General features: G+C 41.8%; 22 protein-coding genes across 53 annotated transcripts in view; 8 read left to right on the plus strand and 14 right to left on the minus strand.

The window, feature by feature from the left end:
- The first annotated feature begins 10,295 nt into the window (after positions 1-10,295).
- nosip (nitric oxide synthase interacting protein) lies at positions 10,296-17,424 on the plus strand. Of its 2 annotated transcripts, none has more exons than XM_034540496.1 (10): positions 10,296-10,513; positions 10,700-10,796; positions 11,392-11,497; positions 11,586-11,667; positions 12,201-12,336; positions 14,762-14,913; positions 15,721-15,837; positions 16,230-16,300; positions 16,387-16,495; positions 16,845-17,424. In XM_034540496.1, exons 2-10 carry the CDS (start codon positions 10,727-10,729, stop codon positions 16,914-16,916), a joined length of 915 nt encoding a protein of 304 aa, XP_034396387.1. In that variant the 5' UTR covers positions 10,296-10,513; positions 10,700-10,726; the 3' UTR covers positions 16,917-17,424. The 2 variants fall into 2 exon arrangements, with proteins under 2 accessions (XP_034396387.1, XP_034396386.1); XM_034540495.1 differs by having other exon boundaries at positions 10,423-10,575; positions 16,845-17,420.
- rcn3 (reticulocalbin 3, EF-hand calcium binding domain) lies at positions 17,414-25,754 on the minus strand. 4 transcript variants are annotated; one of them, XM_034540493.1, is made up of 9 exons: positions 25,688-25,742; positions 24,542-24,601; positions 24,131-24,354; positions 22,989-23,182; positions 22,353-22,525; positions 21,818-21,878; positions 21,636-21,727; positions 21,031-21,138; positions 17,416-17,753 (listed from the first exon to the last, which is right to left on the minus strand). In XM_034540493.1, exons 3-9 carry the CDS (start codon positions 24,349-24,351, stop codon positions 17,646-17,648), a joined length of 957 nt encoding a protein of 318 aa, XP_034396384.1. In that variant the 5' UTR covers positions 24,352-24,354; positions 24,542-24,601; positions 25,688-25,742; the 3' UTR covers positions 17,416-17,645. The 4 variants fall into 4 exon arrangements, with proteins under 4 accessions (XP_034396382.1, XP_034396384.1, XP_034396383.1 ...); XM_034540492.1 differs by lacking the exon at positions 17,416-17,753 and adding an exon at positions 17,783-19,526 and having other exon boundaries at positions 25,688-25,729; XM_034540491.1 differs by lacking the exon at positions 24,542-24,601 and having other exon boundaries at positions 17,414-17,753; positions 25,688-25,754.
- Positions 25,755-32,666: 6,912 nt separating this feature from the next.
- Positions 32,667-60,823, minus strand: abat (4-aminobutyrate aminotransferase). Of its 2 annotated transcripts, XM_034540482.1 has the most exons (18): positions 60,706-60,823; positions 60,485-60,591; positions 60,073-60,134; positions 53,801-53,948; positions 47,411-47,508; positions 47,304-47,333; positions 46,923-47,040; positions 44,918-44,967; positions 40,257-40,337; positions 40,026-40,118; positions 38,755-38,817; positions 38,589-38,652; positions 37,785-37,933; positions 36,706-36,843; positions 35,669-35,836; positions 34,598-34,744; positions 33,830-33,941; positions 32,667-33,029 (listed from the first exon to the last, which is right to left on the minus strand). In XM_034540482.1, exons 4-18 carry the CDS (start codon positions 53,868-53,870, stop codon positions 32,908-32,910), a joined length of 1,503 nt encoding a protein of 500 aa, XP_034396373.1. In that variant the 5' UTR covers positions 53,871-53,948; positions 60,073-60,134; positions 60,485-60,591; positions 60,706-60,823; the 3' UTR covers positions 32,667-32,907. The 2 variants fall into 2 exon arrangements, with proteins under 2 accessions (XP_034396373.1, XP_034396372.1); XM_034540481.1 differs by lacking the exon at positions 60,485-60,591 and having other exon boundaries at positions 60,706-60,816.
- Positions 40,795-44,903, minus strand: LOC117735684. Its single transcript, XM_034540494.1, has 2 exons — positions 41,768-44,903; positions 40,795-41,689 (listed from the first exon to the last, which is right to left on the minus strand). Exon 1 carries the CDS (start codon positions 42,787-42,789, stop codon positions 41,845-41,847), a length of 945 nt encoding a protein of 314 aa, XP_034396385.1. The 5' UTR covers positions 42,790-44,903; the 3' UTR covers positions 40,795-41,689; positions 41,768-41,844.
- Positions 60,824-64,795: 3,972 nt separating the features above from the next.
- On the plus strand, positions 64,796-111,975 carry mettl22 (methyltransferase like 22). Of its 4 annotated transcripts, none has more exons than XM_034540484.1 (12): positions 64,796-64,883; positions 74,483-74,625; positions 76,704-76,917; positions 86,720-86,859; positions 87,948-87,988; positions 88,631-88,775; positions 91,152-91,223; positions 91,629-91,682; positions 107,126-107,206; positions 108,422-108,524; positions 109,868-110,036; positions 110,366-111,278. In XM_034540484.1, exons 2-12 carry the CDS (start codon positions 74,520-74,522, stop codon positions 110,468-110,470), a joined length of 1,230 nt encoding a protein of 409 aa, XP_034396375.1. In that variant the 5' UTR covers positions 64,796-64,883; positions 74,483-74,519; the 3' UTR covers positions 110,471-111,278. The 4 variants fall into 4 exon arrangements, with proteins under 4 accessions (XP_034396375.1, XP_034396374.1, XP_034396376.1 ...); XM_034540483.1 differs by having other exon boundaries at positions 110,363-110,665; XM_034540485.1 differs by lacking the exons at positions 64,796-64,883; positions 74,483-74,625 and adding an exon at positions 79,400-79,508 and having other exon boundaries at positions 76,816-76,917; positions 110,363-111,975.
- Positions 111,976-112,449: 474 nt separating this feature from the next.
- On the minus strand, positions 112,450-125,783 carry prkar1aa (protein kinase, cAMP-dependent, regulatory, type I, alpha (tissue specific extinguisher 1) a). Its single transcript, XM_034540487.1, has 11 exons — positions 125,690-125,783; positions 123,662-123,849; positions 123,378-123,539; positions 116,658-116,749; positions 116,514-116,575; positions 116,383-116,429; positions 115,879-116,037; positions 115,728-115,788; positions 115,513-115,634; positions 114,891-114,972; positions 112,450-114,791 (listed from the first exon to the last, which is right to left on the minus strand). Exons 2-11 carry the CDS (start codon positions 123,833-123,835, stop codon positions 114,619-114,621), a joined length of 1,134 nt encoding a protein of 377 aa, XP_034396378.1. The 5' UTR covers positions 123,836-123,849; positions 125,690-125,783; the 3' UTR covers positions 112,450-114,618.
- Positions 125,784-126,606: 823 nt separating this feature from the next.
- zgc:86896 (uncharacterized protein LOC415190 homolog) lies at positions 126,607-135,237 on the plus strand. The gene is made up of 10 exons (XM_034540489.1): positions 126,607-126,743; positions 127,408-127,523; positions 128,076-128,180; positions 128,885-129,107; positions 130,241-130,348; positions 130,864-131,070; positions 131,402-131,477; positions 132,598-132,788; positions 133,128-133,218; positions 134,698-135,237. Exons 2-10 carry the CDS (start codon positions 127,460-127,462, stop codon positions 134,701-134,703), a joined length of 1,071 nt encoding a protein of 356 aa, XP_034396380.1. The 5' UTR covers positions 126,607-126,743; positions 127,408-127,459; the 3' UTR covers positions 134,704-135,237.
- Positions 135,238-142,576: 7,339 nt separating this feature from the next.
- Positions 142,577-158,605, plus strand: wipi1 (WD repeat domain, phosphoinositide interacting 1). 4 transcript variants are annotated; one of them, XM_034538817.1, is made up of 13 exons: positions 142,577-142,988; positions 147,411-147,493; positions 149,460-149,626; positions 150,561-150,657; positions 150,820-150,917; positions 151,115-151,207; positions 152,192-152,262; positions 152,595-152,702; positions 153,032-153,196; positions 153,504-153,611; positions 154,918-155,057; positions 156,341-156,441; positions 157,845-158,605. In XM_034538817.1, exons 2-13 carry the CDS (start codon positions 147,460-147,462, stop codon positions 157,893-157,895), a joined length of 1,233 nt encoding a protein of 410 aa, XP_034394708.1. In that variant the 5' UTR covers positions 142,577-142,988; positions 147,411-147,459; the 3' UTR covers positions 157,896-158,605. The 4 variants fall into 4 exon arrangements, with proteins under 4 accessions (XP_034394708.1, XP_034394704.1, XP_034394706.1 ...); XM_034538813.1 differs by having other exon boundaries at positions 142,577-142,961; positions 149,457-149,626; XM_034538815.1 differs by having other exon boundaries at positions 142,577-142,961.
- Positions 158,606-159,710: 1,105 nt separating this feature from the next.
- On the plus strand, positions 159,711-180,170 carry slc16a6b (solute carrier family 16 member 6b). 11 transcript variants are annotated; one of them, XM_034538586.1, is made up of 9 exons: positions 159,716-160,195; positions 160,623-160,794; positions 162,500-162,595; positions 163,204-163,390; positions 163,711-163,958; positions 166,257-166,400; positions 176,513-176,641; positions 177,712-178,584; positions 178,681-180,170. In XM_034538586.1, the coding sequence occupies exons 5-9, from the start codon at positions 163,727-163,729 to the stop codon at positions 178,938-178,940; spliced, it is 1,638 nt and encodes a 545-aa protein (XP_034394477.1). In that variant the 5' UTR covers positions 159,716-160,195; positions 160,623-160,794; positions 162,500-162,595; positions 163,204-163,390; positions 163,711-163,726; the 3' UTR covers positions 178,941-180,170. The 11 variants fall into 11 exon arrangements, with proteins under 11 accessions (XP_034394485.1, XP_034394474.1, XP_034394477.1 ...); XM_034538584.1 differs by having other exon boundaries at positions 160,626-160,794; positions 162,500-163,390; XM_034538587.1 differs by having other exon boundaries at positions 160,670-160,794; positions 162,500-163,390.
- A 2,726-nt stretch (positions 180,171-182,896) lies between these two features.
- gna13b (guanine nucleotide binding protein (G protein), alpha 13b) lies at positions 182,897-200,257 on the minus strand. Its single transcript, XM_034538595.1, has 5 exons — positions 199,891-200,257; positions 192,133-192,362; positions 188,708-188,758; positions 186,825-187,025; positions 182,897-186,647 (listed from the first exon to the last, which is right to left on the minus strand). The coding sequence occupies exons 1-5, from the start codon at positions 200,171-200,173 to the stop codon at positions 186,276-186,278; spliced, it is 1,137 nt and encodes a 378-aa protein (XP_034394486.1). The 5' UTR covers positions 200,174-200,257; the 3' UTR covers positions 182,897-186,275.
- A 2,244-nt stretch (positions 200,258-202,501) lies between these two features.
- Positions 202,502-226,156, plus strand: rgs9a (regulator of G protein signaling 9a). The gene is made up of 17 exons (XM_034539648.1): positions 202,502-202,656; positions 207,848-207,944; positions 209,804-209,854; positions 209,944-210,050; positions 211,772-211,823; positions 215,021-215,079; positions 215,604-215,680; positions 216,981-217,062; positions 217,202-217,264; positions 219,256-219,285; positions 219,829-219,890; positions 220,168-220,281; positions 222,961-223,076; positions 223,647-223,734; positions 225,151-225,289; positions 225,444-225,526; positions 226,000-226,156. Exons 1-17 carry the CDS (start codon positions 202,588-202,590, stop codon positions 226,154-226,156), a joined length of 1,446 nt encoding a protein of 481 aa, XP_034395539.1. The 5' UTR covers positions 202,502-202,587.
- Positions 226,157-230,336: 4,180 nt separating this feature from the next.
- On the minus strand, positions 230,337-249,802 carry cog1 (component of oligomeric golgi complex 1). 3 transcript variants are annotated; one of them, XM_034538965.1, is made up of 15 exons: positions 249,245-249,801; positions 248,487-248,734; positions 248,172-248,353; positions 247,770-247,946; positions 247,171-247,327; positions 245,587-245,797; positions 244,934-245,297; positions 243,527-243,963; positions 242,741-242,887; positions 242,499-242,660; positions 241,206-241,330; positions 238,120-238,228; positions 237,808-237,917; positions 233,972-234,053; positions 230,337-230,534 (listed from the first exon to the last, which is right to left on the minus strand). In XM_034538965.1, exons 1-15 carry the CDS (start codon positions 249,548-249,550, stop codon positions 230,397-230,399), a joined length of 2,955 nt encoding a protein of 984 aa, XP_034394856.1. In that variant the 5' UTR covers positions 249,551-249,801; the 3' UTR covers positions 230,337-230,396. The 3 variants fall into 3 exon arrangements, with proteins under 3 accessions (XP_034394856.1, XP_034394855.1, XP_034394857.1); XM_034538964.1 differs by having other exon boundaries at positions 230,337-230,537; positions 249,245-249,800; XM_034538966.1 differs by lacking the exons at positions 230,337-230,534; positions 233,972-234,053; positions 237,808-237,917; positions 238,120-238,228; positions 241,206-241,330 and adding an exon at positions 241,531-241,808 and having other exon boundaries at positions 249,245-249,802.
- A 7,191-nt stretch (positions 249,803-256,993) lies between these two features.
- smim22 (small integral membrane protein 22) lies at positions 256,994-259,527 on the plus strand. Its single transcript, XM_034539624.1, has 4 exons — positions 256,994-257,097; positions 257,684-257,820; positions 258,778-258,848; positions 259,164-259,527. Exons 2-4 carry the CDS (start codon positions 257,700-257,702, stop codon positions 259,209-259,211), a joined length of 240 nt encoding a protein of 79 aa, XP_034395515.1. The 5' UTR covers positions 256,994-257,097; positions 257,684-257,699; the 3' UTR covers positions 259,212-259,527.
- A 332-nt stretch (positions 259,528-259,859) lies between these two features.
- rogdi (rogdi atypical leucine zipper) lies at positions 259,860-268,818 on the minus strand. Of its 2 annotated transcripts, XR_004609859.1 has the most exons (12): positions 268,639-268,815; positions 267,187-267,258; positions 266,869-266,951; positions 266,599-266,653; positions 266,401-266,481; positions 265,333-265,428; positions 265,132-265,230; positions 264,584-264,697; positions 264,450-264,499; positions 264,029-264,155; positions 262,454-262,549; positions 259,860-261,272 (listed from the first exon to the last, which is right to left on the minus strand). XR_004609859.1 is itself a non-coding variant. In XM_034539623.1 (11 exons), exons 1-11 carry the CDS (start codon positions 268,711-268,713, stop codon positions 262,508-262,510), a joined length of 894 nt encoding a protein of 297 aa, XP_034395514.1. In that variant the 5' UTR covers positions 268,714-268,818; the 3' UTR covers positions 259,860-262,507. The 2 variants fall into 2 exon arrangements, 1 of the variants encoding a protein (XP_034395514.1); XM_034539623.1 differs by having other exon boundaries at positions 259,860-262,549; positions 268,639-268,818.
- A 4,448-nt stretch (positions 268,819-273,266) lies between these two features.
- glyr1 (glyoxylate reductase 1 homolog (Arabidopsis)) lies at positions 273,267-287,358 on the minus strand. Of its 2 annotated transcripts, XM_034538776.1 has the most exons (16): positions 287,260-287,358; positions 285,400-285,436; positions 285,210-285,289; positions 284,978-285,116; positions 283,499-283,609; positions 281,870-281,953; positions 279,866-279,919; positions 279,382-279,432; positions 279,103-279,176; positions 278,809-278,908; positions 278,317-278,427; positions 278,124-278,225; positions 277,636-277,798; positions 275,774-275,953; positions 275,466-275,590; positions 273,267-274,338 (listed from the first exon to the last, which is right to left on the minus strand). In XM_034538776.1, exons 1-16 carry the CDS (start codon positions 287,295-287,297, stop codon positions 274,264-274,266), a joined length of 1,524 nt encoding a protein of 507 aa, XP_034394667.1. In that variant the 5' UTR covers positions 287,298-287,358; the 3' UTR covers positions 273,267-274,263. The 2 variants fall into 2 exon arrangements, with proteins under 2 accessions (XP_034394667.1, XP_034394668.1); XM_034538777.1 differs by lacking the exon at positions 281,870-281,953.
- Positions 287,359-291,487: 4,129 nt separating this feature from the next.
- ppl (periplakin) lies at positions 291,488-312,864 on the minus strand. The gene is made up of 22 exons (XM_034539552.1): positions 311,921-312,864; positions 309,116-309,215; positions 308,837-308,991; positions 308,170-308,290; positions 307,270-307,395; positions 306,920-306,961; positions 305,819-305,980; positions 305,603-305,710; positions 304,221-304,316; positions 303,789-303,911; positions 303,566-303,712; positions 300,379-300,530; positions 300,161-300,270; positions 299,690-299,847; positions 299,386-299,564; positions 298,401-298,539; positions 295,881-296,074; positions 295,599-295,749; positions 295,408-295,491; positions 295,189-295,305; positions 294,710-294,802; positions 291,488-294,619 (listed from the first exon to the last, which is right to left on the minus strand). The coding sequence occupies exons 1-22, from the start codon at positions 311,968-311,970 to the stop codon at positions 291,947-291,949; spliced, it is 5,280 nt and encodes a 1,759-aa protein (XP_034395443.1). The 5' UTR covers positions 311,971-312,864; the 3' UTR covers positions 291,488-291,946.
- A 76,148-nt stretch (positions 312,865-389,012) lies between these two features.
- Positions 389,013-441,482, plus strand: si:dkeyp-72e1.9 (syntaxin-binding protein 4). The gene is made up of 21 exons (XM_034539738.1): positions 389,013-389,172; positions 394,189-394,262; positions 401,217-401,312; positions 403,968-404,037; positions 404,120-404,194; positions 409,565-409,644; positions 412,755-412,878; positions 414,246-414,387; positions 423,079-423,185; positions 423,283-423,424; positions 424,284-424,353; positions 428,127-428,215; positions 434,186-434,282; positions 434,873-435,000; positions 435,116-435,208; positions 436,629-436,694; positions 436,867-437,064; positions 437,418-437,528; positions 439,981-440,027; positions 440,118-440,239; positions 441,247-441,482. Exons 1-21 carry the CDS (start codon positions 389,126-389,128, stop codon positions 441,279-441,281), a joined length of 2,013 nt encoding a protein of 670 aa, XP_034395629.1. The 5' UTR covers positions 389,013-389,125; the 3' UTR covers positions 441,282-441,482.
- Positions 441,483-442,362: 880 nt separating this feature from the next.
- Positions 442,363-459,080, minus strand: rrn3 (RRN3 homolog, RNA polymerase I transcription factor). Its single transcript, XM_034538933.1, has 17 exons — positions 458,668-459,080; positions 458,455-458,511; positions 458,280-458,369; positions 457,960-458,089; positions 457,645-457,704; positions 456,125-456,188; positions 454,642-454,711; positions 454,165-454,263; positions 453,678-453,773; positions 452,520-452,643; positions 452,215-452,345; positions 451,126-451,256; positions 450,835-451,022; positions 446,451-446,559; positions 445,036-445,188; positions 444,772-444,856; positions 442,363-444,057 (listed from the first exon to the last, which is right to left on the minus strand). The coding sequence occupies exons 1-17, from the start codon at positions 458,761-458,763 to the stop codon at positions 443,911-443,913; spliced, it is 1,830 nt and encodes a 609-aa protein (XP_034394824.1). The 5' UTR covers positions 458,764-459,080; the 3' UTR covers positions 442,363-443,910.
- Positions 459,081-468,708: 9,628 nt separating this feature from the next.
- si:dkeyp-72e1.6 (transmembrane protein 238) lies at positions 468,709-470,843 on the minus strand. 4 transcript variants are annotated; one of them, XR_004609866.1, is made up of 3 exons: positions 470,265-470,843; positions 470,096-470,145; positions 468,709-469,243 (listed from the first exon to the last, which is right to left on the minus strand). XR_004609866.1 is itself a non-coding variant. In XM_034539741.1 (2 exons), the coding sequence occupies exon 1, from the start codon at positions 470,782-470,784 to the stop codon at positions 470,266-470,268; it is 519 nt and encodes a 172-aa protein (XP_034395632.1). In that variant the 5' UTR covers positions 470,785-470,843; the 3' UTR covers positions 468,709-469,243; position 470,265. The 4 variants fall into 4 exon arrangements, 2 of the variants coding, with proteins under 2 accessions (XP_034395632.1, XP_034395631.1); XR_004609865.1 differs by having other exon boundaries at positions 470,253-470,843; XM_034539741.1 differs by lacking the exon at positions 470,096-470,145.
- Positions 470,844-473,408: 2,565 nt separating this feature from the next.
- LOC117734756 (phosphoinositide-interacting protein-like) lies at positions 473,409-473,804 on the minus strand. The gene has a single exon (XM_034539019.1). The coding sequence runs from the start codon at positions 473,802-473,804 to the stop codon at positions 473,409-473,411; it is 396 nt and encodes a 131-aa protein (XP_034394910.1).
- A 1,223-nt stretch (positions 473,805-475,027) lies between these two features.
- Positions 475,028-488,096, minus strand: gspt1l (G1 to S phase transition 1, like). Its single transcript, XM_034538803.1, has 14 exons — positions 487,505-488,096; positions 486,279-486,323; positions 482,026-482,277; positions 481,540-481,573; positions 481,365-481,442; positions 480,905-481,085; positions 480,217-480,371; positions 479,764-479,904; positions 479,567-479,660; positions 478,275-478,355; positions 477,767-477,940; positions 477,358-477,447; positions 477,051-477,219; positions 475,028-476,209 (listed from the first exon to the last, which is right to left on the minus strand). The coding sequence occupies exons 1-14, from the start codon at positions 487,695-487,697 to the stop codon at positions 476,157-476,159; spliced, it is 1,740 nt and encodes a 579-aa protein (XP_034394694.1). The 5' UTR covers positions 487,698-488,096; the 3' UTR covers positions 475,028-476,156.
- A 2,182-nt stretch (positions 488,097-490,278) lies between these two features.
- Positions 490,279-507,500, minus strand: part of pdxdc1 (pyridoxal-dependent decarboxylase domain containing 1) — a 21,050-nt gene continuing 3,828 nt past the window's right edge. For 3 of the 4 annotated variants that reach the window (XM_034538810.1, XM_034538808.1, XM_034538809.1), the window contains exons 9-23: positions 507,437-507,500; positions 506,973-507,021; positions 506,315-506,416; positions 504,929-505,054; positions 504,624-504,674; positions 499,580-499,640; positions 498,874-498,944; positions 496,969-497,074; positions 496,706-496,880; positions 496,228-496,346; positions 496,025-496,146; positions 494,802-494,894; positions 494,555-494,651; positions 494,042-494,140; positions 490,279-493,508 (exon numbers count right to left, since the gene is read on the minus strand). The exon at positions 507,437-507,500 is cut by the window's right edge and continues 21 nt beyond it. In XM_034538810.1, coding sequence (XP_034394701.1) covers positions 493,201-493,508; positions 494,042-494,140; positions 494,555-494,651; positions 494,802-494,894; positions 496,025-496,146; positions 496,228-496,346; positions 496,706-496,880; positions 496,969-497,074; positions 498,874-498,944; positions 499,580-499,640; positions 504,624-504,674; positions 504,929-505,054; positions 506,315-506,416; positions 506,973-507,021; positions 507,437-507,500 — 1,643 coding nt within the window. In that variant the 3' untranslated portion in view covers positions 490,279-493,200. The remainder of the gene's footprint in view (positions 493,509-494,041; positions 494,141-494,554; positions 494,652-494,801; positions 494,895-496,024; positions 496,147-496,227; positions 496,347-496,705; positions 496,881-496,968; positions 497,075-498,873; positions 498,945-499,579; positions 499,641-504,623; positions 504,675-504,928; positions 505,055-506,314; positions 506,417-506,972; positions 507,022-507,436) is intronic. The other variant, XM_034538811.1, reaches the window with a different exon arrangement.

The following is a 507,500-nucleotide window of genomic DNA, read 5'->3' on the forward strand; positions in this document are numbered from 1 at the left end:
CCTTCTGTATGAATTCATGTCTTATTGTTTCCTCGTTTCCATGGATTGTGGTTTTATCTGGAACCTCCTGCCCGACAACTCCTGCTTTTATCATTAATATTATTAGTTGCATTGCTATTAGTATTGCCAATACCATTACTGCTTTTATCATAATTATTACTATATTCTATTATAGCCGTAAAAGTTTTTTTGGGGGAGTTTTTCCAGAACCGATGTGAGGTCCCAAGACAGAGGATGTTGTATGTGTACAGATTGTAAAGCCCTCTCAGGCAAATTTGTAATTTGTGATTTTGGGGTATACAAAACACATTTAATTGAATATCTGGACCCTGTTCCTGCCTGACACCTACTGCTATTATCATTGTTATTGCTATTAGTATTGCCGATACCATTACTGCTTTTATTATCATTAAATCCACTGTTGCTGATGTTTTTGGTAGTTGTAACTTTTTCATCATGCCTACTACTCTCATTATATGAATTATTTCTGTCATATGCATTGAATGTTTTGTAACTCTGTTATGTGTTTCATTCTGTACACATTACATCTATTGTACTTCTGTCTATCCTGATAGAGGGATACTCCTCTGCTCTCCCTAAGGTTTCTTTCCTTTTTTCTCCCGTAGGGAAGGCCGTACCATGAATAAAAACAAAAATGGGCTATTTGAATAATAATTTCATCATATGATAGCACACAGTACAAAAACACTCTCTAGAAAAGGACATTCTAGAGAAAGTTCTGAAACCAGTATGACAGGTGTGGGGGTTGATTAGAAAGATAGGGGGACATAAGGAAGTGCTAATCTTGTGCTAACAAACAGAAAATGAAACAGCAGTAGTTAAGAAAGAAAAGGCTGATTTCATGGTTATTGTCTTTGCTACACAGTGCTAATAAGGTCTCAAGGAAGAAGACTGATGAAAAGATCCAGTAACGGATAATACACGACAGGTGTAGTGTAGCTCCGAGTGGCAGAGTTAAAATATATGAACAAATTTCAAATATCTCTGGTATGTATAGCTCTACCTCCTTGCCAGGAAAAAGAGTTGGCATTATCTGTTTCTCCATACCACAAATACATTGGATGTAGACCTTATTGCATTTGGGCACAAGTGACGGAGTGAAGTGAGAGAAAACATCACAGGCAGGGAGGGGTGTGGATGGGTCAAACAAACAGGACTTTCACCCAGCAGACTGATGGGTGCTTTTTCGTGTTACAAAAGTAGACGCTGAGCTTGTTAGTTGATGTTGTTTCTATTGTTACTTAAGTCCTGTTGTTACGTTACGTTGTAATGATAGTTACGTTGTAATGATAGTTACGTTGCGTTGGTACGTTACTTTTTCAACCCAAACCTTGATCTTTTTCTAACCTTAACAAATAAGTTTTGTTACCTAAACCTTACCAACCATTTCACAAGTTTAACCACAAGGCACTATGCGTTTCTACAAGTCTGAAACTTATTTATGAAAGGTATTTTTGCTTTCAAATCAAATTCGGTAGTGACTGCTCTGTACTCTTAGCTCAGGTGCATCCAGTAATGGTTCATTCAAGAGTGTTAACAACATACACTGATGTCACATTACATTTGTCTTCCTGCACATTTGATAATTCAGTGTAAAGAGGAAGAAGATAAACCTGACAAACAAACTGTTAATAAATAAAACAGGGCATTGTGTGGAAGAGAACCAAGAAAGAGTGGCAGCAGGCAGCATTGGGATCAGATGCTAAGGAGACGACATTCAGTTCAAAATGGAGTGGGCAGGAAATAAAAAAGGCAGGTAATAATGAGTAGATTAGGACAGGACACACATAAATGGTAATTAAGCGTCACAATTTAGGGACGCGTCCAACCCGTCAAGAAGAAGGAGGAAGAGAGGTTACGAGACATGTCGGCGAAGACCCGCCACAACCACCAGAAAATACCAACATGACTGCGTTCTCTTTTCTATAGCTGTCTTTTACATAGATGTATTTCATAACTCATGTAAACAGTATCCTACACAGGACTAGCTAATAAACGAAACCAAACGACGGCTACAATGAATCTCAGGAGGGATTTCTGCGGGAAGACAACAATCTTCAACCTTCATGGAAATAGTTGCTGTTAAGTTCACAAACACATGTAAGCGACTGTAATGAGCCAGTCCAATAAAAGACAGATGGAGGTCAACTCAAATGAGACTTCTTCGTACCTCTGTTTGTGTGTTTCGACGAGTTTCGACCAAACCGCCGCTGTCTTGTGTCCCGTCTGCGTGCGCAGCTCCACGGTCCTGCGCACGGGGAGGGGCGTCACACTGATACCCAGTCCGAACATATGATTAATGAGTTAGCATAGGAGTTTAAGAAAGTAGGCCTCTTAAGAGAAGAACAATAACACCAGATTATAAATGAATAAACTCTTCGTTACAAGTTCTCTTTTTCTGTCTGTTGTTTAGAGATACCTTTTAGAAAACCCTTTAACCAGGATTACTTTTCTGAGCTGTTATGAATAGTTACGTTTATGATCACCAAACCAGTGTAAAACTAACTACACTACATTCCATTTGCACATTGTTGCTATATTGAATGAGCTTCAATGGGATTGGCCGAATGCCAGGTGCAGTGGAAATAAAGCTCCACTAGATGATCCTCCAGGCTTATATGTGTTCTGTTGGCCTGCCTGCCATTCTCAGGTAACAACCTTAGCTAAACTAAGCGCATGTCTGTGGAGTGGCAGGGGCACATAGTTTCACTGTGAGGGAGATCTGTAAAACAGAATCCTGTGTAGTACTGCTTTATACTGTAAATGTGTCTCCAAAATGTGTCTTTATTACATATACAGAACTGTTATCTTGAACTTTGTCAGAGTATTATGCCTCAGAGCCGTGCTGCCAGACACACTTCAACTTAATTATTATCATGAAGGCTTACAGTCGGATCATCACCAAATGATCAATCAACAAACAATTTCATAGACCCATGTTATATATAAAAAGCCAAATGAAGCACAGAGCAAAGTAAATCAAAGTGCTCTTGTTCATGTGGGTACAGGCATATGAGAGCGTGAGGACTCTTTATGGAGGTTCTAATCACAACGTAATGGGCTGAAGCTTTTATTTGTCAGACTCAAACCAAAAGTTGTCTTATTAAGACTACACTCAAGACATGTCATAGGATCAATTTACTTTTGGCCGATCACCCACACAGAAAGAGTCCTGATGAAGCAGATTACATTACATTACATTTAGCAGACGCTTTTATCCAAAGCGACTTACAATAAGTGCATTAAACCATGAGTCCAAACTCAGAACAACAAGAATCAAGCAAGTACAATTTCTTCAATAACGTTAAACTACAGAATACTATCCGTAAGTGCCATTTAAGTGCTACTAAAGTGCTAAACAACAAAGTGCTATCGGTAAGGGACATTTAAGTGCTACTAGAGTGCTACTACGGCTCTACCCTCCCTATTCAAGGTATAGTCGAAAAAGATGTGTTTTTAGTTTGCGACGGAAGATGTAGAGACTTTCTGCTGTCCTGATGTCAATGGGGAGCTCGTTCCACCAATGAGGAGCCAGGACAGCAAACAGTCGTGATTTTGTTGAGTGTTTAGCTCGAAGTGAAGGAGCTACAAGCAGATTGGCAGAAGCCGAGCGAAGTGAACGGACTGGGGTGTACGGTTTGACCATGTCCTGGATGTAGACCGGACCCGATCTGTTCGCAGCACGGTACGCAAGTACCAATGTTTTGAAGCGGATGCGGGCGGCCACCGATTAGCTCGAGTGTTTGATTTGAAACTCTAATGAAAAACACGAAGAGATGTTTTGTTTAATTAATTTATTGATTGTATTCCGAATATTCTCTCTGCATCAATGTTAATAGTTAAATTCACTTTTCCCACCATATCATGGTGATGAGGGAGAGGGAGAGGGACATCCACCATGAACATCACGCCATCCTCCAACTTTAATTACTACGGTTAATGTTTGTACAAACATTAAAAGAGCATAAACAGAAAATATACATAGTTTCACAAAGTTATCACAAAGACACATCAGCAGACAATGGTTCACACAGCACCCGCAGTCCTTAGCACAGCCCCCCCCAAACCTGTCCAGCGTCACTGTGGTAAGACACTGGTACAAGGATTGGGAGTGACCAGACCAAGAGAGGCAAGAAAGAGGACTAACAACACACTATAAGTATGAATTTTCACTAAAACAAGTTATCAAGTCTGTTTCTCAATCCTAAAAACATATTATTTGTTAAAACTATTACAAAATAAATCAATAACGTCAGTGCAGTGTGGGCGACTGTGGGTCAGTGGTTAGCAGGTCTGTCTTTCAATCAGAGGTTCAAGCCCCGCCTCAATGCTTGAGCAAGGCACTTACCCTGAATTGCTCCCCTTAGGTGTGTCTATGGTGTATAAATGTAAGTCACTTTGGATAAAAGCGTCAGCTAAATGAAATGTAATGTAATGATTAAAATACAGCAGAATAAGATAAATGCACACATGCACTAGACAAGAAAATTATTTCAGCAAGTTACTTTCAAAATATATGGAAATCATTAATAATTCAAACGATTAGTTAACTTGTTTGTTTTTTAATGAAAAATTGACATTAAACACCAGATAAATAAAGGAAAACCAAAGAGTTTCCTTGAGTATAAAGTTAGTTTAGTTCTCTGTTGCGTTGTTGTTTTCATACATACCTCCTCCAACAAAAAGCCATTTCCTCTTTGCGTTCATCTCTATTTGGAGCTTTCTCTGCACTCAACGGCCGGCTTCTGTCCTTAGCCCCATCTTGTGCCTGTGTCTCCTGGTCGATATCCCGCTCCCTCTTTCTATCCTCCTGTGCTGCACCGACCCCTCCTCACTCTCTCGCCCCCAAAAATCCCTGTTCATCTGGGGCCAATAGGGAACCAGGAGGCAGGGTGAGGCACTTCCTCTGTGACAGGAAACTAACAACAAACACCCAGAAACCACAAACGGGGGGGGGGGGGGGGGGGGGGGTAATGAGACAGGCATAGATAAAGAGATGCAGATGGCTGTAAGTAGACTTCTAGAGGTTAGGAGTAGGTCAATACTTAACATCTGTTGTGTTTGTTAATTATTTTTAATTAAAATTCACTTTACTTATACATTACAATTAATTTAGATTACATGACATTCACTTATATCTACATCATTGTCTGTATGCTTATTGTCAAGTCTCACTGATACATCTTCTAGTCAGTATATGTAACTGGTTGCATATAAAGCCGCTCACATTTCATTATTGATCGTCCTTGAGATTGTTTCATTCTGTCCTCAGGCATGTGTTAAGTACGACAGGTTAACAGATCACATGTCTGCCAACTCTATTCAATTCAGTTTATTTTGTATAGCCCAATATCACAAATTACAAATTTTGCTCATAGGGCTTTACAATCTGTACACATACGACATCCCTGTCCCAGGATCTTACATCGAATCAGGAAAAACTCCCCCAAACTAACCTTTCACAGGGAAACAAGGGAAGAAACCTTCAGGAGAGCAACAGAGGAGGATCCCTCTTCCCGGATGGACAGAAGCAATAGATGCCATGTGTACAGAATGAACAGCATTACAGAGTTACATAAACACATTCAATGAATATGACAATGTATGAATGGACCTCCACAGTCCATGAAACAGAAGGAGGTAAAGAGGAGGGGGGGGGGGGGGGGGGGGGGGGGGCGCATCAGCAGGGCCAAGGCAGGAGGCCGGCTCACCAGGCAAGAGGCATCAGAGCCAGGTCCAATGGACCCTATGAGACGTGAAGTCACAACAAAGACTCCGGGGAGGAAGCAGAGTTAGTAAGGTGCAATGGAGAGATGTAAATTCATCCATAAGTAGAGAGAGGATAGGAGATAGGTGCTCAGTGTATCCTAAAACATCCCCCAGCAGCCTATAAGCCTATAGCAGCATATCTAAGGGCTGGACCAGGGCAAACCTGATTCAGCCCTAACTATAAGCACTATTAAAGAGGAAAGTCTTAAGTCTACTATTAAATGAGGTGACTGTGTCTGCCTCCCTGACTGAAAGTTGAAGCTGGTTCCATAAAAGAGGAGCTTGATAACTGAAGGCTCTGGTTCCCATCCTACTTTTTAAGACTCTAGGAACCACGAGTAGCCCCGCATTTAGTGAGTGCAGTTCTCTAGTTGGGCAATATGGTACTACAAGCTCCTTATTAAGATATGATGGTGCATCACCAATCAAGGCTTTGTAGGTGAGGAGAAGAATTTTAAATGTGATTCTTGATTTTACAGGGAGCCAGTGCAGAGCAGCTAATACAGGAGTAATGTGATCTATTTTCGTAGTTTTTGTGAGTATGCGAGCTGCAGCATTCTAGATTAAAAGAGAGGGACTTAATAGACTTATTAGAGCAACCTGATTTTTCCGAGCTGGTTGGTCTCCTCTGGTTTGACTGATAGATATAATTGAGTATCATCTGCATAACAATGAAAGTTTATGGAGTGTTTCCTGATAATATTGCCCAAAGGAAGCATATATAAGGTAAATAAAATTGGTCCAAGCACAGAACCTTGTGGAACTTTGTGATTAACGTTGGTGGTCATCGAGGCTTCATCGTTTACAAATACAAATTGAGATCGATCTGATAAATAGGATTTAAACCAACTTAGTGCTGTACCTGAAATGCCAATCGACTGATCCAGTCTCTGTAATAGGATGTCATGATCAATGGTGTCAAACGCAGCACTAAGGTCTAACAAAACAAGCACAGAGATGAGTCCTTTATCTGATGCAATTAGGAGGTCATTTGTAATTTTCACCAGTGCTCAAATAAACTATTATTACATGTCATTTATTTTTTAGAAAGTCACACAACTGATTTGCAACTACTTTCTCTAGAATCTTAGAGAGGAAGGGAAGGTTAGAGATTGGTCTGTAGTTAGCCAACACCTCTGGATTAAGAGTGAGCTTCTTCAGGAGAGGTTAAATTACAGCTACTTTGAAGGAATGTGGTACATGGCCTGTTAGCAAAGACACATTAACAATATCCAACAGAGAGGTGCCAATTAAAGGCAACAGCCTCGTTGGGATGGGGTCCAACTCAACATTAAAGAATACTTTAAAAAAAGTTTGAGTCCGTCTTAACGCCATTCATACTTTACATATATCCACTTTGGTCAGTGTGACTTCAATTTTGCCATCCGTGCTGATAACTTTTTTTACTGTGCAGACTAAACATATAGCATTCCTGCACACTGCAGTACGCTTGGTGGCGTTTGCACCTCTAGTGGATTTGCCAAGAAGAAACATAGGCTGAGGAGATCTGCTGTCATCCACATTTTACAAAAGACAGCAAAATGGCGTTGAACTCTTGGCAACCAATGTTATGGTGCTCATGGAGCGTGGATAGGAAAATGCAAGTGCACGCCTCAATTGTAGTATGAATGTAACACTGTGTGCAGCTGCACAACCAGTACGAGTCTGCAGCCGGAACACAGAAAGTACGGCAGTGAGAGTAATTAATGTGTGGCAAGAGCTTGGATGTTTTGTATGTTCAATTCCAGCTTTAAAATAATATTCACTATATGAATAGAACATGTTCTGAGGAAAGGGGGCTGCCCAGCGCGTGAGCACATTAGATGTGAAAGGTTATTTTTGGGGAGTTTTTCCTGATCCGATGTGAGGTCCTGGGACAGGGATGTTGTATGTGTACAGATTGTAAAGCCCTCTGAGGCAAATTTGTAATTTGTGATATTGGGCTATAGAAAATAAAATGAATTGAATTGAAAATAGATGTTGCGTGCAGGTATTTATTAATGTTAAAGGAGCAATGTACAAGATGCGGCCAGAATTTGTGTTTAGAACATTCAATGAACAGAATATAAAAATGTTACAGTGTTGACATTTTGTCAGACGACTATGAATTGTGTTGCAGAGATATTTACTGAAATGAGTATGCTAACCAGCTAGCCCCCAGCCATCTTCTAATACGACTTGTTTTGCGTATTTCTTCCCCTGCTGCTACTTGCTTAGTTGTCTTTTTTACATAAATTATTTATTTGTTTGGAGCATGTGGTCAGAACTACAAATTACACTTTAAGGTCAGTCCTTAAAAGTGTAATTTGTAGTTCTGACCACATGCTCCAAACAAATAAATCATTTTCTTTAGTTACATCTGAAACTTATATGTAAATTATATTACAGCATAAATAATATGATCCATATGATCAAGAATATTTAAATATGCAAACAAAAATATGAAATATGTGTGGAGCGATAAGGAGACTACCTTCCTGAATATGTAAGAAAAATGACGTTTTGATGTTTTCTACATTTTTCCCAGCATTTGGTGTTTGACTGATACTCTTTTTCATCACGTCATCTTGTTATGGTGATGACGATGGCACCAGGACTGCAGAATTATCGCCACTTGCTGCTTATTTCAATGAACTAAATCATAATAATCATATATCAGTCATGGATAGAATTACTCATACATTCACATTTTCTTTTTCAGATTTTCTGGAAATGTGGTAAAATGTGTGCTATTCCTGATCTGTTCTTGATTAGTCGGTGCTAATGAAAGAATGTGCAGTAGGCGTCAGGATGGAAAGTGATTGCGAGCTAGAGGACAGGCTGCTGATGGAGCGATAGACACAGGCTCATGTTCAAAGTGCAGATAGAGAGAATTGCTCCTGCTAACTGCTGGGCGTGCTGTCTATGGGGGATAGTTGTTTATGGAGGAGGTCTCGTCCAACTTATTATCTGCTATTACCACCCTCACCACATCATTAACTCCAGACGTTATGAACTGTGCAACCATGGCAACCCAACAACCTGAATCTGACCTTATATGGTCCTACTGCTATGATAACTGCAGGGTCAACAGTGAGTTCAGTTTATCTGTGCAAGAAGATGGGGCTCTTCCCTGATTCTATCATTTTTTCTGGTTATTTGTTTGTTCATATTTATTTGGTTGATAAAACACTCAGAAAATCTGGCTTCTGAAATATATAGATTTTTGGTTCCTTTCCGTTCATCTATACTGATGAACCAATGCAGGCACTCAGGTGACTTGAACCAGTCTAGTTTCTACTTCTGTAAAAGTGTATACAGGTCAACAGTCCTTTTCACATGAATAATATATCCTACAAGCCGCAAACATGTACTGTTAGGCCAGCAGCAGTTAATTATGTGCATCTGTTAGTTGGAGCTGTATGTGCAGTGGGTGTAGGGGTCTATTAACAGGAAATCCACAGTCACATAGGCAGGAAATGCTGCTATTCAGACATAGAAATAAACAGTACTTGTAAGGGAAACACAGGCCCTGCTAACAGCACTGCTGGTTCAGGGTATACACTAGTTTTCTCACCAACAACCTGAAAGTTGATAATTTATTGATTGTGCTGCACAGGGTATGTACATCCAGATTAAACATGAAATATGACGGTGCTTGTTGGAGCATTCATTTAGGATGTCGACAGCATTATCAAGAAAAGTCATCCATCTTCATGAAATATTACTTATTTACTGGCGAGCAAAATTAGTGGACACACGGTTCCCATTAAGATTTTAACCGCTGCTCATGTCCGGCGTCTGACCGTTTTATGAATCTCCTGTACTACCGCTGACCTTAACCAAAGGATTTACAGAGTACTATTAACTTAACACACATTAGTAAGTATATCACTAATAATCATAATTAACTACGTTTTCTTTTGTCAAATCAACATTAATGCATGCAGCTCACCAGAGCGCGTGTTGCCTGTGCAATCACGTGTTTGATTTCGGTAAATGATGCAAGAATGAAAGGTTCACATTTTATTATTGTTATTATGGTCTAAAACAGCTTGCTAAACATAACTTAGTCACTTGGATCAATTTAGTTTACAGCCAATCCCGTGAATCTGGCGTATATAAAGTATTGAGTCATAATTCAGGTCCTCAGCCTTCTCTGTTATGTCACTCATGATACCACGCCCCTGTAGTTGAAACCACGCCCCACGCCAGATCCCTGCCAAAAGTCTGAACCTGAAAAAAAAGATCTGAAAGTGAAAAAAAGATCTGAACAAATAAGATTCGAAACTGTAAAAAAAAAAAGATCGAAAGTTGAAAATATAAAACCTGCTACTGAAAAATGAAAAAAAAAAATAATTCTAGAAAAAAAACACAACTGAATCTAAATTATATTTAAACCAACAATACTTTTTATTTCGAAAACATTGTTGAATGTTTCAATGTTCAAGACCAAAACTTGAATTTTCAGGTTCAAATCTTTTTTTCAAACACAACTATTGCCCTGGATTTGTCTCTATAGAAACAGACATGAGAGGGAAACAGTATTTGACACAACACAGGCAACGTAGGCATTAGGGGGAATTTAAACCAGAAGGTGGCAGTAGTTGCGACATGAAGGATGCCAGTGGCCATAAAACGTAAAAGAAGAAGAAAGAGCACGGGGGAAGTGGAGTGAGCGGAAGCAGTAAAAGTCGACGTTTAGCCTTAGCTGCTTGCTTCGTAAACAAGCATCACAGGAAATGTAAATGACCACGTTAAAAAGCTGTTTTTTGGCCACACCTCTTGTTTATCTCTTCTTCTAATGTAACGTTTTCTGAATATAATCTGAGCGTGTGTTTTCTATGTCCACATTTAGTAGCTAATGTTAGCGTATTAGCATCGATGCTCCCTGCTACAATAACTCCACATTTCTCTTTCAAATGCACAGAGACCAGCAACATAAAGTAGAAGTGAAATGACGCGCCATGGAAAGAACTGTACGGCCGGAGCAGTGTACACGTACCACGAGAAAAGGAAAGATACAGGTGAGAACCATGTCAAGCCGCTTGTCTTAAACTGTTCACCTACATTTATCGTTTTAGAACAGGCTGGCTTTGCCCACTTAAAGCAACTTATCCTCATGTGCGTCTGCAGGACATACTGATGTGTTCTCATGTTTCAAGGCACACACTCATCACTCAATGATACGTCGAGCCAGACACTGACAGTGGTTTCATCTATTGTGTTTTACTTTAGATTTCCTCACTCGGTTCAGTCCTCTTTGGTTTTCAGGCAGTCCGATTATAATGTACCCATGTACTCCTTCACCTGTATAGATAGTTTCATGTTTTTCTTGAACTACCATAAATATTTTTTGTGTGACGTGCCTAACATTTGTAGAGATGAACATGTGGGTCAGAAGCTTGTCATCTCAGCGAGTAGAACACAGACAGTCTAAAGGCTAGATTGTGAAGGTCCTATTCCTATTTTATCACTTCAGTTTTTCTGAACAGAAAAAGTATTAATGGTCTGTATGTATATTCGTTCTAATGACACCCAAAGATCAGCTCGGCAGACTTTCCTGTCTTATCTTGCATTCCACAATGTAAGCATGTTGTGTGCTCTTCTCCTCATGCTCAGCGGCATCTGGTTACGGGACTCAGAGCATTCGACTGGGCAAAGATGCGATCAAAGACTTTGACTGCTGCTGTCTGTCCCTGCAGCCCTGTCAGGATCCTGTGATGACGTATGTTAACATACACACAAATGTACTGTATAACCCTAATATGTGACTACAGATGTAAACGGTGTTTTGTTTCTTTTGCTGTGCTCAGTTTAGATGGATTCTTGTATGAGAAACAGGCCATTCTCGAATACATTTTGCACCAGAAGACAGAAATTGCCAAAAGAATGAAGGTATACATTCATTCAGCCTCCTACACTGTGTAACGACTTGACTTGCGTCCACACTATTATTCAAGGTGTTTTTTTTAGAAATGTATGTCCTCAGTGGGCCACTTGAACAACAGAAAATATCTTCTTCTTCGCCCTCTTTCCAGTTTTTTTCAAATTACAATACTGCGTCACAGCCAACAACTTGTAAAGAGTGCAACAGACCAACGCATTATTTCATGGCGCGGTTGTCTGATGATTTGATCAATATAACAGCTGAAAGCTATGTTCTGCTGCTAGAAAAAGTTTGAACATTGCTGCTCCTTAACCATACTGGCACCCATTCCCTTACTGTCACTTGGAAAAATAGCTGACATTTATGTAGTTCATCACCTGAAACAATTTTTTGTGTGAAATGTGTTTTGACAGAATAAAAAATGTTAGTTTGTTTTTTTGTCAAAAACTATTCCCGTTTTATACAGATACAGTCTCTTTCATTTTTGCTGCTGCTTTCTTAATATTTATCTTGTATTTGTTTTCCTCCTCTAATTCTTCAGGCTTATGAGAAGCAGAAGCAGGCGCAGAAGAGCAACAGCCAACTTGAGTCCAAGTCAGAGGAAAGAGAGAGAGTGGAGAGATTTAAGATTCGGGAGAACAGCATTGTGTCCAAACCCATCAACCCATTCACATCTGGTATGTGTGTGCAGCGTTTGTCCTCAGTATGGTGCATCTGTCTCACTGGTTGGAGACTATGGCTCTGTTAAGATTATAAGCAAATGTAGCCTCATTCAATTTGTTCCCCCTCGTGTGACACAGATCAATATTTTTCAGAATTGGGTCGACAGAAATCAAATTTGTCAAATGTTGTATTTTTTTTGCACTCACTGCTCCGCTCCCAATGCTGCCCACCGCGTTGACTGCAAGGGGGTGGGGCTGCCTAGCGCTCACACACTAACAGGCAGCGCTCACAGCGAGTCATCGCAGGGGAGACAACATGACGTCAAGTGTCGGAGCTTTTGAGACTTTGTAAAATAAAAAAAGATACAGCCTAACACTAGTAGCATTAGCCTAGTTTGACGACCAGCCTATGTGATCATGAGGTCACAATGCACATACATGTACTAAATGAAACACAGTTGCTGCAAAATGGCTACATGCTGGTGGATCTTGAGCTAATTATTTTTATTTTTAGTTAAGGAAAAATAATTATTCCATGCATTAAGATAAAATATGAACTCTACAATTGCTCATACTTATGGAAGGAACTATGTAGTCATCTGGTCAGATACGGACAAAAAGCCTACATAGCCGTGTATAATTAATGCTGTGATGGCACCATGTAGTTTTCATTAATATCTTGCTGTAGGCTAATTTTAATATTAATGCCATTTGTTAAGTGTTCAAAAAGCTGGGCAGGAACAAGCTAATAAAAAGGGAACCATACAGATTTTTATTTATTACTATTATATACCAGTATTTATCGTATCGTATCGGGTATCGGGATATTTATGGCAGGTATCGTATCGAAGTTATAATTTTGGTATCGTGACAACCCTAGTGCTAACTCGGGTGTGTGCCTCGCTAAAAAAACAGTACAACATTGTATAAATAAATACTACAGTTATTGGAACAAAAATTTGACCGCAAGGAACATTTTGTTTTTAAAAGGCTTAACCCCAACAAATACGAAGAAAGATGAATATTTCGTTATATAAAAACATGTTGGGAATTCTTTGAAGTCATACAAAGTCATACGTTATGATCTAGGATTATCATCAGTGTAACAAGAAACCCAGGTCCCCTAAATTGAGCAATATGTTCAAATAGGATGGTAGTCACTGGACTCCATCAACTCAAGTGTGTTTTCGAACCAGTGGGCTGCACGTGAACCATTTCAGGGCTTCCATCCAATTACACCATGGGCCCCTTTAAACATTAAATGAACAGTTTAGCCAGAAAGATCGGATCTGGGGGAATAAACTGCAGCCTTAGTCTACGCTAAACTTGCTAAGTTTAATGAAATAAAGCAGTTTTCTTGTTAAAAAAAAAAGAAAGCTGTTATTGCAAAAGAAATCACCCACACAGAACACCTGAACTATGCTTCGTAGTCAAGATATATTGTATTTTAATGAAGCTAACCTGTTGTCATTGCATTTAATGTTTCTTTCATTGATTTGATTGCTACCAGTAAGAGTATTCATGCCATTCAGTCTGTACAGAGTACTGTAGAAAGTTGTTGTTGTAGTAGTAGAATATAATTGTTCAAGAGGGCAATTAAATGTAGTAGTGACAGCGTTAAGGTCAAAGAAGCAGCTTGTTGGGAAGTTTGCCAACTCATTCATTGCCTGCTAGACTCACACGATCAACACTTTTCACATGCTCTCATGCCACATGTCCATTTTTGTCATGTAGAGAATAATGTTGCAGCACACGGACAGACAAGTGAGCCTTCGTTTGGATTTAGTTGCTCGTCTATTTGTGTTGTTATGGTACTTGGAGCAGACAAAAATGAGGAAGAAAGACTCATTCCAGCAATAATTATTTACCAAATACAAACTATATTTTACGCATATTATATTATGTCTTGTTTGAATGTGTGACGCCACCTAATATGACCCTGACTGACCATGTCAAATCAGAAGTCATTTTACTATCCAGCTTAGGAGAAAAGTTAGCTAAAACTACATTATATCATTCATTATTTCCTCTTATTTGAACTATCGCAACAAACACCTTAATGCGTTTGCTATAAATGTCAGTGCTCTTCAGAATGACCCTGACTGTGACCATGTCAAATATTGAAGTCATTTTACTTTTCACTCAAACTGAATATAGAAGTTGGCAATCCGGCAATGGCGTAAGAACCTAGAAAGGAGGACAGATGCATCACATGATGCAGTAAAAGCAATCTTTTTGTGCAGGTAAAAATAATTTGGCGCATACAATTAAAAGTTCCATGCATCAATGCATATACACAGGGGGAGTATTTTGAGCCCCGACATCGTGTCTTCATCGATTTCTCTTTTTGTCGGTACAGGATTGAACAATGAAACCTAGTTGTACTTTGCTCATGCTCCCAGTCATAAAGATCGTAGAAACGGTAACTTTTTCCCTTCAGGACTAAACACAGGAGGTGAGAAGGGCAGGACAGACGGCAGCTCAGCAGAATCCTCCACTGCTGGTTCAGCTGCCTCCTCCAGCCAGAGCCTGCCCAGTTTCTGGATCCCCTCTCTGACACCACAGTCCAAGCCCACCCTGCTCAAGAAACCAGTGAGTATCTTCTTCTATTTCAGGGCAGTGGCTTGACAAACATTGTTGGATGCTGATTCATGGCAGGGAAAAATAACTCTTTCAATGTTCAGAAAATTAGATTTAATTCAGAAAATATCCTGTAACTGAGTGTTCTTATGTCTCTTTAGCAGGACATTGGTAAAAGTTCTACCCCTTTTTGTGTTGGTCAGATTTGAACAGTTCTGTCTAATGTGTGAATAATCACCCTTTGACATTAAAGTCACAGTGGTAATTCTTCGAGGTTGAACCTGAAAAATGTCTGTATCACGACACACTTTGTGTGCATTAAGCAAACCTGCTTTTCAATATTTACACAGACAAGAAGGTAGGTAAGTCAACAAAATGAGTCATATCTCCATACACCGCTACTGTTCACACATGAGATCTGATTGAAATATATAGCGGGAGAAACCTCAGAGCAGTGAAAAGCATCATTGCAGGCCTGACTCGGTGTAAGACTTCGGTCCAGCAGTGTTAATGCAGCTTACAGCCTCTAGTGGGGCTCGTAACTTGTGTCGCACACAAAGTGTGTGTGTGTGTGTGTGTGTGTGTGTGTGTGTGTGTGTGTTGGAATGGTTGCCTGGTCCCTGTTGGCTTTAAATGTCATGATATCCTCTCACTGTTTATTCTGTGTATCTGTTTGTTTGATGTTGACACTACTTTAAAGGCAGAAGGCAGGCTGACTGTGGAAACCCGTCTTTGGCAATCACAGCTCTACACTTCTAGACTGAAGTAATGTTATGTTTACTATTCTTGAATCGTTCTCATTTTCTCATTCCCTGTTAGAGTAAGGCTGTGTTATGTCCAATGTCAGGACGACCTATTAAGATGAATGAGCTCATCACAGTTCGCTTCACCCCTCTGGACTCCAGCCTGGATCGAGTGGCCCTCCTCATCCGACAGGTCAGTTTAGTTCAGGTCTTACCTCATGCACCACTGGCAGCCAGACTAGGCAGCTGTGAGCAAATTAATAATTGTTATGAACTTATTAGATGAACTTCACCAAACATTACTGCGAACTGTGAATCCCACTTGATGAGGATTTGTGGTAAACTTAAATGTATCCTGCACCCTGAAGTGCAAAGCAGAGGATTATCAAAGATCAAATCATGTGTACTTTAGTACTAGTGAAATAGTAATAGTGAAAATTATAAACCCATAAAACAAACCGTTGTGGATACAGGGATGGGAAACGGCAGATCACATTTGAGAAAGTAGGCAGTGACATCACAGCCATCTTCTACATGATGTGAACAGATGTACTTCATTGGCATAAACCTGTCCTGTCTCTTTAGGACAGGTATGTATGTGCAGTAACCAGAGACGTCCTAGGCAACAGTGTCCCCTGCGCTGTCCTGCGCCCCTCGTGAGTGTTCACATGTTTTCTCCACTCTGACGTTTACATGTTCAGTGTTCTCTGGCAAGATAATGGACTCTCTGTTCCATGTTCAGAGGCACGGTGGTGACTCAGGAGTGTGTGGAGAAGCTGATTAAGAGGGACATGATTGATCCTGTGTCTGGAGACAAACTGTCTGACAGAGACATCATACCAATGCAGAGGGTACGTATGTACTTCTACAAAGTGGAGGTGGGGAAGCAAAACTTTTCCGGGATTTTTTTAATGTATTCAATGCGTTCTAAAAATGGAGTCTTGTACTTTGGGTTTAAATGAAGAGACCGAGGGGATAGAGGTGGGTGTGGGATTTCCCTCGGCTGCTGTCCACTGAGGACATTACCCATTGAGACACATTGGTAATGGCTCTCTGTCTGAAAGCCCATTTAGAATAGCAGGTTTTTATGGTCTTTTAATGCTGTATGCTTCTCACTAGGGTCAGGATTGACTAATGTCTTTGCTCTCCCAAATTCCTCCAAACTTTGCTCAGATGTGAACTTGAACTGTGTTCTTATAGGGGGGAACTGGCTTTGCTGCATCTGGAGTTGACCTCCGTGCCAAAGAGGCTCGTCCAGTGATGCAAGTATGAGACGGCGGAGAGACTCCTTCTTTAAACGTGTCGACAGCTTTCAGACATTTTAATGTTGGCTGGCATATGTTTCGTTGGTAACTAGCTTTTTTTTCAACATAGATGGTGAATTTCATTAGATGTGAAATACCCTTCCCTCCTGAATTACATTTGACCTTTTAAAAAAATATATATTTCATGTTCAGAGGCACAGGAGTAATTTCACAGGATTTGCAGTTGGTAATTCTACGGCTTCTCCCAATGATGCATTCTGATGATGAGATAAATGTAACCTATTGAGTTTCTTAATGTTGTCTGTGATGGTCAGGGCCATACCAGTTACTTCCTGTTTCAGGCAATAAACTGCATATTAGTTTAGTCATTGTTTGTCTTTACTTTAAATTAAATAATTTGACACAATGTCATCATTATTTTTGACAAAAGTTAATAGAAGTGATATCAGCTGTTCAGGATCCCTTCAAGATATTTTCAAGTTGTTTTCATTAAACCATAAACATATGGAAACCAACGACTGGCTGTTTTTATTGTTTGTAGTTTCAGAGATAACATTCAGTACAGTCGTGGTGTCTCTGAACTTGTACTGTAGTAGGTTCACAGTGGCTCTTGAATCCAAGCTGCTCTTATTGGTCAGGTCATACTTGACTGCTCTGCGAGACTGGGTGTCCTCATAATCATTGTGAGCCAGATATATTTAACAAAACAGTGAAAACCCTTTGTGTGGTTCATTTCTTACAGTTCATCATGCTCGTCCACCCTCATGCCTCCGTAGTCGGTGATGGTGCTGGTCATGATGTAGTGTATCTTGTTGAGCATCTCAGAAAGAGTCAGACGGCCGTCCTGACGAGCAGAGGACAGGAAAGCATAGATATATGGAAATAAATACATATGGCTTTTATTCTACATTTAGTCATTGGAGAGAGATAAAAGCCCAGACATATGGCTGAACCGCATAGCAGAAATGATCATTTTGAAATGGAATATAATATTCATAACTGTTTTCATTACCGTGTAATGACCTGAAACTAAGAATGTATTTTTGTTAGCTTAGAGTGAGCCCTATATACTTACACATGGAGACGGTTCTCTTCATGAATTCCGTAATTTTTCTACGGGAGCCCAGAACAGACAAACCAAACACTGACTGTCGAGAGACTTTCACTTTTCTAAGTTACCTGAACTATTTCTCTTCACACTTATGAAGCTGCACTAACGTGAGCAGAAGACTGTAAAGAACAGCTGTCTGAATTTTGTGGGTCTATTCTCAACCTGACATGCAACATATAACAGTCACTTATATTTATAGTTGTCTAAAGTTCTGTATTTTTAACTGGTTTAAAAGGTGTGCACAGATGACGCTAGGTTATGACTTGAGAATTCAACCATTAGCCTACTATATGTATTTCTTTATACAGTGGAAACATCTTAATTACACACTGTAAAGAAAATATATTATGCAGAGCTGTAAATGATGAACTAACTTTCTTTCTTTTTGAATCTGAAAATAGTTTAGCTTATCAGTCTGAAGTTCATCTATCACATGTACCCTCTTTTCTATGTCACATTACTCACTGTTTTTAAACATTCAGATTGGTTGACCCTAAATTAGTTTTGTGTTTCATTAAATGGTGAGAACACTGTTATGGTTGTGAGCTTTATTTTGAAGTAAGTACTCAAGTAGCCTAAAGCTAGTACATTTGATGACAAATACTGAGCAGATAGAGGATTAATATCTGTCACTATTGATGTGATGCAATACACATTACAATAACAAAAACTGATTTTATTATATATAAAATTACATAACTGCTAGGAATTATTCTTTTGGACTACTGTGATTCTGCTGAAAGTTGATAAATAGCCATACATCTGCTTTAGCAAGTTTAACTCTTCAAACTAAATGTCTTATTGTAGGCAAGTAGTCAGACTGCCAGTAACCAGAAAATCCCCTCATGTAGAGAGCTACACTGTCCTCAAATTCACAATATAATATACACTTATGTAACTGTAGATTCCAGAGTAGTTAATGCAAAATAAATAACTGCATTTGTAAAAAAAAAAGACTTTAATAGTCAAACCTCCTGAAGTCACCACATTCCATACACTTTGAGAGCAATTGTTCACATGCCTTCTTGTAAATGTGTCCATCTCAGATAAAAATTCAGTATCCCTAAAGTTTGCTTGTCTTTGTAACACAACATGTGTCCCCATGTGTTGGGAACCACGTTTGAACCCATCAGGCTCATAGAAAAAGAACTGTCAGCTGGATGCCAGTCTGTCATCTCAGTTATAAACCTTACAATCATTCACTTGGTAAATTAAGCAAAGATAGAAACGTAGTGTCTGTATTCACATACACAGTACATGAGTGAATGCTGAATTTGAATGGATTTGTGTATGTATGTGCAGCCAAAGATACATAATCACACCCTTTACCCCAAAGTCAGAATTCCCCACCCCAAAACCATGGTAACCATATTCTCCCAATGAGCTTCAGACAGCTCATCAAAGTTCATCGTGTCTCTTTGTTAAGTCCTCCCCGTAATTGGTCGCCTGGCTGCCCACAAACATGTTCCAGTTGGCGAGAATCTCCTCCTTGGTTATTTTCTGGTCCTGTTTGATCACCAGATTCCATCCAGCATTGGTTTATGATTGACAGAAAGAGAAGAGGTGATCACAAGCAGGAGTAAGATAAAGCAAGACAGACAGAACCTGGTTAATAATTAACCGACAATTACCCAATTACATGCACCTGGTGAACTTATATTCTTGCCGTACAATGCTATTTCCAAACTTGATGCACTGTATCCTTTTATCTGCCTGTGTGTTTGAGAGAGACATATTGTAGAGGTATGCTAGTGTAGTGCACATGCATTCTACTGTAGTATCTACAGTGTGTATTCTACTCATTAGAATTAGAGAGGAGTGTGGACCTGGTTTTAGTTAATTGATAGTTTATATTTATTTATAGTTACTACCTTACCTCTCTTCCGTTTCATCACTATGAAACTCATGTGGCAGACACAGCAAACTCCTAACCTTTGTCAGTTACAATAACAGTGCTTACTATTGCAGTTGCGAGGGGCGAAAAATCCCTTGGTGCATTTAAAAAGGTGCTACACACAAGATTGGGAGCATATCTATTGTCTCAACAGCTGGCAACATGGCAAGGGCTGCAAACGGTGCAAACAGCAACAGTGGTGACAGAGCCAATAGTGTTTACCTGAGGGAGGAACCGGAGAGTGGGTGCTACACTTCTGCAGAGCAATAGCAAACACAGCTAACATGCACTAAAAGCACAAACCGCCAACCAGTTAAGTTACAGTATACTGTGCAAAATGTCATTGCTTCATCCAATTAGACATGTGTGAAATTGTCATAATTAGCATGTGCATTCTTGAGTTATGGCCTCAATATTAAACTTTACAGCGTTTTCAGTAGAAGATGGAAATGTATAATATTCATCCTCTAGTTTGCCATGTCATGTGGGTTTCGTTTTTCCCAGGACAAAGCTTATACATTTTTCATGTACTGTGGTGAGGCAGCTAGCACTGTTAGATTTCCAGGCTAGACGGCCCTTCTGTGTGGAGTTTGCCTGTTCTCCCTGTGTCAGTGTGTTCTATCTGGGTTTTCTGGCTTCCTCCCACAATCCAAAGACTTTGGGCAATTTAGAGTCCCCAATTATAATCTTAGCAGAATGTGAGCGTGAACGGTTGTCTGTCTTAATGTCGAAGCCCTGTGATCGTCTGGCGACCTGTCCAGGGTGAATCCTGCCTTTGCCCAATGTCGGCTGGGATCTTGAACAGAATAAGCGGTTAAGAGATAATGGATTGATAACTGTATTAGAAGTAGAAGCATCTTTGAATGCGTCAATGAGAGTTTCCTCAACACTCCCTGCTTACAACTTCAATACCACACATTGACTGTATAATAATAATAATAATAATAATAATAATGTACTCTCCATTTCAGTTAACTGCTGTGGCTTTAATGCATGTCTGGAGGAAAGTAAAAATCTACCTAAAACATTGTGGTATTAAAAAATTGTCAATATGGATCGTCAATGGTGTGTCAAAGGCAAGTATATGGCAGAGGGTTTAGGCAGTGGCAGGTCTACCTTGTCGGTGTCAGTCTCATGGATCAGATGTTTGGCTTCATTGTCGGCATGGTCAACCTCTCCTGGCAGAACCCAGTGGGCCACCTCATCAGCATCCAGGTAGCCATCCTGTATAACACAACTGATTTACTGAGGAACCAACTGTAAGTACGAGCACAGAGGAGGCACACTGACATCTGAATCATAAATCCACTCAACACATGACAGCAGAAGAAGGGTGAAGCTGGACTTTTCCACTTTATGTTTCTAGTTATACTTCTATTCCACTAAATGGCCATACTCCATTACTTTAATTGGCTGGACTTACCAGTTGCTTAACAAACCAAACATGTGATTCGTTAAATATGATAGTTATAGATTAATCTCCACTTTCACCAGCTGCAACATTAAAATACTGCTTGTGTGTTAATGCTTCAGTTATAATGTTCATTAGAACAATTTGAAAGGAAGGAATTATTTTACCTTTGATGCCTAAACTACATTTAGCTGATAATGCTTTTGTACTTTTGCTTGATTAAAATCTAACCCTAAAATGACTTGTAACAGAGTTTTTGTACATAGTCATATTGCTAGATTTACTACGATGGCTTTACTTTAGCTTTTACCTTGTTGGCATCTCTGAACTCCAAGAAATGTTTCTTCTCTGTCTGGACCCAGTCCGGCTCGCCATCCCCATCTTCTGATGTGAACATGTCACCTGTGAAGGCACAGCAGCACACACATTTAGGACAGATGTCCTCCAGTTTTAGGAGTGGTTGGTCTGAGAGAACAAAAAGGAGTCACCCACCAATGTACTCCGCTATGTCGATCTTGCCATCGCCGTTCTTATCGATGTCTTCCATGGTTTCCTACATGAGAAAATGATTCAGTGCTCATAGTGGTCCAGTCCTGATGCTTAATGTATTGAACAAGTCCTTTTTTCAAAGGCTTCTGAACATGAAGAGCTATGTGTGAGGAGGAGGGGGTGATGAACCTGACAGAAGTAAGTCAGGCTATAGGCATAACAAATACAAAATGACATATGGATACATGTATAATTTCTCACTGTAATTACATGTGCTGTGCAGTGCCGAGGTACGAAGCCTCCCCAGGAGTCACAGGGTTTGGAAACAATATTGTAGTGGAAACTATGCAAACTGGTACACAGCGGCTGCAAATGTGCATTTAGAATAATATTTATTAGACACTCAATTTATGCTTGTAAAGCATGAGGCATCCATGGGCTCCATAGATGGCAATGCCAGGGGTGAAAAGTCATCACTGTCATGGTAAAAAACGCTATCTTATCACCAAAGTTCCTGCTGCATAGAGAGTTTGTCTACCTGCACTATAACGTCTCTCATGTAATCAAACTCCTCCGGGTGAAGGAAGGCAGTGAACTCCTCTCGTGTGGCTATACGGTCACCGTCTCGGTCGGCTGTCTTGAAGCGCCTCTCATCCCGGGTGAGCATGGACTTATAGGTGGCCTTGTCTTCGATGTCATCAAACACCTCGTCTGAAAAGAACACTTAAAATTTCAGCCACGTTCTGGTGTTCCATATAGACCGTGAGACAACTGCTTTCACATGAAAAGCACGCAAGTGGATTTTTTATTTTTTAGAAATTATTTTAATACCTTTTCCTCATGTGCTTGTTAGGACAATTGGTAGAAAGTTATTTGTCAGCTATGACTGCTCATTACTTTGGATATTCTGCATTTAATTGAGTGTAGCTGGTTCATTATGTCTGTTCAATAATGAGTATAGCTTTAAAAATGTGGCCTAAGAGGACATGCTTGTGTTTCCTTAGATGGCTCCTAGCTGGACTCCTCCAAGCTGCTTCATTTGTTGCATTAGCAGACACTGAAATAAGTTTCCAGATCACAAAGAAGGAAGTAGAGAAGACAATCGGGTGGTAAAGCAAGAAATACGGAAGAAGGTAAAGAGGGGAGTCATTTTTCCCCCAACACTCAGCATTACCCAGATAGTAGCCATAGGTGGTGTTTTTGTACTCTTCCCAGCCTATCTTTCCGTCTTGGTTCTGGTCATAGTCCTTCCAGTGTTTGTTCACATTCTCTGCGATGTACCTCCTCTGCCGGTGTTTGATCCAATAGTGCAGCTCTGCATGGCTGACATGGCCATCCTTGTCCATGTCAATGCGGTCCACAATCTTCCTGTAGGTGAGGTCAGAGTTGAGAATATAGAAAATAGTACCCCAAATTCTAAACTACATACAACCCAGATAGCAATAATGTTTGCAGTACAAAATAATAACCGAAGAAAGAGCTGATGAGTATGTAAAAACACAAGTGCAAAGCTGCGGTTTATATTCTTCCTGATGTAAATGTAAAAAAAATACTAAAGAAATGCTCTCCTGTTATTTTCTTCTTCAACACTTGCAATCTAGATGGGGGCTGGTTTGTATCTATTCAATCCAACATTACAGCAGTGGTTGTTGCAGACCCACTGGCAGACATCTACACTTAATGGGGACAGCACCTTATTCCGAATCCCCAATAGTCCAAAACATGTCCCATTAGACAGAGAGACCATTTGTCCTACAGCCTGTTTTTACCAAAAACAAACAAATACACATTCTTCCTGCAACAAAAGCACATGGATAAATATTATGCAGAATGACGTCATTGTATCTTCATTTCTTTTCCTACTGGTAAAGGCATGACCCACCATTCTGCCTCTCATTACTCGTTGCCTTCGTTGGTTGGGTTGGTTGGGTTGATTCGGTTTAGAGTAAGAATATCGGGGTAAGCCAACCACTGGCAGTGGGTCATGCCTTTGCCAAAAATCAATCTGCACTGCAACTCCATTCCGAATAATATTTAACCATGTGCTTCCATTTGCTGTGCCGAGAGTTTGTATTTGGGAGCAATGGGCATTTGTTTTGGGAGATATTTTAGTCTATTGGGATTCTGTAATAATAGTCAGTTGGACTAATAGTTGCATGGCATCCATGACCCTAACCCTCTTCTAGTTTTGTTGTCTTTGTCTACACCTGTATTTCATTGAGCAACCCTGTGTTGTACAATTACAATACATTAACCCTGAAGCTTATGAGTCTTGGACAGTTTAGAAAGAGCAGGCTGAAGGTTAGTAAAACCTACGCTAATTTGTCTTTGCTCTCCTCTGGGGTCAGCTGATCAAAGGTCTTGGCCTCCTCTTTTCCCAGGAAGGCCTCATGGTCGTACTGGAAGCCGTGAACATCGTTGTGGGCGTGGTCACTCAGATCAGTCTGGTGATGGATGCGCTTCTCCTGAGCAGGGACAGCAAAGGCAGCAGCCGCCAGGAGGCAGAGGGATGCTAGTGACTTCAGTAGCATCATCATTGACTGGGCGGGATTTGATTAGTGCGTGCGTGAGGAAGAGAGCGAGGGGTTGGGAGTAAAGGAAAGAACATTATTGGTCTAAAAACATAGACCAAAAAAACTGAAAAGTTTAAAAAAACAATACACAAATCAAAAACATAAGCATAATCCTTAAAAGGCATACAATTTAATAGTGTGGTTTTCCACTCACACTGCGGATTGAAATGCTTGGAATAAAAGTCTCCAGCGCCTCCCTAGGTCAGAGTTTTAACTGAGGGAATAAAGAAAAGAAATGTACACTTTTATTTATCCCCGTGGTGAAATTCCTCTCTCCATTGACCCATCCTAAGTTATTAAGGAGCAGTGGGCTGCAGTGAAGCACCCGGGAAGCAGCTAGGAGTTCAGTGTCTTGCTCAAGGACACTTAAACATGCAACTATGAGGAGAGTGGGGATCAAACCGACTACCTTGTGGTTACGGGGCAACCACTCTCCCCATGAGCTACAGCCGACCCAGTAAAGGCTCAGAGGTGCCTCCTGCTGGTCTACAGGTCTACAGCTGATCCATCTGGAGTTTACCTGTTCTTATGTTGGTCAATCACCTTATTCCTCTGCCAGTAGGTCAGGGCACCAAATAGGGACTGTAGATAGGATTTTTGCATGCTCTCATTAAGAGTTCTCAAGGGTGGCCAACTCACTCTGAAGCTGACAAGTCTACTGACGAAAGGAAAAGGTCCATGCATTTCTTTATAGAAGTTGGACGTTTGATATTTTCATTGTCATCAACAGTCATAACTGTACCAATATATCACGTTCTACAACTGTAAGGAAATCCTGCCTGGCAAAAATAGGATAATTTATTTAGTCTTACCCACATTCATCTAAAATGTGCTTAATCGATTCGTGCTGTTCATGGTAAAAGGCATATTAAACTCTACTACTCTTTAATCAATAAATTAGAATCGGACAGGACCAACAACATTTTTCAATCTTCACTAAGATAACTGGAAGTGTTTCATCACAGTTAAAAACTGAGATAAAACATTCTCTCTCAATCACAGTAAAATATTGAAACAATTCAACAAATGAAATGACTGGTAAATAGCACAGCATCGATGAGAATGAGCAAGTAGTGTCTCATTATCCTCTAACCGGGCAGTCTACACGATCCCTTAATTAAACACACATTCCCAGTTTTTCCTTCATGTTGCTGAAAGTTTATCAAGTTCTCCGCTCTCATAGTGAGCTGTAAACACTTTACAGCTCACTATGAGAGCGGAGCTACAAAAGCACAAATAACACTGTTAATCAGGGTTCTTCTAATATAACGTTTTAGAGGCAAGAAAGAAGTTAACTCACCAGTTTCTTGGCAGCTTTCGCGACACCCTTTGCAGTTTGAGCAGCAGATCAGTCCGCGTTGGCACTCTGCACCTTTAAATAACAATGTCAGGGAGGCGGGCCTTGTTGTTCAGCTACCCAATGACCAACGCCCTGAAGGTGGTTCTAACCAATAAAAAGTAGGACACATTAGTAAAATACTTTTGGACAAATTCTTATTGGATGTTAACCGCCACGTTGTCACGCCGAAGCGGACCACTGCGGCTCGCCCCGAAAGTAACGAGGGTAGCGGATTACAGCCGGGGAGATATAAAGAGCTTCTCTTTAACACACATCCATTATGAAATTGAACAACTCGGAGTTGTAACAACTGACGTAGTTTGATTTATTGATAGTTTGTTAAAACGTACACGGACCGATGAACACTGTCCGTGGCAGTATTCATGTAAATATAATGAATTCACTTTACAGATCTCTTCAATTCTAAAAGAAACACATTAGTTAACAGCCTATTCGTTTTCTTTGATTAAATCCAAAGTTACTAAATAGACGGTGTTACTTTTCAGTAAAAAGTATTTCAGTCGGTGGTTCTGAGCAGTTTGGATTTATTGAGAATTCATAAATGTGCAAAAAAAATGTTATCACAGAAATGTAAACATACCCATTAGGAATGCTGTGATAGCATAATGGTGACAGCAAATTACATTACTGCAGCATCCTGAGTTCCATTCCATCCTTTAAATGGATGGCCCCTGTAGACAGGTAGGTAGACAGTTTGATCGCTAGGTATCTAGGTAGACAGGAATGTAAGTAGGTAGGTAGACAGGTAGGCAGGTATGTAGTTAGGTATATATATAGGTAGGTAGACAGGTAGGTAGTTAGTGTAGTATTTCTGTGTGTATACTGACATTTAATTGTCTAAGATGTCCAAATGAAATAGTAAACGTTATCCACTTAAACATTTGAGAAGAAACTGCATATAGGCAGTTATGTATGCCAAATCTGCAAGAACACTATTACTGAAGGAAATATGAAAACAATTATCAGTTATCAGGTATTAACAGTGTATTGCTAAACAGCATTTCAACTATTTCAAACACAAACATTTTTATTTTCATGAACATATCCTTTAGTTCTTCTCCTGTTTGAGACCCAGTGTCCTCAGGCTCCATCTGGTGGTTGTTTGGTGGAAGTACCTGGTCTGCTCTGCAAGAAGTGACGCCGGTTACATCTGAGCGTGTGACCTCCATCAGTGGAATGGCAGCACTACTTGTTCATAATGTATTACACATAGCTTCCACATTCCCACTTACCACTGTCACCTTTTTTCTTTTCATCCTCTTGTTTTTTTTTCGTTTCGTGTGCCCAGAGTGATATGTTCGCCTCATTTTGTTTGTTTGTGTTTGACCCGCACAGCACGTCGATGCCGGCTAGTAAGGGGGCCCCATTAGGGAGATTCCCGACGTGTCATTGTGTCTACGGGGGTTTCAAGTTGTGTCGCTGATATGGAGCGATATCAGCCGTCTGTCGGGGCCCCCTACTAGCAACCAGCCAGTGACAACTCGGAAAGGGGCCTGTGGGGGCATTTCCGATGCGTTGTCGTTGCAGCGTCTAAAGCGGTTCCATTATTTTGTCTTTGACGTCAGCCGTCCCTGGCCTGGGTTGCCTGTTCTGTTGCAGCGGCTCTGGCAGCAGGGCAACCCATCGTCTTTTACTGCTGTTGTGATAGCTTGTGTGAGCGTGCAATGTCAATCGCTTTCTCGAGTGTTAAATCCGGACCATGACAGAGTAGTTCTTGGAGACTCTTGGAGAGTTTATACCGAAAACGATCCGATCTCTAATCATCCGTTAGGATAGTTGCAGTCTTTTACTAGCAGCTTTAGCTTTAGCTCAGTCACAAACTGGTCGAAACTTTGACTATCCCTTAGTATGTTTTCATGAAATTTATATTGTACAAAGATGGGGTTGGCTTTGGGCGTTACATATGCTTCAAACTTCCCATAGTACGTTTGGAGTACCTTTCTCTCATCTCACTCAGCCGTAAGGGTCCATGAGAGACAAGGTGAGTGACAGAAAACAGAAACAGACAACCTGACAGTGACTACACAGAGGGGCTGTTACACTATGGTCCTGTGACAGCCTCAGGTGTGAGATGTCGTTCTTTTTTCTTAAAATATTAAATGTATTGATTGCTGAGATATCAAAAAAAGAATTAATAAAAAAAGTTTTTCTAAAATAGATAACAGATGTGTTATTGAGGTACATTATAGTACGCCAACATTACCAATGGTAAGATGTGTTATTGAGTTACATTATATATATATATATATATATACGGCAACATTACTTGTAGAAAGATGTGTTATTGAGGTACATTATATATACTCCAGTATTACCAGTAGTAAGATGTGCTATTGAGGTACATTATATATACGCCAACATTACCAGTTGTAAGATGTGTTATTGAGGTACATTATATACACGCCAACATTACCAGTAGAAAGATGTTATTGAGGTTAATGAGGTACATTATATATACGCCAACATTACCAGTAGTAGGATGTGTTATTGAGGTACATTATATGCCAACATTACCAGTAGTAAGATGTGTTATTGAGGTACATTATACGCCAACATTACGAGTAGTAAGATTTGTTATTGAGGTGTCATTTCTGTATTTGTGATGGACTTGAGAGCAGCTATTGCTTCATAGACACAGGTCACTGGTTACCATGATGATTGGGGCAGCTGGCAGAAGAGATCTTAAGACTGGGAGGGGATTTTCTTCAAAACCATAAAAAATATGGGTCAAATCAACAAAATACTCAAATTAACCGAGAAGAAAGACTCAGCCGACTGCGTTGATATGCTTGTTATGTTTGTGGAGTTTAAAATGTGATGGTATTGCCCTGGCATCCAACACCACTGTAAAGAATCTCGGTGTTATCTTTGATTGGGACTTGTCCTTTAACTCCCACATGAAGGACTGCATTTTTTCATCTACGTAACATAAAAAAAAAAAAAATCTTCTCCTCACCTACAAAGCCTTCATTGGTGATGAACCATCATATCTTAAGGAGCTAGTAGTACCATATTGCCCCACTAGAGAGCTGCGCTCACTAAATGCAGGGATACTCGTGGTTCCTAGAGTCCTAAAAAGTAGGATGGGAGCCTTCAGTTATCAAGCCCCTCTTTTATGGAACCAGCTTCCACTTTCAGTCCGGGAGGCAGACACAGTCACCTCATTTAAGAATAGACTTAAGACTTTCCTGTTTGATAGTGCTTATAGTTAGGGCTGAATCAGGTTTGCCCTGGTCGAGCCCCTAGATATGCTGCTATAGGCTTATAGGCTGCTGGGGTTTTTTAAGATACACTGAGCACCTATCTCCTCTTCTCTCTCTACTTATGGTGCAATGGAGAATTTACATCTCTCCATTGCACCTTATTAACTCTGCTTCTTCCCCAGAGTCTTTGTGACTTCACATCTTATAGGTTCCATTGGACCTGGCGGTGTCTGATGCCTGGTGAGCCGGGCTCCCGCATTGGCCCTGCTGATCACCCCTGCTGATCCCGCCCCCCGTCCTCTCTACCTCCTTCTGTTTCATGGATTGGAGGTCCATTCATATATTGTCATATTCATGTAATGTGTTTATGTAACTCTGTAATGCTGTTCATCTGTAAACATGAAATCTATTGTGTCTGTCCCTCCGGTGAGAGGGATCCTCCTCTGTTGCTCTCCTGAAGGTTTCTTCCCTTTTTTGCCCGTGAAAGGTTATTTTTGGGGAGTTATTTCTGATCCGATTTGAAGTCCTGGGACAGGGATGTCGTATGTGTACAGATTGTAAAGCCCTCTGACGCAAATTTGTAATTTGTGATATTAGGCTATACAAATAAACTGAATTTAATTGAATTAATTTTACTCACTCTAAATACCAGTAAATCTCTAGAAATCATCCACACACAACCAGCATTTCAAGATGGAAGTAAATTTGTATTTGTAACACATACTAATACTGTCATTGATACTGTACTATTGATATTGTATTGCACCTTGTTTTGTAAATGGTACCCCCCTTTCTTCTATTTTATTTGAAATAAACACTGTTTTTGCATATTTTCAGGTCAAAGTGGACTATGTAGTTGAATAAGCTTTTATGCTCAAGAAATCAAAATTCAACTAGGTTACTCAAAACTTCATTTATTTTTCACAGTAAATGGACAGAATGTTTTATAGACAACAGTTAGAGCCATCGGAGAAAAAATACATTAATAATCATCTATCTCAGATCACAAGTGATAATAATTGATGATTAAAGAAGGTCATCATGGATACATGGAATATAGACCGACAACAAAGAGACGGCACTGTTTTCATCATCACCATTGTATTGCTCACATGGACACCCTGCAGCCCGGCCCTACAGTTCTTACTTCAATAAATCGCCTCTAAAATCCATGTTTATACAAGACTCATCAACCCTGTAAACTATGTGGAACGTTAGGCTTACTGGATATAATTTCTGCAATGAACGTAGTAATGTTATTATATACATATATATATATATACACATATACATATATATATATATATATACATACATATATATATATGTATGTATATATATATACATATATATACATACATACATATATATATACATATATATGTATATACATATATATATATATATACATATATATATACATACATATATATACATATACATACATACATATACATATATATATATACACATATATATATATATGTGTGTGTGTATATATGTGTATATATTTATATATGTGTATATATATACATATATATATACATATATATATACATACATATATATATACACATATATATGTGTATATATATATACATATATATATATATACATACATATATATATACACATATATATACACATATATATACATATATATACACATATATATACACATATATATACAAACATATATACATACACATATATATACACATATACATACACATATATATATATATATACATATATATATATATATTACATATATATATATATACACGACTGTAGTAAGTTAATAATCAGAAAGAAATGAATGATAATACTTTTTTTTAACGAGTAGCAACTCAATAACTAACATAACTCTTGCCTAAAAGCACCATTGAACATTCAGACACTGATGAAGGTCTTAACTGTTCTACAGAATCAGTAGAACCACAGCTTGGGCAGAGTTCTAAAATAAAAATTCAACAAATATTTAGAAAATGTTGTGCTGTTACAGTGTTTAAGCCTTTATGCTCTACATCTTTGTATTATTGCTGATCTAATTGCTACGTGTCCTCAAAGTTCAAGTTCTGCAATTTAGCTACCGTTTGCTAGCAGCCCAGCCCTGTTTGGGTCCGTCTCATCCACTAAGTGGCTGACAATTTGGTACGATTCCCATAAATAAAAGAATAATTTAATCTATATATTTAAAGTATTTTCTCGAGAAAAAAAAAAAATACAGTTTGGAGACACGTCCAATGCATTATAAACCTGTCCTTTGTGATGTTTGTTATTAAGTGTGGAATGGACTCATTGTTGGCCCTAGTGACTGTAAAACTTATTTGCGTGTGTGCGTGTGTGTGTGCATCCCTGTATTGGTCCATAATATTTTATTGACTGTTTTATTTATTCATTGTCTGCTAAGTCCACACTACTCTTAATTGGCCGGTCAGGGCCTCAAGTGCTCAAAAACTGCTTTAGTTATTTATTTGCACGCCAAATCATCGTATGGATGTATTGTATGCATGTATAACTTATAGACAAACTGAACTAAGCACTGTCTACAACGGCGGGTGTCTTCTCATGTTGTTAGGAGGAGATCCAGTCGGCTGTTAGCAGCTGATGGGAGTAATTCGTCAACAAACAGAGCAAACAACTAACACAACTACAGTAGGACAGTTTTGGTTCAGAGGAAGCGATAAACAGTCAACTGAAGTGTTACACGGCGAACTACTACTAAGTTCACTGTTCTAGTTTTGGAAGTGTTTTCAAAGTCTGAGGGGTTCTCAGTGGATGAGACAGTTCCAAATGGGGCTACTAACAGGCCTGACACTAACAACTAAAAGATTCTTAGTCATCCAGGTCATGGTTTATCACATCTGTATGAACGACCCCTAAGGCTGAACCTCTGTGAACCCCTAATCAGTCTTAATTGAAGAAGCCATTTGAAGCTTGAGGCAAACTGAAAATGATTAGTTTTCCTGTATGCTTAAACACTGTCACACATGATAAATGTTAAATATAAAATTATAACCAAGTGTGGCTTTCAGAAATTAATTTTGGCAACATATGAAGCTTTTGTTCAAGAGTCAAGTCAATGTGTTTAGAATTTTAACTAAGGTTACCAATGGCTTCTCCCATTTGAGCCACTAAAAAAAGAAAAGGAAAAAATATTAGCACATGTAAGTGACGTGCATGCACTAAAAAAATCTATGACATTGTCATGATTCATTTAAGATTCACATTTTTTTCTGGGCTACAACATTTCAAAAGTCATTCCTATTAAGAGCAACACAGCGTCATCACAAGTACGTTTCTAATGGACGGCATTAAATGACATGCAGGTCTTAGCTTTATTGTGCGTTCCTACATAGAGTCATCACTGACACAGAATTCTGCATTCAGGATGACTCACTGTCTTCTTCACACGCACATACAGACTGGCTGGAATCACCTTCGTCACTGAGTCAGGCATTGGGATGAAGCAAGCACATGATCACTAAAAGAAGTTGTACATAAGATTCTGTTCTGAGCCAATAAGTGAGGTTGGGCTCTCCAATGTCTGATTTACATTTATCTAATGCGGGAACAGACACAGTTTTAGCCTGACTGCAGGCAGTACAACAGTAAAACAGTAGCTGCTAGATTTGCTGACATGATGTACAATATGGCATGATTTCATAAAGAGTCAAGTCAGTCTACATATAAGAGATGAGAATGATTCTCGAGCAATTTCCACAGATTTATTTTAAAGAATCATGAACATGGGTACAGCAAGAGAATATCATCATCATTTCTGGCTAAGGAGATGAAGATTGGCTAATTGGATTTTAAACAGAGGATGTATGAGATCTGTGTGAGTAAGTGTGTGGATTGTGCTTATGACATGGACTGTCTGGAGTTTCCTCCCTCCGTTTTGGATTAACTCAGGCTCATGCAGTGTCTGTCATGTTCCTTCAGGGTCACCATTTACTTGTGCTGGGCCAACACCTCATTGAAGATGTTGAGGAAGATGTGCACATGGTAATCCTTGAAAACCAGCGCAGGACGGAAACGGATCGATCGATCCCCACACCCTCCCAGAAGGACACCTGTCAATGACAAACACTGTTATAGGGTATATAGGTATAGCTGTCATCCAGCTGTCATCTGTCATCCACCTTCATAAGGTTAAACACAAACATCCTATTTCTGCTCATTTTACACAGTATCAATGAAACATTTTCTGACAGTGTAATGATGTAGTTATTACCAGAGATTAGAGATTTCACTGTTCAACTCCCTAAAAACTCAAATTACCACCTCAAGGTCGTATGCCTCCAACAACCTGTCATGTTGCAGTTTACATTCATGTCTGTTCAAATGTCACCCCTTCATCAATTTTATCTGAGTAGTAATTTGTGGGAAATTGTCATAATTACCATATACATAATGAGTTTCTGAGCCAAAAGTGAAGTCACAGTGACCAACGAAGTCTAATCAATTCATCCTTGAGTTCAAGTGGATGTTTGTGTTCAATTTGAAGAAATTAGCTTAAAACTTTCCTGAGATATCGCCTTCATGAGAATGGGAACGAACGTGAGGTCATAAAAAATCAGTTTATCTTTGGGTCCAAGTGGACGTTTGTGCCGAATTTTATGTTTTTAAAGCCATCGTCATCATGATTAGATGTGTGCTGGGGGGTAGAAAACAAACCTAAATGATTGATGTATTGTGTCCCAGCTAAATGGTGATGTAGCAAGAATGACATTGTCCCAATTGCAAATATGAACTGCAGTGTACTAGTTTGGACTCCTAGGATTAATTTGCGAAGTCGGTACTCCAAGGAAGGGGAGTTCTAACTAGGAGTACTCTGTAAATAAGAAATGAGAAATGGTGGTGTACTTCATACCTTTGTCTCTGGCCTTGAGCAGGATGCTGCTGCGTGTTGCATCATCACAGATATCAATGGCACAGAAGGTCCCCTGTCCTCGAGCTCGACTCAATATGCCGGGGTACTGAGCCTGGGGACCAGACGCATGTAGGTCATGTTCAAATGCATCTAGGTCATATTCGCGTTGAGATGCTCCGCCCGTCATCACTGACTTCGTGCCGTTGTTGAATCAAACTGGCTGCTGCTACTCTAGCAGCGCTGGAAATGGCAGTCATCTAGACGTAGCACGGATGAAGCGAACCATAATAATAACAACCATACGGTAATATGTAATGTTAATTATGTACGTGTGTGGCTTGTGGCTAGTAAAGCCCCTAACTTCATGAGACTTGGCCAACCTAATTCCCTGTCAAAATGTGTGTGTTAACAGTAACGAAGAAATTATGTAATTGAGCTACTACTACTACTCTTATCCATACTCCTTATTGCTTATTGACTGCAGTTCGCTTTGGCTGCTGGATGTTGCCATCATTAACCATTAATAGTAAAACGTAATGCCACACTGTCAAAGTCCTATATTCAAATTATTTTAGTCGATTCTAAAACTAAGTTCACTTAGAGAGTACATATTGGGTTACCATGCTGTTATGTTATTCATGCTGAGCTTAATTGTATCCTGTACATTTGGATAGTCGGATCCATCACAGATGTTATACAAAAAAAAATAAAAATGTCCACAAGCTTGGCGCAAATAAAACAAAGTGCACCGTTACACATTCACACTACCTGTAGTTCATAAAGGCCGTTTATCAGGGCTTTTCCAGAGCGGGTCACCTCCTCCAGAAGATTTTCTTTTCTAATCACATTTAGAACCTCAGCCAGGAGTAAGTTCTTTGATGGGTCACCCATCCACGTGTTGAAGATGCGGTACGGCTGAAAAGAGACAGATACACAAGCAAACACACCTATAAAGAAAAAACGATCTCCCAAACTAAAAGTGACAGTCCAATTGCATTGAAAGGAGCTCCAATAATGTCAAAACCTATGGTTGTAAACACGTATCTGTCATTGTACATCATGGCAACACATAAAGAGGTAAAGAAACAGTTAGAAAGAGTTTTTAGTTTCACCAAACTTTCACCAACAGTGTAATTTAGACAACAGGCTCAACGTTAATTTAAGTGTCATTTACAAACAGTGTTGCACAATTGCATTGGGTCGGGTTGAGAGTGGTGAGTAAGATGTCAACATTTAGCATCAGTGGCAGTATTAAACAGGTGTTTTGAGAAAGTCTGAGTTACTGCACACATACTGCAGCCATAAATGAGCACCCAACATTGTATGCAGTTTGATGCAGCAGTATGCAAGATTAGCTGTGGACAGACAAAAAGATGCACACACACACAACTGATCTCATTATCCCCAAGCTCAAATAAGTTAAAAAACAATAAGTTTGCAGGTGTGATACTTAAATATACAACAAATAATTGTGGTAATCCTCTAACTTTTGGATGTGATCTAAGAAACTACAATGATGACTGGATAGCTGCTACGACATTGACTCATCACATTCAAGCTCCCAAGATGATGAGTGATTAGTATTTCATTGGCAACACGCCCAGTGACTCTAGCAGCACCAACGTGACATCTTTAGCCCCAATACTGGAGAAACTTCCAAGAAAAGCTAGATCATCTGTGTGGGGTCCATCAGATTCATACTTTGGGGTATTTGGGATATTCCAACCTCAAAAGGCTTCTAACAGGGCTTTTGACATTTTGTCTTGATCTAATCTGAAACGCATCATAAAACACTTGTATATGATGATATTAAATATGACCAATAAAACAATGACTAACCTTATCAGCCTGTAATTCGTCTTTGTGGTAGTAGCCACCAGTGAGAAGCTTCTTGCTGAAGGACACAATGTCCGCAGGGTCATCCATGCCCCAATGCTCATGAGCCCAAAACTTTCCTGTGTTCCCTCCACCAGTCTGGACTTCATCCACGTGGAAAGCACAGCCATGCTGGGGAGATAAAGGGTTAACAGAGTGAGCTACAGAAAAGTGAGCAATGTAGAGAGATCATGAAAGAAAGTAGGAGGAAATTGACAGGAGACAATGGGTAAGAAGCTCAAGTAGGACGCTCAAGTAGGAAGTCTTCATAGGGAGGAATACTGATCCAGGACCAGACTGCACTTATATTATCATGTCAGTTATAAGGTCCACACCACCTGTATACGATGGACTTTACTACAGTCCAAATATAAAATTTCACTAGGATCGAAAGGCTTGTATCAAAAACATTGACCAAAAGACAATATAATATTGTTTGGTTCAAGGCTCAAACTGTACGAAGGTTAGTGGGAAACCAGCATGCCAAGGAGATGAGGCAAGTGTGACTTTCTTTCCACTGGGGTACTGGATCGGAACCACCTTCTCAGTCACTCAGAGTGAACTTCTGGTGATAACAGCCAGTTTTTCTGTCCAGCAGAGCATTATTATCTAGGTCCAGCCAAAAACACTTGATCCATTTCATGTCAACAAAGTCTGACAATACCAATATTAAATTGATATTGTGATATGAGACAATAGTCATAGATTTTGGACATAAGTATATGACATGTCTTTTTTAGGCTACATATGTCATTTTCTGACCATACCAGACTGCTCCAGGTGTTCTTTTATTTGCCTTCACCTACTTAGTCATTATATCCACATTACTATATTTTATGAAAGCAGCAATAATCAATCCTACAATATGTTCACAATACCAATGGCAAGTTTTTTATTTCTTCATATCGTCCAGCACTACAGTATTTCTACCCAGTTGATGCAATTGGCTCAACACACTAACGCCCTTTTAAAGGATCTGTTGCCATGGTGATCACTGTTACCTTGCATGCAATGTTGCGAAGGCTTCTGAAGAAGTCTGGGGAGGCGTGGTTATCTCCACCTTCAGCCTGGATTGGTTCAATTACAATCCCAGCTACAGGCTTCCCCTTCTGCCTCCATTTCACGATCAGGTCCTCCACCTGAGATGCAAAACACACACACACACACACACACACACACACACACACACACACACACACACACACACACACACACACACACACACACACACACACACACACACACACACACACACACACACACACACACACACACACACACACACACACACACACACACACACTTTCTCAGGTGTCTTTTTTTTATCCCTCTATATTATATTATATTATGAATATAACTTATATATAAACACTCAAAACTCAAATATGTTAATACATGGCATATAGGATGCGTGTCATAACTGTGTCATGACTAACCAACAACTTGGGAGGAGCCAGGTGGTAACAAATGGGGGCTTGTCTGGGATCATGTTAAAGGTCTTTGTTAAAGGGAGTTTTCCACACAGATGTTTTGGTTAAATTGTGTTTTCTGACCTGCTGTTAGTAGTACAGGCTTGTGAGTATTTGGAGCCTTTTTCTGATAGGCATAAGCAATGAGGGGAACTGGCTGTCTCTCATTTACCCTTTTTCTTTGTTTGTTGTTTTTGTGCAATAAGTGGTTAGCACTTCCATGACTGTCTAGGCGATTTTCAGCTTGCTAAAGCTTAACCGTGTTACTGGGTTTTGTGCTTAATTTACCTGCATGAAGTCTAGGGATCTGGTTAGGCAGTTAGTCAGAGGAATTCGGTTCCTTAAAGCAGTGTGGGACATGAGTAATATACTTTGAGCTGAACTGTATTCCTGATGAACATTTCTGTTTTTGTGCTGTTAAATGAACTGAATTGGGGTTCAATAGCTGCTCGTGTGGGGAAGGGAATGAGCTATTGGATATATGTGTATTTATTTGTCTTTTTTAAAGAGGAAGAGTATTTTGAGTTTCTCATGGATTAATAAACTAAAATCTCCCAGAAAAAAAAGCTAAATAATAGCCGGCCCATCTTTCTCTTACACACACAGCCTACCTCCTCCAGACAGCGAGCCTCCTCCTGGGCATTCTCTCTTGAAAATTCCTCCAGCGGGTACTGCAGTTTGGGAAACGGAGCGATCGGCCAATCAAACGATGGCACATCCAGCTTGTGGATTGCTTTAGAATGTGTTGTTGCCAAGCAACCTTAAAAAGGCAAAAACATTGTGTTAGCCATGAATCTATGATGTTGCAACAATAACTTAGCCATTAAAGTTCAATGGTTGTTTCTGGTGTGCTTTCAGGTGTATATCTAGTGTCGTTGAAGTGTTGAGTTGTATTGACAGTAGTTTACCACCAATAGAAAAGAAGTGACTGGAATCAAGTAAATGAAAACCCTTTTTATTCGTGAACAGAATTTCAGCAGCAGAATGGAGAGTATGACATGACTCTGGCCGTGGTTATGCTCGGATACACCAGATCAGAACTCAGCTGCCTGTGACTTCGGTAATAAGGCAATTTGAACTAACTTATTAAGATAAGTGTCAAACGGGACTCAATGCTGTGATACTGTTGCACCAAGCACAGGCAGACTTTAAAAAAAGGGAGTCACTGCTTGATTAGAGGACCCATTGCTATTAAATAGATCTTTTTTATGTTTTATGTAAAATATATACACTCTTATTTAAATGTGTATTCACGTAACTTGAACTGTGTTACCTGAGGAAAGCTTAATGTTTTGATTGTTTCAAAGCTCCCTCAGATACTGAGCCACGCTCAAGATGAATATTCAAAATCAAAATGTAATTATAACATCAACAATATTTAAAAATGTTGGAAATAGAAGCGACCGATAACATACCCATCGTTCTTCCATGGAAAGCTCCCATGAAAGATAAAATACTGAGTTCTGGACAACCTGGGACCTGAGACAAAGACAAAAAGGGAGGACACACATATTTAGTACAAAATACTGCATCTGGAAATCTCAAAATATTCTGATATGTAGTCAAAGTTCTTTCACCCACCTGGTTTACCATGCAGCTGCTGAGGTCTTCATCAGACGGTATGTTGTGGCCTCGCTCCTTGTTCTACAGGAAACAAACATACATTTACATTTGGTTGTGGAGATTATATTTAAGTTCTTATTTCATCAGATATTTATCTTGAGAACAGAATAAACATATTTAAGAAATACAATGGTGTAATAAAAAATAGTTATTTGTTTCTTGCTGCATATCAGGGGTTGTATATGATTTTAAAGAATCAATCAGGCTCGGTCAGTGTTTAAAAAAGGCAAAGAAAGGGCCGTTTCCTCATCATAGGGAGTACGATCAGCCTGTTTGGTCTAACAGGTTCTATTCCAGTTGCGATTGAAGATTACACATTTTTATTAGATTGGATTGATCAAGCATTTTACAGCCCGACCTTCAGTGTTCATTTTGGCACCCGATTCTGATTTCGTTGTAGTCTTTTGCCTAAATGTATATTAGTGTTAGTCAAATGTTAATCTAGTTTACGTCAGTAAAACATTTGTCATGTAGTTTGTATTTTAATTTCATCTACTCGTTTTAAGGCTCCAGCTGATGCCATCTTTGTTGTATACGTTTGCCATGCCATGTTGATCTTTATTGTGAGGTTAGTGGAAAAGGCTCTGTTAACTTGTTCACACACAGTGTCTCTCTGCAGCACTACAACAGTTAGAATCCAGTACTCATTATAAACTCGTTCCTCATTCAGAGGCTGGTTCACTCACTGGTTCACTGTCCATGTTCAGACCTAGAGGAGAAGCTGAACTGTCAAGACAACCTGCTGATGTTTCTTTAGTGAACAAGAGGAAGATTGAGATGGATGACAATCTCTCTGACCCATCTGTCTGATGATGATGTGGGGCCCTCGTTAACAATGGACACAATAAATAAATGAGAATATTGAGGGGTCAATGTCCAGTTCCTGTTATTGTGTCCATTGTTAACGAGGGCCCCACAATGAGTTAGCCTCTGGTAACAACAAACAATATTTTAGGGGTTCTAGTGAAGCCAGCAGATATTCAGAGAAAAGATAATGGCTCTCGGGGCAAAGACTTCCTGTTCTGTGCGAAGCTTAAGTTTTATAGGCCGATTAGCAACTTGAGACTCGAGAATGGAGTTTGAGTTATTACAATGGTCATAAACATACAGGTTGATAAATCAAATGTGACATTTTTATCCGATCCTAACAGTTAAGCGACCGGGGTTCAGTGTCTGTCCCTCGGGGAGAAGCCCTAAGAACAGAAATAGTTGTATTAGTCATCACTCACCCTGTACCAGATAAACATTGCTTTGTAAGCATTCTCATTGGAGCATGAGCCGCAGGCCATTGTCTGAACACGACCCATTCCACTGGGAGCCACCTGACAGGAGGGAAAACTTATTGTAGTACTGTTGTTTAACTATCTTTATGAGTAAAATATGTATGAAATGATATACACTTTTATTACAATATTAACACTATTATCTCTCAATTGAACTTTGACTAGTATGTTACTAACTGAGAGAAGACTTTCAGTGAGTTTGTTTGGAAAGTTCTCCGGAGGAAGGATTCCCAGGGCGGGTCGGTTCACAAGTGTACTCTGAAAGACAGACACAAAGCACAGACACATTTCAGAAAACACTGAACAAGCACAACCAAGACTATATATTCAGAGACATTCAGCAAACCATTACATTTGACTGCTCTTACCTACACAAATACACTGTGACATGGTTGCTAATGTAAAGTAGGGTAAATAACTGTAAGCTCCACTCCTTGATCACAGACTTCTTAACATTCCGGTGGCCCGTGGGGTGGCCCGCCAACTGTGCGCTGGAGATCGTACCATTCATCGTCCATCTATTTATAGTTAGGTACTAGTGTCGTATGTTTCTGGAAACCTACGATTCTTGTGATTCTAACTATCCACTCCATTTAAAATCAAGCCGACTCACCGATGAAGCTTTGTTTTGAGCCACAGGTCATCACATTCCAATAAAAACTTTCTTGTTACATCGTAAAAAGGTCCATACGATCCAATTCAGTAATAGAACAAGTGATTACATCCATAAATATCCACAAACTGCCGTTGCATCATTTCAAATCAGCCGGCAGATATGACCAAATATTTCAGAAAAGTAGCTGTAAAAGCCGTTCTCTGCCGCGCACCTTTACAACCCGGATATCAAACTGTTCGTTCGACTCTAACCTTTCGATTGACACCAATAGGAGCAAGATATCCTCTTCTAAACCCATATTAGCCAACCAGAGTCAGCGAAGAAAAAGAGGGCTGACCAACTTCTTTTGGCTACTGTGCGCACACACGGTGTCGGATTTGTCAAATGACGCTGGATTCGAATAGCCAATGAAAAGACGAAAACAAGGAAGTGCCATGTTGGGATACCAGATAAGTGAATAAACCCGCAATTTCACTGCGCAATGACAACCTGTCGATTTTGGTTCATTTTGCACAGAATTTGGTTTCAATTCGGAGAAAAAACACAATAAAGTGTTTATGCTTCAGTTCCTTTGTGTCAGCAATAGTGCAATAGTGAATGTGTATATGATACCTCTGTTTCACCTTTCATTAGGGCCTAAAATGGAGTCTCCAAATGGCCTTTATTGGAAAAACGCCCAAACATACCCTTAGACGTGGAAACACTCCTGGTAGAATGGCCCCTCACTCCGGATGGTAGAGCATGGCCATTCGCGTTGTATGCACAGGCAATGGCCTCCACTATCCAGTGGGACAGGCGCTGTTTTGACAGGGCACAGCCCCTCAGGCCCACCATTACAGATGAAAAGCTGCTCTGACTGTCGTACGCCTGTGGTGGCTTCGATATAGGCTCTGAGGGCCCGCACCGGGCACAGGAGCCTTGACCTCTCCTCTCCCAATGGGGGGTCAAATTGTGCAAGCCGGATATGCTGGGTGAGGTACGAGCGTGCCAGCACCTTAGGGAGAAACGCTGCATTAGGCCATAGCGTGACACCCGAACCATCAGAGTTCCACCTGAGACAGGATTCACTCACCGAGAGGGCGTGCAGTTCGCCTACTCGCTTTGCCGAAGTGATGGCCAGGAGAAAAACTGTCTTTGCCAACAGCCATCTCAGCTCTGCCTCCGCCAGGGATTCGAAAGGAGGTGAGCATAGGGTGTCCAGTACCATGGAGGAGCTCTTGGGGTGCTCGGGGGATGCAGTCGCTGAGCCCCTTTTAAGAAGAGGGACACCAACCTGTAGCTCCCCACCGTGTCGTTGTAAATTTTGACATGCTGCCATGAGATAGCAGCTACATACACCCTCAGGGTAGAGGGAGACCGGCCCTTCTCTAGGAGGGACTGCAGAAACTCAAGAATAACAGGCACGGGGCACTGCACCGGGTCCTCGTTGTGACCCACACACCAGTCTGAGAACAGCCTCCATCTACATTCGTACTGTAGACAGGTAGATGGCACTCTGGCGTTTAGAATAGTCTTCCTGACTAGTTCTGTGCAGCCGCTCAGCAGCCGATTGGGCCCTGCAACGGCCAGACCCACAGACAAAGGCGGCTGGGGTCGGGATGCCAGATCCGACCCTCTAGCTGCGATAGGAGGTCCCTCCTGTCGGGGAGGCGCCATGGCGTCCCGCGGCAGAGTCTGCGCAACAGGGGAAACCAAGTCCTGGCTGGCCACAACGGGGCCACCATCAAAAGACTGTGGCCCTGTTGAAGGGCCCTGAGAAGCGTTGGCAAGATCAGGGGAAATGGAGGGAAAGCATAAAGAAGGCCCTCTGGCCATGTGTGGGCCAGGGCATCTTGACCTAGAGGACTGGTCCTCTCCATCAAGGAGACCCAGTGGGGGCAGTGGGTTGACCTCTCTGAGGCAAAGAGATCCACCTTTGCCCTGCCAAAGAGACCCCAGATGCTGTGCACCACCTCTGGCCATACCGCACCCCAGCCTGAGAGGCAGGCATCTGTCGTGATGACTTCCCGCCGGGAAGTCATCACGACAGATGGCCCAACAGGTATGCCCTCTTCCTCCATGGTGATAGAGCCAGAAGGCACTGCTGTGACACATCTACCCTCCTTTGCCTGTGGCACCTGGCATCCAAACAAAGGCTGTTCAGCCATCTCTGCAAGGGGCACAGTGACAGCAAGCCCAGGGGAACGACAGCTGAGGCAGCTGTCAATTTGCCCAATAGGCGAAGAAAGAGGATTTAGGGCAACTGCCTGCCCCCTCGGAAGAGAGAAAGATTGAGGAGGATGTCGTCCACACGCTGGCACGACGGACAGGCCATCCAGAGGTACACCTGAATCCAGAGGTACACCGATGAAGGTTATGCCCTGAGAAGGGCTCAGAGAGCCCTTCTCCCTGTTCACCCTGAGGCCCCACCGGGCCACAGGAGAGAGAAGGCGAGCGGTGTCTTGCACAGCCTGTAACCGGGATGGCGCACAGATCAGCCAATCGTCCAAGTATGGCAGTATCTTTACACCCTGTAACTGCAGGGGGGAAAGGGCGGCAGCAACACACCTTGTGAATACCCGTGGGGAGAGGGAGAGCCCGAATGGAAGCACCCTGAACTGAAAGTAACGGCTCTCTCCCGGAGTTCATGCACGGGTTTTCCGAGAGGCCCTCCCTCAAGTGCTCGAGACCAAGGCAAGAGGGGCAAAGGTCATGGCCATCCTCAGGATGGAGAGGGGCCATACAGGTCCCACAGCCGGCAGAGCTAAACATAGCACCGACTCTGGAGGGACCCTGCTTGCCTAATCTGTGTTGCCTCTTAAGTCAGTCTGAGCGGGGTCGCTCTGCTGACTGCTATAGAGGAGTCTGGCAGCCGTGATTAATCGTGTCCTAGCAGTAAGCCTAAGCGAGAGCACTCGGCTACTGTGGACCGGGTTCTGTGGAGCAGATCGGAAACGCTCAGTCTAGTGAGGGGGGAGCAAAGGCTCTTTCTCCACTAGTACGGTAGCCATGACTACTCGTGTACCGGCAGTAAGCCTAAGCGAGAGCACTTGGCTACTGTACAAACCAGGTCCTGTGAAAACAGGTCGGAAACAGTGTGTCTAGCGAGGACGCCCTCTTCGCTAGCCTGGTAGCTGTCGAAATTAGCGTGGTATCAGTTAGCGTGAGTGGAGACACTATGCTAGCTATACACGGCATGTTAGCAATCCACTCAATTAGCAGGAGCGAGAGCGCTCTGCCAACCGTGGACGCCCGTGGAAAAACAATGTTAAACGATCTCACCAGTTTGCTGCTTCACGGTATAAAGGTGCCAACCTGGTGAAGACCGATGATGGATCTGTGCGTCCTCCGGTCCGACTCGATGGTCCGACTTAGAAACAACGCACCGTCTCCCCCCTAAAAGGGACAGCTTGTCGCAGCCTTTGGAGGGCGAGAGACCCGCAACTCCGACCAGCGACCAGTGGTCACAAGACTACACGCGACGAGCTTCAGAATTTATTTATTTAATTATTTATTTGTACAATTTCAGCTTAGCTGATGCTAACATAATAGTTAGACTGCGTAGCGAGAAGATGAAAAAGGACTGATCTCGGGATGACACCGGAACTTATACCTGGACGGGGGGGTCACCCGAGGTCACACGTGACTTTGTTGTTATTAAAACTCGACCTGCGTGTGCGCGAGACGGAAGATATCCAGTGCTGAAGCACCGCCAGGCAGGATGAAATACAACTTCAGAGTGTTACCTTTCAAAAGAGACCAAAACCATGCATTTACTCCAAATGGTTCTCCTACAGCTTTCAATTTACTTTGGGTAGGTCTGGATAGGCGTTTTTCGGGAATTTTACACAAACGTTAAGAGGTTAACTACATCTTTCCAGCATTGTTGTGTGGTTCACATACATCACCTATTGCCCGAATAAAGTATGAATATAATTCTGAAACGGTGAGGCTAAATGTTTTTATATCAGTGACTGCTTAAACTCCCATCGACTGTAGTGGAGTGTAAAGGATAATCAGAGAGGAGGTGATATTATGGGATAATCCTTTAGAGTTGAGCTTTACTAGGAGAGTAGTGGAACAGCCAAAATCAGGAGCGTCTTAATTAAAAAGATTTGGATGAATAACTGTGGTTGTCGTAATGTAAAAGCTGGACCAGTGTCCAGTATAACAACTCAATACACAACAACACCAATGTATACTCACTGTAGAATACAAATGATCTTGAATGTGGAGGACCTACCAGATTGTTGGGATTGGACATCAGTTTGAGGAGAGCGGGGTGGTTGTAGCCTGAGAGAGGACAAAGTAAGAGTGGGCATGGGCGTAGGAAGCTTTGGAAATGTGGATGGGACAATCTAACGCTGGCATTTTTGCATATTCCCAGTCTTTAACTTGTATTCTCTCTATATTTTTAATTACTCTGGGGTGGAATGAATAGTTTGGAATTAAGAGTGATGAACAGGTTAATAATTATATGATAGCAGGTCTTCAACTAGACATCAAGCAGGTAGATATTAGAGTTGACCAGTAGTATTTCCCATTATTTTCAGACTTGTTGTGCAACTCAAAATCCTTCAATACACTGAAATTCAGCTCAGTTCCAGACAAAGAAATTCACAATCAGTGAACCATTCATTGTCAGCTGAACTGAAACACAGTTTGCCTGTATGAGCTAAAACTCACACAAAAAAACCTTGACAACTGAAATCAAGCAAACACCGTCTCACAGCCAGTAACCTTTTGTCCACCTTTGTTTACTGAGCTCCAGGCAGACACCGAGAGAGAAAACAGGAAACCAGGGCTGCTATGAACACTGGAGGCCAAATCTCTCTTCCAAGAACTGCGGTGGCTTCATAACAATGACAAACAGGCACAACACATCTATTCTTTCTCAATAGCTCCCCTTCCATTTCAATTATGTTATCCTAGTCACAGTGAGGAGTAGGATAGAAACATTGAGCATCACAAAAAAACATTTAAAAAAACTAATTTAAGAAATACTGGCCTGGTGTGTCTTAAATAAATCTACTTATTCCTATGTATTCTGAAAAAGTAGGCAATTGTTAGAAGCTGTCCGGCCCTTTCAACTACTGAATTAATTAGGTGTGTGAGTTCTTGGCTCCAACAGAAACCCTTCTGTCAGGGGGGCCCTGAGGCCTGGAGCTGAAACCACAAATAATGCTTAGAATACTGCAACCCAACTGGAGTAGTACTTAGTCTTTGGACAAAGGTCCATTTCAAAGAGAGCGGGAGAGCATTTTCCAAACCATCACATTTGTCTTTGAATAATTTGATCATGAATGATTGAGGATCTACTTTTTGCAGTAAAGTTATAGGAAGTTCCCTTTTCTACTGAACAGCGTTTATATTGTACACTTCCTGTAAATTATGCTGTTTAATAATCCAAAAACAAAAGGGAAGCCCCATGCCAACAACCAAAATATTAGTAGAGTACATAGAACCTGCAACCAGGGTTGGCAGTTTTTTTCATCGACAGAACAACACTTGAACAACTGAATTTAAGACAGCATCTCTTGCTGGTATAAACATGCCATCTGCCTCTGATCAAGTGAAGTACATATTAGAATGCAGAAGCCATGCATTGCAATCAGTCCAGCCAGACCACGTCTTGGGGTTTGTGATGCGTGTGAATGCAGTTTGTTCAGTTTGGACACATTTTTGCATAATAAATGCCTCTCAATCACTCTCAATTTAGGGACGCACCAGATAAAATAAGAAGCTGCTATCTGAATGTTTTGTTCACTGCACTTTGATGATGATACTTTGCATTGTAGCTGAGGGAATCTCTGTGAATGTCAATCATGACTTAAGGGCACCTTGAGTGTCTGAGGTCAGCTACCTTTACTATCTGATTTTCACTTCCATATTCAGTTTAATGCTGCACTGTAGAAAACACAGAGTGCAATGAAGAAAGTTGCAGCTACGCCAGATACTGACCTTTGCTAGCAGAATGCAGTCAAGCACTGCTGCATCATCTGAAGATTGGCTGCTTATTGCCTTCTTCATTGCTTGACTTTAAGTAACACAAATACATGAGTGTAACTTCTTCAGATTGCTGTCAATAACAAACTACAAACACTAGTGCCCACGTGGTAAACTGGCAGCTCTCCAGCTACAGTTCTTTTTTCATTTTCCAATTGACAATATGTATTGATAGCGTGAAGTAAAATGGCATATGTGGTGTAAAAAGGATTGTATCCATAGATGGATCATTTGCTACTCACCGATTGGGATGGAGGAGATCTGAGTGTAGATATCTAGCATGCGGTTTCCATCCACATCCACCAGGTAGTTCCCTCTGCTCTCGTCATAGTTACAGAAGAAGTTGATTGCACCAACATTCTGAGAATAGACATGTTCTGTATTAAGCACATTATTCAGAATTCAGTCCTCCTGTATTAACTTGGCAGGAGACACACAAGCACATACGCCTGCCATGCGACACACAAATAATCACACTGTGGGAATAAAAAGTCCAACATTTTGGTGACTGTTACCTAGAGATGTTCTATTATTCTAATCTGTGTTTCAGGATCATGATTTGCTGAGCTTTGCTCAAAGAGTTTAGACACATAGAAGCTGCTAATCTCTCTCACACACCTCACCTGAATGTCTCCCAGCTGCTTTGTGAGCTCCTACAGAAGAAAAAAAACTCAGTTATAGCTGAAGTAAGGATAGAGTGGTAATTTGCGTGAGTGCGCTTGTGTGTTACTTGTGATCGTGTTCCAGGAACTGAAGTCTTCATGGAGGGTCCATCATAGTCAAACTCCACCTGGGTCTTTGGTGCGGCCTTACTGACATATCGACAACCTGGTGGAAGGAACAGAGAAAACAATAATATACATTGTAATATTCATGTAATGTGTTTATGTAACTTTGTAATACTGTTCATTCTGTACACATGACATCTATTGCATCTGTCCATCCGGGGAGAGGGATCCTTCTCTGTTGCTCTCCTGAAGGTTTCTTCCCTTTTTTGCCCGTGAAAGGTTATTTTTGGGGAGTTTTTCCTGATCCGATGTGAGGTCCTGGGACAGGGATGTCGTATGTGTACAGATTGTAAAGCCCTCTGAGGCAAATTTGTAATTTGTGATATTGGACTATACAAAATAAACTGAATTGAATTGAATTGAAATAATGATCTACACACACTTAGACAGAGAGTGTGTTTACTGTACATTCTGCTACTATCCCAGCTATGATCAGGGTGTTGGTTATGTACATGTTAACATAATTTATTAGTTTGTAGGGTTGGAACAAAATATCATTATGGAAATATAATGTATTGCTTCCTCTTGCGATATTTAATCAATATCCATCCATCCATCTATTCTCATCCGCATAATCCGGGGTCGGGTCACGTGGCAGCAGACCAAGCAGGCTGAACCAGGCTTCCCTTTCAAAGAAATCAATTTATTTTAACATTTAATATTCAAAGTATTCATTAAATATCTTGTTTTTGATTACCAAAAATCATTATTTTAATGTTTCCTTCCCTAATTTTGTTAAAAAAATCTTATTTTAGCTGTGATTGGAACCAAAGAATTACACATTTAATATTTGAAATGTTTATTTGTCACTTTGTCACACTCACACAACATACACTCTTGGTACTCTCCCTCTTCACTTGGCCCTCCTGTCTGATGTCCTCATGTGGCTGGGTGGTGGCAGTGTTTATTTTTTAACCCACATCTTCTCATTGCCTCTATAATATGCATTTGGAGGTGGGGCGTGCCCTCCATGCGCCTCTTCATATGTGGCATGACAAGCTCTTTGCCCAGCTCCTTGATGAATAGCTGCAGTGCATTGGTCACACCACCCATGTACTCAGGGTGCTGTGCAGTGCAGTTGCTGGAGGCATTGAGGGTGGCAACATCCAGCACATTGTGCCAGAGCACCATGGGCCACCTCCATGTTCTCTGCTTGCATGTGTAGGTGCAAACCATCTGATCCGTTGTGTCCACTCCTGATGTTGTTCGGTTGGAGTACTGGATCACTTCTGGTTTCTTCTTCACAGTTTCATCCACTGCTCTGTTGTCATGTGGTACTCAGGAGGACAACACCTTCCCTTTTTCATCACATAACTCACCACGGTCATGTTGGCACTGAATCCAAATTTGGATCTATGCTTCTCCCTCGATTTGGATGGCTTCATGACAGGCGTATGTCCGGCTTGTTCCCCACAATTTTAAGGTTCTTCTCAATGAGCTTGTACATTGGATTTTGCAGTGGATCCAGAAACAGCTCCTGCAGGGCCACGTCCCAGCTCGTGTCCCCCCTGCAAGGAGGGTCAAACCAATTAAGGCCATGACTTCTACTTTATCAACGCATCTCCACTCCTTCTCTTTTGTTTCGTCCCTCTAAATTGGTGAATTTCAGAACCTCTTCAATGATGTTGTCACCGATAAACAAATCCCAGACATCTTTTGGTGAAATGGTTGTTGAACCAGATGCAGGTCCTGGGCAGCTCCTCAGGATGTTGTGGATGATGTCATCTACGAGAGCTGGATTTCTAGACATGCCCACAACTCCAGCTTGACCCTGTGGTACATAGTCTAGGTCATCACCATCAGAGATCTCAGACTCAGAATCAGGATCAAGAATTGCTGCATCTTCCTCATCTTGTTCTTCATGTAGCATCTCTATGACCATTTCAGCTTTAAATCTGTAATGACTGCGAAGAGCCATACTAAAACACTGTGGATAAAGAAAATAAGTTGATCAAGTATACAGTTCCATTTCAAGTTTTATTTTGTTGACCTAGCTGACATTAGCTATCTCGACTAGAATGTCATGTTGACCTAGCTATTGTTAGCTAGAATTGACCTAAATAACATGAGCTAACATTAGCTAGCTACTATATAATATGTTAACAGCTAGCTAATACTATTGGACATATTTAACTTTCCCATCAGTAATGGATGTCAATGTGAAGTAATGTTCAAATATTATGTGCAGTTATCTTTTCAAAAGATATCAAATATTTTAGGTAAAACAATTGTAAAATAAGACTTACGTGAATCAGATGTGCAAAAGCAGCTCGTTCTGTAGTTCTGACAAGTGTGGCAAACATTTAAAAATGAAAGGTTCCTATCAAATTCACACTTGCATAAATGGGTTGTAACAAGTTATACGCTGTCACATGCAGGTTTCTTCCCCCAGCACCAAAGGATGAAGCACAAACAGGGATATGATTCATAATATACTTTATTACTCTCTCGGCTGTGCCTCTGCTCCTCTCTCTCTCTCGAGCCTCTAACTGTATGCCCCATATATAGGGCAGAGACACTCAGGCCTTGATTCCCTGCAGCTGAGGGCAATTAGGCCTGTTCCCGGCACCTGTTCCCTGAACCACTCCCCCACACCCCTCCGCAGCTGAGCATAACCACGCCCCAGCCACCACATGGGTCATTTTTGACAAAATGAAAATAATGATTTAGGGTACTCCTCCTATGAATCGCCACCTTAACGTGGTGGAGGAGTTTGAGTGGCTCAGTGATCCTGGGAGCTATGTTGTCCGGGGCATCAGCCCCTGGTAGGGTCTCCCAAGGCAAACAGGTCTCGGGGGAGAGCCCAGACTAAGAGCGGTTCAATAAACCCTGATGATAAGCAGCCCACGGACTGAAGCTACCTTGCCCGGACAAGGGAAACCGGGGCACCCTCCCGGAGCCAGACCCAGGAGGGGAGCTCGTCGGCGAGCGTCTGGTGGCCGGGCTTTCGCCCATGGGGCCCGGTCGGGCTCAGCCCGAAAAAACATCATGGAGCAGCAGTCACCCTGTGGACCCACCACCCGCAGGGAAAATTATCGGGGTTGGGTGCTATGTAGACCGGGCGGCGGGCCAGGCGGGAGACCTGGGCGGGCCGATCGCTGGCGGCATAGACTAGCTCTAGGGACGTGGAACGTCACCTCACTAGCGGGGAAAGAGCCGGAGCTGGTGCAAACGTGTAGTGAGGGTGAACTGGGAACGTCTGGCAGAGGATCCTGTCCGGGAGGTCTTCAACTCCCACCTCCGGAAGAATTTCTCACAAATCCCGAGGGAGGCTGGGGACATGGAATCCGAGTGGACCTTGTTCAAAGCCTCTATTGTGGACGCGGCTGCTCGGGGCTGTGGCCGGAAGGTCATCGGTGCCTGTCGTGGCGGCAACCCGAGAACCCGGTGGTGGACACCGGGGTTGAGGGAAGCCGTCAAACTGAAGAAGGAGGCCTTTCGGGCCTGGCTGGCCCAGGGGTCTCCTGAAGTAGCTGACAGGTACCGGCGGGCCAGAAGGGCTGCAGCGGCGATGGTCGCGGAGGCTAAAACTCGGGCATGGGAGGAGTTCGGGGAGGCCATGGAGAAGGACTTTCGGTTGGCCTCAAGGAAGTTCTGGCAAACCATCCGACGGCTCAGGAAGGGAAAGCAGGGTCTACCCCAGGCTGTTCTCAGCAGGGGGGGGGGAACTGCTGACCCGGACTGGGGACATCGTCGGGCGGTGAAAAGAGCACTTTGAGGAACTCCTAAACCCAGCCAACGTGTCCCCCGGAGAGGGGGCAGCGCTATGGGGTGGATTCACCCATATCCCTGGCAGAGGTCACAAAGGTAGTCAAAAAGCTCCTTGGTGGCAAGGCGCCAGGGGTGGATGAGATCCGCCCTGAGATGCTGAAAGCGCTGGACATTGTTGGGCTGTCTTGGTTGACACGCCTTTTCAGTGTCGCATGGGGGTCGGGAACAGTGCCCATGGACTGGCAGACCGGGGTGGTGGTTCCCATCTTCAAGAAGGGGGACCGGAGAGTGTGCTCGAACTATCGTGGTATCACACTGCTCAGCCTCCCGGGAAAAGCTTATGCCAGGGTGCTGGAGAGGAGGCTCCGACCGCTTGTCGAACCTCAGATTCAAGACGAACAGTGCGGATTCCGTCCCGGTCGTGGAACAGTGGACCAGCTCTTTACCCTCGCAAGATTACTGGAGGGGTCCTGGGAGTTTGCCCAACCAGTTTACATGTGCTTTGTAGACCTGGAGAAGGCTTTCGACCGGGTCCCTCGGGGGGGTTTGTGGGGGGTGCTCCGGGAGTATGGGGTGCCGGACCCGTTGGCACAGGCCATCCGATCTCTGTACACCTGCAGTAGGAGCTGTGTTCGTCTCCTCGGTAGTAAGTCAGACACGTTCCCGGTGGGTGTTGGCCTCCGCCAGGGCTGCCCTTTATCACCGGTCCTGTTCGTGACCTTCACGGACAGGATATCTAGGCGCAGCCAGGGGGCGGAGAGGATCCGGTTCGGGAGTCTCGGGATTGCCTCTCTGGTGTTTGCGGATGATGTGGTTCTGTTTGCCTCCTCGGACCGTGACCTCCAGCTTTCACTGGGGCGTTTTGCAGCCGAGTGCGAAGCGGCAGGGATGAGAGTTAGCACCTCCAAATCTGAGACCATGGTGCTCTGCCGGAAACCGGCGGATTGCTCCCTCCAGGTGGGGGCAAACTGCCTACTCCAAGCGAAGGAGTTCAAGTATCTCGGGGTCTTGTTCACGAGTGAGGGTAAGGTGGAGCGGGAGATCGACAGGCGGATCGGTGCGGCTGCAGCAGTAAAACAGGCGCTGTACCGGTCCGTCTTAGTGAAGAGGGAGCTGAGCCGGAAGGCAAAGCTCTCCATTTACTGGTCGGTCTACGTTCCAACCCTCACCTATAGTCACGAACTCTGGGTCGTGACCGAAAGAACGAGATCTCAGATACAAGCGGCCGAAATGAGCTTCCTCCGTAGGGTGGCCGGGCTCAGCCTTAGAGATAGGGTAAGGAGCTCGGACATCAGGGGGGAGCTTGGAGTCGAGTCGCTGCTCCTTCGTGTCGAAAGGAGTCAGCTGAGGTGGTTCGGGCATCTAGTCAGGTGTCCCATTAGAGGTTTTCCGGGCACGTCCAACTGGTAGGAGGCCCCGGGGAAGACCGAGGACACGCTGGAGGGATTATATCTCCCGGCTGGCCTTGGAACGCCTCGGGATCCCCCAGAATGAGCTGGAAAGTGTTGCGGGTGAGAGGGAGGCCTGGGTCGGCCTGCTGAACTTGCTGCCACCGCGACCCGACCCCGGATAAGCGGGTGATAATGGATGGATGGATGGATGGATGGATTTAGGGTAATCAAAAACAATATATTTTAATGATTACTTTGTAATGTTAAATGATTTAATAAATAGATTTAAAAAATATATAGCAAAGAAACACAGCCATGCATGAAATAACATGTGAAATGAATACGTTTCATTTTGGACCCATGTTGTGCCTTAGAAGGGTAGTGATACAAAAATGATTTTTATTAAAAAAGTACGAAAGGACAAATTAAAATAAGAATTTGCGATGATCAAAAACAAGTTAATTGAGGAATTCATGGAATTCTGAATGATGAAATTAATTTATTGCAAAGATATTTACAATTACAACGCCGTCGGGTCACTTTTGATTTGTGTTGTGTATCAAAGGGTTAATCAATATACTGCAGCCAAATATCGATATTGTTATTAAAACATGCAGGAGCTCTAAACTGGCCTATTGATGATTGGCAGGAGAGATGACCTTTGAGACGTCACTCAGTCGGCAATCTCTGAGGAGCCAGAACATTTATAACAGCTTCCTGATTCAGGTCAGTAAAACATTTCTACTGATTACAATATGCTGATAATATACAGAATATATATATAATATACTAAGTAAAAAGTAACTTAGAAATAAAGTTTGAAATCAGTGAGGTAGCAGGGCTCTACATTCAAGCAAGGCATACAATATGTATTATAAAAAACATTGGAATAATTTTGCCTGTTCTGCTTTCCCAGAGGCGCTTTAAATTTAGACTTTAAGACCAATTCAGGTACATCAAAAAGGACACAGCCCGTTTTAGAGAAAATAATTTAAAAAAAAATATTTAACAGTTTTAAAAGGAGACAAAAAAAAGACAAGAAAATGAATTACAATGGAAGCAAAGCCACGGAGCATTTAGTAAAGGACAGCTATGCACACAGTTCTACGAACACTTCTAGGTAAAGCTACAAGACGACATTAGAGCAAGTCCACATCAGGACCTGGTGAAACGGTACTAAAAGAATGCATTCCAAAGGATTTCATTTAAATTGAAGAGTGTTGGATTTACCTGGAGCACTGAGCCACAGATTTTTCTGCAGGGAGAGAGCAAACTGACGGCTGATCAAGGAGGACGCCATGACAAAGCTGTCCAGAGACAGGATGAAGTGTGAGGGAGAGGCAGTGAGAGGCCTCAAGGTCTAACTTCACCAGGTCACCTAGTGAGAGGGAGAGAGGGAGTGTGTGCGTTAAAGAGGCACTTAGCTGAGACTATGCCCTTTGTTGTTGATCTTAGTTGTCAAATTGACACCGCAGTGCATTGACTTATAATATAATTACTGCTTTGTGCCTTTTTAGGGGGAGTGCATTCACAGATATGTGAATGCACTCCCCCTAAATGTATCACAGCTGATTGTCTATCAAGTATCCAATTATAGAAGAATCACTGTATCATGATAGTATGGTATCGTGAGTTACTCTTATGTGTCTTTGAGTATCTTAAAAAGCGCTATATAAATTAAATGGATTATTATTATAATCAGAAGAACAATATTTATATAGGACCTTTCAAAGCAGTTCCCAAAGGGCTTTAATAGACAAAGCAAATAAACAGAAAGCTAAACAAAAGCAAGATAAGCTAAGGTCTAATTTAAACAGAGCTAAAACAGATGCAATAAACAACAAAAAGAGCTTTTGGCTTTCATTATATTTTGGCTTTCAAGTAGAAGTAAATCATATGTGTTCCATTTCAGGCTTTCGATTGGGCTGCAGCTGGTGTGACAGCCATATTACTAATATGAATGAATCAATAACTATTCCTAGTAACTCTTGAAAATGTAAGGAAGAAATGCGTAGAGTGCAGGCAAAATAGGGTCTGTCTGCTCTCTCTTCTAAGCTCTTATGTAATACTGGCAGCAGAAACAGGATCATTCTAGATAGCTGCTTTCAAACAGCAAAGGAAACCCTGACCCTGCAGACGCACGCACCCATGACACACACACACACGCACGCACATGAGCTGTTTCTTGGCAACACCTCGTGAACTGGATGAAACTGGTTTAGAGAGTGAGAGTTACACAAGACTGCATCTTCATATGCCTGGAAGGGGGGGAGGGGTATAGTAATGGAGGACAGCTGAAGGGACGCAGGGACTTTAAACTGGGATGATCTGGAGTCAAAGCACAAAGAGAAGACAACAGCAATAATGCCTGCTGGAATACTTGAGCTGGGAGTGAGTTGAGTGATCATAACCATAGATACCTTCATGAAAAAATACTTTATACAGGAAAAATGAAATCCTGTACCTGTACCCTGGACCCCTTTCCCACTGCTCTGCTCAAGTCACATATCCCCACTCTCAGTCCTTTCATCACCAAGGTTGTTAACCTTTCCCTTCAGTCTGGCTATGTCCCACCTACTCTCAAGGTTGCTGTCATCCGTCCCCTTCTCAAGAAGCCCACCCTGGACCCGGAGGTTCTAGCCAATTACAGACCTATCTCCAACCTTGCTTTCCTGTCCAAGGTGTTAGAGAAGGTAGTCACTTCTCAACTTCAGAACCACCTCAAACACAACAACTTGTTTGAAAAGTTTCAGTCAGGATTTCGTTCAGCCCACAGCACTGAAACGGTTTTGCTCAGGGTTACGAATGACCTGCTGATGACAGCCGATGCAGGATCACCCTCACTCCTCATCCTCCTGGACCTGACTGCTGCATTTGACACAGTGGATCACACTATCCTCCTAGAGCGCCTCTACACCACTGTTGGACTATCAGACTCTGTGCTCAAGTGGTTTCAGTCCTACCTTTCTGGCACAACTGAATATGTGTCACTGGGAAGATGCAAGTCCAGACTGCTCCCAGTCTCCTGTGGTGTTCCGCAAGGGTCGGTCCTCAGCCCTATCCTATTCATTATTTACATGCTCCCCCTCGGTCGTGTCATCAGCAGACATATGATGTCCTTCCACTGTTATGCTCACGACACACAGCTTTACATAAAAACTACCCCAAGCCCCTCTGCAGCCATTTCATGTCTCACCGCCTGTCTTGGGGAGATAAAGACATGGATGAGCAACAACTTTCTCAAATTAAACAATAGCAAAACTGAAGCCCTCCTTGTTGGCACTCCACACCAGGTTCAGTCATCCTCCATAACTCATCTTACCTTCGACGGTCAAGTCATACCCCTCTCCTCCACAGTCACTAATCTGGGATATAGGTTTGATCCTCACCTGACCTTTAATGACCATATAAAACACCTGTGCAAAACCTCCTTTTATCTTTTATCTCAAAAACAACCGGGCGACCGGGCCTTTTGCTCAGCAGCGCCCCGCTTATGGAACAGTCTCCCTGACCATCTAAGGGCAACACAGACACTGGACTCTTTTAAGACTGGCCTAAAAAACATTTTATTCAGGAAGGCGTTTGTGACTTTAAGTTGAGTTTTATGACTTGTGTCAACTATTACTTTTTTATTATAGTTAGTTTTAACTATGTACTGGCTCTGTGCCTTACAAATATAATGCATTGTTATTTATTAAGAACATGATTTTAATTATTGATTATCAAATACTGGTGTTCATCATTCAAGTTCTTGTGTACAGTGACGATGGGAAGATGTGTCTCGCCTGGCTATTGAGACAAAATACTGACTAATGCTAGAAAATAATGAGTTCATATACATACAAGTGTGTTTAGCATACGATGACAAAGGGGCACAATTTCAGACTGTTTCTCCAGGAAGTGTTGCACTCATTTGCGCACATCATAAGTGACAGTCAGTTAAGTAAAACATTTTTAAAAAGAGCTTGAGAGAAGTTCAAACACGGCATATCCCCCCCTCCCCCATCATCATCCCCTTTATTTCACAGCTAAAAGAGTCCATTTCCCATGATTCCCCTGAATTAAAACTAAAAGAATGAAATATCCTCATAATGCAGAGAAACAAGTGATGGCAAAACATCAGACAGCTATAGATATTTACCCAGAAGACCCAGTCACAGAAACACATCCCACATATCTGTGTGTTGGAATGGAATGATTTTTAGAAATCATGTCTCTACATCTCAACTACGTCAGTGAAGGTGACTGAAAACAAGAATAGTAGAACACATGTTGGTCATATATTGATCAGAATAAAATGAGATAATATAGAATGAGACTTAGTTAAAGCCTCTACCTTATTCTGAAGAACAAAAAGCTTAGGCGACACGCACGCACGCACACAAAAACCCTTCTTCTGTTCCTGAAGGCCGTGGATCCGTTAAGGTCATACTCCCACAAAACAATGTGACTTTGACAAGTACGACTAGATTAATTATCAACAGCCAGACAATTCATTAAGCTTTCCTGTTGCCTTTCAACAATTACCTATTAATTATAAATTACAAAAGTTAACTACAAAACAAGTAATCATAATGACAGGAATATACAGCCTGGTAAAATCAGACATGGTCTACAGCTCCATGGGCTTTCAAAATCATCCAATATGGAAAATGCAATCGATCCTTTCTGGAAAATTACTGAATAGAATTCAAATAGGAAAACCCACAGGGTTTTAATAACAGTAAAGAATAAAAAATAAAAACAAATACATGACAGAAACTGTCCTGCCTGCTGCCTTTCTGCCTAAAACCGGTCTGGGACGGTGAAATCTGCCGTCCCGTCCTCCAGTGACCTGAAATTGCATTGACAAAAAGAGCGTTGCGTAACCACGGCAGCAGTGTGGCCCTATCAAACTCCACAGCCAGCATTTGATTGACATAACATCGTTTGTGACAGAGACAGAGAGGTTTTATATTTTCTCCTAGTACACACTGATAGAGGTAAAGGATCTAGAAAAAAGAACTTGACCAGGAGACCGGATTACAATGTAGACACATGGGAGGAGAACTGCGAAATAACTGAATGAACAGACTGATTTAGAGTTTCTCAAGCTTGGGGTCGACCCTAATGTGCAGATGGAGTTGTTGCTGGAGCTTTCTGACACATTCAATCAATCGAATCAATTTGTTTTAAAAATGCTTTACATACACCAGCATTCCCATATGATCAGTTCAGAGCTTCTTTCACGCTCCTGAAAAGAACAAAGATATGCTGGATCTTTTTATACAGCTTTTGATTCTCTACTTTACTGTTTGGGGACCTCAGGTGGAGAGATGGTTTAGTTTAAGCCTCTGGTAGCTGGCAATACATGTCAGGTCACTAACTAAGTGGAGCACTATGCAACACCTGTTCCTTACAAAGAGAAAATACACAGAGAAAGAGGGTCCTTTCCATCAGAGGAGGTGGTTGCTTTGGCCAAGCTGAAGGCCCAGTCTGCCAAGTCACGGATAAATGCAAGAATCCAGTTTGTGGACTAATAGCACTGTGCATGAGCGAAAATAAAGTGTGGATGTCTCAAACATGTGGTCATGCAGGTTCCTGCATGAACGGTGCCTAAAACATCACCTATACCATAATAATCCCAGAACTTCCACTCACTCTTGTGCTATTTGAAAGTTTACAGGAATATAACCTGTAGACAATGGGCCTAGTCAATGGTCAAACATGTCATCCTAACATGCGTGTTCAAGCTTTTTAAATTCTTGGGATCATTATTGTTTTTTTATCCAATCAAATACATAAATTAAAATATTAGAAACTGAGCTACTTTGACACTAATGGCAAAGAGTCCCTCAATGTCTCTTAATAGTGTGAGACTTTATTTTAGAGTAATAACGTCAGTTAACCTTTTTAGCTGCTTTAAGGAGCTCCAGGCAGTCACCTCCCTTCCTAGAGGTTTAGTCCAATTCAGAATGTTATCATAGCAAGGATGATGAGAGTGCCTCCTCTCACAGGCTGCTTCACTGAAGTCTTAATTAAAGACAGGACTTTTTATTTAGTTTTATCCATTCATCCACACTGCTTGAATGAGCAGAAACATTGTTTTAATAGACTGATTTTAGATGAGAAGAGTCTTTTTTCATCGTAAAATTACTTAAATATATTACCGTTGTGCAAAAATTACTTTGCCAGTAGAATTAAATTGTTTTACAAGATGTTTCGTACTTCTTCCCCAGAGTCTTTGTGCTTTCTCGCCTCACAGGTTTCCATGTGTCTGGAGCCGGTCCTGCCTCCTGGGTCCTGCCTCTTGCCATGGCCCTGCTGACGCTCACCTTCTCTATCTCCTTCTGTATGAATTCATGCACCATTAATGCGCATTACTAACTTTACTCCTTTTCTGGAGTCTTTGTGCTTTCTCTCCTCACAGGTTTACATGGATCATGGTTACATCTGGACCCTGGTCCTGCCTGACACTTTCCGCTATGATCATTGTTATTATTAGTTGCATTGCAATTAGTATTGTCAATACCAGTACTGCTTTTATTATCATTATTATTCTACTATATCTATTGTTGGTAGTTGTAACTTTTTCATCATGCCTACTACTCTCATTATATTAATTATTTATGTCATATGCATTGACTGTGTTGTAACTGTTACGTTGTTCTTTCTGCACACATGACATCTATTGTACCTCTGTCCATCTTGATGGAGGGATCCTCCTCTGTTGCTCTCCTGAAGGTTTGTTTTTCCTGATCCGACAGAGGATGCCGTATGTGTACAGATTGTAAAGCCCTCTGAGGATAATTGGTAATGTGTGATTTTGGGCTAGACAAAATAAATGTAATTTCATTTCATTGAATTGGCGCCCATCGGCTCCTGAAACATCATGGTCAAACCATTCTTTCAACATGACTTGTCATGTATATTTATTAATGCAAATGTTCCATCTTTAAGCAGGGTGATAGGGGCACTCATGGATACTGCTCACTAATCTACCGCTATTCAGGCTGACTTGTAAATCTGCATGGTACCTATAGCAACCACTCGTCACTTCCTCTCTTTTAACATCCAATGCTAACGAACCTGGCCTCACCTTTTGTTACTTAATCCAAATGGATTTGTGTATACATACATCTGTATAGCCTCACAAAACAACATTTAGTAACAAAGCAAATTTAAGGCAGCTATGCTTATTTTCACACTGAGGATCTTGTGAAGGAGTTGTCAACGGTAAATGGACTTGCATTTATACAATGTCAGCATTCATCCATTGACACTTTATTGTTACATTCTTCCTTTAAATACTTGAACCCAGAACTGTTCTGCTTTCTATTATTTTGTCTTTTGCCAGTTTGTGTCTACTTTACATTCACAGAGTACCACAGAATTGATGTAGCGTGAGCCTACTTGGCCTGTGTGTAGTAAAAGAATGTGGAGGCTTTTTGAACTTCTGGAGAGGGCTGCACCTGTAACAACATCCTGTCGGCTGAGTGAAAAGAATGCATTCAATTCCTCACCTTGCTGTTGTCCAACGTGGGTCCAGAGACCTGGAGGAGTCCAGAACTGAGTTTCAGGGGCCCTGGAACAAAAAGAACAACAACTACTCTTAAACCAGCGTTTACTGATAGTATCAAAAATACACTTCTGAACACATGTATTTACTGTGGTTATTACTGCTGAGTGCTGAGTTAACTAACGCTGCTCTTACACGAAAGGTGAAATATGCTGAGTGGTCAATGTGAGGAGTAATGCGACTGATTAGCATTCAAACGAGTTCATTTGTTTAGAAGGATGTCTGTTGGGCATATCTGGTGTGCTGCAAAATCTGGTTCCGACTAGATCCGGCCGGCTCACACACTAGACATCACGTTTCATCAGAGTTATGGATTCTATCAGTGAGCTGACATCGCAGTCATAAAGTCACATTACTTTGCGATTGTGATGTCAACACCGATGCTTCTTCCACTGCTTCCCTGACATGGACGCTGTCGAACGGCGCGCATCCCGACGCTCTGACGGTTCAACAGCACGAGCACCTGCCGCCGGGAACGAGTGAGCGTCAATGCGACAGGCAGCGATTTGATCCTGACAAGTCTCTCCTGCGGACACGGTCGTTCATGAGCCGTGGTGCGATGAGGTCCTACACTTACCGAGGATCCGGAGTCGGCAGCACAGAGGGATGACTGTTGGACAGCAGGAGAGAGTGTGAGCGTGTGTGTGTGTGGTGATGAGCAGCCAGGCCACCGGCTTTCTCTACAGGAGGAGGGGCTTATTCTGATTGGCTCGCTGGCTGGCTGGCTGGCTGGCCTCTAGTGGAGTTTTTTTTAACAAAGCTTTATTTGCATTTAGACACAAAGCACGTGATGGTAAACTCGTTTTCACCATTGCTCTTTGCATTCGGTGGCTTTGAGAATCCGACTTAAGAGTATCAACACATGTACATACAAATCCCAGGAAAACTGAGCATATAGTCACTTACGTCAGACTAATCCAGATTGAGTGGGAAACTGGAGTGAAGTTGTCGTATAAACAGTCATGAAGGACACATCTACCTGATAGATTCGAAAACAGTGCCAAGGGGAGTCGAGAAGGTTCCCTGCTTATCAGACAAGATGTCCTGGGCCCTATTTCTAGTACCTGGCTAACGCAGTTAGCTGGATAATTTTCAGGATAAGATTAGTCAGGCTTTTTGGTTCCACAAAGCAAGTTTGGCAAAATCACCATAGCAACACATCCAGAAATATGGATAAGCTTGCAGCTCCCTTCATCAGAGATCCCATTGATGAAGGAGTGATATTAGTTAGATTAGCGTTTTATAGGGAGAGAGTTCTTCGAGATCGTCAAGATCCTTTATCACGTCATGATGACTTCCTATACGAGCGCTATCCATTCTGCCCACAAGGAATTTCTATCTGAATTTTTAGAGTTTTTATCAAGTTCAGTCCTTAAAACTGATAAGGTTATTATTGTAGGAGATTTGAATATTCATGTGGATGTTGATAATAATTGCCTTAGTGCTGCATTTATCTCATTGTTGGACTTGATTGGCTTCTGTCAGAGAGTACAGAAACCCACTCACTGCTTTGGCCACACCCTCAACCTTGTTCTTGCATGTGGCATTGACATTGAGCATTCCCACAGAACCCTCTTCTGTCAGACCATTACCTCATAACTTTTGAGTTTATACTCCCGGAGTGTACACCGTTAGTCAAAAGTTTCTACACCAGATGTCAATCTGACAGTGCTGTAGCTAAATTTAAAGAAGTGATTCCTTCTGCATTTGATTCAATACCACGTCTCAATGTGACGGAGGACTTCTGTGCTAACTTTAGTCCATCCCAGATTGATCATCTTGTCGATAGTGCTACAGGCTCACTGAGAATGACACTAGACTCGATAGCCCCACTGAAGAAAAAGACGGTGAAGCAAAGGAGGTTTGCTCCCTGGTAATAACCCTCAGACCCGCAAACTAAAGCAAACATCACGAAAGCTTGAAAGCATTTGGCGTTCCACCAATCTGGAAGAATCACACTTAGTTTGGCGAGAAAGTCTTAAAACATAAAAAGGCCCTCCGCAATGCCAGAGCAGCCTATTACTCATCAGTAATAGAGAAAAATAAGAACAACCCCAGGTTTCTCTTTAGCACTGTAGCCCGGCTGACAGAGAGTCACAGCTATGTGGAGCCATGTATTCCTATAGACCTCAGTAGTAATGACTTCATGAACTTCTTCAATGAAAAGATTTTAACTATTAGAGGCAAGATTGATGATCTCTTGCCCTCAACCAGTGCCGATCTGTCCTCAAGTGGAGTGGCCTTGGAAACGGCTGTATGCCCTGGTGTTTATTTGGATGGCTTTTCTCCCATCAACCTTGACCAATTCTCTTCAACGGTTTCTACTTCTAAACTGTCTACCTGTCGTCTCTTGGACCCCATCCCAACAAGGCTGCTAAAAGACGTGTTGCCTTTAATTGGCACCTCTCTGTTGGATATTGTTAATGTGTCTTTGCTAACAGGCCATGTACCACATTCCTTAAAAGTAGCTGTAATTAAACCTCTCCTGAAGAAGTCCACTCTTAATCCAGAGGTGTTGGTTAACTACAGACCAATCTCTAACCTTCCCTTCCTCTCTAAGATCCTAGAGAAAGTAGTCGCAAATCAGTTGTTTGACTTTCTACATTAAAATAGTTTATTTGAGGAGGTTTCAGTCAGGATTTAGAAAACACCACAGCACAGAGACAGCAGTGATGAAAATTACAAATGACCTCCTAATTGCATCAGATAAAGGACTCATCTCTGTACTTGTTTTGTTAGACCTTAGTGTAGGTTCAACACCATTGATCATGACATCCTATTACAGCAGGGGTCTCAAACTCCTGGGGGCCGCTATAGGTAGAGTCTGGGTGAGGCTGGGCCGCATCAAGTATTAAAAAAAAAAAGTATAACTGATCCAATCTTCTCAATCTTTATTAATAACAATTTAGAACATGAATGAGCATGAATGAACATGAACGGCTCTGCAGAACATGAACGGTTGAACAGGTTCTTCAGAACATGGGCTTCTCTTGTCTATTCCTTGCTGCCACAGACCTGGCAGTGCTTCCTCTCACACAGCTGAGCCACATTTGGCTTGAGGGAGTAAAAAGTAGGATGGGAGCCAGAGCCTTCAGTTATCAAGCTCCTTTTTTATGGAACCAGCTTCCACTTTCAGTCCGGGAGGCAGACACAGTCACCACATTTAAGAGTAGACTTAATACTTTCCTCTTTTAATAGTTCTTATAGTTAGGGTTGAATCAGGTTTGCCCTGGTCCATCCCTTAGATATGCTGCTATAGGCTTATAGGCTGCTGGGGGATGTTTTAGGATGCACTGGGCACCTACCTCATCTTTTCTCTCTACTTATTGATGAATTTACATCTCTCCATTGCACCTTACTAACTCTGCTTCCTCCTCGGAGTCTTTGTGACTTCACGTCTCATAGGGTCCATTGGACCTGGCTGTGTCTGATGCCTCCTGCCTGGTGAGTCGGCCTCCTGCCTTGGCTCTGCTGATGAAAAATTGTAGAATGTATTCTAACCTGACTCCTTTTGACACAAAGGTGTAGCGCCTCAACTCCAAGTTCCCTCCTGATGTCCGAGCTCCTTACCGTGTTTTCACATCAGCAGGGCCATGGCAGGAGGGGCAGGAGGCCGGCCCACCAGGTATGAGGCATGCGAAAGAGGCCAGACCAATGAGGTCGGCCTTTGAGGAAGGAGGCACAGAGAAGGAGGCAGGGCCATTGGGAAGGAGGCCGGGTCCAGGCCAGAAGTTGGATGCAGGAAGCAGGAGCAAGGACCCAGGACCAGCTTCAGACACATCCAGGTCCAATCGACCCTATTGGACACGACTGAGCCTCCCGGGGAAAGCTTATGCCAGGGTGCTGTAAAGGAGGCTCTGACCATTTGTCAAACCTCAGATTCAAGAGGAGCAGTGCGGATTCCGTCCCGGTCGTGGAACAATGGACCATCTCTTTACCCTCGCAAGACTACTGGAGGGGTCCTGGGAGCCAAACCAGTCAGAAGGCGTTTTTGTGGGGGGTGCTGCAGGAGTTTGGGATGCCTAAGTAATTAAAATGTATGCTTGTTGAGAAAAGAAGAGCAGCACTAATTATTTTCCTCAGATGCATATGTGATACACTTGTCGTTGGTGTGAGCAATTCATTTTTACTATACAATCATGAGCTTTGAATTGCTCAATTTTTAAGTTGAACATTTTTTTATTTTAAAGGAAGAACAACACAACTCACCATCAGAGTTCAACTCATTTTAAATCATCCATAACTACAGTCAGATTCTGTATTGCTGGCTACGATCCATACCTCAAGAGAGCTCAAAGACAGTCAGTTGCAATTAAAACATCATGGGAGTAAAGATAAAACCAACCATTAACTGTCACATAATCAATTTACTCGTTTTTCTCAAAACAAAATAATGTTTTTATTTCTTTCTTAGTTTGTTCTTTTTGTGTCGATTGGCTGTATTGTTTAATTTATTTTACTATTTTATCAGAGTTTAAATTTACCTTTGCTGTTATTTTTGCCTTGCTTTGTCTATCAAACCACTTGTAAACTTGTTTTTTAATGTAATAATAATAATAATAATAATAATAATAACAATATTATTATTATTATTATTATTATAATGATCGACAGCTCCACCTTTTTTTTCTGACGGAACGGAAGCCATGTTTGTATTTTCAAGTCCGGACGACTTAGAGGGTGCACTAGTTTCAACCTCAGCGACCTATGACTGAGGAGGCGTGTACTGTGCTTTCCACCGATGTTATCTAGCAGGTAAGGCACTTTTTTATTTGCTAAAACCTCTCGCAGCTGCAGATTAGTTTGGTTTGAAACTAGATGAGAACAGTTATGGGACTTCTTGCTACTGTAACTGTGACGTGTTCGGCTTAAATGTAATTATCTAACTATATGCTCATCAGGTTCCTGCAGACATGTTGCGCATATAAAGGAAAGGATCGACCGAGTGTGTTGAAAAAAGGGTATATCGTGATATATAGAAAGCACCAATACAAATTAAATAAAAAGTATATCTACAAGTCAAGCTACGGTAAGATTCATATGAACTGGATGAATATGTACGTTTTGTGCATATACAATACACTTAGACACTACATTTGGATAACGTTCAGGTCATTACAGATTAATTATGATTATGATTAATTATGAAGACAGATGTCACTGAAACATTTCTAGTAGAGGAACACAACAGGCGTTAATTTTTTTGAGACCACTCCCCGTGTAATACACATATCTTACTGCAAAGATCGTTTTTGGTTGATGATCCTCGAAAACAGTGAACATGTAGCCTTCCTCAAGAGGGACTGTGTCGGTCATATCACATGTATCTCTGGAAGTAATAATCAGAATGTCAGTAAATCTGGACTCTATGTTCAGAGACAGTTATTGTATACAATAAAGCACATATTGTATCTATACTGTTGTCCACCTTTGAAACTGAAGTACTTAAACACGCATGAATTATAGGCGGAAAGGGATGTTGTCCCTTTTTTAAAAGTTAATATTTTTACTATTATCAGTTTGGGGGTGGATCCAATATGAAAGTTATAAAAAAAACATTTTCCAAAATGCTGCGAGGCCAATGATATTACTCCCACTCAATTCACTTTTAAGAAATTGAGAAAAACTCTAAATGCAACCAAAAATGTTTCCTGGGCTGGCTTCTTTGACTACAAATACTTTGCTTGGTATTTTCCGCATACATTAAACAAATATAAAAAAAATGTCTTGAACAAGGACAACGAGGACAAGGAGTTGAACAAAATTGCTCAACTTTCTGTCAGGAGAAATTGCAGCTGTCTCTAAGCAGCAGAACATATTAATGGATTGGATTATTATATGATTGAATTAGATTATTGGAACAATCTCGTTAATTCGAACCAGACTTCAGTACTCAGGATAGTTGCGCGTGCCAGTCCTCACATGTATATATACATATGTGTGTGTGTGTATGTATGTATATATATATATATATATATATATATATATATATATATATATATATATATATATATATACATACATACATACATACATACATACATACATACATACATACATACAGAGTGCATCCGGAAAGTATTCACAGCGCTTCACTTTTTCTACATTTTGTTATGTTACAGCCTTATTCCAAAACCCATAATGACAAAGTGAAAACAGTTTTTTGCTAATTTTTGCAAATCTATTAATAATAAAGAACGAAAACATAACATGTACATAAGTATTCACAGCCTTTGCTCAATACTTTGTTGAAGCACCTTTGGCAGTAATTACAGGCTCAAGTCTTCTTGGGTATGATTCCACAAGCTTGGCACACCTATTCGTGGGCAGTTTCTCCCATTCTTCTTTGCAGAACCTCTCAAGTTCCATCAGGTTGGATGGGGAGCGTCGGTGCAAAGCCATTTTCAGATCTCTCCAGAGATGTTCAATCGGGTTCAAGTCAGGGCTCTGGCTGGGCCACTCAAGGACATTCACAGAGTTGTCCCGAAGCCACTCCTTTGTTATCTTGGCTGTGTGTTTCTTAAGTGCTAAATAGGGTTTCACGGTGTTCCGATACTTAAAAAGTACCGCGTTACCAGTACGTTCAAAATGATACGGTTTTGCATATTTTTAGTATCGATACTTTATTAACATAGCGCGCGATCAGAGCGCGCTCTCTGCTCTGCTCTCTTGTCATGCTGCCTGCATGCGTTGACTGCAAGGGGGCGGTGCTGCACAGCGCTCACACAGGCAGCACTGGCCGTTTCTCAATCCAAAGTACGCTGAGTACAGACTTGTGTTCTTTTGGAGTCCGGGAGGACGCAGGACGGTCTTTCTGCAATTGGAACAGCAGTGAACTTGATGACGTGTCAGCTGTTCGTGCTCATGAGTTTACTCCAATTATTCATTGTAAATTAAATATGACAACCCTGCTTTTTTCGTTTTCTTTTAAAATATAATTATTTTATTTTGAATTGTGTGTTTTTTAAATGTGTGTATATGTATATGTATGTGTGTGTGTGTGTGTGTGTATATATATATATATATATATATATATATATATATATATATATATGTGTATGTAATTGCAACCCTCAGTTAGAGGATTTAACTAATAATAATAATAATGAACTCGTTGTGCTCTAAACCTTAATGATATCTCATGTGTAACCGCTACGGAGACATCAGAGCCAGCGGATCGTTTAAAAAAGTCCTGCCGACATCAGGCTGTTCTCGGTGGCCACACTGAGCGCTGACCGCCCGGGGCTGCAGGCTCGCTCAAATCTCCGAAACCGACAACAGATTTGATGCTTAAACTAATAACTTCTCGCCTGAAAACATCCTAAAATTACATTCCGTGACTCAACAACAGTAGTATTTAGAAAAAGTCAACTTTCATTTGAGTATTTTCTCCTCCGCCATTGTTCCCCGTCGCTGATGCAAAATGCATTGTGGGATATTGGCTGTCCAAAGTACGCACAAGTCTCTGGGCGGATCAAGTCACATCCTGGCATTTTTACCGTGCTTTGCGAGAAGCGAACTTTTGAATTGGAACAGTACTTGGGCCGCGACTGACGTTTCACAAGTCCACGAGAACACAAGTACGGACAAGAACGCATATTGAGAAACTGCCACTCTCTCACACAGGGAGACAACATGGCGTTATGTGCGGGCGCATTTGCCGACCGTCCTCGGCTTTTTGAAAAAAAAGATGCCAGAAGTAATATCTGGAAGTACTTTGGCTACGTTACAGATAGTGAAGGAAAGCCCACTGACCTTCAGAGACCCGTTTGCAAAACGTGTTTTAAAGCCACACAGATCAAGGGAGGCAACATGTCAAACATGGCAAAACACCTAGCAGACAGACACCCCGAACTGTTCAAAGAGTTCAAAGAACAACAGTTAAGCAAATGTGATTTATAAACATGATGCACACCCCAATTCAATTCAATTCAGTTTATTTTGTATAGCCCAATATTACAAATTTGCCTCAGAGGGCTTTACAATCTGTACACATACCTCACATCGAATCAGGAAAAACTCCCCAAAAATAACCTTTGACAGGGAAAAAAGGGGAGAAACCTTCAGGAGGAGGATCCCTCTCCCCGGATGGACGGATGCAATAGATGTCATGTGTACAGAATGAACAGCATTACAAAGTTACATAAACACATTACATGAATATGACAATGTATGAATGGAGCTCCAATCCATGAAACAGAAGGAGGTAGAGAGGAGGGGGGGGCGGGGCGCATCAGCAGGGCCAACGCGGGAGGCCGCCTCACCAGGCATCAGACACCACCAGGTCCAATGGACCCTATGAGACGTGAAGTCACAACGACTCCGGGGAGGAAGCAGAGTTAATAAGGTGCAATGGAGAGATGTAAATTCATCCATAAGGAGAGAGAGAAGAGGAGATAGGTGCTCAGTGTATCCTAAAACATCCCCCAGCAGCCTATAAGCCTATAGCAGCATATCAAGGGGCTCGACCAGGGCAAACCTGATTCAGCCCTAACTATAAGCACTATCAAACAGGAAAGTCTTAAGTCTATTCTTGAATGAGGTGACTGTGTCTGCCTCCCGGACTGAAAGTGGAAGCTGGTTCCATAAAAGAGGAGCTTGATAACTGAAGGATCTTGCTCCCATCCTACTTTTTAGGACTCTAGGAACCACGAGCAATATGGTACTACAAGCTCCTTAAGATATGATGGTGAATCACCAATCAAGGCTTTGTAGGTGAGGAGAAGAATTTTAAATGTGATTCTTGATTTCACAGGGAGCCAGTGCAGAGCAGCTAATACAGGAGTAATGTTACATTACATTACATGTCATTTTAGCTGACGCTTTTATCCAAAGCGACTTAAAATCATGTTACATTCATACACTGTAGACACAGCTACAGGGAACAGATCAGGGTTAAGTGTCTTGCTCAAGGACACATCGACTAGGGCAGGGATTGAACCACCAACCCCCTGACTGAAAGACGGACCTGCTAACCACTGACCCACAGTCGCCTAATGTGATCTCTTTTCTTAGTTTTTGTGAGTACACGAGCTGCAGCATTCTGGATCAACTGGAGGGATTTAAGAGACTTATTAGAGCAGCCTGATAATAAGGAGTTGCAGTAATCTAGTCTGGAAGTAACAAACGCGTGAACCAGCTTTTCTGCATCTTTTTGAGACAAGATGTGCCTGATTTTTGAAATTTTACGTAGATGAAAAAATGCAGTCCTTGAGATTTGCTTAACGTGGGAGTTAAAGGACAAGTCTCGGTCAAAGATAACGCCGAGATTCTTTACAGTGGTTATGGATGCCAGGGCAATGCCATCTACAGAAACTACATCACCAGATAATTGATCTCTGAGGTGTTCAGGGCCGAGTAAAATAACTTCAGTTTTGTCTGAGTTTAACATCAGGAAGTTGCAGGTCATCCATGTTTTTATGTCTTTAAGACATTTTTGAATTTTAGCGAGCTGGTTGGTCTCCTCTGGTTTGATCGATAGATATAATTGAGTATTGTCTGCATAGCAATGAAAGTTTATGCAGTGTTTCCTGATAATATTGCCCAAAGAAAGCATATATAAGGTAAATAAAATTGGTCCAAGCACAGAACCTTGTGGAACTCCGTGATTAACGCTGGTGGTCATTGAGGATTCATTGTTTACAAATCGATCTGATAAATAGGATTTAAACCAACTTAGTGCAGTACCTGAAATGCCAATCGACTGATCCAGTCTCTGTAATAGGATGTCATGATCAATGGTGTCGAACGCAGCACTAAGGTCTAATAATACCAGTACGGAGATGAGTCCTTTATCTGATGCAATTAGGAGGTCATTTGTAATTTTCACCAGTGCTGTCGCTGTGCTGTGGTGTTTTCTAAATCCTGACTGAAACTCCTCAAATAAACTATTCTGATGTAGAAAGTCATACAACTGATTTGCGACTACTTTCTCAAGGATCTTAGAGAGGAAGGGAAGGTTAGAGATCGGTCTGTAGTTAGCCAACACCTCTGGATTAAGAGTGGGCTTTTTCAGGAGAGGTTTAATTACAGCTACTTTGAAGGAATGTGGTACATGCCCTGTTAGCAAAGACACATTAACAATATCCAACAGAGAGGTGCCAATTAAAGGCAACACGTCTTTAAGCAGCCTCGTTTGGATGGGGTCTAAGAGACAGGTAGACGGTTTAGAAGTAGAAACCGTTGAGGACAATTGGTCTAGGTTAATGGGAGAAAAGCTATCCAAATATACACCAGGGCATACAGCCGTTTCCAAGGCCACTCCTCTTGATGACAGATCGGCAGTAGTTGAGGGCAAGAGATCATCAATCTTGCCTCTAATAGTTAAAATCTATTCATTGAAGAAGTTCATGAAATCATTACTACTGAGATCTATAGGAATACACGGCTCCACAGAGCCGTGACTCTCTGTCAGCCTGGCTACAGTGCTAAAGAGAAACCTGGGGTTGTTCTTATTTTTCTCTATTACTGATGAGTAATAGGCTGCTCTGGCATTACAGAGAGCCTTTTTTATATGTTTTAAGGCTGTTTCGCCAAACTAAGCGTGATTCTTCCAGATTGGTGGAACGCCATATGCTTTCAAGCTTTCGTGAAGTTTGCTTTAGGTCGCGGGTCTGAGGGTTATACCAGGGAGCAAACCTCCTTTGCCTCACTGTCTTTTTCTTCAGTGGGGCTATCAAGTCTAGTGTCATTCTCAGTGAGCCTGTAGCACTATCGACAAGATGATCAATCTGGGACAGACTAAAGTTAGCACAGGAGTCCTCCGTCATATTGAGACGTGGTATTGAATCAAATGCAGAAGGAATCGCTTCTTTAAATTTAGCTACAGCACTGTCAGTTAGACATCTGGTGTAGAAACCTTTGACTAACGGTGTACACTCCGGGAGTATAAACTCAAAAGTTATGAGGTAATCGTCTGACAGAAGAGGGTTCTGTGGGAAGACCTCCAAATGCTCAATGCCATATGCAAGAACAAGGTCGAGGGTGTGGCCAAAGCAGTGAGTGGGTTTCTGTACTCTCTGATAGAAGCCAATCGAGTCCAACAATGAGATAAATGCAGTACTAAGGCAATCATTATCAATATCCACATGAATATTCAAATCTCCTACAATAATAACCTTATCAGTTTTAAGGACTAAACTTGATAAAAAAAGTTCAGATATAAATTCTGAATATGGACCTGGTGGCCGGTACAGTATAACAAATAGGATTGGCTGTAATGTTTTCCCGGTTGGATGTGAAAGACTAAGAACAAGGCTTTCAAATGAGTTGTAGTTTAATTTAGGTTTAGGATTCATTAATAGGCTTGAGTCAAAGATGGCTGCTACTCCACTTCCTCGGCCGGTGCCTCGAGGAATGTGAGTATTAATATGACTTGGAGGAGTTGATTCATTTAGGCTGACATATTCGTCATGGCTCAGCCAGGTTTCAGTAAGACACAATAAATCAATGTGATTGTCTGATATTAAATCATTTACTAATACAGCTTTAGATGACAGAGATCTAATATTTAGGAGTCCACATTTAATTATCCATGTTTACAGAAATGAGACGCGCTCCATCCCAAGTGGGATGAATGCCGTCTCGACTCATCAGATCAGTTATCTATGTAGCCCACATTGTTTGCTGGGCACCACCTGGACAACCAGCGGTTGAATGACGACATGCGGCTATACATGTCATCATTGATCAGATTGGGGAGAGGGCCAGAGAAAACTACGGTGTCCGACATTGTCTTGGCACACCGATTTCACATTAATTTTAGTGACCTCCGACCGCCGCAGTCGGGAGTCATTACCGCCGGCGTGTATTATAATCTTACTGTAACTACGCTCATCTTTAGCCAGCAGTTTTAAACAAGATTCAATGTCATCCGCTCTGGCCCCCGGGATGCATATGACTTTGGTCCCTGGCTTCCCTATCTTCACGTTTCTGACTATGGAGCTACCTATAACCAGAGTGGGTTTCTCAGCGGGTGCGTCACTGAGTGGGAAAAACTGGTTCGAAACGTGAAGAGGTTGGCGGTGCTCAGTGGGCTTCTGTTCAGACTTAAAACCCTTTCGAACAGTCACCCAGCCATCCGGCTGCTCGGGGGGCTGCCGGGGGACAGCTAACAGAGGCTAACGCTAAAGGCTCCGCACCGGCTATTGGGGGAGGTGGGCTAACTAGCGTAACTGTCTGAGCTTCGATGGTGCGGAGGCGTGCATCTAACCCACTTAGAACTGCCTCCAACCTAGCAAATGAACTACACTTGTTGCATGTACCGTTATCATTAAGGGAGGCAGAGGAATAGCTATATATGAGACACTGAGCAAAAGGGAGCGGGAGGGGGAGAGAAAGCTGGCAACCGGAAGTGATGCAATACGCTTACCGGAAGAGAGAGAGAGCGATGGGTCAGTAATTATACGTCAGCGTCATGGGTCAGTAATTATACATACTAGGGTTTACGTTTTCTAAATTTTTTTATATACTTAAAATTTCTGCCGGACGCGGGTGCCTCCCACTTGTGTTCAGTGGTTTGTATCTGCTCCTTAGTTAAGGATCAATGCAAGTTGTCCGGCATTTCAGTGTATTGCAAGAGTTTAAGTGGGGTCTGTGCAATTAGGGGGCACAGGGATTTAGGAGAGCTTTATGTACCCATCCCACATAGTTTTTTCTCACCTCAAACACACATCTGTAAAATTATGCACAACTGCTCATATTTATGGAAGGAACTATGTAGTCATCTGGTCAGATGAACGGCCTACATAGCAGTGTATAATCAATGCTATGATGTCACCATGTAGTTTTCATTAATATCTTGCTGTAGGCTAATACTAATATATTAATGCCATTTGTTAAGTGTTCAACAAGCTGGGCAGGAACAAGCTGGTAAAAAGGGAACCGTACAGATGTTTTTTTAATTACTATTCTAGATAAATATACCAGTATCGAATTTGTGGTATCGTATCGAATTTTTGGTATCGTATCGAATTCTGGTATCGTAAGTATCGGGTATCGTGATATTTATGGCAGGTATCGTATCGAAGTTAGAATTTGGTATCGTGACAACCCTAGTGCTAAATAAACTTTACGAACAGCACGGCATACAGCGGCTTTCCTGATGTTCTGCATCGCCGTGACTGTACACAAATCACAAAAAAACACAAGGCTATGCATACAGTTTGTGAGACAGTCGCTGCCCATCTGCAGCGTGTGGTGTTCAATGTATGGCTCGATAATGTCTGTAAATAAATGATTCCTTGTGGGCAGATCGATAGCGCTCGTATAGGAAGTCATCATCATGTGATAATGGATCTTGGCGATTTCGAAGAACTCTCTCCCTATGAAACTTTAATCTAATCTATCAATGGGATCTCTGAGGAAAGGAGCTGGCATTTTCTTCCAGGGGGAGTGGCCAGTTTATCCAGCTAGATTGAATAAGCCTGCGTTGGAGCAAGTTCAAATTGTTGGATGTGTTGCTATGGTGATTTTGCCAAACTTGCTTCGTGGAACCGAAAACCCTGACTTATGTGATCTTATCCTGAAAATTACTATGTTAGCCAGTACGAGAAATAGGGCCCAGGCAGCAATGTCCAGTCCTGAAAAATGAAACCAATGCTGCAGTGCCTTACACCTGCATTCTCTTTTATGTTCGGGGGCAACTCCTCTGGTTGTATAGAAGTCTGTGAGAAAATGGCTCTACATCTCACTTGATTAATTACCTCAGTTCTAAATGAACATGAGTTTATGGTCTCAATCTCTAGTTTAAAGTCTTCTTCAATACTGCATGATGTTTATTTAGTAAATGATGGTCCATTTAGATGTAACTGAGTTTACCCCAACACTCACTTTAAAGACTGAATTTAATTAAAAATATAGATAACACAAGCAATAAAGAAGAATGCATCAATGTTGATAAAAAATAAAAACAACTGTCCATTTTGTACAGTGGCAGTTCTTGAGCATTTCACATAGCTCAGGAGGTAGAGCGGTGAGTTGCTGGGTTGATCCTTGGTCCCTAGTAGTCTACATGTCCAAGATACTGAACTCCAAATGGCTGTGAGTGTGAATGTTTATCACTATGTATGGCATATAACATTCAATAATATATCCAGTCCGGCAGCCTCTGCCACCATGTGTTGTAAAGCACTTTATAAATGCAGTCCATTTACCAGCCCCATTGGTAACAATACACATAAAACAATAAATACAATAATAATCATTTAGTGCAAACGTATGTTTTATCACGCCCATGAATAATTATAATGTTCCCTCTCTGTGGATAAATGTTATTTATCAAGCGGGTATGTTTCCCTCATCATTCATAAATTAACCTGCAGGAATTTAATTGATTGTGTGTCTGCTCTCTCCAGGAAGAGCTCTACTCCGCTATACCATGAGTGATCAGCCATGAACCAGATAACCTTTCATCATGATACTGTGCTGTCAGATGTTCACATGCTTCTGCCCAATGCACGACACCTTATGACACGCCTCAACTCTGTTGGACAGCCAGGTGTGTATGACTACATTTTCAGTTTTACACCCAGTACAGTTTTGTCTAATGCGCATGTTGTAGACGGATACGTAGGAAAATGAAATCATGCGACAGTCAAGAAAAGGATAAAAGCACGTTGTTAGCACAGAGTTTGGTAGAGACACAATTCAATCGTGAACCCGTCATCAGCATAACATTCACAATATGAAAAACAAGCAAGTTAAGTACTTTGCCTCACCTATGTGTATTACTTTAGAAGAAGTTAATGATGATGAAGATTTCACGAAGGGCATGAACAGTGGCCTCCAGGATGAAAGCCTTGTGTTTGTTTGATCCATCAATCCACCTCTTCCCTACATGGACTTTGTTGCTCTTTTGGTATTGTCTCTGACTCGGTATCAGCAGAAGTAAAAAAAACTTTCCTGAATGAGATTACCCAAGGATGCACTGATCGGACATTTACATCCCCGATACCGATAACTGGCCTATGGGTTTTGATACCGAGTACCGATCAGATACCAGTGTTTAATCAAAAAGCTGTATGCCTCACTATGTGGCAGAAATTGGCATCATTCTTTTATCTGTAAGACAACATCAGGCCTGTTTTAAACATTGCCATCCTAACTAAGACAAAATATAACATATACATTGATATATATATATATATATATATATACTTACCGTATTTTCCGCACTATAAGGCGCACTTAAAAGCCGCACTTAAAAGCCGCACTTAAAAGCCGCACTTAAAAGCCGCACTTAAAAGCCGCACTTAAAAGCCGCACTTAAAAGCCTTTAATTTTCTCAAAAAACGGCCCAGCAGCCCAACGGGCGGAGCATCTCAACGCTGATTGGCTGGCGAGTTGCGAAACTTTTGCAACTCGCGTTGGAAGTTGAAATATTTCAACTCTGGCAAAATTTTTCGCACGTCCGGCGAATTTCGCAACCAAACGCATCTGTGCGTTGACTTTACATGGGATCCAGACTCGCGAAAGATTCGCCCCTTTACGGCTACCGTAGCCAGGAGCGTCGCGGAGTAATACATACTGTGCTTCGCCATAATATTACAGTGTGTGTGTATAAGGACCCCAAAATGGCACCTGTCAAGAGACACACTTACGACGCGGACTTCAAACTCAAGGCTATCAGTCACGCAGTAGAACATGGGAATAGAGCAGCTGCGAGAGAATTCAACATTAATGAATCAATGGTACGGACGTGGAGGAAGCAAGAAGATGACCTGCGCCAATTAAAGAAGTCCACACAGAGTTACGCTAACGTTTGATTTAGCGGTATCGGACTGTTTTTTTTACGTGTTACAACTGAACAAGGTTGGGAGTTATTGTGAATACGTTCATTAACGTTTGAACAATGTGGAGTTATTGTGAATATGCTCATTAACGTTTTAACAATGTTGAGAGTTATTGTGAACACGTTTAATAAAGTTTGACTGACTGACTGTTTTGTTTTGCTTAATGCGCCTTAGTCGGGTGCGCTTTATATATGAAAAAAGATCGAAAGTAGACCATTCATTGACAGTGTGCCTTATAATCCAGTGCGCCCTATAGTGCGGAAAATACGGTAATTGTTATTTATTTAAATCATGGTATCTGATTTCAGATCAGCCCATTGTAACAGATACCTGAATCAGCTTTATCGATCAGTAAGGGGTCGGATAGCCAACATAAGTGCATCTGTACTTCAGGCAGTCTGGTTGGTGACCCTCTCACAGCGGTGAGACGACAGGGCCCTGACAGTCTTGAATTCTTAGTATTTGATTTGAACCCGTCTTAGACTGGCAAGATTAAATCACATCTGTAAATATCAGTATACAGTATTCTGGGCATATGCACCATTACCATTTAAATATAAGTGATATAAATATACGTTATATGTGTATATGTACAGTATGTGTGTGTATATATGTGTGTGTGTGTGTGTGTGTATATATACATACATACACACATGGTTAAAGACAAAGAACGATAACATCCGTTTTGGTGGTATGCTGGAATAAATAAAATGTTCAATGTCACTGTTCTACTTTATGTGTTAATTTCATCCTCTCACTTTCTTTGTCTTGTCCTTCCGTCTAGTCTTCCTCTCTAAATTCAGGATCCTGTCAGACGGTGAAAGGCATGACAACAGTGACCCAGGGAAAGGTTTAAAGGAGGCGGAGGAAAACTATGAACCAAGTGAAGACAGGGCTAAGGACACTCAAGTCACACAAGGAAAAGATGGAGAGGAAGGCGGGGCAGGAAATGTGGAACCATTTCTGGATGTGGACGGAGACATTGACATCAAGCATCGGTACGTTCAGTCAACAGTTAAAACATGGGGGTTTGAAATCAGACCAGGACCAGTATTGCACCTCTGTACAACCTAATATTTGGTACTGTAAAGATATGTTCAGAAGCTCGGGGCCGGTGGCCGCAGGAAATCCAGGATTCAATGAATTTAAGTTTAACAATGTTTAATAAGATAACATTCATATATGGTGTGAATCCGGAGCTTTAGTCCTGTTGCCTTATCTTTTTTAATGTATTTTATCTGTGTTATGTGATTTCTGTTGTGTCTTGTGACTGTTGCCATTTTTCTATGCTGCTGTCTTGGCCAGGCTTCCCTTGAAAAAGAGGTCATTGTATCTCAACGGGACCGACCTGGTTAAATAAAGGCTAATAAAATAAAACAAATAAAAATATAGCTTTCACGATCGTGGAGCTGGTAAGGCAGAGCTCTCCACAGATGGACACCGCTGCTCCCAAGGCCTCTCTCAGCCAGGCGCAGCGTAGAGCCCGGGGCTGTCTCAAGATCTCCCGAACCAAAGAACTCTGACTCCAGAACAAAGGTTACGACTATTAGTATGGTCATGCAAATGATTTCACACCTAAGGGTTAGTTCCATTGGCCAGTTCAAAGAATGCCGCCATTCTGTTCGCTAAGCTAATCGATAAGCTGGGGGGGGTCAAAGCTCACACTTCCGGTCAAGGACAGGAAGTTCCCCTTTAGAATAAAACCTATTATCCTGCCTTCAGAATAAAAGCAACATCTCAGGTTTCAATCGGCATCCATTTCAACTATTGTCTAAACAATAAAACATCATTCATTCTCATGCATCATACAGTTAATCATTACATTTGTCATCAACAAACAGAATAATAAAACAGTGATCCTCTCTTATGCTTTATAATACATTCCTCATAATATCCCAAATTAATTATCATATCTTTCTTTATGTATTAATTTAAAACATAAACTCTCTTATTTACATTTGCAAGTATATATACAATCCACTACTCAACAGTACAAAAGTTATATTTTGGTCATATGTAGCACTGTAGATATTTACAAATAGCTCCATTCTTGGCGAGCCCGCCGGGAGTAGTTGCTAGTTAAATTAAGATAAGTCATTTTGCTTGTTTTTTAGACCACACAGCCCTAAAATACTTTAAAGTCCGGCAAATATGTAAGTAGTAGATATAGACGAGATTACAGTACCTAACTGAGTTATGACACCTAAAATGACCCCCAATCTCCATACCACAAAAAATGTCAGTGTAAAGTATGAAAGTGGATATGCAGTGAACACCCTTGAGCCTGTACATTCCGTATAGCTATGAAAGCGCCAGTCAAGTCACATACCAAATCAGAACACTGTCAAGTGAATACCTACCCATTGTGACCGGTAGTGCCACCCAATTTTATTTGAGTGAACTGCAAAAGATTGATAAACTAAGTGGCAGATCCTTCAAAGAAATCCTGCAGAGCAGCTGTCTAGATTCAGTAAATCAGCTTGTATGCAGTAGCCTGCAAACAAGCCTTCCACTAGAGATTCACGCCAAATCAGCACAACCATCAGTTACTGAGCCACCAGGCTTTTCCAGCTGGGACCATGGAGCTAGGTAAATCCTCTTTGAGTGCCACTGGGTCCAAATCATTCAGCTAGACTAAAGGGGACCCCTATGGCTACCATGAGTTATGTTAATCCTCCAGAGGTGCAACGAATGGTGGTAGAACACATAGTGAGAAGTGAAGCACCCGTTTCACAGATGAATGTGTCCTTCAGACTCGGAGGGTTCTCTGGCAAAACTCCTTGCCCCAGTCACGAGGTAGACTTTGATACATGGTGAAACAGCATTGAGCTCATTCTGCAGGACACAGCTCTGTCAGACTTGCAGCGATCAAAGAAAATTGTAGAAAGTCTAGCACTACCAGCAGCTGATGTTGTAAAACCTTTCGGCCCACAAGCCTTACCTACTGCGTACCTAGAACTACTAGACTAGCATTTTATCAAGTTCCTTAGCCATCCCATTACCTACACAGGCTACGGTGTATCTGCTAGCGAAGCACCAAATCAAGTTGAGTGACGAAACCCCTTTTTAAGCACAGACCTCAACCCCTACGTCCAAAAGATCTTGACGCTTTGTGGAGAAACCTGCAAGGCAGGAGTAATCCGGGAGTCTTAAGTTGTCTTTCTCCCTTTCCCTTAGTGGTGGATAGGAAGAACAATTTAGATGACTCGATTACTGAACATTTAACCATCAAGGACATCCTACCTAATCTGGAGGAGTCTTTCTCTGCACTCAGTTCAAAGTGGTTCTCTGTCTTGGACCTCAAGTCAGGCTACTACCAGATTGAGGTAGATGAGGCTGACAAACACAACACTGATTTTGTGTGTCCATAGGGGTTCTGGGAGTTCTTCCAGCCCATGCCAAAGGTTGATAGAGAAGTGTATATTAACCTTTTTTGTGTGTGTGTTTGGACGATTTGATTGATTTGATTGTGTTTTTCAGAAACTCTCGAAGAGCATGAAAAACGCCTTCCCCATGTACTCAACCAACTCAAGGAGTACAGATTAAAACTGTCCTGGGAGAAATGTACACTTTTCCAAAGGTCGGTGAGGTAACTAGGACATATCGTATCCCAGAATCCCACAACAAACCCCCAGAAAGTTGAGGCCCTAAAGACGACTGTGGCTCAGTGGTAGAGCAGGGTCGTCCTTCAATCAGCGGTTTGATCCCGGGCTCGGCTAGCCCATGCCGATGTGTCCTTGGTCAAGACTAATGTTGCACGGTGTATTGATACTAAAAAGATACCGCGGAACCGTATGTTAAAAACGATACGATTTTGCATTTTTGTAGTATCGATACTTAAAATAGCCCGCGATCAGAGTGCACTCACTGTTCTGCTCCCTGTCATGCTGTCTGCACGCATTGACTGCAAAGGGGCGGGTCTTCCCAGCGCTCACACAAACAGGAAGGAAAGCCCGCTGACAAACAGAGACCCATCTGCAAAACTTCTTTCAAAGCCACACAGACCAAGGTTTTTTTTTTTCAAACACTTATCTGTAAAATTATGTAACTCTACAATTGCTCATACTTATGGAAGGAACAATTTAGTCATCTGGTCAGATGCGGACAAAAGGCCTACATAGCCGTGTATAATCAATGCTATGATGGCAACATGTAGTTTTCATTAATATCTTGCTGTAGGCTAATATTAATATTAATGCTATTTGTTAAGTGTTCAAAAAGCTGGTCTGGAACAAGCTGGTAAAAAAGGTACTATACAGATCTTTTATTTATTACTATTATAGATAGATATACCAGTATCGAATTGTATTTGTGGTATTGTATCTTATTCTGGTATTGTATTGTAAGTATCAGGTATCATGATATTTATGGCAGGTATCGTATCGACACTTAACCCCTTATTGTTCCTGTTGCTGTGCCTACGGTGTATGCATGTTAGTTATTCCTGATGGGCAGGGGACACCTTGCATGGTAGATCCTGTCATCCGTGTATTAATAGCTGACACAGCTGACTTGGGGGCTTTAAAACCAGGAAGCAACACTTCAGTGTGCATCTCTAGCTGTGAGGCTAGACAAGTGAATCACTTGGATCCTGGCTAAGTACCTTCTTTAAATACATTTATCTGCTAGAGTACTATTGTATCTGCTGTATTGGGGCTACTAGATTGCTAGTCTGTACTGTCTGATCCTAGCCTTAATTCAGCTTTGGCAGGAAGTAGAGATTCTTGTCAGCCTTGATCTTCCCTGATAAAGGGGTAGATCAGCTATTGTTCTGAGCCCACTTGGTCCCAATTGCTGGCCATTCCACTAACGAAACGGCTGGGGGAGTGGCCGACACAGCTGTAGCTAAATATTGTCAACTCGGGTGCATAACCAGGTGGGGTCTTCAAGCATCAGCTTTAGCGTCAGTGGATACTCTTCGTACGAAGACTCGGAGGGTAAAGACCTAGTAATCTTTCATTGGAGTCTTCGGGGCTGAGTATAAAACTGCTCTGTGAGTATGTGTTTACTTGCTATACCTGTGCGTATATCAGTGGTTCTCAAACTTTTTCTGTCGCGCCCCACTTCGGAGGAAGAAAAATGTTGTCATGGTCCATGCTGAATTTCTATTGAAATAACAACTTTTTGTAACTCCTCCATCTGTGCTTTTTTTTTGCAATTGCAATTACTTTCAAGTAAACCAGATTGCTCCATCAGACAACAACAAATAAAAAGTGCAATCACTTTGTTAGAACAAAGCAAATAAAGTTGTGCAAAAAATAACTAATATTTGGCAAATAGCTTATTGTGGCTGCAATTTGCATGTTTGACACTGACAAGATAATAACAATAAAGTGCAACCTGTGAAAAACTAAACTAAACAAGTTCAAATATTTGGCAATAAAGAGTTTTACTGAGTTTTACACTAAATATCTTTACAAAACAATAACGTGCAACTGATGCAAAACAAAATTAGTGCAGATATTTGTGAGCCATCAAGTTGTATCTCAATATTCTCTCAATATTCCCTTGATTGAGTCTCCTGTCCCACATCTCCAGCTTCTGAGTGAAACCGCTGATCTTGTCAGCTGATGAGTGTGCTGGTCTCTGCCTTGAAAATGAAGATTTAATTCATTCAGCTTTCCAAATATGTCACTGATAGGCCAATTTCATTAGAAATTATACATCATCAAATTAATAATTTGAATTAATAAATTTGAAGTATATGCATATGTAACATTACAAAGATAAAATAAATGATGAACTGACCACCTCCTCTTTGCAGAATAATATGTGTATGGATAATATGTGTACAATTTCAATTGTATTGTACTGTCCTGTATGACATTTGTCATGCATATGACGGATTTCTTCTCTGAGCTCAAAGACTCGCGACAACACTTTCCCTTGTGAGAGCCACCAAGCTTCGCTGTGAAACAGCTGAAAGCTCCGCTCCCGTCTCCTCACAGAGTGCGGAAAACAGTCGTGCTTTCAGGAGTCTTGTTTTTATGAAAATGACCATGCTGATAGCATCGGTCAAAACCTTGTGTAGTTCACGGCACATCTGTCTGGCTGATAGCGCCTCTCTGTGAATGACAGCGTGTGTCCATTGCACATTTGTAGAGACTCTTTATCAGCGCCTGGACGCCCTTCCTTTTCCCTGCCATGGTCTGCGCACCATCTGTGCAGAAACCCACACGACTCTCCCATTTCAGCCCGTGTTCTGTCAGGTAACTGTTCAGAAGCCTAACGAGCTCTTCATTTAGCACACTACTAAGCTACATGTGAGTCGCATAGGATCTTGGACATCGCGATTGCGCATGCACAGCGTAACCTTCATTTAGGTCATCTAGGGTCACTTACTAAGGTTTACCACCTGAACCCCTGCTTAATTCCCCGAACTAAATCCGTGCACACATGTTTTAGGTTCCCAGAACCACGGTTAACCTCTCTAATCCGGAATCAAACCGAATATTCTGTTTTAAGAACTAAGGTTTACCTCCCGAACCCCTGAATCTGGACTTTTAATCAAATTCTAATCTGGACTCAAAACGAATAGGCTGTTTTTAAGTTCCCAGAACAAGGTTTAACACCTGAACCCCTTGAAAAAGATCTTCTTACCTGAAGAGATCCTCACTGGTGCGGTCAAAAAAAAAAAAGGAATCTCGTCACTCGTTCTCAATCCAGCAGATCCTGGCCTCTCAATTTACCAAACTATTCTCGTCTGAGAATAGGGCGGAGGACTTTCGCAAAGAGTCCCAGACTCCCCCATGCACGTGTCAGGTCCAAATCTGGAGAGAACGAGGTATTGAGATCCTACTCGAAGGACCAAGTTATGTTAGTACAATCAGGCAATTTATTCTTGCAAGAAGGAGTTGAAATCACGCACAAGTCATATTTCCAAGTTTCTGCTCAAAGATTCATCTCTGAGCCTCTCATTTATACGGTGTGACAGACAGTAACATGAGGGGATGTGGTTCGAACCGGCCCAAAGCAGTTTCTTATGTTCTCCAGAAACAGGCATCCATTGTCTTTGTGAAGCAGATGAGTTCTCCTCTCTTTTTCAATTCAGTTTATTTTGTATAGCCCAATGTCACAAATTACAAATTTGCCTCAGAGGGCTTTACAATCTGTACACATACGAGATCCCTGTCCCAGGACCTCACATCGAATCAGGAAAAACTCCCCAAAAATAACCTTAAGGATCAACTTCTTATCAGTGATTGAAGAAGAATACTGATCAGTATTTGGACTTCCTGGTGCAACCCCTCCCAGCAAGACCTTCAGACCATGACAGTTCAACATCCTGCACAATCCTGCTGAAATAGTTATTTTTCCAACAAAGCTCCTTAAGATATGATGGTGCATCACCAATCAAGGCGTTGTAGGTGAGGAGAAGAATTTTAAGGCCGGCCACTCAACAGAGACTGCCCTCCTTGCTGTCTCTGAGCAACTTCACACTGCTAAAGCAGCCTCTCTCCTTATTCAATTCAATTCAGTTTATTTTGTATAGCCCAATATCACAAATTATAAATTTGCCTCAGAGGGCTTTACAATCTGTACACATACGACATCCCTGTCACAGGACCTCCCAGGACCTTATCCGTCTAGACCATTCTGCGGCATTTGACACAGTGAAACACCATATTCTTATTTCCTCCCTGCTGGACCTGGGTATCTCAGGCACTGCACACTCCCTTTTCTCATCCTACCTCAACGGCCGCACTAACCGGGTAACTTGGAGAGGATCCGTGTCTGAACCTTGCCCTCTCACTACTGGGGTACCTCAAGGCTCTGTCCTGGTTCCCCTCCTCTTCTCTCTGTACACTAATTCTCTCGGCTCTGTCAATCGCTCGCATGGGTTTTCTTACCATAGCTAGGCTGATGACACCCAACTGATCCTCTCGTGTCCCCAATCTGAAACACAGGTAACAGCATAAATATCTGACTGTCTGACTGACATCTCTCAGTGGATGTCTGCACACCACCTGAAAATCAAACCTGACAAAAAAACGGAACTACTTTTCCTTCCAGGTCCCACACACGACCTGACTACCACTTTCAACAACTCTGTGTTAGCCCCGACAACGACTGCCAGGAACCTCTGTGTGACACTCAACAGTCAACTCTCCCTGACTGCCAACATTACTGTGACAACACGTTCCTGACGGTGCATGCTGCACATCCTCTTCTTACTCAGAAGGAGGCACAAGTTCTGGTCCAGGCTCTGGTCATTTCACGCCTAGACTACTGTAACTCCCTCTTAGCAGGTCTACCTGCTAAGGCCATCCGACCTCTGCAGCTCATCCAGAATGCAGCAGCTCGACTGGTCTTCAACCTCCCTAAATTCACCCACACTACTCCGCTCCTCCCCTCCCTACACTGGTTACCAGTGGCTACCCGCATCCGCTTCAAAACATTGGTTCTAGCGTACCGTGCTGCGAACAGATCGGGTCCCGTCTACATCCAGGATATGGCCAAGCCTTACACCCCAGCCCGTTCACTCCGCTTGGCATCTACCAATCGACTATTTGCTGTTCTTGCTCCTTAGTGATGGAACAAGCTCCCCACTGGCATCAGGACAGCAGAAACATCTGACATCTTCCGCTGGAAACGAAAAAAAACATCTTTTCCGACTATACCTTGAATAAAAAACGATTAGCACTTGAATGGCACTGACTTATGGTATTTTTGTAGTTTGACTTTGTAGTGGAAACATGTATGTCTTCTCTTGGTCTGGATACTAATCTGACTAAGTGTGAGTCTCCACTTGAACTCACTGCTGCACTTTAGCAATCGACTCCCACAGAACACAACAGAGGCTGGTTCAATGTTAAGTTCACTGTAGATTTTATTTGCAAACAAAAGAGTTGCATCTACACTACATCAGATGGACAGACGATACGTACAACAACTAACTACAAAAGTACACAACACATGTTGATATATCATTCGTCACGAAGTCTTCGATGCGACCACCGGTCCTCCCCTTTTACCCCCACTTACATCAACCCCCTCTAACCCCTGTACAAGGGCAATTCGCCCCTGCTGGGACTTCTCAATGATAGTGTTATGTCACAACATCCTCCCCCCTCGTACTATAGTGGTTTTGTTTACTGTTACTCTTATTGGCCTAACGGTCAGTTAGGGTCCGGTGCCAGGTCACTGAGCCTCCATTAGAGACCTCCTTGACCCCTTTCAATCAATGTAACTTTAACCGGAACAGTTCATGAGGGACAGATATTCAACAGCCATGCTCTAATACTTTCACAGTGTGAACAGCAGGAGACCACTCACTGCATAAGGTTACTAGCACCTTGTAGATGATGCAGTGAGTTATTGCTCATTTTCTGGGGGGTTACTTTGAGGAGGTCGTTACTACTTATATTTGGTTACCGACTATCATTTCATTATGCAAGTATATATGAAAATACCCTATTTCAAGGGTTTACACTCTACGAATGTCACTTAAGGCAACTGACTAATCAATGGCAGAATATGCTGTTTTTTCAGATTGTTTAAACCTGATAATAAATGCAAGCTTGAATATAGAAAATTAAATTTAGAAAAAAAATTATCATCATGGCTACAGGGCTTTTCTAGAACCACTCTGATTAAATGTTATGGTAACAGTCTGTGTTCTTGTTTCTGGGTGTTATGGGACGTGAGTCAGTCTTCTACTCCTATGAGAAGCACACTCCTTCTCCATCCCTCCATCCTCATTGCTGATCTGCTGCGCGTGTGCTCCTGATGACCTCCCCCCTTGTCTCTGCCCCTGAATCCACCTTAGATGCCGGCGAACGTGTGCTAGTGAGAAACGTGCGCCTGAGAGGAAAACATAAGCTGCCTGACAAGTGGGAAGCAATTGTGCATGTTGATGTTAATCGGAAAGGAGACCTTCCAGTTTACACAGTCAAGCCAGAAAACAAAGATGGTCTCCTTAGAACCTTGCACAGAGATCTCTTGTTACCATGTGGTTTCTTACCAGCTCTTGAAAAATAACTTTCTGCTGTCAAGAAAAACCTTGAAGACCAAGCACACGCCAGCATCCAGACCCTGATCCTAATTAGCCAGAGTTGATCTCTGAAGAAGAGGATGACTATCTGTCATATTCCTTTCAAGATCCACTCTTGAACCACAGGGTCCACTTAGGAATATGAAATGACAATGCCTCCAAGTCCCATTCTTCTGTTGATTAAACCTGTGCAGATGTTGCAGCTATTTCTGATAGTTCTCTGCAAAGGGACTTGCATAGAGTTAAGGTTAAGGCTGTAACGTAGTTTTGTATCTTGATTCTATATTAAGTTATATTTTACTTTCCATTTATTTTGTGCCAAATCGGTAATGCAAGTAGGTTTTATTATATTTATTATTTTATTATATTATTATAAATTATTACTTAATTTACTGGTTAGGTAAACTAATAAGAAGGTAAAACTAAACTGTTAAATAGGCCTAACTATGATAAAAGAAAAACTTAGAACTGAGTCAACTAAAAGCGAAATGAGAAACTAAATAACAACTCAAAGGGACCTAAGTAGATTTATCTGTATGTCTACTACTATTTGTCTCCATAAATAAGCTGGCAGTCCTTAGTATGTGGTCTGTTTTGTGGTCTGATTTGTAGTTCTAAACTGCTCCTTCGAACCTAGTCTCTGGTCCTAGCTATCGGTAAATATCTAAAGTGCTACACATTTTTTTGGTGAAAGCTTTTTGTAGTTCAGCGGTGCACTGCAGACAGTACAAATATGAATGAAAGCTTTGCTAAATATATTGCTGTCTTCTATAGATGCATTTCATGCTATTCTTTTGACTCCCTAGACCGAGGAAGAACTCCAACAAGGAGAGTGGCCGAGATCTAGTCTGTCCCATCATTCTCAAACAGTCCAACTCTGCACTGGAAGAGGAAGATGAGGATACAGATGATAAAGACAATACCTTCAAAGACATTATAAAGATTGGTAAGATGAACCTCTATTTTATCATTATTTTTAGAAATTCAGATGATGATCATCATGATGGTTATCATGATGGTTACAATGAATGTCACGCAAAAGTAAATGTGTTTGACTCTGACATATCATGACAAACTTTCAATATAACAATAAATATGTACTTGTAGTTGTGAATTTGACCTTAAATATCTCTGTGAGAATTGGAATTTAGAGAATTGGACCACCTCTTCTCATGACTACCACTTAAATACTTCTGGGTGATTTCCTACAGTTAGGAACTTTTCTAAGCAAACAAGACTAATCGACCGCAGCCCTTATCCCATTAGGGTCCGGTTATTGGGGCGATGACTCCCGTCATTCGGTGCATTCAGTAGGCGTAAGGCAGACATCCACGGTGGTGATGCTTTTTTTTCAGAATCAAATATACATTTTCATATTCAAATACCTGAGTTTTAGAATATTGGTTGACAGCCCGAGTTGAAGTCATACCATGTTACAGTGCACACATAGATCGATGAGAAGCAAAGAGTTGCATTTGTCCGAATGAGAGAAGAGTTTAACATTCTTTGAATGAATGTGAAGCTCACGAGCCGACAACCAATCAGATTAGGGCAAACTGAAGCCTGCTGTTGCCCTAAACATACATCTCCAGGTCGGTTCCACAGCTAAGCACAGAAAGTCACTACAGCAGTTTCAGGTTTACTAAATGATTTGATCCTTCTCCCCCAATACACCAGTAATGACTGAAATTATTGATGTCCCTCATACTAGCATCAAACACTATTAGCTTTTGCCACATTACACACAAGTTTAGTTTAGCCAATCAAATAATAACAGGACATACAAAAGCCACCATCTAGGTGTAGGCCTACCAGTACATTCCTTACAAAAATTAGAATACACATCTTTGCTGAACTAGGTTGGTTTGGGATGTGAAGTGGGGTTCACAGTTCTAAGTCACTGGAGCTCTCTGTGATTTACACTTTTCATTTTAAACTCTGGGAATGCTCCCGATAATATTAAAGGAAGGGTAAATATAGTCTTTGTTATAATAACTAAGGAATGTTTCATGTATGAATCCAATCTGATTACAGAGCACACTATGGCCACGACTCTGGAGGACGTTGGCAAACAGGTCAGTAAAATGTTATCAACTCTGCATTACTCAGTGAGGTTAGGAGCAACAGACAACAGTCGTTTCCTCAAACAAAGTGACTTTGGGAAGCGACTGTTTAATGTCAAATATAAAGCTATGATGTATATTCCTTTTTCAAAGTTCCAGTCACATTTCTATTCTATTTATCACTTAAAAATAAGAATTATTGTGTTTTCATTGCTTTTAAATGAGTTGTTTATATCTACACAAGGAGCGGGTCCTCTTCATGGAGCCGGTCACCATGTTTCTACAGTAGCCCAGAATGGACAAACTTAACACTGACTCTTGACAGGGACATTTGCTTGTTTGGTCTTTGTTCTTTGTGCCATGCTCTGTTCTAGCATGTGGTTGAGGGGACTGTAAATTGAGACTCATCTCACATTGGCAGGGTCCACAGTGTCTGTGTCACGTGCACCGCCCATCACTTCATCACTTGGTAGCAAGGCAGCGACTGCTGTAGCTCAGTGGGTGCCACTTGTCCACTAATGTAGCATGGGCCACGACATCCATATTGGTGCTTGTGTAGATCTAAATCAGGGTGAAAAACGTCATGTTCAGTGTGATTGTCTAAGTGGTGGTTGATAATTTGAAGGCATTAAAGTGTCTTTTTGCTCACATCAGGTATGGCTAGGTGCCTTCCTCTTGGCTGACTTCATCCTCTCTAAACCTCACATGTTCAGAGGAGCTACAGTCCTAGAGCTGGGAGCGGGAACAGGCTTAACCAGCATCGTGATGGCATCCGTAGCCAAAACACTGTACTGCACAGGTATAATACCATCAAGCAGTTATCCTACTACTACTAACAGAATACTGTATCGGCTAATGTAAGTGTCTTTGAATATAGCATGTCTAATTCTGTGGATACAACTAAAGTAAAGTACGTTCAAGAGCATCTCATGGTCTTAATCAGTAAATGTAGCTGGCTCAGGTGACATCAGGGCCCTATTTCTCGCACCTGGCTAACTGGATACTTTTCAAGATATGATTCTGATTCTGATTCTGGTAAGATTACATATTATGAATATTCATGTGAACGCAGCATTACGCATTTAACTTATCTGCGATATGTTGCCATGCTTATTGTCTAGCCCTCACAGCGGTGGCGGCAAGGGCGTAGGTTTAGTCTCAGCATTGGTAGGGACACAAAATAATGCCTTAATGAATAAATGTAGACCTTATATGAGTAGTATGCATATTTATTTTGAAAGCAATTTAGAATATTTAGGTAATAGGTTCAGGTGTTATGGAACAATTCAATTCAGTTTATTTTATATAGCCCAATATCACAAATTACAAATTTGCCTCAGAGGGCTTTACAATCTGTACAAATATGACATCCCTGTCCCAGGGACCTCACATCGGATCAGGAAAAACTCCCCAAAAATAACCTTTCACAGGGAAAAAAGGGAAGAAACCTTCAGGAAAGCAACAGAGAAGGATCCCTCTCCCCGGATGCACAGATGCAATAGATGTCATGTGTGCAGAATGAACAGCATTACAAAGTTACATAAACACATTACATGAATATGACAATGTATGAATGGAACTCCAATCCATGAAACAGACGGAGGTAGAGAGGAGGGGGGGCGCCCCGGGATGGCGGATGGCGGGCCCCCCACCATCCCGCGCTGCCGGCTCAACAGCCTTGTTTTTTTTGTTCAACATCACATAATTCACAATCCAAAAGTGCTGACATGAGGTCAGATTCCCCAAACGTCCTTCAGTTTCATTGCTAATGTATGGGAAAATGGTAATTCTTAAGAACATGCCATGAGTAAGACTTCACCTGAAGCCCTGATGGTTCAGCTGCTGCTTCCTCAACCTACACTACATCTGCACTGGATTTCTGAGTTTCCTGAATGCATTTCAAAGGGTTTGCACTGTGTGAGTAGTTAGCCTGCTACTAGCTAACTAACAACGACCCTCTGGGGGGGTGAACAAACTTCGGATATCTCTTTTCTTTTTTGGTGACATTTTCCTATCTACAAAGCACAACAGGATCAACATATCAATGCTGAGACCAAACTAAATACTAATATGAAGCTTTATTAACTCCTGGCGTATTTAGTAGCTTACCGTGACTACTGCCAGCTCTCTTTCTGCAAGTTACGATTCACGGTGTTTCTCACTCAGCCAATTAAATGACAGCATTTTGTCTCTCAGGCTCGAGGGCGCATTGGAAAACGTGGAAATGTATTTTTCACTCTTCTGGGCGACAAACATAGTATAGATAATAATACGAATGAGTTTGCAAATATATTGTGCACAATTATTTTTCAAATTAACAAAATATTGGTGGGGACAATATTTTGGTCGTGACTAGTCCCTATGGACCATATGCAAACCTACGCCCTTGGGTGGCTGTGTTAGATGTTCCATGATTATGGTCTGGAATTCCTCATATACGTTCATGATCATCTCCTGCTTGTCAGCGGAGAAAAAAGAGGCTCTTCCTTTGAGTTTGAAGTCGTTCGGGCACGCGCAACTATCCTGATTACTGAAGTCTGGTTCGAATTAACGAGATTGTTTGAGCGCGGATCAGCCTTTGAGAAACCGAGATAGCCTGATTTCAATCATCGGGTTAATTTAAGCTGGATAATAGGACATTAGTTGAACCACGTACGAGAACCCTTAGTTCAGATAATGACTTAAAGTCAATGACTATATTCTTGTCTTGAATGAATACAATGCTGTAGCCTGATCATATTTGGGGTATTAAAAGAATACATTCCACATTTACTAATTGTTTTTTTCCTATTCATATTTAAAATCAAGTCAGGTTTCCCCTGTGAGTCTGCTCCCAACTTATCAAATACCACCACTTGGTCAGCATCAGAGATCGACGCATCCTGGCTTTCAACAAACTGCAATGGGCACTATGCTTGTAACGAGACAAGCGTATTTTGACGTTACGTCCCAATAAGCTGAAAAGTAGCGCTAGAGCGGTACCTAGTGTGTTGATCTCCGGTTCAAAGGGACACTGGCCAAGCAGTGACATTAGACGAGTAGGGAGTGAGAATGAGTTCCTCTGTATAATATGCCAATCAGCCTTTCTCCAACTGATTCCAATCTATGGCATATATCATTTAATAGATGTCTTACTGTTTGTGTCATTGCTGAAATAGCTGATTTTGTTTCACAGATGTGGGAGAAGACCTTCTAAGCATGTGCAAGAGAAATGTGACATTAAATCAACACATAATAGAGCCTGCCGGTGAGATTACAGTCAAATTACTCCCATCATTTACTTTTTAATTATTTTAAATTCCTGCAAATACCATGGTCACTGGTGCTGTACATCTAGCACATTAGAAACTACATCCTGTTTTTTTCATCCAGCAGTGAAGAGTTTACATTATGATCCTTGTAAAACAAGATGTCAGTTAGTGGACTAGCAATTATTATTATGATTCTTCACATTGAAACTCCTGAAAATTCAATTCAATTCAGTTTATTTTATATAGCCCAATATCACAAATTACGAATTTGCGAAAAAAGGGCTTCCACAATTATTTATTCCATTTGCTATTAATTTAATTCCCAATAGTGAAGGATGCATTTACTTATAATTAATTGAGTGATTATTTATGTGTTTATATATTTCTGTATTGTTCATCAGGTGGTGAAGTGAGAGTAAGACAGTTGGATTGGCTCCAATATGACCTTTGTACAGGTAACACACGCTCTTCTTTTTCTTTTTCAAACTAATCTTATCACATAGAGTCACATCATTAATCAAGCATTAACCAAAAAGAGGAATCGGTGCAAATATGTGCTGCAGTTCTTTTGTTAATTTGCAGCCACAATCTGGATTACTGTGTGTTGCCCACACATAAACACAAACAACATTTATAAACACTATGGCATTCCAATAAAGTACATAATAATGTATGTTATAGAAGTCCAGGAATAGTTTTGACAGTTTGTTCTATTATCAAAGCCCATCACCTTGCGAATGTGGCTCAGTGGTGAGCAGGGTCGTCCTCCAATCAGGATTCGGCGGTTCCATCCCCGACTCCGCTAGCCCATGTCGATGTGTCCTTGCGCCAAAGCTGGGGAAGAATAGTCTGTCAAGGGAGTGGGGGGACAAAAAAGGAAGGGGGAGAAGGGGGGAAGAAAAATAGAGGAAAAAAGAAATGCGCCGGTTCAAATCCCGACCCCGGCAGGATTTAGATTTATGATATTCATAATAAAAGTGCATCTATTCAAGTGAGATAGTATTGATATCCATCCATCCATCCCATCCATTTTCAATACCGCTTATCCTCATTAGGGTCGCGGGGGCGCTGGAGCCTATCCCAGCTGACATAGGGCGAAGGCAGGGGACACCCTGGACAGGCCGCCAGTCCATCGAGGGCACTTTAGTATTGATATATAAATTGTAATTCTATTATCTTTCTAGTTTGAAAAGAGTAACTGTGGCCATGGGTAAATGGGATGAAAATTGGTCACAGCCGTCTAACCTTATTGTATTGGACAGTCATTAGTCACTTGAAAACAAGAGTTTGAAAACAAAACGTATGAGAAAAGCAAAGTTTTATTTAAATAAATGAGGACAAGATGTAAAAACACCAGTCTGTAAAGTATAATATAATATAAAATCACATATAATACAACAATATAACACCACACAATAATAAAATAAACATATTAGACAACTATATACAAGAGTAATGTCCAGTGTCGGGGGATAATCAATGAGAGTTACTTCTTTCGCCTGTTCTCCAACCACTGCTCCTTTGAAACAGTCTCTACCGAGGGCCAGTAAATTACCCCCTTGTACTGACTGTGCCCAGTCTCTGCAGTCCTGAACTGCCCGCATTGTTTGCATTGTGTAGTACTTTTCTCGTAAGCTTTCTGCGGGCAGGACCAGGAGTAACCCTCTGAGGGACCGAGGGTGAAGCGGGGAACAACTGCCTTGTGGCATGGGATGGGAGAAGGAAAGGTTGCTGTCGAATCACCAGCTGAGGGGCCACGGATGGAGCAGGAAAGAGCTGCCGCTCCGACTTCCTCTTTAATTTTGCCTGTCCGACAGTGCTGCTTGGCATATAGAAGCTGGCATATAGGTGTGCCGGGCACGGTGGGTGTTGATGCTGGTGGGTGAGTGGCACAAATAAGCGGGTGATCTGCCAGGGACATGTGACTCGGCATATTTAGCCCTTGTATGACCTCTGAATTGTCCTGCTTCTTCACCCTCTTATTGTGCCACTGCACCAGAGTGGTATGGCTCATGTCCACCAGCTGCAAGGTGGTCTGCTGCATAACTGTCCCGTTGTCCAGAATGCACTGCCTGACTTTTTTATAGTCATTGAGGATTAGCACCCATCTGGACACCGTCCCAGCCCCCTTTTTCTTCGGACTACGATGTATGAGACACAGCCTGATGAATATCGTCTCTATCAGGCGGCAGCAATCAGGCCAGTGGTGGTAAGGCTGTCCCTCTTGACACTATCCACCCCTGGAGTAAAGTCCTGCTTATTTTATGGGACTTGAACCTCCCTGTGTCCAGCCGACTCAAAAGCGGTCGGGTGTTGGTGTCTGATGGTAGATGAGGGCCGGGACAGGGGGCTCGTACCACAGCTTCAAATCTGGCCGCAGTTTGCCGGAGGGAAAGAGGGTGTTTGAAATCCACCTCTGGTCCTGCACAGGGAGGGTCTTTCTCATTTCACTCGGCAACCAGACTGCAGTCCCAGCAGCGGCTAACTGAACTCCTCCAGGCTCACCCTGTCTGGAAGACGACAACAACAAATAATAATTAGGTTTATTCATAAATAAAGGCTACAAATTACTTATAATAAAGCAAGACCAATACAGTAAGCTCGCAGCATCTTCTGCAATGCCGTAGTTTCCAACTGGGCTGAGTGTCCTCACAGAGGATGGAGGAGGAGGAGGAGGAGGAGGAGGAGGAGCAGGGCTGCTGGGTGTCCTCACAGAGGATATAAAAGGAGGAGGAGAAGGGCTGGGGGTCCTCCTAGCCACTAATTGTGGCTTTAGTGAGGCAGACTTTGACCCAGCAAAGCGTGATTTAGCAAACTGAAAGAAGAACCTGAGTTAATTTGAAGATGCAACACATAGACAAATTAACACAAATACACACATACTAAATTTGAATTACTAAAAAATATATTCACCATTGACACATTTAGAGCGGGTCGCAGAAAAGGCTGCGCTAAATCTGAGGCCACGGACTGGAATAGCAGCTAGAGGAGCTAGTGCTGACGGTGCTGCTGCTGCTGGTGCTGAGGCTGGTGCTTAGGCTGAGGCCACATACTGTGGAATAGCAGCTAGAGGAGCTGGTGCTACTGGTGCTGCTGGTGCTGAGTCTGAGGCCACAGACTGTGGAACAACAGCAGAAGATTGTAATAATAATAATAATCCATTTAATTTATATAGTGCTTTTCTAGATACTCAAAGACACTTTACATTATACACCGTAGACACAGCTACGGGGAGCAATGCAGGGTTAAGTGTCTTGCTCACTTAGGGCGGGGATTGAACTGCCAACCCCTTGATTGAAAGACGGGCATGCTAACCACTGACCCATAGTCGCCCCACAATAAGCAAACTACACTGATAACATGTTGTCATGTATTTAGACATGGTGTTTACACATGTAATCATATCAATACATATATATGTATACACAATATTCACAATTATACTGTGTAATTACATGTTGTCTATAATAAGTCTGTATCAGTCGTTAAATACCAGTAATAATAATAATAATAATCACAAATTTGCCTCACGGCAATGATTAAGAGGATTACTTAGATACAACTTAGTATTATGAAGATGTTATTTGAAAGGTTATTTTTGAGTTTTTCCTGAGCTGATGTGAGGTCCTGGGACAGATGTCGTATGTGTACAGATTGTAAAGCCCTCTGAGGCAAATTTGTAATTTGTGATTCTGGGCTATACAAAATAAACTGAATTGAATCGTATAACATCGCACAGTTTTAAGAAGGACATCAAATGTTTTGGCAAAGATGAAAGCTACATGCGTATTGCAATAGATAATCATACTATGTTTCTGTTGTTGAATTATTTGTTATTTCAGCCACAAAAAACACAAAAGATAGAGAAATTACTTGTGTAGCTGAACACACTTTAACTTCCTGAGACAGAATTTCATCTGAGGAGAATACACTTCTTTGGTATTCAAACTAGCTCCAGTTTGTGCCTCTCCTTTGATTTCATCGCCACACGCCGGCTTTGCTACAGCAAGTATGAACTACACTTAACCAGTCGTCTCTTCCTCAACCAGCTACGCAGTGCAAGTAGTGCTAAGAAATGCAGTGGAATTCATTATTACACATATAAGACCCTGAAGTTGAACATTTGTGTTGAACTGTAATATCTTAATTAGTCACTGTTCGTACGCTCATATTGCTGACACGTTAAAGTAAATGTACAACATAACAGTAGTTCAGAGTAGTTTCTTGGAGCATGAGGGGGTTACATATTCCAGTTAATTCAATTTTCAATTCAATTCAGTTTATTTTGTATAGCCCATTATCACAAATTACAAATTTGTGATATTGAAAAATCCCTGTCCCAGTACCTCACATCGGATCAGGAAAAACTCCCCAAAAATAACCTTTGACAGGGAAAAAAGGGAAGAAACCTTCAGGAGAGCAACAGAGGAGGATCCCTCTCCCCGGATGGACAGAAGCAATAGATGTCATGTGTACAGAATGAACAGCATTTACAAAGTTACATAAACACATTACATGAATATGACAATGTATGAATGGAACTCCAATCCATGAAACAGAAGGAGGTAGAGAGGAGGGGGGGCGGGGCGCATCAGCAGGGCCAACGCGGGAGTCCGGCTCACCAGGCATCAGACACCTCCAGGTCCAATGGACCCTATGAGATGTGAAGTCACAACGACTCCGGGGAGGAAGCAGAGTTAATAAGGTGCAATGGAGAGATGTAAATTCATCCATAAGGAGAGAGAGAAGAGGAGATAGGTGCTCAGTGTATCCTAAAACATCCCCCAGCAGCCTATAAGCCTATAGCAGCATATCAAGGGGCTTGACCAGGGCAAACCTGATTCAGCCCTAACTATAAGCACTATCAAACAGGAAAGTCTTAAGTCTATTCTTGAATGAGGTGACTGTGTCTGCCTCCCGGACTGAAAGTGGAAGCTGGTTCCATAAAAGAGGAGCTTGATAACTGAAGGCTCTTGCTCCCATCCTACTTTTTAGGACTCTAGGAACCACAAGTAGCCCCGCATTTAGTGAGCGCAGCTCTCTAGTGGGGCAATATGGTACTACAAGCTCCTTAAGATATGATGGCGCATCACCAATCAAGGCTTTGTAGGTGAGGAGAAGAATTTTAAATGTGATTCTTGATTTTACAGGGAGCCAGTGCAGAGCAGCTAATACAGGAGTAATGTGATCTCTTTTCTTAGTTTTTGTGAGTACACAAGCTGCAGCATTCTGGATCAACTGGAGGGATTTAAGAGACTTATTAGAGCAGCCTGATAATAAGGAGTTGCAGTAATCTAATCTGGAAGTAACAAATGCGTGAACCAGCTTTTCTGCATCTTTTTGAGACAAGATGTGCCTGATTTTTGAAATGTTACGTAGATTAAAAAATGCAATCCTTGAGATTTGCTTAACATGGGAGTTAAAGGACAAGTCTCGGTCAAAGATAACGCCGAGATTCTTTACAGTGGTGTTGGATGCCAGGGAAATGCCATCTACAGAAACCACATCACCAGATAATTGATCTCTGAGGTGTTCAGGGCCCAGTAAAATAACATTGAGGCTTCATCGTTTACAAATACAAATTGAGATCGATCTGATAAATAGGATTTAAACCAACTTAGTGCAGTACCTGAAATGCCAATCGATTGATCCAGTCTCTGTAATAGGATGTCATGATCAATGGTGTCGAACGCAGCACTAAGGTCTAATAATACCAGTACGGAGATGAGTCCTTTATCTGATGCAATTAGGAGGTCATTTGTAATTTTCACCAGTGCTGTCTCTGTGCTGTGGTGTTTTCTTAATCCTGACTGAAACTCCTCAAATAAACTATTCTGATGTAGGAAGTCGCACAACTGATTTGCGACTACTTTCTAAAGGATCTTAGAGAGGAAGGGAAGGTTAGAGATTGGTCTGTAGTTAGCCAACACCTCTGGATTAAGAGTGGGCTTTTTCAGGAGAGGTTTAATTACAGCTACTTTGAAGGAATGTGGTACATGCCCTGTTAGCAAAGACACATTAACAATATCCAGCAGAGAGGTGCCAATTAAAGGCAACACGTCTTTAAGCAGCCTCGTTGGGATGGGGTCTAAGAGAAAGGTAGACGGTTTAGAAGTAGAAACCGTTGAAGACAATTGGTCTAGTTTAATGGGAGAAAAGCTATCCAAATATACACCAGGGCATACAGCCGTTTCCAAGGCCACTCATCTTGACAAATCGGCAGTAGTTGAGGGCAAGAGATCATCAATCTTGCCTCTAATAGTTAAAATCTTTTCATTGAAGAAGTTCATGAAGTCATTACTACTGAGGTCTATAGGAATACACGGCTCCACAGAGCTGTGACTCTCTGTCAGCCTGGCTACAGTGCTAAAGAGAACCCTGGGGTTGTTCTTATTTTTCTCTATTACTAATGAGTAATAGGCTGCTCTGGCATTACGGAGAGCCTTTTTATATGTTTTAAGGCTGTCTCGCCAAACTAAGCGTGATTCTTCCAGATTGGTGGAACGCCATATGCTTTCGACCTTTCGTGATGTTTGCTTTAGTTCGCGGGTCTGAGGGTTATACCAGGGAGCAAACCTCCTTTGCCTCACTGTCTTTTTCTTCAGTGGGGCTATCGAGTCTAGTGTCATTCTCAGTGAGCCTGTAGCACTATCGACAAGATGATCAATCTGGGACGGACTAAAGTTAGCACAGGAGTCCTCCGTCATATTGAGACGTGGTATTGAATCAAATGCAGAAGGAATCGCTTCTTTAAATTTAGCTACAGCACTGTCAGTTAGACATCTGGTGTAGAAACCTTTGACTAACGGTGTATACTCCGGAAGTATAAACTCAAAAGTTATGAGGTAATGGTCCGACAGAAGAGGGTTCTGTGGGAAGACCTCCAAATGCTCAATGTCAATGCCATATGTAAGAACAAGGTTGAGGGTGTGGCCAAAGCAGTGAGTGGGTTTGTGTACTCTCTGACAGAAGCCAATCGAGTCCAACAATGAGATAAATGCAGTACTAAGGCAATCATTATCAATATCCACATGGATATTAAAATCTCCTACAATAATAACCTTATCAGTTTTAAGGACAAAACTTGATAAACACTCTGAAAATTCAGATATAAATTCTGAATATGGACCTGGTGGCCGGTACAGTATAACAAATAGGATTGGCTGTAATGTTTTACAGGTTGGATGTGAAAGATTAAGAACAAGGCTTTCAAATGAGTTGTAGTTTAGTTTAGGTTTAGGATTCATTAATAGGCTTGAGTCAAAGATGGCTGCTACTCCACCTCCTCGGCCGGTGCCCCGAGGAATGTGAGTATTAATATGTTCCTCTTAATAAGTTAAGAGGAGTAAAGTAATTGGACCTGTACTTGTATAGAGCTTCTCTACTCTTCCGACCACTCAAAGCTCTTTAACACTACATGACATCATTCGCCCATTCATACATTGGATGGGAAGAGCTACCATGCTAGGTGCCACCTGCTGATCAATTCAATTCAGTTTATTTTTTATATCAGGACTATCTAACATTCATACCCATTCACACACCAATTGCACAACCTTCAGTGGCAATTGATGGTTAAGTTTTTAGCCCTAGGACACGACATGGACTAGCGGAGCCGGGGATTGAACCATCGATCCTCTCACTTTTCCTCATGAAAGGTTTAAACATGGATATAGCAAATGTCTCTTGTTAACATACATTAAGGGTTTACATGTAAATTAAGGTACTAACTGATATTGGTAAATGGTGGATGATGATGCTAATTAACATGTATATCATGAAGTTCTCACCTAAACCATTTCATATGCGAAAACAGTTTGTTTTATACATGTTTATTTAAGAGTAATGATTGTCCACTTACTTGTCCAACCCCCACCTGATCCCTTATTTTTAGTAAAGGTTGAGATCAATGGACACACTCCATGGTCTTCATGTAGAGGTGTGTTCATGTACCCCCGTGCCTCCTAATTGGATGTGGCTGAAAGATCTTTAAAGGAAGTTGAGGGTTCCAGAGGGTCCGGTACAGCGCTCTATCATTGCTCACGCTCCATTTGACCGTCACTGGTTACACAACCTCGAGATACTTGGACTCCTTTTGCGTTTACCAGCAAAGAACCATAGCCTTAGACCTGGTGGTACCAACTGCTTCCCACCCGGCTTCAAACAGCTCAAGTGGTTGTTAAAGGTCTCAGCCTGAAGGAGCCAACAGAACCACATTGTCCGCAAAGAGCAGAAACAAAGTTCTCTGCCTACGCAACATCCCCTCAAAATGTCTGTGCGCTGCTTTTTAGCTGCTATACAACTATCTGCTCAATGAGAAAAATGTTTTTCGTATTTAAATAGCGCAACAAAAATATTTTACCATTTTATTTTTATTCAACAATAAGTACACCAATACAAATCATCAACAACATCGACAGCCAGAAAAAAAAGTGAAAAATGAAAAACCTGCTGTCATATCAAGTCTGTCAACTGCCATAGAGTCCACTTCCTCCATTTACTGTCCATCCGTGATCCTGTCAGCCGTAGCCTGTGTGTCAGTCTTTCCATAATGTTTATTTCCCCCACTGTGTCCACCCAATGGGTCTGAGTGGGTATATCATCCGTCCCCCATTTTCTTGTAATGGCCTTTTTACCTGCAACCATGAGTATCTTGAATAGATACAAGTCCCCATCATGTACATCATTCTCTGTGTGCATACACAGATACATCAGTTTATGATTCATTTGAAATTTGTATCCCAGAATATCTTGTGTTATCCTATGGACCATTCCCCAAAACCCTATTATTTTGTGACAATTCCAGAATATATGTGCATGGTTGGCTTCAGATGACCCACAATTTCTCTAACATGACTTTCTTGTTTCAGAATAATTATTTGATATTTTAGGTGTGATAAAGAACCGTATTAGATTTTTCCAGGAAAACACTCTCCAGGCTCGCGAACAGGTTGTTGTCTTGTGTTTTTCCCACATGTTATCCCATTCATCTTCAGATATTTCCATATCAAATTATCTTTCCCATTTTTCTTTTATATACCCTGTTGGGTTTTTGTCATTCATCAATGCCTTATATAGTGTAGTTATAGTCCTAACCCGGTTCCCTTTATATGCATCAATCATTACTTGATTAAAATTCCCGCCAATCCAGGTCATATTTTGTTTTCAAGTCTTGAAAACTCCTTATCCTCCCTTTTTCCACCAGTGTGCCGTAATGCCCTTCTCCGCCCACTGTCAGAATCCCCCACCGCGCCCAGCTGGTTTAAAACTGCTATCAAAAGCGACCCATTTCAATAAATTTGCGTTCTTCTCCGCCTTATTATGTCTAAGTAATTTTAACCATAATTCCAGGGTACATTTTGTGATCGAATCCATTTGATTTCTAACCTTCTTAAATGTTTCCTTATCTCCTATTATACTCTGTATCGGACACATTCCAAATGATTTTTCACTTTCTTTCCATTTTGCTTCATAGTCCAGTTTACACCAACTATGCACATATCTCAGCTGGGCCGCGTGGAAGTATTCTTTCAGGTTCGGCAGGCTCAGGCCCCCCTTCTCCCTCTTTAGCTGGAGAGTTCTGAATCTCACTCTTGGCCTCTTCCCCCCCCAAAATGAATCTGGATATCATCCTGTCCCATGCTATGAATTGTGTTTGAGGTATCTGTATTGGTAATGCTTGAAACAAATACAAAAGTCTGGGTAATACATTCATTCTTATTAATTCAATCCTTGAGCTAAAATCCAATGTTAGGGTGGTCCATCTATGTATATCTTTTAATAATTCTCGGTTAATCCTATCATAATTTGCCCTATATAGTCCTGATAAATTCCTAGTAACTTCTACCCCTAAATAGTTAATTTTCTTTAGATTCCAATTTAAATTGTATTTTTCCCTGATCTCCTTTGGTGGTGTATAATTGATAGTGAGCACTTGGGATTTAGTTATATTTATCTTATATCCTGATAGCTGTCCATATGCGTTCAGGAGGTCTAACAATTCAGGCAACGATTCACTAGGCCGTTCAAGGAATCCAATGACGTCATCTGCGAAGAGGCCGACCTTATGTTCCACTCCGTGCACTGTCACCACTTGTATTCGCCTATTTTCACGTATGGCCAGTGGTTAAATAAAGTATGCAAACAGGGTTGGTGACAAACAGCATCCCTGTCTGGTTGATCTCAAGGCTCGAATTTGTTAGATAGGCTTCCATTTATTTTGATTCTAGCTGTAGGCCCTTGATATAAAGTCTGAATAATCTGTATTGATTTATCGTTGAATCCAAACTTCTCTAACACTGTGAATAGGAAAGTCCAATTTACCCTGTCAAACGCCTTTTCGGCATCTACGCTAACCAGAATCGTGTCTCTTTTCTGTTTGTTTGCCTGATCTATAATGTGCAGAGTCCTCCTAATGTTATCGTGCGTCTGTCGCCCGCTCACAAATCCTGTTTGGTCCTCGTCAATCAAATCCCGTGTAAAGTTGTGTAATCGTCTAGCAATAATAGATGTATATACCTTGTAGTCAACATTTAGTAATGATATTGGTCGATTATTTCCGCATAATTCCCTATGTTTCCCCGGTTTAGGTATGACCGTTATTATTGCTTCTGTCCATGTTGGTGGCAATTTGCCTTTTTGTAATGTCCAATTAAACGATTTAACTAACAGCGGAGTCAGTTCGTCTTTGAATGTTTTATACCATTCCGCCGGATATCCATCACTCCCGGGAGATTTCCCATTTTTCAATCTGTTTATTGCCCCCACTACCTCGTCTATTGAAATATCCCTTGTTAGGGTATCATTCTGTGTCTGTCCTATCTTTGGTAGGTCTAGTGTGTTTAAAAAGGAATTAATCTCCTCTCTTTGTGCAGACTCTGGCTGTGTATATAACTCCTCATAATATCTCTGGAATGTTTTTTCTATATCCTCCGGCTCTGTTATCAATTGAGTCCCTAATTTTATGGATTTGACTAGTTGCGAGTTGCTTACGGGTCCGTCTTGCCAATAATTTAGTGGCTCTCGGGCCTATCTGATAATAACTTTGCTTACAGAACAGAATCTTCCGCCCCATCTCCTCTGTTAGATGTTTATCTATCTCTAGTTTTCTGTGTTTCATTTTCTTTTGTGTGTCCAAGCCCGCCGAATTCTGGCAGTCTCTTTCCAATTCTCTCAGTTTTTCTGTATTTTTCGTATACGTTTCTAATTTCATTTTTTTTGCGTAGGTTGATTCCGAGATTAATCTGCCTCTCATAACTACCTTCAAGGAGTCCCAAACCATCGTTGGCTCCACCATCCCATTGTCATTTTCCGTAACGTAGTTCTGTATTTTCCGATTTGAATTTGTCCTTCCTTTGTTCATTATTCAGTAGACCCACATTTAATCTCCAATTAGTTATTCTTCTTCGGTTACTGATGCCTATGTCAAGGCACAAAGAGTTATGATCGGACACATCTGCACCCCCTATGTGGCAATCTTTCACCCTGTGAACATTTCCTGGATCCACAAACAAGTAATCTAATCCCCCCTACAAATTAGGATGCCTTCTGTTTCCGCTGCGATAACATCGAATAGCAATCTAAAAAAATGTTTATCACAGTCTGGAGGCGCATACACATTCACCAGAGTAACCTTCACATTGTCGAGCTTCCCTTTCACAATAATATATCTTCCCTCCCTATCCCTTATCTCTTTTTCGTATTCGAATTGCATTTGATTTGATATCATAATCGTCACACCCCTTCTGGGACCTCCCTTAAAAGAACTACTGTACAGATTTCTATAACTGTATCTCCTTAACTTTTCATGTTCTACTTTGTTAAGGTGAGTCTCCTGCAGATATATAATTTGGGCTCCGTCCTTCTTTAATTTCGTCATAACTTTGTCTCTCTTCTTGGGGGTATTCAGCCCATTAACGTTAAGTGACACCAGTCTAACAGTCGTACCCATCTAGTCCTAAGTCAATAACCCTATTAAGCGACCTGAATAACAGTAGGTTGAATACACAAGGAACATTTACCATTGCATAACGTGCAATAAAACATAACATGAAATTATAATAAGCAATAAAACAAAATACAACCTTCTTCCAAAAGGGGGGAAGTCGTCTCCCCCAAGTCCCGTTGGTAGGTTGAGGGGGAATCCTTCCTCTCAGAAAGTCCCCTCGCTAGAACTGAAATCAAACCCATTCTGTAGGGTTCCTCTCAGTCTAGATATGTCCAACTCTGTCGTTTCAGTCTCTCTCACTCGGCTTCAGTTACCTTGTATTCAGCAGAGGTCCGTTGACATGCCTCATAGGCCGTCCAGCTGGGTTCCGTGTCCCTTCAGGACAGCGCGTCAGACTCATTTCCCTCTTTGAAAGCCCTTCAGCTTCTCCCTGGCAGCAGCCGCCGCCGTCCTCCCGGTCTTGCTTCGGGTCACCTGTTGCCATTCTGCCCGGTCTTGTATATTTTCCCTCTCTGCGGTCGCGGCGCTTTCTCCCGTGAGACCCACCTCGTATCCTCTCTCCTCCATGTCTCGCCACGTCCTCTGCGCTGTCGTAGGTCTTGGCTCCGCTTGGCCAGTGAATTTGCATCTTCGTCAGCGGGGTCTGGAAGCGTATCTTTTCTTCCTTCAGTACTTTCTTTATGGCCCCGTATGTCTTTCTCTTCTGAACCACTTCAGTTGCATAATCATGGTCGAAAAAAATCCTCTTCCCTCCCACATGAATCTTCCTCTTCCATGCATGGCTAAGCACCATTTCCTTGGTCTCGAATTGTAGGAAGTTAACTACAATTGATCTGGGGGGTGCGTTAGGAGGTGGCTTCTGCGCCAGGGTTCTGTGTGCTCTCTGTATCTGGAGTGGGATGTCTCTAGGCAATTCGAGTTTGGTGGTTAGGAAGCGCTCCAGGTACTTGCCTGTCGAATTCTCCTCCGTGCCTTCCGGTACGCCAAAAATGCGTATATTATTCCTCCTCGACCTCCCCTCGAGGTCCGTCATTTTCTCCTTCATCTTTTGGGTCAGGGCAGTCATAGTTAGCAACTCACTCTTTGCTCCTGTCTGCCATTCCTCCAGTTCAGCTATGCGTGTTTGAGCTTCCTCCATGTCGTCATGCTGTGTTTTAATGTCTGCATTAATCCCTTCGAATTTACTTTCAGTTTCTCTCCGGATCCTGTCGAACTCTTCCTTGACCTCTCTCCTCACATCACTTATCCCTTGTTTGACTTCTTTAACCTCCTTTCTCACCTCGTCCAGTTGTTTGCCTATGGGTGTTAGCAAGTCAATCAGCTGATTTAAGCTAGCTGGCTCTGCTCCTGCCACGTTCCTCTCGCCCCGCACTTCATTGTCAGCATTTGATTCCATTTTCTTCCTTTTCTATCACCTCTGACTTGGTTTTATTTGTATATCTTATGTATATCTTGTATACCTCTTTATTTATTCCCTTATATATTATATTGGATTTATTTATTTAAATCATGATTTTTGAGGGTTTATCGTCGCCGAGTTGAGAGAGCTCAAAACTATGTGACTGCTCACTCCGCCATCTTGTCCGCCCTCCGAGACATACATTTTAATGTAAATGTTGAAGCGATTAGAAACATAATCAGTTGTTACACAGATGTTATTGTATATTTTGCCAAACCGTTTTGCATTTTTTTCTTATCTGCCCGAGAGAGCAGCGCCATCTGCTCTCTAATTAACTAGTGGACTAGTAAATTGCCGTACGGTGGCCCGCTGTGCCGAAGGATGTTCCCACTGTAACCTACTGAGTTCTCTAAACTAGAAGCAGAAGAATGATCTGCTTCAATGGTAAATTTATGAAATTGGTTAACAAACTCATGTTTTCACCTCAATGTCAGCAAAATTGTATGATTGTTTTATTTTTTATTTGTGAAAGTCTGCAACTAGAGATGCAGACCCAGATGTTAGCGTAGCAGGTGTATGAGTTTAAATATTTAGGCAGAATAATAAATAAACAACTCGCAAAAGTTAAAAAGTTACAAACTAAATTCCAATTACATGTGTGAAATTCTAGACATACTATGAACAATTTAATGACTAAGGCCTCAAAGTTGTACATCATTGCCAGGATTCGTTGAGTCATGAACTTGTGTCTTACCAGTTGGACACAGACAGGTAGGACCACATTCAAATCTGCAGAAACACTTTACAAACAGGTTTTGAAAACATTGGCTTACAAAACGGTAAATAAGACTTCTTTAACTGGGAAACCATTATCATATTTTCAGATATTTGACTTGTGTTTTACATATTCATGGTCTGGCTCTGCTCAATGAAAATACTCATCAACCAGAGACCCTTTTCCTATCGGCAGTACATACTTGGACCACTACCGAACGAGCCAAGGACATCTCTCAACTTTTTCTCTATATCTATAAAAGAGGTTACTGGACAATCAAACGCTGTCATAATCTGGAGTAGTGATTATTATGATCATTGCTACTAACTGTCTGTGCTTATGTGTCTATTCTTATGTGCTCTTGTTGTTTATTTTAAAAACATCAACCTGCCAGCGAATGCAGATGAACAGTAGCCTACATGGCTAAATCTGGCCCATTAACTTGCTGCTCATGTTAAGTAATGTGCATTATCCCTCGTTAAATAAAATAAATATGACTTTTTTTGATGATAAAGCAAATATTGATTGATAATCGATCAAGCAGTTTGTGTGCATTTCCTTGTCTTGCAGTGAAAAAACACTGATCACACCATTCAGCGGTATAACATGCTACTGGAGATAGACAAACACCACGGTGGCTGGATCTTACGCTAAACTAGGGGTAGATTGGAATATCATTGTTTATCAGGCTCCATTGACTGAACACACAGCTAGCTACCCAGGGATTCTTCTCGCATTAATGTTTGTTTAAGTACCTCATTAGTCCTTATGTATCTACAGCACATTTGGTGTAAATTCAAGTGGGCTTTGTATAGTCCCACCTACTCTTTACTGTTTAATACATTTATTTTCATGCTACGATTAATCAAATGTTATTTATCAGTGTTAAAGAAGAACCAGGTCATCATTTTACTTGTAGGGCCACAAACGTAACAAAGTCATTAAAATGTCATGCATATATGTCTAGTGGATAGTTGTTTATCCATAGTCAGTGTATTACTATACAGTAAATAGAGTTTGGAGAAACAGACAGGAGTACCAGTAATGAAGTGAAGTGAATGACATATTTAGAATATTTTCACCTAATCTTACCATCATACAGCCCTTTCTTACAGGGAAGTGAACTGAAAGTAAAACAAAACCCAAAAAAGTGTTCCCCACATTCTAAATATAGATATAATATTTATAGAGATATAAAATATAAGTAAATACAACTTTGAGGAAGACCAATAGCATATCAATGATAACATTGCATTCACTTATTGTTCTTGCATGCAATCCTGTTGATTCTTGTACATTCATTCATATTTCAGGAGGTATATGAATTCATGCTCTTTTATGGACCCGAACCATTATGTGTTACTGATTCCAATCACAATTATATTGATTGTTTTGAATCCATTACTATAGTTTTTTGGATATTGACACAATTACGTCAACTTTCCTACAAGAATAACATGAAATAACACCAAGCCTATCCTTAAGATAGTGGATAGATGGTGATCCTTAGAGCCTTAAACAAATAGAATAAGTATACTTTTCCTTTGATATTCATGCATTGTATTCATAAAGTTATGATCCATAATATCTCAATCCAAATTCCAAATGTGATACTTACTGTATGTACATAGCAGCAGAATATATGCAACGTTGAGTAAATATGTATCTGGAACAATGACACAAGAATAGCCTACTGACTTTTACACCTGGTTATTACAAAAAACAAACACCATCTGACCACCAAAAATGTCTCTTTTGATTTGTCTCATCTTTGTAGATGCTGGGGTGGAATTTAGGTGGACAGAGGAAGAAGTTGCAGATTTGTACGACAACACCAAGATCATCATTGCTGCTGATGGTATGTTATTGAGCAAATATAAGATATGCAGCACAACTCCTTTCCATGTTTCATTCTAAAGAACCATGGCAATGTTAAATAGCACTCTTTGATTTATTGAGTGCGAAGTGGTCTTTTAATTGACAGGCATCGAGAAATTCAATAAATAGATGTGCATTTATATTTTAATCTTCTGATCACTCAAAGCCCTGCATGTGAACGTTCAGCTATTCACTCACACACCAATGGCACAGCCTTTGAACGCAATTTGGTGTTCACTAACTTGCCAAGGGACACTTTGACATGTAGCCAGGAGGAGCCGGGGATCGAACCTCAGATCTTCTGACTAGAGGAGCACCAGTTCTACCTCTTTTTAGCAATTTCAACTGTACCCCGAATTTGTGAGGAAAAAGTTAGTTTTCTTTGTTTTCAGGGTTACAATATATACAACATTCAGAGCGTTAATATATAATAAAACAACTATCATCTATGTAAAGATATAGTGGCGTAATTAGTCCATGTTATTGCGTGCCCTACTGGTCAGCTCATGGTTGCCGCTCTGTGCTGCTTTCATATGGCGGTTACGCCACCCTGACCGACAGCATCGACGTGGAAAAGTACTTCCCACCTCCTGGTTCCTCCTCAGGGAAACACTGAGCTCGGTAAGCTCATTTGCCGTAGTTTGTACTGTCAGTGCCGTTAGCACTGTTAGCTACGAGCCAACAGCTGAGGCGTTGCCATGTTGAGAGCTGTTGAGAGGCAATCAAAACGTTCCGTTGTGCTTGGATGTAGTGTACAGTGCTTTAAGTGGTTAGAAGACCAAAAAAGCGCTACATAATTGCAATTCCATTGTTTGGTCAGTCATATTTCTTTTGCCGGTCACATTTACACATGTGTGCCTAAAGCGTGATATCTTTAGGTCAGCACACATCTGTACAGTGTTACACAGACAATGACACACACACAGTTTCAGGACAGTGGTGACAAATGTTATCTGGAGCTTTGCTGTCAATCATAGTACTAATCATTGTCAATACAATCTAAAGACCTTTGCAATGATGAGTTTTTAAAGGTTTGAATTTTCACGAGACGATGTTGTCACTTTGCACGATTTGCCTAAGAGTCCAGGGCAGAAGATATCGACATCTCAATAAGGACTCATAGTCATAGTACCACCTACTGGTTTGTGTGACAAACATTGTGCGGGTTTAATGAGGTTTGCTTTTGTGTCAACAGTTTGCTATGATGAGGATCTGACGGATGGGCTTTTCCGGACACTGTACCGACTCTGCAGTAACTTCCGTCATACCTGCACCATCTTCATCTCCTTAGAGAAAAGGTAAGAAGGAATGGCATCTACATCAGGGGTTCTCCACCTTTTTTAACTTATGCATTCATGGTTATATATCCTCACCACACACTTTGGAGCTTTTACTGCCACAGGTCATCTTGATATGCAGATTCTACATCTCTGGTGAGTGATTTTTTTCACAGAAGCTTGTGGAATATTGGATTTATTTCATTCAATTGATGAAAAAAACCTTTGTCATCATTCGGCAGCCATAACGTAAAGAAAAGTGTCTGACCAAAAGTGTTTATCTCACAAGCAACAAGCGATGACGTAGGTTTTGGCCGCACGGACTGGGAAGGGCGTCTCCAAGCTCAATCACTATTAATTAACAATTAAACGGTCAGCCAGTTACATCACTGGGCTCATTGCTTAGCAACAGCTGAACCAATTACATTGAGACCTGTAAACAATGACTCAACAACTTAATAATACTGAGAGACTGAACACACTTGACAAAACCTGTTTGTATGTCCAATTATAATAGAGATACATTGTACAAAATATGTATTTTAAGATTTTTATATGATTATTATTGTTATTAAACCAATAATTTTTCAGTCAGATATTACATCATAAATTGTCGAATCTTATTGTAAAATGTGAATGTAAATGCTTCGCAAAAATAAAACTTGAAATGCTACTTTTGTAAAAAGTAGGAGAGGAGACATATTGATGCTACATCATCATAGCTCATCGCTACATCATGTGCCGTTAAGTTGGAGGCATAGGTGGTGCTAAATGTATAATGGTGGAACGAGCTCCCCATTGACATCAGGACAGCAGAAAGTGTCGACATCTTCCGCCGCAAACTAAAAACACATCTTTTCCGACTAATGAATGAATTAATTAATTTGAGATGATCCAGATTTATTTATTTATTTATTATTAGGTATTAATACTTTGATATAGCTCTTCTTTTGAACAGTTATCCAGTCTGTACACTGCAGAGATTGTTCATTCAGAGTGAATTAAATTTCTTTATGAGGGAGAGGTATTGGACGATTAATTGGTATTAATTAATCAACTTGTTCCCGCTCCAAACTATTTATTATTATATTGCCCTTTAAAGTCTGTCGACTTCTACTGCACATATAGGGCATACAAAGTTGAACAGTCTTTCTGAATTCCTAACCTTTGTCTCATTTTTCTCTTTGCCTCAGATATCATACACATAGTGATGCAGGCAGCTTGTTTTTTTGTGTCATTTTTGTGTTTATTGATATGTGTTAACATAAGCCACTAATAAGCCACTCAGATCAAGTTGTTCCCACACACATCAAGTTAAGAGCTCAAGCACTAATGTTTCCTGTTGTGCCTGGATGTCTCTCAAGGATGAACTTCACCCTGCGACACATGGATGTTTCCTGCGATGCCTACAACCATTTCAGCCACTGTCTGTTCCAACTCGAGGACCAGGTGGACGGACGGTGCAGTTTCAGAGTGGAACAGCTCCCTTCTGACTTTGCACAGTTTCTTCTGTACGAACGCATAGAGCAACTGGTAAGGGAAACACTCACACACATATTCTACTAGTCTTAAATTAAAACAAACCTAAACCTCAAAGCCTTTAATCTAAAACCTGAGTCCAGCGTCATTTATTAGAACAAAAGCCATGAGACGTAGAATGGTTATGAACGTTAGATAGTCCTGATGGGCAGGTGGCACCTTGCATGGTAGCCCATGTCATGATGACATGGAGTGTTAAAGAGCTTTGAGTGGTCTAGCCTGAACGCCTCGGGGTTCCCCCAGGAAGAGCTGGAAAGGTTGCAGGATAGTCTGCAGCTCCCGTGACCCAGATAAGCAGGTTTATTTTCTTCTTTTTTTAGGAGCTGTGGAAGGTTACCGCCACTCCACTTCCATTTCCTGCAAGCACTGTGAACACTGTACCTGCTCCTGAAGACACCAAACAGAGTCCAGTCGAGTTGAAGGTTTGAAATGTAATAGAAACAGACAAGTTGACATATAGAGTTCATCGGGGAGTTTTAAAAATGGTTCACTGATTTGAGCATAAATGTAGAATAATTTATTTTTAAAATCTTGATTCATGCATTTATGACCAACTGTTATTAAAGCTATTTAAAGTCATGCATGTTTGTAGATTAGAAAACAAGATCTAATAAAGTTTTTCAATGTGTCTTGTAATTTCATTCTGGCTGCATGCTGTTGAAAGCATTAATATCTTTTAATGTATTTTTGTGGCAGAACAGAATTACACAGATACATTTAAACACGCTTGACAAAGTCCCAGGTGTCTCCCTCTCCCCTCCCAATCAGAGAAGAGTTGAATCTCACAGTTGTCCCTCCTGGCTCCCTTACAGTCAAGCTGCTTGCAAAGACAACAAAAACAAGGATTTAGTCATTTTGTATTGAGCCTAACTAACTTTAGTGAATCATAACATATCGGGTATGGAATTAATCTGCAGATACTCCAGTTCAAAGCAACACCAGTCATTTCTTCAGATGTGGGTTTTTGAGCCACATGTCCCCTTTCGGGTCAAAGTGGCGGGATCGGGTTAGGGTGAGTATAATGCCTGATGTAGGGTGGTCCTACAGCCAGCAGCCGGACCCTTCTCCTCTATGATGGTATAAAACAATACAAGTGGGAATCACTTGTACCTGAACAACAGGTCCTTGTATCATAAATGGGTACAAATAATATCAGGTTCAACTGTATGTGAAATTAGTCATGGACAGACAGACAGATACACTCAACAGATCAAATGATTCAGCCTGGTGGAGATAATTCATATTAAAACAAATCCACTTTTGTCCATTTAGATGCAGATCTGTGGTTAAAAAGTGTGTTCTACGGATGGTAAATTGTCTGTATAGCATTGCTAGTCTTCGGAACGTTATGACACTTTTAACACTACATGTCATCATTCATCCATTCACACTCATACACTGATGACCATTCACATCCATTCAATGGAGTCAAGTGTGTACAGCGGAGCTGGGGATCAAACCTAGCACTCACCACTGTCACCCACAGCTTGTGACGTGTGAAACAGAAAAAGATTCAAATTTTGAAGTCATAACTATTTTTACTTTTTTAAGGTACAATATGATATATAATATAAAGAACGTTTCTGGATGTCGTGGGGGTGTAATAAGCAGGATGCGCATCCTGTTTATTTATCAAAAAGTCAGGTGTGGGAGTGAACAAAGCAGTGACACCTGGCAGTCACTGGGTGTAAATATTTAGTAACAACTATGTAAGAATTCCTTTGTGTGGTACGACCCGTTCTAAGTTATGCATTAAAGTCTAAGCTCACTTACTTGGCTAAGTTTGACAATATTGTACAGCTAGTGCAACCGGCTCCAGGAGAACTTCAAGAATGTTCATTGTGGTGTCTTCCACAGTAAGAGGCCCCCCGGGCAGACATGAGCTGTGGTGTATTAGAGACACAGAAACTTAAAAGTGAGTGTGTGGGATTTAGTGATATCTAGTGGTGAGCTTGCAGACTGCAACTGGTTGTTGAACAGGTGTATTAATATAGTATTGTTTTTTTCTCAATTAGTTTCTTTCGGAATTTTATTAGTGATGGAGTATTCATTTCCTTTACTTAATAGCAATACCTCAATTTGAAAATACTCCACTACAAGTAAAAGTCCCTCCAAGCCTTCTCTCTGGGTCCTCTGCAGTCTGAGTGGTTAGATTGAGGTTTAAACTGTGACTAGTTCACCTTCTATTACTATGGTGAAGTTTGAAGAGGCGCTTTACTAAAGTTAACTCTAGCTTGTTCTAGGCTGCTTTTATTGTGAAAGCCTCGACACTGAACCAGGAAGCTGTTCCTGTTCAAAGCTTCCAATAACTGCTGATTTCTTCTCTTCTTGTTCAGAGGATAGAAATGAAACTCCAGTAAATGTACTTAAGTTTCCACCACTCAAAATGAGGGAAGAAAACAAAAACTCTGAAAAGACTGATCTCTTTATTGCTTGAACTGCTATAAGCAGAGACACCCAAACACACCAACATGTAAGCACTATATGTGCAGTTAGTCTGAACACACATACTGACTGATCCTCTGGAAACCCACTGCTGTCTCCTCTATTAGTTTCTCTGATAGTCTGACTGAGTGGAGCACAGTGAGATTTACTTTTTACCTTCTAGTGAGTCAGAAATACTGTAAAGTCATAAGACAGCTGATAAAAAAAGAAAATACAGTACCAAGTCAAAATGACACCACACTGTACAAATGAGTGCAACACTACTGAATTAAGACATTTTTGATAAACAGACATTGAAGAGGTTTCTACTGTGAAGAGAAAACTGCAAAACAACAATCAGCAATGAGTATAAAGCAGAAACTGTTCTAGATGCTTTGGAAAGTTGCTTTATGGGAAACACAGGATCCAGTGTTTTGTGAGCTTGACTGACTCATTTAACAGACAGGCTACATTTGAAGTGTAACATGAGGGTATATTTTGCGGTGCGGCTGCTGCAACATTATGCTTCCACTATTATCAATGAACACCAGGCGTATGTGCAGAGCCGCTCTACAGCATGGGCTAGTCTTCATATTTGCAAGTTATGTGTGCCCCTTTTACACACAAAGTCATTAAGTATCTATGTTTAAATTAAACTAAAGATATACAGGAACTGACTTAGTTATGCAAATGAGCTTATTGGTTTGGAGATTTTCTATTGTTTCCAATGTGTCATTTGATGAAAGTTGACCGAAGAGAAATAGCAGAAAAGATGAGTTGTCAGGCCTCACACACCCTCTCTCACACACACACACACACACACACACACACACACACACGTAGCAGAGCTGTAAATAGAACACAGGAGCCCATGATGTCAGTTAAAGGGATAACTGGACATTCTGAAGTGTGTTCTGAAAGTATTTAACAAACATTTTTGGAGAATTTCACCCAGAAATATAGTAATATGTTCTCTGTTTACCTTTTGCTCTTTAGCAAAAAGTGAAAATGTTATTTACTACTTAAAAGTAAAAAAATACTAAAAGGAAATCATACTGAAAAAGCAATCTAAAAAACAATTTTTTATGTAAAATTAAGATGTAAGAACCTGAACTAATACACAGAAGAGATGAAATGGAGATGTTGAAACCACTATTTAAAAGAATCAGTGTAAGGATAAATTGACAAATGGTCATGTTTAACTTAATTGTGCTTTAAAAAAAGTTTAATCTCATTTCTCCTCCTGGGTTAAAACACCCTATTAGCATGTTAGCAAGCTAATATTCACTTTTCAGCACTGAGGATGATGGGAATGTCGTTTGTTTTGCGGGTCACAGACCACAACTGGACAGATTTGAATTTTGAGAAGAAAAGTCAGTGGATCACCCAAGTTATTAAAAAAGTCACTGAGACATAAATGGATCAAATTATAGTGGCTGAGCTACTTCAAGCTGGACCAAAGATCCAAACACTGCCCTAGAACCAGGCCGCTAGCTTGGTTAAAACATCAAGACAAATTATGGCATGCCTCATCAAAAACAAAGCTCCTCAGTCAGCATGAAACCATCTGTATGCCATCTTTGTGAACACTGAAGATCTCCAGAGCAAACTAAGCTACTAACTGTGCATCCACACGGTCAACATATTTACCCAATACTGCAAAATGGATAATGTGACAATGTGTAGATTGGTTCCCTCCATTGAAATGTGGAAGAAACTCCTAAGCCGTCCTTGAATGCACACATTCATATCCTGTCTTAATTTGACATCAGCTGGATCGACATCAATATGGCTATAAAATGCTTTACATTTTGTTTAGATCATTTCATTGTATCTGGGTATTTTGTATAAATATTCTTATTTTAATAATATACTCTCAGTGTGAAGGCACAGTCAGTATGCATACACAATTATTTGAATCTTAGCTACACTTTCAAAGTGTGTCTATTTGGTTTTAGGGTTGCAGCTTCAGGCAACAAAGCTCAAAACCCTTCCCTTCACAGAAAACGCATTGCGTCTCTTGAGAACATACAAAATAAGTAGGAGGAATAACAGGTGTATTGAAGTCTTCTTGTGCTGTCATCTGGCTGTGGTAACAACAAGAGAGTGTAGAAGTAAGAGAATGGAGGAAATGAGGGCCAGAGAGCCATGCTCAGACGGAGAGGGAGACAAAGCTGTTGTACTGCTCAATGTTTCTCTTCAGGATGTCAGAGCAGGGACCCAGAACTCGCTCGAACCGGGGCCGGTCCAGTTTGACACACTTGAGGGGGCCGCATGCAACAACAGTTGCAGCACGGGGCCGGTTCATCAGCAGGGCGATCTCACCTGAAGGGACATGGGGAATAAATATATATAATCTTTTAATCCAGTTCCTGTGCTGTAAATGGCAGTTGTCCTTCAGGGCCTTGTGTTTGTCTGATTTACCAAAGTAATCTGAGGGTCCAAGTCTGCCGACCTCCACAAACTCCTCGTCCTCTGACCGCCTCTGTAGGACAGCTGCTGTCCCCTGTTAGCACAACAAAAACATAAACTACATATCCCAGAAAAAAAATCAACATTTATTTAATAAACATTGACTTTAAACCCTATCTTTGCACACAGCCCGCATTGTCAACGTCACTTTTCACAATAGTTACCTTGTTCTCTAGCTACCTTTGTTTGTTTTTATAACAATGATACTGAAGCCTGGTATACCAGTGATCATACCTGACTCGCATGTCTGCTCCAACACTGTGTGATATTAGATAAATATACATTTCATGATTAAAACTAATTGTTATCAGACATGGAGTTCTTCGATTTCATTACAGTGACACCAGGAACTAACCCCACAATAGGTTCATCTCACAGACAACCACCACTCCACTGCCTCAGCTTTCTGGGTAGAACATAACAATGCATGTTGCTAAGATGTAGATCTAACTGGGCTAAATTGATGCTATTCTTTGGTTTAACAGGGGTACCACACCAAAGAATGCTTTTCTGAACCAAACGTCCTGTACCAAGTGGTTTGGGTTGATTAGTGCTTGCAGAAGGTGGGGTGTACCTCCAGGATAATGAAGAACTCCTCGCCAGGCTCTCCCTGCACCACAATTTCCTGGCCGTCCTGAAACTGCACCGTCTCCAAGGCATCAGCCACCGTCAGACGCTCCCACTTATCCAGAGACTCTGTTCAGGAGCAACACTTGGGTCATCAGGGCAGCTTTGGTGTAAAACAAGATGGTCCAGTCATTTAATATGATGAAAAAAAGAAGTTCTCACCTAAAATGGATACCTTGCTGAGGAACTCCTCATACATCTTGCGCTTTCTCAAAGTGCTTCCCTAAAAAAATTAATACATCGTGACATTTCCTCAACATCTCATTATTCCGATGACTTTATGGTCAGCTTTGTTATGTACTGCACAGCTTACCATCAATATTCTCCTGTAGCTGTCTCTGTCAATGCCCCACAGCTTGACATTGGACCTGGCACGGACTGAAGCTGCACGAGGGGTTCCATAAATCAGAGCCAGTTCCCCAAAACTTCCTCCCTCACCAATGCTGGTCACCAGTTCGTTGTTCACATATACCTAAAAGGAGTCAGAACAGATGTGACTAGGTTTCTAATGGCAACACAGGGACACAAGCTTGACCGGCATCCATTACAGCTGCCATATGACAAAAATATGCTAGTCTACACACAAAGATAGATTAAACATGAAATCAGACAAGTTGACTATTTATATAACACAGCATATCTGGAAAACAAATATATATATATATATATATATACACACACACTCCACAGAAAAATAGGCTTTATCAGGCTGTTAGTTCTTTTCAGTAGAATACAAATGAAGGAAAGCTTTTTACATTTGTACACTGCCCAATATTTCACTGTTCAAAACTACACAACATAAGAAAGAACCTCTTACATCCATCTCTCCCAGGTCGATGACATAGAAGTTGTCTCCCTCATCACCTAGAACAAGAGCAAAGAAGGCCCATGATTGAATGAACACAAGTCAAACAAAACAATCTTCTAATAAAATTCAGTGTGTGTAACCTTGTTGGATGACTGTTTCTCCAGCAATGCAGTTGACAGAAAACATTGCATCAAAAATGTCACTAGAGGGACAGAAAACAAGCTGATTAGAAGGAAATGCATTGAAAAGGATTGTTGAACTACTAAACGGATTGGTGCCGTTACCTCCTCTCATTGTCGTCCAGGTGGGCAAACAGCACGTTCCTCTCCATGGCTTTGGCCAGGGCAGCCATGGTCTTGTAGTCTTTTGGGATAACCTTGTGTGAAAAGGTTTGTTTAGATTTCACAGTAAGATTTCAGGGAATATTAAGAATATACTAGAATCAAAATCAATATTGCAAGTCAAATGGAAAGTATGGAAAGTCATTATTTAATATTAAATAAATAAATATTCCTATGAAATACATAAAAATAGCAATTCAATAAAATTAAATATATAAATGAGTCAAAATAGTTCAATAAATCTCTCTAACTGATGTAGGGTGGTCCTTACATCTCGTAAGGTTCCTGAGCGCATCGCTCTCTCTCTTCCGGTAAGCGTATTGCATCACTTCCGGTTGCCAGCTTAGCAGCTTGCGATGTTTTCTTCTCCCCCTCCCGCTCCCTCTTGCTCAGAGTGTCTCATGTATAGCTATTCCTCTGCCTCCCTTAATGATAACGGTACATGCAACAAGTGTAGTTAATTTGCTAGGTTGGAGGCAGTTCTAAGTGGGTTAGATGCACGGCTCCGCACCATTGAAGCTCAGACAGTTACGCTAGTTAGCCCGCCTCCCCCCATAGCCGGGGCGGAGCCTTTAGCATTAGCTTCTGTTAGCTGTCCCCCTGCAGCCCCCGAGCAGCCGGATGGCTGGGTGACTGTTCAAAGGGGTTTTAAGTCTAACCAGAAGCCCACTGAGCTCGCTAACCTCTTCACGTTTCGAACCAGTTTTCCCCACTCAGCGACGCACCCGCTGAGAAACCCACTCTGGTTATAGGTAGCTCCATAGTCAGAAACGTGAAGATAGGAAAGCCAGGGATATGCATCCCGGGGGCCAGAGCGGGCGACATTGAATCTTGTTTAAAACTGCTGGCTAAAGATGAGCGTAGTTACAGTAAGATTATAATACACGCCGGCGGTAATGACTCCCGACTGCGGCGGTCGGAGGTCACTAAAATTAATGTGGAATCGGTGTGTACTTATGCCAAGACAATGTTGGACACCGTAGTTTTCTCTGGCCCTCTCCCCAATCTGATCAATGATGACATGTATAGCCGCATGTCGTCATTCAACCGCTGGTTGTCCAGGTGGTGCCCAGCAAACAATGTAGGCTACATAGATAACTGGCAGACTTTCTGGGGAAAGCCTGATCTGATGAGTCGAGACGGCATTCATCCCACTTGGGATGGAGCGCGTCTCATTTCTGCAAACATGGCGAAGTTGATTAGCGGACTTAATCCATGACCCAGAGTTCAGATCAGGAAGCAGAAGCAGAGTTGTAGTCTTCCACCCTTCTCTGCACTTCCATTCGAGCAGTTACCCACCCTTAACCTTAATTCTATAGAGACTGTGTCTGTCCCACGGCCACTTAAATTAATTAAATCAAAAGTAACCAGAAGAGGAGTCATACAAAATAACCTCATACAGGTTAACATCACTACTGCAACAGTGCAACAAAACAGGATAATTAAATGTGGACTCCTAAACATTAGATCTCTGTCATCTAAAGCTGTATTAGTAAATGATTTAATATCAGACAATCACATTGATTTATTGTGTCTTACTGAAACCTGGCTGAGCAATGAAGAATATGTCAGCCTAAATGAATCAACTCCTCCAAGTCATATTAATACTCACATTCCTCGGGGCACCGGCCGAGGAGGTGGAGTAGCAGCCATCTTTGACTCAAGCCTATTAATGAATCCTAAACCTAAACTAAACTACAACTCATTTGAAAGCCTTGTTCTTAATCTTTCACATCCAACCTGTAAAACATTACAGCCAATCCTATTTGTTATACTGTACCGGCCACCAGGTCCATATTCAGAATTTATATCTGAATTTTCAGAGTGTTTATCAAGTTTAGTCCTTAAAACTGATAAGGTTATTATTGTAGGAGATTTTAATATTCATGTGGATATTGATAATGATTGCCTTAGTACTGCATTTATCTCATTGTTGGACTCGATTGGCTTCTGTCAGAGAGTACAGAAACCCACTCACTGCATTGGCCACACCCTCAACCTTGTTCTTACATATGGCATTGACATTGAGCATTTGGAGGTCTTCCCACAGAACCCTCTTCTGTCAGACCATTACCTCATAACTTTTGAGTTTATACTCCCGGAGTATACACCGTTAGTCAAAAGTTTCTACACCAGATGTCTAACTGACAGTGCTGTAGCTACATTTAAAGAAGCGATTCCTTCTGCATTTGATTCAATACCACGTCTCAATGTGACGGAGGATTCCTGTGCTAACTTTAGTCCGTCCCAGATTGATCATATTGTCGATAGTGCTACAGGCTCACTGAGAATGACACTAGACTTGATAGCCCCACTGAAGAAAAAGACAGTGAGGCAAAGGAGGTTTGCTCCCTGGTATAACCCTCAGACCCGCGAACTAAAGCAAACTTCACGAAAGCTCGAAAGTATATGGCGTTCCACCAATCTGGAAGAATCACGCTTAGTTTGGCGAGACAGCCTTAAAACATATAAAAAGGCTCTCCGTAATGCCAGAGCAGCCTATTACTCATCAGTAATAGAGAAAAATAAGAACAACCCCAGGGTTCTCTTTAGCACTGTAGCCAGGCTGACAGAGAGTCACAGCTCTGTGGAGCCGTGTATTCCTATAGACCTCAGTAGTAATGACTTCATGAACTTCTTCAATGAAAAGATTTTAACTATTAGAGGCAAGATTGATGATCTCTTGCCCTCAACTACTGCCGATCTGTCATCAAGAGGAGTGGCCCTGGAAACGGCTGTATGCCCTGGTGTATATTTGGATAGCTTTTCTCCCATTAACCTAGACCAATTGTCCTCAACGGTTTCTATTTCTAAACCGTCTACCTGTCTCTTAGACAGTGTACTCACAAAAACTAAGAAAAGAGATCACATTACTCCTGTATTAGCTGCTCTGCACTGGCTCCCTGTAAAATCAAGAATCACATTTAAAACTCTTCTCCTCACCTACAAAGCCTTGATTGGTGATGCACCATCATATCTTAAGGAGCTTGTAGTACCATATTGCCCCACTAGAGCGCTGCGCTCACTAAATGCGGGGCTATTTGTGCTTCCATCCTAAAAAGAAGGATGGGAGCAAGAGCCTTCAAGCTCCTCTTTTATGGAACCAGCTTCCACTTTCAGTCTGGGAGGCAGACACAGTCACCTCATTCAAGAATAGACTTAAGACTTTCCTGTTTGATAGTGCTTATAGTTAGGGCTGAATCAGGTTTGCCCTGGTCGAGCCCCTTGATATGCTGCTATAGGCTTATAGGCTGCTGGGGGATGTTTTAGGATACACTGAGCACCTATCTCCTCTTCTCTCTCTCCTTATGGATGAATTTACATCTCTCCATTGCACCTTATTAACTCTGCTTCCTCCCCGGAGTCGTTGTGACTTCACATCTCATAGGGTCCATTGGACCTGGAGGTGTCTGATGCCTGGTGAGCCGGACTCCCGCGTTGGCCCTGCTGATGCGCCCCGCCCCCCCTCCTCTCTACCTCCTTCTGTTTCATGGATTGGAGTTCCATTCATACATTGTCATATTCATGTAATGTGTTTATGTAACTTTGTAAATGCTGTTCATTCTGTACACATGATATCTATTGCTTCTGTCCATCCGGGGAGAGGGATCCTCCTCTGTTGCTCTCCTGAAGGTTTCTTCCCTTTTTTCCCTGTCAAAGGTTATTTTTGGGGAGTTTTTCCTGATCCGATGTGAGGACCTGGGACAGGGATGTCGTATGTGTACAGATTGTAAAGCCCTCTGAGGCAAATTTGTAATTTGTGATATTGGGCTATACAAGATAAACTGAATTGAATTGAACCCTGCAGAAACATGCAGCAATTAGTGAAAGCACAATTAAATAAATTCAGAAAAGACAACCTCATTTTCACACAATATGTCTTTGGGATGCACCAATACCGATATCATAATGGGTATCAGGTCTGATACGGCGTTCATGTAGTCGTACTTGTAAAACTATTTAATACCACTATGTCAATGTGACGTCAGCCTCTTGTCAGTTGAGCCTAATAAGCAACAATAACCTGATTCACAAACAGGTTAGGTCCATCATTTTTAGGCAAATTTGTAATTTGTGATATTGGGCTATACAAAATAAACTGAATTGAATTGAAATGAATTGAATTGAATAAATAGTCTTTGATTTTTTAAAGTTTTTCAAAGGACTTCTTTTATTTTATTTCACAATTTCGGAGTGTGCTAGCTAGCTAATTATTGTCCAAATTCTGGTGTGATAAACAGTAAATTAATTCAAATCAGTGCCTTGTATTGCTATTTTACAAGCTATTGTAGCTTTCTTATGTTGCAAGGGTGGGCTGGTCTTCCCCAGGCCTTTCTTTCCTTTGTCCCTGTGAAAGGGTTTTTTCTGTTTTTTGGGGAGTTTCCCCTGATCCGATGTGAGGTCCTGGGACAGGGATGTCGTATGGGTACAGATTGTATAAATACACCAGTGTTCCCCCCTAGGTTTACAGTTTTTTTGTAATTTCTTTAATGACAACCACAAAGTATGCAGGTTTTGTCAAGGCAGTGTATTTTTCAGGGCTTTTGTGTTATAGGGTCCATTGGACCTGGCGGTGTCTGATGCCTGGTGAGCCGGTCGTATGTGTACAGATTGTAAAGCCCTCTGAGGCAAATTTGTGATATTGGGCTATACAAAATAAACTGAATTGAATTTTGGAAAAGCATTTCTAGAGGCTCTCAATATGCGAAGTCAGAAACGCCTATTGAGAGCCCATTTAATCGAGATCAGCAACAGGCTGCATGATGGTCTCCTTGCAGCCTGTTGCGGAAGTTTGTCTTGACCTGCAAATACCTTAACCGTTACTGTACTTGAACCCGGAGCATTAGAGCTACTCAGGGTGTTATTTGCAGGAGAGTGAGTGTCCATCTTCACCACCCTGAACGCAGATATACTGTAGCTGTCTGTTTTTCACGCAACATTATTTTCGACGCTCTGTGTCCACTGGTGGGAGTTTGCTCACCTGTGTGTGTGCGCGTACGTGCGCATCTGGGCGGAACTCCACTGTGTGCGATACGGAGAGCAGAGGAGAATTGTAAATGCGCCAGGTAGAGACAGAAAGGACATGCCGTTGTGTAGATAAGCTAAATAATATAAGGCCATTTAGTTTGTTTAATAAAAGAACAAAGACCTGTTCTATAGGAAAGGAAACCTTAAATAACTTCTGTTACGATCTGGTGCTATATAGAAAATTAAACTAAATTAACTCGACCTTCAAGGAGGGTCAAGGGCAGGACGCCTCCCTAATATATTAGTAAGGGAAACACTGTACACCTGTTGAAGGCTTTGAACATCTCACGGAGCACCATAAAATCCATCATCAGAAAATGGAAAGAATATGGCACAACTGCAAACCTACCAAGACAAGGCCGCCAACCCAAACTGGCAAGCTGGACAAGAAGAACATTAATTAGAGGAGCAACCAAGAGGCCCATGGTAACTCTGGAGGAGCTGCACAGATCCACAGCTGAGATGGGAGAATGTGTCCACAGGACAACTATTAGTTGTGTACTCCACAAATCTGGCCTTTATGAAAGAGTGGCAAGAAAGAAGAAAGCTGTTGTTGAAAGTGAACCATAAGAAATGTGCCACAAGCCATGTGGGAAACGCAGCAAACATATGGAAGAAGGTGCTCTGGCCATATGAACCTCAAATTGAACTTTTTGGCCTCAATACAAAATGCTATGTGTGACGGAAACACAACACTGCCATCCCCATGAACACACCATACAACAGTGAAACGGGGTGGTAGCATCATGCTGTGGGGATGCTTCTCTTCAGCAGGTACAGGTAACTAGTCAGAATTAACTAGTTCGCCACCCGCACCCTCAGATCTACCAACAGCTCGCTCCTTCGGGTCCCCAACACCAAGCTCCGCACCATGGGCGACGAGGCCTTTTGCTCAGCAGCGCCCCGCTTATGGAACAGTCTCCCTGACCACCTAAGGGCAACACAGACACTGGACTCTTTTAAGACCTTTTTATTCAGGAAGGCGTTTATGACTGAGTTGAGTTTCATGACTTGTCAACTATTCCTTTTATGTTTTTTTAGAGTTGGTTTTAACTATGTACTGGCTCTGTGGCACTCTGAGATTCTTGAATGAAGAGTGCCTTACACAAATACAAAAGAATGCATTATTATTATTATTATTATTAGAATTGAGTGAAAGATGGATTGAGCCAAGACTTGAAAAGTGCTGTTCACAGACGGTCTCCATCCAATCTGGCTGAGCTTCGGCTTTTTTGCCAAGAAGAATGGACAAATATTTCCATCTCTAGGTGTGCAAAGCTGGTAGAGACGTACCCCAAAAGACTTGCAGCTGTAATTACAGCAAAAAGGTATTCTACCAAGTATTGACTCAGGGTGGCACTCAACACTTTTCAGATTTTTATTTGTAAATAATTTTTAAATCCATGTCATATCCAACCCCCCACCACCCCCCACACACACACTTCCAAATGATGGACTATTTTGTGTTGGTCCATTACATAAAATCCCAATGATATATATTATATTCTCTGCTGTTATTTTCAGAATGTTCATTTTATAACCTGATCCATGGTCGTTGATAGAATAAAACTATTGATTTGTGCATCTTTAAGGACAGTATGAAGGTGTTTGAATGAAAACAAAGACAAAACCGACCTTTCTGACATAGGAGGCAGCGTCTTCCTCAGTGTACACCTCAGCACTGATGGCTCCTCTCCGGGTCCGACCCCTCACCACAGGGTTCATGGGTGGAGAGACTTCGTCCTCACAGGAGTCTGACCTCGAGCTAGACTTCAAAGCCATCTGCTGGGCCTCCTCCTGCAGGGCAACAGGTTCACAAAATCACACCAGTGATACTCAAGAAAATAGACTTTCAATTAAAAGGTTTGCTCATAGCACAGATATCAAAGACACATGCTGTCACATGTGTCAGTATCCACCTTTTCCAGTCTTTCCAAGTAGTCCTTGAGAAAAGACATGGGCCGGTCAGGCCGGGCTGTGCACAGCTGGATGATGCAGTCCTTGAGCAGTTGCTGGATGTTGTGTTTCTGGACATACTGCTCACACTCTTGGAGGCTCCGCTCCTCCTCGCTGCTTGTCCTGTTTGATGCCATCTTTGTCTTGTGACCTGGAGGAAGATGGGATGGAACAGTTAAATGTTACCTAGGATTTAAAGTTGCAAACTGAATTCCAAGTATAAAGAGGTCAGAGCAACTGCTTGGGCTGTCACCATCAGGACATTTTTGTTAACAATTAACTTGCAAATAATTACAAATAACGACTTCATTATGGCTATACCGTGTCATTTCAAGTTTCTATTATGCTTAACATGTCTATCGGCATAATTTATGAAGTTATCACTCTTAAAGAAAAGGAATTAAATAGATTTAGGTATCATGGTTATGTAAATGTACAAAGCAGTGAAATTAATCTTTTTGAAAGGCTAAGCACCAATAAATATTGAGTGAAGCAGACGATTTTGTAATCTTTAAAAAAAACAAAAACCTTTTGAGTTGGACTGAGTCAAATATTATTAGACCACACACCAGGTTTGTGGGGCCAATCCTAACTTGGCAACCGGAGCAGACACAGGATATACTGCTTTCAGTGGCATTTGAAATACGGTGTTATTTACACTACATATTTAGAATAGTTTAAACATCAGGGAAATTACTTGTGAAGAACATCACTACTAGCAACACTAACGAAAGGCTACTGCGACGGACAAACACAAAAGGTGTTCTTCCATGGTAGCAAAAAAACTCACAAAAGAAAAATTGTAACTGAATGTACGTTCCAGTTCAATGACAAGAGAACTGCAAGGAGACAATGTGATAAAGCTCTTGGACGTAGGCAACAGATGTGACCCATGACCAGATTATAACAGTTTAAACTGATAGAGAGATGTCTGTATCCTCACTGCATTTCATTGGGAATGCAGTGGGATACAAACATCTCATACACAAGATGTATGACGCAGACATGCCAAAGCACATTCAACTGGCTTCAGACATGTTTATATGAGTCACTATGTTAGTAGAGACCTCAGCCTGCAGTGTAGCTCATACACTTCACTGATAAACCAGATAATTGACAGTAACACTGGGCTTCATGAGCACAGTAAGTTGTGGTATCATGTCAACACTATTGATGTCTATTCATTTCTACTGCAAATGTATTTCAGCTCCAAATATTGTTCATCAGTCTGCTATTGTTCAATAAGTCAGTGTTAGCTTCGGTGAAACCATATCGGTACCCTTAGTCACAACACAGCCTAACAGGCTACCAAGCAAAGCTGGCAACCGCTCAAATGATCCCTGTGTTTAAATCTTCTATGCACTGTACTTTAATGGAACAGGGGGGCATGGCACAAAGGGCGTATTGAGACATGTTTCAACAACCAATGTTGACCACGAACTGCTAACAGCGTAATGTCACCATGCCAAAAGGAGCTAGAATCAGAGATGTGAACGCTGTGGAAAGGAACTTCTTTGAGAGTAAATTACATGTACATAGGTTACGGTACTTAAGCTGCAACTTACACAATACTGTCATATATATTTAACGTTATATAAAAGAGAACGTGAACGCTAGTTAGCTAACTAGCTGTAGGGAAGGTTAAGCTAGCTAGCTAACCAACACTGGTTAAGTTAGCTAACGTTACTTTCATCTGGCTAACGCTTCATTTGTTCGTAACGCTAACAAGGGCTACACATGAAAACGCCAGTCAATGTGATACCAATAAAGTTGCTGTTAATACACTTAATGCTTTCTTATGATTATCCTCGAAAAAAGTGACCACTTAAATTAGCTTAGCGAGCTAACCATTGGCACCCACTGTCCTAACGTTATCTCAAAACAAAGGCAAAGACAAACCCTAACAAACAAAACAAAGGAACAAGCTTTGAACAAATGCACCTATAAAAGTGTGACAATTCATTATCCACACCGCAAACTAAATATCTCACCAAATATAAAATGACGTGTGTCCTGATTCTTTTTCTTCTTGACAGCAGAAAACTACCACTTCCGCCTGGAGTTTTTTCACAATAAAAATAGTATAGAAACTCTTTGTTTTCACAGAAATGTAATTATTTAACAACAAATTGTAGACTGGTACACATTCCATAGAACTACGAGAGGTTCTCGAATCTGGTTAGTATGCTGAAACTGACAACAACTTTCTGTGTAAGCTTAAACAATCAGTCAGGGAATTGATTAGACAACCGACAGAAAATATATGGTCTGCTATGTTGTTGATTGCTTCAAGGTTTCAATAATAATAATAATAATAATAAAGGCATCAGCTGTTTCCAGCTTCTCAAATGTGAGGAGTTTCAGCTCTTTGGGTTTGGACTGTTGTTGTACCAAAGGAGGCTATTTGAGGATATCATCTCTGCTATTGTGCATTTGTCACTATTTTGTGACCGTTTTATAGAGGAAAATAATATTATAATATATGTATAAATACATATATTATAATGTATAAATACATATATTATAATATATAATATATATATTATAATGTATAAATACATATATTATAATATATATATATATATATATATATAATGTATAAATACATATATTATAATATATATATATATCTCAAAGTTTTTTTTTGTAAATATTCATATAAATACATATATAATATAATTATTTAAATATTTACAAAAACAACTCCTTATTATATATATATATATATATATATATATATATATATATAACAGGGGTTGTTTTTGTATGTTTTGCTGTGTATATTTCAGCCTACCTATCTCTGTATCAACTAAGGTCGTGGTGGTTTATTACACTAAACCTGCTCAAGACTAGACGCTTGCTCAACAGCTATTTGCAGACACACCCACTTTTCTTTCCTTCCCTTCAGTAATACCACAGTCACTTCCTTCACCCAGGCAGACTGCATTGCTTCATTCGTGTCGACTGCCCAGAGTCCACGAATACAGCCCTGCACCTTTAACCACCACCACACATTCAACCTAACCTAACATTTAAACAGCAAATGTAAGTAATGACCTCAGCTGTCCTTGTTTTTGTCCTATCTAATCAGCTTGCTATGTTTTTGATCACTTGTAAAGGTGGTTTATGCTTTTCTTCTGGTCGACACAGCTTTGACTGTAAGACAACTTTTATTCCATCAATTCCGTCTGTTTGATAAGGCAAAAGTAGAATGTATTTTACAATCTTATACTCATAACCTTTCAAACCGTGAGGAATTAACTGTAATAAACTGCAATCTCTGGATTTCCGGTTATTGTTAGAGGGAAGAGAAAAACACAGACATACCAGTTAGATTGTGTTTGTACAGTGTGCCTTACCCTAACCACACCTGATAAAGGTGTAGCATACTGTTATCTAACAATCATTACTCACGTAGCTAACAGTCAGAGGGAGAAATGTTGCAGACAGTAAATACATACAAGCAGACTGAAAGTCTGCACATAATTCAGTTGTACACACTTTCTTAAATTCCAAGTAGTAACATCAACCCGGTGTCATGGTGACTAAGGATGTCATGATAGGAGTATGCAAGTCGAATACCACCAATTTTATAACCCACTACTCACATCAATTCTCAACCTAAATACAAGAAACCAGTGCTTTCACTGTTAAAATCCTGCTGCTCTACAAAATGTCCCTCACCCTGATCTCATCCTGGGACCTGTAGCAACACATCTGCAGATCTACATTCCAGCAGCCTCCCACGCCTCTGTTCAGACATGTCGCTGTACAGTTTTGGCCTGGAGCCACTCTCCTGCCACACCTGGAACAAAGACAGGACCCGTAGGTGAAACAACAAACAGAGTGACATACATATGCAGTATTCAATATTCTTCATAAATGATAGGTTCAATACAGGGTGGGACCACACTTCCAACTCAGAATGTAGATACATTTCTTCCCTTCTCTAATTGCATTAATGTTGCCTGGAGAACCGCAGGGAATCTGATTATCAAAGCAGGAAATGGACGCAAAGAGCTTTAATGCATGCATTTGACGCATTTTAGTGGCAGGATGTCTACTGCTGTTTTTGCACTTGTTATTACAGTTATTGTTAAACACTGCATCCTGCAATCTCTTTATATAGTCTTCTTACTACTAACTTTGGTCACATAATAACTAAAGGCAAGATTGCCATGGCATGTTTCTGTATAATCAAAAGAAAAACCCTGTACCTTGTCATCACACAAACTATAACAGATTGATAGCCATGACAACTGCACATTCATACTCCTTAGATGAAGCCCATGTCATATTCACTACTTTTGTGTTATTGTATTACAATCATAAAGTGGTTAAAATGCCTAACCTTTGTACACACATATTTCTTTGCAGAGATTGCAGTGAGTCCTAACAACAATGTGGTGAACATCTATGAGAAGAAAGGCAAAGAGTGGGTCAAGATCCACGAGCTGACTGAGCACAGTGGACGAGTCACAGGTTCTGTAACTTATATCAGCTTACTATGACTGAAGGATAGATGGGATGTGACTTATTTGACAACATCCATTTGAATGAGAAAATGTGAGATGCCCCCAAGTGAAGTGCCTCAGGGCCAAGTTCACTGTGAGTCAACTGTCTTTTTGTAATTTAATGAACTGAAAATTAGGGAGTAACTGTTTAATATAGACTCAAACACCTGCTAGCTCTTTCCAGGCCTTTTCAGTCACATCTCAGACTTCATCAGTGAATAGAAGTTACTCATTTGTCATCACATGGCGTAGGGGTCCATTAGCAAATGATTATCCATGGGCCCACACACATTAATCTGTCTATCTACTGTATGTAGACTAGAGCATTAATTGATATTGAATCAACAACCGGGACGTTTGTGGTACTTTAGTTAATGGTGTAAGACACCATGGTAGAACTTTCCCTTGGGGTTTAGGTAATTCCAATAAAAGATTGTCCCACCTCAAAGCACTAAGTAATGATACATTTGAGTTCAAATTTAATTATTTCTCCATATGGTGGTAATAATAATAATATCCACAGTTTTAGTTTGAATATATGGAATCGTTTTTGACTTCTCGAGTAAAATATATGACTTGAAAGCAAAGGTGGAATATATTTCTTAGTAGGAAGCATTGCATCGTTCATTGTTCTTTTGACACTTGAATGGAGCTTCGTAATTATGTCCACAGGCATTGACTGGGCCCCAGAGTCCAACCGCATCGTAACATGTGCCTCTGACCGCAACGCCTACGTGTGGACTCTGAAGGATGGAGTGTGGAAGCCCACCCTAGTCCTGGTGCGCATCAACCGTGCAGCCACCTGTGTGAAGTGGTCACCACTGGAGAACAAGTTCGCTCTGGGCAGTGGGGCTCGCCTCATCTCTGTCTGCTACTTTGAGAAGGAGAATGACTGGTAAGCGATACAGGTTCAAGTCAAAACTATTCTTGTTATGTACATGAGACTTGAACTGATATAGGTTTTGAAGGCCAAGACTATTTACTTCAATTTGGAGCCTAATAATGGAGATGTTAGTCAGCTGACAAAGAAAGAGATTAAAAAGTCCAACAACCATGGTAACATGCAGAACCCTTTAACAGACATTCATACATTGTCATATTCATGTACCGGTAATGTGTTTATGTAACTTTGTAATGCTGTTCATTCTGTACACATGACATCTATTGCATCTGTCCATCCGGGGAGAGGGATCCTCCTCTGTTGCTCTCCTGAAGGTTTCTTCCCTTTTTTCCCTGTGAAAGGTTATTTTTGGGGAGTTTTTCCTGATTCGATGTGAGGTCCTGGGACAGGGATGTCGTATGTGTACAGATTGTAAAGCCCTCTGAGGCAAATTTGTAATTTGTGATATTGGGCTATACAAGATAAACTGAATTAAATTGAATTGAACCCTGCAGAAACATGCAGCAATTAGTGAAAGCACAATTAAATAAATTCAGAAAAGACAACCTCATTTTCACACAATATGTCTTTGGGATGCACCAATACCGATATCATAATGGGTATCAGGTCTGATACGGCGTTCATGTAGTCGTACTTGTAAAACTATTTAATACCACTATGTCAATGTGACGTCAGCCTCTTGTCAGTTGAGCCTAATAAGCAACAATAACCTGATTCACAAACAGGTTAGGTCCATCATTTTTTCGCCAGGTGCAGTGTATGTGCAAAACAGGTAGGCCCCAGGAAGTCTCCACTGCATCAATTAGATAGTGCTGATTAAACAGTTAAATATTAACATCCCTACTGCAAACAATGCTCTGTTAGTATCAGAAAAAACAAAGTTTATTATTAAAATGTCAGCAACAGCATTGTGTTGTATATTTAATTTGTAAGAACATCTGATAAAAATAAAACATGTTTTCAAAATTATTGTTAGAGCTGTAATAGTGTTATAAAGTACTTGTATAAGTACTTGTTAAATATAGTGGCTTTAGTTAGTTCCTGATATGCGTCTTACCTGACAGATTGTCATAATATTTGCCAAGCATATTCAATTGCTGGTTTTCACAATTCACCTTCCCTTTCAGGTGGCTGAGTAAGCACATCAAGAAGGCCATTCGCTCCACAGTTATGAGTCTGGACTGGCATCCCAACAACATCCTACTGGCAGCTGGGTCTGCAGACTTTCACTGCAGGTTACTCAACCACCGACACTGTGATGTAAAGGAAGGGTAGCAGACTGCAGTCTTCCTTCTACAAAAGAGCCATACATTGGAGCTCTGGACAAAATCAGTTCACATTCAGTTTCAGTTCAGTCAGTGCTACCCCAGACATTCACGAGCACCACATGATGATTAAGAAGATGATTAACTATGATATCCTGGGCAGTTTTAAATACCCTCCTGTTCTGGGCCATACACACCTCACCCCAAAAAGCAGCAACAAAAGAACATTGGTGAATTCTCTGGGCAGATAATGTGATCACACAGTCCGCCCCCCTTCTTCTCAAACTTGTTACACATCAAAAACATTAACATGTATTACGAGATGTTTTGATTGATATTGATTAGTGCAGTTTAAATTATACTCTTAGACAGTATTTAATGATGTTTTTGCCATTTTTTATTTGTCAAACTGTATAGATTAAGCAACCCAATATCGGGTCCCAAAGCTAACAAACTATAACAAAACTCTATGCTGTGCTCCTCAGGGTTTTCTCAGCCTACATCAAGGACATCGAGGACAAGCCTGGACCTACTGCTTGGGGGTCCAAAATGCCTTTTGGGGAGGTGCTGCTGGAGCATAAGGACTGTGGAGGCTGGGTGCACAGTGTCTCCTTCTCCCCCAGTGGAGACCAACTGGCCTGGGTGGCCCACAATAGCAGCATCACTTTGGTTGATGCCGCCCAGGGGAAAGAGTGAGTTCAGCTGCCACACATCAGTATGATCAGTATTTATATTCAGCTCAAATGGAGAGGAAGTATCTGTGGTTTTATTAAGAGGATCAGTATCTATACCTAGATACCATTTCCAACATAAGATCAGATTTACTTTAGCAAATTCCCCAGGCCAGCAGCACTTCATGGCTCTTGAACAACATTGAGTTCTCCACCCGGGCGTCGGTTTTGTCTGTCTTTGTTTTTCACTGGCTAAAACTGTTGTTCCATATATAATTCTGTATTTAATTCAATGTCACGGGGTTCTTTTAATATTATCTCACTATCACCTCTCTGACCTCTGTCCATCTAGGGTCACCCAGCTGACCACCAACCGTCTGCCATTTCTGAGTGTGCTCTTTGTCAGCCCCACTGAGCTTGTTGCTGCGGTAACTATTACCTGTGCTGTGTGTGTGTGTTTGTCCATCAACTCCAAGAATGATCGACAACTCTACTTGCGGCACCTCATTTAAAGCTGCATTAATCAATATTTGTTCTATTAGCAATGGATGCAATTACTTTGTCCAGTAATAACTTAGTCCCTCATAATGATGACCCCTGGTGAGAAATATCACCAACTCTACAGTTCCCTTCTACTCTATAGAACCTTTGGCATTGTTTAGTTTTTTAACCACAAACATTGTTTCCATTAGCAGACAGCTGTTTCCAGTGAAGTGCTCTGGTAAACTCACTGTACTGCTCAGCAGCAAATAGCAGAGGGACTCAGTTAGAGACAAGCTGCTAAACATAGTGGAGCATTTAGCAGCTAAAGAAACAGATAAACTAATAATTCTGCTCTGTGTCTGTTAGATGAGTAAATAAGCAACTGTTGCTAAAGCATTATATTCACTTTATAATTTATAACATGATAATGTGTTAATGAGGGCGACTGTGGCTCAGTGGAGAGCAGAGTCGTCCTCCAATCAGAGGATCGGTGGTTTGATCCCCGGCTCCACTAGTCCATGTCGATGTGTCCTTGTGCAAGACACTCAACCCCAAATTGCTCCCGTAGCTGTTCCTATGGTGTGTGAATGTTAGTTACTCCTGATGGGCAGGTGGAACCTTAGCTCCTCCCATCAGTGTATGAATGGGTGAATGATGTCATGTAGTGTTAAAGCTTTTTGAGAGGTCGGAAGACTAGAGAAGCTCTACAGGTCCATTTACCGTAATGTTGTATTTTCAGCTTATTTCTGATGCCATCATTTGGGCAAAAACAATCTTTAAATACAGCTTTAAAGGTTTTCTAGATGACCATCAGACATTTGTAATCATACAATTGTTGTCTATGTAAAGATATAGCGCATAATGTCTACATCCCTTGTGTGGGTTGATATCAGAGCCTCACTGTGCTTGGTTTACTAGCTTACATTTCCCCCTTTAGTTCTGATATTTTAAATCCATAGAGATGAAGAAAAATATATATAGTTTTAGTAAGCCTTTTCTGTGATAATTAATTAAAATGTTGATATGATTGTTTTCATATTTTTAATATAATCTCTTTTCTGTCAGGGTCATGACTGTTGCCCCTACCAGTTCACCTGTAAGGGTCCAGGTTCTCTGGAGTTTGTGAAGAAGCTGGACATCCCCAAGCAGACCTCCAAGGGCGGCATTACTGCAATGCAACACTTCCAGAACCTGGACAAGAGGGCCACTGATGAAGACAGCAACGAGCCGGGCACCCTTCACCATAACAGCATCACGTAAGCTTCCATTTAAAGTAGCATCATTACCTTTACCACAGAAGAACTAGACTAATTCTGTTCCTACCACAGAAACGTGTTGATCTGGAGCCAACAGCTCCACCATTCTCTGTGGTTTGGCTATAACTCTTGAAGCATCAAGTTTACAAAGCAAAATTCCAGATCTTCTGCCCTTACAATATATATATATACACACACACACACACATACAATCACTGTTTTTGTTGTTTTTAATTAAAACTGTATAAAACTTCCTGAGATCAGTTTTTGTAAACTGTGTGTGCATGTGTTGTGTCTTGCAGTCAACTGTGTGTGCATGTGTTGTGTTGTGTCTTGCAGTCAACTGTGTGTTGTGTCTGGAGAGAAAGCCAAAGTGCAGAAGTACAGCAGTGTGGGTCTGGACGGAGCCATGGTGATCTGGGATTTTAAGGTACATGTGTCAAACTCTGTCTTCAATACAAAAGTGAAACCTGATTTAGTAACTTGACTGGAAGGATTATTTTAACTCAGTTGTATTTTAATGCAATCATCTTCAACAATAATGAATTCTGATAGGAGGTTTTTTACTGTAATTGAAGGTGGATATTCTGTAAATAATCCCATATATATGTATTTGATTGAGGTCGATGTGAGGTCCTGGGACAGTATGTGAGGTCCTGGGACAGTATGTGTACAGATTGTAAAGCCCTCTGAGGCAAATTCGTAATTTGTGATATTGGGTTATATAAAATAAACCGAATTGATTCCTTTTATGTAAATCAATGTAAAATGTGTCAAAGTGTCTTGACTGATTGAAACTGTGTTCAGATTAGCACTGGTAATATCGGTATCTATCGTTTCCAATGTTAAGAATAAAGCATCACACTCAATGGACACATTTTTACAATCACTGACAAATGGTGTACCTTCAATTTATTCACGCAATTCATATTGTAATGTCACGGGTTGTCCCCAGGGCAGGCTAGGGTGGTGCAGTGCACGAGAGCTGGAAAAAGAGGCACACTCAGACGTTATAAAGTAAAGTGGTGGTTTTATTGTTCAAGCACCGGCACCTCAGATAGCTCCATTAAATCAAGACAACCAAAAAGGTCCATCCACAAACTCAAAGCGACCCAGAGGAGAAAAGGGTTCCTTTAACAAAAACAAAACAAAAATACTACATCTTAAAGTTCCAGTTATAAGATCCTCTTTGTAGTAACTCTTTTACTTTCCTGCTCCACAGAGGCATCCACTCTTAGCCCACTCATCCAGCTCCTTTCTCCCATTTGTGCTCTCCCATCTGCCTTTTATCCAGTCTCCCAGCCCTGCCTCAATTAGGTGCCTTAAGCACCGGCAGCTGGGTGAGTGGTGAGGCAGTCTGGGAGATGTAGTGCCGCCCACGGTGGCCATTTTGTGGTGTGGGCGCTGATCCTGCATGGAAATGTAGCGCCCCTCCACTACCAGTCCCCTTGTGATGCCAGAATATCATAGTTATTATCATGGATGTTCAATCTTCATACAGTATTACAGGTGCAAACTTGTTTATCTGATTAAATACAACAGGGAGATCGGTTGAAATTTGGTGATTTGGGAGCACTGTAACATTATTGCTGTAAAAGTAGTATTCACTCACTGTACTTTACGTACACAAACAGTTATAAGGCAAAGGGATTTTTGAGTGATGGTTGTGAAATGTGTTTTCTGAATAATGTAATTCAAGATATCCATGACAGTAAAAATGTTTACAGTGGCTTTCTGAATGAAGCACTGGTCGAATGTTCAGTATTGAATGTGTGCGCCCAGTATCAGCTATCAACTGCAACGCAAACATGTTGCTCCATAGGTAATCTTTTGCAATCTGCCTTCAAAACACCACAACAGTACAGCTGTGTCCGATCACTTCTAACATGTCTGTACCCTTTTTGTGCAGCATTGAGACGCAACTGATCGTCAGTCCTTGAGGGGTCAGAGGCTCAACCGACAACCACACCACATCAAATACACCTTTATGAAATATAACTTCCGCCATGGAACTTCTGACTTGCATCTGAGTGACTGGAAACAATGATATATCATAACAACTGTTTTGAATGAATAAAGAGGATATTTACAGTGTTATGACTTCTTCAACATTTTAATTTTATGTATTCAGTGTATTGATATTTTACTGTATACGTTTCTTTAGTTTATTACTTTATTTTCGTGTCATTACTCCCCTGCTACTGCTGCTCCTAAGGGGGCACTTCACTGAACTGACATTGTCATCATATGGAAACTGTTGTACTGTATAATGTCTGCAGTGGCTTTGGACGAGTTTTCTAAAATCTGAGAGAATACGATGATGTCATTTTGGTCTTGTATAACAGAACCCCTCAACAAAATCAGACTTCCTGATGTCCAGAGGGATGCTATTCCAGAGGAAAGGGACAGTAGAAAAAGTCCCTTTGGCCTGCCAACTTCTTTTTGAAGAGGAATTGAAGAAAAAAGAACCCCAGAGCTGTTACTGTTTTTAAACTATCTTTCATGATGGCTGTTATCCTTTCAATGTGATAATGCTAAATGTTAATTGCTATGGAGCCAGGTCTCTGAAAAGATGTTCGCACAACAGTCACGAAACCTTCCATTGCTGTGTTTGTCTGAAGTCTTGTTTCATCCATCCTTTCCCGCGGCCGGACATTAGTCAGGATCAGGCTGGGAAGTGGAGTAGCTTTAGGTCAGGGGTATTCAACTAAAATTTAAAGAGGTCCAGTTAGAGAAGTTTTCTTGAAGCAAAGGTCCAAAAGATCATAATGTCTAACTATTTAGTGTGATATATATTTAAGTAGCCTAGTAGTTGTATCAAAATCTACATGTAATCAATACCTGTCAAATTTAAATGAGTTCAGTACGATTAAAACACTTTTTAACAATATTTATTATCAGGTAACATAGAACTGGACATATGTGTGACTGCAGATATGTATAATGTTCTCTCATGAAGTAAATAAAAGTAGTGCTGCATTTTAAAATGAAATAAATACAAAGTGAAAATTGTGCATGTTCAAATAAAGTGCTTAACTTCAGAAAAATAAAACAAAGGGAGGAAAAGCTTACATTTTCCCATTTCTGTTTCACAGTCTTAACCAATTTTACAGAGAATAAATCTCAACACATCTTAACAATTTAACAGTTTTAGAGCATCACTCTTATATCCCATTCCCCCACTTTTTTGCTCAGTGGGAGAATTGAGCTCTAGCTTGTCCTGCCAGGATTTTAAACCTGGGCTTGAATGGAGTCAGGGCCATTCTCATGCACATGTGGAGGTGCTCATTTGTGAGCCTCGAACAATATTTATTTTTGATGATGTTCATTGTGGAGAAAGCTGCCTCGAAGTTGTAGGTGGAGCCAAACATGGTTAAGATGTATATGGCAACTTTCCTCAGACCAGGGAAAGCTGTCTCAGGGACCATTTGGAGCCAGAAAGTGGAAGGGTCAGTTCTTAGAAACTGCTCTTTCAGGGACACATCTGCTTGGAGATCAACCAGTTGCATCTGGAGAGGCCCAGGATTTACCCATTTAAAGTGCTGCGTGACTTCCTTTGAGAAGCCCCTGACATCAGTGATGATGAATGGGTTATGAATGAACACGGTGAGCTGCTGTCCAAAGCTGAAGCTGTCAAAACGGTTGCTGAAGTTTACGATCAGCTTATCAATGAAGTCAACAAAAGAAGACACATCTCTCTGAACCTGTTCCTGCACTGCTGGGAAGTGTGCATAGTCTCCCTGCAGGTCTTCCTTGAACAACTCAAGTTTCTTTTGAAAGGAGCGGACAGCTGTCATCAGTTCACAAATTGAATTATCTTTGCCCTGTAGCCTCAAATTCAGTTCATTCAGATATCAACCAAAAAGGCCACATTATCCATCTGTTTCTCAATTTCTAAAAAGAGAGAAAACGGTGTTGCCTTCTGATCTCTTAGCTCTGCCAAAAAAAGATGCTACTTGCCTCCTGATGGACCAAAAGCACGCTAAGACCCTCCCTTTGCTGAGCCATCTCACATTATTGTGCAGCAAAAGATCATCAGCATTGGCATCAACTTCTCTGAGGAATTCCCTCAGCATGCGATGATGGATGGAAGAGGATGCCCTGAGAAAATTTATCATTTTCATCATTGTATTCATCACCTCAGCATGCTCATCTGACAGGGGGGCACAGAGGACAGATTGATGAATGATGCAATGGTAAGCTATGAGCTCTGGATTGCCCTCTTTCAGTCTTGCTACAGCTCCTTTCTCTCTCCCTATCATAGCAGGGCTATTGAAACCACTTGTTTTGGCTCTATTCCTCTCTTCGTTAACATCTCCTTAATGGCCAGGTAGATATCTTCTCCTCTTGTACTGGTCTGAAGGGGAGTGACACCTAACAGGTCTTCACATAATGCTTTCTGGTCTGTGTTGAAAAATCTAATGTACACTAACAGCTGAGCATTGTCACAGATGTCAGTGGACTCATCCACAGCTAAGCCCACACATGGTGCCTTTTGCATGGCTTCATTTAGCTGGGTTAGCACGTTCTGAGTTAATATCTCACTTCTCTTTGTGGCAGATGATGCTGACATGGGTATTTGCTTTATCTTATCACAAAGCTCTTGTTTTGGTTTTCCGTCAAGTAGTGTTTCAGCGACGACATTCTTTGACAAGCCCTCCATCAGTAAATGGCTTTTTGTGTTGACCCAAAATTCAAGCAACTCTGAGGGAACACTCATGAGCACGTTGTTGGGCCGTGAATGTGTGGCTCAGGATCCTGGTGGACTGTTCATAATGGGCTGTGAGACCACTTATTTTCTGTGACCTCACTTCAGATTTGACATCTTTCTTTTTCTTTCTACCGTCTTTTCATATGTAACCTACCTCTAACTTTCTCATCCGCCTACGCTGCACTGTTGACAACTATTTTTCCGGGGAAGTTGCTAGAGGCAGGTCGATTGGTTGCTAAAAGTTGCTAAATGACGTTGTGAAGTCATTACTTGATGACGTCATTACTTAATAACGTAAAACTGCGTAATTACGTAGACTACACAATAACGTTACTCAAATTGACTGTCCATCTCGACAAATAATATGATTTGACATCTGTTAATTAATTAATTATTTTGTTTATTATCACATTTGTATTTATTTATTATTTGTAGAAGTAATTTAAACACAACACATTTTATATGATCAAATATTTTTAAACACAACACATTCCATTATTGAACAATTACTTTTTTTTCTTTTCTTATTAACTAGTAAACCTACACATTCTGAACAATTTAAGTAGTGTACTGGTAGTTAGTTAACATGCAACCAAACTGATCAATAATTATAGGTACAAGCAAATAACAAGGTATATATGATATCTTATTGAACAAGCAACTTAACTCAAATAATGATGTGTGCACTGGGCATCTCTTTCCAGGCTGTTGCCTGGCTAGCTGCTCAATGGTTTCCTCCAGATATTGCCACTGTTCTCACTCACACGGCAGTGCACACTGCCACCATCAGCTGTGTGTCTCCGCCAGTTCCAGAAAGTCCACTCCTTGCATACATACTGTGAATATGATGAATCAAAAAGTGGAAAAGAAAACCTCTTCATCTTCACTGTCCAACTGCATTGTCACAGAGCTGGAACCATCAGAAGAGGATGGAGTGGCCTTAAATCCGTATGCTGTTTTGGTGCCAAACTGCTCCAGAACTTCACTTGGTAGTTTGTGCTGGTAACAGGTATCTCCAGCCAGCTTCAGTCCATACCGCACCAGGAGTATGGAGTTGAGAGTGTGCAGTAACATCCTATTTCTCAGCTTTGACTTGACCACACTCATTTGGCTGAACAGCCGTTCAACCTCTGCATTTGAGTGTGGCAAGGAGAGGGCAGCGAGTGCAGCTTTGCACAGTTCTTCAAATGGATTTGACCCGGAAGAGTCCCTGTAGCTTTTCACTTCACTCCAAAACTCAACTGTATTTTCAGTTGAGTCCCACCTAAACAGATGGATGATTCTCCCTTGGGAAACAATTTTGGCAATTGTTTGGGGATGGTACCCCAGTAGCTCAGCTACTTAATTTCAGTGGTGCCTTTATTGTGGTTTAGCGTGTCCTTAACACTGAACAAGGCCATGTTTCGCAAGGCTTCTAGGTTGTCTGGGAGCCTTCCTTGCAGCTCCTTGCTTAAAGCAACAATGTAGTTGATGCACCGTCTACGAATGACCTTTTCGTCGTCTGGCGCAAGACTGAGTCGGGACACTGTGCTCTCGAAAAGGTACCCAAGGTATGGTGATGGACTGAGATGTCCATCAATGGCATCCTTCAGGACATCAATTTGTGCCATAGGGTGGACTACTCTGCTGCAAATTGATTGTTAAGAGGTGTACCAGATTGTCCAAAAGCTTGACAGGATCTGTTTGCTCTCCCTTAAATGACTTCAATGCAACTTGTACGTCGGACAGGATTGATTTCAAGAATGTCAGGTAGACATAGTTGGTCTTGTCCACGTACATGGCATGGAGCACATCTGCCACATGTAGCAATGCTCACTGGCCTTGGTCAACTCAAAGTGGAGTTTCAATTCATCCCACTGGCTCAATATACGAGTTAGCGCAGGCTCAATCGATAGCCAACGTGTGGCACACACTTTGGTAATCTGCAATGGTTTCTGGCCACAATTAATTGTGGCATACACTGCTTTGTATGCCTCGCGCCTTTTTGGGGAAATCGAAAACCAGTTGTAGGTTTCCCTGATTAGGTACTCAACACTCCTAGGGATGGTTTCTTTGGATGCTGCACTGACAGCCAATTGTAAAGAATAGCACACACAGCGGATGAGTATACCAAATTGGGCAATGCACATTCTTCCTTTAAAATCTTGTGTACCCCGTTGTGCACACCCAGGTTCCATAAAAGAGGAGCTTGATAACTGAAGGCTCTTGCTCCCATCCTACTTTTTAGGACTCTAGGAACCACAAGTAGACCTGCATTTAGTGAGCGCAGCTCTCTAGTGGGGCAATATGGTACTACAAGCTCCTTAAGATATGAAGGTGCATCACCAATCAAGGCTTTGTAGGTGAGGAGAAGAATTTTAAATGTGATTCTTGATTTTACAGAGAGCCAGTGCAGAGCAGCTAATACAGGAGTAATGTGATCTCTTTTCTTAGTTTTTGTGAGTACACGAGCTGCAGCATTCTGGATCAACTGGAAGGACTTAAGAGACTTATTAGAGCAGCCTGATAATAAGGAATTGCAGTCATCTAGTCTGGAAGTAACAAACGCGTGGACCAGCTTTTCTGCATCTTTTGTAGTTGAGTTACACTTCTTAAGTAACTCAACTACTGCCTTTGCTATTGATTTGGCATTGCTCCCCTCCAATTCAACCAGCCCGAGAAATGTGGACACAACTGTTCTTTTTATAGCACTGAAATACCGAATCACCACACCCAAGTATTTCGAGACACTGACATCAGTGGACTCATCAAAAAGGAGACTGAACTTCTCATCCCCCACATCTGATTTTACTCTTTTGAGAAAATAAGGAGCCAGTACTCCCCTAATCATTTATGTGCACTTAGTGCAGTGCATTTGAAAGTTTGTCCGGATGGGACGGCTTCTGGGTCCGGACCGCGGTCCGCCAGTTAGTGACCTATGCTTTAGGTCCTAGCTGGCTTAGCGTAACTTCTATCTGAGCTCTCCACACTGCCCTCCTGGGGCAGTCAACTTACACTACACGACAGCTGAACTCTGGTGAGTTCACGCGAGAATCGCAGCAGCATATCACATAATACACATATGACATAAGTGTATTTGCCTGGAATGTGGACAAAAATATGTGGTCAAGTCGGACAGTTTTAGGCTGCCTTCAAATAATACATTAGGTCACAGAAAAGGTGACTTCCTTTTCGTTCCGATCTGAATCAGAATTATAAAACACGGGACGAGATGTTAAAACTGTCCATTGTGCCAATAGATGGTATGCACTCACATGAGCTTTGCTGTGATGTTGACAGAGTGGCATGGGAGGTTTATTTCTTAAACTGGGTTAAGATGTCAATTTTGGGACACATCCTCAGTAGTGTGCCTTCGAATCAGTGGGTGTTTCGGCCTTTGATCACTAAACACCCTCAACAAAGGTAAAGGGTGATCAAGCCTTAGCTTGTGTCCCACACGTATGTATATATATATATGTGTGTATAAATATATGTATGTATATATATATATATATACACATACATATATATATATATACATACATACATACATACATATACATATACATTATACATATATATATATAAGTGTGTGTGTGTGTGTGTATATATATATATATATATATATATATATATATATATATATATATATATATATATATATATATACCGTACTGTTAAAACCGTTGATCTATTAAATTGAATCTGCTTTGAACTAAAAAGTTATTTAAAGACTTTTAATTTGAAATATCTCCTAATCTGGACAGTCAAATTGTTTGATTGTCAGTATGGGTAGAGTCAGACATGTCCTAAACACAGGTGAATGTTTCTAATGTAATATTATTATAAAATTGGAAAAAAAGTTAAAATTACATTATGCGCAACATTTTATATTTTAAATGACAAAACAGCATGTAACCGTGTTCACGGTAAAGGTGGTTAATTTTCCCTTTTTCTTTTAGATTCAGTGTGACAGCTGTTGCCGTTGGTTCCACAACCAGTGCCTTGGAATGGACACAACAAACCTACAAAAAGCAACAACTTCCAACTGGAATTGCTGTCTGTGTCAATAATTATTGCAACAAAAGTATGGCGTCTGCTGTATAACGTTGCACTCTACTTGAAACTTGACCAAATACATCTGTAATTCTGATTTTCAATATGGGTGGAGTGAGATATGTCCGGAACACATGTGCATCAGTCATTGCCTAGATTTATTGCAAAAAGTATTTTTATTGACCTTTTTAATATTCATAAATTAGCTTTCTGAAGTACAAAAATACGACTTTTAATTTGAAATATCTCCTATTTGGTAGAGTAAAATTGTTTGATTGTCAGTATGGGTGGAGTCCAAGATGTCCTAAACACTTATTTATGAATTATTGTCTGGATTTAGTGATACAAATATGTTTACAGCACCTCAAATATTCAGAAATGACGAATATTATTTTGAAGAATATCTTACTTTGAGAGAATTATCTTTATACTACCTACATATTGCAGAAATGATCTATTTGAAAGGTACAACATCAGTTCAGCTTTTAATTTGTAAAATATCTGAATTGGTAAAGTTAAGATATTATGTGCAAGTATACGATTCGTCCACATCTTATTCCGGATATTGTGTCACGTGGATTTTTCCGCTAACTTTGCTAAACCGGATAATGTGTTTCGTGGATCTTTCTGCTAACTTCCCAAAAACCATAGCTCGCTCCCGATCTGGGTCGTTTGAACGTGTTTACCATGAATGTCAGTATATAGGTGCACAACAATGTCAGTGACGACTAAGTTGACCTGTCTTCTTTGACTCTTTTACCATGATGATCTGAAATTACATTACATGTCATTTAGCTGACGCTTTTATCCAAAGCGACTTACTTGGTACCGAGGTTATGTGTACGCATTTGATACACTTTACGAGGGATTTTATCTTGACGATAACCGAAACAATTTATAAGTATTTCTGTTCAACAGTGTATGGGCAGACACAAACCTAACCAACTTCGCACTAGGAGCCAATAAAAGCACATTATTGTACGCCTGACCAATCAAAACAGAAGCCAGCGACAACATGGTTTCACTACCAGCCAATCGTAAGAAGCTAAACTGTGACGTAGTGTCGTCAGCTGTTCTTGTTTTGCTTCTGTTTTCCCCGTCTGTTCCTTCACGGTCTGGATAACCGACCTCCATAAATATCCGCAGAGACACTGAAATCCAATTGATTTCTAGCGGAGAAACTTGACAGCTGTGCTTCGAGGGCTCACCTTAACAACACCCTGTCCACATTTCTTCCAAATTGGAGCCGTCTTCCGCCGAGATCGAGCGAAGAGGCGCAGCCGATCCCAGGCCTCCAATCCAGGGCGGGGGGAGGGAAGGAGGAGGCTGGGAATCGGGATGGAGACCGGAGAGGGTGCCGGCGGGCCTGGCGGGCCGGACGGACCAGGGATGCAGTTTGGCTGCGCCTCTTTCAACCAAGACTCCACGTAAGTAAGCAGGAAGATCACAAGCTGGTGAGTCAACGAGAGACTCCGTTTAATGTATCCCTGAATGTAAAGCAAAGCACGAGGTTTGCCTTCAAAATGTGCATTTAGTCACTAAAACCAGAACGCTGTATTCAAATCGGGCCTCTCGATACACACAATTAAAGGGACACTCCACCAATTTGACGTCTCGCAATCAGCACCAGAGCAGTTTGAGGAAATAACTCCAAATGGTGTCATCGTGATGTGGTCAGGGTTGTTTTGTTTTGGGATTGGAGGCTTTCGGTCGAATAGTCCAAAGAATTAACTCCTAACGTCTAACCCTAACCAATTTTGATTGACCTCTGTGGAAAACGTCACGGGGTCAAGGAAAGATGGGAAGGAGAATTCATGAGGAGTTAGGAAAAGACAACCGCAGCGTTTAGCGAATTCGACTCTACTTTTACTAAGCTACGTAGTTATGATGCGACGGATGTTTGTGACGTCGTTCTGCAGCTTTGATACTACAATGTTCAGAAGATGGACTACAAAACAGAGCATCTTAGATTCTTCGTCCGTGTTCTTACAGTGTTGCGTCATAATAACATAAACAACCTTGTTCATAGTATTACTTTTTTAACAACATAAACAACCTGGTTGGAATATAAATGAAAGAAGGAATATAAAAGGGAAACCAAGGGATTGTCACAGAGAGAACACAGGTACTGAACAGTTTCATTGTTCAGTTTCAATATTTAATGCTGAATTAAATACGTTCTCACACTAACAATGTCTCATATCCCTTTATGTTGTTATGGTTTATATGCAGATTATAATCTGATCATAGGAATATGCAGACAATAGTTTATGAAACACTTTATTTACATGATCTGCGTTTCTCGGTCATGATCGCTTGTTCTCGTGAAAGACCGAATGGTGCGTCACTTTAAATGTTGCCACCGCAAGGAATTGTGGAGCGACATTATCTCCTTTCCTTTCGTAAAGGAAGGCTCAGTGTTTCCTATGCTAAAGGAGCGGAGTAAGGAAGCATTGAAGCTCATTTCCTTTGAGAATTCGTCCAGCACTTAACATGGCGGCCACTTCCGGGTCATTTCACTCAGTTAGGAACCTTCCCAATCAATAAGGACTATTCGACTGCAGCCGGAGACTACAGTCCGGCAGCCTGAAACTCGGACGGTGGGACGGAATTGGGGGCCAAAGAAGCTATGGAGATGTGTTTTGGGAAATGTAGGATTCAGCATGTTTGTATTCCACAATTGTTTTGTAAAAATGTGCTGTATTTTTTGTGTAGTCATGCGGGTTATCTCTGCTCAGAGACAGGATGAGACGGGATAGGACTGGAAATTAAAGCATACAGGTGGCCGTTAAGAAAATGATTGGTGTAAAAGTAAACTGCTGTCTCAAACAGGTTTAGCTGTCTGTTTGGACTACAGGGTTGAGTCACCATGAACAGTAAAAGGCTACTTACTGAGACAGTAAGTAACTTTTACACCGATAGGAGTATGGAGATGGGAAGTGACAGGAAGATGGATAGTTTGTTTGACAAGACATCAGAGGGTTATTTAATGAGACCTGAGGGCTGTGACAACAGGAGAGCAGACATCTCACCTTGACAGTGTTGTACAGTTGTTGCTCCTGTGTTCCTCACTAATTGGAGATCCTTTTTTTGTTTAATGTATTTAACGCGTCCATGTTTTCATCATGTGTTACATTTCTAGCTCAGTTTTGTTGTAGTGATGTATTTTCACGCCACTTCACGTCATACCATGCCACGTCACTTCATGCCATGTCACTTCATGCCACGTCACTTAAAGCCACTTCACGTCACTTCACTTCATGCCTCATCACGCCACACCACATCACACCTCATCATGTGGGCAGGGTCGCTTGAAGGACACTAGCCCATGTCGATGTGTCCTTGAGCAAGACGCATAACTCCAAGTTGCTCCCATAGCTGTGCCTACAGGAGCAACTTGATGGTCAGGTGGCACCTTGCATGGTAGCCCCAGCTATCAGTGTATAAATGGGTGAATGATGACTCATGTGTTAAGTGCTTGAGTGGTCGGAAGAATAGAAAAGAGTTCCATTCTATTTACCATCACAAACTGGAGAAGGCTTTCGACCGGGTCCCTCTGGGGTTTTTTTGGGGGGTGCTGCGGGAGTATGGGGTGCCGGACCCGTTGGCATGGGCCATCTGGTCTCTGTACGCCTGCAGTAGGAGCTGTGTTCGTATCCTTGGTAGTAAGTCAGACACGTTCCCGGTGGGTGTTGGCCTCCGCCAGGGCTGCCCTTTATCACCGGTCCTGTTCGTGACCTTCACGGACAGGATATCTAGGTGCAGCAAGGGGGCGGAGAGGATCCGGTTCGGGAGTCTCGGGATCGCCTCTCTGCTGTTCGCGGATGATGTGGTCCTGTTTGCCTCCTCGGACCGTGACCTCCAGCATTCACTGGGGCGTTTTGCAGCCGAGTGCGAAGCGGCAGGGATGAGAGTTAGCACCTCCAAATCTGAGGCCATGGTGCTCTGCCGGAAACCGGCGGATTGCTCCCTCCAGGTGGGGACAAACTGCCTACCCCAAGCGAAGGAGTTCAAGTATCTCGGGGTCTTGTTCACGAGTGAGGGTAAGGTGGAGCGGGAGATCGACAGGCGGATCGGTGCGGCTGCAGCAGTAAAACAGGCGCTGTACCGGTCCGTCTTGGTGAAGAGGGAGCTGAGTCGGAAGGCAAAGCTCTCCATTTACTGGTCGGTCTACGTTCCAACCCTCACCTATGGTCACGAACTCTGGGTCGTGACCGAAAGAACGAGATCTCGGATACAAGCGGCCGAAATGAGCTTCCTCCGTAGGGTGGCCGGGCTCAGCCTTAGAGATAGGGTAAGGAGCTCGGACATCAGGGGGGAGCTTGGAGTCGAGTCGCTGCTCCTTGCTGTCTCTGAGCAGCTTCACACTGCTAGAGCAGCCTCTCTCTCCTCTGTCCTCATCCTTCTAGACCTTTCCGCTGCCTTTGACACAGTGAACCACCAGATCCTCATGTCCTCCCTCCAGGACCTGGGTATCTCAGGCACTCTCACTCTTCTCATCCTACCTCACCGACCGCTCTTACCGGGTAACCTGGAGAGGATCTGTGTCTGAGCCTTGTCCTCTGACTACTGGGGTCCCTCAGGGTTCAGTCCTTGGTCCTCTTCTCTTCTCTCTGTACACCAACTCTCTTGGCTCCGTCATTCGCTCGCATGGCTTCACCTACCACAGCTATGCTGACGACACCCAACTGATCCTCTCGTTTCCCGAATCCGAAACACGGGTAGCAGCACGAATCTCTGCCTACCTGACCGACATCTCTCAGTGGATGTCTGCTCACCACCTGAAAATTAACCCGGACAAGACTGAACTTCTCCTCCTTCCAGGAAAATGCTCTCCCACCCACGACCTAACTATTAACTTCAACAACTCAGTGCTGGTTCCGACTCCGACTGCCAGGAACCTCGGAGTGACGCTCGACAGTCAACTCTCCCTGACTGCCAACATTACCGCAATAACACGCTCCTGTAGGTACATGCTGTACAACATCAGGAGGATACGACCCCTTCTCACTCAGAAGGCGGCACAGGTTCTGGTCCAGGCTCTGGTCATCTCTCGGCTGGACTATTGCAACTCCCTCTTGGCAGGTCTACCTGCTAATGCCATTCGACCTCTACAGCTCATCCAGAATGCAGCTGCTCGACTGGTCTTCAACCTACCGAAATTTATCCACACTACTCCGCTCCTCCGCGACCTTCACTGGTTACCGGTGGCCGCCTGCATCCGCTTCAAAACATTGGTACTTGCGTACCGTGCTGCGAACAGATCGGGTCCGGTCTACATCCAGGACATGGTCAAACCGTACACCCCAGCTCGTTCACTTCGCTCGGCTTCTGCCAATCGGCTCGTAGCTCCGTCACTACGAGCTAAACACTCAACAAAATCACGACTGTTTGCTGTGCTGGCTCCTCAATGGTGGAACTAGCTCCCCATTGACATCAGGACAGCAGAAAGTCTCTACATCTTCCGTCGCAAACTAAAAACACATCTTTTTCGACTATACCTTGAATAGGTAGCACTTAAATGCCGTAGTAGCACTTAAATGTCCCTTACCAATAGCACTTTGTTGTTTAGCACTTTAGTAGCACTTAATTGGCACTTACGGATAGTACTTTGAAAGAGGACACGCTGGAGGGATTATATCTCTCGGCTGGCCTTGGAACGCCTCGGGATCCCCCAGAATGAGCTGGAAAGTTTTGCGGGTGAGAGGGAAGCCTTGGTCGGCCTGCTGAACCTGCTGCCACCGCGACCCGACCCCGGATAAGCGGCTGATAATGGATGGATTGATGGATGGCATCACAAACTGACGAAGAATGTTTGTCATTGCAAAGCTTTACATGTGTTCCAGTTGTACAGATTTTTTGTGTGTGTGTTGCAGGTCACTGGCTTTGGGAACAAAGACTGGCTACAAGCTGTTTTCTCTGACCATGGTGAAAAAGCTGGACTGTATCCATGAGAGTGGTTAGTATGGCACTCAGACTCTGCACTCTGGGCCCAACATCCCTCCATTTAGTGGAGAATTACATTTCAATGTAAAGTTATTAGAAACATGCTTTTGATTGCTCTACCAACACTGGCTTATCATAAAACACTGCCCTTTCAAAGCCGTACTGTTATATCTTTGAATCTGTCAGTATAGCCATTGAAAGTTCACATCGTGAACACCACATTTCATTTATGATGGCAAGAAAACAAGAAAAAAGCATTCTGCGTTTGTGTAAACTGAGCTGTTGTTTTAGCTCACCCTCTGCCACTGATCCACAGTTGCCCCTATGTTCTATAGAAACCAGCTACATAAATATGCAAGATAGTCATGTGACTTCATGTCACTTCTCTCAATAGATTCTTTATAAAACTCAGAGTTCAAGAGTTCACAATGAAAAGACCATTTTGCTTTGATCCAGTTAAACCACAGTTTGAAAGTGTCCGTACGTTATTAAAAGTGGTACATATAGGTGTTTTTGCTGCTTCACCTCATTTCTTACATCCCCTCAGACATTTTTGTTTTATATTTTTTGCTTTCTGGTGGAGCAGGAAAAAGTACAATTGTGAGGCAGTAATAACCACTATAACATTATTATTAAGTTAATATGTTTTCTAAATTTGTGCATGTATGCTTTAAAAAATGCATTCAACAAAACATAAAATTAAAAAAGCAGCTTTCGCTAGTCCTTTTGCGGTTGTTATGGCTGGACACTCAGACAAGGGTTAGGATTAGGGGTTAAGATTTTCTGTAATTACACTGTGCTCATGGCTTTTGGCGGCACAGAAGAAAAGAGTTTCCTCATAAAAGTGTGTTTGGACGGTCCAGTGTCAGGTCCAGGTGACACTTGTGTTCTGTACAGCATAGTCTGGTTTATGTTAAACTGACAAGCTGGTAGGATTTCCTCTGAGAGCTTAACATTGTTGAGCATTTGTGTCAAATCAAGTCAATTTTATTTATATCACCAATATCACGAATTTGCCTCACAGCAATGATTAAGAGCATTACTTAGATACAACGTAGATATTGTATTATGAAGATGTTATTTTTGAGTTTTTCCAGATCTGATGTGAGGTCCTGGGACAGGGATGTCGTATGTGTACAGATTGTAAAGCCCTCTGAGGCAAATTTGTAATTTGTGATATTGGGCTATACAAAATAAACTGAATTGAATTGAATTATTTAGATATTTGAGAATTTAAAGAGTACATACAAATGCGATCAACATATGCAGTTTCTTGTTACTTATTGGACAACATATACATAGACATATATATATATAAAAAGTGAACACCCAAAATCAGCTGATAGAGTAATCACAGGGAGAAATAAAGACTGAGAGATTATGAATGAAAAAGAGAGTCTTCTTGACTGAACCACCGCTATAAGTTTCTCTGTGATGAGCTAAAATCTGTGATGAGTTACAATTGCTTTTTTTTTTGCTTTTGAAGCTGTTATGAAGCATGAATGTATCACTGCCAGGGTCTCCTGAGCCTTTGGATCAGAGACTCTGTTTGAAGTGACTGTTTTCAACATTTTTTGTCAGGCTTTTCACCTGTCCTTTTAGTGTGGCCATTAAATTTAACTGTTTAAATACCCAATACGTTATATACTGGAATTGTAACCAATTTGTTGCCGCATTAAAAAGATTAAAAGTACAGTCCATTTACCATTTGTTCAAACCCTTACGCTGTTTGACTTTTACTATGGAGATCTCAAAGTTTGCTAAGATACCAAATACATCAGACTGAAATAATACATATACATTATTGTACGAACATCTGAGGGATCACCGTTAGATAGAGCTGTGCACAGTGCAGCTATACTTCTAGTTCTAGTGGTTAGACTGGCTGTATTCCACCTGAATCTCTAAGTCAACATTAAAGCAGCGTCTCCATCATTGCATGTGTTTGTGTCGGTCTGCTCCCTGTTGCCCCCCAGCAGAGACTCCAGATGTCTACATCGTGGAGCGTCTGTTCTCCAGCAGTCTGGTAGTCGTAGTGAACACCACCATGCCACAGCGCATGAACATCTACCACTTCAAGAAGGGGACGGAGATCTGCAACTACAGCTATCCCAACAACATTCTTTCTGTCAAGCTCAACAGACAGGTAAGTTACAGATATGATTGTGTATCCAATAATTCATCACAGTTAGGAAGTAATTCCCACACTGAGACTCTCATTCAAGATATTTACTCAGAGGAGTCGTCCCCTGATGGCCAGTAGACTCAAAACGCAAAGCAAATCATTGGACCCCTCCAACAAAGGAAATGTTCCATCTAATTCCCTTTGAAACATCCCCACCAACTGGGAACGTGTACACAACTGTGCCCGATGACATGAGAAGCAAATGTTTCCTTTCAGAGTTCAATACATTTTTATATATATATATATATATATATATATATATATATATATATATATATATATATATATATATATATATATATATATATAGTTTATATTCATAAGCTTGCGCTGGAGTTCAGTGCTGCTCCAGAGGAAGAATTTGCATGCAGCCATTCCATTATCAACTCCCTTTTGTGGGGTTGATTTGACTATTTAATGGTAAAGGCAGACTTTCATCACCACTAGAACCAAAGATCAAAGGCAGTCGCTATGTGCCTTTTTGCCACGCTTGTGACATGGTTTAAGGGATGACAATGTCCCCATGCTGGTCCAAACTGAAGCATCTCAGTAAGCATTGGATTCAAATGTTATTTGTCATGTCATTCACACTCCCCTCAGGATGAACTGTAATAACTTTGGTGATGCTTTGACTTTTCCAACAGTGCCAGAATCAAGTCAACATGTTAATGTGTCCAATACTTTGGTGTTAAACAAAAAATAAAATATATTCAATCTGCCTCAGCTGTTTAAGGCATCTGGAGTTCCCTTCTCTTACTTTTTCACACGTTCCCAGTGAAGAGAAAATATGAGAGAAATTTAAGAGAAGGCTGGTGCATGAGTGAGTTTTCACTGATAGAAGCCAACCCTGACTATGAGTGGGGTGTGATGACCTGAGGTCTGCTGTGTCTTGCAGAGGCTGGTGGTGTGCCTTGATGAGTCCATTTACATCCACAACATCAAAGACATGAAGCTGCTAAAGATTCTGCTCAACACTCCGTCCAACCCCTCAGGTAAGACATTAATACCAAGAGTGGTTCTTGATAATCACACATGTAAAGACCCCTCGGCCACTGTTTCTAAAACACCTTTGTTGCTCGTTTGGATTATATATTATAGAACATAACCAACTGAACACTATTCCATTGACAAGTATTATTCCTGTCCTCTCGCAGGTCTCTGTGCTCTTTCTATCAACCATTCCAACTCCTACCTGGCATACCCCGGCAGTGCCACCATTGGGGAGATCGTAGTGTATGATGCCAATAATTTGGTAAGAAACAATAGAAACTGTTTTCTATTACAGTTAGATTGTTAAGTGAGCTCTGCAAACCATCTCTGTTTCTCTGCAGAAACTTTATGCAAGCTTTTCTGTAGAAGTAAATGAGGCATCAGTGTTATGAGCGTTACATCAGTGTAGAGTAACGCTCTTTCTTTTTGTCCCTTGTATCATCCTCTTGGTCCTTTCAGAACACAGTGACCATGATCCCGGCTCATGACAGTCCTCTGGCAGCTCTTACCTTCAACGCCTCGGCCACCAAACTTGCCAGCGCCTCTGAGCGGGTACAAAAGACTCACTGTACATGTAGCTGATGAAACAAGAGTCAGTCTGTCCATCCAGCACTATGGTCCAGTTATGGATGTTCAGGGTCACCACAGCATGAAACCTTGTTATTGTGATGGCCTCCTGTCCTTTTCTTTTAATTTGTCTTTGACCAGCACTTTCATCCATGTGAGTTTAGAAGTTACGGCTGTATTTCCAAGCAATTTGCTCTGGATACTCAAGGTCACATAGGATGAGTTCTCATGTGCTTTTTTGTTTTTGTTTTTCGTTGACATTGCCTCCATTTTCACCACCAGGCTGTAACATGACTTTACAAAGCGTATGTTCCCTAGTGGACGAACCCTTGTCATCTTGATCACTTTGACACAATCTCCATCTTTAAGCCAAAATGTGAACTTGTCCAGGTTGCCATGACAGTTGAACACATTATGTCTCATAGTCACATACCACTTTACATCTTCAGCCAAACTACTTTTATGGATCTGCTAGTAATAGTAAAGTTAAGGCATTGTGTCTTTCTTTCAAAGCTTCTACATTATTGGATACAAGAGCATTGTAGCCTCAAGAGCTACCTTCAGGAGTAACTAGCATTCATATACACATTCATACACCGAAGGCACAGCTACAGGAGCAATTTGGGGTTAAGTGCCCAGGACACATCGACATACCAATCCTCTGATTGAAGGACAACCCTGCTCACCACTGAGCCACACTAATATACCTCATACAAACACACTTCCAAAAATCACAACTATCTCTTTTTACAGATTTATGGCATGCATTACCCCAGAATGATAATAAATTCTACAACTCCACCTCACTTGCCTCTCATGACCCATCACCTCTAGTTACATATTAGATTATAAATGGAGAAAACTTTAAAGATCAAGAGCTGCCAGGTTTTGAACCAGGTTCCTCACAGAAAGGAAGCATCTGCTAGAAATCTGTAGTAAAGATGACACCTCACTGACTGTGTCTTACAGGGCACCGTCATCCGAGTGTTCACCATACCCGAGGGCCTGCGTCTGTTTGAGTTCCGCCGGGGCATGAAGAGGTCAGAATTCAAACACATCCTATAAGATCTGCACCCTGTTCAAAGAACGAGCACAGCTAAAGATAGAAACTAAGTCATTCCAAATACATTCTTGCAGTGCTGCAGCCATGCACATTTCCTGACCTAATTACATAATGATGACTGAATTATAGTTTTCAAATGGCCAATGACCTGAGATTCTCAACAGCTGAGTAGACTAATGAAGTCTGAGGTTTTCAACAATAGTTTACTAATGTTCAAAGTTGATATCCACTTTACATAGTGATGTAAAGATGAATCCTCAAGTGTGTGTGTGTGTGTGCGTGTGTGTGTGCATGTCTTTTTCTCTGCAGGTATGTCAATATAAGCTCTTTATCCTTCAGCCCGGATGGCCAGTTCCTCTGTGCGTCCAGCAACACAGAGACGGTGCATATCTTTAAACTAGAGCAGCTGGGGCCAAGGTACACACACACACACACACACACACACACACACACACACACACACACACACACACACACACTGTAAACACAACAAGTTAATATTTTAATTAATTTCTTGCTGCCTTCAAAAAATCTGGCCTGGGACAGCAGATGAAAATTAGCCTCTCTGGCTCACTTACAGTTTCACTGTTGATTGGTGTGATAAAAATAAAATAAAGAATTAAATTAAACACAACCACGTGTTACCGTTACCTGTCCCTAGTTGCTTGCTATATTTAAGGAAAGCTACGATTTATTACAACCTGTATATTTTGGCTCTGTAGATAAACTTGTTGCTCTGTATGTAGTGGAGGGGATGAGGCTGCCACCTGGACAGCCTACGTGGGGAAGATGTTCTCAGCAGCCAGCAGCTACCTCCCTGCTCAGGTATCTGGCATGATGAGCCAGGACCGGGCCTTTGCCACCGTCCACCTCGTGATGTCGGCCCAGAGGAACATCTGCACCCTAGCTATGTGAGTTTTGGGAATCGGGGAATGGGCCTTTTACATTACATTCAGTCTTTCTGTGTTCATGTGTGGTTTCTTTACAGATTACTTTTTGATCCTGAGAAGAGATTTTAACTCGTCCTAACTACCATTTTTATTTGTCCTCATTCTGATCCAGCTCTGACCGACACAGAAATGGGATTGATTGGGATTGATTGAAGCTATTTTTAGGGTGACAAATTGTAAATTAATCGGTTCCTCTCACTGTTGGGTTGGACATTAGTGAATGCTTATGATTGTTGAACTTCAACGTATACTCAATCCGATGTTCCAGAATCCAGAAGCTTCCCCGGCTACTGGTGGCCACAGCTGACGGACAACTGTTCATCTACACCATGGATCCACTGGATGGAGGCGAGTGCACGTTAGCCCACAAACACAGGTGAGATAGATGTTAAGCAGTAAGAGGGAGGAGAACGCCCGCACTCTGATTGCATCGTTTAATTCATAAATCAATGTTTTGGCACAGATGGCATTGCAAGATACATTTACAAATCAAAAAGTATTTTTGCCCAAAGAACCGAATGTTTAGTGCATAGAGTTGGACAGTGAAATTATTGGGATGGAAGTAGAACTTGTTTTTACCTGCCAGTAAAATAAGAAATAATGAACAGGTGGCAGACATATCTTAAACCATATTTGTTACAATATCTAATTTCACTAAACTTGCATACTTCCAAATGATTTTAATTTTTTAAAATTTAAATCTAATAAAATAGTCTCATTAGGTTCTCCATTACCTACTGATTAACCTTTCAGATAGGGAGCTCTCTTTAGGATATTAATGTTGCTCTCTCTCCCTGCTTCACATAATGTAGTTAGCGCATTTAGCTTTGCTAGCTGCCAGCTCAGCCATGTCCAGAGGTAATAGTTATGCTCTGAGTTCCATATTGAGCACATTTAAGGTATAAAAAAACCCACCTTAAATGTGTATTTAAGGTATTTTTTAAATACCTAAAACAACGAGTCATCTGAATGTTACACCAGGATATAGTCTGTAATATCAGTGTATTCGCAGAGAAAACAACATCAACAGACTGTAAAGTCATTCCTAGCCGTTAAAGGTTCTGACAAACTAAATATCTACATTATCTGTTCCAATCAAAAATGATTTTACATAATTATTTCAAACACTTGTTTTCAACCTGACTGAAAGTGAACACCAAAATCAGACCGATGGATTAGTTAATGTTGCTGACTTCATAGATCTGTCTGGCTAACCAAACAGCTGCCTAATCATTTGCAAATGCTTGTTTGTTTATGTGTGAGGCGGTGTGCCTGTGTCAGTTCAGCATATAGCTGGAGATGAGAGAAGGCTTGGTTGTGTACGTTGTTGTTCTCTGAATAAAGAATTTTAATGTACATGGAAATGTTAGCAGAATGCATTGCAATTAGATTGGCCAGCTAGACTATTTTGCCTGTGGGTTTTGAAGTCTGTGAATTTAAAAGCAACAACTTTGGGTACATATCTTGTAGAAATCACTTAAACCAGCAACAATTCTAGTGTTTTGCCTGTGTACACTTGTGCAGCTGCACACTGTGATGAGATATTGGCAGGTTCTAAAACGTGCTTCATTCTTCACACTGCTAAATGAGTCTGAAAGTCTGAGACACTCAGGGAAGAAAAGTCTTGACAAAACGCCAAATTAAGTTGTGTTCTTGTTTCCTTCTTTCTCTTCCTCCCTTAGGCTGTTTGGTGTTGATGATGATCAGGGTGAAGGAAAGGAGGCAGAAGGAAAGGAGGTCACAGGGCCAGCACAGGCTTGTCCATCCTACGCTGCGACCGCTGCCTTACCAGCCTCTGGTCCCGTCACTGCAACCCTCACTGGTTAGTAGTCACACACATTTATCAATATGTGCGTAACAGGAAGTGCTGGACTAGCCTAGTGTTTAAGGGGCCCTTTAGTTCAGGCTTTTTTAGTCAACTTTCACTGAAGGTGATACCTTGATTGAAGGAGGAATGCAATGATTGTCGTGGACAACATATATTTTGAAGACAGAAGCAGTGAGAGTTGGCACTCTACTACTATACTATAGGTTCCTTAACCAAGACCCGGTGCATGTTGTATGCAGTTGTATGTAGAAGCTCTGAAAGCCTTGGCACAGTGTACAGCAGATCACCACCCTCTTCATGTTTGTTGCTCAAAACAATCCAGATTTCCCACCAAATCTCAAAGTAATTAAACACACCCATGTCGGCTCCCGAAGTTGGCTGGTGTTTTTGTTTGATAACAGAGGTGTATTTTAATAGTAATCATATTAATATCATAAAATGTAATCATGTATTTATGTTAGTAAGACTGGAGCCATTCCCCGCCTTCTGCCTGTTCAAGTGTGGCCTTGGTTTGCTTCAAAACAAAGTGATTGTTGCTTACCATAGACTATATCAAAAGTGGACGTAGTCACCATGACGTCACCCATTGGTTGTTACCTGCTGTTTTTAAAGCCTCGAGTTCAGCATGGTTTTTCACAACTAGAAATTACACGAAAGGGGGTAGCTACGTACAACCATATACTTAATAAGACATTTTAGGCAACCAAAATGTTACATTTAACTTTCATGAAGTGAAAATACTTTGAAAGGTTTAAAGTTGTAGGCAAAAACTCAGACAACTGCCAGACACCGTGGTAGCAGCCTGTCAATCAACTTGAGCATACCCTGCTTTATGGTCTGTTTGACTCTAAATTACCATAATTTACTAAATGAACATCATGCTGTATTGAAGAAGACTTGAAACTAGAGATTGAGACCATAAACTCATGTTTACGGTCTCAAAGGGAATAAATTCAAGACAGAAGTAGAGTACATATAAATAATAATGCATGTTTAAGGCCCGTTTTCTGGCCCAGAAGTTGCCGCCTGTTGGATGCAAAGTTTACTTGAGTCTTCATGCTGGTGAAACTGAGCAGATCTAAACTCATTAAATGTTAACACAAGTGACTGTGGCTCAGTGGTAGAGCAGGGTCAACCTTCAATCAGAGGATCGGGCAGTTTGATCACAAGCTCCGCTAGTCCATGAGGATTTGTCCTATTTATATTGAGAACATGACGTCTGCCTGTGTCATGTAAAGATCATGATGTGTCTGCATCCTTGTCCTGTTTCTACCCAGGCTACTCTGAAGATGGCGGTGCAAAGAAAGGTGAAGTCATTCCAGAACACGAGTTTGCTGCGGGACCTGTGTGTCTGGATGACGAGAACGAGTTTCCTCCTGTGAGCATCCAGAAGTGCTAACTGTCAGCTATAGCTAGCTCTCCTACCGCAGCTGTACTTTATAGCCATGCCAAAGCACCGTCCCTAAATACCCAATAGCAGCAGCATTCTCTGCAAATAAGAGCAGAGTGGGGAACTTTGGATTTAGTTGAACTAAATTGTCTTTACGTAATCCACATGTAATCAATAAATGGTTAACTCAGCAGGTTTATTAGTGTACACTGAGCTAAAACTAATGTAGTCTAATGCAACAGTCCTGAATGAATCCTCCCTTCATGAAGGCTTGAATGTTCAGTTTGTGTTGAGACTGCTCTAGAGATGTACATTCAACTGTATTTTGGAGGCTGAAGTTTGATTTAGTATTGTAGTATACTGAGAGTTTTTTAAATATTTAGTCCTCAAAAAATACTTTTGAGAGTTGGCAGTTACAACGGCCCTTGTACTTGTGCACAAAGGTGAGAGAAGCATGTTGTGCCTTTTTATAATATATAAAATATATATAATGTATAACTTACAGGACAACTGTGTAGCAGTTAGGTGGGGATATTTAGTGTAAATGGAATATATTTTTCATAGTAATCACCTGAAACTAAGAATCATTGTGTTTTCATTAGAATGAGCCCCTCATATCTACATAGGGAGCAGGTCCTCTTCACAGAGTCCATGTTGCACCGCCATGTTGGTACAGCAGCCAAGAACGGACAAACCGATCTGGGCTGAATAGACTTTCATGTTGTCCGAAGGCCTCCTCAGTATTTAGTTATTTACAATCTGCAGTTTCACCACTAGATACCAGTATATCCTACACACTAGTCCTTCAATTATCATCTGCAATGTCTAAGACAATTTAAATGTTATTAAAGCAGGAAACACTTAAGTTGTTGAAAAGTTGTTCTCTAAAGAAATTGTATTCAGGCCAACTTCATGGATGAATACATGAATATAGAGCATAACTCTTTACATATGTAAAGAGTTATTCTCTATATTCATAATGTGAGCAAATGGGAATTAAAGTACAAAGCATAATATGTGGTATATACTTGTGCACCACTGGACATTACAAAGTAGGCAGTGTAATTTTCAGAAATGCTGAAAAAAATTAAAGCTACAGTTATTAAAGATACCGTTATTCTGCTTCTTTTAGTGCACCAGGTGGCACATATTGGGGGAGCAGCATGGATCTCTTTGAATAAAGCCATGAGAACGTTATGCTTGCCAGCTCATCGGTTCACATATTTGGGATGATTCTATGACAGCAGAGTAAACACATATTACAAAATAAATGTCCTGATTGTTTTGTATGCGTTGTACTAGAATTTCCCTTTAACCCAGAAATTGGGGCATGAGCTACATTTGACAAATCCTGTAAACAAATTAACGGGTGTGTTCCTGTGTTTTGGTAGATTAATTGGTGCAGAGACGGGACTGGAGGTGGCCAGGCCAGGCGCTCGTGAGGGGTAGATGGACAGATGGACAAACAGACAGACAGGCGCTGTGGGAGGATCAGCGAACAAAAAAGTATTTCAGGGTGCCAAGTTATTTTTTTCCATCAAAGAGAACATCATAGTGATTAACAATAACATTTAAGTCAACACAGCACTGACCAAGAAGTAGGTGTCATGTGGGATCTGGTCCTCATGTTACAGAACGATTGTGTTAAAGCAGCAATAGTACCTCTAAACTTCCCTCCAGTTTATTGCCGTCTTACAAAACATCCCCTGTCAAGTTGAGGACATTTCTCAACTTGTCAATGTTGTTAGCAACTTACAAACATCAGGGGGTTTGTCTTTCAGGAGTGCTGAAAGTATGAGGTGCATGCTGGAGCAGTAATATAACCACAATCTCCATAGCATTTTTACTTGACACATATTTTAATTTGTTGCATTATTGTAGCAACATTTCTTTTTTCATTAATAATATTTGAGTTCCCGTTCATGATAAATAATTGAATTGTCATTTTTATTCTGTATTGTAATTAAATGTATTATGTTTTTTATGTATGCCTCCTGGATACACTTCAGAAGGTGTGTTTGTACTATATGTTTGTTTGTGCCTATTATCATTTGTAAAAGAGCAAAGTATTTTGCTAATTGCACAAGACCAAAACAAGTGAAAGAAACCAATAAATAAAGAGTGGAGTAAGAAAGAACCTATGCAAAGCAAATTATTTGTCTTGTTTTGTTTCTAGGTGATGCATTTCATTTTTCATGTAATAAAGGAGCTTATAATAATAGTAATAATAATACATTTAATTTGTATAGCGCTTTAAAAGGTACTCAAGGCACTTTAGCACTAATAATGTACGCAAGAGAGATGACATAACGTAAGAAACATAACAAAAACATACTTAGCTAGCATCACAATCCTTCTGCAATCACAAGTTTTAAGTGCTGTTTTTCATCGATCAGATGTTCGTGTCCATGTGTGTTTATGGTTATAATAATAATAATAATAATGCATTTTATTTGTAACGCATTTTTCATTCAGAAGAAGATACTACAGAGCCAGTAGATAGTTAAAAACAAACTAATAAAAAAAGAAAATAGTTGACAGTGATTTAACAAAGTCAAAAACACCTTCCTGAATAAAAAGGTTTTTAGGCCGATTTTTAAAGAGTCCAGGTTCTGTGTTGCCCTCACGTGGTCAGGGAGACTGTCCCATAAGCAAAAGGCCAGTCTCCCATGGTGCAGAGCTTGGTGTTGGGGACCCGGAGGAGCGAGCTGTTTGTGGATCTGAGGATGCGGGAGGAGGTTTGGGGAGAAATTAGTTATTGTAGGTAGGGAGGTGTATGTCCATTTATGTATTTATGGGTGAGTAGTAGGACTTTGTAATCAATCTGGAATGACAGGGAGCCAGTGGAGTGAGGGGAGAATGGGTGTTATGTGCTCATATTGACGGACTCTCATCAGGATACTGGCAGCGCTGTTTTGAATGTATTGCAGTTTCTGGATGTTCTTGCCAGTGATCCCAGTGAAGAGTTAATTACAGTAGTCCAGTCTAGAGGAGATAAAAGCGTGGACGAGCTTCTCTGCATCTGACAGGGTTAAAGTGGGGCAGAGTTTGGAGATGTTTTTGAGATGATAAAAGGAGGTTTTGCACAGGTATTTTATATGGTCATTAAAGGTCAGGTGAGGGTCAAACCTAACTTCCAGATTAGTGACTGTGGAGGAGAGGGGTATGACCTGACCGTCAAAGGTGAGATGAGTTATGGAGGATGACTGAACCTGGTGTGGAGTGCCAACCAGGAGGACTTCGGTTGTGCTACTGTTTAACTGGAGAACGTTGTTGCTCATCCACGCCTTTATCTCCCCAAGACAGGCGGTGAGACATGACATGGCTGCAGTGGGGTTTGTGGCAGTTTTGATGTAAAGCTGTGTGTCATTAGCATAACAGTGGAAGGACATCCTATGTTTGCTGATGACACGACCGAGGGGGAGCATGTAAATAATGAAGAGGATGGGGCAGAGGACCGACCCTTGCGGAACACCACAGGAGACAGGGAGCAGTCTGGACTTGCATCTTCCCAGTGACACATATTCAGTTCTGCCAGCAAGGTAGGACTGAAACCACTTGAGTGCAGAGTCTGACAGTCCAATGGTGGTGTGGAGGATCCGTTGTGTCAAATGCAGCAGTCAGGTCCAGGAGGATGCATCGGCTGTCATCAGCAGGTCATTCAACAACTTTGGTGATGAGAGGACTGAGAGTGGGGATATGTGACTTGAGCAGAGCAGCGGGAATGGGGACCGGGGAACAGGTACAGGATTTCATTTTTCTGAGGATTTCCTCAATATGGCTCTCCTGAACCACAGCGAGATGTAGAGTAGACAGCACACTCGCAGATAAGGTGTTGAGTTCAGAGGGAAGCAGAGATGGAGAGCTGGACATCAGCGAGCGAATGTTGTTGAAATTGGATCTGAAAAAGTAAATGAAGCTGTTGCATTGATTATTGGGGGAACTTTCCCTTTAAGGCTTCCTATGCATTCATCAGTAATGGAACTACTCTAAAGTCCACCAGTCCATCACGTTTATGATTTACATGTTTTTATTTCTGCTATCATCGCAGGTTATGTTCTGTAGTGTCTTCTCACTCTGTATGTCCTTTACCAGTACAGCCTTGTGGTGGCCTAACATTAACAATTATAGCTAGCTGTAACCTCACAGTAATTATTTATGCTTGTTAGCAGCAAAACTTGTCAGGAGCTCAGTGAGACAACCGTTTCCAAAGCAGGCTGCTGCTCTGGATCGGTCCAGGACTTCATTGGAGGCCACGATCCTGCACTTCCTGGCTTGCACTGTTTTGTCCTTGATTTGTGTTGACAGAAGTTAACTGGAATGGCCCATTGGACTGCTGAGGTAAGACAGAGACAAATGATTCCAGGGCAAAGAAAAGACAACTAAAACAACCTACTGTATAGTTACATGTAGTTCCCGACTGGACGAACATTCAATCATATTTCGAGTTGTACTGATCTCACTGACATCACCCTGGTTATGTTGGACTTGTGTGACATAATTGCATTGTCAGTGAATGCACTGCAAACTTTGGCATATCTGCACCATCTCAAATAGGATGGCAGAGGGGTGGTGTGGCACCGATCATCAAATGAGCTCATACAAGAAAAGAACACACTTAGTTTGGTTAAGGAGAAAAGAGCATGTTTTTTAATTTTTTTTAACTGCTTTGTAATGATAATCCATTTCTGCTGACCACAATATATTCTATCTTCTACACTTCTCTAGACTGACCATCAAACAGATGCACAGATATGGCAAATTATTTAGTTTTTATGTCAGTGCTACATTGTACCAGATGGCATTGCCCAGCACCACCTTAAAGAATCTCAGAGTTATCTTGTCCTTTAACGTCAGCTAAATGATATTTATGTAATGTAATGAATCAGGTTTCCCCTGGTCCAGCCCCTAGATATGCTGCTATAGGTATAGACTGCTGGGGGACATTTTAATTCAATTCAATTCAGTTTATTTTGTATAGCCCAATATCACAAATTACAAATTTGCGTCAGAGGGCTTTACAATCTGTACACATACGACATCCCTGTCCCAATGAAATTGAGTACTACATTTAAAAATTAATTTTAAATGTCAAAGTGCTCTGATTTGACCACCAAATCAGATTTCAAGGTTGAAACTTGTCTTTCTACTCCTTAGACACAGCCCTGTCATAAACAGAAAATTATTCAGGCACTGAACACTCAACATAAGTCAATGGCTCAGTCTGTGTGGCCAGCTGTTTGGGACTAAGCCCATTTCTGCTCAACTGGAAGTGTGCTGTTGCCTCATTATGTGTTCACATTTCCCAAACCCAAACCGTCCAACTTATTGTGGTAATGTGGAGGAGCTGAGCTACAAATCCTCACACACACACACACACACACACACACACACACACACACACACACACACACACACACACACACACACACACAATGCTAGATTTGTGTGTTCAAATCATTCACAGTAACATTCGTTCACATAGCAGATTACTTATTATTTATTTCATATTCACATAAATAAATGGTAAATGGAGCTGTAGCGCTTTTCTAGTCTTCCGATCACTCAACGCGCTTTAACACTACATCATTCACCCATTCATACAGTGGCTAAGGTACCACCTTGCCCATCAGGACAAACTAACATGCATACATAAGCCTGTATGTATACAAATCAAAACTATACAGGATGAAAGGTAGGCTGTAACATATCATCGCCTGAGAAACTCTTCTGTAAATCACAAATAGAGAGAGAGCGTGAGAGCGAGAGAGAGAGAGAGAGAGCGAGAGGAGCGCGAGCGAGAGAGCGAGAGAGCGACCTGCGCGTTCATGGACCCGAGAGGGATTTGCGCGCCTGCGTCTGAATACCGGTTTGAGCCGGTTAAGAGGCCGGAAATAATCCAGTGGAGCCAAAAGATGCGGCTGGCTGTGGTAGTGCAAACATAGACCGAAGCAATACCGGAATGCATTGGCTTTTTAAAAAAAGTTAAAAAAAATAAAATAAAATAAAATTTAACATTTTAAAATACACGTTTGCTTTTGAATAGCCACGACCCATCCGCATTGCTTTAAAGACACAATGGAATAACGAGGAGAGGACACAGCAGAGGAACTGCCCCGCCAACCGCTCCGCTAAACGGCCGGTAAGTAACGTGCATCGGGACGGCAGCCTCAGCTCACAGCGCAGCGGCGACAGAGGATGAACAAACCAAATCACAACACTTGCTGAGATGGATCACCTGGGCCCTGGACGTGTAGATCCATCACCACGCCGCCCTATCTGATCTAGTGTGAACCCAGCTGATGGGCTGTGTGATCGGGCACACTGACGTCTACATGTCGTTAATCACGTGGCGAAGCCGGTACATTTCTCAGAGGAGTCACCTCTCCTGTTAAAATGAGTGTATGGCTCCTTTGGAAGTTAGCAGATGTTCTGCGGCTGTTAAAAATATGTCTGTGTGCTTGTAAATGTCATCTGTATCGTGAAAGAGTTGAAGCAGAGAAAAGTATTGTAAGGGGTTAAAAAGCACATGACTTCATTAAATATCAAGCAGAACCTGTTCTCCAGCTGAGAGGAACATATCCTAGTTGGTGTGAGTTATATTGAGTTGCATTGGTTGATTTCATGATTTTAAAACTGCAAAATACATTTAAAAAAAGAAGAAAACACAAACGTATAAATCAAGATAATCGTGAGTAAGGTCTCATGAAATATGTTAAACTGAACTGTTGTCACTGTCTAAATCCTCAGATGAAAATCATTTGGACCTTGAGACACTCGACTTTTTGGAGGAAACTGGATCAATAAGACATTTTCGATGAAATTCCTCCACGACTGTCATTGTGGCTTTTTTTGGAGAGTGGTGTCCCATAATGGCCCAAAGACTTGTCTATCCTCCCAGAAAAAAGGGGACGTACTAAACTGTTCTGGTGGGCAGGTAGTTAAAGATATTAAATACATATTGTCTAAGAATATCCTCAACAGCTTTCCAAAACCCACATTAGTCAAAGCTGACTGGCGGAGCCGTCACAGGGTGCACATTACATTTACTTTCAAATTTGCAAAAGAATATGTTGGATTGTGATCTAGTACCGCTGTGTGGCGTAGGTTTCCAGCAGCAGATATCCGTTTCCAAAGAGAGAGGTCTGTGTCTGCCAGCGAGGGCTGGAGTTTTTCTTCCCCCAGATATCAACAAATTCATGGTCAAGTAGGACTTTCGAATAAACTCACTGACGACATCTCCGTTTCTTTCCCCAGCTGGACTGCTGCAGCCATGAGAACCCCTCATTCCCAGAGGTGTTTGGGACCAAATGTTTACCAAGAGGTGCCTGAAGGCGGCTGGGGCTGGGCCGTGGCCGCGGCCTTCTTCCTGGTGGAGGTATGCACCTATGGGACCATCAAGAGTCTGGGCGTCTTCCTCCAGGACCTGATGGAAGAGTTTGGGGAGAGCAACAGCCGAGTGTCATGGGTTTTCTCCATCTGTGTCTTCATCTTTACCTTCACTGGTCAGTCACTCGGGCTCTGCTCATGCGTGTTTCTCGTTTGTCTGTAATCGTCTTTTTTCACACTGTGGCAGACATGTGCAGGACATTGAGGAAGTCCTGCTTTACTATACCATTAAACTATAAACAAAAGCAAAAATCATAATTCGATGACAAAAGTATTGGCAGATTAACTTTCTGGTGATCAACGAAGCAATGAATAAACTCATTGTTTCAGCTCTACATACTGTACATGTATTCAAGATAAATATACAAAGTCTAACAATCTAAAACAGGAAGTCAGTCAGTCTCAAAAAGTCTCCACAGTTGAAGATGTGCTGTTTAACCCCAAATTTAAAGGTTCATAGTTCAGTTCAGACAGGGTCACTAATGTGAATATCTAGAATGCCTACATCGTTTAAATACCAGGTGGTATTGAAATTCATTCAATCCCATTAAAGTGGAGGGAGGCCAAGTCGTGTTTGGGAGAGCGTAACGGCTTTCTACATTATCTCGTGAGTTTCGGACTGGACAGAGGCCGCAACGCTGAATACTTGGCTTCACAAAACCTTTCATTTGCATGGGACACACAAACAGCTGTATACGACCTCTCGCCTCCTGCTTCCCCCCCTTCTCTGTCCCTACTGCTCCTTTTGGGGAGACACGCGCAAGCGCACGCGCACGCGCACACATTAACCCCAGCTGCTGATTAGATCTCGTCCCGGCACCGTTTTCTGAACCACACACCCTGCTCCACCCACTTTGCAGCTGATGGTGGTTCTCAAACTTTTTCTGTCGTGCCCCAATTTGGAGGAAGAAAAATGTTCGTGCCCCAACAAAATTGTAACTAAATGGTCCATGCTGAATTTTTATTGAAATAACAACTCCTCCATATGTGCTTTTTCAAAATAATAGAATAAAGAAAATTGCAATCACTTAATTAAACCAGATCGCTCCATCAGACAAAAAAAAAAAAAGAAAGTTGTTCAAAAAAATAGCTTATTGTGGCTGCAATTAATGTTTGGCACTGAATATATTTTCAAGATAATAACAATAAAAATAAATAAATAAATGCAACCTGTGAAAAACTAAACAATACAAGTTCAAATATTTGGCAATAAAGAGTTTTACACTAAATATCTTTTCAAAACAATAACGTGCAAAACAAACATAATGCGTGAGCCATCAAGTTGTATCAGCATTAGTTCAAATCCACTCAGATTCTCAAAGGAATCAATATTCCTTTGATCAAGTCGCCTGTCCCACATCTCCAGCTTCCAAATGAAACCGTTGAGGAAGGTGCTGGTCTCTGCCTTGAATATGAAGATTTAATTCATTCAGCTTTCCAAATATGTCACTGAGATAGGCCAATTTCATCAGCAAACTTGCCTGCAAATTAATAATTAGAATTGAATTAATAAATTTGACTCAAAGTGTATATGCGTTATAAAGATAAAATACATGATGAACTGAGTCCATCTGCTCTTTGCAGAATATATGGATAATATGTGTACAATTTCAATTGTATTGTACTGTCCTGTATGACATTTGTCATGCATATGACGGATTTCTTCTCTGAGCTCAACGACTCGCGACAACACTTCTCCTCGTGAGAGCCACGGAGCTTCGCTGTGAAACAGATGAAGGCTCCGCTCCCGTCTCCTCACAGAGTGCGGAAAACAGTCGTGCTTTCAGGGGTCTTGTTTTTATGAACATGACCACGCTGATAGCATCGGTCAAAACCTTGTGTAGTTCACGGCACATGCTTGCTGCTAGCGCCTCTCTGTGAATGACACAGTGTGTCCATTGCACATTCGGAGAGACCCTCTTGATCAGCGCCTGCACGCCCTTCCTGTTCCCTGCCATGGTCTGCGCACCATCTGTGCAGAAACCCACAACTCTCCCATTTCAGCCCGTGTTCTGTCAGGTAACTGCTCAGAAGTTTAACGAGCTCTTCATTGTGCACACAACTAAGCTACACGGGAGTCGACTCGCATAGGAGCTTGGACGTCGCGATCGCGCAAGCGTAACCTGTTAACGCCGTAACCGTAGCGTAAACATTTGCACGTACTTTTGTAATATGTGAAGTTCTCCGCACTGCCCCCCGCGCCCCACCTGTAATACCCCACAGTTTGAGAACCAATGGCCTAACCACACCCTGCTGCCACAGAGAGTTTGTTGCAGCTGGCTGAGTTTTCTTATTGGACAAATGTGCGTGGACATGGACATAATCTCTTTGTTTGCATCCAAACAGAGGTGGGTCGTTAAAGATTTAGGCTAAATCATATAATTTGGATATTATTTATTTCACCCTCACCCCAGCACCCCTGTCCACGATGCTGAGCAACCGCTTCGGCTTTCGACCAGTGGTGATGATGGGAGGCTTCCTCATCAGCCTAGGAACCATCACCTCTGCCTTCTGCAGCTCCATTAACGAAATGTACATCACCATCGGTATTGTCTCAGGTACTTATCAAACTCACACCACCAGTTGTCTGTCTGTAATTATACTAATAATAATGCATTTTATTTATAAAGCACTTTTAATTCAAAATAATCTCAGAGTGCCACAGAGCCAGTACTTAAAAACAAACTATAATAGAAAAGAAAATAGTTGACAGTGATTTAACACAAAGTCAAAAACGCCTTCCTAAATAAAAAGGTTTTTAGGTCGGTCTTAAAGAGTCCAGGTTCTGTGTTGCCCTCACGTGGTCAGGGAGACTACCCCATAAGCAAAAGGCCGGTCTCCCATGGTGCGGAGCTTGGTGTTTGGGACCCAGAGGAGCGAGCTGTTTGTGGATCTGAGGATGCGGGAGGAGGTTTGGGGACTAATGAGTTCTTTGAGGTACGGAGGTGCATGTCCATTTATGCATTTATGGGTGAGTAGTAGGACTTTGTAGTCAATCTGGAATGAGACAGGAAGCCAGTGTAGTGAGTGGAGAATGGGTGTTATGTGCTCATATTTCCAGACTCTCATCAGGATCCTGGCAGTGCTGTTTTGAATGTATTGCAGTTTCTGGATGTTCTTGCCAGTGATCCCAGTGAAGAGTTAATTACAGTAGTCCAGTCTAGAGGAGATAAAGGTGTGGACGAGCTTCTCTGCATCTGACAGGGTTAAAGTGGGGCAGAGTTTGGAGTTGTTTTTGAGATGATAAAAGGAGGTTTTGCACAGGTATTTGGTGCAATATGGTCATTAAAGGTCAGGTGAGGGTCAAACCTAACTCTAACTGTGGAGGAGAGGGGTATGTAAAGGTGAGATGAGTTATGGAGGATGACTGAACCTGGTGCCAACAAGGAGGGCTTCGGTTGTGCTACTGTTTAACTGGAGAAAGTTGTTGCTCATCCACGCCTTTATCTCCCCAAGACAGGCGGTGAGACATGACATGGCTACAATGGGGTTTGTGGCAGTTTTGATGTAAAGCTGTGTGTCGTCAGCACAACAGTGAAAGGACATCCTATGTTTGCTGATAACACGACCGAGGGGGAGCATGTAAATAATGAAGAGGATGGGGCCGAGGACCGACCCTTGTGGAACACCACAGGAGACAGGGAGCAGTCTGGACTTGCATCTTCCCAGTGACACATATTCAGTTCTGCCAGACATGTAGGACTGAAACCACTTGAGTGCAGAGTCTGACAGTCCAACAGTGGTGTGGAGGCGCTCTAGGAGGAGAGTGTGATCCACTGTATCAAATGCAGCAGTTAGGTCCAGGAGGATGAGGAGTGAGGGTGATCCTGCATCGGCTGTCATCAGCAGGTCATTCGTCACCCTGAGTAAAGCTGTTTTAGTGCTGTGGGCTGAATGCAAATCTGACTAAAGTTTTTCAAACAAGTTGTTGTGTTTAAGGTGGTCCTGAAGTTGAGAAGCAACTACTTTCTCTAACACCTTGGACAGGAAGGCACGGTTGGAGATAGGTCTGTAATTGGCTAGAACCTCCGGCTCCATGGTGGGCTTCTTGAGAAGGGGACGGATGACGTAACCTTGAGAGTAGGTGGGACACAGCCAGACTGAAGGGAAAGGTTAACAACTTTGGTGATGAAAGGACTGAGAGTGGGGATGTGTGACTTGAGCAGAGCAGTGGGAATGGGGTCCAGGGTACAGGTACAGGATTTCATTTTTCTGAGGATTTCTTCAACATGGCTCTCCTGAAGCTCAGCGAGATGTAGAGGAGCCAGCACACTCAAAGATAAGGTGTTGGGGTCAGAGGGAAGCAGAGATGGAGAGCTGGGCATCAAACAGCGAAATTTGTTGACCTTGGATCTGAAAAAGTCAATGAAGCTGTTGCATTGCTCCTCTGTAGCCTCAGTTGAAGAGGATGGTTGTGGCTTCAGGAAATAGTGTATGGTGGAAAAAAGCAGTTTAGAGTTGCCAGGTTTTGTATTGATTAAGCTGGAATAGAACTGTGAGCGAGCATCTTCATGGGAGTTGGAGTAGGCCCTTTGATGGTCACGGAAAGCCAGTTTATGGACAGTGAACCCAGAGTGTCTGCAGGGTCGTTCCAGGACACGCCCAGCTATTTTTATTTTCCTCAGCTCATGTGCGAACCAGGGAGTGGAGTGTGAGAAAATTACCTCACGTGACTTGACAGGGGCATGGAGATCAAACACACTGCTCAGGGATGTATTATAGAATTCCACTAATTCATCCATTGACGCAGAGGCTGGGCAGGTGATGAGCTGGAGATCCATGGTCATAGTGGCTGAGTCAATGCTTTTCCAGTTCCGGAAAAGCATTTGACGCTTAGGTCTTTCATTCATTCATTCAAGTTTATTTGTTCGAGAGGGATCATGTACATTGATGAACACTTTAAATTAAAATATAAATGCACCCAATTACAGCTGCAAGGCTGATTTCCATTGTCTGTCCCCCTGCCAGAATGTACAGGCTGAGTGTCCGAGAGGAAAAGGTCATGCCAAAGTGCAATAGTAATAAACTACAATCAATTATAGTCTATAACTGATATATATATATATATATATATATATATATATATATATATATATATATATATATATATATATATATATATATATATATATATAAAAGAAACAAGAGAAACAAAATCACAGTGTAAGGAAGACATTTCACATCCATCATATTGCACACAGATAAATTGCACTTAAGGGCATTAATTAATTTGCACATTTAAGGTTTCATTCAATCATATAACATTAATACATCACATATCCATGACAGTACGAATACTGCTAACCCATGTGTTTGACAAGTTTGAGTGGACAGCAGCCATCCCTTCATGTGCTTTTTAAAAGTGATGAAGGTTGGGCACTCCCTAACAGAGGATGGTAATGTGTTCCAGAGGGTGCGCCTTTGACAGACAGAACCGTCTGACCAAAGGTGGTGCGCCTCTGTGGGATGACACAGTCGCCTCTGTCGGAGGCTCTGGTGACTCTAGTCGCAGGGTTGCAGATAGGTCTCTGTTTGATGTACTCGTTCAGCGGAGGAGGTGCCAGACCATTTAGGGCTTTGTAAATGATGCTGGCTTCTTTAAGGCTGATAAGGTTGTTAACACTTAAAAACTTATGTTTGTTCAGGATGTGGCAGTGATGATGGGTTCGCAGTTTCTTGTCAAAGACTTTGAGTGCTCTCTTATACAGAGATTCTATGGGTTTGAGTGTTGTTGTGCACGTGAGGGACCAGCTGGTCAGACAGTACACTAAATGTGCAAAGATAATTGAATGTAGGAATGTCCTGGCTGTGTTCTCTGTCAAACTGTTTCTGATGTGCCTGAAGTTTAGTAGGTTGAATTTGATGTAGGTCGCAGGAGTTGGGTAGTGTGTTAATAAACAGGGAAAATAAAAGCGGCCCAAGGACCGACCCTTGAGGAACACCTACAGGACATTCAAGACAGGGAGACCTAGCATCATCTACAGTAACATATTGTTTTCTGTTGGGTAAGTATGATTTGAGCCAGTTAATAGCATGGGTAGAAAAGTTAAAATGTGTTAACCTGGACAGTAGGATTTGGTGATCTACAGTGTCGAAAGCTCTTGAGATCTAAAAGGTAGCACCGACACATGCATTCCTGTCCAACAGACCCTTGATCTTTTCAATGAGGACACACAGGGCCGTCTCAGTCGAGTGGTGGGCACGAAAACCAAACTGCATAGGATGCAACAGGGGATGGTCTTTGTTGAGATGCTCTACAAGAAGTTGGGCAACTCATTTCTCTGCTATTTTTGATATTATCAGTAAGATGCAAATTGGTCTGTAGTTACAGACCAATTTTCCCAGACTTGAAGATTGGGGTTACCGCCGCCACCTTCCAGGCTAAGGGGACCACTGCATGTTTGGGGGATAGGTTAACCAGATGAGTTACGGGTTGGACCAAGGAGTCCTTATGTTCTTTATAAAAGTTGGCATTAAAGCCAAAGACATCCTTGGCTTTGGAGCTTCTCATACCACGAATGAGCTTGGCTACCTCTGAGTCAGTTATTTCAGTGATCTTAAAGAAAAGTTGGATAGAGTTGACCGGGCTCTCACTGCATTCAGGAGAGGAGAAGAGCTTGGCTCTCATCCACTGACTCCAAAAAAAAGTGGTTTAGACTAGTAGCCAGAGTGATGGGATCCCTCACTAGAGTTATTTATAGAGAGCTCTAGTTCCTTGTCCTGTTTGCATTTACGGCCAACCAATTTGTTAACGCCACCCCTCCCAGGCGCCAACAGTTCAAAGAACACACCAATAGTCACAGAACAGGTAGGGCAGGTAGGCTCTCTTTCACTGACCAGTCCAAAGTCCGCCGTATTCCTATTGTATTCCAACACGGGAGGTAGGCAAAAAGGCGGTCGTATTCCAACTCAGGGGAAAACCACCATACATAAAAACTAAATCTGTGTCTTCTGTCTCTGTGTGTGTGTGTGTGTGTGTGTGTCATGGTAACATGCCGTTTAAAGAATAACTGTATACCTCTTGTAGATGTGTCTTATTTACAGTACCATCCTGTAATGAGTGAACTTGAGCAGTGTCAACAACAACAGACCGAATCAGTTTGTTTCTTCCAGAACTGGCCATTGAGTAAAGGTGATCAGCTGTTTCTGAACACCATACAGTGGTCTTTAGTCTCTAGGAAGGAGCAGAGCAGGGAAACTGGAGCAGCAAAATAGTCCTCAAAAAGCCCTAAATTGGGGGCGCTAGTGAGCAAGATATGGAGTAAGACGCTAATTTCAGTGCTCCTGCAGAACCGACAATATTTTACATAAAAACAGCTACTATTTCAAGAATACCAGCCTCAAAGCTCACCGAGGACATCACAAAGTCATCCCATCTACTGAGGCTGCAGACTAAATGTATCCCTATCAGTACTGTTAACTACAGTAAGGACTGACCAGTGAGTTCTGCAATTTCACATACTGGCACATCATTATTTTCTACTTTATTTTATATTCAAATATATATATTTTCAAAACATTACTTGAATCACACCTGAGAAGAGAAAAGGAAAAATATGTCTCAGTTAATATTTTTGTATATACCCGTCTCCATTACAAGGAAACAAACCCTTATAATGTGCCCGCTATTTCTATTCATATTGTTTGTATCACTCTACTTTACTTGCTCACTGGCAGCTTCCATAAGAGGAGAATACTGGTACGCCTTTAGCTCTGTGTGCAACCAAGCACTACTGCACCACAAGGAGCTGTTTGACTTTACACATGTATGCCAAGAACTGCAGGGGCCTGAATGGCCATTACTCGACACTGTCCTTTTCTGTGTCGACTTTTCTTTTTCTTCTTACTTTCTCTATTCCTTATCTTAGCACACCCATAGCATAGTCATTTCTATCTCGACTGTGCACCGTTGCTGCTTGCCCTTAGTGGCTAAGGGACTAGGTCCCACCGGACTGTTGCTAATGTTAGCTAACAGCAGTCCAGACTGTTGCGTTCCCCTTGTTCTGATCCCACTGTTCCCTGGGGATCCTACATTGTTTATTAGAACAACAAGCTCATCATCCATTTTTCTTAAATACCCTCTTCTACCCCATCCCTATTGGTTTCATTATCTAGTCCAACTCTCCACACTCCACATAACAAGATACATGGCCCATGTGCTGGCTGTTTGCCTCTGCTTCCCATCTCTCTACACAAACTCCCAAAATATGAAAATTGAATACTTCACACAATGGACCCGCTAAAAGTGATAAGTTACAATGTCAAAGGCCTTCATAGCCCTGTTAAGAGAAAGAAAATTCTACATCAGATGAAACAAGCCAACTGCCACATTGCATTCCTCCAGGAAACACATCTATCTGATGCTGAACATGAAAAGTTGAGACGGTCCTGGGCAGATAAAGTATATTACTCCTCACACCGATCGGGGAGGAAAAAGGGAGTATCCATACTCATACACAGACAAATTAATTTCACACAAACACTAGTACACAAAGACACAGAGGGGAGATATATCTTAGTTAACGGATTAATTGATGGCACAGAAGTATCCCTCATTAATGTATATGCACCTAACGAAGACGAGCCTGGCTTTATCAGGACATTGTTCAATAAGATCCTACAATATAGTACAGGGCTGTTACTGATGGGAGGAGACCTCAATTGTGTAATGTCACAACTAATGGACCGACAACCTGCCTCTAAAACTCCGCTCTCTAGAATGAGTAGAATGCTCAAATACCAATCCCAGGAGGCAGGCCTTGTAGATATATGGAGAAGCAAGTTCCCGAGAGGCAGGGATTTCACGTTCTACTCAAACAGACATACATCCTATTCACGGATCGATTATTTCTTTACCATGAAAGCAGAGCTACATAGGATAGTGGACATTGAGATTCTTCCTATAACTATATCCGACCACGCACCCGTGGCATTAAAATGGGACATAGGCCAAAGACCAACCTCCAAACAATGGAGACTTAATGCATCTCTCCTTAATGATAAAGCATTTACCTCTTTTATTACAGCAGAACTCAAGGAATACTTGGATATCAATACCTTGGAGGAAACAACACCTCTTATACTCTGGGATTGTGCCAAAGCATACATCAGAGGACGTATTATTTCATTCACCTCTGCTAAGAGAAGAGGAAAAGAGTCCAAACAGAAAGAATTGGAAGATAAAATAAAAGACTTAGAACATAAACATAAACAATCTGCATCAGCCAATCTCCTAAATGACCTAAAGTCAACCCGAAGAGAGCTCAACAGCCTACTATCAGATAAAATTGAGGGAAGTTTAAGATTCACGAACCAAAGATACTATGAACACGGTAACAAAGCAAGCAGATTACTAGCATTTGGATTAAGAAAAAAACAATCATCTAATACAGTACAGAAAATTAAATCAAAAGAAACTTTTGTTACAAAACCAGATAAAATAGCAGAATCCTTCGCAGAGTTTTACAAATCCTTATACAAAAATACAGATACCTGCTCTGATAATGCAAAACTTACAGAGTTCTTAAATCCTATAAAATTAACTGAACTGACAGAATCAGCAGCCAAGGAATTAGAGAAGCCTATTGAGGAATGGGAGATCAAACAGGTGATCTCAACACTCAAAAATAATAAAAGCCCAGGACCGGATGGATATATTAACGAATTTTATAAAACCTTCAAGGATATGTTATCACCACTGTTGCTGAAAGCATACCACCATGCATTAGAATCTAAAACCATGGCACCATCTTGGGCTGAGGCAACTATAGTGGTAATTCATAAAGAAGGAAAAGACCCCACAGAGTGCCAATCATATAGACCGATATCACTGCTGAATGGGGACCTGCGCATTCTAACAGCAATCCTAGCAAGAAGAGTCAATCATATAATCACTAAAATCATCCATCCTGATCAGACGGGATTTATCACTGGAAGATACTATGGTGATAACTTACGACGCTTATTAAACATAATATCCCATCAAAAAGAAGAGAAAGTAGAAGCTATGATTTTGTCTCTAGATGCTCAAAAAGCATTTGACCGGGTATCATGGCATTATCTATTTCAAACACTAAGAAGATTCAAATTTGGCCCCAACTTCTTGAATTGGATACAAACACTATATTCGTCACCACAAGCAGCTGTTAAAGTGAATGGATATAGATCACAAAGATTCACATTGGAACGCGGCTGCAGACAAGGCTGCCCTTTATCCCCCCTGCTGTTTGCAATTAGTATCGAACCCCTAGCCCAGCTTATCAGAGATGATAATAAAATAAAAGGAACTGTAATACATAAAGAGGATCATAAAATATCCCTGTATGCTGATGATGTATTATTATATCTGACGCAACCTGCATCAACAATACCACATCTAAAGGAACTCATCTCACAGTATGGATACTACTCTGGATATAAGGTAAATGTGGAAAAAACAGAGGCTATGGATATCAATGGAAACATCTCAAGAAATGTAAAACTCCAAAGTGGATTTAAATGGCCAAATGACGGTATAAAGTACCTTGGTATATACATCCCCTCATCGCTACAGAAGTTATATGAGGCCAATTATAGTAGAATGATTCGGTGCATTGACAGTGACCTGGAACGATGGTCTACGCTCCCTTTGTCCCTGCTTGGTCGTGTTGAAAGTATTCGCATGAATGTCCTGCCCAGACTTCTCTACTTATTTCAGATGCTACCTATAGAAATTCCAAAATCTAGTTTTGATAACCTGGATAAAATCATTTCTAAATTTATCTGGCAAAAAAAGCGTCCTAGAATTAGACTTAAAACATTACAGCTCTCTAAACTAAATGGAGGCCTTAAACTCCCAAACTTAAAATATTACTTCTGGGCTGCACAAATGAAACCTCTGATAGTGTGGATTCAGAATGGCACATACACTCGCTGGCTTAATATTGAGAAAAACATATGCCCAGAGCCCTTACAAGTCTTGCCTTTTTCAGATGCGCCCGTAAAAGAGGTGGCAGAGTGGACTAAGATTACTCTTAAAATCTGGAACAAAATACAGACAGCTTTTGGGCTTCCAAAATGTATTTCATTACTAACGAGCATCGGATCTATGAAGACCTTCACACCCAACAATCTGGATACGGGCTTTAGAAAGTGGTCAGACATGGGACTGGCTCACCTGCACCAGTTATTTAATGAGGATAACCTCAAGACATTCGAGCAGCTGAAAAAAGATTTTGATCTTCCCAAAACCGATTTCTACAGGTACCTACAATTAAGAACTTTTCTAACAACACACAAAGAGTGGGGAAAGCTTGTGAAACGTACACCCCTAGAAAGGTTTTTAATCGAGATACAGATGGGGAATGAAGATAAGAAAACAATAAGTAAATTATATAGCATATTTCTATCTATGAATCTACATAATTCCCAACAGATAAAGCAGAGATGGGAAGCGGAAATGAACACGATCATTCCACAGAATAACTGGGAGGAAATGTGCACAGAGGCACACCTAGTTACAAACTCAAACACCTGGAGAGAATTTAAATGGAAAATAATCACCAGATTCTTCAGAACACCAGAAATAGTAGCTAAGATGGGCCCAACACATTCTAACTTGTGTTGGCGGAACTGTGGAAGCGCTGCCAATCATACACATATATTCTGGCTATGCCCTAAATTAAATACATACTGGAGAGAAGTCTTTGATGCCCTCAAAGAAATCTTCCAACAGGACATCCAACAAGACCCTACAGTAGCACTATTGGGAGCGATACCTGAAGGCCTGGATGGGAGGGCCAAAAAATACCTCCTAAACATATTACTCACAGCAGCATTGAAGGGTATAACCATCAGATGGTTAAAACCGGATCCCCCAACATACGACTTATGGATCCAAAAAGTATGGGACATCTATCAAATGGAGCGAATCACATATTCATTAAGGCTCCAGAAGCCTATCTTTACCAAACGATGGGGTCCTGTCGCAGCATTGTTACTACAATGATTGTTATTACTGAATGTTGCTCGGCCCTCTGTTTGAACTGCTCTTGTTAACTGTCTCTGGGCACACACACATCATACACAATCCTCTATGAAAAGCATATATAGCACATACACTCAGGAGTGGACAATCATTATTCAAATTAATTATTTTATTTCATTTGTATCATTTGTATTTAATTTCTATTTTATGCAATCTTTTCATTATCCTCATTTCTCCTCTTCTTTTCATTCTTGGAATGATCACCTTTGATGTTTGTTGTTCTTTATGTCTTGTACACTGTACCTGAATATCATGTGAACCAAGACATACAACTGAAAAATTGACAGGAAGCGACTGTATGAAAATACATATTGTTTGTTGTTGAAAACTAAATTAAAAAAAGTGAGTTCAAAAAAAAAAAAAAAGCCCTAAATTCTCTTTCAGGAATACATTGACATTGGATGTCGATGATAATGATGCCATTGGTCAAATAGGATGGAATGAGATGGACCACAGCTAACCTGACACCCTCTTCCCTTGTCTCTTTTATTTTGTCTTTACATGCCTTCTGTCTCCCAGCAGCAGCTGTAGCAAAGCTGGACCATCTCACACAAGGAGTGACCTGACGCCTTGACCTCTGAGCCAGCGCACTAGCCATGCAGTGCTCCGACCATGTGCCCCTTTTCTCTTCTCCTCTATTTACAGGCCTGGGCTACTGCTTCACCTTCCTTCCCACCGTCACCATCCTAGCCCAGTACTTCTCCAGACGACGAGCCCTCGTTACCTCTGTTGCTTCCTCCGGAGAATCCTTCGCCGTATTTGCTTTTGCTCCAGGTGAGTGTTCAGTCTCAAAGGGGCGGTTGACTAAAGTGGAACTATTTTTTATTCAGTGTGAATGGGAAAATCTCAACTCAAGTTCCACTAACGAGCTTTTCCCCCAGTGCATGGAAATTGCTCAGTTGTCACTTGGAATGTTGGTCATGTGATGATTTTGGTAAAAAAAAATCTTACTAAGAAGCTAGCTGCTGCTGACTGTTTCACGACTCCTTCAGTATTTACAGCTGCCCGTCTGTCAATAAATGACCCAGACGCATCCAAGTGGAGCCGGATTTTCTAAACGCTAAGGAAAGCTGCTTCAATGCTTGAGACTGATCTGGTCAACTGGCTAGGAGTACATTGGAGTATAACAAGTTAATTTCCTTTTGCCAGTAGGTGGTGCTATGACTGAAAATGTTTACATTGAAATGTGTTCAGGCTAGTATAATTCATGAGAAATTTGGGGCATATTGGATAACGTACCAATAGATTTTGATAACTTTTTGTCATAAAGGTCTTCAGATCATTCTAATCTAATTTGAAGTTGATTGCATAAATTCTGTAGGAGGAGTTTGTTAAAGTACAGCTGAAAACGATGGAAAATGGATAAACATCAAGAAAATTGACAATTTACTGTATCGCTGCCTTAGTGGTTGAATTGAATGGACATTTGAAGTTATGTTACAGGATGCCACGTGGACATATGCTGCAAATTTCCAAATGTGTAGAAAGCCTAAGAAATTCGTTGGTGCATATCTTCTAAACAAAATGAGCCATTTTCTACACAAATGCGACACCCCTAAAATGTACACATTTTCACCAATCCTGATATGCATGCAAACTTGATGAAGCGCCTTTAGATATAAAAAAAGAACTCTGTTAGTGACCAAAAACGTTTTATTTATTTTAATCTAATCATTTGATGGTACCAACACAGCCCCCTAGAGGGCACTCTGAGGCCCTCCAGTGGGCACCAAGCTGGTTTAGGTGAGACTCCTATCACAATGAAGTACCGAGGAGTCCAGTGAGTAGATCTTGAGTATTAAAGACTAATAATACCGGCGGCTGTTCTCCCTCTCTCTCCACAGCTCTCTCTACACTGAAGGAACACATTGGCTGGCGCTACTGTTTGGTTGTCCTCGGCATCTTTCAGGCTTCTGTGATTGGCTGTGGGCTTCTCCTCTGTCCAATCATTATTGAGTCGGAGCCTGTGAAGGAGGGCAAAGAATCAGAGTGTCGGCCTTCGAAACAGCTGCAGACTGTTTTGGAGCTGGAGAACGAACAAACAAGGACCTCCATCAGTTCAGAAGACTCGGGTGTCACCTCCCTCTCTACTTCCAACGGAGACCTGAGGCCGGTAGGAGCTGAAAACACGGCTCTGATGGACTGGGAGGTGCAGGACAAAGAGGCCAAGGAGACGGCACTTTCCACACCCCCCACCCCAGTTGAGGTAGATGCAGTTCCTCTCCATCCGTTCAGCTCCAAACTTCTTGACTTTTCTGTGCTGAAAGACGGTGCCTTCATTTGGTACTCCCTCTTCGGCTTGTTCGCCACGCTGGGCTTCTTCGCCCCGCAGCTCTACATCATCGAACTGAGCAAGAGCCGAGGCGTGGAGCCCAGGTTGGCGTCCTACATGCTCTCTGTGATGGCTGTGGCCGAGATCTTCGGCCGCTTGTCAATTGGAGCGGTGTTGAATAAAGTGCACTGCAGGAAGACCCTGGTGTTGCTGGGCTGTGTGGTTCTGCTGTGCCTGGTGCTGGTGGCCTTCACTATCGTGTGGGAGTTCTGGGGCCTAGTGGTCTGCTGCGCCCTCTACGGCTACTTCATGGGCACCGTCGGCTCCACTCACATCCCAATGCTGGCTGAGGAGGACGTGGTGGGCATCCAGAAGATGCCATCATCTGTGGGAGTTTATGTCTTCATCCAGAGCTTTGCTGGGCTGGCAGGGCCACCACTAGGAGGTACAAGGTTTCTGCTTCTTTTACTGGTTTCCCTCTCTCTGACTGCACTCATTAGTTAACCTCTCTGGAGGGCTTTCTAACCGCTGTCTCTTTTAGGTGTGTTGGTGGATGTCACACAGAACTACGGCGCTGCTTTCTACTCCTGTGCCGTGGGAATGGGCCTCAGTGCCATTTGCCTGGCTCTGGTTGGTCCGACCAAGTCCGGCATGTGCCAGAGACAGAGCAGAAACAAAGAGGAGGTCAGGAGCACAGAAGAAAAGGGGAAAATGTCTGAGGATGGCAGCCAGTCTGACTTTTTGGAGGTGGACTTGGCCCTGGAGGACAATCCGGTCAGACAGGCTGATCTGGTAATATGAAACCGACTGGAGCATGACATCACCTCATAAGCAACAATAAAGATCACTAACACTCGCCCACAGAGATGGTCTTCACAGATGCTGCAGGTTCCTAATCGTAGGTGTCACTCTCTCCCATTAGCTTGAGTGTCCCTCCTGTGAGACCACCTCTGATTACCTTTATCTCAGGAAAGAAATGTTGTCATGGATACAGAAGTGCCATGAGTGAGACAAAACAGTCATGATATCTGTGAGAAGCCTCTGTGACATCACGACTGTTGAGCTTGTTGATTGGTACTCATGTCGATTCGTTCATCCACATCCGAGCCCTGCAGAACACCTGCATGTTCTGCTCCTCCCCACTACGGAAGCACACTCCTCATGCATGTGATGCTTCACTCCACTTTAAAATGTGCAAAATAACATGAGTAAATCTTCCTCTATGCATTGGATGCATAGCGGAAGATCTAACTGCTGCTAAAGTAAGTTTGTCTTCGGTCTTTTTACGCACATGGGTATTTATTTTCTATCACTATGGTAACTGAAGCAATATTGCAGCAGTGTTGTAGGTACATGGAGCCTGTGTTCTATGGTTTGAAGATAGTTTAGGTTGTGGTATTCATTGTGCATGCATGTACCTTTACATCCTCCATTTTGTTGTGCTCTGGGTGAAGGTGTTCAAGCTGTGATCCGGTTAATGTACTGTAGCATGAGCCTGTTACAGGTAACGGCGTACATGTTTATGACATGTACGACCGAATGTTTCACAAGTATCCAGCTTATCAGCTAATGGTAAACCAATGAATAGCTAAATCATCGTCGGTGGGTGCCCAGACTGTTCTTCTCTTTTGCTCTCCACACAGACTCTTTACCTGCATTCAACCGAAGCCTGGTCCAACGTATTGGTCAATACTACTCAGAACGTAAACCAGAACACTTCAGATCTTGACCAGATACCAATCCTCCGACTAACACATGGAGGCCAAGAAGCTTCTTCTTTGACAAGCTAGTAATGTTTTGTTCCTAGAGAAGCACTCCATCCAACACAACATCCCGGATGCTGGTGCTTTAACTGGGCCTATTGCTGTTTTCCCACACTGGAGGATCTGTAAGCTGTTTGTAATGATGATAGGATGCACATTTTTGAATATTACTTCTTTTTTTGTTGACATGAGTGCCAGGCAGGTACTTGCCTGTTAAGTGCTGTTCTGTTTTCATTATGAATACCTAAATAAAATTCCTCCACACTGAGTTTTTGTCAGCCATGCTAGTGTAAATAAATTTTGTGTGTCCCCCCATTCAGAAATGCTCTTTATGGATGTATATTGACAGACAACTATCCTTATAAAAGGAGTTTGACAGATGAGGGCATTTAACATGACTTCAAGTTGTGATTAAAGAGACTATTACATTGCATTATGGGAAATGCAGGATTCTGTGTTATTGAAGTTTATGTTGAGGGATAAAAAGTCAGGATATCTTGGCGTTTTCACTATTTTGACCTCCCCTTTTAAGAAGTCTCCATACTTTTATGGATGTACTTCTTCATCAGTGGAGTAGCCCTTTAAGGGTACTGAGCTGCACTAAAGCTCTCCCAGCCATCCACACTAAACTATTTAAAGCAGTGAAACAGCATCCTCTACTGGCTGAACAGCACTTGAACAGATCCCATAAGGACAATGTTGGAGCAATGTCACCTGCACACATGAGACCCCGACTCATCAGGTCCTGTTGGGTACCTGAACTGCCTCTACACTCCAGTCTTCACCAGATCCATCACATCGTCAACGTGTGTCCAAGATCTGCTCCTCGGTTCAAAAATACTCTCAACTTGACAACTACTCATCTCAACTGTATCAAAGGACCAGTTTGTAGCATTTAGGGGGATTTCATTGCTGGAATGCAATATAATATTCAGAACTTTGTTTTCATTAGTGTATCCTGGAAGTAAAAATGGTTGTGTTTTCATGATCTGAAAATGAGTCCTTCATATCTACACAGGAGCAGGTCCACCATGTTTCTACAGTAGCCCAGAATGGACAAACCAAGAACAACCTTTTGTCTTGTAAGGGGGAGTCCTAAAGGTGCTGTGGTTTTCACACTACACGAATGATCGGTGTCAGGAGGTCACACAGCAGAAGACCTTTCCCAGGAGGAATCCCTGATGAGCTCTCCCGACTATATTCTATCACGCTAGAGTTGGCAGAAGCTTGTTGATGACGTCATCACTCATTTCCTACATCAGTCACTGTGTTATGTTTATTCACACAAACACCCAAAACGCTAAAGGTACAACAACAACAACTGCTCACACAGGGGAGCTAGAGGCAGGCGAGAGTGGAACATGTGAGGTGGTGCAGTGTGGAATAGGAAGTGGGACTACGTTACCATGGTGATACAGGACGGCCTGTGAGAGGTGAGCAGCGTTTCAACAGCTCGTTACTGCAACCCTAGAACGGAAGTGTGAATGATATGAAATAAAAGCAACAGATACAGAAGTTACTTCTAGTAATGTGGACACACAAATAAACTCTAAAGTTAAATATTAAACTCTTTATGTTGTGTAGTTATTTTATAGTTAAATACATTTTCTATAGCACGCACTATAGCAAATTCACTATTATGAGAACATATGTTTCTGACCCTCCCCTGCTCCACTTTATATAAGCTATAGTTACTAAGCTCATCAGGGCTGAAACTACACCAAATCCATTCAATATGAATCTAGGAAATATCAGAAAGAGTCATAGGTGACATCTTGTCAAAAGAGCAGAAATTCAATAACAGCACAGACGGCGGTGTTTTAAAAAAAACAAACAGTTTATTTAGGTTTGATTTGTTTAGGAGAGTAGAAGGGTAAGAGAGCATAAGTTAGACTGTACATTGAAAGCTTGTCTATCTGAAAATAGCAAAACTGGGAGAAAGGTTTAATCTGAATTACTTTATGCGAGGACAGCATTAAAAAGAACGAGCGGAGTATAAAACCTGTTCAGGTGATTGGACAGTCGAGGCAGAGATCAGAAAAGGAGGCACTAAACATCAGTATATTTGGCAGATGTCTCTCCTGACATGACTACACTTAGATTTCTATAAGACACTGGCATTCAGGATTATTAGACCAATGATACCGAGCTGTTGCATAGCTTGGACAGTCAGGTGACCCTGGTGTCCGATCACAGCGGTTTACAACCAAACATAAGAAAAGACACTTTGCTCTATTTCAACATCAGTTCGTCAGATTTACAGAACAGACGCTGTACAAGACCAGAAGCACAGAAACGGTCGAAGGCAGAGTTCATCATGGGTGGAACACGGCTTGATGTGCAGCTTTGGGAGCAATAATCAAACGAGACCTCTGGGCTTAAACCAGATTAAGAAACACATGATCACCATCAGGTCCTTGGGCATGATGCCACTATCCAGCTCTTGTCTCCCCAAGCTCTGTGGGATCTGGGGACAAATCATGTCCCCCCCATAAAACCTGACAGGACAATAGAAGAGCTCAGCAGATCACTGCATGTGAAACCCCTTCAGACACATTACAGAGACCACATCCAATGCTTTCTAATTAAGACAACCTGAGTCCACCTAACGCCTCAAGCTCAGATTTATAGAGGTGCAACAAGTTATCATGGTGTTGAGACTGCAGACACAGAAGAGTTCATGGAGGAGACTATGAAGGCTCTTCACCCTGACTGTCAGTGTGCCACGCTACACGTTGCATGGTCTGTCTCTGCAGGAGAGTCAGGATGAAGTCAAACTGTACAGGCCGAGCTTCTTCTCTAGAAATTAAATTCTACTCTCGAAAGAAAACCCTTCTAGCTGTTTGTAGCTTTCAGAATCAGAATCAGGTTTATTGTCAAGGAATTCTTTTTGCATACAAGGACATTTCTTTCAAGTGCATCTCCTCATCAGCAAATAGAGCTGGCTCAGATGTCCCATGTTGGCAAGTGGTCTGTCATCCATGTTTTTTTTCCTTGAGCACTAATGCAGGGCTTTTGTTTGAGAATTCTGTGTGTTTGTGCAACAACAGGCTTTCTTCTCTGAAGTCATCACATGACAGCAGTCTGGATCCAGACCAGGCCTGTGCTGGGCTTTAGGCTGTCTTAGCAGCAGACAGGACACGTTGGTGTCTCACCGATTGGCCCTACAATCTGAGGAATTCACTGAGCTTTTGAGCGTCTCGTTGGTCATCTTTCTTTTGGAGGTGGGACACACACACACACCAATTTAGCCACTCCTCTGCTTTGTGCTAACACACACGTTGAGTGACGTAGGCTCCTCGTGAGTCTGGGGGGACTACACTGATACAGCCTGAGGACAAAAAAGCATGTCCTTCATGTCACCCAAGGACGCAATCACTTGGATTTAAATTGAAATCTGAACAAATATCAGGGCTCAGTCTCAAACCAAGGAGAAGGGAACAGAAGTAGTGGCCTAAAGAGGCAGCTAACCCTGGAACCACTGTCTCATTAAGGAGGCAGCACTACAACGGCAGCTGGTATATCTGGGTTCTACCTGATGAGCATGTTTTAAATACCAACAAACTGGGATGGTTACATCACTGAGGCCACTTCATTTCCATAGAATCAAGAACTGGATCACTCCCAAAAATCTATTTTTTTCCCAACGTGTGTTAACTGACCACGTTAAGTAGAAATGATTAGTAGTTAAGGAGTTAAAAACTTGCACTATACTGGTAGCGTTCTTTAAAACAAGAGGAACTAACACTAAATGCACTTCTTTGAGTTTACATCACAAGTACAGTCACTTCATTGGAGATCCAGGTATTACATACCATCTCTAATGGCCATTCAGAATTCATAGAATCACCGTTACATGAAAAGTGATGATGAGTATCAGAGTAGTTGGGTCATTACTGATGGTCACCAGATAGTTACTAGTTTTCACTGATGTTCCCTCAGAGGCTGAAACTCCAGCTGTTAGACAGCATTCCTCATACAAACAGAAGAACATCCAGTGTAGACAAAGGGAAGGACGGGAGTGGGGGCTGTTATTCAGTCACTATAGTAATTAGCTGCCAGTAGCAATTACAACACAACTATAGAGACAAGAGTACAAAAAGAATGCACAATGCTGTGTATATTGAATGTCCCAAACAAACATTTATAGTTAAGACTGACAACAATAAAACCTTTTCTGTAAATCTGGTCTGCTGTCGTGGAAATGTAACGCCTCAATAAAAAGGTTGTTACTTTTAGAGTGTGTGTTCTACACGTGTATCATTGTGATGGTTATCTTTCAAAGTGTTAGCATGAACTGGTGGAGCCACTTATCTGCTAGAGTCTCAACGAGTGTGAAGGAAGCAGAGTAATGTGATGCCTGCTTTCATTTGAAATAAACCATAAAATAACACTCATGATCATACATACACATCTTTGTGTGTGTGTGGGGTTACACCAGCTGAAATGAGAATGAAGTTGGGTACCGATACATTAGACAGTGAACTGTACATCAGCGGTACACAACAGTGTATCAGAAACATGCAGGCTGGATGCATGACGGCAGTAACTGAGGAAGAAGAAAGACATTCACTTCCTCCTTGTCTCTCCTGAAGAGAAGAACCGTACAGGTTGCACAGGGCTTCACTTTCAACTTGGACCACAACATTGTTGTTGTTTACTAAGACTACTTTACCGTGTTTCTTTTGGACAACCCCTTGATGGCATCATAATGGCATCACTGTGTACAACTGTCACAACAGTTCCTACATTAAAGCTGCATGATGGCTACAATGAAGGACCATTTCAAACATCTGTTTTGGGTGCAGGGTTTGAACACATTAGCTCAACATTCAGTCTGGAACATCTGCTATTTTTGGAAATAGTTTTTTGGCAATGACCGATTCAGCAGGATTGCAGATATTAAAGGTCTTGCTTACCTCAGCGTGCAGCTTTGCACTACTGCATACAGACATGTCCACAGTTCTGTTTACTGTCAACACTGCTTGTACTGTTTGTTTGCACTACTTAGTCAGCCGCCTAAATGTTCAGAGCGATGGGAACTTTTCATGGACATCTTTCTGCTTTTTTGTTGTACCCACAAGATAACATTAAATTAAATAAAAACATTGGGCACATCATGGACCCAATGCACCCTTTATATTGACCTGTGGTAAGTATCTGGATTATGTCAAAACATATCAACTGCACACATGGCAATGGGCATGCTATCCCAATCTGTAGAGGTGGGACTCGGTGTGTATTTGCATATTGAGATCCAACGGTGATGTGGAAGTGAAATAGCAACAAAGTGTATTAATACCAAGTGTAAATGCAGATGTTAATATTCAGATCAGGAATCTAGGTACAGATCACATGTCAATACCAGGCTAAATGAGGTCACAATGGTTTGTTTGTGCAGACTCTGATGGTACAATATGGTTCTACTTTTGAGACAGAGTCTTTTCTGCAGACGGAGAGCGAACACGCCATGAACTCATATGAGTCATGTGGAAGGGCAGAGGCAGCAGAGTTCTGGTTGAGAAGTGGGTTTCACAATGTGACCTGAGAAACAGATTAACCCAGCACTAGCTAGCCTGATCGCACGGTGTTTCATTGTACAAGTGGTCTCCGTATCCAGTTAAATGTAACACAGTCCATCAGCAAACCCACAAAGTGTAAACCCCTATAAAATATAAGTTAAAGAAAAATGCATAGGTACATACAGTATATTCATCCATTAGAAAAAGAAACAAAGTGAATTAAGTGGACTTTGGAAAAGGAATTCCAACCTCTCTCTCTCTGTGTGTGTGTGTGTGTGTGTGTGTGTGTTAGTTGCACTGCCCTCAGAGGAAACCCCCACAGGATGTCATCACTAAGCGCCAGTGGAGAGCAGATGTTAAACCAGATACAACGGAGACGTTCTAAAAGAAAGGCAACAGCGGTCAACGGTCGCTGATGGTGGATCTCACTCATTTAAAACAAGCCCCTCCCCCTTATTTAGCAACAGTGGTCAGAGCAGCATAGAAAAAGGTATGTGGATGTAAATTAGAGCCAAACATAGTGAGGAAATGAAGGATGTCAAGGAGACTGCAGTATGTGGATGGGGTTAGAGGTCATTTACAGTGATTTAAAGGGTCAGAGGGTGGTTGGGGCTCAGAGCCACAGGCAGCAGTTAGAAGTCATAGTGAGCATGCTCAATAAAGGCAGAGAGCAAACTGGAGGGGGAAGGGTGGGCTGGCAGTAGTAGGGGTGGCTTTAATACAGTCAAAGTTCAAAGTTAGGAGCCGGTCAAAGTCAATTAGGGAGGATGAATGGGTAGAGGGACTCTGCCCACTCCCCCTTGACGCCCGCCTCCACCCATCCCGCCTCCTCCTCCTCCTGGTCAGTCCCCTCACTGCAGCATCAGCTGTTTGAGGTTGTCATGCAGGATGGTGTCCTTGACATCACGGAACACCAGCCGGATGTTCTCAGTGTTGATGGCCGTGGTGAAGTGGTGGTACAGCGGCTTCTGCTGCTGTTCTCTGCGTTTTTTGCGAAAGCATTCCACCAGGAAGCGCTGGACGTCTGCCAGGCTCGAGGGGTCGCCCAAGAACTCGGGGAAGTAGTCTTTGACGGAGACCTGCTTCACCTTCTCCTCCAGCAGGTCCGTCTTGTTCAGGAACAGGATGATGGAGACGTTGCCGAACACCCGGTTGTTGACGATGGTCTCGAAGATGTTGAGGGACTCACTGAGCCGGTTGGTCTGCCGGTCCTCCATCAGCACCTGGAGGTGTTAGAGTGCATATATGCGTGCTTCGGTTAAAGCTGATCGTCACACGTCTGGTATGAGCAGCTGTACTCAATAGGCATCCGGATATAGTTTTGAACATTTGTGAACCGATCCTTAAATCCCTGCAGTGAAAAGGGCAGTCCTGATTCCTCAGCACACAGTGTGGCTCACCTGGTCGTATTCAGAGGAGGAGACGAGGAAGAGGATCGAAGTGACGGAGTCAAAGCATTCGAACCAGCGCCGCCGTTCAGAGCGCTGACCACCTACGTCCACCATCTTGAAGGGCACGTTCTTAATCTCAAAGTTGTACTCGTGGATGCCTTTGGTGGGCTTTCTGGCCAGGAGGATGTCCTGTTGGCTGGGGAGGTAGTCCTGCAAGCAAATTATCAATTGGATTATTATCTTTAACAAATCTTGGCTTAACTATTGGTAGGAAAAACCTACATTAAAAACATGCCACATCAATAACACAGTGTTCCAAAGAGAAAACTCTGCAATTCTCAACCTGCTCTCTAGTGTTTCTGGGGCTCAGCTGCAGGATCTGTTGTACTTCCTGCATCCAGTGATGTGACCCTAACCCTGGTAGCTTTGGGGCACAATGCCATACAAAGACTTCTTTATTTTCGACACTTGTGTTTCGTTTCCAGCAGTGATAATGGCATCCCAAAATATGAATACAGATTTTTTACATTGTACATTTTTACTTGTGATTCGAACACTAGCCAGAGAGAGGCTGCTCCAGCGGGATCCTCCAGAATCTGAGCTGCGGAGAGCAAACACTCACTGCTGTAGACCTAACTGCTCAACAGAAACAGAATAATTCTGCTGTATTGTATATCAGTGTGAGAGCAACCTGTGTGCGAGTTACTATGCATTAAGGTTTCCTCCTCACTAGGACAGAGATGTGCTGGAGGCCTTCTTCAGGCTGTAAAAACAGTGAGCTGCTGCAGCAATCAGCTGCTCAGAGGTCAGCTGGCAGAGAGAGAGCGTAGAGCCAACATACATTCACATCTCACTCTGAACTAAGGCGAGTTTGGTAAGATATATTTTTGTTTTTGTCCAGTTTGAATCTTTGAGTACTAGGCGATTAAACCTTATGAATATTGTCTGTCTACATATTGTTGAGAGAAGCACATCAGGGATATGACCTATTAAACATGGGTTTTCAACTTCTCACGAGTTGGGGAGAGAAATGGAGATCTTTGTGTTCCAGATAGAAACAGCGCTGCAGCTTTGGGGACATCCCTGTTTAACACTGCATTCCTGAAATACCACAGCGCATAAACAAGTGTAGGGCTTCAGGGAAGAGTGTGTGTTTGGGGGGGTTAATGGTGGCGTAAACCATTAACTATTCAGGACCAAATATGATGCATCACTATTCCCAATCATGATTTGACTGTGTGTGAGTCCCACTGCTCTGGATACATCAGATCCTAATACATAACATTCCAGAGGTGATAACTCATCGTCGACACAGACCATGCCTGCATGTGCGCGTTCACACACAAACACACTAACAAATAACGTATATGGTTTAAAGGTCTGGGAAAAACCTACAAACAAATGACACATCTCATAACAAACTCATCAGAATGTCCTTCCAGCCCACGAGTACATGTTAACACTCTACAGCTACTACAGCTCGAAAACAAAGTAACATTCACTGACCGGAAGGTTCTTTTTCCCAATACGTCTTCAGGTCTGGAAATACCTATTTTCAATTTCCATGACTTTTTGAAGGTTAATACATTAGAATGTAGAAATCTATTTGGCTTTGGAGAGCATGATCACTAATTAAATCACTCTTTGTTAGATGATATACTTGTGTATAAATGAAAAAAAAACTGACAAAGATTGTCAGTCTAAACTGCCTTTTTGACTAGTGAGGAATAGTGAGTGAGAACTGGAACAACCCAGTGTGGAGACATGACCGAGGACAGGAAGACAACGGTTTCACTTCTTTTTTACTAGCCGAGCGCTCTCACACCCATCTGCTCCATCAGCCACCCTCCTGTCTGCTGGGGTCTGTCATTAGTGGAGCCTCTGGAACTTACCGAGTGGCCGAGCTTTTCCAAATTGTCCAGGAAATACTTGACTGACTCCCCCTGAGAGAGAGAGCGAGAGAGAGAGAGCGAGCAAAAGAGCAAGAGAGCGAGAGAGAGATATTTAGTGACTGTATGTGTAGAGTGTGATAGTATATACTGCACATGCCGCTGGACACCAGTCCATCACAAAAAGGTGTGAAAGTGTGACATATGTTACAATAAACAGCTCAAAAGACATTCTGCTAGTCTGTACAGGGTGCCAACACTAATATCTTCTGGGTTAACAATCGCTTGACAAACAGTAAAACATTCCCATCTTGAGTTCCCAGCAAAGCTCATGTGACATCTTCAAATGTCTGTTTTGTCTAACCAAATAATATTCCTCAGGAGCAAGAAAACCTGAAAACATTTACACAGAAGCTGGAACCAACTCATTTTTCACATTAATACAGGGTTAAATGTTCAGGTGTTGGAAATGGTCAATAATCATGATATTCAAGCACAGTTGGCAAATTTAATAACAATTACTTTGTCCCTTTATCTTTATTTATTACATTTCATTTAGCTGATGCTTTTATCCAAAGTGACGTACATTCAGACACAGCTACGGGGAGCAAAGCCGGGGATTGAACCGCTGATCATCTGATTGAAAGACGGACCTGCTAACCAGTCACCCTTTACATAGAACATGAGACAGACAATGAGGTTCTTCTGCCTCCTCTCAGTACTCCTAATGATGCCTAAAGAAAAACAACCAATCAGAAGAGGAGTCTAACACAGCTAGGGTTGCAAAGGGGCGGAAAGTTTCCGGTAAATTTCCGGAAAGTTTCCACGGGATTTTGAAAAAAAAAAAGTTTTTTGCAAAAGCATATAACAGGGAACTTAAATGTAGTTGTATGCACGCCTAGCTCAGCTGGACCCTGAATGCAGCTGGTTGGGAACATTGTCTGCCAGAAACATAAATATAAAACGTTTTGTTGTTTTTGAACGTCTTTGTCATCAGTGTTGCGTCTGAACGTCTCAGCCCTATGCCTGGCAAGTGTGAGAGCGCCGAGTTGCGTAGAGGCCAAGAGCGGTATTGCAGACAGATAGAGATTTCAATTATAGCTCGCAACATATTGAAAAAAATAACTGAACTAGTTCATTTTTTGGAGCTGTGAACTTAGTTCAACATTTTGAATTATGAACTAAGAACTGAACTAGTTCATGTAGAAAGTGAACTTTCCCAACACTGTTTGTCATATAGCATATTGATTACTTGGTAAACTGAAGCCATGTTCATTTTAATACCAAGTTTATTTGTATACAGTAGACTAACTTTTTACAGCAGTGAGGAGGACGTTGATGAGGTCCAGGAAGAAAGCATTTAGACCTGAAAGGATTCAGGGAAAAACACAAAAAAAAAAATGTGGGTTGGGGGTGGTGATCATAGGGAATACACCTTTTTTATTCAACGTTCATGTTTTTGTTGTTCGATGAAAAAATATAGTTCTACTCTCAAAATGTCAAAAATGTCATTTTTAAAAGTTGTATTATAAATGTTTGCATGCATGTATGCTCGTGACAAGGTAAATACAGTTAAATTACCCCAACATTTCCAGTTTATTCCCGTATATTCCCGTGGAAAGTTTCCAACTTTGAATATTTCCGGAATTTTGCAACCCTGAACACAGCTGCCAATCACTGCTGGTGATTTCTAATCAAATTGTCAAACTAGGCAGTGCTGATCAAATATCAATCAAGAATCTTGTTTTTGTTTTAGAAACACATTTTAGTTACGTTTAGATGAGAAAGTTTACCGTCTAGCCTAAACCAAGCCCCGCCCACCAGACGGAGGGACCTGATTGTTTCCCTGATAGTACTCATGTACTGGTCAGTTTGAGCAAATAGGACTAGTTTTACTACAGTTACCAACTATATGTTGACATATTTACAACATGGCTTACCAGCAGTACCACACATGGCCGAAAGTGAGAGTAGCAGTGCTTTCAAGGAACTACAATTGACAGCAAAGACAAATGTCTTTGCTGAAATTCAATTGTATGTTAAAACACTGACTATTCAATTATTTACATTTTCTCCAAAACAGCTCCAAGTTACAGGACTTCTTACTCACTCAAACCAGTGTTTTAAAGTTGGTCAAGTAAAACCTGGAATTAATGGAAATGTCGCTCCAATATTTGGAGCCAATTCCTCCGTCGAGCCTCCAGCATCATTACATTTTTTTTCGGCCATGCTCAATGCTGCTGTACATAGCCATGGCATAACTACATAGCAATATCAGTAACTTCCTAATTTGATACATTTGTATCACTTTAAATAGACCACATTGATTTAATAACATAACAGTATGAACTTATTGGTATTGGTTGGGAAAGAAAGCATAGTGACCTTGGTCAAACATTCTTTTTACAGACCATAATAAGGCTTGTTTTATTGTTGTTGGAAACTAAAATAAAATCGGTAGGTTAAGTGGCATGTAAAGCATCCCAAAATGATAATACCTCCATTAGTATGGTAACATTACAAAGACCAACACACAGCGAGCTAACTACTCTCAGCTGGTCACAACAGATGCATGGCAAGCTAGTCTCACTGCAGGACAGTCGAAGATCATTATCCTGTTGGAGCAGTCTAAACTAGTGGAGAGCAATGAGGGAGAGGTGGAGGAAGGAAGGGGTAGAGAGAGAAGCAGCCCTTCATTAGCTTGTCTGTGTCTCTGTCTGTGCTCAGCAGCTGCAGCTCTGCTCCATCAACTGTGAGGCCGAGCCTTTATAGTCATCAATGCTAGTGTAGTCTGTACACTAAAGCCCCTTCAACCTACTCACAAGAAGTCACTGGACATGCACATAGAGGCAAAGGGAAGAATCTTGGATGTCAAACCAAGCAACACAGGGAAACCACTGAGGTACATGGGTCATGGCTTACTCAATACACCAGGGTTTCTCAACCGGTCTGGCTGGGACCCCCCATCACCCCTGAATGACAATCCGCGACTCGAGGAACATTTTCTCAAATTGATTTAATGAAAAGATGGTGCAGTTTGAACCTGAGATAGTACAGAATACCACAGTATGCATGTAAAAAACTATGCCACTGACAGACCTGAATTTGGAGGAATTCCTAATGAGAGAACAGGATGCATTTTGCGCCTGACAAGAGTCTCAGAGTCTGAAGTTATGGTGGGTAGCTTACATACAAAATCAATGCACAGACACGCATGGATGAGAGTAACACGCATTTCTGCTGGTCGACGTGAATTCTTAGCCCATGACCTGCGACCCACTGAAAATGGGTCCGCGCCCCACCAGTTGAGAATCACTGCAATACACCACACCAGAACCAAGTTCCATGGGACCCACCGCTGCCCTCAACCCTTTACACTTGTGCACAGCATCAAACCACATTGCTCGTAACATGGACGTAACACTCACCAGCTGGAATTCTCTGCGGCGGTCATAGGCATTTTGGATGCCCTGGTCGGCCCACAGGGCCCGGATGGAAGGCAGGTAGTGCTGAAAAACCTTTGGCTCCACCATGCCGTGACCGTGGGCCATCACCGACCGGGTGTCAAATGCCATCATTGTGTCTCCATGCCGCTGGTTGGACTTATGGCCCCATGGAATGTGTAGCTTCTCTCGAGCATCCACCAACACTCGAATACCTGGAGCAGGAGGGGAACATGTCAGACTTGTATTCTGGTCAAGATCATCCATTTCTTTACAGATTCCACTACAGCCTTTGTTTCATCTGAAAGGAACCATATATTGCAGGTATATGGTTATTTAAGAAAAACAGAACCTCAAAAGATATTCCACATTACATACAAACACGGTTACAACTGACATTTTGGATGTCGATCCACCAACAACATCACACCGGCTAAACATCACACCTGCTCACAAACAAGGTAAAGGCTAATGCAGCTTATTGGAGGACCACTGCAGCGTTTCTCAATCTTTTCTGGCTCATGGACCAATGTTTAGGTTTAAAAATTATATACATGCATATATACACACACACTTCATATTTATATAGTGCTTTTCTAGACACTCAAAGATGCCACACACACACACAAACACACGTACGCACGTTTTAATTAAGCTCTCTGTCATCACACTGAACATTAGGAAACCTTTCAATTCAATTCAGTTTATTTTGTATAGCCCAATATCACAAATTACATATTTGCCTCAGAGGGCTTTACAATCTGTACACATACGACATCCCTGTCCCAGGACCTCAAATCGGATCAGGAAAAACTCCCCAAATAAAAAGGGAAGAAACCTTCAGGAGAGCAACAGAGGAGGATCCCTCTCCCCGGATGGACAAATGCAATAGATGTCATGTGTACAGAATGAACAGCATTACAGAGTTACATAAACACATTATATGAATATGATAATGTATGAATGGACCTCCACAATCATTGAAACAGAAGGAGGTAGAGAGCAGGGGGGTTGGGGCACATCAGCAGGGTCCAAGGCAGGAGGCCGGCTCACCAGACAGGAGGCATCAGACACAGCCAGGTCCGATGGACCCTATGAGACGTGAAGTCACAAAGACTCCGGGGAGGAAGCAGAGTTAATAAGGTGCAATGGAGAGATGTAAATTCATCCATAAATAAAGCGAGAAGAGGAGGTAGGTGCTCAGTGTATCCTAAAACATCCCCCAGCAGCCTATAAGCCTATAGCAGCATATCTAGGGGCTGGACCAGGGCAAACCTGATTCAGCCCTAACTATAAGCACTATTAAAGAGGAAAGTCTTAAGCCTACTCTTAAATGTGGTGACTGTGTCTGCCTCCCGGACTGAAAGTGGAAGCTGGTTCCATAAAGAATTTTTTTAACTGACTTACAATCATATACCATAGACACAGCTACAGGGAGCAATTCAGGGTTAAGTGTCTTGCTCAGGGACACATCAACTAAAGCTGGATGAAATGACAACTGCCTTATCTAGCCTTAAAGGCAAATGGTGCTGATAGGCAATTAATCCTTTAGTCAATCAATAGGAAATGTACAACACAATGATCAATCAACTGCTCATTTATCAAGAAAAAAAACCCAGCATTTGCTTTGAGCTTTTTTTTATGCCGTCGTGAGCTTTATTGCATCCCTTTGGCTTAATAATAAACCAGTTTTTTACACCAGCCGAACTTGATGATCAGGTTCCGTCGTTTGTAGTACAACACACTGCACTACAACACAGGCTCACACTAACACTGTGGCTCCAGTGAGCCTCTGGTGTCTGAGGAAAGCCCAGTGAGCAGCACCCACCAGGGAAATACACAGGAGGATTTCTCCCGCTGATCTGCATGCACGTCCAAGATGTCAAAACGTCCTCACTTCAGTACAAATTGTACATAGACTACACTCAGTCATTTTCACTTGCACAAACAAAACAACTGTAGGTTACAATAAAGAGGCGCAATAGGAAGTTCACACCCTCTTCATACAGTTCTGGTTTGACATCACTGAGTGCTGGACTGCTTTCGTCAACACATGAACTTAATACTCCAGTTTTTAACCAGAAACTCATTGAAGACCTGAAACACTGACTTCACATCCACAGCAGCTAACAAAAAGCTGCAAGTCAGGTAAATCTAAAACGTTAAATTCCCTAAAGGGGTGTGATCTGTTATTGACTGGTGACCCTGGCTATGAAATGATGTTGTCTCGTTATGCAAAAGAAGCATTCCACGCTTCTGGCTACTTCACATTAAGCCATTTATCTTATTGGTTGTGGTCAGCAACCACAAAGATCAAAGTTTAAATCATTTGACCTCTGAGCAGTGGCGCCAATACATCCCCACCCCCAGGAAAACAATGGTAGAGTCGATGCAGAGCAGTTTATTTCTGATCATATGTTAGTCGGATGACCCGAGGTTGACTCCTACAAGCCAGAAGAGTGAACACTGCACACACAAGCTAAATCATTGGACACGTAGCAGAGCTCTTTTTTAATTTGCAATTTTGTACTCTTAACATGCTGACATGAGGAACATAGTTCTGTATTTGTGGCATCAATGACACAAGATTCCATTTTCCCCCACTTATCGTGGGGTTTCATTGAATGGTAATTGGACTGTACATGTATAGAACCTGTCTAGTCTTCCGACCACTCAAAGCTCTTTAACACTACTTGTCATCATTCATACACTGATTAGGAGTCATGCACGGCTAACTTTTATCCTGAAATGACACTAACCGTTTCCTATTCAGTTTAACCACGTCAAGCGTCAGTCACTTCCCCTTGACTGCAGCTGAGCAAGCCTTTCCAGCCTTCCACTTCCCTGTTCGCACTCATACAAAAGGGGGTTTACGTGTAGCTGCCCCCCCCTCCCTACAACCCCTCTGACATCATGGAAGCACAATAGAAGCATATTGGCATCGACACACTCCGCAGAGCAAATCACCTCAGATTAGCGCTGATTGACCCAATCACCTTGGGCAATTCTGCACGAGTTCTGCATAGCGGGAAAAATGTTTGATGTATCTAATTTCCCGACTGTGTTGCCAAGTGATGTCACATTGTGATTGCACTGTGACAGAAATCAAGTCGGTTGCAACTTGTTTTGCCACCTGATGCAGCATTGTTGAGTGACAAGAAAAAGCAGGTTACTAAGAGAAATTAGGTCATGCAGAATATGGAATAACTAATGGTCCTTATGCACTGTAGTAACTTGGATACTGTAAATCTACATTTACATGTTCACTTCAACTTATTTAGTATACTTAGAGCTCCTATCTGTATCCGTTGGATTCAAACTGTGGAGAAATAATTTCAACACAAGAATGCACCTAATGATTAAGGTATAGATACACCTGGTGTAATGATCCTGTAATCACAGTGGTACTGTCACAGTTGGAGGCTCAGTGGTAGAGCAGGGTCGTCCCTCAATCAGAGGACCTTGCATGGTAGTTAATGTCATCAGTGTAGGAAAGGATGTAAATGGGTAAATGCTGACATGTAGTGTTAAAGCACTTTGAGTGGTCGGAAGACTAGAGAAGCTCTATACAAGTATAGTCCATTTACTATATCTGTCGAAAGACTTTGTTCTTTTAATTAAGTTGTATTCAAATAACCACTATAAATGACAAGAGCAAAGAAAAAGAACAACATTTATGCTCAAAAATGTTTGATGGTTAAGGATGACTTCAGGATGGTTCAATTTATTCTTTTAGATATTGGTCAAACATAGTTAGTGCCTTATTGTCAACAATAGAGATTCTAAGAAATCGTAATTGGCCAAGAAAATTGCAATTCGTGCATCTATAATAAATAGTATGGGCTATCCATAATGTTGTGTAAATGGCCTGGTAATTTTCATATTGTTGCCTGTTCACAAGTTACCAGTCATCACACAACCACTATAACCATGAGCCAGACAAGTCAAACCAGAACCACAGCTGTTTCTAAGTGGAGTGACATGAGAACAACTGGAAGGGGATAAGCGCTGAAGAGTGTTGTTATCGCCATGTGTAATCAGTAACTACAACATATGAGTTAATTCCATCTTTATTTGAGTGGTATGTGGTCTATAAACCATGGTGAAGAGAATCACTGTGATGGCTAAAACCGTTTCCACATGAGAATCAAACTCTTTATGATGACTCAATATGTTCCCCCCAACAGCTCGCAACTGACTCAAAGTACAGTTCTAGAAATAAATCATGTTGAACATGAATGTGCCATGTAAATATAGACATGTATGTACCAACATCACCAAGATGAGCAACCATCTGAGAACCATCTGCCACTATCAAGTTCTTTACAGACAAAATCCACTTAAATATAGGCCACGGACCCCAGCTGTGCAGTGGGATCAGCTATATTGACATTTTAAACCATTCACAGATAACATCAAAGCAACAAAAGGTTGTCATTTTCAAGTATTAAGGCCACAAATCCTCAGTTACCACATCTACATCAGCTGCAAACACACAAACTGTGACAGAAACATTTTTCTATATGATTCGGATTTCCGATTTACCTGTCAATTCAGATTCCCGATTGCAGATTCTGAATTCTTTGTAAAAACTATAATTTACAGTAAGGCCAATATTTTTGTCCTGGAACTGTCCCAAAAAATAATTGTAACTGTCCCAAAGTCAGTGCTTAACCATCAAACATTCTAAACATGATTCCTTTCTCTTGCTACTGACATCTATAGTGATTATTTCCATAAAACACACAATTCAAATGATTATGGAATGTCTTTTTATTCAAATAATTGCTTTGATTAGAACAAATCTCATCATTGGTAGTTTTAATGATGATGTAAGCTATGTTAATAAGCTGTGTTAAGAAGTTAAACCGGTCATAATTCTCTAATATCTATTTCATACTGCTTTGAAACCCCCTTAAAACAACTGGAATTAGCAGTTTTCTGGATGAAAAAGGGCTAAGCGCCAACTAATATGGATTGAATCATGTATATTTTGATAGAAAAACATGTTGTGAATTTTGTAAACAATTGCATCTATCTTGAATCATGAGACAGAAACAATCCTAAGCAGCCACCCCTAGAATCTAATACTACAAATTGGAATACTATTCAGTAGCCAGTAATACCCCGCTACCGGCAACGCTATTTCACTTCACCGTCTCTCTCTCCAGTGTTGCGCATGTCTGTGTGGAGAGGCTAATCCTACTCAGCAAAACACACATGCAGAGGATATTAACGATGTGGAACATTTTGGTAGCGACGCTCACAACTCTGCACAAAATTTGAATGTTGATTTAGAGTTGAAATGTCAATATTATGAATGAAGCTTTGAACTGTATTACAAACATAAGGTCAAGCAGGGTCCGGTTTTAAAGCGGAACTACACATTAAAGTATTATTATTATGCACTGTGCAGATATTTACATTATTAGCATATTATTAATGAAAAAAAAGTTGCTTGGATTTGTGTGTTCAGAGTCAGCTTGACTCATCCTAACCATGACCGATGGGCAAGACCCTGCTCAAAAGAGTTCTCAACTCATAAAACACAAACAAATGAATATAGGACTAATTGTTAGTATGTTTTCATTGCAAACTTAACACTTCCTGAAGCTACATTTTCACAATAAAAGCTTTTCTGAGATGTAAGCTCGTCTTACATTTTTAAGTGGGCGGCAGTGCAGGTCCGTCTTTCAATCCCCGCCCTAGTCGATGTGTCCTTGAGCAAGACACTTAACCCTGAATTGTTCCCTGTAGCTGTGTCTACGGTGTGTTAATGTAACATGATTGTAAGTCGCTTTGGATAAAAGTGTCAGCTAAATGACATGTAATGTAATGTAATGTTAACCACTTTCATCCGTTTTACACTGTTATGAGGATAGGTGAACAGCAGCAGGCACTTACTTTACACATAAAGACAGCAAGGCCGAGATCCTCCTTGTGGCAATGGCACTGCAGTGGCAAGCGTGTGGCAGGCGTCAGTCAGGTGTCAGGACAGTGGCAAGTCTGTGGTAAGTGTTAGTCAGCCATCAGTCAGGACAGTGGCAAGTCTATGGTAAGTGTTAGTCAGGCATCAGTCAGGACAGTGGCAAACCAAATGGGTTGAGCCACATTTCCTTGGAACCTCCATTGTTGTTCGACTGACATTTAAAAAATGTTTTTATTGAAGTGACTGATGGAATTTTTCTAAATATATTCTTAGTTTCTTGGCTTTCATTATGTCAGCTGAGCATGCTGTCTTGTTTGTCTCGGACTGCCATCAGATGTCAGACTTCTCTGACTAGTGGTGGCACTCCTGTGACAACTAATGGCACTGGCAGTTTGTGGCACCTATCGAAACCTACATATAAGGAGAGGACAAGTGGAGATATTATTTGACCTCCACAGACTTGCCACACGTATGCCACTGTCGGTAATCACACTCGCTGTCTCTCCATAAAGAAGGTAAGCGATGGCTGGGAGCAGTAAGAGACTGTGACAGACAAGTCACTCATGCTCTCAAAGTCAATGTCTTAAGACAAACAACAACATAGTTAGTTGTGATTCAGCTCAATATTGGGAACTACTAAGCAGACACAACAATGTTGCAAAGGCTGCACAACCACCAGATTTCCACAGCAAAGCAAATTCATATCTGAAACATGACAACTAATCAGGGCCATCCTTAAGTGGTCTCAGTCACAATCTAGGTTTACTTGGATATTTTTCAGTTACTCTGACTCACTTGAAGGCAACAGCTAAAGTGTCTGTGTGTGGTATCCAACCACAATAACCCAGGTTAATAACACAATTCAACTGCCCCATAATGGAAAATGTGTTCCTGCTCAAAGCAATGCAAAACTTCCTTGGCTCATTAACAAAGCCAGTTAGTGTTGCTGTGTAGAGTTACACGTTTAGTGAAGCGATTCTGGATCTTTGAGAAGACAGCTGAAATGACTGTATCTGCACTGTAACACAACTGTCACACAATGGCACTCTTCATACTTTGCCCAAATAGGTGAATTTGAACTATTTACAGAAACCACCAGACTTCGTTCTTAAAACAGCAATGTTTAATATTTCAGCACCAATGTACGTCCAACAATCCGCAAACACATATGAAGTTGTATATCTTAAGAAAGATTACTTGTAAACATGATGTATGGCCTTTACTGCAACGGTCATATCAGACGTATTGATGGTGCTGCTGTCAGTGAGTCACCTTTGAGAGGTCTAGTGGTTCAGTCCTGTTGTGGACTGATATTACGTATTTGATGATAGGCAGGCGTTCAGTACCAAGGCTCATTAGTCAGATGATTGTTGGGCCATGTTCCGCCATACACGACAGCGGTATGTTGAGGTGACAACAGCAGCCACGAGGAAAACACTCGGACCATGTCAGACCATCGTGTCCGCTGTGTGCCATGAACATTAACTCAGGAGAAAATTGATAGCCGTGAGGCTCTGAACAAACACAAACAATGACCCCCCTTCCTCCTTACTGCACGCGCCCCCGTCTCCTTCAGACCCACCGTGTGGACCAACACAAATAACATGGGCGTTTCTTGATGGCTGAACCAGCTAACCACACTAGCTCTGTCGAACACCGAGAAGTGTCCCTCCAGTAGGTTCAGTTGCAGCTAGCATGGCGACCAACTTTCCACTCTCGGTGCTCTGCCCACTCTAACGTACGAGGCCGATACAGAGGTCAAAACAAGCCCGCTTCAACATGTGAAATACAATGGCATCTTCGTGTAGACTTACCTTTTATAACATTACTAAAAATCGTGGCTCTGAAGTCTTCTTTGGCCTTCTGATCGAAGTCCTGCCCATGGATAATGCGCATCTGCTTGAGGAAAGTGGACTTGCCGCTCTCGCCTGCCCCAAGTAATAAGATCTTTACTAACCTTTTGACATACGTCTTATCTCGGTGAATACACTTATCTATCTCTTTAGATTTCCGCAACTGTTCTGCCTCGCCGCTTGTGAGCAGACAGTTAGGGAAACATACAGATAAAACGGAGCGGGACGGCAGGAAATCCGCCATCTTTGAAACAACTTCATCGATACAGACAGCGAGGAGGGCTGAGCCCGGAGCTCGCCACAGTCCGCTGCTGCATTCATGTGTCGTAGGAATCCACTCACCTCAACTTCAACAGTGTAGTTACCACCTAGTCCAGTCAATCTAGCCAATTTAACCATTACAAATGGAAAAAAATGCAACAGAATTTATTTGGGCACAGAGGTCTTCTATGAAGTGTCCTGAATAACGTACTAAAAGTCCTAAGAAATTACTGTTGCGGAAATAGGTTAAATATGCAAAAATCCAAAATGGTCGCCGTATATCTATAATGTCTCATATCTCCACTATCAGAAGAGACATTTGAATTATTGAAAAAGCTATTATACCATTTTTGGGCATACATAATCATTTTGAATAGGTTATGACTTGATCGAATGCAATAATTATGGAAAATAATTTTTAAATCCATTTCTTATCATATATTTGCACTGATATACGACATTTCATTGAATGAAATTGTATACTCAAGGCAGGTAAGTATTTTCAAGTTTATTCACTACATTGAACTTTAGTAACACACTCATCAACATAATTTCCACACATAACATAAAGAGTATAACAGAAAGGTGACACAACATGACATTGTCAATACAGTGATTGATCATTGTAGTTGATACACCGTTGGACTGGGTCCGACTCAACCATCGTCATCATATGCATTTGACAAGTCTGGTAACTGTGAGTTGGTACAGCTTACACCACGACATTCTCTGCACACATTTGTGCAAGGCAAGCCATATTTTCGGCATGTGCACCTCCGGGTGGTACAGTCCTTTTTACAGCTACAACAGATGACATCCAGTAGTTCTGATGGACCGGCTGGTTGGTCGGTCTGTATTGGCAGATATCTCCTGTTTACAACGTTCCATCCAAAATCCTCTGGTCTCATATTGATGCAGGTATCTTTCCATTCCATAACGACATTTCATTTCAAAATTCACAAAATCACAATCCATGAAATGGAAGGAGGTAGAGAGGACGGAAGGAGGTAGAGAGGAGGGCGGGCGGGGCGATCAGCAGGGTCCATGGCCATGGCGCATCAGCAGGACCAAGGCAGGAGGCCGTTTCACCAGGCAGGAGGCATCAGACACAGCCAGGTCCAATGGACCCTACGAGACGTGAAGTCACAAAGACTCCGGGGAGGAAGCAGAGTAAGAGAGAGATGTAAATTCATTCATTGTGCCAGGCCTCCGTGTGTCTTTACTTTACTTTGGCGAATTTTTCGCCAAAGTAAAGTAAACATAAGTTTTTCCAATACACGTGAATTCAGCAAAAGTGAGAGGTACAGTGCATAGACAGTGGTACAGTGGAGGGTTTTAAAAACATGCCGTTAATCTTTTAATGCTTGGTAATTTTATTCCTGTTGAAAGAATGATTGTGTGTTTTTATATGGATAAATAGATACATAAATAGATGAACGTTCTTTAGCAGCTACCTGGCCCCAGGTTTGCTTTGTGGCTTTTGGGAAGTTTTTGTGGAGCCCCTGGGGTAGTTCTCGTCATTGGCAGTTATAACCCCCTTACTTATGAAAAGTTAGAACTCTGATATCTCACAATCATGATTTTGAAAACAATAATGGACCTACTATATACTATGTCATAAATGTGAGATATAACTATGACTTGCTATTGCTAGTTATTATGATCTAGTAAACCAGATTCTACACAATATCTCATAATTAGTTTTCTAACAGAATTATACATTTCACTCTTGAATTTTGTAAATTAATACAATAATGAAAATGTATTCATAATTTATAGACATAACGCGATTATTAAAGGAACTGAACAGATTAACATTTTGTGAAAAAGACTTACTCTCTTTCTTGCTTAGATGATTGATAACACTCTGTACAGTGAATATGAAGCTACAGCCAGCAGCCGAGTAGCTTATAAAGACTGGCTCTGTCCAAATGTTACAAAATCCACCTACCAGCAATCTCTATCTAAAATATTCTTTTAGATTGCAGTTGATGATCATTTTACTTTTTTTACTTAATTGTCTTTTTAAATTGTATCCTTTAGGTGCAAATTAACAATACATCAATTCATTGTATTTTAATATATACATTTAGAAAACCAGCCCTAAATCTTTGGTGATTGTGACACTCTTTAGCTTCCAAACAGAGACTGACGAAGAAGACTTTCTTTACTTAGGTTAATTTAAGAACCACCCAGACGGTCTTTTCTCTCTAACTGGTTGATTAGGTAAGTCCATCCTTCCCATCCTGTCTTAGAATCCACACACAAGAGGAGTGTGTTAAAGTCAACTACATGCACACCCTTCTCTGTCAGCAACTATAGATATTATAACTGGAATATTCCCCATCAGGAATTTTCTTTTTAAACACCTGATTTGGTCTTCATCCATCTGCAGATATGACAATTAGAACAGTCCGTCCAAACCGGGGGCAACATTTCCAGCCTCGCACGCACTGCTTCAAAAAGGTGGGTGGAAATATTTATCATCATCGTCATCATTGGTTTTATTTAGTGCTTGCTGCACATATTTTATTTGTAAGATGTTATCCTTATTGTAATCAGAAATGTACAACGTTTAAACATTACAGATATTTTATTTGTTTAAGATATTCTTAACATTCATGGATTAAAGCATTCATAAATATGTTTCACATATTTGCTTGTTTTTCTGGGAAAAACAAGTAAGAACAAAAAACATTTGCATGAGAATTACACATGATTTGTTGGCCCACAGCAGCTTGTTAAAGATCATCGATAATTCCACTTTGAATCCAATTAGCTTTGCTGCTCTGCTGCAAGGTGCACTGCAGTTGAACTATACTCTACAGTTCATCACCTGACTCACATGGAGCGCTCCTTAATGTTAAAAAACTCACTAACACGTTGGGGGGAAAAAGAAAGTCTATTTGATTACAATGAGGAACACTGTGAAATAAAAGATGAAATGATTGAAATATATCCTCTGTAACTAAGAAAAGAGAAAAGATCTCTGTTTGCCTCCATACTGAAAAACACCATTACAACTAGGTGTTGCTAGTATCTTGTCCATTCCCTATATTTTTGAATGTGTTGGATAGTTAAACTGACTGAATTTGTGAAATCTTAACCTTCAAATTAGCTTGTAATCATTTGTGTTAATTAAATGTATTGGTGCAATAATTACAACATTTCCCTCTGAAATGGAGTGAGATAGAAGTATAAATAAGCTCAAATGTAAATACTTAATAAAGTGCCTCAGAATACCACTAACGCTGATCAGATGTTGGAGTTACTTTAACAGAGGGAATGGTAATGTTTTAGGATATGAAAGCAGTCCTCTTGGAATGTGGTGCTTCATGGAAAACCTGCTCTGCAAACCATTCACATGCAAGTACTTGCATTAGCAATTTACATTCACTGGCAACATTGCAAGCTAGGTACAGTTGTGGCGGTTGAGGTGGTGGACGGATGTGTGTACAATAGTGTCTTCAAGTGTCTGACAAACTTTAACCTAAAAGAGAGAAAGTTGCATGACTTTAAACTTTTACTGTGTGGTAATTTTGCGTTCATTTGAGTAATTGTGTGACTGAATCTCAAATACTAGCGTAAAGATGGGTCCTGTGTGGACATTTAGATTTAAATATGTATTATTTCAGGATAATTCAAAAAAAAATCAGTAGAAATATAATATAATAAAAAGATTTAAGAAGGTATATAAAAAATAATATCTTTAAATTACCTTGAGAAATGCCGTGGAAAACAGCAACGTTGTAAGTCTTGATTTAAAAGAAACAGGTTTGGGGCAGACCTCAAGTGTACTTAAAGTGCATAGAAACCGTGGCTTCTGGTTCTGATCCTGGGGACGGGGAGCAAACCTGTCCCGGGTAATAGGAGTTCTATTATGCATTTGTAAATCAAACATATTTGTAAATTGTTCTGTGCGCATTTGTACATCTTTGTGTTTGCATTTGTAAGTCTCTCTGTGTGCATTTGTAAATCGAACATATTTGTAAATTGTTCTGTGCGCATTTGTAAATCTTTGTGTTTGCATTTGTAAGTCTCTCTGTGTGCATTTGCAATTATTGAAACTGATCTGACCCCATATTCAATTCAATTCAATTCAGTTTATTTTGTATAGCCCAATATCACAAATTACAAATTTGCCTCAGAGGGCTTTACAATCTGTACACATACGACATCCCTGTCCCAGGACCTCACATCGAATCAGGAAAAACTCCCCAAAAATAACCTTTCACAGGGAAAAAAGGGAAGAAACCTTCAGGAGAGCAACAGAGGAGGATCCCTCTCCCCGGATGGACAGAAGCAATAGATGTCATGTGTACAGAATGAACAGCATTTACAAAGTTACATAAACACATTACATGAATATGACAATGTATGAATGGAACTCCAATCCATGAAACAGAAGGAGGTAGAGAGGAGGGGGCAGGGCATCAGCAGGGCCAAGGTGGGAGGCCGGCTCACCAGGCATCAGACACCTCCAGGTCCAATGGACCCTATGAGACGTGAAGTCACAACGACTCCGGGGAGGAAGCAGAGTTAATAAGGTGCAATGGAGAGATGTAAATGTATCCATAAGGAGAGAGAGAAGAGGAGAGAGGTGCTCAGTGTATCCTAAAACATCCCCCAGCAGCCTATAAGCCTATAGCAGCATATCAAGGGGCTCGGCCAGGGCAAACCTGATTCAGCCCTAACTATAAGCACTATCAAACAGGAAAGTCTTATATTCTATGGCTTGAAACGCATGGCCCAAACCTTTCTGGGCAATCAATTCTTTGATGTGTAATTAAACCTCTCCTGAAAAAGCCCACTCTTAATCCAGAGGTGTTGGCTAACTACAGACCAATCTCTAACCTTCCCTTCCTCTCTAAGATCCTTGAGAAAGTAGTCGCAAATCAGTTGTGCGACTTCCTACATCAGAATAGTTTATTTGAGGAGTTTCAGTCAGGATTTAGAAAACACCACAGCACAGAGACAGCACTGGTGAAAATTACAAATGACCTCCTAATTGCATCAGATAAAGGACTCATCTCCATACTGGTATTATTAGACCTTAGTGCTGCGTTCGACACCATTGATCATGACATCCTATTACAGAGACTGGATCAGTCGATTGGCATTTCAGGTACCGCACTAAGTTGGTTTAAATCCTATTTATCAGATCGATCTCAATTTGTATTTGTAAACGATGAAGCCTCAATGACCACCAACGTTAATCACGGAGTTCCACAAGGTTCTGTGCTTGGACCAATTTTATTTACCTTATATATGCTTCCTTTGGGCAATATTATCAGGAAACACTGCATAAACTTTCATTGCTATGCAGACGATACTCAATTATATCTATCGACCAAACCAGAGGAGACCAACCAGCTCGCTAAAATTCAAGAATGTCTTAAAGACATAAAAACATGGATGACCTGCAACTTCCTGATGTTAAACTCAGACAAAACTGAAGTTATTTTACTGGGCCCTGAACACCTCAGAGATCAATTATCTGGTGATGTGGTTTCTGTAGATGGCATTTCCCTGGCATCCAACACCACTGTAAAGAATCTAGGCGTTATCTTTGATCTTTTAACTCCCACGTTAAGCAAATCTCAAGGATTGCATTTTTTCATCTACGTAACATTTAAAAAATCAGGCACATCTTGTCTCAAAAAGATGCAGAAAAGCTGGTTCACGCGTTTGTTACTTCCAGACTAGATTACTGCAACTCCTTATTATCAGGCTGCTCTAATAAGTCTCTTAAATCCCTCCAGTTGATCCAGAATGCTGCAGCTCGTGTACTCACAAAAACTAAGAAAAGAGATCACATTACTCCTGTATTAGCTGCGCTGCACTGGCTCCCTGTAAAATCAAGAATCACATTTAAAATTCTTCTCCTCACCTACAAAGCCTTGATTGGTGATGCACCATCATATCTTAAGGAGCTTGTAGTACCATATTGCCCCACTAGAGAGCTGCGCTCACTAAATGCGGGGCTACTTGTGGTTCCTAGAGTCCTAAAAAGTAGAATGGGAGCAAGAGCCTTCAGTTATCAAGCTCCTCTTTTATGGAACCAGCTTCCACTTTCAGTCCGGGAGGCAGACACAGTCACCTCATTCAAGAATAGACTTAAGACTTTCCTGTTTGATAGTGCTTATAGTTAGGGCTGAATCAGGTTTGCCCTGGTCGAGCCCCTTGATATGCTGCTATAGGCTTATAGGCTGCTGGGGGATGTTTTAGGATACACTGAGCACCTATCTCATCTTCTCTCTCCTTATGGATGAATTTACATCTCTCCATTGCACCTTATTAACTCTGCTTCCTCCCCGGAGTCGTTGTGACTTCACGTCTCATAGGGTCCATTGGACCTGGAGGTGTCTGATGCCTGGTGAGCCGGCCTCCCGTGTTGGCCCTGCTGATGCCTTGCCCCCTCCTCTCACCTCCTTCTGTTTCATGGATTGGAGTTCCATTCATACATTGTCATATTCATGTAATGTGTTTATGTAACTTTGTAAATGCTGTTCATTCTATACACATGACATCTATTGCTTCTGTCCATCCGGGGAGAGGGATCCTCCTCTGTTGCTCTCCTGAAGGTTTCTTCCCTTTTTTCTCTGTGAAAGGTTATTTTTGGCGAGTTTTTCCTGATCCGATGTGAGGTCCTGGGACAGGGATGTCGTATTGGTCAATAATCATCTTGGTTTACTGTTATGTAAATCTGCGTGCCATCCACATAATTAAGGATTAAGGAATAAGGATGTTTTTCTTTTGCAAGATGCAAGCTAGTTGGAGCATATCCATGTTAAATAGAAGTGGACCAAGAATGGGACCTTGGGGAACGCCACATATCATTGCTGTCGTTCAGATTTATAATAACCAATTTACACATTATGGTGCTGCAGGAATGAGTCCTAAAATCCAGACATGAGTCAACATTCTTGCACTTCCGGTTCCGTAATCTATAAATCAATACAATTATTGAATGTGTCTTGAAAAAAGGTGGTTTCTATCAAGAGTCTAAATGAGACGAACAAACGTCTTCACTCTTCACACTTATCCTCTTTTAGCTTAGTGGTGTTGACCTGAAATCAGGTGACTGTGGTGGAGCGTCTTTATAGCCTAACGTTAGCTTTTTACTTCTGGTGATTGCATTTCCATTTAAATATGATACGGTAGTGGTGTTCATTTGTGAAGATTATCTTGCTGAACAAATCTCTGATTAAAATCTCTACATTTCCTCCCTTATGAAGTTGTGGAACTCGTCTGTGAACTGATATATGTGGGGGATTGTGGGTCAGCGGGTCGTCCTTCAATGAGAGGATCGCCATTTCAATTCCGGGCTCCGCTATACCATGTCGATGTGTCCTTGGGCAAAATATTTAACCCCAATCTGTAAATGTTGTATGAATTTTAGTTAGTTCTGAACAGGTGGCACCTTGCATAGTAGCCCCTCCCATCAGTGTATGAATGGGTATGAACGGGTGCATAATGTAATGTAGAGTTAAAGTGCTTTCAGTGGTCGGAAGACTAGAAAAGCGCTATACAAGTGCAGTCCAATTACCATATAGTGGTTCAAGAAACACATTCTTTTATCAGTGTTGGTCTGGTGGCTCATGCTAATAACTTCCTGAATGGCCCATGGACATCTTTGCTGTTCTTCTGCTTTCAGCTAGAGGCCATTGTGGTGGAGATGCAGGATTCAAAAAGTGGGGTCAAGTGCTCGGAGCAGAAACTCAACATCAGTACCATCCCACATGTCATCACTGGTGAGACTAGACACACACATTCACAAAGCCTGAGAAAGTTCCTAAGGCTCTACAAATATTAAATAGTCTGAAGTTAATTCATGATATATTTGTACCAAGTAATGAAAGAATATGATAGGGTTATTACAATCTGCATGCAACCGGCTTTATAGGGCGCTACAGCAAAATCCAGGTGTGTATTTTAAAAGCTGCTCTTCAATTTTAGATTAGCAATGTATCAAATAACTAATGATGGGGATGCAGAGAAGATAAATATTACCTGTCTGGGCAGAGCTTCTTTAGCGTATGGTTTTGGTTTTCCAGCTCCTAAACTCAAACAGCGACTGGCAGACTCCAGCAAACACTCTAGTCAAGTCAGTAGAATTTATACACTCTAGCACCAGTAGAATATCACAAATTTGCCTTAGGGTCTTAGTCAAGAGAGCAACTGACAAGGGATGAAAGGTTTATGGTTTAGAAGATTCGAAATAAAATAGATTACATCCGGTTTTAAAAATACATGTTCTTTGTTCTTTTGTTTTTTAATATCAATATTTTATGTTTTGATATATATTTTAATGACCGAAAACTTTTGTTCCACACCTATTGACTATGGTTATTTATTCATCAAGCCATATTTGCTGTGAAATTTACTTGTGACTTCACCTGATTCGAAATGTCACAAGAATGAAAAAGAACAACAAAAAAAGATAAATCTCCCAATGTTGCATCCTTGGTCCCATTGGACTGGATTGATTTGTTATTTCTGAACTTCAATTAACTTATTTACTGACCCTTCTGACCACTTTCTATCAGTTCCTAGAAGGAAGACTATAGATGGTTGAGCAAAATTCCAGTAGATTCACAACACTTTGTCGTTGCATCATTTAAAGCACATCCTGGCAGGCTGCTGCCTTGCTGTCTAAGCTGCTAGCACAGGCTAAATAAGGCGATCCCACAATTGGATTAGATCTTTAGGCCCAAAGTGGCTTTTTAATCCAATCGAAGATCAGCGAGGGAAAGATCAGCTTGGGTAAAAAAACAAACAGGTGAACTGAAGTGGTGTGAAGTGCAAGCACCTGCTGTGAATAACTGTTTACAAAATGAATGGGTGGTGCAGAAGCCAGGGAGTGTGATTCCTCTAGAATGATTGCTACCTTTAGCCATTCATTTGTGTTTTCATCATGTCTCCTGTTATTTTGTCCATCGTCCCTGCAGTTTTCTGTGGATGTTATGTCATGATAGTCACTTTGTGTTTGGAAACACATTATTGAGCTCACGTAATTATTGACTCATTTCACATACAACAAATAAAATAATATAGCTTGCACAGTTTTCAGAAAATACTAACTAACCCCCAAAATTTTTTTGGGAATTTAGTTTTTCTATTCTCTTAATTGTAAAAAAGAAGATGTTTAGAGAGCAATCTTTTCAAACTTTATATCTTTCAATATTACCAAACCCAATTTAGCACAAAGATAATCACTAATTACAATCTCCATGTTGTAGTCAACGGAACATGGCTGTGTGCACTGTGGGCAGCAGTCATGTCCTCTGAATTAACTTAGTCCTTCTCATGCTCAAAATGTGTATTGTACATTTTCTTTTTTAATTCAATGGCACACAGTGATAAAACAAATTTATTTCAAGCACATATTAATTGTCATAGTTACTATCATTAGAAGAACCATCTAATATCAAATAAAGAAAACAGTATGGTGTGAGATGGCATACAATAGGTATGCACGACAATAACACTATTTATTATTTCAATAATTTCATATTGACTTTATTTTTTAAATTAAAATTCAAAGACACAATCAGGAAACAGAGTATTAATAGTTACTGTTGAGTGTTTCAGCTCTTTTTTGTTTCCACAGGTGTTGACGTCCTCACATGGATCACCAACAAGATGAAGACCACTCCAGAAGGTATAACACTGTACACATCATAGGTTGATTGCTAAAACAACATAAACAAAAAAAACTATTCACATGTCATTTACCTGTCTGTGTTCCAGAGGTTCAGGCCTTTGGCACCATGTTAGTGGCCTATGGCTACATCTACCCCCTGCAGAACCACAAGAAGCTGGTGATGTGCAACAACACCAGCCTCTATCGCTTCCAGGTAAAACAAAATCCTTGCTTCGTCTTTGCTACCCATTGTTGGAATCATTGTTGCACTTTAACATCACAGGGAAACAGGAGTTTTTACTTTTCATCACTAAATACAAAGACTAACTAATTGTGTGAAACAACAACCAAAATCACTTGTTCCTTCACACGTCAACATAGTGAGCTCTTAAGAAGATATGAACTAAAATATGAACAGCGTTACAGAGTTACAACACATTTAATGAATATGACAGAAATGTATGAATAATTAGCATGGACCACGATCCAGATTTCCACAATCCATTGATAATCAGATTTCATGGCAATTATTTGTGAGTATTACTTTGTACACAGATCAATATGTCTACATATAAAATGATGACTGTATTTTAGTCGAACCACAGCAGGAGGAAGGAAATTAACTGTATATTAGTTTTGATTTATATCTTTATATCCCATCAATCAGGACTTCACATTATCAGTTCTTATCCTTTATTCAACCAACAAATCAGTTTGAGGGTGTGTTTAGCGATTAACGAGCAGGTACAGACGGTCATGAGCAAGTTAGTTGACAGAGAAGATTGAATTGATCTAGGTTTTTTCATGAAACTGTGAACTGTTTTCAATCCCCCAACACGGCTGTTGATTTACCATGGGAACAATGCAGAATAATTCATTAACAGACCATTTTAAAAGACATTAAAAGACAGTGTGAATTTTCACATGCATTATTCTGAAATGGGCAATTCTGCATAAGGAGTTGTACTATTGTATTCTAAATGGCAAAGCATTATGTGTAAACATCCCATGGCAAAGTTGGGGCTGATTTATTCACTGTTGGATAGGTGAATCAATAATAATACATCATAATGTATTAGTTAATTACATTATGGTTTAATAATAAAAAGAAAGTTACTAAAGCTGTCAGTCGAACGTAGTGAAGTGAAAAGTACAATATCAACTCTGTAATATAGTACAGTTTGAGTTAAAGTAGCATGAAATGCAAATACTCAAGTATAAGTACTTTCAAGTACTGGCTGATATTATTATTATTATTATTATTATTATTATTATTATTCGGAATAAAACTGAAGAATAAAAGTGGAAGCGATTTACTAACGTTAGCTGAGAGCTTACAATAGAGCACTTTCAACACGAGTATGTTCAGTTTAAGCTTGGAAGGGAACTACAAGGGAATTACAAGAAAAGGTACAGCGCTGGTATACTGTCAAAATAAAGTGAACGCATCTACATTAAAGCAAGGATCATTTCATTGGTCAATATAACACATGACATTCTATGGGTTGGGGAATTTTGAGGGTTGTTGCTTAACAAAAATTCAGAGCACAGAAGAAATCTGTGAGCAGATGTTTCACCAGCACACAGAAGCAGCCCAAGTGTGAAGAGAAGGACTGAAGCTGGAGCACAGGAAATCTGGGCAAGCAACAACATATCTGAGTGCAAGCAAACAGTTTGATCAGAAATCCAAGCACAAGCAGGGTCTATTTCACCTCCGCCACTCTCGTCTTGGACACCGGAGATGCTGGTGATTAAGATTGGTACCCACCTACTAAGCATCAGTGATATCTGTGACAAGTGGTGCCTCCGTTGAATCCAAAGGATATTAAAAGGCAAAACCCATCCAAAAGAGATACAAAGCTATCAGCAGTTGTGTAGAGGAGGAAGAGGCTGCTGATAGACTAACACTGTCTGTGTGATGTTAAACTTTTTCAGACCCCGTACTTCTGGCCGACACAGAACTGGGTTGCAGAGGACTCTGACTATGGTACAGTATGCCAAATGGGGTGGTGGGTTACGATTAGAACAGGGGTGGGCACACTTTTTGGCTCAGGGGCCACAATTACTTTTAAAATGTGACGGACGGGCCGGCCCGGGCCAGTATCAGATGGATGGAGAGTGTTTGTGTGAACCAATATGAATTACAAGTATAAGCCAATAACTAAAAAGTAAAGAAAATGTTTTAGTGGGAACAGTGTTGTTGGTCCAGGGCGGTGTAGGGCGGTGCAGTCCAGTAGGTTTGATGTGTGTTCGTTATGCTGAGGAAAAATACTCTGGATACAGCAGTTAATTTTACAACTCTAAAACTCTTGTAGTACGAACCCTGTCTCCGGCGACATAAAGTGACATGCCAAATTCAAATTACCGGAACTCTTCGACAATTAATGTTTTACGTTTTACAACGTAATTCCAAAGCATTTATTGCGCAGCGCTCTTTTAGGCTGTTTGTGTGTTACAATGGTCCTGCCGTGCGGTCGGACATGTTCTGCTGCAGGAGAGCGCACAGAGCACTCCAAGCTCCCCCTGATGTCCGAGCTCCTTACCCTATCTCTAAGGCTGAGCCCGGCCACCCTACGGAGGAAGCTCATTTCGGCCGCTTGTATCCGAGATCTCGTTCTTTCGGTCATGACCCAGAGTTCGTGACCATAGGTGAGGGTTGGAACGCAGACCAACCAGTAAATGGAGAGCTTTGCCTTCCGGCTCAGCTCCCTCTTCACCAAGATGGACCGGTACAGCGCCTGTTTTACTGCTGCAGCCGCACCGATCCGCCTGTCGATCTCCCGCTCCACCTTACCCTCACTCGTGAACAAGACCCCGAGATACTTGAACTCCTTCGCTTGGGGTAGGCAGTTTGGCCCACCTGGAGGGAGCAATCCGCCGGTTTCCGGCAGAGCACCATGGCCTCAGATTTGGAGGTGCTAACTCTCATCCCTGCCGCTTCGCACTCGGCTGCAAAACGCCCCAGTGAATGCTGGAGGTCACGTTCCGAGGAGGCAAACAGGACCACATCATCCGCGAACAGCAGAGAGGCGATCCCGAGACTCCCGAACCGGAACCTCTCTGCCCCCTGGCTGCGCCTAGATATCCTGTCCATGAAGGTCACGAACAGGACCGGTGATAAAGGGCAGCCCTGGCGGAGGCCAACACCCACCGGGAACGTGTCTGACTTACTACCGAGGAGACGAACACAGCTCCTACTGCAGGCGTACAGAGACCGGATGGCCCGTGCCAACGGGTCCGGCACCCCATACTCCCGCAGCACCCCCCACAAAAACCCCCGAGGGACCCGGTCGAAAGCCTTCTCCAGGTCTACAAAGCACATGTAAACTGGTTGGGCAAACTCCCAGGACCCCTCCAGTAATCTTGCGAGGGTAAAGAGCTGGTCCACTGTTCCACGACCGGGACGGAATCCGCACTGTTCGTCTTGAATCCGAGGTTCGACAAGCGGTTGGAGCCTCCTCTCCAGCACCCTGGCATAAGCTTTTCCCGGGAGGCTGAGCAGTGTGATACCACGATAGTTCGAGCACACTCTCCGGTCGCCCTTCTTGAAGATGGGAACCACCACCCCGGTCTGCCAGTCCATGGGCACTGTTCCCGACCCCCATGCGACACTGAAAAGGCGTGTCAACCAAGACAGCCCAACAATGTCCAGCGCTTTCAGCATCTCAGGGCGGATCTCATCCACCCCTGGCGCCTTGCCACCAAGGAGCTTTTTGACTACCTTGAAACCACCCCAAAGTCTTCCGGCGCTGCCCCCTCTCCGGGGGACATGTTGGCCGGGTTTAGGAGTTCCTCAAAGTGCGCTTTCCACCGCCCGACGATGTCCCCAGTCCGGGTCAGCAGTTCCCCCCCCCCTGTTGAGAACAGCCTGGGATAGACCCTGCTTTCCCTTCCTGAGCCGTCGGATGGTTTGCCAGAACTTCCTTGAGGCCAACCGAAAGTCCTTCTCCATGGCCTCCCCGAACTCCTCCCATGCCCGAGTTTTAGCCTCCGCGACCATCGCAGCTCCAGCCCTTCTGGCCCGCCGGTACCCGTCAGCTGCTTCAGGAGACCCCTGGGCCAGCCAGGCCCGAAAGGCCTCCTTCTTCAGTTTGACGGCTTCCCTCACCCCCGGTGTCCACCACCGGGTTCTCGGGTTGCCGCCACGGCAGGCACCGATGACCTTCCGGCCACAGCCCCGAGCAGCCGCGTCTACAATAGAGGCTTTGAACAAGGTCCACTCGGATTCCATGTCCCCAGCCTCCCTCGGGATTTGTGAGAAGTTCTTCCAGAGGTGGGAGTTGAAGACCTCCCGGACAGGATCCTCTGCCAGACGTTCCCAGTTCACCCTCACTACACGTTTGGGCTAGCCAGGTCTTTCTAGCCGACTCCCCCGCCATCTGATCCAACTCACCACCAGGTGGTGATCAGTTGACAGCTCTGCTCCTCTCTTCACCCGAGTGTCCAAGACATACGGCCGCAGATCAGATGATACGATTACAAAGTCGATCATTGATCTCCGGCCTAAGGTGTTCTGGTATCAGGTACACTTATGAGCCACCTTATGTTCGAACATGGTGTTCGTTATGGACAAACTGTGGCTAGCACAGAAGTCCAACAACAAAACACCATTCGGGTTCAGATCGGGCAAGCCGTTCCTCCCAATCACGCCCCGCCAGGTTTCTCTGTCATTGCCCACGTGAGCGTTGAAGTCTCCCAGGAGAACTATGGAGTCGGCAGGCGGCGCCCTTTCCAGGACCCCTCCCACCGATTCCAAGAAGGCCGGATACTCCGAAATGCTGTTCGGTGCATAAGCACAAACAACAGTCAGAGCCTTACTCCCCGCAACCCGTAGGCGCAGGGAGGCGACCCTCTCGTTCCCCGGGGAAAACTCCAACACAGCGGTGCTCAGCCGCTTTCGTTTTCGATTACATTCTAAAAAATACTCTACATATCTGGATGTGGAGCATCCTTCAGCTCAACTGAGAGTGAGGTGTTGAAATAAGAAGTCTAAACTAGCCTTTCAGATTACAAGGTGTATTTTGACAGATCTAGACTAGTTTCTTATTTCTACAGCCTGGCTTAACACATCCTATCTGTGTCCTGAAACGGATACTACTATTCTCTGATTATTGGTATGACATTGTAAACAAGTTTCACTTTTGTAATGTGATTAGTAATGACTTTTTTCTTTTCTGACTGAAGCCATTTACCTGGCAAAGAGAAACATCCGCAAGAAAGGCATGCTAGAACCCTACGAACAGGTTTGTGTTTGAGTGTCGAATGGTTGTGTGTGTGTAACAAATGTGCTGCTCTCCTTCTATATAAAGCCAAAGGCCTCATGCTTTACTGACTGTGAGCAAGAGTTGATTTGTTTTCTACTGACACATATTGGCTCTAGATGCAGGGTGGCAACAAGCATTTGGCCATGAAGCTTTACTCTGTGATTTTAAATTTCCTCCCAGCTCTCCGTTTAAGGTTTAACAGTGTCTGCAGTGAAATGTGGGACTTTATGAGCCTTATTGGATATTTCATCTTTAGTATCTACTGTTATTTTGGGTGTATGCTATTATATTATATTATCTTCATGTGTAAAATCAGTGTAGTGTTGTTGTCGTGTTGTTGATACAATTCACATCATTAATTCATGTTGACTCAACATGAGGTTTAATGGATCCTTGTTCCTATTGGAATATAGTTTCACTTATCTCCTTTAATCCTTCTTCTTACTGCCACTCTCCATATACAGATGAGCAGTGATTTTACTCCATGTTTGTGTTTTAAACAGACACATTACAGCCACCTCCATGATTGGATGAACCACAAGTGGGACTTCATTGTGATGCAGGCCACTGAGCAGTACAAGTAGGTGAAGCCATTACAGCTTGGATTCTTTTTGGAGGGCATTTCACTTTACTTGGTAGTGAAGTAGGAGATATCCTGTGTCCGGCAGTTCAACTTTTAAATGAAGAAAATTTGCATATTCATAAATTCTGGATCAATAAGGAAGAACAAATATGTTGGAGGGACACTTTAAGCTGAATGCGCATATATACCTGCAGGTTTTGGCATTTCACCGGTTGATAACAACACCAAAACACCAGACAGATGTATACGGGATCAGGTGTCGTATCAGGCTTGAGTTATGTTCATTCTTTCTTGGCTTTCTTGAAGAAACGTTACTTTCTTGATTCTTGTGTTTCTGAGTTTGTACTCGGTTGAATGCACTTATTGGAAGTCGCTTTGGATAACAGCATCAGCTAAATGATGTAATGTAATGTAATATGTGTGTGTGTGTGTGTGTGTGTGTCTGTGTGTGTGTGTGTGTGTGTCAGGTAGGGTTGCAAAGGGGCGGAAAGTTTCCGGTAAATTTCCGGTAAATTTCCAGAAAGTTTCCACGGGTATTTTGTCTCGGGAATTTTGAAAAAAAACATTCTGTTGTTTTTGAACGTCTTTGTCATCAGTGTTGCGTCTGAACGTTTCAGCCCTATGCCTGGCAAGTGTGAGAGCGCCGAGTTGCGTAGAGGCCAAGAGCGGTATTGCAGACAGATAGAGATTTCAATTATAGCTCGCAACATATTGAAAAAAATAACTGAACTAGTTCATTTTTTGGAGCTGTGAACTTAGTTAAAAAATTTGAATTATGAACTATGAACTGAACTTCATGTAGAAAGTGAACTTTCCCAACACTGTTTGTCATTACCTAGCATATTGGTTACTTGGTAAACTGAAGCCATGTTTATTTTAATACCAAGTTTATTTGTATACAGTAGACTAACTTTTTACAGCAGTGAGGAGGACGTTGATGAGGTCCAGGAAGAAAGCATTTAGACCTGAAAGGATTCAGGGAAAAACACACAAAGAAATGTGGGTTGGGGGGTGGTGATCATAGGGAATACACCTTTTTTATTCAACGTTCATGTTTTTGTTGTTCGTTGAAAGAATAAAGTTCTACTCACAAAATGTCAAAAAAGTCAAAAATGTCATTTTTAAAAGTTGTATTATAAATGTTTGCATGCATGTCTGCTCATGACAAGGTAAATACAGTTAAATTACCCCAACATTTCCAGTTTCTTCCCGTTAATTCCCGTATATTCCCGTTTCTTCCCGTTAATTCCCGTTTCCAACTTTGAATATTCCCGGAATTTTGCAACCCTGGTGTCAGGGCTGGTAAGGAGAGGAAGAAGCCGGATCGTGTGGTGTTTGACTGTCAGGAGAGGGCATACTGGATAGTCAACAGGCCCCCGGTCAGTGTCTCTGTCTGAATATGTCATATAATCCAAATAAATTCATAATAACTATATCCACAGTAGACTGTAGCAGCAGAAATACCTCATTATCATATTTCCTGTACATTCCTCATGAACCTGTCCTGTGCATGTCCAGCTTCGTACTCACAGTGCTATGGACTGTGGTCCAGAACGTCTTATTGATCCCACCGCAGATGAGGTAACAGGTCAGTATGCACTCACGCACACACACGCATGCACGCACGCACGCACGCACGCACGCACGCACGCACGCACGCACGCACGCACGCACGCACACACGCACGCACGCACAGTGACTGAGGGATTGAGGTCAATTGGTCTTTTAAGAAACTTACTGGAGCTTAACATGGAGAGTAATACTGCTGGAGGATCTCTAGACATCCACTAATCGTGGGTGAAATTAGTTAGAAGTCGATTAATTCATTTATGTGATTCACATTTAATAGGATACATTTCTGATCAATGTGTTTTGGTTGTCATGGCAACGACCCCTGCTGTGGTCAACATCAGGTCCATAACAAGAGCTCATCAATCCTGCATTTAGAAAACAAAGCCCAAACTCTGTTGTATTGTGAGAGTGTCAACTTTTCTGTGTTGCTGTTTCTGTGTTACTAACTTGACTTAAGGTTCTTATCAAATTCTTAGAAGCTTATGTTCCCTTTTCTTTCCAAGGACTTACCTTTTACCGTGCGAAAACACAGTGTAGCTTGTCGATGTGTTGTCTGGATGCGACACACATTGCGCTGTGGCATCTGTTCTCAGTCCTGCAAGGCTCTTGGCTTGTTTTGCTTGTATACAGTTTTAAAATAGAAGCTCAAACACATCCATCGATTTCTTCTGACCAATATGTTCCTCCCATAGGTTTAAATTAATCTATTTCTTTAATTTAAATTTGACTGTGTATTTGTTGGTGATAAATCTGTCCACAATGCTGTTAGCATAACAGCTATCCTGAGCATTTACTCTATTCCTCTACAATTCAGAGGGAAATCATGTCATTTTTGCTGTGCTACATTTACCGAACAGCTTTAGTTAGTTACTAGTTACTTTCCAGATGAAGTTTTGACAAACATACAATGAGTTTATAAAATAGGATGTTCCAGAATAAATCTAACAAGTTATACAATGGTTCAATTACTTCCAACTCGACCAACTATAACATTAAAACACTCGCACACACTTTTTTCATCATGATGAGTACTTTGTAATTGCATTTAGCTGATAATTAAATTGCAATGGATTATGTTTATACTGCAGTATTGCTACCAGTACACAAGCAGATATTTTTAGATTGTATTTGTTCGTACAATAAAACAAAGCAGCAACATCTAGCAGAAACAATACATAATCTAGTTGTGTTCACGCACCTACAACAGCAGTCTGTCTTTACTAGAGAATAGTCAGTTCTCGTCAGATATGATCAGCAGGAATACTTTGGCTCATTTGACAGGACCTAAATCTATATTTGACATTTGACCTATATGTAGTTACCTGTATAGAGAAACTAATTAATTTGTTGCATTTCTTCTTTCTATCTCTCTCTCTTTTCACAGATCTCCTTACAATGATGAAGATAAGAGAGTAAAGCGTTACAAAACTGAAATAGTTCTTTCCCAGATTGTGTCCCATGTAGTTTTTAGTCAGTCTCTCCTGGAAAGAGTGTTGTTATAATTGTATTAATTAATGGTAAATCAACCAAGCTGGTCCTTTTGTCTAATTCCTACAATAATTCCATTATAAATTGGTCATATGGGAGAAATGCTGAACATTTTTACTTCCAGCATAAAACAGGCATTTACAAAATGTGGTAAATTAAAAGCCCAGTTTAGACATTTTTTTTACTTTTACTGGAATTGTTATTACAGTAAAGCCAGAATCTTTCCAAATACTGAGTATATTTTCCGAAAAGCTGCTGCAAATGAATTGATCTTGGCTGCAATATTCACAAATAACTCAGTATCAAGTATCTTTTAACCTGGAGGAGGTGTGTTTTGTTCTTTTCCACCTTTAACAGTGGTAGCTTTAATTTAGTGTAACAGAATGGATAGCATTAGGATGTTGCCTAATGCTCAATCCTTTGTTATAGCTACCTTTAAATGTTGTGTTCTCACGGTAACATGAGCCTAACAAACGGTTCCCATGGTAATATTATTTCTTCTTGTGTCTCAGAAAATCACCTTTGATGCGTGCAGACGCATGGTAAGTCATAGTAATTAATAAGCAATGATGTTAAAAAATATGTACCTTGATATAATGTTGAATTCATAGCACACCCACATTTCCTCCAAGCTAATTGTTGATGGTTTTCAAGCAGTAAAGTCAGCTGAGTTTCAGTGAGCTGGACCTTTTCATGGGATTTCCTTATTAGTTACATTACACACTGCAATTAAAACATGTTTTATTGCTAATAAGCTAAGTTTGTGATTAAAAATGTATTGATGTAAATCCAAAAGTTTGGCAGCATGTATGTACATCACGCATAACTTTTGAACTCTACAAATATAACATTTGGATTTGCATTAATACATTTTTAATCACACATTTATGTTAAGTGCAATGAACATTTTTTGGATTGAGGTGTTTTGCGCTGAAATCAAATTTTTTGGCTAATTCAAAGACACAGCTGTAACCCAAGGATTGTCTCATGTCTGATTACAGATTTGAAAGGGGGTAGTTGTATATTCTTTGATTTATACAACTTTGATAAAGATTACATTTTAAATTGTTCCTCTGTCATTCTAGAACATGTTCTACCAACAAGCTATCATGAGGTCAAAGGTCAAATCTAGCGTGTCCCTTGGAGCGTAAGTTCCTCTGATTTCTTATCTATTTGGCAACCTTTCAATGGGTTAACATCAATTTGAAAGATGTTCTTTTTAATAAGACTTATCTTGTAATAACATTTCTCATAACTATGAGATATGTGTCTGCTCATTATATGATTATGATATAAAATATGATATCTTGCAGGCCTAATTACAAGAACAAGATCTTGGGATAATCTGTTAAACATTGGCTGGACTAGTTTGGAAACATTGACATGGATTTGATTGGTCTCATGATTGCCCACGATTTCTGCAGACTGGCCAAGTACGTCACAACCTACAAAAACCACGACCCGTTCCTGGCTCCCTGTCTACCCAGCAACCCGTGGCAAACAGATAATGACACATACTGGACTTGCAACACGAGACGGTGAGGGCTGCTGCAGATACTTAAAGATATCTCAATAATAAAAAGACCTCTTCTAATCTCGACAAAGACTTTAGATTGTGAGCCTCTATTTTAGGGGGCAAGGTAGTCAGAAGACTACAAAGGTGCTATATGAATGCAGTTTTGCATTTACTATCTTTTCTCATTCACTATAAACAGATGATTTCAACCATGCAAATATTGACACTGTCTTGCAAAAATGTTATCAGCATGGAAACTTTGCAACCACAGGGGCAAACTCTCTGGACCTGGCTTATACAAACACAGAGAGTTATAAAAGGCTGTTTACAGACCAATTGTAATTTGGACCAGCTGGAGCTACATCAACCTTACAAGACGGTTTTCACTGCTCAGACTGGACATGTTCCAGGAAGCAGAGCCACCTTTGAACTTGTAACTGAACTGGAGTATGCAGCTTTTGTGTTTGGCTACATCAGCCAGTGCACAATGTATTCAATTCAATTAAATTCAGTTTTTTTTGTATAGCCCAAAATCACAAATTACAAATTTGCCTCAGAGGGCTTTACAATCTGTACACATACGACGTCCCTGTCCCACGACGTCACATCGGATCAGGAGAAACTCCCAAATAATAGAGAAAAAACTTTCACTAGGAAAAAAGGGAAGATCCTTTGAGGAGAACAACAGAGGAGGATCCCTCTCCCCGGATGGACAGACGCAATAGATGTCATGTGTACAGATGAACAGCATTACAGAGTTACAACACATTCAATGAATATGACAGAAATGTATGAATAATTAGTAGTATGGCATGGACCACGATCCAGACCTCCACAATCCATGAAACAGAAGGAGTTAGAGACGGGGGGCATCCACAGGGCCATGGCAGGAGGCCGATCCACCAGGCAGGAGGCATGAGGCATCACAAAAGAGGCCAGACCAATGAGGTAGGAGGCACAGAGAAGGAGGCAGGGCCATTGGGAAGGAGGCTAGGTCTAGGCCAGAGGCTGGATACAGGAAGCAGAGGCAAGGAGTCAGGACCAGCTTCAGAAACAGCCAGGACCCTATGAGACGTGAAGTCACAAAGACTCTGGGGAGGAAGCAGAGTTAGTAATGTGCAATGGAGAGATGTAAAATTCATCCATAAGGAGAGAGAGAAGAGGAGATATGTGCACAGTGTATCCTAAAATGTCCCCCAGCAACCAATAGGCCTATAGCAGCATGTCTAGGGGCTGGACCAGGACAAACCTGATTCAGCCCTAACTATAAGCACTATTAAAGAGGAAAGTCTTAAGTCTACTCTAAAATGAGGTGACTGTGTCTGCCCCCCGGACTGAAAGTAGAAGCTGGTTCCATAAAAGAGGAACTGGAAAACTGAAGGCTCTGGCTCCCATCCTAATTTTGAAGACTCTAGGAACCACGAGTAGACCCGCATTGAGTGAGCGCAGCTCTCTAGTGGGGCAATATGGTACTATAAGCTCACTAGTGGGGCAATATGGTACTACAAGCTCCTTTAGTTATGATGGTGCATCACCAATCATGGCTTTGTAGGTGAGGAGAATAATTTTAAATGTGATTCTTGATTTTACAGGGAACCAGTGCAGAGCAGCTAATACAGGAGTAATGTGATCTCTTTTCTTAGTTTTTGCGAGTACACGAGCTGCAGAATTCTGGATCAACTGGAGGGAGTTAAGAGACTTATTAGAGCAGCCTGTAATAAGGAATTGCAGTAATCTAGCCTAGAAGTAACAAACGCGTGAACCAGTTTTTCTGCATCGCTTTGAGACAAGATGTGCCTGATTTTTGAAATGTTACATAGATGAAAAAATGCAATCCTTGAGATTTGGTCTATGTCACCATCTCCAAGAATATCACCATCCGTGTTAACCAGAAGCTATGGATGTCCACTGAGGTACCTGCGTTTCATGGAAGCCATCAGATCTATACGGCTAATCTGTCCCGGGACATCAGGAGAGCAAAGTGCATGTATCAATGGGAAAAATCCAAATCCATCTCCCAGACACAAAAAAATTCGCCATATGAATGAGGACCTATCCCCCATGCGACCAGGTACTTTTTCGGTCCGTGGCCGATGTCAGGCGAACCCCAGCAATAGTAAACTTGAGCAAGGCTGCTGCACCTGTGTGCCTGGACAAGCTCAGAGACCAGTTGGCAAATTTGCTCACAAACATTTTTAACATCTCCAGCATTCAACACAATTATTCCCCAGATGCTGGATTCTGTATTGTCGCAGAGACAGTATGCATTGGAATCATCACCTCTGCTTCCACCACACTCCCTTGGGATGTGTACGAAGCACACTGCTGGTCACACTAATGCCAGCCTCCCCAACCATCCTGCCCAATGTTCATAGAGGAACTATAGAGAGCAGCATCCTGACCAGCCTCATCTGGACAGCTACTGTTCATATCCATAGTATCATAGCACCAACCAAAAATGCAACTGTAGCCCAACAACCATGTCCCACCATGTACAGCTGTACCAATTTCTGAATGTTTGATTGTGTAAATTACACTTATTTTAATTTTTATTACGCTCTATAGAGACGGGTCTGCATAGTGAATGTATCATATTCCAAACCGAAGTTATGTCTGTAAAAGTGTAGTGTGGATGCTTTCTAAAGGCACAGTCATGCAGCAGTAAGACTCAGTGAGTGACTCAACCCCTGTTTGTGTCCAGAGTTGACGTTCCCACTAAGATGCGAGTCGAGCGCTGGTCGTTCAGCTTGTTTGAGCTGCTGAGCGACCTGCGAGGCCGAGACGACTTCAAGACCTTCCTCAAGAAGGAGTTTAGCGGTATGTTACAAGTCTTTAATTTTCTCAACCTACCTGATAGTAAGACTAAGGCAGGTAATGGCATAGCAATGTCATCATTGTGATATTGTTGCTCCTCCCTTGTCAGAGGTATTTTTTTATGCAACGTTTTTTCATTTCCTGTATGCAGAATATTCTTTGAGGTACAAAAACAAGATCTCAAGACATGCAGCTCACACTTGACATGTACTTCAATGCACAACTGAGTTTTGCTCAGTGATGAGCAGGGGCATCCTTCAATCAGAGGATCGGCGGTTCGATCCTCCGGCTCCGCTAGCCCATGTCGATGTTTCCTCGGATTTCCCCAAATTGCTCACGTATTTGTGCCTACGGTGTGTGAATGTTAGTTAGTCCTGATGAGCAGGTGGAACCTTGCATGGTGGCTTCTCCCATCAGTGTATGAATGGGTGTGAATGATGTCAGTAGTACATACCTTCAGCGGGGTTGTTAATCAACATTATACAATAACTCTCTCCTGGTGCCACGCCTGTGTTTAAAAAAACAATAATAATATAATAAATGACTGGTCAAATGTATACGTGTGTATCCTAGGGGAGAACTTGGCTTTTTGGGAGGCAGCTGAAGAACTGAAGTGGGGCACAGGATCTTCCATGACATCAAAGGCTGAGACCATTTTCAAGTAAGAAAAGAAAAAAAAGAACTGTGTGTGTGTGTGTGTGTGTGTGTGTGGTAGGGGGCATCCTGTCACGGATCGAAGACCAGGGACCCAAGCACAATGGACGAAACAGAGTAAGCAAATAATAATCCTTTACTGGAGTAACGGCAGGAACAGAACACACAGAAACAGGGAAACAGACTATGGCACGCTGGAGAACTTGGTCTCCAAGACAATCTGGCAGAGGACAAGTGCAAGTGAGGGAACCTAAGTAGTGAGTGACTAACGAGGGAATGGGTTGCAGGTGAGATGGGCGTGAGAACCAGGTGAAGGGAATGAAGGATGATCAGGTGTGAATGACCGGGTCTGAAATCACGAGAGTTAATAGACAAACAGATCTAATGAAAACAACTATTAACAGAAATAAGGTGTGGAGCTGAACTGTTACACATCCATTGTCACATACTAAACAGAATTGAAAGAAAAAACTTTTATTGACTGTTTAATATCATCATTGACTCGGCTCCTCCCTCCCCTTAACTGTGACAACAACTGCCTCAGTAGCAAAAGGTAATCTGCAAGGCTAAAAACAAGTGATATCGGTGAGAAGAGGAGCCTGCGATGAGACCAAAGCCCACCCAGCCACAGAAATATCAGCTGCCGAACCACCAGACTTCAAACTTTTTATCTGGCTGTGAGATTCCTTAATTTAGCCTCCACCCTCCACTTATGTTCTAGTTATGTTTTCTTTTTGAGTTTGTATTGTCCTGATTGTAAGGGAGCCAGCAGTCAATGACGGTGTAGTCAAAAAGATAGGTTGTCAATAAAGTGTTTTAAGAAAGTTTGAATCAACCCTGCTACGAGTGGCCCTTGAGCATAGTCATAAATGAGCGCATGTATTCGGCTGTAGGGTCCAATACGCATGTTTTGTTGTGGGACAGACAGACACAGAGATACACTCACACTAACGCAAAGACATACGGTCAAATACATAATCTCCTTGCTGAGATCAAAAATTGGTGTGCCTTGTAAAATTCTGCATTGAATTTAGAAACACATGGTGGTGGGGGTTACGCAGCACTGTATTGTGCCTCATTGTCTATAATGTCAAGCAAATAACTTTGAACACTACTGAGTCCCACATAAGCAAAAGTCACTGAGACACTTCTATTGCATTTTACATTTCGGCAGAAACGTTTCATTTATGTTAGCATAATGTACTACCTTTTGTGTACACATAATACCACATACATAGTTTGATAACATGGACCATATATTCTTCAGAGTAAGTAGCTGATTAATAAAATTGTTTTTTTAGGGACTTTAGTACTTCTATGTCTAAGCAGTTTGATATTTCCAAACAAAGTTAGTAGACAACCTAATCCCAATCTCATCCAAGATGTTGAACTGGAGTGTGTGTGTGTGTGTGTGTGTGTTTAGGACCTTCCTAGCCCCCGGTGCCCCCCGCTGGATCAACATTGATGGCAGGACAATGGGTCTGACAGTGAAAGGCCTTGAGCATCCTCACCGCTACGTGCTGGAAGCAGCCCAGACCCACGTGTTTCTGCTCATGAAGAAGGTGCGTCTGTGTACTGGGTTTCTTATCCTGTTACTAATAAGGGTTTAATGGCTAATGTGGGGATCTACTGAGATCTCTTGTTTACATGCATTCTAAAAAATGTATTTTGTGAAACTGAGGTCACCCTCAGTCTTGTGTGCTTTCATTGGTGCAGGATACTTTCTTCCGTTACCTCAAGTCACCAGTGTACAAAGACATCCAGAAGAAGGCAATTAACCCTGATCCTCATAACTTCAGGTTGGTGGCTGATCCCTTCCATACCCTTGTTGACCACACATGCATGTCAATGGAATGTGCTGCCCAGAAAGACATTAGTCTTTAAACACTTGAGCTCTGTGGAGTACCCAGAATAATGTGACACAGTGCTTGTCAGTGCTTAACCTCTATTGTATTGATGTATTGAGTCCAAATGTTTTTTATTGAATAGAAACTGTATGGCTAGATATCAGAAAATAGGTTCCATAGTTTGGAGAAACTAAACCTTTAACCTTTTAAGGCTGCATAGTGAACATCAGGCATCATGGCCTGGTCTCACCATAAAATTAATCTGAACTTCATGTCTGCCCACTAAACTACACCACAGGTTTCAACTGTCAGAATGCTGAACCGGCTTCTTTAAACCAACTGAAAGCCACTGAAAAACTGTTCTTCCCTACAGAGAGTGGCTTTTCAATCATCTTGACTTCATCATGTTTCTGTTTCCACCATAGTCCAGCCCAGCTGGAGCAAAATGCTCAGAGCCGAAGCCTCGGCATCCATCCCATCATCCTCTGGCAGCAGGAGGAGGAGGAGAAGGCCAAGGCCGCTGCTGCCTCTGCTCCTGTCGACGTCAAGGCCATGATGAGCAAAATAGACAGGAATAAATAGATATGTGTATCTGCTTGTGTATTCTACATGTAATGTCTCACGCAGTACTAGGGATGGGACCATATATAGGATTTTATTACGAATCGCAATAAAAAACACTCCATATAAGTTGATTGTGGTGAATTCCCATTATTGGCATAATGACGAATATCGTCACGAGTAAAGCTGAGAAGTGAAAAATAGAGTCTGCTTTAAAAGATACAGAAATCTGGCAATTTTATTTATTTATTCATCCATTCTTTATAGATCCAGGGGAACCTTATGATTTATGATTACCTTATTTACGACTTTGGTTGCTTTTCACTTGATGTCGTACTTGTTTCTCAACAAAACGGAGGTAGAGATAAAGTGATTCTAGTATCTTTTATTGTCAATTGAAGCATATTTTGATTATCAGGATAATATTCTGACTCAAAATGTTTTTCCTGGATAATCGTGATTTGTTTTATATCTTCCCATGATTGCACAGTACCAACACAGGAACCGGTCCTCCTGTTAGGAGGTATAGACTGTACACAAGTTTTTGCTTTGTTCATACAGTGTATTCATAATGAATGTTGTTCTGTTTTAAATAATGATCAAATGTGAAAAATCCAGTATTGGTTATGGAAGGCTTACTAAACAGGCCTACTAGGCACATGCCCAGGGCCCCCTGACCCCGATGTTGGAAGTGACTCTTGTCTTGTTGGAAAGTCAATCAAATGACTACAAAAAGATACAAAACAATTCCGAATATACACAAACCACAGAGACATGCAAAAGAAGACAACACTACAGAGACAAAAAATGACCACAAACAGGCATAGAAGGGGTACGAGGGTCATTGTACATGCCTGTGCCAAGGGGTCCATAGTCTCATAATCGTCCATAGTTTTCATTGTCACAGACACATATTCAACTGAAAGACTCTCTGACTCTCCAGAAATTAGGGCTTTTTTTAGAAAGTCAGAGATTTTCTAGAGACTTCCCAAAAGTATGTTGTGTCGCTATACAAGTTATGTTAGTCAACATTTGTATCAACAATTCAAATGCGTTTCATGTTTGTTACTTCAATACAATAAATATTATTAGCATATGTTACATCAGCCATTTGGTTCAAAGCCAATCTGATTAATTAGCATTTTTTCTTTAACTGAGCTTGTATTAGTTCTATTTTGTTCATACATATTACCCTTTCTTGTAAACATATGAGGAGGTACTGAATTGGAACCAGGAAGTCAAAATCCACCATATATTATGACAGTACATTGAAGTAAAAGAGAGCTAATTTATCTAATGAGAATATGCACACAATGCAAACCTGGTTACTTTCCCAAATGTAATAAATGAGATCAAGATTAACAGACTTTGTTGCGTTTTTGTGCGTCACAAACAAGGGACTTCAAACAGATGTTCTAATGTAGTTCAAAAACTACTTTCCACAGCAGGCTGTACATTCCAATATGCTGGCATCTAATCAACTGATTACTACCACATGTGGAGGTTACATTGTAACAAATGATACTAAATAATATGGTCAAATAATTCAAATAACAAAGGTTACAGATAACTCTAAGGTGTTATTTCAGAACGATTAACACCACAGCAGCTAATGAAATCCATAAACTATGTGGGACTGTAGTCGGACTTCACCAATGGAACACACAGAGAGTGTCATGTCCAGGATACTGATGTTAAATTAATCAGTTTTGTGTCGTGTCCATGTTGTCTCGTGATTTCCTGTTTTATTGTCAAGTCAACTCTCCTCTTGTTTCAGGCAACTTGTTCCTTCCCCTGTGTGTTTCTCCTCTAGTCTGATTGTCTGCCTCGCTCCTGATTGTTTCCACCTGTGCCCTTAGCCTGTGTATATATTGTCTGCGTCTCCCTTTGTCCTGTGCCAGTTCGTCTTGTCTTTTGTGCCAGAGAACCAGCCATTTTCATGGAATTCATCAATCACCAGGTCACGATTTTATGTTACTTTGTTCATGTAGATTTTCTGTTTGTATGTTTCCAGTTAATTAAAACTGAGATTTTTGTTGTTACTTTGCTTTGAGTCGTGCATTTGGGTTCTAGTCTTTGTTCAGTCACGACAGAGAGATTGGCCCAGACTGGGGACCTGTAGTTTAAAAGATGTGGCTATTTACCAAGCAGGGAGGTTCTAAACAAGATGCCATTGGTTGCATTATGGGAAGTATCGGATTGAACATTGTTGGAACTTAATGGGGACTAAATGTGGTAACTAGGTTATATACACACTGCTAGGTTGGAGGCAGTTCTAAGTGGGTTAGATGCACGGCTCCGCACCATCGAAGCGCAGACGTTAGCTACGTTAGTTAGCTCGCCCCCTCCCATAGCCGGTGAGGGCCAGCTAGACATAGCTTCTGCTAGCTGTTCCTTAGCAGCCCCCGCGCAGCCGGATGGCTGGGTAACTGAACAAAGGAGTAGTAGCCTAAGTCTAAACAGAAGCCCGCTGTGCACCACCAACCTCTTCACTTTTCGAACCTGTTTGCCCACTCAGCGACACACCCGCTGAGAAACACACTCTGGTTATCGGCAGCTCCATAGTCAGAAACGTGAAGATAGCGAAGCCACGGACCTCAGTCCTATGCATCCCAGGGGCCAGAGCGGGCGACATTGAATCTTGTTTAAAACTGCTGGCTAAAGATGAGCGTAGTTACAGTAAGATTACAATACACACCGGCCGTAATGACTCTCGACTGCAGCGGTCGGAGGTCACTAAAATGAATGTGGAATCGGTGTGTACTTATGCCAAGACAATGTCAGACTAGTTATCTCTGGCCCTCTCCCCAATTTGATCAATGATGACATGTATAGCCGCAAACCTGATCTGATGAGGCGAGACGGCATTCATCCCACTTTGCATGAAGCGGGTCTCATTTCTGGACTTAAACCATGACAACCCAGAGTTCAGATCAGGAAGCAGAAGCAGAGTTGTAGTCTTACACCTGTAGAGTTGTAATGTTTTTATATATATACTTGTACATGTAAATAGGAAAGTCCATGTTTTAAATTAATACATAAGAAAGATATGATAATCAATAAGGGATATTATGAAGAATATTCTGAAGAATGTTTTAGGGAAACATGGGAGAAAAGTCACTGTCACTGTATAAGTATGTTACTATATAAGTGTAATCACTGAATAAGTATTATTGTAACTCTATGTGGATTGTTTTATGGTTATCATAACTATAAAGATGACTATAAAGGTATGAATGGAATGTATTGATCCAAGGAGGCATAGTCAAAGTAGTGGTCTCCCTAAGAGACCGGATGTTAGGCATTTATTTTTGAAGGAGCCCATCTTACTGTTTAGGACCAAAAGGGAAGAGATAAGGGAAGTAGCATTGTGGTTTATTGCTTGAAGTCTGCCTCTTTGTAGTGATAGGCAGATAGCATGCTGTTTAGTTGAGGTATAAGCATGCATACCTGATACTAACCAATGGAGAAGCTTTATGCTCAGTGTATGGATTGTACTTAACTTTTTTTCGGAACTCTGTAAGGCGTGGCATTTGTCCTCTCCCGTGAAGGCGGTAGACAGTTAACTATTTTAACTGATTTTTATTCATATAAATTGTTATTATAGCCTGTGGACCCAATGACAAATTCATCATTTGTGATAATGGGCTATATAAAATAAACTGAATTGAATATATGCCTCTGCTGCTTTGACTTTAACCATTTTATGTTGTCCGTTGCTATACCACGTTAAGGTCAAAGGTCCTTTTAACACATTCACCTGATGGCTACCTCATGTATACTTTGTTCCTCAGGACAATTGGTCGTGCAATTCTCTAGAGATCAATGCTAAATTTTGCAAGATAAGCCCATGAACAGCAGGACATGCTGGATAAGAAACTAAATCTGTAATACACTGAACCAGCTAGCAGTACCAGCAGCTCTGTGAGGCTGTACTGAGGTACAACAGTGAATCAAGCTAAATGTAAACATGTTGTTCTCAGCCAGGGCTAACACGGCCTGGATAGGCCCACTGGCGGAAATCTCCTTCCTCCATGTCCAAATTCCCACAGTATGCAAACAACTCACTGCTGCTTGTTTAAGTATATCATGAACCTAAGAGTGCAAGCACTGAAAACACTCAGTACTATATGAATTACAGTTCACTAATTTCCACAAGTGTTATTTGCATCAGTTGATCAAGTTAATTAACTCACACAAGGAAAGGAAAGACAAGTTTTTTTACTACAGTTTTTACAAGGTCAAATTGAGCAATAAAGGGTTATTTGGCCATGCTAGACAGCCAGCTGAGTTTGAATAAAGACGGCGCGGCTGTGTCTTCATCTTGATCCGCCAACTGTCTGAACAGGCTGCCCGGCCGGAAGCCGTCCTCGCTGCCTGCTACGGAGGATGGAGGTGCCTGCTGGAAGAAAGAGAAGACGTCAGGTTGGCTGTTGGTTTCATTGGTATGTGATGAGAACATACAACTCCATTGTCCCCAGTTTTACTATGGTCAATGACAGAGTCCTGTTCCAGCACTGATATGTAGCATGACAGTCCTGGATCAGGGCTAGGTAGAACATGGCTATGGTGCTCAATGCCAACACTTCAGTATTTCAGATGTCGACTAGTAGTGGATCCAAAAGTTTAAATTATCTAAGCGTACATAAAAAGGCATACACTTAAGCATTGTGTACCCTGTACAGAGATGATATGTGGTTAGCTTAGCATAAAGAACTAGAAAGAGCATTTCCTGCTGAAAATGCGTTGGAATGCTAAAATCTGAAGAATGAAGCTGAAATATATAAAACAATAGCTGAAAATTTGAAGCTGAAATGTTAAAAGAAATAGCTGAAGATTAATGAAAACAGCTGAAAATGGCTTGAACTTGATGATTATATCTGAAAATAGCGAATATATGAAAATAGCTGAATATATATGAAAATAGAATATATGAAAACATACAGAAAAGTCAAACTACCTGCTGAAAAGTGTTGAAGCCCAAAAGCATTTAACTGAAAATCCTTGTTTAAATGTATAATTGGACAAATTGAAAGGAAAACTGCATCATCTAAATAATCCAAGAGATGAATTACAATCCATGAAAGGAGAGAGAGAGACAGACAGACAGACAGAGAGAGAGACAGAAAGACAGACAGAGGAATGAGAATACCTGTGTGTGTGTGACTCTTGGGGCTTTTATTTTGAAAGGGAAGACAGACAGACAGAGGAATGAGAATACCTGTGTGTGACTCTTGGGGCTTTTATTTTGAAAGGGAAGACAGAAAGACAGACAGACGGACAGACAGAGGAATGAGAATACCTGTGTGTGTGACTCTTGGGGCTTTTATTTTGAAAGGGAAGACAGACAGACAGACAGACAGAGGAATGAGAATACCTGTGTGTGTGACTCTTGGAGCTTTTATTTTGAAAGGGAAGACAGAGACAGAGAGACAGACGAATGAGAATACCTGTGTGTGACTCTTGGGGCTTTTATTTTGAAAGGGAAGACAGAGAGACAGACAGAGGAATGAGAATACCTGTGTGTGTGACTCTTGGGGCTTTTATTTTGAAAGGGAAGACAGAAAGACAGACAGAGGAATGAGAGTACCTGTGTGTGACTCTTGGGGCTTTCATTTTGAAAGGGAAGACAGAGAGACAGACAGACAGAGGAATGATAATACCTGTGTGTGACTCTTGGGGCTTTTATTTTGAAAGGGAAGACAGAAAGACAGACAGAGGAATGAGAGTACCTGTGTGTGACTCTTGGGGCTTTCATTTTGAAAGGGAAGACAGAGAGACAGACAGACAGAGGAATGATAATACCTGTGTGTGACTCTTGGGGCTTTTATTTTGAAAGGGAAGACAGAAAGACAGACAGACAGACAGAGGAATGAGAATACCTGTGTGTGACTCTTGGGGCTTTTATTTTGAAAGGGAAGACAGAAAGAGGAATGAGAATACCTGTGTGTGACTCTTGGGGCTTTTATTTTGAAAGGGAAGACAGAAAGACAGACAGCCTGTAGCTGCTCTGTGTGTGTGTTTGTGTGTGTCCTCTTAATGTAGCTAAAACCAGAATAAGTGTGAGACTGCTCTGATTAGCTGCACCTGTGTCATGAGTGACACAGAGTTTTTGCTTTGAAGAATATCTTCATAGACTTCAGTTCATTTATTTTTTTCACAAAAAGCTTAATATCATATAGAACTTCAAAAGTAACCCCCCAATATAATTATATTTCCTGAGACACAAGACTCTTGCGAACCCATAAATGTTGCTTGTGGGTCTGTATGTTACACGATGTGTCTCTAGTCGCGATTTACAAATCAGGTGCCATCATCTGTGAGAAGACGTTGGAGGGAAAGATATAATGGGGCTCTATAGGGCAGAGACTGGACTTGCTCCCTCGTTAAGCGTTCTCCTGACAAGTGTGGGAAACATCGTGGATTCTATCGACACATGTAAGGACCGGCACAAGAATCCCTACGTTTTTATCCATAAATGGTGTAAGAAGAGTAAACGGTGTGGCCGTAATGACAATTTTTTACAAATGTTTTTTGGTTAAGATTCTCAATCCTCTCAGCCCTCTAGCGATGACGTCACAGCTCTAAGCTTCCACTCACACAATCATTGAAAACACTCAAACGGGCTGAAAACACATCAAACTAAAACGGGGACAATAAAATAAGTATAAAAGTTATCAAAAGAAGCTAAATTATAAAGTTATAGCTAACGATTTTATCTACATTTCAAAAGTTAAATGGTGTCTCTAGCTGAAAGCATGCGGACATTGGAAGGTTTTAAAGTTGAAAAAGTTTAAGCGGATTTGAAGTTTTCCTCCATAGGAACCCATTCATTTTTTATTCCATATAAATATTCATTATTTGAAGATATGAAAATATAAAAAATATTTGAAAATATGCAGTAATAGTTGAAGATTCTGTCAACATTTGAAAATTTAAATGGTGTCTTTAGCTGAAAGTATGAAGATGTTATAAGGTTTTAAAAGTTTAACATTTTCTCCATTGTGATCCCATTTTAAAAAAAACTATAAAAAGATTTATAATATGAAGATTTGAAAAGTTGAAAAGTCATAGCGCTTGATTCCCGAAGGAGTTGAATTTTTTAATATTTGAACGGTTTCTAGAGCTGAAAATATGAAGGACTAGATACAGTTCAAAATACGTACGGAAGAAATAGAAGAATAATAAGTTTGATAAAGATTACAAGAACAATAGTTGGACTGCTGAAGCATTCCAACTAATGAAAGTATGAGACAACTGATAATGTTATCATGTGACTGTTGGTAAGACAGCAAGTTACTATTAAAGACCATTTCCCCAAATGACTGTTGTCAGGGTTTTTAATAAGGAAGTTTCAAAAGTGACAATTTTGGACAAATCCCAACTTTAGCTGCAGAGACATCTGCTATTTGTATTTCTGCTGACCTTAACACAAACTTTACTAATTTATGCATTTAAAAACAGGTAAGATTAGCCCCGGGTCTCTGCTGCTTCATGGAACTCTCCAGTCAATAGCCTGATCGTAAGCTACAATATGAGCCCAAGCAGATAGTGAGAAACATCTTAATCTGTCACACTGCAAATGCACCAAAAGTAAATCAAGGCACTACTGAAAATACAACAGACACACAAACTTGCCTGGGTTTCTCGCACTCACAAATGCTGGGAGGGCAGAAGTGCAACAGAAACATTTTTCCCAGGGTGGAACAAAACAAGCAACAGAGAAATGAAGACACACTGTGGTGGTCAGCATATGAAACAACACCACTGAGACTCAGAGCAGCTTCAGATATCTGATCGCAGCTTCAGATATCTGATCGCAGCTCTGTTACTCACCAACTGGAGAGCAACATCAGAACTCCGGGTGGCTGATTTGGACTTGCGCACATTGGACATGCTGAGAGGCAGCAACCCGAACCTGCAGAGGGCAGAACATTGAAAAACTATTATTAAAATACAGATATAAATAACTATGAATCGCCACCTTAACGTGGTGGAGGAGTTTGAGTGGCTCAGTGATCCTGGGAGCTATGTTGTCCGGGGCATCAGCCCCTGTTAGGGTCTCCCAAGGCAAACAGGTCTTGGGGGAGAGCCCAGACTAAGAGCGGTTCAAAAAAACCCTGATGAATAGCAGCCCACGGTCTGAAGCTACCTTGCCCGGACAAGGGAAACCGGGGCACCCTCCCGGAGCCAGACCCAGGAGGGGAGCTCGTCGGCGAGCGTCTTGTGGCTGGGCTTTCGCCCATGGGGCCCGGTCGGGCTCAGCCCGAAAAAACAGCATGGAGCAGCAGACACCCTGTGGACCCACCCGCAGGGAGAATTATCGGGGTCGGGTGCTATGTAGACCGGGCGGCGGGCCAGGCGGGAGACCTGGGCGGGCCGATCGCCGGCGGCATAGACTAGCTCTAGGGACGTGGAACGTCACCTCACTAGCGGGGAAAGAGCCGGAGCGGGTGCAGGAGGTGGAGCGGTACCAGCTAGATATAGTTGGGCTCACCTCCACGCACAGCATGGGCTCTGGAACCAAGCTCCTGGAGAAGGGTTGGACTTTTTTCTGGAGTTTCCCAGGGTGAGAGGCGCCAGGCAAGAGTGGGGATACTCACGAGCCCCCGGCTGAGCGCCGCTGTGTTGGAGTTTTCCCCGGGGAACGAGAGGGTCGCCTCCCTGCGCCTACGGGTTGCAGGGAGTAAGGCTCTGACTGTTGTTTGTGCTTATGCACCGAACAGCATTTCGGAGTATCCGGCCTTCTTGGAATCGGTGGGAGGGGTCCTGGAAAGGGCACCGCCTGCCGACTCCATAGTTCTCCTGGGAGACTTCAACGCTCATGTGGGCAATGACAGAGAAACCTGGCGGGGCGTGATTGGGAGGAACGGCTTGCCCGATCTGAACCCGAATGGTGTTTTGTTGTTGGACTTCTGTGCTAGCCACAGTTTGTCCATAATGAACACCATGTTCGAACATAAGGTGGCTCATAAGTGTACCTGGTACCAGAACACCTTAGGCCGGAGATCAATGATCGACTTTGTAATCGTATCATCTGATCTGCGGCCGTATGTCTTGGACACTCGGGTGAAGAGAGGACCTTGTTCAAAGCTTCTATTGTGGACGCGGCTGCTCGGGGCTGTGTCCGGAAGGTCATCGGTGCCTGTCGTGGCGGCAACCCGAGAACCCGGTGGTGGACACCGGGGGTGAGGGAAGCCGTCAAACTGAAGAAGGAGGCCTTTCGGGCCTGGCTGGCCCAGGGGTCTCCTGAAGCAGCTGACGAGTACAGGCGGGCCAGAAGGGCTGCAGCTGCGATGGTCGCGGAGGCTAAAACTCGGGCATGGGAGGAGTTCGGGGAGGCCATGGAGAAGGACTTTCGGTTGGCCTCAAGGAAGTTCTGGCAAACCATCCGACGGCTCAGGAAGGGAAAGCAGGGTCTACCCCAGGCTGTTCTCAGCAGAGGGGGGGGGGGGGGGGAAAACTGCTGACCCGGACTGGGGACATCGTCGGGCGGTGGAAAGAGCACTTTGAGGAACTCCTAAACCCGGCCAACATGTCCCCCGGAGAGGGGCCAGCGCCGGAAGACTTTGGGGTGGATTCACCCATATCCCTGGCAGAGGTCGCTAAGGTAGTCAAAAAGCTCCTTGGTGGCAAGGCGCCAGGGGTGGATGAGATCCGCCCTGAGATGCTGAAAGCGCTGGACATTGTTGGGCTGTCTTGGTTGACACGCCTTTTCAGTGTCGCATGGGGGTCGGGAACAGTGCCCATGGACTGGCAGACCGGGGTGGTGGTTCCCATCTTCAAGAAGGGGGACCGGAGAGTGTGCTCGAACTATCGTGGTATCACACTGCTCAGCCTCCCGGTAAAAGCTTATGCCAGGGTGCTGGAGAGGAGGCTCCAACCGCTTGTCGAACCTCGGATTCAAGACGAACAGTGCGGATTCCGTCCCGGTCGTGGAACAGTGGACCAGCTCTTTACCCTCGCAAGATTACTGGAGGGGACCTAGGAGTTTGCCCAACCAGTTTACATGTGCTTTGTAGACCTGGAGAAGGCTTTCGACCAGGTCCCTCGGGGGGTTTTGTGGGGGGTGCTGCGGGAGTATGGGGTGCCGGACCCGTTGGCACGGGCCATCCGGTCTCTGTACACCTGCAGTAGGAGCTGTGTTCGTATCCTTGGTAGTAAGTCAGACACGTTCCCGGTGGGTGTTGGCCTCCGCCAGGGCTGCCCTTTATCACCGGTCCTGTTCGTGACCTTCATGGACAGGATATCTAGGCGCAGCCAGGGGGTGGAGAGGATCCAGTTCGGGAGTCTCGGGATTGCCTCTCTGCTCTTCGCGGATGATGTGGTCTTGTTTGCCTCCTCGGACCGTGACCTCCAGCATTCACTGGGGCGTTTTGCAGCCGAGTGCGAAGCGGCAGGGATGAGAGTTAGCACCTCCAAATCTGAGGCCATGGTGCTCTGCCGGAAACCGGCGGATTGCTCCCTCCAGGTGGGCCAAACTGCCTACCCCAAGCGAAGGAGTTCAAGTATCTCGGGGTCTTGTTCACGAGTGAGGGTAAGGTGGAGCGGGAGATCGACAGGCGGATCGGTGCGGCTGCAGCAGTAAAACAGGCGCTGTACCGGTCCGTCTTGGTGAAGAGGGAGCTGAGCCGGAAGGCAAAGCTCTCCATTTACTGGTCGGTCTACGTTCCAACTCTCACCTATGGTCACGAACTCTGGGTCGTGACCGAAAGTACGAGATCTCGGATACAAGCGGCCGAAATGAGCTTCCTCCGTAGGGTGGCCGGGCTTAGCCTTAGAGATAGGGTAAGGAGCTCGGACATCAGGGGGGAGCTTGGTGTCGAGTCGCTGCTCCTTCGTGTCGAAAGGAGTCAGCTGAGGTGGTTCGGGCATCTAGTCAGGATGCCTCCTGGACGCCTCCCATTAGAGGTTTTCCAGGCACGTCCAACTGGTAGGAGGTCCCGGGGGAAGACCGAGGACACGCTGGAGGGATTATATCTCCCGGCTAGCCTTGGAACGCCTCGGGATCCCCCAGAATGAGCTGGAAAGTGTTGCGGGTGAGAGGGAAGCCTGGGTCGGCCTGCTGAACCTGCTGCCACCGCGACCCGACCCCGGATAAGCGGCTGATAATGGATGGATGGATGGATGGAGATATAAATAACCAATAGACAGAGGGGAGAACATTGCCCTCTTCCTGGTTAACACCAGTGAGACTAGTTATTAGTCATTGTGACGAAGCTGAAAACAGAGTTGGTTTTCTGACTAACTGAAAGCTTGACAGTACACATGACATGCATGCTTTCCACACATTTATATATAGTACATAAATTGTCATATCTGTTAGTGTTTCCCTCATTAAGCCATGGAACTGTATCAGTACTGGCCGAGGCCTTTATGATGGTACACTAGATCAGCTGTAAAAATAACTCCTGCTAAATCAGATTGCTGTCTGGTTAATGTGCTCCGTGTATGAAATATATTACTCAGGGACATCACAAGAGTAACAAAGTGGTCGCTCTTCTCTGGTCAAATGATCCATCTGTGTCACGCCAGTTTCAGTGAAAGATAAAGTAGGGTGTCATCGCTTCAATGTGCATAACACATGTTACATCTGCTGCTGCTCATCTGGCGTTCTGGTTGCAGCGACAGGTTGGGAACATTGTTCTACGGAGCACCTCGGCTTCACTGACCGGATCTGGCTGCTGGCCAGTGGCAGGATGTTGTAAGGCTCCCGGGAGTTCACACTGCTGCTCCGCAAGGTAAACTGCTTCTCTGAGCCAGTCAGCAGCCCCAGCAGCACCTGAGACACAACGACACATGCACCTTTGAACATTGGTAGGAAGCAGAGCAGCCCCATTTATGACGTTTGCTGTTACATCGAGACAATGTGGACAATCAGGTCGTTGGACCTCTCTGGGCTGTCTCCGGAGTCAAAGCCGGTTCTATATATTATCAAGCTACAACTACACTGCATTTTTCTGTGTTGTTGGGGCTAAAAGTACCGATGTCCGCTGGGACAGGCGGTTAAGGTTGGTGTTGAGCGGAGGTGTGAACACGTCCAGGTCAAACGGGTCGATGTAGCCCTCCAGCCAATCACAGACCTCGTGGAATCTGGAAAACACAACACAATGTTTACAGCTTTCAGAGCCTTTTCTTACTGCCATCAGGACTTTACATTTAAGAGAAATTAAACTACTAAATATTGTAAGACAGCTAGGAAAAATATTAAATAAAAAGTTGAGAAATATTTTTCTCAAGCTATTGATTTACATGGATACATTATCACTTTAAAAATGCTCATGTTTACTAAAAGTTTGTTCAGGTTTGTTTTATTGACGCAATAGCTCGTCAATGCTTTTGCTGTCCAACTACCTTGGGTTCTTACAAGTGAGATCCCAGATTTCCCTGGAATTCAAGCCAAAATCATATCCACCTTCTCGAGAGAACTACCTCAGATTATTTGCATGTGTGCACTTGTTTGGAAACAGACTGAAGACTCCTTAAGTCCTGAAATACAATTCAAACTTCAATTATACTACCGTGCAACTGTCGAGTTAAATACATGTATCCATCATTCGGTTCGTGCACTACGGTTTTGAAGCAAACCCCCAAGAAGAGCACCGGGCTTTGGCATAGGTGGTGGAATGGTGGAATTACAACTTCTGGGTCAGTCACGTGATGCCATTGGGCCCAACAAGACTTTTTCCTATAGACTTAAAGTGGGTTGGAGACATTTGTCACTCAGATGATAACAATTATGATCATTTTTGAGTGTATGAACTTAGCTGAATCCAGAGTTCTTTTCCTTCCATAAAGCCTAGTGGGCAGGCTTTATGAGCTCCATAATGTGGAAGATTACTGGAAAATCTGGTTAAAATACAACCGAATGCTGAAGACGACATTTCTGGGCAATTTTACAATTAACTTTTGATGAAGTGAAAGCACACAACACAACTCGCCGTGGTAGCGACCTGTCAACCATATGGTAGGTAACCATAAGGAGATGGTAGGAGACATTTTACCATTGAACATCGGACTTCATAAACATCATGTATACGTTTACTAAACGGGGAAATAGATTTGTATTTGGGAAACGCCTTTCTAGTCTGATGGCAGGGACTACCATGCAAGGTGCCACCTGCCCAAACAGGCAGTTTGATTTGATCCAATTGGAAGAAAACCAGCGCTACCACCAAGCCACAGCTGTCTTCAGAAAAACAGTTACAACATTTTTTTTTAAAAGAATGTTTTAAACTGGAAAGAGCATTTCCTGCTGAAAATGCGTTGGAATGCTAAAATCTGAAGAATGAAGCTGAAATATATAAAACAATAGCTGAAAACAGCTGAAAATGGCTACAAATTATTTGAAGCTGAAATGTTAAAAGAAATAGCTGAAGATTGCTGAAAACAGCTGAAAATGGCTTAAACTTGCTGAACATAGCTGAAAAGAGAAAAGTCAAACTACCTGCTGAAAAGTGTTGAAGCCCAAAAGCATTCAACTGTATTGCTGAAAATCCTTGTTTAAATGTATAATTGGAAAAAGTCAAAGGAAAACTGCATCATCTAAATAATCCAAGAGATGAATTACAATCCAAGAAAGGAGAGAGTGAGGGGTATAAAAAGAGAGACAGACAAGAGAGAGAGGGAGGGAGGACAGAGAGAGAGAAAGAAAGAGGGGAGAGTGGGGGAGACAGACAGAGAGAGAATGAGAGAGTTGTTAGAGGCAGAGAGAGGGAGGTGTGTGTCTGTCAAACTGCACTAATGAGAACACCTGTGTGTGTGTGTGAGACTCGTGGAGCTTTTATTTTGAAAGGGAAGACAGAAAGACAGACAGCCTGTAGCTGCTCTGTGTGTGTTTGTGTGTGTGTCCTCTAAATGTACCTAAAACAAGAATGAGTGTGAGACTGCTCTGATTAGGTGCACCTGTTCATGAGTGACTGAGTTTTTGCTGTGAAGAATATCTCCCATAGCCTCCAATTCATTTTTTTTTTCTCGGAAAAAGCTTAATATCATATAGAACTTCAAAAGCAACACCCCAAAATAATTATATTTCCTGAGACACAAGACTCTTGCAAACCCATAAATGTCGCTTGTGGGTCTGTATGTTAGACGAAGTGTCTCTAGTCGCGATTTACAAATCAGGTGCGATCGTCTGTGAGAAGACGTTTGAGGGAAATATATAATGGGGCTCTATGGGGCAGAGAGCGGGACTTGCTCCCTCGTTGAGGGTTCTCCTGACAAATGTGGGAAACATCATGGATTCCATCGACACATGTGAGGACCGGCACAAGAATCCCTACGTTTTGATCCATAAATGGTGTAAAAAGACTAAACGGTGTGGCCGTAGTGACGATTTACAAATGTTTTTTCGCACAATCCTGAATTCTCTCTCCACTGTGGCGATGACATCACAGCTCTAAGTTTACACACACACACACACACACACACACACACTGAGAACTCTCAAACGAGCAGAAAAACACATACAACTAAAATGGGGACAGTTAAATAAGTATAAAAGCTATCAAAAAAAGCTAAATTATGAAGATATAGCGAAAGATTTGATCAACATTTTAAAAGTTAAATGGTGTCTCTAGCTGAAGGTATGCGGACATTGGAAGGTTTTAAAGTTGAAACAGTTTAAGCGGATTTGTTAGAGTTTTCCTCCATAGGAACCCATTCATTTTTTATTCCATAAAAATATTAATTTGAAGATATGAAAATATCCAGTAATAGCTGAAGGTTCTGTCAACATTTTAAAATTTAAATGGTGTCTTTAGCTGAAAGTATGAAGATGTTATAAGGTTTTAAAAGTTTAAGATTTTCTCCATTGTGATCCCATTTTTTAAAAAAACTATAAAAAGATTTATAATATGAAGATTTGAAAAGTTGAAGTCTTAGTGCTTGATTCCCGAAGGAGTTGAATTTTTTAATATTTGAACGGTTTCTATAGTTGAACATATGAAGGAGGAGATACAGTTCAAAATACGTACGGAAGAAATAGAATAATAAGTTTAGGAAAGAATACAAGAACAATAGTTGGACTGCTGAAGCATTCCAACTAATGATTTGGGATGGAGGATGTTACCTGGGGTCTTGGTGGGATCGGGAGCTCTTTCCTTCCTCCACTCTGCTGCCCAGTGTGGTGTTGAGGTAACGAAGGTCAAACAACAGCTGTAAGGCTCTGTTCTGAGTCATGGGAAATACACCCTCCTGGATGGAGAACAGAAACAAACAGAGCAGAGAGACTCAATGAATAAGAACGTGCACTTTCCTTCACAATCATCTTTATATCAGGAGCCCTTAAAATCGAACCCTATTGGAAGACACATATCTTCTTCAAAAATGTACACAACAGTATGGTTCTCCGACCACCTGAAAGCTAAACAACAAGGTTATCCACTATTTCGCACCCTTTTTTCCTTTAGTATATGTTACTGGGTAGACACGTTTCCATCTCCTGGACATTTCATGTTGAGCCCAGTATGGATTGAGCAGCAGACTTAAGTAGGAATCTGAAAACTTCTGCGAGAAACTTTTTTCTGCCGATTTTGGCGGTTCCACACGAAATCAGATGAAATCATGCAGTTTCACCAGAAACTCCTTCAGCGGGGCCTCCAGCTAAGACCAGCCCACCGTGGACAGATCCAGATCCGGCTTCTCTGTGGCTTTCGACCTGCAGTCGGAGATCCTACGGGAGAAGAAGAGCTCAGCTCCCAGCAGCAGCAGCAGCATCTCCTCCTCCTCCTCCAGGAGCAGAGCTTCTCCTCTCTGGATACCAGCACCACGGTGCTGGAGACCCAGAACATATTACAGGACTCGCTGGAGGGAAGGGTGGCGCGGGAGAACCAGAACCATGACTTAGGCAGACAGACTGTCAGACCCTGCTACACTAAAATAAGAGGCTTTCTAAAAGGGAATCTGGTGCTTGGAAACACTACCACACTTTTACACCACAGGGACCGCAAAAATAAACACCAAATGAAAGTTCCTTGTTGTAACTTTTACTAAATAACTTAAAGTGTGTCCTCATTTATCCTTTTGACAATGTATCTACAACAGAAATATAACATGTATGAGGTCAACAAACTCCAGGATGACTAAATAAACCAATAAGTGTAACTGTTATTTCTGACATTTAGCTTAGGAAGATTATGTGATAAGATCATAAGATTGTGATATATACGATCACAAACGTGCTTACCCCTATCCTAAGCCTTTCAGAGGTTATAACATCTGAAGACCACATCATCTCACTACCACAAACAGCCATCTAAAAGGTGACGAGACAAAAGTTACATCTGTGTCCCTGGTACTTTTCCCCTTACAATACAAACTTCCCTCTTTCAAATGTGTGTGTGTGTGTGTGTGTGTGTGTTACCTTGCCAAGGGACTGCTGTGTGAGGCTGTGGTAGTGGTGCAGGACCTGAGCCAGACAGGTCTGCAGCAGTTCCTGCAGGGTGGGTCGGGGCAGAGCGTGGCCCCCCACCCTGTTCACATCCACACACAGCTGGAATAGCAGCGACTGCACGAACCACGACGGCTGTGGAGGAGACAAGATTTACATCACGCCACTGAATAGAATCGGAAATCATTGCGCTTCCCAAGGTCACGCTGGCTGACCTGGACTGGAAGACGGATTTTGGATGTGACACTGCTCCCAGACTCTGCTTCTTCTTGGATCTCCAGGTCCTCCCAGTTTGTTGCTGTTGTGAGGATGGCACCGGCAGACTCAGCATGCAGCGCTGTGGCGAACTTATCCAGCAGAACCTGCAAGAACACCACACACACACACACACGTCACTCTTCTTTGCTCTGGTTTGGTCACCGACTCCTCTAAACATCTGACACTTAACAGCATTGTGTTCTGTCAACCCCAAACTGTGAGCTAAATACTCTACAAGCCTGTGTAGAGATGAGGGAACTACAGAGTTCAGAACTGTCTGTGGGTTTATAAACAGGAAACACCTTTCACACATTTGATACAATGTTAATAGATTTATGTTGATTAGTGCAGCTGTAATTTTTTACTCAATTACCAAAGTCCCATTTTTACGATGGCATTACGGTCACATGATGACACCTGAGACATGAAGTGAGAGCTCCAGAAGTGGGTTGCCAAAATGTAATATGGTCATTTAAGCAGATGGGGTAATAACCCCTGTCTCTGTTTGAAGATGGTATCTGGTGATGGGTGACAAAGACGCCATGATTCTTGGCTGTAAGATACAGTTACTTCAAAAAGCTTGTAAATAATTCATTTGTAACTGTTCCAAACAGTTTACCTACAGTTTACGACCCCCTGCTATCTTAGTCTCAGCCAACAGTCCTCAACACAAACAGAATTTGAAAGATACTCAACAAATAAAGCTTCACTTAAATACATCTACATGTCTGACAGTGTCTGACTTTGGAGAGGGCGGAGCTCCAGATGCGGTACGCCTCCATGCTGCAAACAAGGAGCTCCTCCTTCAGACCTGCCCACTTGGCCTGGATGGGGCGGACCTCCGTGGTTGTCCTGGCTTTGCCCAACTTCTTGCCCTGTCTGGGGGTTCCTGTTGTCTCAGAACCCCTCTGTTTTCCCAGGATGCAATGCTTCAGGTTGGGGCAGAGTTCACCCATGGACTGGCACAGCCTGGCCATGAAAAGGACTGAACTAAGGCAGGCGGGGCTGGGTTCAGGTGAGGCCAGTTCAGAGCGGATGGAAGACAGGATGTGGCGGACACAGGCGACGCAGCCTCCACGTAAAGCGTCCTCCACTGCTGGAGAGTCCGTGAAGCGGTTAAAAGAGGATGCTGATGAGCTCTCACTGGGATCAGAGAAGGTGACTGAGCTGGAGTCAGACCCTTCAGACCCTACACACACACACACACACACACACACACACACACACACACACACACACACACACACACACACACACACACACACACACACACACACACACACACACACACACACACACACACACACACACACACACACACACACACACACACACACACACACACACACACACACACACACACACACACACACACACACACACACACACACACACACACACACACACACACACACACACACACACACACACACACACACACACACACACTTAATCACTTAATCACTTAATCACTTAATCACTTAATCACTTAATCACTTAAAACCCTCATGGTGGTACTAGAGGAACACGAGTTGAGCTTAATCAGGAGACTACAGATATGTGACTAAACATCATGGCCAGTGGCAGCACTCACCAATATGCAGAGATTCCAAAATAAAAAGGGGAGTTATCATATTAGCTATGCTGCACCATCACATTTTATACACCCCTGCTTTGCATAACAGGCCAGGTGGGCATGCGCTAGCATGTTATTGCTATTTTACCAGTTCGCTCGCCTGCTACAATTAGCTCTCAACCAGCTCTGCAAATAGTCACAACTTCATCAAGCCTTCAGCACCACGTATATCAGGAGAAGGAATACATTAATTTAGTTATGCCACTTTGTGGTCTGACCGGCTTCTAACAAATTGGTGGAATTCTATTATTTTGAGCGGCAATAATCATTTCACCCCACTTTGGGGCTCTGTACCTCTTTTTCAGATCAGATATGTTTGTCTCTTCAATGCCAGGAAATGATGACCTCATCCTCAGGCTAAATGACTTACAGTTGTTGACTCAGAACTTGACCACCTCATGGAGAACAGATTGGGACTGACAACCCAATCCCTGTCCTAAGGAAGATATCTGTCTTAATGATACACTGGCCTAAACAGACTTCCACACAGTGGCTATGTTTGAACTGCCATCACCTGTGTCTTGGGAGGGAAGGTAGTACTGCAGGTCATCCAGCCTGGCCTTTAGCTTAGCATCCAGAGAGGAGCAGAAGTTTTGAACGCAGGGCGTCAGGGCCTGGGTTTTCATGGCCAGGCTACTCCGCTGGTGCTGCTGCCCCCGCTGGGTCACGCTGACCCAGCCTGCATTGTTCAGCAGGTCCCCCGGAGACTCCGACCACAGGAAGGATGCCAGATCTACCTCGTACTGGGCCCCACGCCCAGAGCCATGGTTGGTAGCTGAAGAAGTATGGATGGTCTGGCCCTCAAGATCCCTCACAGCCGAGGTGAGGAGCTGTACGGAGCTCGTTGAGATAGCTTCAGTTTCTTCTTTGGTGATGGCCTTGGGGAATGGGAGGATGGAATCATTAGAATGTTGTGAGGTCCTGGGACAGGGATGTCATATGTGTACAGATTGTAAAGCCCTCTGAGGCAAATTCGTAATTTGTGATATTGGGCTATATAAAATAAACTGAATTGAATTACCATAAGTCAATTTTAATGCATCAGCTGGTAGATCTGTCACTAATGTAAGATTCAACAAGACACACAATTTCAAGAAATCGTGAATCCATAGAGATGCTGAAAACCACTAACAGCTTTAACAATTGTGCAGCTAGGAAAGCACTAACCTGCAGGCGCTGAAGGAAGAGTTGCTGCAGGAAGTCATCCCAGACAGGCAGGGGGCGCTCCAGCAGCCGCTGACACACAGTGCTCCAGTGCTGACTGATGGACTCGGTGGACAGGAGGTCCCATACAGAGTCTCTAATGGCTGCCAAGCCCTTCAGGCTCTTCACATAGACCAGAAGGCTGCTAACGCCACGGCAGATGTCCTCCTTACAGCTGAGAGTCGAGGAAACAGTCAAAAGTGATTGATTAGATAGCAATAGATAATCAATTATAGTTTGATTGATTAAAGGCTGAAGTCATGTTTTATCATTTTGAAATATATACAAGAACTTATCCGTGGTGATTTTAATATCCATATTTGTTGCCCCTTCTCAAGCTTTTACTGCACCAAACAAGTTGTTGACAGCAGTCAACCTTCTGCTTGCACCAGACACAGGCCTGTATTATATTTGAGTTCTGCTTGATCTCAGCTCAGCCTTTGACACAGTGGATCTCAAGCAGCATGTTGGCAGCGGTGAAGTGGCTCTGGATTGGTTCACCTTAAATGTGCCATACAGGTCCTTCACTGTAATGCTTGGAAATGCCTCGTCCTCTTGTACTATTCTGTGAGGGTCCCCCGAATTTCTATCTTTCTATCTAGTTTCTAAAAATACTCAACAGTGCTTTCATGCACAAACATGAAATAAAAAAAGTCTTGTGAGAAGTAGTTTTAAAAAGCCTCAAAAGATGTAACTTATGGCTCACCCTCTGAATCTATGACAACCAACGCTGCACTACAAGTGTCTTGAAGAGCAGCTTTTATCCACAAACTCTAAATAAATTAAACAATTCAAGTATACAACATTAACTTTTCTTCTGATTACCGTATTGGTAAATACTGAAAAACATTAAGCAGCACTCACTTCAACCTTAGTGTACCACTGACATAGACCTGAGTCTGGAGGAGTTCATAACGGGAGAACTGGGGATGTTTTTTTGTATGTGATTAACGCGTCATTTCCGCCGGGCGCGTGAATGACGTGATGCAAAAAATGCAGGTTCAGTGTCTTGTTCAAGGATAATTCAACATGCAACTATGGGACGACCACATGAGCTACAGCCGACCCCCTAAAAAATGACCTTCAAAATGAAAGCACAGGATTTTTTTTCTTACATCTTTTTAAGAAAAGGTGATCATATGTCTTTCAAGCCGTCGCAGGCCACATAAAATGACGTGGCGGGCCGGGTTCGGCCTGCGGGCCTTGTGTTTGACATCTGTGCTATAGAGGGTGGTGAAAACACATCACCAGGCCCAGATGCAGTTACTACATTCCTGCACAATCTGTGCACTCTGGAGTTTATACATGTTACTACTGCTCGTTATAGTAAAATTCATAGTATTCATTAGAATGATTTCATGTTATATTCTTATATTTACTGCTGCAGCACTATTTCATGCCTACCTTTTAAACCTTGAAAACCCTTCAAGCAGTCTCTGCGGTTGTGTATTATAATAATGAGATGTGCATGTCAAACTTTGTAAAACAAAAAGGAAACAAAACCAATGTGAAGGAAGATGAGCAGTGTCCTGATTGGTTGGAGCTTACGTATCGATCCACTGCTTCAGGGTGTTCCGGAGCTGCTCTCTCTGGATTGGCTGAGCCAGGGTGCGAAGGGCAGGCTGGAACTCAGTGATGGAGGGAGGCAGGTATTTGAACCAGCTGCCTGTACTCGTCTCTTCCTGCAACACCCTCCTGTCTTTAGCTGAGAAGAGAGATGGCATCACATTTTCTTTATCATGGATATTTGTGCTTCATTTCCATTGACGGATCCTGAGTCTGACTTTGGACTTTCTTACTCCACGCGTAATGCTTTTAAGCTATACTGTATCTAAACCCTTTGTTCTCAATCAAAACAGAACATACACATTTCATATACATAACGAGAAGAGCTTAGTCTTTCTACTGACAGACTAAAGATAAATATCCACACATCTGTTTGGAAATCACTAATTTTTAAAAAGCAACTGACAATGAGATTTGAGAGTTGCCTAACTTATTCTGAAGTAATCCAGTAAAGCTAACTTGTTACATGACATCATGTAGTGCCTATGCCCAAAGCCTGTAGAGAAGTGCAAAGCGAGCTTAAACAGCCTAGGGTTTAAAATAGCTCTCAGGTGGGAAATCACTCAAAGTGTCCTGCTTACCTGCATATGTGGTGGAGGTGACATTCTCCAGTGTAGAAAAGAGCATGCCACAGCTCAGAGCTCCCTCCCCCGTCCTGGGGCCTCCCTCTGGTGGCAGGTAGAAGACGGCATAGGCCTGGAACAGAGTGGTGACCAGCAGCTCCACCAGGCTGCACACCTGGGCCTTGATCCCTGCACCTGGACAAAATACACATTTATATGAACAGGCACACACTTCTGACAGGTCACTTTTGCTTTACTTATACATCTTTACAAAATAGTCATTCTGCACACAACATTTCCTGCTCTGTTTCACAGTAAAAGCAGTTAAGCTATACTTGCTTCATGTCTTGTGAATGTGTTATGGCACACTCAGATATTAAAATGCATATATGTTGGCAGCTGTTACAAATGGTAGCATACCATGCTGTGGTTGGTTGAGCAGCTGATGGATAGAGGCCTTCCGAGCCAGCAAGAAGTCAGCCAGGGCCTGGCGTGGTGAGCTGTCCTCCAGCAGCATGGTGGACACCAGGGCCTCAGCGATGGCCTGGTCCGACACGGCACGGCCCCGCAACAAAGACCTGCTGTCCAGGAGAATGGTGGACCTGCAGAGAACAGACTAGTTACTGACCTATGACCAGGTGGTCACTAACTCGTGCATATGGATCCACCACTAATTCTTCCAAATCTGAGGCCTGAGATTTTCCCCATTAGATTTCGAACTAAAACATCCAGTACCTGAAGTGTCCCGTGGTGGCTACCTGCCGGACCAAAATGGGGAAGCGGGCCAGGACGGGGCTGTAAAGGCCCCCTGTAGCAGCCTCCAGCTGCAGCAGACTGTGCAGATGGCAACAAAGAAGGTAGAGCTGGGTGGCCTGGAGGTATTGGGATGCCTCCATGGCGCTCCAGATGCGCTCTGGGATCTCCAAGAGGAGCTTGATCTGGGAGGCCATGGTGTAGAACTTCTCCTGCCACTGCCTCTGGCCCTACGACAGGATGACACACACACTATATTAGACAGTGTGTATAAATTAATTTTGAGAGACAAAAAGCAATGGTTAAAGGATAATACGTACAAACACCAGACAATGTAGCGCACCCACCAGACATTGTAGAGCGCCAGTAATATGATGCATTAGATGTGCGAGGTCGCATTGTCAAGAAACATCTTAAACTTCCATTAAATCCTTTATAGAGACATGTCGACACATTTCATCAAAAATATTATGATCCCTATGTGTCAGCAATAATACACACATAAAGATGGGTTGGGTTGGTCAGCAACAGTTTAGCATTTCTACTCTAGCTCCTGTGAGAGGAGAGGACATGTCGAAGAGGAAGGGTTTAGAGACCTTACCATGCCGACTTGTCAGCACGTTTCATTCTGTCGTATTGAGTGTTCGTTCGTTCATAAAATAGTTGGGGGGCATGTATGCATTCAACTTATATGATAATGAATGGCCACATTTTGAGATGCAGTTGTACCGCTACATCACCTCCTGCCTGCCGCTGCTGGCGCTGGCTCTGCCTTGTTTCAGCTGGTGGCAGTACTGGTGCATGTCCTGGATGGACTGTACCACGCTCTCCGAGCACTGCCTCATCTCTCCGATGGTGTCGGCGGCATCGATCAGGTCCCGGTAGCGCTCGCCCACCATCTGCCTCAGCTCCTCCTTCTTCTGCTCGATCTCCCCGCGGACTTTACGCTCGACATGGCGGATCTCTGCGGTGTTGTAGCGCTCGAAGAGAACTGCCGGGTCCTTTATCTCCGAGACCCGGAGAGACAGTGCAGGATCTTCGGCCATCGCACCTCCAAAACAACTTCAGCTGCTCCAGGAAGTGTTTCCCGGAAAACTGGGGGAAGTACCTTTCCTGCCTCCACGTAGGCAAAACAATGTGACGAAGACTTATTGGTCAATTAAGCTGTCCGTCAGGGAACATTTCCGTTTGGGGTAGGGTCACTGAGCCAATCAAATCGTTACAATGTGAATCGTGATAATAGGCTCATTCGTTAGAGCTGCGCCTCGCCTGGAATCCAGACGAGAGCAGGCGGCCGCTGCAGGGGGCGTTGCCAAAAAAATGCGATCAAGTCGGACAGTTTTCAGCTGCCTTCAAAGAACACACAGGAAGTCAGTGTTCAGGAAGTCACCAAAGCAGTTGGAACTAGTTTAGTACTAGTTTACAGACCTAATTTGGATAACTATGGCGGAAGAAATAGCGTTTGCATTCTTGATCGCCGATGAAATTGAGGCAGAAGAGATTCCTCTACTTATGTCGTAGTACTAACAAGAGTAGTAGTTTTCAGCAGCTGACGTTTTATTAGTGGTTGTAGTAGAAGTATCAGTGGTTCCAAGAAGTAGCAGCACTAGTATCAAAAAGATTAATCATACATTAATAGTTGAAGATCCTGTCAACATTTAAAAGTTGAAATGTGTTGAAATATGTCTGGAGATGAAGTTCACTTCACAGAATTCCAACAAATATATTTAACAGAACTAATCATCTTAACGGGCATATTAAATAAGGTTTGGGATATCTAAAATGTAATCTCACAAACGGACCAAATGCATTTTCAATCTGTTGAGGTCACACCAATGGGATTTTCCAAAATAAAATAAATCTACTTTTCACAGTGGTCTAAATGTTGATATCTTTTTATTTATTTAACTGTTATTTTTGGAATTGAGGACAAAAGATTGGCCATATTGTAGTTGTTGGATGTCATATTTATTTACACAGAAATTTATATAAATACATATATGTGAAGATAGTTGTCATTATTTATTTACAGATGCTAAACCTTATACATTATTATTATTATTATTATTATTATTATTATTATTATTAACACCCACATATTTGCACTACATGAGACAAATAGCGAACAATCTAATGTTAAAATAAGGATTTTCTACAACACGTGGTGTTTGCTGTCAGATCTAAGAGACAATCAGCCCTCTGATGTGGCGACAGCCAGGCGTTTCTCATCATGCACTGGGCCACGCAGTCGATGGAGAGCTCCTGCGGTGCCTGGCTCTAAAACCGACAGCGGCATCGCTTTCGTGAGAGTATCGTTGACCAAGTGTGCATGACGTCAGAGCAAGTCGGGAGCAAGTCGGACATAAATCTAACCGGCATGCATTGCGCGCCGATCGCCGCCGATCGAATCTGCGCAGAACTGGCTCATCTCGAACGAGCCTAATAACTATATTGCGCAAGAAATTTGTATTGAGGTTATTGAGGTACATTATATATATGCCAATATTACCAGCAGCAAGATGTGTTATTGAGGTTATTGAGGTACATTATATATACACTAATATTACCAGCAGTAAGATGTATTATTGAGGTTATTTAGGCACATTATTTATATGCCAATATTACCAGCGGTAAGATGTGTCATTGAGGTTATTGAGGTGCATTATATATACGCCAACATTATCAGTGGTAATATGTGTTATTGAGGTACACTATATATACGCCAATATTATCAGAGTTAAAACACATTTGATGCATACGACAGAAATGATTAATATAATGAGAGTATAATAGGTTTGATGAAAAAGTTACAACTGCCAATAATAACAGCAACACTAGGTAGATCATTGTAAATGAGAATTCGTTTTCAATTGATTTTACCTGGTTAAATAAAGGTCTAATAATAATAATAATAGTAGAATAATAATGATAATAGCAGTAGGTGGCGTGTAGGACCAGGGTCCAGATAAAACCACGATCCATGGAAACCTGTGAGGAGAGAAAGCACAAAGACTCCGTGAAAGAAGTAGAGTTAGTGATGTTCATTGAAGGGACATGAATTCATACAGAAGGGGAGAGAGAACAGGTGAGAGGAGCTCAGTGTATCCTAAGATGTTCCCCAGCAATCTTGGCCTATCACAGCATATCTAGGGGCTAACACAGTTATTTCATTTTTATAATATGGGTAGATGAAATCAAGCATTCTGATTCTGGTTGAGAGTCACAGGGTGTACTGTATTGTGCCAGAATTTACTGTACACCTGTTTACATTTATCTGAGCGTTTCATATCAGTGCATACTCAAAATAACAGGTAGAATTTGCGCGACTGTTAGTTGTCATTTCAAGCAATCACTACCTGCGGAGCACCTTGGTGCAAACTCCCTCTAATGCTGGTTGGAAGCAAGATAATAATGTCAGTGAGTGGACATGAACCCCAAAGCTCCCTTCCAACTCTCTCTAATGCTGGTTGGAAGCAAGATAAATAATGTCACCTTCCAACTCTCTCTAATGCTGGTTGGAAGCAAGATAAATAATGTCAGTGAGTGGACATGAACCCCAAAGCTCCCTTCAAACTCTCTAATGCTGGTTGGAAGCAAGATAAATCATGTCAGTGAGTAGACATGAACCCCAAAGCTCCCTTCAAACTCTCTCTAATGCTGGTTGAAAGCAAGATAAATCATGTCAGTGAGTGGACATCAATCCCAAAGCTCCCTTCAAACTCTCTAATGTTGGTTGGAAGTGTGACAGGTTGGAAAACATGCACTCTTGAGCAGGTTAGAGAGTAGGGAGATGTCATGCTCTGTTGTGCTTGATTGTGATTGTTCATAAATTACATGATAAGTGTTTAGAAGATGAAGGTGTTGACTATGGTGTTCTTACATTATTTATTTCGTTTATTATTGTGCAAGTTAAAATAATAGAGTAAAGAGATGAGTGATCTACTAAGCAGTCTGGATCTTGAGTCTGAGATCGATTGCTTTAGTCTCCGCCCACATACCTCTGGGAAAGTCGCGATCTTTTCCTGACAAAAGTAAAGCCTTGTTGAGGAAGACACCAAATCACTCTCGTTATTATTTATCCCCCCTTTTAGGTATGTTGTTGGTTATGAATGAAGTTAACATGTCAGTATGGATGTAAGATGTTTCCTGAGAATATTGTTGGTCTGTTTTGGTTACTTAAGAGTTGAGTTTTACCGTGAATATTGAAGTGTGTGTGTTTGTATTGCAATGTACGTGAGTTCCCGCCTGTTGACTGAAATTGTAGTGATGGCGAGGTGAAGCTTCGTGAAGCATTGAAGCTTTCCATCCAATTGGTTCACTCATGGGCCGAAGCTTCATGATGCTTCATTTGCTCTACTGCGCCATCAAGTGGACAATACATGTAAAATAGGCAGAGTGATTTGACACATTTTTAATTAGTGAGTCATAGAGATGACTGATGAAAGTATTATCTAAATAGTGTTGACTTTCAGGTTATTTATGTTGGATATGAGCTGCTCTACACAATTCACTTACATTTAATTAATTTTCATTATTTTGTTAATTATGTATACAAATAAATGGTCTTAAAAATTGTCCTAAACTTAAATTCATACTTGCCCATTTTTGAGCCCAGTTATTTTTTCAGAGAGACATGTTTTAAAAGTGATTGTACATAGATTCTGTTTACTGAGTTTCATCAACTGTCAGTAAGACAACTGAAGTAATAGAAAAGGACGTTAGTGATCAACTTGTTATCAGTCCACTCACACAAGGAAAATTACCAGTAAATAATGCTAATATTGAAAATATCCATAAACCCCTCAGTGATGAAGATCACATGTTTTTTTTATTACTGTATTCAATTCAATTCAATTCAGTTTATTTTGTATAGCCCAATATCACAAATTACAAATTAGCCTCAGAGGGCTTACAATCTGTACACATACGACATCCCTGTCCCAGGACCTCACATCGGATCAGGAAAAACTCCCCAAAAATAACCTTTCACAGGGAAAAAAGGGAAGAAACCTTCAGGAGAGCAACAGAGGAGGATCCCTCTCCCCGGATGGACAGATGCAATAGATGTCATGTGTACATCTCTCTCTCTGTATGTATTCATGTCCCATTAATGCACATTACTAATTTTACTTTCCCCCCGTAGTCTTTGTGCTTTCTCTCTTCACAGGTTTACATGGATCGTGATTATATCTGGACCCTGGTCCTATACACGACGCTTAGTGCTATTATCACTATAATTGCTAGTTGCATTGCAATTAGTGTTGCCAATACCATTACTTTTAATATCATTATTATTATACTATATCCACTGTTGCCGTTATTTCTTTCATCATGCTCAGCACGTTTTCGGAACTAGCAACCCGTAGCTCGGTGCTATCAGAAAAAGCCAGATAGCAAAAAGCAAGACGATTTAACACAGATTCTATACATCTTTACAAAATCCTTCTGTACCAAAGCATTATCGAGATAAGAGCCAAAGAACACAGCAACATGAATCGCATTAGCGCTTTACAGTCAGCAAATGCTGCTTACCTTTGTTGATTAGAAGAATAAAAACGAACGTAATATACAAGTGAAACATATGGTTTGGAACATGAGAAAATTCAAATTGCACAGATGGTGCCCATTTGACCTAAATTCTCTGTACTAAAACCTCTCTAACTTTGTTCTGCTTCACTTTTTCAGAGTCAAACTTTGCACAGACTGTTCACATAGTGTGCTATGATCTGGGTGGGGTTTAGACCTTTGCACTGCGTCCTTTCAAGAGATAATCATCCTGAAAGTGCTTTTTTTTCCCTAGGCAAACCTGAAACTTCTATTTTCGCTGTGTTTCATCTTTATTTACTCTTAAGCAATATACTAATATTTACACATCTGAACAAAAGCTCACATGGGTTGCCTTTATTATAACACCAACATTATTCAAATAGCCTTTGTGGTACCTTCCGCAAGTTTGACCTGTCCATCTTTCTCTTTACTCCCTTTCAGTTACTTTCAGCTACAGTTCCTACTTACTTTGCAGAGAAACATTTTACACGTTACTTTTCTGAAACATGAAGCATTTTTAAAGAGTGAACAAAGTTACCCAATCATACATAACGTTGAGAATATCTTTCACCTGCACATCATGCTACATTTAAATACAGCTTACATGTTGATGAATCGGTATTAATAATCTGATCATATAAATTATGATATAGAACTTTAAAATGAGCAAATCTGTATGATAAGTACCTATTTTACAGTTATTGTACTGAGAGTACTTCTCAACCTGAGTTTCTTTACTTTATTCAACAATTCTTTGAGGTGAACAAGTTGACAATTCACAGAGCAGAGGAAATATGTTTCAGTAAAGTTTAGAGAGATAACTTATGAGTGTGTAACTTGTACTCTGAGTGAAAACACATATTTACATTTGGCTAATAAGCTGTTTGAGTACTTACATTATTGTTCAATGATGGTTGAGTTCGTTAGCTAGCTTTGTTGAAGTGCCTTTCTTCCAGGAGAAATTTAGTTGCATTAGGAGACCCCCAACAGAGGGTGAAGGACCGGAGAGTGGTGGTGACTGGGTTCAGGAGGTGTGGCCTCTACCCTTCGGACCCATTGGCCATTGACTGGCTGATGGGGTCATGCCCACCGGGCTGCAGCGTGGGACCTCCTTACCAACTCTGCCAACCCCATCGCCATTTTCCTGGGCTGTGGCTGATGTTGCCCTCCCCTACCATCATGCCCCTGTCCCCCATCCCCAGAAACAACCTCCACTTGCCCCTCCTCCTCCCAATCCTTACATCACCCATCCCATGATAACCTCAGGCCGGTAACAGTGGACCTGGCCCACCATAGCACACGATTCCCGATCAGATTCCCGCACATTTTGACGTATGTGCGTGCAACAGTGATACGCGACAAACTTTTGTACGGAAGATGGAGAATAAGTAAAGTAATAATATTAAGCCTGCAGGAGATTAATCAGTGTGCTGAAGAAGAAGAAGAAGAAGATGAAGAAGAAGAAGATGTCAGGATCTGTAGTGTTGTGTCGTGTTTCCTGTTTTATTTTGAAGTCCTTGTCTCTCGTGTCCTCTGTTTCTCTGCACTTCCTGTCCCTGTGATTGTCTGCCCTGTCCCTGATTGTTTCCTCCTGTGTCCAATCACCTGCACCAGCCCTCTGTATTTAAGTCCTGTTCATGTCATTCCCCTTTGTTGGTTCGTCTTGTCTAGATCATTGAAGATCATGTGTGTGAGCCTGTTTTGTTTGTTTTTGAATCCTGTTAAATCCTGTTGAGCAATAAAGTTGCCTTTTCGAGTGTTGACGGCGTTTGGGTCCAGTTACCTGCAGCTGCACATAACAGAAGAATCTTGTTATCATAATCATAAATGTCCACACCGTTGCCGATGTAGCATCGATAACATAATACCTTGTGTGTGAGATGTTTGTTCCACATAAAGTTCTTAAAAATGTAATCTTCCTTTTCTGTCATTGAATGATTCCCAATATGGAGATTCTTCTAATCTTATTTTCAGATGTGCACACATTCTTCTGCACATCCATCCATCCATTTTCAATACCGCTTATCCTCATTAGGGTCGCGGGAGCCTATCCCAGCTGACATAGGGCGAAGGCAGGGGACACCCTGGACAGGCCGCCAGTCCATCGAGGGCACATACAACCAATTTAGAGATCAATTAACCTGCAGCATGTCTTTGGACTGTGGGAGGAAGCCGGAGAGCCCGGAGAGAACCCACGCTGCCAAGGGGAGAACATGCAAACTCCACACAGAAGGACCGCTCCGACCGGGAATCGAACCCGCGGCCCTCTTGCTGTGAGGCGACAGTGCTAGCCACTACACCACAGTGAAGCTTAAACATCACTGTAGGAACATATCACAGTTTTGTGTGGAATAGGATTCTTGATAAAATAAGTGGTTGCTGTATTACCTTTAATGGTCACGTCATATCTTGCGGTTGTGACTCCTGTTCTCATTTTAGACTGCCACGTGCCAACCACAGTCACACTTTACAATAGTGCATTGCTCTACTTTGATTTATGTATGTATTGCTTCAAATGCAAATACAAGACAGTTACTGATTTGAATAAGTGATTGTGTAGTTTGTGACAACATAAATCAATAAATAGCATGTAATATAATGTAGAGTATGACTAAGGTATGGAAGCCTATTAGAAAATATGGTCGAGTGAGATGAAATATCAGAATAGTGACTAATTAAGTCAAAAGTATGAGATTCATTTTTATTTATTTACGTTTGACATATTTTGACTTATCTAATAATTTTGACTTTATTACATAATTATATAATTATGAAATTCAGATGATGTGTCATTAAATCTAAAAGCATGACTTACTAAGAGTATTTGTATTTGTATCATAACTAACTTCTCATTTATTGATGGTGTTTCCTTCACACCCAGTGAAGGAAGTGGACTGCATCACCTTCAGATACCATGAGGAGGAAACACTGCTGGACGGGGCGGGCTGCGCGCACCAACACGAGGTGCGGCAGCGGACCAGCAGGTGAGTCCGCTAGACCACCGGACCCGGAAGGAAATAAACGAGCGACTCGACTTCGCGTTCAGGTAAGAAACCGGCTGTTCGAAATAACACCTAAATAACTCAACACTTTTAGATTCATTGTACATGTAAATGTTGTTCTTTTGTGTCAACGTTCATCTTTAAAAGAGAATGAAGTACTAAACTATAACCAAGTGTAATGGGTAGTGAGAGTGCCTGGTTACCAGTGAACGCAACATGCAGGGCAGCGGTGTCAAAAGAGAGTTCATAATTGTACTGTAGCTGCAGTTTATCAGCAATATTTGACCTACAACACGACAAACAACACAAATGCAGTACGTGGCAATACATAACAACACTCTAATCTGTTTCTAAATCAATACATATCCTGTTCTACGAGCTGATGTGAACGTTGGGCTACTTAAATAATGCTCAGCATGTATCTAATATGCAGGTGTATTCAACCCTATTTCAATGAGCCCATGGCAACCAGCCAGCTGCTTTGTATGCTGATCTCTGTTCTGAAGGTTCCAATCCACTCTCAACTCTCAGTACCTATTCCCAAATGATTTTATATTTAATTAATTTGTTTGTTACACTGCATAGCTACTGTCTTTTCCATGTTAAAGTAATGACGCATGTCTTTTGAAGTGACATCAGTAGAGCGATGGAGCACAGAGACCTGCAGCAGGAGCTGGAGGATCAGTTCAGCCATGTGGTTTCCAGACTGCAGTTCTTCCAGTCTGACTGGGACATCGCCTCTTTTGCAGTCTTCTTCATCTTCATCGGTGAGTGAAGGTGAAAGAAACCGATGTAAGATGTTCTAATGACTTCTAGAAAACAGCATCAGAGTCCATATTCATATTATTTTTTTTACTGAAGGCAAATGCAAAATATAAAATGAGCAGAAAGCCATGCAAAGTGTACATTTGAACCCTAGATCATCTCCTTGCCACCTGTTCAAGATGTAACCAGACATGCTTTACAGACAATTAGTTATATAAGATATTAATGAAGTATTCAATATATATTAATCAAACAGTAAAGACCAATGTCTCAATTGTAGAACTCTTGGAGTTAGTTATCATCACTGGAACATTTGAAGGTATTTGAACTACATCCAGTGGGAAACGGCAACATCAGGCCGGACAGATGTTTTTAAAACTCATGTTCAAAATGTAATCAAAAGGTAACAAGGTTCAATTTTGCATTCTTATATGATCATGTTCAAATCAATCTAAAGTGAAACTGTCATGGAAATGTCTCCTATGCATTCTCTGAAGAGAGACTCCATGACGCTCCAGATGACAAGCTTCAGTGCCTTCCACAATGATCCAGGACAGAAGGAGAAGATGTTGTTTGTATACTGTGTGCTGCTAGAGTACAAAACACTCTTCTCTGCTCTTCCTTTGCACATCTGGCTCAGTTGACTGTGCTGTGAGTCCAGCTGCAGGGCTGGAGTTAAACATACAGAAGACAAACGTGCTTTATTCAGCAGAAACCACAACAACCTTACCAGCTCCAGCATTCCTTCTTTTTGCATCAAGTTGTATGCTCAGGATGACATCAGCTATATATGCATTTGCATTTGCAGCTTGTACAATACAGCATGCTGCATGTCTGCCATAGACACTTATTAGCTGTTGGAACCAATTAAATGGACCAAAGTGGTCTGTGTTCCATGAAAGTGGGTTTCACTGCAGATTGAGATTGATGTGAGCTGTCTGCTCACTGTGTGTTCTCAGGTATGATTCTGCTGCTGGTCATCCTGGTCCTCATCCGCTGCTGCTGCTGCTCCTGCTGTGACGACGAGAAGGTACACACACACACACACACACACACTAACTAGAGTGAACTATTGAGTTTGAGATTGTTTAATAGGGAGTTGGGAATGAGGGTGTGATTTCAGACAAAGAAGCAACAGTATTTTAGACATTTAGACTCAGATGAGCTGTGGAGTTTACCCTGGACATCCAGACGTATCTCAACGTATCCTTCTCATTCCCAGTGTGTAGAGGATACAGGACGTATTCCTGGCATTCTATAACCGAGAGATGCTGCCACGTAGTGAAACAACGTGATTCAGGACTGCGTACTCTGGTAATGACATAGCTTTGTGCTTCCTCAACAGCCTCGCAGACGGAAGGTTGGCATAGAGAACATGGCTCTGGAGCCCTGACTGTTGAGCTGCACTCCAGTGTCGTGAAGGTTGATGACGCAGGAAGCACAGCCTTTAGTTTGACTTTAATTGTACTGGTCACCAGTCAGCTGATTTAGTCCACTTACACAGAGAATGAATCATTGTTCACGAGTCCTTTGCTCCCCAGTTATGGAAATCTAACACACGTGATCCTTTTTACTGCCAGTGCTGTGTGTTGCTAGGATACCACAGAGGAGCTGGAAACTCTCCGTAGATGTGAATTTCACTTCCTCCTATATTGTTTGTAGAAGGTTTTACTTAGTAATAAACATATTAAAGTATATTAAAAGCTTTATTTGATGTATTCTTTATCATTCCACGTTCATGTATGCTCCTTCAGTAAAACATACAGAAACATCACTCTTCTGTTCACTCCTCGTCAAGTGAGATGTCAGAGCACTGTCACGACCTCTCACTCTCCCTCTGCATCACACTATAATTATAATAATAAAGATACTATTTGGGTCACTGGAGCAATTATTCTGCACAATGAGGACTTACTTATTAGCTTTAAACCTCTGCATGTTCTTTAATATGGGAGAAAACATATTTCTCTTCGGACACAGAAACAGTCTCATGACATCTTTACATGTAGCTTCACTGCAGCAACAGTCAACAGAGACGGCCTATTGTTGAGAATATGTTTATTGCACAGATATCAGATACATAATTTCCACATGTATATGAGAGGCAGCTTTTCAAAATAGATTAACACTTACTGGAATAAAGTCATTTTTGTTCATGATAGAAGTGTTTGATTGACAGGGAATCAACAACATATGTGCAAAACGTGTCAAATAAATATGAAAATAGAGCAGACAAACATGACTTCAGTAGACGTGACCAGTAGCTTATCATTTAGTCACATCCATGCAGTAAAAACAGGGAATGTGAGTTCAGTTATTTCCACCAAATGGAGCAGTAAACAATAACAAAATAGAGCAGCAGCCCAGCTCCAACATCCACACTCATGCCCCTGAAGGCCATGTCAGAGTTCCCAACTTGGAAGTAGCGTTCACATCAACATCTAAGTTGGAAACTCTCCAATACATCCAATGTGGGCCAGTGTGTAAGATTTCTGTGAATATATTAGCAGAAGTAGAATATAATCTACATAACTATGTTTTCATTGTGAATAATCATCTGAAACTAAGAATTGCAGTGTTTCTACTAGCTTAGAATGAGTCCTTCATATCTACATAGGTAGCAGGTCCTCTTCAGTGTCCACCATGCTTCTACGGTAACCTTCAACGGACAAAACAATCACTGACTCTAGAGAGACTTTTATGTTGACTAAAGGCCACCGAAGTCTCCTACACATTAGGAAAGGAAGGAGTGAGCAGACTTGTTGAGTTGTTCAGTTGAATGCAATCTGCAACGTCAATCACAGCCACTCCTACACACTGTCCCTTTAAATAACAGATGTGCCTTAAAACCAAACATGAAAACACTGTATTTCAATGTCATTAAAACCCACATTTAATGTGTATGGTGTTTTACTGTGAATTCAAAGAATTAGTATTTTCTAACATGACTGTGTAGTAATACAACCATCTAGACTCGTAACCGCCGGAATCTCTCTACCCATGCCACATGATGAGAAGATGGCGTAAGATGGACCCTCACATACTTTAAAGGACTTCACCTGTGTGAAGTGTTGCAGGAGAACTCCAGAGCTAGTCCACATCAAAGTGTGTCTGAAAGACCAGCCATTGGAATTGGTCCACAAACACTGTAGGGTCTGAGAATGAAGGGACACCATCTGTCACCAACAGGTTTGTGTTCAAAGATCACAGTGGGACATGTTTTCCTAATACGATGCATCCTTAGTCTTTTCCTCCCCTTCATGAAACCGTTTGCCCTCTCTTTGCAACACTGTGGCATGCCGGTGGGTGAACCAGCTGCTAGCTGCTAACGGTGCCAACAACAACGGCAACATTGGCAAGCCGGAGGGTGGACGCAACGCTTCTGGTCAGCTGTAACCGTCGTAAGAGAGCAGTGCACAGCGCTCACGTGCACTAACAACATGTGGCTGGCCGGCTATGTGAACAAAGAGAGAAGAAGATGTGATAACACACACAAGAGGTTTCATTATCTGCTCAGGTAGGCATTACTCTTCTAGATCTTGACAGATAGTTGTTGATGAAATGTTAATGTTCTGAACGTTGTACAAAAGAAGTGAGTAGTGTCCTCTAGGGGACCATGGCCACATCCAGTGTTGGACAGCTTCATGAGTACAACTGGATGAACTGGAAATGCAGATTACAAAATAACTCTTACAGCTGGGGAATTTACAGAAAACAGATTACCTTAGTGGTCAAATCCTGATCTTTAGTTCCTAATATAGGTCCAAAAACACACATCCCATACTGCAACTCAACATCTTTTGTTGAACCTTCCTTCCTAGTAAATGCCCACTTCTATCAAATGCTGCACTTCCCGTTTCTAACAGACATTTGATTTGATGCGAGTGGGCTCCAAACCCAAGCCTATGTGGTTTAGTCCAGACACCAGGTCCCCTCTTGGTGAGACTGTCTAGGGACGATCTAAACAAAGCTGTTCACATTGTGACCAGACCAGGAACAGGAGAGCTTTGCATTCTGGAATCAGTTATAACAGTAGGCTGGAGAATAAATGGAAGTCTTTTGGGCAGGTAAGAGCTTGGGCCTTCCTCCAATGTTTACTTTCCAACATATCTAACCAGCGAGCAGTAAGAGGGTTCTCGCGTGACTTGGCAAACTTGACCTTGACACGTAAAGTTAGAAGAGTGCTCTTTATATTTTAAGGGACCACAAAAGAGGAAGAAACATTGAACATTGAAACTAATGAGATGGAACTCATCAGAAAAATAACTGACCACTGTGCCCTCTTTGTGCGGTTTAGTCCTCCAGCCCCGAGTGCACCACACAACAGAGATAACCATATACATTCACAGTAAGTACTGAGTTACTGCAATGCAACAAATCAAATCATTCAAAAATAAATTCTTAGCACAAATCATCAACAATCACATTAAATCATGGTGGAGGTCAAGTCAGTGCTGTGAGATGCAACAGCACACACATAAATGTCCGTCCGCTGGCAAACACATCTGGGAATATATTCATATCTGTTGGGGTTGCATTGGCTCCTTCAGCTAATCATGCAAAACTTGACACTGAATGACGGGATGATAAATACATGTGTAAAACAAATTAAAACCTTCCCAGGATGTCCCTTACACTTGCGTAGTTAGTTTGCGTCTGCCGGTCTCTGGAGCAGGGACAGGAAGTGGATCAGAAAGGCCTGTAGTTCCAGAAACTGGAGAAGACTGATACCTGCATGGATTGGAGGACATATGCGCTTAGCTCTTTATTCAGAGTTAAATATCTAGCAATCAACTGGTCACAATCAATTCAGGCAACAGTAGCCTTCATATAGTCACTGTATCAGCAGCCATTTCTATTCTTTATCAATTAGCAGACACCTGGACACCCGCAGGTAGATAACCACCGTGATTGACAGCAGCAGTGAGGCTGAGTTAATTGCTTCTTTTTGGCCTTTTTAGAAGCTGAACAAGTTGAAATAACATCATCTTATAAAGTCACTTTAGAAGTCATAAAGCACCATTCATCATGTATTTAGAGTCATATTTGTGTGGACGTCTAATATTCACCCAATCAGAAAAATATTTGGCCAGGAATCTTTGGGTGTATAACAATCTGATTTCATTTTGATTTTTGGTATCACAATGGACATTTATCTATTGAAGGAAGGCATTATTTTCACTCCAGTGCACAAACGGGAGAGTCTCAAACCAATCACTCGTATTTGTCGTCCACTGAATTGCAATACAAAAGAACTGGCAGTCGAGTTAACTGGTGTGACTGAACACAAAACAGATACTTTTGAATTAAAAGAAAGCGCTTTAATAATGAAATGTAATACAGTCTTCTGTCTGGTGATAATTAGATTAGTTGAATTTACTGACGCCCACTAAATGTCTACATTATTCTGTGTTGTGGAGTTGATGAAACCATCTATGCTGCTCCTCTGGTCTCAGGGAAACATGTTCACATGCAGGTCTTTTAAAATGAATCAAACTCTAGTTATTTCCTTCACCTGATCAGAGTTGGACACAGGTTTTAAAAGTGAGCCAACAGCACAGTTTGAGGTAACTGACAAGTTAATGATTTGATCTGAGCTGCTGCTGGCAACGCTAGTCATGTTGAAAGGTACACACGAGAAGCCAAATTCACAAAGAATGGATATTGGCTGATTGATTCTGCATCACTAGGAACGGCTATCACTGTGAGGTTTTGCAGCAGAATGCAATTTGCCCTTTTTTTGGCAATTGATTGCAATTATCAATGTTGCCTTTGCCCCAAGAACACACACACGATCGTACAGAGGCATTCCTCAAAACATCAGGCACGGAATTCAAAGAGACCGAGAGAACCTCCTTATGATTGTGCTTCATCAAGACGCTAAAGCTTCCACTGTATCCGTGCTGAGCTTTGTGAATGAATTTCTGCAATGAGGCTCATCTACATAGAAGAAGCACATTTACACAAAATGTCTGCATTTAGCTCATTACCATAAATAGCACCGGAGCACTGAGGCATTTGCGAAAAAGCCGCTCTATCCTTTTGTGTATACGAAAATATTGATTACATTCAATTTATTTTGTATAGCCCACAAATCACAAATTTGCCTCAGAAGGTTTTACAATCTTTACACATACGTCATCCTATAAGTGCAGCAGCTTTAAGACGTTGTGTCACTTTGTGAGAACGTCTTGAAGGACAGACATATACCTTGTCCTTGAGCTGCTGACAGAGCTGCAGCGAGATGGTGAAGAAAACCAGCGTATCATTGAGCCACGGCACCACACACTCCACCTTGTGAACATGGCTCACCTCGAAGCGGTTGTTGTTGAGTTCGCTGTGGAGGAATGTTCCCAGCAAAGACAGATTAAAAGGGACCTCAGAGATACACATGCTCAATGTGGTACAGCTCCAGAATTTAGGACCGACTATCCCTGGAAAGCCAGGAGAGTATTTCTAAATGTAGGTAATATCAATAATTACATTTTTCTTTCCATTAACACTAATATATATATATATATATATATATATATATATATATATATATATATAGCAATATTTTTATTTATGATTTACTTAAATCTGTTATATACTGTATGTATAGAGCTAAAAGAAGGAAGGAAGGACTTACAACATTGCTCCTGGGTTGTGCAACACTGAGCTTCCAGCTGGCTTGAAATTCTACCACGATGAGACAAAACATGGAAACATCAGTCACATGCTGCAGAGAGGCTTCAGAAAGTGTTGCAAAGCACAAGGTCTGACCTTGGTGGTGTTGGAGGGCAGCACATGAAGCTGGTAGACGGTCAGGCACAGTTTGCTTAAGTTAATGTAGAAGTTCACCATCACATCCCCAGGCATGGGTGGAGTGAACATTTTCTGGAGATGGAAGGAGACGCACAGAAAAGGTCAACAGAGGAATATGGACCCACAGTACGAGACTAAATACCGGGTAAACTGACTCCAAAAAAGTTTGAACAGAGAGCATTGATGGGTTTATTTTCAACAGTTAAATGTCAGTACGATGCACCCATATGTGATGTTTGACCATGTGACAACCTGGCTATTCTAAAATGATCAGTATTCTAGATTCCAGTGGTGGCTGTAGTATTATTTCTGATTCATGTGATCCAAATGTTTTCAACTCAATAACTCATTAACAGAGCGTTAAGTCAAAAAAATCAAAATTCAAAGAAATCCAAGTCTGATTAATAACTTATTTTTATGTTAAATATTAGATAAAAGTGTTAACAGACTAATACGTGCATGCGTAATGTGCTTAATGTGTGTAATGTGTGTAATGTGTCCTCTACCATTAGACCACTGGTGGCAAGCTCAGGCAGCGTCATGGAGGCCGGGGTGGTGAGGCGGTTCCGTGCCCTCGTCAGCTGGAGCATCACAGCATCCATGAGCTACGGCAGTAACAGAAACATGAGGCTAGGATCACCGAAAAAGGGAAAGTTTTGGACTGGCGTGAACAGGGCATGGTTGCCATGAGGACACAGAGGACAGACCTTATTAACCTCAGCCCCAGTCTTGAAGTGGTAGCTCTCATCATGGCTGCCAAGCAGCTGGAGGGCCTGGTTCACATGGTTCCTGGCATCCTGAATCTGAATGATAAACGGAACCAAGAGAAAAGTGAAATCGTCAGGATGAGTATTACTACAATTTCCATGAACAATTTTACATTTAAAGCCAAGATAAGAAAGTATATCCAGACTGTAAAAGCCATCAAAGTTATCAATATAGATGGTGAAATGTTAGCATTGCTACGGAATCCCAGTATTCATGTTAGATGATGTTCAATAATCAGGACCTGCAGTAGGTGTCAGGTTATACTGACATTATTATTCTCTAACCTGACCTTTAAATCCTGACCTCACCTCACAAACAACATGCTTGTTGCTGTTTCTGGACAGAAACCTCAACATAGCAACATTTTGTCTGACGGCTGATGACATAATGAATATGATGGTTTACAAATTATTTAATTAATATTTTTTTTATTATTAAAAAACTGTTTGACAGACAGATTCAAGTTTAGGTACGGGTGCAGAACTCTAACCTCGACCGTCGGAGGTCAATGTCTAACCTCAATCATCTCGCAACTTGTTTCTCGTTAACCTCAGAGAAACCACCCTTGGATTTATAGGATGAGATGAAAATTCAGTCACAACTTCCTTGTTTTATCTAAAAATCGAATGATTCAATTCCATCAGCCTATTTACAACTATGTATAAGACATTTGGCGATACCTCCAAGTGAAGTCAGTAAAATTCTCAACACATGAGTGTTGTGTCTGCTTCGTGGGTATCAACTAACTCTGGCAACACTACTTGGCCTAAATTCAACTGTACACTGAAATACAAATATATACACTAAACTACTAAAAATAACTTATTTTAAAGTAACAGTTGAGCAAAAACAACGCATCGTAGCACAACCCATGTGTATAGTTAATACACATGTGGTTAGGACCACCACTGAGAAAGATGTCTCTTATAAGAGAAACCAGACAATCCTCCTAGCTGGAACCAAACTGTTCTGTTGTTCTTGCAGCATTAATCACTAACATACTGTACCTGCTGCAGTTTCCACAGCTTGTCCTCTCTGAACTGAAAATGCAACACTTGGCTGCTCTTTGCAACCTTCAGGTTTATGTCCTGTTAAGAAAAGCAAACCATTACCAAGGAACAAATTTAGCTTGAAAGCTTGAATCAATGTTTCATTTTCACATTCGGGGAATGTATTGAACTCAATGAGAAGTAGAAAAAGCTCACGGCCTGAGTCAGAGCCTCTCCCTGCAGAGTCAGCACCCCCTTTACTTGATCCATGCTGCAAAATGACATCCCCAGAGGAGCAAGACATTCATTCAGTGTCACAGCACATTTCAAACTATCCAGCCACTTCCTCCACAGGAAGAAGACATTGGACCAGACCTATTTATTTAACTTAAGACACGCTATCCAATGCATTTCATTTCTGTTATGTCCATACTGATTTTACACCATAAAGAGTGACACTTATCATAAAAAGGCTCAGAGCTTTACGTTGAGCTGCCGAGGATGAAGTTTTCCTGTTTCTGCTGACTCTCCAGGCCTGGCGTCGGCGTGGAGAAACGTCTAGATGCCTCCTGTTGATGGTAGAGCAGACGTACTATATGAATCAAATCTCAGTCACAGAGTTGACATTGAAACTGCATCGTTTCAGGTGTCAAATTCGACAGAATGATTGTTTCTGGTCTATAATTTGACTTCTAGTCTATAACAAGTGTAAAACCCACACTGGAAATCCATGATGACTGGGACAGAGTGAATGAAATAGAATTGGTCAACTTTCACGTTTTTACATCAACACATGACATTTACCTTGAGGACATCTTGGAGCTGCTTTAAAACAGAGTGTACTTCTTCTTTCAGCAGCCAGTTGAATTCCTCCTCCTGAGGTCAAAACAAACATTTACATAATAATACAGTGGGACCCCACACTTTAAATTGTAGACGTATTCCTGCACTGATTACTGTGATTACTATCTTATCTTACATCAAACACAACCCTTGCTGTTTTCATATCTCCTACTTGTTGTAAAGGTACAGTTCATGGATTGTTTCCATTCACACTCTGTGAAGCTTGTAAATCTGTAGTTTTCTCATAGTTTGAATTGTTAGTCATGTGCTGCTCATTTGTACCTCACTGTATTCTACATGTATGGATGCACTTATTAGCACCTAGCTAAAACTAATGCAGTACTATACAGCCCTGTATCTTAAGAAATAAACAGAGGTTCAAGTGTTTATTCAAGTTCAAGAGAGGTGTCAATGGAGGTGGACAGAAAATAAATCTAACCCACAATAACCCATTTTGTCTTTCTTTTTTGGGGGTGGGGGGATCTTTAGGGTAAACAGTAGAAGCCAGGTGGAAGTTTACATCATCTGAAAGCTGGGAGCCTGATGAATGTAAGATGGAGCTCAGCAGTGCTGAGTCAAGTTGTTCCAATAATACAAATGAATTCATGAAAACAAATTGTGAAAGTGCAAGTGGGCCAATGACATTATGATGGAAGCATATGATGCCATAACATACAGTATGTCTCACATATTGTTGCAGACACATTACATCACATTACTGGATCTGCAATGCGCTGGACAAAACTATGGACGACGTAAAAGGAACTTTTTTTGGAGGAAAAAACGGCCTCGGTAAACTCAGTTAATGTGAAAAGTAGCACATACTATAGTATTTTACCATTCCATGGTTAGATGGAATTATGCATATTAATATTAATATAATTATGTCTCAAATATTAATTTCACTGAGCACTTTGAGTCTCCATTGGTTAAGGGAAACCTACCTCAACGTCATAAAACACTTGGCATAAAGTATTTACAGCCAATTTACCATAACGTGGTTGACAGATCTTTCAGGGACCACTGGTTGTTGTTCGGTCCTGATTAAAGTCACCAGAGGCTCAGCTGCAGTGTGTTCTGCATGTAGCTTATTGTGTTGTTCTAAGGACACTAGAAGCAAACACAGGCCCTTTAGAACCGGTGCTGTAAAGACGAGCTCCCCGAGTTCAGTGCTGATCGGATCACAACATGCTGCGTTGTGTTACTAATAGTTGACATCACAGACCGACTGTGACAGCGCGAGCCCTGTCCACCTGCACTGGAGCGCGCGGATGCCACGTTCCATCTCAGCAGCTCGAGCAACTCCAGCCTGTGAAACCATCAACTACAAATGTATCAACGTTAAGCGACGGAGGGTCAGCCGTCGGAGTAGCTAGCCCAACCGCGCCGTGTTTCCCTCGCAGTGCACCTTACCAAAACGGCTCTCTCCACTTGACTGGCAGCGGACATCTTGGGCAGCTCGGACAGAGACCTCTGCGGGTTGAGCATGTTGTGAGGACACGGACACAAACACACGAATAACGCCTTAGAAACACGGTCCTCTCCTTGGGACGAAGGTCTCTCACTACCTGCTGGATTAGCTGCGGCTATGTTGCCTTCACGTGCGGTCGGAGATAACAAAATCGTTCACGTGAACGACCCAAATCACCGGCAAAATATAACGGTTAAAATCACCCTTTGGAACAAAATACATGCACAATGTAAGGGACTCTGATATCATAAGCATCACGTAATGTATTTTCAGCTGTGTATGGTTTAGTCATTGATTTCAAGCAATCATCATGCTGCACGTGAACATAATCCTGTTCATGGTGCCTCTGTCATATGAAAAACCATCCCAAAACAACTGCATGATTGCTAACTGATGCGTTTAGTTATCAATACCGACCAAACCAATGCATTTATTTGGGTCTTTACAAGAATCCCATGAATGCAACATTAGAATAGTCACGCGTTCACTATTAAACTGGCCCCACCCACTAGTCCTTATTCGGGAATACAACTTCCGCCCAGCGTCACACAAACAGATGGTATTATGCAGCGTTCAGGTGACATGGAACATGTTGTTACTTTATTCCCACTTAAGCAGTTAAGAGTGTGTCTTCCCTTTCAACACACCCACTGCCTTGCTTCATACAAGTCAACAAGTAAAGCTTCCGTAGTGGTTATTACGGCTTATAACATATTCCATAATGTAAGCACAGCCTTAAATGTCTGCATATTTTGGTCTTTTTTTCTAAACTTTCACTGTGAGGTTTGACAGCAGTGTAGAACATTATAATGTATATTGTGGATATAATACACAATATATGTCCACCATGTTTTAGGTCTTCATATCAAGGGCGTAGGTTTGCATATGGTCCATAGGGACTAGTCACGATCAAAGTTTTGTCCCCACCAATATGTGATTAATTTGAAAAAAGAATTGTGCACAATATATTTGCAAACTCATTCGTATTATTATCTACTCTGTTCGTCGCCCAGAAGAGTGACAAATACATTTCCACGTTTTCCAATGCGCCCTCGAGCCTGCGAGAAAAGATGCTGTCATATAATTGGCTGAAGTGTCAGAGTCAGAAACACCGTGAATCGTAACTTGCAGAAAGAGAGCTGGCCGGAGTCACGGTAAACTACTAAATACGCCAGGAGTTAATAAAGCCTCATATTAGTATTTAAGTTTGGTCTCAGCATTGATATGTTGACCCTGTTGTGCTTTGTAGTTAGGAAAATGACACCAAAAAAGAAAAGAGATATCCGAAGTTTGTTCACCACCCAGAGTGTCGTTGTTAGTTAGCTAGTAGCATCCTTTTGAAATGCATTCAGGTGCAAATGTAGTGCAGGTTGAGGAAGCAGCAGCTGGACCATCAGGGCTTCAGGTGAGGTCTTACTCATGGCATTTTTTTTTAGAATGACCATTTTACCATACATTAGCAATGAAACTGAAGGACGTTTGGGGAATCTGACTTTATGTCAACACTTTTGGATTGTGAATTATGTGATGTTGAATAAATAAAAAAAGGCTGTTCCATAAAACCTGAACCTATTACCTAAATATTCTAAATTGCTTTCAAAATAAATACATATACTACTCAAAAGGTCTACATTTATTCATTAAGACATTATTTTGAAATGCATTCAGGAAACTCAGAAATCAGGTTGAGAAAGCAGCAGCTGGACCATCAGGGCTTCAGATGAGGCCTTACATTGATTCTGTGTTGAGGTGTATTATCATGGCTGACAGTGTAAACATTGTCTACCTGTTTTAAGTAAATTATTATTATGTTAAAACATGCATGTGCAGACTAGGATAAGTTATCTTTGCTCATTGGGTAACAGTCAGTTTGAGTGAAAGTGACCGTCATGAAGTGAGTGTAGCAGTGTCCTGGACATGAGTGAACCATACCATCCTGACCTTAAATTCAGTCCAGCAACTTCAGCACAAGAAGTTACGGTTTCAGGCAAAGTGGTATAGTCAGTATCTGTGGCTGCATTATAGCCCTTATTGAAAAAGGTACTTTGTGTGTCAAAGCATACACCAACAAAAAGACCACATGACCCAGCCTTCTGCTTAAATGGTTTTGGTAATTTAAACAATGCCATTGAAAGCTTTAATCGCCATCAAGGGTTAAAGCACACCATCATGCTGTAACAACAAATGCATTGGAGAAAACGCCAGTGCAATGGCTAAAACACAGCAGGAGGCAAGGCACTGTCTAATTAAAAAGTATGATAGATTTATTTAAAATGTTCTAATTTCTTTTGTCCTTTTTCAACTGGTAAAAGTTGTTTATGTATATTTTGGATATATAATATACTGTTACACTATATTGGCATTTTAGCAGAACTTTTCTTATTAATATTTATTTGGTGCAGAATAGTGTTTTGTATTTAAACTAAGGTTTTATTACTGTAATTATGTTTAAATCAGTTCCAAGTTACACAAATGTTAATATATTTTAATAAAGTTTGCCTGTTCAACACAATATCAAACTATGTTTTCTTTTAGGAGGGCGGGAGGGTCGAGGGGAAGCTGGCAGTGTCCCTACCAATGCTGAGACCAAACCTACGCCCTTGCTTCATATACAAAGGTGGAAAGTCATTGTTCCTGCTTCAACCTCCCTACACTGAGAAAGCCCTAATGCGTTTCATAATGAAAGATACATAAACAAGACTCCACCGGAATCATTTGTCCCACTTCAAGTCCACATTTTAGGGTCATAATGCATCATCATAATGACCTGACAAGGCCTGTCACATTTACAGTAACAGATAAAGATGGAGGTTTACATGTTTCCTTCTGAGAAAAGAAATTATTATGAAATGAAGAAAGACAAGGTGTGTGTGGATATTATTACATTACATATAATTTAGCTGACACTTTTATCCCAAGCGACTTACAATAAGTGCATTCAACTGTGAGTACAAACTCAGAAAAACAAGAATCAAGAAAGCCAAACTACAAAAATACCATAAGTAAGTGCCACTGAAGTGCTAATCGGTTTTTATTCAAGGTATAGTCGGAAAATATGTGTTTTTATATCTCTTCTTCCTCTGAGCCGTAGAGCTCCATTAAAACACTATAGTGACCTTCACTGTCACTGGGCGATGTTCCCTCGTCAACACACAAACTGACGTTTATTCTCTCACTCTCACAGCTTATAATATTCCTAATAAATGCACTATTTGTGTACATATCAGCTACAGCTCTTTTTTTGTATTTGTGAACAAGTTGGTAAATATACATGTATATGTTGCTTTTATAGCTTGCAGATAGATAACACTGGGATTAATCATAACTCATGTTTATTAAACAGCACAAAAGTCTTGATAGCTCCACATGTACACAAGTCATACGCAAAGTTCCACCCTCCTTCCTTTAACATGATCAAAGTCATTATTTAAATGAAATGGTAAGCCAGATTATAGAAACCACATATTAAACCATTTACACTGAACAATCTACAGTATTAAGACACAAAGATGTTAGTCGCTCTGTAGAGTCAAAACCAAAAGTAGTATAAAAGAAACCCTATGCAATCTAGCTATTTACATGTGTCTTCTAAAAACTCTCCTTTACACTAGGGGCACCTCAATGAATAACCTACATCAATCATTTGGCAAACAGAAAATCTTTCAAAATGGGCCGCGGGATTCTTCCCACGAAACAAATGTATTCTGCATTATGAGGAACGTATCAGTATACATTTGGAACTGATCAAAAACAGCCTGAATGGGTTCAGGTGGAAGAACAGAAGGCTGGAGTCTAACTCGTGTCCCAGATGGTGACGGTGATGTGCTTCTTCTAATGACGATATACATTTGCTGTAATATTTGCCTACTTCTGCAAGTACTTCCTCATACCACGAGGGACAGATAATAGCCCCAAAATAATACCCACATCCTTCTTACGCAACAGAGTTGTTGTAAGATTGGTCTTATCTAAAAGGAAATGAACGCAGCATAACACCAAAAACGCACTCTACAAAAATGCTGACAGAAGCCTGGAGCTATGATTTCACACATCCGTTTCTAGATTAAACAGATTAAAGCGGACCTCTTCTATCAGAACTCAAGACAGAAGAATTCAGCAGTTCCACCTCCTCCGATACACAACATTTCTGGTTGAGTATGCACAACCATGCCATGTTTATCTTGCATATGTTGAACATTGTCATTTGCATCTGCATACTTATGTCGGGGGTGAGAGACGATGTAGTAGAGGTCTTCACAGGGCCAAGACCCAAACCTAACATGCATAAAGTCATTTTCAAAAAGACACCCACAGTTATGGACTAAATGATAATTAGGCCTGATCCAGAAAGAACATGCAAAAAAAGAGCATAAGATACTTGCCACTGTTTATGTAATTCACATTTAGATGTTAGACCAGCTGACAGAACTGATCCCCGTCTGACCTGATTAGACTGACTTTTTGGACCCAGTAGAGTTTCAATGATGAACGTCTGAGGCAGATAGCAACATTTAAGGAATTGAAAAGTAAAAAATGTGATTAGAAGACCATCTTTTGTCCAAAATGCATATTTTGTTGTATAACATTCATTTAAATGTGTTTATTGAAGCGTTGCGTTTGATATCCGGACAGTGGGTACAGAATACAAACTAACTTGATGCTCTCTGGAGACACAATTTGAAAATAAGCTCAAACATATAATTCTTAAGTATCCATTAGCACATATACAATGACCGCCGTGATTATAGGTCAGGTTCCAGACTGTTCACAGATTGGGGCTTAAATATGACTTTCAGTTAAAATGGAACTCAAAAAGTGGATATCTAGTTTCTGAGTCATATGAAAAAATAAAGAAAACCAGTGTAAATGAGTACTCCTCCAAATACAAGAACAAAGGGTTTCGAATGTGAACATCTTAAGCCTAGATTAGAATGATCAATTACTGCATTTTAAGGCCTCAACAAATCGGTTGCTCCGTCTTTAACCTATTCAAGAAGAATCAATAACACCAAAGCAAAAGCATAAATTATCTTCTAAAATAAAGAAACAAGCCATGGCCACACTGCACTAAGAATACCTAGAAAGAAACATAAATAAATACTAGAATTGAAGGGGGGCGCGGGGCGTGGTGTACAATATTAAGGCAATGCAGTGGCATGTTCTTGGTGTTTTCTCTCATGAAATTATGGACATTTTAAAAGAAAAACAAAGATCACACTTAATTAAATATACTTGTATATTTGCACATGAACAACAACAAAAATCTGCTCTTCAGTGGCTCTGGACCCCTCCTCCTCGCCCTGCATCACTTGGACCATATTTCAGTTGTCAGAAAGCAGGACCTCATCTGGAGCCCTCTTACAGCATTTATTCCCCAGTACAGGCAGTGCAATGCTCACAGTTGTCTCTAACAAAACAACAACAACCCCATGACGTGTGGGCAGCTAACATGGCTTGCACTGTGGCAAAATAAAAACTGGAATTTAAAATAAAATATAAAAAACTCATTACATGACAAAGGAGAAATAAGAAGGGATTAAAGCCTGCGTGGTCCAGAGAGGATAGGTCTAGTGAATGTAGGCCCTGTAGACTGCAGACATATCGTTGTCTGACTGGTCCAGTGCCTTGGCCCTCTTGTAAACCTGCAACGTCAAAGAAAACAAAGTTATGCTTCCTCTTGTTATTTGAAATGGTAAACAGACTAACACTAACACACACACACACACACGGACAAGCGGAGGCGGAAATCGAACTGTCGATCCTCTGATTGAAGGACGCCTCTGCTCTACCCCTGATTTATTTTATTGTGAGCAATGATTCAGCATTACTGCAGGTGCATGAAAGACATGTTCAATGAGGTAAACAAGGCATTACCTAAACATTGTTCATTACACCCCATCATACTGTTAAAAGCTTTATAAAAAGGACCAATGGGTGCAGTTTCCCCTAGCTAGGCTGATATTGTATCATCATGAAGAATTATATATTCTCATAACTACCAGTTAAAACTTGGCAGAATACATGTATTCTTTAATCTACAAAAGACTGTGGTGAAAAGAGGATATCTTAGCATTGGAATCCTAGCAAGGTAAACCATATAGGATTTCATAAAGGATTTGAAGAAAGAAAAGAAAATAATAAGTTAACATTGCTTTGTTTCATTCACAAACAATACAATTAGAAAGACTGAATTGGAATTATTCTGAAGTGTGTGTATAATATCCATCTATCTTCTCCATAGTTAGATCGTCCTATTGCCACCCTGTGAGATGGCCAATACCCTAGGAGATCGCTTATTATGTTATAAGTATGAATTGTATTATTTAATGGCCTCTAGCCAGTCAGATGGTTTGCTGAGTCCTTAGCCCTGCACAACAGGGCGAAAGGGAGCCGATTGATAAGAAAGACAGCCTGGTGCTGTATCAAGACAACAGGACCAGAAGAATAGAAGACAACATTAAGCTGTTTTCCATTTCAGTCCACACATGTTTGATTCTACTGAAGAATGATCAGCAGGCAAGTCAGTCTAGTGTTCCGTTAGTGGTGGTTTGGGCCATTAAGCTAATACAGACTGAAGCCATGTTAACTCATGGATCCATTGGATTTCTATGGCAGCATGTGGAATGTACCCCATTCATTAGAACCCAATAACCTAATAAGTACCAAAGAGCCAGGCCATATTTGTCACAGCTCACAGTAAAAATAAATAAAGATGACATTTTATTGTTGGAAAAACTCGTCAGTACAAAGAAACAATCCCGAATGTTACCTCATTGGCCGCTGCAGCCATTGGGGTTGGGTGGTTGGCCATGTCACCCATGGAGATGGCTAGCCTCAGGTCCTTCTGAATATGTTTCAAATAGTAGTCTGGCTTAAAGTTGCCCTGTAAAATATCTGGACGAAACCGGAAGAAAGGTTTTTATTCACCTTCAAACATAGAGGACTGAGATTATAGTAAATTATAAATTGACCGACTCAAAACTTTAACATGTAACATTGAGAGTAATGACAAACAAACCGGAGAACAAGGTTCAGTTAAGTCAAGTTAAATCTTCAAACAACTTTGTGTGAACTTACTTTGGCATTTCTGGTCAACAAAGGTGCTTGCCATCTGGCCCTGGCACAGGATGTCCAGGAAGGTCTGCTGTGATTGGCCGGTGGCCTGGGCCAGGGTTAGCCCCTCTGCAATGGTTGCCATGAAGCTACCCTGCACCATGTTGAGGATCAGCATCATCCTCGCTGCATTGCCTGCTTCCCCTGAAAACGCATACATTTAGAGACCCACATAAGCAACAGGCTCCAAACTGACAGTCATCCGCAGGTCCATGCCTAGTTGGAATTGGCATTTTTCTCAGACTGGGTTGCCCCAGAGTAGAAAACTTGCAGTTAAAGTTCAACTAATATATGACGCCATCTGGCAGCTCCAGTATCCCGAAACAGAAACCAGAGGGGACTGCCAAGACACTGGAGATTGTCACCTAAGCCCATTTACAGTTTTACTATCAACCCCCATTGCCTGAAACAGAATCATTTTTAAAATCACAGATTGGTTTTCTTGCAGAGTTAGATAAGCCACTATGTATAGCTTAGCTTAGCACAAAGTCTGGAAACCAGTGGAACCAGCTAGCCTGGCTCTGTCGACTGGAACAAAATCCACCCACCATCACCTTTAAGCGTTAACATCTCATTTGTTTAATCTAGGGTTGTCACGATACCAAAATTACAACTTCGATACGATACCTGCCATAAATATCACGATACCTGATACCACAAATACAATACTGGTATATTTATCTATAATAGTAATAAATAAAACATCTGTATGGTTCCCTTTTTACCAGCTTGTTCCTGCCCAGCTTTTTCAACACTTAACAAATGGCATTAATATTAGCCTACAGCAAGATATTAATGAACACTACATGGTGACATCATAGCATTGATTATACACGGCTATGTAGGCCTTTTGTCCGTATCTGACCAGATGACTACATAGTTCCTTTCCTAAGTATGAGCAATTGTAAAGTTCATATTTTATCTTAATTCATGGAATCATTATTTTTCCTTCACAAAAAAAAGAAAAAAGAAAAGAGATCCACCCTCAGGCTCCACCAGCATGTAGCCATTTTGCATCAATTGTGTTTCATTTAGTACACGTGTGTGAATTGTGACCACATAATCACATAGGCTGGTCGTTAAACTAGGCTAAGGCTACAGTGTTAGGCTGTATGTGGGTGAGCTTAAGGTGTGCATCATGTTTATAATCACATGTGCTTACCTGTCGTTCTTTGAACTCTTTAAAAAGTTTGGGGTGTCTGTCTGAAAGGTGCTTTGCCATGTTTGACGTGTTGCTTCCTAGTCTAAGTGGCTTTGAAACACTGTCCGCAATGTAGCCAAAGTACTTACAGATTTTACTTCTGGCATCTTTTCTTTTTTTTTTTTTACAAGAAACCGATGACAGTCGGCAAAAGCTCTGGCACATGATACCATGTTGTCTCCCCTGCCTGTTCATGTGTAAGCGCTGCGCAGCCCCGCCCCCTGGCAGTCAATGCGCTGGGCACCATGAAAGGAGCGGAGCAGTGAGTGCACTCTGATCGCTCACTATTTTTAATTAAGTATTGATACTAAAAATATGCAAAACCGTATAGTTTTGAACGTACTGGTACGGCGGTACCTTTTTAGTATCGGTACACCGTGCAACACTAGTTTATTCCCTACAAAAAACAAAGTGTCAAAATGATAATTCGCCATTTTACAGAAGTGTGCCGAGCTATCTCTTGGCAGAGACCAGCAACTACGTGGAGGCTCGCCTGGTTGCCTGGCAACAGCACAGAGCCAAGAAATAGCTACGTTCAAGTTCATCTATGATTAAACTATTTTTAAAAAAATAGTGTATCCAACAGTGCACAGTGACCTGAGCTGCATCAGTACACCCTACATACCAAGGAAGAAGGAGGTCTTGCCCATGGCCTGGAAGCAGCTGCTGCAATCCTCGTAGACGGTCCTGTCGCCGGCTGACAGGATGACCAGCATCCCATCGTTGGAGAGCTGCTGGCTACCTGCCACCGGGGACTCCAGGAAACGGCCACCCCGCGATGTGATCACCTGACATTCAAACATGGAATAAAAATGTTATATAGCAATATTTATGCTATCCCAATAATGGTAGCTGCTACTACTGTATATATTTCAGATGGAACAATAATTTAATATAGCAATATTTAAGCTATCCCATAATGGTAGCTGTATGGTAACTGTATATATTCCAGATGGAGACATGCCACAATCACTTTTAAAGCTTAGGATAGTTTCTGATGGCAAGAAGCTTTACAATCGTGCACATTTCAATAGCGCATGATTCTTTACGGTGTACTTAATATTAGGTATGACTTAAACTGTGGCTGTTCTGGTGTGTTGTGTTACTGTTTACCTGTGAGAGTTCGATGATGGTCTCGGGGTCCACAGTGGACATCTCTACATAGCACTTGCCTGGCCTGATTCCCTGCAGCACTCCACTGGGCCCGAACACCAACTAGAGGGCCACAAACACAAGTTGATTTTTTTTTATCCATGAGCTAGTGACTCACCTCCACAGGAAACCATTAACTGTAGCTGGTACTCACATCCCTGGCAGCCTTTGGGCCAGAGACACAGGAGAAAGTGATATCACACGTGGAAGCCACCTCAGCAGGAGTCCGGCCTAACCTGGCCCCTTCCTGGATGAACAGGTCGCACTGGAACACAGCAGGAAGGAGACATTCCTTCAGTTAATGTAATATTGATTGGCGCCACATTTATTGCAGAATTGATCAATACCTCATTTTTATTTTATTGTGAATCTGGTTATTTAAAAAAAAATTATATATATATATATATATATATATATATATATATATATATATATATATATATATATATATATATATATATAGTTTGGAAGTGTTTGAGGGGTAAAAAGAGGTGGCTCAAGGACTGGTAGAACCTGAAGAACCAGATTCACAATAAAATATTTTATGATTAAGACTTTACCATATTGTTATTTGCTTAACAATATGTTTTATTTTATTTATTTCCATTATGCATTCTTGAAATATTTGATCACCAGTCAAACGGACCTTTTCTGCTGTGCGGTTCCACACTGTGACAACGTGACCCATTTTCAACAGGTTGGAAACTATACCGCTACCCATCAGCCCCAGACCCAGGAACCCTATCCTGAAGAGCAAAGTCCAAAAAGAACAAACATGAGCACGCCAACAATGAAATGAAACCGTAGCCGTCTGTGTGATCTGAGCTGAACTCTATTATTAAGGTTAGTCCTTAAATTAATAATGGTCACCCTCAGTGTTGTGCTTGTGATTGTTATTCATGTACATTTTAATATTGGTGTTGCGAGGATGTGTCAATACCTTTTATCTGTGGGTGTGATGCTACCACTGATGGCCGTGCTGTCTGCTGCTTGGATAGATGTTGACCCTGAGTCCTGCAGTCAAAGGCAACACTTTCATACTGCAGGGAACATGAAGCCCTAACTAGCTTTGCTTTGTGTTATCTATGAAACTAAATCTATCTCCAGATATGGTGTTATTGAAAACACTCCATTTCCAAGTCAAACTGTACAAGATCAAAGGAACATTAAAGCAAACACAAAAATTGGAACACGTTGACTGGTTAGTTTAAATATTGACCTCTTCAACGATTTTCAGCCGCTTGCTAATGGGTTCCATTGATGATGCTGGCTGTGAGGAAACAGACAGAGAGTTAAACAATATACTCATTAACTGGGTCTTAAGTCAAACAGACTAGGCACTTACTAAACCATATAGTAAATATGGGATAAAAGAAGAACATTTCAAGCAGAGCAATAACATTGGTTAAAATCAATGCCACTATTGCATTTAGTGTTTGATTGATTGGTGCATCACTAAGCCAAACACTGTAATGTAATGAGATTAGCATTTCAGAAGAACTGGTCTCAATCAAACCCTCTCACAGGCTTACCAAGGCCTTTTTAGTTGAACTGAGAGGAGGGGGGAGGGGGACACGCACACACAAAACTACAGTCTCAGACTGACTATTAGAAGAGATCGGACATGACAAGCTAACGGTTAATGTGAAACCCAACCTCTGATAGGGTGTAGATGTCAGCATACTGAGCGTGCGTCCCCTTACCTTCTCAGACTGGCTGAGGAGGAAGTGATGGAAATGTGGGTCGTCCTTCACAGGCTGTAATAGAAAAAGAGTTCATTGAGACAGCATTCTCTTGGCATATCTAGTGACCTGACAGAAACCATTGAGTCTACACCGTACCATGCTGACACATTGGGGGCCCCATCGTAGTCGTTATACTAGACATTTGGGAGGGATTACATCCATGGCATAAAAATCAGATTTTGCCCTGAAGTGTTAATGATTAAAGACTAAATCAAATTCAGAATGAATTTTACAATTCTCTCTTAAAAGTCTACAACGCAAAACCAGAGAGAACCCTGTCCGTGTTCAGCTGCTGCACAGATCATTCAGGTTAAAAAGCACATTAGCCACACTGTCTGGCTTTAAGAGTACTCACACCAATGCAGAGCAAGAAGACTTTTACACAATTACAGGTGATTTCCCTGCATTTGGTACTTCACAGTTCCACACTGATCACATGCCATTATTCCCCAGCTAGCAAGTGAAAAGGAAGTAGGTAGAAGGAAGGTGATCATATGAAAAGATAGCAGGCCAATCGCAAAGTACAAACATTCTTTTATCTGGAACAGAAGGTGTCAGTATGGAGTCCTCTGATACTAGAAGACTTTTGATTTCAAAAAGCTAGCTTCAGGTACAGTTAGGGCTGCAACAACGAATCGATAAAATCGTTTAAAAAAAATCGATTATTAAAATAGTTGGCAACAAATTGCATTATCGATTCGTTGTGTCGCACGATTATTACGCCACCCAATAAGACGCGGAGATGTTTGAGTATATAATTAAAAAAAAGCCGGTAGAGCAAAGACCATCGGAGAGACCCGTAACGTTGTGCGGGAACTAATGGTTATTTCCCCCGTGGTGGACGGCGGAAATAATAACTGTTTTTACGGAGACAAGCCACACACACACACCCCTTCCTGCCCGCCTGCATGCTGCTGCTCCAGCAGCGCTGGAAGCGGAAGTTATCGAGACAGAGTCTGTGAAATTCCCCGAGCTGTGTGAGCCTACGGGTGATGTTATGAACCCAAACACCAGGGCGATAGATGTTTCAACGTTTATGGGATGTCCACAACAAGTATAAAGCAGAACTAGTGGTTATTTATTCCGTGGTGAACGGCGGGAATAACTGTTTTTACGGAGACAAGCCACGTCCCCCTTTTCCTGCAGTTTATAGACAAGTGAGTCTTATTTATGTACAATTTCTTTTTTCTTTTAAAAATTAGCAGGTGCAGCCTATAGATAGGTGCGCTCTATAGTCCGGAATTTACGGTACCTGTTACCTGTGCATTTTCTGGCACAGTTCTGTTGAATAAAGGGTTGGAAATTAATGCTTTGTTTTTTTGATCCGATTCATCGATTAATCGAACAAATAATCGACAGATTAATCGATTATTAAAATAATCGTTAGTTGCAGCCCTAGGTACAGTGCATCCAGTCAGTCACTATCCGATTCTCTCCATGTCAGTGGAAATGGGTCAATTCTCTATAATACAATGAGTTAGCTGCGCCTCTCTACTGCCTGGCTGAATGTACGGACACACTAACAACATCCAAAAGGTTACACAGCGTCCTCTCTGAAAAAAATCTATTTACTTCTGGACTCAGTATCATACAGCAACATTAGAGTTGATTCACTGAAGCCACAAACTCGTTTGTAAACATGTTTCCACTGACATAGTTCAACAGTTGACTCAAAATGTATATGTGGGTACGCTGTCTCTCTCTCAGTCTGAGTGAGAGAGTAGTCGTACAGGTTTAAGATTCAGAGTGGTCATAACTGGTCCTGAAGAGCAGGGACTCTTTACTACCAGTCAATCGTAGAAAGCAGGAAGCTGAAGAAGTCACACATTTCTGGGTCAGCACACAGAAGACAAACAGGTCAGAAAGTAAAGGTCTGCAGTTGCTGGTGCTTAAAGCCAAGGCTGAAGGTCAGGTAGAAGAACAGCAGGGCAAGGCAGGCTTGGTGGGAAGGAGTTCACCTACACTGCTCTCCCATTTGAATCCTGAGCCAGGTCCAGCTCCCAGCCTCTCAAGAGTGGACGGCTCGGGGTCAGAGTCAGTCAAGTCCTTAAGGAGGAGAGACACAAACATTCACCTTCTAAATAAAACGGTGACTCCGTAGAGGTCCGGGTCTGCAGTAGTTGATGATGATGATATATTTAAAAAATAAATAAATATATATATATATATATATATATATATATATATATATATATATATAAATAAAAGGTTTGAGATGCAGGACTGTATCGTACAATAATGTCCGGTTCAAGGGTGTTGTTAGGCCCGACGCTTAGTGGAGGGCCGGCAAACCCTTGAACCGGACATTATTGACGATAGTCCTGCCTTGAGGACCTTATTGCTTTTATAATACGATTGCCAGCGACATTATAAATAGTAAGTAAGAAGATCTAGCCTCTTAATTTTACTCTCAACGTGTACCGGATTCATGTATTTAAGTTTAAAATATACATGTTTTCCTATATGCATGATGATTCCAAAGTCAGTTAAATATTCTTCGATAATGGAGCAGTTCTATTAGGGAGACTGTGGCTAAGTGGAGAGCAGGGTTGTCTTTCAATCAGAGGATCGGTGGTTGCCTTTACAGTACATTTCATTCATCTGACGCTTTTATCCAAAGTGACTTACAATCATACACCGTAGAACAGATACGGGGAGCAATTCAGGGTTAAGTGTCTTGCTCAAGGACACATTGACTAGGGTCCTCTGATTGAAAGACGGACCTCCACTGACCCACAGTCACCCTGTCGATGTGTCCTTGAGCAAGACACCTAACCCTGAATTGCTCCCCATATCTGTTCTAATGATTGTAAGTCGCTTTGGATAAAAGTGTCAGATAAATGAAATGTAACATAATGCAACGTAAATTCAGCCCAAATGTTTCTCCTGTAGCTGTGCCTACGGTGTGTGAATGTGTATGAATGTTAGTTACTGCTGATGTGCAGGTGGAACCTTAGCCCCTCCCTTCAGTGTATAAATGAGTGTGAATGGGTGAATGATGTCGGGAGACTAGAAAAAGATCTATAAAAGTAGGGTTGTGCCCGATACTAAAATTAACCCCCCAGGTCTGTGTGGCTTTGAAACACGTGTTGCAGACGGGTCTCTGTACGTCAGTGGGCTTTCCTTAGCTGTCTGCAACGTACTTCCACATTTCACATCTCATCTTTTTTTTGAAAAAGCCGAGGACGTTCAGCAAATGCTCCAGCACTCGACGCCATGTCTCAGGCACTCGCTGTCCGTTTGTGTGAGCGCTGGGAAGCCCCGCCCCCTTGCAGTCAACGCGTGCAGACAGCATGACAGGGAGCGGAACAGTGAATGCGCTCTGATCATGGGCTATTTTAATGAAGTATCGATACTAAAAATATTAAAGATTTTAACGTTTTTAACATACGGGTACCGCGGTACCTTTACAGTATCGGTACACCGTGCAACCCTAACATTATATACAAGTACAGGTCCATTCTAGCATCACTGTTTCCAGTCCTCGTTTTGCTGTGTCGTTTGCCTTTTCTAAATGCTGCATGCATTTAGTAAGTCATTTTAACTCATAATTTACAGGACAAAGTTTGAACTTGTCAGCATCCTACCGACCTTCTCAGAAGGATCCTTCAGGGCACTAAGATCCTCATCATCCTCCTCCAGTATTTTTAGTGGCTTGTTGGGCGTCTTCTTTCCTTTTGAGTCTCCTTTGCCGTCCGAGTTCTGTTAAAAACACAGCTTATGATTTTGTGCTGCCATTTCCGCATTTAAAGACAGTTCCCAGCAGACAACTGTTTGAATGTAGGATGGTTCAAAATAAGCAGGTCACACATAGTGAACAGAGGATTACTGATTTCCCAGATGATGAGTGCACTCATTCTGGAAAGCAGATGGCCTCAGAGACCACGTGTCCACCTGAATAAACACTGATGGCGTCGCCTGGGAGTATTTCATGAGGAGGCTCGGGAGAACAAGTCTCACTTCAGTAATCCTTCATTTAATTCCATCAGTTTCATAGCTGGAAACAAGTATGTTCCACATCTGTTTGTTTTGTTTCTGCTGTGGTGACAACAGCGTTTGTACTAAATGACCAGAAAATACAAGTCAACAATTCTGATGACTATCAGTTAATTTACATATTCAATTGATAGAGATTTTTATATTTGGGATGTACAGTACCCTCCAGAATCATTGGAACCCTTAGTGAATATGAGCAAAACAGACTGCCCATTTTTTTTTTAGAGCCATTTATCATTTTTTCAAAAATCATACCTTTTCATTGAAGTGTTCTCCAAAACATGTGCCACAATTATTGGCAGCCCAAGAAAACTTCATGATTAAAAACTAACTGAAGTATAATTCCAGTAATACTTTACATTTTTGAGTGGTCAACCATGACTTCCTGTTTCACTGGGGTAAAAGTATGAGGTGACAGGCCAAATTCCTGTAGTCATATCGGCACTATGGGAAAGACCTGAGAACACATCGACGATGTGTGACAATTTGTTGAACTGCACAAATCAGATAAATAAATAAAATGAAAACCTGCCTGTGCCTGGAAGCTTAAAATGGGCCATAGTTGGACCTTACAGCAGTACAATAATCTAAAGCACACCTCAAAATCTACATAAAAATGGTTCACCAACCACAGAATAAAGGTTTTGCAATGGCCATCACAGTCCCCTGACCTAAACCCCATAGAAAATCTGTGGGATGAGCTGAAGAGGAGAATCTGAAGGATCTGGAGAGATTCTGCATGGAGGAATGGTCTCAGGTCTAGTGGCATGTGTTCACCAACCTCACCAATAGGGGAAGACTATTTAATGTTTTTCAATTATGTTACTTCAGTTAAAAGGTTAGATTTGTGTGATTTTTGTCTACTAAAGGGTGCCAACAATTCTGGAGGGCACTGCATGTCCATAATTGCCCTCCAGAATTATTGGCACCCCTTAGTAAACATGAGCAAAACGAGATGCAAAAAACAATATTTATATGGACAATATTTAGGCAACAGACCAAGTGTGTGTTTTTCCGCTTCTTTTTCTGAACTTGTCGTGTAGTATGACACGTGTTGTATGACATTCCCCATACCTGTTCTTTCCCCTTTGCTTTCTTCAGGAAGTCTTCCACTGCATCGACCGCCTGCTGGAAACGCTTGCCTTTATTTATCTTGATCATCTCTTCTTTGTGGGTATGGTAGGGCTTCAGCTGTTCTACTTTGATCCAGGCACTGGACAGGTACAAAGAAATACAGCTCTCATACATTTGAAGGAGAAGTGCATGCAAGGTGAGTCAGAATAAGAACCTCACTATTCATACGTACTGGTCTTCAGTTCCAAAGAATTTCACAAAATGGCATTTTTTGCCCCTGGGCTTTTTCAAGTCCTTGGGAGGGCTTACGACCTGAAATGTAAATAAATATAGTAATCCAACATTTGTCATGCCGATGCGTGTGTGTGTGTGTGTGTGTGTGTATGCCTCCAACCAGCTATTGTTATGTTTGCACTCCTTACCTTCCCTGGCCATGGTGGGTAACGACCAAGCTTCCCCCTGAAAGAAGAGGGATATATTTAGCCGTGACCTACGCCTGTCTTGCTAGAACTGAGACGCATTACAAAACGCTCCAACAATCTGATGATTCGGACGCTTCGTCAGGCCTAGTTTTGTGACCAGAGGGGAATAGGCTTTTGCTGTCAGGACTTCCAAACTGTGGAATGCACTTCTTGATGAGATACGATCCACTTTACACACACACACACACACACACACACACACACACACACACACACACACACACACACACACACACACACACACACACACACACACACACACACACACACACACACACACACACACACACACACACACACACACACACACACACACACACACACACACACACACACACACACACACACACACACACACACACACACACACACACACACACACACACACACACACACACACACACACACACACACACACACACACTGTATCACCTTGTTTTACCACTTTACTATTTTACTATTGCATGTCTCGTGATGTCTTTTTATAATCGGTTTTGAAAAGTACTACATAAATACATTTGTTATTTATCAATATTATTTCATGTTTTAGTCACTCCTTAGTATGTACTATTACTACTTACTGCTCGGGGTTGGTACTCGTAGAACATGCCCACAGCACCAAGCTTCAACAGTCACCAAACGGCTCAAATGATATTCTTGTGTACTTTGATTGGAGTGTCGGAAAGATTTTACAGTGTTAGATCATTCAAAGCAATAAATATGATTTAGAAACTGGGTTATGAAAAAACTGTATATAATTTTGTTTTGGCACTAAAAACCGAAAATATCCAAGATAGCCACACGTGTGTAAAATATTCCTCTCTTCCTGCTGGTTCACACTAAACTAATGAAAGAGAATTCATACAATAAAATACAGTGGAGGGCATGATGTTTCATACGGTTGAGGCTGTCAGAACTCTTAGATGGTTATCCCATAATCAGTCAGTGGCAATAGGGTTCTACTGGTCACTCTTGGTTGCAGTGATGTCCTCATAAATTGCAGAAATATTGGCAACTAAAGCAGCAACTACTGTAACTCACTAAATAGCCATATGAGATCAATGCTATATAGCAGTGTGTCAGCTGGCAATGCAGCTTTAAAAAAAAAAAAAAGAAGAGTTGAGTTGCTGGAGGAATCACCCGAATGGGTTATATGGGCTATAATATGATGTCATGCGCATTACAGGGAAGTCCAGTCCCTCTAAGGAACACCTATGTGGTCTTTTACTGAGCGGATAATAGCCCCACGAGAAGGGGCGCTACGGGGCAGTACGACCGACTACTCGGTTGTTGTTATCCCCCATCTGGGCTAAAAGAGCCAGAGACAGCCTCTACAGAGAACATGTCCATTACAAGAGACTACCGACTGTTACTGCCAGCCGAACACAGAAGACGAGTCAACGTGAAGCCAGCTGCACTCACCGTTAGCTACATAGCCGCTGAAGCTAGGACAGCTAGCCACATACCACAACATGGACCGTTTAACCATATGTCGAAGCTACACACACACAAAGCAATGGGCCCAAGAAAGACTATTTAAAAAGACTGCTCTCTATCCGGAAATAAAACAGTTTTCTCGTTTCGGTCTAAACATGTTCTGTAGCTTGTCCGCTAACCAGCAGCTAACGATGGCTGCTGGTTGAGTCAGCTTGGCTAGCGACTTGTTTGGGTTACGTTAACTAACCCAGGACGGAACCACCAACACAAACCATTACACGAATTAATAAATCACTACTTTATGAAATGCAAGATCATTGAGCAGGACCACAGGCGTTGGACAATATTTAATGGTTATCTCACCACACCAGATCCCCGATCCTCAGATGCACTGTCGCCATCTTACAACTTCAATAAAACGTCGCACTGACTGAGGAAAAGACAACGCCCCCCACTAGTCACGTGTGAGGGCGGGCCCTTCTGCTCGATGCAACATCCGCTGATAGCTTTAGGGGTACTCTGCATCATGTTGAATATATATATATATATATATATATATATATATATATATATATATATATATATATATATATATATATATATATATATATGGCTTAAGAACCTTCTAGAGACCATAATCCACAGAGACCAGTCTTACTGCGTACCGAACAGGTCCATCATGGACAACACTCTCGAGAGACTTGTTGGATCTTTGTAAACTGTATAATCTTGATGTTGGTGTTATATCATTAGATCAAGAAAAGGCTTTTGATAGGGTCGATCATGGTTCTTTTTTCCCACTTTAAGGGCATTTGGTTTTGGTGAAGTGTTTGTGTCACTGTTGGGTTTGATGTACAAGGAAGCTTCTTGTCTGGTGAAGGTGGGGGGCGCGCTGAGCTGTCCAGTTCAGGTCCAGAGAGGCATCAGACCGGGATGTCCTATCTCTGGACAGCTATATTGATTGCCATTGAGCCTCTTCTAAACAGGTTGAGATCCCGTTTGTCAGGACTCCCGTTAACTGGGTGGCATCAGCAGCCCTCGCTGGTGGTGTTTCTGCATCTTGAGACAAGATGTGCCTGATTTATGAAATGTTACTTTAAAAAAAATCCAGTCCTTGAGATTTGCTTCATGTGGGAGTTAAAGGACAAGTCTTGATCAAAGATAATGCTTAGATTCTTTACAGTGGTGTTGGATGCCAGGGCAATGCTATCAACAGAAACTCCTCTCTCTCTGCCACTCTTCTTTCATCTGTGTGGCAAAATTAGGTTTGTACACAGTCTTACAGACTCTGTGGACACTCAGGTTCCTTGTACGTAATTAGACGGAGACGTAGTTCCAGTACAATGCACACTACAATGTTCAATAATACTATTAAATACACTTTACTACAGTTTTTCTCAATGGCTTTTTAATCTCAAAACAAATGTCATATGAATGAAAATATGTTCTATTACAGTAGCTCAAAATTGATCAGAAATTACTACTGTGCTTTGCTCTTTGCAATTTCTTTTGTTCTTCCTCGTTGTACCCCTATTTTTACAGTACTGTACCCTGCATCTCACAAATGTGGCCTTTGTTTCTGTGATACTGCAATTCTTGTTCTTTGTTGATATGAACCTGCAACCAGTCAAAATCTATTGAGCGGTCAGTACTGTTACTGTAACAAATAGAAAGCACGATGTTCAAGGCCATACAATTTGTTTATTGTACATTATACAGCCTACACTGCACTGTAGGCCTACTACAGTAAAAGGGACACAAATCAAAGGAGTCAATATGTCATCGATGTGCTTCTTCTTGTCTTTGGGCTGGGTCAGGCCAGAGCACTTCGTCGACATCACAAGCAATATTTTCAACCACCTGTTTGCTCTCTAAACTGGCTTATATTGGTTGTGTCACATCATTTGATACAAGTGAAATCAATTGTGAGAGATTGTGTTTAATCAATGACATGTGTTCTCTATTTGTATTTGATTGTTGACACTTGTGTTTACCAGTAAATGACATGTGCATTAGAGTGCAGAATGTGTTTTGAGACTGAGCATGTTTTTAGAGTTTTGCTGAAGAGTCTAAGTGAGATCTGCAAATTGTGTTTTACCATGTGAAATAGTTTGGTTAGGTATTGACAGACTGCACAATAAGCTAAATGAGTTTAGGCAACTGAGAACTTTGTTCAGCCAATGGGTTTTAGCAATTGAGAAAAACGGTAATAAAAGAGCCGTTAATGAAAAGGAGTGTAGGGCGGGGCCTGACCAGTGGTGAGCGAGGTGGACCACCGCAGGTGAGGGTCCCGAAAAGAAAAGAAAGCACCCCGATCACACACACACACACACACACACACACACACACACACACACACACACACACACACACACACACACACACACACACACACACACACGGGTCCGGACCAGGGATAACCTAAAACCCACCACACGAAGGGAGACCAACATCTGGAGGCACCACTCCCACCACCTGGGTCTAGCCGCACCTACAAACACAACACAATTAACCCACGCTCTGGTTTTCCAAACAAAAGGAAAAGCAAACAAGACAAATAAGAAACCAAAAACAACGGAGAAATAAAATACAAATAACAGACAGAAATAGGGTAACCCAATATAAAACACACAGTAAAAGGGCTCGAGCTCAAATGAGGTAGTTCCGTAAACACAAGGTTGATGGTGTCACACACACAAAGCGGGACCGCCGTGCTGGTTCAGTTCCGCGTCCGGCCCTGTAGGTCAAAGCAGAAGCAGTCACGTATGTGCAACCCAACGTAGGTCCACACTGGTCGCTAAACCGTGTAGTATATAAAACACGGCGTAGGCGAAATCTGGCGTAGACAAAACAGCAGCATTCCTCCCGACCCGGCCAACAGTTTCCTATAATCAGGGATGACATCCAATCAAATAGTAATAATTAACCCCAAAATTACAGGATTTAGCACAAGGAAGTCACCTACCGATCAGACAAGAATTCCCATCTGCTCCAGAAGGAGGCAAGAACCCATATGATGACGTTACCGCCGACTATATATTAAATCAGGACGAGTTACGAACATGTTACCATGAGACTATAAAATCATGAGTTACTCTGAACTCAGCAACACTAATCTACAGGTGAATCTCCTGTGCAGGAGGAGGGGAGCCCAAGAGCGTCTATGATCATGGCGGACGTCCAGCCGACCGGAACACGCGCTTGGCGTCAGGGAGGGAACAAAATTAATCCCCTTCCCCTTTATAGGATGCCCGCCCACCGTGATTGGCTTATAAGAAAAATGGTGCGCCGAAGCTCAGCGAATAAAGCTGCCTTCTGCTACATCTGTTTGGTAAGGAGACTAAAAACAGGACATCTGGGTCGGTTTCATCAGAGATTGCAATCAGTAATGATTATTATTTCATTTAAATGTTATTATTATGCTAAGACTTTCTATTTATGTGTGTGCTCAGTCCACTGCTCTCCACCTTGCCGACACATGGTTTAGCACAACAACCTACATCACCAATCACAACTCTGGTGGGTCTCATCACCAAAGATGATGAGACCCACTACAGGAAGGAGGTCAGCCTTCTGACCACGCGGTGCAGAGACAACATCCTCCTTCTGAATAACAGCAAAACCAAGAAGATTGTTGTTGACTTCCGGAGAGGCCACACTCACCACTGACCATCAATGGTGCTGACATAGAGAGAGTGAGCAGCACCAAATTCCTGGGGGTGCACATCAGTGAGGACCTCTCGTGGACAGCCAACACTACATCACTGGTAAAGAAAGCCCAGAGGCGCCTCTACTTTCTCCGCAAACTAAAGAAGGCAAGAACCCCTCCACCCATCATGTGCACTTTTTCCCAAGGCCCCATTGCGAGCCTCCTGACAAACTGCATCACTGTGTGGGGAAAGCTGCACTGACTACAGCAGGAAAGCCTTGCAGCGCATAGTCAACACAGCTGGAAGGATCATTGGTGGCTCACTGCCCTCTCTGCAGGACATATATGACACCCGCCTCACTCGCAGAGTGACCATGACGGTGAGCGACTCCAGCCCCCCCTCTGGGAGAAGATACCTGAGCCTCCGTGGTCGCACCACCAGACTTTCAAACAGCTTCGTCCACCAGGCTGTTAAGCTGAACTCTATCCTTCCTCTCCTTTAAGAGTCTCTGAGTGCTGCTAAATATGGAATGACAGTTTTTCTTAATATATGTTGTCTCAATGTTTAGATTTTTAAAAATGTATTTACTTGCACTTTTTTATTTGGTATTCACTTTTTATGTTGGACTAGAGAGAAAGTTTTTTCAACTCCTCTGTATGTTTGGTACATGTCGAGAAATGTACAATGAAGCTGACTTTGACTTTTGACTTTGATATTTCAATATGGTTACAGCAGAATTGCATGAAGTTTGCCAGTATTCGGTTTTGAAAACAATGTGTCAGCATTTGAAAATTGTGTATTATTTCCTACAAATAGTAACATTCCAGCAGCTTTAGGTGAGCTGTTCACTCAGCTGTTATATTTAGATATTCAATGCTCTGTATGGGATCTCCATCATCAAACTGAATTAAATGACACAAAAAGATTCATACAACTTTCCAGTTTGATTAGTCTTTTATTGAAGATTACAGAGCACACATTAGTTCCATTAAACCTGGGAAAACCACACAAATGAATTGAACCTTTAGTACCCATGTGAGTTTCAATGGAAATATCAAATAAAGAAATGCAAATATATGTCCTCTTCCCTCATACCCAGTGTTGGAAATTAAAGCTTAGCTGAGCAAACCTTTCCTACCACATACAAATGTTATGTAGTTGGCTGTAATATTACTAATATCAAACCATATATTATGCCAGTACCACAAAATGTAATATGCAGAAGCAAATAAATACATAGAACATTTAGGAATCATTGTTACAGTAATGCCAAGTCACCATAGTATTAAAGTCAGAGTGGAAGTTCAAAAAAACACAAGGAGATTGTTAAACAACAGAGATGAAACTAAGGAAATCTTGTAGAAACAAATCAGAAATTATATACCTTAACATGTTTGTGTTCACTTGTTCTTGCCTGACACCATTACGCCAAACTCCTGGATGGATATTTCTTTGTTTATGTACTGCTGAAGCTGGTGATTAGTGATGTGCCCGAGGCGCAACGCATCATCGATGGAGAACTTTATCCCGGATTTTCTGTCATGAAGAACTGAGGATTCTCCTTTGGGGCCCTTGACCGAAATCTCCTCCCAGTCACACTCCTGGCTCTGGAGGTTGACGAACATCTTCCAGTCAATCAGCCCTAGTTTGTAGGCCTCCTCCGGTCGCATCTCCTTGCCTGTATCTGGGTCAATGACCACGATAGACCGACGCAAATGGCTCTCCCTCTGTTCCTTCTTCATTCTCACTGACACCAGGTTCTTTTGAAGAACCTCAATCTCCTCATCCTTCTGGCCGGTTATGCCCCTGAGCTCTGCTAGTTCCTTCTGTAGTGAATCAAGCCTCAGTTCCAGGTTCTTTCCTTCCTCCCTTGGTGCAGACTCAGTGATAAGCCGAGTCTCTTTGCTGGTGATCTCGATCTCGGCCCGAAGCTTGCGTATCTCATTTTGCAGCCTTTGGTTTTCTTGCTGCAGACGGCCACTTTCATCACGGATGTAGTCCAGCTCTTTCGAAGATTTTGTGTTTGAGAACTCCATATCAGAGAACCTTGAGGTGAGGTTCGCCAGCTCCTGGTCAAGTTCTCTCCTTCTCCTTTTCTCCTCTTCAAGAGTCCTCCTTAGGTTCTCAATATCAATCTCAGCCTCTGGGTCCCTTTCAATTTGGACTTTCTCAGTGCGGACAACTCTTTCTTTCACATCTATCTTCTCCAGGGTGAGCTGCTGCTGGATGAGGATATTCAACTCTTTCTCGAGCAAAGTGCGTTTGTGCCTCTCTTCATCAAGCTGTAGTCTGAGAATGGAGTGTTCCTTCTCCTGTTGGGGATCTTGTTGCAGGACTACCTTCTGTTTGACAGTCACCTTCTCACGGTTCTCTTTGTCACGGAGCTCCAGCTCATGAAGTTTGACCCGAAGCCTTTGGATCTCTAATTCTGCATCGCGCCTTGCCCTGCGCTCACGGTCCAGTTCTTCCAGTTGCAGATCAAGGTCAGCCTTCTGTCTCTGCAGTTGGTAGAGCTCAGTTTTGAGGCTCTCCTTTTGTTTCTGCTCATTGCTGATGTTTTGTGAGAAAGTGTCGCACTCTGATCTGAGGAGAGGGTCTTCTTCCATCTTGACCACTTCTTGCTGGACAATCTTCTCACGGACCTGAGACAAATCAATTTTCCTCAGTCTGATCTTCTCTTCTTGGCCTGACCGTTCTCTCTCAAGGTCAAGGCGTTTCTGTTGTTCATCAGCCAGTTTCCTTCTGAGAGTTTCAATTTCCTCCTTAGTCTTGGGGTCTTCTCTGTACTGCATCACTTCATTGACCACCTCTTTAGTCTGCACTTGAGGTTTGGTGTCCTTCCATCTTAGAATTTCATCACGAAGTTGGCGGATTTCCATTTCAGATTTCTCTGTCTGGTGTGTTTTATCTACGATTTCATTGCGAAGCCTCTCAAGTTCTCTTTCAGTCTGTGGGTCCGTCTTGTATTTGATGACTTCTTTGATGGTCTCCTTGACCTCCACTTGAGGTCCTCTGTTCCGCAGCAGGGTATGCTCTTCCTGCAGTGATCTAAGCTGGAGCTCTGCATCCCTGAAGCGCCTCTGTTGCTCTACAAGTTCAAGACGGAGATTCGCCACCTCATTCTCAGCTTTGGGGTCAGGGCGGACGATCTCCCGCACCTTCTCCTGAATAACAACCTTGGACTTCTCCTCCTCTAGGCTGGAAATTTTCCTTTGGAGGTCAGCCTTTTCTCGCTGTGATGATCTCCGTTTGGATTTCTCGTCTTCATACTGCCTTCTGAGGTTTTCTACCTCCCTTTCAAATGTAACATCTTTCTCTACTTTCAGAACCTCTTTGATGGAAATCTTCTCCTCCGCCATCGATTTCTCCTTCTCCATCCTTCGGAGCTTCTCTTGAAGAAATTGGAGTTCATCCTCAAGCTGCTTCCTGCCATCCGTTTCCTTCTGTCTCCGGTCAAGGAGCACCCGGTACTCTGTTTCAAGTTGGGGATCATTCTGGACTTTAATCACCTCCTCCTCAGTGATCACCTCCTGTTCCTTGCTCTTCTCTTCAGCCAAGAGTGTCACCTGCTTTTGTATCTGAATCAGCTCATTGTCTTTCATCAACTTCTGCCTTCTTAGCTCATCAAGCTCTTCCCGAAGCTTGCGCATTTCCTCCTCCTGATCACGATCTCTTTCTATACGCAAGACCTCCTTGACCGTGTATTGCTGTGCCCCTTCTTTGACCTCTGTTTCAAGGCCACGCAATTTCAGCTTTAATACCTCAAGGTCATTCACCAGGACATGGGTAGTGCGGCGCTCTTCTGAAAGTTTCTGCTGCACCTTATGGACTTCCTCATCCAGCTGAGGGTCAGCAACCTTTTTGATCAACTCCTTCTTGACAATTGTGTCCTGGGGCTTCTGTCCTTCAAGGACATAGATGTCCGACTGGATAGTCTCAATTTCTCTCTCTAGCTGCTCCCTCCTCTGGATCTCATCATCCAGCTGCTTCTTGATCCTCCAAGGTTCATCTCCTGGGGCAGCAGCATTGACTGACTTGACATTTGTAGACTGGATTAAAGGTGCCTCAGGTTGCTGTTCAGGATAAATCATCAACATTATTAATATAATAATAATAATAATAATAATAATAATAATAATAATAATAATGTGAACATATTTCACCTGGTTGAGAAGACTTTGGGCAAACTCCAGATTCTGAAGCCTTTGCTTGTTCACAGCATTCACCTCGGTAAACTTTGCCTCAATAGCAGATTCCTGTAAATTACATCCAAATTATGTGGAAAGCACAGAGTAAACCATGATTACTTTAGTGGTTCACAACTCTTTTGGGAAAACTATCTGCTAATACGTACATTAAAGAAAACACCCTGATGATGTCACCTGAGTTACCTTATATCTTCAACAGAAAGGCTGTGTTATAAACTTGGAATGCATTATTGAAAGATGTGGATGTTTATCAGTCTGAGAAAAAGCTAGTACAGTTGTGTTTTACTTAACTTAGGACCATGGAGAGGTTATAGAGCAGGGATGGAGAAGATAGGTTGTATATCTCTACTGTGAACTTTAATGTACTTGCTTATTTACCTACAGTCATGTCTGATGTCTGACTCAATTGATAGTGACAAGTTAGGAAAGCTTACCTCTGCTTTGACTATCTGTGCAGGTGACTCCAGTCTGTTCCTCTTGTATGTCTGAGGTACAAGACCATCTTCAAGGTCAAGGATAGATCTAAACTTCTCAGTTTCATTCTCGTAGTCCTACAAAGAAGAACCAGTAAACCATTCATCAAACCATCATCTTGTTTAATTTCTGAAAATTAAAGGTTGTAATGTTGTGGTAGAATTCAATGAATATCTTACTTTAACAGCATGTTGGTATAGCTGGGCATTTTTGGACACGTTGTTTAAGTCAGACTCCTTTCTTGCAATATCCGAGAGCAAGTTCTGAAAAGAAGAAAACAGAGAAGTTCTTTTAAGAGTTTTTCTCCAGCACCACTGTTTGTCTACAGCAGGAAATATGTGTGTATTGCCCGGTTGCTCATCACTTTTACCCTCTGATTCTTCAGCTTTGTCTCCACTTGTCTTATGTCATCAGTTTCACGAGGCTCGTAGTTTGGGACACGAGACAGCCAGCTGTTCAGATTGTCATAATCATTGCGGTAATTGTTGTACGCCATCTTGGCTCTCTGCAAGCTTTGAGACCTGCAACACACAGCAAAAGAGATAATTATACACCGCCTAGGTCTATACGATATGTGTTTTTGTGATGTTTTGCTCAATATTTCTTCCAATAAATAATAATAATTATTGACTCCTTTTCTTGACCCTCTTACCTGGTGTCGGTCTGCCTGTTGAGGTTATTGAAACGCTTGTTGAGCTTCTGGACGTCTCCCTCTTGCCTCTCAATGTCAGGGCAGTGCTCTTGGAATTTGGTGGCCATGTTGTCGCAGCTGCTTTTGGCCAAGCGCAGGTTCTGCTCCGTCTCAGCGATAACTGACCTCTTGGACCTCAGGTCGGATGCAGTATCCTACCATAGTGACAAGGCAGATTAATTAAATATACATTGTATGTTTTATTCAGCAAAGAATAATACAGGCAAGTTAATGATAAAATGACAGTGTGTTGTGGCTTTCTTTCTTTGAGAGATAACCTTTGTATATAGCATTTGCTAAATGTTTGAATGAGTGTAATCATTTTACTAATCTTATACTGAATATTTTGTGATGACAGCATCTTGTTACTTATATACATCAGGGACACGGGCATATGCATTTGTTATTGGCCCCACACCTGTTGCCTTGCCAAAGGTTTCAATATGTCAGTAAATAAAATTTGATTAAGCATAGCTTTATTTGGAAATATGTCAGTGCAACATAAACTAAAATAAAAATGATTTGCAATTGGATCGATCAGGTACTCAAATTACAATGTTTTTTAAGACTATATCTTTAGACAAAAGGTGCAACCCTGCATCCTTTTGAAATGCATTCAGGAAACTTAGCTGAGCAAACCTTTCCTACCACATACAAATGTTATGTAGTTGGCTGTAATATTACTAATATCAAACCATATATTATGCCAGTACCACAAAATGTAATATGCAGAAGCAAATAAATACATAGAACATTTAGGAATCATTGTTACAGTAATGCCAAGTCACCATAGTATTAAAGTCAGAGTGGAAGTTCAAAAAAACACAAGGAGATTGTTAAACAACAGAGATGAAACTAAGGAAATCTACATTGTATGTTTTATTCAGCAAAGAATAATACAGGCAAGTTAATGATAAAATGACAGTGTGTTGTGGCTTTCTTTCTTTGAGGGATAACCTTTGTATATAGCATTTGCTAAATGTTTGAATGAGTGTAATCATTTTACTAATCTTATACTGAATATTTTGTGATGACAGCATCTTGTTACTTATATACATCAGGGACACGGGCATATGCATTTGTTATTGGCCCCACACCTGTTGCCTTGCCAAAGGTTTCAATATGTCAGTAAATAAAATTTGATTAAGCATAGCTTTATTTGGAAATATGTCAGTGCAACATAAACTAAAATAAAAATGATTTGCAATTGGATCGATCAGGTACTCAAATTACAATGTTTTTTAAGACTATATCTTTAGACAAAAGGTGCAACCCTGCATCCTTTTGAAATGCATTCAGGAAACTCAGAAATCAGGCTGAGGAAGTAGCAGCTGGACCATCAGGGCTCCAGGTGAGGTCTTACTCATGGCATTTCGTTAAGAATTACAATTTTATCATGCATTGGCAATGAAACTGAAGGACGTTTGGGGAATCTGACCTCATGTCAGCACTTTTGGATTGTGAATTATGCGATGATGAATACAAAAAACAAGGCTGTTCCATAAAACATGAACCCATTACCTAAATATTCTAAATTGCTTTCAAAATAAATACATATACTACTCGCAGAGTCAGGAGTAAACACGGTGAGACTGCGTTTCAGTTTTATGCTGCTAAAATCTGGAACAGACTTCCAGAATAGGTGAGACAGGCCTCAACTCTGACAATGTTTAAATCCAGGCTGAAAATGGTTCTATTTGACAACTGAAAGTATTTTATCTGCACTCTTCGCTTTTAATATAATTCATATATTATTATTTTAATGTTTTTATGGAATGATTTTATTTGCCTTTTTGTAATTGTATGTATCTGTAAAGCACTTTGAATTGCCTTGTGTATGAATTGTGCTCTATAAATAAACTTGCCTTGAGGCATTTTTTTTAAATGCATTCAGGAAGCAGCAGCTTGACCATCAGGGCTTCAGGTGAGGTCTTAAATTGATTCTGTGTTGAGGTGTATTATCATGGCTGACAGTGTAAACACCTGTCAGCCATAAAACCTGTTTTATGTGAATTATTATTATGTTAAAACATGCATGTGCAGACTAGGCTAAGTTTTATTTGCTCTTTAGGGAACAGTCAGTTGAGTGACAGTGACCGTCATGAAGTGAGTGTAGCAGTGTCCTGGACATGAGGAGTGAACCATACCATCCTGACCTTAAATTCATCAGAGTCCAGCAACTTCAGCACAAGAAGTTACGGTTTCAGGCAAAGTGGTATAGTCAGTATCTGTGGCTGCATTATAGCCCTTATTGAAAAAGGTACTTTGTGTGTCAAAGCATACACCAACAAAAAGACCACTCTGGAAAAAAGAATGACCCAGCCTTCTGCTTAAATGGTTTTAGTAATTGGAAAAAAGGGGGGGGGGCTGGCAGTGTCCCCACCATTGCTGAGACCAAACCTACGCCCTTGCATTTGCCAGTATGCAATTGTTAAGCCTGAGCCATTGTAATGTTTTCAAATAATGAAAGAAGCATCCTACTGCAAGTTCCCGCTGTGTTTTCTCGAGCGAGGTGATGTCAGATGGAGCAACCTCCTCTCTGGCCAGCTTGTTCTCATAGGTGGACAGTAAGGTCTTTCCATTTTGAAGGGAAGTCTCCAGCTGGTTGGCATTCTTCAGTCTAAAAGGTAAGTAAAGTTATTTTGTGAATATAATTGTATATAATAAAATAATTAATACAATAGGAAAGCTGTTAGAAAAAAGCAATCAAGTAGCTTACCAAAATAAGCTCATCCATAAGGTTATGAATAATGTGATTCATAACCAAAGCTCTAGCTGAGTGAGTATTAGCTGTGCTAAGTTGGAAAATTATTAAAATGACTGAAACTAACTTTTTTTTTGAAGTGCGGTTTGTATGTATACTTTTTCTGTTCTGCAAAAGTAAAAATGTGTTTTTTGTGAATGGAGTCTGGTGGCTTTAAAGAGACCAATATAACTACTTCAGTTTCCTGTTGCAAATGGCTGTTTGATGGCAGGGTAGAGTGGCTGTGGATGGCAGCCGCCCCAAAAAATATTTTAGCCACCAAAAGCAAAAATCAAGATCAGTTCAAGTGTACTATATGTTTAGAATATTTAGATTATATAGACAGTGTCATATATGCTTCATTTAACCTTGCAGAGCATAGATGTGTCTCTGACCGGTAGCGTGCTAATCATCATCTAACTAATATAGGCACATCTATACATGTGTACGACATCATGCAGAAACCTATGTCAGGTCACGTGGGAAAGGAGGCCTTGGGACGTTAAAACATAGGGACATCTACCAAATATTTTATATTTGAAACATAAATACAATTGAGAAGCTACAGAGTGATATACAAACATATTATAAACAATACTACAACTACTACTACTACTAATACTACTAATACTAATAATGGAATTGCCCATTAAGGAATACTGATCTCACAACAATCATAATTACCACAGAAGAGGAGACAGAGATACAAATCAAGCCCCATACTTCTCCTGAGAGCACTGAAGAAGCTGATCGATCTTGGTGTACTTCTTGTTGGCTTCGTCCACCTTGCTGTGAAGCTGAGGAGTGCTGGCACAAGTTGGATTTGAGACCAAGAAGCTCTTTGCTTCCTGCACTTTAGAGGACTTCTCTGGTTCAATCTTACTGACAGCAGCAGCAATGTCCTGAAGGGAAAAGTCGCAGTTGGTCAGTTGGGAAAGGCATGAATACTCTCTCTAAGCTTTTTGAGCTTAATTGAGAGCTGTAGGCATTGTGTGAAACATCAACAGAATGAAGTTGAAGTCATTACCTTCATTTCCTGCAGGCGGTCAGCGCTGTCCTGCAGTGGCCTGTTCTGCTCCAGTGGTGGGCGAACTCGAGCATAAATGGCCTTCTCCTGTTTGTCCAGGTCACTGACAACCTTGTCCAGACCGGCCATCAGCTGGCGGCACTGCTGCTCCTGTTTGTCTGAGATCACACGCAACATGACAAGCTTCATTAGTTAACTTGATATTCTAGTCCTAGCCTGAGTAAGTACCTGTTATGTATACAGTATATTACAACTTCCAAGTTCATAAAAGTTATTTATAGTTAATGATAGCCAACTCTGTTCACAATTCTTGTATTTTCCTGCCATATAAAATGGATGTTGACACCGCTGTATTGGGTCACAGCATGTTAAATCCAATCAGAGCAACAAATGAATCAAGTTGCTTGAAATGTGAAGACGTGACAAGTGTCCTAAAAGTTGTAGCACAGCAGAATTGGATGTGTTCTGTACCTGTAGCTGTGCCAGTCCCGCTCTCCTTCTTCAGCTCAGTGAAGCGTTTCTGCAGAGTTGCACTGCTGCTCGCCATCTTCTGCTTCACAGCGTTTTGCTGTTTTGCTAGGCTGCAAGCACACAACACATAATAAATGGTTAAAGCTGCACTGGAATACAATGTAAGGGAGTTTAACTCTCAGTGAATGTTACTCTTCTACATGTTCATGCACACTCACTTGTCAGAGACTGCCAGTGCCTCGGGGGCAGTGGGGGGGATCATGAAGCAGACGGCCGGGGCAGTGAATTGATGTCCAGCTGCATCCTTCACGTCCCATTTGGCCCCATTGTTCCGGAGCAGAGTGTACCTCTCCCCACGCAAAATCTGACCCTGTACATGTCCAACAATTACAATCTGTCATCTAGTACTGCAGCACAAATACAATTTCCTCCAGATTCGAGCAAGTCCAGTTGAGCCAGTAGGTGGTGCTGTGACTATGAGTAAAAATAAGCTTGTTGATATCCTTAGGCTGTGACTTGTAACAAGCATGACAAGTTTGGGGCAGATTCAAGCAAGTCCAGTTAAGCCAGTAGGTGGGACAATGAGAATGTGAACTTATACATGCATTATGTGTCTCTACGTGAAGTGTAGACCACGTTGTGTAAATTACATGTGAATCTGATGCATTTTAGGCTTATTTGTTTTGGCCAGTAGGTGGCGCTTAGAGAATGTGGACATATACATGCATCATGTGTCTCTACGTGAAGTCTAGACCACATCATGTAAATTAAAAGGTAAAAAAAAAGTGATGCAAAAATTAGCCCTGGCTTGGATTTTAACACAGGTCTCCCGGTCACAAGGTGAATGCTTAATCTGTTAGGCCACGGATCAGATGAAAAAATGTGATCCATTCACGTCTAAGGAGAAGACATTATTGTCATTTTATTGTTTTAGTAGGTGTTCCTATGACAATTTCGAATGTTTCTTCATGTAAATGTGTTCAGGTCTTGACTGGCATCATGCATGATTATTTTTGGAAGGATTGGATCAGTTAAAGCAAGTCTATAACATAACAAAACAGTCAGTTTTTTTCTAATCATCGTTAAGAAAAGTGACAAAAACAAGCAAAAAATGCCCAAAACGTGTTACAGGATGCAATGTGCAATGTTTTGTTATCTTGATTTCTTTGGTTTGGCACAACCACAACTGTCCCGACCTCTCCCACTTAGTAGAACTTTTGGGTTGTGTGTTAAACCGCGTCATAATAAATGTTATTTGAAACAGTTACTCCTACTTTTGACTTCTTTTCACTTATTCTTTGACTGCCATGTGTTCGTCCCCCCCACATATCCCCTAGACCGAGAAGGGGACGTAACACCATCTAAAAAACCTTGCCAAAATCAAAGGAATAGTGTTAAACCAGACTTGGAGAGACTAAGCCATGCGTTAGACTACTGTAACGACCTGCTCACTGGGCACTCTAAACGAGCTGTAAGACAGCTGCAGTACATCCAGAACGCTACTGCTCGAGTCCTGACTAGAACCAGGAAATACAACCATATTAGTCCAGTGCTCAGGTCTTTGCACTGGCTTCCTGTTGCTCAGAGAATAGACTTTAAAACAGCTCTGCTTGTGTACAAATCTCTTCATGGTCTAGCACCAAAGTACATGTGTGACATGTTAGAGCCATATGAACCATCTCGGGCTCTGAGAAGCTCAGGGAGTGGTCTCCTGCTGGTGCCCAGAGTCAGGACTAAACACGCTGAGGCTGCGTTTCAGTTTTATGCTGCTAAAATCTGGAACAGTCTTCCAGAAGATGTGAGACAGGCCTCAACTCTGACAATGTTTAAATCCAGGCTGAAAACAGTTATATTTGACAACTGAAAGTATTTTATCTGCACTCTTCGCTTTTAATATAATTAATTAATGATTATTTTAATGTTTTCATGGAATGATTTTATTTGCCTTTTTGTAATTTTATGTAGCTGTAAAGCACTTTGAATTGCCTTGTGTACAAATTGTGCTCTATAAATAAACTTGCCTTGCCAAATTTGGTGACTTTTCGAGGTTGGCAAATACCCCAAAAATTCACCCAATGTACAAAGATAAAGATCAGAAGAATAAGAATACCCCTATTAATTTCAATAGGGTCCTCTCGGACTGATTTAGTCAGTCGCTCAGACCCTAATTATCGTTCATGTCTGAGGCCCTTGCGGAAAACAGTGGATTGCGCCTCCCAGGTTGGGAGTGAATCACTCTCCCGAAGCCAGGGAGGATCTTTAGTATATACCTGAACTTTTTACTTAATAGTCTATCGGTATTCCATATAAAGTAGAGGTTGGTAATGCTACACTAAACTGTAATCTGCCTGAAGTAAAAGGATACATCTCCATAAACTCAAGTCCTTCTTTACAAGTGTTTAGATTACTCCAAACAGACAAAGCCTTTTAAACCTGACTAAACTGATTTGTGTCCTACACCAGGAAAGTCAGGGCTATTGACTAAGTCAAAAGTGCCCCCCAAAAAAGGGATTGCTGGGTTCCAGGATAGAGACGTTTACATCTGCTAGTGAGCTAAACTAATGCATTTTGTACGGCATATGATGGGCAATAATGAGAACCTGGAATCAGTGAGGTCAAGAGACAACCTACACACAATGAGCTTTGCAACACATAGGCTGAAGAGCTCCACAGGCTCTTTAGTTGAATACTGTGTTTTCCTGAGGGGTTTTATATGAGGTACTGTGTCAGCGTGAGCTCTCTACTGAAAGGATTTGAATATATTACACTACAAAACCAACAAGTTGCAGGCCTAGTACTTAGAACAAGCAAAGCACAGACAAAGTGCTTAGTCAGGCACTTTCATAGCAGAGAACATCCTGGGATTAGACTGACAGCGAGTGAAAGAGCAAATATGGCATAAAGTAAAGATAAGATGCGCTGTTTTCAGTTGAAACTGCAGCATAGAGAGGCAATTAGTTAGTAAAGGTGAAGGAAATAAGGCAGTTAGAAAAAGGCTTCCAAAGAAGCCCAAAAAAATCCTACTAAATAGATTTACCAATAGAAAAACGGTTACATTTATTTTTGGTCTTAAACAACTAAACTGTGCATCAGAGAAAACATGTAGTCAACAGTGGGAGAGATGGTTTGGTCTCTCTGCAGTGGCAGGCTACAAGAGTTGTTTTTTTGCATCCACAAAAAATATAGATTTCACCTAACTAGGCAATTAGCTAGTTAAATAATCTAATCTTAGTTTAGACTAATCCTCATCTTGTTGTGATGAACACGAAGAGCCGGAAAACCTTTTCAAAAGACAAGAATCAAGAAGTCACTGAGGACCTGAATATGTGGAAGTAAAGAATCTTAGTTTGTCACATTTAGTAATGAGCAACAAATGCCAAGTAATAGCAGCTACACACTTCATACCTCGTCTGTGTCAAACTCGCACAAAGCCTCAACGGGCACCAGCTTCGGGGCGGTTTCCCGGCGGTACTTCAGAGGCAAAACCTGCAGGCTACGCTTCTGAAGAGTCTTGACCCGTTCATCAAAGTGGTCCACGGCCTTGGCTTGGTCCTACACACACACAATATGTTCTAGTGTTGTAGAAGGGGTCAGTGGCACAGTCTGTCAGTATTAAAGAAATACTCACATCCAGCTCTGTTATCAGGCCCTCCATCTGATACATATCTTTGAACTCTGGGTTGTACTTCTGGTTGAGATCTGTGTCCATCCGCTTCAGCAGGTCCTGAGTGTCACGCGCTTCCTTTTGGAACTACACACACACACACACACACACACACACACACACACACACACACACACACACACACACACACACACACACACACACACACACACACACACACACACACACACACACACACACACACACACACACACACACACACACACACACACACACACACACACACACACACACACACACACACACACACACACACACACACACACACACACACACACACACACACACACACACACACACACACACACAGCTGTTTAAAATGTGTGTGTGAAATGTGTACATTCCTGTGAGTGCTCATCGGTCCCTGTGTCTAACCTTGTGGTACTCATCCATGTGTTTGAGGTGGTTTTCTTCACAGATGAGCAGGTTCAGGTATTCCTTCCAGTCAGCATGGACTGCCTCCATGTGAGCCTGACAAACAACAAAGTGTGTGAGCACTTGAGTGCTAAAAATACACTGCTGCGTTGTGAGTAGATTCCATGAAAGTCAATGCATAGACAAATGGATGCGAATAAAGCAGATATTCATCCACTTATCTAGACGTAGTCAGTGAAAGTCACTGAGCTGTGTGAGCCTACGGGTGTATGTATATATATATATATATATATATATATATATATATATATATATATATATATATATATATATATATATGATATTAATGTTATGAACCCAAACACAAGGGCATTAGATGTTCCGACATTTGTGGGATTTCCACAACAAGTATAAAGCAGAAATAGTGGATATTTCTTCCATGGTGGATGGCGGAAGTTATAAATGTTTCCATCGAGATAAGCCACGCCCCCTCTCCAGCACGAGTGAAGTGAATGAATTGATTAGATTTTGCCATGTTTATGGTCTGGAATTCCTCATATAAGTTCATGATCATCTCCTGCTCCTCAGCTTTGAGTTTATTTGCCTTTGTTCTATTAGAAAATCATGGTTTCAGTGATGGACGCTTCCCCCTTTTGAAGTCGGACGGGCACGCGCAACTATCCTGTGAACTGACGTCTGGCTCAAATTAACGAGATGGTTTGATCAGCCTTTGAGAAACCGGGATAGCCTGATGTCAATCATCTTGTTAATTTTAGCTGGCTAATAGGACATTTGATCGACTTAGTTGAGCCACGTACGAGAAATAGGGCCCAGATATTGTCTTTGAGACCGGACATAAACATTTCAGTTGTGTGTGTGAATTTACAACGTTAAGAAGTGTTGTTCCACACTCTCACAGCCAGGGCTTCATCCACCTTGCATTGTTGGCCTAGACCGGTTATAAAAGTCTTGTCGCATCCCAACCGCCCGCGCTCCCGCTGCCCCCCCAAAACAGCACAGGGCAAGAGTCAGCATATTACTGGATAGAGGAGGATGTCAGTGTTCCAGGAATATAAGAATCATGGCAACATCTGAGCCTTAGTAATGTGGCTCAGTGGTGAGCAGGGTCGTCCTTAAATCAGAGGATCGGCAGTTCAATCCCTGTTTCAGTTAGCCCATGTTGATGTGTCCTTGGACAAGACACTTAACCCCACATTGCTGTGCCTATGGTGTGTGAATGTTAGCTAGTCCTGATGAGAAGGTGGCCCCTTGCATGGTAGCCCCTGTCATCGGTGTATGAATGGGTGAATGATCTAACCACCAAAGAGCCCAGGTACACGTGCAGAAAATAAGAATTCATATAGGGATGGATGAGCCAGCACCTCAATGACATTCTTCCCTGGATGCTCAGAAACAATCAGCTTCTCTCCATCCTCATTCAGTTTGGTGACGGTGGCTTCTTTGGACTCCAGACATTTACTAATGAAGTTCTGTTGAGGCAAGACAGATGTGCTGAGTAAACAGTGGACCCCATTTATTTATTTGCTTGTGTCCATCCGTGCATTTTATGCAGCTTAATATTGTGTGGCGTTCGCTACCTCATACTGCCTCTGGCGAGCGGGGTAGTCCAGGTTGGTGTCGCTCCAGTCATAGTTGATCCTCTCCTCCGCCTGCTGGTCCATCCAGTACAGCTCATTGGTGCAGCACTGCATGTAGTTCCGCAGGCTCAGCAGGTTGCGCTGACGAGCGCTGGAACTGGCCTAACCAGCAACCACATATACAAACATGATGACTTGGATTCCCTGAAAGCTGTTGTTTTAAGCTAAAAAAAAAAGTAATTTGAGGAAAATATATTTGTATATAAATATCTCACAACATAAGTAAAATGGTTTTGAAAAGCCTTTCAAATTATTTAACGGCATATGGTTTAATTTGTAGAAACATGAGACCATCCTAGTATAAACTTGTGCACTGTGTGTTGACTTCAGCCCTAAAGCCCTATAGCGTTCCTCTGCAATGCAACAGCTGGAAGCAGCTCCAGACCAGCTGCTTCCAGCTTCTAGCTCCAGTCAGCAAAACAGCTCCACAGATAAGTCTGGCATTATGTCTTGTCTTGTTTTGAACACAGTCTGACTGTGGCAGTTCACAAATATTAAGTTTTATTTCCTAAAAAAGCTTGGTGACTTCCTAAAACAGCTGACCACTTTAGCTAAAATGTTACTCAGGAGGAACTGGTGCATTTGTTGGGGACTACTTGTTGGGGACTACTTTCAGTTGCGGATTGATCTTTCTCAGTGTTTGTGATCAAATAAACTACAGTGTGTGTGTTCATGGTGATGAAGGAACATGTATGTATGTATATATATATATATATATATATATATATATATATATATATAGTCTGGATACACACACCTTGCTAGCAGCAGTCCTCAGGGTTTCTAATAATGCAGATTTTATTCAGAGGTTAAAATGTTGACACCGACAGGTGAAGACCCATCGGTGTTTTGTTTGCAGACGGTACTGAAGGCCCAGACACTCCCCAGAGGGCTAAAGGCCAGCTATTGAGAGGAGACTGAAGAGGTCTTTATGAAAGACCAGCCTCCAGTCACCGGTTATGCTGATTAGAATGACATTTAAACACACACAAAGCACACCCCTGTGGGCTCAGAGTGAATAAGGGTGTGGTGGTTGATTACCAGTAGTTTGGCGTACTTCGACTGGAGGCTACTGACGTATTCCTGCAGAACAAGACAAACAAAACAAGGGTCATGTGAGTAATTTACAAATAATGCAATGCACCCCACTTTAAATTGTAGAAATACATAACCATATTTCAATTCAATTACATTTATTTTGTGTAGCCCAAAATCACAAATTTGCCTATGGGGGCTTTACAGTCCAACTACTACTTTACTAATACGACTTTTCAGTCGGATACCTACAACTGTGTGCCTTACTGTGTGGAAGAGACTGGGACCATTATTGTATGTGTAAGGAAACATCAGGCTTCACTTAAACATGGCTTCTTCTGGCTTTCTGTTTGTACCTTGTCTCCGCCACCGGAGATGTGAGGAGCCAGAGCCTCCACCTCACTGTGGAAGATGTTGTGTTCCTCCACCTCGTTCTCCACAGATGGCAGGTCCTGGCCAAAGCCCTTGTTGTTCAGGTTGTCCTGGGCAGAGACAAAACAACACATTCAAGTCCACTCCACCACACAGTGACAGTATATGTAGTATGTCAAGAGTAGCTCATCGTGTAAGAGCTAAGGCCTCCAGTATGGATAGTATGGATCAAACAGTCCACATATGTAAAATAACTAGGCTCTCAAGTGAATGCATATGAACACTGTATATTTCCTGCCATTTTCTTAACTTTGTCATCTTTTGATTTACTGACCAAATTTTCCCATCAACCCCTATTTCTTCAGATACGTCCAGCTGTTTCCTTCTCGTAGCTCAGCTTTGTTCATTCATCAGAGCTGCATTCATTACATTACTTTAGCTGTTGTGCATTCATTACATTACTTTAGCGGTTGGGGGCAGCAGAAGAAGCTGAAAGTATGACATCAATATCTATTTGAGGAATCATTTCCTTGTTACAATACATATATGGCATCAGTTTGACATCTGGTGTCATGAATTGCTGATGAATGAATGCAGTAACTTTAGACCTAATCATTTCTTTGGATGGTGTTAATGTCTGTGTGATGTTTGAGAATGTGTGCCTCAAGTTTGAAAGAAATGTAATAAAAGAAGAGAAATCACATTAAGGCGTGGACAGAGGATTGACTAAAGGAAATACATCAACATGTATTTTACTTTGTTTGCTTCACCTACGCATTGTTGGGTTAGATAGCAACAAGTTCGGAGTGTGATCTTTATGGTCACAGAGGTTTCAATCAGGTCCACTGGAACCGTGTGTGTGTGTGTGCTGGTCTGCTTCCTACCAGTTTCTCATCCATCATGTTGCCCCAGTTGATGCTGGGCTTCCCCTCAGTGCGGGTCAGGTGGTAGATACGGTCATGGTCCTCTTTCAGCTTTAGCACTTTCTCACGCAGCTGCCTCATGCTGAACACACATTCAACCATGTCAATGATCATATAAAAGGGTGTATGTGGGATAACCTGCACTGTAATGGATCAGCATATTTCCCCAGCAGTGCTAGATTATAAAAAATAGTGATGATTTACATGTAGAGAAACTGTATTCTAATTTCCCCTGTTCCCCAGGTCATGTAAACACAACACTAAATCCGCTATAACATACATTACCACCGCACTAATTCCATCAGTATAACGAAACAGGCATGTCAGGCGTTCCACTTTTCCCTTCAAGTGTTTTGTTAACTTTGACCGATATGGAATATATTGTTGCCTTTATCATTTATTGAACATTTGAAAATGTATTGATGAAATTGAAGCATTTGTGTGAACAATCAACTGAGAGTGGCAATATGGCATACCCCTCTGGAACAGAGGCCTGGTTCTCTCTCCGATGAAACTTGAGTTGTGTGCAGCTTGCTGACACTAACACACTACATCTTCTGGACAGTAGTCTAGAAGATGTCATGTGTGTCACATATAGCCTTTCAGCATGGAGCAGAGCTCTACTCACTCCTTCTCTATCATCTCAGCCTGCGGATGCTGGAGGCGCTTGGCGTTGACGGCGTCCTCATCCAGGCTGCTGAGTAGTTCTAGTGAGCTGAGGATTCTCTTGTTGGTGTCATCCTGATACAGAGGCTGCTTCCCCTCATTGATCTTACTCACATCCTGCAGAGAAACACAGTGGACATGTCTATCATCTGAAGGAATTCAGATATAAAGAGCTTTCTATCTAACTATGTATTTGTCAGTATTACCAGGTCTCTGGGGATGCTTTGTTATCAAACTGTACCTTGTTGAGGTTCTGCTCGATGTCATAGCTGTACTTCTCCACTTTATCAGCATTCTTCTGCAGCTTGTCGATCAGAGTGCTCAGTTCTGTCGACGGAGCGCTGGAAGGCAAACACAGAGGAGAGTGGGCATACTGTTCCCCACCTTCTTTAGCACAGACAATTACTGCTTTTCATGATGTGAACATCAATACCAACGTGTCAATCAAAATGTCAGAGTGAACACTACCAGACAACGTCCCAGAGGTCTATTTCATTCATGAGGGCTGTAGCTATACATTATGACATTAATGTTTCACATTCACTCCAACATAAGCAAATACCATCCAAGATTAGGGCAAGAAGAGTCAAATCCACCATCGCGCACACACACACACACACACACACACACACACACACACACACACACACACACACACACACACACACACACACACACACACACACACACACACACACACACACACACACACACACACACACACACACACACACACACACACACACACACACACACACACACACACACACACACACACACACACACACACACACACACACACACACACACACACACACACACACACACACACACACACACACACACACACACCTTCTATTTTAAAGCCCCTGCTTATTTTGAAATGAAATAATATCAGACCAGGTTTGAACTGACAATACAAATAAGTTTGAACAGGGACTGTAGAGTTCTGTAGAAGTAGCTGCCAGCTAGTGTGACGAGGCCCATCGGAATGAAAAACACCCTGGGGGGGGTATTGAAAGTCAAAGAGCTGGTTTAAACAGAGCGTATATTGGAACATTTATGGTTTTCAAAGCAGATTCGTTTGTAAAAAAATTCAGACCAGATGAAAACTAACTATGCCTTGGTCTTTTGAGTGTTAAGCAATCCCACCGACTGTGTTCACAGAGAATAGCCTCATATAACATATGAACCGTTTGAATGCCAGTACGAGAATACTGCTTTTTAGTTCTAATGAGAGCGTCTGAAACCAATGCACCAATAATCCTACCTGCTCCACTACGTATTCTGAGCTACAAACATGCCATCAATAGTTTCCAGGGAGACTCCCTGGCTAGGACTCAATGTTTTGAGTGTGGTTCTGCTGGCTCTGGAAACACATCTCAGATGTTTCCACAGGGAGCTGGGTGAAATTAGAACCAGAAAGCTCCAGCACTAGTCATAGAGGGTGTGAAGGGCTGCTGCTGCCTCCCAGCCGCCTGCTCTCCGTCCATATGGTGCAGATACATGGACGCGGTGAGAGGCAATGGGACCCTGGTTGTGCTTGTTTTGTGTCTCTTTGAGGTTGTTTTGTGTCATGCTGTGGCCGTATTACAGCTCTATGCTGTCACAGAAAGGGAGAAAAGAAAGATATGCACAGAATAGCCCTTTCCACCATGACAGGAAAAGAAGGTGGGGAGATAAATGAGAAACACCTGGAGATGGGGGGAAATCAACTAACAAGCAGCATGGAGGACCACAGAGAGATGAGTGAGAGTGATTAAAGGAGGACATCATTGACATATATTGTGCTCAAAAAAGAAAGCCTGTGCCCATTCTATCCATGTCTGTACAAGTAAAGGAACTGTACAACAAAACATAGTGCCTCCTTGCTGCCTGTCTTCTACTTTCTCTTGCCCAACTTTCTCTGAAGAGAAACCATGTAACAGGCCTAAACAAGCACATAAACACGTTACTATTGTTAGCTCTGAGGCTTTGGACACCCAGCAATCTTTAGATCTCGTGCTTGGACTTGAAGCTGTCATTATCTGCCAGCTTGCCAGATACCTGATATCACAGCTTTCATGCCCCGACTACACAGGAGAACAGCATGAAGAGAAGGAAAAGGGGGAGCTGCATTATTACGATTCCACCACCGTCTGTTGGTGGTTATCAAGGTGATAAGCAGTGATTATTATACTTATCTTTACTATGGCATTCTCCTTGTCTCATTGCCTGATGAGTAGAAACTAATACTAGCTACAAGCATGCAAATAAATCATGGTTTGGTATGGACATCCTTAACTAAGTGTTTCTTGCATATATGTTTACTGTATTTATTGTTATGTTCCAAAGTACCACCATAGTGTCATGGAGCAGCCAAGGGGGATGATAATGTAATAAAGACATATCTGATCCAGTGGAAAGACTAGAATGGGCTTGGTGCATTAATGTAGAGGGAGAGACTGTCTTTCTGAGGAGGACATCTGCATACTTATCAAACCAGTTACTACAACTTTACTGCGCAGCCTATCAAGCGACCGCACCCTCCTTGAGTTAAAGCAACATTATGCAACACCCTCTCGGTTCAACCCTGAACGCAGCACGATCCTGACACCAGCTGACATGAACTGACATCTGAATAATGACCTGGAGTGGTGCTGCAGAAGGAGAGTTTTATTCGACCAACAGTGTGTATGAAGTACGTTAGTGTTCAGACTAGACACTAGATCAAAGGCGACTGAATAGAACAGGTGATATCACCACGGTGTGTGAGACTTCGGTCTTCAGTGAACAAACATGCGGCGGGTATGTAATCAGCCTCGTATACGTTAATTATTTAGGCTGAATTCGTTACACTACTGTTCACACCATGTATACTACGCTGGACTTTGTTCGGACAGAACCAAAGATGAGATCAACTTTGTACATGGAAGTATTTCATGACTTCACCGCGGAGTTCGGTGAAGGAGGTTCGGCCGCAGAGGGAGCGTCACCTCCGGCTCCGAGGTGGCACGAGACGCCGTGGCTCGAGGTAAAACAAGCCTCGCGTGCGAACGGCACTCACCTTGCAGTTGGCTGCGTGATGGCAGTGCTCTTGGACTTCTTCTTGAACATGTTGACGGGTCACCTGTCAGCGGCTTCCGACGAGAAAACAATCCCAGCAGCACAGGTGAACCTCGGCTGTGAGTGAGTCCTCTGCTCGTTGCGCGGCTGCGTCTGTGTATGTGTCCGTCCACACGCCTTCAGTGTCACAGCTTCCACTCCCACAGACTCGGTCGCCTCCCCACAGCACACGGTGAGGACTCACACCCAGCTGTGGAGACAGCCGGGGACAGGTGGGGCCTCAAGACCAGGACCCGCCCTCCAGTAAGGTAGACACACACACACGCACGTACACGGAAACACGCACACACACACACGCACACGCACACACACACGCGCACACACACGCACACAAAGGCCAAACTATGTAAAACAGGGCGTTGCAACACATTTTTTAGAGGACAAAACAAGTGTCTGTTTGTAGTGTAACAGATGCAGATGACTTATTCCACAGTGCATGGTGTACTCTACTCTAAATGATGTCTCTTACTTATTATTTATTACGGATCAACTATGACATCTATGAAGTCTCGTGTAGTCTCAGTGTGTGTGTGTGTGCGTGTGTGAGGAGGGCGATTAGCTCTGTAGCTGGGGGTGTGGCAGCAAGGACTACACTGGCTAAACCAGACTGACAATGTTCTGCCTCTACGTGAATGTGTCTTGACTTCACACTGAACACTGTGCTACTTTCTTTGGCATTCGATCATCATTTTAAATAAAATCCAGTTCAACTGGATATTTTCACATAATATACTTTTGGCTACATTTTAAACCCATTCCACAGCTATGCGAGAGTTTTCCAAACCTGAAATTGGAACTTAATTGAGAGAAGAAAATGTATTTTGCACTTCCATGAAGTGGAGGACTCACAAGAGATAAATACAACAAATACATCTTTCACCATGAAGTAGCAGAGGCTGAGATATCTCACTTTTCTTTCTGAGTTTATTCCTGTGGAAGCGTTACCTGCCTTGTTGACATATTTAGGTGACATATTTTACATTGTCTTGGTTAGAGTGTGTTGCTGTGGTTTGCTTAGTTTTCAAGAAAGAAATGTTTCAAAATTTAGGCCATTTCTTTACTTCATGGTGTTTTCTGGACTCCCACGGTAAATGATGGATGACATAATCTTCATAACTGATGTAATTTGTATGACTTTCAGATATGACAGAAGGAGACCAACTGGTGACTGCCAATGAATGTTATATCTGGACCCTGGTCCCACCGGACACCTACTGCTACTATCATTATTATTAGATGCGTTACTATTACTATTGCCGATATTTTAAGATAGTTTTTATTCTACTACACTGCTGCTGTTATTATTATTAGTTGTAACTTTTTCATCATGCCTACTACTCTCATTATATGAATAATTTCTGTCATATTCATTGAAAGTGTTGTAACTCTGTAACGCTGTTCATTCTGTACACATGACATCTATTGCTTCTGTCCATCCGGGGAGAGGGATCCTCCTCTGTTGCTCTCCTGAAGGTTTCTTCCCTTTTCTCCACATTAGGTTTCTTTGGGGTAATTTTTCCTGATCCGATGTGAGGTCCCAGGACAGAGTATGTATGTGTACAGACTGTAAAGCCCTCTGAGGCAAATTTCTAATTTTGGGCGAAATAAATTGAATTGAATAAAAACTTCAGTAACATTCAGTAATTGCTGGCTTATTTGAGACATACCTTGTTATGTTTTCAATGTGGCTGAACCCTCCTGACCTGTAGCATCACTGATGCTCCTACAGTAGGTTACTACTATACACTAATAATATGACTTATATTATAAAGTAATAGAAGTATGATTCATTTTCCAAACTTGCTGGCCTATCAGATGTTTGCACTCTCATTCATGAACACTCTGTGACTGAGTGAGGGTGAACCTCTGTCTGTCCACTGCTAATCTCTAAGTCCATACCTGGGTGTCCAGGTATGGACTTCCATCCATCCATTTTCAATACCGCTTATCCTCATTAGGGTCGCGGGGGCGCTGGAGCCTATCCCAGCTGACATAGGGCGAAGGCAGGGGACACCCTGGACAGGCCGCCAGTCCATCGAGGGCAAGGTATGGACTTATTAAAGTTAATAACTATCTACAACTATTTGCATGACTTGTACATGGCAGCCCTTTTTTTCAGCTCTGCTATACTCTGAGAGCGAAAGGTCATAAAAAGCGGTATCCTATAGCAAATATGGACCTTCAACAGCCTTTTAAAAGGTACGTTTGCCAAAAGTTAAAATGTCTAAACTTTCAACCCCTCTGCCAATCCTATACTGCATCCCTTCAACAAAGCCTCCAGAATCAGTTCACTTCATAGTAAAAGACAATTACAAAATCCTTCTTTGAAAGAGTGAACTGTGCAGTGTCTTCAAATCCGATGATCCTTTAAACTTGAATTCCAGGTTTATATTTAATCTTCTCACTGTAGCAACACGCCCACTTCCCTGCTGCCTGTTGTGTTGTTTTTCTAGAGAACTATTGAGAGTCTGAACATGCCCTTGTGTTTCTTTACTTCATACCAATTAAAAAAACGTGAATGTAGACTTGTAGACCTCCATGTAGACCCGTTGAAGCTTTCCAGTGGAGTCTTCTTCAAACAGGATTGTTATTTCCATCCCCTCTGGTGGAATGAAACAGTGTCATTTAACATATGGGCTGACGGCCATAACCTCTCAACCATGGAGGGAAAGGTTGTTATCAGCTGGAAGGAAGAGCAACCGGCTATGGGTGTGATCCCAAACAATGGTGTCTGTGTGTGTCTGTTTCCATGTTTCCATGTTCCTATGTCTAGTTTTGGAAATAAACAGTCGTCCACATAGTTCTATCTTTTTGCCTGAACACCTCTTGGGTTTTGGCATGCAAACAGCAAAACCTCTCTTGCAGGTGTCCTATTTGGAATAGTAGCCAACTTTAAGAGTCAATGTGTTAAAGAAGGTTTTTCAGAGTGATTTACAGTCTATTCCAAAGATTCTTCATGTTGTCCATCTTCACAGGGAAATCTTATTCAAAGTGTGTGGTCGACTTTATTTGCCTGACTCTGAGTCAGCAGCTATTTAACAGCCCAATTGTTTGTTTTCATTATAGTAAGTCAGTGACCTTAGACTTCATGATAGTTTGACCTTTGACTACACATTACGTTTACTTGGCTGACAGATGTCTCAGCCTTTTTCTGTGCTCAATACATCACCTCAACCACGTTACCTCCCTTTAACTTAGCAGATGGTGTCATTGAGCAGTAAAACCAAACTCCAGGACCTAGAACTTATTACCTACCACATACTACGTACATGTCATCTAGTTTTGGATACATTATCTGTATACATGTGTTAATACCTGTTCTTGTTGTCTCTTGTCTGCCTGTAATCTGATCAGTATGCAAACTTCATGTCTCTGACCACTTCTTCATCTCGTACTCTCTCCCACTCTTTGGAACTGACAACCCTCCCACAACGGACTCTGCACCTGTCCGTCGCAACATCCGCACCCTCTTACCCTCCTCTCTGGCCTCGTCTGTTCTGTCAGCCCTCCCTTCAACTGACTCTCTCACTCATGCATCCTGACTCTGCCACTGACACTCTACTCTCTACTCTGTCTTCCGCTCTTGATTCTCTCTGTCCTCATACGACTCGAAAGGTCCGCAAGTCCTCTCCGGCTCCGTCGCTGTCCGAACCAGTGCGCGCCGAGAGAGCCACTATTTTTTTCCAATCTCCTTGACCCCCCTTGTCCCCCTCCTCCCTCCACCCTTCTACCAAGCCACTTTGTTGACTACTTTACAAAAAAGATAGACGACATACGCTCCTCATTTACTAATCCATCTTCTATAACTACACCTCCATTAACTTCATATTCTTCCCTTTCCTCTTTCACCCCCCTGTCTCCCAATCAAGTTCTTACCTTGGTAACCTCTGCCCGCCCAACCACCTGCCCCCTTGACCCCATCCCATCTCACATTCTCTAGTCTATTGCTCCCGACCTTCTTCCCTTTCTCACCCATCTTATTAACACCTCCCTCTCAACTGGCTGTTTCCCTAACTCTCTGAAGGAGGCAAGAGTCAACCCTCTCCTGAAGAAACCCACTCTCGACCCGTCTGAAGTCAACAACTACAGACCTGTCTCTCTCCTCCCCTTCCTTTCCAAAAGTCTAGAGCGAGCTATCTTTAACCAAGTCTCCTCCTATCTCCACAGTAACAACCTTCTTGACTCTCACCAGTCTGGATTCAAGGCAGGCCACTCAAAGAGACTGCCCTCCTTGCTGTCTCTGAGACAGCTTCACACTGCTAGAGCAGCCTCTCTCTCCTCTGTCCTTATCCTTCTAGACCTTTCCGCTGCCTTTGACGCAGTGAACCACCAGATCATTATTTCCTCCTTCCAGGACCTGGGTATCTCAGGCACCGCGCTCTCACTCTTCTCATCCTACCTCACCAACCGCACTTACCGGGTAACCTGGAGAGGATCTGTGTCTGAGCCTTGTCCTCTCACTACTGGGGTCCCTCAGGGCTCAGTCCTTGGTCCTTTTCTCTTCTCTCTGTACACTAACTCTATCGGCTCTGTCATTCGCTCGCATGGCTTCTCCTACCATAGCTACGCTGATGACACCCAATTGATCCTCTTGTTTCCCCAATCTGAAACACAGGTAGCAGGACGAATCTCGGCCTGTCTGACTGACATCTCTCAGTGGATGTCTGCACACCACCTGAAAATTAACCCGGACAAGACTGAACTTCTCTTCCTTCCAGGAAAAGGCTCTCCCACCCACGACCTGACTATTACCTTCAACAACTCAGTGTTGGCCCCGACTCCAACTGCCATGAACCTTGGTGTGACACTCAACAGTCAACTCTCCCTGACTGCCAACATTACCGCAACAACACGCTCCTGTAGGTACATGCTGTACAACATCTGGAGAATACGACCTCTTCTCACTCAGAAGGCGGCACAGGTTCTGGTCCAGGCTCTGGTCATCTCACGGCTTGACTACTGTAACTCCCTCCTGGCAGGTCTACCTGCTAATGCCATTCGACCGCTACAGCTCATCCAGAATGCAGCTGCTCGACTGGTCTTCAACCTCCCGAAATTTACCCACACTACTCCGCTCCTCCGCGACCTTCACTGGTTACCGGTGGCCGCCCGCATCCGCTTCAAAACATTGGTACTTGCGTACCGTGCTGCGAACAGATCGGGTCCGGTCTACATCCAGGACATGGTAAAACCGTACACCCCAGCTCGTTCACTTCGCTCGGCTTCTGCCAATCAGCTTGTAGCTCTGTCACTACGAGCTAAACACTCAACAAAGTCATGACTGTTTGCTGTGCTGGCTCCTCAATGGTGGAACAAGCTCCCCATTGACATCAGGACAGCAGAAAGTCTCTACATCTTCCGTCGCAAACTAAAAACACATCTATACCTTGAATAGGGAAAGTAGCGCCGTGGTAGCACTTTAGTAGCACTTAAATGACTCTTACTGATAGCACTTTGTAGTTTAACTTTATTGAAAAAATTGTACTTTCTCGACTCTTGTTGTTCTGAGTTTGGACTCATGGTTTAATGCACTTATTGTAAGTCGCTTTGGATAAAAGCGTCAGCTAAATGACATGTAATGTAATGTTATAAAGGTAGGTGGTGCTGGCAGACTTAAGGATGTGGGTTACTCTTCAGGAATCACGACAACTCGCAAGGTGAGGGTCAACACATAGACAAATGACCCCCAGTTTCTCTATCTTTTCCCACTCCCGATGATGAATTTCTTAAAGAATGACTTTTGAAAAAATGGCCCAATGAATGTGAGTATGAATATGTATAGGAGCAGACTGAGATGGGAGAAGCAGACAGACAAAATTGTAGAATACATGATGGTCCACGTGGTTTTGCTGGATAAGAATCCAGCTGAATGACAATAACATCTGCTGAGTGAATTACGTATACAGACGAAATTGCATTGTCTCATCCATGGATATGGTTGTAATTTGGTAATAAGGGTTTAGTGCAGTGATTTGGACATTGTTGACATTCCCAAAGGCATTCTAAGGTAGTTCAAAAGGTAAATATGTCAGTTTGAAGCAGTACGGATAAATCAGAACAACAAAAAGTGTACAGGGGGTCCTAATGAGTTACCAGGAGTTGTATTGCATTGAGGCCTTTGTCTGACCAACTCTACTTATCTCATGTCATGTCATCAGAAGCTCACAATGATATCTTGCAGTGGTGACTTCCCCCCACACCCCATCACCACTGCATCCCTCTACTGATACAACGGTGAGAGTCGATCAATGAAGAGAACAGCCTGTTTTCTGCTTAACATTAACATCATGGCAAACCCTCCCAGCAAACATACCTGCAGCTCAAATTACAACCTGAAACTACATTTGTTCCTGAATGAAAAAGGATACAACATCGTGACTTCTGGATTGTTAAATATTTTCACTTTATTTGGACTTCTAAAAATGTTTTATATCAAATATATATCAATTAATTATATTTTTTGCCGAAAACATCCATACTTGTAATTAATGAACATGTTATAATAATTCTCTAAAACCTCCTTTAACTTTTATGATATTAATACACAAACATAGTTCATTCAAGGGGTCACTGACCTCAGTCTGCCTTTACATGAATGATAAAGAGCTTTAACCCCTGCAACCTCATAGGAACATTAGTGTAAAATAACTAATTAATCCACTCTAGTTTTCATGTTGACCTTTCAACCACATCTCAGGGTCTTCATTGTCATGTTTCTTATTTTAAGTTATGCAGATCACAGCCTTCTTCTGGATCAGGACAAAGACATTTAACGATTGAAAATACAATAATAGGCTTTAGAAAATGGTTGGGAGGGATGACAATTGGGTTGAGAGGATGAAATATGACAAAAACACAGTTTTTTCACAGGCTGAGTAGTACGCCACATAATTAGTACATTGATCATCAATCATAAAGTTGTTTAGGTTAAGAATGTGTTAACTTGATTGTGATCAAGGGGTTTATCTTTGTTGGTAAAGTTGCCCTAGTTCTTCAGGTAATGCTAATGTCTCTGAAGGCAGGTCTTTGTGATAAAAGGTAAAGCATTTCAAAAGGGTGTGGTCTGGAAGGCGGATCCAGGTACTGTACCATGACTGGAATGTTTGGCTGGACTGTTGAACAGGTATGGCAGCATTCTGATCGAGAGCACAGGCAGGATGTAGGCGGATTCACTGCCTGGGCTCATGAAGACACTGATGAAATACAAAGGATGAGTTCAACAACAGTACGTTTCATATGCTGCTTCAGGGATGAATGAGTAGAGATCCCTGATTGCTTTAGTTGAGACAAGTTTCCTTGGTCAGTAACACCTCTGAGATGTTGCTCTGCTCTTAACCCTGACCGTACACCTAGAAATAGAAGTGGAGGTAAAAGTCTCGGTAGAAATAGAAGTAGAGGCAGATGTTTTGTAGAAGAACTGGAGAGGTAGCGGTATCAGTAGAAATAGAAGTACTGAAGAAGAAAAGATAGATTCCCTACACCTCATCCTGACAAGAAAGGCACCTTTCTTGAGTACCATGAGCTCAGATATGAAGGCAAGGCAAGTTTAAGAAATAAAATGCAGTAGTGAGATGCAGAAATTGACTGATATCCTTGAATTTGGTTCAATTAAAGGCAACAGCAAACAGAGAAGTCTTCAATCTGGATTTAAAGGAGCCGAGGGTCTCAGCAGACCTGCAGCTTTCAATTCAATTCAGTTTATTTTGTATAGCCCAAAAACACAAATTAAAAATTTGCCTCAGAGGGCTTTACAATCTGTACACATACGACATCCCTATCCCAGGACCTCACATCGGATCAGGAGAAACTCCCAAAAAAAACGAAAAAAAACTTTCACAGGGAAAAAAGGTAAGAAACCTTCAGGAGAGCAACAGAGGAGGATTCCTCTCCCCGGATGGACAGAAGCAATAGATGGCATGTAGATGAACAGCGTTACAGAGTTACAACACATTCAATGAATATGACCAAACTTTGTTGCAGAAATGTGGATCAGAATCAGAATCAGCTTTATTGACCATGTATGTGTGCACATACATGGAATTTGACTCTGGTTACACGTACGCTCTCTTACATACATATTTAAATTACAAATACAAATGACAGGATAAATATAAAAATACATTAAAGACAACAGGTAGCAACATGTACAATATGTACAATATAAAAAATAACAACAATGACAATAAATTGGGGATGTTAGTGCAGAAAGGTGGTAATAGTGCAAGTAGTGCAGATGGAGGTGATTAGGTGTTCATCAGCGTGACGGCCAGTGGGAAGAAGCTGTACCTGTGTCTGGTGGTTTTGGCATACAGTGCTCTGTAACGCCTACCAGAGGGGAGTTGGAACAGCTTGTGTCCAGGATGTGAAGGGTTTGTAGTGATCTTTCCAGCTTCCTGACTCTGGAGGTGTACAAGTCCAGGATGGAGGACAGGCTGGAACCAATAGTTCTCTCTGCAGACCTGACAATGCATTCCTCTGCTGGGCCTTTTTCAGGATGGTGTTGATGTTGGAGGTCCACTTCAGGTCCTAGGAGATTGTGGACCTGCTGCGTCCTGTCTGTCAGGAAGTTAGTGATCCACTGACAGGTGGAGGTGGGCACGCTGAGCTGGGAGAGATTATGGTGAAGTACCTCCGGGATGATGGTGTTGAACGCTGAGTGTAGCTCTTCTTAGCTAACTTGATCTCCCTCGTCAGTGTGTTTCTGGCCCGGTTGTACAGAGTCCTGTCCCCACCTCTGTAGGCCTCCTCTTTAGCCCGACGAAGGTGCCTGAGTCTTGCAGTGAACCAGGGTTTATTGTTATTGTATGTGCAGAAAGCTTTAGTCGGCACACACATGTCCTCACAAAAACTGATGTATGATGTCACAGTGTGAGTGAGCTCATCCAGGTCTATAGCAGCAGCCTCAAAACACTCCAATCAATGGAGGCCAAGCAGGACTGTTGCTCCAGCTTGGCTTTATTGGTCCATCTCCTCACAGTCTTCACCACAGGCTTTGCAGATTTTAGTTTCTGCCTGTAGGACGGGAGAAGATGAACCAGACAATGATCAGAGAGTCCCAAAGATTCACGAGGGACTGAGGAGTATGCGTCCTTTAGCACAGTGTAGCAGTGGTCCAGTGTGTTTTTGTCCCTGGTGCTACACTTAATATGCTGTCTGTATTTAGGCAGTTCTTTGCTGAGGTTTGCTCTGTTGAAGTCCCCAAGAACAATGAGCAGGGAGTCTGGGTGTTTGTGCTCCATGTTGGTGATCTGCTCAGCCAGAAGATCTGAATGCTGCTTCTCCATGTTTAGTTCTGACTCTTGGAACAGAAAGTAGGCCAGTCCCAGACGACCTGAGGGGTCGGGATGGTTCATAAGGTAGCAGCAGATGACAAATGTATTTAGCCCCTAAACCATTCAGTGATTTATAAACCAGCAGCAGAATTGTAAAGTCAATTCTTTGTTGGACAGGAAGCCAGTGCAAAGACCTCAGAACTGGAGTGATGTGATCCACTTTCTGGTCTTAGTGAGGACTCGAGCGGCAGCGTTCTGTATGACTTTTTACAGAGACCTGTGAACACACCGTTACAGTAGTAACGGTATATTACATTACTTCTGTTTTATATTTATTTAATTGAAGAACATTCTGGCACATCCAGTTGTAGATTTCTTCAATGCATTTAGCCAGCCCTTGTATGGGATTATTCTCTCCTGGTGATATAGTTATGTAGATTTGTGTGTCGTCCGCATAATTATGATAACACACTTTGTTGTTTTTCATAATCTGAATGTAGATGTTCAAACCAGTTAAGCGCTGTGCCAGAGTCCGACCCAGACTTTTAGTCTGTCTAGTAGTATGTGATGGTCGACCGTGTCCAATGCAGCACTGAGATCCAGTAATACTAAGACATACTGTATATACACATATACATACTGTAGTGTCACGGGCTGTCGCTAGGACAGGCTAGCCTGGGGCAGTGCAAAAAGAGAGCTGGACACAGGCACGTCTGAGGGTATTTAACAAAAAGTAAGGTTTATTTCCCATCCCACCAGCAAGGTAATGTCCAAAAACAACAAAGTAAAAAAAAGGGTCCAGTTAGATAACACAAAACATCCCGGAGGAGAAAGTGGTTAATTAACCAAACAAAACTCCACGCTGGTGACTCCAGCTACGAGGTCCTCTTCCTTGTCGTCCTCTTCCAGGTGCTTGTGGGTTCACCTTCCGCTTGTGTGTTTTCTCCTTCCCAGGTGCTCTCTCTTAAGTCTCCCAGCCCTGCCTCAATCAGGTGCCTTAAGCAGCTGCAGCTGGGTGAGCGGTGAGGCAGGCTGGGAGATGCAGTTCTTGCACTGGTGGCCATTTTGTAGCGCCCCTCCACTACCTGTCCCCTTGTGATGCCACATATCCCTCTCCCCGGGGCTGACGTCCTCGGCAGGGTGAATGAGCACCAGAAGGCATCACGGCGGGACAGGGCATCTGCGTTGCCATGGCGTCGCCCTGGCCTGTGAACGACAGAGAAGTTAAACGGCTGGAGGCTTAAAAAACACCTAGTTACCCTGCTGTTTGTTTTCTTATTTTTTGCCATCCATTGCAAAGGTGAATGATCTGTCACCAGAGTGAACCTCCTTCCAAGCAGGTAATATTTGAGGGTTTCCAGGGCCCATTTCAACGCTAGGCACTCTTTCTCCACTGTGGCATAGTTCTTCTCCCTTGGCAGCAACTTCCGGCTCAAATACAATACGGGGTGTTCCTCACCTTCCTTTATCTGGGCTAAGACAGCACCCAGGCCCACTTCAGAAGCATCTGCCTGGACCACAAACTCCTTGCTGAAGTCGGGGGCCATCAAGACTGGTTTCGAACACAAGGCCCTCTTCAGGTCGGTAAAGGCCTCTTCTGCCGCCGGGCACCATGTCACCATACGGGAATGTTTCTTGGTCGTCAGTTCGGTGAGAGGGGCCGCTATCACAGAGAAATCCGGGATAAAACGTCTGTAATAATTGGCCAGGCCCAAGAAGGATCTCACCTGTTTTTTGGTCAACGGTTTTGGCCAGTCTTGGATGGCAGCGAGTTTCGCCTCCTGGGGTTTCACAAGGCCCCGCCCGATGGTGTACCCCAAGTAGTTGGTCTCCCCAAACGCCAGCCTACACTTTTTGGGGTTTGCGGTCAAGCCTGCCTGTCGGAGGGAGTCGAGGACCTTCTGAACCCGTGGTAGGTGGCTCTCCCAGACTGGGCTCTGAATTACCACATCATCCAGATAGGCCGCTGCATATTCTCGATGGGGTTTCAGTACTTGGTCCATCAGGCGCTGGAAGGTGGCGGGGGCTCCAAATAGGCCAAAAGGCATCATCCGCTACTGCCAGAGGCCTTCCGGGGTGGCAAAGGCTGTCTTCTCCTTCGACCCTGGAGACAATGGAACCTGCCAATAACCCTTGGTGAGATCCAGGGTGGTTAGGAAACGTGCCTGGCCCAGGCTTTCAATTAACTCATCGACACGAGGCATGGGATATGCATCAAATTCAGAAATGTCATTTACTTTTCTGAAATCATTACAGAACCGGGCTGTTCCATCAGGTTTGTCAGCCAGGACGATGGGGCTTGACCAGGCACTCTTGGATTCCTCAATCACGTTCAACGCCAGCATCTTCCTTACCTCCTCGTTAATCAGCTTCTTGCGGGCCTCCGGCACCCGATATGGCTTTTGGTTCACCGTTTTTCCCGGCTGGGTGCGTACTTCATGTTCCACCAGGTGGGTGCAGCCTGGGAGGGATGAAAATACCTCCTGATTTCCTTCTACAAGCTCCTTTGCCTGCTGCCGCTGGTGAGGAGAGAGGTCCGGGCCCAACTGCATCTCGTCCCGGGCGGGTTCTCTCGACTCTCTGGGGGGAAGGCAATTGAGCAACACCTCTCGATCATGCCATTTCTTTAGGAGGTTAATATGGTAGATTTGCTCACCTTTCCTCTTCCCTGGTTGTCGTACTTTGTAATTGACTTCCCCAACCTTTTCAATTACTTCAAAGGGCCCCTGCCAAGTACTTACATTCCACAGTGGGGACAAGAACTAGGACTCTGTCTCCTGGGTTGAATTCCCTGGGTTGTGCTGCTCGGTTATAGGCTGCCCTTTGATCCCTCTGAGCCTTCTCCATGTGTTCCTTCACGATGGGGAACACAGCTGCCATCCGGTCCCGCATCGCCCCCACGTGTTCAATCATGGTATGATGGGGACAGGGTTGCTCCTCCCACGTCTCCTTGGCGATGTCCAGAAGGCCCCTGGGTTTGTGAGAATACAACAGGTCAAAGGGTGAGAAGCCAGTGGAAGCCTGAGGCACCTCTCTTACCGCAAACAGAAGGTAGGGTAACAGCCGGTCCCAGTTTCTTCCGTCTTTGTCGATGGCCTTCCTCAGCATGGCTTTCAGGGTCTTGTTGAACCTCTCCACTAGCCCATCTGTCTGGGGGTGGTAGACCGAGGTTCTCACCTGTTTCACGTGTAACAGCGCACACAACTCCTTGGTGACCCTCGACATAAAGGGGTCCCCTGGTCGGTAAGAATCTCCTTTGGAATCCCCACGCGGCTGCTGAAGAGGAACAGTTCTTTTGCTATTTGTTTAGCATTGGCCTTTCTTAAAGGGACGGCTTCCGGATAACGGGTGGCGTAGTCCACTATGACCAAGATGTACTGGTGGCCCCGGGCACTTTTGGGCAGGGGACCCACAATATCCATGCCTACTCGTTCAAAGGGAGTTTCTATAATAGGCAAAGGGATAAGGGGGTTCCGGTAAGTCGGTTTCGGAGCGGTGACCTGACAATCTGGGCAGCTGCGGCAGTAGTTCTCTATCCTTGTGGACTCCGGGCCAAAAAAACCTCTGTAACACCCTCTCTTTAGTGTGGACTCCGGGCCAAAAAAACCTCTGTAACACCCTCTCTTTAGTCTTCTCTACGCCCAAGTGCGCTCTCAGCAAGTGAGTGTGGGCCAATTGCAGAACTGTGGAGCGGTGAGGCCGGGGCACAAGTAGTTGCTCAATGATTTGGTCCTTACTTCTTGTTACCTGATACAAGAGGCCATTTTTCACTGAAACATGAGGGTAGGAAGGGGTCAACCGGGTTCCCACCAACGTTCCCTCTAGGACCTGGACGTTTCTTAAGGCATTACCCAGAGTCAGGTCCTGCAACTGTGCTGTTCCATACTGACCTTTAAGGGGCAGTGTTTCTCGAGGGCCATCAGTGTCCTCCTCACTTGGCCCAGGTTGGGGCTCAGAGTCATCAGACTCAGCTCCACTAGAAGCTTCTGCTAATGCTTGGACTGACACCAGAGGGGACAAGCATGGTTTGGCAACGTTAACCCAGGTTTTACTCAATGGTGGATGGTTCGACTTACGTTTGCGGGGCTCCCGACTAAGCTTCTTTAGGGCTTCCCTCCACAGCATCCGGAAAGCTGGGAAGTCACGCCCGATCAGGACTGGGACCGGGAGGTCCCGGATTACTCCCACCTCGACATTAAACGTGCCCTTAGTTGTGGTCAGTTTCACTACGGTGGTTGGATACTCTCGGGTATCTCCGTGGACACAAACCACCGGGATGGGATCGCCTTGAGCCGGGGACGTTGCCTCCAAAACTGCCTCCTGGACTAGGGTCCGAGCACTTCCTGAATCGAGCAAGGCTTCTAGGTCCCGTCGATTCACCGTTACGGGGCACGTTGGTCGCCGGTCCCTACTTTTGCCCAGGAGGGCAGCAAAGTGGACATGGGGGCCGCTGGCGGATTCCGCTGTGGGCATGGGCTCGTCTAGCCTTTCACACTGCCAGGAGATGTGGCCGAATTTGCCACAGCGATAGCACTGGCGGGGCTCTGGGTTCAGGAACGCTCGTGGCTGTCCAGGTTGACTACCGCCTCTGCTGGGTGGGTCCGAGTGAGGGTTGGCCAGGGCCGGACCTCTTTGGCGACGCACACTTGGCCGGGCCGGGACAGAAGCCACCGGCGCTTTACCGGGTGATCGGAGCATGTCTGAGGCCGCCTGGAACTGTTCTACGGCTTCTATCAACCCTGTGGCCGTTGTTAACTTTTGGTGGCCAATTACCTTTTTTGCCTCGTACGGTAGACCCCGTAGATACTTGTCCATAACCAGGGTTTCTATCATGTCTGCCGGGCTGTGTTTGTCTGGTTCTAGCCACCTTTTCGCCACTCTTATCAACTCGTGCATTTGGGACCGGGGCGTCTCTCCGCTTAGGAAAGTCCAGTTATGAAAACGTTGGGCCATGCTAAATTTAGTGAGCCCCTGGCGACTCAAAATCTCCCCCTTTAACTGGTCGTAGTCGTGGGCAATATCAGCCTCTACATCTCGAAACGCTTTAAGGGCCTCACCGGATAGGAAAGGCGCCAGAAGTCCAACCCACTGTCTCTTTGGCCACCCTTCTCGAGTCGCCGTAGCTTCAAAGGCATGAAGGTAAGCTTCCACATCGTCGGTCACGCCAAGTTTAGGGATGAAATCAACTGCCCTGGGCTTCGACTCTGGCCTCTGCCGGAGCTCCTGCTCCTTCAGTTCATTAGCCCTGATTTGCTGTGCCAACAGGGCACCGCTGATTTCCTGCTGCGACCTCTGGCTCTCCAACAGCATCTGCATCAGTGGCTCCATTTTGGATTGGTGGCCTGGGGTTTGAAGTTCTGAAAAAAGTTGGGACAAGTCGTCAATATCTCCTCTCTCAATCATCCGCACTTTGGCCCCAGTGCCCGCATTCTCCACCACCTGTAGTGTCACGGGCTGTCGCTAGGACAGGCTAGCCTGGGGCAGTGCAAAAAGAGAGCTGGACACAGGCACGTCCGAGGGTATTTAACAAAAAGTAAGGTTTATTTCCCATCCCACCAGCAAGGTAACATCCAAAAACAACAAAGTAAAAAAAAGGGTCCAGTTAGATAACACAAAACATCCCGGAGGAGAAAGTGGTTAATTAACCAAACAAAACTCCACGCTGGTGACTCCAGCTACGAGGTCCTCTTCCTTGTCGTCCTCTTCCAGGTGCTTGTGGGTTCACCTTCCGCTTGTGTGTTTTCTCCTTCCCAGGTGCTCTCTCTTAAGTCTCCCAGCCCTGCCTCAATCAGGTGCCTTAAGCAGCTGCAGCTGGGTGAGCGGTGAGGCAGGCTGGGAGATGCAGTTCTTGCACTAGTGGCCATTTTGTAGCGCCCCTCCACTACCTGTCCCCTTGTGATGCCACAATACCCACATATACACACTGAGGTCCAGTAATACTAAGACTAACATTCTGCAACTGTGTTTAAGTGGATGTCGTTGAAAACTCTAACAAGAGCAGTTTCAGTACCGTAGTGCTGACAAAAGCCGGACTGGAAGACATCAAAACTGTTATTTTTGGGTAAGAAGTTGTTCAGCTATTGAAAAAACACTTTTTCCATTGTTTTACTTAAAAATGGGAGGTTTGATATTGGCCTATATATATACACCTGAGAGAATGGATGTGATTACAATTTGTAAAAGATCAGTGGTCATGGAGTGTGAAATAATTTTGAAAAAGTGTGTTGGTAGAATATCCAAGCAGCAGGAGGATGTTTTCAGATGTTTTATAATGTCTTCTAGCCTTCTTTGGTTGATTGAATGAAATTGTGTCATGATATTTTAATGGATGTTATTTAAAGATGGGGACAAACATACCCTGTGGTTGGTGTGGAGGCACCGACTGCTGGTCTCATCTTCTGAATTTTGTCAGCAAAAAAGGAGGCAAATTGATTGCATGCCCAGGTGGATTGGAGCGTAGCAGTTACTGACACTGGAGGGTTTGTTAGCCTGTCGGCGGTAGCAAATAAGGCGCCTGTATTGTTATTGTTTTCAGTTATGATTACAGAGAAGAAGGACTGCCTTGCATTTTCTGTGGTATCTCCTAATAGATACCACAGTGAACCTGAAGAAGGTTGAAGGCTGACCACACTTGGGAGCTCTGACAGCTGACATCAGCCTTGAACACGCTTATGGCCAAGAATGAGAACTGAGCTCTCACTTTGAGGTTGTGAGGTGGGTTCTGTCTCCTGACAGGATTAAAAGTTGGATCATCTCCACATACTGGACACATTACTCTGAGCCCTCTGTCCAGTTTGCATATTTCCCCTTGTTGAAAGTTACCTCTGCATCTGATGTCCTTCTCTGGGCCACATTCCCACTGCCCATAGGTCCAAGCATTTCCTAGGAAGTCTCCAATCCTCCATTTGCCAACAATCCACCAGAAGCCCTCAGACTTTCCCACCAGTCCCAGTCACTTGACTCCCACATCCACCTGCCAGATTATCAATGTTTCTTTATACCTTTGCTTTCCAGCTTCTATGAGCCGTGAACCTTGAACCCTGAACCCTGAAAGCTGGAGCCTGCACCTGAACCCTTATCTGTAGCTGTCTACCTGCCTTTCCTGGTTACTAGTGGACTCTCAATTACTTCTTTGGGGATTTTCTATCCACGCCAGTAAAAGTTTCTTCACTTTTTCAATAAATCACTGAACTGTCCCTGTCTGCCTGGATTGTATTTGGATCCATTCCTCGCTGCTTCACTCTCACCATCCTGACACCGTATTCAGTTTCTGTGACATTCATTAATATTATTTTCCCGTAGAACTTTTTGCATCTCACACACATACCTGTCTGTGAACCAACATGGAGAGAAAAGAGCATGTGTGTGCATTTATGTCCTTAGCAACCCGGCCAGGTGAGTGACACGCTGTAGAAGTGGACAGGTGTCTCAGATGTAGTGATACTATGTGTGCAGGTATGACATGGAGAAAAAAACAAAGCACATTCATGCCTTTGTACCCGAGATTCCACAGGGGGGAGTGATCTTGGTGACTTTAAGGTGTGTCTGGCTGTCAGCAGAGTTTCATTACCTGGAGGAAGCGTGTTCACTGCTGGTATGACAAGTATGACACATGCAGCTTCAGATACATCGTTGCCAAAGGTGGTGCCATATAAATGTTGTCTAGTTGTACACTGGGCTCCAGCAACTCCAGGAAATCCTGCAGTGTCTGTGTTGTAGTTATATTGCTCCACCATACTTTGAATTGTTGAACTCCGACTTTCCTTTTAACCTACGCCTTGACTATTGGAAACCTTCACAGGCTCCCTGAAAAGTATATTTTATGTTAAAATATGATGGACTCAGTTGTTGATTTGGCAGGGTTTGGCTGAGGCAGTGGCCAGAATCTCTAAAACCCATGATATTTAATGATATTTAATGATCAAACCAGTCTGTTTGCTGCGTCAATACCACACATGAGGAAGCACACAAATGGTGAAATGGACAGGGTGTGGATGTCATTCCAAACTCCAAACATTGTAACTCAGGTGTGGCTAACACAAACTGAGTTTCTTCTGTATCACGGACTGAACGGAAAAAGCAGCTGAATAAAAACATGTTGATGCAGTGACTGCAGTTTTAGTCATTTGAAAATTCAAACAGATAGTTGTAAAGTGCATTCTTGTTTCCTGACACACATTTAATCAAAACCCCTATTGTTGCCAGCGTTAACACAAATTATATTATTAGATGATTCTTTTTTCAGTAAATAATGTTTTATTCATTTATCAATTAATTAATTAAAAGATGGCATTCATGGTGGATATTTATGGTAACAGTATATAAATGTAATACCACATAGAATTGTTTTCTTTTTTCACCATAATGAGGGAAACATTTTAATGAACGTATCTGCAAAGTCTTTGCTACAAATCAGCACCAGTTTGTCTGAGCTATTTATTCACTATTGTCGCGGGTGAAGGGTGTGTGCACCATCAGCCTCTCAATGACAGGTGTGTCCTACTCTTCAGGTTTAAAACTAAATGCATTCCACATTCCCACACAGGCATTCATACAAACAACCACTCACTTATGACAAACTATGCCAAACCCTTCACTGCTTAGCATTAAAAACATAGTCTGTTGGGAACCAGGCGACTCCACCCAGCCCTCAAATATGTGATCCACTCAATAAAACACTCCTGCAATCTATTAGAATTATCTGCTTAAATATCCTTATTACCTGTGTTTAGGTGAGTACTCATGTATCACTCATACCATAGTAACACAATAAACTCTTATTCTTCTGAAGTTCTGAGAAGTGTCATATACAGTAAGTAGATAACTAGATGAGTCTGATGGTTATATATAAACTTAAATTGTATTAAAATTGTCCTATACATACAAACATAGTTGACGGCTGCTTTTAACACCCCCGAAACATTAGGAGCAGTGAGTATCACAACACTGTTGTATAATTGACCCTCACGAGAGCACAGGCGTATTAACCGGGACCTTCGTAAAAATAATGTGTGAAACAAACTGTTTTCCAACATTTCCGTTTCGATGGGAGCTCTTTCTTGTGACGTTATCTTGCTGCGTCCTTCTTTTTCTGCAATGGGTTAATGGTACCCTACACAGGGAAGTTGAAAATGATCGATGTTTTGCCGTGACACAATGCAGTGTGTGTGTGTGTGCGTGTGTCACATATCCACTTCTGGTTACCATCTGTGGCCACTCCAACACCACACATTGTGAGGGTGTGACAAACTGGAACCCAAAAGACCGACTCCGAGACAGGGGTAACAAAGATGAACGTCTTTACTCCGTACAGGCAGGGTCAAAACCGGGAGATCAGTACGTAAGGCAAACAAGTCCGAAAAAGGGCAGGCAGAGAATTGAAGGTCAAGGCCCAGGGGATCGAAGGGCAGGCGGGCGGGCAGGCAGGCAGGGAGGGTAGAATAGACAGATCAGGAATTGAGACAAAAGTAATGCTGGAGAGCTTGGCACGAAAACACAAAACAAACTGGCAGAGGACAAGTGCAAGTGAGGGGACCTAAGTAATGAGTGACTATGCAGGTGAGATGGGCGTGAGAACCAGGTGAAGGGAATGAAGGATGATCAGTTGTGAATGACAAGAAAGTTAATTAAACTAGAAAACAAAATGAAAACACTAATAAGAAGGGGCATTCACATGTTTTTACTAGACTTGTGAAGACATTGTATTGTCTTTAAACCTTAAATCTGCCTGATAGAATATGTTGTAACACAGTGCTAATCTAATGATAAAGCTTCATTCTGGATTTATTATCATTTTCGTTAGCATAGTTCTGGCCCTCTTTTCTATCAGTAACAATTCAATTCAATTCAGTTTATTTTGTATAGCGCAAAATCACAAATGAGAAATTTACATCTCTCCATTGCACATTACTAACTCTACTGGCAGGAGGCCAGCCCACCAGGCATGAGACATCGCGAAAGAGGCCAGACCAATGAGATCGGCCTTTGAGGCAGGAGGCACAGAGAAGGAGGCAGGGCCATTGGGAAGGAGGCCAGGTCTAGGACAGAGGCTGGATGCAGAAAGCAGGACCAGCTTCAGACACAGCCAGGTCCAATGGACCCTATGAGACGTGAAGTCACAAAGACTCCAGGGAGGAAGTAGAGTTAGTAATGTGCAATGGAGAGATGTAAATTCATCCATAAGGAGAGAGAGAAGAGGAGATAAGTGCTCAGTGTATCCTAAAACGTCCCCCAGCAGCTTATAAGCCTATAGCAGCATATCTAGAGGCTGGACCAGGGCAAATTTGAATCAGCCCTAACTATAAGCACTATCAAACAGGAAAGTCTTAAGTCTATTCTTGAATGAGGTGACTGTGTCTGCCTCCTGGACTGAAAGTGGAAGCTGGTTCCATAAAAGAGGAGCTTGATAACTGAAGGCTCTTGCTCCCATCCTACTTTTTAGGACTCTAGGAACCACAAGTAGCCCCGCATTTAGTGAGCGCAGCTCTCTAGTGGGGCAATATGGTACTACAAGCTCCTTAAGATATGATGGTGCATCACCAATCAAGGCTTTGTAGGTGAGGAGAATAATTTTAAATGTGATTCTTGATTTTACAGGGAGCCGCTGTTCATTCTGTACACATGACATCTATTGCATCTGTCCATCCGGGGAGAGGGATCCTCCTCTGTTGCTCTCCTGAAGGTTTCTTCCCTTTTTTCCCTGTGAAAGGTTATTTTTGGGGAGTTTTTTCCTGATCCGATGTGAGGTCCTGGGACAGGGATGTCGTATGTGTACAGATTGTAAAGCCCTCTGAGGCAAATTTGTAATTTGTGATATTGGGCTATACAAAATAAACTGAATTGAATTGAATAATTGATCTCTGAGGTGTTCTGGGCCAAGTAAAATAACTTCAGTTTTGTCTGAGTTTAACATCAGGAAGTTGCAGGTCATCCATGTTTATGTCTTTAAGACATGCTTTAAGTTTAGCGAGCTGGTTGGTCTCCTCTGGTTTGAACGATAGATATAATTGAGTATCTTCTGCATAACAATGAAAGCAACTTGAAATGGCCTGGTACATGAACCCCAATGGTGCATATGGTGTTGTTGTTGAGAGTACTAATTTGGAGTGCTATGAAGTGCACCTGACCCTCTTGGAAAAGCGGATAAAAGACCTAACCACAGTGATGTCAGCGTGGGAGCGATGGATCCCTGTGTTGTTAAAGGATGAGCTAGATGGCCGAGTCATGAATCTGAGAACAGCTAGCAAGAAGTTTGAACATAGAAGAGCTGAATGTCACTGCACGGAGGATTGCAGAGGAAATGCTAACCACAGAAGCTTCAGGAGGTGGGAGGTGGAGAGCACTGCCAACAGTAGCAAGACAAATTGTGAAGATCAAGCCAACCACACTACCCATCTTCAATGGCTGCAAAAGAGAATATCACAGATGGAGAAAGGACTGGGAGAGCCTACAAAGGCAAGGAGAGTGGATCAGCTGAAGTCAAGAAAATTCAGCTCCTGGATAGTGTGGAGGACAAGATTTCAAAGGACCTCAGACTTTCAACCTACTACACTGCTGATGATATATTCAGAGTCATGGAGAACAGATATGGCAACAAGTCAACGATCACCATAGAGATCCTTGAGGAGCTGGAGAAGATACCCTATGTGACGGGGAACCAGCCAAGGAGAGTCATTGACCTCATACAGGCTGTGGAGAGGGCCCTAGCAGATCTCACCGAGCTGGGAAACTCCGGAGCCATAAAGAACCAACTTGTAATTAAATCTATTGAGAGCAAGTTACCTGACTTTATAAAGAGAGACTGGCTAATGTTTATGATCGATCCTGCAAATGGTGTCACTTCAGACAACCACTTTGACATGCTCTTAAAATTCCTGAAAAAACAGGAAGAAATCCTTGAGAGGCTTGAACAGCTAAGGATTGTGGAGAAGATGGAGAAATCAGACCATCCAGGAAAGAAATATGAGCGGAAATCAACAAGAACCACAAAGAAAGGAGACCTGGAGGATGTGTGTGGTGACAGTGGACACAATAACAAGATGTTCATCTGTAGGAAGTTCAAGATGCTGAAGCTGGAAAGAAATCTGCCTTAAAAAAGCTTGGAGCGTGCAGAAAATGTCTTGGATGCCACGATGACGATGGATATTGCAGAGATACCTTCCTATGCAGAAAAAAGACTGTAAAAAGGGAGGAGGCACCCCAGACCACCATTACTTTCTCTGCCCAAAAGGAGAAGTAAGGAGGGGTGAGGAGGAAAAGAGTGGAAAAGGCAGCAGAAGTAGAGGCATGCTAATAGAGGAACAAGAGGAGAAATTCTTCCCAGAGGTCGAGCTGGAGGAATTGAGGAGGCCAGAAGAGGTTGAACTCCTCATTAGCCACCGAGAGGGAAGACTCGCTCCGCAGAGGGTGAGAGTTGTAGAAGATCTTGTATTGTGGCAAAGTCCATTGGGTAAGACAGTGGGCGGAGCACACCCCGACTTGTTTGAGGAAGTGGAAGTGGCAGCACACAATTCCAGAACACACTTTGCTCGCTCCATGAGGACAGCTGCTGTCAAGTATGAGGAAATCCTCAGGAGTTCAACACCTGAGAAAGCCCAGTCACAAAAGGAGAATGCGGCTTAGGCCAAGTTTACAGCTTCTGGTAACTGCGACTTCCTGGAGTGGTGGAGGTGGGAAAGCATCGGCGCTGCATGTGAACCAAGATGTGGAGGATGTCAATGCGGACACTGCCAACCAGGAAGAAAATAAATGACCTTGGCAGAGGAGAAGGAGCTTGAGGTCATAAAAGAAGGCCTCACCTACATCAGGGAGGATGCTCACACAACATCTCCACATTGGGAAGCAAGATATCCATGGACTGTAGATCCCACCTCTCTCCCCAACAACAAAGCTGCAGTGCAGGCTACGTTCTTGAGGACCAAGAGGCAACTGAAGAGGGAACCAGAGTGGCAAGTTGCATATGCAACCCAAATCCATGAGATGGTGGAACGAAGGGCAGCCATAAAACTCACTGAAGAAATCAGTGTGGTACTTGAGCCATCTGGTGGCACCAAACCCTCATTCAGTGACAACTCCAGTGAGAATTGTATGGAATAGCAGCCATAAATTCAAAGGTGTAAGCATGAACGATCTTCTTCTGAAGGGACCAGATGTTCTCAACCCTATCAGAGCTGTACTGCTGAGGTTTGGAGGGGGTGTGCATGCAGCTTTAGGGGACATCAAGAAAATGTACAACTCAGTATGGTTAGAGGAGCGTGAGATGCATTTGCACAGATTCCTTTGGAGGGACAGTCCAGATGAAGAGATGAGTGAATATGCCATCACAAGAGTCAACATCGGAGACAAAGTAGCCGGCTGCATTGCACAGGTAGCTATGAGGTTGACAGCAAGCCTGGCCATGTTTGCTCACTTCGAGGATGAACGACGGGTCCTTGGAGAGGACATTTATGTGGATGACCTCTTAACCTCCCACATTGACCTCCAGAAGTTGAACAAAATCACAGCAGGAGTTGAGGAGATTCTGAGAGCTGGAGGATTCTTCCTCAAACCTTGGGTCCGGTCAGGGACAATTAGGAGGCGAGGCACTGAAGCGGAAGGAGGAGAAAGGGAAGTGAAACAAAGTAAAACCTTTATTCTTCCAAATCAAATTAGATATGAAGACAACAAAGCCCTGGGCATTGGATACCACGTGGAGGAAGACAAACTCTATATGATGACATCAATTAACTTTTCCAAAAGGAAAAAGAAGATGAGAGGTGATGAGGATCTTCTCAAACACGAGGTGAGACCTGAGACACCTAACCCACTGACTAGGAGGGTACTCCTAAGCCAAGTAGCTGGACTGTACGACCCAGTTGGCTTAGTTACACATGCCAAACAGAAAGGGGCAATCCTTGTCAGGAAAGCATTCCAGGAAGGTGGAGGTGGAAAGCTGACCCACGAAACCTGGGAAAAACCTCTTTCAGAAGGTCTCAGAGAAGAAGCCATTCATCTTTTTGAGGAGTATGTGCAGCTTGGACAAAATAGATACCAGAGGAGCCTCACACCAGTGGACTGGACAGGTAAACCATGGGGGATCACATTCTCAGACGGAAGTGACAGAACCTATCGAGCTGTGATGTATTTGAGGTGGGAGACAAGTGAAGGAGTTGAAGTCCGATTTGTGGAATCGAGAGCCAAGCTTTACACCGCTGGATCCAAAAGCTTTGGAGCTGTCTTTGCAGCCAGGATCAGGAAATATGTTGAAAAGCACGGAAGATTGAAGATTGAGAGATGGTTCCATCTAGTTGACAGTCAAACAGTCCTGGGGGCCATTCAAAGAGAAAGCTATGGTTACCAGACCTTCTTCGCAAATAGAGTGGGCGAGATCCAGAAGGCTGGACCAGTGCAAGACTGGTGGTGGATACCTGGAGATCTGAAACATTGCTGACATCATTACAAGAGGCGGCACTCCTGAGGATCTAAAGGAGAGTTTCACATGGCACAATGGACCAGACTTCCTGAAGTGGCCAGTGGAGGAGTGGCCTAAAAAGTCTGCTGGAGAGGTTGCAGCTCAGGCCAGGGAGGAGTGTAAACAAACTCCAGAGGAAGGCATTCGCAGCTGTATTGACGAGAGCTCAAGCAAAAATGGGCCAGGAAAAAGAAAACCTGCGCGCCCTGTAGGGGAGCCAAAAAAGGGAAATTCAAGAGGAAGAAACTGCATCAAACCCATGTCCTCCTCTTCCAAGAAGAAAACCTACTGGTTTGGGTAATCAAAAATCTTGTGGAAGTGAGGAAGTTCAGAAAGCTTGTCTAAACTGGTCAAGGTCATCGGCTGGGTGTGGCGAGCTGCACATAAGTGGCTGGAGAAGAAGGGACAGCCCAGAGGTCAGTCAAAGTGGGAGGCAATGTCACTCAAGGAAAAGACCAAGGGAGCTGTGCTAACTGTGGAAGGACGTGAAGATGCACTCTGAGACCTCTTTCTCGCAGCCCAGGAAAGTGTCATTTTTCCAGACACGACTCTAAGCAGATTGTCAGTGTACAAAGATTTGGACTCTGGACTTCTGTTTGTGGAGGTAGGATTCAGATGTTTTGATGATGACAAGACTGCAGTGCCAGTTTTGCCATATGAAGCATGGTGTCTACATTGTTGACACAAGAAGCCCATAACACAAACCATGAGGGAGTGGCGGGACCCTTCTCAAAATGAGGAAAAAAGCCTGGTTGATAAAGGCAGAAGACATGCCAAGAAAATTGTAGACAGCTGTGTGGTCTGCAGGAAAAACAGTCCAAAGGGTGACCCAGGAGACTTCAAGTTTGACAGCTACCCATACAAAAGACTCCAAGGTATTCAAGGAGAGGTCAGCAGATTCTGGAAGAAGTGGTGTCAGTTGGCTGGTCCTAATTTGTTTGTAAGAAACAAGTGGCACACAAAGGAGCGAAATGTTGCCAGTAGGAGATGTGGTATGGCTGGCTGACCAAAATGCCCTGAGAGGGTCAGTACAAGGTGGCTAAAGTGGTCAGTGTCAACGCTGATAGGAAAGGCATCGTAAGAGATGTACATTTGAGAACCTTTCCCAGCTACCCCGTCCCAGTCACGAAGCCAAACAAAGGAGAGATCACAAAAACAAACAAGGAAGGAACAAAGAGGCTCTTAACAAAATCCCTGCGACAATTCTGCATAGGGATGTCAGACGCCTAGTCATCCTACTACCCATTGAAGAACAAGCAGAAGCTTGAAAGACTGGTGTGACCTCCCTGGGTTTAAAAAACCAGGAGCTCAAGTGGGAGGTGTTGAGACAAAATGGTATAATTCTCCAATTTTGGCATTAGTCAGATTTCTAAAAGACTACAGATCCCATAATGCACCACCGGCAGGTCAGTGCAGGCTGCTAATTACTTTAAGTTGGAACACCTGCGATTGAAAGGGCTCTCTGTGAATCTCTCACAAAACATTTCAGCAGAGAGAGCGAGGCAAGGAGGATTCAACTTATGGTACAGCCAAAGAAGCCACTAGTACTGTAACAATACTTTTGTTGGGATGTGCTTTCTTGTTTGAATTTGTTTGTTGGATTAAAATTGTTTAAAGTTTATTTACATTTTTGTATAAGTTTTGCTTTTTGTGTTTTGAAGGTTTTCAACCTGATGAATCAACCAGCCAACAACTAAACAAATAAATATTGAGCTGTGTTGGAAAGAGTTGTCCCGTGCGTCCTTTGGGGTTCATGTACCAGGCCATTTCAAGTTGGGCAAAAGTTGAAGCAACCACAGGAACTTGACACACACAAAGTCAGTTTACAAGCTGAATAAGTTTAAACCAATAAGAGAATGCATTTCAGCCAATGTGTGAAATTATGACAAAAAGAAGTCCCTTTTTATTATATGTTTGAACTATTCTTTGTATTTGTTCATGTTCCACTTGATCTTTGTTGCTATGGACACATCTGAAGCAGTTCAGAGGTTAGTGCCTTGCCCAAGGGCAACAGGCCCTTTTCACAGCTGCCATTGTGACATGTCATAGCAGGGTAAAAAAAGTGTAACGAATCAAATGAATGATGGGCCCATTCTATTGATGGGTGTGTGACAGCCAGTGAGTCAGCATGCACAATACCAGGGAACAGGCCTAAATGGAACAGTTCCAAAATCCATGTTATTAGTTACACCTGTGTTTACCGTGCTGTGAAAAGGGTCACAGTTACTTGTTCACTCCACGCTTTCTATCTGGCTACTGGGGGTCAAACCAGCATCCTTCCACTCAGAGGTCAGAACACTGAGTGCTGTATCAATGAGAGAAGTCTCTTCCCATCCCTGTCTCTGCACACCTGAAACCTGACAGGGTCTGAGCTGAGAGAACCACACCTCAAACTGGTATGTCAGGTGAGCAGTATGTGTGTGTGTGTGTCTCTGTGTGTGTGTGTGAACCTACAGTCACACAAAGGGCCAAGACACTTTCTGTGTCTCCTCCCTCCCAGCCCTACACCACAGGAGAGACCCTGCAGCCTGATCAACACTGAAGCCAAGAGCTGCACTTCTTTGAACGTGACTCCACTGCAATGAACCCTACAGTATACAGAATATGGGAGTAGCAAAGCAGGTGCACGCATACCTCAAACTGCTCTTCTGTTCTTTTAGGTTATTGGCTCTACTTGTCTGCTTGGCAAATAACTCCTTCCTTGTAGTCTTTGTTATTTTTTTGTAGTCAGCGTTTTGCCCCACTGGACCAAAACTTAATCAAGAATGATTACTACTTATCCTCCTAATGTTTCCTGTAGCACCACCATGTCCAACATGTCCACTAGCACACAGGAAACATCGCAATTTCATTCTTCTAAGATTTGACATGCTTGAGTATTATGTTTATTGAATTGGCAAATATCAGCTTCAAATATTATATAAATATTATATGTGCTCAACATCAGGCACCTTGTTGTTGTTTTTCTATATTTAAAGGGATGTTGTTTAGTATGTTTAGTATTTTTAGCTTCAGTTGTGGAAATAACATGCAAACACCTATTTCACTTATATCCTATTTCAACGACGGACTATAAAACCCATCCAGGTCCTGAACCTCAAAGGGATGCAGGATCCATACCACTGAGGTCCGCACCTCCTCTGTCCCGGGACGTCACATCGGTTCTGGAAGAACTCCCCAAAAAACCTTTTAGCAGGGAGAAAAGGGGAAGAAACCTTCAGGAAGAGCAACAGAGGAGGATCCCGCCATCAGAATGGCCAGAAGTATACAATAGATGTCATGTGTGTAGAATTAACAACATAACACAGTTACAACATATTCAATGATTATTATTATTATATAATGAGTAGTAGGCATGATGAAAAAGTTATTACAATCAAATATAACATCAACGGTGCATATAATAGAATTATAATGATAATAAAAGCAGTAATGATATCAAAAAAAGGTCACTATGGTTGCTTGAAGGTTTAGTTTCGTCGCGTGCAATAAATAGATGCAATGTCCAGTTTTTAATGTGAAAGGTTATTCATTTCTAATATTGCAAGTTTCCCAACACAAACCAAAAGATACATTCCCTGTCAAAACATATTTGTCTGTTCCCAAAAAATGAAAGAAATCAAACCGTTTGTTTGTCCCACATTGTCTATTCTCACAAGGTCAAAAACGGTGTGCTCAACGTCTGGCCAATGGCCATCGTGATCCTCCTCTTTAATAATGGCCTCTGTCCTAATTGACAGCCGCCCTACGCCCCCTAGTGGTGGGAGGTCCAACAAAACAAAAACAAACAAAATGTCTTTTACAATAATAATAATAACAGCACTAGGTGTCGGGCAGGCCCAGGGTCTAGATAAAACCATGATCTATGTAAACCTGTGAGAAGAGAAACCACAAAGACACTAGGGAAGAAGTAGAGTTATTAATGTGCATTGAAGGGACAATATTTCATACAGAAGGAGAGAGAAGAGTGAGTGAACAGGACCATGGCAGGAGGCAAGAAGCAAGAGGCAGGAGGCAGGAGGCAAGACTAGGGTCCAAAACCTGTGAGGAGAGAAAGCACAAAGACTCTGGGAAAAAGTAGAGTTAGTAATGTAATCAACTTCTGGTAATGTAAAACCTTACACTACCCCTCAGAACAAAATAATCTAAACTCAAAGGTCAGAGCTTACAACTTTTTTTAATTAAACTTTAGCTTTCAACCCCATCTCACATGTTTTGTTTGTGGTTGAAAGATCTGAAAAGTGACTGGGAACGCGTGATTGTTTTAGGATGTGATTGTCTGACTCATATGAATGTCAAGGTACTAATTTGATTACTCTCCAGTTGACTTGTATCTTTGTACATTTTAGAGAAGTGAACATCAATATGATGCTGGAAAATGTAAACATGTCTTTCTACAGAGGTAGAATAGTGTCCAGAAGAGGGTGCTGCATGTCCAGCTGGCTGTGTTGATTCCAGTAAGACTATGCCAGTTCACTTGTAAACCTATTTGGATTATACCTCCACGAGACTATACCAGTTGACTTGATGAACTCACAGAGGATCTTAGATGTGTTGACATCATCCAGGTAGCACTAAATATGAAGAATCTCAGGATGTTTCAATATAAACCTGTAGGATATTAAATGTCATAATGTAGTCAGTATCTATAGAATAACACTCACTCATCAACTTCATATGGAGACACCAGTTTGTCTTGATCGGAAATAAACGCAGACGCTACGTCACCTGAGAACGCTCACAGCCTCACGCTAGTGACCACAACACAACCGATGTGGCACCAATCGGTGCCCGGACAGAGCATGTCGTATGTGTATATATTGTAAAGCCCTCTGAGGCAAATGTGTAATATGTGATTTTGGGCTATACAAAAAAAATTAAATTGAATTGAATTGAATACAGCTTGCTCTTGGTTATAGTCAAAATGTGTATCAGGACATACTTACTTTTGTAAAGTGACACAACCATGACAATAGAACAAATGTTTCATTTGAATAGAGTGTGAAAAGACATTTGACAGAAATTACTGGAGAATATAAGAAAACTGACTAAATCACATTGATGTTAGAAGAATCACAGGTTTGTCCAAAGGCTTCTTTTTGATTATTTTCTGGCCGAGATGAAAATTGACCGTCGTAACAAAAGATCTGTGGTCGGTGGTCCAAGATGGTGGTCCTGGAGACACGTTCCCTGACGGTCCATTCAAAGTTTTGGAGAGCAAAGACAACCTGCTTCATGATTCTGAAGACAGAGTTTAGGAGCTGCTTCACAAATTGTTGTTTATATTCATATTTGATGCTTTTCCCTAATCTTTGTCTTTTTGTAAAATATTAGATTACTTTGAACTCGTTGAGCCCGAACATGTTTGGAGGGTAAATGTCTAACAACTGTGGTACAGTACAGTTTTTTCTGAATGGGGTCAGAAGCTAAAAAGGTCATACAAACTGCTTTAATGTTGAACATATCATGTATTTTATCAGTTCATCATGTATTTTGTTTCTTCATCTGAAAAGCAACTATTAGTTACTATTAGTAACTATAGCTATGGAAATAATGGAGGAGTCACACTAATACTACCTAGTACCAGACAGATAGCTGAAAATAAAAAATATAATAATAATAATAATACTTCAAATGTATATAGCACTTTTCTAGACACTCAAAGAGGCTTTACATAAGGCATAGACAAACAGAACAAAACTAAATAGATGCAGATGATACTCAATTATATCTATCGATCAAACCACAGGAGAGCAACCAGCTCGCTAAAATTCAAAGACATAAAAACATGGATGACCTGCAACTTCCTGATGTTAAACTGAAGTTATTTTACTTGGCCCTGAACACCTCAGAGATCAAATTATTTGGTGATGTTGTTTCTGTAGATGGCATTGCCCTGGCATCCAACACCACTGTAAAGAATCTCGGCGTTATCTTTGACCAGAACTTGTCCTTTATCTACCATGTTAAGCAAATCGCAAGGACTGCATTTTTTCATCTATGTAACATTTCAAAAATCAGGCACATCTTGTCTCAAAAAGATGCAGAAAATCTGGTTCACGCGTTACTTCCAGACTAGATTACTGCAACTCCTTATTATCAGGGTGCTCTAATAAGTCTCTTAAGTCCCTCCAGTTGATCCAGAATGCTGCAGCTCGTGTACTCACAAAAACTAACAAAAGAGATCACATTACTCCTGTATTAGCTGCTCTGCACTGGCTCCCTGTAAAATCAAGAATCACATTTAAAATTATTCTCCTCACCTACAAAGCCTTGATTGGTGATGCACCATCATATCTTAAGGAGCTTGTAGTACCATATTGCCCTACTGGAGAGCTGCGCTCACTAAATGCGGGGCTACTCGTGGTTGCTAGAGTTAAAAAAATTAGGATGTCAGCCAGAGCCTTCAGTTATCAAGCTCCTGTTTTATGGAACCAGCTTCCACTTTCAGTCCGGGAGGCAGACACAGTCACCTCATTTAAGAGTAGACTTAAGACTTTCCTCTTTAATAGTGCTTATAGTTAGGACTGAATCAGTTAGCCCTGGTCGAGCCCCTAGATATGCTGCTATAGGCTTATAGGCTGCTGGGGAAGTTTTAGGATACACTGAGCACCTATCTCCTCTCTCTCTCTACTTATGGATGAATTTACATCTCTCCATTGCACCTTATAACTCTGCTTCCTCCCCGGAGTCTTTGTGACTTCACGTCTCATAGGGTCCATTGGACCTGGAGGTGTCTGATGCCTGGTGAGCCGGACTCCCGCGTTGGCCCTGCTGATGCGCCCCGCCCCCCCCCCCCCCCTTCTCTACCTCCTTCTGTTTCATGGATTGGAGTTCCATTCATACATTGTCATATTCATGTAATGGTGTTTATGTAACTTTGTAATGCTGTTCATTCTGTACGCATGACATCTATTGTATCTGTCCACCGGGGAGAGGATCCTCCTCTGTTGCTCTCCTGAAGGTTTCTTCCCTTTTTTCCCTGTAAAAAATGTTATTTTTGGGGAGTTTTTCCTGATCCAATGTGATGTCCTGGGACAGGGATGTCGTATGTGTACAGATTGTAAAGCCCTCTGAGGCAAATTTGTAATTTGTGATATTGGGCTGTACAAAATAAACTGAATTGAAATAAATAGAAAGACAAGAAGCAAACAGAACATTTCTGGTAAAAAAGAAAAAACTGGAGAAGCTATGCGGAATGAGCCATGTAGTGGAGGTTATGTTGCAGGACTGAGCCATGTAGTGGAGGGTAGGGTGCAGGACTCCGCCATATAGTGGAGGGTAGGGTGCAGGACTGAGCCATGTAGTGGAGGGTAGGGTACAGGACTGAGCCATGTAGTGGAGGGTAGGGTGCAGGACTGAGCCATGTAGGTGGGTAGGGTGCAGGAGAGCGCATGTAGTGGAGGGAGGGAGGGGACTGAGTCATGTAGTGGAGGGTAGGGTGCAGGAATGAGCCATGTAGTGGAGGGTAGGGTGCAGGACTGAGCCATGTAGTGGAGGGTAGGGTGCAGGACTCCGCCATATAGTGGAGGGTAGGGTGCAGGACTGAGCCATGTAGTGGAGGGTAGGGTACAGGACTGAGCCATGTAGTGGAGGGTAGGGTGCAGGACTGAGCCATGTAGGGGTGGGTAGGGTGCAGGACTGAGTCATGTAGTGGAGGGTAGGGTGCAGGAATGAGCCATGTAGTGGAGGGTAGGGTGCAGGAATGAGCCATGTAGTGCAGGGTCGGGTGCAGGGGTGAGTCATGTAGTGGAGGGTAAGGTACAGGAATGAGCCATGTAGTGGAGGGTAGAGTACAGGGGTGAGTCATGTAGTGGAGGGTAGGGTACAGGAATGAGCCATGTAGTGGAGGGTAGGGTGCAGGGGTGAGCCATGTAGTGGAGGGTAGGGTGCAGGGGTGAGTCATGTAGTGGAGGGTAGGGTGCAGGAATGAGCCATGTAGTGGAGGGTAGGGTACAGGAATGAGCCATGTAGTGGAGGATAGGGTACAGGACTGAGCAGGTGAAGGCGAGTTTGAAGAGGTGGGTTTTGAGGGCTTGCTTGAATGATGATAGGGTGGGAGCCTTACGGATGTGGATGGGGTGGGGGGATGCAGCAGCTGAGAAGGCCCTGTCACCCCAGGTCCGGTGCTTGGTCCTGATGGTCTTCTGATTGGGGCGTGGAGGGGGAGGATGTCTGAAAGGTAGTGAGGGGCCGGGTTGTTTAGGGCTTTGTAGGTGGTGAGTAATATTTTAAAGTCTATCCTGAATTTGACCGTGAGCCAGTGAAGGTTGCGTAGGACCGGGGTGATGTGTTTGTATCATTTGTAAATAACACAAATTATATAATGTATATATAAAATATATCATACTAAATATTGTAAATAATGTGTAATAAATAAGTGAATCAAAGATGGCACCAAAGCCTATGTTCATGTACATTAGGTCACCGGTGCCAGGTGACCATTAAAGGCATTGCTCACAAGTTGATAAAAGGTGAAGATATTATTTGAAAATATTTTTGAAAAAACATTTGACCTCACAGGAAGCATTACTTGCAGTACCACCAGACTTCAGACTTCAGAACCACTCAGGCTGTGAGACCCCTTAACTCATCCTCTACATATGCAGTTTATTTGGGTTTTTGTTGTGTGGCTAATATGGGATTGCAATCTGCATTTTGTTGCGTAACACTGTTGTACAATCACAATACAAAATATATTGTAACCATATTTGTAAAAAAGACAAGAAAACTCTTGATTTTTTTTAAATAACTGTACTAAAAAGAACCATTATCAAAACCTTAAACTTAATGTCAATCCTGCAGCAAATGACATGTGTAATTCAAAAGAATTATCACCAGATATTTGCCATCAAAACCTGTAATATGATAATATGTCAGATGAGTTTTTAGTTGTATTGGGCAGTTTATTTTCATCTTTTTCATTGCTTACATTTCAGTAGTTTCCCCAGTAGAAATATAAGTCCACAAAGATAAGGTCACGGTACACTTCCAGATTTTATTTTAGAGCGTAATAAAGTTGACATGATCAGCATATGTTGTAAAAACATCAGCAGCTTAGTTTGACTGATTATGATGATGATGATGATGATGATGATGATTAGCTGTAATACATGCTGAACAGCTGGTCCTCTGGTGTGGTCAGAACAACCTGGAGCTGAACAAGCCCCAAACTGTGGAGATGACAGTGGACTTCAGGAGGAGCCCTCCAACACTACCCCCCCTTACCATACTCAACAGCATGCTGTCTACGGTGGAGTCCTTCAGGTTTCTGGGATCCACAATCTCTCAGGACCTGAAGTGGGCCGCCAACATCATCACCATCCGGAAAAAGGCCCAGCAGAGGTTGTACTTCCCGCGCCAGCTGATCCTGTTCTACTCCGCCATCGTCCAGTCTGTTCTCTGTTTTTCAATTACTGTGTGGTTTGGATCGGCCACCAAACAGGACAGAGACAGACTACAACGCATAGTCAGGTCTGCTGAGAGAACTATTGGTTCCAGCCTGCCCGCCATCCTGGACTTGTACACCTCCAGAGTCAGGAAGCGGGCTGGAAAGATCACTACAGACCCTTCACACCCTGGACACAAGCTGTTCCAACTCCTCCCCTCTGGTAGGCGCTACAGAGCACTGTACGCCAAAACTACCAGACACCGGAACAGCTTCTTCCCTCTGGAAATCACTCTGTTGAACAATTAATCACCTCCATCTGCACTACTTGCACTACTACCACCTTTCTGCACTACATCCCCATGTCACTGTTGTTGTTGTTTATATTGTACATACATGTTGACATTGTTGTCTTTAATGTCTTTTTTATATTTATCCTGTTATTTCTAATTGTAATTTAAATGTTGTACGTTGAGAGAGTACGTGTAACCGGAGTCAAATTCCATGTACGTGCACACGTACGTGGCCAATAAAGCTGATTCTGATGAGGCCGTGTGTGGCAATGTCATAGTTAGTAGTTCTCGCCAGTGGCTGAGGAGGATTTGACTGGATTAGCTGGTCTCGGGTTCCTATAATAGCAGATGTAAGATCACTGCTCCCAATCCTATCTGCAGCCATTACAAGTCTGAGTCAGAGCACTGATGCTTTGCCTCAGACTCATTAACCTTAGAGCTCACTGAGGGATTAAGGTAACAGGAGGATTGGAGTGCAGACACCCTGATGAGAAGCATATGGGAGAATGTTTTGACTAACTGCAGAAGGGCTATGACGATGTAAAGCACCAGACAAGCTTATAATACTTGTGTCAGTTTCTATGACTCATTAATGCACGTGTTAATATTGAGTCCTTATAATGGAGCTCAGGAGGTGTAGCAGGTCGTCCACTAATAGGAAGATCCCCGGCTCCCCCAGTCCGAATGTTGAAGTGTTCTTGGGCAAGATACTGAACCCCAAACTGCTCCCGTCGGCTGTGCCAGGGCTTTGAGAAGTCAGAAGAGAAAGACATATATACATATATACATATATATGTATTTGACATAATAGTGGGTAGAACTGTCCCGGATTTGATCCCCATATTGACTTTGTGCTGAGTTTGCATCTTCTCCCCATGTTTGTGTAGGTTCACAGAATGTTGACATCCACACTAAAGGTCATGGCCTTTCAGAATAATAATGTAGAAATACTGCTGTCATTAAATATGCAGGAAATGATGTTTGTTATAATGCTGTCTTTATACAGCATTATAACTGTAGATGGCATTTCCCTGGCATCCAACACCACTGTAAAGAATCTCAGCGTTATCTTTGACCGAGACTTGTCCTTTAACTCCCACGTTAAGCAAATCTCAAGGATTGCATTTTTTCATCTACGTAACATTTCAAAAATCAGGCACATCTTGTCTCAAAAAGATGCAGAAAAGCTGGTTCACGCGTTTGTTACTTCCAGACTAGATTACTGCAACTCCTTATTATCAGGCTGCTCTAATAAGTCTCTTAAATCCCTCCAGTTGATCCAGAATGCTGCAGCTCGTGTACTCACAAAAACTAAGAAAAGAGATCACATTACTCCTGTATTAGCTGCTCTGCACTGGCTCCCTGTAAAATCAAGAATCACATTTAAAATTCTTCTCCTCACCTACAAAGCCTTGATTGGTGATGCACCATCATATCTTAAGGAGCTTGTAGTACCATATTGCCCCACTAGAGAGCTGCGCTCACTAAAATTGAATTGAATTGAATTGAATTGAATTGAATACAGCCAGGAATACAATTCTAGTGGAGAAATACCGAATCAAATAATTTTCAAATTCAAATATATTACATATATATATATATATATATATATATATATATATATATATATATAATATTAAGTATCTTGGACAAGTACTTTTTGTTGTTTTACAATTTTTCTATAGATTCAATTTCAATTCAATTCAGTTTATTTTGTATAGCCCAATGTCACAAATTACAAATTTGCCTCAGAGGGCTTTACAATCTGTACACATACGACATCCCTGTCCCAGGACATCACATCGAATCAGGAAAAACTCCCCAAAAATAACCTTTCACAGAGAAAAAAGGGAAGAAACCTTCAGGAGAACAACAGAGGAGGATCCCTCTCCGCGGATGGACAGATGCAATAGATGTCATGTGTACAGAATGAACAGCATTACAAAGTTACATAAACACATTACATGAATATGACAATGTATGAATGGAACTCCAATCCATGAAACAGAAGGAGGTAGAGAGGAGGGGGGGCGGGGCGCATCAGCAGGGCCAACGCGGGAGTCCGGCTCACCAGGCATCAGACACCTCCAGGTCCAATGGACCCTATGAGACGTGAAGTCACAAAGACTCCGGGGAGGAAGCAGAGTTAATAAGGTGCAATGGAGAGATGTAAATTCATCCATAAGGAGAGAGAGCAGAGGAGATAGGTGCTCATTGTATCCTAAAACATCCCCCAGCAGCCTATAAGCCTATAGCAGCATATCAAGGGGCTCGACCAGGGCAAACCTGATTCAGCCCTAACTATAAGCACTATTAAAGAGGAAAGTCTTAAGTCTATTCTTAAATGAGGTGACTGTGTCTGCCTCCCGGACTGAAAGTGGAAGCTGGTTCCATAAAAGAGGAGCTTGATAACTGAAGGCTCTTGCTCCCATCCTATATTTTAGGACTCTAGGAACCACAAGTTGCCCCGCATTTATTGAGCGCAGCTCTCTAGTGGGGCAATATGGTACTACATGCTACATATAGCTTTAACAGAAGATGATCAATGACCAAAAATAACATGATTTGACAATCAGTCGACGACAGGCCAGACTTGACTAATCAGATTGGACTATGTACGATGTAAAGTATACTGCACAAGCTCATTGTCCTAAGCGGTAGCTAAGGCCCTGTCTGGGAGCTGTGATTATAAAATTAACAGCAGCAGATCTGGTCCTCTCACCATGAGCTCCTTAGACTTCTGATGACGTTAAAGTTGCAACTCCTTCAATGCTCAATACTCTTTCTAAAGACAATGGGATGCCAAATGGTCCACAACAGGGTTCACCTGGGTACCTGGTGGTATCCTCAGAGGACGGCCAGCAGGCAGCTACCCACCTGGTTTCCAGCTTAGTCAGAAAACAGGAAGAAGTAGCTGTGAGTGAAAATCACATCCAGTGTATTTGTCTAGAATACAGTATGATCTTTGATTGCATATGCTTCTAAATCACAGCTCTTAACAGTAAGAATACAGAGAGGTTATTTATTTGTTGTCCATTTGGCTAAGATTTGCCACAAAATGTGTGAGTTTGGCACAAATGAGCCTCAAATTAGTACCAATACAGACAATGATTCTGCGGAAAAACAACTGACCTGCCGAAAAAACATTTGATCTGCCAGAATAACAACTGACCTGCCGGAATAAAAACTGATATGCTAGAAAAAAGACTGATCTGCCAGAAAAACGACTGATTTGCCAGAATAACATCTGATCTGCCGGAATAAAAACTGATCTGCCGGAATAATGATTGATCTGCCATAAAAACAACTGACCTGCAGGAATAACAGCTGACCTGCTGAAATAATGACTGTCCTGCCGGAATAACAGCTAATCTGCCATAAAAATGACTGACGTGCCAGAATAATGATTTATCTGCCTGATTTATCTGCCTGAATAACAACTGACCTGCTGTAATACCAACTGACAACTGACATGCTGAATAATAACTGACCTGCCAGAATACCGATTGATCTGCCAGAATAACAACTGACCTGCTGGAATAATGGCTGACCTGTTGGAATAACAGCTGACTTGCTGGAATAATGTCTGACCTGCTGGAATAACAACTGATCTGCTGGAGTAAAGGCTGACCTGCTGGAATAATAGCTGACCTGTAGAAATAACCACTAAACTGTAGGATTAACAGCTGACCTGCTGAAATAAGACTGACCTACGGGAATAACAGCTGATCTGCTGAAATAACACCTGGCTTTCTAAAATAACAACTGGCCTTCCGGAATAACGGTTGACCTGCTGTAATAAGGCTGGCCGGTCATTCGCTAAACCCACACCCCTCTCTGTTGTCACAACTATTAAGCTTTCCATTCTCATATGTAGTTTACAAAGATGACAGAAGCAGAACAACATTGAATTTATAATTATAATTATGTCCACTGGACACAATGTCCATGTCCTAGTCTGATCATTTCTGAATTTCTCAAATCAAAAGGCGAATACAGCACCACCAGTAAGCCTTCTTGCCAGTTTACACTTGTAGCTACCTCAAAATGCACCCAATGTCAATTATTACATGTTATTTTTAGACTTTCAAAGATCCTAGAAAAGTTATTAAAATACAGCTACAGTATATAACAAAACAAAGGACAGCTGTGCCATACGTCATATTTAATTGAAAGTGGCCCTCAGCCTTTTTAAATGGCTTCTTCCTTAACCTCTCTCTTTCTCCCAAGGCCTCCATTCCACGGTTTGGTAAAGGTTTTGTGTTTTGTTTGCATCCATCAAACTCTACACTCTTCCATATATGCTGCATTTATTATTGACATAATTATGATCATTATAATTATAAAATACATACCAGTGTCAGTCAGATTTATTGTGTGTCTTTACTGTGCTGCTGTCACTGAATATGAGAGTATTATCCACAAAAAAAAACTAAATTAGATTTCAACATTGGGCCCCTCTTTAAGTCCCTCTTCACTCCAAAATGTGCTGTGCTCATTGTCACTACTGTGATGTTTGAACTTCACTCTGCACAATGATGTGCAGAGTTTGACACAGTAAGACTGTTTTCACATTTATCTGCTGACGGGATGAAATTGTTTCTTTACATTACGGCCGGGAGTCAGTCCGTCATCAGTCCTGGGAACATAGGCTTCATTAGAACCAGAACTTGTAACTATTAACACTCATCAAGACTGCTGATCAAGGTTTCAATTTACGCTGTAGACAAGTTTGTTACCTTGTAGACCCATCAAGATGATTTCAGATTCTGGCACCACACAACTGAAGGCTGTTCTTAAAACTGCTATATATCTGCAGGGTTTTTAGAGGACTAGGAGGGTGCTCGTTGAAAACATCTCTGTTCTAAACGGGCAGAATATTTTTCCTGTGGTGTTGCTGCTTTCTGAAAAGTAGTTAACACTCAACTCACTTTCTTGTGGTCCTCAGCAACACACCTGCCTTGACATACTGTAGACACACCCAAGTCACAGCTACACAAGATCAGAAACACAGTGAAATACACTCTGGTTCAGGAAAAAACACATGGGGCACTTTATCACTATAGGCTTTAGCCCCCCCAAAATGTTCTTTAGCCCCCCCAAATGTTTTTGCTTTGTTATGTCATTAAATTAAACTATTGTTTCTGACACGGACACGTTATTTATAACTAACATACTACATATGTGCGTGCGTTCAGGTTTGTATGTTTTCTCCCCCTTCAAACTACAATCCAATAGCCTATCATCATACTTAACCATATAATACCTGGACACTAGGAGCTTGGGGAAGCTGCTGCGCTGACTCTCTCACTCTGCCAAGTAACGTCTCTCGCCAACGACACCAATGAGGTAAGTAAATGATAAAAGTAAAAAAAAGTAAATGATGCACGGAGTGAACCTGTAAGTCCAGGTAGTTACAGCATGTGGCTGTCGGTAGTTGTTAACGATTGTTACATTTAGGTTTACCTGTAATTCCAGGTAGTTACAGCATGTGGCTATCGGTAGTTGTCCAAATGAGTGAGGAGTCCTTACTTTAAATCCAAGCCAGTTGTTTATTTCGTAAACTTGTAGAGACCATATGAACTTGAATACAGCCGAGTATATCAGGCTAACATTTAACTTGGCGGGAGGTGCGCGCACTGAACCCGAACTCAACTGCGCATGTGCACTTCCTCGAGTACGGTGTCTCGTAGCGTGCTTACAGAGCGCAAACATTATCATTCACCAGAATGATCTACAGTAGTTGTTAGCGAGTGTTACCTGCTTACATTCAGGTTCACCTGTAGGTCCAGGTAGTTACAGAATGTTTCTATCGGTAGTTGTTAACAAGGTTTAACTGCTTACATTTAGCTTAACTTGTAAGTCCAGGTAGTTACAGAATGTGGCTGTCTGTAGTTGTTAACGATTGTTACTCTTAGGTTTACCTGTAAATCCAGGTAGTTACAGCATGTGGCTGTCGGTAGTTGTTAACGATTGTTACTCTTAGGTTTACCTGTAAGTCCAGGTAGTTACAGCATGTGGCTATGGGTATTAGTTAACGATTGTTATCTGCTTACATTTAGGTTTACCTGTAAGTCCAGGTAGTTACAGAATGTGGCTGTCTGTAGTTGTTAACGAGTGTTACCTGCTTAGGTTTACCTGTAAATCCGGGTAGTTACAGAATGTGTCTATCGGTAGTTGTTAACGAGTGTTAACTGTTTACATTTAGGTTAACTTCTAAATCCGGGTAGTTACAGAATCTGTCTATCGGTAGTTGTTAATGAGTGTTAACTGTTTACATTTAGGTTAACTTGTAAATCCAGGTAGTTACAGCATGTGGCTGTCGGTAGTTGTTAACGAGTGTTACCTGCTTACATTCAGGTTTACCTGTAAGTCCAGGTAGTTACAGAATGTGGCTGTCGGTAGTTGTTAACAAATGTTACTTTTAGGTTTACCTGTAAGTCCAGGTAGTTACAGCATGTGGCTATTGGTAGTAGTTAACAATTCTTACCTGCTTACATTCAGGTTTACCTGTAAGTCCAGGTAGTTACAGCATGTGGCTGTCGTAGTTGTTAACGAGTGTTACGTGCTTACATTTAGGTTTAGCTGTAAGTTCAGGTAGTTACAGAATGTGGCTGTCGGTAGTTGTTAACAAATGTTACTTTTAGGTTTACCTGTAAGTCCAGGTAGTTACAGCATGTGGCTATCGGTAGTAGTTAACAATTCTTACCTGCTTACATTTAGGTTTACCTGTAAGTCCAGGTAGTTACAGAATGTGGCTGTCTGTAGTTGTTAACGAGTGTTACCTGCTTAGGTTTACCTGTAAATCTGGGTAGTTACAGAATGTGTCTATCGGTAGTTGTTAACGAATGTTAACTGTTTACATTTAGGTTAACTTCTAAATCCGGGTAGTTACAGAATCTGTCTATCGGTAGTTGTTAATGAGTGTTAACTGTTTACATTTAGGTTAACTTGTAAATCCAGGTAGTTACAGCATGTGGCTGTCGGTAGTTGTTAACGAGTGTTACCTGCTTACATTTAGGTTTACCTGTAAGTCCAGGTAGTTACAGAATGTGGCTGTCGGTAGTTGTTAACAAATGTTACTTTTAGGTTTACCTGTAAGTCCAGGTAGTTACAGCATGTGGCTATCGGTAGTAGTTAACTATTCTTACCTGCTTACATTCAGGTTTACCTGTAAGTCCAGGTAGTTACAGCATGTGGCTATCGGTAGTAGTTAATAATTCTTACCTGCTTACATTCAGGTTTACCTGTAAATCCAGGTAGTTACAGCATGTGGCTGTCGGTAGTTGTTAACGAGTGTTACGTGCTTACATTTAGGTTTAGCTGTAAGTCCAGGTAGTTACAGAATGTGGCTGTCGGTAGTTGTTAACAAATGTTACTTTTAGCTTTACCTGTAAGTCCAGGTAGTTACAGCATGTGGCTATCGGTAGTAGTTAACAATTCTTACCTGCTTACATTCATGTTTACTTGTAAGTCCAGGTAGTTACAGAATGTGGCTGTCGGTAGTTAATGATTGTTACCTGCTTACATTTAGATTTACCTGTAAGTCCAGGTAGTTACAGAATGTGGCTGTCTGTAGTTGTTAACGAGTGTTACCTGCTTAGGTTTACCTGTAAATCCGGGTAGTTACAGAATGTGTCTATCGGTAGTTGTTAACGAGTGTTAACTGTTTACATTTAGGTTAACTTCTAAATCCGGGTAGTTACAGAATGTGTCTATCGGTAGTTGTTAATGAGTGTTAACTGTTTACATTTAGGTTAACTTGTAAATCCAGGTAGTTACAGCATGTGGCTGTCGGTAGTTGTTAACGAGTGTTACCTGCTTACATTTAGGTTTACCTGTAAGTCCAGGTAGTTACAGAATGTGGCTGTCGGTAGTTGTTAACAAATGTTACTTTTAGGTTTACCTGTAAGTCCAGGTAGTTACAGCATGTGGCTATCGGTAGTAGTTAACAATTCTTACCTGCTTACATTTAGGTTTAGCTGTAAGTCCAGGTAGTTACAGCATGTGGCTGTCGGTAGTTGTTAACGAGTGTTACGTGCTTACATTTAGGTTTAGCTGTAAGTCCGGGTAGTTACAGAATGTGGCTGTCGGTAGTTGTTAACAAATGTTACTTTTAGGTTTACCTGTAAGTCCAGGTAGTTACAGCATGTGGCTATCGGTAGTAGTTAACAATTCTTACCTGCTTACATTCATGTTTACTTGTAAGTCCAGGTAGTTACAGAATGTGGCTGTCGGTAGTTAATGATTGTTACCTGCTTACATTTAGCTTTACTTGAGGCAAATGAAAGGGAAGTTAGAAACTGTCTCCATTGAGCGAGTGTGTGAATGAGCAAATTCGAAATACAAGAAATAACTATTGACATCTCTCTATTCTTTGCATTAATATAGATTATTATAATATTTTTTTCCATTGAATGGTATATTTGACACTGAACTAGTTAATCTTAATCTCACTGATAGTGTGCAAATGAGCATAACATATCACAATGACCCTGAAATTCATATACTGAATGCAAACAAACTACAGAGCAAAATCACACTCTTTCTGATTGAACTAATCTATGAACTGTCGTAAACAATGGATATCCGGGTCCCCAAGAAAATTTGCTGGGCGCTACGTGCGCACACATTCACAAAAGTAACGCCCCCCATGGGGCTTAGCCCCCCCTTCTTTGAATCCTACAAACGCCCCTGATGAAACTCCAGACAGTCTCAAAATGATTCGTTTCTTGACTGTCTGTGTTATGCTAGTATAACTGCTGTTTTAGACAAGAATTACCGTGCTAGTCATGCCAAAAACCGCTACTGCCACCTATTGGCGAAAATTAGTATCGACCTTGCAGCTACTTTAGGTGAAAGAGGTGAGTTTAAAAGTCACACAAAGCTTTTTAAATTATAATAACCAGATAATGGTAGCGGTGGGGGAAGGTACTATATATATATAATACAATTACAATTCTGAAAACGATGTTAGCCCTTAAAATATCCAGAGGGCCACATAGGCGGTCTGGAATACAGCAGAGATGTCTTGCCTTTTATAGTATATGGCACATTTGCATTGGACTCATCTCTAGGGATGGGTATCATTTAGTTTTTTTTCCGATACCTGGTGCTAAACCGATACTCTTAAATGATACCGGTGCCTAAACGGTGCCTGAACCGATACTTCTTTTTGTTTAAACACAAAACAACGATTGACAACATTAAAGAAAGGTTTTTTTTTTTGCCAAAGCACATTTTTTTTCTTCAACCTCAACAATATGTTAACTGTTTAAAAGTATACTATAAATAATACAAAATCTGTGCTTCAAACTATGAACAATAACAACAGTTACAGTATACTTAAACAAATATAAAGAATACAAAACACACTCAAACTTTTCTTCTTTTGCAGAAATATGAGCAAAATACGACACCTCTCCTGATTAATTGCATGTCCTGCACAGGAGAAACCCTCTCAGATGGTGTCAATGAGGCCTGTACACACAGGTATGTGTCTGAAAGTGCAGACTTCATCCACCACCAGGCTGCAGGGTTTGATGGGGTTGAAGGCAGACTTTTGTAGATTTCAATCTCTTTCTGGACCTGTTCAACGATGGAGAGGGCACTGCCTTTAGTGGTCGTTGCCTGAAGAAGCTCTCGGTCCTCATCCTCGAAAAGCTTCTCTGGGCTGACTTCTTGGCACAAAAAATACATAGTAGTGTTTAGACAAACATGCTTCAAAAGAAATGCATTAATTTGAATAAATAAAATTACATTGGAGGATATTTATTAGTCTTTTTGACGAATTGTATTAATGGGACAGATCTTATACAAATATCGTTTTTCACATCACTTTTCTCCCCCATCGGGAGAGACAGGGAGCGCCCCAAACTGCCCGCTGATGTGCTCGGCTCGGGCTCACGCAGACAGTCGAACACGGTGTCTCTGCTTACAAGTGGATGTTATCCGTTGCCAAATGTGTTTCATTACATTTTACGTGTTCCCCCTTTATACACAATTATTTTTGTTGCATTGTACCATATTGGCACCGGTTTTCTGTACCCAACCCTACTCATCTCTGGTGGGGATAAGTCCGCCTACAGATACTGACCATCTGGTAACCTGGTGCAGTCAAAACAACCTGGAGCTCAACGCTCTAAAGACCGTGGAGATGGTCTTGGGTTTCCTGAAGAACACATCCCCACCAACACCTGTCACCCTCTGTGACTCCCCCATTAACACGGTGGAGTCCTTCCGCTTCTTGGGCTCCACCATAACCCAGAACATCAGCTCCATCACCTAGAATGCCTCAGCACAGGATGTTCTTGCTCAGGCAGCTGAAGAAGTTCAACCTGCCAAAGACCATGGATGGTGCATGTCTACACCTCCATCATTGAGTCCATCCTCTGCTCCTCCATCAGCGTCTGGTACGCTGCAGCCACTAACAAGGACCAGGGCAGGACTGCAGCATATCATTCGCTCTGCTGAGAGGTGATTGGCTGCAATCTGTCCCTCCAGGACTTGATCGCCTCCAAGACCCTGAAGTGGGCAAGGAGGATTGTAGCTGACCGCTCTCACCCTGGACACAAACTGTTTGAGTCCGGTGAGTCCGATGGCTGCGGTCAATCCGGACCAAGACCTCACGCCACAAGAACAGTTTATTTTCCAGCTGGAGTACATCTGTTTGTTGTTTACCATATTTATCTATTTATTGTCCTTTATTATATCTTAATTTTTTATTGTTTTATTCTATATCTATGTTTATTGTTATGCACCTTTCACTGATTCAAATTCCTACTGTGCAACGTAGTTGGCCAATAAATTATTCTAATTCTCCATTTTTCAATGAAGGTGCAGTATATGTAAATGTAACAAGGTAATTTAACTTTTTGGAGTGAAACAAACACAACAGACATAAATTAGTTAATCTTTAATAGATAATGCAAGACCGACTTTGTGATACGTTTCTTTAAAATTAGCATTTCATCTATATAATTAAGTATAGGAATCACAGCTGTCCACTATGAACCAGACAACTACTACAACGTCACATGTCAGGCAGTGGCGTCATAGGTTACATCACTGACTCATGAATTCTTCTAAGCAGGTAGACTACTTAGCTGAACTGCGACGGGAAAGGTCAGTCAGCTGGACCCAGCCCTTGTGTCGGTCAGTATAGAACCGGGCCGACACAGCGTCCCGTTACCGGCGAGCAGTGTCCGTCCCAGTGGTCTGTAGGAATGAATGCTGACACATCCACGCAGTCAGCGAGGGCGCGCGCGGGACGAGTTGGAGAGCGGGCAGAGTGATGCGTTCATGGGACGAGGCCACTTAGTCGCTGCTGCTGCGGGAAGTCCACGGACAGCGGCGCGAAGGCGGCACACCTGGACCACGCACGGGTAACATGTCTCTGCTGAAACAGCGCGGGAGAGAGCTCGAGCACTTCGACGGACTGTCGCTCATTTACTGGTAAGTTGGCTCGGAGAGAGAGAACGCAATGATGAGTCTACAGTTTATTATACATCTGCAAATGGTTCGTCATGTTTTATGGTTTCAGACCAACGTGGTTCGGCTGTTCTTTTGATAACACTTGTTATTCTCATGTAACGTTAAATCAAGTCATCACCAAGGGGTCATATCTGAACTCATATCTCAACATATCTGGTTCTCCCGTACTAGCCACATGACCAACAATGTGTGAAGTCTAACATTTCGTTTTTTAAATTGTAATGTGAACTATTATTTATTTCACCTGGATGTGCGATGTAGCTGTGTGTGACGGTGACGAGGATGGCGTGGATTTTACTCTCTTTTTATTTGTTTATTTATTTATTTAAAATCTGGAAATACACACTTAAAATGTTATTTAAATGTTTTTTTCTTGGTCTAATGTAGGATTTATTGTTCATGTTCTAAACAATACAACAACACAAGTTGCAGTGCATCAAGTATTTCAAAGTGGAAGATAATGGAATTTTTAGTAACTTCCCTGCTACAATAGTGGTTGTAGCAGATGTTTCAGTCACTATCAAACCCTGCAGATTAAGCACACTTATTAACACAGTAACACCACCTGTGCACCTCTTTTAAATTACACTGAGAAAATGAAGAAGATAATTCAATGCCGGTATTTAATTGATTATTATTTTTGGGGGAATATAGAATGAAACTACAGATGAAAAATAGCCTCTTGGCTAACTCTGGCACATTTACAGAAATGTTTATATTAATGTGCACTGTCCCTTATCAAATAAACAAATATAAAAAAGAAAATTTAAAAAAAGAATTACATGAATAACAATATTTAGAGCCAAATAGTAAAACATGTAGCATCTATAACGCAAAAGAGAAAGCTTGTCTCTCCCAGATAAAGACTGAACGAGTTTTCCATATACAACTATATAAATCAAGATGAAATGTGAATGATCCCATGGGAAAGTAGAGCAGATTGGAGAGGTGGTCATTTTGTTCTTGTGATCTGTCCTGAGGGGAGGAGTCAGTCAGCTGAATGTAGGTGCTGAGTGGACTGTTGAGGCTGGTCAGCTGGTAGCGCTTAAAGGCAAGGTGAGGAGAGGAGAAATGACAGTGTTGGGTAGCCGTCTCTCCCACAAACAGAACCACCCCTAAAGTTGCCCTGATGATTCTCTCCTCCCAGAAGTTACCCGAGCTCTGGGATTACTTTCTGATTTACGTCTCAGGAGCCCTAAAGTTTAATCCTGACAGCCAAGACATAGACCTGGGACTGTTTCCTCTCAGGATGAACCCCACCATTAAGACCAGGTAGGTGTGACACAGAGTCAGGGGCAGCGGGGAGGATGCTTCATAATCTGCTCTTATACATGACTGATGTGCTTCACTGCAAATGTTCAGCGATGTTGAGAAAACAGGAGAATGAGTCATGTGTGGAATGCTTACTATCTTTAAAGATGTGCTGTTTTGCAGGAATAACAGAAACTGGTTTGTTAAGTTTGTACCACTGACAAGATATAAGTCTGTAGTTAGTACAGTATTAGTATTTAGTAATACACAAATGTAAAACGAATTATAGAGAAGGTAGATATATTGATAAGAAAAAGCAGTGCTTTTAATCAAATGGCTAGATTTAAGATTTATCCGAAACATAAACTTGGTAAACTGTACTGTTACTGTGCGTTACTCTGATAATATTTAAAATGATGTATTCTTGATTAATATCTGAAATGAAAGGGTGCAGATGTGACTGTACTGGGCTCGGCGAGGAAGGAAATGATTCTCGGTCATCCGGACCTATTACTGAATTTGTATTGATGCAATGAGTACAAAATACAATGCTTGCCCTGTAGCTTGCATAATCTGTCACTCAAAGTGAAAGCCATGGCTGATTAGATCTCGTGAGGCGGTTTGGCTGCAGTAGTGGTTATACAGTATATGAAAGCATAATGACTCATCATGATTTGTAGCCTACAACATCAAACACAAATGTAAAACGATGTGAAATGAAGAGAGCATTGTGTCTGGGAAAGGACTGTTCAGTTTTGAAGACTTGAATTATTTGGTTCCCAATGTGTGGTCCGTGATCCACCAGGTGGTCCCCTGCAAAGGGAAGAATGGTCTCTACAGAAGCCATAGATACTCTGTAACAGTAACAGCGTGTGGTCTTATTTTGGGATGGCATCAATCATTAGCAGAAGCTGTCACGTGTACTTTAGTCTATTGTTTCCTTCTTGTCTCTTATTACTAACACATGGAGTCACATGGAGTCATATGGACTGACAGGTCATTCGTTCATTGGACAGTTTTTGGTGATGTAACTCTGTCCTGACAGCGCCATCACAAAAGCACAGCACCCTTGCTCATATTTCTCTGGCACAGAGCATTGTGGGTCAGAATTGTCTACCATACATGTACTTGTGTTAGACATCCTGGTATTTTTGCCATAGGCAAGGCAAGGTACGTTTATTTGTATAGCACATTTCAACAACAAGGCAATTCAAAGTGCTTCACATAAAACCATTAAAAGCATCAAAACATAATGCAAAAGAAAACAAGATTTTAAAACAATTAACAAGATTCATTAAAACATTAAAAAGTCAAAAAGCAAGAAATAAAATAAAAAAGAATAGTGCAGTTTAAGAAATAAAATGCTGTAGTGAGATGCAGAAATTGAAAGATTTCCTTGAATCTAGTTCAATTAAAGGCAACAGCAAACAGACAAGTCTTCAATCTGGATTTAAAGGAGCTGAGGGTCTCTGAGGGTCTCAGCAGACCTGCAGCTTTCAGGGACTTTGTTCCAGAAATGTGGAGCCGAAGAACTGAACGCTGCTTCTCCATGTTTAGTTCTGACTCTTGGAACAGGAAGTAGACCAGTCCCAGACCACCTGAGGGGTCGGGATGGTTCATAAGGTAGCAGTAGATCACACATGTATTTAGGCCCTAAACCATTCAGTGATTTATAAATCAGCAACAGGATCCATCCATCCATCCATTATCACCCGCTTATCCGGGGTCGGGTCGCGGTGGCAGCAGGTTCAGCAGGCCGACCCAGGCTTCCCTCTCACCCGCAGCACTTTCCAGCTCATTCTGGGGGATCCCGAGGCGTTCCAAGGCCAGCTGGGAGATATAATCCCTCCAGCGTGTCCTCGGTCTTCCCCGGGGCCTCCTACCAGTTGGACGTGCCCGGAAAACCTCTAATGGGAGGCGTCCAGGAGGCATCGTAACTAGATGCCCGAACCACCTCAGCTGACTCCTTTCGACACGAAGGAGCAGCGACTCGACTCCAAGCTCCCCCCTGATGTCCGAGCTCCTTACCCTATCTCTAAGGCTGAGCCCGGCCACCCTACGGAGGAAGCTCATTTCGGCCGCTTGTATCCGAGATCTCGTTCTTTCGGTCACGACCCAGAGTTCGTGACCATAGGTGAGGGTTGGAACGTAGACCGACCAGTAAATGGAGAGCTTTGCCTTCCGGCTCAGCTCCCTCTTCACTAAGACGGACCGGTACAGCTCCTGTTTTACTGCTGCAGCCGCACCGATCCGCCTATCGATCTCCCGCTCCACCTTACCCTCACTCGTGAACAAGACCCCGAGATACTTGAACTCCTTCGCTTGGGGTAGGCAGTTTGCCCCCACCTGGAGGGAGCAATCCGCCGGTTTCCGGCAGAGCACCATGGCCTCAGATTTGGAGGTGCTAACTCTCATCCCTGCCGCTTCGCACTCGGCTGCAAAACGCCCCAGTGAATGCTGGAGGTCACGGTCCGAGGAGGCAAACAGGACCACATCATCCGCAAACAGCAGAGAGGCGATCCCGAGACTCCCGAACCGGATCCTCTCCGCCCCTGGCTGCGCCTAGATATCCTGTCCATGAAGGTCACGAACAGGACCGGTGATAAAGGGCAGCCCTGGCGGAGGCCAACACCCACCGGGAACGTGTCTGACTTACTACCGAGGAGACGAACACAGCTCCTACTGCAGGCATACAGAGACCGGATGGCCCGTGCCAACGGGTCCGGCACCCCATACTCCCGCAGCACCCCCCACAAAAACCCCCGAGGGACCCGGTCGAAAGCCTTCTCCAGGTCTACAAAGCACATGTAAACTGGTTGGGCAAACTCCCAGGACCCCTCCAGTAATCTTGCGAGGGTAAAGAGCTGGTCCACTGTTCCACGACCGGGACGGAATCCGCACTGTTCGTCCTGAATCTGAGGTTCGACAAGCGGTCGGAGCCTCCTCTCCAGCACCCTGGCATAAGCTTTTCCCGGGAGGCTGAGCAGTGTGATACCACGATAGTTCGAGCACACTCTCCGGTCCCCCTTCTTGAAGATGGGAACCACCACCCCGGTCTGCCAGTCCATGGGCACTGTTCCCGACCCCCATGCGACACTGAAAAGGCGTGTCAACCAAGACAGCCCAACAATGTCCAGCGCTTTCAGCATCTCAGGGCGGATCTCATCCACCCCTGGCGCCTTGCCACCAAGGAGCTTTTTGACTACCTTAGCGATCTCTGCCAGGGATATGGGTGAATCCACCCCAAAGTCTTCCGGCGCTGCCCCCTCTCCGGGGGACATGTTGGCCGGGGTTTAGGAGTTCCTCAAAGTGCTCTTTCCACCGCCCGACGATGTCCCCAGTCCGGGTCAGCAGTTCCCCCCCCCTGCTGAGAACAGCCTGGGGTAAACCCTGCTTTCCCTTCCTGAGCCGTCGGATGGTTTGCCAGAACTTCCTTGAGGCCAACCGAAAGTCCTTCTCCATGGCCTCCCCGAACTCCTCCCATGCCCGAGTTTTAGCCTCCGCGACCATCGTCGCTGCAGCCCTTTTGGCCCGCCGGTACCCGTCAGCTGCTTCAGGAGACCCCTGGGCCAGCCAGGCCCGAAAGGCCTCCTTCTTCAGTTTGACGGCTACCCTCACCCCCGGTGTCCACCACCGGGTTCTAGGATTGCCGCCACGACAGGCACCGATGACCTTCCGGCCACAGCCCCGAGCAGCCGCGTCCACAATAGAGGCTTTTGAACAAGGTCCACTCGGATTCCATGTCCCCAGCCTCCCTCGGGATTTGTGAGAAGTTCTTCCGGAGGTGGAGTTGAAGACCTCCCGGACAGGATCCTCTGCCAGACGTTCCCAGTTCACCCTCACTACACGTTTGGGCTTGCCAGGTCTCTCTAGCCGAGTCCCCCGCCATCTGATCCAACTCACCACCAGGTGGTGATCAGTTGACAGCTCTGCTCCTCTCTTCACCCGAGTGTCCAAGACATACGGCCGCAGATCAGATGATACGATTACAAAGTCGATCATTGATCTCCGGCCTAAGGTGTTCTGGTACCAGGTACACTTATGAGCCACCTTATGTTCGAACATGGTGTTCGTTATGGACAAACTGTGGCTAGCACAGAAGTCCAACAACAAAACACCATTCGGGTTCAGATCGGGCAAGCCGTTCCTCCCAATCACGCCCCGCCAGGTTTCTCTGTCATTGCCCACGTGAGCGTTGAAGTCTCCCAGGAGAACTATGGAGTCGGCAGGCGGCGCCCTTTCCAGGACCCCTCCCACCGACTCCAAGAAGGCCGGTCCGAAATGCTGTTCGGTGCATAAGCACAAACAACAGTCAGAGCCTTACTCCCCGCAACCCGTAGGCGCAGGGAGGCGACCCTCTCGTTCCCCGGGGAAAACTCCAACACAGCGGCGCTCAGCCGGGGGCTTGTGAGTATCCCCACTCCCGCCCGGCGCCTCTCACCCTGGGCAACTCCAGAAAAGGACAAAGTCCAACCCTTCTCCAGGAGCTTGGTTCCAGAGCCCATGCTGTGCGTGGAGGTGAGCCCAACTATATCTAGCTGGTACCGCTCCACCTCCTGCACCAGCTCCGGCTCTTTCCCCGCTAGTGAGGTGACGTTCCACGTCCCTAGAGCTAGTCTATGCTGCCGGCGATCGGCCCGCCCAGGTCTCCCGCCTGGCCCGCCGCCCGGTCTACATAGCACCCGACCCCGATAATTCTCCCTGTGGGTGGTGGGTCCACAGGGTGACAGCTGCTACATTTGTTCTTTCGGGCTGAGCCCGACCGGGCCCCATGGGCGAAAGCCCGGCCACCAGACGCTCGCCGACGAGCTCCCCTCCTGGGTCTGGCTCCGGGAGGGTGCCCCGGTTTCCCTTGTCCGGGCAAGGTGGCTACAATCCGTGGGCTGCTTATCATCAGGGTTTGTTGAACAGGATTTTAAAGTCAATTCTTTGTTGGACAGGAAGCCAGTGCAAAGACCTCAGAACTGGAGTTTGCCATACTGCAAACTTTGACGTACTATGTATTGAGACCTCCAAAGATAACAGTGCTGGCTCCATGCTGAGCGTCTCATTACTTAGCTTTTGTTTTACTCATTTACGTTACTAAGGCATTGGTACAGTAATAATACTACTCATAATAATAATACTAATGTACACTTTATCAATACCACAGGGGGTAAATTCTTCTCTGCATTTGACCCATCCTTATTTATTAAGGAGCAGTGGGCTGCAGTGAAGCACCCGGGGAGCAACTGGGAGTTCAGTGTCTTGCTCAAGGACACTTCGACATAAACTATGGGGTGTGCAGGGATCCGACCGGGTACCTTGTGGTTACAGGATGACCACTCTCCCCATGAGCTACAGCTGACCCTGAATAAATAATAATAATAATAATAAATAATAATAATAATAATAATAATAATGAACTGGGGAGGACAGTTACTGTGTAGCCGCTACATTTCAACTGGTTTTACTCCCTTCTTGATGAGGAACTGTTAAAGGCACAAATCACCATCAGCTGTGTTCTACATGCAAAGTAACACGCAACAATGACGAGCATGATGATATGAATCAGATTGATAGATTGGAGATCTGTGAACGTTGATGAACAGCAGATGCATTTAATAACATTTAACTTTTAAAATCACATACCTATTATTTCACAGTCCTCTGGTTAGTGAACTCAAGCTGACTTGGAACAGAAGTCACCAAGCTCGACTGAACTTGTCTAAAGTCCCAATGTGGTTTACGGTACTTTAAGAGGGAAATCATTTACTTTGGTGGTTTTCTGAAGTATTATTTAAAACAGATATCGGAGTCTGCTCACTTTATTGTGTCACTGTTGTGTGTTGAATTCTTTATCAATAGGAAAGGTTACTTATGGCAGGTTTTTACATGTCATTTCTGTTAATGTAGATGCTTTAATTATATGTATTGTGTTCTGAAACATTTGACCAGCATGGAGCATGAATCACACACTGCAGCTACCAACATGGATCAAACCAGATGTTGAGACAGTGAGACAGATGGTGCAATGCTGAGTGCAAACGCTGTTCTTTTTCTTTTTCTATGTCTCTTCCACTTCAATTTCAGATTTTGCTTTTGGCACTAGATGCTTGGGCTAGACAGAAGCATCCGGCCAATATTGGCCCTTTGTTCAATTTCAAATTCCAGCCTGTCCATTTTACTCACCTCTGATACGATGGAAGGAGGTTCCTGCTGTGACACATTTGTATAATTTCTCCATCAGGCGACTTGTGTTGTGATTTACTCAGCCGCCACTAAAACCTGAAATTGACCTCACTTGTCTCAGATTGAAAAAGGTTGTCTTGAACTGTTTTTAAGATAACTTTATTGGTAACTTACAGGAGGTGGATAGACGCGATGGAGAGCTGTAGAGTAGCTTGTGTTAAAGGAGACTGGGAAGGACTGATGGGGAGCAGATGATCTTGCACTGCTGACTGGTGACCTCTGGCTGAAGCTCGGCATGCGAGGACGGAGAGGGTGGTGGATAAGTGGGTAGAAGTGTGGCAGGAATCCAGAGACAAGAATTAGAAGCAGGTCATTGGCTGCTTATTAGAAGCCTGCTGGGAAACATGGGGCAGTTTGGGTTAACACTACAGTTGCACACTTCTATGAGTATTTGAGGTGGAAACCTTCGATGGGACTTAACATAAATTCATGGAATTTAACATGAATAAAATGAAAGCATACGCTCAGATGTGTTTACCATGTTAAATGCTGATAGAAACAAACATTTTACCATATCAAGCAAACAAAATCCATTTATTTGCAAAACAACTACAATGTGACATGTGCCGTGTCGTGAGTTAGCTAGCTGATCAAGCCAACAGTGTGGGCTCTGTTTAATTTGACTGAATTCCAATTTAATGGGATGCTGGCTAATATCTAAGTTCACAGTTAGAAAATTAAGATTTTGTAATGGAAAGTTGCAAAATATCCTAAGATGTTCTTACCCTTTGCAGCCCTAGCTAAGACAGTCCAGGAACATCAGACAAAATCAAACAAACACAGGACTTTCTTTCAGGAGACCGCTGTTCATTTCCCTCGCAAGAGTTTTAAAAGTAAATGTTGACATTTAGTCATGTGAGTCGTGGGTGTCGTTCAGCCAAGTTTACGTCAACTGCAATCTTTTTCTAAACCAATCTAAGTGCTTTTGTTGCCTAAACCTAACTTCTTGAGAAGACGGAGGTATATTTTGAAAAGTCTTGTGTTGTTAGTCCGTCCCTGACGCTAGAGGGGTATGAATAGCGCCTTACTTTGATGCGTATAGACACTGACCAAGCTGCCTTCTTTGACGCACTGGTGTGAGAATGTGTTGGCATTGTACCATACAGCTGGCAACAATCAAAGTGGCATGATGTTCTCTATGATGGATTACATGCATATAGGATGTTTTAAAGTGACTCTGTAACTCAATGTATGTAACAAATGGATGCAGTTTAGAATTGAGTTGAAGTTGAGAAAAGACCTGTATGATCAGAACGTTTCACAAGTAGCTAGTTCACAAGCTCTTTTGCTCTTAGTTGGACTGTTTACTTGCATTCAACCAAAGCCTGCTCCAACGTGATTGGTCAATACTTCTCAGACTACAAACTGAAACCAGAAAGCTTCAGATGCCATCCTCTGCATATTAATGCACAATCTGTTTATAGAGATTATTCTTGGTATCGATGGGGTTTTGGGAGTACATTTTTTGGGAATCCTGATATTCCCACTTTGTAGATCTACAAAAGTTAGAGCCTTTCTTTGAAACAACTCTCAAAGATAGTACAGTTTATTCAATATATAAATGATTTTGTTATTTGACTTGGTGTCCTTGACTTAATGTTCATGGTGAACGTGACCGCAGGCTGTGACAGTGGTGGCAGGTGTGACTGGATGCACTTTGACAAGTTATTTACTCGACTCCTGCCTGTGGTATTCAGGCCTCTGGTGGCAACAAACATCACTTTGGTTCTGCTGTGACAAAGGAAACAACATGCTCTCATTAAGTCACCTGGCCTCAGCATCTCTCACCACCTCATCTGGGACACATTGTTCTGATGTACATATGTCCTTTCTTTCTTTCCTGTGAACTCAAGATCTGTATTGCTTAGATGTATGTCTAGAATACTATTGTCTGACTGTCCAGTAGAGGACAACACTTTTTATTTGGAAAATCTCACTTCTGCTTTTATTGTCTGTCTCCACCTGTGAGCAGACTGATTCTCAAGAGGCGGCTGAAAGACTTTCAATTAGATAGAGAGATAAGACAGGTTGAGGCGAATAGTAAATGACAACATTTCAGAATAGAGTAACTTCAGGATAAGTATTTTAGAGCACAAGTCTTCTTTGGTTCAGAATTTCAGACTTAATGCAAAAAGACCTGCTAAAAAAGACTAACCCTATAGTCGGCAGTCATCAATACATTATTTGAGGAAAGCAAAGCAACCAGAGGTTGTATTCACAAGGCATCATCACGTTAAAAGCAGCTCTTAAGTGTCAAAGACAACAACACTGGAGACAACAATTCATCCACAACAATCCATGCTACTTGGACACAACGGTAAAATAACCCTCAGCCATCTGAACTTTTCATACTGGAATTTGTTCAACAGTTCCTTAAGAGGATTTAATCATCATGAACTGCAATGAATGCATACATTAAGGGGATTCCTTGGCCCTCGATAGGATTATCCTCTAAAACTGGTGCTATAAGAAGAGTTACCACACCAAATATCTTATCTAAAAATGTTGTTTAGGTATTTGTTCTTCTTACACTTGACATTTTTCTTTTCACATTCACTAAAACAAACCGCTCACCTGTCAAACACCATTCACTGTGGACATTGTGTCGTAGTTCACTAATGAAACATGATGTCTCCATAGGTCTTTTCTTTGGCTTTTGAATGTGCTTAATTTGTGACGATATAATGGTGCATAATTATCTTTTGCATCACTCACAATAATGAATCGGTGAAGCTCTGCCTGTGTATTTGCACGTTTTTGTTGTCTGCTCTGTTAACCTTCTTTATTCTTACTATGTGTGTAACACACTTTAGTCAGCTTGTGTTTTTTGAAATGTGCTCTACAGTAGATATAAATTGTGTTTGATTTAATTGAAGTATTGGATGAAAAGTATTGGGATCACCAACATGATGGTAAGTCATTCTCAATGAATGTGTGTTCTCAAATTGAAGTAACCTAGTTGTTGGGATTTATCAGTGGTGGCCCAACTGACGTTGCCATCCCCATAACCATTCAGCTGAGTGACAAAAAAACGTACTAGACCTTTTAATCAGCAGGCAGTCATTTGTTTTGAGCTGAAAACATAACTAATTGACCAGATCCTTTAGTGGCAAAGAATGAATAAAGTGTCCGAAAACAATCCACGACTAACCTTTGATGAACATGTGAAAATAAATTAATTTGAAAATAAAGAATAGTGTGTGTGAATATACAGTGTATATCTGTATCTTCCAGTAGTCATATGCCTCGACCAGCTGTCTACCCAATTCAGGTCCTCCTATCCCCTGTCAGACTGGATTAGGATTATTGGAAAACTTCAGGTCTCTCCAGATACTCAGTGAGGTTCAAATCTAGGATTTGGCCGGGGCCACTCAGGGACATGCGGGTCATCATGTGGAAAAGAGCATCATTGTTCTTTTTTTTTAAGTGTTGTTCTCGTAAATCCATTTTATCTTTTGGGATGTCTCTGTTTTTGGCTTCATTCATCATTCCTTCAATCGTGACTCTCTGTGCTGCTCAGAACATCCGTATAGCTTTAATGCTCGAATGGTATGATCCAAGTGATCAACAGTACCAAGTTTTCTGCTTAGTCCAGAATGCTGTGGCATGAGAGGTAGGATTCTTGATTTTACAGGGAGCCAGTGCAGAGCAGCTAATTTCAATTCAATTCAGTTTATTTTGTATAGCCCAATATCACAAATTACAAATTGGCCTCAGAGGTCTTTACAATCTGTACAGATATGACATCCCTGTCCAAGGACCTCACAACAGATCAGGAAAAACTCCCCCCCCCAAAAAAAAAAAACTTTCACAGAGAAAAAATGGAAGAAACCTTGCATTTGTCCCGGATGGACAGATGCAATAGATGTCATGTGTACAGAATGAACAGCATTACAGGGTTACATAAACACATTACATGAATATGACAATGTATGAATGGACCTCCAGTCCATGAAACAGAAGGAGGTAGAGAGGAGGGGGGGCGGGGCGATCAGCAGGGGCAATCAGCAGGGCCAACGCGGGAGGCCGGCTCACCAGGCATCAGACACCGCCAGGTCCAATGGACCCTATGAGATATGAAGTCACACAGACTCCGGGGAGTTAGTAAGGTGCAATGGAGAGATGTAAATTCATCCATAAGTAGAGAGAGAAGAGGAGATATGTGCTCAGTGTATCCTAAAACATCCCCCAGCAGCCTATAAACCTATAGCAGCATATCTAGGGGCTCGACCATGGCAAACTTGATTGAGTCCTAACTATAAGCACTATCAAACAGGAAAGTCTTAAGTCTACTCTTAAATGAGGTGACTGTGTCTGCCTCCCGGACTGAAAGTGGAAGCTGGTTCCATAAAAGAGGAGCTTGATAACTGAAGGTTCTGGCTCCCATCCTAATTTTTTGGACGGTAGGAACCACGAGTAGCCCCGCATTTATTGAGCGCAGCTCTCTAGTGGGGCAATATGGTACTACAAGCTCCTTAAGATATGATGGTGCATCACCAATCAAGGCTTTATAGGTGAGGAGAAGAATTTTAAATGTGATTCTTGATTTTACAGGGAGCCAGTGCAGAGCAGCTAATACAGGAGTAATGTGATCTCTTTTCTTAGTTTTTGTGAGTACACGAGCTGCAGCATTCTGGATTAACTGTAGGGACTTAAGAGACTTATTAGAGCAGTCTGATAATAAGGAGTTGCAGTAATCTAGTCTGGAAGTAACAAACACGTGAACCAGCTTTTCTGCATCTTTTTGAGACAAGATGTGCCGGATTTTTGAAATGTTACGTATATGAAAAAATGCAATCCTTGAGATTTGCTTCACATGACAGTTAAAGGACAAGTCCCGGTCAAAGATAACGCCGAGATTCTTTACATCGGTGTTGGATGCTAGGGCAATGCCATTTACAGAAACCATATCACCAGATAATTGATCTCTGAGGTGTTCAGGGCAGAGTAAAATAACTTCAGTTTTGTCTGAGTTTAATGAGCAGGTCATCCATGTTTTTGCCTTTAAGACATGCTTGAATTTTAGCGAGCTGGTTGGTCTCCTCTGGTTTGATCAATAGATATAATTGAGTATCATCTGCATAACAATGAAAGTTTATGGAGTGTTTCCTGATAATGTTGTCCAAAGCAAGCATATATAAGGTAAATAAAATTGGTTCAAGCACAGAACCTTGTGGAACTCCGTGATTAACGTTGGTGGTCATTGAGGCTTCATCATTTTCAAATACAAATTGAGATCGATCTGATAAATAGGATTTAAACCAACTTAGTGCGTTACATGAAATGCCAATCGATTGATCCAGTCTGTTTAATAGGATGTGATGGTCAATGGTGTCGAACGCAGCACTAAGGTCTAACGAAACAAGTACAGAGATGAGTCCTTTATCGGATGTAATTAGGAGGTCATTTTAATGTTCACCAGTGCCGTCTATGTTCTGTGGTGTTTTCTAAATCCTGACTGAAACTCCTCAAATAAACTATTCTGATGTAGAAAGTCACACAACTGATTTGTCATTCTCAGTGAGCCTGTAGCACTATCGACAAGATGATCAATCTGGGATGGACTAAAGTTAGCACAGGAGTCCTCCGTCACATTAAAATGTGGTATTGAATCAAATGCAAAATGCTACAGCACTGTCAGTTAGACATCTGGTGTAGAAACTTTTGACTAACGGTGTACACTCCGGGAATATAAACTCAAACGTTATGAGGTAATGGTCCGACAGAAGAGGGTTCTGTGGGAAGACCTCAAAATGCTCAATGTCAATGACTGATGGGAGGGGCTACCATGCAAGGTGCCACCTGCCCATCCTTTGATCGAAGGACGGCCCTGTTCACCACTGAGCCACAGTTGGATGAATAGAGGCATATTAAACAGTGCTCTATGTGCTGTATATATATTGTGTCTTCTGCCTCATTTTGTCCCTGGGGTCCATAAAGGTTTGCTGAACCTTTTATTGGTTGTTTTGTTGTAAACAGTTCTGAGTGATATGCTGCTAATGTAATTTACAGTCTTCCCAGAATATATGTTAGCAGTTTTAAGAGTTGGTGGCTTACATAAAACAATCTGTTGAGCTGTGTCGAACTCAGCTTAAATTTTAACTTATTACGCAATACAATTATTGTTTGTATTATTTTTCTTAAAATATATGTTGGATATTAAAGTGCAACTCAAAGCATTGAAATTACATTAGAAAAGCAACAGCAGTGTCTTCAGAAACACATTTATTTATTGTGCCTTTGCAAACCATGTCTGTTGGTATGTAAAAAAACATGGTTCCCATTTACACCCAGGACTAAAAGGTGTTATGGGGCTATTCAGCCTGCCCTGTACCACTCTAACGTGCTGCATTATTATCTCCTTGTCTCTTACATTTTGCAGACTCTTAAGTGACACTTTGAGAATCCGCTCCATTCTTCCTTGTCAGGTAAAATCAATTTGCAGTAATGGGATTCCAATTCTCCTCTTATCGACTACTCTCGTCCTCGTTCCCTCTGGTGACGATCGATTGGCTGGGAATGTTTTCTTTGGATTTCTCTCTCCACAGAAGAAGTGGATCCGGAAGCAATATGCTGACTGGATTTGCCTCCAGGGAAGTTTGCTTGTTGCTGATTTTTTTCCTCTCCCCCTCCACTTATTAATGCGTCCTTACTGAGCTGAGTGATGTGTTGTGTCTATTTAGGAATGTCAAACGTGTCAGACACGTATTCCTCCTCTTTATTTCAAGTGAAAGGATGTAAATGTGCTACTGGTGTGTGACCTAACAGTCGTAATTAGCTGAGAAAAGCTCAATGCTTTTCATTCAACTGAAGGCTAATTAAGTAATAAAGGAAGCACTCTCTTTGAATGCTGAGTGTCGATGAGCCATATCGGCCGTTTGTTGTAAATTGTCCATTACTTTGTTTTAGTCCTCTATAGTGGTTATTTGCACAATATTCCAATTTAGCAAAACAATGTATTGTATTTGTATTGATAAGAATCTTGTCATTAGTAGGTTGAATGATTTATTCAAGTTTCTCACCAAGAACTACATTCTACAAGATTACATTTGAAAACAACATGATAACGTTAGAATTTACTTTTGCCTTGTAATAATCTTTGCTGAATCAAGTGTGAACGCATCATCATTTAATTAAATGGCAGCTGCTTACTTCACTGTGCGGCTTTTAACAAGGTAACATTATCAGGGATCGGCGACTAGAAAGCATTAATGCCGATCCTCCAGTTTTTTTACTGAATATCGGCACTCATGATTGTCAGTAAAACTTTATGTGTCACTATGATGGTTAGATTATATAATGAATCCGCAGCATGCCAAACTGTGAGGGGGTTCATTACATACCACACCCTCAATAATGCTCAATTGTAAGCCTCAATAAAATGCAAACGGATGTATGATCGTAAAATAGTTTTATTATGCTTTTTATTAAAAAAAAGATTAGTTCATTTTTAACAGAGGGGGTGGCCCAATGGGACCACTGCCATAGAGATATTATAATAATAATGTATACATCTGGCGATTAAAGGGGAGTTTCCACCCCCTTTGTTAACAAAATTATCACAATTCATGCTTACTGTTAACTTGCCATCCTCCCTCTCCATTCCATAGTAGCGGAGTCTGCAGTGCGCTGTCCGTGGTGCTGAAGTAGCAGACAGAGTAATGACTCCTCTCTGTCAGTTTCATCTTGGATCTGTATTCTCTAAAATATACATGCTGCTATTCCTACTTTACTAAAAGACGCTGGCTGATGCGGCCACAGACAACACTTCAATCAGAAGATCTGGGTTCAATCCCTGGTTAGTCCATGTCAAAAATGTATCCAAAATTGCTCCTGTTGTCTGTGCCTCTGGGGTGTGAATGTTACATAGTGGCACCTGCGTGTCATGTAAACCTGCCAACAGTGTATGAATGGATGTGAATGATGACATGTAGTGTTAAAGAGCTCTGAGTGGTTGTAGGACTAGAAAAGTATCATACAAGTACAGTCCATTTACCATCAAGGCGGTGTGAGAAGTTCTGAGGTAACACTTCAAGTGTACTGTGGTTTGTGTCCACCTTATACAAACATGTACAGTATATGTGTTGTATGTGTTGACCTGAAATAGTTTATTGTCAGCACAGCTTTGTACTTTCCCTGTCTATGACATTGCTCCTAATTGACTCTGTCTCTGATCCGCTTATGTGGCAGTTGGAAAACATGTGCAGGTACTCACAGGAAATGAAACAGAGCAGAGGTGTATCTGTCTTGCTTTTACATTTTTATTGTCAAACTCTTCATTCTTATCAGCATCATTTGGAGCAAAACAACTTCTTTTCATTTTCAAAGCTTACGTATTTAGATATGCCTTAATCCCGTCCAGGACTGGACACAAACCTTTCAACTACTAATTAACCATGACGTGGCTCATTGATGCCTCTGTCCCTCTCAGTCAGTGGAACTTCTATGTACGCAGTTGTCCCACTGTGTAACTCCTGTTTAACACATACATAAACACACATGCATAACTACATACATACATACACAAATACATACATAGATACAGTAAATACATACATAACTACATACACAAATACATACATGCATACATACTACATACATAGATACACAAATACATAAATAGATACATAACATTACATATCATTTAGCTGACGCTTTTATCCAAAGCGACTTACAATAAGTGCATTCAAGAATCAAGAAAGTACAATTTCTTCAATAAAGTTAAACTGCAAAGTGCTGCTAAAGTGCTACTTTTACCTTCCCTATTCAAGGTATGGTAAAAAAAAGATGTGTTTTTAGTTTGCGACGGAAGATGTAGAGACTTTCTGCTGTCCTGATGTCAATGGGGAGCTCATTCCACCAATGAGGAGCCAGGACAGCAAACATTCGTGACTTTGTTGACTGTTTAGCTCGCAGTGAAGGAGCTACAAGCCGATTGGCAGAAGCCGAGCGAAGTGAACGAACTGGGGTGTAAGGTTAGACCATGTCCTGGATGTAGAGGAGTAGTGGCGGATTTTGAAAATTGGGGGCCCAAGGCGAAGGTATGTATGGGGCCCCCCCATCCGATCTTTAAAAGAGAACGAAAAAAGATTTTACTGAGTGAATGGTGGATAGGCAGGTAAAGCTAATCTACAGGGAAGTAAAGGTTGGAGAGGAAAAAAACCTTCCCCTTTAAACCCTGCATACACTTCTTTACTCCAAAATGAAGATGGAAAGCAGAGAACACACAAAGTGTAGCACTACACAAACTAAGTCACGATGGAACCGAACAGAGAATAAAGTTTCAGATAACACCTGTCTTTGCCAAAATGCCAGGAAAACCAGCACTATTTATTGTGTGTGTGTGTGTGTGAGAGAGAGAGAGAGAGAGAGAGAGAGAGAGAGATTGTTCTCCACATCACACGCTTCTGACACAGAGTCCTACTTGTTGACATTTTCTTACAGGTCTTCACACCAACATGATGCACAGATGTAGGAGCTGTACCTGTAAAATAATAATTATAGTAATAATAAAAAACATTGTCACCAACTAACAATATGGTCTATGAACAAAATTAGCTTATTTCTTCTATCATGAAGTGAGAGGATAACAAAAAATAACAGCAGTCCATCATTGGGATTAAGAAATATGAGTTTTTGTATTGTTAAATGATTACCTTCTCTCTTTTGTGTCAGTCCCTTCCTTTCTCTCCCTCATGTTTCTCTTCCTCCGTATGCCTGTTTTTACTCTTTCTCTCCCTTGTCTTTTTTTCTCTTCCTCTCCTCCTTTTTCTGCTTTTCTCCTGTTCTTCTTTATGACTGTGTTAGAGTGCTGAGTGTTCCATTTGCTTTTGTCTCTGTCCCTTACTCTCTTCCTCCCTCTCTTCCTCCTCATGCATTTTTGTTGTCTTTCTCATCATGTTCATACCAATCTTACTCTAGTTCTGCTAATAGCCCTGGGCTAGGGCTATTAGCATCGTTGTCAACGTCGTCAATAACACTGTTGGTGACGGTGGGCGGTCCTCTTCATCGTCTTGGGTAACGTCGTTATCCTCACCTAGCGTCACTTTACAGCTAGTTGCTGCTGTAGTGGCGTGTTCAACACTGTGGACGTTCCTGCCTGTATCCCCAGTAGCCGTAAAAAGTGTGTCATCTTTGGCAGCGTTTCTAAATATTTATCGGCGTCTTTTCTTTTTTTTCTTTTAATTGAGCCGTTTGGATAACTTTGTTTCATTTTTGCTTTTCTTGTCTTCTGAATCGTCTCTGTGTAATTTCCAGTCCTCCTGTCACTGTGTATTTATCTTTCGTGCCACGCACCGTTACGGACTAGTCCATTTCATTGTGAAAGTAGGGGGTGTAGGGACACAACAGATAACCATGAACTGGATATTTTAACTACTAAGAATATATTATTATATTAATACAATTGACCATGTTTTTGAAGCGTTCATGATGATAAGGGGCTTTTTCGTTTCTTTTTTTTCTTTTTCTTTTTGAGGTTGGTTGGGGGAAGCCGAGTTAGTAAGGTGCAATGGAGAGATGTACATTCATCCATAAGTAGAGAGAGAAGAGGAGGTAGGTGCTCAGTGTATCCTAAAACATCCCCCAGCAGCCTAAAAGCCTATAGCGGCATATCTAGGGGCTCGACCAGGGCAAACCTGATTCAGTCCTAACTATAAGCACTATCAAACAGGAAAGTCTTAAGTCTACTCTTAAATGAGGTGACTGTGTCTGCCTCCCGGACTGAAAGTAAAAGCTGGTTCCATAAAAGAGGAGCTTGATAACTGACATTCATACATACACACATTCACACATACACACATACACACATTTACCCATTCATACACACATTCACACATACCACATTTACACATTCATACATGCATACATTCACACATACATACATACATACATACACACATACACACATTCACACATACACACATACAAATTCACACATACACACATTCATACATATACAAATTCACACATACATACACACATTCACACATTCATACATACACACATACATACACACATTCATACATATATACACACATTCACACATATCTACACACATTCATACATACATACACACATACATACCTACACACATTCACACATACATACCTACACATATTCACACATTCATACATAAATACACACATACACACATTCACACATATACTAATCCGTATGGAAAACAAAAGTCCAAACTGAAACAGGTTAAGAGGAGTGAGGGGTCAGCAGTCAACAAATAAATAAAACGATTCATGTTGTATGTTGTCAATATAATATGTCTTCAAAAACTGTGAAACACTGCCACTATAATAGGTCCTTACATAAGCATGCAGTCATAAATGAGGTTGAAAAATATTAGGCTAATGGGTAGAGTTGTTTGCCTTGTTAGCATCGGACACACACAGAGATACACACACCACTAAATACACAATCGTCTTGCGGATTGATTAATGCTGAATTCAGAAGTAGATTAAATACAATGTTCTAATCCATCCTGACTTTACTTAAAACAAAATAAATCCAACAAAACAAAAAGAGGCAGAGGAAAACATTGGTTAAATAATCAAAGGCCAACTTCTGCACTGGTGCAATTTTATCTTTGAAATGTAACAAGAGACTTCATTTTGTATTAATATTTCAGAGGAGGAGGGAGCCTTTGATGTTTTTCAGTCTTCTTTTTCCACACTCTCACAGGTTTATTTATTTTTCACAGAATCATTGTTTCATGTCAACATTATTATACAAGCGTAGCTGCAACCAATAAAGAACGTCTCTTAATGTTCCCTGTGTGTAATTTTTAACAGCTAGTTTACAATATAGCTGGAGACCCGATAAGATACTATAGTATTACAATGTAGTGTCGTTCAGCATGTTGTCTGCAGCGGGTACACAGCAGCTCTTTGACTCTTTACTTCTCTGGAGTCCACATGAGCAGATAGTCAACTGGGAGCAAACTCAAAACCAGTGTATTTCATAGGTGTGAGACTTGATACTAATTTACAACTATTAATAGTACAAGTATTACTGTCTATATTTACTGAAATTAAGTCATTTAGTATGTTCTTGGTCACATCCATTTGAAAGCTGGACCAAAGTGTTTGATTTCATTCAATTACAATTAGGCCAAATAAAAAGCCTCAAATTGTAAGTCTGGACAGTGTTTTTCTCTCAATGCCTCGATAGGTAGATCTTGCCTGTCACCAAGGCAGAGGTCAGGGATCTTGGGCTTAAAAAGGTTGGTGACCACTGCTCTAAACTGACTGGATCAACACTGTGTTCAGCTCTGTGACTGACTTCTACACACACAGCCTTGTGTTACTATTTAGAGATTGCTTCAGCCGTATCAGAGCTGTGTTCCTGCTGATACTTTTAATCTGAAGGATTCATAGAAAAATGCAGTGGACCTGTGTTAGCGGTGCTCTTCAATATAAACAGGTCTACACATCCAGATGTGGATATATTCTGCGCGAGACAAGGACAAACAGTACAAGCACAGTAAGCTGTTAGTGAAATGCAAGCCAGCACCCCTCCAACACTTCCTCCTTTGTCCTTACAACGCCTTTCCTTTGCTGTGCCGTGGAAAACACTCGCACTGAGCCAGCATGGCAACCATTGTGCTGACCTGTGAGTAACGGTTTTGCTTACCGCTTAGCTCAGCACCAGTATCTCCATCTCTGCTACAAAACATACATACAGTTTAGTGAGAAACACTGAATGTTAATATAACTGTGTTTGTTTCGCAGTCAACTCCATAGTTCCTTCCTATTTATACTGCTGGGCTTTTCCTGGACTTGTTACAAAGGCTTCTCTTCACTGAACCTGCAGCTTCTCGTCCTCATCTATAGAGGGCAGCCTCGTAACTGCAAACACTTTTCACTGATCACCCTTGCCTTTAGTTTATGCCCTTTTATGTTTTGCACACACACACACACACGCACACACACACATACACACACACAAGCTATAAATCTATGTGTGTGCGAGCATGTGTGCCTATGATTGTGTACGGGCTTGTTTGATTTCTCTGGGTGGATTGGATAATCCCATAATCTGATAACGACCCACTGTGCAGATTTAGTGATTAAAGTTCTGAGGCAAATGGTTGTTGCCATGGCTGCCAAATAGAAGAAAAGAATAAATCTGTGTGGGATAATAATGTGTGTGTTTCTGTGAGAGAGATAGAGAGATTGTGTGTGTGTGTGTGGGTGTGTGTGTGTGTAGTGGGGTGCAGACGCATGCAGAAGTCGTGCTGTATTGTGCATGTGCAATTACAATATGAATCAGGAACAGCTTTATTGCCAAGTGGGTTTTCACATTCAAGGAATTTCCCTTTTTGTTTTGGTGGGAAATGGTCACAATAAACACAGTAATACAAATACTAAGTCAAGAATCTGGAGTATCTAACATAAATTTACTGTTAAGATATATCTATTTTAAAATAATTAAACATAATTAATGATGTACAATTGTATTTAACAGCATAATATATTAACAATATGTGCAATGAAAAACTGTTTTAGGCATTACTGTAGTGCAGTTAGATTTGAAGACTTTACGTTGTGTCCATGGGCTGGAATAAGAGTCTGTCAGTGGGGTCCTGGACCTGTTCTTGTGGTGTGAGGTTGATGGACTGCAGCGCTGATTGGTTATATTCTTTTCTGCTTGCCTCAAGATCCTGGAGGCGTATAGATCCTAAGGGACGGCAGATTGCAGCCAATCACCTTTGCTGCAGAGCGAATAAAATGCGGAGAAGGTCTGCCCTGGTCCTTGGCAGCGTACCACATGGTGATGGAGGAGGTGAGGTGTTGGTACACAGCACTCCCCACAGGGGCGGATGTAGGACGTCCCAGTCTCTGTGTGTACTCATCCAGACAGACTGTTGTTGCAGTCCTGAAAACATCCCAGTCAGTCAAGTCCATGCTAGAAGGTCCTCAACAGCTTCACTGTTCCAATTATTTGATATCCTCACAACAGGTGTACTTTCTGCTGATAAGCAGGAATCAGTCAGACCATGACATGGTCACAGTGTCCCAGTGCATTGTGGGGCACGGTGTGCTAGAAGGCATCACTGACTGTAGTGGATCAGTGATCCAAAGTGTTCTCTTCTCTGCTTAGTCTGTATTCAGGGAGTTCATGGCTGGGGTCACTCATCGTACACACACATCTGTGGAAAACATACATCAACATCTATTTATTTGTGAGAGAGACGTGGAGGCATGTTTGCATGTTGATTCACTAGCAAATCATTATACAGTGATTTTCTTCTTTGCGGGTAGCACATGATGAATATCATACAGCAGAGACTTTAAGTTTTTTTAAATAGACCTGTCCAGCATAGTTGACTTACCGAAATTTTTTATTGCCAAAGTAATTTTATTTGATGATGATGATGATAATACTGTCGGCTACACATGTTAGCATTGACCATTGTTGGTAAATCTAGGACACCTTTTATGGTCAATATTTTCACTATAAGACATTTATTTGCATTCTGTACTGTCTGCTTCGACTTTTCAATTCAAATTGCTTGGATGGTAAAGAGATTAACAGAGAAGCTGCGTCATTTCAAACTGAAACACAGGTTGCTGTGTCTGACAGTAACCACAACCAGACACTTTTCTCATTTATAAGTTTGCTCCCCCTCGATGAACACACCAACAGGGACAGATTTATTTTTCAGCCACAATTACTTATTTATTAATTAAAGCTCCATCTGCCTTCTTTTTTGTTTTCTTCTCAATGAAAAATGCCCAGACATAGGTTACCAAAGAAAACTAATGAACAAAGTTATGAATGCTGTGAAGTTGTCACTTTTAGATCCAAACTAACTAACTCCTGTCTGAGCTCCAAACTGGGAGCGTGCCGACCACTATCAAAGAAACTGTTGGTAATACACTGTGTAGTTGTGTAGTGTAGTTTCTTCTGGACACTTTTTGATAATAATAATCCAGGTGACTTCAAATTAACAATTTAACTAATTGCTCCAGAATGTGCAGTGGAACACAAGGAGGGCATTTTTATGGCCCATTTTCCTAAGAATGTTGTGAATGTGCTCTACAGTCGACTATCCATCACAGTAGTTTAACTTTATCCACCTGTATAGGTCTGCCGGCCAAGTACAGATACAGTGTAGGCTCAGATTACAGTTCATGACTAGACAGAAGATTATTATACAAGCGCAGTTGCAACCAATAAAGAACGTCTCTTAATGTTCCTATAGGAAACCATAGTCTGTGTGTAATTGTTAACAGCCAGTTTACAATATAGCTGGAGACCCGATAAGATACTATATTTTTACAATGTAGTGTCGTTCAGCATGTTGTCTGCACACACAGCTCTTTGACTCTTTACTTCCCTGGAGTCCACATGAGTAGATAGTCAAATGGAAGCAAACTCAAACCAGTGTATTTCACAGGTGTGACACTTGATACTAACTTACAACTATTAATACTACAACTATTACTGTCTATAAAACTATTACCACACACTAATAGTCCTGCATTCAAGTGAAGTGACAGTAGTTGCAAATCAGTTGTGTGACTTCCTAGATAGTTTATTTGAGGAGTTTCAGTCAGTATTTAGAAAATACCACAGCATAGAGACAGCACTGGTGAAAATGACAAATGACCTCCTAATAGCATCAGATAAAGGACTCATCTATGTACTTGTCTTGTTAGACCTTAGTGCTGATAAAGGACTTATCTCTGTACTTGTCTTGCTAGACCTTAGTGCTGATAAAAGACTCATTCAATTCAATTAAATTCAGTTTATTTTGTATAGCCCAATATCACAAATGACAAATTTGCCTAGAGGGCTTTACAATCTGTACACATACGACATTCCTGTCCCAGGACCTCACATCGGATGAGGAAAAACTCCCCAAAAATAACCTTTCACAGGGAAAAAAGGGAGAAACCTTCAGGAGAGCAACAGAGGAGGATCCCTCTCCCCGGATGGACAGATGCAATAGATGTCATGTGTACAGAATGAACAGCATTTACAAAGTTACATAAACACATTACATGAATATGACAATGTATGAATGGAACTCCAATCCATGAAACAGAAGGAGGTAGAGAGGAGGGGGGGCGGGGCGCATCAGCAGGGCCAACGCGAGAGGCCGGTTCACCAGACATCAGGCACCTCCAGGTCCAATGGACCCTATGAGACGTGAAGTCACAACGACTCCGGGGAGGAAGCAATGGAGAGATGTAAATTCATCCATAAGGAGAGAGAGGTTTGGAGATAGGTGCTCAGTGTATCCTAAAACATCCCCCAGCAGCCTATAAGCCTATAGCAGCATATCAAGGGGCTCGACCAGGGCAAACCTGATTCAGCCCTAACTATAAGCACTATCAAACAGGAAAGTCTTAAGTCTATTCTTGAATGAGGTGACTGTGTCTGCCTCCCGGACTGAAAGTGGAAGCTGGTTCCATAAAAGAGGAGCTTGATAACTGAAGGCTCTTGCTCCCATCCTACTTTTTAGGACTCTCGGAACCACAAGTAGTCCCGCATTTAGTGAGCACAGCTCTCTAGTGGGGCAATATGGTACTACAAGCTCCTTAAGATATGATGGTGCATCACCAATCAAGGCTTTGTAGGTGAGGAGACTAGTTTTAAATGTGATTCTTGATTTTACAGGGAGCCAGTGCAGAGCAGCTAATACAGGAGTAATGTGATCTCTTTTCTTAGTTTTTGTGAGTACACGAGCTGCAGCATTCTGGAACAACTGGAGGGACTTAAGAGACTTATTAGAGCAGACTGATAATAAGGAGTTGCAGTAATCTAGTCTGGAAGTAACAAACGCGTGAACCAACTTTTCTGCATCTTTTTGAGACAAGATGTGCCTGATTTTTGAAATGTTACGTAGGTGAAAAAATGCAATCCTTGAGATTTGCTTAACGTGGGAGTTAAAGGACAAGTCTCGGTCAAAGATAACTCATCTATGTACTTGTCTTGTTAGACCTTAGTGCTGATAAAGGACTCATCTCTGTACTTGTCTTGTTAGACCTTAGTGCTGCATGTTATTTGACTAGTCTCATCAAGAAAGTGGACTGGCCTTGCAGGGCTCAGTCCTGTGAGAAGGGAGGAGGACATAGAATCCCCCCACTCCTTGATAGTTCAGTTCCAATTAGAAGTTAGGACGATGCATACGAACGTGTGACGAAATCAACATGTGGGGTATGCAGCATATGCCAGCCATTGAGTCAACTATTGCGTCCCTCAGAGTTTCCCCTGAATTTCTCACAGCAGCATATCAGCTACTGGGCAGCTCATGCTCCAGGCCCCTGGGTGGTTTCCCCCTTAACCCAGGGTTAATTCAATTCAATTTAGTTTATTTTGTATATCACAAATTACAAATTTGCCTCAGAGGGCTTTACAATCTGTACACATACGACATCCCTGTCCCAGGACCTCACATCGGATCAGGAAAAACTCCCAAAAAAACCTTTCAGGGGCAAAAAGGGAAGAAATCTTCAGGATGGACAGAAGCAATAGATGTCATGTGTACAGATGAACAGCGCCACAGAGTTACAAAACATTCTATGAATATTACTTGCAAGTATAATAATTAGTAGGCATGGACCACGATCCAGATTTCCACAATCCATGAAACAGAAGGAGAAAGAGGAGCCACAGAGAAGGAGGCAGGGCCATTGGGAAGGAGGCCATGTCTAGGCTGGATGCAGGAAGCAGGGGCCAAAACCCAGGACCAGCTTCAGACACAGCCAGGTACAATGGACCTATGTGGTGGACCCCCCTGTCCACCACCTTGATTGCCAGCCTCGTGTGGGACGACGCCATCATCTACCTGCTGCAACCAGCTCAGTCGCACCTGGATGGAACTGGTGGCTCTGTGAGAATCAGTTTCTTTGACCTCTCCAATGCATTCAACACCATCCAACCACTGCTGTGCTGAGTGAGAAGCTGCGGGTGGTGGGGGTCAACGCATCCACCGTCTCCTTGATCACTGACTACCTCACAGGCCGACCACAGTTTGTGTGCTGTCTGGGACGGTGGTCAGTGATGTTGGAGCCCCACAGGGAACTGTTCTGTCTCCCTTCATGTTCACCCTGTACGCCACTGACTTCCAGTACAACTCGGGGTCATGCCATCTGCACAAGTTCTCTGATGACTTTGCAGTGGTTGGGTGTATAAAGGATCGACGGGAAGTGGAGTACAGGGCAGTACTGGATCACCTGCTTCTGAACGTGGCCAAGACAGATAGTGGTGGACTTCAGGAGGAAGACGACGGCTCCACAACTGCTGAGAGTTCTGGGAGAGGATGTGGAGATGGTGGAGGAGGATGTGGATGTGGACATGGTGGAGGAGTACAAATTCCTGGGTGTCTCCATTGACAGACTGAACTGGAAGGTCAACATCAAAGCTGTGTACGAGAAGGGGATGAGTAGACTTTTTTCTTGAGGAAACTTGGATCCTTCGATGTGTGCAGCAAGATGTTGGAGATGTTCTAACAGTCTGTTGGATCAGTGCTCTGTAAGAGAGAACACTTCTCTCTGATCATGAAACGTCTCAAGTCATCGTCGTTTTCTAGGGTGCAGACAAATTAAAGACACATAAATACAAAATATGTGGGTGCAAATATTCTATGTCTCGGGCTTTTATTGTGAAAGGTGAACAGAAGGAGTGGATCTGGGCCAAGCTGCCTTTGTCAAGGTTGAAGAAAGTTTCCCGTTTGGGTTCGGGCTATGGAGCCTCCATGTTATTGTTTCAACACGTTCCACACAATGTGGATGCGAGGTGGGACTGATCAGAACAATATCAATTGTTCTTTTATAATACTTGCACTACACTAGCATATGTGCTAAAAGTCTCCATAAATCACAGCAGCATGGTCTTTGTTTTCCACTAAATGCTTTCAACTTTCTACTAAACGCAACCCATCTACAGCCTGAGAATGTATTGGCAATCCCAAAGAGAAATATCACCATCTCTGTGGTTCCTTTCTGCTTCTTAGAGCTTTACCTTCTTCAAGCTCGTTGTTTTAGTTTGAGGGAAACAACTCTAACGATCAGTGTACCAGAGAAAAAAGGAGAGTAAATATTGGACTCATAAAGATGGTGTCACGGGAGTAGCCTCAAGAACAGGACCCAAACGCCAACAACTAGGAAAAAAAAGGCAACTTTATTGCTCACACAACAAAATGTTCCACGCAGAAGAAATGCAAGAGACCGACTCACCCGTGATCTACAACTATCAAACAAGACGAACTGACAAAGGAGAAAGACACAAACAGGGTTTAAATACACAGGGCTGGTGCAGGTGATTAGACACAGGAGGAAACAATCAGGGACATGGCAGACAATCACAGGGACAGGAAGTGCAGGGAAACAGAGGACACCGAGAGACGGGGACTTCAAAATAAAACAGGAAACACAACACACAACTACAGATCCTGACAGATGGCTCCTAATGAATGGTAATGCTACTGGATGTTTAATGAGGCAACCATTTGCCATGACACTAGAATAGGGTGATAAATATGAATGCTGTGTTTTTGTACTTCCCTCAGGTGGGAAAATAAAACCTGTTAATACAGCTTTGAATAATTAGAACATATAAGAATAATCACATATTGTGTACACCTGCATCAAAATAACAAGGAATTAATTTGTGAAGACCCTGGAACCTGCAATGAGAATTTGATCTTTCTATTTTAGTTAACTGGATTACAAATCTATATGTGCATGTTATCTTTTCCTGCAGCGGTGGACTGGGGAGTTTACATTACATTTAATTTAGCTGATGCTTTTATCCAAAGTGACTTAGATTCATACACCGTAGACACAGCTACGGGGATCAATTCAGGGTTAAGTGTCTTGCTTAAAGACACATCGACTAGGGCTAGTAGAGCTGGGGATTGAACCGCTGACGGACCTACTAACCACTGACCCACAGTCGCCCCTTTACGAAGCATATGGCATACTACCCCCTGTACCTGGTGTCAAGTAATCAATCACTTGTGTGGATAGGTCATAAATTAAGGGCAGGACGAAGACCTTTAAATATTTTGGTTCCCACACTGACCCAGTCCCTTTGTTCTTATCACAACCATATGTTCATCTGTAACCCCCACCTTTCTTATATGCCATGTGAATTGTCACTCTTCAGTGTATCCTTATGCAGACTCATAGTGACTCTGTATAACAGTGCATCTTCTCTGCACAGGGAATAAATTATTCAGTTCAGGTTTTATGATTCGTTATTTCATCTTAAAAAGATTGTAATGTACAATTTGCCGTGACAAACCCTAAAGCTCATCGACAAAAAACAGAACGCACAACCTCAACAGTGAAGTCAGTGCATTTTTGGAAACACCCTGCAGCCTTCAGCTTCTTTGGTTCAGGTTTAAAGCACCCTTCAGTTCTTTAAAGCCCCACAAAGATGCTTTGAAGAATTGCTAAGCTGCTCTCGGTATTAGATTTAAAAAATACGGGATTTCATATGTTATGTAATCCAGTGGCTGATCAAAGTAAACACAAGTCACCCAAATAAAATGCTCATTGAAAAAATGTAGGTGGCTTAACCCAAACATTGGCCTGCCATTTGAAAAACATGCAAACCAAAGCAAACCATTGCAATAATAATAATAGTAATAATAGCAGTGAAGCTGCTGATGAATATAAGGCTTAGGTCCTGAGTGAGAGAGTCACCTCCCTCTGAGAGGCTGTCAGGACGATGGAAGGAACAACACACTGCCTGGGATACAACTGCAAATTCAACTCCCAAATATTGAACGTGGACATCTTTTTTTCTATTGAGAGAGCAGTTAGTTCAGCTTTAGACCTTAAGCGATAAATTCACTTATCTATGATACAAGTGTTCCCCTGATCACAGCTGCAGCAAAAAACAGTTTAAAACATCCAAATTAGTTCCAGTATTGAATTATTTCAACAATTTTTCCAGTAAAAACACGTGTTAAGTGTCACATTTATTTATTGTCAAAATGAACGGGTAGACATAACAACAGACAAACGAACCAATTAAATAAATAATTACTGTCACTCTCTTAATGAGCCGTTTGGCAGGGGAGGCAAATGATTGGCCTGGAGTGATCAGTCAAAGTAAACTATCGGCTGTCAGTCCCCACAGCACGGATGTTGGGGAGATCCCAGAACAGCCCTACATTCAGCACCCTTGTGTCACATGTAGTCCTACATTACTGCCCACTATGCACCGACTGAAAATGTGTGAATGCGTCTGCATTCACAGACACCCTGTGTAGTATAAACAGCATGTTCCTGTCCATTTGTGAGTATCTTATGTTCTGTTTTCTAAATGTTACATCAGAAGTTTGAAAGGCTGGAATGTTTTTTCCCATTCTAACTGATGAAATGTAGCTGCAGGTAACACCAGCATTGTTCAAACCCAGAGTGTGACTTCATCAGTGTTTATGTGTGTGTCAATGAGCTGCAGGGGAAGTCGATCCTGGAGCTGTTATTTCAGAGAAAGATTGTGTTATGTCTCCATGGTGAGGACATTTGGTTGTAAAATCATCTTGCTAGTTGTCCCGACCAAGCCTTTGGGTGTTATTTAAAAAAACAATCTTTCTCCAGAATCGCTGACTCTAGCTTTGCACCTTAAGTGAGTGTGCACCCTAATCATTAGTGTCGAAGACCTGAGGATGTGGAATTAAATTAAATTTACTGAATGGACATAATTTTCATTCACCATTCTCAAACTCTCATTACATATGTTTTACATAAGTTCCTTTTTGGGTTCATGTAGGGACATATTTACCACATACAGTATGTGAATAATAATAGTAATACAGGCCAGTATTACCAAATGAGATGACAGCGACAAGTTGTCTACCACAGCAGTCAAGTGTTACATTCAGCCAAGCTTACCATCCATGCTCCAAAGGCTGTCTGGAGTTCGTACAAGACCGCTGGATTAGGTAAGAGGCTGGACCGCCTCCAGCTTCTTCTAATCTCCACATCAGGACCTTGGCCCGGCTTCAGAAGAATCATAGGTGGAAACTGAGATGATTGTTATTGGGCTATATTTTGGTTTGCAATTTAAAACCTAAATTAAGCCATTACCATAAGTAAAACAGTTTAACATTATATTGGAATGTTAACAAAAAATGTAAGCTGCATTAATTTAATTTTTGTCCACTTGAAAACCCAACGGCCATATATTATCGATCTTGTTATGGTGAACGTGTTTGTGAACCGTTGCATATTTCCACATTCAGCAGACACAGAGAAACATTCGGGTTTGTGTGAAAGTAAGTCCAATGTTCACTCTTTTTTAGCTCTGGTTTGGTCTCCACGAACTGAGAAAAATTAGAGACTATTTATCTGCTCAATGCTCCACTATGTTCACCAGCAATAGTCTCTAAAACTCCTCCCACTTTGGCTAGTTGGATTGTTTGATTCTGCCTTTAAAGCTGCACTAATTCATATTTAATATTAGAAATGGATTAAAGGACTGTGTGTAGTGTGAAAGCTGTCACTCACAGATAATTATCACCAGCTCTGCCGTTCCCTTCAGCTCTCTGGATAAATAGCTAGATAGATTTTCTGTTAATCCCCGTGGTGGATAGCTTTTTAGTATCGTATGTTTCCAGCATCTCAATGAATGCTAATGTTGCTCCATGTCTACGGGATCTGAGAAGGGTTGGCCACATAACAACTTCATAAGGGGTTTTCAGTTATGACTTCAGAAGTTGTTCTGCTGCCCTCAAGTGGCCAAAGAAACTAAACAATAAAAGATCAAATCAATCAATTAATGCAGCTTTAAACGCACACATTAATCAGAGTTTCACAAACAGGGGGAGCTTTAACAGCTGTTGGTTGTTGTAGCTAAAGCAAACGACAAGCTATGTTTCTAAATACAGTGTAAAATATTGAATAAGTGTAGTTCAGAGAAATGTTGTATACACGGGCATGGTGCTTACTATCTTCTACTATCCGTCTTATAACGGCCTATATTTAGCACATTGTTGTGCCACTTGGATTTGTGTGTATTATCCTTTTGCAATAAGCTTATCATCTCTTTATCAAATGGTACTCTTCATATCTGCTTGGCAGCTGTGATGCATCATGAGAGGGAATACAGAGCTAATGTTAACATAATGTTAATGTTAAGTCCAATATCCAGGCTTTCCCACAAAAACAGAGACATGTTCCAGAGGTTGAAAGTGCCTCTGGCTTGGCAGGTATGTCTTCAACTGTTTCATCTTTTCAGACACATTTATTGTCAGATAGCAGACAGGGATTATGAGGCCACGCTAAGCTGATGTAGTATTCTACCACATTTTCACATGTATTTAGCTTGGTAGTAAACATGTGGTTATTGTTTTTTTTAACCTAGTTCATGTTTAGTGTGGACCATCAGATACATCCAGAGGTTTAGGCTGATCATGTTTTGCATTAAAGCTGCCTTTTTCAGTCTTTCTCACATTTAGTAGAACTGTATGCAGTTTTTATTGAATTGGATTAGTTTGATAAGTATGTGTGTTAGTTCGGAAGCAGTTGTTAGACCTACTGACCTCCACTAAAACCCAGGTTTATTGTATTCTTAACATTTTAGAACCTTTAAATGAAGGTGAGCAACATGTGAACTGGCTTTATATTGACAGAAAACTGGATTAAACACACACTCACACACCGATGGCCATGGCGTGGCCATGCCATGTGTGACTGAGCCACTCCCACCATGTACTGTGATACCGTAAGACGATATAGGAAACAGGTGGATGGGAAGTAGTTTAAAATAAATGATCTAAGATTGTTAACCTGAATCATGTCATTCAATGAGAGCAGTGCTGTAAATCAATTGTTCCCAAGCTTTTTGGCAACCCTTTAAAACAAGACAATATCTACTTGTCACTCCTCATAGTTTATGTTTAATAAGGTATACGGGTTGTGAGTTCAATCAAAGGGGGATTTCCCTTCTATTTTCTTGATATCATGTATCATGTGTGATATCAAGTAACCCACAGGAGTGGATTGGGACAAAAACATCATCCCTGTATTTTGAGTTTTAGCACTTTATTTTTGGAATACAATTTATGAATTTTGAATATGGGCATGACCCCTTTAATAATCTCATAACCCCAACTCCAGCAAATTGAAAGGAACTATAATTCAGTACAGGAACATAATTGGAAGACTGAGCAACAATTCAGTACAATAAACATAATCACTACCACGTTCATATGTTTTTTGTTTACATTTGTATTGATTACATAATTGATTGATTGATTGATGGAATATCATTGTTATTTGCAGCATGGACCGGGAATGACAAATGACAATGCAAAGTCATGGATGTCTATTGATGATTCAAATAGCAGCTTCTAAATGAAGAGCGATAAGCTACCAGATGTTAGGACAAGGACACCTTTTATTCAACATGTTCAAAGTGAAATACTAATGTAATGTATTTTTGTCATTTGTTTTAAATAATAATTGATTTGTTTTAAATATATATTTATTTGACAATCGTAACGATACATTCCTCACTGCCATACTTCAGCAACAACAGAATAACCTTAATAGTCCATCAGGCAGAGGAAAGTGACCGGAATGCACGAGGACCCCGCCCCGGTGCTTTCTGAGCTCTTTTTAATTTTTCGGGGACTTTGGTTATGTAAGAGATTAAACATGTGAGTGAAGGTGGAGATGTTTGCAGCGGACAGTGTAGACAGACCATCATGTGGCTGCTCGCAGTAGGTTGAAGGCTGGGGAAGCTCCGACCGACCGACGTCCTACCGGAGAAGCGCTCCGGTGTCAAGATGCCAACCTTCTCAGTCATGTATAAAGGAGCTGTCATCATTAGCAGGTACACGCGCCGCTGTGGTCCTCTGGGTGCTTATTGCTGGAGAGGTGTGGACATGTACACGGTACTGTATGAGGAGAACACCGCGTTTTAGTGAATGGGGCTCGTGCGGCGCCGCGCGCGCACAGGTCGGTGTGTGCTGTTTGATGAGAGTGTTCCCCGGTGTTCTGTTGACGGCAACACGGTGACCTGGTGGAGCTGGTCAGCGTGTTTTCTGGTAAGCTTCCTCCACCCTTGCGCTGTGCCGCTCGTGCCCCTCACCATGACAGCCATTCAGTGGCTTCACATGCACACTATTGGATTGATAATGCTCTTTAAGAGTCAGCTGGAGGATTGTATTGCTGTCTGGAAAACTGGATAACGTCTCCTAGAGACCAAAGGCAGATACCTCTCCTCCTGTTATGTTAAATCATCTGTTAGCAGTTTGCATAAACCTATAATGTTTATTTCAGAGTCCTTTCGACCACCATAAAACCGTAAACCTCAGCACAATGTACTTATTATGTTCAGGCTTCATAGTTATTAGGGCTGCAACTCAAGTTTTTTGAATAATCAATTAACCCAGAGGTTTATTTTCTCCACTTTATCATTTGGTCTTTTAAAAATTAGAAAAATACAAGACAAAGAAAAGCAGGTCATTTTAGAAAATTTGAGAAAATGAAACCGGTGTTGTTTCAAAATGTACTTTCACAATTCCACTATTAATGGATTATCAAGACAGTTTGTCGAATTGATTGACTGACTAATTGTTGCCAGTGATGGTCCTCCAGGCCAACACAACAAGAAGCAGGGACACATGATTCTAGCTCACATGTATTACTTGATGGTCAACACTTTATATTGTGTTAATTATATACAAAACCTTCATTCCATCATTTAACGTGTGCATACATTTTGTATTGTGGGTGTGTAAATGATGTTTCCTGAAGGAGGCATTTGGAATCTTGACCCATGACAATATTCTTAGTCAATATGTAGCAGATACATTTTGGGCACTATTGTGCAATGAGAGAGCTGTAACTGTAACTTCAGTAAATCAGGGTTTAGGCCGAGCCAGACCACAAACTTAAAAATAGAAGTCAAGGAGGAAGTCTGGTCTCTTCCTGATTAAATGGAATGAATATTGTGGAAGATCTCAGAGAGGCTGGAACTACTGGGGCAGAGAGCCTTTGGTTAAATTAAGAAAAAAAAGTTTGATCTGAATGTCGTTGATCTGAAAAAAAGTTGTGAGAATCATAACACGGGAATTCAAACTATACTGTAGGGCTGTAAAGTCGTGCTCTGATAAGGATCTGAGGATTTAAAAAATGCATTTCTCTGGTTGCAAATGCATTTAACATGCCTCGTTGAATGGAAACAAAAGCATACTTTTGAGCATAAAAGTTAATTCTTGGCCATACAAACTGTATTAAAGAAGTGTTTGATCCACATGACAGCTTTTATATATGCTTTTATTCTGATCAAAAACAAAATATTTATGTGAATAAATTGCATGGTAATTATAACATTTGGATTTCTGCAAGTTTCGGGTGTCGTAAGAAATAAGCCTACCAATAAAATAATGACTTTTGCTCATGTGATTAATAGTTCATGAGGTGTCATATTTCTGTTCACACAGCAATATGGATATTAATCGAATGATCCATTTGGTTTTCTAGATTTTCATTTGGTTTTCGTCGTTAGTAGATACACATGTGCTTTTCTTACTACGACAGGTCAACATGTATGCTGTGAAAAAGGTCTGTTGATATTCAATTCAATTCAATTCACTTTATTTTATTTTGTATAGCCCAATATCACAAATTATCCTCAGAGGGCTTTACAGTCTGTACACATACGACATCCCTGTCCCAGGACCTCACATCGGATCAGGAAAAACTCCCCCCAAAAAATAACTCATCATATATGCAGATATGTTGTTGTCATGGAGATGACCTAGTTGTGATCTTGTGAACAATGAAACTTGAGCTAAAAACGTTTTTGTTTGTCAAGAATACATTATTTTTTACAAAGAAACATTTTAATATGTGCTCTTTGCTTAAACAGTCAATCAGAATTGGGCATGCCCATGAAAGGAAGCTTAGTGTGAGACTTTCACTCTTAAAGCCTGTTTCAGTATAATGCCCCACATTTCTTCCTGTCTTCAGACTTTATGAAGCTGCTTTCCTTCATAAGCAAAGTGTTCTCATTTGATGTTCAGTATGTCCTCGATTAGCCCCATTGTTTCACTGACAGCAGTCTCAGGTTGCTACTTATGAACCCTCTGCATCTGAAATATTGATAATCCTCCTATCCTCCTTGTCGTTCGAGTGGCAACCAGACAGGGAAATGTGAATTTCATTGATGAGAATACATTTCAAAACTATGAACATGACATTCTCTCAAAAGTGTTGATAGTAGTCTTTACAGGTACTAATGGATAAAAGTGTGCACTAGTTTATCTATGCTTTTCTATGCTATCTTACATCATATTTTGTCATGTTCAGTCTGAGCAAATATGGATGTTCTTTAATTGAGTCAATGTCAGGAATAATTCAAATTGAGCTAAACACATTCAGAAAACAAAGGAAAGGCCACTCCTGTCATAATTAACTACAAATCAAAGTCATCATATCAGACTATGAATCAAAGTTTAGTTACAATTTAAATATCTTAAAATATGCAAATCTGTAAACTATCTTCTATCAAAAAACTATCAAAATGTATTAGTTATTCACAGTCCGTGGAAACAAACTATCGCCATGCTTCTTCTTGGTCGGATTTTGTACCTAATGAGCGGTTACTCTGGGAGACTCGGATGAGGTATGTTACCTGCATTATACGAGAGTGCCAGCTGTGGCACTACGGGCATGTGGCACGATTCCATGAGGCTGACCCGGCCAACAGGATTCTCTCTTTGAGAGACCCTGTTGGGTGGAGGAGACCTAGGGGTCGCCCAAGTGCCTCGTGGCTTCGTCAGGTTGATCGTTACTTCGGTGGGATGGGGCTGGGACAAGTGTCCGCCTGGAGGATGGCCATACGGAGACCCCGGGAGTACCGTCGGAAGGTGGACGCAGCAACACGCTGCCTTGGCGCATGCCCCCATACCTGACCTGACCTAATGCTTCTTAATAATTTAACAATAAGGAAATAGGAACAACCTAAAATCTTCAAGACATAAAGAATGATCAACACAATAAAAACACTATATCATCGTCATCAGCTCTGATAAACCTTGTATTCTATCTGCTCAGCTCCAAACAAAGCACACAGTCAGAGCAGATTCTTTCTGGACAAAACTGTTAGCAAACAGTTAGACAAACAGTCCCCAAACAGTCCCCAAACTAAGCTAACAATGAGGTTGTTCGGGTGGAGAAACATGATGATCCAAAAAGTTGCCTAAATATTTTATTTTATGAGTAGATCAAGTGTCCGAATAGTCAGTTATTGAGCTGAACACAAAACGGATTGATTGCAGATATTGTTTGACTGGAGAAGTTTAGATACCACTTGGTACTGGTTTATTTAAGGTATCGAGTTCTGATACTCGCCCTGGAGCAACTTGAACTACTTGTCAAAGGCAAAGACAAGATCACTTAGGATAAGATACATAGAAAACTCTATCAACAGCTATAAGAAAGAGTTGTTTGGACACCATATATGCAAATGTTGTACTACCGATCTGTCGGCATACCATACATTCAATTCAAATCAATTATATTTATGTTGTATGGCCCAAAGGGGGCTTTACAATCTATAATATGATATATTCTATATTACTAGGAGGTACATTCTCACTAAATACTTGTACACACTAACTCCATATCATCCATATTCTTCTGAGTATAAAACTAGAAATTCTGAGTTCTGATCAGTTACTGAAAGATTTGAAGATGAGCATATTTTCAGACATCCTGAATAAACAAATGCAGAGGGGAGACCTTTTAGAAAGAAGACTGCCACTGCCTCCACTGGGAAGACTATTCTAGAGGTGGATGCCTTATTCGCTGATGGGTGGGTGTCCAAGGTGGCAGCAGACACACACCAACACTTTTTATTATCTTCTTCTTATTCAACACTGATGCAATCTGAACATATATTTTCCAACCAATATTCAGTGTTTGGTGCTCTTTTGTTAAAAATGTACATGGAGTCAAATGCTATATATAAACCTCTGAGTCCATCCATCCAGAGCTGTATTTCTGCAACTCTGAGCAAGTAATGGTAGATAGTGTCAACAAAACTGTTGTGTCAACAGAAAATACTGTTACTATATTCTACTTGGGTCCCTCAGCTCCAATGTTCTGGTTTCACACGTGAGACTGTCTGAGTTGGACAAGTGTTCCAATTCCATACTACCTAATTGTATGTATATACCATACACCTGGCCTACTGGTTTTTCTTTTCTCAGAAAAGTGGAGCCAGGCCTATAAACATGAAGTCTGTCCCTCACTAACTGAGTGAGTGATGAACTGACACCATTGGTTGGTTGAGTGTTGGAGTTCCTCAATTGGCCATTGCTCTTTCAAAATTAATTGGGTAGTCAATTATTTGACTTATAAGTAGCTTAACCATTCGTGTGACATGCTACCTTAGTTTTCTTGAAGAACACATATTGCTGGGACAACTACAAAATGGCAGATGAATATTTGATATCCAGGAATTCACATAGACTCTACCAATGTACTGTAGATGTAACAGCAACCACAGGCAACCAATGCTTCTCACATGAACACTGGATCTCCAAAGCTCTCTTAAATGCTCCAGTTGGGTGTTTTCAGTTGGGAAAACAGGCTTTGGTGGACACAAGCTGTAAGGCTTTAGGACACACTCTCTGACAGACATAAGGCTCTGGATTCACCACATAGTCAAATTCCTTTTCAGTGAGTAGTCAGTCTGGCTGTGACACTTTGCAACTGAAGGGTCTAATCTGTGAAGGGAAACCAAGTACAGAAGTAGTTTGTGATCTCTTATTTTCTCCTCTCTTCTGTCTCTTGCTCTCTGTTTTCTCCATCCTCATCATCCCTCCATCCCCAACAGGACACTAATGGGTCCATACGGAGTAGACAGAGCTGTTCATTCCATGGAGTTTACTGATTGTGAGAATGGCCTGGGTAAGTCTTTTCTTTTCTCTTCAGCAAACATAGATAGAACTTCTTCAAAAAAACTGTTGGTACCAATGTTTTTTCCTGCAGATGCCCTCTTTATCTCTATAATTCACTCTATATAAAGCATTCACTGGGTTAGAGACACACTGGACAGGTTGCTAGTCTATCGCACGGCTAACACACTTACAGTAGACACAACTTACTCCAATTGTGTTTGGACTGTGGGAGAAAACTGGAGCAACAAGAAGAAACCTTAACCATAACCCTCACTGAAGCAGAGAGAACATGTAACTTCTCATAAAATATAACACTTAACCCTCACTGAAGCAGAGAGAACATGTAACCTCCTCTCATAAAATAAAGCGTTGGCCTGTAATTTATCCTCACACTAAATAAAATCTACTGCATGAGTAGCGAGTTAGCCAAATATACACATCAACCAATACATTGAAGAACAAATACAGGTCTTAATATCTGCTTTAAAAAGTTGCACTAGTCGAGACAAGACAGGACAATGTGAGATCTGGAGATCTGGAGGTGAGAGTTAAGTTTCAATGAAAAGCATGTATTCATCAAAGTTACAGAAATGGTGGGAGTTCAGATGAAGGCATGTTAACGTTTGGCCCCTTGGTTGCAGCAAAACAAGCTTTTACAAAGCTGTTATGTTGAGAGGGTTATTATTGCTCATTTAAAGGTATTATGTCATCACATTTTTGTGAACACAGCATTTAAATTCACCCCCCGGTTCCTGCTCAACAAGAGAGAGAGAGAGATGATTGGGGAGAGAGGGACTGTCACTGGTGAGATTAAAGCTGTCAATTCATGGAATAAAACTTTATTTTCTGATTGTTTTATGGCAGATACATGCTAAAGCACTAATTACATTACATTTCATTTAGCTGACACTTTTATCCAAAGCGACTTACAATAAGACAAATGTCCAAACTAATAAACATGTTGAATGAATGCAGCTCATGGTAGCTTATTCCTGCAGTGGCCTGTCTGCTTTGTCTGTACCACAAGATGCTGTGGGGTGCAACAAAGTGGCGTTTTTTGACATGGGAATGAGGACGGGCTGTACACACTGTTTATTGGCTGGGGGTTAAAAGGCCACGTAATGTCCAAAATGCTCTTTGCTGACACACCCCAGAAGAGTCCCCAACAAAGCAAAATAAGAAGACAATCCAAGCAGAGGGCAGAGCCTCTGACCACCTTATACTCTGTTTTGGTCTCCACCAACTCCTCTTTAGCTGATAAATGCTCCACAATGTTTACCGGCTCGTCTCTAACTGTGTCTCTCTGCTATTTGATGCTGAGCAGGTAGAATACAGCGGGTTTATTAGAGCTGTTTCACTGAAAACATCTGTCTGCTGCTGGAAACAGGGTGATGAGACTGAACCAAAACACTAAAGTTGTTCAAACAAGAACAATGAGCTGAAAGGGCTGGGTTCAATTCTCTGAGCCACACACATTACACATAGTCACATGGTCCTGTAGTTATGATTCTGGTGGCCATTTACTTTTTTTTCCACTCAACATTTTGTTAGTTTTGTAAGTTTGTCACATGTTGGGTATAAGTGATGTGGCAACAAAATGATATCCTCTATGTAAAAGTCTACTATGTTAGATTGTTCATCACTAGCAAAAATACATTTATTTATTCATATAAGTCCAAATCACATGCTCGGCTTAAACTAACAACATAATGTATGCAGCCCTACTCAATCATCCTGCGCTATCTGGCAATGCAGTCTGATTTTGAATAGCTCAAATAATTGAAGTCCCACTTTTAAAGGGATTTTCTCTGCAGTGTAGGTATCCTTGTTAAGTGTCAGAATGGTAGCCTAGCAGGAGAAGTAGGTCATGTGGCAAAGCCCTAACCCACTTAACTCAGCTGGGTTAAGCATGCAGGGAGCTGCTGTTGTTTTTATCCGTACACCATCACACTGGTGGAGCTTGTGCCTACGCAAGTGAAAACCCCACCGGATGGGGAAAACAATGGGCACCACAATATGACACCAGGGGCTGAAACTAAAAAACTTTAGATTTCAACATGTCAAAGGATTACTTGGCACCCTACATTATGTCTACCAGGGGTGTAGCTGATACAAAAATGAGGATGGGATGGTACAGGTTAGCTGTTAGTAAACTAATCTGATGATAGCTATGTTTTAGTGTGTTTCTATAGTTAGCTAAGGCACTTACAAACCTAATACTCCATGCATAGCTTTCTGATGTGCACGTTCCACTAAAACTGAGTTAGACTGTGAAGAATGGATTTTGTACCGGTGCTGAATTATGAATTTAATGGCATCTGATGGTCTTTCATAGGCTTAAAATAACAATTCAGAACTACAGCCCTCCAACATAAATGCATTATGTAATTATTGTATACGTCATCGTAATGTGCAGTTGATACACAATATTAAGCAAATTTAAAATGACATGCCTAGTTGGGACAGTGGGATTCATTATGTCTCTCTATCTATACTGTACTTTAATGCATCGGACAAATTAACTCACCCATCAATAACAATTACACCGTTACAGTTTGACACATCACAGTTGTCTTAGGAGCATTACAACAAGCATTAAAGGAGGAAATAAGGCACAGCATGTGAGGAGAGAGGTGTAAGAATTTCTGAAGGTGTGTGTGTGTGTGTGTGTGTGTATGTGTGTGTGTGTACCCACAGTTTAAGCAGCACACAGGTGAGAAGCAAAGCAGCTTATAGTTGTCCAACTTGAGCATGTGCAAGTGTACATGCTGTTCTAATACATAAAGCCTAAAGACCACCGCACTGAACTCCTGACACCTCCACAGCAGGAGAGTGTCTGTGGTCCACTCTGGACCACAGACACTCTCAGACGGTGCTGAGGACAGCACATGCTAATCTCTTTGTTAGTGCAGCTGAAAGCTGCACCTCCTCAGCATGGTTCACAGTGAACATCATCAGTGGGCTTCAAAGAAAGGACACTTTGTTGAAGTCAAAGTTAATGGACAAGGTTTTCCATATTATCTAACCAGATAATTGATTTATGATGCAAATTCAGAAAATGTACTTTAGGAATGTACTGTTGTTTTGTGTGTTTTTTGTGTTACAAATGGGCTCCTACTGAATTTGATTGTGCATCCCTGTGTTGCATAATGACAATACATTATCCTTGAACCCTTGAAACCCTTGAATCTATGAACATGTTGTTCTTAGAGCTGTGGCTCAGGGGTTGGAGGGCTCCATTATCAGAAGGTCGGTGGTTCGATCCCTGGTCTACATGTCCAAGTGCCCTAACTGAATCCCAAATTGCTCCCGATAGGAGTGTGTGTGAATGTTTACAGGTGATTGGCTTGTGTTGTAAAGTGCTTTGAGTGGTTGCTAAGACTAGCTCTATAAATACAGTCCATCTTCCATGTATCTTCTGGGTTATTATAAACCCTTTTTATAAGCAACTCTGCATTTTTCATCACATTGAATTGTGTGATCTTTACAAGGTCTTAGAGCGTTGGAACTTGTAATCCTTGGGAGGCAAACGTGCCCTTGATGCATCTCGAGCAGGATATAATGATTTGGAACACAAAATGTGCCCCTGAAGAGAGAGAGAGACATGTCTTTTATATTAATCATTAGTAATACCTATTAGTATGATGTTTTTCTTATCTGAAGATAGGCTCGGGGAGGACAGTGCTTTGAGGATTATAAGAACAAAAGAACAAGAGACTCTTTTCCTCAGAGAAGAGTAAGAAAGGGAGGGAGAACTGAGACGGGGAACTTCATAACCCCCATTCTTCCAACAGACCTCACACTGAAGGAGCCCTGATCAAATTGTGAAATAAGAGACTTTACCAGCTAGGCTTCAGTCCCTTCAATGAATTCATTTCAAGCACAGTGGTGGCCATCTTAACCGGCTATTGGCACACTGGATCAGAATCAGAACTGTTTATTGCAAAGTACATTATTACGCTTACAAAGAATTTGGCTCTGTGAATGGTGCATAACAATAATCTCAGTGCAATACTATCAGACATCATTTAAAAGTAGAACATATTAAAAATGTACATTAGAAATATGGTTCACAAACAAACAACAGTCCGTTAAAACAACAATATTATTAAAGTGTCAAGTGTATATTGATGGAGAAAAGATGTGCAAGAGTGTGTAATTGTAAGTGTCTGAGTTAGTGGGGGCCCCTGGATTTATTGATTTGAAATAATTTAGTCCATTGGTTGAGCAGTCGATTGCTACCATATGTCACTCTGTTGGTCCATCAGCTAAATGATGTATTTCAATCAGGAGAAACAAGTCAGATGAAGAAAGACAACTTGTTATTATGAACCGATGATATGTGATGATAAAGTCTTGACAGAGTTTGGCTCTTAGACTCTACAGGGAGATGTGTCATGGAGGGGCATCAAGATAAACCCCCTGTGGAGTCCAGACCTGGTGGTGGTGCTTATGAGGCTGATAGAATGATGAGTTGATGAAGCTGATGGCTGGAGATGGGGAGGGGAGGGGGAGGGGCTCTACCTACTCTGAAGGTAGAGAGACAATGATATTTAAAAGAGACAGCAGCATTGGCTAATGATGGTATTGTGCTATTGGATAGAAGAGACCAGCTGATCAGAACAGCTGATATCATGATTGACAGTCCCAGACAATTAATCTATGAGTGAGCATGCGTGAGAAGTGAAAGGCAGATGTCTGAGAAATAAACAACCGGCTTAGCAACAGTATCGTGCCTGACTGAACTTACGCTAGAGAGCTTCTTTTGCGTGTGTTCAGTCGGTGGTGCTGCATCTATCTAGTTGCTAAAGCTGGGTTCATACGGACTCTTCACCATCTGTCTCTGTATCTGTATTCAAACAGAAGTCACATTCAATTCAATTCACTTCAGTTTATTTTGTATAGCCCAGAATCACACATTACAAATTACCCTCAGAGGGCTTTACAATCTATACACATACGACATCCCTGTCCCAGGACCTCACATCGAATCAGGAAAAACTCCCCAAAAATAACCTTTCACAGGGAAAAAAGGGAAGAAACCTTCAGGAGAGCAACAGAGGAGGATCCCTCTCCCCGGATGGACAGATGCAATAGATGTCATGTGTACAGAATGAACAGCATTACAAAGTTACATAAACACATTACATGAATATGACAATGTATGAATGGAATTCCAATCCATGAAACAGAAGGAGGTAGAGGGCTATCAAGAGTCTAATTGCTCCAAACCCACTGCTCTGATTTTTGATTTTGATTGAGTTTCAGGATTTTATTTCATATGACATACAAATCGTACAAACTAAATTAACTTTGAAGCAACCGACAAAAAGCCATAAACTAACCTCCACAATGCAGATTTTAATGATCTTTAAACTCATATTTCATATTAATGGATTACTGCATTTCCTTTAAGCCCACAAGTCAAGTATTAAATGCATTATGAAGAAACTATTTGATTTGGCTGCAAAATAAAGTGGCGCGACCACTTGCAGAGCCTTCGCACACCACACGCAGGCAGTGATAAGGTCATTTTCTGGCACTCCGGCTTCAGGTAAGTATAAACTATGCTTAAGTCAACACTACTTTACAAAATATAATTTTTTCAAGCTCCACAATGAAAAGCTGAAGAACTCTAGATGGAACAAATGCTAATTACAGTACATAAATGAATAATACTCGACAAGTCACTTGGTACAGATGGGAATTTCAATATTGTGATCTCATGGGAGTGAGGGGAAGGTCGTTTGTCGGCAGCTGCCATTTTATTGGAATACTGCTTACAGAAGCGGCCTGGGAAGGTCATATAAGTAAACTTAAGCTTACTTAAACCTATAACTGTCAGCAAGTCGTTGGTCAGTCAAATGGTAAATGGACTACCATGCAAGGTGCCACCTGCTCATCAGTACTAACTATCATCATACTCATTCATACACCAAAGGAACAGCCTGCAGGAGAAATTTGGGGTTAAGAAAAAAGGACAAATCGAGGAGCCAGAGATCGGACCACCGATCCTCTGATTGAGGGACGACCCTGCTCCACCACTGAGCCACAGTTGCTCGTCAAGTTAATGTTAACCTCCCTCTTTTCCTCAACCAAACTAAGTGGTTTTGTTGCTTCAACCTAACTTTCTGTGAAGACAACAATGTATTTTGAAAAGAGGATGTGCATGTAAAGAGCGTATATTGCACTGACACACCGTCACTGAGACGTGCTAGTGGTACAAAGAGATCATTGTTTGAAACTTACTGCCACTGACCAAGCTACATTATTTAATGCATTGATGTGAGAACGTGTTGTCTGAACATTACAAACTACCTGGTCACCAGGTTACCTCCAGGTGAGTCTGCAAAGACCTCTGCTGTGATGTTTATTGAATGAATACAACCAGAGCTGTAGAGCCTCGTCAAACATACTTCATTCAATCACAGAAATAAGTGCTGAGTGAACGTTATACAAGTAACGTAAAACGTTGCTTGTATAGGCCCTAGGCTAACTTACAACTGGCGGAGATAACTTAACACCAAATAGGTTAAGTCCTAGAACTGTGGAAGGCATATAAGTCCATATCAGTCATCTTTTTTTTGGTGCCATTATACCCAATCCCCCAGTCCCCGCTATCCAAAAATGATGATTGATTTAGATAAATAACAACACTATTTTAGTGTCATACCAGTGACTACCAGTGTCACTGGTTAATGTCATCAACAAAACCAACATTCTGCTAAGGTAGACATTACTACACTATATCTTTACATTGATAATAGTTGTTTGCTGCTATATTGATGCTCTGAATATTCTATAGAACCTTTAACAAACAACAAAATGTGATGGCAAATCTTTGCGAACTACCTTCGCTTGAACGCGATTAAGCAAGAAGAAACTCATTATTTATTATCACCTTGATTGATATCTTCGATTGTTTGCAAAAACATAGAAGTGATTTTTCTTCTCCTCTCAACAGGGATTAAAGTGATCGGTGGAGTGAAGGAGCTCACTGGAGAGGAGTTTGGAGTCTACGTCAAACGGATTTTACCAGGTGGCCTTGCATCAAGTGATGGTGAGTAGCGTATCCTCCAGGGTACGTTTTCTTGTCATTACTTTTCCCAGATTACTTTTATCTCTTCAATTCAAAGACAAATCACTTCAATTCAAAGATAAATATCTTCAATTCAAAGACAAATCACTTCAATTCAAAGATAAATATCTTCAATTCAAGGATAAATCTCTTCAATTCAAAGATAAATCTCTTCAATTCAAAGATAAATCTCGTCCATTCAAAGATAACCATACGACAGAAGTGCAGAACATACACAGAGGCCATCAAATGGATGAGCTTTCTGTAACTGCTAGTTTCTCCCTAACTGCCATTCTCCGTTTGTAATTCAAATCACTCGGAGACGATTTGGCGTCCCATTCATCGCAGCCAATTCCACCACCAAACAATGTGTTCACCCACTCACACAGGAACTGCTTTATATCTTTGAGATTAAGCTATGCAGATCACACTTAAAATAAACAGTATTTCTTAAAAGTATTATTTAGATTATTCCTCAAACAACTGAATAGTCTTTCCAACTTTACCTTATGAATTTATAGTTGGACTATCTTACGTTCACTCTATCTATTTATTCGCCTTTATGTTGATACACTGGGCAACACAGAAAATATTTTTTTTATTGGCCACGAAGTTATTTTGTTGTGTGCTTTTTAATAACAAAATATATATATATTTCGAAAATAATAGTATTGAAATAGTAAACGTAAAAAATATAAAAAGTAAAGTAAATTTTTTTTCTTCCCTCCTTTGAAGCGCACCTATAGATGGATAGCTCCCCTAACATTTACCTATAGCTCCTGTATCACGGACCTGCTCTGCTGTCACTGTTTTTTCTTACCTTTGTCATCAATCATCTGTATATTTAAAGGAGACATATGCTCATTTTCAGGTTCCTACTTGTATTTCAGATTTTTACTTGAAACATGTTTCCCGCTTCAATATTCAAAAGACTATTTACTTAGTCTCACACTGTTTGTCTGAATACACCTGTGTTCACCCTCTGTCTGAAATACAGTACCCGTCTCTTTACCCCCCTCTGGAAAAAAGCCCGGTCTGCTCTGATTGGCTTGCAGGAAAATATGGTGCACCTTTGTAAAGGTAGTTCTCAAGCTGTGGGCGATATATTCTAATGAGCCTGCATGTGATGGAGGAAGGGAAGCCAAATGATCCAGGCAGTCTTGTTTCATGTGCAGCTGTGGGTTGGATGTGAACTTGGTTGAGAGGACGTCTTCTTAGCATTGTACCAAAGTGTAGAAAACAAAAGAGAAGGCACATCTTCAAACATGTATAGCCTTTATTGAACAAATTGGTAAGCGATGTTTAAAGTGTGGGATGGTGACAAGTAACGAGAATGATTAGCTCAATCCCGTTATTAGAGAACAAAACATGGCCATTTTGTGTTTCATGGCCCTTTGCAACAAGGTTTTGAAGCCTGGTTTCTTATTCGTATTCCTTTAAGCTGTCTGGGAGAAATGTTGGATGAATAGCCTGTGTCGTCAACACAAAGATCAGTGATTGAATGGCTTGTGAAAATACCTAAGGGGAAGTTTTTGAAACTTTTAGAATTCTTTATGGAGATTGTTTATTTTTGGAAACAAAGCATACCTGCTGCTCCTTTGTCTGGTTTTGTAGTTGTGATCTTTAGTAAACTAACTGTATATTGAATACATTTCTGGTCATTCAGCAGCAATAAATCACGTGCAGCAGCTATTTGTAGAAATATCCATCCTCCCCTCCCATATTTTACAAGAACGCTTTCAAATACATATTGCATGAAACCAAACCCAATGTGCCACTCGTCTTTCACTTTACTTGCACAAAACCTTGGCTGTCCTTTAGTACACAAGGACAAATGTAATTCGACAGCGCCTAAGAAACCCGCAGAAACCCCCCCATGTGTCTTAGTGTAGAACAGCGTGGATGAACTCATAAGGAATAGAAGTGAATGAATGACAGAACACACTTCTATGAAAACATGAATGCATTACACCACAACACTGGCATGGCCTACTTTCTCTCTGTCATGAATGATGGATTTAGTGCACATATTAAGTGTTTGTATCATTAATTCAATTCAATTCAATTCAATTCAGTTTATTTTGTATAGCCCAATATCACAAATTACAAATTTGCCTCAGAGGGCTTTACAATCTGTACACATACGACATCCCTGTCCCAGGGGATTACAGCTTGACATTCTTTGATCTTTAGAAGAGCAGTAGCTCAGATCACCATTGCTCAATAACAGATCTTATGTTCAGTTCCTGACAAATAAATTAACTGCAATTCTATAAAATAATGATCTAATTTATTTATTTCCCTAGTCTCTCTTTTTTAATGGGTTTCTGGTTAGATTCCTCAAATAAGGTCTGTGGTTAACAGAGTTAAAAATATTGTAATTCTTCGATATAAAATACGCCAGTAGAATCCTCTTTTGTGAATGTAAAAGTCTTTAAAAAGGCAGTTGCTAACAAGTGGCTAACTGAGACAACTAAATGTCCTCACGCCGACTCGTTGTGTGTACTCACGCTCATGACCATGGTGTAGTTTGTGTACAGCCTAATGATAGTTTTTACCAGTTCTTCTTGTAGCTGATACTGCCACTGTGTACCACAGGACTAAAGACCAGCTGACCTTTCTCTGACCTCTTGACAGGAAACCTGATGCCAGGGGACCAGATCTTGGAGGTGAACGGGGACAGTCTAGTGGGAGTCACAAGTGAAAGGTAGTCCAGTAAAGAATTACTGCTCTTATCATTAATTTAAGCACATGATTGACAATAATGTAACTGTGTGTTTGTTTTTCAGAGCTGTGGACATCTTGAGAGCAGCCTCTGCAACTAATCTCATGCGCCTTCTCATAGCCAGAGACGAGGAAGCAAAGTAAGCAAAGTAGCACCGTGATGTACCGCATACCGCTGGAAAGCGCCGCTTCTTAGTGTTCACAATCCTTTGCAATTACGTCGTAAAGCGTTAACTTTCGAAGAGTTCCGGTAATTTGAATTTGGCATGTCACTTTCTGTCGCCGGAGACGGGGTTCGTACTACAAGAGTTTTAGAGTTGTAAAATTAACAGCTGCATCCAGAGTATTTTTCCTCGGCATAACAAACGCACATCAAACCCACAGGACTGCACCGCCTCGGACCAACAACACTGAAACGGTTTCTTTACTTTTTAGTTATTGGCTTTTACTTGTAATTCATATTGGTTCACACAAACACTCTCCATCAGGGGCGTCGTTAGGCCTATTTTAGGGGGGCTACAGAATGTGGGTGTCGGTAGTTTTAACGAGTGTTACCTGCTTACATTCAGGTTTACCTGTAAGTCCAGATAGTTACAGAATGTGTCTGTCTGTAGTTGTTAACGAGTGTTACCTGCTTACATTCAGGTTTACTTGAGGCAAATGAAAGGGAAGTTAGAAACTGTCTCCATCAGCTGAGTGTGAACAAGCGAATTCGAAATACAAGAAATAACTATCGACATCGCTCTATTCTTTGCATTAATATAGATTATTATAATATTTTTTTCCATTGAATGGTATATTTTACACTGAACTATTTATCTCAGTGATAGTGTCCAAATGAGCAGAACATATCACTGTGACCCTGAAATTATGTCTCTCATATACTGAATGCAAACAAAACTACAGAGCAAAATCACACTATCTCTGATTGAACCAATCTATGAACTGTCAGAAACAATGGATATCAGGGGAGAAAAAAATGTGTGCGCGCACACATTCACCAAGGTGACACTCCCCTTCCTTGGGGCTTAGCCCCCCCTTTCTTGGAATCCTACAAACGCCCCTGCTCTCCATCCATCTGATACTGGCCCGGCCCGTCTGTCAAATTTTAAAAGTCAATGTGGCCCCTCAGCCAAAAAGTTTGCCCACCCCTGCTCTAGGGGATTTGTAATTTATAAGAGCAAGACAGTTGCACATGAACATGTCGGACCTTATTTTCAGAAAATATATGATATTGTCTGTTAGTAGGTATTATGCTCAGTTAAGAGACTCTGACACGGTGACATGATTTGGATGATTTGAGGATACGTGCAGGAAATTAGACGTTAACAGTGCTAATATAACTTTGAGAGCCACCAGGAGCACGCTGTGGATTTATTAGGCAGATCCTAATATGAATATGTAGAACTGCATGACAAGTGACATCCATGAAGAAGAAGATTCATGAAGGTTTGAACGTGAATGTCTTGTAATTTTGAGGTGAATAACACTCTTGTCTTTGTGGTGGAATGACAGCAGACTGAGGAGAGGAGAGAGCTTAACCTAGAGCTGTGATCCTGACAAGATGAGTTAATCCGTGCTCTGTGCTTTAACTAACCTTTCCAGAGCAGAGGACGGAGCTGGAGGGGGGGGGGGGGGGGGGGGGGTTCGGGATTATGCCGTCTGTCTGTCTCTGTCTCCCCCTCAACAGACTTCCTGTTCTTCTTATAAAAACAAGTCAGAAATAGCTTAGCGATAGCTGCATGCTTAGCAGCTGCGCCAGCATTTAAACATGTAAAGAAAATGAAATGACATTTACTGGTATCATAACCTCAGGAAAGCCTTCTTAAAAGGGTCAAACCACTAAAACCACGACAACACCAGAAGCAACAAGAGTCAACGGATGTTCCAGCTATCCTATTGACTGTTTTGAGAGCTCAAGAGACAGATGGCTGATGTTGACAGAGCAACAGAACAGGGTGAACACAGAGGAGGAACATTAGTCAAAGTCAGTGAGTGAGAGAGTTGTGTGCTAATGTGGATAATGCAAACATTCAAATACTTTTGTTAAACACATCTACATTTATTTATTTTGGGTCATAATTTCTCTTTTGCATACAATCTTTTCCTGGACTTAAAATATCCCATTCTACACTCAGTATTGAGACACGGATATAATGGCGAATACAACTTTCACATGGTATGGTTGAGGTGTCGACCGGTTTCGTTTGGTTCAAACAACCTTTTGCTTGTTGGGATATTAGGATGCATAGCTTAACCTGAACACTGCAGCCAGCTTGGTAGACTCATTGTCAACGGCAGCACAATAGTTTGCACTAAAATTAAGTCTTTGTAAAATGATTTGGTTTTAGGCACATGGAAAGACTGATGGTGTTTTTGTCTATTAAAGGTCACTTTCTTGTAATGTAATCTTAGTGCTTGTTTTAAAGATTAAATGTGAAATTGTATTTCTAATCATGTTCAGTGACCACAACATCCCACTTGTTAGACAATAGATTTCATAGTGTAAAAGTTCAGAGAATCTCGAGCTGCCTGGTGCTTGGAAGAAGAAGCTCCGAAGCCAGAGATATATAATAATCATTATTTAATCATAACAAACAAGAGTCATCTGTATACATACACACAGTCCAGGCCCGGACGCACTCACATGGCTTCGCTTCCACAGTCTCCTGACGTAGCCAGCAGTTTCTGTCTGGCGTCACCACGTAAGAGACCAAATTCACATCTTACAATTAGTTTTATTCGCAGTCCATTCGCTGAGCTAAGCTCCCATTGGTTAGTGGAGGTATTCATGCAAATACCTTTCAGAGACACAGCATGCTACGTTGACCAGCAAATAAGACATAAGGTTCACACCTGAAGGTTAGTTCCATTGGCCACTTCAAAGAATGCCTCCAATCGATAAGCTAGCGGGGTCAAAGCTCACACTGCCGGTCAAGGACAGGAAGTTCCCCTTCAGAATAAAACCCTATTATCCTGCCTTCAGAATAAAAACAACATCTCAGGTTTCAATCGGCATCCCTTTTAACTATTGTCTGAACAATAAAACATCCATTCATTCTCATGCATCATACAATTAATCATTACATGTGTCATTAACAAACAGAATAATAAAACAGTGATCCTCTCTCATAATACATTCCTCAGAATATTCCTCAAATTAATTATCATAACTTTCTTTATGTATTAATTTAAAACATAACCTCTCTTATCTACATGTGCATGTATATATAAAATCCACCACAACTCAACAATAGAGACAATGACAGTTCTAAACAATCTGACTTCTTTTTTGCATTAGAGAGAATGCAAGTTTAAGAGAATGCAAGTTTAAGACACTTTCGCATTTCCAGCACAGAACCGAAGGTTGCCGCCTGGTCAAAATATTGAATGCGCCCCCTGGTGGCGGAGGGCAGTATAGGTCATAAAGCCCACCTCCTCCATGTTAGCGAATATGACATCTATTTGACAGCTGTTAATGATAGCTGCTCTTTGAGTAAAGTTGTCGACGTGGAGCATGAGGCTCAGGAATGTAAATGGAGTAGGAATGTAAGACTGGCCCATCATAACTTGTCTGGTCTGACAAATATCCGGCTCTGCTTCATAGACTCTCATGCAATGGTTGTAGATGTTCTTCATGTTCGGGCTGGTTTTGGAGCTCATCGGTTAAACGTTGTGTAATCGTGATACTTATACCTTTATCTTTTTAACCAGTTTTCATCCTGGATATGTCCTTCAAACACATATTTTACAACATCTTTGTTTTTCCTGAAATTAATTCATATTTCTTCAGGTTGAGCAGTACTGACAGTGTGGGCTCCATGGTAGTTCTGACAGCTTGACGGAATAGCAGTGGGGGCGAGGCTTAGCCAAGGGACAAGTTGATCACAAATGTATTGATAGAATAGTTAGTTGTTGTGATTTTCTAGCCAAACAGCTACCGTAGTGCTAACGTAGAAGCTAAGTGGCTGTGCTCGGCTTGTGATGCTAATGCAGGTGTATGGGGGCCTTGATGTTGCAGCTCCACCCATCCTGATCACATGCATCATCAAAAAGTGCAAGATGTCCATTATATAGTGGGGTAATATGGTACTACAAGCTCCTTAAGATATGATGGCGCATCACCAATCAAGGCTTTGCAGGTGAGGAGAAGAATTTTTAATTATTAGAGCAGCCTGACAATAAGGTGTTTCAGGAATCTAGTCTAGAAGTAATAAACGTGTGAACCAGTTTTTCTGCATCTTTTTGAGACAAGATGTGCTGGACTTTTGAAGTGTTACGTAAATGAAAAAATGCAGTCCTTGAGATGTGCTTCACATGGGAGTTAAAGGACAAGTCCCGATCAAAGATAACGCCGAGATTCTTTACAGTGGTGTTGGATGCCAGGGCAATGCCATCTACAGAAACCACATCACCAGATAATTGATCTCTGAGGTGTTCAGGGCCGAGTATAATCACTTCAGTTTTGTCTGAGTTTAACATCAGTAAGTTGCAGGTCATCCATGTTTTTAATGAATGGATGTGAATGGGTGAATGATGTCATGTAGTTTTAAAGCGATTTGAGTGGGAGACCTCGTCTAGGATTATACCAAGGCCAGTTTTATTCATACCTAAAGGTGCACATTTGTAAGGTCCAGACCAGAATTGTAGTTAAAACATAAAAAAGTAACATTATCAAAAGAATGTGAAGAAGTTACAAGGTTGACGTTGTGTCACATGGGTCAGTGTTTGTGCTGTAGAGCTATCTACTGCTAGCCAGCTAGTCCCGGCCCGTCCTGTCTTCTAATACTACTTGTTCCTGGAGAGGAGATAGTGAGTCCCTGTAGCATCCAGTCTGTCCTCCGTCCAACATGACAGGACGTAGAAGGTTTGTAAAAGATACATCAATGGCCATGGTACATTTGAGTTTGTTTTTTGGATTAAGTCCAAAGTGGCAGAATCGACACAATAAAAAGCACCCTGACCTCATCCTCCCCTCCACCAGGATGCTGCTTCCCCGGGAGTAGAGCGTGATGCAGCTCCAGAAGACAGAACCTCTGTTAGCAGTTAGCTTTAATTCAGCCAGAGTAAACCCCGACACCGGGGGTCTGATCCCAGGGGATCACCTCGACTCTCTGCTGGATCAGCAAAATCTCAGTTACTGCTGTTACGCAGTATAAACCCAGCATTCCACCATCTCCTGTGACTCCCGCTGCCTGGGTTTGTGCTGTCTGATTTAGAGTTGCTGTAGTTGCTCACTTGGCTTGAGTCTCACGGAGCGGCTGAGTGCTGACCGCTCTCCTGCCGACAGGGTGGTCTTCTCTGGCAACTATACACACAGACCTTGCTGCTGCTAAATTGCTGACCCTATCTGAAATGAAACTACTGTAATGATTTTAAAGGCTGTATTCCTCCGAAACTATTATATTTTATTTGTAGGCATCAACTCAAGGTTAGTTCTGGTCCAGAAACTGTCTCTGTCTGAAACACTCTTATCCCAATCATGTTTCTCTTCTGCTTTCCCTGAATAGGAGAGAATTTGCTGAGTTGCTGGAGAAGTATGGATCTAATGGTAGCACAGGATCAACACGCAACTCTCCCATACAGCAAGGTAGGCAAATCCCAACTTAGTCCTTTGTATGATGCATTACATATTCCGTTTTTTTCTTGAAGATGTAATTGTAAGTTAATGTGGGCATACTAAGAGTACTAAGCCTCAAGGTAGATGGAGTAAGTCTGCCTTTAAAGATGACTTATGACAAGTGCACTTGTCCATTACACAATTGCCAACATCTGTTTCAGTGGGGAAGGAGGCAGCTGGCTGGTACAGATTTGTTAAAGCACGGCATCAGCACGTGAGCAGGTTTCTGTGCTTTGTGCAGGGGATCAGGGTACATCTATGTGGTCAGATCTGTATCCATAGTAACCAAGAATTCACAAACTGTATTTTGTGATGTATATGTAAATTACCATAACTATTTCTGTGTTCATTGACAAATATTTTTGTGGGGAGAGTCCAGAGATTCAATTCAATTCAGTTTATTTTGTATAGCCCAGTACAATCTGTACACATAAGACATACCTGTCCCAGGACCTCACATCAAATCAGGAAAAACTCTTTAACGGGGAAAAAAACCTGGATAGACTCAAGCAATAGATGTCATGTGTACAGAATGAACAACGTTACAGAGTTACAACACATTAAATTAATATGACAGAAATGATGAATAATGAGTAGGAGGCATGGACCACAATGTAAACAGAAGAAGATAGAGAGGAGGGGCATCAGTAGGGTCATGGCAGGAGGCAGGGCCACAAGGCAGGAGTCCGGCCCAGGCCAGGGGCAGGAGGCAGGAAGCAGGGGCAAGAAGACAGGGGGCAGGAGCCAGGACCAGCTCCAGACACAGCCACGACCAATGGACCCTGTGAGGCAAGAAGGTACTGTTAGGTTGTAGTGGATTTTATATATATTTGCACATGTAGATAAGAGAAGTTTATGTTTTAAATTAATACATAAAGAAAGATATGATAATTAATTTGGGATATTATGAGGAATATTCTGGAGGAATGTATTATGAAACATGAGAGAGGATCACTGTTTTATTATTCTGTTTTAATGACAAATGTAATGATTAACTGTATGATGCATGAGAATGAATGAATGTTTTATTGTTTAGACAATAGTTAAAATGGATGCCGATTGAAACCTAATGTGTTGCTTTTATTCTGAAGGCAGGATAATAGGGGGAACTTCCTGTCCTTGACCGGAAGTGTGAGCTTTGACCCCGTTACTTTATCAATTGGCTTAGCGAACAGAATGGCGGCATCCTTTGAACTGACCAATGGAACTAACCTTTAGGTGTGAATTCATTTGCATGACCAGACTAACGACCGAGCATTTGTTCTGGGGAGACATGGTTCTACTGGTCTGGAGACTCGAGACAGCCCCGGTCTGTGGCTCCCTGGGAGCTGCAGTCCGTCTGTGGAGAGATCCTCCTTTCTGGCCCCACGATCGTGAACGCTACATGAGTATTATCTTTGCCATTAAATATTGTTAAACTTTAACTCAAATCCTGAATTTCCTGCGGCCACGGGACCCGGAGCTTTGAACACGAATCTTACAGTACAGAAGAGGTGAGAGGAGCTCAGTGTATCCTAAGATGTCCCACAGCAGTCTAGGCCTATAGTAGCATATCTAAGGCCTTGACCAGGGCAAACCTGAGACAGCCCTAACTATAAGCACTATTAAAGAGGAAAAAATGCAGTCCTTGAGATTTGCTTCACATGGTAGTTAAAGGACAAGTCAATGCCATCTACAGAAACCACATCACCAGATAATTAATCTCTGAGGTGTTCTGGGCCAACTAAAATAACTTCAGTTTTGTCTGAGTTTAACATCAGGAAGTTGCAGGTCATCCATGTTTTTATGTGTTTAAGACATGCTTGAAGTTTAGCGAGCTGGTTGGTCTCCTCTGGTTTGATCGATACATATAATTGAGTATCATCTGCATGACAATGAAAGTTTATGTAGTGTTTCCTGATAATATTGACTAAAGGAAGCATATATAAGGTAAATAAAATGAGATTTGTCCTGTTGATCTGTTATGTGTGCGGTAGGTTGAAACACACAGTCTGTAGAGTCTTGACTTAAGTCTGGACCAAGGACTGGCAAAATAAACTTGGTACCACCTCTGAACACACCCCTAGGACACATGGAGATGTTACAATTTCCAAAAGAAGAGCAACAAAATGCTACGATTTGAAGCCTTTAAGATTCACAGCACAAATGATGTATGAGTATAAAACACTTGTACTGTTACTTTTACTTTTAATGTCATACTCATTTTATGCAAACAACCAGATTCATACTATTCTGTCATATTCATTGAATGTGTTGTAACTCTGTTCATCTGTACACATGACATATATTGCTTCTATCCATCAGGGGAGAGGGATCCTCCTCTGTTGCTGTCCTGAAGGTTTCTTCCCTTTTTTCCTTGTGAAAGGGTTTTTTCTATTCCTTGGGAGTTTTTCCTGATCCGATGTGAGGTCCTGGGACAGAGATGTCATATGTGTACAGATTGTAAAGCCCTCTGAGGCAAATTTGTAATTTGTGATTTTGGGCTATACAAAATAAACTGAATTGATTTGAATTCAATTCATGTTAAAAACAACCATGGTACGAGCACATACTGTAATGACAACAACTTATTGTTATCAAAGAACCCATGACATCCTTGTATACTGCTGGAATTCAGTGTGAACAACCTCCTAACAGGAGATTTACCTTTGAATGTGAGGACAGGAAAAAAGCAGATGTTCACCCCAGGCAGTGGATAAAAGAAAAATAATTCTGGGGCATATTTGGACCGCTCTGCAGTTGGTTTGGTCAGCATATTGGATATTATTTAGTACTTAGAGTCACTCGGGCTGAAGAAATGGAACATACACACTTTTTGGAGCCATCTGTAGCAGCAGCAAATTGTTGAAGAATTATATTTCAGTATATTACATATGAAATGTGGAAGAAGTGCATCAGACCATCATGTTTGCTTTCAAACCCTCATCAAAATAATTACTTTCCAGTGTTAGTAATTATTTAAATCATTATCTAAAGCCATCCATTTTGACAAGTGTTGATTTTTCACCTCCTTCCACAGCGCAGGTTAAATGCCTGTACTCACTCTGTTGTGTGGTTTTGTTCTTTCTGACATTCCAAAGGAGGCCGCTACTTGGATAGTACATCATCCGGTTCCTCGTCTCGCTCCCAGAGTCCTTTGTTGTTGAGCCCAGCAGGCTCTCAGAACATGTACAACAACAGTGGGCCCATGCTGCGCTCCCTCAGGTAAGCTTCGTTTGTACAGGAGTCACAACTACGTTATAAAGACATTGAGTTGGGAAGTTGTGGCGAGCAAATACTAAACATAGATTTACAAACTATTGTGTAGATTTGTATTCATGTGTGTCATTACTAGTCTTGGTAGGTGGGCAGTTGACATTGTCATGTCATGTTGGGAAAACTATTTGGCTTAGGAATACACAATGTACTTCAGCTTCTCACTGGGCTCAAGAGTTGTTAGTGAAGTTGTTCCATCCTAAGAACTGTATACGGAAGAAAGTTTTCCCGGCAGTCAGCCAATAAAACAACTAACTTTAATAACTGGCTAAAAGCAGCTACAGTTAGCAGCAGTTAGCTAGAGTTAGCAGCAGTTAGGGGTTACTTTAGCAACAAATGAAGCTATCTGTCCATCACACAAACTGGCATTATAAGAGGAATTGACATAATAATCAACATTTTAAATGGTTACACTGTAGTTGAGGTCAAGGTAATTATTCGTGACACCATTATATCAGCATTTGACAGTGTAATAAAATGTACTGACATCTCTACTACAAGTGCTAATGGTTCCACTGTGCTGTGTTGAGGTCAAGGGAATTATTCATGACACTGGTAGAAAATGATTTGACAGTGTAACGCTTATTGACATTTTAAGAACTAGTCCAAAGTGTTCTACTGCAGTTGAGATGAAGGAACATATTCATAAAACACAATCCTAATGGTCTCCTGACAAAACATGTCAAAACCAGCCACATATGACTTAACACATAAAGCACAATATCTTCTGGAAGTTTGATGATTAGGCCTTCTATAACATTTTTATGATGTTAATGTTAAGTTGTCACACTACAACAAAGACATTTCAAACAATGTCCAAATTGAATTAAAAATGACATAATCCCAACCCATTTTACCCATCTTAAAACAAGTTCACCATGCTTTGTGGGTGTGAACTTTTTGCTATGTCATCACCATTCATGTCTAATATACAACCAAAGTGTATGTATGATTTAATTGTTCACTACTTTTACTTTACTTTTTTCTTTCTAAATCTGGACTCTTATTTATGCTCTGAAAGTGCACCGGATAGATTCATTCAATTTAAATGTAGGCTACACAATGTTCTTTCTAAATGCATGATGTTTCCAAAGTTAATGATTGATTGTGTTGAATAAATGCAATTTCTGCGCAGAATTATGACAGTAATGGCATGGAGGCCTAATGAAGGTTATTGTTTACCACAGGGCTGAATACCAAAAGTGTGTTTGCAATTGAATCAGTCATCAACCTGACTGATTCACTAAAATAGAGCAAACAGAGTCCTTTTTCTTAACTTCAAAGATGGATGTGTTCATGTGGCTTCCTGTTCTCAGTCACCCAGGTGAAGGAGTGATTCAGCTCATTTCATTGGCGAAATCCAGCAGTTTGGGCATCACCATCGGAGGAGGGTCCAACAGGCCCGACGGCCCCGCTGTCTTCATTCAGGAAGTGCTGTCTGGAGGAGACTGTCACCGGGTAAGAACTGAAATACTCACGCAATTCACAGAGTAAAATGAAACCCATAAACTGTGGATATTGAATGACAATCTATGAAAAAGGATAAAGTGGAGGGAGCGATGTTGCTCCGGGCCAGACCAGAAAGTTTTTATCGTGTAAACAAAGAAATGATAAATAAACCCAGGCTAGTCCGAAATTCTAAACTTTCACCCAGGTAGAAATGTAGATAATTTATACATTTTAAGATTTAGAGCTACTATTAGTGGATTTAAGAAAATCTAGAGTATGTGTTAAATTGCAATTATTGATTTCTGAACAATTAGTGGGTATTAGTGCGCACACTATTTTTGACACACACTTATGTGTGTAATACATGTTAGCACATACACAACTAGCACACCCATTACCATTGATAATGGTTTAAAATATGTAATTCCCTACAGTATGGTACCAAGAGTACTAGAGGACCACAAGTATACTTGGTTAAAACATGACTGAGATGGATGCAAAGCCGCAGTGAGGGACTACTTAAAGAGAAATGAAGTGAATAAGATGGAGGGAGGTAAAGAGGACCTCTGCAGCTTTGGCCTCAGATTAGTGTAAAACGTGAACTGAAAGTATCCATAGCTGAAATAAACATAAACTAATCTGGAGGTGGAGTATCTCTGTTTATTCATAGTGACTATGATTTCAAAATTAGGGTTGATCTCACATTGAAGTCAGAGAAGGATGAGGTGGAATCTGTTTTTTAGAGCTCTCTGGTGTCTCTGGTGAAAAGAATGTTATTGTGGGTGCTATTTATCGCCCACCTGACTCTGTCATCAAAGTTTTAAATGACAGTCTGGGCTGTTCTCTTGACCTGATAGACAATGAGGATAAATGTTGTTACATTTTAGCCGATTTCAATATAAACCTTCTAAAAAATCGACTACATACTCCTACTGGGGATTGTCTTAATATCCTTTACTCTAGTTACTTTTTCCCTCTTATTCATAAAGCAACACAAGTTACAGAAAATTCAGTGACTTTGATTGATAACATCTTAACCAATTCTTTGAGTGAAGGAACTAAATCTGGAGTCTTGTATTCCGACTTGTCTGATCATTTTCCCATTTTTCAATACTCTTTGATTGAGATTAAGTGAGCTAAAATACTAAGAAAATGATGCAGAAAAGAATTATGAGCAAATCAAATATTTCAAAATGTAATGATATTCTTACCAGTATTTCATGGGAAGATTTATACTGTATGTGAAAAATAACGCTGATTTGGCATATCAGAAGTTTATGAAAGTTATTAATATACTATTAATATTAGTATTATTATACCCATACCATTAGATCTGCAAAAAATAAATATTTCAATAAAACATTTCTGAAGTGTTCAAATGATATAAAAAACATGTGGAAAGTAATAAATCAGGTGCTGCAAAGAGAAAGACTACCAAAGAGCTTCCTTCAGTCTTTTTGGATGGTGACAATTCTCTTGACAAGCCATTTGGCATCGCTCAAAAATTGAATGAATTCTTTGTAAACATCGGTCAGGTTTTCGCTAACAATATTACGGCTTGTCATGAGAATCCACTGGATTTTATTCCAACAAATATCCCTATTATCTCTAATTTTATGGCCCCAGATATTCAAGAAAATTCTTTCTGCATTTCTTGTCAAACAGGTTAAACAGTCATTACTGCAGCCACTTGTTCACACCTTTGTCTTTGAAAACAGGTGTTGTGCCAGAAGATTTAAAAATTGTGAAAGTTATTCCTTTGTTTAAAGTAGAAAACCCATGTTGTTTTAACAACTATAGACCCATATCTATATTGCCTTGTTTTTCAAAAATATTAGATTAATATAAGATTGTACAAAAAAGGATTTTGTTTCATATAGAGTCTAATTCAATTCTTTACAAACACAGTATGGTTTCCGTAAAAATCATTCAACATATATGGCTTTACTTTACCTTGTTGATAAAGTTATCTCTGCACTTGACAACAATGAATTTATTTACAGTATTTTCATAGACCTTTCCAAAGCCTTCGACACAGTAAACCATAATATTCTATTGGAAAAGCTGCATAAATATGAATTTCATGACATTGCATACAAATGGTTAAAAAGTTATGTCGCCAACAGAAGACAGTTTGTTTGTGTTAAAGGTTGTTACTCAAACAAAGCTACACTAATATATGGGGTTCCACAGGGGTCCATTCTTGGTCGATTATTATTCCAAATTTATATTAATGATTTGTCCAACGTGTCAAAAAGTATTTGTCCGATAATGTTTGCTGATGACACATCATTAGTTCAATTCTCTGATTATGGAAGCTAATGCTGGTTTAACTACATGGTTCAAATTAAATAACCTATCTTTGAATATCAACAAATCTAATTTTATTATTTTCAGTGGCAAAAAATCTTACTCGAAGAATTTAACTAAAATTAAAATTGAATCTCTTGAGATGCCTCAAGTGTCATCTACAACATTTCTAGGAATTATTATTGATCAAAGTTTAAGTTGAAGTAAGTAGAAAAATAAACAAATCTATTGGAATCACAAAGAGGGTTACACATCTTGTCTCTACAAACTGTCTCCTTATTCTTTATTACAGTTTAATTTATCCTTACCTTTCATACTGCAATATAGTTTGGGCAAGTACTTTTCCTACTTCTCTGAAAAAAATGTTGGTCCTCCAGAATTGTTTTGTTAGGATTGCAACCCGATCACAGTCACATCTTAGCTGCTCCTTTATTTCACAAACTGCAGATTCTTACTATTTATGACATTAACATTTCTTTAACTTGCATTTTCATGTATAAGATACTTTTAGGTGAAGGAAATATTCCTGATCATTTCAAGACCTTCTTCAAAGTTAATTCACAGATTCATTCTTACTCATCAATCTTCACATTTTCATCCTGTCATGTCCAAGAAACTGTCATGTTAAGTTAATCTATTTCGTGTCTTGTGTCCATGTTGTCTTGTGATTTCCTGTTTTTATTTTGAAAGTCAACTCTCCTCTTTTTTCAGGCAACTTGTTCCTTCCCCTGTGTGTTTCCCCTTTGGTCTGATTGTCTGCCTCGCTCCTGATTGTTTCCACCTGTGCCCTTACCCTGTGTATATATTGTCTCCGTCTCCCTTTGTCCTGTGCCAGTTCGTCTTGTCTTTTGTGCCAGAGAACCAGCCATTTCCATGCAATTCACCAGTTACCAGGTCATGTTATTTTGTTACTTTGTTCCTGTTTTGCTATTTGCCAAGTTTAGTTTCTTTGCTACTTTTTTCATGTTGATTTTCTGTTTGTTTGTTCCAGTTTATTAAACTGCGATTTTTGTTGTAACTTTGCCTTGAGTCGTGCGTTTGGGTTCAAGTCTTTGTTCGGTCATGACACATCCTCCTAAATTACTGACTAGCAGAGGTCAATTTTCTATTAGATTTTGGGGAACCAAATTATCGAATGATTGTCCCACCTAACAAAGAAATGTCATTCTATAAAATGTTTCAAATATTGACTAAAAGAAAGTCTAATTGCTGATTTTAAATTTTTATGGATTAGTGTTCATGTCTTTCTTGTTTTAGCAACATGTTTAGCTGTTTCACTCATGGGGACTTGTAGCATTACCATTGCTTAGGAAATGCCACAGGGGTATAATCCAATATCCCTGAACAAACGCAAGCCATCCTCACTTTCACATGCGCGCACACACACGCTCACATACACATATATATCGAGTCACATTAACTGAAAGTATCAATAGCTGAAAGAAACATAAACTGATAGTAACATTAACTAAAAGTAATGTAGACTGAAAGTAACAATAGCTAAAAATAACATCTTTACAATTGTCCGTTTATCATTTACCATTTTCCACGTCTTTCTGTACATTTGAGAATCAATTTGAATGTTCTTATAAGTACTTAAGGCACTAACATTTATTCTATACTTCTATCTTCTATCTATTCCAGTCTCTCGGCTGAAGACTAATTGGGACAGAGCTTTGGAGATAAAGAGCCCCGAGGCTCAATGACACTCTGCCTGAGGTAATAAGGCAGGCTGAGTCAGTGGCTTCTTTTAAAGCCTACTTTTATTACACTGCCTTCCATGACCTGCTTCTAGGTGTTCTGGGTATTGCTATTTAAATTTGTATGTTTCTTTTGTATTACTTTTATTTTGTTGTTGCTGTGTGTTTTTTATTTGTTTATGTGGAGCAACTTTTTAACTATATAAATGAAGATCTTTTTTTTTACCGGCTCATAATTGTAATTCAAGTTCCTTGCCAGAAAATATGAGGCTGGATTATGGCTTAGAGTTGCTGTTTAGCAATATAGCTTGTAGCCAGGCCATGAAGTTCTTATAACGACAAGTGGTGAGCAGGGTCGTCCTTCAATCAGAGGATCAGTGGTTCAATCCCCAGCTCCGCTAGCCCATGTCGATGTGTCCTTGGGCAAATTAACCCCAAATGTCTCCCGTAGCTGCTCTACGGTGTGTGAATGTTAGTTAGTCCTGATGAGCAGGTGGCTCCTACCATCACTATATGAATTGATGTGAATGGGTGTAGCATAGTTCAAAAGCTGAGAAAAGTTAAGCAGTTGAACTTTTTACTCAGTGTCACCATGACTCCCTGAAGCAAATTATCAAAAGGTGACAAACATAACGGTCCTGTTCAATTAATCCTATTGAATATTTAGGAATTCATGCTGGATTAAAGAATGTTAAACACTATCATACAATATTTGTTGGCGATTGTGTCAGTGCTGCTCTGTTAGAGGAGTCCCAGAACAGACACACTGCACCAAGTGTGAAGGTTACTCCCTGATCTCACACACACACACACACACCTCTACACACACACCTACACACACACAACTACAACACACCTGCACACACACCTACGCACACACACACACACACACACACAACTACACACACAAACCTACACACACACACACCTACATACACACACACACATACTGATACATAGATCTTGAAATAAACGCTCACAATTATTGCATTGGATTGATCCACATTTGGTGCTCGAGTGAGGGTTGCTACTAGCAGGGTGTATGTGTGATTGAGTCAAAATAAACTGCACTGTGTGTTCCATGTGGCTCATTTAGGTGTACACAAACAATACTTTTTAGCAGTATTAAGTTATTGTTGATTTTGTTCTTTTCATTGGATTTGTCCTGAGACTGGCTACAAGCCAAGGGCTGAAGGATCTTGCTCTGGAGTGCATTGGTGGAAGTATTTAACAGTTGAGGTGAAAGAGAAGAGAAGTAAATGTTCCATTTGTCCTGAGGGGAAGTTGCTGTTAAACATGATGCATGAGCTCTGCACCCTGGCCACAGTGTCTAAGGGACTGCAGAGAACACTCAATTCACACAGTCATCAAAGCAACAAGTGCTGGATACTGCAACCGCACACAAGGCCTCTGCCATCACGAGAGATAGCTCTATGGTTAACAGTAAAAATTATCAGTTGACATAACATGGCTCCATGCATCAACCTTCAGATCAGTTAACTGTCTTGCTGTTGAAGGGTCATTCTAGTTTATTGCTGCATGTTGTTTTGGCTATCAATCATGGAGCATAGTGCTAACTCTGTCGCTGTTGCATTGTCTGATTGTCATCAGCTGTTCAGCAACACTCATTAATGACTCACTCATATTTACTTACCACTAAGCCAACAGGCAACAACATATGCTAAATGTCTCCAGCTGAGTAGTAAAGTCCAGATCTATTCATGCAGCTGTAACAGGTGCCTTTATAACCTCACACAATCATGAGGTTTGTGTTTAAAGGAACAGTTTGTAGGTTTAGGGGGATTTATTGAAATAAAATATAATGTTCATAACTATGTTTTAATTAGTGTATAATCATCTGAAACGTAGAACTGTTGAGAGAGTCCACCATGTTGAACTGTCATGTTTCTACAGTAGCCCGGAACGGACAAACCAAACACTACACTTTAGAGAGAGACTTCTGCATTATTACATTTCCTGAATGAGCTCCTTTAAAGATAATTAGTTTTTAAGAGCTGTCCATTTTCCACCAAACCTAATATAATTATTAGCTGTAATTGGTTAACTCCTTGAAGATGTTTTTTCCTCACTGAACTATCAGTTATAAGACTCAGTATCTTGAGACATTTCTGCAATTTACATTTCCCATTTAATGTCAATGATAAGTGCTAATGCAGAAAGTAAAAAAAATAAGACATGTTTTAATACTACAAACAATTGATCTCACTTTGATGAGTTTCAAGGGGACAGTGGTATAAAGTAGTGTAAATGGTATTAAATAGCACTGTCAAAAGAGATGGTGTAGGATAACAACAATGCTTAATATATACACCGAGAGTAGCAGAGAAGAAACTGAAAAATGTTATCACTTTCAAAGCATGAACTCAGTCAGGAAGTCAGTAATGCTCTCACAGATTGACGGGGAACTAGAATGAGGAAGTTGAATCGAGCATGATAGGCAGGTGCACTGAAATAAACCTACACACCCCTCCGTTTCCACATACTGCTGCCTTCTACCTTTTCTCCAGCTTCCCCTGCATCTTGCTGCCCAATCCTATCCTCCTCACCTCTCTGTCCGCCCACTCACTGTCACTGTGGGGGAATGACCAGAGGGAAAAAAGAGAAGAATGGAGGGAGGAATATGCTTAAAGAGAGCTGTTACTAAGCAGATGTTTCTTGTTGCATATGTCCTGCCAGGATTTACATAATTTTTATTCTACAAGCCAGTGAGTGACAGTAATCACTGAGTGCCTCAGGGCTAAGGATGTATCCCATGATCCCTGTGGAAAGTTGGTTTGTATCTTTTGGTACAAGATTTGCAAAATGGATTTCTATCAGTATTGTGTCATTTTGCTGCAAAAACGTCTGTGTTACATGTTTTGATTCCTCTCTCTCTTTGAGTCAAATCGACATCCAGGCAGTTATACAGCCTAATCCCTAATTAAAAAGTTGCAAAAGTGCACATGTTTATTTATGTCTCATTCATGGTTATTTTACTATTACTTTTACTGCCTTTTATCTTATTTCTGATTTTAATGTCAAACATGAATTGCATGAAGGAATAGGATGATAGGAACTAGGAAGATGGAGTCATGTGCCATATGAACTCTGTAGTGTGGCATTAACATGATTGCCTAATCTGACAGTCACTATCGCAAAAGACAGAAAAAGTCTGATCTCAGCATTACTTATGTTGCATTACTTATGTTGCAACATTTTTTGAATGATGGCAGTTTTATTTATTTCATGTATGTGGAATATTGTCTCTCTGTTTTCATTAACTTTATTTCAATATTTGGTACTGGCATATTTAACATTGTAGTAATCAACAATTCTAAGGGTTCTCTGCACTTCTATTTAGAGCTTTTTAGGTCAGATGTTGTGTCTCAGTTTATTCCGCTGCCCCAGAGAGGCCAAAATGCAGTTTTAACTCAATTAACTAACTAACTGGCATAACATATACACGTGCATTTATAAGGTCCTGACTAAAAAACACAATTTCATAGCAATCTCTACACAGTCTTTTCTGAGGGATAAGGCTGCAGTGCAGCAGGCATGTATGCATTGCATTTCTTTTTCACTGACCTACTGACTCAAATCCCTACTACCAGATGGTGAATGGTACAGAGTAATAGAACGATATGCAACTGTGTTAAAGACAGGGCACAGTACAGCAACAGTGTATGTTGACACTTTAACTCACTCTCCACTGTACACTAATGCCTGGCTCTTTTACCTTGGCTACTGACACTCACACTCTCAGATTCACAGTCTTGTGCTTATGGAAGCAGGTTGTCCATTTCCTCTAAATCCCAATTCTTAATCCCCTGTGTCATATAGGAAGCAAGCTAGCATTTCATGCACAGTGATTTACTGTATGGGATGAGTCAGCTAGGGAATTATGCTTCTATGCATTTATCAGAGGACACTCTGAATCTGCTTTTAGAGAGAGAGCTGTGAACACACTGTTACAGTAGTCGAGCCTATGGAGAACAACATCCTCCTGAGACATTAGTCTTTTAATTCTTTATATATTACAGTCATAGTAGGCTGATTTCTTTATTCATCATCTTGTCATTCGTTGGGTCCAAAGACAAATTATTTAAATTGTATCTTTGAAAAAACTGTCACACCCAACCACATTTACAATTCATAGTTCGATGTACATACTACTTGTATCGGTCTACAAGTGAAATTATTGTAAATCTGTGTCCATATCATTATTGTAAGACATTTGCACTAGTGGAATGGAACCTTGGGGTCCTCCACATATCATGTGTGTACACTCAGATACAGTATGTAATTACTGATCAACACAAAGTAGTCACTGTGGCATGAAGTCCCACTAGTTTTCCAGTCGGTCTAGTAATATGGTGTGGTTGAATGTGTCAAATACAGCACTGAGATACAATAATACCAAGACTCCACTATCTTTCATTCAAACATTAACACAAACCAAATCATGACTGGAAAAGATGAAAACAATTTGTTGCTTTTAAGTTGCTGAAAAAAGCCTTTTCAGTGATCTAACTTTAAAATGGGAGGCCTGTAATTGGTCATTAGTCAGGTGGGTAGATTATTGTTTTTTAAGAAGATTTCGCAATGTGTTAACAGAATGAGCCATCAAAGGAAAGTATGTTACCTGGTTCTTCAGCTCAACATAACTAAAGGCTCTGTCTCTATTGTGCAGGACGGACGCTTGAGGCCTGGAGATCAGCTCATTGCCGTTAACAAGGAGTCCTTAATAGGTGTGACCCACGAAGAGGCCAAAAGCATGCTGAACAAAGTCAAAGTCAGGTGAGTGGTTCTTGTAAAACTCAAAGTAAGTAACATCTGTGATCACAGTAGGGATTAGTCAGTTATACACATTGGCCCCTCTTTCCTGTGTCTCCAGCCAAGACAGTGCTGTGGAGATAGCCTTCATCCCGGGGAAAGGACTTTTTCCCAGCAGCACGTCACTCCACAATGGGGTCCAGCGAGCTGCAGGCAACAGTTACAACTCTGGACGCTTGAAAGTCCATATCAGATCACCAGAGGTAAGCTATGCTTTGTTTCAGGCATCAAAAACATAACATGTCAAGGTGTTGTACATTCGATCAGTGGATTTCTTCCCTGAGTAGCTAGAGGCATTATGTTTTCGGGTTGTTTTTGTGAATGCGGCACCTCAGGAACGCTCTGTGGAAACTTCTTCACATTCGACACAAACGTCCGCTTGGACTCAATGATTAACTGATTAGAATTTAGTGGACAAAGGTCAAAGGTCATTGTGAACTCACAAGACACATTCTTGGCATTGACTCCCCAGTTCATATGCTAATTAGGACAATTTCGCACATAAGTGATGACATGCAACATGACTGGTCTGCCGAGGTAACAAGCGCAAGGCAGTTATTCTAGCACTCTCAGCAGAGTGAATGATAGGCTGCAGATATGCAGCGTGATGGAGGAGCAGAGGATGGACTCAATGATGGAGGTATAGACATGCACCATCATGGTCTTTGGCAGGTTGAACTTCTTCAGCTGCCTGAGCAAGAACATCCTCTGCTGAGCATCCTAGGTGATGGAGCTGATGTTCTGGGTTATGGTGGAGCCCAGGAAGCGGAAGGACTCCACAGTGTTGACAGGGGAGTCACAGAGGGTGATAGGTGCTGGTGGGGATGTGTTCTTCAGGAAACCCAAGACCATCTCCACTGTCTTTAGAGCATTGAGCTCTACGTTGTTCAGTTCACACCAGGTCTCCCACCTGTAGTGGTTGGTGAATAAGATTATTTGAGACGTCCTGCATCAGACCTGTCAAACCAAAGCACTTTCACAGCCCTGCCTTTGAGAATTTAACGTCAGTGTTCATGAAGTCATCTTTTGTGTCATCAATTTACCATACATTTTTCTTTGTAGATCTGTACAGAGGAGCCAGTGCCAGTGTCCTCACCTTCTCCTGACATCTGCCCAGATATTCATATTTCAGGTAAAAGACATCCTCTCTTAGTTTCTCTTTCAGTTTTTTCTTATATATAATCTCAACTGTAATTTAGTTTTTTCAATTCAATTCAGTTTATTTCATATAGCCCACAATCACAAATTACAAACTCCCCTCAGAGGGCTTTACAATCTGTACACATACGACATCCCTGTCCCAGGACCTCACATCGGATCAGGAAAAACTCCCCAAAAATAACCTTTGACAGGGAAAAAAGGGAAGAAACCTTCAGGAGAGCAACAGAGGAGGATCCCTCTCCCCGGATGGACAGAAGCAATAGATGTCATGTGTACAGAATGAACAGCATTTACAAAGTTACATAAACACATTACATGAATATGACAATGTATGAATGGAACTCCAATCCATGAAGGAGGTAGAGAGGAGGGGGGGCGGGGCGCATCAGCAGGGCCAACGCGGGAGGCTGGCTCACCAGGCATCAGACACCTCCAGGTCCAATGGACCCTATGAGACGTGAAGTCACAACGACTCCGGGGAGGAAGCAGAGTTAATAAGGTGCAATGGAGAGATGTAAATTCATCCATAAGGAGAGAGAGAAGAGGAGATAGGTGCTCATTGTATCCTAAAACATCCATGCAGAAGTCCTGTGCTTTGAAATACTGTGGAAGAAACCCATGCACAGAGCTGCTAACATGCACCACTCAGACGGTTCACTGTGTCTGCTGTTCAAAGCTTAAAGAAGGAAAATAATCTCAGAGCTCTCCTCCCACTAGTAAAGAGATCCAGAATGTGACAGGTTTTATTCCTTCAGAATGTCCCTCTGTCCGGTTCTGTCCCCGGTAGCTCCTTCCCTCAGCTCCTCCCCTCAGCCCTGTATATTATATCATAGATGTCTCAGCTGCAGTCACTGAAGAAAACTTCTTCAAAGTTAGTTGATGTGTGTCTCATTTGCAGTAAAACATATTAATTGGTTAAAAACAAACACTATCTTGGAGAATAGAGGGAGATCAACATTTCCGATACGACCTGTCCTAGACGACATCGACCAAAAACAGCACGTTATGCCCACATGACACCCCCGTATGTCCCCACGCATGTAGATGAACGCTTGTGATTGGCCTGTCTGAATCCAGGGCCGGGGGTTTATTAGCAGCCGTTCATCTTTGCATTGAGAAATCCCCAGACAGTCGGTAGGCCGAGAGCGTCTTGTTCTGTCATCTTTGTCCTGATGCTAACTGCCCTTGGTTTGAACCAGAACCAGAGCACCCGATACATTCTCTCCACTCTCATTATCCACCACTTTCGCTACCTTCTTTATTTGTATTATATAGTCTAACAAAGCAGCTATGCCATAAAATAATGCCTGTCAAATCAGAGTTGAGACTTTCAGTGGTTTGTCCTGGAAGTCCATGAAATCTAAAACATATTAGATAAACCCATCTGATCCGAGAATGAAAAACGGGGAACATTTACTCCCTCACAGAGATTGTGGATTAAGTGGAGAGGAGATTTAATAGAAACCTCAGCACAGTAGGGTACCTCCAATCGCACAGGAATGTTAGGGATCATGAAAAAGTACCCTCTTGATAATAGTGGGTGTAGGTCATTATTGTTCTATCCTTTCTCTTATCCTCAGTAAATCTGCATAGCAGCTGCTGTTTGAAAATCAAATGAAAACCTACCTCAAGCCTTCGCAGCTCATGGATGATGATTAATCAGAATCTTTTTCAGTTGCTGTGGTTAGCAGGTGTTTTGGTATTGTGTTTATACAATCATAGGTCCATGCTGATACAGTAGCAGCCATGATCAGAATGTCTCCTGACCTCTGTCTACTGCAACCTCATTTAATCTAACAATACCATAACCTTAGTTATGAACATAATTTAAAAGAGTCTGGGCTTGATGATAAAATGTAAAGATCTCCAACAGACCAGCAGCTCTAAGGTTGAGGGTCGCTCATAGGTCCCAGCTCAAAGCCACTTGACAGCCTGGCCCAATCCCATTGGATTACAGCAGTCAAGGTTATTTACAAGGTGCTGTGACCACTGAGCTTCCCTCCGGGCACCCATTGGTTAAGCCAGTTGCTACCCATGAAAGATGTCAACAAGCTGTTGTGAGGTGAGCAGGTACAAATATTGGCTAGATATCTTTTGTTATTCATTATTATAGAGTGAAATTGACTTCTGACAATAATACAAATATCTGTATGATGTCATTCCTGTTGAATTATGGGAAGCCGTGGTGAAGGTGGTGGGCTGGTAGGCATCTATGCTTCAACTTAAGCCTCCTCAGCCCACTGATACCACTAGGTCATACCCACGTATACTTACACGTATGCACACTCATCTCCTTGAGTCAGCTGACCTCTCGAACAGCTCATCTCTTATCTCTCGTGCAGTGTTATTGTCACAGGACATCAAAGGCGTTCAATCCTATTAGAGAGTGTGTAAACCTGTGTAAAGCTCTTTTTGCACGCAACTATTAACACCTGGGGTCCTGGTATATGCTATAAGTGTTAATCCAACACGTTGGTAGTTTGTAAAGTCAATCTGCTCGATAAAAGAAAGGGAAATTTGAACCCTGTTGAGAATGTAACTTATTTTGTGTTTAAAACGTTATCATATATTTTCTATGATGCTATGAGTCCATCACTGACTGTTTGTCACACTGATGGATCCCACTCTTTTCTGTCTGGATGGTTTGCACCACCTGTGCAGCCGATTGTTAGTGGCCAAATACATGCTTGTAATTGGAGGTCAGTATTACACAAAGAGTTCAGTAGGGGGACTGTGAGTTAAAACTCATACTCCTAAACTGTACTCTTGACATTTCCAAATGTATTCTACAACCACAATCTTTAGTGCACATTTATAAATGTGGATTTCTCATGAAGAGTTGTATTCGCTGGTTGACAAAGAATACAGGCATATGCTTTGAAATAATGTCTGAACATCATTTCATGAAATTCTAAATCTTATTGGCCCTTTTAGGCCCCATTTTGAGCCTTATCAATGTGATGGCAAATACAGAAAGACCATATTTGTGGCTGACACTTTCTATTTTATTTCCTTACTTCAGATTGATGTCTAGCTGATTTCTGTTGTTTGTACTAGAATGACAACACATTGTTAATGTGGAGAAGTATCTGGATATAGAAAGGGTTTATAGCACGGCTGTTGCCACAACAGCAGATCTGTCAATCATCACGACCAGTCTGGGTTTAAGGGTGGTGCAAATCCTTTGGGTAGGACGAGGACGATGAGTTCATAGCCCTAGCAACAGGGGGTGTGCAGACGCAGACACTCAGAGGAAAGGTTTCCATTGCCAGAGCAAATCTGGGACAGACAAACTCATCAAATTAATATTAGGCATTGGCTGTCTGCCCTCCCTTCTCCCATCTATATAATCATCCACCTTTCCTACACTCCTCTCTTTTTAATCATCTGCTTTTCATCCCCCCGCCCACACATACACACAGACACACACACACACACCCATACCCCTTCCCTATCACCACAACCTCCACTCTGATGTTACAGATTATGTAATGACATTCCTCCTCCTGTTGTTGTTTACTAAGTGTTCTGTTGCCTCACATACTCTCTCCTAAAGGCCAGTAGCCCCTGGTTTGATATCTCATACAGATACTGTATTTTCTAGATCAGAATGTTTTTTATACAAATTCTAAATCTTGCTCCATCCTTTCCTCATTTGTCTTTGAGAACATCAACTGTATTTTCCTTGTGTCTTCTTCTTCCTCATCTTATTTCCACCTCTTTTTTATTTTCTCTTTTCTTTAGGTTCAACCAGCCAGAGGTCGCCAACTGGGGCCAAACCTAAGATAACACTGGACCCCTACATACGCCTCAAATCAGACAAGTTAGACGTGGTGAGTCCTGGCCTTCATTTAGAGCCATGTTGCTAAGTTTGGAGTGGTTTCTTTTACATTACATGTCATTTAGCTGACGCTTTTATCCAAAGCGACTTACAATAAGTGCATTAAACCATGAGTCCAAACTCAGAACAACAAGAATCAAGCACAATTTCTTCAATAACGTTAAACTACAGAGTACTATCCGTAAGTGCCATTTAAGTGCTACTAAAGTGCTAAGCTGCAAAGTGCTATCGGTAAGGGACATTTAAGTGCTACTAAAGTGCTACTACGGCTCTACCTTCCCTATTCAAGGTATAGTCGAAAAATATATGTTTTTAGTTTGTGACGGAAGATGTAGAGACTTTCTGCTGTCCTGATGTTAATGGGGAGCTCGTTCCACCACTGAGGAGCCAGCACAGCAAACAGTCGTGATTTTGTTGAGTGTTTAGCTCGAAGTGAAGGAGCTACAAGCCGATTGGCAGAAGCCGAGCTAAGTGAACAAGCTGGGGTGTCCGGTTTGACCATGTCCTGGATGTAGACCGGACCCGATCTGTTCGCAGCACGGTACGCAAGTACCAATGTTTTGAAGCGGATGCGGGCGGCCACCGGTAACCAGTGAAGGTCGCGGAGGAGCGGAGTAGTGTGGGTAAATTTCGGGAGGTTGAAGACCAGTCGAGCAGCTGCATTCTGGATGAGCTGTAGAGGTCGAATGGCATTAGCAGGTAGACCTGCCAGAAGGGAGTTGCAATAGTCTAGCCGTGAGATGAACAGAGCCTGGACCAGAGCCTGGACCAGAACCTGTGCCGCCTTCTGAGTGAGAAGAGGTCGTATTCTCCTGATGTTGTACCTACAGGAGCGTGTTATTGCGTGTTATTGCGGTAATGTTGGCAGTCAGGGAGAGTTGACTGTCGAGTGTCACACCGAGGTTCCTGGCAGTCGGAGTCGGAGCCAGCACTGAGTTGTTGAAGTTAATAGTCAGGTCGTGGGTGGGAGAGCCTTTTCCTGGAAGGAGAAGTTCAGTCTTGTCCGGGTTAATTTTCACGTGGTGTGCGGACATCCACTGAGAGATGTCAGTCAGACAGGCAGAGATTCGTGCTGCTACCTGTGTTTCGGATTGGGGAAACGAGAGGATCAGTTGGGTATCGTCAGCATAGCTGTGGTAGGTGAAGCCATGCGAGCGAATGACAGAGCCGAGAGAGTTGGTGTACAGAGAGAAGAGAAGAGGACCAAGGACTGAGCCCTGAGGGACCCCAGTAGTCAGAGGACAAGGCTCAGACACAGATCCTCTCCAGGTTACCCGGTAAGAGCGGTCGGTTAGGTAGGATGAGAAGAGTGAGAGCGCGGTGCCTGAGATACCCAGGTCCTGGAGGGAGGACATGAGGATCTGGTGGTTCACTGTGTCAAAGGCAGCGGAAAGGTCTAGAAGGATAACGACAGAGGAGAGAGAGGCTGCTCTAGCAGTGTGAAGCTGCTCAGAGACAGCAAGGAGGGCAGTCTCTGTTGAGTGGCCTGCCTTGAATCCAGACTGGTGGGGGTCTAGAAGGTTGTTACTGTGGAGAAAGGAGGAGACTTGGTTAAAGATAGCTCGCTCTAGAGTTTTGGAAAGGAAGGGGAGGAGAGAGACAGGTCTGTAGTTATTGACTTCAGATGGGTCGAGAGTGGGTTTCTTCAGGAGAGGGTTGACTCTTGCCTCCTTCAGAGAATTAAGGAAACAGCCGGTTGAGAGGGAGGTGTTAATAAGATGGGTGAGAAAGGGAAGAAGGTCAGGAGCAATAGACTGTAGAATGTGAGATGGGATGGGGTCAAGGGGGCAGGTGGTTGGGCGGGCAGAGGTTACCAAGGTAAGAACTTGATTAGGAGACAGGGGGATAAAACAGGAAAACGAGGGGGAAGAAGATGAAGTTACTGGAGGTGTAGTTATGGAAGATGGATTAGTAAATGAAGAGCGTATGTCGTCTATCTTTTTTGTAAAGTAGTCAACAAAGTGGCTTGGTAGAAGGGTGGAGGGAGGGGGGGAACCAGGGGGGTCAATGAGGTTGGAAAAAATTGAGAAGAGCTTTTTGGGGTTAGATAAAGAGGATTCGATTCTGGATTGGTAGAACAGACTTTTGGCTGCAGAGATGGACGCAGAGAAGGAGGAGAGAAGAGATTGATAGGCGAGCAGGTCGCTGGTGTGTTTGGATTTTCGCCATTTCCTTTCCGATGCTCGCATAGTGGCTCTCTTGGCGCGCGCGCACTGGTTCGGACAGCCATGGAGCCGAAGAGGACTTGCGGACCTTTCGAGTCGTAAGAGGACAGAGAGAATCAAGAGAGGACAACAGCGTAGAGAGGAGAGTGTCAGTGGCAAAGTTAGGCTGCATGAGTGAGAATGAATCGGTTGAAGGGAGGGCTGACAGAACAGACGAGGCCAGAGAGGAGGGTGAGAGGGTGCGGATGTTGCGACGGACAGGTGCAGAGTCAGGAGGGGATGGACTGAGCGAGAGAGCAAAGGAAGACAGTAAGAGTAGCAGGTCCGATGACTTCTCTGTCTGGATGTTAAAGTCACCCAGAAGGATGAGCGGGGGGCCGTTTTCTGGGAAGTTTGATAGGAGGACGTCTAGTTCTGCCAAGAAGTCTCCCAAGGAGCCAGGTGGACGGTAGAGAACAACAATGGTTAGTTGAACCGGATGAGTAACCGTCACTGCATGCAATTCAAAAGACAGTGGGGTAAATGGAATCGGGTAGAGCGCAAAACTCCATTTGGGTAATATGAGTAGACCTGTGCCACCACCACGACCAGAGGGTCTGGGTGTGTGGCTGAAGGAGAAGGCCGAGGAGAGAGCAGCAGGGGTTGATGTGTTGTCTGGTGTGATCCAAGTCTCAGTGAGAGCCAGGAAGTCCAGCGATTGCTTGATAGCGAAGCCAGAGATGAAGTACGCCTTGCGGTTGGCTGACTGGCAGTTCCAGAGGCCCCCTGTGACGAGGTGCTGGGTCTGTCTGGAGCGGGTGGGATAAATAAGAGAGGAAGGATTTTGATGCATGTGTCCGCAGTCTATAGTATCTACGAGTAGATGTGCACACTGGTATGGAAAGAAAACACATTATCACAGGGAAATGTTTATACTCAGCCGCCCTCAGCCACCACCGAAGACTCCCACGAAAGACTCCTGGGTCTTTATCCTCCGAGTCTTCATACAAGGAGTCTTCCCTGACGCTACAAGCCCCAACCTGGTTATACACCCGAGTTGGCGGTAATTGGTTACAGCTGTGTCGAGCCCGCCCACAGGTCGTTGAAGGAATTGCACACTTAGCGATCAATACTTGCTAACAGTGAAGTCTCAGTTTGCTAGAATGTGAAATTCTTGCCAAACTGATTAAGGACAAAGATCTGTTTACATCAAGGTAAAAAGTAGAATAAAGTTTAGTCCCTAGTAGATTTGGATTACAGAGCAAATACTTAAATCCTAGCTGGTTTCGTTGACTTTTCAGACACAGAGTAAAAAAGCAAGAAATCGTAGCTCAAAATTTTCAAATTAGAAAGACAGTACAGACTAGCATTCTAGTATAACTAAATACAGCAGATACAGTAGTAATATAGCAGAGAAACCTCTTTAAAGATTATACACAGCAAGATACAGGAAGTCCCAGAAGTCAGTGGACTCACAGCTCAGATGCACTTCTTCAGGCTGTGGGGCATCTACTCCTTGTTTTAGCTTGACTTCTCTGCTCATCCACTTGTCTCGTTGTTTCTGATGCACACCAGGTGTTAATGCACACGTAGGTCATTTTGGTTTGACTGATAAGTGCTCTTGGAGACTTGCCAAATGACAAAAAACTATTGTACTGCACCTGCTGCTCTGATCATCTTTATAGTGCATCATAGTTCAATACAACATGATGAATTATGGTTATATTTAGAGTAATATTGACTATAAAGAGCTTTAAAGAGTGTCTATCTTTGACAGGTCACTATTATGGGGTTATCCTGTATGGGAATTGTCCTTATTTTAGTCTTAAAACAATGTTACTGAGTTTCTGGCAGTTCTGATACGAGGAGCTTTTCAGCCTGTGCTTGATTGGTTAAAAAACAAGCTACAGCTGGTTCTCCCCATCATTGAAGCATCTGGTGATGGAGGGACTTGTTACCTATTACGATCCCCTGCTGGCACGTCTTCTTCCAGGGTCATTGCCCCTTGCTCTGGCTCCATCTCCAGGCCTTTGTTGACCCATAGGGTTATAAAACATAAAATGGTCCCATGGTGTGTTTTATTGTAAGCCATTTTTTTTTTTGCCACAATTGCTCTTTAGTTTAAAGTAAAGTTAGGTGACTGTTTTACTGCTGCAGTAGTCTTGCAAAGAACTGGTTACTGTTCCAGGACCGGGACCGAATCTGCACTGCTCCTTTTGAAAACATCTCATCATTGAACTCTAATTGCTCACCCTAGCTGTGGTCACCTAAAAATGACCACAGCTAGGAGCAGCAACTATTTCAATACATTTGGCAACCTGCCCCTAAGATTGTCATTAAACATTAGAAAGTTTGTCTTGAAGGAAGTAGGAAAGAGGAAAGGTCATTGGGTCACCAAAAGGTCTCTGTCTCATCCTCTGTATACAATGGATATCCATACCGATATTTTATGTTAATCCCAACATAGTGTGTATTGTTCCCTCATTTAGTGTTTTGAAATGGTGGCGATGGATAGCGTTGTCTTACATAGGTGTTCAGTTGGGTGGATATCTGGTGATTGTGAAGGACAGATATGATCCATGTCTTTTTAATACTCACTAATTGAAACAACATTCAAAGAACCTTTGTGAGCTATATGAAAGACTTTGCATTCAGTATGTTTCTACACTCATTCCTTTATGTTTTTAAAGAAACTCTGTGAAGCAGATTTACACTGAGGGTTCCTCTCATTCAGATTTGCAACTTTCTCTGCCCCAAGATTTCTCTTCATCCAATTATAGAAGTGTCTCTCGCCTTCTCCCTCTGCTTGCTTTATCACACTTGCGCTCTTCATCTCTACATTCTGTTTACCCCCTCAGCACATTCTCTCATTGATCCCCCTCTCAGCCCTTGCCCTCCAGCTGCCTATCTCTTGTTTTCCTCTGCCTCCTTCTATGGCTTTCTGTCTCTGCCCTCTGTACACTTTTCTCACCTTTATTGAGCTTTGACTTTTATTTAGCTTAGCCATAGATTGGTCCTAATTGACCAATTCATCATAATTGTTAAATATATACCCAATTATCTCTTGGTCTGTTGGCTCCTTTGCAAAAGAAAGAGAGTAAGGTGGACTGTGGGTATATTTAGCTCATAAATATACTGTTAAAGGTGACCAAAGAGTTTTAAACGGTAGTTGTAGTGAGGTGGCAGTTGGGGTTTATGCATATTGCTGTATATCAACCTTACGACAGATGGATATGTCATGGACTGATTGTTGCAAAGGGAAGAGCTGTAAGGCCATCAAAGATAAAAATGCACCACAGTGTCTCTAGGTTTTCTACTTTTAGTTTATTCTTGTGGTTAATTATTAAAATGATCTCTGCCAGGACATAGATTTCACAAGCAGACTGTTCACACCATGGGTTCACTCAAGTAGACTCAAGTGAGCTAAACATCTACTTTCTCTCATGAAAACCTTTCTAGTTAAGTATAATACAATCTCTAACTCAAGAGTCATGCAATAAACCCTCCTTCACAAAGGTGTGTGTGTAACTGTTCTAGGAGGTGTTGATGCAACTGTACAGCCATTTACAGTCTGTGCTGCTCTGATAGAGCTAGTGTTATGAGCTAGTAAGAGGTATTTCTAATATTTATTCCAACCCATGTCACTCTATAGCAACAGCTTTCAGAAGGAAAACCCTCACCTTGCATGTGTACATTTTTAGTGAAACAAGACTATTAAAAATATATTTAATTGTTATAGTTTGATGAAAGCAACGTTGCAATGGCACAGGTTCAAAAATATGTTTATCTCTGTTCGTCTTTCCCTCTCTGTCTCTCAGGCTTTGTCCTTCCTCGGATTGGATGTCACAGAAGAGAAAAGGAACGAGTTGAAACAGAGTCTCACCACAGACCCACAAGGCACTGTGGCCTATGGAGGTGAAGCACACACACACACACACACACACACACACACACACACACACACACACACACACACACATACACACACATACACACACACACACACACACAGAGTGTAAGGTGAAATATCTGTGTGACGGCTGCACGTCACTTCCTGGTCGGACCACTTGGGTGTCACGCTGTGGAACCATGAAGCAGCTCTGTGTCTGCCAGTAGCCAAGCACACTTTGCTATAGCATGGATATCATGTAATGATATTTGTTTATTACAAATTCTAACATATTATATTTACTAATGAAATACATCTTCAAACGTTTGTTATCATATATGTTGAAATGGCACATTTCACGTAAACACATGAATTAGGATTGCATTTCTTTAGGACTGCAATCTCTTATCAGCTGATGTTTTATGTCATGTACTTTGTAAAGCATTCAAAGTATTTATCTCAACGCAGCCCCCATAGCTTAACTCAAATTGGTGATAATACATTAATGCTCTGAAGATCGTATAGAGGACCTTTAAGTCCAGCAAGATAGAGGAGCCAGCCTTCTTTTCTGTGGGTCAGTAGCATTTTCTGTCTGTGCTTGTCTTTCGACTCTCAGACTTTGTGGAGGCCACCCGGAACGTTTTCCAGGAGAACCTGGAGGAGCTGGGGTTAGGAGCGGGTCCGTTCATGTTTTCCTATCATGAAGCAGCTAGTTTGATGGACACGTCCGCCTTCCACTCCCCTGTAAGCAGTCCTCACAGGACATGACAACAGCACTCTTACACGGAATATATTGAAAATATAACCAACAGCCCAACCTGTAAAACACGTGTGTGTGTGTGTGTGTGTGTGTGTGTAGACATATGAATCAGAATGCAGCTACAGCAGTGAGGAGATGGAGCAGTTTCAGACAGAGGTGAAGCAGCTGCAAACCCAGATGAAGCAGCTCAAGGTGAACACACACACACTCTCACACAAAGTGTTGGTGGATGGATACATCGTATGTAGCCTGTTATATCTTCGCCAGGAGCATGCAGAGTTTAGTTTAGTCTTCATGCACAACCAGCAAGTAGCTTAAAAATAAGTTCCATGGTTATACGTTGTAATTGATTTCAGTCCATCAGTCCCTGCAAAATAAAAAAATAATAGTCCTTCACTTACCGTACAAAAACCTCTAAAATGTCAACAATCAATTTGAAGTGAACAGTAGCATGGTTAAACATTGCACTTCCTGTGGCTGCATCATAATATAAGTCAACCGGTGTGTCAGCAGTTGAATGCTTGTACTTGAAAAAGCAGCTGTAGCTTAACATTGAACACACTCTGGTATAGCTGTGACACACCCATCACTAAAGAGCACAACTTCAAGTTTTAATTATGAGTGTCCAACCTCCAGACCTGAAAGCTAAATGATGCTGATCAATCAATGCTTAAGGAAACATCCTTACATTTAGCATCTTGCTGAAGGGCATCTGGAGAAAATGACTGAAAAAAGGAATGTTGCTGATTCATCAAAGTGTGTGTGTGCTAACTCACTGAATGATTGGTGGTTTATGATGCTTTCCCATCATGTCTGTTTGATGAGATGGATTCCTTAGATGACACATGCTGTTATGTTATAGCTGCATGGACCTGAATGAATAAAAAACAAACATGAATTAGTTTGGTAATATGCGTAATATAGTTCTTCACAGTAGGAGTTCATACTGAAGCCTTCCCTTCACTCTGCTGACTAACTCTACAGCTACAGTTACACTCAGAAGACCTGCTGGTTACATGTTATCCATCCAGCTGTTGTAAAATAACTAATTGATTAATTATACTACACAGTTTCTTCTGCACATCAACAGGCGTGTTTCCCAAACTGTCTGTCATGACGGGGAGAGCTCTACTAACAATGCGTTATTTCTGATCCAAGCCAAGTGCGCCACAGGAGCACAAAGGGAACCGGCCACAAAATGACTAGAAGTGTTGTCCTGCTCGTCAGACGTGTGAAAGTGTCACTTGTGTGTGGCAGTTGGCAGTTCTGATGAATTACATGCATGCATCTGTTTCTGACTATTGGAATCCCAGCTGGGAAAGTTGGACTCTTCCACTGACAATGTTTTACAAAATGAAAATATGAAGGATTTCAAACACAAAAAGAAGCCGCTGAGACAGAGACATACGGTGGCACTAGGCTAAGAGCCAAAGATCAGCTGGAAAACAACTTTTCATCTCGCAACCAAATACAATGACATGCTTGAGGGCAGAAGGAAGTGTTTCTGTGTGTTATGAGGTCTGGTTTCACCGAGCCAGAGGGCTCAGGCCCCCTGACCTGATGGTTACAGCTGTAAAAACCTCCTGGGTTCATGTGCTGCCTCTCTTGGCAGGTGATGCTTAAGGACATGGAGCACAGCAAGAAGTCCCTGGAGGAGGAGCTGCAGAAGAGCTCAGAGGTGAGAGACCAGTCACGCTGCATGGCTCTGTTACGCTACATCACTTTAGAGATTTCTTCACAAATAAAAAATGAAAATGTCAGCAAATAATTCCAATTCTGAATTATGTTGCGTCCAACACAAAGCCCCATATGAATATATTCAACAGAAAACCTTTCGTTGTCCTTCCCAGAAAGCCTGTTTGACTGTGGAGGAGAACACCCATCTGAAGACTCGTCTGCAAGCAGCAGAGGCCGAGGCCGGCCAGCGGCAGTCCGGCAGTGCGGAGCAGGACTACGAGGAGGTCATCCAGCTGCTGGAGGCGGAGATCAGAGACCTGAAGAACCAACTGGCCAGCAAGAGGCAGGCAAGAGGACTGGAGTCCACAAAGGTCAGTGCCCAGCATTTCACTATTGCTATTTGATGTTATTTCCTACCTTACATGTCAGCAGGAAATATGGCTCTTCTTTCTCCACAACATGTATTTGTCCACATTATTGAATTCATCTAAATATTCATTCTTTTAGCACACTAAGCTACTTTTTCTGTACTCCACCACAACAAACTCTTCCTGGACAGATTTTGAACGAAACTTCTCATTGAGCGAGACTCCGTAATTACTGTATGTCAGAAACATTTAATAACAATCAGAGTCTGTTAGTGGCAAAACCAGCACTTTTAGTGGACGTACATTGTTGCCCGAGCACTTACAAAGTGACAGTGTTTATTGATTGTGTTTTTCAGGAGGAGGAGCTGAACAGGAGGCTGACAACTATCGACTGCCAGCTGAAGAAGTCAGAGCTCAGCAGGAAACACCTGGAGATCTCCAACAAGAAACTGCTGGGCTTCGCACAGGTACAACTTTAATTAGAACAGGTTTTCTCTGTTCACTCACTCCTCAAGTACACATGTGGCTACTTCTGGTTGTCAAAATAAGGTTTTAACAAGGGTTCATACAATATACATGTATGGAAAAAATATGTTATGGATTACATTCTCTCAAATCTAAATTTTCTCAAAAGAGACTAAAAACTTAAATTAAATTAAAAGGCATAATTTCCTAATGAGCAGTTCCATTTGAACATCACCACTCCAATCAGCCATCATTACATGTCATTTAGCTGACGCTTTTATCCAAAGCGACTTACAATAAGTGCATTAAACCATGAGTCCAAACCTAGAACAACAAGAATCAAGCAAGTACAATTTCTTCAATAACGTTAAACTACAGAGTACTATCCATAAGTGCCATTTAAGTGCTACTAAAGTGCTAAACAACAAAGTGCTATCGGTGCTATCATCAGTAGAGACAGACGTGTTCCACTGTTCCTAGCTAAAATTACCTCAGATGCAGTGACACAAAACTGTTTTTAATGAAAGGTTGATGAGGGAGACAACCTGCTCCAGTAAAAAAGGAAAATACATTTTCTCTTATTTTTTCATGTTGTGTTTTTTTCTCATTTATTTGGGAAGTTGGTCCTCTGGATTTTTAAAAGAGTAGAAGTGTCTTAAATTAGAGGTTGAGCACCGCTAATAGACAGTCAATCGATGATAAATGACTCCATTACAATCAGCATGTGCTCTGTCACAGCTCATGATCCAAGCAGGCCTTTACACTGGATTCAACATTCAGCACCAGGTTCCATGACAGTTCCAAACATGGACTGTCTGTTACGCTACATCACTTTACATCACTGGGAGACACACTGCAGCTCCATGCAGTACAGAAAGCAGACTTGTCTTCTCTCTCAGAGTCCACTTTTTATTTGAGGAAGGCTTTCCTGTCTTAATTAACACAAGAACAAAGTGGTGGGATTACAGTAAGTGCACAAACAAAATTCATTGTGGAAGTGTCAGGAAGTCTCAGCCATGTTGTCCATATAACAGTGCACTGTAGTTGTACTTGATATATAGTTGTGTAACTATATATATATATATTCCTAATGTAATCCAACCATTTGGCAGTACCTCTAATGGCTGAGAATAGCTGCTCTAAGTAGTTTCAGGTTTTGATGACCAGGCTGGACTTTATTTTCTGTCTGACATGAATCAATTTCAACAGAACAAAGTTCCACCACTGTTTGCTGTATGTGGACAGGATTCACATCTTCAACAGTGCAACATTCAAAATGTTTAACTGGTTGATCCACTTCTTTTGTGAAAGTCATGATTCAGCTGAGAGCGACTCATCAATTCAGGACTTTTTTTTAATAGTAACGTTTATGAAATATATTCTTGACAGATACTGGTTCAACATTTTACATGTCATGACTTATGCTATGAACTAGATGTTAGTGGTGGTGGGGGAGAACCTGTATAAAATATTTTGGTCAGCATTTCATGTAGGAACCAGTGGATACATGAACATAATCATTAGCATGAATGTGTCAAAGCATTTGCATTTGATTAAAAGATGAACAAATGGAGTCAATGACGTGACTAGATGATGGAGGTTGAAGAAGTTTTGAGAATTTCAGTTCTGATCTGAGAAATGTAACAAAGCGACTCAGAAAGTGTTCACAGAGCTGCTGAGAGCAGCTTTTAGTCAGGAGCCTGCTGAGCTAAGAGAAGGATGACATTGTTGCTCCGGATGACATTGTGTTACATGAGTGGACTACTTCACCGTGTCCCCTCACAACATCGTGTTACGTGAGTGGATTCCTTCACTGTCACATAATATTAATTTGACATAAAGTCGAGGAGCGATAGAGCTCAACTAGCAATAGAGACCTGCAGAACAGAGCGTCAGTAGTTTTCAATAATCTTCTAATAATAATAATATGTCACCAAGTTCACCAATATCATCCAAGTACGATTGTGTAAATTTACAATGTGTGGAAATACAGCCAGTGACAACTCTCATACGATTACTCCATGTCTTCATTATCATTATCAGAATGCCATCTGAAAACACATGTACATGAATTGTGTTCACCTATATTTTAAATGAGTGGTGGATACCACTGATCATTTTGGAAGCACTCCCTACTACGGTGAGACTTGTGATCTGTGAAGCTGCACGACACTCTGGAACTGTTAGGGTGAGGAAACCTCCATAAGGTGCTTTGCTTTGACCCTTTATGGCTGCATGTGGTCGTTTAAGGATCAACCATGTACAGGTTGATTTGGGATTAATAAAAGGGAATAGCTCACTGGCAGGTTTTATTAATCGGATGTGTTTTGGCATACATGCATTTCCTCCTTTGAACGTAAGCAAACATTTAGTGGGGATCTACGCACTGTTTTATAAATGAGACTGGGTCAGTGTCATCACACAGACCTCACACGACTCTCGTTTTGTCCTCAGAACGTCCACAAAGTGCTGATGACACCGAGCCTGTTTGGAGAAGGCGGGTAAGAGACTCAGAACATCTCAGTATCGGTTGAGCTCGTTCAGTGACCATCAGTTCTAGTGTAACCAGTCCTGTGTGTTCTGTATGTCAGGAGCAGCAGGTCATCTCCAGCAACCGACACCCCGTCACCACTTCCTGATCCCACCTACCAACTGGCTGTGGAGGCCAAAGAGCTGGTGGCGGGAGTCGGCTCCCTCACTGCAGATGACAAAGGTAGAGTTCAAACTAAAGGAGAACTCTCTGAATCCAGAAGGATGTTGTTGTGCCAGAGATTGATCAGAAAGGACATAAGAATTAAAAAACACACACATCAGAGTAATACGTGTAGTGTATAAGAAGTAATACCAACACCTGTATGAATAGAATAACAAAGTAAGTCCAATAAAAAAATGAAGTTATAGTCTACGTTTCATGGATAATATTGAACTTTTGCATTCATTTTGCAACCAAATCTGATAATCAATTCCCTGTTTGAATAATTGTATTTGTATATAGTTAATTCGAGATGGTTCGGTCCAAACGTTCCATGCTAAATGAATACGAAGCTAACCTGATAGCATGATAGCAGTGCAGCACCTTTTTCAGTTAGAGACCCCTAACAGAGAGGTGATGTTGTTCATCACATGCCACACTATTAAACATGCTCATACGTTTGCTGTTAGTCATTGGACTTATTCTACATTTTCTACTCAGAAGTAATTCTGAGTAAAAGTGAAAGATTGGTCCTGATTGACTGGTGAGAGAAACTCTGGGCTGATTCATCCATCCATCTGGGGACTGAATACTTTATCTGGATCTACCTCACTGTATTACTCTGAGCTTTTCAGCTCAATAAATAAACATATGTCACAATCTACAACATACCTGCACTTTGAGTGGTCCGAAGACTAGAACAGTGTGACCTTTAATTCCTGAAGACAACTTAGTTTTTCTCTCCTGCCTTCACGGTGCATGAAAAATTAAACACCATAGAATGATCATCAACTGATGAATCTAAGTACATTAGGGCTGCATGTTTGGATCTGTCTGATTAACTGATGGTCATGGTTTAAGGGTGAAGTCTTCTTTTATTACCTGAATGACTGGAGTTGGTATTTTGTTCATTGACATCAGACTGTCATGATTTTATTTGTTCCCTTTCGTTTTCATATGATGCATGATGATGATTGTTACTGTCCGTACTGACAGATGTTTTCTGTCCCCCTGTGATTGACCTGCAGCATCCGTCCCAGACGTCAACCTTCATCATGTGTGAGCAGCAAAGAGCCAGAGGACGTGGGCAGGCTGAGGAGGCGGAATGAGCCGACCCACAGTCTAGACCAGACTCCACCAGTCTACAGACTGGACCTTCTGAAAATAATGACATCACTTTGATAAATTAAAATCTTCCGTTCACAGTGGCGGATTGAACAAAGCTTGTCACACACATCAGATTAGTGTCTTCCTTTGATCAGCAGGGGGGCGTGACCCGAGGACTCTCGTCATTCACGATAACACGTGTCCACAAGTCTGAGAAGTGCTCTGCCAAACACAAAGTCAGCTGGAATTCTCTTTTGTGTAAATCTGACAGCAGGTGGTGTTGAGGAGCTGCATGACCTAGTCCACCACACACGTGCTGCTGTCACCCTTGTTCATTAATACCCCTCTGGACACTTTTCTAACCCCCCCCCCCCCCCCCCCCCATTTCTTCCTTTCATTCCACATACTCTCTCTCTTCATCTCTCTCTCTCTCTATGGGTTGCATGTATAAGAGGACTTGTTAGCTTGGAAAGGAAAGTCCAAGGCTGGTGTGTTCAGTCTTCCTCTCTGTCATAATAACTCGCTGCCATCTGCCACTGGAGTTATGAACCGTTTATCAAAAAGTAGAAAAAGAACCAACGGTGTCCCTTTGTCGATCTCCTCATGCCGTATTCACTAACTCCAGGCAGAGAATCAAGTGTTCATAAAGACTGCATGGTTCATGTTGCTGTGTAGACCTGCAGTCAGAGTAGCAGACATCAGTCAGAGGCTACATGTGCAACATTCATTTGATTTATACAGACAGCTTTTTAAAAATACTAACATGTCCTGTGCTTCAACAAGATTGCATCTTTGGTGTGGCCTCATATCTTTCTGTTTGTTTTTTTATTAAAGGACTAACTGCTGACTGGATCTGATGTGTTTATTCCAGTCTCCAAACATTTTATTGAACAGCGTTTGACCCGAGGTGACCATTTGATCAAATGTTTCCCACAGAAGAAACTAAAGCCTGTGCAGCACAGCTGACCTCAGTGTGACCTTATGGAGATGTTCGGCCCTGGTGGAGGAGCAGGACTTCAGAGAATATTCACATGAGGTTATGGAGGAGAAAATAAACATGAATACACTTTAATAACAGAAATCTCAATGACATCAGACCACATCCATGAAGAGAAACAGACTAATAAAAATAGCCTAACTAACTAATAACTGTTAGAATTAGTGAACAATAATACTAGCTGTCACCTGTATTAACAACTCCAATGGAAGCAATCCAGTTTTCATTATGTAAAAACATAATAATAGATCCATTTGGTTCTTCCTCAGAGTTTAGTAACTACCAACATCGACAACAACCGTTCCTCCACTGTCTACCATTTCCACTAATGGGGACAATATTTGCAATATTTGCTTATATTGACCCTCTTTGGTACCGGGGAAAACAAAAGCACATTCCTCTTCTGGTCGACACACTTTCTTTTCCCTGGAGATCGATGGCAGACAGCAGTGTAGATGCTTATAGAGAACATATCTTACTGCTGATTATGTCATTATTCTTTTGACATTCAATTATGCAAACAACATTTCCTTCATAGCCAGAAGTTAAAGCAAAAAGCTGGTCTATTGCCACTTTAAGTAAAGGGAGAAACTATGCTTTCAGTGTAGTATGGACATGCAAGTATTGTTTAAAGGAGCAGTGTGTAGGAGTTAGTGGCATCTAGTGGTGAGGCTGTAGATTCACAAGCTCCTCAAAGTTCTCCATTTGATCCAAACATCTGTCTCTGTCTGGTTAGAACATGGTGGCTGTGCACAGAACCCCAATAAGCATTAATCTTGCTTTAGTAACACGATTCTTAGTTTCATTATTATAGTATGGACCAGATTATATATTAATGACAAAATAATAACAGGGTTCACACATTTCTACCAATAACAAAAAAAAATAAACGTTCTGGGTTTATTTGATATTTTACTAAACTTATCTTGGCCTGGAAATTAATATTTTCAAATTCCATGCCTTCTCCAGGTTGTCAATGAGCGTACAACTATATTCCATTCCTGCCAATAGAACCACCTTTACTACACACTGGACCATCAACAATCAGCCACAGGTTGTGGTTTGTGTTGTGAGAAATGACGACAGGCTGCACAGAAGGTTTTTGTCACCTAACCATCAAAACCATCTCCAGCTTCCAAAACTATCTCCATTTCTCTTTTTCCTCTCTGGGCTGGATCGTGTATATTCCGCATATTGTTGATGCATCTTAGGTCATATTCATTGCATTCTCATGGTTAGTGGTTGTGTCCACCGCCTCCAGTTTCTTGTTGAACTTTCATTGATTACTTCTGTATGAACTTTCACTAACAAATACAATTGCTCCATAACAATATTATACAACCTCTCAAGCTAATTCAAGCTTAATTTCAAACCTAAAGCAGCTTACTCTCTGATAATGTTTTTGCATGTGCCGACGTGGCCTGAAGTGTGATTAATCATAAAAAAAAAGAAAATGCAAACTGTGTAGACCTAGAGCTCCCCGAAAAATGAACTTATGTATTCATAACCACAGATGAGTATTCTTGTCACGTCTCTTCAAGGGTGACCGGCTCATGAGTTCTTCATAAATTCAATGTCATGTGCATTATCAGGGTCTCTGGAAGGTGAGGGGAGGTGAACCCACACAGCTGGGGCTGTGAAGGCTCGAGTCGTAGGAGCTGGGCGTCATCCCCACAATGCCTTCTGTCTGGGGCGTCTCCCCACACAGGAAGTCATCCTCGTCCTCCCTCGAGCCCTGACAGACACAAAGAACCAGCACAAGCTCAGAGTCCATGTTAAGGAGCACACAACAGGATGCATCAAAGCTGGTGGACCAACCTTGTTTATGTTACCTCACCATGTATGTTTCATGTGTGATCATTTATGCTTACTTAAGGGGAAAGGGGACTTAAAGGGAGTTACACCAATCCTCCATGTCGCTGTCACGGGGAGTCGGAACACTTATTTATTGTCAGCTCGGTTTTGGAACTACAAATACTGCAGTGTGGAGTTTGAGAGACCAGGAAAACAGTTGCATTATAGTATGACAACTTATATTAAAAGCACCTCTGCTAATTTGATACTGATGATTATCTTAAGTGTCAAAACGACTTGTCTATTCATTTACATAATTAAATTAACAACTATTTTGGTAATCAATTAATCGGAGAAAATGACAATAATTGTTCATACACAGTCCATAATGTCAATTCAAAAAAGATAATGGACAAAAAACTGTTCACTTTGCTTCCTTTGACCCCCGTGGTGGTGAGCTCACTGCCTCACTATGCCAAACATAGTCCTCCAGATTAGTGGAGCCTTTTTGTCTGGCTTCATTACAACCTTGCTAGCTAGTGAACAACGACCTGAAAATGACATTCACATTACAACAAGTACAATGTTTAAAAAAGAAAAGAAAATCCACTTCCACTTGTCTAATTACAGTTCAGTCCTCTTGATGGCATCTCACCTGTTGTCCTGCTTTGGTGGGAAGCAGCTCGGTGTCTGCTAGTTCCTCCCAGACCTGGTACAGTGGCTCAATCAGCTGAACAGACCTACACACACACACACACGAATGCCTGTCTATTCATCATGCCACTTGAGAAATTAAAATATATTGGAGCTCCACTTCACAGAAACTACTAACAATTCCAAATATTTGCTGTGGGGAAGTAAACATTGGGTCCAAGGACACAGCGAAACATCCCAAAAGATGAATAATGGGCCAGTGTACCTCTTGAGCAGGTAGGGATCGAAGGGGAAGAAGCTGTCCAGAGGGTTGGTGTTGGTGGTCACACTGTCTCCTCCTGCAGAGCTGCGGACCACTGGCAGCACGTGGCGGTTGTTCCTCTCTATGATGGTGTAGCAGAACACCACCTGATACGTCCTGCAACAGAAAAACAGCAGTTGCTGTGGATGAGACCCACGAGGGAACCCTCTGCAGCAGGTCTCAGTCACATCTCTTATACTGAACTGATGCCAGTTATTTAAGCACAACTCTCTGTACCGTTCACAGGCTCCACTGTGAACTCTGACATCACAGAAACGGCTCCCTCCCTCGAGGTGAGCGAAGAGCCAGTTTCTTTCGGGTGGTGGCAGCAATCTCTGTGCGCCAATATCCACCAGCATCTCAGAGTCCTCAGTGTAGAGCCGCTCACGGCTCTGTTAGCACCCTCAAGGTAGATGGTTGTGTGCTCCACATTATTTAAGATGTACCAGTGGTTCCAAAACCATTTCCCCTTGAGATTTCTCATGTTAGTTTTTTATTGAAATAACTATTTTAGGCCCTTTGGAGGGGAACATGCTGCTCTAACAGAGAGTCATCTGTATCAGACTAATAATATCTACTCTGACAACATATCATAAAACAGCTACTTTTACTTGTAATATGTTGAGTTGTAGTGGATTGTATATATACTTGCACATGTAAATAAGAAAGTCTATGTTTTAAATTAATACATAAAGAAAGATATAATTAATTTGGGATATTATGAGGAATATTCTGGAGCAATGTATTATAAAGCATAAGATAGGATCACTGTTTTATTATTCTGTTTGTTGATGAAAAATGTAATGATTGACTGTGTTTTATTGTTTAGACAATAGTTAAAATGGATGCCGATTGAAACCTGAGATGTTGCTTTTATTCTGAAGGCAGGATAATAGGTTTTATGCTGGAGGGAACTTCCTGTCCTTGACCGGAAGTGTGAGCTTTGACCCTGTCAGCTTATCAATTAGCTTTAGCGAACAGAACGGTGGCATTCTTTGAACTAGCCAATATAACTAACCTTTAGGTGTGAATTCATTTGCATGACCATACTAATAGCCGAACATTTGTTCTGGGGAGATGGTTCTACTGGATTGGAGGTCTTGAGACCTCCTTGCGAGCAGCAGAGTCCGTGTGTGGAGAGTTATTCCTTTCTGGCCCCACAATCGTGAAAGCTATATAAATGTTATCTTTGCTATTAAATATTGTTAAACTTTAATTCATTGAATCCTGGATTTCCTGCGGCCACAGGACCGAACATATCTTTACAAATACTTTAGTACATGTTGGCGATAAAGGGAGTTTTACTTTGGGGTGTCTTTTTCCACCACTGCATGTATGATATAGTGGTCTAAAGTACAACATGGTCAGTCTGGACATACCTGGTGATGGCAGCGAACATGCTGGTGACTGAAGGCAGGCAGACTTTGAGAGGGTTCAGCTGACACATCACCACCCGCTCCAGGTTCAGACTCTGCAGGTACTCCAGACCTGAGAGAAGAGACAGAGATTCATTCAACTGCTTTTGTCATCTGACATTATTATTTGATGTGGATATGCTGCCATCTTTTCCAACCAGGGAAAAGATGGCTATTTGAAAACATCAGACTGTGTCTGTCCCACGGCCACTTAAATTAATTAAATCAAAAGTAACCAGAAGAGGAATCATACAAAATAACCGCATAAAGGTTAACAACACTACTGCAACAGTGTAACCAAACAGGATCATTAAATGTGGACTCCTAAATATTAGATCTCTGTCATCTAAAGCTGTATTACATAAATTATTTAATATCAGACAATAACATTGATTTATTCTGTCTTACTGAAACCTGGCTGAGTCATGAAGAATATGTCAGCCTAAATGACCTAAAGTCATATTAATACTCACATTCCTCGAGGCACCGGCCGAGGAGGTGGAGTAGCAGCCATCTTTGACTCAAGCCTATTAATAAATCCTAAACCTAAATTAAACTACAACTCATTTGAAAGCCTTGTTTTAAGTCTTTCACATCCAACCTGGAAAACATTACAGACAATTCTATTTGTTATACTGTACCGGCCACCAGGTCCATATTCAGAATTTCTATCTGAATTTGCAGAGTGTCTATCAAGTTTAGTCCTTAAAACTGATAAGGTTATTATTGTAGGAGATGTTAATATTCACGTGGATGTTGATAATGATTGCCTTAGTGCTGCATTTATTTCATTGTTGGACTCGATTGGCTTCTATCAGAGAGTACAGAAACCCACTCACTGCTTTGGCCACACCCTCAACCTTGTTCTTGCATATGGCATTGACATAGAGCATTTGGAGGTCTTCCCACAGAACCCTCTTCTGTCAGACCATTACCTCATAACTTTTGAGTTTATACTCCCGGAGTATACACCGTTAGTCAAAAGTTTCTACACCAGATGTCTAACTGACAGTGCTGTAGCTACATTTAAAGAAGTGATTCCTTCTGCATTTGATTCAATACCACATCTCAATGTGACGGAGGTCTCCTGTGCTAACTTTAGTCCGTCCCAGATTGATCATCTTGTCGATAAGACTACAGGCTCACTGAGAATGACACTAGACTCAATAGCCCCTCTGACGAAGAAGACGGTGAGGCAAAGGAGGTTTGCTCTCTGGAGAGATAGTCTTAAAACATATAAAAAGGTCCTCCGCTATGCCAGAGCAGCCTATTACTCATCAGTAATAGAGAAAGATAAGAACCCCAGGTTTCTCTTTAGTACTGTAGCCAGGCTGACAGAGAGTCATAGCTCTGTGGAGCTGTGTATTCCTATAGACCTCAGTAGTAATGACTTCATGAACTTCTTTAATGAAAAGATTTTAACTATTAGAGGCAAGATTGATGATCTCTTTCCCTCAACCAATGCCGATCTGTCCTCAAGTGGAGAGGCCTTGGAAACGGCTGTATACTCTGGTGTGTATTTGGATGGCTTTTCTCCCATCAATCTTGACCAATTTTCTTCAACGGTTTCTACTTCTAAACCGTCTCTTGGAATATTCGCAACGCTTTACTCGCGTGAGTTTAGTCGCCCGGCAAGTTGTGCTGCCTTCACACCAAACGCGCAACCGGATCCCATGCAAAGTCAATGCACAATGACGAGTTTAGACGCGAATTCGCGGCGCGATAGACGCGCATTCGCCCGAGGCGAAAGCCAATCAGCGTTGAGATGCTCCGCCTGTCACTGTCCTGCCGTTGTTGAATCAGAAAAAATGGAGGACATCGTAGCGGTTTGCGGACGCCCCGAGCTCTTTAATACAACTACAGGTTAGCCTGAAGTAGCGCTAACGGGTGATGTTATGAACCCAAATACGAGGGCGTCTGATGTTCCGATAGTGGTTATTTATTTCATGGCGGACGGCGGTAGTTATAACTGTTTACGGAGAGAAGCAACGATGAAATAAATAACCACTATTTCTACTCTATACTTGTTCTGGAAATACCACAAACGTCGGAACATCAGACGCCCTCGTATTTGGGTTCATAACATCACCCGTCGCCGCACACAGCTCGGTGAATTTCACCGTCTTCTCAAGGAACTGCGTCTGGATGACTGCCGGTTCCAGCGCTACTTCAGGCTAACCTGTAGTTGTATTAAAGAGCTTGGGGCGTCCGCAAACCGCTACAATGTCCTCTATTTTTTTCTGATTCAACAACGGCAGGACAGTGATGGGCGGAGCAACTTAGCGCTGATTGGCTTTCGCCAAAGTTTAAATATTTCAACTCTGGCGAAAAATGTGCGCTGCGCAATTCGCGTCTAAACTTTGCATGGGATCTGGTCGCGCGAAAAAAATCGCAAAAAGTTTGGTGTGAACGCACCATTAGTGCTGCATTCGACACCATTGATCATGGTTTAAATCCTATTTATCAGATCGATCTCAATTTGTATTTGTAAACGATGACGCCTCGATGACCACCAACATTAATCACGGAGTTCCACAAGGTTCTGTGCTTGGACCAATTTTATTTACCTTATATATGCTTCCTTTGGGCAACATTATCAGGAAACACTCCATAAACTTTCATTGTTATGCAAATGATACTCAATTATATTTATCGATCAAACCAGAGGAGACCAACCAGCTCGCTAAAATATAAGAATGTCTTAAAGACATAAAAACATGGATGACCTGCAACTTCCTGACGTTAAACTCAGACAAAACTGAAGTCATTTTACTGGGCCCTGAACACCTCAGAGATCAATTATCTGGTGATGTGGTTTCTGTAGATGGTTGCCCTGGCAACCAACTCCACTGTAAAGAATCTTGGCGTTATCTTTGATCCGGGACTTGTCCTTTAACTTCCACGTGAAGAAAATTTCAAGGAAAGAATTTTTTTCATCTGCGTAACATTTCAAAAATCAGGCACATCTTGTCTCAAAAAGATGCAGAAAAGCTGGTTCACGCGTTTGTTACTTCCAGACTAGATTACTGCAACTCCTTATTATCAGGCTGCTCTAATAAGTCTCTTAAGTCCCTCCAGTTGATCCAGAATGCTGCAGCTCGTGTACTCACAAAAAAATAAGAAAAGAGATCACATTACTCCTATATTAGCTGGTCTGCACTAGTTCCCTGTAAAATCAAGAATCACATTTAAAATTCTTCTCCTCACCTACAACGCCTTGATTGGTGATGCGCCATCATATCTTAAGGAGCTTGTAGTACCATATTGCCCCACTAGAGAGCTGCGCTCACTAAATGCAGGTCTACTTGTGGTTCCTAGAGTCTTTAAAAGTAGGACGGGAGCAAGAGCCTTCAGTTATCAAGCTCCTCTTTTATGGAACCAGCTTCCACTTTCAGTCCGGGAGGCAGACACAGTCACCTCATTTAAGAGTAGACTTAAGACTTTCCTCTTTAATAGTGCTTATAGTTAGGGCTGAATCAGGTTTGCCCTGGTCCAGCCACCATATGCTGCTATAGGCTTAAAGGCTGCTGGGGGACGTTTTAGGATACACTGAGCACCTATCTCCTCTTCTTTCTCTACTTATGGATGAATTTACATCTCTCCATCGCACATTACTAACTCTGCTTCCTCCCCGGAGTATTTGTGACTTCACGTCTCATAGGGTCCATTGGACCTGGCTGTGTCTGATGCCTCCTGCCTGGTGAGCCGGCCTCCAGCGTTGGCCCTGCTGATCGCTCCGCCCCCCCTTCTCTCTACCTCCTTCTGTTTCATGGATTGTGGAGGTCCATTCATACATTGTCATATTCATTGAATGTTTTTATGTAACTCCGTAATGCTGTTCATTCTGTACACATGACATCTATTGCTTCTGTCCATCCGGGGAGAGGGATCCTCCTCTGTTGCTCTCCTGAAGGTTTCTTCCCTTTTTTCCCTGTGAAAGGTTATTTTTGGGGAGTTTTTCCTGATCCGATGTGAGGTCCTGGGACAGGGATGTCGTATGTGTACAGATTTGTAATTTGTGGGCTTTTCAAAATAAACTGAATTGAATCACATGACTGTTTTAGTGACTTAAAATACATACACTCAATTAAATGGTTACTGAAAGCTCTTTAACAAATTGGTTATCCTTTAATTCTTGATATTTAAAAAAGCCCCCGAATCTTAGAATTCTCACGCTGTCAGCAGAAAATATTATTTTCTACTCTCTTGATAATCAAAATGTATAAGCAATTCACTTCAAACCATGAAACACTCTAATATGTCTAAAGCTTGCCCTGGTGGTGTTAGCGATCTTGTCTTTTAAAGGCTGAAGTATGAAAGTGGACCTGTTTGAGACAGAGGTGTGTACCTTTCTTCATGTTGTTCTCCAGCATGGCTCTGTGCCTGAAGATGAGTGTGTAGAAAACGGCCTGGCAGGCGGTGTAGAAGGGCCCGTGCAGGCTGATGTCACAGCAGGCCTGTCTGCCGCTGCTGTCCTGGCTGTCGATATAGCAATGGATCCAGGAGAGCAGCAGGTCCAGACAGGCCCGCACGGTGCTGCAGGAGGGGGTATGAGGACACTGGATTAGATCAACTGCAGGATGAACATGGGCCATTTGGCTTTAAGCTGCCTCTGTGTTCTCCAGCAGCATGAACTCACAGCACAGGGATGAACTTGGCTCGGGCCAGGAAGCTGCCCAGGTATCCAGCAGCAGCCTGGCGTAGGACGGCGGGCTGAGACGGACTCTGCAGGATCTTCCACAGGTGATCCAAGAAGGCCTCGGCCAAAGCCTGGGACAAGGAGCAGAACATGCAGGACTCAAGAAAGGCCTCCTCTCACAAAGAGCCATTCTTCAAAAGAAGATACAATAAATAAGTAATTAAAAAAAGAATGCATTCAAGTACCCAGAAAAAGCAGCAGGGTAAGTTATGAAGTAGTTTACACTTAGTCCTGGGTAAGTGAAGTAAATGTGATGTTCTCCATCGACATACTACACAGAACACCAACAGCATTGGGACTGGCATATGCATCGTCATGACACTCATCAAAAACAGATTTGTTTTCAATTTATGCTTTTGATTATTTTCTCCAATGAAAGCAAATAACAAGTGATATTTTTACATCAGTTATTATTTTGAAGAAAACTGTGGACTTTATTTCATCTACCCATTAAAGGTTCTCTAAACTGGTTATTCTCAACCACTGGAGGGCCTCAGAAGCATAAGACACATTTAGTCTAGTTTGTTGTATCTCCTTTTTGTTATGTTTTTCTCTCAGTTATGTGGGAAGGAAGGTGGTCCTCAGATTTCAGATCCAGAAGGTTGAGAACCTCTGTTCTATAGACGACATTCAAAACATTAATATCCCTTCGCACAGCTATCATCTGTGTAAAGATGTAAAGGATTGATGTCTACCTGAGCAGAGCATGAAGCCTCTCTCCCTCTGGGTGTGATGTAATCACAGCTCTTACAGTTGTTCAGGTGAACATCACTATCATTCATTTGGAGTGTTTGTGTTTACCTGATGAATGTAAGTCCAATGATCTCGCTCTTCTAGCTCTGCTTTTGGTCTCCTCCAACTCTAGAAAGAAATGCTAAATGCTCCACCATGTTCACCTGCTAGTCTCTGACTGTGTCTGTCTGTCTGTCAAGTCACCTGATGTGCCTCGCTGCTGAAGACCAGACTGACAGCTCCATTCTACTTACTGCCTTTCCTATCGTCACACATGCACATGTGGGAAGTACTGACCACTCTGAAGCTGCACAGGTAAAACAGTGTGTACTGGACGTGAGCGGACGCATGTGTTGGCAGAATGAGTTTGTCGAACACATTCAATACATCTCTGTACAGATCCTTAGTCCTTTCCACATGTAGAGAGCCTGAAAGAGACAACAGAGGAATGAGGATGACACACTTTACAGCCAAACACATTCACTCGTACACAAAGAACATTCTACATTTCCTTGTTTTAAAAAAATGTCTTGTGTATGAGTCTCATGGGAAACGTCGTTTCCAGACTTGTTCTCAGTGTAACAGCTGTGTTATTCACAAACCATCGACATGGCAGGCGTCCTTGATGTAAGCCATCATAACAGCCATGAGGGTGTCCAGCCTATCAGCCACCGGGTGGGCCATCACAGCTGCCCTGCAGGGGACATCTGCTGACATGTCCTCATCCTGACAGAGACACAGAGGTTTTCAAAGTAAGAGGAAACAAGGATCGAAACTACTAATCCAATACACCCTTTCAACATTGTGCAGTCATTTTTCTTCTGCTGTGATGTATTGATATTTATTTTCTTGATGGCCTTAATGCAGACATTTCATTCATTTGATTTGCACATGCATCAGCCAAAGCCAATGCTGATGGACAATGTTTTCCTCATGTCGGCATTTTATCTGCCCAGATAATTGTCGTTGTTCCTGCGGGTTTACATTCCTTATGATGCTAATGTTGTTTTGTTTGTCATGTTACAAACGGGCTACAACTGCATCCCTGTGTTGCACAATGACAATAAATGACCGTTGAATGCAAAATGTTTCTGTCAAGCCTCCCTTTGATGATATAGGTACAATGTACGACCCAAATAGGTCATACCTTCTTTGTTTTGAAAGAACATATGACTTCAGTTTTCATTGTTAACTTTGTTTTACTGAAAAAGAAATAGCAATAATAAAATCAATTTCCAAAAAGATGCTTTCAGACATTAATTGCATTACATTCAATATATTTTCAAATCAAATTAACTTAAAATGGTAAAATGTAAGATAGGAACAGCTTACATTTCTCCATTTAACAGTAGGTTTTTCAAACTGATTTAGTGTGCAAGAAAATCAAATAAAAAAAGATAGGGCAATATATCATATGCCCTATCTCTACAACTTGTTTGCAATTGTATTTGTTATCATTTTATTTGATATTGTTTTACCAGTGTGTGTGTGTGTGTGTGTCTGTGTTTTGATTCTCATTTAATCTAAAATACCTGGGTTGAGTAAAACTCTTACGCAAAATATGAACCTAAACACTTTTTGTACTTATTATTTTTGCATCTGTATCATAGAATGTTTTGGTTTTATATTGTGCAAGACAACTGATCAATAACAAGAGAGATAGGAAACACATGAGCCTAAAGGAATAGTTTGGTGTTTTAAAGTGTAGTTGTATGAGGTACTTCTGCATAGTCCGTGTAATAAACATTGCTGCTTGTCACCATGTCAAAGAGTCCTTCCTCAGGCCGCACCTCGGCCCGTTGGCTCAGCGCTGCATTTTCCTCTGCTTCCTCAATGTCGGAGCGGGCCGCACTCACCTGGAACACAAAGGAGGACTTCTAGTGGAAGACATCACGGGTCCCAATGTACAGAGGGCACATTACCGACTTTACTAATGATGAAATAACATGCAAAAATCAATGTAACTAATAAAAGACAACAGGAAATGCTTCTCACACGTCTTCCTGCTGCAAATACACATTCACTAAAGCTCTGTGACCACCTCACTGCAGACAGACATGGATTATGTATTACTATATTATAAAGAGTTTGTACTTGTGGTGGAATGCACTTCTTGTAAGTCGCTTTAGATAAAAGCGTCAGCTAAATTATGTAATGTATATTACGCTGCCACCATATCCACCTTCCAGTCAGTGAAACACAACCTCTCTTTGGATCCCTCGTGTTATTTGGAGCTGAACCACTTACATCCAGTTTGAGCATCTTTCCGATGATCACCTCCAGCACATCTCGCCGAAGTGATGGTATGTACATCGTCACCCTCAGGAGGTTGTGGGCGTAACACTCCTGTAGAGAGCAACAATCAACAAAACACAGCTGTGTTCAAGGAAAACCGAAATTATACATATCAATTACTCTCAACTGACAGCTTTGTTTTTCTCTCCAGAAACAGAGAGACGTCTTGAGGAATCTAAGTAAACGAGAGCCGTGTTTAACTATACGGAAACATCTGCTTACAAGCTCTCACACAACCCGTGCAGAACACAATCCACATCTTTATCCAGAATTCGCTAAAGCAAATATATGCATGTGTGTTTAATGGGTATCAGGTGTGAGCAACAAAACATTTGTTCATAAATAAAAAGGAAGCTTTTGTGGCGAGCAGTGAGCAGGGAGTAACTGGACCACACAACCTGTATGAAGCATCATTCAGCCGTCTCTTACCAGCGTTGTGGAGGATTTCTGTACAAAGGGGAAGTTGTCTGTGAGAATGGGCATCAGAAAGCGACTCGTGCTGAAAGAAGAGCACAAACCATCAGAGCACACCATGTGTGTGAAGATGTGATGAAGAGCACAAGGCTGCATGCTGGGACTGCATTTAGAAATATACACTGATTATTGACAGCTCAGACAAAGTACATAGAGAAACTGTTGACGCGCCTTCATTAATATTGTCACATTTAATCAGAATTGCATAGTTTGCATGTGTCTCTTTTGTGTACTGCCCATATATTTATTGATCATACAGCGATCTGCACTTTAGTTTATGGATATAAGTGAAAGGACAGGTTACTTGTTTATGTATTTGGATCTTTGTTAGCGGTCACCTGCACAACAGATACTCTTCCTGTACAGTAACTTTAAATGAACATGGAAATCAGTCTCAACAAAAGTGAAAATAATATTTAATATATGTGATCATAAATACATACATACACTAGTAAATGTATGGGATCTTTTGATAAAGAATGGTAAAGGAGTCCCTATACAGTTGTAGTTGTGGGAGATCATGCATCAACATGAAGCAGGCTGTCTGTGATGTCATCACTAGAGATACCTTCAAGAACCTTTTTAAAAGGTTGGAACTGCCGACTGAACAAGAAGCCATTACTGGCTGTTCAGGAACATGTTTACTATCTGCCGATGGCGTTGGTTTGCCTCCTGTGGATAGTTTGCTTAACTTAGCCATCTGAGGTGAGGGCGGAGGTGAGGGGAGGAGAGTTGAGGGGAGGTGAGGTTCCTTCCTTGCCTCCTTGACTGGCTTCCTTCCTGTGTGTGTATTAGTGGACAGAGACACTACCACATTTCCATATCTCTCCTCCATGTGTATCACTGGTTGCCATGGTGAGAGGGCATGTGTTGTTTAAGCTGCACTGATTAGCTCATTTGAAGCAGCTGTGTGTCTGACTAAGCTGGTATTTCATGAAAAAGAACCTGTCAAAATGTGGAATGTCACCTAATTCTGAAAAGTGTAGACGTTAGGCTCAAGGCTTTTGTGAACATTTACGTGTCCTTAAATGTGTTTTTGGGTTTAGATATGACGGCTTAATCACAGTTTACAAAGTGCTCTCACTTCTTTCAAAAAAGAAAATGTGGCTTGGTTTTAGAATGGAGTCAGATGGGGCAGAGGTGGACTTGCTCCCTCATTAAGGCTTCTCCTCATGTGTGGGAAAGATTGTGGATTCCATCGATACCTGTGAGGACCTGCACAAAATTCCCTACGTTTTGATCCATAAATGGTGTAAAAAGAGTGAAAATTGTGAGACTTGTGGCAAAATGCATTTTATTTTTGTAGGATTTTCGGTTTCTCCCTCACACTCTAGCAGGCGGCTCTCTCACTCTAGATCTGAACATTCCGTCCCATACACACCCATTATAAACTCTGAAACAGCCCGGAAATCTTCCGAAACCCGAACAAAGGACTTACGATGGAACATATCTGGTGATGAGCTGCAACGCCTGGTGACACTGATTGAAGTTTCTGGGGAGGTCTTGAAAAATCAAAAGGAGCAGTAGAGAGTTAGTATTCAACGTTCATCATTCATTCAATATTTAACCAGAGACTTTGAGGATTAGGATGTTCCCCATCGAGAGCACCCTTACAAGCTGCATCACAGTTTGGGATGGAGGGGGGGGGGGGTAACTGCCGCCGCTCCCCCGATGGAGGCATGTGACGGGAGAGGGAATCTGCGACCTAGTTCCGTTCTCCTGGTAGATAGATCATTCGAAGGCTGGTCAGGTCAGGTGAGGGGCTGCCCAAGTCAGAAGGGCACAGGACACCGGTAGCAGCTTTGCAGACCTGGTGCCCCCCTGTTGGTCAATGTGGAAACAACAAGTACATGTTTCCCTCTCAAGTATGGCAGGAACTGTTTGAGCGCTAGGTGCACGGCCCGTAGCTCCAGAACATTGACATGCTCCATCCCCGAGCAGTCCTGTTCTGCCACACTGCACCCCACACTGAGGACACTCTCATCACATGGTAGCGGTCATTACTGGTGTCCTAGCAGTAAGCCTAAGCGAGAGCACTCTCCTACTGTGGAAACCGGTCAGAAACAGTCGGTCTAGTGAGAGGGAGCGAAGACCCTCTTCACTAGTCTGGTAGCGGTCAGAATTAGCGTTAGCCTGAGTGGGGACACTCTGCTAGCTATAACAGTAGCAATGTTACCACGGTCAATGTATCAGTATCGCCATCAACTTAGCGCCCCATCAGGTTAGCCTGAGTGGGACACTCTTCACTGAAAGCTGGGTCACGACAGTGTAGCAATCCAGCCACACCGAGCGGGCACGCCTCTCGTTAGCGCTCCACTCAAATAAAGCAGGAGCGCTCTGCCAACCGTGGAATCTGCTATTGTATTGTTAGTCTCACTCGTTGATGCGGTGTAAAGGTGGCCAACCTGGTGATGGGTTAGGGTTAGACTGGTCCAGCTTGATGGTCTGAACGCACCGTTCCCTCTTAAGAGGGGCAGCTTGTCGCAGCCTTAGGAGAGCGAGTGGCCGCAACTCCGACCAGTGGCCACAAGGCTACAAGCTTCAGAGTGTTTTTCTCTATACAAGTTCAGCTTTAGCTGATGCTAATATAGTAGTTAGCCTGCGTAGCGAGAAGATGAAAAAGGACTGATCTCAGGAAGATGCCGGAATTTATACCCAACTGGGATCATCCAAGGTCACAAGTGACTTTGTTGTTATAAAGACTCGACCGGCACGTGCACGAGACAGAAGACATCCAGTGTTAAGCAGTCAGGAAGGATTTTACTGAACAGGAACTGGACCAGAACTAAAATGCAAAATTGTTGTTTCCTTTGGTCCGGACCAAAAACTTCAGGTGAGAAAGCAGCCTAAGACTCCCCAAACTGCAGCAAGTAGCAAAACACCTATGACACACTCAGTCCTGAACCATTGTTATGTGATGTGTGAATTTTCACATGAAATAAGATGGAGGACACCTACTTTCATCTTCATCATCTGAATCGGAGATATCAACCCCTCCCTCACAGATAGTCACTCTCTCTGGAAACAAAAACAAACAATATTACTCCACGAGTCACTGGTGGTGGGATACAGTAAATATATGACATGGCTTCTCTCGGCCTTAAGGTTTAAACTCACACTAAACTTAAAACACCAAAGGATGAGAGTCAGGCAACACAAGTTAGTTAGGATAACCAACGTTAGTGAACTACTTTGAAACCACAGTGAGAGCTTGAATGCTGTATTTTATTGTAGAAGCTGTGGATTATTTGACCACGAGTCAGGGGAACCTACTGGGAGTAAAGTGGGAGACCACCATCTTGAGGCAGGCACACAGGTAGACAGTCTGTGCTGAGACCAGGTTACTGAGAAAGACCATGTACTCCTCCACCACAGCCGGGCTGCGGCCCACCCACGGGACCCTCTAGAAAACACACACACATAAATAAACACAGAAGAGTTTCAGCATTATCCAATAATCTCAATATTCACCACTTGTTTTCTGATGGCTGATTGGTTAACCGTCAACTATCGCTTCAGTTCTTAACGTGGTACAGGTCCTCATGGTGGTCTGTCTGCCCATGAGCTACATCCTCTTGTGTTGGCACACTCACCAAGATGGTATAGATGAGCTGCTCATGGTCCTTGGTGAGCTGGGTCACACAGCTCCGAAATTCTTGTAGCCAGTTGATGATCTGGGCATCCTGTCAGAGGAGAGAGTCCACTCAGGAACAAAGCCACATCACAGAGATCCCAGGTCACCTTAAACACTCTGGTGCTTTACTCTACCTTTATCTCGGGATCCGCCAGCTGATGTTTCAGCAGTTCGTAGTCCCTTGAATCTCCCTTCAAACAAGAAGAGAAACAGCACATGAGGAACTGGAAGCTGCCCGTCTACAGTTCACGCTGTTCATCATGAACGGCCTAAACGTCGTTACACATTCAGTTTCACAACTGCGACGTCAGCGGATAGAAGTGAACTGGCATGACGTGACCACTCACCAGTTTATGTTTCGCTAACGTTTCCACAACAGTGCCTCCAAATCTGACCGTCTTAACAGGAGGAGAGTTCAGGAAGTCCCGGTGGTCGAGCTCCATATTTCACAGCGCTCGTGCCAGAAGGAACGCGGTGTCACTGCGCTGTTAGCCGAGTTTCCGCTCGGAGAGCCCGCTGAAGAGGAACATACGAGCTGCTTTCATTGTTATTCGGTGAGCTCATTAACCGTCTAATGTTTAAGGACAATATTCGTCACTTTTGAAGAATTATTCCAATGTTTTGAAAACAACTGCTCGATTAAACCGTAATTGTGTTCGAGCATGTGTTCACAAGAGGAAGAGAACAACTTGTTTACGGAAGTGAATGCAGGACCCCGGTGCCGCATTCAAAGTCTTCCCAAAGCTCGACTCCAGGTTCCAGTTGGTTTCTTCTTCTTTTTCTTTTTGAGGTTTTATGGCGGATGGCATCCAACAAAGGGTGCATTACCGCCACCTACTGTACTGGGGTATGGACCAGAGTTCTCTATCCCTCCAACATTTAAATTAAATTTAAATTAAATTAATGAAAACAAAAACAAAACAACAACAACAAAAATTATATATATCTATATATTAACACCTATCCTTCCACTCAACCCAGTTTCCTTCAGATATTGCAACACCTTTCCTGCACTCAAGGTTAATGCATCCTTTAACTGTATTTCCTCTACTTCCAGCTTCCTCTTCAGCCTGTCTCTCTCCACTATGAACTTCTAGCAATGGCAAATTATATGCTCTACTGTTTCCGGCATATTGCAGTGTTCACATAATCCTTTCCAGTTGGTTTAATTCGGCAACGGGAAGATATAGAAGTTTGTTGTTTCTTTGTATTGTTGCTTTTTTCTGTGTATATCAAAAAAAAGGTATTATACATATGCCAGGGGTTTGTGTAAACCATGAATAACCATAAATAAATGAATACAAGTTAAGCATTATTATCTTGTACAATTCATATAACCTATGAAGAGTCGTTGAACCCTTGAGAAGGACTATCTTTCTGTGAAATATCCCAAAAGAAAAAAAGGAACCAAAACATAATGTTAACCTTGAAGTCTTTTGATTACAGTTCTGCAGACATAATTAACCCAAACAGTTTATACTGAATGAATGAATGCATTATTAAAATGAATGTCATAATGAGTAAACCTGGAAAAATCCACAAACAATAATAGAATAAAGATAACTCTAAAATGAGTATATGGATTCTTAATCTTCAAATACACTGCTTTGTTTGAAAAAGATTCCCTCTTTGTGTGAAATCAGTGAAGTCAATGGGAAGCTCCAAACTTATGTCAAGAGGATCATGTTTCAAACAAACCTTCATATATTACAAATTAACTGGTAATATTTTCAAAATGACCATATCTTATCTTTCTGCTCAAGGTTGATGGACTACATCAATTACAAATCGGGGTAATAACATTTCCTTCACTAGGTTCTCAATGTGCACTAGCCATGGTCATCCACCCAGATACCCCTGTACTTGTTGATATTGCGCAGCCATACCGCTGCACAATATCTCTGCAAAGAGTGTTGCGCAAGCACTGTTTCAGGTCATCTCCCAAGTTGGAATCACAAAAGAGATTATGACTGACCAGGGCACCTCATTCATGTCACACAAACTAAGGGAACTGTACGGATTATTGGGTGTCAAGGACCAGTGTGTACCATTCAATTCAGTTCAGTTTAAGACACAGAACACAGTATAAATACATGGCCTCATTAGTTATTAAGGGAAATAACAGATCAAGAAAAGACTAATCTATTTATCAATGAAGAAAGTTGTTTGTGGTCCTTTTGTTGTTCAGACCTACAAAGAACATATATTTAAACTTGTGAATTAGAAAACAAAACTGCCGGTTCAAGCGAGGATCGATGATTGGGATGGAGCCTTGGGATGGACTCACAGAGGACAGAAAGGGGAACCCCAGCCCGCGAGAGCCGGACTGACTTGTGGACACTGGACTGCGTGCGCTCCGAGGAGCCGTGCAGTGTGAATTGTTTTGTTGAAAATAAAACAAGTTTGTTTGAACTTTTAACGGCTGGAGACGGTGTTGTGTGTTGAGGACGACTCGTGAGTAGCACTGAGTTGGCTACATTTAGATTAGATTAGAAAACTTTATTAATCCCCAGTGGGGAAACTCATTTGCCACCAAACATTTGTACAGACAACAATAGACACAGTTCACAGAGCACAACAGACAAGAAACACACTACAAGAAACAAACAAAACCAGAAGATGCCCCATAAAACATGACCATCAGAAAGATACTAAATCTAAATCTAAAAACACCTAAAGGTGTTCATTAAAAAATCGAACTGCTGCTGGAACAAAGGACCTTCTGAGTCGTTCAGTAGAACACTGAGGCATCCTGAGTCGCTCACTGAATGAACTTCTGAGTCCATTAAAAACACAGTGTAGTGGATGGCCTTCAAAAGAAATGATTGCTTTTAACTTGGCCCTTGTCCTCTTTTGTATAGTGACCTCTAGTGATACCGGGGGAAGGCCCATCACTGAGCCAGCCTTTTTGATCATTTTATTGATCCTGTTTTTATCATCCGCAGTAATGCAGCCGCCCCAGCAGAGAACAGCATAGAAGAGGACACTAGCTAAAATCCCCTGATAAAAAACATGAAGAAGCTTTCTGCTGATGTCAAAGGATCTAAGCTTCCTCTCAGCATCAGTGTTCTTTTTCCAAGTTCAATTTACTGTCCAGATGGACCCCAAGATATTTATATGACTGTACAATTTCTGTCTGCTGACCTGCAATTATCACTGGGGAGACCTGCTCCTTCTTCCTTCTAAAATCAATAACTAGCTCTTTGGTCTTTCCAACATTTAGTTTTAAAAAGTTTTCATTACACCAGCTGACAAAGGATTCAACCTCCCATTTATAGGCCAGGTCATTGCCTCGGGTAAGTAAACCAACCAGAGCAGTGTCATCTGAGAACTTTTGGATGTTACAGGACAAATGGCTCTGCCTGTAGTCAGCTGTATAAAGTGCAAATAAAAAGGGGGCTAAAACTGTTCCCTGTGGTGCTCCAGTTTTAGTTAAAATAGTGTCAGAAAGTTTTTTATCAAGCCTAAGAAATATGTATTCATTACATTTTGTATGTTGTTTTTGATGAGCGAGTTAATCTGTCGGTCTCAGAGCAAGTGAAAGATGTACAACACTCAACATGTTGGCATCTGTACACTAACAACAGCTTAACACATGTTGAGGTTCCTGTTGTGTCAAACTGTCTCTCCTCCATCAGAAGCTGTTTATCAGGCTCTAATAATATTAGACATATTTAGTAATATTTCACGCTGCACAGCAGGTTCATACATGTGTGTTGGCAGGTTAATGTGACCCTAAACAAGTACATTACTTGTACTTGTAAAGCCTTATTGTAACATGTGAGTGTTCTGTAACTGATCCACCTGCAGAATCTGAGAAAGGACAGTGTTCATGCTGCAGGGCGCACATTTCATTTCTATATTTTGGATTTAAAAAAAGTTGATGACCCAGATTGTTCACAATGTTCCTGTGATTTCAATTCAATTCAATTCAGTTTATTTTGTATAGCCCAATATCACAAATTACAAATTTGTCTCAGAGGGCTTTACAATCTGTACACATACAACATCCCTGTCCCAGGACCTCACATCGGATCAGGAAAAACTCCCAGGTAAACTTCACAGGGAAAAAAGGGAAGAAACCTTCAGGAGAGCAACAGAGGAGGATCCCTCTCCCCGGATGGACAGAAGCAATAGATGTCATGTGTTCAGAATGAACAGCATTTACAAAGTTACATAAACACATTACATGAATATGACAATGTATGAATGGAACTCCAATCCATGAAACAGAAGGAGGTAGAGAGGAGGGGGGGCGGGGCGCATCAGCAGGGCCAACGAGGGAGGCCGGTTCACCAGGCATCAGACACCTCCAGGTCCAATGGACCCTATGAGACGTGAAGTCACAAAGACTCCGGGGAGGAAGCAGAGTTAATAAGGTGCAATGGAGAAATGTAAATTCATCCATAAGGAGAGAGAGAAGAGGAGATAGGTGCTCAGTGTATCCTAAAACATCCCCAGCAGCCTATAAGCCTATAGCAGCATATCAAGGGGCTCGACCAGGGCAAACCTGATTCAGCCCTAACTATAGGCACTATCAAACAGGAAAGTCTTAAGTCTATTCTTGAATGAGGTGACCGTGTCTGCCTCCCGGACTGAATGTGGAAGCTGGTTCCATAAAAGAGGAGCTCCCATCCTACTTTTTAGGACTCTAGGAACCACAAGTAGCCCCACATTTAGTGAGCGCAGCTCTCTAGAGGGGCAATATGGTACTACAAGCTCCTTAAGATATGATGGTGCATCACCAATCAAGGCTTTGTAGGTGAGGAGAAGAATTTTAAATGTGATTCTTGATTTTACAGGGAGCCAGTGCAGAGCAGCTAATACAGGAGTCATGTGATCTCTTTTGTTAGTTTTTGTGAGTACACGAGCTGCAGCATTCTGGATCAACTGGAGGGATTTAAGAGACTTATTAGAGCAGCCTGATAATAAGGAGTTGCAGTAATCTAGTCTGGAAGTAACAAACGCGTGAACCAGCTTTTCTGCATCTTTTTGAGACAAGATGTGCCTGATTTTTTAAATGTTACGTAGATGAAAAAATGCAATCCTTGAGATTTGCTTAACGTGGGAGTTAAAGGACAAGTCTCGGTCAAAGATAACGCCTAGATTATTTACAGTGGTGTTGGATGCCAGGGAATGCCATCTACAGAAACCACATCACCAGATAATTGATGCCCAGTAAAATAACTTCAGTTTTGTCTGAGTTTAACATCAGGAAGTTGCAGGTCATCCATGTTTTTATGTCTTTAAGACATTCTTGAATTTTAGCGAGCTGGTTGGTCTCCTCTGGTTTGATCGATAGATATAATTGAGTATTGTCTGCATAGCAATGAAAGTTTCTGCAGTGTTTCCTGATAATATTGCCCAAAGGAAGCATATATAAGTTAAATAAAATTGGTCCAAGCACAGAACCTTGTGGAACTCTGTGATTAACGTTGGTGGTCATTGAGGATTCATTGTTTACAAATACAAATTGAGATCGATCTGATAAATAGGATTTAAACCAACTTAGTGCGGTACCTGAAATGCCAATCGACTGATCCAGTCTCTGTAATAGGATGTCATGATCAATGGTGTCGAACGCAGCACTAAGGTCTAATAATACCAGTACGGAGATGAGTCCTTTATCTGATGCAATTAGGAGGTCATTTGTAATTTTCACCAGTGCTGTCTCTGTGCTGTGGTGTTTTCTAAATCCTGACTGAAACTCCTCAAATAAACTATTCTGATGTAGAAAGTCACACAACTGATTTGCGACTACTTTCTCAAGGATCTTAGAGAGGAAGGGAAGGTTAGAGATCGGTCTGTAGTTAGCCAACACCTCTGGATTAAGAGTGGGCTTTTTCAGGAGAGGTTTAATTACAGCTACTTTGAAGGAATGTGGTACATGCCCTGTTAGCAAAGACACATTAACAATATCCAACTGAGAGGTGCCAATTAAAGGCAACACGTCTTTAAGCAGCCTCGTTGGGATGGGGTCTAAGAGACAGGTAGACAGTTTAGAAGTAGAAACCGTTGAGGACAATTGGTCTAGGTTAATGGGAGAAAAGCTATCCAAATATACACCAGGGCATACAGCCGTTTCCAAGGCCACTCCTATTGATGACAGATCGGCAGTAGTTGAGAGCAAGAGATCATCAATCTTGCCTCTAATAGTTAAAATCTTGTCATTGAAGAAGTTCATGAAGTCATTACTACTGAGGTCTATAGGAATACACGGCTCCACAGAGCTGTGACTCTCTGTCAGCCTGGCTACAGTGCTAAAGAGAACCCTGGGGTTGTTCTTATTTTTCTTTATTACTGATGAGTAATAGGCTGCTCTGGCCTTTTTATATGTTTTAAGGCTGTCTCGCCAAACTAAGCGTGATTCTTCCAGATTGGTGGAACGCCATATGCTTTCGAGCTTTTGTGAAGTTTGCTTTAGGTCGCGGGTCTGAGATTTAACACCTGGTATAGACTATATAAGTGCCAATATGTAGTGCCCTGTTGTTCATTTTGATTTGACCACTAGGTGTCACCAAAGTGATATTTTATTTTTAAAACTCCACACGCAGCAATTTTTTTAAATAATTTTTTTGAGGATGATCTTGATCCTTTCTAGACTAAATATAACTTCTCTTAGCCAAAAAAGTAAATAAACCATAAAAATGTACTTAATGACAAATAAAAAAACATTACAAACTAGCCACGAAATGAATGCATAACAAACAGTGCATTCATTACTGAACACATATTACCATACCGTACTGTAAAACTTAGCATAAAACAAAATCCCTTACATTTCCTTAAAGCCAAAAGCACAATACTTTTAAACAATAAGTAGAACAATGTTTCAACAATAAGGATAACTCAAACGTATGTATTTAAGAACATCTTCTTGTATCTAGTGGAAACCACTTGAGCGTGGCAACTATTGTGAAATGAAAAAAGAGCAAGTAAAAAAAGAGCAATCATCAAATCTACAGAGACTTTTATTGATGACATTGAGAGGAAAATCATCTATTGGATTTTTACACCATATTTATATACAGTCTGTTGTATTTATACTGTGTTCTGTGTCCTGTTTAAGAGCAGGACTGATTCCTACCGGTGGAATGCGTTGGTCTTATTTATTAATTCAATTCTGATTGTGATATTATTAAATAACCCAGAATATGATTCTGGTTTCTCTAGAACACTGGACTAAATTTATTAGGCTCAATGTTTCGGGGGAATTTAAATGGCATAACTCATCAAACCCAACGCTCTGAATAGAAATGACTTTTCAAAAGTAACTATTGTGAAATGACAAGTAAAATAAGAGCAGTCATCAAATCTACAGAGACTTTTATTGATGACATTGAGAGGAAAAACATCTATTGGATTTTTACAGTTTCAGCAGTCGAGTATTTGAGTTGAAGTGATATCTTAATTCAAAGCAATGTCTGGAGTGATACAGGAAACACCAAAGTTAACAATCTGTATAATATGAAAGAAATTCAGTCTTCTTTTTTGATCAAATTTCTGGTGAGATGTGAAATCATTGATTTATCTATCAAGTATCATGGTGGCTCATGACCTCAGTATTTATAATCCTCATAATAATATAATAATCTACATCCTGAGGGTTTAAGACTGGAGGAGTAGTGCATCAGAGTTCTGGTGTCAAGGATTCAGGGGGCCTCATCCTGTAAAACTACCACCGCTCAGCTATTGTTGTTCCTTTTTGTGACACTGATGGAGCATTATGCTTTTGTTAAACATTGCTATGGAATGTTATTTTGATGGGTTAACAAAAGTAAGGGATTTAATTCAATTCAGTTTATTTTATACAGCCCAAAATCACAAATTACGAATTTGCCTCAGAGGGCTTTAATATCTGTACACATACGACATCCCTGTCCCAGGACCTCACATCGGATCAGGAAAAACTCCTGACACTACTGTCACAGTAAATGTGTTTGTCCCCCTTCTTTGCTGTGTTGTAGAATCGGTGGTATTGAAGTAGAGCATAAAACCAGCGGGTTCCAAAGGTTAGACACTGAGGCCTGTTATCAACATAGGCGGGAACAAGGAAGCCTGCCAGCTATACACAGCAGCATTCTGCTCACCAAAGCTAAGTTAGCCACTTCATTTATTGATGACATCACATATTCATATTCAGCTTTCCCTACGTAACATGTCGGCTGCTGCAACAAGTTTAAGTGGCTAGAATCATCAGAACGCTCCCACCTAACCAGAAACCTAATATAGAATAATTTAGTACGGTAACAGGTCACAGCAGAAACCTGGTAGCCTGATCCAAACACAGTTAAGAAGCTGCTCCTGCTTCATGACACTACCTCACAGGTATTCCTTTGTTTATTCTAGTGATTGTATTTTGCTTCTTACTGTACTCAAATCAAAGTTTAACAAACTATGTGGATTCGACTATTTGACTCCACACATACACGACATACATCAAGGAACAAGTGCCATGTAAAATGCTTGGTGGTGGTATCCATTCGAAACCGGCTGCACCGCATACCCATGTGGCAGGACTTGGAGCTGGATGTCAACATTCCAGTGGTTTCTTTATCACCACTACCACTTAAGCAGGAGTGGGGATGTCGAGGGATTGTAACAATGGTTCTAAGAGGTGGGACATACAACCTTCTCTCCTTGTAAGTGTATAGCCCTACAGGATCATTGTTTAGTGTACACTCAGCTGATAGCTCAACACTGCTAGTAAAAGATTTAAGTTTACAATATAGTTTACTAATCTCTCCCATTCGCAAATCCCAGCAAGCGTGGCAACCATTGAAAACCCTTGTACGACACTACGTGGTGGTAAAGTTGGCAGTCAATGCTGCAACTGACAAAAACATATTGCTATAGTCAAGCATACTGTCGGGAACCAAAAGCAGAGAACGACCATGTCGGCGTGAGCCTATATCAGCACAATGTGTGCGGCCGCCGACTTTCACACCACATCGATGAGCAGTTTTTTGCCAGATCCCCTGGAATGTAGGCAGATAGTCCGTAGGGTAATACAAGTAGTCAACGGCGTCACTAGGTCTTGTGTAAGAATGTGTCCCAAATTTGTCACTGAAGGAGACACAAGCTGCAACTTGTCCTTACCTGCCCTAGGGACCATCACAATACTAATGCTTTGTGTTGAGACTGCTCATAAGCTGCAATACTATTACATACAATGGGAACAATCCAAACATGCATATACAGGAGATATACAATATGTCCACACCCGTACATTGGCGAGCATGGACGCCTGGCCAATCCTAGCACTAGAATGCAACGCAGGGCGGGTCTTGCCAAGACCAGCAGTGGGATTCACAAGAGCGCGTCATTTCCAGCTCGGACCAGGTGTCCCGATCACATGTGTGAGTACATCAACTAATAAATGAATTTAACAAATACAAGTGAATTTTAAAAATCTATTTAGTATGCTATTACTGTCTATTGGTGGAGGTTTTCACAATGAATCGCTATCCAAATATACGTTTTACAGCTCCTGGGCTACTATTGTACACGTAAGCGACATAATGTGTGTGTAAATACTGTCACCAAGGCTGTGTGCTGATTGGTGTAGCCCAGTAGATTAAAGACCTTGATTCGCAAAGGTTGCAGTGACCAAACGGGTGGGGTTGGTGCAGTCTGTCTGGGTCAGAGAAGGCGGCTCGGTGTGGAAGGATGTCCTGGTGAGACCTCCCCACCGCTGGCCGACCCTCACTGGGAGCACCGTGACCGTCTCTAGGTCAGGTTTCAGAAAGGCCGCCTTGAAATCACCATTTATATCTTTACAACCAATGTCATGTGCACTGAATGTGTTGTTCCTTCTGTACACATGAAATCTATACAAAATGAATTGAATTGAATGAGTTTATGAATAAATTGATTTGAAGAACACAAAGCATTGCACTGAAGTGTTTCACTTTAAATTGTAGCCTACAACATTTCCTTCATGACCTCTGATCCCACGAGGTCATGCCACCATAGTCTGACAAAACACGGGAAACACGGGTGTAGCATGTTAGAATTTTAGCAGAGCAGTGTCACATTTCGTTAATAACTAGGCCACTAAAAGTTATTTTGTCATCCTCTTGGTGGTATTTACTTTGATTTGCTAAAAACATAAATCGTCTCCTATGACTGAATTCAGTTCACTTGTGTAAATAGTAAATAAACTGTACTTGTTTAGGGCTTCTCTAGTCTTCCGACCACTCAAAGCACTTTAACACTACATGTCATAATTCACATTCATTCATACACTGATGACAGGGGCTACCATGCAATGTGCCAGCTGACCATCAGGACTCTAACCTGCACAGCCATTCACACAGCCTACGGAAGCAATGGGGAGTCAATGAGTCAACAGGAGGCTTTCTATCAACATTGTATTAGTTGGATAGTTCAAATAAGTTTATTTGAGTTCAGTAAGGAGAAAGATATGACCCCATAACTAGTAGCAAACATTTTGAAGGTTAAATGTCGATTGTTATTGTATAATTCACTCTTTCAACTAGAGGAATCCAATCCCACTGATGTAAGATATTGTCGGATAATGACACTCAATGTATACAAACACATCTGATTACTGCATCGAAGATAGGAGAAGCCCTTTATAAGAGCACATTAAATACATACAAAATCACAACAAATCAGTTTAGTCCAACAACGCAGTCATCACAGGTACATTAGAAACAGTCACAGATATGAACTGACAATATCTCTGATGTCTCTGGATCTCACACAGACTGAATTGACCCTGCTAAACCGATTCAAACATAACATTTATTAGGAAATTACATTGAAATAAAGCTGTACTCAGCAACACATTGTCTGAATACCATTGTCTATTATTCATAATTTCTCATTAAACACATCAACATCAAGAGTTGAGCATGAAGTGGAGCTGAAGACAGTGTGGGGCAGGCCGTATCATGTCTGTGGGGAGAAGGAAGTACACGCCCTCATTAGTGTGGTCAGACACTTCTGTTGGTGCTATTGTTTGAACAAGGCTCGTCTTTTAGTGAGCAGAGAACGGGTTAATGATTTATCCGTGATAAGACTCTTAACTGCTCCAGCAGGAAGTCCTTTTAGTTCTGCATTTAAACCGCATCAAAGAAGGAAAATGAAAAACAAGAGCTTTCTATGAGTCTACTATTAAGAAATATTGTATTCAAATCATTTATGCGTTTGGAACCGTAACACCATGGACTCCCTTTGTGTCCATAAACCCAAAACATTTGATATATATATATATATATATATATATATATATATATATATATATACATAAATGCTTCTGAACATTCACTTGCATCGGTATAAAATACATATTAATAATAAAAGCTTTTATTGGAAAAAAATGTAGCTTTATTTCTATAATATTGTGTTGAGACCATGAGTTGCCAATGCAAACATGTTTTTTTTTAATGATCAAAGTGAACTTTTAGAAAGAATCGGGACATTGTAATGTTACTGGGAATTTGGGTTTGAATGACCTGAGGAACATTTTACATTCTCCAAATACAACCAAATGACACAGGTAAAGTCAACATATTATTTCATTCAAATGATATTCCTAGCAGTGTGAGGGGGCTGTTGAAACAGCCTTTTAATCATCACTAAGGGAAATATGATTTACATATATAATTGCACAGTTCTAATACATAAAAACGAAACAAACGGTTAAACAATGATAATAGAAAATACAGATTTCCTTCATTGGATCATTTGACCTGAGTACTTTTAACATCCTGGCTGGTGTTACATGTGTAGAACATGAAAAGTTACCGTGAAGTCTCTGGGATTATGAGTCGTTCTATGTTCTCTATGTCCAAAGTCTAAATGGAAGAGATAACATATAGGGATATACTATAACAATATGTAATAACACACACACAGTCTGACATATAGATACTTTACAGGTGGTGTTGTGTGAAGGCCTCACCTGTCCACTTACACTATGTCGGGGAGGTCTCTGTCGTTGTGTGCGGCATTTCTACGTCACAGCCTGCAGCTCGTGGGACAGTACTGTGCGGGGTATCCCCCTGTGGGTTCATCGTTGCCATGGAAACGGCAACCTGCTCGGCTTGCGGGGCCACCGGCGGCCCCCCGGCTGCCCTCTGCGTACCGGTCGCGCGCGATGGTGCTCCGTTCCTCCGGAACGAGGTCCTGATGCCGCTGGACACACGGCTGGAGAGGCGCCTCACCGCGCCGCTCCACCCGCCCTGGTCCTTCTTCAGTAGCCCGACGTCATCCTCCAGCTCCGCCGGGGGGACCTCGATGTTCCCGGAGTACCAGAACACCCACCAGATGAGGCTGAGGAAGATCACGATGGCTCCCGCGTAGATGAGCAGATCGTAGAAGAACACGCTCACAAACACCCCGGTAAGAAGCACGAGCAGCCCCACAATGTCAAAGGCTACCGCGAGCCAGAAACAGCACACGCAGCGACCCAGGCCCCGGTACACCGGATCCATGTCAGCATACAGGAGGCCTGCGGGAGCCTTTGTGCCCTGGCATTGAGTTTCCGAGCGCGGTAAGGTGAGTCAGGTGAGGCGCTCAGCCCTGCTCAGGACAGGTAGTCACCACCAGGTGGGCGTGGTGTCCAAGGGGGAGGGGCTCAGCCCTGCTCAGGACAGGTAGTCACCACCAGGTGGGCGTGGTGTCCAAGGGAGAGCCCTACCTGGCCGGTGAGGGCTTTGTTCACCAGTGATAACAGCTGCTGTTTATTTAGCTCATTACAACAACAAGACCATTCAAAGTGCGCCACATGAAACCATTGAAGGCATCAACACATAATGCAAAAGTTAAGAAGATATCAAAACAATTAAGAACATTCATTTAAACATTAAAACAGTCATTACACATTCAAACATTAAGCTAAAACAAATGCAATAAGAAACAGATCAGAATCAGAACCTTTTATTGCCAAGTTTGTTTTCACATACAAGGAATTTGTCATGGTGGGGGGTGCAACAATATAATAACATTAACAACAATCAACACAGTGCAAGAAATACGAATATAAAGACACGTCAGAGCAATGACTCCAGAGCCAGAGCTCAATGCGCTCATGAAAGAATATACACATGCATATGGATATACACACTGTTACCACATTATGGTACATTGTATCAATACATGAACACAGACTAAGGATCAAATAACCATCTTATTTTTATTTCATACATTGTATATATTTGTATATTTTGTTGGTCCTCTAATCGGAATATCTGCGGTTAGATCTCGTCCAGTTATAAATGATCTTTTATTATGGACAATCAGCATTAATGATGCAGGTTAAAGGCTGTTTGGTATCGAGCGTATGCAGTGGCAGGTGTCAAAAATCCCAAAGACAACATTTACACATTTGTGGTTATGTTTGCATCAGTGTCTTGTTGAGTATTTCCTGTTGTGTTTGCATTCTGCTCACAGACAGATGGATGTGCTGCAGGTCAGATCAGGTCAGATCCGCTGGTCTGTGTGTTCGTGGGGGTGTTTGGGACGTCTGCACTGGCGGCCATGTTGATCTGAGAATAATCAGAGATGGATATGTCCAGTAGTGTTTCTCTGCCTCAGTAATCCGGTTCTAAAGGATTTACAGAGCCCACCAGCAGCCACAGCGGCTTATGTAGAAGATGACAAATTAATAAATAAAGGAAAGCGACAGCCAACGAGGATACAATGAGACAGATGGGCTGCAGAAAATGACCCGCATGGGACGGCCTGTGTGACAGATTGGTTAAATGAAAGAGAAAATGAACACAGGAGATATGAGTTTTCCCCCCAGAAGGTCTACAAACAGGGTTCTCAACCTTTGGTGACTTAAGGTCCACTTCTGATTGTTAAAAATGTCCAGGGACCACCTTCCCAAATAATAAAAAATAAAAACAACATAAAAAGGAGCAAAAATAAACTGTAAACATGTGTTACGTGTTATAATAAATATTCTGCCGACACTCACATCCATGCCCTGGCCAGCTAGTCTACAACCTCACTTTAAGACCTGCATGGTCTTCATATGGAGAGGTCCTCGTTTACACACCCTGCACAACAGTACGAGTGTTTAACACATCAAAGGTTATTAGCTCCTTTAAAGTGGGTTTATTGCGTGTTTCCGCCCATTTGGTCAAAAGCAGTTACACTATACCTAAAGGTGCATTGGCTAGTTTGGGTTGCAGACCTCTGGTCCACTGGCTAAACCGTACCGGTTGTCATTGATTTAAGTTAACCGTGTTCCTGGTTGTGTTCCTGTGGTACATGTAAGAGGTGCACATGGCTCTTGAATCTATTCTATTGTCAAAACAAATAAAGATAAGAGTAAGAGTAGTAGTCTGAACTGTTTTTCCCAGTTTGACAGTAAAGAGTGACAAGGGTTGCAGTAACACAGGGCTGTGACATCACAAGTACAACGACTGAAAAGACTTGTCACTCTGGTCTCACTATGAATCACACAAACAATAACGGCTTTGAGACACCAGTTCCTGACTTGTTAAGATGCAATGGTGTAAGTAAATCAGCTTCAGCTTCCAGGGTGACTGCAAACAAACAAAAGGCTCATTCTATTTCTATTCTATAGGCCGAGAGACTAATTCATTAATGATGTCCTGGAAAACTCTTTTCAGATAAATGTGAGGATGAAGTATTCCTTTTTTAAAAACAGAGCTTCTCAGCACATTGAAAGTTGACATTTAGGAGACACAAGAGTCCTTCATGTTGGGACACACTGTTGACACAATAGAACAGAACAGTCAGCTAAATAAAGACTAAGGAACAAATCTAAATACTTATTTTGTAAAATGTTTTTCATGCTTGATGACCTCAGTATTTCTAAAATGCTACGGACCCAGACTGATTAGCTCGATGTCAGACTGCATGATGAATGAGGCCAAATGGTTAAGAACGCTTTCTGAAGCTGAGACATCCCGACTGTTCTCCCATAGGGGTCAAGCTCCAAAACAACTAGATCCTACACTCCCACAAAGTGTGACCTCATCACTTTGTGCTTTCAAAGCAGATGGTTACTGGTTCCCAGAGTTCCCCATCAGTGGTGTCTGTGCTCCACCTGGTCCCCCTTGCCATGGTGGACCTCAGTGAGTAGCTAGTGCTCCAGGCTCTGTTTGAGCACGGGGATCCAGACCAGGCCGGTGACCAGGAACATCAGACCCACAGAGAGGAACAGAGGCCCCAGCAGGTAGGGGACATTGCCCACCTGGGTGAAGGAGAGCAGGGACAAGGCGGTGCCCGATACGAACAGCAGCGTACCAACACTGATGGCCACGATGGGCTTAAAGTAGAGGAGCCAGCAGGATGGAACCAGACCGCCCTGACAGCAAGGCCACTTCCTGTCTAGGAGAAGGTTGAGAGGTGTGGCGGCTTCAGTATCCTCTCCATCCATGGTTGTTATGGGGACTGATGTGGAGAGTATGGTCACACTGGGGGACACTGCAGAGACTAGATGGTCACAGGTCAGAAAGTCCAATACTACACACCGCATTCTGGCATTATTGTACATTTGGATTATTGTCCACAAATCCCATGAAAAGATTACACCAATACTCTCTGATGTCCCTGCCCTCTTTGTGTCACAGTCCGGAACCCATCGGTTGCTACTGAAGATGTCAGTGTTTGCACTTGTAGCTCAGGTGTTGGTAATGGAATAAATAATGCCTGAATTCCATTTAGCTGCCTCAGTTTCAGGGCATGTTCATGTGGTCACGACTTGCTGGTCCACGTGATTAGAACAGCCGTTGTTAATGTTATGTGAGCACCTTCTTCCACACGTCGCTAGTCAGAAGATCTGTAAAGCTCTAGAAGAAAGAGGTCAGCTGTCTCAGGCTCTCATTACGTGTGATTGCTGGTTTATGATCTTTTCATGGGATTTGTGGTAAATAATAACAATATAGAATAATGGCAGGTATAGTATAATAAAAAACCCTGACATTTTATTAGTTTTCAATTCCAAAAACATGCGAGAAGCCTGAGCTTCAGCGTAGAAACCAGACGCAGATTCAGCTGGAACAACAACATCTTCTCAGTCGGACAGTTGAATAGATCCATCGTGAGGATTCATGTGAAGCATCATATCATCAGCTACATCAGATATAGACAAGTATGAAATGACAGAAATGTTCATCTTACCTAAAGCCCATCTGTCTCCCTGCTGGACCACCGCTGCCCAACTGCCCCCACATCCAGGCTCACAGCATCACCGTAAACCTACTGCACTGCTCAGTGCACGAGGATTAGTGACTCTCATAAAACCAGGAAAATAAAACCATCATGAAAATGTGTGCATCCTTTAAGTTAAAGTAGCAATAAAACAATCTAGACATATTTAGTAAAAAGCTGCATTGAAAATCCTACTTCAAATGATCAAAAGTAAAAATACTTTAATCTTGAACGTGTCGCACCAAATGAGCAGTTTTCAAATGTTACGTTTTTTTTGTTCAATCTTAACTGCAAAAGTACTGTAATTAATAATTGAGCAGCCAGACAAATTAGGTTGAGTAATACATTCATTATTTCCATCTGAAATGCAATAAAGTATATGATGGCTAACTCAGGTACCTTAACGAAAATATAACTTCAGCAATTTCAAGAACACAGATGTAGAACAAAGTCATAATAAAGTTATGAAAAAAAAAAAAAAAAGAAACCGGCACAACTGGCCAACAAAGAGAAAACACACAAAAGAAAGAGAAGTCATTGTTTTGAGAAAAAAGGTATTTTACTGAAACCGGATTTCTAAAAATGGGTATGTACTGTAATTTGACCACTACACCATTTGAGCTAAACCTAATGGAAAGAAATACATAATATACAACAGTGCTATAATAATAATAATAATAAACAACAGCTGATGGTTTCCCTTGCTCAGTGCTACCAGTCAGCAGTTACATGTTATGTGGAATGTTGCTCAGCTTTATGCCATAACAATACTGATCTAGTTCATGGCTTGTACATGTGGGTTACATTGTACAAACCAGCGTCAGTGCCCTCTGGTGGACAAACCACTTCATAGTGAAGCAGCTGATTCAACAGATCAGGTCAACTCACTGAACAATCTGCTTTGAAATACTGTTAATAACTATTCTATAAAAGCAATCTTCAAACAGTATTCTACCAAAACAATCATTCACCAACATATGGCATAACAATGTTTAAATCGGTGTATTGTGAACTCTGTAAAACCACAACTGTAGCATGAATGGAATATTATAGCAGCCACTGGACTGTGCTCTGAAAATGAAAACACTTTGTTGTCCCAATTTATCATTTTATTGTCATAGTTGTTTGCTATAATAACAGTTGAACACGCTCAAGCACACTGCCAGAACGCCACGAGAAACCAAAAACTGGGTCAAAGAAAAGGGAGAAATGTACACCCAAGATAAACATTTTGGTTTCAACTGGTTAAGTTCTTCAAACCATTTCTTTTGCAATTTACGTCTGAAAATCATCCTTTATAATCCAAGCAGGATCCTGGTCCACATCCGTTTACAGATATAAATTCCTCCATTTGTCATTGATGAAAGCAAGAAAAAGATAGAAGAAAAAACCCTCATGTAATGCTGAGCAGACCAGAGTAGGGAGGTGGTGGAGGAGGGCTAACCCAGAATGGCATAGCTGAGCTCTCAATATGAGAAAGCTGACTCGTGTGGACTTCATCTTGTGTCATTTGCTTAAAAACGGGTTCTTTTTCACATGAGTTCTTTTCTGAAGCTGGTCTTCAGCACGCAGAAGGGGGGCGTGACAGGGAGGCGTCGTCGCAGCCGCCAACTATGTGGCCGGGTTATGACCGAGCTCCGCCCATTCCTTCTCACTAGGACTCAGGCAGCTGTCCTCTTCAGTCCCGCTCAGCGACCAGCTTCAGCACCTTGCCGATGGCGATGGTCTTACCTGAGACACAAACAGAACTGTCACATTTGGGTCTCAGCCTCAAATCCCTTTGAAACTCATCACATTCACAAGTAACTATTAGACGAAAATAATTCCAACTCAAACATATCCAAATCACTTTCTGGTGGCTGAGACGGCAGACCATAATGTTCACAGCCTGTAGCTCCATGAGGCCGAGACGAGTGCATTGATATCACGGTATAGATCCACAGGATATATAGCTCTGGTATGGCTTCATTTGAACCCATGACAAATCTAAAAGTTATTCCCTTACTAGTTATTGTCATGTTTAGTAATTATTTATGTGCCGGCCACAGCATATTTACACTATAACTATTGAGCATCCTGTGCGCAAAACACAAATCTAAATAAGCTAAACTCTGTATTTGTTTTTTGTAGACATACATTTATTTATAAAAAATACATATTTGTGTGAGCATTATAAATATATTACTTTTGTATATGTGGATTTTGTTTACATTTATATATGGTGACTATTTTTGTTAATTGAAAATAAGTGTGAAGAAAGACACTAAATCCCTAAATACATTTGTGAACCCTTCTGTAGGCAATCATTAATATTGAACATGTTCTAATAATGACAGCAATATAATGATTAAAGCTAAAACAATTACTCCATTCATGGACAAGACATAAATGATGATTCCCTGATATTTGAGGTCATTTATGTTCTTGCAATGTTTCTGAATGGCGGTCCAACAACAAGATATTCAGAGACATCACACTGGGCGCATAGTTTCTCCCCAGTCTTTCTTTCACCATTCAGACTAAATGTTTAATCTAAAACACAATTCATCAATGAATTGATCATTAAAGCTACCTTCGTCCCGTAAGGTGAACCGTCCCATCTGAGGAAAGTCTTTAAAGGTCTCGAGGCAAATGGTTCCTGCCGTGCGCAGACGGGCGATGCAGACCTGGTCTTGTTTGACGAATCGTGGCCGTGTCTTACTCTTGTCTCCGGTCTTCTTGTCTACCAGACAGATTAAGGCCTGCCGACGGAAGAAATCAAGATCAGCACGTCCACAGGTGTCACTTATCCACCTCTAAAACTAAATCATTATTCCAATCACTGGTGGGACACTGTCTTTCTGTAACAGGGGAACAGTTAGGTTAGCATTAGCTCTTACTGTAATTTGCACTTCTTCAATGCAGGTGTGAATGTGAAGGACTGCGTTGTAACCTGGACAGATGATGGATTTGTGTTCGATGATGACGATCTGAGAGGAAAAGAATGACAGTGGTTCTGAGCAGGTACAAAAACAGACATTGTGTCACTTTAATTAACACTCCCACTACTCTGGTCCCACTGGTGCGTTTGCACAAAAGGCATCCAGACAGTGGTAATGGGGGAGGGATGGACCACAACATGAGCAGCTTGCTGTATTCCTCCAATCAGGAAATGATCCCTCAGTAGTTTCCCACCCATTAACACTGTCCCATACGTTGGTTGGAACACCTGGACCAGGTGCACTGCTGCTGAGCGACAGTCAGCTGTGGCTCTGGGATTGTGGCATGGAGCCACTGGGCGACACTGACCTGGGCGTCGAATGTGCGCCCGGAGTGGCAGAGGTTCTCAGCATTACACAGGATGAAGCCCGGCAGGATCTCCTCTTCCTCAATACCCTTGAGCCGCAGCTTGAGGTTTTCACCCGGCTGGGCATCATCCGTCTCCACATCGTCTGACAGGAGACTCAACAACTCCACCACATGCTGCATGAGGACCGGTAGACAAACATGGAGGGGGAAGACAAAGAACAATATTTTAAAAACTAGGGCAAACTTGACAAAACTACATTGACAAAAACACAACATGCTACATTGTATTTAGTAGTGTTGTGGATGGACTCAGGTTCTAGTTGTGACATTTTAGTGCCAAGTATTGAATTCTACATATTGTATTATAAATATGCATGGTTCAGATCTGGAGCCCGGTGACGAAGAGCCGAGTCTCATGGTGCAATGTCACTCGTACTTTTTGCTTGCTCGTTTTTTTCCATCCTTTTGGTTCCAGCTGGTGGAAGAAAGGGCTTGTGGGATATCTTACCCGGTTTGGCATCATGACCAGCTGCTGTGCTTTAAAGATGCAGCCCGACTCCAGTTTGCCCAGAATCACAGTGCCCATGTCCTGATGAGACAGATGGATGGTGTGTTACAGCAGGGTAGAGAAGCAATCCAGATTTAACATCAGAAATCATGAACCAGCAGCAAAAGCTTAAACATTAACAGTGTAAACCTCTTTCATGCAATTGGGTCAAAATTTAGTGTTTAAGTTCCCATGTGTAAACCTTTGGGATGCAGACTTCCACATTGCACATACAGAAAGCAGCTGTCTGATAACAACCTTTCATGAGCTTCCTTGTAAATGTATGAATCAAGCAGGGGGTTAAACATCTTATTCCCCTACCACTATATTAGGGTGGCGGCCTGCCCCCCTGAAATCTCCCTCCGCCGCCCTGATCACAACAGAAGTAATGTACGGTTCCCTTTCCTAAAGAATAGGTCTTTGTTCTTTTATTAAACTAAACATATGTTATTGATCGTATCTAGATAGATACTTTTTTTTAATCCCCAAGGGGAAATTTGGTGAGAGAAGTAACACAACGGCATGTCACTTCTGTCTCTACGTGGTCGCGTTAACACTTCTCCTCGGGGTCTCGGTATCGCGTGCGGCGGAGTTCCGCCCCGATGCGCGCACATATAGGTGAGCGCATTCTCACCAGCCGGCAGAGAGCAAAGAATATGTTGCGTGAAAAGCAAACCGATATGTGTTTTTGAAACGCTCCCAAGGTGGTGAAAACGGGACAAGTAGAACTCGGAGTAGCTCTCTGCTCCGGGTTCAAGTGCAGAAACGAGCCAAAGTGCTGCTGTATAATAATACTGTCAGAACTGTGCTCACATTATGAGGAGTTTGGTGTCATGTACCCAACAATGAGCCTGCTGGCCTCCATTGCCCTGACAGTCCCGGTCAGCTGTGTAAACCTCTCTACCATGAACAGGGTAAAACATACTTTTCACAATGGGATTTGGTGCTATCAGCTATCACTTTTAAAGCCTAACAGTTCATGTATTTGCAGGTCAAGATAAACATCTGCAACAGGCTGCGAGGAGACCATCTTGCAGTCTGTCTGTGGATCTCAATAAATGGGTCAGACGTTTCTGACTTCCCATATCGAGAGGCTCTGGAAATGTTCTTTCAAAAGCCCCAAAAAATACACTGCAGTGACAAAATGTGCACACTTTGTGGTTGTCATTAAAATAAATGAACACCATGTTCCCTTTAAGTGTTGTGTCGGTGCCACCCCCTGAAGCTGTAAATCTAGGGGTAACAGTGCTTACCTTGTATTTGTCTACGATGGGCAATCTGACAGGGCCATCACTTGATCTTTTGAAATTTGGCAAACTGTCCAAGTGTGAAATGAATGGTAACCCTCTGAAATCACATCAACAGGACAGCAGTTAGCAGACATGGATGAACCATCTACACAGTAACCATGGAGACCGCAGAGAGGTGATGAGGAAGTTGAAGGACGTACGAGTACCAGGAGCACATGTCAGTGGGCTCCTTCAGGTTGGCTCCTGTCAGTCCGGAGCACGGCATGAAGTAAATGTCTTTCTTCGGGTTGAAGCCCACCTTCTTCAAAAATGGCACGAGTTTCTCCTTACACTCTTCATACCTGAGGGTTCAACCACAGGAAGGATGAATAATACAGCAGCAGCCCTTTCATGTGTATAGAGGACATACCTGAATCCTAAGCATCAGTGTTAACATCGTATGGACACTTGCATACATAAAAGGAGACAAAATATTAGAACACCTCTCAATGAAATGCAAAACCACTACCAACAGAGAATACTTTAAATGATGTTAAAAACACAGGGTTTTGGACGACATACAAATTGATTTGTAATTCAGTTTGAGCAGAGTAACATCTGGTATATTTACTTATTTATATTCTACAGATGTTTGATCACTTTGATCTACCCACCTCTCCAGGCTCCAGTTGACTGTTGGGTCATCCATTTTATTCACCAGAACTATCAGGTGCTTGACGCCAGCTGTTTTGGCCAACATGGCGTGCTCTCGCGTCTGTCCGCCCTTTTCAAAACCAGTTTCAAACTCGCCTTTCCTGGCAGAGATCACCTGGGAGGCCACACAGTCAGTCAGTGGTTTTGTCTACAAGTGCTACAGAAAAACAGGAGGGATTCCTTGCAAAAATGATATAGCTATAGCTGCATGTGTTTTCAATGGCTGGGAGATGCATGGGAACCCTGCTGGAGCGGGGGCTTTATGTTTAAACATCTTGACCTTCTGGCAATAAAAATAAAAAATAATGTGTTTCAACTATTGAAAGCACATTTTTTATGGTTTAATTTCGTCTCCATGGTGGGGAGAAGTTATGTAGATGCACATTTTTGGGCTGTACCCCTCTTTGAAGATTCGTTCATAACATTCACAATCCAATTCTAGAATAATCAAATGCTGCACTTCAGCTTGACAGACATTGAAAGCATCACTCCAAAACACCAATAGAAGCTTTAAATGGAACAAAAAAAACGACATTCAGTAAATTCAGCCCTCGCTGAATAAAATTAGTTTCCAAAACTACTGGGCCTCCAAAGCCTACTAGTGAAGTTGTGATCTGATGTTCCACAATGCTAATTCTTTGAACTCACCAAAACAGCCAGGTCTGCTTGTGATGCACCTCCGATCATGTTGGGCACAAAGCTTTTGTGGCCTGGAGCGTCCAAGATGGTAAAGTGCTTTTTGTCTGTCTCAAAGTAAGCTCGGCCCACCTCCACCGTCTTGCCTTTGTCCCTCTCCTCTTGGTTGGTGTCTAAAGCCCAAGACAGATACCTGGGGGACACAATTCATTTTCTAGGCATGATTGTTACAATGAAATCTGAGATGGTTTCTCAGGGTTGCATTTACACCATTACTGATATATCTATCAAATACACGTTGATGATTTAAGCAAATACTGGCCAACCTAATTAAAAACAGCCACACATGGCTCCTGACTATATTAACAAAGAGTCAAATTGCACAACTATTTCCAGTTGGCCATCACATTTGAATTGAGTCAGCAGAGAGCAGCTTTCCATGTTCTAGATTCACAGCGGTGTTCCCACTCACCAGGTTTCCCGGTTCTTTTCCTTGGCTTCTCTCTCGTACTTCTCTAAGGTTCTTTTGTCTACCATGCCTGTTAGATACCTATGAAGGAGGATGGAACAACATAAATGTACAAAGCCTGATGTGGGGAATGCCATTTCAATCATCACAAGAAAGGTAATGAGAGACTGCAACTCACATGATTTGTCCGCCAATAGTGGATTTTCCAGCATCTGGAAAAGAACACAGACTTGGTTTAGAACAGACCAAACAGTGATATTACATATCGTTGCCATCCAAAATCCCAGGGTTTTAAATAATTCAACTCCGCAGGGTCAAAGTTGGTATTGCATTTTCACATTATTAGCTAAAATTGAGTTTTTGACCATAAAATGCCACGCTACTGGTTTGTTGCGGTCACATGGTATTTGAATTGAGTGTTTTAATAACCACTATAGATAAAAGGTAAACGGATAACATTTGGAATCAACAGTTTACGCAAACTTCAGGACGGTTGAAATTATTTCTGGTGATGCTTTTAGGAAAAAGGTTAGTCTTGCTGTTGATTATAGTAAACGTAAAAGAGTAAATATTAATGAGTAAAAATCATAAATCTGCTGCCCTTGCTGTTAATTTGATCATTCAATAAATGGCAATAGACACAAAGACAGGTGTTTCCACTGACCTACGTGTCCGATGAACACGACATTGATGTGTTCTTTCTTGGGGGCATCTGGCTGCGTAGCTGGAACCTTGGGCGCTGGCGTTTCCTCTTCCTCCTCCATCATCTCCGGAGCCGTCTCCTCCGTAGTTGCTGCCATCGATGGTTCCCGGTCCCCACGAGGCCCGCCTCCCGGCTCCTTCTCATTTGGCTCGGCCTCTATTTGGTCCCACGGCTCCTCTGTGGTCAGCTCAGAGTCACCGTTTTCCACTGGAGCTGCACGGCCACAGACAGTCCACATCAACCAGGCCTTTACCTTTGACAAACTACTTAACAGGGTGACATATACAGAGAGCTCCTTTTTTTCACTTCTTCATTCACCACGACTTATTCAAGGAGGTGCATATCAATGATAAGCAGCATATTTAAGTGTTCATATGTTTAAGCTGTTTTTAATCACAAGAGACCTTGTTTATAGATCCTTGGCTGCTGCGATTATTCGCCATGATAGATGACGTTGACGATAAACAGGAGTCAACATCAATATTTTAAACAGCCGTGCGTTTTGTTGATGCAATACTGCAGCGGGAGCAGCAGGCTACCTGTTCATGTGTATGTGCTGCAGTGACATAACGCTGATTAAAAATGGGCCACTTTCCCATTAAGAAAACTTTTCGGCTACAATCTGCTTATTCTACGGAGAACGTTGGTGCCAGTGTATGTGTTCGTAGGCGTTGCTGGGACCTTATTTGAAAATTACATTTCTGCCATTATTATAAGTACATAAAAACATCAGACAATGTTTGAATAACTGTTGTATATCTCATAATACATGCAAGTTACAAGAAACAGGGACTATTAGGGCTTCAACAACTAATCCATTTAATTTGGTAATTTGGGTCTACGTTATGATGAACACAATTGTGGGGCGGTAAGCCAATGCTGTGGCTTTTGTAGCTTACGTGATGAATTACAAGAAATGCCATCTCTGGAGTAAACATTTGAAAAAAGGCAGAAGTAGGAACTAATGCCACAGCGGAGAGGAGCAGAGGCTAACACGCCATGACACACTCCAATATTAAAACAACCTTAACAGACAGAAATAGTTTTCTTTAAATGAAACTTCTTGCTGCAGTACTGACTGAAATAATAATACTGCCTAATTTTTCATTTGGTGTTTATCATTTTGGAGTAGCCAGTTTAAATATATCATCAAGTATTTCTCATGCAATTTTAACCCAATCAAGAACAGATTCATGAATTATGTTTCACTCAATGCATCTGTCAGCCTTCACATAGCAATTACATGGAAGCAGACCGCATGAGCAGCGATAGCCACCATATGAAGAAATGTGTAGCAGCATCAACCGTGAACGAGAGAAGAAGCCACCAACTGTAGTCTATTCCAAAGACTGGTCTTAGCAGTTTGGACGTCGCCGCCTAAGATTTTACAAGTTTCCTTTGTTGACAGTTTCCATGTTTTTCATTCCTGTTCATCTGGTTCTTTGTCAGTTGAATCAATTTGCACATTAGTTTGTGCTGCTGACTGGCAGTGGGTGAAACATCAACTGAATGTGCTTTGCCATTGTTTCTAAAAGACTTGATTTGATCATTATATTACTGGGCTCTCTAAGAAGGCGGTGTGCTTGGATGGACACAAAAGTGCCATTTCTTAAAGATGATATCAATGTTTTCACTTTGCATCGATGATATCAGATTGTTGTTGCACTTCTACTTCCTATAGGAACATCTTGGACTCTATTAGCTGACTGTGTGCACAAAGTATTCACAAACTGCATTTAAAAAGGACATGAACAATGTTCATGTTTTGATCAGATCATAAGAAAAGAGCTATTGGGATGTAATAGTTTGCCTTTCTGTATGTTTGGCTGGAGATGTACTATCAAAGACGACAAAAAGAGGGCAAGCAGTTCAGTTAGTAAGAATACACCTATTCTTTTAGAATCTTCCAACCACTCAAAGCGCTTTAACACTGTAATCATTCACCCATTCATACACTGCTGACAGGGGCTACCATCCAAGGTGCCACCTGCCCATCAGAACTAACCAACATTTATATCCATCCATCTGTGTGTCCGCTCTAGTCACCTGGTTAGAAATGCGCCTGGTGTCATATGCGATGAAGTCAGGTCGAAGGATAGTCATGGTTTGGCATCGTTTATACCATTAGTATCTTAACATGCATTTTGTTGCACTCCCTCATATGTCTCACTCTGAAACACACAACCAGCGAGCGACAAACACTTAACCTTCCTCTCTGTAACATTAGTTGTCTCAAAAAGGCAACCATAAGTTATTACCGAACAAAATACCCACACCAAAATTGTTGGCGTTTAGCCTTAAAAAAAAAAACCAAAACAGTCACTACCATCAAAAACTGCCAATCAAAGCTTTGAATGCAAAAAATAAAGATATTAGATTCAGCCCCATCTGATGGCCAATCCAGTCAACCATGAGAAAAACGGTCTGACTGCTGAACCCAAACGCTATTTCGAAAAGAGGTGGTAGTAAAGAACACAACAGGGTTTATGTGATACATGTAGGGACACCCCTCACAAACATTCACCGTGTTATCCATCCAATTGCTGCAAATAACTTAGACCTGCTTCACCCAAACCGTCAGTCAGACATACCAGTCTCTGCTCAATCTAACGAGCAGGATTTACTCTTCTGGGTCAGTGAATGTAAGAAGTTAAACAAGAATTGGCTATATTATGAATGCACTACACAAGATTATAATGTACAGCCAGGCGGCTAAAAAGTGAAGTCAATGCTTGAGCTTACATTTTTTCTAAATGCTGTCAGGGGGCAGCTCTTTGGGTTGTATAGAATTCAATGAGAAAATGACTACTTATCTCTTAATTTATTCCCTCAGTAAACATTGTAAACATGAGTTTATGGTCTCAATCTCTAGTTTCAAGTCTTCTGCAATACAGCATGATGTTCATTTAGTAAATGATGGTCCATTTAGAGTCAAACAGACCATAAAGCAGGGTATTCTTTAGGGCGGGGCTACAAGGTGATCGCCATTGTCCGGTCTGGGTATGTACATGTTTTCTTCTAAAAACCTTTAAATCTTTCCTTGTGCTTTCTGTTCATGAAAGTTAATTGTGACAAGTTAGTTGTTGAAAAAATTCTAATCCAGCGTTTAGTTGTAAAAATGATACAATGAGCACCTATCTCCTCTTCTCTCTACTTATGGATGAATTTACATCTCTCCATTGCACCTTATTAACTCTGCTTCCTCCCCGGAGTCGTTGTGACTTCACGTCTCATAGGGTCCATTGGACCTGGAGGTGTCTGATGCCTGTGAGCCGGCCTCCCGCGTTGGCCCTGCTTTTGCACCCTGCCCCCCCCCCCCCCCCCCCTCCTCTCTACCTCCTTCTGTTTCATGGATTGGAGTTCCATTCATACATTGTCATATTCATGTAATGTGTTTATGTAACTTTGTAAATGCTGTTCATTCTGTACACATGACATCTATTGCTTCTATCCATCCGGGGAGAGGGATCCTCCTCTGTTGCTCTCCTGAAGGTTTCTTCCCTTTTTTCCCTGTCAAAGGTTATTTTTGGGGAGTTTTTCCTGATTCGATGTGAGGTCCTGGGACAGGGATGTCGTATGTGTACAGATTGTAAAGCCCTCTGAGGCAAATTTGTAATTTGTGATATTGGGCTATACAAAATAAACTGAATTGAAAAACAATATGGCAACAGCCATTAAAACAGCAGTTCACAAACTAGTGTGGTTCTTGCGACAGATCTAAATAACATTCAATCAGTTCACATTTCAAATGATTTTGAATAGTGGACTCACTGCATGATTCTCTAAAACATTTCTGAACATTAAGTGGCGTTATCTCCCACTGAAATATGGCCATGTCTGTTTTAAGTGATAAGTAAACACTGATGTCACAGCCTGGGTCAAAACAAAAGACTAACTGATCCTTATCTACAACTAAACTCACTTTTCAGTTAGTTTGTGGTCAAACACTTTGAACTCTTGTTAGTAATCTGCAAAAGGCACCCTGTGGCAGATGTAGACTGCTAAAAGACTACAGAATGTAGGAATTTATCTTTTAGGCAAATAGGACATCAGCAATTAGGTCTCTGAAACTCATGATGAAAGAGCCACTAAAGGCTTTGTCACTCCAATCCGTTGTTCATTGTAGGCCTGCACATGTCAGGACAATGAGGCGAGCAGTAGCAGCATGTATGTGACACAATGTACAGAGGAAAATGTAACACACAAACACATACCGGCACTTTCTGACGCCTCCATGGTGGATATCTTTTCAACAGCAACTAAAATAGAAACAACGGTTAGGTTAATGTTTTAAGTTCATTTGAAAGGAGCCTGACCTCTTCCTCCTTCCGTTTCATGGATAGTGGAAATCTGGATCATGGTCCATGCCTAATAATTATTCATACATTTCTGTCATATTCATTGAATGTGTTTATGTAACTCTGTTTGTTCTGTACACATGACATCTACTGCTTCCATCCATCCGGGAGAGGGATCCTCCTCTGTTGCTCTCTCTTTCTTCACTTTTTTACCCTGTGAAAGGTTATTTTTGGAGAGTTTTTCCTGATCCGATGTGAGGTCCTGGGACAGGGATGTTGTATGTGTACAGATTGTAAAGTCCTCTGTAGCAAATCTGTTATTTGTGATTCTGGGCTATACAAAATAAACAGAATTCAATTCAACCCGTTAAATTTGGAGGACTACAGTTTTTCATGTCAAGCACCTCCACATGTTGGAGCACAAACTTCCATTTGGTAATATTGTCCATGTGTAGTGTCTGAGACAACAGTAGAAGGATCTGAAATTACTGACACTGAAAATAAGTAATAGCCAAATACAAACGTTTGCCGACGAGGACTGCTGTTTAATGACATCATTCAGTCTGGTCCAGGTCTCCACACGGTTTCCAGTGACACGTTTTGTTTCACTGCTGACCAGCAATGCGTCAGAACATCCACGTCATACTAACCACTTACATTCCCCACAAAACTATTTCCAACGAGGAGCTTAGCTTGAAGTTAGGCTTTTTTACAATAACATTGGTGTTTGCCATAAGGACCTCTTGCTCCCTATTTAACCCTAGTTTTAAAAAGGCATCGACTTCCCACTGAGCGTCTCACCACACCAGCTAACCAACATGCTAGCTAGCTGGTTAGGTGTAACAAGCTAATGCCGGCTGGGTTGATGACTTTCAGACAGTTATCAACACGCCATGAGGCCGCTCTCCAGTCCAACGCCCGAGCAGCATTAACGGGTTGTAGTTAAAAGTTCCAGTACGAGGCACACCACCTCAATGACTGGGACGCCAAACACCCTGCAGCTAACTAGTTAGCTAGTTTGTAGCGCTTCAAGGAACGCGTGTCAGTACGGCGGCTAGCAAGCTAGTAACTAGCCAGCCCGGGCTCCTGCTAGCAGCTAGCTAGCTAGCTAAAGTAGCTCCAAAACGTGAGCAGGAACTTACCAACAGAATCCTCACTTTCCGAATGTGCGTTCCCGGTAAAAGTCGGAACAAACTCAGCGGCGTTCACATTGGGCACAAAGGGTTTGGCGTTCACATTTAGGGACAGGAGCGCGGAATCAAGTTGTCCGTCGATTGTGGCCTCCACATCGTCCTCTTGTTCCCATGAATCAGGGGCAGTGTCTCTCGGGTCCATCGTGGGTCTTGTATTTTCACTTTTGTGAGATTTCGGCAACGCAATTCTTGGTCTCCGTAAGTGTCCGCCTGAACCCCGATGTTAAGGTCGCCCCGTGGAGTCAGTCAGAGCGTCCCAACTCGAAGTGGAACGTTTGCTCTCCGATTCAGGTGAACTAAAGCAGCCGGTTTCTAACGGTAAGAAGCCAGAGAGGATATTCGACTCAGCACTCCCAGAGACAGTCCGCGTGAGCTAAGGCAGTTGACGTAACACATGCGGTGAGCTCTGGGATATGAAGTCATATTCAAAAGCGGGAAAGGTTGAATTGAAAGAGTCCCGAGGGCAAGAAAACTACATTCTCCAAAGGCCAGTTAAAGTCAGTTACGACATGTTTCTGACCTTTTCAACTGCAGATTCGATTCATTTTATTGGCGCAAATGGAGATGGACTTTTATATTACCCAGTAATACAACATACTTGACGCTCTAATATAATGTGCATTGATTTGTTTGGAAAGATCATTCCATTTTAAATTTAAAAAATAACCTCCTACATAGACTATGATTAGCCACATCCCTCATATAAATTTGTTGAGCTGATTTACTGATTGTAACGTTATAAATTAAAACATGTACCTTTACTCAAAGTAATGAGGGCAATTATGACAATACAACAGCGACCTACTGGGTTCACTATTTAATACAAACAATGTTTGGTTTTGCAACACACCAGCCTCTATCTCTGTTAATTATACTGTATGAAGGTATTCTCTTTCAATTCCTTTTTTTATTTAATCTAGTAATGCATTTCACTTCTAGCCATAAGAGATGTATCACAGCTTTGCAATCATGCATATAAACTACACTGAGAAAATCTAAATTAATCAATTAATATATCTATTCAATGTCCTCAGTCGACATTAATGCAATAAGTCCTCTGGGACAATCATGTCTGAGAGAATAAACTGAAACACATGTACTTGAACACACTACGTGACATATCTCAGAATATTTTGTGGATATGTCCTCAGGCATTAATGCAGTCCAACCATTAAATTACCAGTTCAACAAGAAAAAGATGCCCCTGAATGCATAAACCTCTCCAATAAAAGGACACAACTAGTCAACTTTTCTTTTAAATGAGCAGTATATTGCAAGGGTTCAAAGAATCTCGAGCTACCTTGTGCTTAGAAGAAGAAGCTCTGAAGCCAGAGATATATAATAATCATTATTTAATCATAACAAACAAGAGTCATCAGTATACATACATGGTCCAGGCCCGGACGCGCTCACATGGCTTCGCTTCCACAGTCTCCTGACTTAGCCAGCAGTTTCTGTCTGGCGTCACCACGTAAGAGACCAAATTCACGTCTCACAATTAGTTTTATTCGCAGTCCATTCGCTGAGCTAAACTCCCATTGGTTAGTGGAGGTATTCATGCAAATACCTTTCAGAGACACAGCATGCTACGCTGACCAGCGAATAAGACATAAGGTTCACACCTGAGGGTTAGTTCCATTGGCCACTTCAAAGAATGCCTCAAATCGATAAACTAGCGGGGGTCAAAGCTCACACTTCCGGTCAAGGACAGGAAGTTCCCCTTCAGAATAAAACCCTATTATCCTGCCTTCAGAATAAAAGCAACATCTCAGGTTTTAATCGGCATCCATTTTAACTATTGTCTAAACAATAAAACATCCATTCATTCTCATGCATCATACAATTAATCATTACATTTGTCATTAACAAACAGAATAATAAAACAGTGATCCTCTCTTATGCTTCATAATACATTCCTCAGAATATTCCTCAAATTAATGATCATATCTTTCTTTATGTATTAATTTAAAACATAACCTCTCTTATCTACATGTGCAAGTGTATATAAAATCCACTACAACCTAACAATATAAAGACTGATGTTATTGTTATATGATATTACATTATATGATAATGGTTAGTTTGCTTTATAGTTTTATATGGTTTGACTGAGCTATTTTTATATACTATGACTTTTAACAACATATATATTCTTTGACTTTTTTTACAACTTTAGAGTGAGCGCGCACACACTGTGGTGTTCTCTCAAAGCCCTTGAAGTTTCTCACGAAGGTAAATGGTTTGTAACATTTGATCACGTGTGGCTTCCAATTCGAAGTTGTTTTGGCAACCTGCGGCAGCACAACAAGCTCTGAAGACAACACTAACGTATTATGACTTCATAAAGTGTTCTCGTGAACACGCTAGCAAGCAGTTGCCTGTTTACACATCCAGTCGACAAAATTATCATTGAGTGCAATAGTAATTGTGTTAATATGTATTATTGTTTGATCATTGTTATTTGTATTGGTTTAACTGCTGCTTTATTTGCTTTTGTTGAAGTCGTAACAGCCTCAGATTGCACAGAACAGACATTCGTAGATGTAGTTTGTCACATGTGCTACAAGGTCTTAAAACACATGAATGCACTCAGCCCTCTTTCATTTTGTCTGAAATGTGCTTTTTGTTATTTATGCCAACAATATTTTTTCTTGTTAGCTTTGATTTATTGCTCTGTTTGCCAGCAATTTAGAACTCATGTACAATTACAAACGTAACCAAGATACCTGAACCACACACCAGTTGTATTAAAAAGGAACAGCTCTCAACAGTACAGAGGAAGACGAACAGAATCAGACGGAGCGGTACATGCAGTTAGAAGTGATCTACATATACAGCCGTGGCCGGACATTTAGACTACAAAACTTTGAATTTATTCTGTTAAGACAAAATGTACAGAAAATGTCAACGTGTTTCTTTTCTGTAAACTAATCGTAGAAAACATTCAAGAGAAAACATTCTGCTTATCAAATACAATCAATCATTCAGACATTGACAGGCAGGACATTTCCCTACATCGAACATGTTCCCGTAAGGTTATGACGTTATAGATTTAGCTTTGCAGTAGGATCAAATAACAGACATAATCAACAAGATTCTGCTTCATTTACACCATGTCAAAAATTAAATAAAGAACAAGAGTAAATAAATTATCTACAGAATAAGTGCAATAATGCTGACATAGATTCTTTTCTAATCTTCGTTCTCACCACAGTATTAATCCACATATTACAAGTCTTTAGGGTAAATGTTCCACCGGTACTACAGGTTGTTTCAGGCATTTTCACGAGAGCAAATGTAACTAATAGAAACCAATCTGCCAGACCAATTGAGCCTCATTCACTCCAATTCAATTCCAAAAGGCATGACATCAATGATAATCACTTACCGATGAGAAGCCACGTTGAGTAAAGTTGCATAAAAATGCTTAATATTAGGGCGACTGAAGTTTCCATGACCGTTCCATATTAAGCGTGTATTCATCAGAACACTGAAGCATTAAGGCCTCTAGACAAGGAGTGATCTTACAGGTTGGCTACATGTCACACAGAGAGATGGTCTCATCACATCTGTGTGATTTCAGATTTGAGGGCATATCTACAGGCGACATAAGTCATTTCCTGTCACATTGTGAGAGCTTTGACGCAGTAGGTCTTTGGTTAGGCATCTGACATTCTGGACAACCACAGATTTAACCACATTTTTTCACGACGGACTGGGACGACCAAGAGCACACAGTGTGCAGGGTCCCTCAGGATCTACCCTGAAGGACCCTGCACACTGTCTCGGTGGGGCACACACAGCCAGTACAGAATAGAGTGTGAAAGGAATTCAGGAAATGAGCAACAACTCAAACCAAGAAAAAGCTGCTCTCAGTGGTGGTGTGGGAACTTCAACACAAACATCCTTCAAAGAAACACAATAAAGTGTCCATAACATGCTCATCATCAGCTGGTACGATCTGTTATTATGTATACCAAAAGACAGCAAACGGGACAAGGACAAAAGAGTTGGGTGGGGTAAAAGCAACTCAAGTAAAGAAAGAAGACAGACATGTGGCCGACAGGAAGTCCTTTGACCCAGGGGGGCAGGAGAGGTTTGGCAAAGTACCTGTGAAGCAACGCTCCTCTGTGGCAGCTCACATTACTGATTAACAAACATATATTTGCATAAAAAGACCCAAAGAAAACATTGACCACAGCTGCATGTGCAATTAGAAAGGGAATCTGATTTTGATTCACAAAGTTTATATTGTAAAATAGAGTATTATGGTCCATGTTATTACAGAACTTTGATCATATGAGAATGAAGTCATAGTATATGGGGGAAAAGAAATAATTGCGAAAAAATCATTGTGTGAATAAAGTTGTAATTGTACTAGAAAAGGTCAGGATATTGTGATAAGAGAATAACGTGGACTATTTTGAGAATAGCTTTGTAATGTATTTTCTCTTACTCCACTGTAGTAAATAGAGAACAGTATACAAGGATGAGAATGAGAATGAGAAGTGTTTACGATTCATTCACATATTTAAGAATAATGTAATTAAACCATGGACATGCTCTTCATCCAATAATTACATATACTTGTTTTAAAAAGTTGATTGTTTTCAATTGTTTTGTTTTAAAAAATACGACTTAATCATGATGTTTTCTTGCAAAATTATACTTACTAAAATTATGAAAATTACATTACAAATGTCTTGTAAACTGACCTTTTCACGGTTTGTAAATTCATAACTTTTTCCTCATAAAATTACAAGTTTGTGTGCAATTACTGAGCAATGACTAACTTTTTCATGAACCATTAAAGCTTCATCTTGTAAAATATTTGTATAATATGACTAATTATGTAAGAGGATTTCATAATTAATCATTTTAATATTGTGACTCATGAAATTACAACTTTTTATTCATAACAATGTGATCTTTCTCTAAATCTTGTTTTCAGATTTGTCCCAGTGCAAACATGAAGGGTGTGTTTTAAGCAGGTTATTATCAGTAGCCATTTTCTTATTAAATAGATTATGATACTCTACTCCTTCTATACAGATTAATTTCATTTTAAATAGTTAGTTAGTAATTTCATGGGTTAGATATATAACATCTGCGTAGACTATTTACAGTGAGAAATCTAAACATTATAATTGCAGTGGCACTCATTGCTTTAATAGAGCTGGTATATTTCCAGTTCAGTGATGAAGTGAACCAATCTTATTATACTGCGTGTGATATGGCTCCTCCTCTGCTCTCATCCCACAAGACATCAGTGTAAAAACACAATGATGGGCTGGATGTCCATCCTACCTTTAAAGGAGAAATCCACCTGAAAACTCCTTTGTTTACTGTATTCTTATTACATCTGGGAATACAGGAAATGATCCGAAATATATTTAGAGTGCAGCAGAACATTTGTCATCAACCTACATGTCACTAATCACTAAACAACTCCAATGCTCTGAAGAGAGCATTGCAGTATGGAAGTATCAGGGGTGGAGACAAACAGCCCAATCTAGCTCCATCACCAATTTCACTTCCCATCTGAAAGAGTTAGATTCACCATGTAATAACACCTTTCTTTTTAAAATCTGTTGGGCTGGTACCATTTAGAGGACGGTTGAGGACACCTGCAGACAGAGTGCATCCTAACTCCCACTCTGCTCCACCTCTCGGCCTTCAGGCTGACTCTCCTCTGACGCCACTTCATCCTCCAGCTGTGTTTGCACCTGCACAGAAGACTCCTGAAGACTCTCTGGTACGACAACACCTGCAGTGTGTGAGTCCTCCTCGGGCGCAGGAGGAGAGGCGGGGGGCTGGATGCTACCGCTGGGAGGGGTACTCTCCTCCCTAAGAGGGGTACTCGCCTCCCTGGTTGTCTCCTCAGCTGGGCCGATGGAGCTGGTTTCACTAAAGGAGTCGGAGCCCGCCCCTGAGCGCCGGAACAACCTCTGACCTGCGAGGACAAAGTCAAGACAGGAAGTGCACAAGCTGAGTGGGATGTCAGTCTACGTGCCGAGGTGGCCTGGCTTGCATTGAGTTGGGACCTCAGTGAGGTGTGGACACAATCAGAACAATTGATCAAATGTTGACACATTTTTTAGCTTATTTTCCTTAGCTTATTGATGTTTAGTCCCAAGAACAAAATTTCAGGAGGGAGTAAACCTCCAGTACAGAGAGAATAAAAGCCATACAGAGATATTACAACTGACTAGCGCTAGCATGTTCCAAGTTAGTCGTTAGCTGGCCAGCGACAGCAGTTTACCAAATAACCCTGCAAGTAGTATAGAAGCACATATTGTGGATTCTTCTCTCTGTTCCACTGTCCGGTGGGAGCGGGATTTATAGATATTTAACAACATTTATTTTGAATACTAAGCTGTGAATGTAACTGCACAGATGTTTATAAACATACTTCCAGTGGCTCACAGAGCACACGTATAATCCCTTCCTGTACTCAGAGCTCAGTCTGGGGGACCAAAGACCTACCTGGTTGTTTCTTTGAGGAGGAGGTGGGACTCTCTTGCAGGGACGGCCTACCTGGCTGGGCCTTGGTGGAGTAAGTCGTCTCTGTGGAGTCCAGGGAACCTATGGAGACACAACATTCACATGTTATACACTAATACTGACAAATATTCACATACTTTGATGTGTACTTTTTAGAAGAGCTTATTAGCATAATACATACAGTGCTGTGGTTATAGCCTTGTATGTACAGTGGCAACACATATCAAACAAAAGGACAGTGAACATTTCTGTACATTCAGTAGGTTCTGAATCATATGCATATTTTAGACTTGTGTGTTTGAACTGTCATGATTTTGGGACAGCAGTCATTCTACAACTACAATGATATTCATGTGACATCGGACCTTGCATTTTGGATTAGCATCAAGCTCCTTTTTGGTTGAGTTGCGCCTCAAATTCATCCAAAGCTACACCTGATGTGACATTTAGTGACTCTGGAGTCTAGAACGGTCACCATACGAGGACACTCTGTACCTGCAGCCAAGTTGAAGGTCCTGCCCTTAATGGAGCTTTGAAATGGAGAGAACCAGTTCAACACAGAGCCAACCAGAGGCAGCTGTCTCAGCATTCCCTACACAGACACACAGGAAGTCAAACAGTTCATGGGTTGCTATTATACTCACATGTCAACAGTCACACACACAATTAATGAAACAAGAGTTCTGAGAACTCCTTACCCCAAAGTACTAACTAACTTCCAACGAAACACACAAACACACACCTCTTCAATGAGTTTCTCCTCATTGGCCTGTTGCAGCTGCAGCTCTGCCTCTAGAATGCCTTTCCTCACCACCTCTGTCATGTTCTCCAGGAGCTACAGAGGAAAAAGTCATTACAATTTAGACATTTCAGAAGAGAACGGTGCAGGGATGGCATACATTTGTATCCAACAGGATGTTAGCATCGCTCTGGTTCACTCGACATACCACTTTCATCAGTTTTGAAGCGTGAATGCAATCAGAAGTAAAAAGCTAACGTTAGGCTATAAAAGGAAATACACCACGGTCACATGACTTCATGTCACCACCAAGTAGCTAAAGGTGGACTAGTGTTTATGTATTTAAGTCTAAAAGTAATAATTTATTGAAAAACGATTTTTTATTTTTATTTGTTGGCATTTAGCCTTTCAAAAAAATACATTTTCACAAAAGGTAGAACGCTCCTGTACTAACGGGGCGGTTTAGGAGAAATCTAACAGCGCCATAAATGACATTTATATAACCACAATAAAATAAAATCATAAGTTTATATTGTTTGGTGTGATAAGATATAACTACAAACATTCTAAGCTTCATTCAAAAACCTCAGTAGAAGCTATGAAATACATAATATAATGATTCATGAGGATTAAAGGGTGTACATTTCCATCATTTAATACATTTGGCCAAAGCAATGGTCTTAAATTATGCTGTCTGTCAAACCTTTTTTTAATGAATGGATAAATAAAAATTGTGGCAGAACAAATGAATGTAAGAAAATATTGATGACATTTGTACATAGGGTTTAAGTACAGATTTGTGCAGAGTCAACATCATCACTGCTCTACAGTGAACAGATTAATGGAATGGATATTTTTATATTCATTTCAAATGAACCTAAAAATGGCTTAATCTCACAGCCAAGTGTGTGTTGTAGTTGTTTAAGCTCGTAAAATAAGCTTAGGCCTAATTTGAAAACACTTCTGGAGTTCTTCTAATATTTAATCATAATGGAGTATAAATAATCGGGGTTGGAGAGATTTATTAATTCTTTCATACGTTTCATTATTTAAAGATGGGGTATAACTAATCAAATTACCGTCACCATTCCAGTTATAGCTCGTTAAAATTAATTAATTATGAAAAGCACTTTGTCAGTATTAGTGGGAGGTTACTGCTTGAATGTACACTATTCATTCAATCTTTGACCTGCAAGTATCCTAGAACTGGATGATATAGCAGTTACCCTTCCGCTCTCCTCTATGTCCCTCCCAAGAGCAGCTACTGTGTTCACCAGCTCTGAAACGTCAACGTCCTCGGTCACCATGCCAACAAAGATACAGTCCTCCTCCGTCCCAAACTCAGGGCCTGGGGAGAGAGGAGATGGAAAAGATAAATACTGAGGTACATCTTTCACAGGCATCTCAGATGTGAAGAGATGTTACTAACCAGTGGAAAAGATGATGTCAGTGTCAAGGTCTTGTAGTTTCCTTAGCAGCTCGCTGTTGATTTTCTCCAGCTCCTGCTTCCTCCTGCTCTCATCTATTCCTTCAGCCTGAGGCTCGTACCTGAACCAAACATTTCAGTTTGAGTCACACTGAACTTCAATAGTCATTCAGACACATGTGTTCCTTATGGCTTCACTCTGGCATGGCAGGACTGGTCCACAATGCTCTCATCAGGGCCAAAATAGAGCATTTCACGATTCAGCATGTTTTCTGGTAATTCGATGAATAAACAGTCTACAAGTATTAACCACAAGGTAGAGCCTTTTCGGTTTTCTCCTGTGTGAATTGAATACTAAACAAATGTACAGAGCATTTTCTCAATTAATTAAGAAAATCATATTCCCAGGCATATACTCACTATGTTTACACACAAGCGCTTGTGTGTAAACTAAATACAGGTAATGTCTATCCACTCTCACCGGACAGCACCGAGGCCAGGCCAGCTCAGCTCCTCTATGTATCTGAGCGAGGGAGAGCGTCGGTGGGTTTCCTCTTTGAAGTCCTGTCTCAGGCACATTGTGGAGCACATCACAGGCACCAGCTCCGACAGCTTCTCCATCAGATCCTCAACGTTCTCCTCTTGGGTCCCCAGAACTGGGCCGGAGAGAGAAAGTCACAGTCAGCGATGTTTTCATCAAACACATCAAGCAGAGTGTCTTGCTTCTGTCTGTGTTCATGTTACCTGCAGCAGTCAGGAGGGGACTGAAGCGAACACATGTACCCTCATCCTCCAGCTCCACCACATCTAACCCACTGGTGGGAACCAGCTGAAGCAGCTCTTCACCCAGCTACAACCAGGACAATATAAAAGGGAAAACATCAATGCTGTGGTTGATGAGAACACTCAAATAAAAAGTTAGAACTGAACCAATTTAGCTTTTTGTTATAGGACAAAAGTATTCCTGTCAAACGGCTAACATCCATAAATCCATAGCAATGACCAGTGTGAGCTTCAAAGTGCATGCTTTATTCATGTTCATAAATAGTTTCATTATGCATGCTATTTCTGACTGCAACAAGTTAAGCACCTGGTGAGCTATGTGCATCAGTTTTTGTTCTGGCATCAAAGAAATATTTAACAGATCTTTCAGCCTGCAGATGTTTGATCCAGACAACCAACAATCAAAACCACATCACAAAACCATTACATATCCAGAGAGAGATGGAAATCATGTTAACACATAGAAACAGAGTTAGAATCGGGTGGCACTGATTTCATCCTGATACTCTTTTGTTTAACACGGTTATAAATAATCAGTGCACTGGAGCCACATATTCAGTAGCTGTTGGTGTCCAACTAGTCCAGTTTATTTTTCAGAGGTTGGGAATGAGGTTGAGTTTGTAGTTTGCAGGTTATGAAACCAAAATGAGGCTAAAAAAACAAAGAACTGGAGAGTTGGTGATAACTCACCGGGAGTGACTTCATTCACATTTAAAAAAGGTGCAATGTGTAATGCCTAGCCACCTGCCCCAAACAAATAGAGAATTGTTGTATTCAACAGGAGGTTAGCACCACACTGGTTCCCAACACAAACAGCCAATGAGATTTGTACATTTCATTTTAGACTATTGCAGAGAATGATCCCCTGTGGCAAACAAATGTGTATAATACTTACAAGTTTCGTTCTGCAAGATAATCTTCACAAATGAACACCTTTATGATGTTTGAAGCGTGAATACAATCAGCAGAAGTAAACAGCTAAGGTCAGGCTATAAAAGGAAGGACACCACGGTCACATGACTTCATTTCACCATCACTAAGCTACAAGAGGACATTCAGTCGTCTCATTGACACTTTAAGACACATACAAGCTTCTAAAGTCAGCAGAGGGGTGTTTACTGATCTATTTTACATCAGAGAACTAACCAAAAACACATTGACTAACTCTATAGGGATAAGCCTTTTCAAAAAGTCAATAGTTCTCTCAGTTCCAAATGAGTAAAAATCCGGAGTATTGATGCGGTCCGGAGTTAATGGTTCTGCTATTGGTACTTTAGAAGTTCTGGAGTGAGACGTCCTCTTCTTAGACCTCTCTCTCAGTACAGCGTGAGACTCACACAATGGCACAAAGAGGAGGAGACAAAGATCCAAAGTGTGGGTACATTTGACTCCAGTAGATGTTGAGAACTCTTGTTGTCACAAATGCATTAAAAGAGCGCTAACACCAGCTGTTCATCACAACATTTGGCCAACAAGCAGAACACAGATCTGAAGAAATGCACAATTTTGGCAAGCAGCCATCCGTCCTCGTCCACTGCAGGTAAGGTTAGCGATGCCATACGAAGTTTGACCAGAAGAACAGGCATGGAAATGAAAGCTAATCACTGAGCTAACTGTTTAGCTGAGAATGTATTTGAAAGATGTTGGAACTTCTTATGTTGCTGCTCAAGAAAGACGATTTGTTTGAATACAAGAATAATACAGAAATGTTGTATTTTCCTAATTGTCACAAAATAATCAAATAGAACCGATGAGATAAGCAGAATCAAGTATCGATAAAATCCTAACGACACCCATCCATCCCTAGTCCTGTCATTTAAATGAAAATATGAATTATTGCAGCTTTGAGGAGGAGACGACACTCACCCATCTGTTGAAGGAATCGAGCACCTCTTTTTCCCCAGCACAGTAAGCTTCCACTGAGCCCACACTGGATGCTATTAACACAAAAAGGAAAATGGTGACTAAAGTAAGAATGCAACAATGCACTGTGATTATTTTTTGTTTAGTGTGAGATTATCCTGATTTGATCTCAGTAACCTCTACATTTCATTCCAATCTTTGGACATGAAAGTTTTGGAGAAGTATATGTAACACAATGAAAAAGCTTTAAACGGTCCACTTTCCAGAGCTTTCAAGCATTTCTAAGCTGAAGACTACCAGACTCGACATGCAGACTGGAGGAGTCGGGGCTCGAACTACTGACGTTCCATTTAATTCAGAACCCCCTCTCTCTGAGCCAAAGTTGTCACACAGAAATAACAACCTTTTTCTACTTTGTGTAAGATCGGGACAGACAGGACAATCAGCATTATGTGATATCATGTGACTGATGTTCCATACTTGGTCATGTGATGACCACAAAGCTGATGATGTCCATAAGACCTGACTGAAAACTAGTAAATGGACCTTATTACACAAATCCCCCTTGAGGTTGTAACAGCTAACATGACAATAAATAAGGTCACCATCGACATCCTATCCTGTAGTACATCACTGTTTCTGATTGACAAACAGTCTTTATGAAGATTGGCTCAGACATTATTTTGGGTCCAGGGAGTGTGAACCTTACCAGAACTCATTTCCTGGGAAAACCTGAAAAGCACCACAGGAGAGCTGAGTTCATCCTCCACCTGTTGGACACACAAAGACAAGGTGAACATCTGAGACTCGGGGATTGTTATCTACTTAACCAGTGATCTGCTGTCTGACATGCAAAACAACTACCATCAGTTAAAAGGATGCGATGTTACTATGGATTTAAGATGTTGCTTTGTGTAAATGCCTACTGAAGCTACTACATGTAATGTCCGTGGTGATTGTAACTGTATGACACACACCTTTCTTGTTTGATTTTTCAAACTGGTCATTATGGAAGTGATGGAGTCCTTGCCTCTCAGTGGTATGGAGCAGCCAAAACCAAAGCTACAGCTCCAGTTCAGAAGATTTGGTTGACATACGTTTTAGTATGAACTAGTAGTAACTACTCTATTATCACTGGAAAATATTACATATACAATATAGCAAGTCTTCAAACTATGCACCCAGGCCACTGATGCAGGCAGCACCTGGACAGGTCTGTGTTTTTTACTGTCACCCAGAGTTGGTGTCACCTGTTCAGCACTAACTTGTTTTTTTGGGTCAAATTGTGTTATGCTATGCCATTTAACCAGAATACAATTCAGCAAACAAATAATCCCAGTGTAGTTGCATGTGGTGCATTTCTGAACCAGACAGGTAATAAACCACAGTGAAGCCCATTGTTGATGATATCCAGGTGAAAGGTTAAGGCAAGCATCATGCCTGGGTGTGGTGAGATGAAGACCAGTATGTCTCAGGTGTTTATAAGAGGGTCATGAATAATCCACAAGCATATGTGGTGTTGTCAATTTAGAAAACCAGAATGACTGTAGTATATTTAATCCATAAATAGACAAATGGCTCTGCACCCTGGACAGGTGTCAAGGCTTCAACATACTTCAGGCCAAGTGTCTGAATCACACCCTGGCATCGGTTGGCCAGGTGTATGGAGCTGTAAAAGAAGGTTGAATTTGAACTGCTTTCTTTTTCATTCTTCACACTACCACAACTGCTATTGTCACCATTTGTTTGAAGGTATACATTCCTTGAATGCCTTCAACTAGAGACTGCCAGGAAATGTGTGCGGTTATCCCCTTTCGAACCATTTATCCCAGCTTGCCCTTCTCTATAATGCATTCTTTTCACCCTGCCTTCAAGTGTGGCTACACGGAAGAGGTCGTAGCACTTTTCCCCTTGGATGTGGAGAGCGGACACATTGTGACCGAGTTTATTTGAATCATACTGAGGGTTTTAATTCATCCATTAGAGTAGACAAACTATTGGTGGGCTGAAGGGTTTCCTCTTTCAGTGGAGGACCCAGAGACCAGAGGGGTCAAATCAGGGTTAAATCAGAACTGGAATCAAAATATAACCACAGGAGAAAACCAGCATTAGATGAAGCAACACACTAAGACAGAACCCAGGAGTTCTGTCGGAGCAACGGGCACTGTGGTGACTGTGGCTCAGTGGTGAGCAGGGTCGTCCTTCAATCAGAGCATCGGCGATTCGATCCCCGGCTCCGCTAGCCCATGTTGATGTATGCATGTTAGTTACTGCTGATGTGCAGGTGGCAAGTAGTGTGTAAGTAGCTTTGAGTGGTCTGAAGACTAGAAAAGTGCTAAATAAGTACAGATCCATTTACAACTAAAACGGATTTGGGTCCACACCAGCCTAATACATGCAACCAGTCAGATTTTTTGCAACCAGTCAGATTTTTTTCAACCAAGCAGGAAGAAGAGACATCAGCTCAGACAAAGAACTGTTGAGCAAGAAAACAGCAAACAAAAGACCACCAGATGGGATGCCTCTACTTGTGTTATGACTTGTGCAAACACTATGACTGTGTTGCTCAAACAGAAGACAAGTAAAGGTCATAGTTAACACGCTATGACATCCTAACTATGATAAAAAGTGCGTCTTTTTAACCACGCCAGAATCACGACCGTCTCAACACAATTGAGGTTAGTCTTAGACCAGATACCGGTGATCTTTAAAATAGTTGTTACTTCAAACTAGAGTACCGGTACAGAGAATTGCCATGGATTCCATGGTCCTGGTCTACTACAACATTCACTGCTAAGGATTAGCTGTACAAACAAAACACAACCCACAGTACTGCATAGACAGAGAATGAGTTCATTTTAGCAGAATTAACTGTATTTGAAGTCAGCTGAAAGCCACTATAGGTTGCTTTGGACTTCAACATGTAAGGAGCATTCATTAACAGCATTGGTCCTTCAAGGGGAAAGAACCAATTGAGGTAGTTAGGGCATCAGATGAGGTTAACCCCAAGACCCCTCTTTGTAGTGTGGGAGGAGACCCAGGGAAGGCCTACAACACACTGGAGGGACTGTACAGTATATCCCAACAGGCATTGGAACACCTCCATGAGATGAAGGACCTGCTGCCACGTGTCCAAGATAAGCAGTGAAAAATGGATGGGTTTAGACTAAATGGTCAGTGAAGGTATCTGAACAGTAACTACATAAAGCCTTTAAACAAGACTAAGAATCTGTAACCCCGCTAGCAGTCAAGGTAATATGGTAACATAAATGACATGTGTTACGTGTGCTAATGTTTGGACATTTGGTAATAAACCAAAAGTATTGGACAGAATTACATTTTGACCAGATAATTCAATTTATCCAGTTGGGAAAATACTCTGCTGTACTCAATGTACATGTATGTGGTTAGAAGCAGCTCCAACTTCATTATCATATATGTTGATGACACAGTAGTGTGTCATCAACAATTCAAAGAAAGCCTACCTAGAAGAAGTAGCCATCCCTATGGTGCTAGGCCAACAACCACCTGCTGAACGTTAGCAAAACCTAAAAACTGTCTGTGGCTTTTAGGAGTAAACAGCAGAAGAGCTACACATTTTTTATTTATTTTTTACCTGTATTTTAGTTATTCTTATTTATTTATTTTTAGCTTTTAGGATGTTCTAATTATGTGAAGTGTCTTTGAGTATCATGAAAAGCGCTATATAAATTCAATGCATTATTATTATTATTATTATTATTATTATCCCTACTCCCTGGGGCATGGGGGCGGCACTTTCAGGTACCTGGGAGTCCTGTCACAGATAATCTGATATGTCCACATATTAGCTTGAGAAAAACCTCTTCAACCTGTTCATACCCAGCAATAACATGCATCTCGGTTGATCCTGTCACAAGTGGACAGCATTGAGGACTTGATAGCACTGCAAGTGAATGTGTCCTAAGAAAGACTACTCAACAGCCAAGCTGTTGAGTAGTCTTTCCAGGTGGGATTTCTTCATTATCTTTTTCTGTTAATTAGACTTGGCACAGGAAGTGCATTTCCGCTTCATCTTCTTTGGCTTTACTGGCATCTTAAATGTAAAGAGCATTGTTGCCTCACACCGGTTAACTTTGATTAACCCAGCGGGCTAAACAAAAACATATTTAGCAAACGGAAATTATGAAAATGTTTGCTTGAATACAGAGCTGGGAAGTACGATCCGATCACAAAGTGCAGACACATTGAAATACCAGGTACAAGTAGTCGTACCATACTACAAGACGCATGTTAATGCCTAGTATGTTCAGGGCGTCCTGTGTGGTCCACATCCTAAACTATTTCGGAAGAAGTGACTTAACTCAACCTATTTTCAGCCAATAGAGACCCCAAAATTGCTGAGCTGATGTGAGTGAAGGAAAATGGTCAGGAGTTGAAGTAGGAAGTAGAAAGAAAGAACAAGAAAAGAAGGGAGGAGAAAGGGGAAGGGGGAGTAAGGAGACAGGCAGAGGCTTGGTCCCACCTACAATAGAGAGCATGAGAGAGCCCAGAACGTCCCGCAGTGAAGCCCCGGAGATGGGCGGGATCGGCGACGCCACGGCCTGGAACCAAGGCAATCCACACTGACTAGAACTACAGCTATACACCCACACACAGCAACAGATTCAGACATGGACCTGTGAGCTCATACACAGTCACATCTTACTAACACACAGGTACTTTAAACTCAAACTGTAGCATCTTCACAGAGAATGCTGCTGACCATGACCAAACTGAATGTGGATGCAGTATTTGCCTTTAGTGTATGGCAGTGAACAATCCTTTAAGCAAAGTCTGAGACTTTCACTGTCAACACAACTCTGGTTTTACCTCGACAAGAGAGATCCCTTTCTGAAACACATCCTATCGACACATATGGATGTTGTCTTTGAACATCTGGAGGCCATTTCTTCATGTGATACATGTTATTTATGAATAGATGGAGAGGCGTCGATGTCAATATATGTTTGAATTTCATGTGGGTGGGGATATCATAAGTTGTGCCAAAATCTAATCAGGTCATCCAGTAAATATAAAAGGTCTACACAGAGACAACGGCTCTAGTTTCATGGTGGTGGCGAAAAGGTACGGCTAAATGCTTTTATTTGGTCATATTTCTAAAGTATTTAACGTCTATATGGTTTCAATAACTAATGCATTTAACAAAGTTTTGATTTACCTACTCAAGATAATATAAGGTGATGTGGAAATGGCAGTATAAATGTACAGGAATGTTCATTTATGCACAAACTCCCTCTTCTAGAGATGAGACCTAGTGTGAACTGAAACTAGAAGCCACAATCAGATATCAGCACATATCTGAGAATCTCCTTATGATGACTGTCATTTCAAAATATATTTGTGTGGCAAATCTATACTTCAATGGCAAACTGTAGCAAATCATACCTGAAATGTCCTAGTTTAGAGTTAAGATGACCCGTTTCCTTTTTCAAATCCCAGGTATGTAGCAGTAATCAAATGCATTTAGAGGCGTGCTGTGAATAGGTGACTGCAGCACTATCACTTACACAATGGGGCTCTATTTTTACTGAGGCATAATGCAAAGTTTAGGGATATTGGATATTTTTTGGTGAGTTACAATCAGTAACTGCACATATTGTTATAATTTCCCTAAAATGGGGTATTGCTGCATTGGTACTGTCTTCCTGTGCATGTTCTCACAAAAACTATTAAGGTAAACAATCTGCTGTTATTCATGGATGAACACCTACCGAGGTTTTTATGGAGGCCAGAGCTTTTAGCTTCTGCAGGAGTTGCTCGCTCTGAAGGGAAGAGAGAGAGAGAAAGAGAAAGAAGGAGAGAGAAAAAGAGAAAAGAAAAGGTGAAACAACTGACTTTCCACATCTACCAAAGAAAAGAATGATTGTATTGCATCTACCAAAGAAAAGAATGATTGTATTGCTCAACTCCATAATAGGACACCTGAACATATTTACAGAAATGTAAAAAGGGCAGTTGGTGGTTAATTCAATTCAATTCAGTTTATTTTGTTAAGGGGGAGTTAAGAGATGCTCACCAGAGCGGTGGCATGTCTGATCTTCTGGACAATTCCACTATGACCGAGGTACTGCAGTGAGAGCCAGAGAGGCAGCGCTCGCAGCTTTGCCACCGGCTGGCTGGAGGTCAAACCTGCTGCTAGAGACTGAGACACAAAACAGAGACACAGAGCAGCGAGTCATCGAACTATAAAGCAAGGAATCCGTGTATGTGTGTGTGTGCGTGTGTGTGCGTGTGCGCTCTGCATATCTCGAGAACTTTTCATCTAATCTACTTGCCACTTGGCAGGTGTATTGCTGGGGACCCAAGGACGTGCATTGTCAAGGTTGGTGCCATCTGGACAGGTGACACGTTCAAAATGAATGAACCTTTAACAAACAGATAGCGCTTTGTGTAGCAGTAGGGGCGGGGCTTCAGGGCTCTGCCGACTTAAGGTGGAGAGACACTGGATCTGTTGACATATGTCAAGTTGACGGATCCTTGATCCGGCCATGCGTTGCATGATGGATACAGCTCACCGAGTGGATTGACCATTCCCTGCATCTGAGTTTGTATGAATCATAACTCAACCTCAACTTTATGCAAATTAGGTATGTCCATCCCAACGCACCACGCTCACGACACTCAGATCAAACGGTCAAGCAGCTGTTCAAACATGAGTCAAGATGCTGTCACTGGATTGCCTATTCTGGCCTTAAATGAGTTCAGAAACATATATTAGTTACTGTTTAGCTGTGAAATGACAAAGTTAGTGACCACCACATTAAAAACAGTCAAGCCAAAACCAAGCCTCGCCCACTGGCCGGAGCAAACTACACCAAAAATCAGAACATGTGGGTTCAGGCACGCCTTTCTGTTTGTTTACTGGAGCGAATATCCACCAAGAGTTGAGCAGGACCTTGTGCAGCAGACCTTTACAGTCTCTTTCACTTTGGTCTGCTGGATTCACTAACTGGACAACCAACGAGTGTTCAAGGAGGCCAAAAAGACAAGAAGTCACAGCATCATATTGCGTCACATCTTTGAGATACAACACGTACTCTGCACTCAGCCAAATGCCCAATAGCCGGTGCACAATCAGAACATGAGGATAATTGTTTAGTTCGACTGAGGCATCTGCAGTGGGCCTTGGGTCAGCACAAAAAACACCACAAGCACACTTCTAAGGGCCAAGCAAACAGGCATGGCACTATGTCAGAGAAAGATAAAGACAGTGTCATAGAGAGCTGAACAGAATACCACTAATGGAATCTTAAGAACAAATCTTAACTTGGGTACTTAAAGTTAAAATCAGTGTGAGTTTGACTGTAAGCAGAAAATAAGATCAGACAACCAAAAACTGCCACAAACCCCCAGAAACATGCATGACTGGTCAATCAATTTGTATGAAAAGAGAAGAGCCTACCATTGCTGGGTCTTCATGTCTGTAGAGGGTGACAGCAGTAACAGCAGGGAGTCCCAACCACTGACCTGGGGTCAGTGTCATACTGTCACTCCTGCTGGCTGCCTGCAGGGAAAAGTTCACAGATAACAATAGAAGGGCAACATAAGATGGCTTTGCCTGGGTATCTCGCTCAAATATTCAAAATGATGTTACATTACACTACTATATTTCAGTTATGATCTTTGTGACATTGCTGGCTTCATTAATCTGTAATAGTGATGCGTTTTAGTTTTGTCGTAAGCTGCCACAGCGATGGGTTCTGAAATTAATTTTGCAGCATGATGGAACATTTTCAAATTTGATCAGGTTTCTCTTCAAACAATATTCACATGCCCATGTGTTTGTGAAAATAGTTTTTGGTCCCTGTCCCATCTGTCCATATTGGCTTCCTAATGCAATTCCAATGTGAGTAATGGAGGACAAACTCCACAGTCTTGGTTAGTGTTTGTGGATCAGGATCAACAATTAAGACCAATAAACCTTTCAAGGAACATGTAGCATGTCGCTATTATTGTAAGATAGACTTATACAAATGTGAACCTATCCTTTAATTAATGAGCATGGCAAATGTGTATGTATCTATTTGTGCCTTTAGGTTGTGGCTGTAACATTAGCTTACCATGATAGCAGAGGTGACCTGACCCAGAGCCAGGGTCGCCAGGTTGACCCTAAAGAAGAAAACACAACACAAGGTGAACGTTACACAGCTTTTCTGACAGAAGACTTGTGTACACCAGCATCTCAACAGAAATACTAATATATTAGACAGCAATGTCTCCTCTATTCACACAATGGCTCCCTTTTGAAAGTCTGTATTTGGGCGAATCCACAGTAAAAAGCATTTAACATAATCATCTTAACATTAATATCATAATCCAGGTCATATCCATAACATCCAATACTCTTATGGAGCGCAAAGCAAGGTTTTGGAGAGCAGGCAGATGCGCGTGCCCTCAATACTCTCAGTATTCATAAATACTCTCAGTATTCATGAATACTGAGAGTATTTCACAGAGTTAATGTTAGAAATGAGGTGCATAAATTACAACCTTATAGTGCACAAAGTAAAAATAATTGACTCACCCCTCCACATGGAGCCACATGCTGTACTGATCACACAGGTCCTTCAGACGAGCCAACTTGTCTG

Source organism: Cyclopterus lumpus, chromosome 8 (genome assembly GCF_009769545.1).
Source record: "Cyclopterus lumpus isolate fCycLum1 chromosome 8, fCycLum1.pri, whole genome shotgun sequence".
In the NCBI taxonomy this organism is placed as follows: Eukaryota; Metazoa; Chordata; class Actinopteri; order Perciformes; family Cyclopteridae; genus Cyclopterus; species Cyclopterus lumpus.

Excerpts from the sequence above, each read along its gene's own strand:
- nosip (XM_034540496.1), top strand. The coding sequence starts at position 10,727 with ATGACGCGCCATGGAAAGAACTGTACGGCCGGAGCAGTGTACACGTAC. Across the intron at positions 11,498-11,585 it reads TGTCAGGATCCTGTGATGAC|TTTAGATGGATTCTTGTATG; the intron begins GTATGTTAACAT and ends TGCTGTGCTCAG. Across the intron at positions 14,914-15,720 it reads CCACCCTGCTCAAGAAACCA|AGTAAGGCTGTGTTATGTCC; the intron begins GTGAGTATCTTC and ends ATTCCCTGTTAG.
- rcn3 (XM_034540491.1), bottom strand. The coding sequence starts at position 24,351 with ATGATGATGCTACTGAAGTCACTAGCATCCCTCTGCCTCCTGGCGGCT. Across the intron at positions 21,728-21,817 it reads CGACATAGCGGAGTACATTG|GTGACATGTTCACATCAGAA; the intron begins GTGGGTGACTCC and ends GTGCCTTCACAG. Across the intron at positions 17,754-21,030 it reads ATGAGACTGACACCGACAAG|GACGGCCGTCTGACTCTTTC; the intron begins GTAGACCTGCCA and ends TCTGCTCGTCAG.
- LOC117735684 (XM_034540494.1), bottom strand. The coding sequence starts at position 42,789 with ATGTGTCACAGCAGTGCCTTCTGGCTCTATCACCATGGAGGAAGAGGG.
- abat (XM_034540482.1), bottom strand. The coding sequence starts at position 53,870 with ATGGCGTCCTCCTTGATCAGCCGTCAGTTTGCTCTCTCCCTGCAGAAA. Across the intron at positions 47,334-47,410 it reads TTCCTGGAACACGATCACAA|GAGCTCACAAAGCAGCTGGG; the intron begins GTAACACACAAG and ends TTTCTTCTGTAG. Across the intron at positions 36,844-37,784 it reads AGGCTCGCTGTCTGGAGGAG|GTGGAGGACCTGATCGTGAA; the intron begins GTAGGCTGTGTG and ends TTTGCATCTCAG.
- mettl22 (XM_034540483.1), top strand. The coding sequence starts at position 74,520 with ATGAACCAGATAACCTTTCATCATGATACTGTGCTGTCAGATGTTCAC. Across the intron at positions 74,626-76,703 it reads CAACTCTGTTGGACAGCCAG|TCTTCCTCTCTAAATTCAGG; the intron begins GTGTGTATGACT and ends CCTTCCGTCTAG. Across the intron at positions 91,683-107,125 it reads CCAATATGACCTTTGTACAG|ATGCTGGGGTGGAATTTAGG; the intron begins GTAACACACGCT and ends TCATCTTTGTAG.
- prkar1aa (XM_034540487.1), bottom strand. The coding sequence starts at position 123,835 with ATGGCATCAAACAGGACAAGCAGCGAGGAGGAGCGGAGCCTCCAAGAG. Across the intron at positions 123,540-123,661 it reads ACTTGGAAAGACTGGAAAAG|GAGGAGGCCCAGCAGATGGC; the intron begins GTGGATACTGAC and ends GTTGCCCTGCAG. Across the intron at positions 115,635-115,727 it reads CAGCAAGGTATCCATTTTAG|AGTCTCTGGATAAGTGGGAG; the intron begins GTGAGAACTTCT and ends GCTCCTGAACAG.
- zgc:86896 (XM_034540489.1), top strand. The coding sequence starts at position 127,460 with ATGTCGCTGTACAGTTTTGGCCTGGAGCCACTCTCCTGCCACACCTGG. Across the intron at positions 129,108-130,240 it reads TTTGAGAAGGAGAATGACTG|GTGGCTGAGTAAGCACATCA; the intron begins GTAAGCGATACA and ends CTTCCCTTTCAG. Across the intron at positions 130,349-130,863 it reads TCTGCAGACTTTCACTGCAG|GGTTTTCTCAGCCTACATCA; the intron begins GTTACTCAACCA and ends TGTGCTCCTCAG.
- wipi1 (XM_034538813.1), top strand. The coding sequence starts at position 142,873 with ATGGAGACCGGAGAGGGTGCCGGCGGGCCTGGCGGGCCGGACGGACCA. Across the intron at positions 150,658-150,819 it reads CACTCCGTCCAACCCCTCAG|GTCTCTGTGCTCTTTCTATC; the intron begins GTAAGACATTAA and ends GTCCTCTCGCAG. Across the intron at positions 152,703-153,031 it reads CTAGAGCAGCTGGGGCCAAG|TGGAGGGGATGAGGCTGCCA; the intron begins GTACACACACAC and ends CTCTGTATGTAG.
- slc16a6b (XM_034538583.1), top strand. The coding sequence starts at position 159,889 with ATGAAGAGGATGGGGCAGAGGACCGACCCTTGCGGAACACCACAGGAG. Across the intron at positions 166,401-176,512 it reads CACCATCGGTATTGTCTCAG|GCCTGGGCTACTGCTTCACC; the intron begins GTACTTATCAAA and ends CTCTATTTACAG. Across the intron at positions 178,585-178,680 it reads GGCAGGGCCACCACTAGGAG|GTGTGTTGGTGGATGTCACA; the intron begins GTACAAGGTTTC and ends TGTCTCTTTTAG.
- gna13b (XM_034538595.1), bottom strand. The coding sequence starts at position 200,173 with ATGGCGGATTTCCTGCCGTCCCGCTCCGTTTTATCTGTATGTTTCCCT. Across the intron at positions 192,363-199,890 it reads TTTTAGTAATGTTATAAAAG|GTATTCGAGTGTTGGTGGAT; the intron begins GTAAGTCTACAC and ends CTCCTGCTCCAG. Across the intron at positions 186,648-186,824 it reads CCTCCTCTGAATACGACCAG|GTGCTGATGGAGGACCGGCA; the intron begins GTGAGCCACACT and ends TAACACCTCCAG.
- rgs9a (XM_034539648.1), top strand. The coding sequence starts at position 202,588 with ATGACAATTAGAACAGTCCGTCCAAACCGGGGGCAACATTTCCAGCCT. Across the intron at positions 202,657-207,847 it reads GCACGCACTGCTTCAAAAAG|CTAGAGGCCATTGTGGTGGA; the intron begins GTGGGTGGAAAT and ends TTCTGCTTTCAG. Across the intron at positions 217,265-219,255 it reads TTGATCCCACCGCAGATGAG|AAAATCACCTTTGATGCGTG; the intron begins GTAACAGGTCAG and ends CTTGTGTCTCAG.
- cog1 (XM_034538964.1), bottom strand. The coding sequence starts at position 249,550 with ATGGCCGAAGATCCTGCACTGTCTCTCCGGGTCTCGGAGATAAAGGAC. Across the intron at positions 237,918-238,119 it reads GCCTGTCCCAGCGGACATCG|GTGCTGCTGGGGCTGCTGAC; the intron begins GTACTTTTAGCC and ends GTTGTGTCTCAG. Across the intron at positions 230,538-233,971 it reads CTGATGTTGCTCTCCAGTTG|CAGGCACCTCCATCCTCCGT; the intron begins GTGAGTAACAGA and ends TCTTTCTTCCAG.
- smim22 (XM_034539624.1), top strand. The coding sequence starts at position 257,700 with ATGGAGCACAGAGACCTGCAGCAGGAGCTGGAGGATCAGTTCAGCCAT. Across the intron at positions 257,821-258,777 it reads AGTCTTCTTCATCTTCATCG|GTATGATTCTGCTGCTGGTC; the intron begins GTGAGTGAAGGT and ends GTGTGTTCTCAG. Across the intron at positions 258,849-259,163 it reads CCTGCTGTGACGACGAGAAG|CCTCGCAGACGGAAGGTTGG; the intron begins GTACACACACAC and ends CTTCCTCAACAG.
- rogdi (XM_034539623.1), bottom strand. The coding sequence starts at position 268,713 with ATGCTCAACCCGCAGAGGTCTCTGTCCGAGCTGCCCAAGATGTCCGCT. Across the intron at positions 265,231-265,332 it reads CTGGGGCTGAGGTTAATAAG|CTCATGGATGCTGTGATGCT; the intron begins GTCTGTCCTCTG and ends TTACTGCCGTAG. Across the intron at positions 262,550-264,028 it reads GTCAGCAGCTCAAGGACAAG|GTATCAGTCTTCTCCAGTTT; the intron begins GTATATGTCTGT and ends CAATCCATGCAG.
- glyr1 (XM_034538776.1), bottom strand. The coding sequence starts at position 287,297 with ATGGCGACAGTGCATCTGAGGATCGGGGATCTGGTGTG. Across the intron at positions 279,177-279,381 it reads GGCTGAAAATCGTTGAAGAG|GACTCAGGGTCAACATCTAT; the intron begins GTCAATATTTAA and ends CTTTGACTGCAG. Across the intron at positions 275,954-277,635 it reads CAAGACCTCCTTCTTCCTTG|GGGAAGCAGGCAATGCAGCG; the intron begins GTATGTAGGGTG and ends ATGCGTTTTCAG.
- ppl (XM_034539552.1), bottom strand. The coding sequence starts at position 311,970 with ATGTTCAAGAAGAAGTCCAAGAGCACTGCCATCACGCAGCCAACTGCA. Across the intron at positions 300,271-300,378 it reads GCACTGGCAGTCTCTGACAA|CCTAGCAAAACAGCAAAACG; the intron begins GTGAGTGTGCAT and ends GTGTGCTTGCAG. Across the intron at positions 294,620-294,709 it reads CCCAAAGTCTTCTCAACCAG|CAACCTGAGGCACCTTTAAT; the intron begins GTGAAATATGTT and ends TATCCTGAACAG.
- si:dkeyp-72e1.9 (XM_034539738.1), top strand. The coding sequence starts at position 389,126 with ATGCCAACCTTCTCAGTCATGTATAAAGGAGCTGTCATCATTAGCAG. Across the intron at positions 394,263-401,216 it reads TGATTGTGAGAATGGCCTGG|GGATTAAAGTGATCGGTGGA; the intron begins GTAAGTCTTTTC and ends TCCTCTCAACAG. Across the intron at positions 435,001-435,115 it reads CGTCCGCCTTCCACTCCCCT|ACATATGAATCAGAATGCAG; the intron begins GTAAGCAGTCCT and ends GTGTGTGTGTAG.
- rrn3 (XM_034538933.1), bottom strand. The coding sequence starts at position 458,763 with ATGGAGCTCGACCACCGGGACTTCCTGAACTCTCCTCCTGTTAAGACG. Across the intron at positions 457,705-457,959 it reads GGTCTCCCACTTTACTCCCA|AGAGAGTGACTATCTGTGAG; the intron begins GTAGGTTCCCCT and ends TTTTGTTTCCAG. Across the intron at positions 454,712-456,124 it reads ATCACCAGATATGTTCCATC|CACGAGTCGCTTTCTGATGC; the intron begins GTAAGTCCTTTG and ends CTCTTCTTTCAG.
- si:dkeyp-72e1.6 (XM_034539741.1), bottom strand. The coding sequence starts at position 470,784 with ATGGATCCGGTGTACCGGGGCCTGGGTCGCTGCGTGTGCTGTTTCTGG.
- LOC117734756 (XM_034539019.1), bottom strand. The coding sequence starts at position 473,804 with ATGCGGTGTGTAGTATTGGACTTTCTGACCTGTGACCATCTAGTCTCT.
- gspt1l (XM_034538803.1), bottom strand. The coding sequence starts at position 487,697 with ATGGACCCGAGAGACACTGCCCCTGATTCATGGGAACAAGAGGACGAT. Across the intron at positions 482,278-486,278 it reads GGAGGCGTCAGAAAGTGCCG|CTCCAGTGGAAAACGGTGAC; the intron begins GTATGTGTTTGT and ends GTGGCCGTGCAG. Across the intron at positions 476,210-477,050 it reads GTTCACCTTACGGGACGAAG|GTAAGACCATCGCCATCGGC; the intron begins GTAGCTTTAATG and ends TTTGTGTCTCAG.